Source organism: Harpia harpyja, chromosome 2, assembly GCF_026419915.1.
Source record: "Harpia harpyja isolate bHarHar1 chromosome 2, bHarHar1 primary haplotype, whole genome shotgun sequence".
Classification (NCBI taxonomy): Eukaryota; Metazoa; Chordata; class Aves; order Accipitriformes; family Accipitridae; genus Harpia; species Harpia harpyja.
Genome location: NC_068941.1, coordinates 44,273,967 through 44,850,682, shown reverse-complemented (window position 1 = coordinate 44,850,682; position 576,716 = coordinate 44,273,967). Strand labels below are relative to the sequence as shown.

General features: G+C 36.6%; 1 protein-coding gene across 4 annotated transcripts; it reads left to right on the top strand.

The window, feature by feature from the left end:
* Window positions 1-208,211: 208,211 nt before the first annotated feature.
* FSTL5 (follistatin like 5) lies at window positions 208,212-551,456 on the top strand. Of its 4 annotated transcripts, none has more exons than XM_052778379.1 (16): window positions 208,212-208,239; window positions 242,547-242,682; window positions 267,265-267,298; window positions 316,573-316,821; window positions 392,780-392,976; window positions 404,075-404,195; window positions 441,535-441,701; window positions 473,741-473,861; window positions 482,066-482,227; window positions 484,254-484,388; window positions 501,271-501,297; window positions 505,667-505,785; window positions 512,868-513,017; window positions 519,272-519,379; window positions 520,668-520,792; window positions 549,029-551,456. In XM_052778379.1, exons 2-16 carry the CDS (start codon window positions 242,563-242,565, stop codon window positions 549,729-549,731), a joined length of 2,538 nt encoding a protein of 845 aa, XP_052634339.1. In that variant the 5' UTR covers window positions 208,212-208,239; window positions 242,547-242,562; the 3' UTR covers window positions 549,732-551,456. The 4 variants fall into 4 exon arrangements, with proteins under 4 accessions (XP_052634339.1, XP_052634330.1, XP_052634321.1 ...); XM_052778370.1 differs by lacking the exon at window positions 208,212-208,239 and adding an exon at window positions 208,309-208,688; XM_052778361.1 differs by lacking the exon at window positions 208,212-208,239 and adding an exon at window positions 209,934-210,075.
* Window positions 551,457-576,716: the final 25,260 nt, after the last annotated feature.

The window sequence follows — 576,716 nt, the reverse complement described above, 5'->3', positions numbered from 1 at the left end:
AAGTCGTGGGTGCATTGGGAGGGTTGGTGGCACTTAAAACGGCACTGCTGCCCTGCAAAGGACTCAGTCTCACTGTGCAACAGAGACGATCAGAGAATGTATTGTCATTGGATGAATTACTTATGTTAAAAATTTACCTAATTGAAAAACTTTCCCACCAACATTTCTTCCTTATACTGGTTCTTTTAGACTTGCCAGAAAGAGTACTCTGCAGGCTCATAACACTGCGCTGCTTGGTGTGGGGCTGATACTGCAGGCATCCTGCCTATGGGTGAAGTCAGTTGCAAAACATGCCGTTTGCTGCAAAGTAGAGACAGAGAAAGGTATTAAAATACAAAAGTGGCACTACGGAATGGGTAGACGAGCTACTAAAATGTACAGCCTGGGCTTATTTTGTGACAGCTGGGAACTTGTATCTCTGCTGAAGGACCCAAGGATGTTCCCAGCTTTAGCAGCATCCCAGCCCCTTGTTAGACATGTGTGTGCTCCCAGATGTCCAATAGCTTAGGTGTAGCTACGTATCTCAATTAATCAAGTATGACTGACACAGTCAGTGAATCAGTTAACACTTTGCTGTGATTAAACATAAAACATCTCTATAGCTAAACTTATATGGATATAAAATATAGATAGATATAGATATATCCCTGGGAGTATTGATAAAATTATTTCTTGCTTCTTTGTACAGGAAAGTTACTGAAAAGTTTGTATTCACATATATCATGAATAACCAACAAATACATGTAAGAGGTAAATTAAAGAAGTCAGTATATGCCCTTTCTTTCTCCCTCCCTGGCTTGGCTATTCTGAACTTGTAAGGTAAACAAAAGTCAGATTTTTACCTGTGAGTTATGAGAAGGAGCTCAAAGAAATACAGAAGCCTTCCAAAAAATGATAGAAACATTGGCAAAAATGTTCAATAATTGTTTCAGCGATGCCAAATATTTAAGGCCTGTCCAAAGGCAAGCATGTCTTGTGTGTTGAAAATATGTCACAGTTTGATATTCTGTTGGTTTCAGTGAAATGACCATTTCATATACTGCTGGAAAAATAAAAGGCACTGTTAAGATTTAAAAAAAAAAAAAAAAGAGTTAAGTGATAAATAATACAGTAGTTATGAACCATTTGTTCTACATAATAAAAGACAGGAATAGTGCATATGCATACACATAAATATATTGCCTGCATATATTATTATGAATAATAAGTGATTATGTAGCTTGAATTTACTGAAGTGTGTATATGTATGTCCAAAAAACACCTCAGTGTGAGGAAGAACTATCCAGGTGAAGAAAGATTTAGTGACATCTGATTCTGGTCTAATCACTGATATCAGAAATGAAGAGTGTCGAAGCTCTGTCTTGTGTTCCAGATTCTCCAAGAAGTCCAGCCGGAGCCTGCTCTAAATTCCCAGCGCCAGCTGGCCACGGGTGGCTCTGGTCTGTGTAACACTGACACTTTAATGAGATTCATTCTTCTAATTAGAAAGAAAGATTATACTTTTCAACCATCCGTGTAAACAACAATCCATAGAAATAAAGGATGGTATTTTAAGGATTGCTAATGCTTTCCAAGCCATTCCAACATTAACTGTCAAATTTAAAGGCAAAATAAGTTAAAATAAATTTCTGCTAATGGGTATGAAGAATAGAAGGATCTTTTATTTCTACACTTAATGATGTTTTAAGTTATTTTAGAGACCACTTTTCCAGTTACAAATTTATGGCTAAATCATATAGAAAACTAATCCATGGTGCTTAAACCAGAGCAGATTCTTGGAATCCAACACAGTAGGGTCAGGAGATAACGTTAGATAATAATGCAGGTCATACAGTGCATGAATGACAGGAAAAAAAACCACCCATGTTTTAGTCTTACATGTCCATCATTACAGCTGTTTCCTTTGTAATTTTAGCTTTCCTGTGCTTTGTCCTGAACTTCTACTTAATTTGTTTCCTTGTTTGCTAAAGTACTATGGTGTCTGATTGCTGCTTGAAAGCTTTAGGTGTTAAATTATTAAAATATCATTAAGTGACTGTAGTAGAAAAGAAGTGTTAATATTTTTCTCAGGGAGATTTGAAATTTCCTTTGAAATTGAAGTAATGCTTTTTGTAGGCAAGATTTTGTCATCTGATACATGTGCACACATATGCATATACATGTATATATTCCATAAACTAGTTGCAATATTTTTGTCTTTATAAACCCATCCCATACAATCAAATGTATCTGCTGGATCTTAATATAAATTACAAAATAACCTCTCTCTCATTACAGAATGTTATTCTGCAGCATGAGCGGTACCTAAATGGTGGTTTGATTTATATTCCCATCACTCAACATCTTAGAAAAAGATAGAACTCCCAAATGCTAAAAAATGTTATAACTTGCAGCTAAATGGCCACTTTAAAAGCTTTTTTTTCCTCTATTGAAAATGTGCAAAGCTTGTAGTTCATTGTGTAACTGAAGGTCAGTGTGACTGAATGATGGTTGTACTCTAAAAGTTATTGTGCTATGCAGTGCCACCATAAAAAGACAAGCATCAGTCTATGTTTTGGCTTTTTAAGGTACATTTGTCTTAATAGCAACCTCATGCTCAAGCTGGAACTAGAAGAAAGAATAGAGATAAGTGTGTGTTGGGGAGGGAGGGATCCTGCATTTTAATAAGTAGTTTCTAAAATAATTTTTCCAGCTGTTTGTAAAATTAAATACCCACTTCATGTGTCAGGGAGCAGCAGGCATAGATTGCTTTGCAAGGGAGCGTGGGCTGGGAGTAGAGGGTGACAGAAAGGCAGGCTGTCTTGTTTGAAATCTGTATACTTTTACATATTGTTCTTCATAGAAGTAATGAATGAAAGTGTGATCTAACTGCAAGTGATTATGAAGATTATATGAGAGAGATGTATTTTAAATCTTTTCTTGTGAAATTTTTTTTTCTATTTTAGCCTTTTATTTTTGGTGGTGGCAATTTGTGCCACTACCACAAACAAGTTCCAGCAAAACTTGTCATTGCAGAAATCACACGCACCTGAAAATAGACGGTATTCCTGTTTGGGCATGTCACTTTTTACTTACAAAAGACACCCCATATCAACCATAAAGCATGGAAGTTAGACACATGATCTGCATGAGTGGATTGGGTTTTTTGGTGGGTGGAGGGGGGGGTCATCTAATTTTTACCAGCCTTTGGGAGAATTAGAGAACTTCATGATTGTAATCTGAAAAATCCTGCTTGTTATCTATCATTTTATTAGCTCATTATATTACAAAGGACATGATATTTTTCTTACTGCAACGTTAAAAATATTTTCTTGAAGGAATAAGGCTATTCTAATATTAACCTTTATTACAATGTATCGAAATGGCTTGATGGACAAAGTCTGGTAGTTGAAAACAAATCCTTTAAGTAGCTAGGTATGCAAATGAAGTAATTAATATGAGATTAAACATGCATGTATATCTTTGGTATAGCTCTAGTGGACTAAAGGAGGATGAGATGACTAACCATCCCGTTGTTAAAATGAAACCGTTCTTTTTCAATGCTTTTTTAATTCTTTTCCAATCACTTTTTTTTCAAAGGTTTTGTTGTGTTTTCTTTTAAGGGGGGTTCTCCCCCGCCCCCCAGCTTGGTGGAGTGAGAGACTGGCGATGCAACCATTTTTGTTTACCAAAACAGGTGATTTTTAGCTAATGTTTATTGAGATATTTAATAAGATATTGTAGACATTTTTTTCCTGTGATATTGCTGATGTAGATAATGATTTATTGTAGTTTGTACTTGGTTAACAAATATTGAGCTCATTTTGAATAAAAATTAGTTTATAGACAACCAAGAGGCAGCCTTCTCAGAGTGGACATATGCCAATAATGTAACGGAGCACAGTGAACATTTAGGAAAAGTACTGAAAAATCTTTGTTACCTGGGATATTTCTAGAGACTGGGTTAGAAACTGACTTCTATCTATCAGCCTATCTTGTATACATCACCTATTGAAATCTCTACTCCTATTTAAAAAGTGGCCTGTAGTAGTTAAAGATGTTGTTATGGTGGTGGTTGTCAGCAGTCTTAAGGCCATGTAGAGATAGTCATGAAGCTCGTGCTCTGCTAAAGATATTCTTTCAAGTTAAAAAACCAAAAAACCAAAAACCCCCCAAACCAAAACAAACCCCTTCCCTCATGACCAAGCAGAAAAAAGATAGAGTTCCTTTTAAAATTCTTCAGAGTAAGAGATCATACATAAATCACTTTGCTTTTGAAAACAGTCTCAGAGGAATGCTTCCTATGAGAAATCCCTGAAGGAAAAAAAGGCTTTTTGTTTCAAACTGGAAAATAGTACTTGCAAAATGCAGTGGATCTGTCTATTCCCTAGCCAGCAGTTGCCAGCAGAGCTGCACACCCTACAAGTAAACCAGGTTCAAGAATTCTCTCCAGCTAAGCAAGGCAAATTCAGCCATAAAACTAGATTTCTTAGTGAATATTTTCTCTTATTTGTAATATAGTTCTCATGTGGGATTTCAGCTTTAGCATTCCCCCAGGGTGCAGCATCTTCACCAGTATTATACTGGTGTAGTATAGACATAAAAGAAAGAGTGCTGCACACTAAATTCATAATTCTGCTTCCACAGCACCAGAATGTTTTTAGGGGCCAGACTGTTCAAATAACCACCCTAGCTATACCAGGAGGGGAATTTTCCCATATTAACAACATTTTGCCTTCTGGTAACATTCTTATGCTGTGTAAACTTTTAAGTTTCTGTAAGTAGCTTGCTTTCTTTTTCTTTCTTCCTTTCTTTTTTATTTTTTTTTTTCCCCAGTGTCTCTCTAGAGTTATACTGTCTCCCTATATTCCTGCCTATTGCTTGGCTACTACAAGAAACCATAGTTCATGGAACAACACTAACTCTATTGACTAGCCTAGTAGGTTATTTTTGAGTAGTCAGAGGATCATTTATTGCCATCCTTTGTTAACAGACAGTAGCAGGAAGTCTAGTTTTAAGTACCTTTTTTTTTTTTTTGGAAAGCCTAGGCGGATGATGAGGAGAAGGAAGGAACAACGGTTTGCCAAGTTCTTCCTGAGTTATTACCAAGTGTGAACACCTTGTTGTCATCTCAGAATGTGTCTCTACTTTAAAATACAGCATGTATCTACTCCAATATTTACAGCATCCTATTAAATTCCAAACAGTTTTGTCCAGAATAAGTCTCTACGGAGAGAGCACTAATCAAAAAGCCAGGGAGTGAACTCGGGCACTGGATCTTGATTGTTTGTATTGCAGATCGATAGTTTTTGCCCCCTTTGGTTTTGGGGTATTCCTGCTAGCTTTCTCTAAATTAACTTCTGATAAGACTCGACCAGGTTTTTATTTTCTGTCTTCTACAGTCCCTCCCTACTGCCTCCTCATGGTTTGTTATCTGAAACCTCCTCTACATGCTTCTATGTCAAATCCTCGGGCGTGAAGCTCATAAATACTGCCACTTTCTTGCCATAAAAAGACCCCTCAGAGTTGCAACATGGCTGACTTTTAGAGACTTCAAAATGAAACTCTGTTCCTAACATGTACACACCAACAGCTGTCTCTTAGGGCCAAAGTAGCAAAACAAGCAGATCAGAGGTCCCCGAGGGCCTTTGTACCACTTGTCCTCAAGTTCAGTCATTGCTCCTGGGATCACATGCTCTTTAACAAACTTCTGGTAGCAATGGTTTTGCAATGGCTAATGGCTTGTTCTGTAGATACAATTTGTTCAGCTGCACAGCTTTCTTAGAAGACGTAAGGAGTTAAAGGCTCCTTAAGTTATGCTTTGAGCTGATGACGGGGGCGCATAAAACACATTCATGTCGCACATCTTTATCTGATTGTTGAGAGATAAATAACAATATTACTCATTGACAAACTAGTAGGCTCATTACTAGTTGTTTTATTATGGTATTTGAATGACCACTTCCATCAGTCCAGAATAATGTAAGAGTCTTCTGTGTAAACATAATTCTGATAGCAGGTGTAAGCATTAGCACCTGGTAGGTCTGCATGTCATGTACTAGGTGTCCTAGGAAATTCTATGTGATTTTATTCTGTATCTTTGATTCATCATAAAAAAAAAAAAAATTAAAGGGTAACAAGCATCTTACTCAGTATAAGTGACTAGTATTTAGTATTCTGTATTAGATAAAAAAAGTCCTTTTTAAAAATATATATTTCAGAAAATAATGGAAGAGTGTGATATTTATATAAAGCTTTTCAAGGCATGTGATTGCCAAAGAACCTTAGTTTGCAACCAGAAGTATATTGAAATAGACGTACTTTTGGTGTGAAGTGCCCTCTGCCAGCAGAAACTACAGCAGAGGAGCTGAACACAATATAACATAACATGAAGTGGAAACTATCTATACAACTAGACCTACAAAGCAAGGCCAGTACCCAAGCAGATTTTGACTGAGGCCACTGGGCACAGTAACTATACAGTTTTGAAAGAGTAATGACCAGTGATATGGTAAATTAAATTTTGTGTCCCCAATAACTGCATTCAAATATAATTTTAATTAAAGTATAGATTTGAACTCAGTATTTCCTTGGAGACCTTATAGCCATCGTATCTAAGGTCAAACCACCTTAGCACGTGGACAATAATTTGTCTCATTGCTGCAACAGAATGTAAACATTTTGCCAATTACCTGTTCCTGGAAAGGATGAAAAGCTAGTAATTAAAGAGGAAAATAAGCTCTTGATTGCCTCTCAAAGCACTAAGAGGAGAAAATGCCTCTTGAAAGCATTTAAAGGCTAAGTGTTAATATGTTAAGGGACCATTCATTTTTAATTAGGTTATAACACATGGGATGTTGTGTATCAGACATCACTGATTCCTAAATGCTAATAATTAGAGTTTGCATTCACAGAGTACATAGTAAGGAAGAGACAGCTTAGTTTGCAGTTAGGGTCTGTTTTTTGTTTGCTCAACTAATGGTTCCATCCAAATCTGATGTTTTCCATTTACTAATCAATATAAAGAAAAATGTATTCCATATACAATAGCTGGGTTTCAGGATTAAATTTCCACATTCACAAACAGTTTCTGCTTTCTCTGAGGGCATACTATATGCAATTGCTAAATAGAATAATTTTTAGAATTTGTTTACCACATTACCCCCTGACTGTTATTGTTTGAAAATGTCTGCATGAGATATTAATGCAATATTTGTATAGTATACAAATCAGAATGTCTTTAACACACAGTTAACTGCACAGACATATTCTGTAGCATATCTATTAATCCATTCTGAGATTATACCTGTTAAGTCTTATCTAAATAAATTCTGTTTGATTTATTTTGATAGAGCAATTTGTACAGGGAATCAACATAGTTCCTCATTCTAAGCTACCGCCTGGGCACAAATAATTACTGAAAAAGGCTTGTCTCAGGGATGATATATAGGAATCATTAAGCATGCTAATGAGAAAAGCATGAGGAAGGCAAAGTGTACTTCTGCAATTGGAGAACAGTGGAACACAGGTCAGTCAAAAGAAAATGGAAGGGGTTTTGTGTTCAGGTAGATGGACTGTGTGCTACATCATTGGCTTAATCAAAACCAGCCATGTAGGAAGTAAGGCCGATGCACTTACCTAATTAGCCTTGAAGATGAGATGGAGACAGAAGCAGCAAATGTGTGTTGGTAAGGTATAGAATTCTCCTGCCCTTTATCTTGATGTAAATCAGAGCAGCTAAAGTCAGCAAATTTGAAACCTTTTCAAATGTCTTATGAGAAGAAAATCTGACCTTAATATTTTGTCTCCTCTTCAATGCTAAAAAAACTTGCCATGGCTCCAACTGCATCCTTGTCCTCTCTGTACAGCTTTGTCCCAGCAGTTGTACATCAGCATGTTCTAAACTTCAGAACAATCCCTTTCCTTTAGGGAGGGTGGACAGCGGCATCTGGCTTTTCGTAAACTTGAGATTTTGGAGAATTCAGCCCATCCTGACTTCTGTCTAATAATATTTTCTTGCTTTATGCAACAGTGGGGCCTGCAACTCCATAATTAAAACAGTTATTTCAGAGGTGGTCTTCTCTTTCAGGTGTTGATTACTTTGTATGAAATGGCATTTATGAATTGGTGACCTCTATCCAAAGCTCCTTGTTTTGGAAATAAGATCAGAGAGATTTATACATCTCTCAAAGACCAAACTTACATATCATTCTGTAAATAAAAATAAGTTGGTGTATTTTAATCAGAATTCCAATCTTAGTAATGCCTGAAAGATTTGAAATATTTCAAAATGGCACCTAAACTGTATGGAAAAAGATGTTTTATTCAAATGCTGCACATAGGACTAACCTGTATTTCCTAGTAAATCCTGGTGATAGGAAATATCAGTGGGAGAGGAGTAATATCAGACTTCCACAGTCATTGCTTAAAAATTTTGAATTTTAAAATACATACTAATTATTAGTAAAATAACCATATATAATAATTTCACTTGAAAACCCACAATACTTGCAGGAGGTTCTTAGTATTTTTTTAATATGATTTTATTTCATATTACACACAAGAATACTTCTGCCTTAACTGGCACCTTTAAAATCAAAGAATTTGCTGAAATTTTCTCTCCAGGGGTCAAGAATGTTCATGTTTTGTGAGAAATGTCCTGTGATTCTTGGTACCAAAATCTTCTGAAAGACCTGGTTGATATATGTATCAGATAATAACAAAGATTTCTCATTTAATGGCAATGAAAAATCTATACAGATTTATTTCTTCAAGCAGTCTTGGAATTTAAACATGATACAAGTCACGTGTGTGATCATTGATGCTTGCTTTAAAATTGGATTTTTATACTTCTGGTTGATTCTTTTATTTGCCTGTTGGAGAATGACTGTCTCCATCTCTCCTTATAATTCAATTTGATCTCATATCTTAGTATAAATGTGTATATATGTCATCCAAACATAGTCACTGAAATTGTACCTGGATAACTTCTAAAATATGAGTCAAAAAATTTGTATAAATTTAAAATAAATTATAGCATTAATGAACATATATGTATGAGATACTGATGAACTTAGTAATTTCAAGAAAGAAGAGTGAAAACCAGGTTAGCAGAAGAACCCATTTTTCTTCCTCTGTAAAGCATCCTTGACCTAACAACAACCATCTAGTAGCAATACAGTGCAAGATTTTTTTTCTGGAATGAAAAGCTGTTCCATTGATTGCAATAGATTTCAATTTACCAAATCAAAAATACATTCTGATCAGCAGTTTTTAAAAGCAAACTAGCTATAAAGACACAAAATCATGGTTATTTGATTTGGGTCATCATTATTCAGATTAATACTATACAATCTGACATTTGTAGAGAAAGTCCCGACAGAGTTCACAGTTACACAGTAAATGTGAAAGCTTATGCAGCTGCCTTTTTTTTCATTAGACATCAGATATAACAGCTCTTCCTTAGTTTGCTCAAAATGCTTCGCTTGTTCAAAATACCAGTCCACAGACTTCCAGTTTCCATTTAATGATTTATTAATTCCTGTTAATACCTTGTCCTATTTACTAAATAAATTTCCCATCTCTTTCAGTATATGTAACTGTTCCTGCTAACTGATTTACACAGAAAAGTTTGAGGCCTGATGCAGATGTCTCATTGACCGAGTTAATTGAATTCCTCCAGATTTACCTCAATGTGAACTAAGAATTAACCTTTTCTCTCTTAACTGTCTCACCACTAGGGGAAACCTTTCATGAACTTGTCAGATTCACTGCCACTGTCAAGATAACAAAAGATGTAGTCTTGTTTAGTGGCTATCTCAGATGTCCAAAAATCTCAAAAATTACAAACTTTTCTCAAAAGTCATTGTTATAAAACATTAACTGAATGCTTTATACCAGCTGGTGTAAAGATCAGCCTTAATAAAAGGAAGCTAAAATATATTATTTACTGTACTATTTCTAGAATTTTCACTGATACTTAAAGGAAATGCACAACAATCAGAGTAAGACTTTTTTTTTTTTCCCTCTTGTCATAGGAGAAAATAAATTTGAACTGTTCTACGGATGTCTTCTTGGTGCAGCGATGCAGTTACTGTCCTTCTTTCCCATCTGTCTTGTAAACTGAAAGTGCCAGAGTAAGTGTTCCACTTTCTTTGTTTTATTTAATAGTCTCTGCAAGTACCGAAAACATTTACTAACCAGATCTGGTAGATGCAAACACCAAAACCATTCTAATCAAACCAGCAAAAGTTCAAACAAGACAGAAAAAAGCCAAAATATTCATTGCAACAGGCTGAAGTACCTATCAAGAACATCTTGGTTGGATAGAGCTGAGGAAGAAGACTCATACAGCTGAGCAGCATGTTCACACTATTGCTCCTGATGCTGCCAGCTCTGCGGCTCATAACAGCTGCTACAGAACATCAAATTCCTTTGCGCTTGATGCCACCTCATACTGTGTTACAGCAGGCTCACACTGGATCTTCACAGTCCAAAATGAGCAAAATCAATCTCAATTCCCAAATAGCCAGAATTACTAGAGCAGAAAGCGATTAAATTCTGCCTGGTGCTCTGTGATGGGGCTGGAGTCTCAAGAGGACACTGGGGACAGAAATTAGACATACGTTTGCAATATGACAGTATTCTACTGTGTTGTTGACCCAGTTCCTCCTGGCAACAGTTCAACTAAAGTTAAACTTAATTAAAGGCAGTGGAATTTGCAGCTGTATTTGCTATATGTACTTAACTGAGCTAGAACAGCTGCTGCCCTGGGGTGCTGAGGGAGAGCAGAGATACCATAGGTGAAGAAGGGGTGTTTGCATTATTACCTATGTGAAGATTTTAAAGGTGAACTGCCTTATACTCCCTTTAATTGCTTAAAAGTGAGATCTTGTGAGAACTTTTGCCTTTTTCTGAAGCCGTAAAAACACCCTGCAACAGCTGGGTTTCTATACAGGGTAAGGTTAAGCATATAAGAGGTTTTGGCCACTGTGGTAAAGTCAGTCAGAACATCACTGGTGGAAAAAGGCAAATCTGTAAATGCTGATTCTCCGAGGCTGAAATGGTTTATAGCAACATCTTCAGTTTGACAAAGGTTTTTTGAAACACATTCGGTTCTGAGGGCAATCTGACTGCTGTCTTTTGATTTTTTTTTTTTTTTTGGTTTTCTTGTTTAGCTGCTCTTCTGATTTGTTTGCTCCCCCCACACCAGCCCCTCTCCTGTCTGCTTGGAGAACTGCACAAGAGCCCTGAAGTGGATAGCTTTGCTACATGGGTTGAGGATCTCCCTTGAAATGCTAGGATGGCTGCTGTCAGTACATATTTTTGTTTTGGGAACTTTATGTCCCAGGTCTCAGCCCCTTTAGCCTGTTGTAGTTGTTCGGACAGATCTTTTCAGGCAGATCTGTAAAGTATCTGCTTTAAAACTATCCTGCTTTTAAAAGTGCCAGTTCCTCCTCCCCCTAGGCACCTTTGTCTGAGGGGCTGGGATTGCAATCCCAGGGTGAATGCTTCCACTGGCATAACAACTGTTTTCAGTTTATACCTGAAATGTGCACTACCTGGTATTCATGAGGTGGTGACAGGGGAAAGGGGCTGGTTCACAGGCTCTTTTCTGTTCAGTTTTCTCTGTCTCCTTGCACTTCTCAAAATTCCCTTTTCTTTTGATTTCAGAAATTCTTCACTATGAGGGTGGTGAGACACTGTAACAGGTTGCCCAGAGAAGCTGTGGATGCCCCATCCCTGGAAGTGTTCAAGGCCAGGCTGGATGGGGCTTTGAGCAAACTGATCTAGTGAAAAATGTCCCTGCCCATCCCAAGGGGCTGGACTAGATGACCTTTAAAGGTCCCTTCCAAGCCAAACCATTCTGTGAGTCTCTATTTCTTTAGCTCACTTTATACGTTTCCTTATACAGACAGCTTCATTAAATACATATTTTACTGTATGGTAAACTGCTTTGAGGAACATTCATACCCTTTCCCAGTGTCTGGTGATAATCATGTTTATAATGACTTTACTATTATTGTGGTACATCTGTACAAATTGTTCTGTTAACTTTCCTCCTAGGTCTGATATTTTCATCAAAAAAAGCTTACATTTTTTCTATATAATGTTTTTCTTTTGCAACATTTGCATTTTTCAGGTTTATCTGGAGTCTCTGGCCATGGTCATCTTCCACACTAATTTTTAATAACAGTATTGTTCAATTAGAGAGGGGAAAAAAAAAAAAGAGAAAAAGAAAATTGTATGTTTCTGGTGAAATATTTGACAACAAAACAATGCAGTCAAATACAGAGAAAAATACAGTTTTCTAAGAATGGTTGTGCATACATAGACATCTTGTTTGTTTTCCTTTTGTCGTCACCCTGACCTCTGCCCCACACGTGCTCCAGCTATTTTGATAGATAAGACTATCAGCTAATACCTCTTCCTTTTTTAAAATGTGGGAAATAACTTTTTTTAGAGATTCATCTGATTATGTCCATAAATGGTATCTTTTCCTACAGTATCCAAGGTGTTTGTTTTGTGTCTCTGTCTGCCTTGTGATTCCCAGAAGGTGGTGCATATGCAGATCTCTGGTTAGATTTCCTTATATTCTTACATTATAGGATGTACTCAGTAAATTGTTTTGGGGATGAGTCTGAGAAAGTTTTAAGAAAGTCTGGGGACATGCCTCCTCATGCATCCAAGCCAGAGCAGGAGGTGGAAAGGGGAAAGGAGGTGTCTGCTGAGCAGTAAATAAGTGATGTATCTCTGTGGGACTGCAGTGGCAATGACAGCACAGAGCTTCTCAGTGGCAATTTGCACCAGCCAGCTCTGTTGGTTCAGGCCAAGCTACCTGTGGCATATTTCCCATGTTTTTCTCTTGCAGAGATAGAAGCTTAGAAATTTGGGAATTCTGCCTTGAACATACGCTTTTGTCTTAGAGGGCGAGTGTTGTAGACCCTGGGAGCTCCAGGACCTCTGCTGCTGAACAGCCCCGGCAGCCATGGCTCTGGCTTGTTCAGCTCCTTGGGTCTCTGGTAAATACTTGTGGCAAACGACCTGGCCTTCTCCAGCTGCTGGAAATCTCCTGGGATTTTCACAGGGTCAGGGGCAAGAAGTAGATCTCCAGCACAGGATAACACTTGTCCCATCTTGGTCTGAGAAAACTAAACTAAAATAATTTACCTATTGCCCTGCATTTCCAGTTTCTATTCCTTTTTCTGTGGAAATTTGAGATCCTAGTTTTCATCCTTAACCTGTACCTAAAAGGCAATTTTTAATGTTAGAAAATTCAGTATTAACCCACATTCTTTTCCCCTTTTCTCTTGGTTGCCAACAGCTAGTAGCTGATTAAAAAGGTTCAGAAGCATCTTCAGAAACAAATTAACCTCCCCAGTCAAACATATCTGTCTCTCACAGATGTGATTAAAAAGAAAAGGAATACCTCTGTGTATATTTCCTCTTACCTATGATGTATTATCAAAGCAATGATGTTCTCTGTTTTTGGAGTAAAGTAAAAAAGTGAACAATTACAGAGCAGGACACCTGTTCTTAAAGTAGTAAGTACTTTTCCTTATATTTCCTTCTGCTGACATTTTAATCTTTCCCAACAAGCTTTGATAACCTGCATTCAAACCAGTTGCTTCCATCTCCGATCAGGAGAGGGAAACAGCTTGTCGGTGTCTTTCTGCCTCTGTAATGTCTTATCAGCAGCTCTCACACATACAGCTGCTGAATACAATTTGACCACTTTTTGGATATTCTGCTTTCTGTGAGACACGGTTCTTTTAAAATGTCTTCCATGCTCAGAACAGGTAGTTCTGAACCCTTTAATTAACTTTTTCTTTCTTCTTTGATGTTGCTTTAAAGCAGATTTGCTCCTCAGGTTCATAGTAGCTGCTTCACAAAAATAACAGTTTTTACCAATTTCACTTACCAGCTCTCAGTACTTGCATGGGCTGCCAAGGCCTCCCTGGGGCTGTGAACCCTCAACCTTTAAATTTCACATGGCTTGCTACCTTGACTACTTAGACTGTCAAAGGAGCTGTGTTCAAAAGCTACAGAAATCAGGAGCTAGTCATTTAAAGAAAATGATTTGGAGAGTGCAATTTATCACTGTCTGCTTTCACATTTGAATTCGTTGAAAGACAACATGCAGTGTGAGTACAAAGTTACACAAATGACTTCTCTTATCAATAGTATTGTGGGCTGAGTAACAGTAGAGGGACTTTTGCAGAGAAAGAAAAGCATATTATTGTTATTGTTACTTGAATCTCTATAATGAATGACTCAGCCTTGCTTTGCATTCTTTCATAGAGTATCTCAATGTACAGATGGTAGGAGGTTGATTTTATCTGTGTCTAACCTCAATTTTCCTATGTTCTGGTGTATCTAAGAGAATAACCTACAGTTACATTCTATAGAATTGTGAAGGAGGGAAACATTCCAGAATGTAATGTGATTAGATGAAAACTATTTACTTTTAAATGTTACAGGAGAATTAGAATAATTAGTCTGACTCTGTTTTTATGTGAGTAGAAAAATTTTAAAATGATTAAAATTAAATATTTGCCTATATCTGGCTTTACATATAGCAGATGCATATGTATCATACACTTCTTGTACAGATTTATTATACTGGGATGGATATCTTTGGATACTGTATAATGGATATGTTAGGGGTTGGGCAAGCATGGAGATCTCAAGGAGAAATTGCTGCATAAAAGGAAACACAACAAAGTTGTTGAGTTCAGGTATGCAAGCTGTCTGTAGGTTTGCAATAAACAGTTTTTCAGCATCTTTTCAAGATGGATACCACCTTTTCATCATTTTTAAAGGGAGACTTAAGAGACCTGTATTTCTCAGCAGATGAGTTTCAAGGTGAACCGAAAGGAGAAAGAAGCTGTGAAATGTCACACAGAAATTGTCACTGTTTTTTTTTCCCCAAGCGCTCTTCCACTGATGCATTTTTAATACTACTTTCAGAGTGGGTGAATACATTATTTCAATGTGTGTTAACCTGAAGAAACTGAAAAACAATGAGGCAAACTGTTTATTATGGACAAGCTAATTGCATGACTTATGACATTTGCCATCATCGCATCAGATTTAGATTGAGTTGTCAATGACAATATCTAGCCTAGAAGAGTTATCCTTTTTGTTCTTTTTTCTGCTCTGCTGAAAAGTGTTAGCTCACTGAAATTATATGGATGTTCTGTGAAAAGGTCTTAAAATTGAAAGATGGAACCAAAAAGTACTGCTGGGTGCTCACTTCAGTGTTTATACTCCTATAGTTTTATCATTTTTTCCAAAGGAAGAAACCACATACCTGTCAGGGCTTGTTGAATGAAAAATAAGTAAGTTGTTACCACTCTCTCAGTGACTTATTCCTTTGTGAGTTGATATACATGTTTTCAGTTTATGAATGTGCATTCTCTTAAGGAATAGGCAAAATATTATGTCTGCTTTTTTGTTTTCTACCCACTGCTGGTGTGATTTTTTTGTGGAATCTTTAAAATTAAGTTAATTTTTTCTTATTTTTGTCTCCCATTTTATGAGATACACTTTCTTATGAGAGGTTTAACAGGAGCTGAAGTTCACATTTCCCTAAACCTATCACTAAAAAAAGAAACAAAGCATTTTGTTAATAGAGAAGTGGGCAAAAATTATTTTATGTACATTTTGAAATTTACACCTTGTAATTTTTGCAAGGATAGTTAGAAAAGCTTTCAACTATTGTTTATAAAGAGGAGCTGCCAGCATAATCACTCCTTAAGACTCCTTAAGGAAAATAAACCTTAACAAATCTAATCAGAAGTGAAAGATAGGCTACATATAAATAGTTGTCTAGATCATCACCACCCAGATGTGGTTGTCTTAGGCAACAGCTTCATTCAGCGCATTTGCTTCACTGAATTGCAAGGTTTGTTTCTTACCAATGAACTGCACTCCCAGTCATTGTAGTCTGGTTTTACAGCAGTTAATTTATGGGAAGGATGGAAAGGTTAGAAGGTTGTCACCGGCACGCTCTAACACCTTTGATCAGCCCCAGGTATTATTCAAGAGGCAAGACTATAGCACCAGCACTTGCTGTTGAACTGAAATAATGTTTAAGTTAAAAGAACTTATTCTGACTGAAGAGTAGGCAGTCAAATCTAGCTATTTTTCCAAGGAATTTCACTTAGGCCTCAACTTTTCTGTGTGCATTATTTAACTCCCCAGTAATATGTATGTATCACATTTGAACACATGCATGTGATTATTTTCACAATAATTTGCAAATAGGAAGATGAGTCTAAATGCGCAGATTCATATAGATATGCATGCAGCACAAAATTGCACCTGAGAATTGGGAATTAAGTGCTGAATATTTTTTTTTCCATTTCATACCCCTAGTTTCTGCTCCAGTATGTTTTTTTTTGATATCTGTTTTGGATGATTAACTGTCTCCAAGTGACAGTTGATACCTACTTTATAAAGAAGGGTAAGTGCAGCTGTAGGAGTCTATTTCTTTGTGGTTGTATGTATGCTGGTTTTGACAGCCTTTTCAAAACTGTATTTGCAGGAAGTTCTTGACAGAGCTGCTTCCCTTTGAGCATCCTTGCTTGAGGCACTTCCAAGCATCCTCAGACTCATTCAAAACGTTGTCATCTTTTCTCCAGTCTGGCCTGAAACTTAGCAGGGAAATGTGTGTCAAAAGATGCTCCCATCATAATCCCTCCTTTGTATTCTGTATAGAATAAAAGGATATAAATTGATTTGGTTCATTAACTATAGGCTACAGACTATTTTTCTGCCCTAGTTATCTACCAGCCACAGTGGAAATATAATTAGCACAGACAGAAATTATGATTGTTGATTCTTTTGGCAGTAAAATATTACTCATAATGCTCATTTATTGTAATTACTATTACTAACCATATTGATTCCCAGTATGCTTAAGTAACAACAGTGACAGTCAATATCGTGTGAGGTGCCATACAGAAAGTCGTTGCAGAGAGTCTGAACAGCGCTACAAACACACTGCTGTTAAAAAAGCCTGCAGTTGTTTATGACACAAATGACACTGGGGCTCATCTTTCTTAGCAGCAGGATTAACAATAATGTTTATGTGCAATGTTTCTGGAGAAGCTGTTGCTGTTTGTCATTAATACTTCTGTACTTTCACTTACAGTGTGACAAGAGCGTTGACAGTTTTGGTAATTTTCTCTGATAAGCTGTGTGAGTTGCACAAGGTTTACCGGCACATTTTTCTCCTCCTTTTCCTTCACTTTCACCTAAGAGCTTGAAAGTTCCAAAAAATATTCCAAAGACACATATGAAAAGATATGTATTCGCTGATTTTAATCAAACTGGCTTGTGAACGTGTAGCAAGATTAAGCAAAACACTTAACCATATGACAACCAGATGAAAACCATGCAGAATATTAGCAGGAGTTGCCTGTCTATGGACATATTTGATTATTTAGAAGGTTCTACACTTGTTTTCCATGCATGTCCCATGTACTTAAAACAGAAACAACGTAACAATCTCTCTCATCTCCTAACTTGCAAAAGAAATAGCTGAAATATCTTATACAAAGCCATTCTGTTTGATTTGATTTTTCATTTACATTTGTTCTGGAAAGTGGATGTTTTCTGACTGATTGTGCATACACATGAAGAACTGATTAGCAAAAAGTTATTACATTAACTTTGTTCTTAAAGTTGTTTCTTATTTTTTTTCTAATTGTAGATCCCATGGACTAGAGAAAAATTCCAGAGGAATTTGCTTTTTCCTCCCAGGTTAGTTTAATTTTCCAGTCTTATTTTGAAAGGACACACACACAAATTTTGAAACTCATTATAGACATTGTAAAACAAACTGAATTGAGCAAAGTCCTTGTTCAGAGCAGAGCTAGAGGATAGCTTACTCTTGATGAGCTCTAATGGCACACGTACACTGAATTTCCTGTTTCTTCAGTTTTTTTGAAAGGTGCAGTTCCTACATAAAAGGAATTGCTATAGAGGTACCACCTCTCCTTTCAGTGTTGGAGAGCTGATCCTCATTACTGATGTGAAGTACAATGAGATAGGTATGAAGATGCCTTGGATGTTCACTCACTATTAGAAAACCAGGCTCCTTGACAATGAGAGAACCTGGTCCTCAGCCTGTTTCTATTACTCTGAATACATTTATATATGTTTACTCCAGTTCAGTTATTGGAACATGCATGCACCTAATAGGAAATAGGTGATTTTTAGAGATGAATAAGTATTTCTGAAGATTACTAAATGCCTTTTACTGAGCACTTGCTTCTGCTCATTGATGTATATACATGATCTTTGTCTATGACAGCATGTATTCAAAAGTGATAATGAATTTTATTATCATATTTATCTGTAAAACTAAAGAACTACTGAATTGTGGTAAGCTGAAGGTAAGAACTGACCCCACTCCTGTAAAAACATTTTGTTAAAATTATACCTTACATGAGTACCTGCAAGCAGACCCACAATAGAAGTCAGGCTGTAATGAGAAAAGTTATAGCTTATTCCTATTTAAAAACTATCTTTTTTTTTTTTTCTTCCTCTGGGAGATAGATTTATTCTATATATACAGTTGCAGAGCCTGTAGACTACAGAGACATTCAGGGAGTTGTATTTCATCATCAGGTTCATCAATTTCTAATGCAGTAAATTTTTTTTTTATATATATAGATAAGGTTAATAAAGTGAGTCTAACAATTGACTTTTAGATAGGTTCAAGTCCATCTGCCTTTAATTATGTCTGGAAATTTGCTTTCAATTCTTGCTCTGAAAGAAACCATGGAGTCAGATGCAGTGCTTCCAGGTCTTGAAATTATATTAATATGAAAGAGTTGCTGACACACTCCGAAGTATATTCCAACTTAATAATATGCATTTCTTAGGAAGATAATCATGTTCCAATTTGTCTAGAACAGAAAATAAAATATCATAGAAGCAGTTGTTATATATATCAAAACTGTTCCTCTGAGCCTTTTGTTCATTGTTATATATGTTTTCCTTTTCTATAGTTGAAAATTTGTAATAATAGTTTGTGGTGTGGTACAAATGAAGATAATGTTTTTCTTAGCATTATAGATCCTAACTGTGACAAAGCAGCAGACTCTCACAAATGTACTGTCTAGCCGTGCAGTAATGACAGAGCAAAATATTCAGAGACATCTGTCATAAAGAATTATTTTCTCTAACCTTTGAGATAAAGGTAAACCTTTATAGACATTACTACAAGAAACTGAGCCAAAGCAGCAATTGCCAGCTTATTCAGAGTTTTCTGTCTTCTGAGTTATTTAGTCTTTGCTGTCACGTATCTATCCTTTCTTGTACTAGGGACATTTTATTATGAAAAAATTCTTAATAAATTTGGCTACTCGTTTATCTGTATTTTATTCTTGCATGGTTGTTTCCCTCATCATTTTGTATGTGAAGTATAGCTGGCTTCTCATAGAAAATTTTGAAAACATTCTCCAGTATCTAGTGACATTTTGGATAGTCTCAGATGCCAAACTGAAGCCAAACTCCCAGACTGAGCATCCACTTTGATTTATATTATTGTATCTTATTAGAATTTATCATTCTGGTTTGATTAAAAATCTTGAAGCTAATTTTTCTTTCTGGATTAGGAAAGAGTCTTAACTGTCAGCCCTGAAGCATCTTCTAGGGGGTCCTGTAGGTCTGAATACTCATGGTGTTTTCAATTCCAAGCAAGGTGACAATGGTGAGGTCAATATGTTTATTATGTCTGTGACTTGCAGTTCCTATGAATTCAGTGAGAATGATGTCTTAGTAGAAAACTTAAAATAAGTCTTACATTGTCATATTTTTGTTTTTAACACGTTACAGATCGTGTCATGGAGGTCAAGCATTTTTTTCTTGGTGAAAATGATTTTCTCTTGATTCAAAAGTACAGATTATGTTGACAGAAAGATTTGTGTCAAGCAAACCATTTTGTGAATTCCCATCAGCATTGCAATATTGTTTTGGTTGAAAAGAGATTAAATCCCTCTCCTAATCCCAATTTATGTTTTAAAAACTTTTAAATCAAAATGCCTTAACATTTCAATTCAAATGCCTTGTTCTGAAATGTAATTCAAAATAAAGATTTTCCCCAAATTGAAAATAAACAGAATTTTTCTTTTTAGGTCAAATCAGTCATTTTGTGATGACCTAGAAAGTTTACCAAAATGCCACTTTAGTGATATTCATTTTTAAAAATATACTTCTAAAAGACCCAAACAATCATTTTAGTTTTTTTTTTTCCAGGAAACTGCCAAACCCCAGAACCATGTTATTTCTCTAGTTCTGGTTTTGACTGATGATTTTTTTTTCCACTAAGTCACTTTTTCATCAAGTTTATATTTAGTCCCTTTTTGTCCATTTTACAACAATTTTTCACCTGGAAATCTACATAGTAGGTCTGGACTATGTAATTTCTGCAAACTACACAGGCACATTGTCACTTGAATCAGCTGATAACCTTGTGTATGAGGGACTGGTTTGAAGGTCCATTTTTAAAAAAAGTTAGACTAAGATATACTTAAGAGCTAAACTTGTAAATATGTGATAATTGTCCTGGTAGTTAGTGGAGAATAATAGAACCTTTGGCCTTAGACAGGGAAAATGAGATCCTCCATGAGAAAGCTAAGGTCAGATATGACGTTTATTAAAGGACAATACATGTTAAAAATCGTCTATAGCTTGGAATAGCTAAAGAATCATTGTGTTTCATTGTTGTATTATTTTTTGATATATAACAAAGATAACTTTGTAAGAAAAATTATTTCTAGCTCCTAAGCTGCTGTTAACTCTTTCTTTTGCTTCAAAATTTACTTACAATTAGTGTTCCAGGCATTATGCAAGAGGGTTGCAATATTTTTTATCTGTCTTTGTCACAGAAGCATCTCTTAGTATAGGCTATTGAGCATTTTCTGGATACTTTTTCTAGAGTCACTACTGTGAGTCACCTTTAAAGACAACTATACATTAAAATGTGACGCCTGATTTTTATATCATTTCTGTATCTGAATCTGTGAACATCATCCAGGAGTTAGTATATCTTGGCAACACCTTCTGTTTCTGTCAGAAATTATGTCTAGGAAAATTTCAGCCATTTGCCTAGGATTTCCTGAAGTCACAAATGAGCTATGATTGAGCTGCTGGACACCTGGAAATCTTGGACAAACAGTCACTCGATATGTGCAGATCAGTTTTAGATACAGAAAAACAGATTGATGCATCTATGATCTACCCTGTATATGTTAGGCAGCTGATGTGTGTATGTGTGGTTAAGTCAGAGACATAAAGAACATGGAATTTTCTGCGTAGGAGCAGCGAGTCATCAGACTCTGCACAGCTATGAATCAAAAAGCAAATAAGCATGCACGTTTTCATGCATGTGGTAAAAGAAACAAAATGCAAGGTATAATGTATGAATATTCAAGATTTACTATTTTTTTATTTCTTTTGTAGTACCTTTATATTTCATTCTACACAAAGTGCAGAGGTGCACAAGATCGTACACAGGTTTGTTGAGGTGTGGGTTTTTTTCCCTCCAATAAGAGTAGGTAGTACTTCAATTTGAAAAGATAGAGAAACACTGCTAACAAACCACGTGCACAGAAGTCACAAGATCAAAATCACCATGTAGTTCTGCAACTAATGCCAGCAGCTATTAACTTGAGGTGATATGAAGTGTTCTTTCTTTGAAAATATCACAAGATTGCTAATTTCTTCCATTTATTTTATGTTGCGCATCTCATTCAACTGCACTACTGCTCACAGCAGGATGCATCAGTGTTACCCACTGACTGCTCAGACCAAGGTGTCTGATGTAAATCTGGTTCTTCCAGTACCCGGTTTCTGACTGATACGTGCCCTGTAATGGGAACCACTGCAATGACCTCTTAAGCTCACAGTCCTCAGACATCACCTATAACATTTTAGTGAAAACAGGAAAAGAGAGACATGCTAGGAAATAGAAAGACCTGGATCCACGTAAACAATGCACTGCAAAATGGAACTAGACTGTCAAAGGGAAAATAATTTGCTACTGGGGAAGTATAACACCCTAGAAACAAGAGAGGTGCTGTGGAAGAAGAGTGACTATCTGAATCAAAAGCATTTCTTGAAGCTTTGTGTTTGGGCATAGCAACTAGTCAGTCTCATGTAAAGCTTAAAGCACAGGCTCAGTCTGGTTTATGAAATAATTCTTAGTCTGTTTTGTTTACTCTAGATATTGCCCGAGAATATCCACAAATCAAATCTATTCTTATTGCATATAATGTCTGTGTTTTCAGCATATGTGCGTGGGTGTAACCTTTTGAACTAGGTTTTCAACAGTGAAAGCTTTGGAACAACAGTAACTGCAGATAGCTAGCTATATTTGCTTAAATGAACTTCTGCTGTCATTAGAGTATTTATAGAAACAGAAGGGACTGAGGATGCAGCTTAGGCAGATATTTATTTACATTTTAAGGAGATAATTATGCAATGTCCACCAAGCTTATGTGCAATCTATAATAACAATTATAATACTTGTACAAAAATGCCAATTATACTCCAACTTATGTATCCCATGGGAAACCGTTCTCTTCTACATTTTTAAACTACTTGGAAGAATAATATTCTCCTAAGGTATTACTGCTTGCATTGTTTCCACACTAGTTTCTTTTACTTTTGTATGATTACCATTGATATATTCTCATGTTGTAGAGCGGATTCACTTTTTCCTCTAGTTTATGCAAGTTGTGGATCAGGACTATAGTTACTTGGTGCAATCCGAACTATCCATCTCAAATGCAACCACCGACGCAGGAGGCAGCAGAGTTATCTTAATCTATGTACACATCTACTATTAGCAACACGTGAGACCTGTTGATAGAAATGATGTGCAGTTGCAGTATAAGCATTTTCAATTCTGTCATTTGCAGTTGTAAGGTGACACTATAGTGCAACACCACCATGAATTTTGGAGCTCTAAATGCTTTCATCCTGCTTCTTCATACAGGAAAGCTACAGAATGTTCATTGCTTTTGGACACTTCAACCTCTGTAAGTGAAAACTCAGATATATTGAAATTATTGTGGCCTAGAAACTTTGCTGTGTCAGAGTTCAGCTTGACTCTAAGGTGAGAGAAGAGTTTTCTGATACCTACCTTTCTGAGCTTGACACTGGTAAGGCAACTGTTTGGGACTGCTCTATACTGAGTTACAATAGTGCTAGGACAGGTCCTCCACAGCTAGCCTAGCTGAATCAAATGCCATTACTTTGATGGCAATATCTCATTTATCTCCTTTGTTTTTATTAATCTGTGGCAGAAATCTGATGATCCAACAGAGTTCAATTTGCTAAGACCATAATCTATCAGTGCCCTGAGTGCTTATATACCATATTCTTGTTTTCCTGTGGCTGTGTTAATCAAGACACTGGATCAGTCTACAATATGATTTAAGAAGAATGTATTTACACCTTAAACTTTGTAACTTAAAATATTTACAGAATCACCTAATCTCATCCTGGCTTACTTTCAAATAGCCTGGAATGCTAAGGAGTGAATCATGCAAAGAGTTTCCAGAGGTGTCTGACTGATCTAAGCAGAATTCACATGAGAAAAGGGCACTGAAAGCATGCAGCATGCAAAGCTTTCACATGCCAGAGAATAAACACCACTTTTCAGTGAATCCCTTACCAGTGCAGATCATGGAAGAGTTTCACTAGGTGTTAGAAATTAGCTCTTCCACCAAGTTGTATCTCCACGCCTAGGAAATGTTACATCACATGCTAATAGAATATGTACATCCATGGGTTTCCTTAGTTATCCCTGGAAAAATGTGATTTTCCTCTTTCTTTTACATTAACATAATTCTGATTCTGGATGGCCTTGAATAATTTGGATCCTTGTTCTCAAGTCTGGATGAGATTGGCTTTGCAAAGGAAAAAGTGAGTTGGGGCACAATTGGCTGCGTACAATTAGTGAGTTAATGTGATCATGAGGTTCTCAAACCTTGTGATGTAACTCAGAATTGCAACTGGCTGCCAGCTTCCTAAGGTTCAGTGTAGCAAATACAGCAATCTGGTAGCCCCAGTCTCCAGTCTTTTTCTGCTTCATTGATACACTGACAAACACTTGTATTTTTGTCCTTCACTGCAGGGCTTCTCTTAAGTGTATTACTCAATTACACAAGTTCCCTATAACTCAAACAGTAATTTCACATTGGCCAGACTAATAATTTTCTGAGGACAAGAATATACTGAGAAGAGACACAAGATGACATTCTTTAAGGGGGTGATTTGTCTGATGAAATGTAGATGCCTGCACTTGAGCCAGATGTTTATGTTTCCATTACAGTCAGTGGAAACAGGGAAGAGTAGGACATAACTCTACTCCTACAGGGCTAAAACTGTGCAAATAATTCGTTTTCTATAAATGCCAGTTTCTCTGCTGACCAAAAAAGCAGGCTTGGATGAATAGTTTGGAAGTAGACATGTAAATCCTGTCCTCAGTTTTTAAAGTAGATCTTTAAGCAGAATAAATCTTTCGAGTTGAACACAGGTGAACAAGCACAGCTGGTCAAACTAATAATTTGAAGCTCAACAAGCTACCACTTTTGACGGACTTTGTTTCACTGGAAAATTTCTGACTAGCTCTAAACAAAACTGCTAACATTTTGCTATAGGGGGAACTGTTCCAAAGGGGAGCTCTCCTTGGCAGCTCCATTCAAACTGGGAGAGGTTTCCTATTTCCCCATAAGGACTGCTGCCTCCTCTAAGATATGCTCTTTGGCTTTTTGGTGTCAGCCGCGTATAAAAATGCAAGATACAATTAGTGTCTCAGCCTTCAGTGCAGAATGTGATTATTTCTGCTACATTAATATTTCAGCTAATTCATCAGAACATATAATTCACCTGCACTAACCTGAGAGGCTCGATTCCTCCACAGAGTTCTAATTGGATTTGAACTTGGTGAAAGCAGTAAGAGAGGGATAGATTTTATATTTGTAAAGTTGAAGTGAATTAGATATCAGGGCAGAACATTTTGCAAATATTGCTGAAAGACATGGAATTGGTTTTGTGTTGGGCAAATCTCTTCTGATTCTATCCTGTAACCTCTCAAGCCTTGCAAAAACCTTGTATTTTTTGTCTCTTCAGAAGACTATAACTTCTGAAATATTTAGCATAAGCTAAATGGTGAAATATTTTGATAAAAAGTACTTGGCTTGCTTTCTTGAGGAAAAATAAGCATGAGGAAGGGGATGGGGTTTGGTTTTTTCCTAAACTTAAAATCATGTAGGACACAGCACATCCAAACCTGGGATTTGGGTGAGCACTCCCAGGTCACACAGTACAGAGAAGCCTGACAGTTACATGGGAGTTCAAGTTGGCATCATCCAGTGAGCATGTGAGAAACTTTACATATAGGACACAAATGCATATTGTTGCATCAGACTGTACATAGCAGGTACTTTGAGAGAGCACCTTCTGTGTCTAGTGTGGACTTGGACATGCTCATAACTTGCCTGGAATACTTCCCATTTACCTTGTGTCATACTTCATCGTAGCTGTTATAAAACCTGTATTTCCTTATTCCACAAACAGAAAAGTATTTTTTTGAAAGAAAGAAAAGAAAGAAAAATAGAAACACCCCCTTTCCCCCCAAGAGGCCTTTTATATGTTCCTTGCATGCAAAAGTGTAGCTTTTGAGATACATAATTTCGTGGGGTTTCTCTGGCAGCAGAATATAATAAGGTGAATAAACACAGTTTCTACCTGCTTCACATGCTGGTTGCCTTAGTAACCACAGCATAGTGCAGCTGAAGTGTGCGGATACCCTTAAAAGGGAGTTTGAAGGAAGCAGATGGGCAGTGATTATCATTGGCTGGATCAATTAGACCAGAAGATTGTGAGGCACTGAGAATAATACCTTCAATTGCTTCAAAATTCATTTTGCAAGTGGAACAGCATTTTCAGTGTGCCCATTTAAGATATATGTCGTTGTATTTACAGCTTTTTTTACCAGTTTCTATGATGAGCAAAAATGCTACTTTCCCATCTTCTACCAGAAGATGAACTTGATAGGTTTACTTTATTTTCGGTAATTTCTTCATTACCAGCCAGTAGCTGCTGGTATGAACGAAGGGTGTCAATATGCTAAAAAATTGGCTAATCCATAATAAAAAAAGGGATTAATCAAAGACAAGAAAGGCAGTACTAAAATGTCTTTACAATAAGAAGAGGAGCAAAGGAAAAATCTGGTACTTGGAACTTTGATATTTGTGTGGAATATGAGTTCTTCCCTAGATGAAAGCTGTGGTACTTTGTATCAGGGGAAAAAAAAAAAAATCTGCCTGAAAAGAAATATGGAAAACTTCTGTAAATAATCAGCTTACTGACTTATAGAGTGTAACTTTATTATTGTAATTTGATTTACACTAAATGTATTCTAAAGTAAATGAAAGGAAAATGAGTGACAAGATTTCTACTATTTTAAATTTTGAGGAATTATCTTTATTTCTTAATAGGAAAATTTGCAGTCAAAGTGTTAAATACTCTATAAAATTTGAAGAAAATTGGCCAGTAAATTAAAAATTACTAGTAAAGAAACAGAACTCATATAGCACAAACATTCTTCTCGTATCCATGAGAGCTTGTAACTCTCCCCAAATGTAAGAAACACATTTATCTTAATAGGAATCACATATATATGAGAAATGTGAGAGTTGCAATATTTTTTATTGGATTTGAATCCTTTGTATGAACAGCCTCCAAGCTTTGTGACTTAACAGTATCAGGTATCATAGACACTTTGCGGTCAGGCTTCACATTTAAACAAGCATGGTACCGGACTTTGCAGCAGTAATGGATGCCCTCCCCATGGCAGATGTTGAAAGCTACATTTCCCTAAGGAAATCTGAGATCCCAGGACTTCCTGACATGATCACCACATTGAGAGGGATATGGGATCATTTTTCTTTTTTCCTCAGATACACTTTTTGCAGAGTTTTGTAGGAGTGTATCCTATCTTCATTCCTCTGTCATATTCCTGCTGTCCAAAATGCTCTGATTACAGCTTATTTTCACTGCTGGAATGCCAATACGCCTGTTTGTAGTGCTCCTTCCTACAGTCTCTAGGAAACTGAAGGGGTTGAGGGACTGGAGCAAAAGGAAAGGCATGGAGTTAGAAAAACAGGAGAAGATGAGGGCAGGAACAGCTCCTGAGGGGCTGCCTTTACTCCTGGAAGAAATGGCTTTTGGAGGAGAAGAGGATAACAAAATGCAATTACCAGGAAGAATATGCTGGTAAACTATAGAGAGATGTTGAAAACTTCTGTCCTATCTTTTATATGTACCTGTTGGTGCCTGAAACTTAAGGGGCTCACCTGTAAGTCTCCCTCACACTTCATTAAATGTAACTTTCTGTGAAAAGATCACTTTACCTTTTGTAGGCCCACATGGGAAATAGGGTTTGGGGAATTTAATAAACTCCACATATTCTTTGAGGACACAAGAATTTTCTTACCATCTCAAAAGCTTTGCAGCAGTGAATGCCAGTAAAGACCAGTCACAGAGCCAGGAGGCTGGGGTTAGTGCTCACAGAAATGCGGTATCCTCGGTAACATTCTCCAAGGTTGATTTACTCTAAAGACAGACATGCAGAAAGCATGTGAAATCATGTTGAATTGTTTCTCTCGTCCATGGGCTGGGGAAGCTGGAAGTAGGGTGAGAAATTCTTAGGTTTTCCTCTTCTAAACACTTATGCAGCTGAGTCCAGCTGAATACAATGACATGACTTAAAAGTAGCAGAAATCTCTCATGCACCATTACTGCTTCACTAACTTTGAGGCTCAGAGAAATGTGCAAGGATTTCTGGCTTTTATAGGGGTCAGCAGGTCTGTTGCCTTTTTAATGGTGTTGGTTTTGACCTGGCTTTTGTCAATTAGCTGATTGCTCAGCTGATGAGCTGAGCAGAGTAAAACAGGGCAGTATGGATAGGATGTGCAGAATTTAGATGACTGAGTTATGAAAGTGAACCATCATAGGACTTTCATGCAGATTAAACATCTTGGTTGCGTTTCAGTCCTGGATATGTTCAGGATAGTTAGCTTAGACACAGAATATATAATGGATGAGTGACTTAGGTAAGATGAATCACTTCGTAAGGTTTCACTGCCTCACTTGATTAGAGAAGTATCCATCACTGTAACACAACAGTGATGAACACTTTAACAAATCCTAAAATAGAAAATCTGAAAGATACCATTAATACATTTAGAATAACAGATTGTATTGGGTTTGCGTGGCAAGGTTTTGGTAGCTGGGGGGCTACACGGGTGGATTCTGTGAGAAGCTGCTAGAAGCTTCTGCTATGTCCAACAGAGCCAATGCCAGCTGGCTCCAAGACGGACCCGCCACTGGCCAAGGCTGAGCCCATCAGCGATGGCGGTAGTGCCTCTGTGATAACATATTTAAGAAGGAGGAAAAAAATCCCTGCGCAATTGCAGCCGGAGGGAGGAGTGAGAACACGTGAGAGAAACAACCCTGCAGACACCCAGGTCAGTGAAGAAGGAGGGGGAGGAGGTCCTCCAGGCGCCGGAGCAGAGATTCCTCTGCAGCCCTTGGGAAGACCATGGTGAGGCAGGCTGTCCCCCTGCAGCCCATGGAGGTCCACGGTGGAGCAGATATCCACCTGCAGCCCGTGGAGGACCCCACGTCGGAGCAGGTGGATGCCCGAAGGAGGCTGTGACCCCATGGGAAGCCTGCACTGGAGCAGGCTCCTGGCAGGACCTGTGGCCCCGTGGAGAGAGGAGCCCACGCTGGAGCAGGTTTGCTGGCAGGACTTGTGACCCCGCGGGGGACCCATGCTGGAGCAGTCTGTGCCTGAAGGACTGCACCCCATGGAAGGGACCACGCTGGAGCAGTTCGTGAAGAACTGCAGCCTGTGGGAAGGACTCACGCTGGAGAAGTTCATGAAGGACTGTGTCCTGTGGGAGGGACCCCACAGTGGAGCAGGGGAAGAGTGTGAGGAGTCCTCCCCTGAGGAGGAAGGAGCGGCAGAGACAAGGTGTGATGAACTGACCGTAATCCCCATTCCCCAACCCCCTGTGCTGCTGGAGGAGAGGGGGTAGAGAAAATTGGGAGTAAAGTTAAGACCGGGAGGAAGGTAAGGGTGGGGGGAAGGTGTTTTAAGATTTGGCTTTATTTCTCATTACCCTACTCTGATTTGATTGGAAATATATTAAACTAATTTCCCCAAGTCAAGTCTGTTTTGCCCATGATGGTAATTGGTGAGTGATCTCTCCCTGTCCTTATCTTGACCTATGAGCTCTCATTATATTTTCTCTCCCCTGTCCAGCTGAGGAGGGGAGTGATAGAGTAGCTTTGGTGGGCACCTGGCATCCAGCCAGGGTCAACCCACCACACAGATACAGTTTCAAATGATGTATGGTCCCATACATGTGACAGAGCACACAGGAAAAAGGACTGCACATAGTAAATGAATTGGGGAACACTGGAAATTAAGCATCTTGTGGCAATTTTAATGACAGGCTTTTTAAGGATTAAGATTTAGCTTAGCTTTTATTCTGTTTCCTTTGTTTAAAATTTCCCTAATGTTTAAAAATTAATTTAATAAAAACAGTCTGCTTTGGCACTGCCAATTTACTACTTTTAATTTGCAGTTAACATGACATGAGCTCCCAGAGAGCTTTTTAGCAAAATACCTGAAACATGTATCAAAAAGAGAAAGAAATCCTTCAAAGAACTTGCTTGAATTAAAGTGCCACTAACTGAACCTTAACCGAACAGCAGTAAGTTTTTTAAATGAAGTTAGTTGAAAGACTAACTTGCATTGCCTTGCTGAGTGTGTGCCTGGAGCAAAGATGCTTGGAGGATGACTTACTACAGTTTATTGTATTCATTTATCACAGAAAAGTTATGGAGATCAAGGTGAAAGTGAACTTCACTGTAGTGTGCTACCTCATTTTGTATGGTTACCAAAACACATAGTTATCCTTAATGTCACCGTAATTTCAGAGGACATCTATCTTTTTTTGTTGTTGGTCTTGCGTGACTAGCAATAGCTTTTGTTTTCTCAATCCTTTCCATTTCTGGACTCTGACTCTTAATTACATTAGTGGCTATCAGTATTACCTTAATTTCAGGAGCTTATGACAGCTGGCAATTAATCACAAGTGCTCTAGAGACTGGTCTTCAGTTATCCACATCATGTGCAAATCAACCCTTGGTCCTCTCCCTGTAGCACTTGGGATCACTGGGCCTGACTCAGCACCCACTGCTCAGTTGCCTTTGACGGAAACCCAAATGTGCTTAAGAAGAGTAAAGATAGTCTCAACTGCCATGCAAAGAATTCCATTTGTTGATAATTTATTCATGTTTCTGTGTTGATATTTACAAGACTCTATTAGCAATAATGAATCAGTAAGTCAATAGCTTTCATACCAAAAGCAGAAATGTATGTTTAATGGGACTGGTGAAGCTGAGTAGTTATTCTGGGTTAACAAGGCTAAAAGGAGAAAAATGTATTGCAGAACATTAGCTGTTCCACAATAATATCATATATATTTTCATTCATATACATTTCAGAAGCAAAAAGATCTCTATTAAACTAGTAGTCATCAAAAGCCAGGAAATAAGTGTTATAAAGAATGGGTTAGAAGCAAGTTACACCCATTGTCAAAACCCATCTGAAATGTCTTTACAAGATACTCTTAATTTCAGGATTCATACTGGACTGTGAGGCATTCAGTGCCAAAGCTTCCACAAGAATATCAATGTACTTTTAAAGTAAAGAAATTCAAACCCAAATTAACAAAACATTTCCCCTTTTATTTCATGAACTTTATAATAATCTTCAATATTTCCCATAGGCTCCCTGTATCCTTCCTTCCTTTATGATGATGATGATTTCTGAGGTTACTTTTTTCTCTTCCTTGCAGTAAAAGTTATTCAGGAGGAAAGCATATGCACAGATTCTCTATTACACATCTGTGTTTGTATGTGGATATGTGTATATACATGTCTGTGTGTGTACATGCACATTTGCTGACCTACACATATATATTTCTCCTGTGGTGTTTGGGTTTGGTTTTTTTTTTTTATATATCTGTTTCTTCATAGAAAAGAAGCTTTTGTAGCTAGACATACTGCTATCATTTCTGCTCTTTTAGGGGACTGCTATAGGTCTGTGTATTTTAAGGTCACAAGGTATCTCTATAATAATCTTTTCTGATTTCTGATGTAGCAAAATTTCCACTGCAAGGTTCAAATCATAACACTGGTGAAACTGAAGCTCATCTTTTAGAAAGATATCCAGTCCCATTTTAAAGACTTTTTACAAGGAATCTGCCTTTAAGAGAACTTGTTCTGGCAACTGACTCCTTATTAGGAGTCCTTGTTTAATCTCAACCTTGCTTGCTAGGTTAGAGAATACTCTGCTATCCATCATGGTATCACTGTTCAACCCTTTCCCATGTGTGCTCTGTACTTGTATCCACTCTGCTCTATGTGACTAGTAGGAGAATGACATCTGTGAGAAGTATTAATGGTATGGAAAAATGTATCATAGAATGTTTTGACTTTTTGCAGCTTCATAACATTGTTATGCTATTGTAGATAATTGAAGTTGTGTTACTCAGGTTTTCAGTCCAGAAAATCCAGACAGCTTTCCACTATGCAGAAATTAACATTCTGACTTCATCAATAACAAATCACACACATTGTTGAGTGGTCGTAAGTGATTCCTTCCTTCTGAATGTAGTATAATTTCCACACCCATATATATCTAAACCTTGAGAAAATGCCTTTGAAGATACTTTGTAGAGTAGCTATATTGTTTCTTTTTTATGTTATTAATATTTAGATTACAAACAAGACTTAGGCTAGACATACACAGACGGATACCTCTGTTGGTTTTGTGTTAAACTGTTAGGTGCAAATTCAGTGACTCCCAAACTAGTGCATTCAAGTTTATGCAGAACTAAAACTTACTTACAAAGTATTTCTAAGCTGTGATCTTATATAAGTTTGTTTTGTTATGTAATAATTTGATTTGCAAGAACTGTTAATAGTTCTCTGCTTGCAAACCTTCTATCTCATGTCCTTAGCTCCCACAGGAACACTACGCAGATGTCTTCTGTTACAGAGTTGTATTAATCTAAGTGTGGTGACAAAAATTAATCAAGTGAAAACATTTGCCATACAGTATTCTTAGAATACTTGAAAGTTGGCTTAAAAAGTCATATAAAGTGTGGCAAGTAAAACATTTTATGTGCAACCTTGTATTCAAAGTAATATTTTATCGTCTAACAAGTGTCAGTTTAGTTTGGGAGTAAATGCTGCTTTGATTTCCACTTGAGAAGACAGCTTGGTATGTATTTGCAAGATATTTCATAACTCTAACAAACATTTTTATATGCCCTGGATGAGATTGTTACTTTGCATTTTTTTAGATTAATTCAGTGAAATATCTCAGGTTTATTTTTGCAAAAGAATATCTAGCACAAATGCAGCTAACTTATAAGCGATATGAATACTAATTTCTTCAAATTGCAAAAATAGAAAACCTAATAAGACCTGATTCTTCAGTTACAAATCCTAGACTCATGTTAGATTTGCCCTCCCTAGAGCCTGACAAAACAGAGTCAGAGGAAAACATCTGCCTTGAACAAAGAACAATACCTCAGAACTAATACTGATGATAACAGCAGTCTGTGTTTGGAAGGGACAGGTGATGAATCAAAACTGGTCTCATATCCCATACGACTTCTGAACCAGCTCTTAAGTTTGGGCCAACAATGGATGTTTTAAACAAAAACAAACAAACAAAAAACCCCAAACCCCACAGAATTAGTTTACCTTGGGTGTCTTCAAGCTGTCTTTGCAGGTTTTGTTTTTGGAAATCTTTTGCTTGGTCAGGATATTTTTGCTTATATAAGTTTCATTGGCCAGCTTTAAGTCATAATCTGATTTTATGAGGTATAGGTAAATGGTGCAATATACGTGCTGCTTAGAAAAAAAAGAAAAGTCTTTGGCTGCCTACTTTAAGGAAAAGTCAGGGAAAGGTTGCTGCAGATGAAAAACTCATGGACAGATACATTAAGGCTGCTAAATGCTTTGTAACACTTGGCTGGGCTGAGTTCACAAGGCTGCTGAAGTGACTCTAGCCAGCTCTAACTACGCTCATTTCTTGGCATTTTCATTTTGGGTATAGGCAGATCTGCATAAGCAGAGCAGAATTCTGACAAGCTTCTAAAAATGTAGGAAGTTACAAAAGCAGGGGAAATTAATGTGTAAACAAATGTGTAAAAAGCTACTGAGAAGAGGAAAGGAAGAATTAATTCTCTCAGTGCTTTGTATATGATGCTAAAGGTGGCAAGCAATGGTCAGAATAAATATGACAAAAAAACCCATAAGACTTTCCAGATAATCTGTTCAATCCTTGTCATCTGTAGTCTGTAAAATAGGTTAAATAAACATTTTGTCTATGCTTTTGAAGGGTTGCTATGAACAGAACCTGCCTTTTGGAGGGCTGATTGACCAGCTGATCTCTTGTATTCTTTTCCAGCCCCATGATTTTGTGATTCATAAAGTACAGTAACAACATATTGACATTTGAAACTTCACAGTGATTGGTAAAAAAAAAAAAAAAAGTAAAAATAAAAAAAAAGTATAAAGAGGATGCTACAAGCTATTTTTATATTTACTATATTCTGGTTAAGAAATCAAAAGTGCTTCAGAAAAACATCTAAGCACTTTAAGTAAAGTACAGGAGTAGTTTAACTGATATTAATAAATTCTTGTGGTCCTGCAAATATATATTTTGGTTATATGGTACGAACATTTTCAAAAGTAGAAAAAGGAAGAAAAACCTATATATTACAATATGTAGATTAGCATCTTGACATATCTTTCTTCCTATTTTTAATATGTCTTTTATTTCATCTGTGTTTTGTAAGACTGCAAATGGGGCAAAAATAAGTTTGTGGCAGTTTACAATTTACAAGGGATCACAAAAAATGAAAATCTGAAAATTTCCCTAGATTGCACAGTACATATTTAAGCCTTTTTCTGTAGGGAAAGAGGCTGTTGTCTGACTAATTAAATATCAACTCCAGAAGAGAATGCCTAAGTTCAGCAGACTGATAGAGGAAGAACCTTAAAAATCAAATTACATTAAACATTTCTGAGGCCTTAAGAAGTCCCCAGCAAAACTAAGAGCACATTCTCAAAAAATATAATGACTTGTTTAATGAAAAAAATTTCAGAACAATGAAAAGTAAAAAAAAAAAAAAATCCTAAAACATCTTTGCTATTTTCAAGTCTTGTTAATTACAACAGATCCTCTGCAGATTGCTTTTTGATCTTTATCCCTCTTTACTTTTTATTTATCTCGTTGTGAAAATATACATTTGAACGACTTTGTGCTTGATACTTTCTTAAAAATATTCAAAGATTTAAAAGATCCCTTCTTGTTTTTCTAAATGCCAAATGAAAATGCAACACAACATAAATTCTACTGCTCAAACTTTTCTACTTTATATAACCATCAGAACAGATTTTTTTAAAAGAAAGAGTTGGAAATGGTAATATCCTAATAGAAAAAGGTACTTTAAGAAAAATATTAAACTCCTACCTTCTGTCTATGTAAAATAATACCTAGAGTTCAAGATAACATGCAGATAACATGCATCTCCATAACACGTTATCTCCAGATAACATGCAGAATGTACAGTTTCTAACACTATAAATGCCAGCGAATTGGTAGATTGTACCTGGATAACTTTAACTTTTCTCCTCAGGAGGGAGCAGACTTGGATGAAGTGAAAAGCTTCATTTAAGAGGTTAAAATGGAAACGGCATAAGTGAACAACAGTTGCAGATGTATAGAAGTTGATTTGACCTATGACATCTGGAGTAATTCTTCAGCAAAACTGTGATTTCCCTTGGTAATTTGGTGAGTGTGGTTCACTGAGCCTCTGAGATGAAATCTATCACAGATAAATGATTCTGTGAAAAAAATGAGCCCACATGGTTAATGCTGTTCAGTTAATCCCTGTTCATTTTTTTTTTCCCCAAAGAGACCAGGGACTAAACCCAGCACAGTGACACCAGGTATGGCATGTAAACTTTGGTAAAGATCACAGACTAGAATATTAAGAGAAGATCTCCTCTGCGTGTGTGTATATATGTATATATATGAATTTACTCACCTGGAGAAACAACAGTTTGAAGTTGTGTCTTTTAATGATACAAAACTATAGCATAGCCCACAGTTATGCCTCCCTGTAATACTGATACCTGTAAAACTTTTTAGGCCTGTCTTTATATGTATCCTGCTTCTATAATTAATAGATTATGTAATGTGAAAAGTAGCCACAATAATTAACAAACAAATTTGGAAAATATAAAGGGATAATATAAAATATAAATCTTGAAATTCAAACAGGATTCTTAACTTTAGTGATAGTTTGTTAAATAAATAAATGATCATATCTGTGTGCTGACCTCTCAACCTCAACAACTTTACAGAAATTTCTGAGAAGCTTCTTTATCAGACAAAATTGTTTTGTTCTTGTTTTATACTTTTTGCAGTCCTAGGAATCAATCAAACTACATTCAACATAACTATGCAGTGGACTGAAAGCTTCCCTGACACTTTGCTCTGTTTTGTAGTTTAGTATATACCTAAAAATTAAATCAAAGATTTGAGAAGGTTTACATTTGTCTGGAAATGAATCATAATCAGGTACATTTTAAGTGTAATCTGCTTTAGAATGGCTGATCTTTTACTGTCCTTTATGTCTTTAATAACATGGTTCTCAGTTTTCTTTGTCAAGCCCTATTGAATGATATTACCTGAGAAATTAATTATTGGTATTTTTGGTTTAATGGATCCCAACAGACTCTTGCAATTAACCCAGATTTGTTACTTAACACACAAATGGCTTACCACAAAACTTAAGGACAGGTATAATCTCCTTACTTCATTCATGTGAGAAATGAACCTCGCTCTCTCTCATGCACACTCTTGTATACTCTTTTTTCTTTTCATGATGCTCTAAGAAACTTCTATCTTTAGTCATTCTTGCTGTAAATTTATTTAAAATGTATTTGCATCATCTTCCAGATTCTGGGGGATCCTCTTGTCAGAGAAATTCCAGAGATTATAGCCCCTATTTGATGAAATTAATAGTTGCTAAATTAACAAAGATATGGTTAAAAAAGACTAAAGATATGATTCTTTGTTCATAGTAGGAACCCCGTTTTACCAGCAACTATTTTAAAGGAACCCCGTAACCTAGGGCAATATGTGTGCCTGTACTTCATGCCCCTGTATTTTATTTTCTGTCAGATAAGACTCAACATTTATGAATATTGTGATCTGGATGTGTCTCATTGGCCATTTGGACCTTAGCCTGTCTGCTTGCTACCCTCAACCTCAGAGCTCCTAAATGTATAGTCACCATTTGAAAGAATTTTCCCAAATCAATTTCATTTTTGCATTCTCTCAGAGTGTACATGTGGCTCTTTGGCACATGCAAAAGCCCTACACATAACAGATGGTATTCTAATAGTCTAACTTAAAACCTACTTGCGTAGCCAGGAAAGAAAGGTGTTCTCTTAAACTAAATTAGATGTCTAAAATTATGTGATGATAATGTGGACTGTGCTCTAACATTGGAAATTACTTGTAGTATTCCTTTTGCAACGCAGTTTTTGTTGGTGAAAAGTATACTCTGGAAAGATATGTTTTTCAATCAAGAATTGATGCTGAATGATGTTTAATGACAGCTCGTTGGCCCATTCTGATGATTGCCTGGCTCTTGAGGTGTCTGTAATTAGCTATTACCTTGCTGAATTTGCAGAGGTTTTTTCCACTTATTGCCACTATGAATATTTTTTTCTCAGAACAGAGTAGAACTTGTTCCAAACTCTTTCCCACAGTTCGTTCTGGTGGAAAAAAGGACTAATGAAATCTTTGAATCTGTGAAAAAAATATTGAGAAGAAAGAGAAGTTTTGGCTTTTTGTATATGACATTGAGATATTGTTCATGAGTCCCATATTTTTAAAAGACTGTTGAAAAATTGGAGCAGATGAAGAAAAGAGCCATTAACATGTTTCTAGGATTAGAAAGTGTCTTGCTGTGAGGAACTGAGCTCAGTTTGTTTACTTTATCTGAAATAAAATTGAGATGTCACTTGATTACGAGTATATAGCGGTTAATAAAAAGCACTTAAATCCAGCAGAGAAAGACATAATTAATGTCTGGTAGCTGAGGCACAGAAATTTGCATTAGGAATTTGGGACAACTTTTTAACAATGGTGATAATTAAGTGCTGGTATAAATTACTATAGGATTGCTAAATTTACCATCTTTATCGTCCTCAGTGTGGCTGGAAGGATTCACCACGCTGGACATTCTGCACTTGTTCCAACTGAAATCCTGCTAGTTGGGGAGGAGGAGGGTGCTACTGTCTCCCTCATTCTTCTTGCAATAAATGCTGTGCCAAAGCCAAACTGGATTGCTTTCTGAAAATTTTCCCTTGATTAAACACCAGTTACTGCAGTTGAACACAGGGATACATGATTGAGATCTAATGACCTGTGATATGGAGCATGACAAACTAAATCAATGGGTTTTTGTCTTTTGATTTGCAAATACACAAACTTCACACAGAGTATTGAAATCTGGAGTAGCAATGTAAATGTACTGACTGTGGACTTGTTTTTTCTCCTCATTTTGTGAGGGTTGCCTACTGTAAACCATTTTAGAGTTGATGTTATTCATAACCTGCATGTTTCTGGATTTGGGGTTCAATTATTTTTTTTCCTCATGTTGCATTTTTGAGTGGGGAGGTTGTCATGTTTTTTGGTGTATAATAAGAAAATCTTAATATGCTTTTCTGCAGTTGTAGTTCTCCAACATTTCTAATCAAGTTTATATTAGTTTTAGAAAATAAACCTACCTACTATTGCAGTACAGGTTTTAATCCAGGTAAAGAAAAGTGAGAAATAGTAGTCATGGCAGAGCAAATAACAGAGTTTCAGAAGGTATGAAATCTGCACTCACTTGTTCTGGGTGCAAGCTTTAACGAAAAGAGATAGGAGAGATAAAGATGACCAAACATCACACAAAAGCAGTTTTATGTATCTAAGATCTCCCACATCCAAGTAAGTGCCTCATGCTCATGTTTAGTTATATGATATGTTAAAGTCAGTGTGTTCTTCCAAAACAAAATCAATCAAACATGACAACTCCTAACCCCTACCAATTAGTGGGTTTTCCATTCATTCATTCATAGAGGTAAAATCACATGTTGAATACAATTAGCTACAATACCAATCTGTATTACAATTCCCTATTACTAAAATAAAACCAAGTAAAAAACTTAAATATTCAGTGAAAGTATTATTGGAAGCTTATAATTTAATTAAAGGTGAAAAAACAGAAATCATACATGCAAAATGTTAGTATTTTATATCTATAATGTCACTCAAAGACAATTTATGAGAAAAGAGGATCAAATTAGTGTTGTATTCCAAACATGAATGCATATTTTTATAGCTATCATTAAAACAGTAATTTGAATTATGATAGCTCTGTATTTGTAATTCCTTGTTACCTGATTTCATGGGAAATAAATGCACATTCCCTCCATCTCCAGTCCTGAGTGTGTATAAAGGTACTATTTATGTTAAAAATCAGGGTATTTAGAAAAAAATTATTTCATTCCATAGTGAAAGGAAAAGACACTGTTTGGAAACTTTTAATAACATATTTTGAAATTACACTTTTGAAAAGTTTTGCTTCAGTGAGGATCAAATGGTATGATTTATGGCACATCATGTCTTTAGACATAGAATGTCTTTTGATGTTTTTTATATCAGACTATGTACATTAATAAATATACTTGAAATAGGAAGGCAAAATGAACAAAGTCAAATCAATTAAATAAAGCATTTTGACCTGCTAATATATAATGTTTTGATGATCTTCTGTTGAAGCATATAAGGAAGTTAAACTATTCCCTTTCAATCAGTTTACCTTAAATAGAGATATTATTAATATAAATTCATATAAAATCTAGGTGTCATCACATATTTGGCACTAAACCACAAACAAAGTAGATTAAAATGATCCTTCAGAAAGCAGTTCTGGCAGCTTCCTAATGTCAAGTAAAAGCCACCCTGCATTGTTTTGGGAAGCAGATTCTCATTTCTTTTCTGGAGCTTTTTAGGGCATAAAATACAATAAAGACCCATTTTGATGGGTGCTTAATTGCCTTTGCATGCATTTCTGCTGTATGAATTCATGGTGCTTTCTCCTAAAGATTCTATGTCAATAAATGATGCCAAATGTGTCTCTGTTCAGGAAGGCAGTTATGCATATGCTAAAATCTTACTGAAGTGCTAAGTGCATACCAAAACTGGAGGCAAAGAAACGCCCAATGAATGAGAAGATAAATCCGGATAGGAACATTTATTCAGGGAGTTGTACTTTCAGCATGATTAATCACCTGAAGTGTTTTTAACTTCAATCAGTGGATTGGCAAATAAACAATAACTGTAATTTAGAAAAAGTACCTTTTTAAAAAAATGTCTTCTGCAGTTCTCCAAATAATAATCTCATATTTGATAGTTGCTTTATTTCTCATATCATTCATTGAATTCTATATTTGACTAACTGTCTCTGGAATAATTCTTAGTGCTACAAATGAGCATAATTGAATGGATCTGGCAAAGGGCAATTTATGATTTCTCTACATAATGATACACTGGAGCATAATTTCTTCCTTCTTTGTTTTGGATATAAAACATACCTGCTATTAAGAACTTTGTTTTTTCAAGATCTGTCATGTAGAATACACTCAATAAGTTTTAAAGCACATATGCATTAAAAAGTTGGTTGTTGTTTTTCTAGATGCTTACTGGGATTGACCTATGTCTTTAACTGTGTGGACTGAAAAAATCACATTCTTAATTACTGGGTAAAATGTCATGTAATTTAGATGACAATAATGAGCAGAAGATAGGACTGTGTCAATTTCCAAAAGCTCGGGTTAGATTTTTGAAAAGGAATAGTGATACTTGTCTTTTTTTTTTACAGTGAATTTTTAATGTTTGTTAAGGTAGGGGTTTTTTTCTTTCTTTGCTTCTGTGCAAGGACAAGCCATCAACTGGTATCAGTCTCACAAGATATAAAGTTCTTTTCCTACAGATCCTGAATATATTGTGTTATCAGATTTTTTTTTTTAACATTCAGCACATATGACTTTTTAATATGTTTTGAAGCATGATGACATAATCAATAACCTGTTCTTCTTTTAAGGATAATTCTTAAAATGATTTAGTTAATGTTATATTTAATCTCAAGCCATACCACAGAAGAAAAGATGGGAAGAAGAAAACAAGAAATGAAGAATTGGGATTATAGCCACCTACTAGGAGCTTTTCTATAAAGTCCATGAAATAATGCTTTAGGAAAACTACAGTCAGCATTTAAAATATAATCATCACACACATCCGATTTCTACAAGATCTGGGTTTATAAGATAAAATCCCAATCTCTTTGAAGTTAGTTGCAAAATTCTTATTAAGTGCCATTAAAATATTGTCATTAGTAAGGTCAGGATTTAGGAGTGAATAGTGAAAGGAGTTACTTCTGAGCTTTGTGATTATTAACAAGCACAACATTTGTAATGATCCTTCTCTTCTGTGTGAGAATATTTTTCCATTTATATGAGCTTGTTTGTCTGCTTTGTGTGTTTAGACTCCAAACTCTTGAGGACAGAAATCAGTTTAAGAATATTTTGTACAGTCTCTTAACAAAAGGGCTTGTGATTTCAATTCGAGCATCTGGGTGCTATGAGAATGCAATGGTTTAATACTAAATGCATGCTAAACAGCTAGGAGGAAAATTACGTACAGAAAGGCAATTAACTGGAATGTGATAATACAGGCTACCACCTACGTTGGCTTTTCATGGTAATGGCTGTTGAAAGAGACTGAGCACCTTTGTTAAGCATTTCAAAGACGGAACAGAGGCAGGTGCTATACAGAATTCAAGAGCTATTGTTTAAACTTAAGCAATATTGACTAAAATTCTGATTTCACCCTAGGAAGTCAGTTAATTATAGCTGAGTCTTTATTCAAAAGCTGAGATGACATAGCTGACAATTACAGATAGAGGAAACCAAGCTAGTCATTGACATCAATGATATAAAGTAACCTGGTGCTTCTTACCTCATATGAGGGAATAGTTACAAATTGCTGGTATGGTTGATGATACACAGTGGTTAATGGCACATATGGGGAAAAAAAAAAAAAAAGATTCAGATCTAATTTATATGTATTTGACAGTCTCAAGGCTTTCACAGATGATGGTACTGTCCTGAATGGAAATAGGTAAATTAAACAAAAATTGCATGGTTACATACTTTTCTGCAAGGTAGGCCTGAAGTACTAAAAGGAGGAAGGTTTGTTTATTGCATTTCGATAAATTTTAAAGTTGTTCTTCCTTTTTTTATGTGTTGGAAATGCAGCTTTTGTCTGCCTTGGATTACTCTATAAAGAGTGGAATACTATGAAGAATAACTTTTACCAGGAGGTAAAAACTAAATGCAAGGGAAAATATAGTTTATTTAGCTTGTTTGAAAGATGGCAGGGCAAAAGAATCCTGCTCTTGATAGCAGTTATTTTCTCTAAGTACCTGTCCCTTAAGTCAAGAGTATTGTGATGCTATTGTATTCAGAAAATACAGAATAAGTCTAAAGTCTTATAACAGGAGATCTTATATCTAAAGTATAAAGTCTTATAACAGGAAAACAGATAGGAAAGGAAAAGGATAAATGATGGATACATAAAGAAACATATTAGATATTACAAATAAGGGGAATCTATGGCTACATTGAACATTTGTAAACTAGCTAAACCTGACAAAATAATTAAGTACAAAAACCGTAGCAAGGCTTATACAGTTCCCAATCCTCAATACAAAATGGATTGCCAAACTCCAAGAACTCCCGTGACCTATATTCCCAGAATACTACTACTACTTCGGTTTCACATCAAAACAATTGGTTGACTAAAAAAGCAAACCACCCAAAACTCCCTGCAGTACTGCCTTATTACTTACCCCACTTCTGAGACATGCAGGCTTACTTTCTTAAACTTTGAACTCATATCTCCTATTTACTTACTTTCCTGAACTTTGAACCCATCGGTCCTAATTATAGGAAAGAACCCTAATGCTAAGTTGAATGATATTCTGGGGCAGGGGTGGAGCATGTGTATTTCACTGTTCTTCATGATGAAACTACTTCTTTCTGCACAGACTAAGTCCAAGAATTATCGAGAAAAAGAATGCACCTAGTAATTGGGACATCCACTTGGGGAAGATGATTAGGAGTTTCATGTTCCTATTCTGGTGAATATTTAATGTATTAATTTTATACTCAAGCCACTGGATAACTGGAAGACAAATGTGTTGTTTATATGTCTGTCTCCAGAGAGTTCAAGGGTTTCAGTCTCTAGAGGGAAAGTGGTCTTTGTACACCTCACATATAGGACTTAAGACATCCTATAGGACTTTCTAATGGTTATTCTAGCAAGACATCATCATATGTACATGGTTTTGGGCAGCTTTTGGTGCTAGCTCTGCCACTCAGATGTTGGCTCAGGCTGTTCCACTATACCTAGCAGATCTATTCCCAGTCAGTTCCCAGGCTATTATCCCAGCAGCAGCAAGAGTCTAGCAAGTCCAAGTTGCACCCACTCGCACCTTCTAGTCCTTGGGCTAGATAAATGGTTGGCAGAGCCACATAACCTATGTCCTGGCTCAGAAACTCCTAGTGAGAAAAGGGTGGGGAGCCAAGCAGACCATTCCCTTTGCAAGCTTCTTGACTTCCCACAGCACTCTGCAGAATCCCTGTGCTGTTTGCATAACTGCAGGTCTGAACAGATGCCAAAGCTTCTGGCGCATTTTACAAATTGGCATTAAGATAAGCTCTGCTGCCATCCAGACAAGTTATGCCCTGGGCCAACGTATACTTCATCAAAGTGCTTGGTAGTCACTGCTTGGGATGTTTTTCATTATCTGATGCTCGGTAGAGACCAACAGAATCTGTTAGAAAACACTAAAAGAAGTCAAAGATCTGAATCACAATTTTGGGTGGTTTGTTTTTGTGTTTTTTTTTTTTTTTGTAGACTCTTAAGTCCAGCATAAAATCTTAGTTACCAAATAGGTCCTATGATTAATCAATTGATTTTATTTAGGATTATCTCTCTGTTGAGATGTTAGTGTGTGGTGAGACTGTGCTATTAATTACTTACTTTGAATATTACCTCACATCTAATGAGCATATAAAGCAATATTTATGAATGTAGGCAAGAAATGACTAATGGGACAGTATCAGAAAATGTCTCAGAGTGTTTTGGAGATTTTAGATTCTGATGACTTTATTCATATTAAGGAGAATGCTACTATGTGGAGCAGTACCTCAGAGTTGCAGCAATAAGTTACATCTGATGTTTGAGAAATATTCAACTTAATTAGTATCAAGGAGGTATCCAAGCAGACTTTATTATAATGAGCAAGAGCAACCCTAACTACAGTCAACTAGTGAAAAATGGTGGGAAATGTAATAAAAACCAGATAGTATTTATTCTCTGTCAGATGTAATGTCTTATTGTGAACATTCCTGAAAGTATAAAACTTAAGTGATGCATTAAAATCAGAGCAAATGTGTTCCTGACAGTAAAACCAGTAGCAAATTTGACAGTGATATAAAAGTGTAACCAGCCTGGAAGAGCTGCAGTCATAACCTCCTTCCATAGTTTGGTTTCTTCATTGTTATTAAATAAGCTTTTATTTAAGTATGCTGCTGGAAGCCCATATTCACTGTGTTGTTTGCATGTATCTTTTAAATATAACCTTCATACAATATTATCTTAGTTTAATACCATTTATGGTTTTAAGACGTCTTTCACTACTGGCACTGGTCAGTTTTGCCTCGTTTTGCAACACTTATCTGCTAGCACAGCATTTCACTATTTGCTTTTGCAGTTTTCAGTCATTGATGTCTTACACTTATTTTGTTGGTGGTTCAGGAAAGAAGAATGCTGTGAAGTGACATACAGCAGATGTTCTTAAGAAATAATGTAATTGTTCAGCTATCTCAGACAAGACTTGTTTTTTCCAGGATACATGTTGGTCTCTCTTTTTGGTGTCATATTGTGCAGACATTAGTCTTAAGTCATGTGTTTACCACACACGGTTCTGGGTACGTGATATCTCTGGAAGCTGGTGTGCCTACTATTTACACAATAAATGGAATTCACTTTGCTAAACTCTGAAAATTGTAACGACAATAACTCTTGATATTGTCTCATTTACTTAATCTTTTAATAGAAAATAATTCAAGTAGAATTTCCTGAGCTATCAGTCTTGAGAGCAGAAGACAAATGACTTTACCTTAATGTCCAATACTTTAAAAGGAAAACAGGGATGTCTGTTGTACTGATTGATATACATTCCTGTAATATGAACCTGGAAGAAAAGGTGCAGGAAATTATTTTCTCTATAGAGATTTTTCACAAAGACTTTCATAAAAAGAAACATTATCCTAAGTTAATAACCATTAGTGGTATCAGCTCTTTCCATGTTTAAGACATCGTTTCCTTAGTGGAAACAGTTACTTCACAGAAAATTGACTAATTTTCAAGGAACCTAGGTTAGAAATTCACATATTCAGGTAGATTTTCAGGGAATCATGACTAGGTTAGCCACCCACATCATATCTAAAAGAACAGTTCTTTGTTTAGTTCAATAGCATGATGATCCATTCTTTATTTTAAAGGCCAATGCTTTTCTTTCTGAAATGAGAGAAGGCGGCTGAATCAGGTCACTATGAAGCAACACAGAACATACAAGTAATCGCTTAACTGAAGTTCAGTTCCAGTGAAAGCCACTTATTTTGGCAGCATCTGGAGAAAGGCCTTTTCCAAGCTCTGTAGAAATGCCTGTGCAGGTTTGACAAATTTAAATACAGGAGGACTCTAGTGTTTATGGGACTTACCCATGGTGTGCTACTGATGTGTTTGACGTTGCTAAAAGATGTGTAGAATGAAGGTTTTAGACACCTGTGGTAAAACTCACTCAAGAAATGGATTCTCTGTTTGCCTAGGGCAAGAGTTGCAAACTTAGGTGATACATCAGGACAACAGCTTGAAAACTGAGGAACCTGCCTGGAGCAAAGCAAGACAGACAGAACGAATAGCTTATGCTCATGTCATCACCACCAAAGAATGATGATGAACAGTGCCTGAGCTGAAGTATTTTTTTTTTAACATATGATTTTTTCAGTTACTTGTCTTATATCCTCTGGATAGATCAGGAGTGTGAGAGTAAGGTCATAAAATTCCATTTACAAAACTATTTTCTGATGTACCGGGTCTGGCTGGAATGGGGTTAACTTTCTTCATAGCAGCTTGTAAGGTGCTGTGCTTTGGATTTGTGGCTAAAATAGTGTTGATAACATACCAGCATTTGGCTGTTGCTGAATAGTGCTTGCACAGTGTTAAGGCTTTCTTTTTTTCCCACTCTGCCTCCCAGCTCCCCCATAAGTAAACTGAGGATGAACAAGAATGTGAGGAGGACACTGTCAGGACAGCTGACCCAAATTGAGCAAAGGGATATTCCCTGTCACATAACATCATGCTCAGCAATAAAAACTAGGGTAGAGGAAGAAAAAGGTGAGATTTTTTACTTCCAAGGCGGGTATTGTTCGGAAAATGGTTGGGCATTGGTATGCCTGTGGGAGCTGGTGAGATATTACCTTTGCTTTGCTTTTTTTTTTTTTTCTCTTTCCTTCACCTTTTAAACTGTCTTTAACTTGACCCATGAGTTTTCTCACTTTTGCTGTCTTTCTATTCATTCCCCTTGTCCTGCTGGGGTGCAGGGAGTGGGTGAGTGTCTGTGTGGGTGCTCAGCTGCTGGCTGGGGTAAAATCACCACACCTGAAAAGGAGGGATTTTGCACTTTCTGTAATAAGTAATATTTTGTACAGATCAGTAAAGAGACCCTAACTCTAGTTCATGAAGAAGCTTCTCTATTCTTCATTTTAAGTACCAAATGTGAAGCATCATGCAATGAGAGTGACTCAGAAAAACAATCCTGGCGTATCTTCTAAGGAAATAACACTTGAAACATCTTCAGTTTGATTACGACTGAATGCCACGTCATGTTAGCTATGTGTTGGTCTATCTTTGCAGGACAAGAGCCTTGTGTGTCACCAAGAGTATAACAGATTCTCTTTCAGAAGAAGAAATTGAGAATTTGGTCCCCCCAAAAGTATGCTTTCCTATATGCCTACATAACTTCAGCTCATGGAAGTATCCAAGTGGGAAAAATGCATTGTTTGATTTATTTTCAAGCAGTGCAAATACATTGCACTAAGGATATATGAAAAAAATTCTCCAGTCAAATGGTTTGAGCTTTGATAATGTATTATCATTTGAGACTAATGAGAAAACCATTGACTTCAGGGACCCATCAACAAATCAATATAAAACAAAGGAAGGAAAATTCTTGTATACAGCTCAGGCAGTAATTAATTTGTTAAATTGTAAGCAATTTATGCTTCAAGGAAGTCATAATTTGTTCAAAACTTTTGAATCATCTTATCTATCTGCCAAAAGGATTACAAAAGTAAGCGTTTTAACAGTTTCTGGAACATGTCCTTACCCAACAGTTGTCTTTCCATCTGCAATTAGAAAGATTTTTTCGGAAGTACTTTTCTTAATTAAGAAAATAATTACTCATTTTGTATTCTCCACAGATGATAAAAGGGAGAAGATAAAAGGTGTTTTGACTCTTTTATGAAAAGTTGGAAGCAATTCACTTGATAATTTAGAAAGATAAATATAGGCTGTGTAAGGACTATGGTATATGGAAGAAACCAATAATGTGAATGTATATGTGTGAGTGTGAGAGGCGGAAGGAGTTACTGTCTCAAACATGGTGGTGGGGCAAGTTCTGCATAATGGCGCACTCTGCACAGCAACGAACCCGCACAGCAACGAAACGCAGCAAGAGGGCGGGGAGGGCCTGCGGTGCCGGAGGACGCGCAGTTCCCTGTTCTGACAGGCTGAGCGGGGCAGCTCACCCCCTATGGCCAGAGGTCAAAGAACTGTCGTGCCTGCAGGGAGGGAGAAGTTACTCCCCAAAGGACCCCCAAGCCCACCGACCCATTTCCTGAAGGTTCTGGAAGCGCAAACCGCACATGACACCTAATTAGCTTAATGAGTTCGAGTGCCCACCCAAAGGAGGGGCAAGGAGATGGTAAGAGGACACAAACTGAAGCCCCACGCATGTGCCCACCAGAACTGGACCCTTAGCCTGGCTGGACCAATGCTGGACCCAGGACTGGTGAAATATTTCTCTCTCTCTCTTTCTCTCTCTCTCTCTCTTTTTTTTTCCTGTAATCCCTACACCTCATCCCTTTGGACATACACCATTGACCAAGTCTGGGACTAAGAGTAGATCCAGCCACCCCTGGGCTCCTCTCTGAGAGGGATTCTACAAAGCAAGGGGGTCTCCTCTGAACCTCGTGACTCAACGGGAGGACTCTCCTTATTTTTGCCCCTGAACTGATCCCCAAATAAGCAAGGCTTGTAGTATATGTTTGGTGACATATGGCTAGCATGTGTTACACAGTTTACTGATGTAGTTTCATGCCAATTCTTGTTGTGAGCAAATAAAAGTTGAGTTTTGTGAGTTAAAGGATCCCTGGTGTCATTTCACCTTAATCCTGACCTGGGAATTGGTGAACCTGAGTCATCATCCTGAGAAATTGGGATGTGACAGTGAGGAATCTTATACGGTCTATTGTGCCGTCTTCAAATCTTGTTCTCTCTGTTGCTTAAGCAAATATTCTTGTTACGTCTTAAGTTAAATACAGGAGTAATAGGAATACATTTTTTTGTACAAAACACCAATATTCATTCCAGAATACAATGCAGTACTGACTTGGTTAAAATTGAATTTCTGTTAAAATTAATTTCCTTATAGTGCTCATGCAAACGTGAAGTAACCTAGTCTTAAAAGTATTTATAATATATGCTTCCAAATCTGATTCCAAGGGACTGCAAGTGTCAGAAGAGAGGAATTTAGGGTATTTGGTAACAGGAGTGGGCCATAGTTTTGGTGGGGACACCAGCTTAACCTGACTGTGAATAAAACTTGGTACTTTATTTTTTTCTTTTTTTTTTTGTGAAAAGCAAGTGATTGTTCTTAGAGATTATGCAACTAAAATGGTCTTGCTATTTTAATTAGTGTAGTGTCTAATGTGATGAAAAACTTCTTGAACCTCACTTCATATTTTTTTCAAACTTATATTTTTTTTTTTTTAAATCAGACTTGGAGAGGAGAAATTTCAGGATGTAACAATAATGCTCTGCTCCTGGGGCGAGGACTTGGGATAAGGCTCCTGTTCTCATTATGGAGGTTGACACACCTTCACAGACTGTGTCAGAAATCGGATTTTTTTATCAAAAAAAATAGCATCCCCCCAAATTTTGATCCACTTATCTTTTATTTGTAATTCTTGAAAATGTTTCATTTCTTAACAGGTTTTGAATGATCCGTTATTGCAGTGGCCTAGGATCATTTCATGATTTCTACTGAACTCTTGCTTTAAAGATGTTGGTGATTGAAGCAATATATCTTTTTTTTCAAGTAATGAACAATCATACTGCATTAAAAAGTCTTCAATGTGGCTGAACAAGAACTTTCCTAGTTAAGGCATATGCAAAATTTCTTAAGCTAAGTCCAGAACTATTACACTGAACGTTTAGTAAAATGGAATTCATATTTTATAGTTTTAATTTTTTTCATTTACTTCTCATCTGCTCTTCGATATTCTCAGAGATCTCTGTCTTTCACTTAGGAAACTACACTGTTTGAATTCTTAAAGCTTTCCTTTTTAATTAGTATTTTGCATTCTAAATTCAGGAAAGAGGTAAGAGTCCCAAGATTAATGCTGGCAAATGCAAGACGTGTAGTTCTTGATTTAAACTTGTGTTGATGTGCTTGGAATCATCTCGGAGCCAAAGTAATGAATTATTATTCTTGGCTGTCACATGAAAACAAAGAGCATCATAGTTTATAAACACAAAAAAAACTTGTTAATGCCTACAGCCAAGTTAACTGTTAGTAAGCTTTTGCAAAACAGATAAAATCCTGAGATATTTAAAAGGTTTTTAACAACATTATTAACAACTGTATATTTATTCAATAGTTGATTAATGGAGGCGAATGTGACCCTTCTCCTCTCAGTTTCTCATTCTTTCAGGATGTCCGTTTCAACCAGTAACTGGCCAATGTGTATTTCTCTAAAATGCAACATTAGAAATCAGTGTAGTGCTCTGCAAGTTAGAATGAGTCTGACCTTCCACAGTTTGGAGTAAGTCGAATTGTGAAAAAAACAGAAATAGGTCACAGTATGTAGACATTGCTGTCTAGAAGTTCAACATGATGGGGAGGTGAGAGAGTGCTGCTGATCTCTTCTCTCTGCTGTCTGGTGATAGAATGTGAGGCTTAAATGTGTCAAGGGAAGTTCAGATTGGCTATTAGGAAAAAGTTCTTCATTGAGAGAGTGGTCAAGCATTGGAACAAGCTCGCCAGGGAAGTGGTCACAGCACCAAGTCAGTGTTCAAGAATTGTTTAGACTATGCTCTTAGATACATGGTTTAACTTGCCCTGTGTGGATTCCGGAGCTGGACTAGATGATCTTCATGGGTCCTTCCAGCTCAGGCCATTCTATGATTCTATTCTGTGTTTCAGATTTATTCATAAGCAGCTATTACACATCTTTTCAAAACTCGTATTGCGTTCAGCAAAATTTCTTTCTTGAAACTTTCCCACCTGTTATTCATAAAATAATTGTTAATCATAAAATAATTCACAAAATAATGAACATTATTCATAAAAAATGTTTGTGTAGGTAAAATAAAAAGGACTGTGGGAAGCTTCTTCCCAGGTAGCAATGAAAAGATGAAGAGACCTTTTAGCCCCTTCTACTTTAAATTTGCTGTGTTAAAATTTGTCACTTCATTATCTGACGACCTTCTATGCTGTTCACTCATCAAAGTAACTAAAACACATCTCAGATTCTTTGTTCTTGTATCTTCTCCCCAAGGGAGAAATGTATACAGCAGAACATCTTTCTGTGGGGGTTTTTTGTGTGTGTTTTGGGTGTGTGTGTCTGTTGGGTTTTGGTTGTTTTTTTTTTTCCCTGACTTTCACAACAATTTCTGTTAATAGTAAAGAGAAAAGTTCAAAGAAACATGCTTCACACCTGGAGCAGCCAGAGTGAGGTTTCATAATCCTTTTTTCTAAGAGAGTACGTCCTGCAGTACCAGATGACTCCTTTATATACCTGTATTTCTATGATATATATTTTATAACTGAACAAGCCATGCTGCCTTCGACTATGAGGTTATGTTAGGAAGAAGGGAGGGGAAAGGCAGTACACAGGGAGAACTGAAAGATGGGAAGAAGGTTAGTCCCATTGGAGATAAGGAAAAGATGATACAATCATCAAGGATTTAGAGAACAGGTAGACATGAAGTCAGTGTATTTTCAGAACAGAAGGTTAGAAGGGGAAATGCAATTTTCAAGGCTTCCTTCTGTGGAAATTTAGGAAGTCTTTAAAACATTATGATATTATTATATCAGTAGCTTGCTATAATGAGAGATGTGCCCCCTCTTTCTTCTCTTTATTTAAATCCAGACTTCAAGATCTTCATTATGAAAACACTTAGCAGAATGATATCTATCTGAATGGAGATGGAAAGGACTCAGTTCTCTATTACATTTCTCCTGTGGCTGGCTTTTCTGTTGAAAGGTTTTTCTTGTGATGTCAGAGAAGGTACTGATGCAAGAAGTACAAAAAAGTTCAGACCTGTATGGTATAAAAAGCCTTCAGAAAGTAGCTGGGAAAAAGATAATGGACAAAACTTCAATACATATGCAGAAGTAAGTATTTTAAATGTTTGAAGAACTTTAAATTGTGTGTTCTCCTAGAAATATGTCCTTCAGAGTAAAAAAATCATATAAAAAACATGGTTTATGATAAATACATATTTCAATTTTTGATAAGAAACACATGAATATGGATGAAAATTCTTCACTAGTAGAGTAACACTCAGTGTTGATAATGGTGATACGGTTCTACTGCTTAAGATTTATTGTTACGTTTTGTCAGTGTCCATAATCAGCTGTAAGATGCTTAGAGTTACTTTCATACTGTTATGTCCAGAAAATATTATAGTACACACATGTAGCTTTGATTGGGTATTTTATTAACTGTACTATTCAGAGTGTTTGGAAAAACATGTAGGTAAATTTGCTGGGTTGAATGGAGAAAACAGCAGTTTACACATATTCTAGACACATATTTTAAACTGATTTGCTTTAAAAATTTGTGCTATGTTTATTCTTCTGTACCTTGGAAGGTGTATATAGGTCTTACTGGTTTATGGTTTTTTATATTATTTTTCTAGATCTATTTGTTATAAGTTGTAAATAACATACATAGCAAATCTAAGAAGAATAGGTCAAAAAGAAAAACATACTTTTTTAGAAGTAAAAAATCAATATAACTGAATCTAATATATCAGTATAGAGAAAATTTTTTTAGTATATGCAAAATAATTACTTTTTTGAAAGATCCTGATATTTAGAAGCTTTGTGAAAGAATGAGTTTTCACATTTAAGTTTTTTTCAGAAGTGAAGAGTGATTTCCCTGTGGAAAGTAATAAATTTTACTGATATTCTCATTTTCTTGTACAAAGAACTTTAGGAATAAAACCATATTTGACAAGTATTTTACTTCAGTTACTTTTAAATTTGTATTTCCCATTCAAAGATAAGAAACTTCTTAGTTCCTTACATAAGTACATTACTTCTGAGATGTGTGGTTGCAACTTTGAAATAAGATTTTTTTGGTAGCTGCAACACATTTTCTACTCAATAATAATAAAACCAGTCGGTGTTATAAGTAAAATAAGGTATATGGTTATGAAAGTGTTATTCATTACTAAAAGTCATTATCTGGTAAAGTTGAATCATTTTTTTGCCCAAAATCAGAATAGTAAGAGTTACTTTTCCAATGACTGGTTAAAACATATGGGATATGAATTATTACATAACTATTTAGATTAAGAATTTACTTCAAAGGAGTAAGTATGGGAGTCTGTGCTGAAAGGGAAATACTTTAAAATTATGTTCAGATGAGACTTTCTTTGAGCCTTGATAGAATTGAGATGTTAGATCAGAAGATGAACTGAACCAAATAAACGGCTAAGGTATCAGCTTGAAACTACTCCCCATAGTATTTCTTACCATGAGAAAAAAAAACAACAAATGTGATGCTAAATGTGCAGTCATTAGCTACATGTCCATGAGCTGAAGTGGGCTCCTTTCCTGGCAGCTACTAATGTGCGAGGGCATGTTCAGACCTCAAGGGAAGTTTGATCGATCTTTGGTATCATATAAAACTAATCTCTCAAGCAAAGGAGGCTGAGAGGCAACCTCATTGCTCTCTACAGCTTCCTGAGGAGGGGACGTGGAGAGGGAGGGAGGTGCTGATCTCTTCTCCCTGGTGACAGGATGCGTGGGAATGGTTCAAAGCTGTGCCAGGGGAGGTTTAGACTGGACATTAAGAACCATTTCTTTACCAAGACAGTGGTCAAGCACTGGAACAGGGTTCCTCGAGAGGTGGTCGATGCCCCAAGCCTGTCAGTGTTTAAGAGGCATGTGGACAATGCCTGTAACAACATGCTTTAACTTTTGGTCAGCCCTGAATTGGTCAGGCATCTAGTTGGACTACATGATCATTGTAGGTCCCTTCCAACTGAAATATTCTGTTTTGTTCTGTTCTGTTCTATTCTATTCTATTCCCCCTCCCTTCTGACAAAATTCCAGTTGCCAGTGAAATAATGTTTCATTCAAAAAATATTGACTGTACCAATTACTATTCTCTTTTATTTTAATTTTTCATTTTTTTTAAGAATGAACCTGAAATTCAAGACTCGAGTGGTAAGAAACAAAATAGTTTGTCTATATAAAGTAATGCAAAGAGGTTCTTTTTAAGGATCTTTCCAAAGTATATCAGAGGCATGTTGCATTTCTCATATGTATTTATAAGTATGTATTTTACAGAGTGGTCTTTTCCTGCTGAATCAGTGCCAATTCTTCAATAGCTCTTTTGCTTTACAATAAGGAACTTAATACTTAGTAGTTCTTATATTTGGGGTGCCATGTAAGTAGTCCTTTTTCTTGACTCCTAATCCCATCAAATTCTGTATCAGTCATCCTTCTGAGGCTTGAGCAAAAAGGTTCAGAACCTCAGGTGCTTTCTGAACTTAAAATATCCATGGGCTGACTTCAAGTGACAGAAATTTATGTTAAAATTCTGTGAAACTGGATTTTAAAACTAGAAATGGCATTTTTCTAGCATACTTATATTCAGTATTCATGGCTATTCCTGTTAACACAACCCATATGAAATGAAGCCCTCCATTTACCAGAAAAGAGTTATTCACAGAGAAATCACCAAACAACTTTATTTTCAATGGGAACACAATGGCACCTTTGATTTTGAAGGTGCATGTGATTCTTTTGTTTTAAACAATTAAACAAAAATGTTTAACAAAAATTACTATTTTTAATAGTACAAAAATGATTAATCTTTTGATTTGTGTTCTTTCCTAAGCTTAAATCTGTATTTGTGCTGTCAAGATTTATTGAAAATATAGATTCATAGAGGATAAAATGGTACATTAGTTCCACTTGGCTGTATTGTGCAGCTTATAGGACAATGCTGGTTTATACAGATGGCAGTCCAGGAAAAAAATGTGTAAAGGAGAATTTAAGTTCTTAATTTTGGTGTCTTGATAGTTTTGAACTCCATAGTGTGAGGCTTATTAATCTGTGCTGATCTCTGCCAGCAAACTACACAGAGTTTTTTCCAAAAGCCCTGGAGGGAAATAGTGGGTTTTAATTGGAATGCCAAGGTCAAGAGGATCATTCCTCCTTATTGCATTTTTTTCCCTAATAACAGATTAGGAGGAACTGCAAGCATCTCTGTCATCTCTAAAGCTTTAATATAGTAGTTTGTTTCAGTTAGTACTGCTGAAGTAATATGTAATGCATGATATCTTTTGTGTGAAGTAATATTTGTATCACAAATGTTTGGAAAATGTGTCAATAGAAGTGCTGGTATTAATAATGACCATTAATAATTACTTTGTACATAGAGCTAACTTGTTCTTTTTTAGGACTTTGACCGATGGCATCTTTGAATACTAAGCAAACTTTTTTCATGAATAGGTTGTCTGAGGACTGAATGGATCTGTTTACAGTAAACACAATTTTTAAGAAGATAACTGATTCCCTCTCTGAATCAAAGTGGCAAAAGTAAGTTGGCTGGAATTTCAGTGTTTTAGAGGGAACGTCTAACATGGGTAAGTTAGACTATGAATGAATCCACAGAGGACTTCACTTTATTTTAGGAAGGTCTACTTTTGAATTACCAGTTGCATCAATAAACATCCGTTCCACACAGTACAAATGGCCTTCTCACTTAAAGGACAGTGAGGAATTCCCTGTAGTGGAGATAACTCCATCTCCAAGTCAAGATGACCATGGAAGGCAATTTAGTAGTGAGAGCACCAGTGACATTGTGTCTTCTGATGGAAGTTATAGCTCTGGAAGGTGTTGATACAAAATACTACAGGTACGAGTAGAAAATGACTGGAAATGAGAAATATGGATGCATCTGTTTCTTTTTATACCACAACAAGGAAAACAGATGCTACTTTCATTGTTTTCTTGAGGTGATTGTTAGCTGAAAGCATATTTATATTGTCTCAAAGCTCTCGTAACCAATTTTTTTTAAAGTGACTATGTCTTTGTGCCTCACGTTTGATCTCTAACACTAGACAGAACAAGTTTGGGACTGGCTTTTACTGAGAGACTTCTTCCCTCCATCAGTCTGAAATCTTTTGGAAGTCCTGTTGCCAGTCTCTACCTCTGCCTTCTGAACTTTTAAAAAACCAAGTTATTGGATAAAATATATTTTTACACTGTGCTTGTCTCAAAGAAATTAGTCTCCATCAGCTCTTCAAAACTGGATTCTTTAGACTTTTAATGATGCAAGTCACATGTGTATTCTCTGCCAAAAATGCAAAGGAGGTAAAAGAGACTTGATAATCTGGGCACTGAAGCTTTAATGAGACAAATTCTGTGTAATCATGCAAATCACCATTTGGCTGGCTTTTTTGGACAAAGTAGCTCATTCTCCACCTGCTAAATGGTAAGCCTGCATGGCACAAAAAAAGAAAGCATTCTTCCTACTTTGTGTCATCACAGTTCAGTGGTAATACTGCGTCACTGGTGTTTCCATTTTGCTATACTGATACTCACTGGGGTTTTTTTTATGTAAGCTTTCTGTTTCAACAGAAATGCCAGTCTGAACATTCATTTTTTCAAAGATAGCCTAATACTAAAATAAGACTGTAAAATTACTGACTGTCTTTGACATATCTCAGAGTAGCAATTATAATTGTTCTTGTTTAACAGCCAAATGATAGTGGAGACTGAATCCCTTAGGATTCTACAATGTTTTCACATATCAGGAATATCCTAGACCATGTTGTGCATTGAATTTGCATTATAATATATACCATAAAGTTGGTGAAATTTTCTGGGCTTTATACAGTAGCTTTCAAGTAATACCTGCAAGATTTCATTTTAGTCAAAGCTTCCACAACAGGACATATAAATAATATCATTCTGGTAGTATGTTTAGCTTTTCCTATTTTGAATAGTTTTTGCTGTATTTTTCATAGGCAACTGTACGGGTCTTTTGCTAACACTATTAAACTATGATCTATGGCTTGATACTAGTTATGCTGCATTCACTCTTGTGTTTTGTTTTTTTAATTAATCAAAGATCTTGTTTATTAGAAATTACTAATAACTTTGGAGAGCTATTCTTATCTAAATCAAAACAACATTTACTTAAATGCCTATGATCTGACTTCATTAACATCTCACTCACTCTCCCAATTAAAGAATATTCTTGAAAGCTGTAGGCATACCAAGTACATATTCATAATAACTGTAATAAAACACAGCAAGTTATTTTTCCTTTCGCGTTCTAATATCCATACAGCTGCCCTTACTTTCACACTACAACAGACCCTGCTTAAAAACCTGAAGCTTACTTACATTTCAAACAGTTTACTTCAAATTTGTCTTAGCACTTCCAATGCAGTTGCATACTTAGCAATGTGTTTTTGGAAGACCCTTGCTATTTCCCCCAGGGGTGGCGGTGCCTGCTGGCATGCTGCTGTGCTCCATTCTGTCCATCCTCTCTCTAGCTTGCTATGTAGACTAGCAATCTTGTAGAGCAGGCAACAAGCTGTGAAAGGCATTTACTGTCCTGGTGCTGCTTCAGTTCTGTCTTATTACTGGATATAATGGAACTACTGTCCAAGAAAACAGAGGGTTTTAGCCTGCTCTTACTTTAGAAGGGTGAGCATTAGTTTGGCCAGGCTTCTAGGAAGCCTCTAAGGCAGCCTAAGTTTGTACTGCAGCTAAAAGAAGCACTTACTGGCTTAGTCCCGCTTCTGTGCCATTACTTTTCATTTGTTGGCACAATCTTTTGTGCAGCTGTGTGTTGAAATGAGTTAGGGAAACAATCCAGGTTAAAGTTAACACAACTGAGGAAACAAACAGAAATGGTTACTTTGAAATCCAGCTGATAGGTCAGACCTGATAATACTTAGAAACCCTGTGATCAGAGACTTTCCAAAGAAGAATTATTCAGAACCATCCATCATATATATTTTCAAGATGAGACCTTGTTAGGATGCCAGGTTTCATCTGAGAGATTGCTCAGTAATGTTCCTGAAATGAATTATAAGGATTCAGTTGATGTTAAATCTGATATTAAAGGATATATTCTGCACTAGATTTAAAGACTAGACTCTAGGACATCCATGAACATTGAACCACCTGTTTTTATGTTAATTCATGTACATCTCTGAAATCAGATTCACAAAGCAGAAAGAACCTTTTCACACTTAAGGGGAAAAAGGATAAAAGGCCTTGGAGCACTTCTCAGGTAATTGTTTAGAGCATTTCACAGTACAGTTCCACCTTTTTATTCCCTGTGAATCAAAAAATGGGATTTAACAGTTGTATTTCCTTCTTTGTAGTCTTTTCAACATTGAAACCCATGCCAGACACTTGGCCATAGCCAAACATATTTTTTTTTATAAAGAACAATTTTTGTATTAATTTTAGATCTAATTTTACAAGGCAGTACTCCCTCTACTGTCACAACATACTTTAGTCCAAAGTCAGTCAACATTCTATCTTGCAGCTGCCTTATATGGAGTATACCCAAAACACTGAATAGTTTATACATATCATGCATCAAATAAAGTATAATTCAGCAGATTGCTTAGAGTGCCACCTTTTACTGTGCTCTTTGTGTTGTACATATCACAGTGGGGTAGGTTCTCCATGATGTATAGTTAATGAAAAATTTGAAATGAGAATAAGGCTTCCTTTGGGATCTTCCCAAAGCTGCTCAGTCCCAAATCTCATTCAACTTTATGGTTTGTCAACAGAATTACATAGCAAAGATGAGGCTTTACATACTAACATTTTCATTGTTAAAACCATTAACTGCTTGTATGGTGGGGAAAATCATTGTATATTCATGCTATCTAAAAGAAATAAAGTACACAGACTTTATAATTTATTAATTTACATTTGATCCCTTTTTTAAATTTATGAGCACTTCTCATAGATGTAGGCAATGCAATAACATGTTTAAAATGTAAGTAAATCAAGGAATCATTCATTTACCTTGAATATCCATAACACAACACAAGCCCTTTACAGAAAAGCAACCCACGCATTAAATTAATGGAAATAGCATTCATATAACTGTAATCGGTAGAATAAGTGAAATAACCTGGAATATGAAGAAAATCAGGGATTAAAGACAAGCTAGAACATTTTAAATGCTTATTATTTCTTCTCTACCTACACATTTTTCATGTAATAGTATATTATGCCAAATTTTGTCCCCAGTTGCAACCAAGGAGTTTCACTAAGGGCAATACATATGTGTGATATCAGAGTAGACAGTGCATAAAACACAAATAGTGCAAGAATAGCAGAATGTGGAGACTATGGAAAGGATGGCTTCCAAATCCATGGAGAAATGAAGAAAATGAGTCATTATATTCAGTTTATTTAGTTATATAATAATCTTTCATTTTGAATGGTGTTGCAGTTTCCTAAATTTATAATGTTGCAATGGTATTTTTACAAAACACAAGGTTTAATACTTAATACATACTTAACTGCATTAGAAAATCAACTAGAAAGTGCATACAATGATCGAGCGAGATGTGGTTAGAATATGGAGGTACCTAAAGAGATTTTAGTATATTTATTTAAAAAATGGTTGGCAACTGCATGCTTCCGTTCAGGTTGGCTGCTCTGCACCATCACATTGAAGAGATGAGATGGCCACCTAATAAGTGTTTTGATTTACAAAGTCCTAAGCCTAGTTTATAATTATTTACACCTCATCTGTGTTATATCCAGTCAGGTCTAAGCTGTAATGGCCTACTTCAAAACAGCAGATATATGGCTGTTGAACGCACATGTGACACAAGCAAACTCTGGTTATGTATTTGGTTGAATTATTCCTTTTGTCATCTGCAGGCTTCTTCATTGATTGACAGTGGTCTTCTCATTTACAAGACAGGCTTTTCTGTTGTTTTCTTTTGACTCAGGTAAGTGGTGACAGGAATAGGGACCAAAAAGTCTTGATCACCCATGTTCTCTGAAGTGGAGAAGATATTCAGACATGATTTCTGGATCTATGATCTTGTTGTTTATGTTCAGCTTGTGATAATTATTTATTGGTCACTTGAGATTAGCTGAATATATATTGGCAAAACCACTGTGACCTGATGGAATTTTCATGCTACAGAAGAGTTTTTTGCCATCAAGATCCTTCAGAAAGCATAGCATCAGGCACTTCTGAAAAGTGAGGTTGTGTTCTGTATTTTATATGACTTTTCCAAGACATCTTTACATCTGTTTATCCGATAAACTTAAACATACTATCTTTATATATTTAAGACAGATAAAATTAAAAAGTACTCTCAAAACAGAGTCTAAAATGCTCACTTTTTTTTGCCAAGATGTCTCCCATTAATCAGTAGTTCTTATGGTATTAGTAACAACTCTAAAGAGTTATGACTGCTCTCTAGAAGAAAATGCAAGACTGTAGTAATTCAGTATGAAGCTTTTCTATTTCTAGTCAGTTCTGACATGTTTGATTTCCTCTTTGTTTAATATTCAGATCATAGCCAATATGAAAAGGTCCAAAAATTCACAAACACTTTACCTATCTCTAATGACCTTAAAGAATAGAAGAACATATTTTTACTCAGCTTCTTCATGTTTGATACCAATGAAAATCTAGGCAAAATTAAATACAAGCAGAAATATCAACATACTGAAATTACAGAATCATAAAATATCTTGAGTTGGAAGGGACCCATCGAGTCCAACTCCCTGCTCCTTGCAGGACTACCTAAAACTAAACCATATGACTAAGAGCATCATCCAGATGCTCCTTGAATTCTGGCTGGCTTGGTGCCATGGCCACTTCCCTGGGAGCCTGTTCCAGTGACTGACCACCCTCCCAATGAAGAATCTTTTCCTAATGTCCAATCTAGACTTCCTCTGATGCAGCTTCATACCATTCCCAAGTGTCCGTATTGCTGGTCACCAGAGAGAGGAGATCAGCACCTCCCCCTCGCTGCCCCCGTTGAGGAAGGTGTAGACTGTGATGAGGTCACCATAGCTTCACTTGATTTCAGAGCAATGGCTAAAGTCACTTTTTCTTTCAAGACTCAAACACAAATTCAGTCCCAATTGTATAAACTTTGTGAATCCACGAAGTTCTGGAACTGTTGGCGGGTTCAATAACAATCCCAACCCAATAACAAGAAGGTGATATAAAATGCTAACTGTAGACCATTTTTCAGTCCCTATAATATTTAGTTGTTCTTTGTACAAGACAATAGTTAACATTTTCACAATTGTATTCAGTCCTAGAAATTGAGCTGCTTTGATGCAAGTTCTTTAAAATATTTCTGGTTTATTGTTTTAATTATTTATTTTTCTCTCTCCACCTTATATTATTATAAATGAAATATATCCTGGATTACAAGTACTAAAAGCTACTAAAACAGCTTCATATAGCAAATCTAGATGTTTGGTGTTCTAGTTATAATGAACCTTTTTTTGCAGTGTGGAAATAAAATCCAAACTCCAATAAACTCTCACTGATATTTTTAGTCAGGTTTACCAACAAGTGTATGAATAAATGACTAACACTAATGGGTTACATCTTAAGTGTTTAAACTTCTCTTGACTTTAACTACATCTGGAATCTTTTCAGTTGGAACAGCTAAGTAGTGATGTTTGATAGCAGCTTCTGTACATAGGGAAATAAGCAAGAAACATATGAAGAGGTTCTTCTTCTTAATGCTGTACTCAACCACAGTTTGGTGTTTGGGTTTGTTTGGTGTTTTGGGTTTGGTTGGTTTTGGTTTTGGTTTTGGGTTTTTTTGTGTGTGTTTGCTTGCTTTTTCTGGCATTCCAAAATAATGCAATATTGGCTGAGTGCATTTTCTTCAGGTCCAGGTCTCATTCTTCATGACTATGGTAGTGAGGTCCATCCATCTGCAAGAGGCTTCAGGGAAAATTGAGTTCCCTTTTTTTCCTTCTCATATTTATTCCTTTTTTTTCCCCTCAAGCAGGCTACAAAACATGCAATGGGCCAGATTAGTTTCAGATTTAAATCAGGCAAACTAAGCACTTGTGATTTAAATAGTTGTGTTTTCATGCATTTAAATCCCACAGGTTCATGTTCCTAAAAGGTAAGGTCTGGTGAACCATTTCCTGGCAAAAAAAGAGCTCTAAACATTTATTCCCTTAAATAAACCTTCTACCTTATTTTACATATAAATTTTTCAAATGTTTCCTAACCACAATAATTAGTACATCAGGAGCCCAATTCTTATTGGCTTTAAAGACCAACCTTTTGTATTTTCATAAATGCCTCATCAACGTTACCTTGGTTACATAATTACAATTTAACCTTGCAAGTGGCTTATCAAAATATCAGGTACTAAAACAGTGCTGGGTCTGAGTTTACATATCCCAATCAAACAAGTATCATATTCTTTATTTTCTAATCAACTACAGGTTTCTCTGTATAAAAATAGTATTCCCTAATCGAAAGACTTGTGTCAATCAAAATTCTCAAGCCTGAAACGTCTCTTTTTGTTTTTCTGAAAAGCTGAAAATATTAACAGAACCTATTTTGTGATTTCCTGGATCAGCATTACTGTATTGAAACGTGCTTTCAGAAAAGATTTTCCTTTTGGAGGTGATAATCTAATTCACTTGCTAGAATATCTGTATTTCAGTGAAACAGGACTTCAGATGGCTTTCATTACTTTATTGATCTTCTGAGAATGAAGATAGCAGAAAGAGCTACTATTTTTCATGAGTGAAGAGAAATTATTGATATTGATCAGTTGGTGATGTTGGGATAGATTACATATCATTAAATAATCTTTTTGAACTGAAAGATAATAATGCTATTCAAGATATTCTCCTGGGTTTGCTAACAAATACTCTTTCTATTGTTTTTTTTTTTTACAGATAAGTAAAAGACTGCAAGAGGAAAAAGGTAAAGGACAATCCTACAGAATTTCTTTTCTTGCAAAGGAGATGCAAAGAACAGTGACCCCTTGGAAAACTGATTAAATGGTGATTTTGAGTTTTTATTCATTTTTCTATATAGACACTTGAGGACTATTTTGTAAATATCCTTGGAAAAATCAGTTCTACAAAAAGTTTTGTTATGGTTTGGTTTTTTCCATTTCTATAGCTTTCTACAAATAACAGTTAAATATTCTGTTAAACTGAAAACTAAAGCATATGCTTTACTGTAGTGGATGTACTGATACTGTGATGATGGATGAGTAAAGTGAGAATTTGTTGATTGTAAGCTAGTATGTTGTAAGTAATATATCCAGATGCTCAAGAATACTAGGTCTGTCATTTTATGTTTTGTTTCATTCTATTGTTCAATTTTTTAATTTTACTTTGCATATAAAAATTTTTCTTACACATAAATTCATCAAAGTATGCAGAAAAACTTCTTAATAGTTTTAGTCATGGGTAGTAGGAATATAGCTGTCTTTCATTAAATGATCGGTAAATGTATGTTGGACATTTATGTTAGTCACACATTTTTAATCCAATGAGACAATTTCTCTAGTATTGTCTGCTGAGAGATGTGGCTGGAGTAGGGGGTTCCACTCATTTTCTTTGCACAGAAAAGACCATTTTCTGTTGGGATGTTCAGCATCGGATGCTGCCTGCCTGGTGCACCTTCACTGTCTGTATTGAAAGTGACCTGTTCCTCTCAGCTTTCAGGGCATGCTGCAGGCTCCATCTGTCTCATTTGAGTTTTCAAAATTAAGGCCATCAAGGCATAAACCAAGAAGTAGTGCTAGTAGGTGACATGAATTGTTAATATTTCCTAGGTACTAATGTGACTTGACTAAAAGTTTTGTGATTTTTCTTTCAAGTTTATAACTGGTAACATGCTTAGACTGCAAAAATTACTGGGAGGTTTCTGACACCAGCGATTAATTGCTGAAAGCTTAACATTTCATAAGATTGTGCATGCATGTGATTTTTAAAAGTTTCACCTTCAATTCAGTGTGAAAACAGCCCTGTGACTAATTTAAATAAATTTAACAACCTGTGCCGTGGACACCTGTTGTTTCACAACATCATCTCAAGAGCTGGCACAGAAGTGCTTCTGGGCAGTCATTTTATGCTAACTTAGTCTTTCTTAGGTGAGTTATTTCAGTGGGATCAGACACCTGCTGGCATCTCAGATAAAAATGGGAATGTCCCAAGTGACCTTTCGAGAACAACACATCAAAGGAAAAGCTCTGTACCTACCTCATTGTTTTTCCAAACCATTTGGTTCCTAGTCTTTTTAGAAAGAAAAAAGTTCATCATAGAACTTTTACTTGGGAAGACCCATAACATTGGAGACAGTAAAAATGTAATTCAGTAGGCATTGGTCCTCTACAACTTCCCCTTCCAGAAAAATTTGTATAGTAGCTTAATTAGAGCTTAATTAGTCCTGCCTCTCCAGAGTGCTGATGCTTGATATTTGCAATGTCTCGCAGTACAAAGTTCACTTTTTTCTTTTTCATTAAATTTTATAAAAAAATAGGAAAGAAAAGCACCTCTGATCGCCAGTCATGCGTTTCACTCATTACTGTGCTTAGAATTTCTGGTAGAAAATGCTTTGATTCTTCTTATTTTGTTGTTCGTGTTTTGTTGTGGTGTTTTGTTTTGTTTTAAGCAACAATTCAAATATGGCAGTTGGATGCGGATTGCGATACAGTCCAGACTGCAGCACTTTATACACACGGGTCTAGATTCTTCAAAACTCCTCTGGGAAGCTGTGAAGGGGAATGCAAAAGAGAGAGGACTGCAGCTGCCTAATGCTGTGATCTCCTTTCTGTAAGGTTAGTAAGCTGTATCTTGCTCCATAATGTCCTGCTACTTCTCTCCTCCTGAGTTGGGTCAAGGTAGTGGGAGAAAGTTACATATATTGGAGAGAAAGTGAGGAGAAAAGAGCAGAACATGCACCTGATGCAACTGGCAGCTTCGTCAACTTTTTATTATTTCAGAGCTGCCTAAGAATTCACAAGGTGAATTTTTCAATACAACTCAGAAAGTGTAGCTGACTTCAAGGTTGGCAGAATTAGGGGTCAATAACCCATTCCAGAAAAGTGCTATACATGCTTTGTCCCTTCTCGTATCACTTAGCTGACTATTCAGAGATAAAAATGAAATGTGGTTCTGAGTGCATACAGAGTCACCTATGCAACACTTTTGTAGAATTTGAGCATTATGGACTCAATTCCATATCATTATTATTCAACTTTTTTTTTAATATACAGAAGCTTGGTTGGCATAAAAATTGTAAACCCTCATTTAGTAATAAGCTTGTTTTTTTCCCTGGGACATTTTTCATTTAGAAACAATATTTTTACTTCTATTTTTTTGGAGACTTGGGACCCTGAAGGGTCTCTCAGGGAGTCACTTATGTGAAAGTTTTTAGTTTTCTTAGGCTTGTTTTTTTTCCCCTCTCACCTGTTTCACTCTCTTTAGAAGACGTAACAGGTCTCGATATGTTAATAAAACATTTTTGTCCTCCTTCTCTTGTTCCTAACTTGTTTAAATTGCTAAGTCTAGAAATATTCACAAATTGTGCTGTATACCTCCCTTGGTACAACAGGAAAAACAGGAAAAGAATCTGCTAGGCTGAAACATAATGTTGTAATGTTAAGACACTTAACAAAATAAAAATATAACATCTGATGCCTGGATTATTTCCCTGTTGGTCATTCTCAGCTGATGAAATAATAGTAATTAATCATGTAATTTGTAAAGTGAAGAATAACAAAAACTCTGTGCAGACTCTGAGGAACCCTGTAAATTCTAAATTATTTACCTAAAATTGAGAGGCTTGTGCCTACAACATAACATTTCAACTAATACATCTCTTGTAGCCTGCTGCAGATATTGGTACTTAAATCATGTTGTCAGTAAATCGAAGAAGATTTGATTTGATATTTAAACACTAAGACATTCGTTTTTAAAAAAACATATTGTCAGTAAATCAGACAAGATTTGCCTCAAGGAAGTTTGGTAAGGATAATGTTTTGCCTCATAATGTTTTGGTAAAATCTGACTCTTTGGATCAGGGGAATTCTGAACCATGATGCCATGTAGCATCCTACCTTCTGAAATATCTGTGTAAATATGAATGTTGCCTTCAATTTTAAAAACAAGGGTTGCCAGATCTCTATGCATATTAGGTCCCTGTTGAACTAAGCAATATGAAAGAATAAAATCAAATGACTGTCCTGCTTCTACATGTTGTTTCTTCCCACTCTGTCCATTACAGCCCAGTATTCTAAATCAGCTTTCTAAAACTAAGACTGTCTCATCCTTTGTGTTTGCCACATCAGAAATTTAGTATTAGTGGTGAGGTCGTCTTAAAATGAAGTAATTTTAAATTCATACTTTGTTCCCTCAATCCCAAAGGCAAGACTGAACAGAAAACCTCATGGCCTCTACCATGTAATAAGAAATATTCATTCCAAACCACCTCTCAGCATCTTTCAGTGCACAGTTTCTGATGAAACCACACTACCTTGGTTGTCGATCCCCCAGTGAAGAATAAGACTGGCAAAGAGAATGTTAATAAACCTAGATTTAGCAACGTTAATCCTTAAGAGGAGACCAAAGGGTACTTTCGAATTATTTGAGTATCCATGAATTTCTAATAACTGATATTTTTCTGGACCAGCAGAGTAATTGTTACAATAAAACTATCTAATTTATTCTCAGCTGATACTTGATTTCAAAGAAACAAAGCATCATAACACAACAAATCTTGCATGCGGAAAAAGATCGGGCAAAGTTTAGTAATAGGAGAAGCAAATTACTCCAGGAAAACACCCCCAAAAGAAACAAGGCATGACATAACTAAGGAATAAACACCAATTTATATATAAAGTTGTGTTTGAATTCCCAGGAAGACGTAATCCAATCAGCAATTTATTGGTAGGTATCTTATGGTATTTATCATCATGTAGCATCTAAACTTCAAAGCATTGACTACAACTGTTATTACAAGAGATGACATTTCATGTTTGTAGATATAATAAATTACTGATGTACATTTTCATCATGAAAATGTTTATGATTATTCAGGTGTGTTTGGCTGCTCGCTCTCCTGCTGTGTAAGTGTGCACCAATGTGGGAGCAGTGTAATCAGGGAATTACTAAGTCTTAGTTAGCATTGCTATGTTTCTTAAGCAATCAGCACTTTATAGAGCAGAGTAGTTTAACACAGAAAACTAAAACTCAATGTGAGAACTGTCAGTAGAGATTTTGTCTCAAACAGTTGACACTTGCTGCTGGCAATGCAGTCTAAAGGTTAGATACCTGTGTTAGCACATCTTCTCTGCCTGTTTTTGTTTTTGGGGTTTTTTTTTAATAGCTTAAACTATTGCTCTTTTTGTCCTCCTATTCTGAACAAATGCAGATGTCTATCAGCTTTTCTTTCTCACAGTTTGGTGCTATAGACTTTCATTATAATAGCAGATTTAGAGTGGGCTGTTTCTAGTGCCTAGTTATCAGCAACATTTTTGCTGGTTTCTGAATCATTGTTTGAGACATCTGCTTGCACTGTCAACCTGAGAGCTGTCTTTAAAATCATACATCCTTGACATATATAATTAACTAGCTTGGAGAAAGGTGGTTGACTGAAAGCTGTACAGGGTCAGGAAGAAAGCCCATTACTTGGCACATATTCATATGACCTAATTGACCTAATGGAGCAGGAGGAACTAATCATGCTTTCAGTCATTTCTCCTGCCATCTATGTCTCTCCTTTTACTGTGTTTAATGTTTTCACTTTTTCCACGCAAGATATCCAATACCTTTCTGCTAAAGATGACCACAGGTTTGTCTGCTTTTTACTGACAGTATGTAATTGTCCACCAGGAATGAAGGCTAAGAGGACCAACTTTCATTAGGTGGAAGATAGATTGAAGGATTTCAACAATGGGGTTGACAATGGATCTGCAGAAGTGCAGGTAGTAAGCAGTGTGGATGGCATGCTTGGAAGGGAAAAAACCCTGAAAAATGTAGGGAATATCACTTTGAACTGTATTAAGCATCTGAATTGGGGCATTGTTGACTGGAAATTGCAAAAAATATGAATTTATTTCAATTCAAATATTAATCTGTGTTTTGAAAAGCACAGATATTTTGAAGTATTGGATCCAATTTTTGATTTAAGAATTTTTCTAAGTAGGTCATGTATAACTCATCCTGGATGTTTTTGTCAACACCATCTTAAATTCAAGGTGTAATCCTTTATTTCAATTCATAAAATCACTTTCATAAGTATCCTTCTGTGTTCTGTGTCTTGTTAGTCTTAGTGATCTGGGCATGCTCTGAGCATAATAGTACTTGCGGAATATTAGCAGCTCCCACTTCTGTTGAGACTATTGAAGCTAGATGTCATATTAGGCCTGACAGTTTGGTATTTGTCAGAAGATGACATATTATAAGCAAGGTTTTGAAGGGCTGTCATCCTGGACAAAGATAAAATTAAATCGTCAAGTCCTTTTGCAGATCTTATCCTGAAGTTCAAAACCAGGCCTCTTGAACTTGTATATCTACACAGATTCAACAGAAATTAACTTCAAAATGTAATGTTAAAACTGTGCTTCTCATCTTTCTGAGTCACATTTAGTAGTACACAGATGACATCAAAACTAATTTTAAAAAACAACATTATTTGCAATCCACAGGAAACCGGAATTTTTAAATTTGCCTTTGGTCTAAAATTGATTGAAAATTATTTAAAAAAGCTGTGATTTACTGTCTCTGAGGAAGGCCTACTGGGAATTTAGATATAAACTCTCAAAACCTCACTGGACATAACGAAGTTCATAGCATTCAGTGTTATTTTCTGGTGTAAACTAATTTGCTACAAACTTTGTAATTTGTCATGTCTATTTTTTTGGTTTTATTTAACAGAATTTATATATTTAAATAATGCAATACGCATATATAAAATTTATCATTAAAAATGGTTAGCTTAGAGCATAAGAATTTCGTTTGAACTGTAGCAGAAAACTGCAAATGTAGGTACAGTCCTAATAGCTTTCTTATGCTGCTTCACTAAAATACTCCAACACAGCCTAGAACAGAGGGATGTAGACTATTTTCCAGCACGCTCAGCACCTGAATTCTGTATTCTTACTGGCAAAGGGCTGCGCGCTCCTTATCAACTCTCACAGCCACGAAGTGATATTTCAGCACTGATGGGCATCTCTTCAGGCATCCATGCTTGTCAGGTTCCTTCCAGCAGCTGCCACTCCCCATGCACCCAAACACCCATGTGCCTCCTCTGAGGCAGTGAATGACAGCACGTGGGTACATGTACTTCCAGTTCTCTCCCTCTTCTTTTCTTGCCTGCCAGTGTTATTCTACTGTTTGATCTCCATCGTATCTTTGAATTTAGACAATAGACTCACACTTTTACAACTGTGTGTGATGTCTATATAGTTCTTAAAAAAAGCGCAACCACAATCCATAAAATACATGCTCAGGAGCTACTGTGCTACACAAGCAATGAGAAACTATTTTTTTGCTCAGTCTAAATATATGAAAAACCATAGTGTGTTATTCATGACTCTAGCTAGGTAACTAAACCCAAGAAATCAATGTTTATTTTAACTCACAAAACTATGATAACAGAAGCCATACCGTTGATGCAACTTCATCAGCTAAAATATTTCTACCCCAAGTATATCTTTTTCTGTTTGAAAACTGGGTATATACTATATCTCTAAAAGAACTATCTTGCTTGTACAAATGTTTTAGCAAACTGGTTTACAAAACTTTTCTAGTGCAAACAAAAACTTAAATCTTCATAGAAGCATAAATGTAAATTACTTTTCTGAAATACTTCACCCACTCTCAGAACAAGATGGCATTGCACATACTTCTTACAAAGAAAGAATTATAGTACTTACCAAAAAATAATGCTCATGTAATTCGTACAAATCCAAACATTGTACAAAGAAAACAAAGGTCTAAACTTTGTTTACTATGATCTCCTCAGCAGAAAAAAAATTTTTTAGCAGATTTATTTAAAAGAGTAAAATATACTATCTTAAACTCCAATGTTAAGAGCAGTATACAGACGTGATAGTCTTCCTATAGTTATATACTTGCTGATGTCCCTTGCTGAGATGCAGTAACTTAATCTTCACGGTGCTCTGGATCCTACGTTAAACCACTTTCACTGTCTGTGCTAGACCAGGTCTAGAACAGTAGATAACTCATGTGAAATGTTTTTGCAGATTATGCACATGCTAAAAATTTAGAGGGCCACTATAATATCATATATTCTGCCTCAAATATTGCACAAAGAGCACTGGGTGTTCCTGTTTTCATAGACCTTCTTCATGTGAGGAAATAAAGTATGCTGAATCTGTTCTGCAGTCTTCACGTGGTGCCGTCAAGTCTACCAGCCTGGAGGGGGACTGGAAAAGTAGCTGGGGAAATAAATTTGGAATTGATAAAGGCATTTAGTGATTATCTCCATTAGTACAGAAGACGTTCTCATAAGTTACTGGAGAAATCCTTTGAATCCTAACTTCTCAGGTAAGCCCCGAGATTTAAGGGGCTTAAGTAACAGGATTCATTACTTCAGTCTCCCAATTTAATTAGGTAAGAGAAATGTTCATGGTTGAAAGCAGGTACTTGCATTTTGTAATTTGTTCGCTTTTTACTTCAGGTCATATACAAAAATAGTAACTCGCTCCTGCAGAATCTGTTACTGTACTTTGAATCTACAATGAGCAATATTTGCAATAATTTAATGGGAAAAAAATGAAGTAAAACTCTTGTTCATTTATTTTGTCTTGAGCATGACAGCTCAGCTTCAGATGAATGTACAGTTGCTGGACCATTACATTATGCTTAAGACAGCTTTCTATCAGTAGTTGCTGTATTGAATCTTTTTAAAATTTAGTTTAATATTAGCTTATAAGTATGAACTGTCCTCTACGCAGCACTTCATGAAAAAATAAAGCCCCGTCTTTAATTATTTTAATTAAAATTTGTGTTCTCATTTTAAGGAGCCAGTCTGATGTCTTGCATAGCAAGAGAACTTACTATGATACAAGACTGTCATCTAGTGAATGATTTGGGTGAAGGACACAAAACCAAATGCCTCAACAGTATGGAGATTTTGAGTCATACTATAAGTATAGCTGGTTAGACAGCAGAAATACTCAAACTATTTAAAAAGTTTTCTTCTGATCAACACTACACATTAAAGAAGGATTATTTGAAAAATGTAGTATTAAAAGGAAAAGGATAAATTGTTATTTACTACTTCAAGACATGGTACATATCCTTCCTTAATACCTTCAAATTTCATGTACTAAAACCACGGTCCAAAACTCAAAGTCTAAATGGAAAGTAAATTAAATTAGAAAGTTAATTAGAAGTTTTCTTTTTCTAACACAAGCTTAACATTTATCTGAGTTGTTGAAAACCTTAAACATTTATTTGCTTTGCCTTACGAAACAACATATAACTATTTTCTCCAGAAAGGTCTGAAAAGCCTATTACCTGTGGAGAGTACTTATGCTAAAGAATCTTTTATGCCTTTACAAAAGCTAGCTAAACTCTGCAGTAGTCTATTTTAATGCTTATGCCAATATGTTATGCCTGCAGTAGAATAAAAGATGTAAGGTGAATCTGAGCATAAACTCTATTCTTACTGTAGGGTCTTCTTGTTCTTTGGTATTCAATAAATCAGTGATGTATCAGGAAATATAGAGTTGTAGCTACAAATTGCAATTCTTGCTAAACAGATCATTTTGTTGGGAGGATGAGGAATTTCACTGCATGTGAAGGACAAAAATCTATATTAGGCAGTGATTGTTGATAATTTGTGTCCTACAGATAGCTGAAGACTGGGGGGGGGGGGGGGGGGAGAAGGATATTTTGAGTAACATGGCTTTATTTTTAATTACACCAAAATTATTCATTTTAGGTTTTTGATATTACATGTGCATTCAAGGGTACTATAAGAAGAAAACTCATTGAAGTTTATTAAATCTAATCTGAAAAATTAAATAAAATTTAATTGTAATGAAATTAAATTTTTGGCTGAGACACTTAACGTGATAATAAATCCTATTATTATCCATACCATGAGAATGGTCCATCTGCTTCATTTCAGCTGATCCTTTTTTTTTCTTCCTATTTGTAAGCATTCCCTGGCCCTTTCTCTGGATTCCTTTCAGTTATAGATTCTTCTTTGAAACTCAGTTATATTTTTTTCCAATTCTCCTTGTCTTGTCTATGTGTTATAAGCTACCCTTTCATTTTCTAACACATCTGCTTTTCTTCCCTTTCCTCTCAGCCCCTTACATATCACTTTTAAAAATCAGCATTGTAGGGGAAAATAGCAGAGAAATGCAATAGCAGTTGTGGAAATAAAAGCTACAAAATAGCTGTTAAATAAGAGAAATGGGACTCAGTAAGTGATTCAGTCATGGCTGACTTTTCAGTGTGGGTTTATCGATAACAGTTACAGGTTCAACACTGTTCTGATCATCTGAAGCATGGAAGTCTGTAGGCTTGAGAATATGGTCAGCAGAAAGCTACCATTTTCTGGTTATCAGTATAAAATAGAATTAGCCACTCAGTGTAATACTACCACAGATTGTAGCTGTCCCCAGACCACAGGTCTGTGACAACTGCTTTAAAAAGTTTCAGGACTATCTTTTCATTATTATAACTGAACACTTTTTCTTGGCTGAATGTTCTTTTCCTCAGCTATGGATTCATTGTGAACTTAGAATAATGATCATGTTTTGTAAAATCTTTCAGTTTGTCTTTAGTTTGCATGTGCTGATTGTTTCCTTTAAGAGTACTGTCAAATTGCTCTACTCATTAACCCAGCTGTGGACAGTATTTTGTTATCATAATAAAAAATCATGTTCTACTCTCTATGTAATATGTGGCTCTAATTCTCTTAACATGTTTGAAGTTGGAAATACTTTTTAATAATACAAGAAATTACAATTCTTTTATTCTTTCATACTTTATTCATGAAAGAATATTTATTCAATTTATGATCATGAAGGATCATCTCTCCAAAGAGAGGGTCATTCTTGGACAATGCTTACATCAGCTTCTCTTCTGCCATTTTTCCCCGTCTGTAATGGCTTACATGTATAATCATCTCCTCCTTCAGGGAATGTATCTCTGTTCCAACATAGGAGATAAACTCTGTACAGTCATAAAATCAACTTTGCCTGGAATTAAAGAGAAAGATTTTAAATTGTACTATTATATTCATGCATACAACACTAATCTAGCTCTAAACCAAAATAGTCTTTGAGTGCATTGCCAGAGGCACCATAGCAAGACCTATCATGCTATGCTGCCGACATGGCAGATTTCACTCCTTTTCCCAAACAAAAGCCCATATAGCTTTTTTGAGTTCTGAATGTGTATTTTTCCCTTAGTGTGCCATAAACAAACATGGGATTTTTTAGGTATATCACTGTTAAAATTACATCTGCTTCCACCCAATCTTCTTGCCATCTGCTGTATAGATTGCTATCTCTTTTAGAATAATAGCAATCTATTTACCAGTTTGTTTGTCATGGTACTAAGTTTCCAACTATGTTTTCTATTATACTGCTGGCAGCATGCTCAGAGCTGCATTTCCTGCCTTTCAACACTCTTTAGAAGATGGAGTGTTCTCTGGCACCACACTGAGACAGCCCTAGTTCAGACACCTGTGGAAAAAAAATCGGGAAGGCAGTACTGCTTCAGACACAATGTGTTTCTGGAGGTCTTGCAGCACTAGGGACCACAGGGCCACTATGCAGTGGGTGGCCCTCAGCAAGAGATAGGTGATGAGGAGGAACACCTCCATGACTGTGACACAAGGACTTTGCCAAAACAATGAGAATAGCACCAAAACCCCCCCATTTGGAACCATTCTGATGGTCTTCCTGGTGTTAGTATTAAATCATTAGCTGCCTGGGTCAGTCTGCTAGATTTTGTCCTGGCATATTCCATCTGGCCATCAGTTGGTCTGCTAGTCCTTCCTTGGGACAAATAGCTGCTAGGCTTTCACACCTAGAAGTCAGCTTCTCTTCCAACAGCCATACTGAGCCCTCCTACTTACAGAACTGACAGTATTTATGACAGCCTCTCCTCAGGTGCTTGTGGTGGTAGTTACAGCTAAGGGAGACTGTCTATGTAAGGGATATTTCCCTGAATCATCTGGGCTGCAGGTGCAGTGCACTAGTGATTCAGATTTTGTCTTATTTAATCCTCATGGAGGGGAGGGCAGCTAGGGCTCTTATGGAAAGATTTGAAGAGAACGTTAAAAGCAGCAACTTGAAGTCACTCCAGGGTAACTGGGAAAACTAGGTGGACTATCCCATCCACCGGGCATGCAGTTGAGCAACACGTTCCACAGCAGCCTGTTGGGAGGCATGGGAAGTGGTGCCATCTGTTTAGGAAGAAGAGGGCATAGACGTTAAGGGCATATCTTAAAACAGGGGTCATTGTTTTTGTTTCCCCCTCCACTTTTTTTTTTTTTTTTTGTGTAGGGAGAGAAATTCTGTCTATATTCTTTTGAAGACTGCGAAGGTTCTGAAGCAGTAGGTGGGAGGATGAACCAATGATGTGAACTAAGCCCCAAATGACAGAATGGGTAAGGCTAATGACTGTATTTGTAGTAGCTGTCAAAGTACTAAAGATATTACAAATAATTTGCAATGTAAAACCAAACACTTCATTTACCTTTCAAGGCTGAAGAGGCTTGTTCCAGAGAATTTTTCTCTCAATTCCTGAAAGTTTTGTTTTGCCTAGCTGGTAAACAGAGACAAACTGAAGAGTTGTTTGCGACTCTAGCTAAGGATTTAGAGTTAGATTCTTCTCCTGTTATACGGCTGCATAGCACTATGAAAGACATACAGAATATTTAGAACATGCCTTAGCAAGGTACTGAAGTGAGTAAAAACTTCAAATGTTAGCCTTTCAGCTTCTCACACAGAAGTCAGAAGTATTGTGCTTAGAAAATGCAGCTTGTTTTGCTTTATTTTAAACCTAGGAGAAAAGATGCACAGGCTTGGAAATTTCTGTTATACAGCCTAAACCACCTTATCAGCAAGAGCCCTGTGAGAGTGAGTTACAGAAGACATCATTCAAATGCATATCTTGTGATGTCGTGAAGAGGTCACTGGCCACTAGAAAAAATGCAGCTTGAAGAAATTTGCTTTACTGGTGAAATTTCAGCTGGCTGCTTGAGAAAGATACTATAGTGACTCAGCTATTCCAGACTAATGTCAGGTTTATTGTAAACAGGTGACAGATTGGAATAATATAAACAGAAAAGTTACAGTGATGCAAAGCAGGGTAGGCTTTTGTTTCTGTAATATGGGTTATTACTGGTGTCCATGATCTAATAATGGAATTTGCAGCAATGTCAGAGTACTGCAAGCCTTCCTTTTCCTAGCCTGTCTTTCTTTCCTTGCCCTTCCCTGCTCCCAGTGGGAGATCTCAGTTTACCTGGATTTATTCCATCACAAAACACCATTTTTTATACTCTCTCTCCCTATTCTTTATGTTGATAAGAAATAAGACGTAGTGGTTTTGTGGTCCTATGATCTTTAGTCAAACATATAAAGACCATTGGAACACAAGTCCACTATGGAAATCATCTCTTTATGTGACCCTTCATGTTTCATTTCCCTGCAAAGCTTCTTTCAGGGTGCAGCGGCAGCTAGCTCCGTTAGGCTGAGGCAATAGCATAATGGCAGAAAAGTTCATCACATGGTCATTCCCTGCAGTCCCACCAAATCTATTAATCTCATTTCCTATTTCTATTTTTTTCCAGGGGATCCTCAGTCCGATTATAGTGGTTATTGTGGGCATGAAATATATATGGTCATGGTATATGTTCAGCACAGCTGACTCCCCTTGTAAATGGTAGACCTGCAACTGACCTGTGCACGGGAGGTAAGTCTGCTTAGAGTACTGGAGGTAGTCTCCACAGTTGTCTCCTACAGTTTCAAGGATTTGACGTGTTGGATATTGCTGTCCAACACACAGTCTAAAGTTTGAATGATACTAATCTTTACTGTGGATACACAAAACTGTTTCCTTTTCAATAATGATGGTAACCTGACCATGACAGTAACAAAACATTTTCTTCTACAAACTAGGAGCGAGTTTTTTCTTAGTATTTTCAAAGTAAATCAGTATGTGGAAGTTCAAAACATTCATGTAATTGTAGTTACGAATCATTTGGAGTGTCATAAGATAATTAAAATAGTTTGTAACGGTGTGTGTGAATAATCTTAGCTAGTCCGTGAAAATAAGAAAAGCACTCCATTCAATTTCACTTCTTTTCAATTCTTTTTAGTCAATCACTTCTAAAAGCTACTCCAGGTGAGGTACTTCCTCATCTTAATCTTACCTTCTCATTTATATCTGTCTCCAGAAAATTGAGATGATGAAAACATTGAAGCAGATCAGGTTCAGAATAGAATTAAAATATCATCATAAAAATGTTCCTTCAGAGCACATGATAGTTCTGGAAAACAGTGTCATTCCATTGACTTTTTTTTTTTCTCCACTGAAGTGGACTGAAAATGCCAACCTTGTATGTCTATGATGCAAAAATACAACACAGGAAAGCAGGAAGAAAGAGCAAAAATTTAAAGAGCTTTTTAATGGGAAAAATTAATTAAAGGCTTCTATGTAAAATACCTAAATTCTGTGGTGATAGCAAACAATGAAAATGCCATGGATTCAAGAAAAATATTAATTTCCTAGAAATAAATTAATTGGAAGTCTTTGAGCTGCACTTCTATTCAAAGGATATTCTGTTCTATTTCTTCTCAAGCAAGTATCAAAAAAGGGAACTGTAAATCAATTTCACATTTTTGGACTAAGTATTTATGATGCTGGCACACGCATGTCTCTACTGTTTCCTCTGGTGACCAGTTCCTTCAGAAAAACTGGGCTCAGATAATTACTCTACTTGAGAGAAGTGTGCAATATATGAACAGTGGAAAATCCTGTACAAAGAGCAGTTTCTGACTTGAGCAAATTTACCATTTGAAATATCTCATTTTCTCCTGTGATATGCACACAACTTTTCAAAATGAAAAATTAAAATATCTATATTTACACAATGTACTATGGAATTTTTTTTGTGGAGGAGAATATGGTGCTGTTACACTAAATAATATCTCAGAATTGCAGTTTAGCAATGGGAATGAAGTGCACTTCAGTTGCAGCAACATTGTCAGAATTAAGCTTGATATGTTCAGTTCAAAATAATCTCTTTTCAAAATGTAAAATGAATGACTGTTTATCAAGTATATATTGATTTACGCATGCTGGGAATGATGACATGCTTTTTTTTTTTTTTTTTTTTTTAAGGTGTGGACAGACTAACTCAATAGCAATTGTGCAAGCAAATTACTTCTTGCAGCTTGTGGTAAAGACTGACAGCTAATTTGCAAAGATAATGGGATCATGCCTAACTTGCTTGTTTTAAGTACTGCTCTTTAGCACTTCCAAGCACCTGTAGATTCAATTTTCCTGAGTTTGTTGCTAACTTTAGAAGCTCTACTTTTTAGTATATTTGAGTTCTCCAAATACTCATTTTCCTTTCATTGGAAATAACATTGAATGAGACCGAGTTATATTATCTTTCTACTAGAAGATGATAGAGCTTTGATTAAGCTAATCCTTAATTTTTTTCATAAACACCTGGAAAGAACAGGTAGGGGTTTTTTAGTTGTATTAAAAAGCCAAGTATTTTCTTCAATGTTATCTTGGCCACATAAATAAATCATATAATCTAGATAAATAGACCAGCCACAACAAGAAAGGTAACTAAGGCATCCACTCTGTTAATGTAAATTCTCTTTTGTAACAGAATAAAGTCAGGCCGCGAGTATAACTGTTTTCTTTTTCTAATCTGCTGGGAAGGGAAAGAAAGATTGTCCTGGTAGTGTGTCATTCTTATTAGTTGTGATAAACCTTAGGAACACCTCAAAGTGGAAGATATCTTTCTCTTTCAGGAACCAACTAAAACCTGGCCATCCTGTCTTATTACTAAACTCAGATACTAAACATTAGAAATTTCCAGAAGGTGTTGAATTTCCTAAGGCATGAGTGTAGCAGGTGTAGATCATTGAAATTAACTGTGACATACAGGAAACTGTAGAGATAGGAAATAGGTGTTTTTCAAAGAAAAGAGAAAGGAAATGGGAGAAACAGGATTTGAAGGAAAAAATATATACACCAGCAAAGCATAGCCAGAAATTTTAAATTTTGATTGATGACGCTCTATTTTTAGATTGCAAAACAGAAGTTGACTTCCAACTATATCTGTAGTCTTAATTTTAGTCTTTTTGTCATATTGATTGCAACTTTAATGGACTTCATGAAAAGTTACTTTGTGTTTATTTCTGTTTTAATTTAGGTGTATAAAAATAAACCTATAACATGTTTGAGACCATTTTTTTTATTGGAAGAAAAGAGCTATATTACCCCTGAAAAGCAAAGTAATCGTAATACTATATTTGCTAAGCCAAACTGATATCATCTTCAGCCTTTGAGATAGGATATTGCAGCTTTGGGAAAACAAATAAATTTAAAGGAAGAAACCCCTTTGGAAGGGCAGACTACCCTTACACTTTTTCCTAAAATAGTATTCAATTTCCCTTTCTTCTCCAGTAAAAGAAAGCAACAAACCCACAAAATTTTCATAACTAAGAAAAACTGATCTTTCAAAGTGCTTACTGCAAATTGAGTGTTCTCATCTCATAGTGAGAGTCTGCCCACCTCTGGATTCTAGCTCAGCTTAGCTATTTCAGTAGTTAACACATGCCTCTGTATTTTGCTGAATTGAGACATTAGGTTATATAAGGAGTGTTATTTGCATAAGTACACTCATAAAAGGTTTAGAAAACAGTAATTAAATATAGAAATATCCTGCGGATTTTACATTTAGTAGTGCCACTTTCCGTAACATAGCTGTAAATGGGATATACTAAATAAATATCTCTGAGGAACAGATATTTAGTTGTTCACAATGGATTTGAAATATAGGAGAGTCACTACAGATTATCAAGACATCAGGCTGTGGTATCCACAGGTACTTTGATGTGATTTGGTAAATACTAGTTTCTCCTGATGCAGCTTACCTTTCACTGAGAGCATCTGAGGAAGAGTTACAGCAGCCTCAGAGGTGACAAAACCCCTTTTCCTAGGGACCTAGAAAAGGTGGTACAGAGTTTGTCTTCTGGGTTCACAAATACAATGAAAGTGGCTGGATAGATGGCCAACCTGGGGAAAGGACCATATTCTGGAAGAACACAGTGATTAAGGGAGGTTTGTGTACAAACCATTTTATATTATACTTGTCCTGAGTCTGCTTTAAAAGTTGTTTGTCAGAGCTGTGTAGGCTGTTGAACACCACTTTAGCCACACTTTTTAGTGGCAATGATGTACTGTTCTTGTCAAAAAGGTGTTGCTGTGGACTGCTCAGCTTGCCACTTGTTCATTGTTGCATTTGTGCTTCTTCCTCCTGCTGGCTTGACCCCGATTCCCACTCCTGAGCAGGTTCCCAGTCCTGCACCAAACTTGTCAGCTCTTTACCTAGAAGCTGCCTTCCTTGGGCCTGGTTTGTGATCACATTCTTGTTTTTCATTTGCCCGAAACATAGCACCCATGGTGTGATGTAATTCCTGGTTTATCAAGTTTTTTTGCATGGCTTGCTTGGCTCCTACCTCAGTTTCTTGCTGTAAGTGCTTGGTGCCACTTGAAGGTGCTATTAGAAAGAGGCTGCAGACAGCCCATCCTAGGTCTCACAGAGGACCATCAGACCTGCTTTGCATGGGCAGCAAGACCAAAGAAAATTTTCTAGTGTGATCTGTGCTTGGCTCCATTCCCCTGGACCCCTCTAGTTCCTCACTTGCCTTGTTTTGAAGTGTCCCACCCTCTAACTTCAGTATCCTAAAGTCCACATAACAGCCAAGATGTCCTCAGCCTGAAAGGAGAAAATCCAAAAATGTTGTGCTCAGGTGAAAATTAAAATGGAGTTTAATGTTCAGTGGGTATTGTACAGTACTTCAGATGATGATGGAGCTTTTCATAAAGTAATGCAGCTGTTCTCAAGTGCCTGATTTATCAAGAAGCCGGAATGATCATCACTTAACAATTTTTACAGGTTCTCGACATCTGTATAAGGTAAGGGAAGGACAGAGGTTGTTCACCAACACATTAGTTGTTTGCAGCTATTCTTTTTCTTGTGTTCCAATTTTTATTTTCTTTTTTAAATTTGGAGTAATAGTTATGTGCAGTAACAAGTTTAACTGGGGTTGGAAGTATTCTATTTAGGTTGTGAAAGTACCACAGTTTTCAAGCTTTTCTTCTGCAGTAAAATAACAAGATACTATAAAATATTCTGAGCTTAGAATGCTGTAGTTGAATTGTACTGCTGAACTGATTCTTTATTTAAAAAGAACCCTGTTGTGAAAAAAAGATTAATGCTATTGCTCTGTAGTAGCTTTGCCAGTATGTTTCAGACTCAAAATTTTTTGAGGCTTTGTTTTTTTAGGATGAATGTTTAAAGATTTGTGTGTTTATTTATAAAGCTAAAATGCTATGATTTTTGGCCTTTCTAGTTCTTGCTTGTTTAACAGGGACTTCATAAACTTCTAGTAGGTTATACTGGAATTTTTCTCATAGCTCCCATAAATTTATAGATATGTTTCATTACACAGGAATCAGGAAAGCTATGAACTTGAACTTGGAAGAGCTCCACTGATTTTACTTTTCACAGTGAGACTTGCAGAAACTGGGACAAATTTAAATTTGAATTTTGTGAGTTTGAATAAATTCAGTCTATCCAAGCTCTAGTTTATTTTATATGAGTTTGCCAAATTCTGCTTTTATTATAGCAGTTCATAAATTATTTTGCTAGCAACTTTTTATTTCTCTAGATAAAAAAGTGCTAAAACTTAAATACAAACATTTACTGATATACGCTTATTATTCTAATGTGTATATGTATATCTGATATGGGGAAAGGTCAAGAATGCATAAATATTTTTGTATTTCAAAGTAACACTGGTTTTGTTCCCTGTTTACTGCAAATTTCTGAAATGGTTTGCAGAAAAAAGAAATGAAAAACACAAATGCTCCTGAAAATGGTAAAAACTGTTGTTAAGCACCTTTCAGCAGGACAGCACTTTGCCTTTGGTGGCTGGGTAGAACAGGGAGAAGGAAAGAGAACCCCAGGGAAATGGAAGACAAGCTACAAGCTACAGCTGGATCTGTAGAAGCAACAAGAGCAGGAATAACATAATATTGGGAGTTGCAGCCTCTCAAGAATGTATTCCTATCTTACAGATTCAGATGGGGAAAAAAATATTTAAATAAGGCCTTTAGCTATGGTTTAGCAATATACCCTTTTTAAAGCAATCTACCAGAACTTAAAGTAATTGTGCTTAATGCTATTGGTCCTTAACACTGCTGCCCACAAAACAATTTTTTTTTTTTTCCATTTACTGGTATAAATCACAGCTTTGCCAAGGAGAACAAGAGTGCTTTTTATAGTGTGAGTGATGAAGCCCAAGTTAAGGATAATTTTTTCACATGGCAGAAAAACTTTGAATATGCTTTGCAAATACTGCCACCAAATGACTAAAAAGAACATGTAAAGGCTATGCTATTTCTCACTAGGACATTAAAAATATTCCAAAATGTTTAGTGAGTTTTCATTATAAGTATTCTTGCTACAATGACTTCTCCAAGGTCCCAAAATTCTCATTGAGGTGATAAGCAGAGATGATTACGTAGTGCATTTTTGAAAGTAAACATCTTCTGGTTAGACAGAAGATTCTGAAAACTAGAGAAGCAAAGTTATGGAAGCGTGTTGTTTAGAGAAGCGATGTCTAACATTGTTGAGAGCAATGCTTTTGTCAACAGTAATTGCCTTAATTGTGTTTTACTTGGGAAAGGACTGTGTGAAAAAGAAATACTTAAGAAATATGGAAAAATATTAAATAATAGGTTTTCCTGATTTTAGCCCAAAAAACTGCCAAAAAATCCAAACACCAAAACCCTAGTGGTTGCATCCTACTCTGGAATGAAGCATATTTAAAATAGTATGTTTACAAGATTTCTTGTCCCCATTGTTATGGGAATTGAGATATGGTAACAGGGACTGCAATAGCTAGAGTGTGAAAATTCTTTTTCTGCTTGAACTTATAATGACATCCTAATGACAGCATATGGCAGTGGTTTGTAAGAAGAAAATGACCACTAAGCAATAAATCCCACATACAAAATTCACTTCTAATTGTGTGATAGAACAGGATATATTTCCATGCTGAAATGTTAATCTTTGCTGACAAAAACACCTAATACTGTGAAAAAGAGAAAACCAGATGATGGTTTTATAATACAATTAAAAGCTCAAATCCAGAAAAAAAAAAAAAAAAAAAGGTGGGGGTCTGTGTCTTCTTTTAGCGCTAGTAGCTCTTGAATTTTTCAAAGGATGCTGAAAAAGTCACAAGTCTTGTTGAATTAGATAGAAATACCTAACTTAGTAATGAAACTAATGAAACAATCCAGAGAATTGCTGGTTCTTTTTTCAAAGCTTGCAATCAGCACAGCTAAGAATGGCAGGGCAACTAGAAGGAATACCTGTTTTTATATTTTTGAACAACTGAGACAGGAGTAAGGTTTCTTAGAGTAGACTGCAATCCTAATGATCTGTCACTTTAGAATTATGAATATAGTTATGTCCTGTAGTCAAACCATAGGTAACTATCCTATTCATAGAAAATGCATTCATTCATCAGTTATGCCTAAACTCAGGCAAAACAGGAGAACAAAGAATGATTTCCTGCTTTTCCTGAATAAGAAAAGAGTTCCACCAGTTTAAGGATAAGTTCTGCCTCCCACCTGTACGGACCAGTATCTCAGCTATTAGGAATAAGCGTCCCTCTGCTCAAGGGAGAGGAGATATAGAAGGTACGCACCACGGGGTACCCTGTAGTCTTATCTGTGTGAACGCAGAGAAGATATGATGAAGTGGGATGGAAAACCTACTTTGGTCCTAGATGCATGGGTACGTGAATTGCAAGGAAAAACAACCACAGATGAGGGTTTTTCCAGGAAAATTGCTTGGAGGGGCGTCCAGTACACTTGGAATTGACTGCCCCAGGGGTAGAAACATAGCCCCACCATTTGCCATGGACTAGTCCTGAATGCACTGGAAAAGGGTGAATCTCCAGAACGCCTGCAATACATTGATGACATCATTGTACGGGGCAACAAAGCAGAAGAATTTTTTGAGAAAGGGAAGAAAATAATCCAAATTCTTCTGAAAGCCGGTTTTGCCATAAAACAAAGTAAGGTTAAGGGACCTGCACAGGACATCCAGTTTTTAGGAATAAAATGGCAAGATGGATGTCATTACACCCCAATGGGTGTGATCAACAAAATAGCAGCTATGTCTCCATGGACTAGTAAAAAGGAAACACAAACTTTCTTAGGCATTGTGGGTTTTTGGAGAATGCATATTCCAAATTACAGTCTGATTGGAAGCCCTTTCTATCAAATGATTCGGAAGAAGAATGATTTTAAATGGGGCCCTGAGCAACAACAAGCCTTTGAACAAATTAAACGGGAGATTGTTCATGCAGTAGCCCTTGGACCAGTCCAGGCAGGACAAGCTGTTAAAAATGTGCTCTACACTGCAGCCGGGGAGAATGGACCTACCTGGAGCCTCTGGCAGAAAGCACCTGGGGACACCTGAGGCTGACCACTGGGGTTTTGGAATCAGGGATATTGAGGATCCGAGGCCCACGGTACTCCAACTGAAAAAGAGATATTGGCAGCATATGAAGGAGTTCAAGCTGCTTAGAAGTGGTGGGTATTGAAGCACAGCTCCTGTTAGCACCCCGACTGCCAGTGCTGGGCTGGATGTTCAAAGGGAGGGTCTCCTCTACACATCATGCAACTGATGCCACATGGAGCAAGTGAGTCACACTGATCACACAACGGGCTCGAACAGGAAACGTCAGTTGCCCAGGAATTTTAGAAGTGATCACAGACTGGCCAGAAGGCAAAGATTTTGGAAAATCGGCAGAGTAAGAGGTGGCGTGTGCTGAAGAGGCCCCACTCTATAATATTCTGCCAGAAAATGAGAGGCAATGTGCCGTGTTCACTGACAGATCCTGTCACATTGCGGGAAAGCATCAGAGGTGGAAGGCAGCTGTATGGAGTCCTATATGACAAGTTGCAGAAACTGCTGAAGGAGAAGGTGAATGAAGTCAGCTTTCAGAGGTTAAAGCCATCCATCTGGCTTTAGATATTATTGAACAAGAAAAATGGCCAATACTTTATCTCTATACTGACTCGTGGATGGTGGCAAATGCTCTGTGAGGCTGGTTGCAGCAATGGAAGCAGAATAACTGGCAATGCAGAGGTAAACCCATCTGGGATGCTGCACTGTGGCAAGATATTGCGTCCTGGCTAGAGAATCTGGTTGTAAAAGTACGTCATGTAGATGCTCACATACCTAAGATTTGGGCCACTGAAGAATGTCAAAACAACCAACAGGTAGACAAGGCTGCTAAGACTGAAGTGGCTCAGGTAGATCTGGATTGGCAACATAAGAGTGAATTATTTATGGCTTGGTGGGCCCATGACACCTCAGGCCATCAGGGAAGAGATGCAACATATAGATGGGCTCATGATTGAGGGGTGGACTTGGCCATGGACACTATCACACAGGTTATCCATGAATGTGAAACTTGCATTGCAATCAAGAAAGCCAAGCGGTTAAAGCCTCTGTGGTATGGCAGGTGATGGCTGAAATGTAAATACGGGGAGGACTGGCAGACTGACTATATCACACTCCCACAAACCTGCCAAGGCAAGTCCCATGTGCTTACAAAGGTGGAAGCAACCACCGGGTGGCTGGAAACATATCCTGTGCCCGATGCCACCGCCTGGAACACTATCCTGGGCCTTGAAAAGCAAGTCTTATGGTGACACAGCACCCCAGAAAGATTTGAGTCAGACAACGGGACTCATTTCCGAAACAACCTCATAGGCACCTGGGCCAAAGAGCATGGCATTGAGTGGGTGTATCATACCCCCTATCATGCAACAGCCTCTGGGAAAAATGAACGATACAATGGACTGTTAAAGACTACATTGAGAGCAATGGGGGGTGGAACTTTCAAAAATTGGGATACATGTTTAGTGAAAGCCAGCTGGTTACTCAACACTAGAGGATCTGTCAATTGAGTTGGCCCTGTCCAATCAGAACTTTTATGTACTGTAGAGGGAGATAAGCTCCTGTAGTGCACATAAAAAATATTGTGGGGAAAACAGTCTGGGTTACTTCTGCCTCAGGCAAAGGCAAAGTCATTTGTAGGATTGCTTTTGCTCAAGGACCTGTGTGCACTTAGTGGGTGATGTGGAAGGATGGGGAATTCCGATGTATGCCTCAAGGGGATTTGATTTTAGGTGAGAATAGCCAATAGATTAAATTGTATGATGTTGATAGCTATGTAATCTTGCCGCTGTATGTCATCATCACTATAATTGTTATATGCTATATCAATGGTATTACAGTAAGAATCACTTAGATTAATGAAGAATGAGCTTTGATAAAACCAAGTGAAGTGCAGTGGTGATGAAACCAGGACTGACTTCAGCATGCAGCAGTCCAACGCTACACACCATCCTCCTGCTGTGCCCAATGTCACCTGCCTGCCGCACTGCACCACACCGAACCGAAGCCAATCCTGCTCTGCTGACTGAGCCGACTTTGCACCATCCCTCCTGCCCAGACAGACTGTTATGACAGATGGAGCCCAAAGTCATGGACTGAATGAACTCAACAGACATTTGATAGAGATGGCCCATAGACTGTGGGCCTGTGTGTATATAGTAAAAGACAAGAAAAGTGGTGGTGATTGATTGGAAATGTATCAGAAACTGTGGGATCTGGGCATGACGTAAATGGTATTGAATAAGGGGTGGTGATTGTCCTGGTTTCAGCTGGGATAGAGTTAATTTTCTTCTTAGCAGCTGGTACAGTGTGTTTTGAATTTAGTGTGAGAATAATGTTGATAACACACTGATGTTTTAGTTGTTGCTAAGTAGCGCTTATCCTAAGTTAAGGATTTTTTCAGTTTCCCATGCTCTGCCAGCAAGCAGGTGTACAAGAAGCTGGGAGGGAGCATGGCCAGGACAGCTGACCCAAACTAGCCAAAGGGATATTCCATACCACAGAATGGCATGCTCAGTATATAAACTGGGTGGGAGTTGGCCATGAAGGGCAGATCATTGCTTGGGCATTGCTCAGCAGGTGGTGAGCAATTACATTGTACATCACTGGTCTCTTCTCATTTTGTTTTTTTGTTATATTCCTTTTCATTACTATTATTATTATAATAATATTTCTTCATTATTATTGTTAGTATTATATTTTATTTTACTTTAGTTATTAAGTCATTCTTATCTCAACCCATGAATTCTACTTTTTTTTTTTTTTTTATTCTCTTCCCCATCCCACTGGGAGGGGGGAAGAGTGTGCTAGTAGCTGTGTGGTGCTTAGCTGCTGGCTGGGGTTAAATCATGACACCAGAGAATTTAGGCTAGATTCTAAGAAAAGAGGTTAAGTGTTTTAGGAGTACTGGGTCATTCCCGTGGGATGATCAGAAATGAAGATCAAACAAGAGAAATGTCCCTTTTGCCCAGAGTTCAGCCAAAAGTAGAGATTTTTTAATAGCATATGAACTGCGTGAAATGTCTTGTCTTTGACCTGCAGTGAGTAAAATGCTTATAGCAGTACAATCCCTATGCAGAGATGAAGGAGAGTACAGGACTTGCATACAGCAAATGTGCAGACTGAAAATTGCAACAAACATTGATTAGCAAAAACATTGGTTACCGAGCAATTTTCTTGGGCCAGTAGAGATGCATCCTGATTATTCCCTCATTATCAGAACACCAGATGAAGTTTTATTATTTTTGCCTATTTATTTATAAATAAATCACTGCAAATATCCATAGAGTTGAATAAAGCCATTTACATTTTTCTGTTTCCAAAACTGCAGAGTATGAAGAAAAATAATCTTCCTAATACTGAAAATTATATGGAAGAGTTCTACTAATGATGAATGTAACATTGAAGGATCTGTTTTGTATGGGACAGTTAGCTCACTTAGTATTTTGAGCCTATTATTAATGGGACAGTTAGCACAACTAGGATTTCAATCTCCCTTCAGCTGTTTATAACATGGTTTCCAATATTTGGTTTTGTTATTTTTTCTTTTAACATGTTTTTTTGGTTCAAGATTTTCTTAGAATCGGTGAATGATTGAATATCATTTTATTGTTATTTGCAGACCGTTTTCTTAGGTTGTCTACCCTTCACAAAAAACCAAATTGCCTTTCATGTGTATCTCAGCATACTTTCAACTCTGGGCAAAGAATAGGATTGAGAAAAGACTTCTTTTTTTTAAAATCCTTCTTTCTTATGAAAATATTTATGGTTATTTTGTAACAATACTAATCAAATATTAATTGCATTTCCCGTTGTTATAAGATTGCAAGCTTGCAGATTTAGGAGCTTCAGGTTGGGATGTACTTGCATTCAATTTCTCCTCCCACTTCCGCCTCCACTATTTATTCCCCCCCTGTTGCTTTGCTTTTACGCTGTGATATTCATCAGACTTTTGATCAGTTTGTTACCCCTTTCAAACATTGTTCACATATAAACCTTTTATGCAGGTTTCACATGGAAAATACTGGTATCTGTAAGCTTTGCTGTCCCTGATAAATGCCATACGCTTCGATATGAACAAAACCACTGTTTGAGCCCCAGAGATAAACAAATCCAGGGAGAGTAGAAGAAGTGGCAAGCTTGTGGGTTTTTCATGAACTAGAGTCTTTGTGTTTCTGTTACTTTTGGGACAGCTGATACAGTTGAGCAATCAACCAACTGAAGGTAAGAAAGCAGTGAAGGATTGGTCAAATCTTCCTAGACAAAAAAGGAAAACTAATACAAAGAATGATCATTCCTTATGCACAGTGGTGTCTTCTAATGGGGAAGCACCCCTTTGGACTGGTCACCTTGCTGGCAAGGATGGACAGCCCTTGTATTTTCAGTAGGAGTGGTGCTCCTCAGTCCCTGGTGCGCTTCCAAAAACTCCCCGGGGTCTTTTGCCACGTGCCTCAGCTTCCGGAGCCCTTCCCCTGGGGAAAATATGGCTGAAGCCCTCATGGGGAGCTGTTTTGCTTCTTGATCTATCTTATTCCAAGAGTTTCTGATTTGGCTAAGTCTTTTACATCTGTGATACCTGCTATAAATATTTTAGTTTCCTATATGCAGAAAATAGTGACGGCTATTATCTCAGAATAAAAGCAATACCTTGAGCTTGTTCAGAGAAGAATGATTAGCTTAGAAAGACATTCCTGTTAGTCTGTGGTACCCAACTGCTAAAATATGTAAGGTTTTAAGGTTATCTATAGCACTTCCTTTTCCTCCATAGAGTTCAAGTAAAAACAAAGATAGCAAACCAAATTATCTACAGAATATACTTTTGAGAATTTCAGTATTTTTAAATTCCTCAGACAGAGAAGGAGATGGCAATGCTGCACGTTAAATCAAGTCATCTTTATGTTCTCTGGCACTTTAATCCAGCCTGAAGACATAGAAGTTACCAGTGGGTTAATGCTTTTTAAAAACCACAGGCTAAAATAATAACAGTTGGGAAGAAATTCCACTTTGTCAAGTGAAAAATGTCATCCAATATTGTTCGTTATTAAAATCAGTGCACAATTCAGTCTTGTTCCTTTTAGTTCTTTCCATGAAAAGAAAGAAAAAATCTTTTAGGCCTAATTTGTTTCCACAATCCACATCTGTGCACTTGGAGTACATTCTTCCTCATAATAGCAGCTGATGAGACAACTGATGTTTGCTCTAAACAGGGCTGGAAATTTAAAAAAAATTTAGATTATTTTTTAACCCTTACCCTAAATTTGACATGCTCAAGAAGGCTGTTAAGTACTTCTTTGCCTAAAGCAATAGCTACTCAACATTAAGAAAGTGTGAAAGTTGTATTTATAATCAAGAGCTAAGAGTACGGGAACATGTGATTTGGATATGTGTGAAGAATGGCCCAGGCCCTTGAAATTTATTGAAGGGCTAGCTGCAGACTGAAAAGTGTATCTTTCCTTACCTCCTCAGTCTTTCTGGTACACCTTTGCTTTCCAACCTCACTTTTGCATCTCTCCTTGTGCAATTTCTCAAGAATATCTACTTTTCAAATGTACTTTGCGGACCCTTAAGGAAGGCAGTGTGGGTTTTTTGTGTTAAGAACCCAGGGGCCACCTTACCCAAAAGGTCCAGTCTGTGGGGTTCCCCCTCTTCTGTCTTTAGTGGAATAGAGCTGGGACCAAAAGCACAGAAAAGACATTGTTTGGTAATTATGGCTTGCCCTTTCACATTATAGGTGTAAATGGCAGTGGAAAACAGCAATGTATGCAAAAAGCACAGCATCAATTCCACTTAAGTTTTTGAGTATTTGTTGGGGTTATTCTCAAATTTTCACTGGCCAGCCACAGATCTTCACTATCCACCCTATTTTGTTAAGCATCTTTGAAACATCTGTACCCATTTTGGTTGTACTGTAAATATACAGACTGAGGAGTTGTTGCAGTTATGGGACCAGGCATTTTTATCTTCCTGAGAAGTCAGAAAAGAAACAAAATAGTAACTTGCTGTTCTTCCTAGTGCCAGGGGAGAAATGAATCTGCTGTCTTGAATCTATTTGAGGAGATTTGTATCCATCCATAATTTCATCTGCTTACTATATAATAAAGTTGAGAAGGATTCCCAAGACTGCTGCTGAAGGTGGAAGAAGGAGCACCTGCACCCCATTTCCCACCCTGGTTGATTACACTGTAAGGCAGGGTAGGAGCTACAGCTTTGTCACATCACTTTTTGTCATACTCCTTTTCATTAATAAATCCAGGGACAGCTAGGATGGCCTGGTGATGTGCCAAGTAGCCAGGGAATCCAAAGGAAAGAAAGACTTTTGAGTATAGCAGTCACTCGAGGAGGAAAAACAAGAATTGAAAGTTAGCACAGCACTAGAGGAAGGGGCTCTGCCAGCTGAGAATCGCCTAACCTGTGTGAACTGAATGTGGGAAGGTCTGCTTGACCCTGTGAAAAACCTGTCTGTGACAGGATAATCATGTAGTGTTCACTGACTACACAGTGGAAATCCTCAAAAGCTCAAGGGGTTTTGAGCTCTGAAACTCTATTAAGAGTTTCATAAGAAAAGTCAAAGTAATTCCTGGCAGCCAGGGTATACTCTGATTTAGACAGTTCAGTGTGTTCATACAAGCTGAGCAGGTACGTTTCCTATCATCCATTGTTGAACCTCTTGGGAACAATTCATGTTGCTCAGTGTTCTTCCAAAGATGAGTTTGCTGGAGGATTGACCTTTTGCTTAATCTTCTCTGGTTTGCTTTGGTGCTTTCCGTTGTGTAGGCGCTTCTTTGCACCTGCTAAGCCTTTGTTGCCACTGCCCTTTCACGTAGTCCTGGTGTGATTCTTGAAGTTATGATGGCTTTGGGACCCTGTGAGTGCTGACCCTGTGAATGTTCATTCTGCTGACTATCATATTCTATTTTGGGTAAAGACATTTTTTTTTTTTTTTTAAACATTGTAATCTTTAATTGATGAAGTGGAGAGTGAATAGAAGCTGGTGATTTTACTGTTACCATTTGAAATTACTTTTTTAAAAAATATACATGTAAAAGACAGTATTTTTTAATAAATTATCAAAATAGAGCTTGAACTGGTTCACAGAATGAATGGCATCCATTTTTATGTAAAATAATTTCTAAAAATACCCATCTTATCCTGGAAAAACTGCTTGGCTAAATATTGCAATGAAATGTAGCAGCTGCTACAAACAGATATTTATTCCCCCCCCCCCCCCCCCATCCAAACAGTGAGGTTAGAATTTGACTATTCAGTCATTCAGGGAGAAACTGAACAAAAACATATTGACAGTTTAATTTTTAAAAGCTGCCATGCCTTTCCAGGTAGCACAATTGGACACTATTTTAGTTAGGGAGCTTTAAGAAGCTTAAACCTGACAGATTTGCAAATTCAGTAAATCAACAAAAGGTTCCTCATTTTGGATTTCATGTCTAGATGGGTTGCCTTTAGCCATATTTGAAAAATAGTGTACTTGTTTTCCTTTATTCTTCTTTTCCTTCCTTTCCTATTTTATTTAATTTTACATCACAGCCTTTATAGCATACTAGCTTCAGTAAAAAGAGAGTAAGACAGATTTTGGCTTCAGTGACTTTTCAGTTGGCATTTTCATTTAGTATAACTCACCAGGAGGTTCATGTTTTTTTCACAAAATTACATGAAAAAGTTAGACAATTCAGCCATTGAAATAGTGACTTTAAAACCTCAAAACATTTCAAATCCTTTTCTTAACAAAAGCAACAGGTGGATTATATGACGTTTTCACTGAATCCAACAGTTACTTATCAATAGAATGATATTCAACAGTGAATATTGTAAAGAAATCAACATTTTTAATGTAAATATTTTCCTTTTTTTTTTCTTTTTTCTTTGTCTGTAGCACTTGCAGACAACTACTTTGTAAAATACATTTAATTTTTTCTTTAAGAAGCCAGAAAGATGTTGGTAAAAGCCGTAGAATGACTATTTAAATAACTGAGAGAAAATAAAATTTTAATCATCAAAGTGTTATGTAATTAGAACTAATTGATGTTTCAACAGCATCCATGTGGAAGTATAGCTCTCAATTTTTGTGAAGGAATATACTAACTAAATAACATACAATAATATCATTGTTCATTACTCCTTTGGATACATACTGACTGATCTAATGAAAAAACAGAATATTGTTAATATTTTGTAAATCTGAAAGAGTAGAACTATACCCTCTCTGTTCTAGTATTTTCTGTTTGCTTTGTTATGCTAGTTGAAGAGGAGCCCATATTTTCTGTTGTTTATATCCCCAACAGGTAAGAAGTTTGATGTGTTTGGGTGTTATGTCTTCATTTAATGAAGGTAGAATTAATGGAGACCTGAATGCTACCAAACCTTCTGGCCTAATTTTACTCCTGTTTCCTAAACCTTCCCTCCCCTGCTTCCCACTATTTTTTGTGACCAAACCCAATTCAGCTGCCCTGTAACACTGCTTATCCACCTTTCCAGTCACGTCACATTGTAACTTTGCCAGGGCCCTTACTTTGCTGACGCAGTTATGCCAATCCTTGCTGCTTCTGCAAAGGGGTGGGTAAAATGCCATTCCTTCTACTTGCCCAGGGAAGTCTGCATGATAATTTGATTATAAAACACATTCTTTGCATCCTAGAAGAAAGAAGCATGGTGAAGCTGTTGGCACAAACTCATTTGTGATTCCTTGATTAGAAGTACTTATTCAGTAACAGGCTGACAAAGGCTCCCAAGCAGTCACATATGGTGGAAAAGAGATAATGTTGTGCTAAGAAACAGGATGTAATTATTCTACACTCCAGCTTGCCAGGGACTATGAATGCACTGTTCTTTGCAGAGTCTCTGCTCTGAGTGACTTTTAATGTACAGCACAAAATCAATATTTGTTTAGGCAGACATGATGTGGATATATATACCTAGACCTGGAACCCTTCAAAGAGAGAGATCAGCTTTATCTGGATGCTACAGAATGACATAGTGGGAGTTTTCTGAATGGAGGCTCTCCATTTCCACTACAGATTATTTCTACCACTCCATGCTTTATGGACTTTGCCTTCAAAAATTTAAGATATTAATTATTATCTTGATTGTCCTGCCTTCTCTTCCACTGCTGCTTCATCTTGCTAGTAAGTATTAGACTATATATCCTTTAAGATTTGATGTTTAGCAGTTAACAGTTCACAGCATAACATATGCGCTTTGAGGATAAGAATTCTAAAAGCCTTTGTAATTGCCTAAGTGTAAGAGAAAAAAAAAAGTCCTTTGAGTTTAGCTATTATCAGAACTCCTCTATGTTGAAAACATCAGTGAAAGACAGTTTGACATATTCTTCCCTACAGGGAGAATATAAGTATGGAATATTTGCCTTCTCAGGCTCACAGATATGTGCCATGTCTGCTGGCTTTCCACTAGGACATGAACCATTTCCCATCTGGAAGCCTTTAATATGGCACTGTACTGATGTTATGGAAGTCCAGTGCAAAGGCAAGCTTTATTACTGCTAACACTGCTGTCTGCTGATGTGACTAAATGGCTTCTTGGCTCATACATCTGTGCAATGGCATATCAGCAATAACCATGAAGAAATGCTCACCGATAGTCTCACTTCTATGAAAAATGCAGTAGAGCATGGGATAGCACTGCTGTATTTCCATATTTTGTCTTGTGTTTTCATTTACTTATTTGAGAGGGGGATTGTGGTGTGTATATGTGATTTTGAGATATATCTTCATGAATAAATGATAAATCTGGAACATGGAACTGCTGAACTTCATCAGCTATTTATAGATGGAGTATTATAACTCATATTTTTCTTTTAAACATGACAATCTTTGAAGCATACATAGATATAAACTCTCCCACCAGACTTCATTCAGCAACTATGTATATATGGAGCCAAGCACAATATGCTTAAATTAAAATAAAAGCAACATGGACGTTTTTCAGCAATTCTCTTTCATTGCCATCTATTTTCAAATACTGTATTGCTTCATTTCTGTCATGGTATGCCTATGTTTAACATTTACACCTTACCCGGAACTTTATTGGCCAAGTTCTCTAAGAATTGCTTTTTTGCCTAGATGTGAGATGGGAGTTTCATCCAAAAAAAACAGCATATGATCAGGCCATAACCTACTTTTCAAATGGAGCACAAAATTACAGTTTCCTTTCATACTGAGGGTGACAAACAGGAACTGTGTAGAGGGCTATTGGTTGAATTGAACAGGTTGTGTGTCAGAACAGGAGGGTGTTCCCAGAGCTTTACTAACAACAGAACTGTTGGCCTAACAGCAGGCTAATTTGGAAAAGAAACTGCCATGTTTTTTAGGGGGTAATTTTTTGATTCTGTTCATAGCACACTCTCACCCACCAGGTTAACCCACGCATTAGCTGAGAAGCATAATAATAGTACTCAATAATTCAATAATCTTTGAAGCTTTTGTGCAATGGCCAGCCATGTTGATTGATTTGCAGAGAGGTAGAATCTTTTACTGACTTGATGCACATAACTGTTGTTTCTGTTAAGGAACATTAAGAAGTGGCTTAGATTTGTAGCTGATGTCACCCTGTGAGCAGACCAACTGATTGACAACATCATCTAATCCCTTTCAGCCTGATTCTGTGATATGGCTATAGTTGGGAATGAGATGCATGGAAAAGCAGAAAGGAAATTTTTAACATATATGAGCATGCAATTAGAATAACAATTTCTCTGTTGCAAAACTCAGTAAGAATATGCCTGCTTTGCAGTGCTTGCAAGCAGTTGCAACTAAAAGAATCAAAAGTTCTTGTGTCAGATAATTTCATGGTAATATGGCGTCCAGTTGCCTTTTCTAAGTACAGAGTAGGAAATGGCACAATAAAGCATCCTTGTGTGATATATGCAGAGTTTTTAGTTTTTAGTTTTTTTCACAGTATTTGTCTAAATTATGCTGAATAATTCATGGTAAGCTAATTAGTTAATTAGTGTTACATTCCAGTGGAACTTGTGCTATCTCTGAATTTGGTTTTCTGTCTTTTTGCTGTCACATTACATTCTGAAAAAATGACAATAGAATTCCTATCTCTTGCATCTAAATTATTTCTCTACAGTGTTTTTCTCAGTTTATAAAAAATATTTTGTCCACTATCTGTCCTAATTTTGTAAGTGTCTGGTTTTGTTTTGTATATCCCACTGCATCTGTAACAAAAATTCTGCACGTGAAATGCAGTGAAATGTATCCTAGTAGTGTAGGATTCATAGTGTTGAGAGTGGTAGTGAAGGGTACAAGCTACTGCAGGAATACAGGGATATAAGCGGTATAAACTGATGCTGTTACTCTGTACTATGGTGCTATAAAGGCACCTGAATGGGACACTCAGCTGGCGCTGATTACAACACCTTAAGCTGTGTGCTCTGAAGTTTCCCTGATTTTAAGCAGGTTCTAGCACTTACAGTTTTCTGAGGCACTCTGACACCCTGTTTAAACTATTACTACAGAAGCAGAGCTCAGTGGCTCCCTATTTTCAGGATCAGGGATAAAGCTTAGCAGGTACACATGAGCTTTGTAAGATTCCAAACAAAGCACCATATTTATGGGTATGCACAGGATAAAATGAGCACACATACTTTCCATGCTTCAGGTTTTCCTTGCTGTTCTTCAGGCATGTACCAAAGCCTTTTGTGTTTTGGGTTTTATTGTTATTGTGGGTTTTTTTTCCGGATTACTCCTCTCCTCCTTCCATTTAGAACCTGGAATTTTTCTCATTCAAAATTTCAAAATACAGCAATGATTTTTTTTGTAACATCTACTCCCTTGCTTTGCTGCTTTTTCTTTGGAAAAAATATCTTTCAAAATTAAAGACAAAAATGTGAGAGCCAAAAATACTGGTTTGCTCTACAAAATAGCCAAGTCTTTGTCTGTGGGGACATCCATTAGGTTACATGATCACCAAGGTCTAGCAGTCCTCTACTGTAATCTTGAATTTTATCATCACTTGGGTCTTCACTTTGGGTTGGAAAGGGAGAACAAGAGAGTGGAGATAATCTGCAGATTAGAAATTTTTTATTTATTTATTTATTTTAAAATAATAGTTAAAGGTATTTTATTTCCACAGATTTAAAATCTCAAAAAGAAATAAAAAAATTTAAAATTAGCTATTCCTGATTTTGAAGTAAATATGATAGGAACTAAGTACACGACCACCATATTGCATTACTATGTCAAGAAGTGAAAGATCATTGCATAATGAAGGGAAGGATCATTTTGCATGCTCAGTGTCAAGGTCCACAGTTCAGCATCTCTTGAACTCCTGCCCTTGTCATGCCCAGTTTTGTATTGTCAGACGTGTTTCAGCTGGAGGGTGACAAATCCAAGCTGACACAGCAGACGAGATTCTTTTGGTGGCCCTCTTCGGCTGCTTTATTCCACTGCAAAAATAAACGGCGTTGTTTGTTGTTGCAGAAAGGCTATCCATAATACAGAAATTATCAGTACAGCTTTAGGCTAACAACTAAAGCTAAGCTCTTGAACCTTGCCTCCCAAATATCTGGGAAATGGTCACGTAGTCACACACAGGGCCTTTACAAAGTTACTGAGCTGTGGTCTGTGTCATTGCTCCTCTACTTAGGCAAAGTGGAATAGTCTGTCTTAAACCACTAGTGGGTGAAGGTTACCCAGGGTCTGGAAGGAGTAGAGACTGCTTGCTCACCTGGCCACCACATCTGAAATACAGGCTGAAAGTTGGTGACCGGTAGTAAGGCTCAACTGCTTCTGTATTCTCTGTCTGACCTTGTCAGTGACCCCCGCCTTGCTACTGGGTTTAAACAAAAGTCTCTGAATTTGCTGTGTAGAAGAAATGATACAACCCTGTAGGCAAAAAAAAGAAAAAGATGACATTCAGAAAGCTGTCTTTTTGCTCTCCTAGGTTACCAACTCCTCATATACCCGACCAGGAGGCAGTGCGCTTGCAACAGTAAGGGCAAGGGGGGACAAATCTTTGCACACAAGGCAATGATAAAAGATAACTCTTTAGAGGGGATAGCAGAGCAAGGGGTGGGAATTTTAGTAGTTCCCTAAACCACCCTAAGTCTCAAAATAAGAATGGTTCTAGGAAACAGCAGAAATGAGAAATGTGCAGGATTCACACTCCTTTTCTGGGTCTGCATGTTGCCCACTGTAACTTGCCACACATAGCACAAGAAAAGGCAGGGATTGCATGTGAAGAGTTGCTCCCAATTGATGGTTATTTTGGAAGTTCTTGTAAAGAGCTGAGTATGTGACTATTACTGCCTTTAGCAGGTGTGACTAATGACAGGAAAAGATGCTATCAGATGAACTACTTCTTTCCCTGATAGTTGTTACGTCTTTTTACATGGTTGTATCATTGGTTAAAAAAAAAAAAAAGGTAACTATGGAAACACAGAAACATCAGCCAGTATCTTCTTAATTCATGTTTATTTTTGACACTATTGAATCTAGTGAATGGTGCTTCACAGGTTGAAAAAGGTTTTTCTGAATGTCCTTTCTTATTGTGTAGCAGGCGCAAATGGGGTTTGACATAAAAGTTCAACCAGATTTGATTTAAAATACTTTTTGCTAAGGATATGTAAGGAACACAAGATATTCCTACTGCATAAAATTTTTCCTAGCCTTTGTGAAAGTTCAATCTCTCTCTCAAATTTTGTGAACTGAATCAGTAGCAGCTCAATTTCTGAAATGAGGAAAGGATGGTTATGGACCTCAGTATGAGAAACACTAGTTTAGGGTTTCTGAGTACTTGAGTACATGCTATTGCACTCTTACATAGACAATCACAATTTTTGAAAGTGCCAACAACTGACGTCTGTAAGAACTGCTTGATTTCCATACCTTGAGAATTATAGTTGCATACTTAGGTTCCTAAATGATTATTTAGGAGGTGAACACTAGAAATCAATCTATCTTGTATGTCTTTGCCAGCTGCTTTATCTAAAATCTAAACACATTCTATGAGGAAAAGTGTCCATCTTTTTTATCGGGCTTTGTAAATTCATGCTATTGGTGAAAAGCAGAAGTGTTATTGAAATGCCATTGTTCTTTGATATTAGCAGGGTGTTGCAAATGGAATGGTTAAGATCACTTAACGAATCACTGTCAAAGGTATTAGCAAAAGGTGATTTTAATGTGAAATTGTAAAAACTGTGACTCAACAAGGTTCAATGGCAAGGTTCATCCTATTACTTACTCCATGGAAGAAACACAAAGGAAAATTGAGTTGGGATTGATTTAGAATGATTTACACAGTGACTGGAGATAGAAAAAGGTCAGAGAGATGCTCCCATTGAGTCACAAAGTTCAGAGAAGACCCCCTTGCTTTCTAAACTCCTGGTGGAGTTTAGGTGTGGCTAGGTCCGATCTTAGTCCCAGACTTGGTCAACGGTTTATGTCTAATGGAATTAATACAAGGGTAAGGAAAATATCCTGTTAAATTACTATACCAATTTGGGAATGAGTGATTATGGATCCTATATAACTTTGAGGTAGCAGCAATTTAAGATTTATTAACACTATTATGGTAAATCACAAGATTAGTTGATATGATTTTTAACAATACTTAATCATCAGCCAATTATCAGATTGATTTAATAAAGTCTGCTATCAGCACTACAAAGTTTCCTAAATGAAATTGCACATACACACAAACGCGCACACACATATATAGGGATTAACCTATAATCAAGATTTTCTCTCTTGGCAGATTACAGTAAATTATTGGTACCAAAAGATCTTTAAAAACCTTGTGAAATCGAATTGTAGTGAATTACTCACTATTCTCCTTTGTCAGCATTTGTCAGCAGACGATCTTTGACCCCTTCTTCTTTGTTGGCATCTATCAGCAGATGATCTTGGAAATCCTTGTGAAACTACCCTTAAAAGTCCTTGTGAAACTAGTCTTTAAAATCCTTGTGAAATCTACTACTTAAAATCCTCATGACATCTACTACTTAAAAATCCGTGCAAAATCTACCCTGAGAGGTGTCCCAACTCAGGGGGAGATACTGGGTCACAGCCTGCTGCGATCCTGGGGAGCTCTAAGGGTCTCACTTAGGATCACTATTTATAGGATCGCAAGATGATTGACTTTGGTTAATGTACTTCCATTCTGGCCATAATTCTTGTCAGGTAATTCTGGCACCCTCCAAGGTGGACCATGATCCAGGCAGCAGGAATTTCAGGTACCGTTCCAGGCAACAGGAGTTTCAAGTACAGTTAGGCAGTGCCTAATCATCCAACTCACTGTACCGTAGCCAGGATAAGAAAGTACCAGGTTGTCCCAACTCACTGCAGAAGAAGGCAATATTGGCTGGTCCTGACATTGCAATGTGGCCCGGGGCGGGGTGCTGCATGACCACACAGGGGCACATAAATAGTGATCAATGCCATCAGTAAAAGTGATGACATAATTTTAAAAAGGGCAAACATTTTCTAGCTCTATCACTGTAATGAGCTGAAATTTTCCTCCCTCCCTTCCCCTCCCTCCCCTTTTTTCCTTACCCTCCCAAATTCTTACAACAACAGTAAATATCATTTCACTGGTAACCTACATGTAATTTGAATCCAGTAGAATTACGTAAGCCAAACTTGACAGAATGGGGACACCCATTTAGAGGAAAAAAAAGAAGGCATACACCACTTCTCTTCCCCCCCCCCCCAAAAAACCATTGCACCATTGCTATTTTAAATCAAAGTAGATGATACTTTGCTTACGCATATGCCCTGAATAGGACTTCTTGTCAAAATCATCTTTCTCTAATAAACATCCATTGCAGATCTCAAACCCTCATGTCATTTGCATCTAAAATAGGATCTAGTGAAATCTCTGAAAGTCTCCTGAATTCTGCTGTATGATTATTTGTTTTTAGAAAAACAATTTTTTTCCTTTTTCAGACTTCCATACCAGCTTGCCATGCTCCTCTGTTTCGATCCTGCAATTACTCCTGTAACTTACGTAGACTGAGCCTTCGAGGTTCCGCAGAAGAACATATACAATATCCTAAGTCACAGACCTTACAACGTTACCAAATCTTTCTGTGCATTGTGGGGAATACAATAGCCAAAAAATCTTCTCAATGGACACAACAGTAGACAAGCTGAGAACTGTGTTCAAATAATTTACTTGAAAAAAACTTCTGAAATAGACCTAGGAACACAGTTTGTGCATGTGTAAGTGACTTATCCCTCAGTCAGAAGAGTTCTAAAACTGTTCACTTTCCAGTGGAGGCAACCAGCTCAATGACATTCAGCAGCAATCCTGCACAAGATGAGCCTTAATGCCTTGCCAAAAATCATCACCATTTCTCAGTCAACATTTTCTTTCATCAGTCAACTCCTTCTCAGTTCAGCAAAAATATTGCAGAGTTAATATAAGATTTCTTTAAGACAAGCTTTCTCCACAGAAGTGAGGGAGAAGGCAAAATATTGAATGATGTTTTAACATAATCCAGTGCACCAGTTCAGGAAAGCATCTCTATTTATTAAGTGTGTGCCTTAACACCTTTCTAGATAGGAACCTAAATTACAAATCCTTTAAGCTTTCTATAGGGAGTAATGTTGGATTTCTAGTTAAAAGAAAATCTTACTAAGAATGTTTTGCAGGAAAAAATAAAAAAAAAACCCCAACCCTGAAATGGGATTATTTAGTGATTACAGTTGAATGATGGAGCATTTATTGGCTTAAACAATCAATATTTTGCTTGTAAAAGCAAATATTTGTTTCTCAGATTGGAGTACTAAATCTTTTTCTACTTTATTCAATATCACTTTTATACTCACTAGAGCATTTCAGTTACAACAAAACGTTAAACACAGTACTATCATTGAATAGAAGCATTTCGGTCTTACAGTAATTATAAGTATATACAGAGAGAGATGCACAGAGCTTATCCTATCCGCATGAAATTATACCTTACCTAATTAATAATTTATTTATCTTTTTTCACTATAGTAATTGAGAATGACATTTTTCCATTTAAATAGTAGTGCAAAACATGCTAAAGGTTCAGTCCTCTCCTGCAAAGACAGTTGAAGATTTTTGAGATTCACCTTTCTTTGGCTTTCATACTGTCTTAAGACAAGTCAATATTTGTGGAGTTTTTTAGGAGCACCTTTAGGCCAGATGGTAACTAGCCACTGTGATATCTTTTTGAGATGATGGAGAAATGACTTAAAATCTCATCTTGCACAGTCATGCCAAAGGCTCCACAGAGCCTTTCAAATCTCTGACAAGTGGCTTTAATACCAAGTTATTGATATTCTTTAAATGCTTTCTCTCAGTGTTTCCATCTGAAGCTGCTCTATTTGTGTGGACCCACAATGTGAACATGTCATCCACGTGATGATGCTGATCATTACTACAACTGTTTTTTTGGGATGATTCCCTTCTTAACCCATTGATTATTTAATAAATAGTAGATCTATTCTACTAGCAATGCTTGAGGAATTCCCTTTAAAGGGAATTACTGGCCATTTTATTATATCCCTCACCTGAGATGTGATGAAACTCACATTCCCATGTGGAACTGTTTAAGAATTTCCTTCCCTGATCTTGACCAGAATGTTCTCCCTGAGGAAAAAACCTGTTTCTAAGGAGGGTTTCATTGAAGCACTTGCATGGTGGCAAGGTTTTTTTCCTTCTCAGTTAGTATTTGCCAAAGTAAATGGTGTCAGCAGAAAATTTCTGACAGATTCTGGTCTTCAGGTAAATTAAATTTATGTTTTTTCCTGTAATGGTATGAATATTTATTTTTCCTTGTGAATGTTTTTTTTTTAAACTCAGTCCTTAATATCTTTTCTCCTAATTCCAGTTTGAAATAGGCAAAAAAACTTCTCTGTATATTGAGAAAGAATGAGATAAATCCAAAGAAGTAATTTTCCACAGGAATGGCTGAAATTAGATTTCTCGATGAGTTTGTGCATCTAGCTACAGCTCTGTGGGGAAGCAAAAAATAAAATAAAATAATATCTAATTATATTGTACAGGACAATATGTGTTTGTCCCATTTAATTACTAGTGAGAATAACTTAATTTATAGATGAATAAGGAACAGAATGTAGATGAGGAACAGGATGTCTTTGTCTGGTGATACCGGTATATCAGACTGATATGTTAATGCAGCATATGTTTATTGTGGTGGATTTTACTGAAGTGCTATCAATTTCAGTGTGTAACTAGCAGTGCAGAGAAGTGGAAGAGAAATAATAATTAATGTGCTGCCTTCTGGCAAATTTTCTCTTTCCCTTTTGTGAAGAGGATAAACAGAGGTTATAGCAACTTCACAGGTAGAATAAACAATAGTTTGAGGTCAACTGCATAAAATTTTGCTGGCACATTTCTTTTGTAGAAGCAGAAAATTGCAGACCATGCTTGTCCAAGTCACAGTCTGCCACACACCCCATTGGGACTTTGCTTTTTCTGTGTAGGTTTCCATGAAACTCTTATAGCTGCCATCATTATTTCCTACTAGCACACTGTAGCTGCTCTGTAGTTTTCTGAGAAATGTTGAATGATCTTTAGGGGAGACAGTGAAAACAAACAAACAAAAAATCAATTCAAGGTATTAGATCTTCATTTTCATGAAGAGTCTGAGAAACAGCGGGGAGCACAGCACATTGCTGGATTACCCCCTGCCTATTAACAGAAAGGGTAGACGAAACCTTGCAAGAAAGGTTAGGGACCTGTTGTCACTGTGTCACTTGGCAGTGTGCTAAACTGTCTAATCCTGTAGGAAGCCGACAGGCCTATCTGTGTGCACAGGGTTCTGCATTCTTCTGAAAACGGCTTTTGACTGCACATAAGGCAACACATGCAGGTGTGGGGGGTTTTTTTGTGATCAGTGAACCCAGCCTTGAAGGAGGCTCAGAAGTCTTGCAGATATATCGGAAGCAAATATCAAAACTCTTAACAATTAAAGCCTGTTTCTAGAGGGGGAGCTGGCCCTTAAATGGAACTGAAGGCAAATCTTTACCTGTGGAAGTTCAGGGTTTTTCTCAAACGCTGTTTACTGGATGGGACTAAGGACAGATTCGTTATGAGTCCCTGCTTCAATATTACATATTGGTAGATAATACTGAAACATTTTAATCAAATCTGTGTTTACCATGAATTGTTATTTTGTTAAAAATGGAAAAAAAATTAACTATTAGTGTAGATTAGAATCTAAGCCTAATAAAACGGTTTAACTATGTGCCAGAGGAGACACCTGAAAGACGGTGTCAGCCCTGTCTCTGTATCAGGCTTTGATTAATTCTGGAAACTATGTTTTTTTAAATGATTTTAGGAAATGAAAAAATTAATTGGGTGCTCTAACTCTAAGAGGAAACTTGTGGTCTGAAGAAAATTATTGTGGCATAAAAGTATGAGTCCAAGCTGAATTTGTAATCATCCCCATGTGCTTGTCTTTTGAATGCAAGCCTTAGAGTACAGGAGTTTCTTTTTAGCAATTGTTCTCTGGCAGTCAACAGTGCTAACTGGAAACCAACATGGCGAAGGTACAAGAACTACTTCAAAAATTAAATAGGTGTTTGTAAAATACTTTGAGAACCTTTCATGGAAAGTGCACTAGAATAAGTGAAAAATGGTAACATTACTGAAACTGATCATTTTAGCTGTTTGATATCAATTGGTAGTGTTTTGGAGATACTTTTAAAATATTTCTCCAGGAATGTTTTAACAGACATTCCAGGAGTATCTGTTGATCCTACCCTTTGTGTTACACCATTCTGAAAAGATTTTTTTATGTTACAATTCAGAATGCCTTGCTAAGATAATGAGATCTTAATTATATCCAATTATGCTTTTCTCATTTTTAATTTCTCTCATGCAATTCAACTTACTTTTACCAGTACCACAGCAAAAGAAAATAGCTTCAAAATTTGATAATTTAATTTTCATTTCTGACATCCAACTATTTATCTTATTGAGCTTTATCAAGCACATTTTAAATCAACATGTTTACTTATCACAGTGATCACTAACAATCCATCTAAATAGCCTTAATTTACCAACTGCTTGGGGGATCTTAATCTCAGCCTTCCATGGAAAGAGCTTGAATTAAGTTTTCAGAGGACTTTTCCCTCGTGTAATGAGCTAGAGTAAAATGGCTGGTGATTCCATAAGGAAAATTGACCAGCAAGCAAAACCCATGGAGGCTTTAACTTCTGTGAATCAGCCCTTTAAGCAGCAGGCTCCCACATTTCTGGTGATGGCTTTTGCCTGGGGTAGGGCATCCCTCTCCTGTGTTTTGCAGCCATGAGGTCAGTAGTATCTCATCCTAGACAGACATTTGCTGCTGCAGATTCCTGCAGAAGAGAGCTACCATGGCTAGAGGTAGGGGTAGGGAAGGTCTTTGCTCTCGCTTAGTCTTTTCCCCTGGCAATATAATGTATCTTAAGGTACTTTAAAAACCCAACAAATAAAACCCCCAAACAACCAAAAACAGACCCCCCCCCCCAAAAAAAACCCCCAAACCTAAAAACCCCAAACCCACAAAACACCCCAGTTTGTTCCTCTTAATAAAAATGGTTCTACCAATGCTTCATTCTGTTTCTCATGTTCTTTTATTTCTGAGAAGACATGTTATTGAATATACTTGGGGGTGGGGGGTGAGGGGAAGTATACCTTCGACATAATTAATGGCATGTCTAAATATACATCTTTCGATCAGTATTTCTAAACTTGGACCCATCTGTTTTTCTAACCAGTTATGCAGTCAGACCAGGAAACCTTTAGTAGGTTGAGGTGACAACAGTGGAAGAAAGCCACTGTAACTTTACCTTAATCTTGTGTCAGAAAAAGCATGCTCCTGCTTGAAAAAGAAAGTAGGAAAACTTTAAACATAAAAATATAATCTTTTTTAATCACGTGGCTTCTGCAGTAAATTAAATGCATCTACTATTGCAATAAGTATCTGATTAGTACCCTTAGAGATAATGCTATTTGCAGCTCAGCTGCAAGTGAGGCTTTAGGCCAATTCATGTTATGTTCAGGGGGAGGAAAAAGGTGTATGGGGAATGTAATACACCAAAACTGAGTGAAATTGGAGGCTATAAATAAGGAAACAGTTATTGCACTTGTCTGGGGACTATATGACTAGAGAGATTGCATGGCATATTAAAGGTCATTCAGTACATATATTTTGTTCCTAGTTAAATAACAATGACAAAGAAGGAAATTACTTTGGAAAAATGAGATTTTCATGGTAAAAAGAACTGTATCTGACATATAGCAGGAATATTGAAAAAGAAGAAAGAGAATAAAGTCTTGGTTGTGTGGTCTGTGCCTGGTCAGGTTGATCAGAGGTTTCGGTGGCAATTCAGGCTTTAAAATGTTTTTAATTCTTGTATCCTGAAAACCTGAATGCTTTTATTGGTTTGAGGAAACCTGTATAAAAATGAAATCTCTCATCATTTTCAAGTATAAAATAACATCTGAGAACATGTTTCAGTTTTCAGAACATTATTGGAACTTGCAGGATAGTTTAAAGTGATTTGAAAGGCAGGGTCATTTTTATACATTTTTTTAATATATGCATGAAATGGTATGTGTATATTTCCCCCTGTACCATGTGCTGGGATGAAAACACATACCAAAATGTGTTCTGATAATTGTAGGTGGATTTCATCTTCTGATTTTGTTCCTTCTCAAGTATCTCTTTGGCTTTTTTTGTTTTTTCAAGTAGGCTGTGAACTCGGTGGTATTTTTCTGCTTTTGGACTCCAGTATCTGAGCAGCTTCTGTCATGTCTTACAGCACAACATAAAGAACAATCACTCTCACTTGGAAAAAAAATAAATGAATGCATTTTTAGAGGACACACACTACTTAAAGGTCACCTAAGTCTAAGTATAATACCTTCAATAAAACATGGTAACTTTGAACTTCCCCCCCTGCCCCTTAACTTCTGGAACTTACTGAAAATGACCATTATTATACTACATATGCTTCAATAAAGCTTTTCTGTAGCATGGGGACTGAGAGAATGATTTACATAAAATGGTGGTGTATACATGCTTTGCAATATTTTGTGCTACAATTGAAGTCAGACAGAGCATTTTTTTGTCTGAGTGTCAGGTATTTTTGTAGCAAATTATCTTGTCAGTTAATACTGAAAAATATAATGTTGAGATGACTGACAGTGTATTCAAGTTTAGACTAAATTTCAGAAATATGTTAACTGAACTAAGTTGGGAAGCTAAATTAAGAGGAAAATAAGAAGTTGAAACTCTTCATTTTGAACTTCCATCTCAGAAAGTCTCATCCAGATCTATCAGTCTAAGATTTCCTCTGTAATGTGTGGGTTTTCAGTGTTGTAATAGTGCCACACGACCTCAGTGCTCCAATAGCTCAGTGCTTATCCAGCTATGTCTTAAGAAAGCTGGGCACAAATCCTCTTTCTGATCCATTTGGAGCAGCAGGATTTCCTTAGAAGTTTTAATTAAGTGAGATGACAGCCACTTTATAAACCCTTTGTGACAGCTTTTGTTTCTGTTTTTGTTGTGTTTTGGGGTTTTTTTTTTGGTGTTTGGTTTGTTTTTTTTTAATGGAGAAGAAACACAGAACTGTGTGAGCACAGCTGTGTAACCTGCATAATCATGCCAGTGTAACCACAGAATGGGAGACTTTGACAGTAAATTGTACGAGGTTTGGAAAACGAGAACTTCACATAATGTTCCTGCATACGGAGGAGGGATTTGATTTCTTTTTACAATCTAAACCCTATTTCTGGTTTGATAAAGTAGTGGAATGGTTGTTACAAATTTATTTTTTTTTTTTCATTATTCCCTCCTTGAAGATTTCAAAACAGTTTTCAAAGATTGATTTACATCTATGGGAACTATACAATCCAACTTTGTGGGGTTTGATCTGGATTTTTTCCTGTTTTTATAGAGAGGTATAATATTAGCAATGTTTTTTAATGACAGTGGGACAATAGTTAATGTTGGAATGGCTTTAAAAAAAAACCAAAAACCACCAACCAAAAAAACCTGCCCCCCTAATTCTCTTCCTGTATGTTAGATTAGGGTAAGTATATGAAATGTGATGGTTCAGTGTTCTGCAGTGTTGAGATGAGCAATATTATGGCGTTGGGTAGTGCTGTACTCTGACATTTATGGCTTAAGTATCAGGATTGCATTCTCTCTGTTTGCTGGACTATATGCTGATTTCTTTGTTTATGTGTTGCTGGATTTAAAGTTGAGTAATGGAGACAGATTCTCCCCCCGCCCCCTAAGATTCTCTAGTATATCTGTACAGCATTTGCAAATGTATATTACTTATTTGGCATAATATTTTTAAATCCATTACATGTTCTTTTTCTCTCTTCCAACTTGTGTGGCTGCACAACTGGATGTATTCTATAGTAGACCAGGTGTTCTAGTGATTTCTGATTATGGCTTTCTAGGATTTTACCAGAATCCTTCTAACAGGAAAAAAAAGTTTATCAGAAAAAAAGTACATGTAGCCTTTCAAAATTTTTAAAATGTTTTGAAGGATCACTTTAAAGCACATGCAAGGTTGGTAATCCTTGCTTTAATCTTTCACATTTTGATTGACATGTGTCACCATCCAAAGCTGCTGTGATTCTGGGTGACGTTGTCTGCTCCTGGCTGTCCTGTGAGCCTCGGTGTATGCTTCTTGAGCAGAATGCACCACAAGTTCTTACAGGTTTCTCAATTTTGTTAACGTGAGCAGATGATGTGCAACATTGTCATACTGTATTTTCTAACATGTACTGAGAAGAAAAGAGAGCTAACCAGATTTCTTGTTGCTATTGTAATGGCATATAAGGTCACTACTGATTCAACAGCAAGCCTTGGTCCTGAATCTTATCCTTGATTACTAACACACATAGTTAATAGCGTTTCTGAAGATATATTTTCTCACTCTCTTATTAGGAAAGAAAAAGGCAGCTGATACTACTTTTTATAGTATATTCACTGGGGGATCTTTATAATTTCCAGTTTTCACTGAATTCTTTAATAATGATAACAACAAATCACAAAAGTGTATTAAAACTAATTGGCTTACAAGTTTTAAACACCAGGACTCAAGAGTGTTTTCTCTCTGGATCTCCTGGTTTTATTTTAATGTATGCCTAGTTTTGTTATGATGCCATCTTGGGGTAAGACCTGACTGTGCGTTGGCCTTCCCACTCCATGGTCTAAGTCCTACTGAGGGTTGGAAGGAAAACTGGGTGCAACAGGAGGTTACCTTCTGCTGAAAAGTGTCTAATCTTCCTTGTGAATGGAGCCAAAGCCTATACTAGCTGTCGTCTTAGGAATGTCTTTTTTCCATTCTTCTTAACAAAAAAACCCAACAACAAAACAAACAAAAATCCCTCTCTGACAAAAGTCAGAAGTTTTCTGACGTGGTTCTGGGGGCTGTTTAAATCAGCAGGAGAAGTTGACAGTTGCATGTCTTTGTAAAAAGCAGTTTTCAACAGAATTATGTGTGAAATCATGTGGCTCTGAGCACAGTATGGACTGATAAAGATAGAAACTTCAAGCTGTTAGTAGAGAAACTTTCAGCCAGTGTTCAATGTAAAACATATTTCTGGGTTTATCTGTGTTAAGTTAATAATGAAGCAATCAGATCTGAGCCTATGACTGTTTCTGCTGTGTCTGTGTCTGTTTCCATGGTGTTCTTTGCTGCTTTTTCTCCTCTTTTGTCTTCACCCCTTCCCCGCTCCCCCCCAAGATGTGGAAGGGAGGGGAGGAAAAAGAGATGGCAGTGGCAGTCTTTCCTTAACCTCTGCAGGTCTTGCATACGCTTTCATTTTGGATGATAAGGAGTGCCTGCATTTACTTGCAGGATAACTCCTGTGGTGTCAGGGAGGTAGAAAGAAGCCTGATGTTTTGCTGTACCTACCCTGACAGACATGTGGTGACAGGCATGTTAAGTATTAACCATACTGCATGAGGCAATTAGAAAACAACAGATATGAAGAACGGAAGATTCATTGTAAAGGCATATGAAATGAAAATTTCAGTCAAAAAGTTGTTCTCCCATCCCTGCCCTGATGCCTCTCACACACATCTCTAATATCTATGCAGCATAATTCTCACCCACATATTTAGTCAGGGATAATGAATTAAATAACCTTCACAAGGCTAGACGAGATTACTGTGATGGAGCTAGGTTTGAACAACAAGCTGATATCCTAACTTGTGTCTTCACAACTTCACGGCTGTAAATTCCTTCTCAAATTTACATGGTTCTTTTGAACTTTGGAGCTAATATCAACACTTAAGGCCACTTCCCATTCCTACTTGATTCTCAAGAATCTACAGACAAAACCTTGTTGCTCCCTCTTTAGAATCTTGCAACTGCCTTGAAAAGGATGGGGTATTACCTAACTGTATCCATATACAACAGAAAGTAATAATTGAACAAAGTAAATATTGCATTGTGAATTACAGAGAAAATTTAGATTCAATAGCTCCTTCTATGCATGTAGCAAAGAGTGAAGTATTCTTATTCATATGTGTGAAGACAGGTGTTGGTTTTGTTTTTTTCTGGGGTTTTTTGGTTGTTTTTTACTGAAATAATGTGGTATTCAACACACAAACAGAAGCTTTTCCTACAAACTGAGTTACTGGTAAAGAAAAAAGAGATCCAAGAAACACAATCTGCATCCCTCCTCGTGCTCTTGCGGTACAAGATCTTATTTCCTTGGAAAACTGTATTTTCACAGATGGAAGCGTTTCATAGGTTTTGACAAGTTTTCTGTACGGGAAGTTGGTTGGGTTTTGGGTGTGGTGGTTTTTTGTATTGGGTTTGGTTTTTTTTTTTTAACCCAAGGAGAGGTGTGAAGGAAAGTTGGCATTTCCCTCCCTATTAAGCACTTCTAGAAGCAGTGTATAAATACCCTGTCAGTTACTTGCCAGAGAACATGTAAGATTCAGGCTACATTCCAGCATGAGATACTGAAATCTTTTTTGAAAAATAGATAAGGAGATACATACATCCCCTTCCCAGCTTCAGACTGCTCTGATCCTCCGAGTATGAAGTCAGAGGCTTGAATGGGGGGCTTCTAATGTTTGTTAGTAATTTCTTACCTTATTGAGAATAAAACCTGTTTATACTTATGCACTGTTCCACCCTTTCCAAGGCTGGTACGATATTAAGAGACTTTACAGCAGATTCTTGTCCCTTTTTTTTCTCTGGAAATCGGAGTCGCAGAGAGACCTTGCTGACAGTTTTTTGTTTCAAAATGGCCTCAGAATGAGGCTATCTTGTCCTCCTTTCCAAAAGGGGAAAAGGCCTTCTTTAACTTTAAAAGGAAATTAATTCCTGTAATCTTGGTATGTTCTAGCTCTCAAATACCTAATTTTCTTGCAGAACTACAAAGTCTATAGCAATTTTTTATAGGGATATCTTTCCTCAGTTGTATAACAGTCATGGGCTGTTCAAAGATTAGTAAATGGATAAAGCAATGCATCATAACTATTACATGAATAGCCTAAATTATATCAATAGCAAGTCATTAACAACACATTAGACCTGTTCATTTTATCTGAACATTGCCTAAAATAGTTGTGGTAATGTATACAACCTTAAATGGTTTTGTTATGGTATGGAGACTGCGTGTTATCTGCCAGCCTGGTATAGATGTACTGGAATGTCTTTTTGTAGTTTTAGAGTTCATATCTAAGGTATTCAACACAAACATGCTTCATATGAAATCAGAAACATTCAGCACCATTTTTAAAAGAACAGTTTCCAAAGTCTGATTTTTTTTAATTTTATTTTTTTTACCTTCAACACATGGATATAATTAGTTTATCCCTTGCCCAATGCATGTGAGGCTGGGAGGAAAGTTTAAAAAGTAAGAGCTTCAAATGTTAAAATGGCTTATCTAAGAAAACTAAAATGAACATGTTTCCAGAATTCTTAGTCCTATGATTTAACCACAAGACTTGCCTTTTCTTTTTGTGCCTACTTATTTGCATTATAAAATCAGTCTTATGTGGTTTATTGTGAATGTTGGGGGTGCAGGTGTGATGGTGTCTTTGGTGGCACTTCTCCCCCAAAAGGCCCACAATGCTGAAGTGGCCTGTTATGCAGCTCACACAGAAATTCTGGACCTCTGTCAACATGAAATGCCACGTAGTTTGTTGCAACTGCAGTGATTTAAATGTTCCTTCACAGTCCTATCTCCTCAGAATAGAAAAAGTAACATATTTCCCAGATATGTATCTTGCACCTAAATATATAACTTAAAACTTTTTCAGAAGTGGTCACAAAATATGTTCATTGGTTCATAAGAAGTTTGAACTTCAATAAAAAATGAAGAGATTTTCAGATTAAAAACCAAAATTTTAAAATCCTTGTTTAAAGATTTCTACACTACCCAATTTTGGATTTTTTTTTTTTTTTTTCCTGCTGCTACTAGAATGATTGGGGTTTTTTTAATAGCATGGAAGACAGAGTTTGGATAGAAAAGTGCCATCAAATTTGTATGAAGAAATTAACACATTAGACTAAATGATGTCTGTGAGCAATTAACCTCAACAATACTAGAATGAACCTGACTGACTAGTAAGAACACCTACCAGCCTGTAAAGAGTGTGTGTGTGTGGGGTTGTTTGTTTTGTTGTTAGACAAATGACCTATAGTCTAAAGATGTCATGGGAGCTCTCTAAGACAAGTGTGCTTTATGGTCCTGTAGAGGTGGGTAAATCTCATTTGGACTTGGAAAAATGCTATAGAATTCTCCAGTAACAGATAGCCTAAACATTGATTTCTTAGGCCTCTTTTTTTTTTTTTTTTTTTTTTTAAATAATAGACAAGTACAGACTTCATTTTATTATTTGTTTGGGGATTCTTTTTTATTTTTATCTGGTTATTTCTTTCCTCATCCCAAAGATACTGCCATATCTTCTTGAGAGTTCAATTTTATCACTTTGTAAATGGTACTCTTTCCTTTAGTCAAATCAAGACAGCTGAGAAATACTTAGCCCTCTTCTGGACTTGGAACTGTTCAAGAACTAAGAGCAGCTGTCTGACTTTGCTTTTTGGGGCATTGGTTTTTGGTTTCTTTGGTAAAGTTTCTTTTTTGAAATCTTTTATTTGAAGGCTTCTTGAATACTTGTGTCTTTACTTTCGATTAACAAAGTCATGGGGATAAGCAGAGGAACCTTCTGTTAGTGACAGTGGTGAATTTAATATGGTGTTTTGTATGTGTGCATGCATGTGATTTTTTTTTATTTCCTGGATGCTCTTGTTCCTTAACTCAGTAAGACAAAGTCTTAATTGTAGGAAACCCTCAAAGAAATGTCTCAGGATTTTAAGAATTCTTGAGGAAAAATAGCAAATTAATAAATACTTAGTAAAGAATATTTTCTTTCTTGTGAACCATTAAATATAAAAGTCAAACTCTCTGAAGTAAACCAACAAAATGACAACATGTTGTAAAAAGCCAGCTGGATTGATTGAACATAGCAAATGAAATTTGTTTTGTTGGACATGAGTAGACTATTACGTAAGCATTCAAAATTTATAAGCACTAACCAGAGAGACAAAGTACTAAAATTGACTGCTTCTAGGGTGATACAAAGCTATATTAAATGGGTCGCATTATGATAATTAAATCTAATGGGTTGCAGAATTGCCTCCAAACAAACAAGGTCAAATTCAGTTGCTTGAAATCTTAAATGTAAACTGACAAATCAGTATAGCAATAAGAAATCATCTTCTGATGTAGAAAACAAACATGAAGGGCTAAGTCCATAAAATTGCTTAGTTCTGTTGTTGTCCCTGTCAGTAGATAATCTAAAAATGTCTTCTCGGTCACCAGAGATTCCTTAAATCCCACAGATATGACTGAAGGTGCAGATAACCCCCCATGTCTTGCTGGGATGGAGGCTGACTCCAAATAAATTCATGCACCCAGCATTCCTGTAGTCTTCAGGGGAAGTTATTTCTGTAGGCAGACTTCTATACACAAACCCAAGCTGAGTCTTGCAAAAGTATCAGCATTCACTTCCTGAAAGCTTCCTTTAAACAAATTTTCTTGGGTCAAATAGATCAAGTTTAAATTCCTCCTGCTCAATTGAGTCTGATACTAGAGTTATTGTCATGTGGGTCTGTAGCAGCCTACTGAAAATGTTGTAATTGTATCCTGTTTTCTGCCAAGCTGTAAAGAGTGTAACCCTTAGATTTCTCCATATCAGGCAAAAGTGGAGGGATTTCCCTGTACATCTGATGAGTGTCGAAAATACTGTAGGGCCTTTTTTGTTTGTTTCATCAAGCTTTTCAAAACTAATCGTGCAAACTCTGAAGCAAAAGCTAGAGCTTTGACTTCTTTTCCTCTCTGCTTTTACCTGTTAGGTCAGTTGAATCTCTGAGCCTGTAAGTTCTCATGCTTCAGCAGGCAACCCTTCTTCTGCATTGAACAAGTCTGAAATACTAACATGAGGTTGGGAACTCAAGAATTTTGGTCCAGGGCCCATGGACATACAAATGTTCCATTTGTTTAAATGTTCCTTAGCCTGGTCCTTCTCCACTGAGAATAAAATATTATCCTTACTGGAAGTTTTGAATTATGTTTCTGCAGCAGAATTTGTATTTCAGCTTTGACTTGGAGTGTGAATAGGGCAGATGATTTTCAACAGCAAGATAAAATACCAATCCATCTGAGGAGTTTTGCTATGAATGAAAAACTTTTAGTGAATGATGGTGAAATCTGAGGAAATGGAAGTTTAAATTTTATAGTATTTCTTATATAAACTTGCCAGATCACATGAATAGCAACAGCTGTGAGAAAACACAGTTATAAGGGTACATATGCACTCATACAGAAAAATTATACAGGGCCTAAACTAATGTTGCTCCAGAAGGAGGCTTGCTTTATCTATTTTTCTGACTCTCCATCTGCTGCTTAAATCAGCTGTTGGTCTGTATACATGCTGTATATACTTGATTGTAACAAATATGCCAACCTATTTTCCACAGAGCTCCCAGCCGGTCAGTCTGTAGTAACTATTGGTCATTGCTCTCGAACTGAATCAGTGTTGCTTAATAGTTATTAGTGTCATAGATAATCTCTGCAGCAATAGTTCTAAGAGGTTCTGGTCAAAGTCAAGGTCCAGTTGTTTAAATGTTTTCTCTCCCCTGAACAATTTTGTATTCAGAGAGACATGGGAAAGGGGAGTGAGCACAAAATGGTACACGAGAAATTTGAAGATCTCTCCATTTTTAAGGGGATTTTTATCATCTTGGGATGCAGCATGTGTCTTGATTATAGATCTATGTTGCCAACAGGTTAGTTTTATAAAAACAAGGCTATATTTTCAGATGCTTAGAACTGACATGTTTTGCTGAAAATTGCTGGGTGTCAACTTCAATTGCTTAAGGTGTTTGGTGATCTTTCTGTAATAAACATAGCAACACTGTATTTAGTAGAGGGTGACTCTGCAGAAACTGTGGTATCTCAAAATATAGCTTGTCTGGATGAGGTGAATTTAAACAATGTCATTGCTTAGTAGAGTGCCTGTTTGTTTTTCTTTGTGTGTGTGTATAAATGTACATACATATATATATATATATGTATCAGCAAGTATATCTGCAAATATGCTACCTATACTGGGCATACTTTGACCTAGAACTGCATTGCTGTTGCGCTGGGTTGCTCTGGGTGTCTGAGGATAAAGCGATCCATGATGGACACAGGCGGGGGGGGGGAGAAGTTTTTCCATTTGGTGCAGAGGAGGCAAAAGTGAGGATTATAGGGACCAGAATGTAAGATAAATTAAGAGTCTGAAAACTCAGAGGGGCTTTGTCATTGAGATGATCCTCTCCTAATCATCATCTTGCTTCAGGGGATGAGTGAGGTGCCTGGCAGCTCCCTAGCTACAGTCTGGTTGACAACGGTTATGTGTCCATAAAAAATAGTGTCAATCTCCAGTGGCTGGAAGACTTCCTCGGATGTGGAAAACTGCAGTGCTAATACCTCATCTTCCTTCTGATTCTTTTAACAGGGATTTAAATTGATTTTTCCAAGATAAGCAGTGTCACTGATCTTTTTAAATTTTGGTTGTGAAAATTTTGTAAATTCTGAATGTTTGAAAGTTTAATTTTACTAAGGTATTTAAAAAAAAAAAAAAGGAAGGTTTGTATGCAATCACAAGAGGGAAGAATACATTAATTGTTTGTCAAAAATGCTTAATTCTGTTCCTGATATCACTCACTTCTACTTTTCCCAGCTTTTGAGTTTTCAGAATAAGGGGGGGTGGGAAAGCACACATTGCATCCAGTCTTCTAATCTCTCTGCTTGAACTGTTTGTCTGCAACTCAGCTGATATATGAAATAACACATTCAGTTATCCTCTGTGTAATTAGTATGAAGTGGCTAAGTTTGGATAATAGCTTTTTCTAAATTGCTTCCAGAAATTACAGAGAATGTGTTTGATAGATTTTGTTGTTGTTTTACTTCATTTTGTCAAGACAATATATTCTTCTCTCTTCTTCCACCCAGGTCTAAGCTGGCCCAAGAATGGAGTGCTAAATTTAAAAGCAAAGAATGTTTTAATAAAACGAATTGGAAAGCTAAATCTACACAATTTATTTGCCTTTGTTGGGATAATAAATAAAACAAGGAAACAAAAATAAACATCTCGAAGTTGTAAAAAAAATGGTATCTCATAGCAACAGATATTACTGGAAGAATAGTAGTTGTCTTTGTTCGTGCCCCGAGTTTGATCAAATGGTACGAAGAAAAGAGAAGCTTTCTCGGCAATAAAACCAGGCAAAGTATTTATTAGTATGAATCCCTAACTAATATGTTGAACATTTGAGAGGAGGAAAAGCATTGTAATTTTTTTTTTTTTTAAGCCAAAGTATTCATGTTTTTATAACTTAAAAAAAAAAAAAGAAATACCTATTCAGAAGCTTGCTTAATAAAGGGGAAAAATTGGCAATAAACCCCCAGACAAACAGAAAATGAAATATTCTATTTGATATGAGACTTTTTTTTGTGGTTCAGCCAGCACAATGAAAAATCCATTATTCACACAGCTCAGCTCTGCAGTAGGCTCTAACACAAAAATACACTACATGAGAACTGTGACAAATTGAGACAGAAACATTAAATTAATAAAGTGGATCCACACCAACATACCTTGAAAGTTAATATCAAGCACTACCAGAAATTGTGGGGAGTTTTCTGCCTATTAACCCCTTTATAAATCATGCACATATAGTCAACATTATGTGAGTTTATTTTTTTTTTTATTCTAGCTCTGTGTATGAAAGCAGCACTCATTTTCTGTTTTTTCAATGGCTTTATATACAGAAATTACAAAATATGTAATTTCTCACTGTAGGCACACATCATTATTTTAAGGATGGCCTGTGAAAAGCTGCTCATGCCATGGAAGCCCAGCAGTATTCCTAGCACTGCAGCTCAAACAGAAGGCTGGAAACACCTTTGAGATATTTTGACAGCTTTTTTTCAATTGGTATCAACAGAAACCAAATCCTTTCTGTGGTTGTGTGGTTTAAAGGGGAAAATATAGGCATGCAAACCATCCCAATGTATCTAATAGCTGAATAATTATGTTGCATATTGAGAAAGTATAGGTTTAATTCCAGTCTTTTTCTCACAAAAGAGGGGTACCTTTTCACTGGGTTATAACTTCAGCGTGTCTCTTTTCTTTTAAAGTGTTGGTTTGGTTGGTTGGTTGGTTGGTTTGTTTGTTTTCCCCAGAATTGATTTGTTCCTGACAAAAGTTTAAGTGTTAAGAAATCCACTTTTCTAAGTAAAAATCATTTTGACAAAACCTCCAACCAGCCTCTGTTAATGAATAGTATTCTACCTGGTTTTAAAAGTCAATTTAATATTCAGTGCATGATTATTTTTTTAGTGCACTTTGCTGCAGAGCAATAAATATAGAAGCACCATAAATTAATACTTTTTATAGATTGTATACTGACACTTTTCCTACCAGTGACAGGAATATTAAAATTCCTGTAAGTTTTAAAATTATTACTTTCTAGCAGTTGTGCCAATAACATAAAAGGAGCAAAACATGGGACTATTAATATTTATTATCTGAAACAACAGAGTATGACAGAAATGTCCTAAAGCCATGTTTTCACTTCAAAAGAATGACTCAACATGTTAATTGTTTGATGAAAGACCAAGAGATACCTGTTTCTGTATGTACTCTAAATGAGTAGATGACTTAGCCCAAGAAGTGGAATCCTGAATAGACCTGACTTGTAGCTTTATGGTTTGAGTTCATTTAGTACTTCGGGAGATGTTTATGAAGAAGTGAATATGTAAGTTATTGCAGATTTGCTGGTAAACTTGAAAGCTCTGACCATATACATTATGATAAAGGCCAGGGTCATAGGAAGCCTAAATTGTTATTGCTAAATAATGAGACTTACGAACAAAATTGTTGTCTATGCTGAGAGAGGATGGGGAGGAGAAGGACAAAGAAATACTGGTATGTTGTTGGGTTTTGGTGGGGTTTTTTGTGGTGTTTCATTTTGTTTTGTTTTAAATCAATGTGAACTCTGAGTTTCTAAGACCTGGCAGCAAACAATGAGACTAAATATGGAATATTATGATAACATCTGTTACCACTGATGCCTTCTCAAAGAGTAATTTATTCTTTTTGTTACTACAGCTAGTTTTTACATCATTCCACTAACAATGTAATGAAAGTACACAGGGAGGTGTAGACTTAAAAGTGGCCTTGCCATTCTCTGGCAGTCCAGTAGTCTCCTGTAAAACAGGTTCTTTCCAGCTTCCCCAACTCTTACACTGGTTGGGCAGATCCACAGTAAGCAGAAAACATGTGCCTTTTACAAATCAGAGCCTGGTGGTTCTTGAAGATATGAGAGGTGGCCTGGTGTTTTGAAGAACTGACGGTTTGTTTTGGACGTGTTACCCAAGACGAGCTAAGGGAATAGAAAGTGCAAGGAAAATAGTGCTAATGGAAAAAAAAAACATAGAAAAATCTTGGACTCTTAAGATTGTACAGATACTGTGAACTGTATTATGTGGAAATTGTAGGCTCGTGGTTGGTGTGGAGTTGCTGAGTGACACACTTAGTGAGGAAGGATGCCAATAACTGCAAAAGCCCATAGATCTCTGACGCTGTATTTTATTACTATTTTGTTTTCACTTCCAATTCTCTGTAGTAACTTACTGACAAAAATGGTGTCCCGGTTTCAGCTGGGATAGAGTTAATTTTCTTCCTAGTAGCTGCTACAGTTCTATGTCTTGGATTCAGTATGAGAAGAATGTTGATAACACTGATGTTTTCAGGTGTTGCTAGGTAATGTTTAGTCTAAAGTTAAGGATTCTTCAGCTTCTCATGCCTAGCCAGCGAGAAAGCTGGAGGGACACAAGAAGTTGGGATGGGGCACAGCCAGGGCAGCTGACCCAAACTGGCCAATGGGGTATTCCATACCATGTGACGTCATGCCCAGTATATAAACTGGGGGGAGTGGGGGCAGGGGGATTGCTGCTTGGGGACTAACTGAGCATCGACTGGCGGGTGGTGAGCAATTGCACTGTGCAACATTTGTATATTCCAATCCTTTTATCATTACTGCTGTCACTTTATTAGTGTTATCATTAGCATTATTAGTTTTTTCTTTTTATATTCTATTAAACCGTTCTTATCTCAACCCACGAGTTTTACTTCTTTTCCTGATTTTCTCCCCCATCCCACTGGGTGGGGGGGAGTGAGTGAGCAGCTGCGTGGTACTTAATTGCTGGCTGGGGTTAAACCACGACAAATGGAAGTCACTTTCTGTTTTTTCCGAGCCATTCTTCAATGTTCCTATTATGATAAAACTTAGAACATTTTGACTAGTGTTTTCTTTTTAGACCTTGAAAGGAGAGAAGAAAATAGCAAGCCTCTTCCACGATTTTCTGACAGACTACTTCCACATCCAACTTTTTAGTTCTTTACAAGTTCTTGGGAGATACAGTTCTCAAAATAAGTTTTTAATGTGTCACAGAAATAAATTAACACATAGAATTTTATTAGAAAAATTGTGGCAATTTGTGTTCCAGGATAAAATTTCAGGACTTCCTGATAGCACTAAATGCAAAGAAACCAAACCATCTTCTAGAAAATTATGCAAATGACATAAAAGACAACTTTGTTATTTGTAAAGTGAAACCAGGAGTACATGAACTTTTGTCTGAAGCAGAGTTAGTTTGTGTGTGTAGTTCGTGTCTCAAAACCCATTAAATGTCAGTGTTAGGCTGTTAAAATTTTTCATGTTTTGAAGCAGAGTGCATGCAGTTCCTATGAGGGAAACAAAGAGCATTTTTATTTGGCAGAATGAGAATATGACATTGTGGAAAAAATATATGCAGCCTGGTATGACAGATGGTGAGGACTGCAAAGCAGCCATCAGTATTAATATCGAATTTAAAAAGACCTAATTGTTACTGGTTTTACTCTATAAGAATGGATGCTATGTATAAATTGAGTTCAGTAGGATTTACCTGATGCAGATACTCTCTTGTTTGCTTGGATAGAGCCACTGTAAATGGTCTGACTCTGGTTTTGGGAGATATGCAGGTACATGTTTAAAAGTCTGCCTTCTGTCTCTGAAAGGATTTGCTTTGTCAATGTATTCGAGAAATGTTGCTGTTCTGTGCTTGTGTTCATAAGAGAATGGGATTGTTGGGCTATGTAAACAATGCTGAATTGGGGCACTTTCCACCACCCATTTTAAGCATGGTGGAGGGATGTATCTGGGAATGAAATGAAATTTTTTCTAGGTAAAAGGACAAAAATAGCACTTTCTTTAACCACGTATTTTAAGAAAGCTAACCAGAATTTTAAATGTTGGATGACTGCACTTAAGCTTGTATAGTAATGCTTAAATATATGTTGTTTGATTTTTTCAAGATGTTCAGCATAATTTTTAAAGGATACACTAGGTGCTGAGTGCCCTTAAAATTCTGACCCTTGTATTTAAAAACCACTGGTGAGATCAGAAGGTTAAACTAGACTGACTTCTAGCTTTAAAAATTGTCCTCTGATTTAATTTTCTAATCTTTGCTATATAAAATATCAGGTATGCAATTTTAATTTAACAAGTTCATTGATATGTTCTCATTATGTGCTCTATGCATAATAGTGGCAGTAAGACAAAGATAAAGTACAAGTTCTCTCAAAGCAGCTCATTTTCTGGATATTTATACACAGGGATCAGGCTCAGCACTGAGGAGGATTAATGATGTGACTAACATCAGGCTGAATGGTAAAAGCTAGACAACGCAAAGAATCAGAAGATTGTTATAAATTTTATTTAAGCAAGGCTAGGCCAGGTCAAGCTGTAATGGCTGAAAATTGTGACCATTTGCTAGCTGCTCAGAAAAAAAAAAATTAAATCAGTTTAGTGGGGCTACAATTACATCTCCCCTTTCAGAGTTTTTATTACAGAAATTGACAGAAACCTAACAAATGATATCTTTTTAAAAGCTGGTCATATATTGAATAAGACAATAGAAATTATTTTGTAAAATTTACATAGTTATGCATAATTGCCTTAATCTCTGGGGTCATATTATTCATTCAGGACTATTCAAGCAAACACCTGGATGTTGATGAGAGTATTTTTAAATTTGTACTCTCAAAACCAGCAGTTCCAATTTGTGGTTTCAATTTGTAGTTTTGCAAGCTATAGGATAAGTTGTAAGCACCAGGAAAATACTTTTAATTTCAGAGACATGCTCCCAATCTTAAAAAAAAAAAAAAAAGGTATTTTAGAAAGCCATTGACGTGGGACTCTTTGGGGAGAGTTGCAAGAACAACACATATGGATGAGCCCATATGTTCTTAAGATGCTACAACACTTTCAAATTTGCTGACTTTCTGGAACTTTTGGATCTATTTCTGTCCAAGCCCAATGTGAGTGGAATTAGAATTTTTGCAGAGAAGTGACCTAATCTAACCACGTTTGGTGATGTCAGAGACTTCAAAATCTAGTACCTCATTTGGAGTTAAGTATTTCATGAAAGGAAGCTGAATAGAATAAATGAGAAGAGCAATCAGCTTCTCAATTTCAACAACTGTATGATACGAATATAGCTGCTAAAAATGCAGTGTTTCATGGTAACTGTGTGTTTGGAGGGAGAGGCAAAATGGATGATGTTTAGCTGGGTTTTCTTAACTAGTTTCCACAACCTGCCCCGCATAATTTCTTTAAAGATACATACTCCTGCCCTTTGAAAGTTTTGTAAAATGTACTGGGAAGTTAGACACTTGCTAAGAAATCAATTTGCTATTCCAGTAAGTGTTCCAGTTACTGAATTTCACACATGAAATGAGATACATTAACCTGTTACCTTCAAAACCACTCTTTACTTGTGCCAGACTAAGTAAAATTTAAATGAGCTATTTGAATGCAACATTCAAAGTGACACCACATTTATATTTCTTCATAGAAGGCATCAGTGAAGAAAACAGGGATCCTTTTGATTAAACATGGTTTTGGCTCTAGAATTTAACTGACATTATGGATAACTCCTTAATGGACTTATTTGGAGATTCTGTCCTTCAATTTATCTTATCTCAGGCCGTGCTCTGAGGGAGAACCATTTCTTATCCTGGTTTATGCATGCTGAATTTTATAGCATTCCCTGGAAACATTCAAAAGGTCCAGAAAAATGCATTCCTTTCTGAAATATATTTATGTCTAAATGTTTCAGAAAAAAAAGTTTTAAATAAACTCAGGAATGTGCCGCTCACCTGGAATTATAAGCATTACTTTGAAGGTAATTTACTGCTCTGTGATCCCAAGAAGTTTGAGATGATAGGTGTTGGTGAACTGAGCTGTTGAGAGACAAAGTAGTGCCATATTGATGATTCCTTTAATGAGCAAGGTGATTCCAGTCCTTTACAAATCTCAAGAGATGAATATAATTTGGTTACCTAAGTTTATGTCCCCCCACTGGTTATTTCAACCAATTCTTTCTGTTTAAAATATATGCCACAATTTAGAGCAAGACAAATGTTACAAAAAAAAAAAGTTCTAAGTAAATAATTCGGCTAACACCAGTGAAAAAATCTTCAATAATGTATAACTCAAAAGCCTTTCAGCCATCCCTACCATGAAAAATAAATATGGAATAGTTGCAGTGAAAAGGTTCCTAACACACTGCAGCTAAAAATTGTTCAGGTTGCTGTAGGAAGACTCACAGTAAAAGTCTTTATTTCCTTGTGGTTTTTTTAAGTGCAAAAGTTGGCCACATCAGCAAGAAATTACTGAATGGTAAATAAGTTGACATTGAATCCCTGTACGTTTTATATCCATATTATGTGAATACAGGATTTCCACCTTCTTTCATGCTTTTACGAGCACTCAGAAATGCTGAACTACTTCTCATTATGTGACTATGTTAAACATAGTTGTCTAAGATGCACAATTTTTTCTGAATTTTCAAGAAAAAGAAAATCAAAGGTATACATTTCCTCAATTTGTTGAAATGCTTGTAAGATAGTTCATGTACTTTTTACCTTGATTATTTCACTGTGCAGGGTATCAGTGTAACATTTCACTTGGTACACTGCAGAAAACAGGAATGAAAAAGAATAGTGAGAACCCTGGCCCACTGTATCTTCAACATGTGTTGGACGCTCATTTTTTTCTCTCTCATGCGTACATTACTTTAACATTCTTTAACTGGTATTGAGTAGAGATTAAAACTTGGAGAAGAGTTACCTGAAAGACTTATGTTGCAGAATGTACAACAGCAGGATGAGAAGGAAAATACCTTTTTGTTCCTTTGTCTCTGGTCTGTTGTCATTCGTTTGCCAAAATCATTTTCATTTGGAAGCTCAGATTTGCTTACCTGCTTGACCAGAATGCTTCTCTTTGCTGACAGTGCTGTCATAATAATAGCTTTGATACCAGCTATCTCTGAAACCACTTCGAAAACAAGATGTGAAGAAAATAACAGCTCATTATCAGGAATTCATACCACTAGTCTGTATATATACTTGATGTATCTGCAGAAGTTTCTGAGAGAAGCTTCATGTATTACTGTAATTTAAGACCTACCTGCCTAAGAGAGGTGTTCTGATTAAGCATATATTCAGTTTCTCAACTGTATAGCTATACTCCTCTATATTAGTAGCAACATTCTATGGCAGATTATTTATATTTACATCTCTATAACTTCATAATTGTCAGCCAATTCCTATTCTTGTCTTTAACAAAATAGTCATAAGTGATTAATCACCTTAGAAAAGGATCAATATACTGCTAGTTAGATAACACACATAGCATTAGAAACTAGAAATTGTGATTTACCAAGCAATCACAGACTATAAAAGCAACAAATAAATCCATGAGCATGGGCTTCTGGAGTAGTTAGCAGACTTTGGGCACTATTAGTATCTATGCCTTGTCAAGAATTCTCTCCCCCCCCCCCCCCCCTTTTATGCAAATACTGGCACTTTTTCTTGTTTTAGTCAAGGAAATCCTGTCATTTATTGCTCCTGTCTACTTTCATGTTAATAAGTCAATGTTATTACACACATTTATGTGGAAAAAGTGTTTTGACTGAAGTTACTGAGAGCAACAGCAAAAGTACTAATTTTTATTTGAAAAGAATAAGAAAATATTCTGTCCTGTCCAATCAGACAGGATATTTTTTTGATGTAGACAGAATAGCATGCTTAACAAAGTTACCTAAGATAACGGATTTGACAAACCTTAGAAACTAATTTAATATTTTAAATATTACTGAATCTTAATATTAGCTGTTAGTCTGGTGGGGAGCATCTGCCATCTGGTGGTTAAATGTGCAGTGCAATTTAAAGGTGGAGAATCAGGTGTTCAGACGTCGAGGGTTACCTTCCTTGTCTGCAAGCAAATGCTATTAAGTGGGGACAAAAAAGTCCCCATTTGGAGCAGGTCTGCAAAGTTCGTCTAATTTGGTTACCCCGAATAGCTGATATCAGTAACAGACAGACATAATCTTAACAAATGCAAATTTGAAAACACTTGGAAATACTGACACATGACGTTTAGATCATATGTCTGTTAAAATGGAGTATGATTACTTTCCCTTCTCCCCTATTGTGTGTGTGGGGAGAGGGAAGTCCACCAAAATGCAGCAATAAACATGCTCAGTTTGGTCAATCCTAACCACCAATAAATGGTTTTTCATGCAGGTGATCTTGGCCTACTGAAAAGTGATGATAGTATCTGAGCTGCACTACCAAACACAATGAATTGCTAAACCCAAAGATTTGCTGAGGAAAGGAGGACTGCAGCTGAATGTCTGGTTGAAATCACACCCAGATATAACTTTAAGTTTTTTCTGCCTGATTAATATGTAATTTACACCTAGACGTTCTTGCATTTGCACGTGTATGTAATTAGGCTGTAGGAGATCCATCAAAATTGTTAAGCTTCTGTTTATTTCTTCCCTCCTTCCCTCTCCCCTGTGGCCTTTAGTGGTTACTTTTTAAGCTTCTTTCCCTTTATCCTTTACTGCTACCTTGTGGTGTATGGTAGAAACATCATTCAGTGCCTTTTTTTCTTCTTGCTCTTTACTTACTGTTAGTAAAAATGTTTAAAGAATGCTTTAAAGCAAAGAATGGCAAGTGATTCAGTTGCACATAGGCCTCCACTAAGCCTTACCTTGTATTTAAATATTTCTCTGCTTTTAAAGTAGAATATGAACACCACTGAGATATGTTTCAGTCCAAAAACTGCTCTGACTTCATTGGCATAGAAAATGCAGTTCTGAAAACTACCTACTTCTGGTACAAGATTTAGAGGAACAAGACCATCCAGGCACTAGCTATTAAGTATATATCCTTCAGAGTATTGCTTATTTATATAATTCATATCTCTCACTTTTTTTTTTTACAAATGAAATAATTGGACAGCAAATGCTGTGTAAATTATTTCCCCCCTTCTGCACCAACATGTTTAAGATCTGTCCCTTAAATTCTAAGGTAGACTGTGACACTGACATCTTCCTAAAAATTAAAATAAACATCCATAAGTAAGTCAAAGGCAAGGGGTCTGAAGGAGTAAATGGGAAGGAGGAGTAGAAACCTAAACTGTAACAAAGTTCAGGATAGATAAAAGAAATTAAATTGCTGGAAGTAGTGGTTTATCAATTGCCTTTAGTTGTATTGAAGATGGTTACAGGATCTGACATAAACTTTACTGTTGAAAAGGGAAGTTTCCAGAATCAGTTTTTTCACATCATACACGTTTTTTTTTTTCTGTAAAAACCTCAGATTTGCAGAATATAATTCAGAAATAGACAACAAATGCAGAGTTCTCTTTCTTTCTGAGCCTTTATTACCATCTTTGGTGGTAAATTAAATGCCAAAATTTTCAGATTTCTACTGTTTCTACCCATCCAGATATTTCTGCCATTGGCTTACCGTTCTTTTGTTTGGTGTGTATAGCATGTATCTAGCTCTTCAGCTTTAGTAACTGACAAAAACAATGTAATGTTTACTCTTTATTTGCCATATCTTTTATATGTAATTCAAATTTCTGTTTTCTATTTTATGAATTTCCTCTGCTTTCTGCTTAGTTTTTGAAGTTGAGAGACTGTTTATAAGACTGTTAAATGAATTTACTATATCAAAGATGATTGCTGTAAGTCATATGACTTCCTCCACCATTTACTAAATTTGATTGGTTTCTCTCAGATTAAAATGCTGTCTCTAGCATGCACATTGAGAATTTTCTTGTGCATCCAATGTCCATTATTGTCTTAACCCTGACTAAAACAAAACAAATCTATAACTTAAATATAGTACCATTGCTTACTTCCATCTTTGTTTTTGTAACTTTTGTACCTCTAACACTTCTGTAGTCTGGTTTGTTGTAAAGACTTTTGCTGTAAAAGTTAGGAAACCAAAACCAGTAGCCTAACAGTGTCCCCATCAGCTTGCTTGCTTCCCCCCACCCTCCATGATACTCAGTCCAGGTAAGATCTATTAACACTAAAAATAAATGATGACTAGTAGCTTTCATGTGAACCTTCATGCTTTTGGTAGATACTTTCCCGTTCTTAATTTACACTAAATAATGCAGAAATTAAAATTCTAATTATTTCTTTTTCTACACTAGTTAAAATTGGCCACCAAAAATTACTTATTTCCATTAGCTCCAGTGATGCTACTGGTTCTGTACTTTTTCGGCTTCATACAAGTCCTTTCTGGAATTTGCTATTTTAATGAAGGCTAGTCATCATGTACTGTGAGACCTCATGTGGCTTCAGAAATGCAGAATACAGTCTGATTTACTAGTGGTGAGCTTTCATGTCCATATTTTTCTAAATGCTTATCTCCAATTATTTGAAAAGAGATATTAAAGTCATTGACCAAAAAAATCCTTTAACAAAAGAGGTTAAAAACCCTTAATCACATACAGAGATGAGCCAAGTATAAATTTAGTCAAATGGTTGTTATAACAAGATTATTCTTGTGTAAAACTAACTCAGTCTTTTAGCATAAAGGTTAATGTACGCAACATGTGAAAAGCTCATGTAGTTCTAATAAGGTATGAATAAATGGAATGCTGCTTTGTTCAGCAATGACCGATACTTAAATTTGCTATTTTTTAAGCCAGTGCATTGTTACGATATTCACTGATAGCGGTGGTAGGTCACAAACTTTCAGGTCTGTTCTCCTTTCTATGTGTAAGCTTAGTTTATTAAAGTTACTAAGTTGTCTCCTGAATGTGCATGGTTTAGACACAAATATTTGAATAATAGTGACACTCTTTACTTCTTTCAGTAAACCCACTGTGTTATATATCAATTTTACTGTCCCTTTCCTAATAAGTCACTTGGGCTGCTTAAAGCAGTGGGGCCATCCCTTACCTGCTGTCTGTAAGAGGCCTCTGCTGAAGCCTGCTGGGTCCCAAAACTTTACCTGCCAGTTCTAACAATTTGGTGACAGATATTGCTTTTATTGGTACTGTACTGACTGACTTTGGTCACTTTTTTGGCCTGCTTGATACAGGAAAAAAGGTGGCTATGCATATGCAACCAGCCTTATGCTGTTATTGCAGTGAGTTAGATGACCTAGAGTGTGTATGATTACTTTTGCCTTCCCCTTTGTCCCCCATAAAATGTTGGCGCAAGTGCCCCAAGTCTACAATGTGCACCAAAGGAAGAATACCAACAGTCCCTCAGGTGGGCTGGATCAGGGGTCTAGGCACAGAGAAATTATCTGGAGCCCTCAGCAGTCCCAGCAGGTCACTGTAGCCTTTGGTCCTGCTTCTCCGCATTCCAGTTTGGAGCAAGATCATCTATAGGGACATCCACTTCTCATAGCAGTCTCTCATCCCTGTCTAGAGGGGGATGAAGAGTGCATTTAAAATGCTCTACAAAAAAAGAGTTGTCAACAGAAGGAATGATGAATTATGGGGGGATGGGGAGGGGGGGAAGGTACTGGACGTAGCACACTTTAAATCAGTCTTGGAAATGGTTTAGAAAGTAAAGGTCAATGCTATAATGTACTCAGAGGAAGTCATGCATACAATAAAAACAAACTGTGGGAAATTGAGTGAGAGAACACTGACACCCAATGTACAGATAGTAGCTGTTAAAGAAATGACACATCTGATTTTTTTTTTCTTGTTTGCACAGACATTTGTCATATTTATAGAAGAACAAGCTGTCCAATGACTGAGAAATACCTGGGAAAGTTATAAAACATAAACCCAAGATATAAACCAGTCAGGACATGTATGTATATAAATGAAAAGATGATGCATGAGAGGTTTTATATAAAAGTTTTCAAATAATAATATGATTTTTTATATTAATGATGATAACTTGTTTTCAAGTAAGATATAAAGGAGTTATATTAACAGTAGAGTAGTTCAGCTAGCAAAATCTTCTTGTGGGTGGTGTTCAATAAACCCAGAATCCAGGCATGGGTCACATTGTAGCGTCTGAAAAAGTTTTCCTTCATAGTTGTGGCAGGAAAAGTTATTCCAAACAGTGAATTTGTCATATCAGGTTATGTCATCCACACAACAAGCTTCCTCATTAACTACAGTAAAATGCATCGACTCTACAAAGAAATTGGGTTGCCTTTTTGTTTTCCCCAGAGTTATTTTTCCGAAGCTCTCCCACAAAACTATTTCTAGGCTGTTTGATATTTACTGCTTTGATGAACCGTGACGTTACTGGTTAAACCCACTGGGACATGCCATTTTCTATACAAGCAGTTCATATAATTGGCATTCCTGGGGGAACTCAGTATCTGAGTGAACAGTACCTACCTGAAACAGAGTGTGCCCGGGGGTAGATGTCCCATAAGGGAAGATTCTCCAAGGCGTATCTGATGAAGTTCATCACCTAGATAGTAGAAGCAATTGTCTCCAAGTTTGTCGAACTGACATGAAATCCTCTTTAACTCACCACTACAAATGGTCTGTTAACTAGAGCACCAAGGACTTACTTTTTCTACCCTTATTCTGCTAGGATACTGAAAATGATGTATTTCCTCCTTGTACGTCTAAGTATGTTGAACAAGTTTTGCATGTGTACAAAAGCAAAATGTTTCCCTTCTAACAATTAGCTGAGCCAGTGTTGCAGAGTTACAAGACTTTGGTCTTGATATTCTTTTTGTCTGCCTTTGCTGCCATTTAAGTTAGATTCCTTTACCTGAATAATTTACTTAAGTAGCATTGCAGAGAGATATTTTCATGTGCAAATGCTTGGTTACGGTATCTCATAGCAAAAATGCTATAACCAAAGGGAGATGAGATTTATATCAGGCTATGAATGTAATGATCTTAAAGACATCTCTCATATGAAATGAAGCACAGAATAACATCTTTTGAATGCAAAATACAGAAACACAAAATGTATTTAAAATAAAAAGGGAAGTCAGTCATATTTTCGTGCATCAATGATTCCGATGATAGCTGAATGATCTTTAGGGATTTAGAAAACTAAAAGGTCACACTTTTTGGGAAGGGAGGCCGTAGGAGCGGGGAAGGGAACATGGGGCCAGAGATATTGCTAAGGTAGTGGTATAGGTTAAGATGGTAGTATAAGAACATGGAAGTCCTTTGGACTGTGGAGGGCTTTTGCAGGCTTTGAAAGTCTGTGTCCCTTCTGAGTCTTGACTGAGCTATTGCATCTTCAGTGTCTCTCTACTCCAGCCCCAATACTTCCTGGCAGAATAGTCTCTGTCATACTCTCCAGGGTGTTGCCTTCTTCACTCCTTCCTACCGTCAGATATTTCCTCTTGGATGAAGGAAAGTGATCCCAGAAGTTAGTATGTGTGCCTTGGGGGAGGGTGTTGAGGGACAGAGAGGGAAGGCATTTTAAAATACAGATTGATAAGCATTGACCTGAATCAAAAGAGCTGCATGATTTCCAAAAGATTGCAGAAACTCTTCCAGAAGCCTGTTTTCCTTGACTTTTTCTTATTAGCCAGGAATTTGCTACAAGAACCAGTATGGACAAATGCAGCACATATGTTAGGGCTAAAGTAAGCAAGAGGGACAGGTGAAAGCAATAGCTCTCTATTTTTTTAAGTAGGCAGCCCCTTATAACTATATTGTATATTTTCTCTTTTACTAGACATTGGGCAAGCCCCTGCTTCTTGTTTACAAAAATATTAGAAATGTATTTTGTTGAACCATTATCTGGTTAGTATTTTTCAGACCTTTAGTTTGAATAAGAGTAATAGCGTATGCAAAACCTGTTAGCTACTGGTGTTTTTGGCACCTTTTTCTATTCAGTGTCTAAAAGTGCCTGGGTTATACCTTACACTATTCCAGATAATTTTTTTTTTTTTCTCCCCATAAATGTGTATGTGTGCAAACACAATAGTAAAGAAGTGGGCCATAAATACATAAGCTTTGTGCGACAGTTTTTGGAAAATGACAGTATTTTCCTCTGACAAACTGCTTTAGATTTGATATTGTTTATCTTCCCAGTAGATTTCTATGCCTTTGATTTAAAAGGTGATAGAAACTGCTTCTCTATAGCAGGACAGAAATATTTTTGGTTCCTAATGGAAATAATTTATTGCTGGCTTGCTATTTTTATTTGCCATTAAATTTTATCTGTCTGTGGTCTAAAAATGTTTTATGAATGTTTTTGCTCTTGTAGAATGTTTTCTGGGTAATGAAGATATTGTTATTTCAGGTGATGGAAACTATGGTGTCAGTCTTGGTGTTTTCCTCTTGAAATAAGTTCCTTTTCTGAGCTGATGCATTTTTTTTTTTCTTTTTATTTTGGTTTATACTGAAATGACACAGGGCAATCTTATTATTTTCTGCTTTCTTCCAAACTAGGGTTGAACAAATTTAATTATATGCTGTGTGAAATTTATTTCAGTAGTCTCAAGAAATCACAAAATTGTACCAAATTGATTATATAATTTCTCCTTTTTGTGGGTTAGTTTCCAGAATAAGATGAGGAAAAAATCATCCTCCTTTTATGCAATGTTTACTGAACTGTTTCAGGTAATAGGAAATCTAAACCCCACATATTTCCCAAAAGTGCCTCACCTTCCCTGTCACCAGGACAGTCTGTCTCTCTTATTGGTGTTTACTTTTGACTTGAACAATAATCTGTGGAACAGAGAATGAAGGGACACAGAAGAGGACAAAGCGTTCCAGACTGTTTTTACAGAAGTCCCCAAAATACAAAATATCATTTTATCTCCAGTATTTATACTGTAGTAACAAAGATCTTGAATATAGATAACTCAGGAAAGATTTCAGCCTTGCAACAGGCATCCTTTGTAATATCAATAGTATGAGTTTAAATGCTTCAAAACTAGGAGAAAGTACAATTCAGATTTCTTGCTCTCCTAAGACATTGTGCAAAAGATAACTGTCAATATATCCAGCATTATGGAAAAAAAGTAGGTTTCCCATAGTTAGGTCTTCAGCCTCCAAAGAAGAGCTGTCACCTCAGGATCCTAATGTGCTGTTCTGACCTAGATGTGAAGCTCCTTTAAGGCTGGAGTTCAAATGCATTCTTGTGCTTCTTCCTTTATATCATCTGGCTTTGGATAGGTAGCAGTGATTGAGCCTTCTGTCCCACTGATTTTGTAGTCTTCTAATAGGCAAGCTGGATTTTGAGCTAGAATATTAGAATGATTAAAAAAAAGTGAAATGTGTACATACTTGTGTGCACAAAAGCATGTGTTTTATAGATTTATAAGTATATTTATATAGTGTTAGGGGCTGCCACATCCAGTAGTCCTATGGAGGAGAGGCTGTCACAGTTCCATGCCCCCAAGTACACCTATATTCCTGATGGGCAGACACACAAATGTATGCATGCAATGTACACTTGACATAGACAGAAACATTCAGCACTTACACGAACAACACCAACAGCCTCATCCTGTTCCCCTTTCTGGCTGATCAGGAGCAAGATCTGTAAATGGGGGGAAAAAAAAAAAATATTCATTGTGTATACAATATATACAGTTGCTGGACCTAGGCACTCAGTCTATCCAGTACCTGGCTGTGGATCCTGCCTTCCCTCGTTGCATCCTGCACAGACACACACACACAGAGAAATTGGTCTTTCAGTTAATACCTAGACCCACGCTTTCTCCAGCACCTGTCCTGGCCCTCTGGTAGCCAACTTCTCCAGTTGTCTCACGCTGTGGCGTACCCACATAGCTGCTCCCAGGCCTCTTCGCATCCTTGCCAGCTGGCCCACCTTGATAATCGCTAAGGATTGCACACCTACTTACATACCCTTACTCATTCCTGTTGCTGGTACCCCAGACACATGGGTCCCTACAACCCACGGTAGGACTGCAGTTGCTGGCACTCAGACCTCCATATACTCACATGCTCACCAAATAGAGAGTCCCCTCACCCAGGAAAATAGTTAAGCATCCCATACTAAGTCTTGTGCAATTCCCAAATCTTCCTTTCCCTGCATTCCCTAATGAATCCCATGCTCCCATAGACAGTAACGCCCTTCAGTCGGTAACATGCTCTGGACAGCCCCTTCTGTCAGCTCACAGTGATGGGCATCCTCCAGGCTGTGGGGCTAAGGCTTTCCTGGGACAGCCCTGAGAGGAGCCGGGACATGGACTCCCTTTCTCCGATTAGGTTGTTGGCATTTTCCCACCTGCCATTGTGCCTCTGCGCTCCTTGTTGTGTGTGCAGATGAGCTTTTTATCACGTAACCTAACATATGGCAACTCAAGCAATCTCAGAACTTTATAAATTACTGTGGAGCAGAGGTGTTCCTAACAGGATATTTAAAATTGAACATCGTGACCTAGAAAAAGCACTACATCATGATTAATAAGGTTTTTAAATTCCAGGAGGATGGTAGCAAAGCTAAGCAATAAAAAAGACATGTAATATATGAGAAGAGAAGCTTTGGCAAAGCATAGAATATTGCCAATTTCTTCACGCGAGCCTTAACTTCAGTTTGGGAACCACTGATACAGAACATATCTGCACTGCAGGCATGCTGGGCTACCTGCAGGAACTACAGGCTGGGGTTTTCATGGCCTGTGACATGTAGAAGGTGAGACTGGATGATCACAATTGTCCCTCTGGTTTTAAAATCTGTTACTTAATGAACTGACAAACTGAATTATCTAACAATACCACATATAACTCCCTTCCCTTCTCTAAGCAAAAGGAAATTTCCAGTTTTCTAAACAGAAATAAGAAAGTACCAAAAAAGAAAGTACCAGGTGAGGGCAACATCTTGGCTGTTTGTTACCCACCTCACACAGTGAAAAAGTAATGTACTATAAAAGCAACACAAGCTCAGTTTATTGGCAACAAGGGAAATTAACAATAAATTACAAAAGAGAAAACTATCCCCTCTGGTTTAACCACTAATAATTCCTATTTGATACCTTCCGGTCTGAACTGCCTCATAAACAGTCTGATTTGGTAAAAGATTTGTTTAAAATCAAACTTTTATCATCAATTTACCTTGTGAGGCCCTGTCTGTGTCTAGTCAGTGAAGGAAATTCACTGCAATTTTCCAGAGCTGTCTGAGGTGTGCGAGAGGGCAGCCTGTTTCTAAAGCAACCTTTCAGTTCTGCAAATCACAGAGCATCTCTGCTTTTTAAAGAATGTTTCCCTATCACCTTCTCAGAAAGGGGTAACTGATCAAAACATTGTACTGAAGATGTCTAAACAAACCTGAGAGTTCATATGTGGACTGAAATAATATAATAAAATTGCATTTAACCAGTGAGCCCTGGAAGACCTAACACTTGGGTATACCCTTCTCCCCTATTAGCTTGCTCCTGCTAAGCAAAGCGTTAGAAACAGAGAAGAGAACAAGAATTATACAGTCCTTTTGAACATGGCAAAACTCTGTTCTCTCACACATCACTACCTTCAACACCAGCCGATATCCTGCACTTAACCTCGTGCATCCAGCAACGTTACTTGCCTCAGGCTTCTCTAAAAACCTTTCAAAAAAACCATTGCTACTTCCTCTTCTCCTGCTTTCTACCCTTTGCTTTCCAAACCCTTCAGTTTCCAAATCGTGCCTTCAATCACTGTGCTGTCTCTGAAGAAGAGTCATGCAAGTTGTGTTGCAGAAAATTTCCTTCTCACAGATAATATAACTTAGATGGACCTAAGAGTAAGTGAACAGCAGGCTAAACTGTATTTGTCCAACCATACACATAGAGCAGGCAGAGGAAACGTGGCTGCAAATGTACCTCCTTCCAAACTAGCAGCTTCTAAAAAAAGAATATGAGCTTGAAATCATTCTGTACTGCCACTTCCTGGCAAAGTCTGCAGAAATTAATTTAAAAAATGCTTATGTTATGATCACCTTTTTCCTAATCATGGGTTACTAGCAGGATTTTGCATTATATCAGTATTTTTGTCAATCCACAAGGACCTGCATTAATGCAATACATCGTGTCCTTATTGGTTTTTAGTCCATTACATGTTTCATTATGTCTTTTGAAGAGTATTTGTTAGTCTTCAGTAGACAGGCATTTGCAGATAAGGTTGTTGTGCTTTGGTTTTTTTGTTTTGTTTTGTTTTTTTCATCTGAGCACTAATAAATACATGTACTTTTTGTGTGCTTCTGCTTATTTTCTTGCTTTCCAAAAGCAAAGCATAAAAAAACTCCTATAGCTTTGCCAGCTGACACTTTTTCATGGATCATAGTATTGTAATTGCTGAATGACTGCATCTAGTAATTTACAATCTCCTTCATGTTCACGGTGGACTGAACCGTAGATGCCAAAAGCTTGTTGCCTGTAACAGAGTGGAGACTTCACCTCTCTCTTTCCCCTGAATATCATGTCCTTCCAAGAAAATGGAGAAAGAGTGCAGCTTCTTTCAGCTCCTTGCCACGTTCTTCCCCTGTTCGAAAGGTTTATGTATTTTTTGCAATTGACTTTTTGCTGTTCTGATATAATATACTCAGGATTTCAGAGTTAGAGGGGCTCTTTTTCCACTCACTCTTCTGGTTGGGATACTGCATGTATAAATAGTACCGGCTGCCTGTGTTTCTGGCTCTCAAAACACAGACTGGCCTATGGTTGTAAACTGCAACATCTATATGCTGGGGAGGGGGGCTCTATAATAAAACTTGCAGTCCTATTGGGACAATTTTTTAGAGTCTACAGCATTTGTGGCTATTCTGTGCATTCCAAGTTAGTAATGATAGAATGTCATGGTTTGTAAAGTACACAAAATGCTGTGCACTGAGGTAAGGAATGGTTTAAGAGTTTGGTGAGGGCAGCAGTAATCGCTGTTGCATAGTACCTGCTGGAGACATAAAATCTGGGCAGAATCTTTTGTGTACACCAAAAAAACCCCACCCCCAAACCCCCAGAGGAAAAGCAGAAGGAAAAAAAAAAGGCAATTATGCAAAGGGAAGAATTAATCTATGGAGTAAGATGTTAAAATCGCCCCAAAGAATTGAGGTAAAGGCTTTTTGGCAAGAGGGAAAACTGAACCAGGTTTCCTCAGAGCAATACAGAGGATTCTTCTCTTGGAATCAGTAGAACATCAAAATAGTAAGAAATGTTATGAATGAGCTGAAGAAAAGAGAATACATTGGACTACATGGGAAGCAGAAGTTTTAGAGAACTGTGATAGATGGGATGGATTTTGGATTTTATGTTATCTATTGTGAAGGCTCATGGGTATGATTGGCATGATAACTCCTGTGTTCTTACTCAAATAGTAAAAACCAACTTTCTTGCACTGTCAGAGAAAATGAGTAGTTAATAAGTCCAGTCATTCTATCAGTGTTTGTTTATTATAATTGAAAAGTAGTAGTATATCAGAACAACAAATACTAATATCCCCATTCTATGAATAATAAGTTTTTACTGAAGACCAGTGATTTTACTATCACACAATAACTTTGAGAAATGGCATTTACTAAAGAAGCATGTGTTTGTTTACTAGAACTTGTTATTAACATAGATTACCATGTAATAAAAGCTTTTATTCTTTCTATACCAATAGATTGTAAATAGGGAAAGTCAGAAGAAGAGGAGAAAAAAATGGATGGATTGGAAAGGTGGTACACACAACATTGGAACAATACTATTGAAGAGATTTTGTTTCTTACAAGTTACAAAGGTATTTCACCTTGAGAGCAGTTTATACTTTAAACAGTGTTACATAGCATCCTCTGTGAGACTGTAAGGCTGACATAAACTGAAAAAAATGACAGTACAGTAGTAATCGTGTGCAATTAAGTCATTTATTCTGCAAAATATGGGAATTAAAAATATAAGAATGTGAATACTTAATCTATATTGAATATTGTAGGTAGGCTTCTGTCTAGCTCCCAAAGTTATGTGAAAGGGGCAGCTAACTGCCAGGAAAGATGAATTTTAGCTTCTTACAAATATTATGAAGCTATGCTAGCCAAATATTTAACTGATGTGCTTAAACGAGTGTAATGCGAGTGGAAAACTGCTGAATGTATTGTTCTTACATAATAAAAAAAATACTGCATTGAAGAATGTGCTATCTAAACTCCTTCAAACTGCCACTAGATGGTGATACCAACTTTTAAACAGGCTGAACTGATCAGCTATGCAGCTTTTACCTGCTATTGAAGTGTAATACTGAAAGCTGCATTTTAGATTGGTATATATAGTCTGGAAGCAATAATATCCACCACCTATGTAAAACTGGAAAAAAGTGTAACCATTTTTTATTTCAAAATAATTTTTAGAGCCATTTCTGAGTAAAGATCATTCAATCATATCCTATCCTACCTTACCCTTTTACTTCTTCATAATGCATTGTGTTGCGTACATTACTGGAGATGTAAATGTCACAGAGCTACCATTTTATAGTTTAGTATTAAAAAGGACAATGCTAGTCATAGTTTGGAACACTTCAGGAAGCTCAAAAGCAGTTTTTGGAACAGGAATTTATGCTGGGTGGTGAGTGGATCGAGAACAGCCCTGTGGAGAAGGACTTGGGGGTATTAGTGAATGAAAAACTGACTATCATCAACCAGCAATGTGTGCTCTCAGCCTAGAAAGCCAATGGCATCTGGGCTACATAAAAAGAAGCGTGACCAGCAGGTCGAGGGAGGTGATTCTGACCCTCTACTCCGCTCTGGTGAGACCTCACCTGGAGTACTGCGTCCAGCTCTGGAGTCCTCAGCACAGGAAAGACATGGACCTGTTGGAGCAGGTCCAGAGGAGGGCCACAAAAATCATCAGAGGGATGGAATACCTCTCCTATGCAGACAGGCTGAGAGAGTTGGGGTTGTTCAGCCTGGAGAAGAGAAGGTTCCAGGGAGACCTTACAGCAGCCTTCCAGTACCTAAAGGGGACCTACAGGAAAGATGGGGAGGGACTCTTTATCAGGGAATGTAGTGACAGGACAAGGGGTAATGGTTTTAAACTGAAAGAGGATAGATTTAAGTTAGATATTAGGAAGAAATTCTTTGCTGTGAGGGTGGTGAGGCACTGGAACAGGTTGCCCAGAGAAGTTGTGGATGCCCCATGCCTGGAAGCGTTCAAGGCCAGGCTGGATGGGGTTTTGAGCAACCTGGTCTAGTGGAAGGTGTCCCTGCCCATGGCAGGGGGAGTTGGAACTACATGATCTTTAAGGTCCCTTCCAACCCAAACCATTCTATGATTCTATGAAATGTTCTGTTCAAATATGTGTGTTTACATGTTCCTACCATCTCGGCAGCACTGTGCAATAGATTCTGGTTTGCAGATTAGAACTGGAGGTTTTGGCATTGAGAAGGGTATGTAACTTCATGAAAAAGCATTTCATGTGTAATATGAACTACGCTTTTGAAATTCTATTCAGTAAAACCTCTTACCAGACATTAAAGTGCACACATACATGTTTTGCTGAAAAAGGGCTGCTTAATAGTTTTGAGTTCTAAGAATAATTATAAACAAGTATTCTACTGATATCAGTGTTCTCATCAAAACAACAACAAAAATTCATTCATTTGGCAGTGGATAGAAACTTCTGAAGTTTAAAACATTCTTTGGGTCCAAAACAATGTGTGCTTTGAAATTGGAATTTAAGTTGGCATCTTCCAAAAGACAGACAAATTATTCCATGTTCTTTCTCCTTCTGCCCCCTTCCGTCCCCTCAGACTTTTAAGGCTGCAAATAAATCTTTTCAATTTCTAGTAAAATCTGTGTAACTTAAATATCTGCAACTAATGAGCATTTTAAGTTAGCACCATTTTCTAGCCTTTTAGATGTCTTCTATAGGTTGTTCTTGGTAATCAGTGTATATACAGTTCCATTTATCATGGAAAATTCTCCCAAGACCTGGAGTGTAATGCTAACTGTGAGGCTTCTGGTCCACTCATAGATTTAATAGAGGCTGTGCAATTCCCATGCAATCCTATGCATGTCCATCCCCATGATGTACCTGAGCTCTGAAGCCCCCTGTTTATATTAGGATTGCCTCTGTTCCTGTTTAGCCTTACCTATGCATAAGTATTAACATGTAACTCTCTTAACAGATGTCATTGAGCCTTCCATCTCTTATTTTCCTTAGCTGAATTAAAAATTTATCAATGTTCTTCAACCTAGTAGGCCATTATATTGCAAATTTAAGACATGGTGAATTCAAGGTGAAAGTCTTGTCAAAATCACTGACAGCAAGACATAACTCATCTCAGGTTTGCTCAGTGGCTGCTCCAGTTTACCTATACACTGAAGAATGAAGTAAAGCTGGCTTGTAACCAAGGTTTCAAAAAGCACCATATACTAGATATTTGGCAAGACTGTTTTCTATCAGAAGTAAAAACTGAAACCTTGGATAAAATGTTCCATTTAATGCATTCAGGATAGAGGGAATTTTCTTTTGGGGAAGAAGTGAAAATTGAGTGAGTGCTAAAGTAAGCTATAAGTGTAAACTGATACCTGTAGAGATTTAAAACTCTGAGAGCGAATTAATATCTATCTGAAAAAGAGGACTAGATATATAAATTTCAAGAATAGCTACTTCCTCCTATGAATAAAAACATTTTGTTTTCTGAGTATATGTTGAAAGTTTACTTCCCTCAGGGTAATGTTCCCTGCAGCTTTATGTTTCTTAAAATTATTAGCATGATCATTATCCCTGAACAAATCTGGTTGTTATCAGATGAACATCGATGTTTAATTCTGCCCTATGAAAAAGACTGATATATCTGGGAATGTGTCAGTGTGACATACATTAGTGTTTTATTTTGGAACAGAAGTTTGCTTTTCAAGTGAATAGCCCAGTTGTCTTTGCTTGCTGTGCTTTGGTTGATGTGGAGAAGACTCTGAGTGCTTGAACTGGATTCCTCTCAGACAAAACTAAATTACAGGTGTTCTCCAGGAGATGCTTAATGCACATCAGCCATCAGTGGGCATTTGGTCCCTTGAGCCAGAGTGGAGCTAGTTGAAATAACCTATAAAATTCATACAGGGTGGGTAGCAAGTTCTCAACCCAGTTATTCAGATTTGCCAATCTCTTGTTCGTCTATGCTAACTGCTAAATACACATGGTCTTGTACTACCAAAATCCAAAGATTTTTGCCTATTTATAACGTCTGATTTTTTCTTTTTTTTTTTTTTTTTTAACAACACCAAATCCCTTAAATTTGCTAGAGAGAGCAATAGGAGCTGTGGGGGGACAATTAAAATCTCAATGGCTAAATAAAAATATTCCTATTGCCCAATAAAATACATATTCAAATGTACGGTTGGGGATTGGGAAGGGTTAGGTGCTATACCTATAAAGTCACTTCTTTAAATTATGAATGCTATTAAAGAAGACCAGATGTCCCACTGAGCTGATTTTGCTCCCAGTATTTTTCCTGTAGGTACTATAAGAAGTAATTATTCTGGCTTCAAAATAATGAAGTCAGCTTGGAAGAGGACAAGTTTTCAATAAACATGCCAAAAATTACCTCTTTTGTAAGTGCTATTTCTTAGAGTTGGCTGAGGAAGTATTATTTGTTGTTTATTGCTTTGTAAGAAAGCCATTGCAGCTAACTAGTTTGTCAAGATTATTGACCCATGAGAAAACAGCACTCATTATAGAAACAAAACTACAGTCCAAGCTTTAGATAATTTGATGTGAACGCTGTTCACAATTCATGATACTGAAAATTATTTATGCCAACAAATATGCTGACATGTCCCTACTTCATTTTTCAAGCCTGGCTCTGCACAGGTGGTGGGAGTTCTCAAGTCAATATTTCACAGTGAGAAGCAGGGAATGGGCCAAACTATGCTCCCCAAATACCTTCCTATTTTTAATATAATATTTCTATAGTTTTTTAACTCACTTTACACAACATCATGAACTTAACTACCTTATAATTACTTCTTTGAAAGGCATCTACGTTGAAAAATCTGAACCACCAAGTATACATACTTGGTCTCTACCTTCTATATGTTTCTTTATTTCTGCAGTGTTCTATCATGGTCATGCTGCATGTGTTTACATAAATGGAAGCATTTTTCACGTACAAGATTTCATTTCTGCTCTTCACTTTCAGTCAACTCTTGTCTTTACTCAGAACTGAATTTTTTCTTAGTAAGTCAGCACAAGACTTTGCAAGTTAGCACTCCTTCATTTATTTAACCTATATAACTTATATATCTGCTAAGCAGGGTGTTTCCAGCAAGGAAGCCTACAGGAATTCCTAGAAACATCAGTACTTTGGATCATCAGATGGTGAGACAAAAGATATAATAGACTCTCTTTTGCTCTAAAATGTGTCTCAGTATGTTCCTATTGATGCAGAAAGACAATTGCAATTTCTTTTATATAGTGCTGGAAAAGCTGGTTATATGGCCATGAATGGTGTTGTTGATGGATGTTTTGCACTGTATGCACTTCCCTTGCTGTTAGAAAAATGTTTTACTGGAACCATAAAGTCTGAGAACTGAAGTTATTTGTTTTAATAAGAGAAGAATGTACTAACTTTGTGATCATAGAAGCCATTAATAATCAAAGATAGGCTTCTTTTACTTAAAAACAACAACAAAACACCCAAAACCAAGCCCCAAACTTTTCCTGTTAACTTTATTTATCATGCCTTATGGAGTATATTTCTCCTTGACATCTACTATTTATTTTTTAAGAAATATAAGGAGAGAGGAGGAGATGTTTTCAGAAGAGATTAAAGGAAGAGAGAGACTTAATGCTGCAGAAAGAAACTGGCATCCTATTACCATAAGGCAGGAATTACAGAGAAGAATTATTCAGAATGGTGCTGAATAAGTGAGAAGTAATGCTATCTTTATATATTATATTTGAAGTATTGCCTGCTCCAGTTGCTTAGGAAAAATGATTAAATCAACCTCCTCTGGTTAGCGCTGGCAATTTTTTTAGCCAATGAGACTTACATTGTTAAGGTTTCCTCCAAAATCATGAGAAATACATAAGTTCTTGAACATGCAAAATTGTAACGTAAACATAACACAAACATTATTATGTTAGTCAAATGAATTCCAACACAGGGACAAAAACCAGGGAGGAAAGGTCCATAAACTTCACTAAGTGCTTGATAAGAAATGCATCAAACCTCAAAGGTGTGGTTGCAGAGAACAATCTTGAAGTTCAATACGATGACAGACAAATAAAAAATTAAGCTCATATATGCTGGCATGTTACATTGACATTTTAGATATACCAGTAGTTCAGCCTTGTGGCTTACATGTGAAAATTCAACGCTAATGTTGGTAAATTGTTTTGTGATTGTTATTCATGACCTATATTACCAGTAAGTTGTGTTCTACAGCATTTTATTTCATATTTTACACTGTGCTGCATAATATATGGTCCAGTTGTAAAATACCTTTTACCTACAAGAGAAAGTTTTGTAGGCTGACATGTAAAACATTTTCAGGTCTTTCTGCCTAGTGGAAGATTACACCTCATGCACATACGATACATAAAGAATTTTCTATTGTGTGAGGAGATATAACTGAAACGCAAGAGGAAATACAAAAGTAGCATAATGGATTATTACACAGACTCAGAGAAATAGAAATATTATCTACTGAATGTTGCAAATTACGATGCCATATTTTGAAAACTGTGCTTTATTTTTAGAGCACGTGCAAAAAGGGTGTGATTATAATGTAGCCTGATGAGTATTCACCAGGCAATGGGTGAAATTTAGAGCAATAGAACTTATTTGATATTATTTTGGTCCAGACAGACCTACGTCACAAATTGAACAATAACTCTCTACAAAAAGCCTGGTAGAAAAGAGACATACTAACTTTACATTATGAAAAGTTGTCTGTGGCATGCAGAAAAATAAAGGAAGTCCCTTTAAATCCTTGTGGAAAATCACAAAGAATTGCAGTAGCCAGCAGCAAGTGATTGTGGTTTCTCTGTTATCGGCGTCATAAATAGCTGTACATGTGACCTAGACGTTTCTACATTGCTGATGGATGAACAATGAAAGGAGAAGAATATGGGATGTACTTTTTTTAACAAGTGAGACAACACTATCTGCATGTAAAGTACAGACTTCCTCATTGCCAGTACCACACAAGTGTGCACCCCATGTGCATTTCAGAATTTTGTGTAAGTTTAAGATTCATTGAACACGAGTTCCCTCACCTACTTAATTCTCTTTGCATAACTCAGGAGAGTAGATATCGCTACAAAACGTGGCCAAGCTGGAGTTTTAGTTAAGACAATACAATTGTCCCCTGCAACTGATGATTTTGGTAAGTAGGAGGTAGTGGGACCACGTGTATTATTAGGGATGGAGTATCAATAATAAGCTGTAATACAGTTGCATCAAGGGTACACTGCAAAGCAGTGCTGACTGGAGACGTGTCATCTCTTAGATATGATGGTGCCAGACATGTAGTAGGTGTAAGTATGGTACAGGTCCAAACTTGTAGTATGTGCAAGTATGAAGCAGGCCTAGTGATCTCAATAACTGCCAAACTTGTTTCATCTTATTCTGTGGGTTCTAGAAAATAAGTCCTCATGGAGAGCAGTGGCACAAAGTTGTTAAAAGAGCTTTCTGGTTCTGCAGAACTGAGAAAAGAAGGACAGAGAAACTCAATGGAAAATTTACGGGATCTCACTCAGTCTCATAAGGCAATTGGCAGCTGACTGCTTTTACTTGCTTTCCCAAAGAATCTCAGTGGTGACAAGTAAGCTGTTCATTGCCTAATTTCTCTCAGTTAAGAGGCAGGAAGGTGATGCTATGTTTGCGAAAAGGTAAAGCTAAAAGTTACTTCTCATAATCACTGAGCAGAATGAAAGGTGGTGAGAGTAGGAGTACCTAACATAGCTTTTAAAGATGGGACAGGAGATAACAAGGAGGGATTAGGGAGACCCACGGGTCAGGTGAGATAAGTAGGGGGAAAAGTGGTTTATCTGCCAAAGAATCATAGAATCATTTAGGTTGGAAAAGACTTTTAAGATCATCAAGTATCAGCCTTTAACCTTGCACTACCACTAAACCATGTCCCTAAGCACCACATCTACATGACTTTTAAATACCTCCAGGGATCGTGACTCAACCACTTCCCTGGGCAGCCTGTTCCAGTGCTTGACAACCCTTTTGGTGAAGAACTTTTTCTTATTATCTAACCTAAACATCCCCTGCAACAACTTGAGGCCATTTCCTTTCGTCCTATCGCTTGTTACTTGGGAGAAGAGACTGACATCCACCTTGCTACAACCTCCTTTCAGGTAGTTGTAGGGAGTGATAAAGTCTCCCTGAGCCTCCTTTTCTCTAGGCTAAACAACCCGTTCCCTCAGCTGCTCCTCACAGAACTTGTGCTCTAGACCCTTCAGCAGCTTTGTTGCTCTTCTTTGGACATGTTCCAGCACCTCAATGTCTTTCCTGTAGTGAGGGGCCCAAAACTGAACACAGTACTCGAGGTGTGGCCTCACCAGTGACCAGTACAGGGGAATAATCACTTTGCTGCTCTTGCTGGCCACACCATTTCTGATGCAGGCCAGGATGCCGTTGGCCACCTTGGCCACCTGGGCACACTGCTGGCTCATATTCAGCCAGCTGTCGACCAGCACCCCCAGGTCTTTTTCTGCTGGGCAGCTTTCCAGCCACTCTTCCCCAAGCCTGTAGCGCTGCATGGGGTTGTTGTGACCCAAGTGCAGCACCCGGCACTTGGCCTTGTTGAACCTCATACATCGATCCGCCTGTCCAGATTGCTCTGCCAGACCCTTCCTACCCTCAAGCAGATCAACCCTCCCTCCCAACTTGGTGTTGTTTGCAAACTTACTGAAGATGCACTCAATCCCCTCGTCCAGGTTATTGATAAAGACATTAAACTGGCCCCAATACCGAGCCCTGGGGAACACCACTAGTGACTGGCCACCGACTGGATTTAAATCCATTCACCACCACTCTTTGGGCCCAGCCATCCAGCCAGTTTTTTTACCCAGCGAAGAGTACACCCATCTAAGCCACAGGTACACCCAAGAAGGGGAGTAGCAGAAATGAGAGGGAATATTTTTCGTTTCTGTGACCTTCAGAGTGGCTTTTAACCATTGTGATGTCAAAAAGATGATGAAATATCTCCATGGCAATTCTATAGAAATGATAAAAATTCAAGAAAATCTAAAAGTCAAAAAATGCACACCATCTTATTTACAGAATCACAGATTTGCAGAATGGTACAGGTTTAATGGGGACCTCTGGAGAATGTCTAGTCCAGCCCCCTGCTAGAACTGGTTGTTCAGAGCCATGTACAGTTGGTTTGAATATCTTCAAGAATGGACACTCCATTACCTTTCTGGGCAACTTATTTCAGTCTTTGACTACCCTCACAGTAAAAACATTTTGTCTGGCATTTAAACTGAATTTCGTGTCTTTCAATTTGTGTTCATTTCCTCTTGTTCTGTGACAGGGCACCTGTGAGAAGATTCTGCCTCATCTTCTTTGTTCCCTCTATCAGATATTTTTATACACTGATTAGATTGCCTCTGAGACTTCTCTTCTCCAGGCTGAACAGTCCCAGCTCTCTCAGCATTTCTTCATATGTGAGATGCTCCAATCCCTTAGTCATCTTAGTGGCCCTTTGCTGGACTTGCTCTTGTTTGTCCATGTCTCTTTTGTATTGGGGAGCCCACACCCGGACACAATGTTCCAGATATGTCTCAGAGCTGAGAAGAGGGGAAGGACCACCTCCCTCAACCCGCTCTCTGCAGCACTGCTCTTAATAGTGCCCAGGAGGCTGTTAGTCTGCTTTGCCACAAAGGCACATTGCTGAGTCAGGATCAACTTGTTGCCTGCCAGGGCCTCTTCTGCCAAGTTCTGTGAACAGAACTTGTGAATTTGTTAAAATTTTCCTTAACCTGATCCTTCTCCACTGAGGTTAAGTACTCCTTGCTCTGGGCTTTCCTACTGGTCTCGGGGGACTGTGATTGCTGAGGGTCAGTCCTGCCAGTAAAGGGTGAGGTGAAGACAGTGGTGAGTACCTTGGCCTTTTCCTTTCCTTTCCTTTCACCAGCCCCTCTGTCCTATTCAGCAGCAGGCCCACATTTTCTGTAGTCTTCCTTTTGTTGCTGCTGTACATATCAAAGCCTTTCTTGTTGCCCTACATGACCCTTGCCAGATTCAACTCCAGAACTTCAGCTTTCCTAACCCTGCACACTCAGACAACATCTATATTCCACCTGGGCCACCTATCCCTGCTTCTACCTCCTTTACCCTTCATTTTTACATCTGTTTTTTTTGTCAGGAGCTCCTTGTTCATCCATGCAGGCCCTCTGCCACCTTTACTTGATTTCCTGCTCATCTGGATAGACTATTCTTGAGCTTGGAGGAGGTGATCTTTGAAAACCAACTAGCTCTCCTGGTGCCCTCTTCTCTCTAGGATAGTCTCCCATAGGATTCCTCCAAGCAGGTGCCTGAACAGGTCAAAATCTGCTCTCCTAAAGCCCAGGGTTGTGATCTTGCTGTTTGCCTTATTTCTTCTCAGGATCCTGATCTCCATCATCTCATTATCACTGCAGCCAAGGCTACTCCCAACCCTTATATCCCCAACCAGTTCTCTCTTGTTTGTAAGTATGAAGTCTAGTAGAGCATGTCCTCACATTGACTTCTGTATCACCTGTGTCAGGAAATTGTTATCAATGCATCCAGAAACTTGTGCCCTTGCCTATGTCTGCTGTGTTGTCTCTCCAGCAGATAGTGGTGGTGCAAGTCCCCCATGAGGGCAAAAGCCTGTGAACATGAAGCTTCTTCCAGTTGTCTAAGAAGGCCTCATTTACTTCTTCATCCCGATCAGGCAGCCTGTAGCAGACACCCACCATAATGTGGCCCATGTATGCCTACCAATCCTGATCCATCAGCAATTAGTTGGCTCATTGTCTGTCCCCAGCTTAGTTCCATGCATTCCTGCTGCTCTCATGCAAAGGGTGATCTTTCCACCCCACCTAACTGGCCTATCCTTCCTAAAAAGACTGTATCCTTCACGGTAGCACTCCAGGCATGTAAGTTGTCCCACTATGCAGCTGTGATCCCACTGAAGTCATAACTCTGCAACTGCATGCAGACCTCCAACTCCTCCTGTTTGTTCTCTGTGCTGCGTGCATAAGTGTAAGCTCTTTGGAGAGGCACCTAGTCATGCTGATTTCCCAGAAGAGGTACAAGAGCTTTTCCCATGATACTCTTCTGTAGGCGTTTGCATATTTATGTGCATGTTCTTGAAGTGGGCCCCTTTCAGCCCTGTTTGTTATCAAAAGGTTTCTTCTGCCCATAGTGCTTTTCTTGCCAGCCTTGTCCACCACTTCCTCAGCTGATTGTTGGTCATCATCTCCCTCCCCTGTTGTTCCTAGTTTAAAGTCCCCCTTACCAAATTGGTCAGCCTGTTGTCAAAGATGCTTTTGCCCCAGTTGGTCAGGTGGGTCCATAAAAAGTATTTTCTTTTTGTTATGGAAATATAGTCTTAATTCCATTACACTAAATCTTAAATACAATTTTACAGCTACCTTTGTCATTGAAGAATAAATCAATGCTGTGTCAAATACTGATAAAATCTTGGTGCATTGGTTTTCTGAGATATTAAAATGGCATTAAAGCTTCCTGCACAAAGGAAGTCTAATTCCTAAGATTCTGTGTGGCAATCAATTGAACAAGTGTCATTATGCTCAGCTAATGTTTGTCCAAACATGCATGTGAGAAAGGGCAATTATAGCACCTGGCTGACAAAGGTCAACATACTTGTACTGAACACCTATTCATAGGAGACAATTTGGGTTTTTAATACCGATAGGAAAATGGCTGACCGTTTTGTCTTTGGAGGAGAATTATGGCAGCCCAGTGCCATTTAAGATTCTTGTTTTATTGACTTTTTTATCTCCAAAATTTTTAGTGGTCTTCATATTCAAATAGCCTGCAGATTAAGCTTAATATAATAGCTTTTTGAGAGGGAGTATCATACCTGAGTTATGTTCCCTGGTACTTGTATCTTTCCTTCTCTGCTCTTCCCGCCCCCCCTGCCCCCCCCCCATTTCTTGATGATTATTTTTCTCTCTCTTCTCTTGTTGCTCCTTTAAATTTTATTTTCCTGTTTCCTAAATGAACTGGGAACTTTTTAAGCTATGGTATGTGAATATATTGTAATTCAGGGAGAGGAAACATCTTCATCTCCTAGTGTCTTAGAATACTAAATATTACAGATCTGTAGTTTTTGTCAAGTATAACCTCTTGGTTACTGTTTCTGGAGACAAATTAATTACAGTTAATAGAAAAGCTTAAAATAGCTGCAAAAGCTGCAAGATAAGGCTTTAAAACAAATGTTTTTGCTTCTCTATGACCTTGAAGTTCACATAGTTACTTAAACCTCTGTGAAGTCACTGAAATAGTCCCTGATGACAAAATTACTATTTTGTCACTTTAGAGTATAGTTTGCCTGAGTTTTATAAGGGCCATGGAAGAAACACAGTTAGAAAATCAGTTGTTCTCCATACCTGCAACATTGATTGCTGACTGAGCATATTTTAGAATAAAATCAATTTTTTATTTTAATTTTTGTTTTGATTTTTTTTCTTAAGAACAGCAAAATTCCTCTCCACATGTACTTTAAAATCCTTGTTGTTCTTTATGATAGGTCCCTTCGTTATTTACAGTCATATTCTTACTTGCTTGATCAGTCTTGCCTGGGCTTAGTTGTGGCAACTGTGATTACTGAGGGACTAAAAGCAGATTAAGGGAGAAAACCACTCAAAGCCACGTCCTAACTGTCTTAAGACAACTGCTACAATTAACTTATTTCCAGCTCCACATTTTCTTTTTCTTTGTATCAAAAAACTACCATTCATTTTTCTTTTACTTTTTTTGATGTAGTGTTTCCAGAAGATTAGTGATGTCACACAGAAAATCTTGAACATTATAAACTTTCTTCATTTTTTTTACTGTGGAAAATATGTTTCATAACCCTTACATTTTCCTTATGGTTAGCTTTTGGAATTCACAATATGTATTACACAAATCTTGTTTGGGCAGTTGTTACTCAGGGAAAGTCATACGAATCACCATTTACATGTTCTATAAAAGGAAGCAAGCAATGTGTCTTGCTAGACAGTGACTTTCTTCTCCATCTGCAGAACACACTTGAAAAATATTCCAATGTAAATGTAGCTACCGTGTTTAAAAGCTTTTTAAAAGCCATATAAAACTACTTGAGACAGAAATAATGGTCTTTTCTTCACCAGCAGTGAGAACAGAATGTGCAGTCAACAGCAATATAGTAAAAACAGAAAAAAAATTTCAAGAACTTTACTAGATTTAATTTCTTATACTGTGTCAATCACATTGTATTACCTGAGCTTTTGGGAAATGAGTGTCCCTAAAGGATTTCGTGATATGTTAATAATCTTGCTAAGTTTTTGAATATTCTCTTTAATGTACAGGTATATAAGAAAAAGTCAACTATCACCTGATGTGTCATATAATTATAAGCATAATCCTAATACAGAATTGTAGTGATACTGTCCTGAATAGGCACAAGCTATACAGAAACGTTCTTCTGCTTCTGCAAGTCTCTTCTTTTCCAACTGGGGACTGCTGACAGTAAGTATAATGTCTAAGTGTAGCTATTTGAAAAAAAAAAAAAAATCCTGCTATTATTTTTCAGTTAAAGAAGGTTATTTTGTAGCAGGTTGAGGTATGGTTACTATAGTAGGAGTACATCCTGCTTTTAATTTTTCTTCTGTTCTTTTGTCCAAAAAAACCTTTATGAAAGGTGCTGAGAGATTCAGATGGGGGGAAGTGCTTCTGTACGTGTAAATAAAGGACAGAACTGAGACAATGCAGCAATATTCTCTGAGTACATTTGGGATTTGGATTATTAGATATCCACTTGGAATTTGAACCTTTTGCACTTTTTCTGCCTCAGAGTGATATATGGAGGAATGAACTTTCTGTGGCATTCCAGAGTCAAATGAGAGTTATTAATATGGCCACACACCTGTGCATATGCTACTTGAACATGAAAGCAGAAGCAACTGGCTTAGCCATGCAGCTAAAGAGTGTAATGAACTGTATCATAGCTTGGGTTAAGGTTTGACTTACACAAGCAAGAAGGGAAGAGATTTGGATGGATGGAAAAACACTCGGCTTGTATTTATTCTACTCTGACGTAATTGTAAAATGTCACTTGAAGTAGAATGTATCCTTGGGCTATCTAATCTGTAAGTATATAATTACAGATGACCAACAAATGTTGAGCTGTTCTAGTGTTATAAATGAGTATTTGGGTATGTCCTAATATGATAGACCCAATGGATACATGCCACATTTAAATTAGAGCATTTATTATGGAAGAAATTATTAAAAAATTTATTTATGACATTGAATAATCAAAGTTTGTTCTTATTCTGTTGAGACCTCCACAATTCAATAGCCTAAATTAAAAATGAAAATCTGAGGGAAGAAAAGAAAGGAATAAAATTCTTTTGGCAGATGGGGTAGGAAAGGAGCATGAAACAGCTGTAGAGTACTTAGGATATGACAGTGCTTTTCTGTATATCTTTTTTGTTGCTGCTTCAGGAGTATAACAGAAAGCCAGCTTCAATATATGTCCTATCAAATACGTATCTACATGAATTACAGATGTGGCTCTTGCTGAGGCATGTTTTTATCTCTGTGCCACAGACATCTTTAGTTTAAGATGCTTGTCATTCTGGTGTGCAGCCTTTAACATTTGCTTTGTCTGTTCTCTCCTGTGGTGCCAAGCAAACAACTTCTTAACTCCACTGTCTGCTTTTTAGCATCTGCTATGTCTTTGCATGTGACTATATTCTCCTTCATATGTCTGACTTCCTCGCTAGTGTCAAAATAGTTCTGGTTAAACAGAAGGAAATTTCTTATAATAGGCCTCCATAGGCCCCTTTCCAAAGGTTTCTAACCAGTTTTGTGGGTTATTCTTTCATTCCTAGTTCCAGTGACACTTTTTCCTTTTTCTTCCCCCCTGCTAGTTTTTTCTTTTGTTTGTTTTTGTTTGTTGTTTTGTTTGTTTTATTTGTTTGTTTGTTTTAAGTGGTTTGGGCAAAATGTTCTTGTAGGACTGAGAGCACTCTATTTTCTTCATTCTTTCTCCAGTCTGTAAGTACCTTCTTCAAGTAATGCATCTTCCTTAACCAAGAGGATTTAAATGATTAGGCAGTGTAAGACAGCTTGGCTTACTCTGGCTACTGGTCCTTCTGAGGTTTCTTGCATTTGTCTGAAAAACCAAGAGACAGGACAAGTATCAAAACTGACTTGCTACGTTTTTTTCCAAATCGCTAATCCCTTGCTCTGGGTAGCTCTGTAGAAATATTGACTAGCTGTTTGATTTGGGGGGGTATTTGTTTGTTTGTTTTTTCCTTTTTTGTTTTTAATGCTCATTTCATTAGTAGATCTCAAAAAAAAAAGAAATTTACGGTCATTCTATTAGTGCTTTACCAACAAATGCAATAACATTCTCCAATTTTCTAGATGATAAAAATGAAGTATGGAAAAATGGGAGTTGCTAGCCTACTGTCACTGAAGGCCACTTTGAATTTAATTTTCCTCTGGTAAGATTGATTTTTTTAGAGGGAGTGTTCTCTGTGTCATGATGGTATACATGTGGGAAAAAAAAACCCTAACAAACCTGATTTCAGCTGTATAGGAAATTATTAGAACATCCTGGTAACCAGGCTTGTGTTCCTGAAGACTTTGAATCTCTTCTTGTGCTGATGATTTTTGTCTACTCATAGTGATAATGGTCACATTCTTCTAACACATTCTCAAAACAATCCAATTTAGTCTTTGCCTGGTCTCATGGATAATCCTGCAGCAACGTTATATAGACAGAATGATGTGCTTTTATTTCTATGTGTTATAATACCTCAAGTAAAGTCACATGTTCACAGTTAAGGATATTTCATGTCTTTAGGACATTGAATTCACGTATTTTGTGAAAGTGTCTTTTTAATTATATGCAAATGCTTTTTGAAGAATACTTGAATAAGCTCGTGTAGTAATTTTGTAGTTTGATTTACTACAGCTTGTAAGAATCTTGATAACCTTCAATTAAAGATTACTAGAGGCAAAGATCTCTCTTAGTGTTTGGGGATTTTTTCTGGCACTTGCCTTATATAAGAACAGTAACAGGAGAAAAAATTGCTCCTTGTTGAAGCAGTCTTCCTGTTCTGATAGATTAGTCCTGAGGTATGCAGATCCTTCTTTTAAATAAAAGAAAGTAAAGGATGCTGCTACCATACCAAGGCAAGTCAGACACTGAGTTAATGGGGGACAGTCTGAGGAAGCAATCTTTGATTTGAGCCCAGCAGTTCCTCAAAATAAAGCCCAAGTGATGCTGCCTGGATCACTGAGAGGTATAGCTTCTGTTGGGTTCTGGGAGTCAGTGATGCTTATTAAAGGAGTTAATCAGGAAGTTGAGTACAGAAAAGAATTGTTTTCTTATCCTAGCAATTATTTTCAAAAGTCTATTTAACTAGACATAGTGTTTCTGGTTGGAAAGATCTGTGCTCGTAAATACGTTAGTTAAATGGCAGTATGCAATATACTCTAAATAGAGCTTTATGTTCCTAAATATAACACAGAATGTTGTGTTAATTCAGTCATAGCTGTACACCTATTTTTAACCACATAATACCTTAGGGTATATGTAGTAAGAAATTTTCTGTGGCAGCAACTCTTCCAAAGAATATGATGATAATGTTAATGCTGATAGACAAACATATTAAAGTATAAAATATTTTCAAATTAATTCATATATAAAATTTTCCTATGGCTTTTTCCAAGACACTCTTGTTCATGGTAGAAGATACTTTTGGAATCTAGCAGTAGTAGCAAAACAACTAGCCTTGGATATACTTTGACAGTGGCCATGTTGAGTCTAAGTTCATGAGTTTTTTCAAAAAGCCATAGGAAGCCATGTTACTAGTTCCTTAATTTAAATGCTTATTTTATTCCAAAGACCAATCAAATATTAATTTGTTTTTTCAGCTACAGATAGAGGATCAGAAATATTTATATGCAGGCAATTCAGAGATGGTGCTTGGAATTATTCCCTGGGCTGCACAGATAGAAGTGTTTAATAATGCTTTTGATAATTGTATCCAACCACATTTATATTGTGACATTAAGTGATTTCTTATATATGTGTCTGTTATTTAATCTAGAGTATGCTTCTCAAGACAGAAAAATTTCAGGGTCTAAAATTTTAGTTATCAGTAAAATTTTTGTCTATGAAGTTGGACATAAATGGACGTGAGTGGAATGATCATTTTATTCCAACTTTAGTATTACGTATATTAAATTGAGATTTCATGTCTGTGGTTTGTTCAGTAGACATGTTTATATGTCTCATTTTACTGTGACACAGCAGTAAAGAAAAAGGGTTTTCTAAAGAGTAATCTGTATTAGAGAGTTTTAAATTCATCTGTACTGCCCATTTAGGTATGCTCAACAGATTACTCATTTGAAAATGTTTTTTGTGTGGCAAAATAGTAGCCCTTTATCTTCACCAGTTCACTAGTTTACTTGTTATATTAGATGCTCCTTCATTAAATACCTGGAAGGTCAGTCAGAAGCATTAGGATTTTCCCCTGGTTCTGTATATATAAAGTTAAGCTATCAGCAATTTTTCTTAAATTTGCTCTGACCATTTGTTCTGCTTGAAACACTTGGTTGCTGAGGATGGAAAAATGTTTTTATTTATTCTAAGAATTAGTTTGTGATTATGAGTGCCAGTAGCTGAAAAATACAGGCCATTCTGCTAAGGAATAGCAGGACAGGTTATTAGGTGTTCGTATGGGAAGTATTTCTACTTACCGGTATCAAGCAAATCTTCTCAGTAGAGATCACAGTGCATTAGAGTCTGTGCTAAATAGCACTTTCAGTGAGAGGCAATATTAAGATCAAGCCAAACCTAGGAAACGATCAAGATAAACACCAGGAAGCAGATGATTTGAGATTACCATTAAAAGAGTATGATAATCTGTGAATGTTTCTGAAAGTCTAACCCAGACCACTGTGTTAAAAATCATTAGCAAGTGTAATTTATGCATAAACACTTTGTTTCTATTCCATGGGGAAGGAGATGTCTCTAGACAATTTGTTGTTGAAAGCCTGCCCAGATTTTCTTCTTCTGGAATGAAAAGATGTGTATCACCAATGAAAGGAAAGCTTAAAAAGGTTCCCATGCTTTTTCCATCATGTGCAGGCAATAAAAGTTATTAGGAGGACACTTGCTACTCTGTATTGTCAGATTCACCACAGGGCAAACTTCAGCATCCCAGATGGGATTAGGCTGGAATGCTGTAGAGTTGACCTCAGTCTTATGTTTCTGAATATCTGCATTTATTCAAAATTCTGTGGTCCTCTGGAAGGAAACACTATTTTCATTTTTTTCATTATGCGGGGAAGGGTGGAAAGCTGAAAAAGAACAAAGAATCATATTAAACCTATCCAGAAACCATATGTTTTTCCTACGTGCTGAAATGACCTGTATCATTCCCACTTCTACTATATTTATTATAGCATCTGAGTAGAAGTTAAACTTGCTGATTTAAAGATTAAAAGAATTAAACTGATGCCTTTCTATTTTACTCCATACAACATATTCAAGTGGATTTACTAGATAATGTTATTTAGTTTCCCAGATTATGATTCAGGTTATATATGTTGGTTTGGTGGTTTTTTTTTTAATTCAAAGTTGCTCAGCTCAAAAAGCAATAATGGATAATTTTTGTATAATAATATGAATATATACATCTATTTCTTTTTTACTCGTGCTTTAAAGTATTTATAAAAATTATTTATAATTCTGTCATGTATATTTTGGTGTGTACTGAACTTAGGGGCATTATGATTTAGGGGCATTCAGATTTGAACGCGGCGTAACGGTCAGCAGCGTTCAGTCAGCGGCGAGGCCAGCAGAGGCGACGGTAAATCGGCGGCTAAGCGCTAGATTGAGGCGGACTGGCAGGTTCCCGAGGCCCGGGAGCACCGGGGAAGGGCAGAGGGACCCGGCCGGAGCCGGCGGCTCTCGCGGGAGAGGCTGACGCGGCGTGGGCGTTGCCAGGGGCAACCGCGGGTGATTTGAACGGCCCCGGGGAGCGCCGGCCACCAGGAGCGCGGCGAACAGGACGGGCAAACAGGGCGTGGCGCGTCAGAAAGGGCGTGGCGCGTCAGAAAGGGCGTGGCGCGTCAGAAAGGGCGTGGCGCGTCAGAAAGGGCGTGGCGCGTCAGAAAGGGCGTGGCGTGTCAGTTTGCGCGGCAGTTCGCGCAGGCAGGGCGTGCAGGTAGGGCGCAGCCCCCAACTCTTCCTAGCTCGAGCAGGCTGCTCAAGTGGTGGGTGTCGGCCCAGAGGGAGACCCAGGTATGGTTGCCACTCGGGGGAAAGCCATTGTTAGGAAAAATATGGCAACGCAGATAGAGGTCCCACGTAAACATGCAGCTGTCCAGGTCTCTGGCTGCAGGGAGTGCCTGAGTCTATCAGAAATGATGGAGGTCAGCGGGGACACCTCTTGTGTGAGGTGTGACCAGGTGAGTGATTTGCTCAGCCTGGTGGTAGAGCTGAAGGAGGAAGTGGAAAGGTTGAGGAGTATCAGGGAGTGTGAGAGGGAGATAGATTGGTGGGCCCACACCCTACCATCCCTGAGGCAGGGGCAGCAGATGGAGGCTCCGCAAGAAGCGGAGGTTCCCCTGCCCTCCTGCCACCAGGCAGGAGGGGACCTAAGAGATGGAGGGGAATGGATACAGGTCCCTGCTCGGGGAGGCAGGCGAATCCGCTCCCGGTCTCCCTCACCTTCCCAGTTGCCCCTACTCAACAGGTATGGGGCTCTGGAACTTGAGGACCAGGCTAGTGAAGATCAGGGTGTAGATGAAGCCCTATCTAGGGAGGTGCCTAAGCCCAGTCGGGCATCCCCACGCATTCTCACATCCTCAGAAAAAAGAAAAAGGAGGGTAATTGTTGTAGGCAACTCCCTCTTAAGGGGGACAGAGGGCCCGATATGCAGACCTGACCCATACCACCGGGAAGTCTGCTGCCTCCCTGGGGCCTGGGTAAAAGACATTACCAGGAAACTCCCTGGTCTGGTTCGGACCTCTGATTATTACCCACTGTTAGTTGTGCAGGTTGGCAGTGATGAGATTGCAGAGAGGAATCCAAAGGCAATCAAAAGGGATTTCAGGGCACTGGGACGATTAGTAGAAAGATCGGGAGCACAGGTAGTGTTTTCCTCAATCCCTTCAGTGGCAGGGAAATACACTGAAAGGAACAGGAAAACACACCTGGTGCCATCGGTGGAATTTTGGGTTTTTTGATCATGGGGAGACTTACACAGCACCGGGCTTGCTAGCGACAGATGGTGTCCAGCTGTCTCAAAGGGGTAAGAGAATCCTTGCTCATGAGATGGCAGGGCTCATAGAAAGGGCTTTAAACTAGGTTCAAAGGGGGCGAGGGATAAAACTAGGTGCACCAGAGATGAGCCTGGGGGCAGCGTGCCGATGTTAGGGGTGGATTCGATGACCCAGCTCAAATGCATCTACGCCAACGCACGCAGCATGGGCAATAAACAGGAGGAGCTGGAAGCCATTGTGCAGCAGGATAGATATGACTTAGTCGCCATCACGGAAACATGGTGGGATGACTCCCATGACTGGAGCGCTGCAATGGATGGCTACAAGCTCTTCAGAAGGGACAGGCAAGGTAGAAGAGGTGGTGGGGTGGCTCTCTATGTTAGGGAATGTTTTGACTGTTCAGAGCTACACGATTCTGATGACAAGGTGGAGTGCTTATGGGTGAGGATGAGAGGGAAAGCCAATAAGACAGATATTGTGCTGGGAGTCTGTTATAGACCGCCTGACCAGGTTGAAGAGACGGATGAATCGTTCTACAAGCGGCTGGCAATAGTCTCAGAATCGTGTGCCCTTGTCCTTGTGGGGGACTTTAACTTTCCAGACATCTGCTGGAAATACGACACAGCAGTGAGTAAACAATCTAGGAGGTTCCTGGAGTGTGTGGAAGATAACTTCTTGACACAGCTGGTGGGTGAGCCAACCAGGGGAGGAGCCTTGCTAGACCTGTTGTTTACGAACAGGGAAGGACTGGTGGGAGGTGTGATGGTTGGAGGCCGTCTTGGGCTTAGTGACCATGAAATGGTAGAATTTTCAATTCTTGGTGAGGCAAAGAAGGTGGTCAGCAAAACCACCACTATGGACTTCCAGAGGGCTAACTTTGGCCTCTTCAAGGCACTGGTTGAGAGAGTCCCTTGGGAGACAGTCCTGAAGGGCAAAGGGGTCCAGGAGGGATGGACATTCTTTAAAAAGGAAATCTTAATGGCTCAGGACCAGGCTATTCCCATGTGCCGCAAGTCAAACCGCTGAGGAAAACGACCGGCCTGGCTGAATGGGGAGCTTTTGCTAGGACTTAAGAAAAAAAGGAGAGTTTATCATCTCTGGAGGAAAGGGCGGGCAACTTGGGAGGAGTACAGGGATCTTGTTAGATCATACAGAGAGAAAATTAGAAAGGCGAAAGCTCAGCTAGAACTAAATCTGGCCACTAGTGTAAAGGGACAACAAAAAATGTTTTTACAAATATGTTAACAGTAAAAAGAATCCCAAGGAGAATATCTATCCTTTAATGGATACAGAAGGGAACGTAGCAACCAGTGATGAGGAAAAGGCCGAGGTACTTAATGCCTTCTTTGCCTCAGTCTTTAATAGTGAGTCCAGTCATCCTCAGGGTACTCCACCTCATGAGCTGGAAGGTAAGGATGAAGAGCATAACATACCCCCCTTAATCCAGGAGGAATTAGTTAGGGACCTGTTACGCCATCTGGACACTCACAAATCTATGGGACCTGATGGGATCCATCCAAGAGTACTGAGGGAACTGGCTGAGGTCCTTGCCAAGCCACTCTCTATCATCTATCAGCGTTCCTGGTCAACAGGGGAGGTCCCAGAGGACTGGAGGCTTGCCAATGTGACTCCCATTTATAAGAAGGGTCAGAGGGAGGATCCAGGGAACTACAGGCCTGTCAGCCTGACCTCGGTACCGGGAAAGATTATGGAACGGTTTGTCTTGAGAGCACTCACACGGCAGCTCCAGGATAAGAGGGGGATCATGCCCAGTCAGCATGGGTTTATGAAAGGCAGGTCCTGCTTGACCAACCTGATCTCCTTCTATGACCAGGTGACCCGCCTAGTGGATGAGGGAAAGGCTGTCGATGTTATTTTCCTAGACTTCAGCAAGGCCTTTGATACTGTCTCTCATGGCATACTCCTGGAGAAGCTGGTGTCTTGTGGCCTGGATAAGTGCACTATTCACTGGGTGAAAAACTGGCTGGATGGCCGAGCCCAGAGAGTCGTGGTGAATGGGGTGAAATCCAGTTGGCAGCGGGTCACGAGTGGTGTTCCCCAGGGCTCGGTGTTGGGCCCTGTTCTGTTTAATATCTTTATTGATGATTTGGATGAGGGGATTGAGTGCACCCTCAGCAAGTTTGCAGACGACACCAAGTTGGGAGGCAGGGTCGATCTGCTTGAGGGTAGGGAGGCTCTACAAAGAGATCTGGACAGGCTGGATCGATGGGCTGAGGCCAATTGTATGAAGTTTAACACGGCCAAGTGCCGGGTCCTGCACTCCGGTCACGGCAACCCCATGCAGCGCTACAGGCTTGGGGAGGAGTGGCTGGAAAGCTGCCCGGCAGAGAAAGACCTGGGGGTGCTGGTTGACAGAGAGCTGAATATGAGCCAGCAGTGTGCCCAGGTGGCCAAGAAGGCCAATCGCATCCTGGCCTGTATCAGGAACAGTGTGGCCAGCAGGAACAGGGAGGTGGTTGTTCCCCTGTACTCGGCACTGGTGAGGCTGCACCTCGAGTACTGTGTTCAGTTTTGGGCCCCTCACTACAGGAAAGACATTGAGCTGCTTGATCGTGTCCAGAGAAGGGCAACCAAGCTGGTGAGGGGCCTTGAGCACAAGTCTTATGAGGAGCGGCTGAGGGATCTGGGGTTGTTCAGTCTAGAAAAGAGGAGGCTGAGGGGAGACCTTATCGCTCTCTACAACTACCTGAAAGGGGGTTGTAGTGAGGAGGGTGTTGGTCTCTTCTGTCAGGTGTCTGGAGAGAGGACAAGAGGAAAGTTGAGGCAAGGGAGATTTAGGTTAGATATTAGGAAAAATGTTTTTACTGAGAGGGTTGTCAAACATTGGAATGGGCTGCCCAGGGAAGTGGTTGAGTCACCATCCCTGGAGGTATTCAAAAAGCGAGTGGACAGGGTACTCCAGGGCATGGTTTAGGGGGTGTGGTTAATGGTTGGACTTGATGATCTTGAAGGTCTTTTCCAACCGAAATGATTCTATGATTCTATGACTGATGAACAAAAAGTTTGGAAAAAAAATCTGGGATACTCCAAGAAAAGCATGAAAGATTTAGCCTTAAAAGTTTTTAGATTAAATAGATTCCCTCTCAGTGTGTGATTATGCGAAGGAGAAAAAAAATAGAAAAAAAAATCTACTTAATATTTGAATGGGGTTGCTTTTTATTTTGCTAATTAACCTTTATTTCTACTATCACAACCATGCTTAGCTGCAGAGAAGACAGGTTGACAGAATGTCTTTAAATCCCTTGTTGACTGAAGGTTAAAAACCAAATCACTAAGATACTGAAATTTTCTATCATCAGCTGCTTCCTGGATGCACATGGCTTCAGACTCCTACTGCAAACAGTGCTTTTTGTACAAAATGCTGCAGCAGCTGAAGAGCATTACAGCTTTAATCTCTGACCAAACAACCCAGCAGGCAGGAATCCTTTTAAATTGTGTTATTACAGAGTAGGATGAATACACTTGGGATGAAGATGCATATTGTTCCCATATCTGTTGTGTGTCAGAGTACATGGTTCTTTAATTCTCTAGATCAAATGAGCTCTAAACTGTAGAAATGTAAGAAGCTCCTTCAGCCCTGGGGTCTTGTTTCTTAGCGAGATGGACTAGTCAGGATCACATGCATTAGAACAGCAATGTCTGCTTGGATTTGGTTATAGGAGAGGTGCAATGCTGACTGCACAGCTGCTACACCAGTGTCTGCAAAATAACAGCGATGCAATATAATCCCAGTTACCAGGCATGGAAAACAGACAATATACAAATGAACAAAAATAACTTAATTTCTGGTAAAGTGCCAAAAACTTACAAATCTGAAGAGAGCTCCTATGTCCCAAGCTAGTGTCTGGGTTGTATCTGTGAATGGGGAGAGTCAGCCCTGTGACCTGGCCACCTATATCAAAATTAGTTACTTCTATTAGTAAAGAGCTTTGGGAGCAACACCGGAAATTAAAAACTCTAATGTGCTCAGACTGTAAAAATATGGGGCACCTTTTTGCCACTGCCATGAATGGCCCATGATTGTTGTTTTTTGTTATTGTTATCTTTGAAATTTTCCTATACTTCATTGATAGAAAGTTTTAACTGTATGTGTTTGTTGAAGAAAAAGGATAAATGGTAATTAAACAAAGGTAAAATCAAGTTTTTTATTCTCCAAAACCCCTGCTTAATACCTCAGATTCCCCAGTGCCTTTTTATCCCTGGGTATATATGTACCCTTTTTGTTAAGGTGGAGCCCAAATTCGAACTGCAATTCACTTCAAATCCATACTAAAATGTACTTCATAAGCTGAGTCTTACAACTTTTTGGGTTAGAGCAAATAAACACATTGGTCTTAATTCTCAAATGGAAGAAACGACAAGTCAAAATATCAAAGTGGCTTAGGAAACAATCTATACCTTGAAAAGATGCCAACTAGAAATAATGAGGCTAGCTACTGTTTCCCAGGATTTGTGTGATGAAAGGATCCTAAAGCTAGTCTTCAGTCCTAGCTGAATCTCTGCCTTCCACCTGAGAGCTGAAGCATTTTTTTCCTTTCTGTTTCAATCGAATTATAAACAGGTTAATTTAAGCTATCATGACAGCAGAGCTGGAGTGTTCACTCAGATAATTGTCTTGTTTGCTGCTGGCTATTGCTTGTTAATGAGTTCTGTGCCTCTTTACTGCAATCTGAGATCCTCCCCTATTTGTGGACACAACAGCAGCGATGTCTGGAGAAGTTTTGATGGGTTATCTGGAAGAAAGTAAAATGTCGCATCCATTACAGTTTACCTTGAGTTAAACACTAGCAACAGGTTGGAATAATGAGAAGGAACAGGCTCCTATCAAGCAAACCTAGCTGCACTCATGTATCTGCAATAGGATTTTCCACTGATGCCCTCAATGTAAACAGTAGGGTGGTTGTTGGAGTTGAATTACTATGGGTGGTTGTTTTCTTTCTTTTTTCTTTCCTTTTTTGTTCCCTCAGACATCTGTGTTATGTATGTACCTCATTAATCTACTTTTCCCACTAACAGTTGTCTCATCTGCATTACCTCCTGCTTTACTCTTCCTGCCAATCACTAGGGCTGGCACTGAATCTGCATTATGCAGCTCTCGCAGCTACATCCCTTTGTCTTCCTTTCCCTGCTTCCCAGGCTTTGAAGCTCTGAAATGGAGGCTGCCATTAGGTAGGGCAAGACAATAAAAAAATAATAAGGGAAACCATGTTGAAATCATGCCATACAGCAAGGTCACTTCAACTTCAGATACTTCTTTCTTATTCGCCTCCATCACAGCTTTGTGCAACATAATGGATATAGTTTCCATTTCTGCAGATGCTTTGACATTGTATCACTCAACATACCAGATCAGTTGTCCCGCAAAATTTGTCAAGATCCAGTATATCACTCCTTCTCCAAGGTGTGATTGTAGTTCAAATGTTTACCTGACTCAGTGGAGGGTGGGGGAAAAAAGTGATTATCAGCATCAAAGAAAGTTGCCCCATTTCTATTGCTGTGTGAAAGGAAGATAACTTTCTTCTCCAGGACTATCTAAACTTTCAGCTGACAGATGATCAAAACTTTAGTATTTTACTAACCACCAGAAAATAACAGAATGAACCATCCACAGAAACAACCATAAATAACATAGGAACTGATAAAGGAGTATTTTTACAAATTGTAGGCTGCTATTTTTGCATGTGGTATCTTTTGTCTCAGATTCTTTTTATTAAAAAGAAACAAACCAAAAAAACCCACAACAAAAACAAAACCAAAAAAAAGCTCACTTAGTTCTCATTTCTGTGTCAAGTGATATGACACTTTAGTCTGGCTTACATAGTATCTGGAGTGATATATCAAATCCAGAGACCATTGGATTAGATAGCTAAAATCTTTATCAATCGCTTATTGGGATCTAGAATGGAAGCATTTCTTTTGCATGCAACTTTTCTTCAGCTGTAATAGAGACCTTCCTTAGAGCTCAAGAGATCCCATGTACACCAGACACAACTTCTGAAAGTTCTGTTCAAAATGAAGCAGTCATGTGACTTTTCTGCTGAATGCCTTTAGCAATTTGTGAGAAGTAAGCAGTTGGTTTTATCTTCATTCAGAATTAATTTCAGCCTAGAGACCAAGGAGTGAGCAGTCATAAAGACAGAAAGTTTATTTCTAGGTGAGGACTGACAAGTATCTTCAGAGTAATTCATAGGGCTTCTTTTTCATTTATTATCCTGTACTTGCTCTTTTGGGATCTGGGATCCTAGCTTCTATCACTAGTAGTATGTAAGTACTCGATCAACTTCTTGAAACTGGAGGGTGAAGAACACAGCAGAGGGAGGAGGATTGCTTTCTTTTAATTTTAACTACAGCTGAATAATTCAATCTTGAAATAAATGGAGTGTGTAATTCATTAGTGTTGTCAGCCTGAAACTTTTCTTTAGCTATAAATACATTTAAAAAATTTAAGAGAAAAATACTTCTGACTTGGAGAAACAATATATTGATGAAAAATTCTACTGTTTTTATATAAAAAGCATATTTCAATTGGTTAAATTACATATGTGACACTATTTCTTTAGTGAGCTAATTTTGTAACTTTAATTATTTGCTAGTGACATGAATTTTATCTACAGTCTTGAAACTGTAAATGTAAAAAGTTGGACTGAATTACAGATTAAAAGTACTTGGTAACTGCCACATAATGACACAAGTCTTTTCTTGCATGAAGATAGATTTTAAGGGGAATCCCAGAGTAAAATGCCCAGAGTAAGCATGCCAGAATGAACAACAGATAAAATGTTCAGTGACAGTATTTTGACAAAAACATACAACAGAAAAATATTCATCCAAGTTAAAGATGAGGCATAATGTCTTGCTTTGATCAGTGACCAGGATGGCAGAACTGTTTCTTAGTGGATGGCATGGCCTCTGAACAAGAAACATAAACAATCTAGTCTGAATAAGAAATGGTCTTGTTATAATGCTTTATGCAGCTTACTTACTTACAGAAAAATTTCTACACACACATATTACATAGGATTTAACACTTTGGAGAGAATTACTAGTTGTAAAATTTCATTTTTGGTTTTAACTTAATGAAACCTAGAAGTTAGGAGGTGTTAATCTGCTATGTTTTCTGCTTTGAGAAGGTGACCTTTAGGTCATGACAAAGCTGCACAGGAGTTGGGAATGTAACTTTCCAAGGCTGATAACCTGTCTAGCAACTTTGAAAGGAAAATGTAACTTTATATGCTTTGTTGCTCTAAAATGATTGTACACATAAGTTGGCAAAATAATATGCAAATGAACTGAAATCTCATCTGGAAACAAACGGAAACATCTCTCACCCAAAGCTGTAATTTTGAATAAAAATCAGTTTATTGTTAACAGTTATGTGGAACAAAGTTAATAACTGCTTAATTCATTCAAGTGAACACCAACAATGTTTGAAAGTGAAGCTGCTCCAAACCTGAAAGACTTTGCAAAACAGTAACTGAAAAAGAAAAGCTGCTTTACCAGCTCTTTTTAGCAATGACATGTCCCTTCAAGGCTACTTGTATTGAGAAGGCACATATTTAATCTTTATTTTTCATCTGAAACAGCTTACAATTAACAAAATCTCATTTCTTGCATGCTTTAATGCAAGATCACGGTTTTCAAGCCAGGATGATAAAGGGTGGTTCAAATTAATTTTCTAAGAAATGAGTGTGAAATCCTATTGCTTAATTGTAACACACATTATTGATACATCAAAGTTTATAGGAAAAATAAAAAAGTAAGCTACAATAAGAAAACATAGAAGCAGTACAAAGAAGTTACTTATAAAACCCCTTAAATTTCTTTTTTTCCCCAGCTTGCCTTTTCTTCATGTCATGATCATCACGATAGTACAAGAGCAGGGCCATGTTTTCCTGTGAGCTGTTGCCTCTTACTGTCCTTAGTTGACCAGATGCATGTAGACCATTCAATTTTAGTATTCTCTGTGGTTAGGTTAGTTGCTTTTGTTCCACAGTTTTGTGGGTTTATTGTTGGATCTTATATCATATTCTTCCTTAACAATATGACATATTACAGAGATGAAAAATGGAATAAAAAAGAGATTACTTTGAAGGTTCAGTTTTGATTATAATGGTGATTTGAGTTTTCTAAGTTCTAGAAGTCTGAGTGTTTTGCGAATGAATACTTCTTTATTCAATACATTTTATTCTTCCTTCATGTTTTCACCCACTTTCCTGTTTCCTCAGCATCTCCCAAATATCCATGGTCTTTTTTAGGTAGCAAATAATTAGAGCAGGAAGGGCCATTTATTTTGGTTACTTGTGTGTTCCCTCTTGGTAAGTTTCCCTTCTTAATGACAACTTCAGCAAGATGCTAAAAGTTGCAAAACAGAAATTTGAACTTTCAGACAGATTTGATCGTATTTGAATAAGCCAATGTCTCACAGAATTGATTTTTTTTGGTTTTACCTAATGCAAATAGAACAGTTAATGTGTACTAAGTTTCTTGTTGAAATATTAACAGAGAGTAACAAAACTGGAAAGTAGATTTGAACCAATTGAACTTGAATTGCAGAATTTAGGCCGATAGTAATTTTCATAACTAAATTTTTAAAAAAACCTCTTAGTACATGCTGAAAGATATGATAATGTTATTCTACAGTTAAGTAATTTGTCTTGGCAATTATGCATAGTAGGAAAAAAGGTAACAAGTCATGTTAATAATTGCCTTATTTTCTTATATGGTATACAAAACCTCATTTTAGTAATTTATTAGTTATTATATTTGAGGAAATTAGTCTACATTCTTGGTGTACTTGAAGGACAGAAATAAACGGTTCTACAGGAGACAGATGGCAAAATAATTGCATGCTGAATTTATTAATATTGAATAGAAAGAGCTACAACATTGACAGTTGTGAAAGCTGCTGTCATGGCCAGCCTTACCTTTGTTGTAACTCCCACACACAGCTTTGAAAATGTATCCCTCAACAGCTGTCTGCTTAAATGGTAGCTGTAGAGTGAATTCTAACTTCTTTGACTTTCTAAAAAAGGAGTCAGTCACTGTGTGGCTTATTAACATAATTAGTTGTCATAAAGATGCAAGCCTAAAGATGTACTTGCTAATTAGCCATCTGAAATCTGCTGTTTCTTCCCCTTCCCTTCCTTCCCCCAATTAATCCTTCTAATTTTTTTGGAGAGAAGAGAGGATTGCATTATTACTTCTCAAAATCATTGGCTCCGGTCTTCTTTCATCCTGAAGCATCTGACCTGGGGAATTCAGACAAAGTGGACAATGTCCCGTTACACAAAATTTGCTCTTGTGTCTATTGTTCTTTGTGGATTCTCTAGGAGGTGGAATTTTTCAAGTTTTTAACTGGATCTTTTCACACTCTTGGGAAGACATGTTAAAACGTCAAAAAAAAATTAGACGCTATGCTCTTCTTTTCCCTTTATACATTACAGAAGGCTTTCTCATGGTCAGATGAGTATAATCTGTTAACTCGTGATAAAATCTGTAAAGAAATTTGCTTATACTGTTATCAGTTTTGCACTGGATAAAGGAAACTTATACACAATTAAGTGCTGAACAACTAGTGAAATCAATAGGAGTCTCATGTTTTAGGTGCTTATGAAAATGCTCTGGTACCTAAGTGGGTCCCAGTGACACCACTACCTTCAAATCTCTGGCTTTTAAGGAATGCTTTTGTATTTCTGCAAAGGGGCGGGGAAAGTAGTCAAATATTCAGGATAACCAACCTGAACAGGGGTGTTCCTTTATAGCGGAGTGCTTTTGTTGCTGCTCTTTTTCTCTTTCAGTCTTTCCTGCTATTACTTCCAAAACTCATTTACATACTGACATATTTTCTAGTGTAAACTCCCAAACACTGGCATCAAAACCTACATACTCAGTGTAACACTTCTTGCGATGAGCTTAACGTTGCAGAATTCAAAACAAAGGGTTTGACTGCTAGAGCAATCTGGAGTTCCAGATGTTTTATCTAGCTCTAGATGTGGGAGACGGAACAAACTATGACCCAATAATGTGTATTTTTATTTGTCTGCTCCCGATAAGAAGTAATAGAGCCCAGAAATGGTAAAAGAGGCTTCTGTTCAAGCAAGGTGTCTCACAAGGACAATCCCAAACTCCTGCTTATTAACTGTGAAGCTGACAACAGAAAACATGAGATACTCTCTGCTCTGGATAATTTAGAATCTAACCTAAAGTGTGTATGTTTAGAATTTTATTTAAATTAACTGCACTGTTTATTTTAGAAGTGTTAATTACCATCTTTTACATCACAATGTCATGCAGAACTCATCTGGGAAACAGTAGATCTGGGGTTCGTACCATTTTTACTGGAAGGTTTAATGCCATGTCTCCTAGGAAAGTATCCTAGTGGCCTAATTAAAAGCCAAGGTAGCCTCTGCTGGCCTCTGCAACTGTGTAAATTGCATCAAACAGAAAGGAAAGGAGTGGTAGGAATGTCCTGCTCCTTATTCTTCCTCCCAGAATTGTTTTTGCATTTTACAGTTTAGGACCAAAGAGATGAAATTGTCCTCTGAATGAGAGCTAGGAGTCCTCAGTTTCAAGTGAGTGGACTTTAGGTCTTTTCCTTTTTGCTCTCTATTCTTTTGGTTCCATGAATATCTCTCTCCAACAGAAAGCTGGAGGCTAGCTCTGTCTCATTTAGCATATAAGCTGCTGATTAGGGCTCTTTTGCATTTTAAGAGTTGTGGCTCCTTGGAGGATTTAGCCACTGCGCCTGTGTTCTATACGCTAAAGAGTTTGGCAAATTTTCCTGACTGTTCAGACCACAGACGTTCTGATTGTGCAAAGAAACAAAAATTACACAGCTAGAACATTTTTGAGATGAATAAGGAACCATCTTGCAAATTAAAGCACCCCCAGGTTGGGAGACAAATGCTGAGCAGGGTTTTATGGATTCAGTTTAGGGTTTCTCTAAGATAATATTTAAAAGCCTAAATCCAGACTTGGATTTAAGTGTTGATGTACATTGGCACAATGCCAGCGAGGTTTGGCATCAGTCTTTCAGTTACCACCACCAGGATTCAAGGGCAAAAAGTTTTATTGAATTTTCTGTGTAATATTTAACATGAGACTATTAACGATGCAGCTACTGCAGGGGCTTTTCAATAGTTAACAGCTTGGAGCTGGGAACAAGTTGCTGAAAAAGAATAAAAAAATTAAAAAAGTGTTCAAGTAGCAGGCAGCTGTGACTGCAGACTTCTGGAAGAGGGAAAAATATCCCTGCCTACTGTCTCAGATTAAAACACTGGCAGCTGCATTTCTTCCAGCATGAAGCTGGGCAGTATTTTGCAGAGTATGATTAAGCTGGATGTGAAATCTACAAGTATTACAGTCAGAATTAACATTTCTTTAAATTATTTTCTCCTGTGACTAAGGAACAGGACAGTAATGTCAGACTGAATTTGCTGTATGTCTATTTTCATTCCCTAGAGAGTTAAAAAGTCAAACAGAAAGAGCCCCACAAGTCATATGCAACACAAGCATTTGATAAGCAGCTTTGACTCACTGTTCTGCTTTATTGAAATTAGTGCTTGGTAATAATTGGTAAACATGTTGACAGTTCTCCAAATTTGATGTGTTCTGTGTCTCTATGAAACAAGTAAAGCAGAGGTGATTGAATTGATACATCACCCCAACTCCTTGTCTTGTTGCTACTGTAAATTTTATTTTTATACTTTTTTAGAGGAGAAATGGTTAACAGGATGTATAATTTAGATTTGAGAAATACATTCATTTAAAAAAAAAAAAACCAAAACCAAAGCAAACACCTCCTAGCCATAATATTTATGCTGTACAACCTAAACAACATACCATGTCATCCTTGACTATTCATAGTAAGAGATAGATAAGGAAGCTCTAATGCTAAAAGAAATTATGAACTTTGATGAGGAGAGGCATATTTACCTAACAAAAGTGAAAATGAGATTTGAATGGTAGGTATCACAGGAAATCAAGAAAGCTCTGCAAGGCAATTAGCAGTTACCCGATTATATCCTTGTGGGTTTAGTCAAAAAGTTGAAGTGCAAAGGAAACAGTATCAACCAAAATAACTATGGCAATGAATTACGTGTGTTTGTGCTAAAAGCAGAGCAAAATTTTACAGAATAGTTTTTGAGGTCACAAAAAATCTGGCAAAAAACCCCAACTGGCAATCTCCCTCCCCAAATCGAAATGGGTTCAGATTTTTGTTGCCATTAGAAAATTTAGTAGTCACTAGAGCATGGAATATGAATACGGCAGAAAGTTTCAATTAACATTTACAGAGAGGTACATGTACAAAGTTGTATAGTACATGTTCTATATTTCTCAGAAAGGGTCAAGTACTGAACTCATTTTTTTTTATTTATGCAACACTGCAGTGTGCATTAGTGAACAAAGTGAACATCGGTGTTCATGCCCCCAAATTATTATAATATCAGAAGAAAAGTGGAGGTTTAAAATTGCTGACAAACCTGATACTTCAAACTAGGAGCTAAGCCTGGAAGAGAACCCTCTGTTCTACTTCATATCTTGTTTCTCTCTGGACTCACTACAGGTCAGTTTTCAGAGCACTGCCTGCTTTGTTTTGCTACTTTCAAAGTAGCTTCTGCTTTTAGATCCATTAAGAGAATAGGGTGGCTCCTAGCTAAGTAGTTTATTTGAAACAGTTATTAGCAATGAATGTGTATGAGTATATTTTAATTTTGAGATAATCTCTTCTCAGATTTAGCTGGAAAGTTATTATCTGAATTTGAAATGATAGAACACTGAGTTAGGTAATTTCAAGATTATAACTGCTCCCAGCCATTTTTAATGGAGTTGTAAAATTGGAAAATCTGATCACAAGTCTTCTGTGGCAAGAATGCAATGAGATTTGCTTAAAAATCCTATAGTCTTTTTCAAAACAAAAAAATAGACTTGTTTTCATCTATTCTGGATTTTTTGATCTTGCAGTTTAGATGTGAACCATTAAGATACGCTCAGAGACAATTCGAAGGTTTATTCTATAATCATGAGAGAGAAGAGTTTACCCTAAAATAAAAAAAAAAAAAGAGTGGATTTGTTAAGATGTTAAGAAAAACACAGAAGACACCAAGGGATGTAGCATTTCTATTTCTTTATTTGTTTAATATTATCCATGTAAGTAGTTCTGCCTGAGTTCATTTCTCTGAAGTGTATAGGAATCTTTCAATTGCAGTCTTTCAATAGTGTGCTTTGGTTTAGGGTCTGAGAGCCCTATTTATAAAAGCATTTTGTTACGTAAAGATGTAGATGAGCCACTAATGCAGGTGTTTTTGAAAAACCTAATACACTGATATACCTTTAAAAATGTGTACATATTTACTGTATAAAAACTTAATACCACTGAAGGTGTTTTGCATTGAGTTGCCATGATTATCATCTGTAGAAGGTCTGTGGAGAATAGAAGACAGCAAATCATCTTAACTATGTAGTCCTCCCAAAGAAGCATAATTAAAAATGTAATTTTCCCCTTTGCATGAAATGAGTTTTAACATGAATGCTTCAGTAAACAAATCTACCTATATAATTAAAGGAACACACAAAATCTATTTAAAGCTCACAGAAGGAAAGATATGATATAAGGCCAGCTTAGTGTTTCATCCTACAATCATTTTCATTGCCAATGAGACACAGGTGTATGCTACATAAATAAGAAAAAATACGAGTGTGATGGATGTAATTATTATTCATCTCAAACATCCTTTTTCTTTTTTTCCTCTCTGTTCTAATTAGGTAGTTTCCAGCTGTTCAGCATTTGCTGCTGAGATATGCCATTGGAGAATCATACCCCAAACAAAATGCAACCATTCTGAATGCAGCATTCTCTTAAAATAGAATTAGAAATGTTATGGTAGACAGTTAAACAGAGTTAGACAAAAAAATCAGTTACTGCAACAAAAGCAGTGAAGAGAAAAATGCATTTAAACTTAATAACTTAAAACCAGAATAAAAGCTATATATGCAGTGGGAGGAGAATGTAAGGTCTCTTGCAAAAAATAAGCGACTTTATGAGAATGAAAATTATTTATGTATAATTTTATAATGGTAAAAAGTGCTACTTGTCATGAACAGGGAAGAAGCTGCATCTTTCTGCAGATTAGCAGTAGTTGAACCCAACATCCCTAAAAATGGGCTGGAATCTTAAAGAAGTCAAACTGGAAAAATGATGGTGAAGTGCAGCTTTCCAGATTTAGGCTTGTCTGGTTTCCAGTTTGATATGGTTCCACATGGTGTGACAGATAAATATTGCAACCAATCTCTAGAGTAGGGGATGGAACCAAAAATCAAAGGCAGTTGATGTGGGCTAAAGAAATGCACTTACCTACAGGGCCAGAAATCGATTGTTAGCTGATTAGTTAACACAGAAGGTGGTTACAGGAAGTTCTTGACCAGAGGTGTATGATGTGCAGGGTTTCTTCTTCCTCACTCTTGGGTGCAGCTCTGTTTTTATATGTATGTATTTTCTAACACAGTCTGTTTACTTGCTCTTTCTTCATTAGTCTGCAAATTCCATGCCATGTCTGAGTCTTACAGTCTATGGGATGTTTAATTTACAGTGGATACCTGCTCTTTGTTCTCTCTCTGTTACACTGAAAGTCAGTTTTTCCCTGTGACCAAGGTTGCATCACTCCAGCGACAGCCCACTGACCCTTACACGTTTGTGTTTGTATCCCCAGGGCCTCTGTGGTCATCCATGCTTGTACTGTTGGGGTCCCCTGTTCAGGTCACATCTTATTTTCTCCAGCGGTCAAGCTGTAATTTCCTGATAATATAGCAAGCATTTTACTAGCACAACCTGTTCACACATACGATCCTGTCCCAGAGTCACTGAAGCAGTTGACTCTACTACTAGATGCCATTAGGAGATATACAGATAGATACATACATACATAATGCTTTCAGAACTACTTGTTATTCACATCTATTACTTATGTCAGCAACACTAGCAGCTAATCAAAGTTGGCTTGCAACACAAATAAAGAATTGCTTTTGTTGTTTCATTCACTTAAAAAGTCTGGGAAAGGCATCATACATAGTAAGCCAATGTATGGCAATTTAATTCAGCTGCCCTTGAGCTTCTGATTTCCTTTCTGCACTTAAATATATGAAGTAGTTTGAAGTACTTCTTTCTGGTAGTCCACAGGGAGAAACGCAAATAAGTACATTGCTAGCTTCTCTGCCACTTTCCAATTACACATACTGCCAGCCTGCCCCTGTGTGCTGGCACCCGAGATGCATGCGTATGGGATATATAGGTAGGATGGCCGGAGACCCTCCAGCAGCAGTCAAAGGACTGCACAAGCAGCCAGCTCTCTTCTGGAGGGGGTGGATGTGGCTACACAGGCTTCCCATGGCCAGAAAGTTAACACAGGTGCTGGCATAGTCCCTGATGCTCTCAAAACCTGCTAATTAGTGTTAGAGGCACCTGATGCTGCTCCTCCCCATCACCTTCACCCAATTAAGAAAGCAAGATTCTTCTCCCAGGGCACAATATGTGCTTTTTTTTCATCCCTTGATGTCTTTCCAAAGAATCAACAAGATGTTAAAAGTGTTTTTTCTTAAGTTTCTTACAGCTGCGCAACTTGTGAGTACAAAGTGTGATGTTGCTGTTTTGTTGAGCACTGGTAAATATACACAGACTTGTGACTTTAAAAGGCATCTGTAAGTGCTGAGGTTTTATTTATTTATTTATGAATAAAATCCTCTCAGTGTTTCAGCTACACAGTTCAAGAAACTAATATAAACATTGAAATAGCTCTCTGTTTTCTGTAATTAGACAAAAAAGGTGTAACAACTTGAAGCTTTATTGCTAAGGGAGATGTGCAGGGAAATTTAAATTATATAATCTGAGCATTCAAAATAATGGAAAGCAAAACTTCAAAGTTATTGCTGCTGTTGGAAGAAGTTTTCACAATTCTGGAGTAACTTGTGATGAAATACTTTTGGCTTTTTAATATTGTTTTTGTTGCTAAACATTAAAGATTGTTTTGAGATTTGCTAGCTAAGGTCTTTCTCTTATTAATTGTAGATGAATATGAAAACTTGATGGTTTTTTAAGTGCTAGGTTTTAAAATTTTGCCTGCTTCTTGTAGTGTCTTATTTGATAACAAGCTGCCTCTTTCTTTATAGACTTGTTTTGTCATATAAACTGTAACTGTTAGTTTAGTATTTTTTGTTCTTAAGAGATTTTTACTAAGGAAAGAGTATAATCTGTCAATTAAAATATTATAACTTTTGAAAAAAATTAATTATAAACCAAACTTCAGGGGAAAAAACTGCTCAAGAAGACTTAAGAAGACAAAAGAATACTTTTTTAAATTTCCCAGGTTTCTGCTATTTACAGTTTTGGGGGTGGGGGGAATGGCTGACCCTATACCCTATTAAAATTGTTTGGAAGAATTATTCAGATGTGAATATTGTCCTTTCTGTTATGTTTCTGAAATTCCAAATGCTTATCAGATGCCAGCAAGAAATGGAAACAATTTAGGATAAGGTTTTCACCTGTGACTGTGCCTACACTTAATGCATATATGCTCAAATCAGACAGAAGTGAGCTCTTTCCCCTTCCTCATGGCTACAGGTTCATATGTCCTCCAGCTTAAGGTTTTGTTGTGGCCTAATGGTAATATTATTTTTTTTTCTGTCCTTTCTTGCCTAAAAGCTCATGCTTACCTATCCTCTCAGCTTCTCCTATTTCATACTCTCTTAGAAATATATTTACTCCTAGCTAAGCTTGAAGATTAAAAAAACATTCAAACAAATGTTAGTTTAAGAAATATTTACATCAGACTGGGTGATCGCAGATATCAAGCTGCTCTAACATCCTGGGAAGACACATACAATAGCTGTCTTAAACAGCCACACATTTGATGAGTGTTTTCAAAATCCCATATTCTTGGCAACAGTATTTTATTCGCTATAATGACAGTTATTTTGGCTTTGAAACAAAGCAGATTGTGGAAAAGCGGTGACAGAAATTGAGAAGTACTGGCATTTAGAGAAAATCATGACTAGTGATTTTTATTTGAATTAATTTTTCATTTAAAGATGATCTATGCAATAATGTACTATAATTTCTTTTTTTCTTTTTTTTTAATTGCTTTCCATATCTTCAGTGACAGTGAGAGTAAGCAGTCAGAAACCATTAACTGTGGTGGTGGGAAGGGCAAACATGATCAATTGTGGTGCTTCTAAAGTAGAAAATAAAGGATTTAACTCCACTGACATAGTTAATAAGGGATAGGCTTAAGAGACTCTCACACTTATGCCATCCTACCACTCCCTCCAAAACAAGGAATATCAAATGAGACTTTGTAGCAGCTCAGATTCAGGTAAATGTCTTGTGTAAAAACTGTGGCTTTTATTTATTTGTATTGAGCCATAAAACAGTTTGGCAAGAGTTGCAGAAACAGAGTTGAGCATCCCTGCTTGCAGGGACTTGAACACGAATAATACATATTTGTAACTGAGGTGATAAAACGCAGCATACCCTGGCATATTTTACCAATGTTTTAGAATAAAATGTTTGGTTCGGAACTTATGCTTCCACTGACCTGTTGGAAGAGAACTTTCAGGGCTGGAGGTGGATAGGTTAAATAAAATATTAATCTGCCCTGTCAAAAAGGTTGGGAAAAAGAATTCTTAATTTTATTTCCCTATTCTTGCAAATAAAATTTATACTGGTTATCTTAATGCATGGAGATGTTGAAAAAAAGAATGAAGGTTACTTGCCCCTGTCTCAGTAGGCAAAAAGGATTGGCTTGGATGTGTAAACCTAAGGCAGTTTGTAAGACTTGTTAAGATGCTGCTTCACGCGTACAAAGGTGTGTTAGCATTCTGCATTGCAGACTGTGTGTACACGTATGTATGTGCTCTGTGTGTTTTTGCCTACTGGGAACAGGTGCTTAGTGTTGCTACTGGTTGGACCTGGGGCCACGGACCTGTGTTGGTCTACCAGATCTGTCCCTGTTCCTCTAATAAAGAGGTGGTTTCTGGATACAGCTGATTAACAGCGTTTTTTATCTAAAGCAATGTCTGGCTAGTGGTTGTATTGGAAATGAAATGAAGTTTCTGCCATGCCCATTTATGTTTTGTGTTTGAGGAGGAACAAAGTATTTTCAAATGAGAATGACCATACGGGGTCTGACCAAAATTCTTCCACTTGTCTTCGACAGTGGCAGGCAGCCTTTGCCTAGGAAAGCATGGAAGTTCTGAATGTGGTGTGGTGCTTCAGTAAAATGCTCTCTACCCTCCAGCACGTTGAGGTCAATGGAAAGCTTAAGGAAAAGACAAGGTCTTTGTGAACTTTCACACTAAGACAAAGTAAGCCTCTTGAAAGGCTGTAAGTTGGAGAGTAGCCATGTAGTAACATTGGTGATTTCAGTTTAACCGTGGCTCAGCACAAGATATGTGTTTCAGTAAATAGTGGAATGTAAAACAGCAGTTCCGTTTATGGAAATGAAAGTACTTCTGAATTTGTTTCTGTTTTGTGTCTCAAAGGTACTTGGGTATTTTGGTTCATTTAAACATTTGGGCTTCACCTTTAGGCAGAAAAAAGGAAGGTATGGTCATCTGCCATCTCAACAGGTTGTCATAATACGATTATGTGTGGGGAAAATATGAGCAAGGTCCCCTCTTCCTCCAGTAGTTTTCCTTGTGATTTTGACCATGCCTTATTTCCTTGTTTCCAGTAACTGTCAAGCCTTGCATTGCACTAATGAGAGAGGGGGGTGTGTGTGTGGTTTTTAGTTTTTTTGGGTTTAACTGCAATTCTGGCCATATAGAAGAGAGCTGCTCAAGGAGGAGCACTTGTGCAGGAGCGTCGGAGGGGAGAACAGTACTTCTGTGGGGCTTAACAGAACTTACTGCGGGGCTCAGAAGCACTGTAACGCTCTTACCATAATTATTTCTCATCTTCTCAGAGTTTAGATTTATTTAAGGCAAAGAAGGGATAAATCCTGCTAGTGCTGTAACAGGCCTATCACAGAAACAAACGTTAATCCTATTTGAACTACTACTATGTTTTTCTGACTACTTCCATCACCTTTAGGAAGCCAGACACTGTGTCCAATAGAAATTGTTTGAAAGATTAAGTATATTCACTGTTTTCACTTTGATTAGTTTATTTGTAATGATGAGGGCCAAGAGCTTGTATCTTTCCTATTCTATTCACAACTACATTTGTGTCTTTTTTAATTAGTTACGGGATAATTTACTTTTCCATTATTAATTATCCTCCTTTTTAATGGTTCTTTCTAGTTCATCTGTACCTCCTGCTGTTAGTATCTTTGTACATATTGTATTTTTCCACGTCCTCTTCTGAAAATACTCTTAATTATTGTTACACATCTGACCAGTTTCCCATCAAAAAGTGCGAAACTTGTTCATTATGTTGCTTTCATTAATATTCTTTAAAGTTCAGAATTTTTTTAAGACCTGGGAACATACTTAGGTGTGCTTTTTCTTACGCATCTGAAGATACATCAACCTTTAAGAAATTTCTATGAATTCTTATGAACTTTTATTCATTAACTAGAAAGAACAAGTTCATTAGTGTAATAATATGATAAATGTTGTTGAACTTTTCTGCCGAATTGCTGGCAGTTTCATTAAATATGAATAATTTAGTGGTCTTTAATTAAACTTTCATGCACTGTTCATGAGCAGGTTAGTTTTAACCCTAATATGTAACTCAAAATGTTGTAAGATTTATTGCAATAAAGAGGCCTAATTTTTAAATACAGACTATTCCCAGTTGAAATGTCAAAATATCATAGAGTCTTAAGACTAGCAAGGGCAAGCTTATGTGCCATCTGTTAAATAAAGCCTCTCATTCTTTATTGTGAATGTCTTTCGCAAATATCTTAAAATTACTATTTCTTTTCTCATTGTTTTAGAGTGATCAACACCTTTTTCATTTTCTAGCAAACAGTTGAATCTAATGAAGGATTCCTGTCATACTACATTATTTTTACAGCATTCTTGTAAGGAGCTACACAAATGGTGTATGTATTTTCTCTATTTATGTAAGGCACCATACTTGTCTCTGCTAACACCTAACTCAAACTAATAGTTACCTGCTGTATCTTGAAGACTAAAATTGGCTGATTCCTGTATGTTCTAATTACATGAACATTTTAAGAGGTAATTATTTTTGGAAACTCAATTTAAGTAAAGGAAGAAGCAGCTGTCATATTTCTAGCTGTGTACTAAATTTTCTAAAGGAGGGTTTGATTGGTTTTGCTTCCACAAGGCTCTTCATTAGCCAAGCTGCCCTAATTATTTATAATTTTTGCAAGGGCATATAAGTCACAGGACTTGAACTGTGTATTTCTACACCTCTTACTTCTAACGGTGTTGTTGAGGTGAATGGCTGAGAACAATCTCAGTGCCAGAACTATAAAACAGATTCATAAGGAGAATAAATTTCTGAACTGAGTATAAAATGTTGCCCACTTCACGCTCTCCCATTTTAGGGGGTCTTGGCTACTGGGTAATGACACGTATTTGTTTTGGTTTTGTGTCTTAGCTTGTAGATTGGATTCTAGATGACAATTCTTGTTCTAAACCCAAAGCAACAAAATAACATTTTTAAATGCTTGCATGTTTTTTGTATTTCACTTTTATTATTTTACACTTTTTTTTTTCTTCTATCCCTCAAAAAAAGTTTGTGCATGTTCAATGGAACACTAAAAACTGGCATCCTGTACCTTACAAAGAAGATCGCCAGTGCAGTTTGGCTGGGGAATAATGAAGTGAAAAGTAAGGATCTGCATTTAATTTTTTTGCTTCTGTGCTCATCTCATTATTTCAAGTGTATGAGTCATGGGCTGGTTTGCTGAGTAGGTTATTGAATCACTCTTCAGTCATATCCTCATTTTTCCCATAATGTGTTGCAGCCAGAATTGTGAAATCACCTCACGCACTGAGGTCTGCTTAACCTCTGTCAGCCTAACAATCTATGAAATTTTAGTCATTGATCTGAGCACAGCAGATATACTGACATACAGTGTTCAGAGAACTAGCTGTATATGTAATCTTATAATTTCAGTTAGTGATTTACATTTCATTTTAATGCTTCTTTTTAGCTACATTTTTCCTGAATAGTATACCTTTTTTTTTTTTCCCTCTTCTTTTTTTCCTCTGTCACTTCATGGTCTTTTGGAGCTCTGGAAAATTCTAGAATTGCAGAAAGATGTAACCTCATGTAGTATGAATAAATCATTGAAATGGTTAGTGAAATAAAATCTAAAGATCTGGCAAATAGTTGTATTATATTTATACACTTGCTATGTAAAACAGTGTTCACATGCTAATTTTTAATAACGATGAGAAAGAAATTGATATTTAAATTCCAGATTTTCCCTAGTCTAAGGATTGAAATTAATACCTTGACAATAAAATCTTCATTTAAAGCCACATGTGCTTGGTCACCACAGTGTCTGGAAGAAGTAAATCCAGACCTATGTGTTTTTACTTAAAACTGCATGAAAATTAATTTGAAATGTTTAAAGTAGTACTGGCAAGCCCATGGAAGAGGAGAGGAGAAGGGAAAGCAAATACTGAATACAACAAATGATATGGAAATTGAAATAAAAATGTTGGGGGTGGGGGGGAACCATCAACCTTTCCGTTTCTACCAAAATCTGTATTTGACTAATGCAGGCGCTATATGTTAACTATTTATAGCCACAATGTACCACATACTTGGATTTATTAAATGTTCATATCTATTACTGTGATCTTTATTGTCGGAAGTGTAGAGGACTGATCAGGTTTCTGCATTCCTTTCAGTGTACATGGTCCCTTGGTGCCCTTTCCACTCCTCTTCCTCCTCCTTTTTTGAACAAATTGACATTACAAAGAGATGGATATCAATGGAGATGCTCTGTTCAGCAACAATATCTTAACCACAGGCTGGCACAATAATAATGAAAAAAAAGTTAATCTGCTTACCAGGTACATATCTCTTGCTAACAAAAAACAGCTCTAGCATGATACATTTTTCTATTTAATTGATAACATTTTGTGCCTGTCAGGACATTCACAGTACATTGTTAAACCTACATGGTAAAGGAACTGTTGATTGTGTTTGAAGGTCTGAGTGTATATTGTAAATATTATTGGGATAAGCAGCTCATACGTAAGAAGCTGTAAAGCTGTAATTGCAAAATTGCTATACAGTAGCTCTTTTTTATATATTCCACGTTCATCTCTGAGTTATTTGGAAGTTATGCAAGTCAATGCACAGGCACCATTTTGTGTTAAAGAACTGGCGTGTCTCCATTGGAAGTCCGGGTGCCTTATTCAGCGTGTTCCCGAGCAGGGAGGGGGAGGCTGATGGAGAGGCAAGTGGAGGAGCAGGTTGTGGGACCACTGCATCAGGGTAGAGCATTGAGCACGCTTGTACGTGTGTGCGGTTCAGCTGAGGACACGGCACCCTTTTCAAGGCAATATTGGGCAAACCTCATTTCCGGGAGTAATGGTAGCCCTGGGAGCAAAAGAGTGAAAGGGGATTTTGGATGCAGTCACCAGCTACAACCATGTGTATTTGTTTCCTGAGTACCATGAGTTAGCAGTCTTGTTTGTGTTGATAATTAGTAACAGCTACTAAAAATATATGTATATAGTGTTCCTATTTTTTAAGTCTTTGAAATTTTGCTAAGGACATACTAGGCTAAGTAGATAAAAGGCTTTCTTTTTGTTTGTCTGTTTCTAGCAGAAATTGAGTCAGTCCTTTAGTTCTCATATTTAGTGGGGGATTTTCAAATCCATATATATGTGGAACCCAAACAAATAACCTGATTTGGCAGACAGTGGGAAAGAACATTGATTTCTGTTGCTTGGTAAGTTTGAAAAGATTGAGCTGTATTTTTTAGTACAGTTATAAACTTGTTGGCTTTTTATTTATCTTGGAAGGGCTAAGATAAAATTTTTCATTATTTTGTATAAGGCCTTTGCTTAAATTCTGAACTTAAAATGAAGAAAAATCCGAGATTAATTTTGCAGTCCTGATTATAAATTAAATATTACTGGAAGCATTAAATACTGACATGAAGACATTGGAGTATATACATTTGCATGTTGCTCTTTGATATTTCAAAAGAATACACGGCTATTTGACATTCACATCTGACACTGGTTTTGAGAGGCCTGTGACTAATACCTGGCTCTAATTTCAATCTTAAATGTGCTGTATATTCCCCCAGCTTTTTGGCTTTGATGGGACCTGCTCAAGATTTACAGTCAGAAAGAGTTCTGAATTCCACTCCAAGCTTTGGAGAGTGAGGTTGGGTGAATTTTGTGATATTGAATGAGCTTTCCTACAGCAATGGATATCTTAATAATTTCACCAGTTTCAATGGAATTATATCAGTTTGGCAAAACTAGGTGATCAAAGGTTATTGACCTGTGTTTCTGGTCACATGTCAGTTTTTATTTTTCACTTTTCAGTTTTTTAATAAAGTATATTTATGACTTTGACCAGATACAGGGAAAATGAATGATGAAAAAAATATATCTGATTGGTATGTTCACTGGTGCTAGGTTGTTAACATCGCATTTCAGCAAATAGAGGAAAATTAACTAATGGATTAAGGAGTATACAAAGTAGCTTTCAAAAGAGGCAGATAAAATTTAATAGTTTATACTGGTATGTGTAATTATTATTAGGTATGGGGTTTTAAAATGTTGGTACAAACTGGACATTTAAAGAGTATGAAAATGATTTATGTTTCTAGACAGAACAATCAGACAATCAGTAAGTTGAGACACAGGACAATCATTACAAATAGACACCTTATTTGGATGCTTGTGACAAGAAGGTGGCTGAATGATACACAGGAGATTGCAATTTCAACAGCAATTTAAAGGTAAAAGGTCTTCCTTTCATACAAAAAAAATATAGATGTGGTTTTGCTGAAAAACATTCAGTTTTATTTACTGAAAGATTACAGAATTTGCTTCTAATTTACAAGGAGAATGCCGGGACTGAAATGTAAATTGTTCTCAAGGGTAATTCAAAAGATACTTGAGCATTTTGAATAGCATTCATTTTTCCTTTTTATTTTAGGCATGTTTTGGGGTTTTTTGCGAGTCATACTTCTCTGCCTAAGGTAAAATAATTCCTCCTATATAAGAAAGTATCATAAAGATTCTGATATCTTTTGGTACCTTAACATATATTAAGACAATGACAGAATTAACTATATAGTACAAAAATAACAGGAAATTATCCTTCTTCCTTTGACATAATTTTTTTTCCCATGACTTCTGAGGGAATGTGGTGGTGCTGACATTCTGCAAAATTCACTTGTAGTGACTGGGCAATGACTGGGCAATTTTCAATATAATTAATTATTGTACCCAAAAAGGAAGTATTGAGCAACTAACACTGGAGGAGGAAGAGTGATTGGAGTATGGAGGAAAGGGAGGGAATGCTGTCACTGTCTAATCTTTCCATAAACCTAAAATTATAATCTTGGCAGCTAAGAAAGAAGAGATATCCAAGATGGAAGTAATGCCCATTTGAGAAATTAAAGTACTGCTGACTTTAAGAAGTATTTCATGGAACCTGATATTTGACACAAAACATTTAGTTATAATCTCAGCAATAACAACAAAATAACCTTCTTGCATCTCTCAAACCTAGTCTGAGGTTTCATTACAGAAAGCTTCCCTTGAGAAGGATTTTCTTGAACTACCATTTCATGGAACTTGTGTAAAAAATCTGCTTACCTGAAGTATTATAAGTAGTAGTAGAATAAAGACTTTGAATAGCAATTTCTTAACAAGGTCTAATTTAAACACTCTGTAAATTATGGGCTAATGTAGATATCTTTTTACATAGTTGGACTGATGCTTAACTTTTAGTTACTCTCTGGTCTAAAGCATCATTACATTGGTATGTTGGTTTTTGCTGGTGAGTGAGCGGCTGCATGGTGCTTAGTTGCTGGCTGGGGTTAAACCATGACAATTGGTTACATCATTAAGAAAGGCTGTGGAATCTCAACTCCTGGAGATGGGGAGGGGGAGAAAAAGAAAAAAAAAAAAAAAAAAAGGGCACGTCAGTGTACAAGATAGGATCTACCTGGCAGAGGTTGGTGTGGGAAACAAATATCTCTAACAAGCAATGGATCTGCATCTAAGATGATAGTGCTTTATGTGGTTTATGAGATTGATGTTATAGGTTATTATTTGATGCTATTGTGGTGTTGGTTGCAAATTCTGACTTGTCTCTGTCATGTTGTTACATCTACCCCCTCGTCTTGGACACTGCTTAGCTAGCTGGGGTCTGCCAGGTCTTTGACCTCTTTCCAGGGGGTCCCTGGGCCACTCCCTGTGGTGCTCGCCATCTTCAGGAGTAGGGATCTTGTCGTTATCTAGCACCTTGAGAGCAGCTGGGGAAAAGAGAGGGGAGCTATAATTTTCCTCAGTATTTCAGAGCTGTAGCCTTCAGATTTTCTGTTTAAAAATACAGAGGCCTCAAAATCTTTGGCTGTTAATACTAGAGTAGTCCATCTATTCAGGGGAAATGTAGGAGGTATGAGCATGTCTGGCATTTTCTCCAGTAAGCCTTAGTTGAGTAAAGCAGATTTTTCTGTGCTCCTTCATTTCCATTAACTATAATACCCTAAAATTATCAGTGTTATACAACTTGTTTTTCATTTTTTTTTTCTAAGACATTTCTATTGCTCTTTTTGAATAGTAAAACCCCTTAGCCCTTAGTTGAGACGCTTTCTTTGGACAGAGGGAAAGCAAAACTAAGACAAAAATGTTCTTCAGCTGTGCAGGAATACGTGTGTCTTATTTATTGCAGTATTTCAACTGAGCCCAGTCATTACCTTAGATCAAGCATTTGAATGTGTTTATGTCTTGCTTAGTGGGGCAAATGTGTCACCTTTAATATTATGAAGGTGGAAGAGCCAATAAATAAAGCCAAATGCCATAGGTATGCAGTTACAAAGGTGTGGGAGTTTGCACTGATCTTTGAGTGATATGCAAAACTGTCTATTAATATTTCATAAATTATTTTCATGATGTAGTTTTAGATAAACTTCAATATATATTGCAGCTTAATATTGTTTTCAGTGAATGCAGCAGAAGGAATCTGATTAGGTTGTGTAGAACAGTGATTCATAAGCAATTAAGGAAGCTTTATTTAAATTCCTGATTTTTGCACAAAATAATTCTAAATACAAACTAAATATATACTGTAATTCACTGAATGCTGGTTGTTTTGTTTGGGGATTTGGGGGGTGTGTGTGTTTGTTTTTGGTTTTTCCCTAGAGAAAATGTCAACAGTGCTATCTGCCAGTGCCAGGCCAAATTATTGTTATTTACATTATGGTATAAAAGTGTCATCAAGCATCCAAATGCAAGTTAAACCATACAATAAACAATGCTCACTATATTTTACCCGTAGATACCTTGGTTTTAACACTAAAGTTTTCTTCTCCGTTTCCAGTCAGTTATAGTTAATGTGATCTCATTCAAAGCATATTAGGGCTAAGAGAAATTTATTATTATTATTTTTATTATTATTGTTGTTATACATAGAGTAAAATTTGGTTTGCAGCTATTTGATTTGACTGTATGCAATTCTGTGTGGCGAAGCCTCTTGGGTCCCCTCTGTATATCAGCTTCATAAAGAATTATTCTGTACAGAAGTATTTATCATCTCAGAAATAGTCTGCACAGAGCTGCAGCTAGACTCTTCCTTCTGCCTGATTTATCTGCTATCTCAGACAGCATCCTAGTGTAGACTCAGCCCAGGTATTAGCAGCTTTCAGTGTACCTGTAAAATCAAACCTACTGACTAGGCCAGTTGAACATGTCTGGGTTATATATCTGAAATTACTACTGTCTGAAACCATTTCTGTGCTGTCTGAGCTTATGCTAGTGTCTTCATTAAATGCTTGTAGCTAGGAGCTTTGCGCCTGTCAGTTTAGATACATGAAAGCATGTACTTGAGCCTTTTTGAACCCTGTGGGATTGAAGCGTTGTTTTATGCCGAAGTGCACACCAAGTGCTTTGCTGTATTTGAGCCTTAACACACCACACATTTTACAGGACTAGGCTCATGTTTCTGTATGTGACATTAAATACATAGGTGCCACTCTCCATACGCATAGTGCAAACTTTGGCAAATGCCGCTCAAGCACTGAACTTCAGAAGTTTGTGACTAAGAGCATGAAAGTCACTTACCTTCTTGATTTGACATTATAAGAAGCATCCGTTATATGTATTAGTTTCTTAGTATTTGCATATACTTCATACAGAAACAGTAATGACACAAATACAGTATTTTTAGAGTAAGGATTTGCAACATGTCGAGTTACAGCTTAGCAAAAAAAATCTAATCAAAATAACACAAGTTTTCTGATCTCAGAATCTCTGAGGTGCAATTGTACACTGTACCTGCCGTGACCAGAATCTCCCCAAATCCCTCTATCTCATTCTGAATCACACATGCACACAATTACACAATTAGCATTCAAGAATAAATTGGCAGTTGTCTGACATTTCTAAAAGTTCTATATGGGGGCAAAATTCTTCCCTCTGCCCAGAGTCATCTGTTCTGGAAACAGGGTTGAGAACAGGACTTTAGGGAAGAAATACTTTAACATGCCCAATGCACACTAAAATACTCTTTATCCAATCACCTCTGGAGATGCTGTAAAGAGTCCCCCAGAAATGTGTAGCATGATAGCTCTTTGCAAATTGTTTGATAGAAAGCATAAGTTTCTGCATATTGAAGACAAAATAAAATCTGGATATGCTTAAGGTGTGCTGCTAAAATTTACCGAAAAGATCTGTAGTACTCCCTATCAGATGTATATATATTTCATTTTGTGCTAATTAGTGCACAGCCAAATTCAGTTAAGAAGGAATGTGCTGGAGTGAGAGGAGTTGAGCTGAGGTATTTGAGACAGGCAACTGACTGTGACTTTTATTTTGCGTAGATTACTTTATGAAAATGCCATGTGTAGAATCACTAAAACGTGCAGTCATTGAACACAATAATCAAAGGCAATCAGAAAAAAAAAATAATTCTTTTTCTTGTGTGTGTGTTATACAAAGAGAACACCTATCTAGGTGTTCTGTTTATTTTCTTTGTTTATACCTAGTGAACAATTCCATGAGGTACTCATCAAATACTCTCTAAGGGGGAAAAACGTGCTTAGTGGTTTTGATTCAAAGATCAGTTTAGCCACAGAGTGTATTTCTGTTTTCAGACAATTTTTATAGGTATGGATGGCTGCAAATTTAAAAGTCTGATTTCCAGAACAAGTAATAATCTTGGTTTTTTTTCATGAGTTTGCATGAAAGAAGAAATAAGAGAAAAAAAAAAAAAAGGCTAGTCTTCTTATCATAAAGTTGTCTGTTAGAGTATTGTGAAACAAAAGAACAACAATGAAAACTGGGTAGGAGGTGGCAATGTTCACCCAGAACTGATGTGCTAAAATATATATATCAAAATATGCCGAGCTTTCACTACCTACTGACTCCCATTATTTTGATGAATATCTATATTAATATTTAAATAGTAATTAAACAGTGTTCTAGGCATAATCCAACTGTTGTCTATGATCTTGTTATTGTCATGATACTTGACAATACTAAAAGCAAATGTTATGCTCAATATCTTGTTACAGGCAAAACAGAAACACACCTTTTTTAAGGAAAGTCAGAATTTGTTATTTTTCTTAATTGAAATCTTAACAGTCTATTTTTAGCAGTTCAGATTTAATTATTACAGAAAAAGAAACAATAATAAAGAGAATACTAGTACAGAAAAAAAACATAATAAAGTTAAATAATACAGTTAGCACAATAAATAGTAAACCAGTTAAATGCGCAGATCCTAGTAGTACTTAATCTTTCACTGCTGCGAGAAGTAGTGAGGGGAAGAAGGGAGGAAAATATGGCAAGCTGTCAGCACCCTTTTGCCTGAAGAAGTCTGATCATGATGTTTTCTTCCTCCTTGCCCTAGAACATATACAACTTGAGACATTTTTATACGTTTGCTAGGATACCTTTGCACCTTGTTGTTTCTTCACTGTTCTGCAAATGTGCTCTGTGGTGCATTTTACATATGTTAAATACTTGTTTCTTTGTTCTGTTACCCCCAAAACCAGTTTTGGCCAGAGTTGGATTATTGTTTTTCAACTGATCATTAGTGAGTAGTTTGCAAACCCAGGGGTTTCCATTGCCAGCCTGTGCCCCATCTCTTGACATCGCAGGTACTCCTCTGTGCTGCAGCCAGTGCTGCCACTTCTAGAGGCCTCTGCAATCATGCCAGGTCTCTATTCCTCTACACTACATTGTTCTGCTACAGCCATAAATACCCCCCTCTATACAGAATAACTACTTGCTGCTACCATATATATAAAAACAATGTGTCTACTATACAAAGATAAGTACATGTAAACCAAGTTAAGCATACCCATCTGGTTGTTAAATGCTAGCTAAACCAAGTGAAAAGAAAGCTCAAGGCAAGTCAAGATGAGCTCAAAGCAAGAAAACCTGATAAGCCTTACTCCTGAGGCCTTGCAAACTCAATAGGAAGCCTGCGACCTACTACTAGTGATGGCAATACTGTATTTATAGGACCATAGGGCTACACATATAGTTTGTTCTTCATTTGCTTCTGAAGGGACAAATCTGAACAATGCTGCTACTAGGCAAATGTATATTTTGATTAGGTATTTATATCTCATTTTAATTGCATGAAGAACACAATATTCGTAGTCAATGCAAATATTTACAGCAACTGAAATATGCACATTTCTGATCAGAATAAATTATTAGACTTCCAGACAGTCATGTCGAGAAGGTCCTGTTTATTGTAATAAAAATTCTTTCACATCATTTTGCTGTTGGTATGCATAGCAGCAAGAGGTAATGTTTGGGAGAAAAAACTTTCACCTATAGACTCATGTAGTGTCAAACTGCAGGTATCTTGATAACATTTTTCAATATTTACAGCATACTTTATGAATTTTAAACAATATTTGTTTCCTTGTTTTTTTTTTTTTTAATGAATGCAAAACAAAAAAAGTTGACTGGCAGCATTTCAGTTCAAAAACTGTAGCAGTTCAAAAACTCTAGTATGAAGGGGTAACGTTACACTGAAGATCCAGCATATTGGTTTTTATACCTGCAACACATTTGGATCTCTAAGTCTCTGTAAAATTAGCCCACAGACCTATTTTTGTTTATCCACTTGTTTGGAGTTTATGGATAAGATTGTCTTACTCTTTTCCAGTAATACTCTTCACTTAATTAATAAGCTATTGATGTGATCTTTAAATAGAATCAGAAAGGTATAAGCTTAAAGCATGTATGTTATAATTTCCATAAGGACATGCAGCTATTTCTTCCAGTTTAAGCAAACGCTGTAGAAATATGCATCATTTCTAGAATCATGAAGGGATCTTGGGAGGTCACCTTGTTCAACCTCCTGCCCAAAGTTAGATTACATTGCTGAGGCCCTTGTCCAGCCAAGTTTTGATGTGTCCAAAGATGGGAATCTCCAAACTTTCTGGACAACCTATTCCAATGTTTGACAACTCTGTGAGGAATGTTTTCTTGCCAGTAGTTGGAGTTTCCCCTGCTGCAATTTCCGCTTGTTGCCTCTCCTTTCACTGGGCACTTCTGGAAGAGACCAGGTCTATCTTCTCTCTAGATCCCTGTTAGGCAGGTAGAGGCAGCAATTAGATGTCCCCTGAACATCTGATCTCAGACCGAACTCTCTCAGAATCTCCTCGCAGAGGTCTGACAGGGTACGGCAGTGCAGAGTACTTCCCCGCCTGTTCCTGTTGACAGAGAATGACGACCTGCTTGAATGCAGTCCATCTGCTTATTAAACGTTACTATTCTGATGCTGCTTTTCAATGGCAGAAATAGATGAAGTAAAAACAAAGAAAAGGAAAAAAATAGCTGACTTTAAGTTGGTTATAGAATGTAGTTCAGCATTGCAGAATTTCTCTTTCTCATGTGGCCTAAAATATGGGACTTTCTCCCTCCTATATAGTATGATATGATGCTTCTTATACCAGTGTTTTTCAGCACACATCTCTAAAGCTGAAATGTTTATTAATTTAAGGTTTTTATCGCATGAAACAAAAGTGGTATTAAACATATTTAATTATTTTCAAAGAAATGTTACAAGGTTCTTAAAAGCGAATCTTATTTGGTTTTATTGAATTGACCTAAAAACTAGCACAGAACAATAGGAAACAGGAACGTTGGAATAAAAGAAGCCAATCCCTTCATAGACAGTGAAAGACACTTAATTATTCCTTTCATAGGGTGACCAAAGAACATTTTAAAGCTAGTGGGGTTGGGAGGCCTTCTCAGCCTAAATACACCTTCAGTGTTGCTCCTGGGATTGATGGGTTGAGGTTTTCTTTGGCCTGAATTTATAACCAAGGGTATACTTTTTTTGTTTACGCCAGTATTATCTTTCCTTTTACATGGGAAGAGAATTTTGTTTGCTTTGTTTTTCACATAAGGCTTTTCTATGAACATGAGTTATTTTCCCTGTTGGTCTGGTTTTTGGATAAAGTAAACAAGCCAAGATCCTCTCCTTTAACCCTGTAGCCCATCTATTCCCTAACCTAGGATTCATTTATTTGCTTCAGTTGTAGTCTGAATTCATCTTCCTGGAAAACAAGTGATTATGCAGTCTTCATGTGAGTCTGTGTGTGCTACTGCCTGGGGTTTTGTGTGTAGAACTAAACTTATTTCCACACAGGAGCTGTAGTTTCCCTCTTTCTTCCAGGAGCTTTTGGTACAAGAATATCATGTGGGTATGCTTTCTTCAGGCCTTTGTCTATCTTGCCTATATTTACATTTATTTTCCATATACATAACTCCCCAAAATCCTCTCACTTCTTCCTACAAAATGTCCTACAAAAGTTGTTGTCTGCAGTTTTTTATTTAACACCAAACCATTTCTTTTCCTACTTGCTTTTAATCTTCTATTAGTATTCCTCTTTAAGCTGGCCCTGAGACAGCCAAAGCATTAGAGCAAAGCTCTGCGGTTCTTCTTCCTGATTCTGAGCTTCTCAAAAAGGAGGCTAAACTCAAATGACTGGCTTTATTTATAAAATAGACAATTTCAAATTTTTTACATTAAAACTGGTGTGATTTGGTAAGAGAAGAATAGGCCTAAAAAAGCCTTGTAGACCCCTTCCTAATGAACAGCTCCTCACTTCCTGGCTTGGTTTCAGTCAGCTCCGTGGCTTTCTGACTTTCAGTCCTGTCTGCATAGTTTGGTCTGTAGGACTGTGCTCTTTCTGTCCTGGAGGAGAGCTGTCTATCATGCCAATCCTTTCAACTATTTCTTGGACTCTGCATAAGCTTCAGATTCCCAGGTCCTTGCTGCTGCTCCTGCTGATACCACCTTGGTCTTTCTCTTACTCTCCATGGGAGAGGCAGTCTTCCCTAGAGATTTCCATTAGAAAGGTCAGTGTTCCCCAAACAAAGGCTTTCAAACTAACACAACAAATGTAGTGAGAAGAAACATAAAAACAGGCACTAAACCTGTGCTTTAAAACTCTTTAAAGGAAGTTAACTCAAACACAATTTGACAGTCACAGAACAGTGATATGTCTAAGTGCAACACCAAATAAACATGGTGGGTGTAGGGTTGTTTCTATTCAGAGTGCTTAAGATTTTGCTAAAATAGATATTCAAATAACTCAAAACAAAGTTTTGACTGCCAAGGAAAAGATAAAGGCAAATTCTAACAATTATTTGCAACACATGTAAATTTCATTTAACTCCAATCAAAGAATATCTATGATTTAGGCAGAGTCGTAAATTATAGGGAAGCCTATTTTTATATGTCTAGTTTTGGAAGACAATGTTTGGGGTTTATTTTTGATTATAATGCTACAAACAGATGAAGAATGAAGATTGGATGTGACACTGAGATTTTTTAATAAGATATTTAATATGTTACCTCATGAAACTTTATTTCCAATATCAGTTTCAATTGGTTCGAATATTAATATTGTAACGCTCATTAAACATCTTTGAGGAAAAAATCGTATGGCTTGACTGATTAGACAAATATGATACTTGAAAATATTTTGTAAGTATGTATTTGATCAATTGAAAGGAACAAGAAACATTCATTTTTTGCACAGCTATTTTTCTCTTAAACAACATAAATATTTCATTTGCATGGCCATTTTTTTTGTATTTTACTTCCAGTCCTGTATTTCACAGTCTGGTTTTACTAAAGTCCTCCTTTACTTATAGTAACTATGACTTTATATAAAATATGAATCTTGTCAGTGTAGTAAAAAAAGCATAGGGTAGGTGTTGAATTTTCAAGTGATAGTAAATGAAGCTTAAGAGATCCAAAGTTGGAAACTGAGAACTTTAAGCTTGCTAGGCAATCAAATAGGTATGAGAATGAAAAGATGGGAAATTTATCACTGACTAGGGGTTATATATTAAATGAAAAATAAAGGTAACATGGCCTTGCATCTAAGTTTTTTGCAAGGAAATCTTGTAGATCTCCACATTCTCTGAACAGAGCTAAGTCATCCGTCACTTTTGAAAGCAAACCAAAATTGATGTGGTTTGCTATATTTGATTAGAAACCATTGGGCATGTGCGCAAATGAGTAAGCAGTGAGCTTAGGAATAACAGATTTACCAAGTGAAAATTAGTACAATATATTTTGAAATAAATTACCCTGCAACAGAAATGCCTCTGACGTCATATTAAAAAACAATGACATTTCAAATGATGTTTTCTATACTAGTCTTATATTAATTTTATTTTTTTAAAATGGTTTTACTATGAATAACTATCATTGATTATTTTTCTGAGGTAATTTTCTGTCTTTTTCTTGAGCTTTTTTTTTCTTTTACGTTTAAAATACAATTGTTTATTTCTTTATGAAAGACACAGCGTGAAATATTTCAACTAAAATGTTATGGCACACATCTTTGCAATGGTTAACCTTCATACTTATAGTTGAGAATAAAACACACATTTACGACTCTGCGGAGTAAGATACATGCGTATGTACATACATATGCATGTATGTATATATATACACACACAAATCTGGGCATCTGTGTATGGAAGTAGATAATGCAAATGAAAGTATCTATAGCAAAGAATGCACTTTCCATTATCACCTTTTTATATACGTAAACCTATGGGTGAATTACTTCTATTTCTCATTATAAGGTAGAGTCATACTTTAAGTTCATAAGGATCAGCTTCCTTTTGTTGTAATGACTCAGATGAAAGTGGAAAACTCTTCAGATAAAGTCAAGTGAAGGACTATAATTGAGTTAATCAGTGCAGTATTGACTCATGACATTCTTGGTTTTTTGTGGTTTGCTGTTTAACGGGAGGGGGTTGTCATTTTAAAATGTCTTCAGTCCTCTCACTGAAAGTGGGATTATTTTTGGTTTTTTTCACTTTTTAATAATATGTTCTTAGGGTACGGGATGGCATAAGTATGTGGAGGTGTCAAAAGGAGAAATGATGCTGAGATGAAACTGGAGAGCTATCCTGGATGATAGCAATCTAAGTAGGTATTGGCCTTAATAAACTGCCTAACCAACTGTGTCAGGCTTCTCCTTGGAAGAAACTAGTTTGTTCAATTGAGAAATACATTATGAAAGCAAGTACAAAAACATTATATCACAAAAGCACGTATTGGGTTGGACAACCAAGTGATAAGGGAGCTGGTGTGAAACAAGAAACACTAGCACCTCTTCTAGTTTCTGTTTTCTTCATCTCTCCTGTTCTTGTGCTTCCTCTTCACGCTCAACTGCTCTGACCCTCTCACCCATATGCTAAAAAGATAATAATATTCAAATGAGGAACAGCGCTGAACCAAAAACTTGACTTTTTTCTTACAAATAAGAAAAGCAAGCATAACTTTTTGGTTTGTATTTCTTTTTCATTACCAATAGAATAAATAAACAGACTTTACCCTCAGTTGGCTTGTATATCATTATTTACACATAGTTTAGTCAAATGTTGTTGTTCAAGCCAAAGGAAAAACACTGGCTAATTTTAATAGGACTAAGACCAAGGTCTTGGGCATTGATTCAAATTAACTTTAGTCTCTTGACAAAAATTGTGATGAGCATGGAAAAGTATAAAATATCATCTTGTTAAAAAAAACATTAAAACCCCAAACTGAAACACACTAGTGACAAAGGAAATTATACCAAGTTCAAGGGCTCTGAGATGCTTGAGTCTTGTCTTTTTTGTTAAGTCAGTGTGTATTTGCTGTGATAGCCAACTCTCCTATTAAGCCATTATTATATATGGAGTTACGAAGAAAAATATGACAACAAGGAATAAGAAGTGCAGAAGGTCAAGTGAAGTGCTCAGGGATTTATTAAAGGTGGTTGCGTGGTAATGGAATGGCAGCCTGAGTTATGGATATTTATGTGCATCATAGCTAAAGCTTCTGTACATAGCTGAAGGGAGAATCAGCCAACGCCAGAGAAATCCTCTGGTGGCACAGAACTGGTGCAGAAGCAGCTTCTAGGTTAGTCCATTTTGCTTGTGTAATCTCAAAGCAAGACAGCCCCACTGGCACCCCACTGACTCCCAGCAACCATGCTGGCAACTAAGAGAAGTAAGGAGTTTGCCAAGTCTTCTTGCACAACATGGGCACAGTAGCCAGATTAAAAAGCGTACAAGTACTTCTGTGGGATGGTTTTCATAATTACAGTGAGTATCACATAGCTATTTAATTTTAGGAAAATATTTGTATTTCTGATGTACTCCCACGTCAAACGCCACCATTTTAAGTAAGGTCACATTCTAGTGTGATCTCTACTCTTGGGAATTTAAAAAGGGTCAAAAGAAGATTTAATTTGACTCATATTTCTAGAACCGTCAACAAACTCTAACTTCCACAAATGTAGAAATTAGAATCAAGCACAGAATATATCCTAATATTTTTCACCAGATACAAAGGTAAAGTTATCTTATTTTTTTAATGGGTGATTATTATGATCTGAAAATAAAAAATAAATGTGTCATCAAGAAAGAAATAAAAATAACAAATTAATATTAGAACATTCTGACATGAAAAATCTCACATCCAACTGGGGTTTCACCTTTATAGTTTGTATCTTGTATTAATGTGGATACAGACTTGTGTATGAAGATACATGTATGCAGTGTGTGTGTATAGGTACTATACATATATACTATATATGTACTATACATATATACACAAAAAAATACAGTAAGGGCTGGTATTTATGCAAGAAAGCTTTTTGAGCTTCACGCTGCTTTTATGTAAGAGTTTGTTATTCTAGAATCTTATGTCTTTTCTTAATCATTCCCAGCCATGTTTTTGGCAGTCGTCTTTAAAACTGAAGCAGTAATGAATCAAGAGTATGCTTAGGAACCTTTAACATCAGCTTTTGAGGACCCTAAAAATGCTTTGAATTAGCTTAGTAATGATTTTTTTTTTTTTTTCAAATGTGAAACAAACTAGTCATTATTATTTGCACCATGTAAATGCATAATCTTTATTGCCTGCAAAAACTTCAAAATGAGAACCACTGTGAACCATGGCAACCCATGTTTTTATTTTGTGTTGGTTTGTCTGTCTTAATTGAATGCTGAGATTCTTGCAGGACTCCAAAGCTCAAGTATCAATAAAAAGTTTTAAGTGTTGTAAAATCTATTATAAAACCAACAGATGTGGTTGGCTATGCTACCCAACAGGCCTTTTCTTTCCGTGTTATTTTGTGATAGTCTATATTCAGTGGAATATAGTACTCTCTTGCACTTGTGTAAAACAATACTAAATGTACAAGAACAGCTGTGTGAAAATGAGCCCTTTGTCACTGTGTTGTGGATGTGTTTGTGTGTATGTGAGATGGCAAACCAAGGGCTGTGGATATTTCTCTGTCACAAAGACGACTTTCAGCTGCAATGCCAAGAGTGCTATTAAAGCTGGTTTTACTAGTAATTAGATGCACTCATCACATTTACACTGCAGTTTTGAATGTGAAAGTAACATTGGTATAGACATTGATGATCTAGATATACATCTGTAAAATGAGCTAACTCATTCAACTAGATTTGACTCAATTTAATCAGTGACTTGTTGATACAAAAAATATCTTAAACATTCACTATCAATCAAGGAGACACAAGCAGAGGTTATGACACTAAATAAACATTATTTTTATGATTTGATGTTTTAGAAGATTAGTGTAGTAGGTCCTAATTTTGGGGAAAAAACTTTAGAAGAAAAGTGTTTATAGCCCAATTTTAAAGACTAGTCAGAACATGTGAGTGTGGCTGATGAACATAGGCATAGACCTGGACAACACATTTGTAGACAACATTTTTCTTCTTTTTTTTTCTTTTTTATTCCCCCCACCCCGGTTTAAATCTGTTGCATTTTAATCCTCCATCAGTTTAAATGTGTCACTTAAGTAAGTAGCTACTGTGTACAACTGTGCTCCTTTAGCTGTTTTGCTTGTTGAATAAACTCAGCTTATTCTTATTTTTAATAAACATTTATAAGTATTTACTACTGAAACTGTACTCTTCTATTAACTTTCTTTTTGTGTCCTTTTACGTTGTAGAAGCTATATTGATATTTTCGCTCTTTGTGACATGTAATCACCTACGTATTCATCTTTCTCTTTAGGTAGGACCTCACTTTATTATTTTATCTCCCCAGTTTAAATGTGGCTTTCTGTTTTCTAACTTTCAGTAAGATTTGTTTCTTTTTTTTTTTTTATATCATAACTTTTTTTTTAAGTGTTCCTACTTCAAGAACAATCCATAGCTCAGAAAGAGTTAAACGAGAAATGAAATCTTAAATGGTGAAAAATTTGAAACCAGTATGTCTCTACCTCTGTGTAATTGACTGTTGTTGTTTTGAGGGGAGAAGACTGTGGGAGAAGGCTACAGACTGTGAGTGGTTGGTGGCAAGCAGGGGGAAGCACAGCCCGGTGATGGGGGCTCTTCTGCTGGGCCTCATGTCCCAAAGCTGCACCCTCCAATCCCATAGAGAATATTACGGATCATGTGGGTGTCATCAAGTTAAAACCTCAGTTAACCTGTGCTGTATTTCAAGTTTACAGTGTCTAAGTTTTTATTGTGTTGCAGGGGCAGGGGACTGATAGCAGCAAAACCAACGTTTACTTTTTCCTTTTCCAGACCCTAGGTAATGTATAAGACCAAATGAAAGAAGCAGTACTCAATTTCAGGTACCCACATAGCACAGTTCTCATATTTATTCAAAACTGCCTGAAGGCTGAAAAACACTAGCCTAATTATAGTTCTTACAGTAGAGATCATTTGTGAGCACAAATAATACCACAGAAAGCAAATAAAAGAAAAAGAAAGATAGGTCCTCAGAGATCTAAAAGTCGTGATGGAGACAGAAAACATGATGCTCTGAAGTGGTAAATTTTAATCTGATGAATAGCAAAGTGTTGAAAAGTCCGAGCATTCTATAACAGCTGTGGTGTTCTGTGGTCAACAGTCCTCAACAAAATAAAGGGAAATGAAGGAGAAATCTCACTCAGCATATACAGCATTCAAGGTACATCAAGTGTATGTTTCAGAAGAATAACAGAAAGAAAAGATAGACAGAAAACTGTCAGGATAAGCCCTTTTTTGTACAAATACATAGAATCTCAATTTACCCTACTTCTTTACAGATGCAGAATTAGAAAATGAAAAAAGAGAATTTTCCATTTAAAAACCCCTTCCAAATTATATCTTTTGAATTAGAATGCCCTTATTTCACAAGAAGGGCAAGGAAAGCCTCAGAATGGTTGAAATTTTTCCCTCTTGAATATGTGGGATTTTTGTTCCTCTGAACTTGAAAGAATTATGATTTCATAAAATCTCCCAGATAGACTGCACAATAATCTTGCCCAGATGAGAGGATTTTAGATAAAAATCCTCACTGATGCTACCAGAGCTTTTCCTGTACAGATGGGAACCACTGAATCATCTGGTCATTATACTCTCTTGCACAGGATTTAATAAGATTGAAGAGAGTTAAAAAATATGGGATAAAAATAAGAGACGCTACTATTTTGCTGAAAAGAGCTTAGAGAGAGGGGATGTTGACAGAGGCACTCAAAACAGCTACTGGTAAGCATTTACGTAAAACAAGAAATGACTGATCCAGATGAAAGAAAACAAATTAAACCTAGTAAAAATAAATGGTGTTTGTTCAATGCCTGCAATTGTATAATTTAAATGTCCACAATACAATAATTCTACATCTAATAGTTTATCAGATTAAAACCTGATTAAACATTTACATAAGGACAATAGTAAAAACCAACCAATCAAAACCTACAAGTGTCAAAGCGCGATTCTGGATTCTCCCAGGTATAGACTTGCAAAAAATCTTTTTCCACATTCTTGTTGATTTAATGATTTCCCTAGTACGAGACATCAAAAACTCTGAGCAGGATCAGGAAAATGAGTGGCATTAGTGAAGCTGGGAGACTGAAAAGCTGGTCTTGTATAACACTCTTCATCTCACCTGATGAAAGTTTGCATGTATTAACTCTAAAATTAATTTGCTTAAGGTCATTTAAACATTAACAGATTTAGAGCAAGTTACGTAATCTACAGATTGAAAGTGTTCTCATACAAAATTAAACTGTTCCATTTCTTTCTCAAATTAGTTCCCCAGGTAGCTGCACTAGAAACCAGAAGGATACAAAAGTATCACTCTTAAATCAATTTGACACCAGAGAAAGTTCGTATTTCATAAAGAAGAATTCATAATCAAAGACTCAGGCTGACTGTAGCTGGAAGCTGGGTTTCCACCATGGAGTTATGATATCACAGGCAAGTTTGGGGTTGGAAAGGAACTGTTTTCTCACATGAAAAAGATGGGCAAGTTCAGTAAATTGCAATATTGTATCTGAAAATATTACATTAGTTAGTCTACTTATTGAACTAGTTGTAGTGACTGCCTTAATGCTCTGATTCTTTGAGATAGTCTTCTGCTGCCTTTCTAAGGCCTTTGTTTTTTTCAGCATTGCTGCCACAGGGACTAATATGAGGAAGGAAAGAGACTGTTTTCCTTTAATATGATCTCTGGGTAATACACTAACAGAGTACCAAACAGAACTTAGTACATTGTAACAATACCTCAGCTAGCTTAACTAGAAAACAAAAGACTAGCAAACAAAAGTGCACAACTCTCAGTATTTTAAACTATGATTTAGTGATAACATGTAATTCCTCCAGTTTCTGTGGCAGGATACAGGAACCTATACACCATAGAATGTAATTTTTATTCTTCAGTAGGTTTCAAACAATAATATTCACATTTATACCTTTGGTTCTTCTTTTGATAATTGCTAGACATGCTTAACTGTCTTTGTGTTAAACCACTGACACTTCATAAACATCAGCTCTTGTGGGAGAATATGAACGGGACAGGCTGTAGTATTGTTATCACATACGTCTCTGTAAAACAGCGTTCAAGTGTTTCCACAAGTACTTTGTTCTCAATTCACATTCAAACCTCCTTAAAATTTTGTGGATATGTCTGCATAAGCAATGCAACTGATGAAGTAGAACAATGTGCTAGAACATCACTGCCAAAAGTGATGATGCCATCATGGGCATATAAGGCAGAATCATGGTCAGTGTAGGTTAGTTTGAGTGCTGCCTTGTATTTCTCTCCTATAATTTTTGACACTGACTGTAGAGCAAGTCTTTGTGATGTTCACAATTTCTATATCTCCTTTTTGGTGGGTATAACTTGACTGAAACTCCACACAAAATAAATGAACCAAGAACAATACCAAGTGTATAACAAGAACATTTGGGGCTAATCAGATTCTTGGTTTTCAGTAGTTTTGGTAACATTCACTTGAGCTGAAATCTTGTTGGATAAGTAAATATTTATTTGGACATAGTTTCTTCAGTCTGGTTTACTGAACATAATGGAAATCCTCTGATTGTTTTCAAGAAATCAGGAATTCTATCTCAAATACTTCACATGCTGATGTTCCACCAAAAATGTTCAACAACCTCTGGAATAGGTTATTCAAGGAACATTCATGTAAACTTGTTCCCTAGAAGAAAAAGTGGACAAAACCTCAGTGATGTTGATGAAACCTAAAGGGATAATAGCTAGTGTAGCTATATGAGGGGAACGATGCCAGGATAGCAGCTTTAAAACACCTGGAGAAATGCAAGATACTCATTAATTGACAAAACTCAAAAGAACACTGAAACAAGGCCCTTATAAAAGGGCTCAAGACCTTAGAAATTAAGGAAGTGAAAGCAGTATAGATATAATTTTGAGGTTTATATTGAATCTGAAAAACAAAAAATCACATGGCTATGAAGTGGAATAAAGGCTATACAACTCAGATAACTATGTCAACAACTGTTTTTCAGTATTCTGAAGATGTGTTGCTTTCAATATTTATGAGTTTATTAAAAAATTAATTATTTAATGATTATTACCAAGAGACCATCAACGTCAATAGTGTTTTTTATAGCACTGTTTGTTTTAACATAGCTGGGAGATAAATAGATTGAAAACTTCCTTAATTCTTCAGTTAGCCACAGCCAACGAAATCAGAAGAATTAATCATCTTCTGTAAGGAATGAATATGTGATTAGATGATTCATTTTAAGTACATGTCAAGTTCTAAAGAGGAAACAACTTGAGTTTTTCATTTCAGTTGGGATGAAGGATGAAATTTGAAATGCCCACATCTCTCAGGAGAGTACTTTTTCTTCTAAAAATTCTGATCTGAATTGCTCAGTGGAGTCCTACAGCTCTACATAAGATGCTTTTATGCACGCTGTTCAATTCTGAATCATGTAAACTTGCAAGTAAAGGAGGAAAACAACGTACAGTGAATATTTAACGTTCTACAGATTGCTCCACACGTTTTTTTCAATAACATAGATTACACTTCTACATTTACTCTGCAGAGCACTGCATATGACAGATATATTATAGCACACTAAATAGTTTCTCCCCTGTTATATCTTTGATGAAAAAGGCACGAAGGATAAAGGAAAACTCAGTTTTGAAACAAAAAGCACAGCTGCTAATGCCAGCATGAAATTTTGAGCTATATGGAGCAAGACAAAATAGAGTATGATAAGGTGTGCCAAAATACAACAAAACATTCATATTGAGAGTTTTCTAATTATTTTACATTTATCTAATCAAAACAAACACTGCTGGAAGAGCTCAAGTAGAACAGGGATGATTATTCTTCAAGTCTTGATGCTTAAAATTAGGTACCTAAATCTTCAGACTCTAAGGGAGTCTGGAAGCTAATAATGCTAAAATACAAATCGAAATATGAAGAGTTGGATGCTTGTATATCAAAATAATTGTCTCCTTGCTTTCGAGTCCATTGAAGGAAACAACATAAGAATAGTCTCAGTCATATACTAAATAAAAAACATTTCCCTACACTTAAAATCACTAGAATTGTCCTTTCTGGGAGATTTGGAAGACTGTATCAGACTGTATCAGGAATATAAAATAATGACTACTCATAAAAGGAGAAATGTTCGGTTGATGCAGAAATATCTATAGATTGTTCATACCTAAGTTCTAAAACAGACAACGGTTCCAAAAGCTGCAAGATGGAAACAGTTGGAAAAATCAATTACAGCTTGGATCAGTAGGAATTTTACTTAATTTCTTCAAAGACGACACATGGAAATCATGAGTATAAGCTGAAGAATGCCTTATGATAGTTTTCCTAACACTACGCAAAAATTTGTCTATCCAAAATAGGCTGTATGAATTGACCTGTACACAGTATACTCTCTGCAGGCTGGTTATTAGTACATAAGAAGAACTGTTGGGTATATATACTTGTATAATGAGTAAGGGCAAGTTGTGTGGTGACCTTATTTTGGGTTTAATTACAATCAGTTAGTTGTTTCAGATGGGTAATGAATGAGGGATTTGAAAGCTAGGACAGAATTTTAAGCAGGTTGGCCATACATTCAGGTGAGGTTTACTGAACAGTCATTGCTTATAGGTTTGAAATGGCATTTCCACATCCTAACATGAACGGTTAGTCTTTGATGAAAGTGAACTTGGCAAATGTTTCACAGAATTGGATAGAAATAAGATCCATGCATCAAAATATGTCTAAATAATCTAAAATATTTTGCTACTTTGTTTATATGACAATGCACTTTTTCATCCTTTTCAAGCTAGGATTTAATTTTGCAGCCATCACACTGTTTCATACATAGTCAAATAGATTCACTGGACCAGCTGCATACTTAGTTAAAGGGATCCACAGGCAGCAAATCAAAACACATGCTATAATACCATTTTTAATATTTGAAAATAGATATGTTATACCAGTTTGATTTTCTTCCCGAAGTGTTTGTTTAACTCTGCTTTTTCTTAAGTTGCTGTTGAAATGCTTTAGTATATTCACAGCACAATGAACTTGGCTTTGCTTTTGCACATTTTGTTTTAAAGTGAGGCTACTCCACTGACTATAATTGTGCCACCAAATTTAGAAGGGAGTGAGAGCATGATCTCAACAAAAGCTTATATCTGTGTTAATACTGTGTTTTATTTTAAAACTGCATTTCAAAGAAGGTTTACACTAAATAAAGCCACACTACCAATAGGTTGTATATTATCTTAGTCTGCTTTGCTGCTACAACTAGACTGACACCTGTACCTGACCTAGTGTTAAACTAGCTACTGAGGTATCTCCATGTTGCATGGATGGGGTTAGCAGCCACAGCTGGGATGGGTAAGAACTTCACACTTAACTAATTTTGTCTTACATCCACAGAGACTTAGTCTACAATATGGTCCTGTGTGAACAGCAGTTTTAAATAAGGGAATGTAATTTTGCTATGTTTTTATGGCTGGTCTAAGCAATTCTCCTGATAGGACTGGACAGCTATCCAGTCATATTGTTGCTGATTCCACTGTAAGCTCCATTGTGTCTGGTAAAGCCTGTAAGTAGTATGTAGTACTGGAATGCATTCAAACAAATATTGTCCTGTTGATCCCCCCCCCCCCCCCCCTTTATTTTGAGAGCACTATCTAATAAAGCTGAGCAAATATATCACATGAATAACTCATTAATTTTGCCATTCCTGTATTTGCCAAATCACTGGTTCTCAAACATATTCATTATTCAAACTTATGTGGGAATTTATTAGGTGAATAAATCTTCATCTGTAGGCAATTTTTAATAGATGATTATGAAGATTACCAATTTTCATTGGGTTTATTCTGTTCTGTAATAGGAGATGTAGACATGCTAACATGACTTGCAAATTGTTTTTATTTTCAAATAGATGTTGAACTCAGTTTCCTTAGTCTTGCAATTTGGGTAATAGTTTTTGTTTACAGTTTCCATTCTTTGGATGGAACATTAACAGAGCCATTAATGATTCTCCCTTCAAACTTTCTCCTCTGTTTCTTTCCTTTTGAACGAAATCTTGCTAAGTACTTTCCAGAAAGAAAAAGCAGGTGAAACATGAGGTGGCCTTTCCATATCTCTTTTCCCTTTCTTTTACCATATGTACTGATTTTTCTTACCCATTCTCCCTCTCTAGCCCTTTGTCCTGGTTTCAGCTGGGAGAGAGTTAACTTTCTTCCTAGTAGCTGGTATGGTGTTATGGTTTGGGTTTAGTATGAGAAGAATGTTGATAACACACTGATGTTTTCAGTTGTTGCTAAGTAATGTTTAGTCTAAAGTCAAGGACTTTTCAGCTTCTCATGCCCAGCCAGCAAGAAGGCTGGAGAGGCATAAGAAGCTGGGAGGAAACACAGCCAGGACAGCTGACCCAAAGTGGCTAAAGGGATATGCCACACCATGTGATGTCATGCCTAGTATATAAACTGGGGGGAGTTGGCCAGGGAGGGCCGATCACTGCTCGGGAACTAACTGGGCTTCGGTCAGCAGGTGGTGAGCAATTGCGTTGTGCATCACTTGTTTTGTATATGCCAGTCCTTTTATTATTATTGTCATTTTAATATTGTTATTATTATCATTATTATTTTCTTCCTTTCTGTTCTATTAAACTGTTCTTATCTCAACCCATGAGTTTTACTTTTTTTCCGCAATTCTCTCCCCCATCCCACTGGGTGGCGGGGAGTGAGTGAGAAGCTGCGTGGTGCTTAGTGGCTTGCTGGGGTTAAACCATGACACCCTTCCACTTGTTCCAGGAATTTAATTCTGTTCTCGCTTCCTCCTTCTCACCTGCTTTTTTCTATTCCTCAACTCTTTCTTTTTTATCTTTTTCGCTACATGTTATCTCTACTTCCTGTATGCAACTGTCCAGAGAATCTTTTTGTCTGTGATCTTGCCTTGCTATTTAACCCCTTTGGCTGTTCTACTGGTGCTTCTCTCAGGAAATACCCTTTCCTGAAAATATAAGTCTGGGTACTACGTTTCTGTGCTTCAACCCCTTGTCTTCTCCCCCTGTTTTTAATACTGCTAATTCAATATTTGTTGTAAATCAACTTACCTAATCCACACTGTTATGTCTAAACTGCAACTTTAGATTTTTCTCAATCACCCCTCAAGATTGTGGAAGATGCCATGACATTGTGCATAAAATACTTCCTATAGGAAATGTGTTACCAGTTGCAAAAGACTGAATTTATGTTGTGAATGGGACAGCACTATTGTAGGTGGAGTAAGGAGAGAGTTTCTGGGTTTATTCACTTGCTTGCTGCCTTGAAACTTGTCTTCTGCCTCTTTGGTGCTTAGTAAGTCACTAAGAACGTACACCTCATAGGTGATTAGCAATTACATGTGCCTGAAGAAAATAGTTTTTGAAAGTAGACATTGTCTCACCCATATCTATTCACTGAATAGAGAGCTGCTGGGGAAAACCAGTTGTGGTCTGTGTGAACAGAGATTGTGCTAGAATATATACGCTCACAGAAAAGTGCAAATTGAATATGCATTTCAAACCTTGTGATTTACTTACCAACTTAATAGTCTTTTATTAAAGCTTTTCAACGTAATTTTATATGAATGTCACTTGATAAATATGTCTACTTACAAGTAGTGTCTAACAAATTTTTGTAAGGTGTGCTATGAACTGTGTAGACATATGAATTCTGAAACTTCAGAATGATGTTGATTTCCTGACTGAAAACAAGTAAATGATTTTGCAGAGATGCAAATGTAGAAGTGTGGCATGTATTTTGATCCTGTTCCAAAATGCTGACAATATAACTGTACTATAGGTATCTTTGGACTTTTTTAGTGAAAGAATACAGTGCATACAGTATTCTGTAGCACTCATTGAGCAAGTGAGCACAGCAGGCATGTTTAACAGTGAATATCAAAAGTTTTACTGAATCAATAGTATTGGATTATATCAGGCAAGCAGTACCATTTATGTTAAAAGATGTGCATACTGTGATTTTTCTGAACTCTCTTTGAAGTTCGGTTGTGTGTCTTTTTCTATTGTACCAAAATATTAGATCATCACTACTGATGACTTGTAATCACTGCTTTTAAATTTACGTGTCGATTGATAAGGCAGGATTATCATGTGATTAAGGATGAATAAGAAATGGGAAATTTCTGTTCCCAGCAGTGCCCCAGATATCTCTTGTGACTGCTTAAACAGCTTAGCCTCTTGGTGTTCTTTCCCCCATTTAAGCAAAAAGAGGGCATTAATGTTTTCTTTCATTGTGGAAGTACACAGGAGTAATGTCTCCTGTATTTGTGAATACTAGCAAAGTTAATCAGATGTGTGTTAAGGATAAACACATAAATTTCATTTATAGTGAATTTCAACTACTGATTTGTAATTGCTTTTAGAAACAAAATAAGTTGGGGTTTTTCCTGGCATTTTTCTTTCAAATTTTATTATATTCATATGTAAGTGGGTAATCCTTTTTAAACAAATTTCTGTAAGTTCAGCAAGAATGAAGAACAAGAACCTACTCGGCCTGTTTCTGATTCTAGTAAAAACTACATGAAGGGTAGAATATACTGCAAAAAAAAAAGATATCTTTTAACTGAATATTTAACAAGCTGTAGTGCACTCTCTTTTTTTTTTTCCTTTTTGAGTAAAGCACTTGGAGAAAATCTGGTATTTTTGACAAATCTCAACTTTTCAAATATTACTGTACTGGTGAAAAGAGATATTTACATTTAATCAGATAGCATGTCGTATGTGATTAAAAGTCTGTCATTTTAAATTAGCTAAGTTTTGGAGGGGAATTAGCTGAATCCTGAAATGGATTCACTGAGATGCACAAGAACTGAAGAGTTTCAAGTAACGGTTTCACATCCCTCATATTATTCAAGAAATGCGTATCTATTAACACTTCACACCATATTACTGGCAGGATTAAGGTGGTTTCTTGTGGATGTCAGAGTTTATAGAGTGACCTATAAAAAAGGAAGGAAAATGAGATAAAATGGATGCAGAATATGAGACTACAGCTTTAATTTTGTCCCAGGAACTACATTATAGGTAAGAAGTATGAAAATATCATTTTTTTGCATAAGGATTTGCCAACACGAAACTGGCACACTAGCGCTTTTGCATCATGTCATTCCTCTGTACAGGACCAGTGGCAAAATGGTTAAAAATTAGTTGCAAGGGGAAAAGGAGAGATTGGAATGCAAGGGATGAAATTTCCACATTCCTTGAACTTCTTAGCTTTTTTTTTTTGTTCTGTTTTTCATTTTGTGATTCACTCAGATTGTTATAATGTCATCTAGAAAGACAAAGAAGGATTCTGGCGGAGGAGAACTGTGGACTGACTGATACATAAGACAATGACATTGCCTCCCAGCGGAGAAGTGCACTGCATTCTTTACCATATCTAGTTGTTGTAATATCAATATGAACCTTTGATGAAATTTATCTCCTAAGGAAGTGCAAAATTCTGCAATATCAAAGTCACAAAGAAAATAAGCTAGAATATTTGCCCCATTTAATATTCCTTGTGCTTTTCTGGGACAGGCTGATTGCTCTCAAGGAGAGACAGGGTAAGATGTGCCTGTGAACCTTATTATATTCTCCTTTTGTTCTCTAGAACTGTAGGAAACGTCTCTTACCCTGTACAGATACTGGAGTTCACAGACCTACTTGTTTCAAAGTCAGTAAGTGCCTTCTTTGAAGAACAGGTTCCTTTATATTCTTAGTACAACTTGGGATGGAATCAGATATATGATGAGATATATGGCTAGGAATGAATTAGGCTACACATCAGTGCATACTAATTTAATCTTCTATTCCAGACATGCAATCACTATTTAGATTGGCTTATTCCCTAGCAAAACCCACTTGAAAACAAGCAATCATGTTTCATCTCAATGACACAGAATTAGGACAAATGCAGGAACTCTCAAATTGTAGGAGAAATGATTCTGTAGTGCTAGAATTATCAGAAAATTCATGGATGCTTACAGACTGCATGGGGCATTTGAGCACATCTGATGTTTGAACACTGCCACAGAAGTCTGCCTGACTTTTTAAAATTTCTGTGAAGTTTCATTACTATAATAATGCATAACATAAACAAAAGGATGATATTTTAGGTTGCAGTTTGCTGTGGCTGTATAGAAGGATATTTTTATATCTTGTTGAGCCAACTTATCCATTGCTGCTCAAGGGGATTTTTAGTGGTTGGGGGAAGGTTACCTAAACTGCAGTGATAGTGGTTATTAACAATTTGCCAGTGTGCCTCAGCCTCAGGTTAGGTGTGGTGGTGGTGTGGTGTTGTTGGTAGTGTTTTTTTAACAAGGTATCAGACAAATCTACCTAGAGCTTGTACGTGACTGTTACAGGTCACTGTCTCTTGGAAAGCACAAAAATATGAAAGGGAAGATAGAGGCCCTGACAGAATTTCTGCTTAAAAATAAATCCAGCCTAATAAGGCTGACATAGGGTGCTCGCTACTTAATTGATAAAATTTCAAAAGCTATCCTTTCTGTAAAATAGGTTAAACAACTATTTTCCATTCTATCACAAACTAGCTAAAGGTCCCTGCTACACAGCATCTGTCTCCAGAAATCGCCCGTGTGGGATTTTGAGGAAATGAGGTCCAGAATAGAGAGTACTCCATGTTAGTGGACGGGAATAAATCATGGGAAACATGTAAAGATGTCATAATTACTACCACAGAGCTTCACAGGCAAAAATACAAAATTCAAAGTATCTAATAGGTTGGAAAACCAACTTAAAGACTAAACAAGCCTAATAAAAAACCTTTGCCATTCTTGTTAATACCTAATCCTTATGAATTAAATTTCTCACTAAAGTTTTAGTAAACTTTTCCATGCAAAATAAATTTTCAGTTTTCTAGGTAAACACAGCATGGTTTGTTCAGCTTAATATATATTTAAATATTCAATATGGAATGAGCTGTAAAATTATAAAATGTAGAGTATTAGCTCTTTCACTTCCATCAGTGAATACTTTCAGCTGTGAAGTTTTCTTAGTTGGTTGTTTACTCTAAATGCTCTAGTCAATCGAATGAGGACTGCCCAGAAGAGAAAAAAAGGTAGAATTAATGTTCTTGTTTAAATCTGTTAACAGAAAAAGAACTTGTTCCTTCTTTCTTACGCTTTCTACAGGCTCCTTTCTTTAGAGTGCAATACTAAGATTCCCCAATAGATGCCCTAAGAGATCTCTTATAAGCATCACGACTAAGTACTGAAATTATCTTCAGCTTTCTCTTTGTGTGTGTGTGTGGGGGGGTTAATAGAATCTGTGTTATCTACTATCTAGTGGTATTATGTTTTCAGATTTCAATGATAATGAATAATGAAATTATTTGATCCCAAATGAAGTCGAAAAAGGCTGGAAGATGAGAAATTAAATATTTATCCTCATTGCTCAATTATTTTTCAATAGTAATTTTTAATGTGGATATTAATTCTGTAGTGTATTATCTCTTTACTGTTTAATCAGTTGTTCCTTTATATTCACAAGATGAGAATGGGGCAACGTCATCTTGTCAGAATCATTATCATTGCAAAGTTGCTACACACTGAAATGAACCTATAGCATTTATTTGATTAGGTATAATGGAGAAATCTACAGATATAACCTCAGATCCAAGCTTTCTTCTTCCCCCCCCGAGTTTACATCTGTTGTTTTGTGTTATACATTTGAATTATTTAGATGAACTTCAAAGATAGGTTTCTTGTGTGTGAACACTATTGCATATTCCTTTTATTTAAGGAATTGAGTCCCTGTGTGAGAACTGGCTTTGAGGAGATATGGGGTAAACCTTAATGTGCCTTTATGATCTTTTTGTCATTTGGGAGATATCTTGTGCCAGATGGTTGGCACAACCTTACTCCAAGTCACAAGTAAGCTAATTTTCTTCTATACCATTTGCCAGTGTCTGCCATTCTGGTGCTTATGATGCCCTGCTGTTATCAAAGCACCGGTCCAGGTCTCAGTACACTTTATTGTGCTTTTTGATCAGGCCAGAGTTTATAGTGGATGCGTTATCATCTTCCATTAAAATATTAAACAGACACTGAGTGAATTAGACCAGTGGAAAATGAGGGAAAGATGTATGTGTCCAAACTTCATGCTGTGTGTGTGAGAGAGAGAGAGATGTTTGGAGGATTATTCATGTCACCTCATGTCAGAGCAGGCTAAGAGTTCTTTTGCTGTCATTGCCTTCAAGCTAATCAATGATCTTCACCAGCAACAGCTGCACTGAAGGGGCAGCTGTCTCCTTCCAATTAAAAAAAAAAAAAAAAAAAAGGAATAATCTGTTAAAAAGAAGTGGAAATTAAACCCTACAAAGGGCAGTACTTTGGACTGTACATTTTGAAATAAGATTTCTTGGCTGCTTGAATCTTTCAGATTGCCTAAAACTGTTTTTGGTATTGAGCTACAAATAGAAGTCTGTTTAAAGTGTTGCATATTCTTGATTCAAAGGAAAAAAAAAAAAAAGTGTTGTTTGGGTTTTGGGGTTTTTTTTTTTTAGTCTTGTTTACTGCTTCATAACTGTCAGGTTAGCTGGGACAACAAATTAATTGATACTTGGTAGTATCAGATTTTAATATCCTGAATTCTTTGGTAACTTGATAATGCTATTCATGGCCACACTTTTCTCATTTTGAATGTTTAAAGATATATCACAGAAAAAGAAAATGCTTTTGTTGAACTTACAGGTGATGAGTGGTACCAGCCATACATAAGTCACTGTTACTCTTCAGATTATTCCAGAGCAAGTTTCTGAAATTTCCTATTTTTTTCCTTACTGTTGGCTAATACAAAAACCCAAGCACAAAAAAATCATTTAAAATAGCTTTAGAATTGTTTGCAGTAGAAAATCCAAGAGAAGAAAAGTAGCCACTTCTGAAATACTATGCTTACTCTCTAATTCAGCATTCATTTTGCATGCGATGCTGTTTACAAGGTAAGTAACCCTTTCTCTGGAATTACTTGTGGTAGAAAAGGAGATCCAAATTAGTCAAAGAAAGTCACTATTGTTCTAAATTCAGTGAGTTATGGACAGGCTGTAAAGTATGAGAGCAAATGTTTTGGACAACTACTGAATGGGTTGCTAAACAACTTTGATCATGTATTATTTGCATTGACTTCCACTTAATATATAGAGGCTTTGATCTTCTCTTTGTCTTACATAAAGTTTCCTGCTGTGTTGGATCCTATATTAAACAGCGCCTCATAAATACAAAATGGAGAGTCTTTATTATTATTACCTATAGTCTTAACAAGCATAAAACAGCTTTGAAGTTCCTCTGTGTTTCTCACCTTTACAAGAAAACATTAGTACTTACTGCATGGCTTCTCCTCTGCCCAATAAAAGAATGGCAAATGCTTCAAATACAGTAATTCAGGTAGAAAAATGAAAACCAAGCATACTTGACTGCCAAGCACATGGGACTCTTAAGTATACCAAACTCTGAAAATTGTGTGGCATACTATGTGGGATCTGGTAAGATACTATTGTAAACTACCCAAATTAAGGTTATGGAAACCAGAAGCATACTACTAGGAATCAGCGGTCTCTCCGGACTAACAATTAACTGTTAAACTCAGAATGAATTCTCCATTAAAGTAGTGTACATTGGTCTGTATTGCATCAAGTAAGGTAATATCCCAGTGCAATACTCCATGGATGAAAATGTTTCAACTGCAGACAGTGATGATGTAATGCATGGGTCACAAAAGAATGAAAAAAAAAATTAGTTCACTCACATTCTTTGTTTTGTGAAAAAATAGAGCAAACAATACATAAAATGGAGCTCATAAACAATATCCATTGGGCAGAAGACAGAAAGCTGTCAGGATAAGAATAAGCAAAATTTATTTTCTAACTATTATCTGTGATAGCTGATACAGAGCTAAATTAGAGGAAAATTTAGAAAATGTATGTGCTACAAATACATCAAAGTAATTTTAATTAAATATGAGCTTTGTAAACTGCATGTCCCAGTGAGTGTCCAAAGAAGAAAGATGAGCATGATCAAACACACACATTCAAAAACGCAAGAATGCCAAGATACCTTAATGTACTACACTGTTGTATCATTATTTACACTCGGATTTCAGAGTGCAAGTCCTCACAAGATTTAGAGATTTTCAGAATTCTGTTGAGAGTCTTCCATGTGCTATTTTGGGGGTTCTTTGTCTACCAATTTGCAAAGCCAAGCAGTAAGCTATAGTATGTCAGACCTTGCATAATTTGATAGACTTCCTGACTGCTCCATTAATTGGGTTATATAAAACATTTATGTAATTGTTGATCACTTGTTTCATGTACTTTCACAAATGGCAAAGGAGAATGGATGAGCAAGGTCCCCATTTGCCTTCACAAGATTTCAATTTCCACTTGCTATGGAACTAGTCATTTTTAGGTTTACCTCTGTCCCAGGAGAGTTTCTAGTGCAGCTGTGCTAGTAGGAAGCAAAGTTGACTCGATACCAATTTTGTACCCCCCAAAATTGTCATTAAGTAGTGCAATTTTATTCTGTCTGTACTTTGCAAAAAACCTGAGCGGGCTTAAGAGAAAAAAGAGGGGACAAATAGAGTAGTAGTGGTTCAGAAATGTTATCCGGGTGCCAGCCAAGCAGGCTTTATGATAACTGTCAATTATAAAGGGTTGGACCAATGCAAGTCTGGTTGATTTGGCTTTATATTCTACACTTTGTGTGTAAAAGTTAATCGTGTTTCTTCTTGCAGTGCCATGACCTAATTAGCAGTCCAATAAGAACTCCCTTACAAAACAGCGATAAGCTAATGCAATCCAGCCTATCCCATTTTATCATTTCCTATGTTAACTAGTTCAGTTCTTTAAATACAGGATTTACCTAGTTTTGTTTCTCCCTACAAGTTTATTCCATGTGTAGACACAAGCCTAATTAACCTAGCATGCTAGCGTACGTCAGAATAGCTGACCTCTGTCTGGCTTTACCTTAGTCATGGGTGATTTAAAGACAGTTTAATACTTGAATCTGTAACAGGTTTTCCCCAAAGGCCCAAAGCAGGTAACCTATAATGCCATGAAGAGTAGATGCTGAATTTTCATAATGATTTCACAATGAAGATTAAGTAGCTGCTCTTTAAAAGTGGTGGAATGGACAGCAAATTAATTTAAAAGTAATAAATCGGATAACTAAACCTATTATCTCACACTAAAGCAGATTCAAGTGAGACTTCAAACTATTGTTTCTTTGCTTGACTTCACACAAATATATTTCTAATGTTTAGGACGTTAGCTTCCGGCTGTTTGGGGGGGGGGGGGGGTGTTTGTTTGTTTGTTTCTGTTTGTCCAAAGGCACCTGTTTTCCTTCTTATAAACAGAGGATGTAAACAGTAGTCTTATCTCAGGGTGACTTTTTTCCTTACGTTTTTCCTAACTGGAGATGATTCATGGTAACACGTCCATGGTTTTGGCATGGGTTACCAGCGAGAAGCTCTACCTCGCCGCTCAGGCGCGCTGAAAGTTGATATGGATGGTAGGGATTACCGATACAGGCTGTGCAAAGCCTCCGGCACGCTTGAGCTTTCAGATCGCCGCTTGATATATTAAAGCTTATAAATATTGCAAAACATCCCCCCTGCTTTAAAAATGGAAGCACAATAATCCTCTGCCCTTGGGTGGCGACCTGCTCGCTCGTCCGCAGCAGTTGCTCTTCTTTCTGCCGGCGCCCGTGCCGCAACCTGCCCCAACTCGGGGCGGGGGGGGGGGGGAGTTGAGAGCAAGTTTTGGTACACGCACGGTGATGCCGGCAGCTCGGGGGCGGGGCGGGGGCGAGGCAGGGGGCGGGCCGAGCCGAGCGGAGCGGCGCGGAGCGGAGCGGCGGCGCGGGCGGGGGCGGCAGCGGTCGGTCTCGGCGGCGGCGAGCGGGGCCGGTGCTGTCCGCGGCCCTGCGGGTGCTGAAGGGCGGGCGCCCCGCGCCGCCTCCCCGCGGCGCCTCGGGGCCGGTGCTCTCCGCGCCCGGTGGCGGCGGGAAGCGCGGTGCCGGGAATCGCTTCGAGTTTTCTCCGGACTAGCGGGCTCCCTCGCGGCGGGTCCGCTTTTGGCTTTGTTGAACCAAGAAGTATCCCTCTCTTTGCGATTCTTGCAGGGGGACCCGGCGGTTTTTTTGGTTGGTTTTTTTTTGTTGTTGTTGTGTTTTTTTTTTTTTCCTTGCGGACTTTAGTGACTCTTGGGTAAGGTAAGCAGGATATTTTTTTTTTTTTTTCGGGTGATATCTTTATATAAGTAGTAGTGGGGTGACGAATGTGATGGAGGAGCTGGCAATTAAAGGCAGAGCAAAGTTGGGAGCTTGTTAGCCCTTAAGTCAGTGTAGGGGCAACGCTTGGAAAAGAGGGGTGCAGTTTTCAGTGGAAAGGGCTCTGTAAACAAAAGATGAATCTAGAATGAGAAGTCAGAGGCTTATTTTTCTTGAAAACCTGCTGTTAGGATAATGTTCAGGTGTTTGAAAATATTTTATTTTAGAAATCTCGAGTATTATAAAAAGATATCAAAAGACATTACAGAAGCTGCTTTGTATAAACACCAGTTTGGGGAGACAAGAAAAGCTCTAATTGATTCTAGCTGGGGGAAGAAGGGATATATAAGGTCATTCTGGGAAGTAGAGAGCAAAGTAGGAATTAGAGAGGATTTGAAAGCATAGCCTCATGTTGCTCTGTGTTCTTGTGCATGCCTGCCTGCATGTGTAACAGAAGGACGGCGACACCTTGTTACTTGATGAACACTTTAACGCTGTAACACTGTGGACTTGTGAAACAGCACCTTTCTGAAAGGGATCATCCCTACCTCTACCTCCAAGGTCAATGTGGTGTGCAGGTGCCTGTGAAAGTTGTGGATTGTTTCCTTTGATATTAAGTGATGAATGTCAGGCCTTCCTCCAGGCTACAACTAGGTGTAAATGCGAATCTCTGATTTAATAATACTGTATTATGTTGCATTATAGGTCTGCTGTTGTCAGTAATTGAATGGAACTGGGAAGTGTGGGCAGATAAAATGTCTTGCTATTTCAGCAGTGTTTAACCTTTCACAAGCTTGATAGGGCGCTCTGCTTCACAGAGGGGTTTTCTACTGCTTCTGTGACTTGTCAGAGTTCTGCACATGCAGAGCAGAGTGCCACGCAGGGATTTCTGTATGTACAGGGCAGAGTGTCACGCAGGGATTTCTGCACGTACAGGGCAGAGCGCCATGCAGGGATTTCTGCATACGCAGAGCACCACACAGGGATTTCTGTCTGAGATTAAGGCTGATTCCAGAAGGAATGGGCTGCTGCTGCTTGCAGCCAGTGCTACTGAGATGGCTGAACAGAACAAGCAGGAGAATGAGGTCCCCACCCTCTATTTTTTAGCATTATGTAGCACTTCATACTCTTGTGGCTGTGGTGAATTTTCTTTGGAACTGGGACCTAAATCACAACTGTTTCTTTACATAATTGTCCTGCACAAGTGCTAGCAGTTGTAGCAACTGTGATCATGAGGTAACTTTTGCTGATAAGATGAAGCTGATGAATGGAGACTGTTTCATATTATTATAGCATTTTTTTACTCCTGCATAATTTGTTTAATGTTAAGGTGAGTTGTTTTCACTGAATATTTTTATCAGCTAGAATATAAAGATAACCATTGGGCAGCAGCACAGAACTATTGAGGAGTAAAGTTGAAAGCAAGCAGATTGAGGAGAAAGCAGTTTAGGTTGCCAAGGCTTTCATTAAATTTAGGTAGAATTAGGTAATACATATGTTTTACTATACCCTCCTCCCTCCTCCCATTCCCCCCCCCCCAATTATAAAGCAGCCTTCCTCTCTCAAATGGTAGGGAAAGAAAGTTTATTACACAGAACTTGCACTGGTTGCAAACCTTCATTAACAGTCTATCCATCAGCTAGGACAGCTCCTATCATCTGTCATTGACATGAATATTAATTTGCTTTGAAATATTTTAATATAATTTTAAATAATGATACTTTTTAAAGCATGAAGATCAGGATGCTTGCTTTCTAAAGTAGACATTACAAAAATATTTTGGAAAAGTTAAGTTTGAATCATGTGGTGCAAACAGTGCATTAACTGAGGAAAAAAAAACCCAAACCAACAAACAAACAACAAAACAACCCCAACCCATTAATTATATGGCCGAACTTTTGATGTTCAGCTGTAAATATACAGGGCCTGAATATGCAACCCCTTGTTCACTTGAGTAGTCTTTATTCATACACATAGTCCTGTTAACTGCAAAAGGGACTATATCTATCATTACACGAGTAAAAGTCATTGATCTTGCTGAGATCAGTCATTTTACCAGCATCAATCAGATTATAAACTTTGATGCTAAGACATTAATTCTGTGCTTTTAAATTTATATCTTGTATCTGATTGTATTTTCTATGTAATATTTTGCCTTCATTTGTGTCGGGCTCCTTTATTTTATAAATCATGTTTAAAAAATGGAGATTTGAAATGATATGTAGACTCTCAAGGAAGTAAAATGGCACTGCTATTTTTCAACAAAATGGTGTTCTAAATATATATATACATATACATCAAGTGTGGCCCACAGCCATTTTGGTCATCTGTTCTAATTAGAAAAAGTCTGTCTTCATTAATAATCCTTCTTCAAGAATATTTGTATACTTGTAAGGATATGATTTTGTATAGTGTGCAGTTCCAAGACCTTTAACAACACCATTCAAAAGTTGAAGGAAACGGGATACTAATGACTTGACCAAACAGCTGACTGCAGAACTAATGCAAACTTGGAGAAGAGTTTTGTCATAAAATCAGTATTCAGGGAAACCTCCTGTTTAAAGTGCTGCTTTATAGACCTTGCTTACACTGATCAACACATGAAGATGTGCGTATGAGGGCATACACTTACAATTATTGATGATCTCAACATACATACAACCTGGCAGTTGTCCTAAGCTTACATTTGATAGTGGGTCATTTGGCTATTTGCTGGGCTATAGCCTTTGACAGTAAATGGTAGTTAGTAAAAACCCAAATGCTATGGCTGCTCAGTTCTAGGTGTGTTCTAGATCTATCTAATCATGCCGGTTTGTCATTCTGATTTTTTTGTGTGAGTTTATTCAATAATCCTCAGTATTTGTTTAAACAAACAAAGATACTCAATTCTAGAAAAAAAGAACTGTTACAATCACATAAATTATGTCTCTAATAAATAGAAAACTTTTTTTTTCCCCTTGAGGTAAATGCACGCAGTTCTAAACTGTTGTTTTATATAACATTTTAGAAAATGTAAATTTTGTGTCACTCTTCTCTGACTTAGAGACTATAAAATAATAATGAAAACAAGGCTCTCTTGGTTTTGTTTCAAACCTAAATAAAAAGGTGGAGCTCCAATACAAATAGTTCTGCCTTTTAACATTTCTGAACTTGGCTTAGCAATTTCAAAGGTAAGAGGTCAAATGAAACTTAGGTAGCCAATTCTGAATATTTTTCTCCAGACTGGCAAATATTATGGGATAATTCAGGACATTAAATATCGCAGGAGTGAATCATGGGCTCAAGGGAAAGTACTGAATCAAATGCCAGTCTCGACTTTGTTCTTCAATTTTTCTAAGCCAAAGCAGGAAAATAATCGTTAATTATTCAGCGTAGCTTGGCCTATTATGCTACATAATTTTAAAACAAAGTAAATAGATTAGCAAGTTTATTTGCAAATCTGTTTAATCCTGGTTTATAGTTCAAGCTTCCCCCTCCCCCCCAACTTTTTTCTGAAGCATAGGGAATAGCTGTCAACAAATGAAAAGGCTGGGAACTTGTTTGCATAAGATATTATACATATTTAATACAGCGTGCTTTTCCTTGCCTCGTGGTAGACAGAAAAGACAAAGAACACTCTTTTATATTATTAGAAGAACAGTAAGTTGAAACTTTGTCTCTGTAGTAAAGAGATATTGAGAAGGCTGTGGGTTGAATAAGAGTTGTGTTTGACCAGCACCTTTGAAAACTATGCTTTATGAAACTCCCTCTAACACCCCCAATATCAAAGATTACTAATGCCCAGGGAATGCAGTCAAAGAAATTGAACCCACAGGCTAACTCTCTTTCATCCTGTTTTACAAATTCTTTCTTTAGGTTTTGGGTTAATTGAGTAACCTCTAGTTACAAAGTCTTGTCTCCTAGTCGGTAGGTTGTGCTCCTTTCCAGCACTTACTAACACTTACTAACAGCTGTGTCTTCATTTGGATGGGCCAGTGCAGATAGTGAAATTTCTGCACAGTTAGTGTGGCAGAACTGCAAAAATGCTCCCCATTTGGCAGCATCTCCCATTTCCTTTTTGCCATTGATACCTCTGACTGTACTGCCTGAGTATACTGGCAAAGAGATGTCATGAAGTAAGTGCAAATCAGTGACACTGTTGTGGTCTAGCCAGGCATGATTCCTTACCAAGTGGGTATGGGAACAACTTGAAAATATGTATTTGTTATCTATTTTTAGCTTTACTTGATAGCAATGTTTATGCAGGTATTTAACCCTTACTACCCTAGAAATGATCATAGTAAGTCTATTCAATTAATCACTCTTTTTACCATACACTAAGGGAAATTAGTGGTGAATTATTTGACTGCATTGCTGAGTTGTGCAAATCTTAAGAAAATAAGAAGTTCTAAAGAGTTAAATGAGGGGAGAGTTGGCAATGCTTGCACTGATTGCTTGAAGTAGGTTGAAGTTCACAGTTTATTTGCATTTGAATTAATTGAGATTGGTGTCCAGCAGTGCTTTTCAGAGCAGGCTTCAGAAAGACTTTTTTGTATAATAAAGTACTTGAAAATGTTAGTTGGAAGATGAAGGGTATTTAAAATACTTCTTTCTTTTCCTGACAGAGTGAGCTTTTTTCTCATTTTCCTCTAAGTAAGGCTTATTGTAATTCTGAAATATTTTTACCACTGAATGGGCGTTCTTGTGTTAAAAGCCACTATCATTTTTAAATCAGCATATTAAAAACTTTCTGAAATCAGTTTTAGTTTCTTCACAGAGAAGTTCTTAACACCTACAAAAAGAAATAAAATAATCTTAAACCAGCTCATAACATTAATCAGATAAAATGTTATTCCTAACTAAAAATGCTCTTTTATTAAATGATAGGAACTTCTAGATTATTACTTTGCATACTTTTGCTTCCATTAGGAAACAAAATATTTTAGATGCTTTCTGCATTGTAACTCTGAACTGTATGTATTTTCATTATTATAACAGAACTTTGTCTTTCTAAATAATATGTAAATCATTATACTTTGAATCAGATTTCAACAAATCAAGGAGTGGTGAAATGAAAACAGGTAGAAAATTTTCTTCTTTCATGACAGGTAGTGGAAATAAACTTCTTTTTCAAATAGCTTGCAGGTTATGACATGCTTCAAAGTTGCACATTTCAAGTTGGAAATTTTTTATATATTTTCTTTCATAAACTTCATTTAAAACACCACTATAACTGATTACATATGTTACTTATGGGTTTTGTTAAACTTTGTCAACCATAATTACTAGGAAGGAAAGAAAGAAAAAAAGCACTTTCACATCATTGTGGCAGGTCAATGGAAATCTTAATTCACATGCAAGAGCAGTCAAAAAATAAATACAACTTTTGTTTCTGTTAGAGACTGAATATAGTACCACCAACATCACAATTATATAAATAATCCTTTAACATGAGAACTATTTGGTGATAGTCATGCTCCTCCAGTGATAACAAGAAACAGGAGCAACAAAAGTATTGGATGCATGAAAATGCCACAATATCTAAGAAGATTTCTTTAGGAAAAAAGGTAAATAAACTGCAGAAAAGTAGGCAAAATAACTGTGAAAAAGTTGCTCCTTATATCCAGTCTGATCCTCCCTATTTCAGTTTATGCCCATTGTCTTTTTGCTGAACTTGCTCCAGTTTATCCGTAGTTTTATTGCACTAGAGGGCCCAAAACCAGACACAGTACTCTAGATGTGATCTAACACAAGATGTTGATGACCAGCATTCAAAAAAGTTGCAATCTGTATCTACATATAAAGACAAAATACATATAAATAACTGAAGAAGAGAAGTAAAATAGATCAGGAAGAAACTTCTCTTATGACTTATATATTCCATAATTTGCCACAAAGGATTTCTTTTTTTCCAGGAAAGCATAGCAATATGGTCTCTAGTCAAGACCAGCATAAAAATATCTGTGTTGGCTATCATTCCTAAGACGTATTTGTTCTCTGTATGAACTCGAGATGAGAGTGTACCAAGTATAACTATATATAATTTTTAAGATTTTATTCTCTACATGGAAAGATTACTAAAATCTAAGTTTTCTTTCAAGATATTATCCTTGACATCATCAGATTTATTTTTTTATGCAAGATTCAAACACATTTAGTATATAAACAGAAAAGACTAGTATCTACTTTCTGAGAACAAACTCTAGTGTAATGGAAAGCTAAATGCACGTGAACGAATGACCAATTCACAAATAACTACGTTTTAGAGTTGCAGCAGCCCAACTTTCAATTAATACAGCAGAAAATAACCTATTCTACTTAAGTAAAAGAAGAGATGCACCATGTTCATTTTGAAAAAACTTTTTGCATTTGCATTTTGCTTTTGGGAGGAGAATTATTTTGTCACTTCTGCATCACCATTTCTAGCAGTGTCTAATTTTTAATTTTAAGGGTCTGGTTTGAGTCTTAAGTCAACAAAAAAGCAGAAGCTTTTCATAAGACAGAAAGTTTGTACAACTTCTTGGTGACTATTCACTTTTTATGAAAGATTTGAGATTGTTGAACCCACAGAATGAAATCTGAGATCAAGTACCTTTGGTAAGGGCAGATTTTCTCAGTGTTGTCCAGGTATTCCTCAGGTCTGAGAGGTGAATGCTCAGAAAATGGTCAGAAAGACAGTATCATTTCCAAACAATTGTTCAGTTAGCCCCTACAGTATTCATAGGAGTGCAAAACCTGATATTAAAATGAAACATCTTATTTTAACAGTGAGTCCTTCTTTTCTTCTTCACTCTGTTTCAAGATGGAAACATGAGTTCAGCTCATTACTTGTTTAGCAGTGGAAAGGCCACAGAGAAGGAAGAGAGGCTTTTCCTGACAGTATTTTTGGCTTGTCCTTGTAAAACGGAATTAAGTCACATGGGTCTTCCCTCTCCTTGCAGCAGCCATGGTTAGCCATAACCTCACCTTCAGTGAGAAATCGATGTTTTTAATCTTGAGTGCTGATTTTCAAATTGAAATACAGTTCATCACATTGCTGTTCTTCCATATTATCAAGTCCTTTGACAATGATAATTCTTATTTAAAATAAACCACAAGACACACAGCTCCAGGTTATGATAGTTTGAAGACTGATCATATTTTGCATTTATTTCCTATGCCTTTTAAGGTGAATGAATCTCAGCTAGTATAGTGGAGAGTTAAAATACTAATTTTAAATTTGTTGGTCCTCTAACATACACATTACGCTTCTGTCTTCCATTTATACTACCTTTATATTCTTATGTAATTCAGACCCAGCAATAAGTAGTACTATGGTAGTATTTTAACACAAAAATTATATTTCTATTTTAGATTTTATGATTTTTGCTCTAGGCTGTTTTTGATAAACAGTAATATTCTGTAAAAAATGTTCTACACATTGATGCAAGGGCTGATTTAGTTCTTTCCTTGGGACACTAAAAGAAAAAACATAATTAACATCGCTCCTGAGATTTAACTTTTGTATTATGCTAATTATTCTTCGAACTGGAAACAGTTTTTCAAGTGAATTTAAACTGTGTTGCTTAGCTATAATTACATTTTAGTCTACTGTCTAATAATAGGCTGATTCTCTTCTTTTATGCTTAGAGAATTATTGTCACAAAAATATTTGAACAGTCTACATTTGTATGTTCTTGTTGCAGTCAGCAGGGTGGGGGGAGGTTAGCTGCACCTTGGGGGTTTCATTTGAAGCATTAGTAGAGTGCTTCAGGCATCAGATCTTAAAATTGGTGTCCCCTATGGACCAAAAATCTAACATTTTAATATATTTGTGTCCTTTATATCTTTTTAGTGTGATAGTCACATTCATCTACTGCTGTAGGCTCTCAGTAATTTCTTCCATGCATAAGTAAACATTTAAAAGGGCTTTCATGTTTGTCTTTATAAAAATATATGTGGTATATACATAAAAAGTTAATAAAGCTATACTGAAAATTTGATTTATATTTCCAAAGCCTCAAAAATCAATATCAAAAATAACACCCCCCACCCTCATGTTATCATAACTTCTGAGATAGAACAGCTCTCATTAATAAAGAGATATAAATGAAAGTTTGTGATATAATTTGCTGAATGTAATGAGTTAGAGTGTTTTTATTAATTTATGTGCTACATCTGATTCCTCCACGAACTGTGTGAAATAATGTGGCTAATAATTTTGGTTTTATCATTCTCTGCTTTCCTTCTAAGAGACAAAAGGTATAAATTTAGTTGAGTTAGTCTTGTATTTTTAATGAATTGGGTATTTGTTCCTGGAGTTATCTTGTGTAAATGCTGGAAGAAAGTTTAAGGATCTGATCATGAAGCTCTTAATGGTTAAAACATAAGCAGAAAGTCTTGTGCCTTTGTTCTTTTTTCTAATAAAGTGAACAGTAGATTGTATGCATGCACAGAAATTCTGAATTCTAAAAATCTGTGTTATTTAAGTATTAAACTGGGGCTTTTCCAAAAAGAGTTACAATGTCATTTATAAAGTATTGCAAAAATCATTTAATTGGTTTTGGGTTTTTTTAAAGATTCAAAGTAAAGACTCATTTTAATCTTCCCATATATGTGAGATTCTTAAGGCTTCAGATTATCATTTTTATTTTCAACATCAATTTTCTTATCCCAGCATGCAGCAGAAGGATGCTGTGGCACATTGATTTATATCCATTAACATCCCTGTAAGACCCGGTTCGGTGCTTTTAAGAAAGGAAAAGATTTTGTCATTTTGGGGGTTCTTTAGCATTGGTTAGCCATTTCTCGCTGGAACTGGATTTCTGAGGTGATCTTTGGTAAGGTCCACTGATCTACAAGCCACAGCTATTTAGGGAGGTCAAGAAGGAATACCATTTGCTGAAAAGACTTATTGCTGTCACTCTTGTCAGTGAATATTTAGGGACAAGTAGCTTCTCAGCATACTGTTTGTTCTGCGTATAGAGTAGGTTTGTAAGCCAATAATCATCATGACATTTTCATTGGTTGTGACTAGTGTCTGAGGGATCAGTTCTATCAAAATCCTGTAATAATTGCATCATAATTATTTGTGGGGGAAAGATGTAATATGTAACTAACTCTCTTCTATTTCTGGTATTTATGTCCAGCCATAATTACACACTTCAGTTTTCCTGTTATGTTTTACATTATTTTTTTTTGTCCCTTCTTTTGATAGTCATTTATTTCACAAATGGCCTCTTTCTGAATAAAACAAATCAGGTTTTTTTGGTGTTAAAGATTGTGTATTTAATTATTTATAACAATTTCTAACATGTTCATCTTGTAGCCTTTCATGGAATACAAAATGTCAACTGTAAGACTTCACAAGTTAAAACAGGTCCTTTAAGTAACTTAAGCACAAAGAAATAGAAAAGTGCTACAGAAGACAAACTCCTTTCAGTCAACATGCAATGCAAAAGCTGAATGAATATGCAATGTGCAGTTAATTTATAAAGATGAGTGATAGAAGTGAAGCTTCAGAGTTGAAGTTTCTGATTGAAAATGATGTGTCTAGGCAAATATACTCATCTGAAGTTTGTTAATAAGTATAAGTGGAGGAGAGATCCAGAGAAAGGCTCTTCCGTAGTAAATTATTTTTAGAATTTAATTATACTTTATATAAAGCCAGGGGAAAAAAAAAAAAAAAGCTGGTATTATCGCTATATGAGATTTGCTCTCTTTGAGTTTTCAGGCATGAAAAAGTACCTTTTAAGAAGTGTTACCCATAAATTTCTAATTGAGTACATTTCTGAGTTTACCTAGTCTCTCAAGATTATGAGGAAATGGAGAACAGAAAATAAAAGGCCATGCTTTCTAGGAGCTGGACAGTAAGAATCCTGCTACTCCTTTTGGCTTGCACTAGTATACATCTATACACAGAAGCAGCCACATAACTGCTCACAAATGAAGGGTCAGAATTTGGCAGAACTAGGATTAAAGAACAGAGTGGAAAGTGAAGACAAAAATCAAGTAATTGTACATATAAATTAACAAAAACTGCAGAATGTGCTCTAAAATATCCTTAGGAAAAGAATTATGGACTGAGAAGTACTTTTTCTCTTGCTCCATGTTAAGAGACAGTGGTATTTTTCTCTTCAGCAGGAATTAAATTTTAGTGTAAAATATTTAGGCACAGGGCAGAAGCCTTTGACATATCTCACTAGAAAAACTGTTCTTGTTTGCCGGATATCATAGCATCTGCTAAGAGTAAAAACATTGATGGAATAATCCTAAACCAGAAGAACATAATTCATGACCCAAGTGAAAAAATAAGGTAGCTACTTCCTTTAAAGACACAAAGGAGGGAAGTCCACAATAGCTAAACTTGTGACATTGTGGCTACTTTTCTTTCTCCCAGTTTCTAGTGGAAAAAAAATTGCAGAATTACTTGTGGAAAAAGAAAAGAAAATGAAAAAAAAAAGTTTTTCCATGCTCCCAGACTGACTGAAAACTGGTATGGTTACATTTACATTAATATTATCATAGCAGGTTTGCATCAGTGAAAATATGAGGATAAATCAGACACCATATGTGCAGTTCCACACTTAATTACTAAAAGAGCACTTCTGTAATGAAGATTATGGCATTGTTTTGAAATTTGTTTCCTCCTCTTTATGCTTGCATGCATGTTATATCTGGCCATCTGCAGGAAATATTATGAAATTAGAGTCAGTGGGCAACTCTAACAACAGAAGAATATTAATGGTAAAAATCTGTATTACTAAAGAAGGCTCCTAAATTACTGGTTGCTCACCAAGGGCTGTTATGACCCACAATGTCAATCTAACTGTTTTTTCTGTTACATAATGAAATTAAACAACAAAACTCCAAAACCTCGAATGCTACTTTAGAATGAATGTTACAATGTCAAGCTACATTAATGTCACATAGTGAAAACAAAACTTCGCAGATGTCATCTGCAGGATGAAAATCTATCACTTATGTCTAGATAATTCGGAGTGTCCCAACAGTAGATAAGTTTTCCATGTTGCTGTGGGATTCAGCGTCAAGTTTATAGTCACAACAATATAAGACAGATACCCATGTACTAAGCTTGCTTAAACAGCATTTCAATTATATTTTAAGTATGTTGATTTAAAGTTTATTGTGCTCATTTTGACCTAATAGGGCAAGTAAAGCTAAATAGATAAGTCCTTACTGGACTCTGATATCTATCAGGAAAACAAAAGGTAAAAGTATTAAACTACATTAATCCATCATGTTGCAGGCAGTCATTAAATGGAATTGGTGGAATGGTTTTAAAACATTCTTTGTCTAGTTGAAATGAAGATGCTTCTCCCATGTTGTGTGAAGGTATTGAGAAAGTAGCTGTCATGCACAAACCATGTAAATGGTATAATTACTTAACTATTTTACTTAAAGACCAGTTTAGACATCCTTTCATTTGTCCAGACCTGAAAGTGAAAACAAAGCTTCATTAAAATGCTAAGAAATATCAAGCAGCATGTACTGGAATTAAGATTAGAAAATATTAGCAAAGCTTTCATAAAAAAAAAAAAATCTGTGATTATAAGACTTAAATAGTACTATACTATAAAACAAAAAGTGAATTTTTAAAGGAGTACTAATTGATCTGTGTTTGAGCCACTGCTATCCCTCCCATCCTGTTATACCCATTGATCAGTCCTTCCTTTCCTTCTATTGACCAAGGGTGTTCATATGAGTGGGTGGTGAGCTGGGCTAGGGAGCTGATCTGGCCAGAAATTAACCTTTTCCTCCACTGGCCTCTACCTCAACTGGTTATCAGTTGGAATCTCATGGCCTAAGATCAGCTTAAGCTCTCATGGAACAAACCAGCTTTCTTCAAAATGATGTAAAACTAATTTGAACTAGTGTGTTACTGTGGACATATAGTAGGCTGTAAAAATAGTTGTCCAAGATAAAAGTTGAACAGAACAGCATAGTCCTATGACTTCAGTCACTGAGCTGCAGGTAACTACTCTCCCCCCGCCTCAGCCCCCAAGACACAGTTTTAATCTTTTTTGCAGGGCTTCTGGTGGGATACTTTGTCCCTAGGGTATAAATTCAAGTGGGTGATGATAGCCTTATGGGAATGTTATTCTAGGAGGAGATTGCTGGAAAGCAAACAGTGTTATAGCTACATTTATCCTCCCAGGCATGTTTCTGATATCCCATTATGGTTTTAAAAAAAAAAAAAAAAAAAAAGAAAAGCAAAAAAAGCAGCTGGAAGATGCTGGTTTGCCTCGCTTTCTAGAAAATGGTTCTTCTAGAGTAGTTTTTAAATATCCCCTTTCTAGATTTTCATCTCCCTTAAGCTTTTAGAGTAGCCAAAACTGGGGCAAAATGTAGACCTGATCCAAGCTAATCTTTCATGGGTGATGTTCAAAGAAGTCAAGTAAATTTGGAAATAAGTGATAATTTTGGATTCTTTTAATGACATTACTCTCTTTTTCTAATATATATTGTGTATTATCATATTGTGCACTCAGAACTATGGGGAGCTTGGAGGCTGTAGTACTAATACGGACTGTGAATAGAGAGCAGTACCTAGTGGCACCTCTCAAATTAGAGCTGAAGTTGTCAGTCAGGGCTGGCTTTAAGCATAGGAGGCTGCCCAAAGCAGCCAACTATTGGGAGAGAGCAGCAATGGCTCTGCTCTTGTTTTGTTTCCAAGTGTTCAACCCAGAAATTGCTGCAGTGCCAGTACTGAATGTTGACAATCTTTTATTAAGTGAGAAATCAGGGAACATGAGCAGTATGCACTGCTACAAGGGATATCCTCTCTCCTTCCTTAGCATCATCCCCTTTCCCCTCATCTCCTGCCCCATGCCAATAAGAGGAAAAGTGAACCTGATTCTTCAGGATGGTGTCCTGCATTTACTGCCCTTATGCTTCTTTGGCACTCTCCTCTTCTTCCTGCTGGAACTTTCCATTCTTACAGGAGTAACTCAGTCCCAGGCCTTATTTTTGGAGGAGGCAAAGCGAGAAGACTTGACATGGGTTTGCCATCAGGTGTGATTTGAGATGATCTGCGTGCTGTCTTGCTCTGGGGGATAGAAATTATTATCCCCTCTCTTCATTGAACATACAGATTGCCTCATTTTCGCAATTGTACGGTTAAGACGTTGTAGGTGAGAAAGAAAGGTGAATTTTTCCTTCTATCTGTAGGCAGCATAATCCTGCTTTTCTACCGTGGGCCAAAATGAGAGATTGTGAGAATACAAGAATGATTACGTGAAACTGATTAATATGCAAGTGATTAATTAAAGACAAAAAAGAGGCTTTATTTCATCTGAATAGCCTCCATTGAGGCTCTTTTCTCTGCTTAGTAGTCACATAAGAGCTGCAAGAGTATGAATGTAATAGTTCTCAGATTGTATTAGATGTTTCTGAAGAAGATAAAAACCTTTTTTTCTGCATGTATAGTCTCCTGCAAAATAACTTTCAAAAAAGTCTTTTTCTGTTTTGATTAATCAGTGGTGGTTTGCAGAAAATCTCATCTGGATAACAAGAAATATATGAAATTGCTGAAGGGTAGGCATTCCCAGACCTTCAAAATACAGATGGAAGCAAGAGGAGCTTTCAATTCTAATTGTGTAGGGATGCTTACCTGAGTCAGCACTGAGGATGCATTCACGCTGACAGTAACTGATTCATCAATAAAGGGCCTGTGTGTAGCTGCAGTACTTGGACGTTTGCCACTAATTATCTGATCGGCATTTGTGCCTAAGCGGTGGGAATGTGATGTTCAGCAACATCTCCTGGCTCCTTTTCATAGAGTATTGTGCTTCACAGAGGTGTCCTAGGTGATCCCAGAGTCTGTGTGGTTGACTCAGAAATTGGAAACAGTGTCAGGGTGGAATGAAAAAGGGAGCATAAACTTACATCTCAGGGGGGTGGAGTGATTACTCTTGAGGTTGTAGTTTCAGAGTGTGTTGTCTTTCTTTCAGACAACCTCTGGCTTGTGTCTTACCAGGTCAGAGCTCTCCCCGCTCCGGGCCATCGACGACTCAGACACTCATAGAGTAGAAGCAGCAAATGGCGTTTATTGCGTCGCAACAATTACATTTATAGTGTCCAAAAGCGCGCCCTCCCCTTCGTGGGTGTCACCCTCTACCCCCAAGCGCCACCCCTCCGAGGAGGCCGGTGCAATACTTATACTGCATTGCCACTAGTTCCCCACAGTTCCCCCTCCCCATCCTAAAGTGCTGTATCTTCTTGCGTTAAGCGCATATATAAAACGCGATTCTCTACCCTTATCAGCCGTTGCCCTGCTGAGCGTAACCAGCGCACTGCTACGGGTAAAACACAACATAAACATATCCAAGCAATCAATACTCCACCTAAAATCCACCAAATCCACTCCCAATTCAACAACAACAATAGCCATTGCCATACTGAGTCAAAGATATTACCCAACCATTCCCATCCCCCTTGTTTTGCCTCTACGAGCTTAATTATTTCTCGAGCCATGTCCCTCCACCGCGACTCATTAATGGCAAGTTGCTGATAGTCGTCAGTTGTGAGACAACAAAAGGTGGTGTTGCTTAGCACCGCTGCCTTGCAACCCCCTTGCACTATGACAGCGGCCAGCACCTCTATCATCTCCCGGTGTGCCAGAAGAACGTGCTGGGTCTGCTTTGTGACTCTTACCGTCTCATTTCCTAACCACTCCAATACTTTCCCTTGCTTTAATACTTGACATGTTATGCCTTGCAAAGCTTGGGTATTCCGTACCCCAAGCTCAAGCTCGGACCCAGTACACTGTAACGGTGTCTCGCCCCTAAAGCCGCCTTCCGTATTGAGAGTCACGCAACACGACCAACCTCCTGTAGGTAGCTCGCTATGGTTGAGAGGTATTGCTACCGAGCAGCTCTGTGTCCCCAACGGCACACACACTTCCCCATAGGAACGTTTCTGCGCCACGTGCCGTAAGGCTTCCATAAACTGTCCTTGTGCTCCCCCAAGCACGGCCATAAAATAGCCGAGCACCCACACTACCCCGCTACCGCCGAGCCCACCGCCCTGCCCTCCGCTTCGCCTGCTGGCGTTTGACCTTCTCCCAGTCATTTTCCGCAATCTGCCAAATCTGCGGGACCCAGATGTTTCTCCGGCACTCCACGCGGCTTCCCCACGCGCCCAAAGCGTTGACGTGGATGACTTCAGCGGCGGCATCAGAGGCGGCATCTTGTCGACTTTCATGATCTGCTGACGCACCTGCTCTTGACTCACTTAGATGCTGTAGGCCTTCTCTATAAGACACAAGACAAGGCCTGCAACGAGTTAACAGCCAACTGGCGTGCAGCCAAGAGCGTTTCCCACAGTCAGGACACTGCACAAGCAGCCAAGGGGCACAATCTCTGCAGTCCGGGCACACCACCCGGTTACGTAGGTACCACACCTGTAAAAGACACAGTTACATTTGAGGTTTCACGCACCGTGCTGGTACCCAACGGGTCTGCCCCGTGTCGTCTTGCACGGCAGCGTATCCACGCCCCACCGTTACCAGCCGATACCCCTCCTCCCATTGACCGGTCTTCAAGTCCTTAACGCGCACAGGCGGCCCGATCGCTGGGGATGCTGCCGCCCAGTGTCGGGCCATCGGGGCCCCTGTGGCTCCCGAGCGGGCGAAAAAATTGAGAGAGTAGAGTGCTCTCGCTAGAAGTGGGCCTTGATGTGCCACGGGAATCCCCTGGGAGAAACCTTCCCCCTCCCCAAGCACAACTAGTTTGGCTTTGAGTGTCTGGTTCGCCCGCTCGACAATGCCTTGGCCTTGGGAATTATAGGGGAGGCCCTGTTTTAACTGTATGCCCCAACGGTGTGCCCATTCTCGGGTGCTCGCAGCAGTAAACGCAGAGCCGTTATCTGTTTTAATGCACTGTGGACGGCCCAGGCAGGCTATGACGGCCATCCAATGATGTCGTGCGTGAGAAGCTTTGGTGCCTCTATGGTGTGTAGCCAAGATGACTCCACTGTAAGTGTCGACAGTGACCGCCAACCATGCATTAGGCTTGAACGGCGCAAACCAGGTAAAGTCGGTTTGCCACAGCTCATTGCTACATAGACCACGAGGATTGACGCCCGACAACCAGAGAGGGGTTTTTTGGCAGTGTGGGCAGGCACTGACAACTTCTCTGGCTGTGCTGATAGGAATGTTGCACTCTTTGGCTATCGCATGCGGACCAATATGTAGGTCTTCGTGTAACCGGAACGCTTCCTCCAATGTCCATATCTGTTTAGCTACACGGTCTGCTTCCGCATTGCCTTTAAAATAGCCTTCCGCACTTTGGTGCGCTTTTACATAGGCGAAGAACACTGGTTCCGTCCTCGCCTGTAAAGCTGTATAGATACTCAGTGCTATTTTTGTTCCGGGCCAGCCAGGTTGTCCCATGCGCTCTGCTAACATCACTGTAAAACGAGAGTCAGACACTATGTTGATGGCCGTATGCGGCATGGCTAACAGCGCCATGGCGACAGCTCTGGCCTCCAATTGCTGAACTGAGGCCTTTTTGTCTGTCTCGGTGATGCGTTTCCATTCCCCTTGTTCACGCCACACCACTGCGGCTTGATGCGTCAAAGATGAGGCGTCTGTGAACAGCGTAGGACCGCTTACTGGTTGTTTGGAAACCTTCGGCTGTACAGGGATCAGAGTCCGGCAATGTCTAAAGATGTCTAGAGTGGCTTGTATCTGTATTCGATGTGCTGTGTCTTTCAGCGTGCTAAGGAGGTAATCATCACTGTGACAAAGAAGCTCCCATTCCTGTCGCGTAAAGGGGAGTAGGATTACATCTGGCTCTTTGCCCCAATAACGCGTGCATACGTGTCGTCCTTGGAGTATGAGCAATATGATGACACGTACTACACTCGACCACGCTCGGTTTAACCGTGTGGAGCTCAGCCAATAAAGAGGTCGCAACGCCGAGTGTTCTCCTTGTGCTATTACCCCGACACCGCCATGTTCGGTATTGGTAACCGCCAAGACAAGCGGTAGGGCTGGATCCCATCTGTGTACTGAACTCGTTTGTAGCAATTCCTGTATCCGCTTTAGACTCTCCTTAGCTTCCTCACTTAGCTGACAACTCTCTGTCGCCTCCAGTTTGCCCTTTAATAGGTCAAATAGAGGGTTCAATAGTTCTGGCGTAATAGGTAACAGAGGTCGTAGCCATTGTAGGCAGCCTAAGAGCCTTTGGGCATCATGTAGCGTCCGAATGTCCGTGGGTAGCTCTACCGTTTGCGGAACTACTGAGGTATCTCGGACACTCAGCCCCAGGTATATGACGCCGGGGCTCCTTTGTGTCTTGGCCGTCTGTAACTGCAGTCCCTGACTCTCGCAAGCAGTACACACCGCTTTTTCCGCTTGTGTGAGTTCAGCAGCGGTACTTGCGGCTACTAAAATATCGTCCATGTAATGAATAAAATACACGTGCGGATACTGCTCACGGACAGGCCTTAAAACCGCTGCCACTACTTGTTGACAAATGGTGGGTGAATTCTTCATTCCTTGAGGCAGCACTGTCCACTGATACCTGTTCGCCGGTTGCTGTAAATTAGTCGTGGGTACTGTAAATGCAAAGCGCTCCCGATCCTGCTCGGCTAGTGGTATCGAAAAGAAACAGTCCTTAATATCCATTACCACCACTGGCCAGGTGGTCGGGACCGCCCCCGGCCATGGAATGCCAGGCTGCAGAGCTCCAAAACTCTCGACACAGTTGTTGATCGCACGTAGATCGTGCAGCATGCGGTATCGTTTCTTATCTTTTTTCATAATTACAAAGACTGGTGCATTCCATGGACTCCGAGAGGGCTCAATGCGCCCATCAGTCAGCAAGTCTTGTACAATCAACATGAGGGCGTTCAGCTTTTCTGTCGTCAAGGGCCACTGCTCTACCCACACCGGGTCATCTGTTTTCCATTTCAGTGGTATCGCCCATTTCGCGTCCATTACTAGAACAGTGGCCCTCAGGGTAAATTTGACATCTGACAGCCTATAGCAGCCAAGATGTCTCGTCCCACCAAGTTGGCCCCAAATTGGAAGACATAAGGTCGAACGCCGCAAAAGTCCCCGCCATCCACCTCACAACACAGTTTATATACACTACGAGATGCTTCTACCATTCCGCCGACTCCTTGCACCCCACAGGTTCGTTCCAGCGGCCATGTAGGTGGCCAGTGCTTCATGTCGATAACTGTGACGTCTGCGCCGGTGTCCACCATAGCTTGTACTTCTATAGTCCTCGTCCCATCGGCGCACCGAGGATTGCTCAACCTCAGTCGCACCATCGGGCGTTGCTCAAAGTCTACGACCAAGGCGACGGTGGAGAGGTCTGGGGGTTCTCTCCGGAGTTCTGCCGCATCCCGGGCCTCTGTGGCTGTTCTGGGCGAGGGCTGTTGGCTCCAGCAGTCAGGCCTCGCCTCCCGGCCGCCGGTCCCCCGTTTCCCTGTCTTCTTCGGCACTCCCTAGCTGTATGTCCAAATCCCCCACACGCCCAGCATCTTATTCCTGCCCTTTGCGTTGTCCCCATTCTTTCTGGACACTGACCTTTAAAGTGCCCTGGGCGACCACACCTATAACATACTTTCTCCCGACCTGCCTGAGTGATAGCTGCAGCGAAAGCCTGTGCTTGTGTCTGCGCTATTCCTTGTTGCTGTTTCTCCAAAACCCACTTAATTAGGCCCCCTACGTCTAGCCCCGTTGGAGCACCGACCATGAGCTGCTGAGTTTGTGGGTTCCCCCTCTGTCGAAGACATTCGGCCATAATCGGGCCCTTAGCCCCCTCGGGAAGGTCTGCCTTTGTTAACGCCTGTTGCAGGCGGTCGCAGAAGGGAAGAAACCCTTCATCAAGCCCCTGGCGAATCGAAAGCCAAGGCTCCCCCCTCTTTTCCAGTTTCGCGATCTTCCGATACGCTTCCCGTGACGCCTGAGTGGTGGCACGGATTTCACGGCCTCTCAGACTAGCTGCCTGCAGCTGGGGTGTGTTGGCAGCTGGGTCAGACCCCTTGAGCTGCTGTAGGGTGGCGTGCCTCAATGGATGTCCCCTGTCCCTAGACGCCTCCGTTAATTGCTGCTGCAGCACATTCACCCATTCCATCTTCCACATTTGGCACATTGTAGGTGGTAGCAGGCATCGCGCCAACATGCGACAATCCCAGGGAAGAAGCCCTGACGCATGAACCTGGTCTAACAAAACACCTGCTAAAGGACCATCAGGCCCTTCCTCCGTCACAGCGCTCTTCAATTGTGCGACCAACTTAGGGTCTAAAGGCTGCCATTCCACCCCTTGGCCCCCAGCCAAAGCGCGCACAGGCGCAATAGTGGGTGGTAGTTGTAACTTGAGCCCTTGTAATGCACACTCCGTGGCGACTAATTGCCAATCCGTCAACGGGAGGGTATACCCCTTTCGCTCTGTCTCCCTATCTTGTGACGCCTGAATTGCTTTCCGGCATAGTTCACTCTGCTTGCTTGTGGTTTCCTTCTGTTTCACCACTTCCTCTCTCAGCAGCTCAAAGAGCCGCTCCAGCTCCGCCCAATTCTGCCCCTCCTCTTTCTCCACCTCCTGAAACCGGACCCTCCTCTGTCTACGCCCCCTGCCTTTTCGCTCCTCCTCCTCTTCCGTCTCACTCCCTGACTCATCGCTTGACCGCACCCACTTCCTGATCGGAGTACCCGGTATCCAATCAACATTCAAGTCCTCGTTTTTCTCCTTATTTGGCCCGTCTCTCGGTCGCCTCCGACCGCCTCCCTCTTCACCCCTTTTTCCCTGCGTAGGAGCCCGTTCTTCGCCCTGTTCCCTGATCTTTAGCTTAGCCAACTCTTCCCAGGGATAGGCGGGAGGTCTCTCCGCCGTTCGATTGTCCTTCTCTTCCCGCCCCTCCGTATCTCCCTGCTCCACGGGTGGTGCAGTGGGCACCTCCCGATAGTCTCCACTGTCCTCATCACTAGCTACTGGCTTGGGCTCCCTCCAACCCCCTTGCCCTGGGCTATCTTTTTGCTCTCCCTCCCCTGACTTCGGGGTCGGTCTCACCGGGCAGGCAGTTGGTGGCTGATCTTCCGTGGTCTCGGTTTCCACAGCCCGTTTCTTTATTTGTTCTTGCGCAATCTCCGCTGCTGCTCGAGATCCGGCTTGAACTGCTACAGAAGAGGGCAAACCCATGATTGCTCTCGCCGCCTTCCACGCTTCTTTCTCTTGATGGGCATGTCGGAGCACGGAGACGATTTGTCCCCACGTCTGCAACTCTTCCGCTTTCCCTGCCATCGCTCGCTCCGTGAGCTCCCGCAAACACTGCGGCCACACACCAGTTGAAAGAACATCAGCCGGTGTGTTGATCACTCCCGTCTTCAGGAGATACCCCACACACTCTCGCACCCGTTTCGATTTCACAGAAATCTCGGCGTCGTGGGCCAGTGCCTTCAGCACCTTCACAACCGCTTCCATGGCTGCAGCCTTCTCGCCCTACCCGGGCCACCTGGCAGTATCACGTCGGGGTCACCACTTGTTGTCTTTCTTTCAGACAACCTCTGGCTTGTGTCTTACCAGGTCAGAGCTCTCCCCGCTCCGGGCCATCGACGACTCAGACACTCATAGAGTAGAAGCAGCAAATGGCGTTTATTGCGTCGCAACAATTACATTTATAGTGTCCAAAAGCGCGCCCTCCCCTTCGTGGGTGTCACCCTCTACCCCCAAGCGCCACCCCTCCGAGGAGGCCGGTGCAATACTTATACTGCATTGCCACTAGTTCCCCACAAGAGTGATAACTTTCTGTCAGAAGAGAGATGGGATGCTGTTGCCTATACACATAGTTCATACCAGATGTGATATGGAGTGTCTGGTGATGGCTGCACCTAAGCCATCTGAGCTTTAATTTCTTGTTGAAATGTAATTTGTTTTTCCATTAGGAGGGTCTTCTTATTGTTTCCTGGCACTATAGATGGTCAAAACTTAGTTCCAGTCAATTTTACATTAACTTTTCCCTGTATTTTTATTGTGTAAATAAAACTGAAGATGTTCACCTTTTTGCCTTTCCAAAACAAATATATATACAAAATATTTAAAAGGTTTTTTTTTTGGTCAACAAATGAACACAATTTCTTGTTAATATATTATACAGTGGTGGTGGAGGAGAGACAAAATTCATTCCTTTCGTGTACTGACCATTTCATCACCACATATTGGCTGCTCCTTACTTAGTTCTGTATTATCCCCATTCCATTCTTCTTAGAAATGACAATTTTTTTAGCTAATGAATTATTGAAAAATCTCATTTTACAATCCATTTTAGCTACAAGCTCATCAGGACATTGTAGGTTTTCTGGTTTACTGTCAGCTTTCCAGCATCCATTTGGAAGACTTTTGTCTAGTAGATATATTAGAGCAGTATAAAACCCTTTGCAATAAAACTCTGTAAAATAGTGTAAGGCAGTTAAAACATAGCAGGAAATGGCGGTTCTGATCCTAATGAATGGGATTGTGAGCATACAATAAGAGAAATGCATTGTTTTATTAGAAATAACTATGCAAAATTTAAAGAGGGCTGCAGTTGTTCAATGAAAAATTAATTTGATCTATAATGATGCACTAAATTTATGATAAATAGTAGAATGTAAAAGACCAAGTCAGCTGTCACAGTCAAAAAATTTTTTTTCATCAGGTATGGCAGTGCAGGGTGGGGTTTGTTTTGTTCTATAAAATCTCAGAACTGTATGTGTTTGCTTCATATTTTACTCAGTCTATTTATTTCATTTTATATAAAGATCCTTCTTTTATTCACTTGGAATTTAACATCCAAGTGAAGCAGCAAGGCTAGCAGACATCAGAGTTTCAATTCAAATTGGGATCAAAGACATATCTTCAAACTTGTTCCCATAGTATTCCCAAAGAATGCAGCTAAGCTGACAGGTTCTGGACACTTCCCCAGTTGATGGATCTAAGAAAGCTCCTAAATACAACACATTGTGCTAGCAACCCAAGCCAGGTTTATAACTGACAGAACAAGTGCAATTTTCTGAATTTCTTTCTGACTATGCTGAATTCAGGCTCATGAAGAAAGTTGACCATTGTGGCAGTTAAGAAGAAAGAGAGACAAGTCACTGCAAAGCAGGAAAAAAGAGAGGCAAGAACTCCACAGCACTGAAGTTTAAAAAAAGAGAAAATTCCTATAACTATTTTAGCTATTCAAGTGCAGAACGCTTTCCTTTATTTGTATATTTCTGTGGATCTGTATGATTAGACACAGACTTTTTTTAAAGACAATCACGAGCAACTTTGGATTTCATTCATTTTAGTTAATGGAGTTATTTTAGAATTTTGTTTCCGTCCTTGTGAACCTTCAATGTCACCAAGTCCTATAAATAGGGTAAAATTCTGGATCCAACATACTAAATGTGGATTTTAGAGTCGTCTTTATGTTTTCATTTAGGTCAGGATTTCATCTGTAGTTGACTTAATTATATTAACGCAGGCACTGGGGGAGAGCACTGGAGGGCAAATGTATTTTTGGTTCAATCCTGATAAGGACAGACTGCCCTCAGCTACAAAAAGTCCTTGTTTATTTAAATAGCTCCAACATTCATCAGTCCTTTTGGTTACTGATTGAACTGTGGTTCGGTCCAATGATACCAAAATCCGCATGCATCTTTATGCTCTGCAGTTTGATGATTTGATATTTCCTATCAGTGTTTGTACTGTTGTGTATACTCCTCTCCATCACACCAGGGTGCATCTGTGTCTTTCTGCTAAGTGTTCACCTGTGTTTAAGGAGACAGGGAGCTCATGGTTCCTTGCATATCATAGACTTTCCCATATCACATTTCTCCCTGATACGTCGTCTAGCTATCTTCCCATGCTACGAAGGCTGCTGAAACACTACTTCCCCTGTCCTAAACTACCTACCTTCTCTCTTTACATGCTTAGTTTTTAGCACCTCATTTCCTTCTTTAGTACTTTAAATTTTTTTTGTTACTTCAAACCCCATTAGAGGTAAAACCCCTAAACTTGTCTGTTCCAATCTTTGCCATTTTCCAATCTTGAGCCACAGTCTCCAGGTGGGTTAACTTTAAACCAGCTGAGTTATTGAAAAATCCCTTTCACTGGGTAACAAAGATGGCACCCATCTCTGTTGGCTAGATCACTTCAATAGAGCAAGTTTCATAGATGTAAAGGGATAAAATCATAATATTAACTAGAATACTTAATAGAAAGAGGTTCTCTAAATTATTATGGTAGTTTGAATTAATGGTAGGCATATCATGGTTTAGCATTCATTCAAGGAGTTCAATAATACCAAGGCTTCAAGGTTTTTGTTGGTAACTAATGTTTCACCAAAACCCAGAATTTCCTTGAATAGAAGGGAGAAGTAGGGGTGGTAGATTAGCATATCATAGCAAATATGGAGGAATTTTAGTCTTTAATTTAGCAGCTTGACTGTTTAAAAAAAAGTTGTATCTTGAGTGGCTATTTTGCCCTCTCTAGGGTGACATATTTACTCAAAAATACACTTAATGATTTACTATGGAAGTGTCAACAGCTGTTGTTTCTTCTTACATCTAATTAATGTTTGCAGTATTTTATTTAAGATGACTACATAAAAAACTTGAAAAACAAAATGTTTATCTTTTCTAGCATGCACAGAGAACACAGTTACACAATGGTATGTTAGGTGTTAATTTACAAATTTTGTAAAAAGTTAACAGTACCAAAATATTTGCCTGAGTTCAAAGCTGGCAGATTTTATATTTCTGATTTCATAACATAAAGCAGTTGAATTCCCATCGGTTCAGACACTGCCATGATGATAAACATTAATCCTCTAGGAAATTGAGGAACCAGCTGTAACAAGCTTTCTTAATGAGGGGAAAAAGAGATTGCCTTGCTGACAGCGTAACTTCCACAAACTAGCACCTGTATGTATCCAGGATGGTAAAAACACCATTTTCCTGAGGTTGACACTGAAGTCTTAGGAAAAAATTAGATCAACATGCACAACTCAGTTCTGTTAAAAAAAAGCTCCTCTGAGATATGTGAAATGTAGTACCCTCATTTTGTTCTGCTTTCTGTAATATTAAAGAAATTGTGAGATTGCAGTTGTGAGATCATGTGAAGAACATGATAAGAATGATTTAAAATTGCCGTTTCTCATTTCATTATAATCATTGAAACCTGGGTCACTGATACTAAGACATCTGGTGTCATCCTTTAAATAAATAAATATACTTAAAATGGTAAGATTAGAGCATGACGTTAGCAGTAAAGTTTTCACCTAATAAGTGTCCCGTCTGTATCCACATTCCAGGTGTTTTGGCCTTTCAGAAATGCCCCCGGCACACTCAGGCCACTTGCGTCTGGGCTCACGAGAGCCACCTGTAAGCCGTTAGGCCCTGTTCCAAAGAAGCTCTTCTAGAAAAGCCCAGGGCAGATGCATCTTGCTTGTATTCCCCCACAGACAATTGCTGCCTGGGCTTCTGTTGTTCTCTACCAGCACCTGACAGTGCAAGCAGCATGAGGGCAGGGAGAGGGAATAAGAGGAAAGGCAGGGAAAAGCTGGCTCTTGTGTTGGCTGCTCGCCATGGTGGTGCCCTGGGGGATACATCTCAGAGCCACCTGACGTGTTTGTAATGTCTACGCAAAGACCAAGTGTGGTAGTACGGGACCAGGACTGCAAGGGTCTGCACTCCACCTTCTGCTTGTGCAGCGTGATAGTTTTGCAATTTAAATTGGAAAAGGAGTGAGGGATAGACAGACAGCAGTCAGCAGAAGGCAGGATTCATCTGGCATGGTGAGCGCTTTTTGTGAGATTTTAAAAAAATGTATTTCTCTGCTTGCGTGTTCCAGCACACGAGCTGTCAGCAGCATCGCTGGCTCTTCCGAAATGACTGTGCCAGCCTCTTTCGGTGGGTGAAGGATGAAGAGTGTGTGCCTGCATAGTCAGGGGCTGTAGTGGCATAAAGTAGCTGCTGAGAGACAGAACAGATTGGTACACAGACGTATGAGCTGTTGGCTGCCGTGGCAGTGCTGTGTTCCGCTGTTGCAAGCCCCAAGCCTGCTGTATGTAGTTAAGGTGACCTAACAACTCCGGTTCAGAGTGTGGTTGCCACTTCTGCAGGAAAATTGGAAGATGACAGCATGAAGCGTGCTATGCATGAAAGCTGGCAGCAGGTCCTGGGGGAGAGAGCTGCTGTCATGACACCATGATCCGCTTTCCATGTAGCATTTTAACGAGGACAAACTTTGCTAGATATGGATTATGGCTGCATTCATAGAGGGAATCTGATACTGTGATTACTTTTTAAGAACCCCATTCTTGGTGCAATAGCACAGCCAACTTGGAGATAAGATATCAGTTGTGAGGTTTTTGAGGACGCAAACTACGTGTGAAGATATGGGGGCACTAGCATGTGGTGCAGTAGAAGCAGGCTAATGGGAGAAGACATACTTTTGGCTAAAACTTCTGCTACTTCTTCAAAGTTCATGTAATATAATCTCTATATAAAAAAATACCTTGTTTGCAGATGCCTTTCTGCCATGAAACCATCATGGTAGATGAAAGCATTTCAAGAAAGGGTAGTGGTGTATTCTTTCCTGGCAGGTATTTGCATCTATCAGTATATACAATGAAGTCCTCAAAGTCACAGACAATGAAGCATGGTTTATATTTATTACTGTAGCTGTATTATAAACCTATTAATAACACTGAATATGTGGATAGAACTTATGCTCTTTTTCTGATCCACACAAAATAGACAATTAATTTTATTCTTTTTTTTTTTTTTTGATTAATAGTATGTAAAAGACAAAGACTGACATGTCCTGAGGGTATACAGTACTACTCTGTGATATGTTGAAAATGACCTTTTAAATAACGTCAGGTTAATATCTGATGTGTCTCCTCTCTTAAAGGTAGGAGGAATGCAGTGATCTAACCAGTATTTAAAATTTCATATATTTTACTTTGTAGGTGCATTAAGTTGATTAAATCAGTTTATTGGGGTGGAATTGTTGTATTTTCAAATGACTTATGTCTCTGTTCTTAATGCCAGATATCCTGGCTAGTCACCATTTAGTAACACAGGACACGAGCCTAATAGCTGAGGAATTTTGGAAACAATTTCTTTGAAAGTGGAAAATTTCTTAGTTTTAAATATATATATACATTTTAAATTAGGGCATTCTTGTATTTAGGTATATATTTTCACTCTTCATATAAACTCTGGCTAAGCCAGCTTTCATTAATTAGTTTTTTGTTTTGTTTTTTTATATACTGTACATATATATATACACATTATCACATTTGGAACTGGTTGTGTACAATATATTTTTTCAGTCTTCTCTCTTTGTGACGATTACAGCATGAGAAGAGTTAAAATAGTGCTTAGTATATATTTGCTAAACTCTCATAAAAGCAACACCTCTCCTAGTCCAACAATTCCAAAGGAAGACTCAGGCAGAGAACAAAATTTACATTACCAATGAACTGCTGAGAAGATTTAGACAGCATAATAAACTTTGAGAGGAAGCACTCACCATGGTATTCTAGAATATGTTAATCATTATTAGATATTCATAAAGAAGGTGTCAGAACTGGGATTTAGTTTGTTTTCCATGAAATATTGAACATACAAGGGTGAAAAGTACCAGCAGGAGAGAAAAGGGAGATAGAGGCTTGCACTGAATTTTCTCAAGAATTGAAAGAAATTGTCTCCAACTCAGGGGTGACTAGCTTATCAACTGGGACAACTATGGCAATTCTGTGAACTTTTCATGTTGTTTTCTCAGGGGGAGGGGGGCTAATCACTGAAAAATATGTGAATTAATTAGTATAATACTTTTTACACACGCTTTTATGGAAATAAAATTAGATAAGCAATATTTTTCCCTCACTGCCAAAATTTGTTGCTGGTGGCTTAGGAGCTGAATAAGTGAACCAATTATTTTCAAAGCAGTTATTCCTTTCTTACTGAGTGTAATATTGTCATTAGTTTTAAGATAAAGCAGGCAATGTGCATCACACACAGATACCATAAATACCTGTAATTTGTGCATGTGCATATTGAAGTATAATGTACAAGTCCTGATATGTATCAGTCTAATGTGCCTTTGCTAACAGAAGAACGTACGTTGAATTTACTAGTGATAGCTAAAGTTCAAAGAGGTTGGATATTCAGTTTATGTAAGACTGTCTACCTCAGAGTTTGAATGTGTGTTTGAATGCTATCCCCGTTGTTAATACTATTTGAGGGTTTGAATGCAATAGAAATATTGAAAGTTATTCAGCACCAACTGCCAGATTTGGAAACACAAAGAGTTTAATGCTGTAAAATCAATAGCCTAAGCTAAATAAAGAAGTAATATATAATTTTATGGCATTTTGCCCCCTTTTTAAATAAGTAAAATAATGATTTAACTATAACTGAGCATCTTGTAGCATAAACCACTTCTGAGACAGTCTGAGAGTTTTAAGGCTAGATTAGCCCCGGTTGCTCTACTGAGCAGACTATATTGGTTTGATTGCATTGTACCAAATGTATTGAATGACTGCATTTTTAATCAAGAGTGTATACCAAGTAGAATTTTACCAAGTAGAACTTTCTTTAATGAAATAAAATATTTCATGTTTGTGTTTCATAAGTTTCAGTAGAAAACTGTGATTAAATCTTTCTTTGCAATTCTGGTTTGAACAGAGTATTTTTCCCCCATCCCAGTGATAAGGGTCAGCTTGAAAAATATATATACACTTGTAAGACAAGTAAATCACAACCAACTGTTTCTATATGAATGGATGCAAACTGAATACATGAGTAAATATTGTTATAAAGAGGTTTTCAATATAATAATGATTTGGAAATTTTATGAAAAGAAGATGATAGAACAGTAACACAAGCTACAAATTATATGGAGCGGAACACGTTACTTGCTTGAGGAATGACCTTATGGTCTCAATTCCCTTACCTAAATGAGGCAACTGAGATGCCCTAAGGTATTCCATCTGCCAGTGCAGAAGGTACAGCTCTCCCAGCAGTGTTCCTCACCCAAGGGTTTTAAGGAACAAACTTGTCACAGAATAAAAGAATCCTCTTATGGATAATAATTTATCAAAAAGTTTCAGAACTGAAACAGAGAGAAGTCAATAGTGAGAAAACTGCAGTGTGCATCACGTTCCTGAATGCTCTGGAAGTGGGCTGAAAAGTAAGATAACAGAGCTTTCTGAGAATCATAAAGGAAAATCTAAATTTCATACTGAAGAACTTACTGTACAGTGAGAAATAAGGAATAACCATTATCTGTTCCATATCCTTCACTCTATCCCTCCTCAGCTTTTAAGGCAAATCTAAAGCTGACAGAGAATAATGCAGAGAAATGCCACAATATAGATCAGTTTAATGATAAAATAGCAGGTGAAACTCACTGTTAATAAAAGAACTGATGTCTATGAGGAATAAAAACCAGCATCCTAATTATTTACGTGGGGGGGGGAAACACACTTTAATTATTTACATGCAGTGAGTAGCTGTAAATTAGCTGTTTGTATTCATAGGACATAAGATATGGGAGTTATTGTTAATAGTTGTCTGAGAATTTCAGGTCAGTCTCTACTGACAGACGAATCATATATATACTAAAAGATGTGCTGGAATGTTTTTTATTTCTGTCTGTATTTTAACCTATAAGTTATATTATAAATTATTTAATATAAATGATTTTTACATAAATATAAATGCATAACATTATAAAACAGATTATTATAAAACATGTATAATTTATAATACAAATTATAATAATCTGTATATTACGTATTTTAGAGTATGATAAATACTGGGAAAGGAATATCGAATGACAAGGAAAATACCCTGCTAAGTGCTTGGTGCATCCCTGTCTCGAATACTGTGTTAGTCTCTGACTAAATTCCTTAAAAAAAATATAATACAATGAGGAATGTACAGAGAAATAAACAGGAAAACCCAGAGGTACAGAATGGTCTCTGTTTGAAGAGAGAGTAAACAAAATAAATTAAATAAACTAATCAGATTTCCAAACATGATTATATGAATATAAAGAAGCAGCACTCCTCACATTCACATTAATGTTATGGAAATAAAAATATACATAAATTAAAAAAGGAAGCAGACAAACTTAAGGAACTGAAGTCCATCAGTGGATATTAGACAAAATGGCTAGCTGTAGTTTCTAGCTCAGGCAGTAAGTGGACTCAGGGGAATATACTAACTTGTCTGTTCTCTCTGTGTTTCTGTACTTAACCTTTAAGCATCCACCATTGGCCACCAATTTAATAATAAGCAGTTATTATACAGTATTTGCCTCTCTTTACAGTATCACAGCAGTGCTTAGTGCAATAAAGAATTGGAGCAAGGTTTTTGGAAATATAAGATACACTTTGATTAATAACTGCTTAATGACGGTTAAAAATAAACATACAGTACGAAGAACGTTTAAACATTAAAGGGGTGAAAATATAGGGTGGAACTACTACTTGTTTCTGCAAGGGCTTAGAAATAACTTAAATAATTTTGGAAGACCAAAAGATGTCAGATGATACTCAACTGAGATCTCTAGAAAATGGCAGACTACAATGATATTAATCAACATGTAATTTATTATCTTGTCTTATCTTGAAATCCTTACAGGTATGTAAGAGCTGTATTCTAATATGTGGAGCTTATAGTTACTCAAGTATGTTGCATGAACAAACACATCGCTGGAAAAATGGTAAAGGTCGGGAATGTATCTGCCTGACAATCTGATTTCACAACTTTCACAGCACAAGCAAATTCACTACACTGCTTTCTGGGTGATGCCTCAGTGATGTGACAAACCCAGGAAGAAAAATATCTGTTCAATAACATTTCACTGAAATTGTCAAATATAATTAAATAACACTTGCTTATTTCTCGGAATGTTTCTTTCAAAGCTGGTCTCTCCCTTGTCTTCTCTGGCTGTGCAGCTGCTTAATTCAGATCCTAAGTTTCAGTTTGTGGCAAGTTCCCTGAGAGACAGAAAGTGAGATTAATGCCTTACTCATCTTTGATTAAGGTGTACACACCTCCCCCCTGCCCCCTTTCCAAAGTTCTCAGAAATAGATATACTGTCTGGAAGATTAAAGTAGAACTTTTTTTCCAATTTTCCAAACTGTAATAGCAGAAAAATGCAAAAAAACTAAGTTGCTTGTACTCAGGAGCTCTATATTTGTTGAACTCTTTAAAATATTTATTAAAGTCCGTGTTAATAATGCTTAAAATCTTTGTTTTTCAGCATTGTCCTATGAAACATAGTTTTGATTATAAGATTTAACTGCATTAACCATTTTTTGACCCTGAAATTCCTTAACTCCACTTATCTCCAGTTCTTGTGAAAGATATATTATTTTATATAATATCCTGCACACATAATAAAAGCTTGCTAAGTAACTGAAGTCATTCATATATTCAAATTTGATGATCTGTGAAAAAGTTTCTGACAGCTTAAAACTCAGTATGTCCACTATGAAACAAACAAAAAAATAAAAGTGAAAATAAAAGTAGTAATATAATAAAAAACTTAAAAGTAACTGCTATACAAATATGTAATTCAATAAGTTAAATACACAGAAGAATGTTATCCAAACACTGAAACATCAAATTCTGTCAGGTTACAATTAATGAGTAAACAAGATCTAGATCAGTAATGCAAATCTGAGTTCAGAAATACATCATTTGGCCCCAGAGTGCATGGTATAAGCATCCTTTAAAAACAAAATTTCTGATTGTTTGATAATATAACCATTAAAAGAAATGTACAAAAATCCTTTACTTACCATTTTTGCTGTGCCTCCAAATAGAAATAAACAGCAAGTTATTTTAGGTATCATGAATATATACAGTTGATACCTCATTTCTTTCTGTTTGCCTATACGCAGCAACAAAATCTGGAGTTGTAATGAAGCTTTGAAAATTCTTTTTTTATTCCTTCTCTTTAATTAAACTCTTTAATGATATAAGTCTTTCTTAAAATAAAGACTTAATAGCATTGTTTTAAGGAGGACTGTGCTTTTTGGTAGTAGTTTTAAAGTAAATAGCCACTTAAGTTATGCAATAAATTCAATAGAAAATTTATGATACTTTGAAAAAAAATTGATTTTTTTATTTTTAAAAAGGCAAATAATAACTGCAGACACCCTACATACTTCGGGGATTTTAGGTGGCATCTGTCCAAAGAGCTGACTTCTTTAAATTACATTTTAAGTGTTCATCCAAGTAACAGGCAATGAAGTCAGAAACTGAGCATGTAATAATTTTCTCTTCTTTTGGACAAGTACAAAGGAGAAGCCTTTCAAGGTCAAACAATCTTCAAAACTATAAGGACTCTATTCTTTTATACCACATGAGGCTACAATATATGCAGCTTAGATGGGAGGGTGGTGGAATGTGGCTGCCCTTACTGTCTTCTGTGAAATGACTGTTCTCCAACCTAATTTTCATTGTACAGAGAGATATTGCACAATTGCACAAAGGGGACAAAGGTTCAACTGTGCGTAGCTAGTTTTAGCATGCATAACTGCTAAACTAATCTGATTCTGACCTTGAAAGTCAACAGTAAACTATTTTCAAAAACTTTTTTTCAACAAACACAAATAAAGGGGTGTTTTCTTTGAGATTAAAAGTCAAGATTCTGATCTTTCTTCTTTCTTTTTTTTTTCTTTTCTTTTTTTTTTTCCCTTGTAATGGACTTATTGTTCCAATAACAGTGATACTGTGAACTAACACAGAGACAGTGAAGGAAAATGCCGTTCCACAACATACTTTAATTCTCAGAGTTCTGAAATAATCTTTTCTGGTGTTTCAAGTCAGTGAGCTAGATTTTTTGTAATAACCCCATAGTAAAGGTTGACCAGAACACCTGATTAGTAGTTGATTTTTGGTGGAAGTATGAGGGGAACCCAGGAAAACTTTTTCACTGTGTCACTTTTTATCACCACTTTAATAGCCAGCTACGGAACAGGTGTAAAAGAACGAGCCTTAAGTTATTTATGTAAAATATCTCTCTGTAATAGAGGTGGTTGTCTTTGTTTCAAATCATTCACTGCTAAATATATTCTGCAAGAGATCTCCTAGGAGAGATACCTCTACTGTGTATATTAGAAAAGCTGGAGTACCAAAAAAAGGTACTTAAGTGGGAACTGTTGGAATAAGTAGTGATAAATGAGAAGAAATCTTAAATCTGATTAATAGGGAGACCCAGAAAGAGATTGTTTTTTGTGGAACAAAAGATAGGTGGTGTCAAAGTAGTATGGTATATTAATCTCAAGCTTGAGTTTGAGTTAAAAGTATGAAAGCGATGCAGGCTGGTAAAAGTCAGCTGGAATGAGAATGAAACAGACAGCAACCGTTAAGTGGTTTTACCAAGTTTGGTAGAGTAGTCCCCAAAGAAGGGTAGCAGACTTATGCAGGATTCGATTACTGAAACTGTGAAGAGAGGTAAGGCTAGAGTCCATTTAATACCTTTGACATCTCCACAGGAATTAATTCTATGCAATCCCTGCCTTCAGGTGACTGTGAGGACTACTGCTGTATGAAGACTGATAGGAGTCAAAACCACAGTTTGTGTAACAGTATTGCTGGGAGCATGACTGTAAATGATACAGGATAATAGGTGATCCCCAATTTGTTCACATTTTATGCTCAGCTGATTTTCTATAACAAAGGAAATGTTAGGCAAGACTTTAACATTCTGTACACACTCTGGGCTCTCAGGGCACACTTACGACATTTTGTACTTACTCATGTATATCTTTGTTCTCATTAGACATTTCTATGTTAGCAGGGTAAGTGCATTAGAAGCAGGGTAGAAAGGGAAAACAACACTCATGCATAAGTCAGCCTGCATAGAAGTTGTTCAACTCTCTCCCATACTACAGGACTAAATAATATAGACTAAACAGAATGACTTGCACATGTCTCAAAGTGATTAGGATCAGTTTTCTGTGTTGTCTGTTTAGCATGATAGTTTCAACACAGATGCTGAATATCAGTAATAAATATGGAATATCTCCAATAGGTACTGAAACCACTTAGAAAATGCACGTTTGTAGGTCCTTTAGGAACCATGTAAGGAAACTCTCATGCCATATGTATCTATGAAATCTGTGAGTATAATTTGTTATAGGCCTTCCATATTTCTGATCCTATCTTTATGAAGTTATAATGTCTTTGTCCAATCAAAAGCAGCTCTGACACAGATTGTCTATGTTTTTTTCAGCATCTCCTGCAAGGAATTTCTCATAAATTTCAGCACATAAGTTTGTCAAGGCCTTTAACATTAAAAACAGTTCTGTGCATTCTTCCAGATTGTTGTGTATCTCCCTTTCTAATATCAGTATCTAATATCCTAATTTTAGTTCTAATGGGTCACACCTTAATGTATCACAGTAGCTGGATAATGTAGGACTAGCTCATCAAACCAGTCCAGTTTTGTCTGGAAAAATCAAGGGTTTTGTTCATTCAAATAGAAAGTAATTTTTTGGTAACCTGGTTTAAAATATACCAGAACGTTGCAATCAGCACAAACTAGGTTTTTACGATGACTGCAGGATGACAAACTTACAGACGGAGTGCAGATGAAAATGGACAAGATCTGTAACTGTGCATAATTGTATGCTGAACTACTACCTTTTTTTTTTTCTTTTTCTTTTTGCTGTTGTGCCAGATGGATTACCTTATTTCAACTATATTTATTCAAGTCCACAAATGGAATATCAGTATTGTAAACTTTTATGATATGACTTGTGCCAAAATAATATTGCAGTCTGTCACTGAACATTTACATTTTATTTTGACAGAAACAGACCTGTAAAGATGTTTATGTGGTGGTCAACTGTTTTACTTGGATGCATTTTGCTGGGAGCAGACGGGTGGCCAGCCAAGGAAGGATACGACTTTAGGCCCTATCAGCCCCTAGTAAGATTACGCCACAAGGTACAGTTTATTCTCTAGCACTTCTGGTTTTTCTTTCATGACCAAGGGATAAATTACATGCCAGCCTTGTCTTGTTTGTGTTTATTGGAGTAATGTTCAGAAATTAACTTTTTCAATAACGACACCTGCAAAAATATATACTTGATCTGACAAGCAAACAGGAGCTGTTTTGATTTGAAAGCCCAGAAATCTTTCAAAGATAGCGAGCTAAGCTCTGTTCTGGTTTCACAAACTAGAGATTATGTGTATCAACAGAAACTCAGAGAGAGAGCCAGGAGAGGCTGCCTCTTAAAGCAACTGTCAGCATCTGCTTAAGGCAACAACATGTCCCACTACTCACTGGATTTCAGACCAAGCAGCAACCAGGGGAACTGCCTGTCAGAGCAGCATGGTGTTGAAGTTAATTCATCAACAAAAACTTCCCTGTGTGAGGTAGATATTCACAGTGCTCACTGAATTTAGGAGTTTTGAACTGTGGCATAATGCAGATGTTTCCTGAGATACTGGGTTTCCCAGCTTCAAGCACTATATGCCATTCAAATTTTGCCCACCTGCTACACCTTTGTCATGAATCCAGGAGTCCCAAAACAGTTCTCAGCTAACAAATCCTGCCCTTCTGGTAGCTAAAAGTGAAACTGCTGTCACGGTTCTCTAAAACAGGGAAAAGGGCTGTAATATCTCCATGGGCTGCCTGAAGCTAGCATAGATCTGATCAACTTCTTAGTTTCTTCTTGGGGTGGTAGTCATGGGAGCAACATCTGAGGAGCCATAAGGCCTGCAATCAGGCCAACAAAGACAATAAAAAAACTTCTTTTCCCCCTTCTTCTGAATCTGGGTGCTTCAACTAGAAAGCCTGAATTACAGTCAGAAACTCTAAATGTTAGTTTCTATTAATATTTCAAGATTTGGCTAGTTTAATATCTCAATATTTTTTATAAAATATGAAAGCTATTTCTTCTTGGTCCTCAGTTCAAAAAAAATCATCCAATATCATGTGATTCTTTCTCAGCATATAAGGAGGAAGAACTGATAACTGAGTTCTCAAACAAGCAAAATATTTGCTATTAGCTAATTATTGTATAGTATCTAGGTTAAATATAGAAAGTTTCTAACAGATGGAAAATAAAATATTAAAATTTACATTTCATTATAAAATTGTGCATCGTCTAGGGAATTTGTTCAATCAGAATAAAGAATGCTTCAGGCCCCAGCCAAGTAAATACATGACTGTAAAAGCACGCAGGTGTTTACACTGAGTATTTTGCAAAATCAGAAACTTTGTCTCATCAGTTTACTTCCATTTGTCATCTTTAAACAAAATACAGCAAAATAGCACAAGAAAAATACTTTGAAATCTAGAAGGAATGAGAGACACTAGTAATGAAACTGTGGAAAGAACCACACGAGAGAGAAATCACACGTACCAAAAAACCCCAAAACATAACCATGAAGAATGTCAGAAGAATCAAGGGCAGGACATGAGGTATAATGAACATCATTTCTGAGATTCAGATGGTCTTTGACATCAGTGATTGTATGTGGAACTCATAGTATGTTGCTGTTCCTTAATAATACTTCTAATCCTCTGATAACTCCCATATAATACTTGGAATAGGCCGTCATAAACATTTCAAGTTTAATATTGGGGAGAACACACACACACATATGCCTGTGTCTGCATACACATATGTATACATATGAAAGGTAGAGAGACTTTTCCTCTATTTTTCATTCCTTAGATATCTTTGAAAAACATATAAAAATATGCTTATATACAGAACAGAAGCAAATGGCACATTCTGTAAATAGATTTTGTATTTTTAAGAGAAGATAAAGATTAAAGGGAAAGAAAATGAATGCTAGGAAAAAATATAAAGAAAAGGAAAAATAATAATGAAAACATGATATAAAAATTTATTCTGAAAAACAAAGAAAACATGGTGGTTTTTTTTTCTAGGCAATATGTCTAGATAAAAAAAATGGTTTAGTTTATAGTTCAGCTTTTGTTATTATGGATATATTTAGTATAAAAAACCTAGGAATACAAAACTTTTCTAAAGTCAATTTTTAAAACCAGTTCTGGCACAGATACACATATTCAAAACATGTAAATAATACGGTAAAGGAGACTTTCTGCTTCAATCAAACACTTAATGTATCAAGTGCTTAGATTAAGTTATGTGAGTAGAATACTTATTGCAAACAGAAGATAATATCGGCAGTCATATTTGCTTTGATCAAGCAATATGTATGCAAGTTTATGATTGCAAACTTTAAAAAAAAAAAAAAATAGTAATTGCTCTTGTTCTAATAAAGGGGAATTTATCCAATTTGGCTGGTAGTCCAACCAGAGCAACTCTGAATGTCAGACTGAAGGTAAAAACAATTCTGGTGGTACTGAGGTATTATCTTGAAAAACTAATTGTGTTCATGGTGAGAACAGGCATTCATACTGTAAAGGTTTTGTTGTTGTAAAAGGGATTATGCACAAATTCAGCTCCTCATGCACAGAAATTACAAGTAGGCATTTAGTCCGAATGCATGAAAATCTGAACGCAAAAGAAAAGCATGCATAAGGAAAAACCTTTATGTATAGGGAAAAATTTTATGCATAAGAAAACACTTTTTTACTGTGAGTGTGACTGAGCACTGGAACAGATTGCCCAGAGAGCCTGTGGAATCTCCATCCTTGGAGATATTCAAAAGCCGTCTGGACATGGTCCCGGACAACCTGCTGTAGGTGACTGTGCTTGAGCAGGGAGGTTGAACAAGGTGACCTCCAGAGGTCCCTTCCAACTTCAACCATTCTGTGATTCATTACAATAAATAATTAATAATTACATGTAATAAAATATAATTATTTTTTATTTTTATTACAATTTATATATTGAACCTAATAGTTGTGAGGTTTTACTGATGAAACTTAAAAAGGCTTGAAGAGATTTTCAGAAAAACATTTTAGAGAAAAAATTTTTTACGAAGTCTTTTAAAAAAGATTTACAAAATATTTTTAGAAACTCTGAATGTCATGATAGCGAAAAAGAGACAATATTCCTTAATCCACTGCTTTAATAGGTTGATAGCAAAATGTGTGATGAATTAAATTGAGAAGTTCTTCATGTTTTGATAACAAATATTTGTAGAACAAATTTGGTTGGTACATTGTTCAAAACTTTTTGCAATCATTTTACTTAGGAAAACATTGATATTACCTATCTTTGTACTGTCCCTTAGCTCTCCCTCCAACTTCCAAAAACCCTCTACATCTTCAATAGTTAATGAAGCCACCTCTCTTGAATGATATTTATCATTTACCTGCAACAAATAATTCAATTTACATAACTTGAGACAGCTGAAATGTTCAATCTGTTTCAAAGGGCTAACAGTATGTATCATGTTTTATTAACTCTTTTATACATCATTTATCCACATCTTCACCCCACTGTTCCCATACAAGGCTATTTAGCCTGTAGTTTTTTATTAATTTTCAGGCCCAAGAAGTATGTAGTTTGGTTGTTCGGTAAGTTTATGTTGGGATGTGATTCAGAACTCTTGGTTCCTCACATCCTAGTTTGCAGAGGAAAGCAAGCCATGCAGGTAGATCACTAGGAAGTCCCAGCACATTTTGTTAGGTAAGTCACCTGGCTCTTTAGGGAGCTCTAAAAAATTACCTAAAGCTCCAGTTTAGACATTAGAGAATCTTCCAATTAAGAGATTGCCTTCATGAGTTTTTGGGGTTCTGTGTGTACCTACGTTGCATTCAAAAAAAGACTATGAACATACATTTTTCCAGTAACAGAATATTCAGATAAGTGATTATCCTCCTCCACTGATGGCATTATCTGTGTTCTTGGTTTCCATACATTTTGGGGTTTTTTTTAGATTATTTATCATAGATTAAATATGTGGACGGTTACTTTAACAATTATATGGGGATATCTCATGCTACTTTAGATAGAATAGAATATATAGCTGATTTAATTCTTGTGCCACAGTTGTGTGGAACTCATATCCTTCTTCATTGGTGGAAATAACTAGGAGAATTGGTAGTATTGATAGAAATTTTCAGTGCTGCAATGTGTGAGAGCCTGCATTCAGTTTTTCCTTAGAAGATAATTGTGCTGCATTTAAGAAATCAGCATTTTCACTGGCAATTGAAACCACTATTTTTGAGTCTCCAATATTACATTTTTTTGTTAAAAGTGTGCAGAAAATCATAGTAAAATATGCTTTAAGTATATAGATAACTAACTTCTGAGTCTGGATTGCAATGTTTCCTTGGCTAATGTCAGAGCAGTCTGAAGTTGCCATATTTTGATGATAACCAAAAGTTAGATCTAGTGCTGTGGATATTGCCAATTTCCCAACTTTGCTCTTTATATCCTTTAAATATGCAGCAATTTCTTACTGTGTAGAAATTTTTTTGTGTGTATTTAACTTGATCTATAGGAATTAACAGACTATTCTTCAGCAGACTTTCTAATTATCATAGGCTGTATTAATGAAAAGTTTCCACTTTGAACAGTTTTCTAATTTTATTATATATTAGTTGGAACTGCTCTAGTATTATGGTGGAATTTTTAATATCCAGTAGCTAAGATGAGCTGCTGACTTTCAAGCATTAGGTTTATTTTTCTGTAAATTTTCCAACAAAAAACCTGCAATAATTTATAAAATGTAAGTCTAAGACCTTGCAGCAGTTCATGCTTAAATTATAATTATGTCCCAAACTAGAATTATAATAATCATTATCATGGCCACGAAGATCAAATGTTTGACTGCATTGTTTATACATGAAATAGTCAAAATCAGGAAGAGATAAGTTGGCTTGAACTAGAACGGAGAAAGGGTATTACAAAGAACTCCTGAAAATTTTATTTTCAGTCCCCTTCCCTTGTTAAACTGCCATGGCTTACACTTACATGGTTATGCTTAAAAATATTAGGATATGTCTGAATAGCATGTGAATTTCTTGTTATGCCACTTAATCCTTGGTTCTTCATTTGTCAAAACACTGGAAAAGTTTGTAAGGGACTTTCCATTTGGGAGTCTTTTTGCATTGCTGCTGAAGTATCGCAAGAAATTTGTTAATACCTAGGTTCCCACCTGAAATCATTAGGAAGTATTTCCAGCATCCTAATGAATTTTCCTCTTGTAATTTGCACAGCTCTGACAGGGAGCAATGTTTATGCAATGTCTTCAGTAAAAATGTGTATGCTCTGAGATTTCCAGGCACACAGGCAGGCAGCAGCCAACAGAATGCTGACTGTTGGTTTCTGATTCTCTGTAAGAGGCTAAGAAATATGGAATATAGCCTGTACATTCATATGTATATTCTAAGGCATGCCAACTCTGTGTATCTAACACATGCACGCACAACCCTCCTCTGCAAGCCAGGTGATTCACATGGTTTAGCAGGGAATAGTATTAAATACAGTGCCTCATTGTGAAAGGTACCATTCTGGTTAGGGAGTTGTTTGGTTTTAGTCTCAAGGGACAATCAGTGAAGATTGCTAATTTAGTCATCATCACCTGCATACCTTTTACTTAGGCCCAGTTCTGATTTTATGGAGTTAAGACCATTACATTCATTATAGTCAGGGTTGTAATGCCTAACTAGGAGCAAGCACTGGCTCAGCAGAGTGGGTGGGGGTAGGAGGAGCAACAGTCAGGGCAATCTGGGTAAAGGAGAGAGGGAAGAATTGAGGAAGTTTGGAATTTGGTCTCGGCCTGGGCCAGGGCATGAGCTTCAGTCAGGAAAGAGCTTTTTGTACAACTGAGCAGGTGGGTACAGAGGGTACAGCAAAGGGGACATGCTTTGTTTTTAACAGCTTTCATGGACATCTTCTAACAACTGATTTTGCTGTATTGATTCAAACTCTTTCCAGCCTTGTGCTTATTTTGTCTTGTTTTACCAAAGGGCTAATGCGATCCGAGTCAGATGTGCAACAGCCACTCCTGTCTGTGTTACCTCTCCAGACTGAAATATTTCTTTTAACTTCCTGTGAAAAAATTACCTCTTTCCCTTTTTCTTTCTCCCTCCCTTCTTACTGTTGCTGTTTGCTGTTAAGTTAGGCAGTTCAACTCTGATCCTCATTAATTTAGGCCTCAGGATTAGGTCAGTTCAGAGCTGTTTGTGTTAGATTAGAATTAGGTCCAGTTTAGAGGTGTTTAGGCAATGACTTTGAATGAATGAAACAAAGCAAGAGGAAAACACATAGTGGCATAAGCATGCTCTCCCAGTTTATTAAAGACAAATATGACCGTATAAGCACAAAGCATGGAATACATGCTCTGCATTTAGGTTTTTGCCCAAAGGTTATAAAATGTTCTCCCTCAACTAATAGCATGTTCTGTGTTATAATAAAACACCTGTAAAATACAGACAGGCTGAGTGTTCAATGGTTTAATTTTCATTTAGGGTATCATAGCCAAGAAAGAAATACACAGAAAGTAGTACCTCAGGATTCAAAAATAGCCTGAGCTTTCCTTGTGTGGCCTGGTCTCCAAACAACCTGAAGTTTATAGTTCACGGTGTTTATCTGGAAAGTCTAAACACCTGCAGGATCTGAGAAGTCATAAAATTTGATCCTCTAAAATCCTGTGTCCGAGAGAGAAAGAGAAGGTAAAAAAAATCTATTGCACTAAGATGCAGCAGTGAATTCTGAGAACTAAGAACAGAGCTTTTCCTAAGCATGTCAATGCTGCTCTCAGCTCTAAGGTAACAAGAGAATTTTCTTCCTTCTGAGGCGCCCTGAACACGGTATCTATGTCCTATGCAAATTGCAGGATTTGATTTAAGTAACAAGACTCACTTTTTTTTTCCCCCTTAATAATTTGACTAATTGTAGTCAAGAAGTCTTGTGAAACTTTTTTAATTTTATTTTGCTTTTCTCAGGGAGAGGGAGTATGTTCTGCATTCTAATCTGCTTTTTCCTGTGGGCAACAGCATTCAAAAGGCTTGGCTAATTTTTTTTTAAGTCCCATTACAATCATTGTATATTAATAAACTGATATCAATTAAACATGTTATTTTTGCTCTCTCTCACTACATGCTCAAAGCATTTTTTGAAAAAGTCTTAGGAAAGTTGCCTGTAAAATCTCTCTGTAAAATTTCTTCTATAGTCCTTCTTCCAACGAGTTATTCATTGTGGAGGGAGAAAAGGGATGTCAAAGTCTGGAATTAAGGCAAGCGTGAAGTTCTTCTTCATGCTGCCTGCTGATGCTTCCATTGCTAACTCATTAGCAACACCTCCCTATAAACTTAGTCAAATCTATGGGGCTTGTGAGGGAGAAAAGGTGCATCTTTACTATTGCACTGAACCTCTTGCTGTACCTATCTTTTATGTTCCTGTTACTGAAAATCACCACTGTGGAAAATATTAATCTCACCCAATTATTTTAAGGCATGATGAGATCCACATGTATTATCTACCTTTGATTACCACTGCCTTTTTAATTTCACGTGTCAGCTTGGCAACAAAGAATAAAGTAGTGGTATATGGTGGTAGTGTAATTATCTCCTACAGTACTCAGCTTGGCCGCCTCACATTGTTTTCTAGGAAGAGGATTTCCAGTTAGCCTCTGACTAGATAAGACAATGGATTTTGGGCCTTTCTGCTGTTTGGGAGTTGATGCAAACACAGCCTATACCAGCTATCATTTTGGATTCTTGATTAGTATGTTTTTTCATATTCTATTCCAATGGCAAATCACCATCACAAATTGCAATCACGGTAGTAGCAAAACAAAACCAGAAGAGATTTGTTTTATATATTACTTGGGATGCTTTGCTCCTGCTCAAATTTGTGCAGTTTGGATTTCTAAGATCAGGAAGGAGGTCAGATTCTTGACATGTATGTTGCTACATAAGTTTATGAGATCCAGCTCTTTTCCATGCCTTCCTTGCTGTCTCTTATTCTTCAGATCCTCAAGACATAGTTCAATCTCTCTTAATTTTTTTTTTCTATCAGCCAAATGTTTTATTTTATTCTTTTCCAGTGCTTCTTTTTCTCAGTCTTTTTGCCCAAGGGTTTAATACCTATTTTCATTACCTAGAAGATGTAGACTTTTATTATATTTATTAACCTTTGTTATCTTGGTTTTTTAAAATGAAAGTCATATCCTGTAGCATAGACAGTGCTTATAATGTAAAAATTATATGCAAAAATCAATATACAAATATTATTAAATAATGAACATGGTGTATAATAGTTTTATTGGTGTGCAGACAAACTGGGATGTACCCCAGCCTCATTTTTTAACTAAATAATGATCCATTTAGTTTATGGTTCATTTTTTCACCTTTCTGGTTCTAATTAGCTATTTAAATTCTGTTTTTAAATGAAAATAATTATGTACTTTAAACATTTGTTTTAAACATCAGTATACTGTGCATCTATACAGTGATATATTCCCAAGTGAGTAAATGCAGCATTGACATATAGCAATAATGTTTTGTAAGAAAACTGTTAATTACATTGGGCTTGAGTATAAAATTAAAGTACAATATTTGTGTACAATTAGACTAATTTTAAATTGGCTGCAATTAGATTCACTAAATATTAGGCCTTACATCCATGTCTCTTTTCAATATCTATATTTTAAAACTTCCTTAAGACTTTCAGTCCTATACTTGGTGTGGTAGAAAACCAAGTTCAGAAAAAATGAACTCTTTTTAACACTTAGAAAATATCTCGCTAGTTTTAACTCTTTCTTCTTCATTGGTTAATTTGTCCTAATTATTTTTTCAGTAGTAATTTTGAGCTGTGATAGTTTTACTGAGAATGTGATGTGCAGTGGGAGCACAAATCTGGTATTTTTTTGGATAAAACCATATTTGATGAAATGCTACTATATGTTTTGGGTTTTTTTTTGCTTTTACAATATCAACTGTCCTGATCTCATGTTACCAAGATGTCATTTTAAACAACTCATCTGTACTTCATGTGAACCATGGCTTTTGTTATCTTGCAGTAACAGTATTTGCTATCATAATATGTAAGCTATTTCTCTAGCATTTATTTTTTTGATCACTTTAAATTTTTTCATTTGAAAGCTTTGCAAAGGAGCCATGATAAGAAGCATAGATCTGTGTTTGTGTATTATGTTTAGGTATATTTGATTTAGCTTTCTTCAGCAGCCTTTCCTTTTGAGAGTTTTGTAACTGGAAAACTCTGTGACTTTATCTCCATTGTTTATAAAGCAAAATATCAGTAAGAAAGTCTCATTGACTTCTGTCCTCTTACCTTGTGGACCTTTGTTACTGAAGTATTGTATGCTCACCTTAAAATGCCTCCAGTTCTGGGTGGGGTGACTCTGTGTAGATTACAACAGTTGTCATGACATCTTATTTCTACTCTTCCTCTTTTATATTTTCTGGTGGGATCATATAAGTAGTCCAGCTCAGGGCATTCTATTTGTTTCTGATAACTGATTCCATGGTAAATCTTACCAGACAACACTACATCCATCAGTGTGCTCAAATACCTTTAACCAGGAGCTAAGGGAATGTGATGTATTTCAGTTTCAGATTTATTTTCCATAAATAAATAAATAAAACCAAACAGCAGCAGCGGCAACAACAACAAAAAAACCAACCCCAACCAACCAAAACAAAACAACTTGCAAAAAAACCCAACCCCAAAACACTGGTTTTATTTGCCCTTCAAATAATGGGGCTAAGCATTAAGATACCCATTGAAAACATTAAAGGTTTTGGTAGCTCTGCTCAGGCCTGACACACAAAGAAAATGGAGAGTCTAATAACAGCTTAATTAAAAGATGTCTTAATTATTTATATTTGGTTGTTATGCATTGATATGACTATGCTTAAATGCTTTTACGAACAAGGAAGGTTAAAGCCTAAATCATAAAAGTCAAAACAAAGATCTCCCAAACTTTAATAATTAAAAGAAGTTACTGTTTGACCTTGTTGAAAGTGATGCAAGAAATGAGCAAGAAATTATTGTGTCACTTCACATGTCTTTTTAGCTCTTTGGCATTTTTAAGTTTTCATTTAATGTAGTTATTAACTATGCTACATTTATACTGTTCATATAAATGAACATGTAATGTCTGAAAAATGCAGTGTATGAACAGTACTTTTATATGAACTAAGTATAATAGTAATAAATATTTAACATTGCATGATATTAATAACATCTGCTTAATGTTCATTGTTAATTCTATCAAATAACTTCTTGCAATTGAATTCCCCTACTCAATGCATTGTAACAAAATATTAATTTGAAATAAGAAAAATTGAACAAGCTTATTCCTTCTATGTCCCCTCTTCCCATGAAAACAATCCAAACTGAGGTCTATCACTTTCCTGAGGCACCAGCACAATCTTCCCTTCTCTAGAGTGGTTCACGGAAATGCTATTAATTTCTATTACTCTTACCTGAGGATTATACTCATACATCAATACAAGTAATACAGAATTAATATTACATTATCTTAACAGAATTTATTCAACTTTGTTGGTATATCTAACATTATTTGGTGTTACATCATTTGATGTAACAATTCTACTGGATAAAAAAGTACGTTAAAATTAATAGTAACTACTCTTACAATAAGCTGATCCTAAAAATTGTGAAAAACCAATCCCACTGCAATTGATAGTTTGTGGGATTTTCTTAAAGGTCTGAGAAACCATTGCATTAGCTAGTCTGACTTTCCATATAAAGGTCTCCCATTTATTTCTGTATTCCTTCATTCCTCCTGTAACTGGGGCATTGAGTAAAGCATGCCTTCCAAAAAAATTACTGAGTCTTCAAATACTTCCTATACCTTAATATTTTCAAATTATTTTCCTTGATGGTATATTATTAACAATTAGTAAAGAACGGAGTTTATCACCTGGGTACATCTGTCTTCTCCTTGCAATGACTACTACTTCCTGATATCTACTCCATCATTAGATAGAATGCAATGAAAGTCTTTGGTTTCGTACAAGGCAATGTTTGCAAGACATTATTCATAGTTTATTATTAAAAACAAACCCTATTTTAGCTGTGTCTACTAGTATCAGTCTAGGGCAGGGAAGAAAAATAGATGTCTTTTTTTATATATATAAAGAAGGAAATATAATTAAAAAATACACTATTATCAATTAGATTAGGACTTCAGATATTTACTGAATTGTTTTTTCAGCTCTCTGCACCTTTTTTTTTTTTTTTTTTTAAAGCTACTTGCTTCCAACATGAACTCCAAGAGGAAATAACTAAAAGCTTTACAATACATTGCCTACTTCATAGTGAGGAGACTGTAACCAATTGTTGGTATATCTGTAGTGTATATAGCTTTACTTCATAATTCATTTTGAAAACTTAGTTTAAATTCAAGAATCAAATACTGAGCTAATTTTGAATTTTCTAAGATTCAATAGAAAAAAAAAATCATCTTAATTTTACTTTCTATTTCCTAAATGTCACATGGTGGGTATTATGGCATAACTTTTCATCAAATCTCTGGTTAAAATGAATGTATTCCTCAAATATAGAGTTGAACACACTTCAAAAGGGCAGGTGCAACTGATTAATACTCATATCATGAACTTCTCTTTCCCTTTGCAACACTAGCTTATCTGCCTCCGTAAAATGAATGGTAGAAACAAAATATTATTCTTTGAAATTTTGTAGCATATTGGTTTTAATCAATACTGGTAGATATACTACAGTTTTACCCATAATTATGTCCTAACACAGACTAAATATTACTTGCAATCCTGGATTGTAAGAAGGTAATTGATGTTGACGCTGTCACGTCTTTACTCTCTAATCGTCATTCTTCCTGCAGATTTTCTTTTATCTAGATAAAAATTTGCAAAGAAGAAAGATAAGATTTGAATCAGCCTCAGACAGGCTGAATAATAAAATGCAATGCACATTATGTGTTTTTTAGAAAATTACACTTTAGAAAATTACACTTAAAAAACATCTCTGAAATGTAAAAAAAAAACCAAACCCAAAAAACCGAAACAAAAAAAACCCAACCCAACCCTAAAAAATGAATAGGGGTTTTAGGCAAATTACTTCCATTAATGTCAGTGGGAATTGTGCAGCTAAGATCCATCTGTAGTGGTTTTTTGGGAGGAAAAAAATAACACTATATTGTCAGGAAACATAACACTTTTCAGTAATTGTGAGAGTACCTGGAGTTTTTAGGAGCTACATGAGGGGGAAGATAATAGAATAACCATTAAATACTGTCCCTTAGAACTTCCAGTGATAACTCAGTATGCTAAAATGTTACCTCTTGGAGATCTCTCTCCCCCTTCTTTTTCTCCTCAAATCTGAAGTGTCCTCAGAGAATTTCAAATTAAATATATACACTGAATATGATTAGCTTATGAGCTATATGAGATACGTATATTCATCATTAGTGACTGGTCACAAGTGGTGTTCCCCAGGGCTCAGTATTAGGGCCAGTTCTCTTTAATATCTTTATCAATAATTTGGACGAGGGGATTGAGTGCACCCTCAGTAAGTTTGTGGATGACACCAAGTTGGGAGGGAGGGTTGATCTGCACAAGGGTGGGAAGGCTCTGTAGAGCAATCTGGACAGGCTGGATCATTGGGCCGAGGCCAATCGTATGAGGTTCAACAAGGCCAAGTGCCGGGTCCTGCACTTGGGTCACAACAACCCCATGAAGTGCTACAAGCTTGGGGAAGAGTGGCTGGAAAGCTGCCCAGCAGAGAAAGACCTGGGGGTGTTGGTTGACATCCGGCTGAATATGAGCCAGCAGTGTGCCCAGGTGGCCAAGAAGGCCAACAGCACCCTGGCCTGTATCAGAAATAGTGTGGCCAGCAGGACTAGGAGGGTGATTGTTCCCCTGTACTGGGCACTGGTGAGGCCGCACCTCGAGTACTGTGTTCAGTTTTGGGCCCCTCACTACGGGAAAGACATTGAGCTGCTTGATCGTGTCCAGAGAAGGACAACCAAGTTGGTGAGGGGCCTGGAGCACAAGTCTTATGAGGAGCAGCTGAGGGAACTGGGGTTGTTTAGTTTGGAGAAAAGGAGGCTGAGGGGAGACCTTATCGCTCTCTATAACTACCTGAAAGGAGGTTGTAGTGAGGTGGGTGTTGGTCTCTTCTGTCAGGTGGCTGGTGATAGGATGAGACGAAATGGCCTCAAGTTGCACCAGGGAGGTTTAGTTTGGATGTTAGAAAAAAATTTATTTACTGAGAGGGTTGTCAAACATTGGAATGGGCTGCCCAGGGAAGTGGTGGAGTCACCATCCCTGGATGTGTTCAAAAAACACATAGACATGGCACTTCAGGACATGGTGCTGTTGAGTTGACAGTTGGACTCGATGATCTTAAAGGTCTTTTCCAACCTAAACGAATCTATGATTCTATCTATTCTATTCTATCCTATCTACAGCACCTCATCAACTGTCTTGTGTTATTTCTTTCTTGGTAGCCTGGAAGAAAGTATGTCTTATGCTGTCTATACATGAGAAAGTAATGCTGCACTGAACGTCTGAGCATTTAAAGTTTAATTCAAAATATGCACAAATAGCATTAATCTACTTCTGTGTAGCCATCTCTCCTGGGTTCAGCTGGGATAGAGTTAATTTTTACACGAACCTGGGAGGTGGGGGGGCATAGCCAGGGCAGCCGACCTGAACTAGCCAAGGAGCTATTCCATACCATGTGACATCATGCTCAGCATATAAATGGGGAGCGGGCTGGGGGGAGGGCTCTGGACTTTCGGTGGCGGAGCGTCGGGTTCCAGGTGGTGAGCAGTTGCACTGTGCATCACTCTTTTTGTATATTCTTTCATTAGTACCGTTGTTGTTGTTGTAACCTTTTTTTGTGTTGACCCAGTAAACTGCCCTTGTCTCAACCCTCGAGGTTCCAGGTTTTTTCTTCTTTTCTCTCCTCCGTCTCCTCCCTATCCCACCGGAGGGGGGCGGGAGGAGTGAGCGAGTGGCTGCGTGGTCCTTTGTTACTGGCTGGGCTGAAACCACGACACCATCATTTATGTAGCATTCGTAGCTCCTCCAACTTCGCTAAGGAGACTTGTAGCCTGGATTTGACTACATAAATTGGCTTATACAATCTTCAGTTTATAAGCTGGTTTTGGTTGTAGTGGGACATGTTTCAGTGCAAAAGTATATACTTCTTCCACTGCTTAAACCATGCATTAAGTGTTTCAATGATGAAAGCATTATAAAAACAGCAACACTGCACAGCCATATAAAATTGGTAGAACTTTTTTCTGTCACGTGCAATGAAACTGCTTATAAATTTAACATGGATTTGGTCTGTCATCAAAGAACAAAGTATGAAGTCGTCATATTAAAGAAGCTACAGTTACATTGTGTTTCTGTAAGAGTGAGCTGCCTAAAAAATTTACCCAGAGTAAGCTTCTATGCATGTTCTGTTGATTTGTTGGTTTGGGTTTTTTTTTCCCTATTTAGCTCAGAACTGTGGCCAGTTGTTTTAGGACAATTGTCCTAATGAAAGCAGTGTGCTTATAGAAGGGTAACAGCCCATGGAAGAATTGATCCTTAAAGTCAACATGAAGATTTTGTTTGATTTTTCCATTTTAAAAAAGACAGGATTTGGAAAACAGGCCCTTCTCTGCTTCAGTAAAATGAAGGAAAGACTGTATTTGGCCTTTGCCTACTGATTTATTTGGCCCGTAGAATCCTTAAGATTTCTCTTGGACAAGATCTTACATCAGAAATAAAAGGACAATAGAAAACTTTACAGTCCTACTAAAAAGTAATGATTTAGTGAAGTCAGAATCCTTGAACTTAAAGATAGGGTAAAAATCAAAATTACATCTCAGCTTCTTTTCAACTGCAATAGTAATTAGGTCACATAGGCCTAACTCTAGGGTGCTTATTTCCCTTGGGAGCTACCTGCAGCCTGCTGCCCACTGTGTTTTACTCTAGGCAGCAGTTTTAGGAAATGCATCCACATGAATCATGAACAATTTTACCAGAAGAATTGTTGCTTTTAAAATGCATTAATCTTTCTCTCTCTGCCTATTTTGGAAAAGAAGTATTATTTTGTAGAATGTAATACATGGTGTATACATTTGGTGTATACAATGTTACTGTGACAATAGCATGAAGCTACTTCAAGTCAGTTGGTACAGAAGAACATTAGGAGTTAGACTGTAACTTTAGGCCAGAGCAATTGTTTTGCCTTGAGGACAAAGGCTTTGTCTGCTCTGCTTTACATGGTCCAAGGCTGCCTTTAAGACTGGTATGTGCCCTACCAACACATGTAGGTGATTTGTTTCAATGCACAGTCAGGCACGCCTAAATAGAAAAACTGTGGATTAGCCTTTCTGTAGAACTACTGTGGATGGAAGAAAGTGCACGCTTTGTTGAAGCCTGGTCTGGAGATACTTCTCCTTAAAAGTATATAGGCATAGACAAGATGATGTGGAACTTTGGCATATCTTTATTTCTTCTCTGCTTCCCCTTTGCTTTGAGGGGTTGTAATTTCCTGCGCACAGAGGAACAACCGCTTCATACTCCCCTTCCTGGTTTTGCCATGATTGTTCTTCGTATTCCTCAGGGATCTAAGTCAGCAAACCAAGAACCAAATCAGCTGATTTCACAGTTCCCCCCACCCCCACCTCTGTGGTTGGGTTTTTTGTTGTTGTTTTGTTTTTAAAGAAACTTCCAACAGCTTTATATGTTTCCTTATTTCTGCCTAGCCACCTTGGTCTGCATCTTGTTTCCTTCACACAATCTTATATACATGTGATGCATTAATTGATACAAGAACAACCTGTGGCATATTATTTTCCCAGAATTTGCTGCCATAAATGGTGGCAATCTCTAACAAGACTGAGCTGTGTATGCAGAATACCAGTGCAAGAATCCTGTTGTAAATATTAAATTACGAAGCTCTCTGTGGTAGTGTTCTGACAAGAGCAACAGGAAAATGGATCACTTTTTGCTCATTCTTTCTTCCTTACTGTAGTAAGCAAGGCCCTGCTTACTGCTACTTAACAGAATAGCTTTACAAGTATAAATGTTGCTTCTGCTTTGCATGCATTTTTAGTTTAAATTGCAGTTGTATTGCAGTTGCTGAGAGTCTGATGAAGTCTGGTTCTGTGAAACTTTTTTGAAACACAAATGTTCAGCATAATGTCATTGATCAAATTCGTTCTGAGAATAGTTTACCGAATTGTCTTGTGCAGTATGTGCACTTGCTCTCTATGGCAGTGACCATGCTACTATTTCATCCATGAATATGAAGTTTCTGTACATGTGTAATTCAGATTTCTTGTAATTAAAGCTGTTGTATTAATAGAAGCTAATAAGTTGTTCTTCAACTACCATAGCTTGTATATGTTTTAGCAATGTGGTAGAAATAATTATCTTGGTACCTCTCTCAATGAAATGTTATCTTTAATGACAATTATTCCTTTAATTATTTTTTTTAAGTTACTATATAGTAATAAAGTACCCCCACTGCAGAATGAACATTAATGGTAATGAATACACAACTAATTTTCTGCATTTTAACTACATTTTATGATATGATTAATGATAAATTTTCATTATAAAATGTTAATCAAGCAAATAAGTTTGCACTCCCTCTTTCATCAACGTTTCTGTGATTAGTGGTTTATGTTTATTAAATTATTTTAATTTTTGTCACATATCAAGGACAATCTACCATATGTTTTAGGCTAATTAGCACTTTGTTTATTTTAAGAATTCCATTAATTCAGCAGCTACTTTTTAAATACATCCAGCATGGAAAAGGAGACTTTGCCTGAGTTTTGCAAGAAAGAAATAAGGCTCCTCTTCTTTATCACTAGCCGACTCTGGCAAACACATACCCAGATCCTCAGCACATGATTCAGGCAGATTGATGAGTGAGGTTCTAGATGTAATACAAGTATGTAGTTTGTCTTTTAAAAACACAGAATTAAGTGGAAGTCAATATGCTTCTATGTGCAACGTTCATAGTTATAAATACCAACTCTTCTTTCAAAAAGGGAAACACAAACAGAATGCACATGATATGTATTGAAATGGGGCTAAGAAACTAGCTTTACTATTTCTAAAATGGCTGGTGGATTTTTGTTAGTCCTAGAATATTACCTACCTTTACAGATCAGCTCTGGTCTTTTTTATAAATAGCTGTGTACCTTCTTTGGAATCACTGTACATTAAGAGTCCCTTTGACCATCCTGCTCTACTCACCTTATTGATAACATGAAGCCCTTTTTCCAAATAAAATAAGATACTATGCCAACATTATTTATCAAACATGTAATTTCTGAACAATGGTGATGTCAAAACGTTAGGATGTTTTAAGAAATATTGATACTATTTGTCTGTTAAGACAAAGAGAAAATAGCACTAGAAAAGGAGCTTTTATACCTTACAAAAGCATTTCTGTATATATTTAAATCACTTTCTTTACAGAGCCTAGTTTGATATGTATTGCAAATAGTTTATAACTTATTATTTGCCAGAATAGCAATTTGTGTGGTCAGCCATCCATGATCTTCTTTAGTTCACAAAAACAGCAGAAAATTTGACGTTTTCTCCACTTTTATCCACTGAGTTTTAAAAAGTTTACATTGAATTCAGTCTGTTGGACACACAAGAAAGGTTTTTTACGGTTCTAATATGTTCTGCATCGATACGTTTCATCAGGCTGATACAATATGATGCAACACAAAACAATGCAAAGCCATGCAACTTGTCTGATTAATTTGGAGACTGTTAAATTCAAAACTATTTTGCTATATTGAAGCAGATAAAAACTCCTGGGATGCAAGATGATTTGTTCTGCTTACAGATGACTTGTAGCAATAGAGAACAATATAATATTGTGGTTCATGTAATCATTCCAGTGTTATTTAGACAGTAAATATATATAATTTCTTTGATTGTTAATAAGTGAGGTGAAAATATTTTGTTTATATATCATAATGCAATACAGGGGAAAACAGAAATGTGTGTAAAAGCAGGTTTATTAACTCCTCCGCACCACAGTGTTTATACAGAATTAGTATGTTTTACTTAATACAGTGATGTTTACACATTTACATGCTTTTTAATAGCATATGGGTAGAATTTTTTTATTTTCGGGCCAACTATCATCAAAACCCTAACATGCTGTACAAATGCAAGTGGAATTATCTGTCGTGGTGAACAAATGTTTGTTTACCTTTCTCACGTTCCAGGACTCTGAGAGGTTGGTTGGTCGATTGGTTTGTTTGTTTCCCATCAGGACGAGCAGCTCCTATTTCCCTGAGCATCTGAACTTAATTTTCCTAACTTATAGGTGCTTATAACATTTACTTGCTAACATAAGGTTTTGCTTCTTAGTGGTTTTCTGCATAAATTAATTCACTTACTTTCAATAAGAAAGAATCTATATTTAATGCACCTTCAGTATAAATTTTTCTATATTTTTTAACTCTGTGTTTTCAGTTGAAAAGTCTAATATTATAGCAGGCTTTCCCTAGGCAGAAGGTTAATTTCACAGTTCAGAGATGCTACACCCAGTCTAATCACTGGGTAATCTTGAAATAAGTGCAGGCTCAAAGACTTCTCTTTCTATCTGGATGCACTTTGCTTCTACCAAGCGTCTTGCTGGCCCAAGGCATATCACACTGAGGCTGGTCTATGATCTGCTAGCAAAGTTTTTTCTTAATAGATTGAATGTCAGCTTAAAATTAAAATTCAAGTCTTTTGAGAAAACTAAGCCATAAAAAGCTGCTCAAAAATCTTCAGCTGAAATTAAAGAAAATAAAAATATTAGAAAAAATAATTTCTATAAAGAAAATAAAAGATATTTTCAGCTAATGCCTTCTTTCCTTGAAATTTGTTTTTTTGGGGTCACTGAAACCTTAACACATTCCATTAGAAAAAAAAATCCTGGTTTTTTTGTAACTTTAAAATTTCATCCAAGTCATTTTCTTTCCTTTCCTAACTTTGCTGAGCTTGTTGCACTCTGTTCTTCCTAAAAAGTCTTTCTCATCCTTTTTAGTCTTTCTCTTCTCCTTTGATACCAAGATTTGATTTTTAAGATTGCTTTCGGGCAAGGCTACTCTGATCTAGTAATCAATGCTTAGATTAAGTCTTCAGAATCTACTTATTGTAGTGTAAGCAGCAGACATTGTAGGCTTTGCAGCTTTGTTGGAAAAAAATTCCATTCTTCTAATTGCAAACTAAAGGAAGGGAGAAAACTGTAGTGAGCTTTGTGGGACTAAACAGCGTTCATGGAGCCTACAAATTACAGTATCTGAATGCTAACATGGCTACATCTTGTCTCTAAATCCTTTTTTGTTTGTTTGTTTGTTTGTTTTTTAATAAGCACAGACTGCTTATCATGAATAAGATTCCACTGAGTTTACATTGGCCTATTAAAGTCTTAAGTTTCACTCTGACTTCTCAAGAGATATAAAATGAAAATAAAACCAAATTCTCCTTTATGAAGACTAGAAGAAAGTACTAGATAGATCTTCTAAACCAAAGTAGACTGTAGTTTAAAAAGAAACGTCAAAAGAGTTAAGCAATACTAAAACTGTTGCTTTAGTTTTAGTACAGCATGAAAATCAGAACAGCATGAAAATCAGAGCTTTAGAGTTACTTTTAAATTCAGCCTGTCATGTCATATCCTGTATTTCAGGAAACACCATTCATTATATTTAGGAAACATTAAGCATGTACATGAAAATGCTTTACAATGTAGTACACCATGTTTTATTGTCAATAAAGGCAGAAGTACTTTTGTTTGTTTGTTTGTTTGTTTGTTTGTTTGTTTGTTAAGTATCTGACCAGTATTTCTAGCGTAGTCATGGAGAAATTTGAAAACATACTTTCCAGATAGGTACAGGTTTTGACACACTTCTTTGTTTTGAAAGAACAAGAAAAAAGTCATTGACTTAGATTTGTAAGATCAGGTTGCAGGGAACACCACAAATACTGCATCATTACCCATATTATTTTACAAAATGAGAAAAGTTGAAACAATACATTTTAGTTGTTCATAGATTAGATGGCCTCATTGTTTAAGTTAATGGTAGCTAAACATTTCTACGTCCCTGTGAATTATAAAATACTTTTTTATTATTGATTGTAGCTTTATTCTTTTCATCAGTTTCAAATCTCCTTGGTAGAGTTTAAACACCTATGTGAGTGCACAGAATTAGTTTCAGGTGATATTTTTCTATATTACTCAAAGATAGGTAGTAAGTCTTATTCTGAAATTATTTGCATGCTAACTGGGAAAAATGCTATCAAAACGTATACTATTAAAAGACATATGTATTGGTGTAGACATTAACTTCTTTCCATAGGTTTATATGTACAATGTGGACGTATTTAAGACGGAAGGAACCTAATATGAGCACCATAATAACAAATCCTTAGTGTAAATAGACAGAATAAAACAGTGCAATTAGTACTGAAGTGTAATCAGTACGCTCTCTTTGTTATCAATAGGTTATAGAATGTTAAAAATACACCTTATAAATTGCAACAAAAGCAAAAAAAAAAAGTTATCTGATTTCCTCTTTTTCTTCAAATTAAAAACAAACAAACAAAAGTATCCTGTAATAGAAAGAGAAAAAGGAGCATCTCTTTGAGCAACTATTGGGTAAAACCAAAGCTTGAAATCTGGGGGGCAGATTAGTGCCTTGAGTAAATTCTCATAGGTTTTTCTCATGCTATTGAAGACAACTAGCTCAGTGTGTACTTAACACTGAATATCAGGATATGTAGCAAATAGTTTACTGTGATTATTCTCATGTAGGTGATATGAAGGTGTTTAGTGAATTGAGTTGCATACTTTCAAACTTTCATGTTACGTGGACTTCAGCATTTCTGAAGAAATAACTTGTCAGTCAGAAAATAAAATAAACCTAAAAATTCAATTAGAACATGCTATGGTAGCAGTTATTGCTTGAGTGGGAAATAATTCTTCAATGTTTGCCAAGCAAACAACAGGATGTGTGTCAGACAGTGAAATCAAAATGAATAAACAGAAGAGTCGTGAACTTTAGTTGTAGTTTCAGAGTACTCAGAGTGAGTCCTTCAGTAAATGAAATTACGAACTTGCGAAGTTGCTGCTTTTTTTTCCTTCTCTCTTTTTTTTTAATTTTTAATTTCAGTGTGTATTTTACTTGTTTCTTTCTTATGAATGAGTTTTTACTACTAATACTAAGGAGGGAAATCAGGCTCTTTAGTAAGACATTGTCATAACACTTTAGATATGGAAAGTAGAGCATTTAAGATATGCTGCTTAAAAAAATAAGTTACTATGTAAATATGTCATTAACTTTCAAATGGATTTTCATTCAATATTTTAGCATGTGAAACAAGTAATATAACTAGAAAATATGGCTTAATAAATACCTGCTCAAATATAAAAGAAGTAACTTCAGCAGCACTTAGACTTCATTATTCAGAAACTTGTAGAAGAATTGTGCAAGTAAAGTTACAAAAGGTAAAAAGTTTTCTGAAAAATTATCAGAAAGTATATTTATAGGAAGCTTGAGGCTGGATAGGTATGCCCAATACTCTGACCCAAACTAGAAATAAGTGGGTCAGCCTAAGAGGCTGTATTGGTACCTTTAAGATAAAACAGCATCCTCCAGATAGATGTAATATTTTCCAATTCCTGGTAACAATCAGTTAACTTGTCCTGTATTAAATGTGATACTTCTCTCAGGAACTAATTAATTGATTCATAGTTTTAGCCTGGCCCTTCTCCCTATGGTTTTCAAGCCCTACTGCTGTCCTGTAGTGAGCACTGTATCAGCTTTCTCTGTTCAGCCACCTTTTATCAGCTCATAATGGAGTTATCATGTGCCATCCAAAGGCCTGTGTCTCATCCTCAGGTATTGTGCTTGGTACAGGCACTTTTACTGTGCTTATTCTCCTTTTTCTCTCTCGCTTACTGTCCTGGTTTAAGCCCAGCCGGTAACAAAGCACCACGCAGCTGCTCGCTCACTCCTCCCCCCACTGGCCATGGTGGGATGAGGAGAAAATATAAAGAAAGGCTCATGGGTCAATACAAGGACAAAGAGGGATCACTCACCACTTATGGTCATGGGTAAAAGACAGGCTCAACTTGGGGAAGAAACAAAATCAAATTCATTTCCTACAAATCAAAACAAAACAAGGATATTAAGAAGTAAAACCAACCTTAGGACACCTTCCCCCCCACCCCTCCCTCCTTCCTGGCTCAACTCCACTCCCAGTTCTCTCTCCCTCCTCCCCCCAGTGGAGCAGGGGGACAGGGAATGGGGGTTGGGGTCAGTTCATCACACCTTGTCTCTGCTGCTCCTTCCTCTTCAGGGGGAGGACTCCTCACTCATCCCCTGCTCCAGTATGGGGTCCCTCCCACAGAAGACAGTCCTTCACGAGTGTTTCCAACGTGGGTCCTTTCTGTGGGCTGCAGTTCCTCACAAACTTCCCTGGCATGGGTCCTTTCCGCAGGCCGATCTTCAGGCACAGGCTTCTCCAGCACGGGCTTTCCCATGGAGTCACGGCCATCTTGGGGGGCATCCCCCTGCTCCGGTGTGGGCTCCTCTCTCCCTGGACTGCAGGTGGGCATCTGCTCCCCTCCATGGGCTGGGGGGGGACAGCCTGCCATCTCACCACGGGCTGCAGGGGCATCCCCTCCTCCCCCTCCTTCTTCACTGACCTTGGTATCCGCAGAGGGGTTCCTCTCACATTCCAATCCCCCTACTCACTGCAGGTTTCCCCTCTTAAATCTGTTCTCCCAGAGGCGCTACCACCATCACTGACGGGCTCGGCCTGGGCCAGACGCGGGTCTGACTTGGAGCCGGGGAAGCTTCTAGCACCTTCTCACAGGAGCCACCCCTGCGGCCCCCTCCCCCACTACCAAAAAACCCCGCCGCACAAACCTTACACACACTTACTTACATTTGGTGGATTCTTAATCATCAGCCTCGCAAGCATTTGCCTATTACTTCATAAACTGTCAAATGCCTACTTAGGCTAGCCGTGACCCATTTCATATATGCAATATGTTCACACATACCCACTGGTTGACATAATTTCAGTTCTTTGTGTTAGTATTGAGAACTAATACTATATTAATATATATGAGTTATACAACAGTTATTGTTTTAACTGGAATATGGAAGAAATATCCACCACTGTGAGGTTTTAAATTACCTGTGAGTTGTTTCATACCATGTGCAGATGATGTGATACTGGTCAATCATAATCATAGAATGATTTGGGTTGCAAGGTACCCCAATGCTAACTCTTGTCTTAATTTTCTCTCCGGCTCTCTGCCCTCCTTTCCTGTTCTCGTCATTAGAAATAATAACTAAAGACTTACATGACCAATGTCTCAAACACAGACTTTTTAAGGAATAATAGAAATACAAATTTGGTCTTCAAGATGTAAAAGATAGGTATTTTTACATAAGAAGAGATATAAAATCTCTTACTCCGTGAACAACTTGCTCAGGTTTAGTCTTCTGGATGTAGGTGTGCGAATGACTTGCTCTGCTTATTCAAAAAAGAGATTCAGAAGCTTTATCAGCTGATTGTTTTCTCAACATGGAATGGTGTTCCCTCAGTAGAAGGAATCTTTTCCTGTTATCTCCTAACCTATTTTTAAGTTATTTTTAAACACATTTTTACAGAAAAATAATACAATGGTATTTCAAAGAAAATCCAAAATGAGAAATAACTAGGTAACAGTGCTATGGGAAAAGATTGGCGGGTTAGAATAAACAGCTAAGGGGATCCTAGTGAAAAACTTGTTGACTGTGAATCAGCTGTGTCACACTGGTTTTTTTGGAAGGGAAATGTTATTTTGAAACATGTCAATATATGTTATGTGTTGCTGATGCAGTTACAGAGCTGATGTGTTTTAAAAAAATCCTTAGTTCTAGACAATTCTGAACTGGAATAGTGGAGTACTTTAGGCAACATATATTAAAAAAATTGTTAAAAATAGAAGAAGAGAAGACTGGAAGATAACTGAAACAAGAGAAGATGACTTTGTTTTCCTTTAAAGATTAAATGTTTTCTGTGTTCACTGTGATGCCAGCAAGTCAGGAAAAATAAGAAAAAAAATATATTATTTGTAGTTGAGGGGATTTTGGCAAAGTTTCATTCAGGATGAAACTGAGGACAGTTAAGCACTGCTTCAGGTTTTACAAGGTTCTGGAACACCCTCTCCGTATCATGGAATAATTTAGGCTGGCAGTGGCCTCTACAGTCACCTAGTTCAACCAGTTGCTTAAAGCAGATCTAACTTCAAAATTGTATCAGGTTGTACAGGGTCTTGTTCAGTTGAATTATGAGCATCTCGCAAGATAGAGGTAAAGTGACAGAGACTGCATGGCCTCTTTGGACAATGCATTCCAGTGCTTAATCACTGTTATTGTGAAAAAAAACCGTGAAAAATACTAGGGGAGTTTAAAACCAGATTATATAGGAATCTTTCTGTAGCAGGCAAAGTGTAGCTGATTTTATCTTGTAGCAGGAAGGAGGATGAACTACACTGTCTCTTTTGGATCTCTATGTTTGTGATTTTTGTGGTAACTAATTCTGTAAATAATATATTTTTCTACTTTTAATTGCAGCAGGAAAAGAATCAGGAAAGCTCAAGAAATAAAGGTAAGTGCTTATTATTTTCAAAATGTGGAGATTCTTGTAATTATCACAAGTCTAACATCCATTGTTGGTAAAAAATTATCCAGACAGGTTGTTTGCTGAGTATTTTGGTATTCAAAATGACAAAAATATATCTAGGAATGGGGGATGAAATGTAGAAAGTACATGCATAAGCTACTATTTTTGGAACTCTGCTTGAGATGAACAAGGCTGACTGCTGTACTCTGGATGGGATGGGCTGCACAGCTTCTCACTAAGTTTGTGTCCTCGACTATGAATGCTTATTATACTTCAATAAAACATCAGTACTGTCACTTTAGCTTCTCCCTTTCCCTTCAGTGAATCTATAACTGGATGTGATTCTAATTTATGCACAAATTAATCATGTCCTTAGCAGGCTACCTTGCAAAACTACTGTCATCTGTGGGTTTTGCATACAATTTTTTTATACTTTCACTGCACCTTACTCTGTGCCAGTGGCTAAGCACTACGTGAAATAGAATATCCAGGTTAAAGAAATAGCCTTGTATCAAGAAAATTGTAAGAGTTCAGAAATTCAAATTGTGGATTTCATGCTTCTTTCTAATATAAAGTCTGTTAAAAGACAGAACACCCAAATCTCTTCGTTAAAAATTTGCTAAGCAAGCAGTGAAAGGCAAAATCACCAATAGAGGCAAAGATTTTTGTCTTGATATTTTAGTTGCTTGTAGAAGTAGGCTATGATGTATTTTAAAAAGGAAAACAAAGGGAAGGTAGAAGAAGAAAGAACACCAGTTAAATGTTACAAAGAGAGAAGGGAAATAAGTGACAAACTTACCTATATCTTTTTTATTGCCTTAGGAAGCAATGCTTAATCATATCACCCGAGTTAGCTGTTCTTAATTTGGTTATTTATGTATCATAGTACTCATTAATCTCAATTTCCTTGCTTTCCCTCACACTAAGGCTATACATGGGCATCTAAAGTCAAACTAAATCTGATGGTTGTTTGGAGTTGTGTCAGGACAATTACATTTTTTATCATTATATCATAATTTACATCATTTGAAGGACCTATGTTCCTTCATTTGAAGAGTGTGGATGGTAAAATAAACCCAAAAAAACCCTTCAGTTTCAACCAGTTTGTGATTTATAATTTTCTTTTCTGAAGTAATAATATATAGTTGAATCATCTCTAGATGTAGTGAGTTCAAAACCTTGATGTATTGTTCAAAAACCTTTCCTGTCTTGTGACTTAATACAAATTATATAAAAGACTGTGAAAGCTCAGATTAGATTACAGAAATAAGATATCTGTGAATACTTAATTTTAGAGAAATTACAAACTTTAAGCCTCTATCTACAAAGAAGGATCCTGAAGTTGGACATTCTTTGTGGATTTTTATGTTTTATTTCATTTATATTATGCTGTTTCACACTCCCCCTACCACCCCTGTTGCCAGATGTATGGTCATTATGGTATATATGTGAGGAACAAGTAAAAGTAGGAATAAAATAATGAGCTAGTTGGGAGTGCCCATCATAATCATTAGCTGTTAGTTTAGTTAACTAACCACAGAAACAATTTTCAAAGGCTTATAAAATATTGCCCACAACTACAGTCAAAGGAAAGGAGATATCCATTATCTCCAAACAGGCAGTGAAATTGGTGCTCAGCTGCACAAAATTTGCTGTGATTATATCTGTAAAATCTCTTGAGGAAATTTTTAATCTACTAAACTTCCTGCATGCTGTGCATGTCTGCCTAAACTAACAATTCAACTTGGAAGATTTCAGTGGTCTGAAAGACTACGCATGCACAGAGTAGGCTTTTGAAAATATATATATACAGATATGCTTAATTGCTTAATGCTTTTTTGGGGTTGTTTTGTTGTTTGGGTTTTTTTGGCTTTCTGTTTAAATATTGTTTAAATTTCTTATTTGTTTTCATGTGTTCTCTTTCCATATTATTGCAAAGTTTCAGAAAGATATTTCTATTTCACTTGTAACTTGGGGCATATAAGACATTAAAAGTGTTTCTGCTTAAAACACTGGTTGATTTGGACAAACCAAGGCTAAATTAATGTTTTAGCATAAACGTTCCTGTGTTGTCAATGAGGAACTACCCTTCACGTGCAGTATCTAAATGTGTTGTGCTCTGCATGTGTTCTTGTGAGATAGGCAAATTATCCCCAGGTTCTTGGGACATGGTTCTAACAGTATTCCTCACACTCTCCGCATATGACAGCTGCTGTATATGGTAAAAGGACACAAATATTTTCTGTGGTTCCTTAAATGTTCCGAAACTTTCAGAACCAATGCTGTCTTCTTAATTCAGAGGACAGTTACAGCTCATGTTAAACATCCCTACCAAATGAAACTCTGGAGTCTCTGGTGTCTTTGTAACTTCCATTGATATCAGTATTTCAGTATCTAATTTTTACCAAGAATTTCTTTAAGATTGTATTTTTATAAGAGGAGGATATTGCAGCAAAATTAAACTCAAATGCCTTTTGACTTCAGCAGGATCAAGATGTTAGTAACAAGCACCATTCTGTATCTTTTATTATATTATAAATGCCTGGTAATTTTTCATTTCACTTCATTTATTGCTGTAAAATAAATCTGATTCCTATTCATATTTTAGTAACAGTTATTCGTTTGTAGTGTTTGTTTTTTCTCCTGACATTTTTCTGACCCACTTGTTTTTCCCATCTGTTACTTCTGCTGTCAGCCGCTAAGTCAATCACACCAAAATAGAAGCCAATACTCAAACATGCCCTGTTCTGACACTAATCCCATCTCTCTCTGATCTGTGATACTCTTTTTTTGTTTCATTTAATGGATAACAGATCTTTGTGTACACTGTTTGAGAAAAAAGCAACACTTTTTATGTAAAATAATACATTAACATTTTACAATTTTAGTGTACGCTGGCAAACTTCCTTATATTTCTGAGAATTTTCATGCATGAAAATGACTATCACCAGTGCAAAACACAAATGAAATTAGTTTCATAACACGTCTTTAATATGAAAAAAAATAACAAGGCAAGCAATCACCAACTAAAGCCTTGCTAAATTTTACTTGCTGGTTTGGAGTCACAATTTTACCTTCGTGACTTCTCTTCTCCAGTGTTAACTCCTCCAGACAAATGAACATTTTATTCCAAACCTATAGTGGATGATAAAATAGGTATTTTTGGGATGATATGAAAAAATGTTTGCCAGTATCAGAAATTGCGTTGTATTTAAGCAACGTGCAGAATTTTCTTCCCAGCTTACGCTTAACTTTGGAGACTTTCAGGTGCTTTTAATAAAGTACATTATAAACTTTAAAGTGGATTTTTTTTCTGACAACATTATTCCAGAAAACTTTTATGTCTAAAGAACCAGAAGGTTGACTAGTGACATATATCAACTGTTTGCCAAACCTCAAAGTCATCTCAATTCATTTGCTCAGGAAAAACACGGGCATGCTGGAAATGAGTCACAAAATATTTCAGTTAACTGGTAACATTTCTGATGAGAACTTTTCTGTTAAGAACCAAAAATTAATTAGGAAATTAAAATTAATTTCAGTATAGAAAAGCAGTGTTTAATACATGTTTCTAAAAAACAACAGCAGCAAAACCAGAGAAAATCTACCAGAACAAAAAAGCTAAAAACCAGTTTTGAATTAGGTTTGTGTCCTGGTTTCAGCTGGGATAGAATTAATTTTCTTTCTAGTAGCTGGTATAGTGTTATGTTTTGGGTTCAGTATGAGAAGAATGTTGATAACACACTGATGTTCTCAGTTGTTGCTAAGTGGTGTTTAGACTAAGTCAAGGACTTTTCAGCTTCTCATGCCCAACCAGTAAGAAGGCTGGAGGGGCACAAGAAGTTGGCAGGGGACACAGCCAGGACAGATGACCCACACTGGCTAAAGGGATATGCCATACCATGTGATGTCATGCCTCGTATATAAACTGGGGGGAGTTGGCCAGGGAGGGTGGATCACTGCTCTGGAACTAACTGGGCTTCAGTTGGCAAGTGGTGAGCAATTGCATTGTGCATCACTTGTTTTGTATACTCCAGTCCTTTTATTAGTATTGTTGTCATTTTATTATTATAATTATTATTTTCTTCTTTTCTGTCCTATTAAACTGTTCTTATCTCAATCCCCGAGTTTTACCTTTTTCCTTCCGTTTCTCTCCCCCATCCCACTGGGTGGGGGGAAAGTGAGTGAGGGGCTGCGTGGTGCTTAGTTGCTCACTGGGGTTAAACCACAACAGCTTGAGAGTAAGGTGGTCATTTTGCTGATATTGATCAATGAGATGATACTGTACATAACTTGTGTAACTTTGGCTATTTGTTTTAGGAACTTAAAGAACAGCTACTGAAGGATATAAAAATTGCTTCAGCTAACATTTGGAAAACATACGCTTTTCATAGCATTTGCAAAATGTGCATGCAAATAATTTTAATGATACTAACTTGAACACTTAAGTACACGTTAGAGACTGGCTGTATAGTATACTGTTAAAATTTTTGCTAGCTACTATTGATCTGAGCTTTGAACATCATTAACACCCAAAACTAAACAGGAGAATATTGACCAACAGTATTTTAATTACAGCCTGAGTTTCTAATTGTATTCAGTCCCTCTCATTTAATTCTTACCTTAATAATCTGAATATGAAATTATTGTTGACTCACAGATCAGTTTCAAAAATATAAATCTCTATTATTATGAACATATTGCCAGACTCTTCTGATATCATTAACAAACATCTGTTCCTTTTATGATTTTTAGCTACCAAAAATAAAGAGGACACCATATGGGCATCACTTGCATATCTTACTTGCTTTTTACTGCTTAAAAAGTTAGCATACCTGCACAACATTTGTGGCCTTGTCTGGGATTCCAGATTAGTGTTGCAGTCTTTTTCTATACAGTGATAAATGTAAGAAAAGGAGTGAGAAAAATTTAAGATCGCTCAAAATGGAAAGAACTTAAGGGACAAAACCAGTAAGGCGTTAATTAAAGCAATAACTCTTAAAAGTGACAACTTCTCTTGAGATACTCTCAAATGCCAGTCGGTGAGCAAACTTATACCTATCCTGTGATATGGCTGGCTGTTATTATTTTTGATAATGGACAAAGCTGTGTATATTCTGATGCACAATACATAGCATCAGTGTCTTATGTCATGTTAAACCAATTAACTATGGCAAAAAACGCACTTCATTACTTTCTGTAATGTATCCAGTGACTCATTATGTCTGCTCAATCAAATTATTCTAATTTTCTATTTCAGCAGACTTGTATTATGTGAGTACGGTTAGAATCTGAACTGCAATCCTCCTGGACTGAATTGATTAATGTTTTAGTTTGTTACACTGTAGTAACCCTTCTCTGGTAGAGCAGTACATATCAGAAAAAAATGTTGTATTTTAGAGAATATACGTAACAGCAGGCAGGCTAGTAAATGTTTGTCTGAAAGTGTCATTTTCATTGGAGTGCAGCTGGTAAATAATCTGACCTACAGCGTTCTTCGTTCTGAAGTTTTTTGCTTTGTCATTATGTTCCAACTTATCCCTCTTATCCTATTCCATTCTCCTCCAAAGCCTAGGCAACTGAAACTCAAATCTCTTGTCACTTAAGGATTGCCATAAGAAATGCAGCTCTGTCTTCCACCTGAACAATTCTCAATTCCTTTTCATTTCCATGCTCTTAGAAGAGACCCACAGACACAGTGTAATTAACTGAATGTTGTGATGTTTTATTTATTTATTTATTATTACCTTGGAATGGCTCTAGCATGATTAACATCTGTAAAAATGCCATTTTTTTTTCTAGGTTCTGAATCAATTCGGAGTCAGATTATGACATGCATTGAAAAGAAACATAACTCTTTATCTGTGAAGATAATTTTAACATAACAGTTAATCTTACAATCTTATTTTTAAACAGACCTGAAGCTCATTGTGACAAAGTGAAGTGTGTGGGTCAGAGGGTCAGATATCAGTTCTAGGAAATATCTTTGATAACAGTGCAATTACCCAAACTTTGACAGTATACATTAAGAGCAAGGTCTGTGCTCTACTATACAGCTTTGTGAAAAGGCTTTCTTATTTATTTTAAACAAGGCATTAATTGATGAAGCTGAATTCCATTTTTTTTAAGATCTGTCTGTCAAGACAGCGTATTATTTGTACAGTAACCTAGTCAGACTTGCTACCAGTGTATTTCCATGGAGATAAACAGAGTAAACTGCAAGAATATGTTTGACTCACTGGTGGTTGTCTTGAGGTAAATGTTCCTTACGTTAGTCAAGAAAGTAAGTAAAAGTACTCAAGTAATAACAAGTGAGTACAGCATGGGTCAAATATAACAGAATTGCAGTATTTGCCAAATTTTAAAATACAGACGTACATTCCATACCAGTGAAAAAATTGTCTGCAGTTTTAGTATGGTGGTGTCAGGATGAACAGTATCACATAGAATTTCTTGAGTGTTATATTACAATTGGTGTCCATATTTCAGCGTAGGAGTTAGAAATAACTTTATGTCGGCTGGCTCCGAAGTTTCTAAGTTCACTTTTGCGATTAACAAGTATGTATACTAAAAAGATAATAACTAGAAAACAAAAGAGCCAGAATGAGTCTGAAAAGTTTTTGTAAATTACTGAAAAATTCACAGCTGTTGCTGTATATTCAGAAAATGAATTGGAATAACAAGATATGTCTGTAATTTTTCTTAAATGCACGTCCATTATACCTGCCACTAATCTAGAGCTATGTGAGGGGGCCACACATATGCTGATGACTACTACAGAGATACCTACTGATATATATTACATATAAATTATCATATACATATGTATTATTTATATAATGATAATGGAGAAAATGTGAAGACAAAAATTTTCTCCAACTGTGTTTTATTGCATTCCTAATAGAATGAAATTCATGTGAGATGTATCTGGCTTGTTAGGAGCTTTAGGAATTATATACACAAAGAACTTCTTTCATCTTTTGGTATTTTTAAGGCAGAGAAATGGACATCTGACTTCATTTTTCTTCTCATATGTAATATCCATGCCATTCAGAAACTTGGAAGAAAAACAATGGCCTGTGTCAAAATTCTAGGCAAGAACTCTTCTTCTGCAAAATGATATATCTATACTAACAAGAGATATAATGGTTATTTCTGTATGTAGTAGCATTGTAGAGCTAACACAAGAGATTGGTATCCCTGTCTAGTTTTTTTTTTTAAATTCATTCATGTCCTTCTAAAATTTACGTTACATTCTGTTAAATTGTTAAATTTATTTCAGAGCAGACATTTTGTTATGTTATCATTTTGTTATTTGTTATTATTGTTACTCTCTCAGAGTAGAGAGAATCTTTTCAGCAGTATTCATGAAGATCTCTCAGTAGTGCACAAACACTTCATTTGAACAGATACAGCAGAGAAGAGATTCAGTGCTGGTGGGGGGAGGGGAGAGGAGTCCTGAATACTTACTGGCATACATTTTCATTCCTGTTAAGACTCTACTAGCTTTAAAGAAGTCACTCAAAGGATGAATGTAGAAATTTTGCTTATTTAAATTTAAATGTATTAGTAGTCTGAATTTTAATGATATGTGACCCACAAATGACTTTGAATAGCAGTACAGTTTGACTAGCACTCTGAATTTTTAAATTTTTTTTCATGCAAATTTTGTTTAAAAGCTTCCATGTAAAAGTAGCTACTGTTTAACTTGAACACTCTATTGCAAATGTTTTGGAGAGTTTCTTCCATTGTTTCTGGTGTAGGCTGAGAAAAGTTAATGAACATGACTTTCTTTAAGTTAGTCTGTTCTTTTGTTATTAATAATATTGAGTTTTGTGAGTTAAAAATTCATGCTAAAAGCTTTGTAATTTCATATATTAAGATTCTCCTCTGTGGTTAAGACGACTGAATTTCACTTTAAAGAATAAATATTCTGAAATATGTGTATTTTCAGTAATACTAGCTTTGCTTTACTTCTTTCCTTCTTCTTAAAAGAGGTAGACAAACCACAGATGGCTTGATGAAGTAATTTGAATTGGGTCTTGAGCACTGAAGACTTGCACTAAATTCATAGAGAGAATGCAATGCAATGAGAAAGTATACTTGGATCCTTTAATATACATAATATAAACATTAGTGTAATGTCTGTAGGCTATGCGTGTCATGTTTCTCACATGTAGTGAATATTAATTTGATTACACTAACAATGGAAATCTAAGAATGTAAAATGGGTCATTCCCTGTGAAGCTTAGAGCTCTCATGGCCTTGGTGCATTTAGGTACACTGGTTTAAAATGTTACCCACCTCTTCTGCACACCCTGCTCCTTTGCAGAACCTTAGTATTCTTGTAATGAGGAGCAAAATATGTTTTGTATCAGCACCATAAGTATCTTAGTTAAGTTTGGCATATAATAGCCAGTGGGAGCAGGTAATTTCACAGTACTTGTGTTGTAGAAGGCAGTTGTTATGACTAAAAATAATCAAATCAGAATGATAGAGCAACTTGTGTTTTGTGTTGCGGACTGTTGAAGCAAGGTAATCTTCATATCTTAACACCTTGAAGTTTTCCTTTTAGAATAGGTTTTAAAAAAAAATAGTGTATGTTAGAAATAATTATAATGCTGCTACAATAGAAAATTACATTTTACTTGTAAATAACTACACAATGTAATAGCTAAAGAATCAAAGTTAGAATTTTGGGGAAAGCAACTTTCATTATTTCTTTTTATTCTTCTATAGCATAACCCTTGCTTTATCAGAAGATCTCAGTATTGTCTCAATATAAGCTTATCTAAAATAGTCTGCTGTAATACCTTGTTAGTGAACAAAAAGGAGGCTATGGTATTTATATCACGAAAAAGATATACATAGACATCCTTTTAAAAATCCATAGGGATCTTTACAAGCTCTCAAGCATGCTTTTTTAGATATGAACTTAAAAACTGATATAGACAATAGTTCAATTAGACTGTTCATAAAAGAGTATTTAAAGGAGAGGAGTGGTTGTCCTGAAAGAAAAAGTGAAGTGCGGGCAAAGTACATAACATTCAAAAGCAACAGATCACACCTACTGGTATTTCAGAAATAAATTCTATTTAACTTACATTGTTTTAAAATAAATACCTGTAAATAGATGTCTTTTTAATTCAGGTACCGTGCCACTGTTTTTTATTGTACATTTATAATACTAAAGTTTAATAGCTATTAACATAACTTGCAGATAGGTTTTCCGTGCTGTTTATAGGCTATAAAACATTTATTTTAAGAACACTTATGCAGAAAAAACTTAACATATTTGCGTTACACAGGAGAAATTCCCTTACTCATACCATCTAAACCAGAATTACTTTTTGCATTCATTGTGAATTGTTTAGAACGCTATTGATTATATATTGGGAACATATTTTCTCACATCAGATATCTCTTGCAAGCAACTTAAAGGACAATCAGAACTTACATAACCTTGAAGGATGAGTCTGGTGAACATCATTTCCACCCCCACCCTCACTCCCAATTATTGCAGCACTGTATATCACTCAGATGCCAGTTGAAACAATTACAATATTCAGTTTTTGCCTTACTCGTTGAATAGCAAGGGTTCATACATTTCATTATCCATTAAAGTCATGTTCTAGTTTACTCCAAGCACACTCTTTTGCCACTGCTTCAGACACTGGAACACTATTAACAGTGTCAGAACCTGTTAATGTTTACATCATAACTGGAAGCAGATATTAAAGTGAAGTACAAATTAAAGACTGCTAAAATGCCTGCCACTAACAATTACGGTGGGGCAGTATTAAATTTCTTATTTGTTTCCAAAGGTCAGATTAATAAAGCTGCATGGCACGTTATCATAAAGGGTGGACCCAGCTGTCTGTTTTGATTATGCTTAAAAGTCTAGTGTTTCTAAGGAGACTTTGCAAGGAATTAATGCATCCATTATAACTAGCAGTATAAATGTGGGTAATTATTAGACCCTTTTCTGAAGAGATCCAAACCAGAGGTTGCTGTCAATCAAATGTCTTTTTGCTTTTCAATTTACAAATATAAAAAGCAGGCTTCTTTTATAAATTCCTTTGAGCTTTTAATCCTTAAATTTTAAATAGCTCACCAAGTACCTGAAAAGCTAATTCCTTAGATGAACCAGCTGTAAACTAAACTGCATCAAATATTAAAAATAGACCTATCCATATCTATTCCAACATGACTTAATGAAACTTTGTGGTTTGTTTTTCCCTTCTTTCCCTTTTTCTTTATTCAGAAGCATTCTCAAGAATTTTATTTAAAAAAATAGTGGTTTTTTTCCCAGAAGATGAACAGCAACAGTTTCCTGCTATTTTGTCTACATGACAGAAATATGAAAAAATATTCTCTATCATTATTCCTACTGTGAAGAACATAGGGATCTTTAGGAGAAATGTTAATTGTATGGGTATCTAGATATCTATCTATCTATCTAATACCATACTAATAATCTAGTACCCTGATACATGAATAAGCAAAAGCCCATGGCTGTTACACAAATGAACATAATTTAGGATTACCAATTTGGTACTTAAAAGAGCCCTAGTGTTTTAAATTTTTTGGAAGACAAACTTCAGGTTTGTTGCCAGGTAGAGAGCAATTCTTTCAATTCTTTTCCCCAGAAAATTTACGCTGGAACTGATCCCCATTTATGCACAAATTCTTCAGAAAATAATTTCAGCACAAAGGGACAAAACTGGGCTTTAAATGAGGAAAATTTTATCTTCTGAAGGTGTACTTTTTGGACCATATAGATGTTGGCTAGCCATAGATATTCCACAGGTTAGAACTACAAGCAGTTTAACTATTTAAATTAAAGATTTTAATTCATTTAAAACAGTGGATAGATAGTTTATAGCTTAAAATTTAATTCTCTAGAGTCAAATTAAAAACTGTGTTTACATTGCAGCTATTCGAGTGATTAGTACAAAAAGATACAAGACTTCTTTGATTATGCAGTTGCGTACATCTTTAGTAAATGAATGCGATTTTCTACCCTTTCTTCCTGGGCATTTTTGAAAATAGCTTTTTAAAGGTTTGTTAAAATGTAAAATTTAATTACATATTGTAAAAAAAAGAAAAAATAATTGTGGGGTTTTTTTTTTCTTTAAATCCACATAAGTTAACAAAAATCACAGCATCCTGTGAAGAAAAAAGAAACTACTGATTTGGCAAGATGTTGCCAGTAGAGTTACTAAGATATAGATCTGCATATATTGCTGAAGGAATTGAATGACTTTCAGGTTCAGAATAACCTTTTTGCTATAATCAAGGTTATAATTCTGAAACAACAATGGAAAAAGGGGAAAAAAAAAAGTTAATCAACTGTATGATGACTTGAGTAACCAACATGTCATAAAGAAACAAATGTGTTCATAACATAACAAGGAAGGTTTTCCTAGCAGAGATAGAGAAATAATAAAAAGTATTATATATGACACTATTTAAACCTCATCTGATATACTTATCTATGTCTGAATGTTCATATTTCAGATTGAATTGATTTTGATCTTGAACAGGTACAGGGACGGGCTACTGCAGTGATCAGACAGTATTTTATAAGTGAAAATTCAAGAACTAGCAGAATGGAAGATTTGAAAGTGTTTTGGTAAAAAATGCTTGAAAAGAGTATGGAACTCCTGAGATGAAAAGTTAGCTAGGTTATCATTATTTTAAACAAGAGAGTTCTCCTTGCATGCAGCAAGGTATTTCTCTACGTGCAGTTTATTCCTCTTTGCATGAATTAATATGATAGATTTAAAAATACCATGTGTGATTGTGTGCAAATGATAAAGTAAAAATGGAATGCAGCCTGTTTCAGGAGGAATTTCCCTGGTTCTGTGGAACTAAGGAGGAGACTTGATGCTTTGCCAGTAGACAAATTTGTTTGAGTTCATGCAAAGTGATACATTAATGAAAAAAACCACCTCAGGAAACTGTCTGAAGGAGATGGTAGAAGGCCTCTCTCTTAGACTGAAGCAAGACTTCCCTTACCTGGAAGACTAATCTAAGGTAATCTGTTTACAGAGCAAGGTAATATGCTTCATTTGGGGTATGACAAAACCTCCACGTTGTTGCCTTCTGTTTCCTGTGTAAAGATAACTCTAGTTGTGTAGCCATAGCCTGGATCATTTTCTCTAAAGCCACCTTTTTCAGGGTTCTTTCCCACCTGTGCCTGATTTTGTGTAAGCTAAGTCTCCATTTTTCATACCAGCCATTCATATCTTTGGTGATTTGATATGGCAGAAAGTAATCTGTGTTGTCAGGAGAGAACATGTGTAAGGCTTTGAAATGCAGCCTCCCTTGAATATCCAAGGGTAGGATATGCCTTTGAACTTCTAAAGCTTTTTAGAGGTCAAGTACTTGAAGTCACTTCTAGCTTTTTTCATAGTCATGGGACACATAGCTTTCAGTTTCAGAGTCCAAAGAGGAGTGGACTTTATGGGATAGTCTGAGTGAAAACAGTGCAGGGGAACACTCAATTTAGAGCATATCTTTACCTGCATATTGTTTGTTTAACCTATGTTTCCATCACCTTGGAGGGCCTGATGACTCTTTAAGAAAAAATTGTATTTTATTAATTAATATTCATTCAAATATTTTCTAGTCTTTAAGATGTTATCTGAAATCCTAATAGAATAAACTCCTACTGATTCTTAAAGATTTTTTGATCTATATAATGTATGGATAATTGTCAGAAAAAGTTTGTCTTACAAAATTGTAAGAATTGACAATAAGGTTCGCCAAATTTTGTTTTGCTCAGATACTGAAAGGATAGCCATATGCTATCATGGCAATGGTAGTAACAAACTGTCATTCTGTGTGGCCCTGCATAGCTACAAGTGGAGGCATTTGGCTGTTTAGGTAACAGTTACTGATCAAAAAGCTGTTTATCAGCGTTTCCAGCCTGGGAAAGAAATACAATAGCACAGATTTTTGTCCATACATCTATCACAATTTTCTTGCACAGGAACTGGTTAAAAGGTAAATCCATGGTTGATAAAGTCCTGGTGGATCCTTGGTTAAATAATCTAAGAGATTTGACACAAATGATTGCACATCTAAATACCATTCTATAAGCAAGTGTATTTGTATCCAAAAGCAAAGTGATATAGCAGGATGCTTTCTCCTCTTCATGCTTGCTGGACTTTGTAGCATGTAGAATCTATTCACACATATGGTGCACTGGCTGTGAATTTTTGTTTTCCTAGCATTTGGCTTCCTGTCTAGACTTAGCCTAAGCATAGGCTTAGATTGCTATGCTGGCAGGATCTCAATACAAAAATTCTTGATAATACAGTTCCAATTACTCTCTATTTAAATTATGCACAAAGAACACAGATACAATTGTGAATGCTGGCCCACTAGCAATAATCAGTCAAATCTTGATGTTTTTATTCTCTTAAAACACCATAAAAATCAATGATGGCATTGCTTGAATAGAAATTTAAGAAAAAGTTTTATTATGGTTCAAAAATAAATAAATCTAAGAATATTAAACAATGCATTTTTCTTAGTTTTATAAAATCCTGCATAGAGCTGATTAAATGAAGGCTCTCAGGAGGCAGGGAAGAATAAAGAATTTTAGCAAATAGAAAGGCATACAAAAAAATCATTTGTATTGTAAGTGCCACCAAGGTTCTAATTAGCACACATTGATTCTTCCTCATAAAATGTAAAAGCTGTGATTTTGTAGCTTTAAGGATAATTGCCCACTAAAAATGCTCTACAAATGGTGAAAAAAACCCAATAATATAATATTCTGGTATCATAGGTTCTGTGCTCAAAGGATCATTTATGTAGCTTGCACTCTGGTCTAATTAGCAGTAATCTGACCTTCTTTCCCCAGAAACATTGAAAAATCTTGTTACTCTTTATAATTGTCATTGACATCTCAAAATAAAAGCAGTATATAGAGTTACGAGTATCATAAATAAAATTGGCAGAAGTCATACAGCATCATAAAATCTAAAAAGAATGTATTTATATTACTTAAACAGACTCTTTCTAGGGCGGTTCAACAGGCTCCTATGTAAATATATATGGATAAACTTATAGAAATACATGTGTATATGTTCACAGACATAGACACACATAAAATGTCAGGACTGAGCCATAAATAGATGGGGCTTTAGTTTTTAGTTTTGCTGTGTTTTGCAAATTTAGCAGGGAATTAATTGTGTGAAGAGTGAATCTAGGCTCCCACTTGTTCACAATTAAGGTGGCACAGTTACTAAGCTCTTCAATATCTCGGTCAAAATGCAGATTAGCTTTAAACTGTTTTAATTATAACTTGGTAAATACAATTTAATAGTATATATTGACACTAATTGACCAATTTAGCTTTTTTTTGTTCATGTGCATCATTGAAACGTTTGTTATCTTTACCTCTAGAGATAAAAAACCCCTGTAAAACAAAGGGGAATTTCACATGATTTCACATCGTCTACACTTCTTTACATGTTTATCTAATGAAATTATAACCCTTTTGCAGGTACTTGCTGTTTTCCACTTAAGTTTAAACACTTAGTTTCAATGTAGGAAATAAATACATAAATCAGAAGCTTAAGTTAGATGCTTAAGGCAGTCAGTGCAAGTATTTTCTGTACCTTGCATTAGTGTAAGGGTAGACAGAAAACATGCTGAAACAAGTATGAAACTATTTTTCCATAGAAAGCTAGCTAATGGTGCTGAATGCAGAAATTTGTCTACATGGTAAAGATTGCTTTAAATTATATATTGGGATAGATGCTGGTAATAATATATAGATAATTTTGGACATGGCTGGTCATTATTCAGACTGTTCATAAATTTGAGATAGACCTGGCTGCATAAAACCCTGAGCAACCTGGTCTGACCTCATACCTGACCCTGCATCGAGCAGGAGCGTGGACCAGAGACCTCACAAGGTCCCTTTCAACCTGAATTACTTATGACTCCTGATTCTTTGTTCTGTGCCCTTCTAACTTTGCTTAAAAACATTATTAGCTTGACAGAGACCACTCTAAACATTACTGATGCAAAGAAAAATCTTATGAAGTTACTCAATAATAAATTGTTTTCACAGGCTCATAAGCTTTGCTGTTTGGAAAAATGCATCAACGATTCTTAAGTGAACAGCAAATATGTTTGACCATACCGAGTGCAATTTTAAAAAGTGACTCTTATCACATGTTGATTTATTAGAACCCATTTCAGATCTCTGCAATAGAAGTTTAAATATTTGCTTTTTAAAATAATTCAGTGTAAAAGAAAAACTATTGTTGAAAGGTGGCATTTCATTCTATTGAGGGAAGTGGTCAGGTTGTCCTTATGTAGCAGTAAAAGCAATGTCATGGCATCACAAAGATGAGCTCTATCAACTAACAGGCTTTTTAGGTTTTATGTAACATCTTTAATACAAGCCCTGAGTACGGGCTTTTTTCGGCTCCCAAAGACCGGGAATTAGTTTGTTTCCCTTATTTTCTTATCCTTCTGTGCTTTACCTTTATATGAAGGTAATGTTAAATAAATTTTAAAAAAACAAACAAATGAGCAAAAAACCCCACCTCATCATCTGGTGCAAATGATTTTCCCTTAATGCGTCTGCAAAAAAGCATTGTTGAGTAAAATAAGTACCTTAGTTGAAGAACGAGTTAAGGATTTGCCATCGGACCCATACAATAACTTAGAGTAGACAGGAGTAAAATTTTCCAGAGGCACAGCAATGGAACCATTTGTTTCTCAAAGGCTTCATGACAGATATTTCAACAGTGTAGGGATTGTTGTTTGTTTAAAATATATTTCTGTCTGTGTTTTGTCCTTACTATTGAAGTAAAAGAATGTGGCACACTCCAAAATGTATACAGAATCAGTAGTGAGGACTGGGTGTGAATTTCAAATTTCTGATGGCAGATGTTGTTGCTGTGATGAATAAAAAAATGCGCTAGTCTTTGATAAAAAAAAAAAAGTTATTTGGAAAAAGTTTCAAACTGTTACTTCAAGTTTGTCGTGTAGCATCTCTCTGTTTCCTGCTTGTGGTCAGTAAAAAATGTGTAAAAAGAGAGTATCTACCCAAAACAGAAAAAAGAACCTAGGAAAAAGCATTTCTTTCTTTAATAGGCTTTAAATACATATTTTAAACACCCATTTGAAGGTATCAAGTAATCTACCGCAAGTGTAATAAAAATAGCAAGAAATCTTGAGCCTTTTTCCATCCATTTCTTTATTTCCACTCCTATTTGAAGTGTTGGATTAGGCAAGATTTGGAAGTGTAACGTAGTTCAAGATTAAAACATATCAGCTGAAGTATCCAGTAGTATAGATGTTTCTCAGTTTAAGGTTTCTTTTGGGGGGGGGAAGCTGTTGGGAGTTTTCTTGGTAAAGCATGTCACCAAAATGTGACTGTCTGCATGGCTGTATACACTGAGTCTGGATCAATGCTCTTTAAAACATTAACATTTTTCATATGTCTATATTCTAACATATTTGCTGGGCATACCAATTGCTGAACGTGCAGGTGTGTGACCTGTTACGATCCTTCCTTGCTTATTAAGAAAAAAGAGTCTTTTTATGTGCCTACTTATCTTTATAAGTGGTCAATTGCAAATGACATTTCTTCCTTACCTTGTGTCTCCAGAGAGATATTATAAGACATGAAGCCTGTTTACTTTCTTTAAAGCTTTTCTATACTGACTGAGACTGCCCTTTTCCACGTCTACTTTATTCTTCCAATTGTGGCAAATGCATAGAGGTTAGGGGTATCATAAATGCAAGCAAGGTACATGCTAGCCATACAGAGCACGAAGGTCGGTACTGTTTCTCACACTGGGATTACAGTGTCTCATCAGACACTTTAGCAATCTGATCTAGTTGCTATCAGAAAAGTCAATATTTGCATTTTGTTGAATATGCATGCCCACCAGTGTTTGGAAAAAAGGCTATTTGGTATCTGTGCTTGTATGATTATCTTGTTTGCATTCACAAGATACTATCTGCAAATCCTCTAATGATTCAAAGACAACGACATACGGAGTTATTTCATTATTAGGATTAATTCTTTGCTATTCTAAATTAAACAGGCTTAGAATTTGATGTTTTTTAGTTTCAGCTAGGGCACTGGAAGGACAACTTGAAGAAAAAAGTTGAAAAATGCCTTCATTCATAGAACATTAAGTGTACACAAAGAAGCTATTTTAGTTCATGGTATATTTTTGTATCACACTTTAAGAACTCTTGAATCACACTGGTTCCTGAGAAACATTAGTTTACCTGCAAACAGTAGTGCAAAATAGATTACTGATTTTTTAAATTATCTAATCAACAGAATTTTACTGAAAACTAAATTGAGTATGAGGATTTTTTAACTAGTGTGCAATCACGTTTTGCAGGCCATAGAGTCAAAAGGTTTTCTGTATGGGCAGAATCTTATATACATATGTTGAGCCTGACTGAATTCTGTAGGATTCTGCAGGTGTGCCAGATTTTGACTGCAAACAGAGACTTAAATCAGAGCACATCGTTCTGAAAGCTTTTATAAAACAGAAAATAATCCTTTTCAAAGATCCATGAAAGTATCTTAGCAATACATTTACAAAATTGCTCCCTTACTCTTTGGAAAATATTGGGTAGAGATCAGTCATTTAAAAATTTTTAGCTCTTTTCAGACTGATTCAATTCACGAAAATGCTCTTGCTTTACAAATACCAGTGACACTATCATAAGACATTATGAAGTCACTTGCCAATAGTGTGATTTTGCATAGAAAAGTTCTACATTCATGGATTAAGTTGAGGTAGAAAAGGTGGGCTGTGATTAGCACAAAAATAGGGGCCAAAAAAATCCTGCCATCTTCCAGCAATGGATGGAAGCAGTGCATTTTAGTTTTCTTTTGAAATTAATACCTCTCTATTAAACATAATTTTGACCAGCCAATTTAATCATAGCTCTTGTCATCCAAGATGGCATCTGTAGAAGATGGAGCTGGACATCAGACCAACCAGGGTAGTGTTTTAAGATACTAAGAGGGAGACCTGGGCACTTCTTCTGGCACTATTCTCAAAATGAGAGAGAAAGTCTGGACACCAGTGAACCAATGCAGTTATTTGTGCCTTAATTTTTCCTTTGTGTTTGACTCAGGACTTGTGAGCTCTAGCAAGCCTTACATTGACTGTGTGAATCACTTCATGCATACAAAGAAAGCCAACTGACTCACAACTTTTTACTCTGTCCTGAATGTTTTGTAATTTGAGATGGTGACACTACTTTGAGAAATATTAGATTTTCCACTAAAAAAATAGAGGGGAAAGCTTTTCTAGAAGTCAGTGAACAGGAGATCCTAGGGGCTAAATATGTTGTTATTTTCTAATTAAAAAAAAAACAGTAGCAGTTTATCAGTCATGAAAAACAACAGCAGAAGCTGCAAGGGTAACATTAAATTTAAAAGTGTCTATAGGATGTACATCCTCTAATTTGAAGGACTGCTCATGTCATGTTAATATCTGGTTTTGTCAAAGTTATGAAGCATACATGCAATTCAGCCAGCTACTGAACATGACCTTTATTTGCAGTATCTGTATGCCCTCAGTTACTAGTGGTTCTTTTTTTCCCCAAGAGCTCTGCAAGATAAGGTAAGCCTTTCAGAAGCAGGAACTGAAATCCATATTACATCAAGTGAATTTGTTAGAGCCACATGAAGCCTGGGGTGAAATGACTGAGGGGCAGACCACTGCATACTGAGTCTGTGAGTCTGCCCAGTCTTTCCACGCAAATATATGATCAAGAGCTTGAAATATACATTGCATTCATTTAAATGCCAATGCTTATGTATGGAATTCTGAAACTTGGTTATGTCACATGTAAAACAGAAACTAAAAGCAAGTTCCAGAATGGAAAAATCAGAAACATTTTAGATGTGTAGAATTCCTCCACTAAGCTTTTTAAGGCACATAGAAATGCCTTACTTTTGGTATATTCCTTTTCATTATTATTTTCTCAGTACTAAATATTCCATAGCTTCGTCTTTTTTGTTTCTGTGGGGGGTTTTGTTTGTTTGGTTTTGTTTTGTTTTCCTGAGAGAAGGAGAACGGGGTATGTCTTCCTCCTTTTTTGTTCACCTTTTATATTTTGACATGTTTTTCTGGAGTTAGAAAGAATGTCATCTTGAAGAATATCAAACTGACTTTTTGGCTGTTGGGCCGAAATATTTGGCTAGCCCTATACTAAATAAATAAACAGCAAATGATAAATAATGGAGCAGTCATTTTATTCTACTAAATAATGAAATTCATATAATGAAAAAATAAACCATTCTATTTTATGTTATCTGAAAAATTGATAACTAGTTTGTGGTTTTTACATTATTCACATAACAGAAAATGTGCAATACATTTGGATTTGATCTGCTTCTTCCCTTCAGCGATACAACTATGAGACTTAGCAGAATATGTATTATCTATTCATTTCTAAAACCAGAAATATTTATGTTACAAAATAGATATTTGAAAAATCAAAGCATGTTTTTTTGCCCCTCGATGGAGTGACAGTCTTTGATTATAGTCTAAATGATAGTCTGAATAGTCGCTGGGATTTCTTCAAAGATATGAAAGTATTAGCTAATTACTTGGTACTAAAACTATATTTGCTGCTTGTATTTTAATAAGAGAGCTGCGGTTAATAGGTGGTATAACATTGCCTACTTTTTCAGTAATAATTAATGTCTACAAAATTAGTGTTACTTTGATTCCAGTTCGCACATATCACCAACAGAGCACCGTGTGCTTGACATGCAAGTTTACACAGAAATGTCCTAAGGAGATGTCAAATGCTAGACTTTCTCTTTTATAGTAATTGTGTTTAAGATAATGTGTTTGCTGTGTGTGCTTTAGTTGCTAATTTCAAGATGTGCTGGAATTTTGACTAAGCTTTTGCAGTGTGTTATCATACTGAATAGATTTGGTATAAAATATACAGTGCAGCAAAGATGTATTATGTACTTCTGTTGTTCACATTTCATATGTTTTTTTAGAACCTCAAAAGTAAGTTTATTGCCAAAATGGTTTAAAGCTTAATCCAAATGACACAAAAAAATTTCTTGATGAACCTGTGATCTTAAAACTGTAACACTTCTACCTTTTTGACAGACTTGTATTTTTTTTCCTATAAAAGTAATAATTTTACTAAACTAAAATACAAGGAAAAATGAACATGAAAGAAAATTGGTCTATTGCAGTGAAGACCTCGCACTGTAAGAAATGCAAAACCTCATGTTTATGTGCCAGGCGAGCAAACTTTATTTTCCTTTCCTTTTCTTAATTTCTCTTTTCTTTAGTATCTTAAAGTTTTGAGCAGTGCTGTGAAAATTCTGTTAAAAATATTTGATTAAAATCCAGCAAATCCAAGCAACCATTTGTTTTTGAATGGCATAAAATAAAGCTAGAATACTTCCCCCCCCCCTTTTTTTTTTAGTTTAAAAAACTATTGTCTAACAATATAAATGTTTGAAAAGATGTTGAAGTTAAGGGTATAATGCATTGGAATTTGTTTTAATTATTGTCATTTGGTTTTCTGAGCTTATTGTTTAGACAGATAAATTCTATATTGCATATAATCACTTCATTTCACCATTAAGGGAGTGGGAAATTTTGAAGAGAAATTAGAACATATAAAAGTTACTTTTGGTATGCTAAATGACTGGTGAACTTACACCCCTATTGAAGGTGCTGAAAAAACCGTTGTGTACTGTCTAATGCTTTTAATACACTGCTACAAATAAAAAGCTACTAAATGACATGGAAACACTTTTTTTCACTCCAGACAATAATATGATTTTTAATAGAGGAGGCCAAGGTTACTTGATTGCATTCCTTACAGGACTTAAACAAAAGGCATGCATCCTGTAAATGTGAAATGGATTAAAGTAGGAGATATCATTTAGATTCCTATGCAAGCTTTCTGAGTAAAACTTCAGTGCGTACAGGTTTTCAGGCATCTACATAAGGATAAACTTGATGTTTATATTCTTTGTATGTAAACCCTATGCAGAATAGGAAAGTTACCTCCCTATGCAGCAGCATTTCAAAAGCAAAAATTAAGATCTAAATAGAGGGGAAAAAAAGATCATTATTTTAATGCCATATATATATATATATATTTGATGAAATATCATTCCAAAATTATTTTCCACGGATAATTTCAAAGAAAAGTCAGAATTTTCCTGGAAAAAAAAATTAAATTTATCAGTGGTGCCCAATGAAATTTTTAGTTGTTAACACTCAATTTTTGTAATCTTCTCTATAACAGCACTGAGCAAATAATCTGGTTTAGATATATTTTGTTGCCTTGTGTAGCGTAGTGGCTTCCAGAAAAGATCTAAGATCTCAAAAGCTATATTGTCCATGAGCTGAGAATGTCTGTGTATACAAACTATGGTACATAACAGAGTAGAGTCTAATAGGCACTGTAGATTTATTTAAATTTCTCTTAAAATAGAACTTGACTCATGAATTACTGAAAATTACAACAGGAGAGCAAGTAGTCATTACAATTATTTTTGTCTACTTGGAAAAATATTCATCTTTTTTCACTGCAATAGTTGTTTGAGTGAAAACCTTTTCAGGTAGGGTGGACTTGAAATATTAAAATATCTTTGACTTATCACATCAAAATATAGCAGCCAGTTTAGGAGCAGCAGTGAGAGACCGAAGATATCTGATAGGATAAAACATTAGTGAGGTAGAAGAAAGCCTGTGAGAATTGTAAGCCACCCACAGATAAGTAAAATCTGAATTTGAGTGCTTATCAAAGATAAAACTGGTTGGAAAAGGCTGATTTTATGGTTGTAATTAAAAATTAGATAAAGATATATTTGTAGTGAGCTGGTTATATAGTCTGGCAAGAAACACATAAACTAGAGCCTATAAATTTTATCTGTTGACAGCTGTCAGATAGATGGCAACTCTAACCTTAATGCAAAAACAGTCCAACTAGTGATAGAAAACATGCATTTTTTATGGGTGAAATTAGTTTGTTAGCTAGTCTTGCATTGATTAATGGAGCTTCTGCCATCACAGAATCTAGAAGAGGAAATGAATAAGAAGCTGCTCTAAATCTACAAGCATAGTGTGCAGCTGCAGCATTGAAGGGAAGATTCAGGAAACGGGTATGAACACTTAATGTTAGGTGTTGAGTAGCCAACTCAGAATGACTTGCCACCCCTGTCATTTAATTTTCTTTCCCCCCCCGCTAAACACTGGGCAGGCGTCACTTTCTGAAATGAAGATTATGCTCCCATTTTGTCATGTAGGGGTTAATAAGCTCTTCTAGGATGTGAAATATCTGAGTTTGTGTCAGGTCCTACTGATTTTACTGTTGAAATTAGATGATAAAACAGTTCAGAAAGATGGGAAAGACTGTAAGTGAAAGAGAATTTGACCTTGTAGGTTAGCAGATACTTTGTTTTAATTCAACCTTAGGTGCCTGTTATTTGTCAACAAGGTCTGATCAGAAGTTATTCTAAAGATTACGGTGTTGAGTTCATGAAGCAGCTGCAGATATTTTGTGATTTAGTGGCTGTCATCCTGTAATCTTAAAAAAATTCAGAAAATCTTTTTAGGCAGCAGAACAACCACTGTTTCTAACTATCCTGAACTTCCTTCCTACATATGAAGTACTATAATTCATGTAATTCCTCTGGTCCAATATGCTCTTGAATGCTCATCTGGATTATGTAGGCTGTAGGATTCCACATATGTCTCTGTGTTGAGGATTCCTGCATGTATGGGTTGTCTAGCCATAGATATTAAAAGGCCAATAGTCTAAAACTGCAGAAATTAGTGTTAGCCCACACAATACTTTGTGTAGCTAGTTCATACTCCAAGAGTTCTACTAAAGCTACAGACTTTCTGTGTATTTTTGGCACTAAGTGACAGTATATATTGCCCATACAGCACATCAACCCTGGTCAGATTTTCACAGAGAAATCTTATATCTCTGGAAATATACTACACCTGCACAGACCTTGCTTGTCCTTCTTGAATGTGCTCAAAAGTTTTAGTCCAAGAGTTTTTTCTGTACTTTTTTCTGTCAGCTTTTCTCATGGTACCTCCTTACCCTAGAATATACAAAAACACCCTCGTGACTTTTAAACACTAGGTGGATCACAAGTTATATTCTTCTGTGCCTGACAGATATTTTGCTGGTTTGGTGGCAGAATTTTGAACTGAAGAGCTAGCCCCAGTATGAGACTACATTTGTAATCCTTGCTTGCATTAAAGGAGTCCAGACTTTTGTCTCAGAGCAAACCATTAAAATATTCGCAAACCGCTAATCTGTTCAGGGATTTTCTGCTGTTTATCTAGGACAAGTCTACTGGCTAGTGATTCTCTTTAATATTTCCTTATTTGGAGGAAACACTGTTGAGAAATGCAGGACAAAAATAGTATACAAGACAGAAATTAATCATAAAAAAATCAAACTATCATGAATGAACCCACATAGAGTCTAAAGTTGGTGTGGTCACATGTTTATCATGCAAAAGTAAAACAAAAACCAAAAAGCAATTAAAAGAATCTAATTTTGATCTTGAAGAAGACATCTCTAGTTTCTTAAAATTGTCTTACTTGACTCAGCTGGACATGTTTGAAATGTCTTGTTACAGTAGAAAACGGCTGTGCTATTGTTAAATATTTATATTACAGTGTAAGATGCCCGTGAATGGAAAAAGGTTATATTATTTGGTGATGTTATTTGTAAATTTGCTTGGGAATCACTAATTTTCACTTGAGAGAATTGTTGGAATTTTAGGAGGATGGACAACAGACATTAAAAAACCTAGGTAATCAAGACATGCTTAAGGTATTATGTTTCACTGAATCAAGTGAGTAATCTACAGGGGAAATTGCAAAAGAAAAACTAGTTTTATGTCAATACGCAGGAAGATGATTGTATTCATATTGAGGTTGCCTAACATGACAAACAAACCTTCAGCTCAAATCGAAGAAATGAACCTCATATTTGTTTATTTTTCATTTCAGTAGCAGGAGTCTACTTCAATATTTGTATTGTTCTGGGATGTGGCACTCTATCATAGAGAAGAAAGGCTATTTTTATGTCTCCCCAAACCATCTAAGGTTAAAATTGGAATTCTACCTGGAAGTTAACAGAACTCATGCAGATCACAGTTCTGTTTCTGATGTGAACTTCTCCATTAACAATCAGGCAACAACAGTCTGTATCAGCCTCTCTCTTTCAGAGTTTAGTTCTGTGTATAAAGTGCATTTATATACCCAAACCGACAAAAAGACACAACTGGCAATTGCAACACAGAACACACGTAGGGAAGGAAAGACTGAGAAGATGAAAAGAATGCTCCTAGCAACAGTCATGACATAGACACAAAACAGTGCCAAGAACCTAATAATAAGGCACTTATATTTTGAATGTTTGTGTTCCTTCTCAGGGGTTGTAGAATGTTACTACATTCCTAACAATTTATCATTATGTTCTTGACTTTAGGAGGACAGCTATAAGAATTGAAAAACAATTATTTTCAGATGATGTTTGTAGCATATGTTGGATTAGTGAATATGGAGCATATTAGTACAATGGAGTGTATGCTCCCATTGGCTTCAATCTGGTTAACATTATCTGTACACCTTGAATGTATTTCTACACAGTTTAAAAAAAAATGCAAGAAAAAACAGAACACCACCACAGTTTGAATTAGCTATGTCTCCAAAGTTTAGAGACAATGGTAGAAAAGCCACAAAAGTCACCAGACCTCAAGCCTAGTGTATCATACCTTAGCATGGTTTCTGAAACATATCTATACCTACAGGTATCAAAATTTTTAGTAGTATGAAAAATGGTGGGAAAAGTTGAAGATCTCAAAACCAGTGTTTCCCATTTCTTTCCAAATCTCATATTATTTCTTGAAGCTAAAACTGGATTGGACATTAAGCAAATAAGAACAGCTTTAATTTCACTAGTTAATGTGTGTTTATATGGTACTAATTCTCTTTTTTTCCTGGGAGCTGGCCACATTACCCACCACAATAGGAAATAAATTTTCTGTGCCACATTTTGTAGTTAATAGGAATTTTATGCTATACCTGCTACGCTAGCGGTCACTTTCCTTCCACCCCCTGTCTATCTGTATGTCCACAGAGAACAAAATTCTTTGATAGGTATATTCCTTGAGTACTGATGCTGTTTTTTCTTTATAAAAGGTTTCTCTTTGGATTTTTTTTTTCTTCTGAGTGAAACATTGTGAAAATGCAAGTAAACTGTATCATGAAATGTACGTATATTTAAAACTAAATGAGATAAAGCCACAGAAGCAGACAAATTACATTTCCACATTATCTCCTTACTGCAGAAAAATTTTAGGTTTGTGTGAAAGTCCCCAAAGCTTGAGAAATGGAGCTTGCCTAATACATACTGGGATTTCTTTAGGTGAGCCTTCAACATACAGCGTGAGTTCAGTATTCCTAGTTAAGGCGTTTTTAACTGGAAAGCGTGGCCTAACACAGGAAATGTTCTAATTTCTGAAATCCACTGAGCCTTTGTAGTAGTAGTTCCAAGGTACCATGCAGCAAGAATGTATGATTATTAGGAACAAAAAGAGCTAACACCACTATTGTAGTGCTGCTGATGATGTACTAAAAGTATACAATGCACTCTTATGCATCCCACAACTATAGGCAGCAGTCTGAAAAGTCTGGCTGCTATCAAATTTTCTAGGCTCTACAACAAAGAAAATTACAAAAGACAAATGAGGAAACACAGAGGGACTTCTGTTCTTTCACCTCTCTTCACCTGTAACCTTCCTGTGTTCTGTCATTTACCCTGAAAACTCTGGATTTGCTGTAAGTCCTAAGTACGGTGTCAATTCCAATGTGATTATAGAGCAGAGATACACCCCTAAGCCTGGTTATAATGGGATCACAGAGGAAAAAGAAAGCTTCTAACCCTGAGAAGAAACTACAAAGACTGGGAGGGGTTTATGTTGGTGTGCAGAGAAAACTGAAGATCAGATGGAGATTTCAGGCTGACACATGACTTTTAGTACAGCTTTCAGCAATAATCAGTTTTTCAGTGGTTGATTTTGCAACTGATACTTTAAAAAATGTAATCTACCTTAAATATTGAAGGACAAATTTAGCCTATCTGCAAGTTCAGGCTTTAAAGGCTTGATGTCAGTGTTTAGAACATGAACTGTTCATGTTCTTCTACTGTATTGCCCACAGGTTACTCCAAAGCACTTGGGTCCCTCTCCGCCATCCCCTTCAAAGGAACAAGATGTATTTTGTATATTTGAAAGTGATCAGGAATCATACTTAAAATGCATTGATTTTAAATGGCAGCATCGTTATGAAGTTTTATATCTATTGCAGATTTAACTTTTACATCATGCCTACTGAAAAAAAAATAGTGGAAAAGGGCTACATATTTCTCTGTATTAAAATATATGACGTGAACATTGCCACAGAAGCCATCTATGATTCAAATACAAGTTACAGAGAGAAATGAGTTTTTAGAGGATTGCAAATGACTGTATGATTGTAGCTCTGACCTTCCCACACTTTCAGTGAGCCACAGATAAAAGTTTTGTACAAATTTTTGGAAACTTTAAGGGTTTGTTTGTAATATGGAACTTAGGGCTATTTAAAAGGTGCTGCAGGTGATTAACCTTTAAGGGAAATGACAAAAAAAAGTACGCAGTAGTGAATACAGCTAGCAATGAAATAGGCAAACTAATCCAGTGACAATGCTAAAGTGAACTCATCTTGCATTCATGATGACTGTCCTTGATGAGTATAGTGAAATTATTTACTAGCATAAGGAATGTGTTTACTTATGAGAGGTCTTATAGACCTAGTACAAGGAGTTTAACTGCTGGATCAATTTTAGGTAGCATTAAAATTTTTTTGAAACCCTTTCTCTCTTTAATAAAGCTCCTGGTGGTTATTCTACCTCATATAGGTTGTTTTTTTGCCTTAATAATCAGCTCTGTCCAGAAGTAAATTGGCTATTTCCAGTGAGTATATAGTTAACTACTTATTAGCTACCTGGGCATTCTTTATATTTTTCTTTTGCTTCTTTTATAGTCTGGCTTCTTTAGAAAATGAAGCTTATGAAGTCATCTTTTTTTTTTTTCTCTTGCAGTCCCCTCATAATAACTTTTTAAGCCCATTGATCAGATTGAGTCAACTTTGAAATAGAAATTGGAGTCTCAGAAATACATTCTACCAGTTTTGTCCTAATCAGCAACTTTACAAAATGAACTACTGAATTAGTATCTTGCAGAGAGGAAAGGGCATGTTTTCCATATGTGCTGCACATAAGTAATGGCAGGCCAACTGCCATATACGTGCTGGCATGTCATTTGGCTTATATATTTGGTCTAGTCACCATGTACTCTGCCTATTATCTGGTAGCATGTTATAGGAGACATGGGTTTACTGTGAAAGAGGACAAAATTTTGGGCCAAGGGAAAGTGAAGAGAAAAGGCAGAACTGAGTGATAGAAGACAAATATTTGTGAGAAACCAAGTTTCATTAGGCTGATGGGTCACAGAGCAATCTATACCCTTTTTTTTTTAATTCTTACTGGATATTGCCAAATGATTGCCATTTTCTCAATAAGGAACCAATGTAAGTTCATAAAAGAGACGGAAAAGGCAAACTGGATCATAAACTTCATTTTTCTGCAAAGGGAGGGCTGAGTGCCTTCCACCTCAGATGTGGTGTACGTAGTACTCAGGATTTAAACAGAAAAGCATCTGCAACATTGAATCTTAATACTTATACAAGCAGATATGTGGACCTTCATATTCATTTTTGTCCATATATGTCAGGGCTGAATCATGTGGGCTTTGAACATCTGATTCAAAGTAGTCATTAGCCAACAGGGGGTAACATGCCTGTCTTCCGTCTCTGGCTTCCACATCTTCCTCACAGGAATGGATGACCTACATGGACAGTTTGCTTTTGACGCACAAAGTGGTGTGAACTTCTTTATTTTACTGTAATGACCAAAAGAATGCCTAGTGTTTAGAGAACTAAGTTAGTATTAACATGGCTTAAATCTGCCTTCTGATTGATTTGCATTAAATGAAGCTCGGCCATCTTAAATAAATTTTATAGAAAGTCATCCAGTATCAGTTTGCATATGGTACTATTATAATAACACTACATTGTTTATGAAGCATCAGTATTATTCTGTGGTGTTAATATGTTGTTTATGGGAGCATTGCTCTGTAGTAACAGCTACAGTGGTACAGTATTCTGTGGGAGAACTAAATTATTAAGATTCCTTCTTCTTACCTTTACTAGAATTCAACAAATGCATATGAAAATTTTCTTGGGGTGGGTGAGGAATTTTTTGCACTTTTTTAAAAGTTTAACTTAGAAGAAGTAGCAGGAGGCATTCAGAAGATGTGATTATCTAAAGTTGGAGTAGTAGAAATGGGAAAAATGGAAAGAAAGAAGTGCTAGGTTCTGTACTTTACGAGTAATGAGACAAAATTCTGTTCTAAAGTATTGCAAATGACAGCAGGGAAGAGAGATGTGCATGTGTATTAGTGCAGAATGAGCAGTATTCATCATTTTCCTTTTCTGAAATGACACTAGAAAGAATACTCATTTCACTGCAAGAGGCTGGAAGAGATGAGGGCTCTGAACAGATTATAAGACTCCTGTACTGTGTTATCTGTTGTCAGATTTTTATATAGTTAAAGCTTAACCCTACATGTACCCTCTATAAAGAAGCTTTATACTACTGAGTACCATTAATGTGAATAGTATTAATGGGAAGCAAGCTGTGAATGGAACAGGAATTGCTTTCCAGCGCAGAAACTGACTGTGCTATTTCAGAGATATATGAAGAAAACTTTCTCAATATAGGGAAAATCAAAAGTATACTCAAGCTTAGACAAATTTTTGACCGACGTTGCTGGTCATCCTTTGTTTCAGAAATTAATCAAAATTCCATGGTGACAGTGAATAGAGACTTCTCAGAATTTATTGTAATTTGTTCAGAGCCGAGGGACTTTTTACCCTCAGTAAATCCTGTTGCCTTCAAGTATTTTAAATGTGATCTGCTTTAGTATCCTGTGCCCTCAGCAAAAATCAGACTGCTGTCTATTACTGTCTCAACCACTTTACTTGGTCAATTTTTTGAAGTGAATGTCTTCCCATGGAGAATTATTTTTCAACAAATCTATATTTTCTAATAAAAATCTATGTAACTGAAAAACTTTAACTAATTTTGGCAAGAACAGTGTTTTCCAGTCAGCTTTATTCAATATGATCACTATTCTCTCAGTATCCTTAGCATCAAAATGCTTACTAGCACATTTCAAACTCTTCTTTGACCCTGAAGTATGTTGAATAGTAAATAAAGTAACTGAGATGACTTTCACTGTATTCTGTGATTTTATCACATGCTGGAAAACATGTGATGAGAGTTGAAAATCTTAAGTTAAAGTCCTCTCTAGCAGAAAACTGTATTTATATTTATTTGTTCACCAGGATTCTTTATTCTTTAATATTTTAGTTAATTTCCTTTTGATTTTATGAAGTACTTAACAAAAGCATAAAAGATCATAATGATTTTTCCAATGTTCTTTATCAGAATCCCTATGAAAGGAAGAACTGATTTTTGAACAGAGTTTTGGTTATTCCTTCATGTTGCTAAGTGCATCATATTTCTTCAGTAAAAGTTCAGTCTTGATTTTGTGGAATCACTCTCCATATATTATATAGACTAGATTGATAAAAATCCTAATAAACACAGCATGAGAATAACTGTAGTACAGTAACATTATTTACCTGACAGGTCTACTTTCTCTAATGAAATATTTAGCTTTTAATATTAAAGATGTACTTGAGCCTTTTTAAATAACATACTAAATTCTTCCTCACCTTTTGAGTTACTTTTCTCTTTAGATCAGTTTCTTTTACTCTTTTTTCATGTTGAGCAGCTGCTTATTTTATTAGCAATTGCTCTAAAATTTACCTCTTATGCATAGAATTATTCACAGGGCTAGCTACCATGTATGATGGAGCATGGCAAAAGAATCTAGGCCCATAGAAATACCTGGTAGATAATTTACAATGATTTTACTTTGGTTTTAGTCTTTAAATATTAATAGCTTCTGGCATGTTGCTCTCTTGATGGCAACATAAAAGACATTATTATTTAGAGATTGGATTTGCCTGATGAATATGCCAACTAATAAAAGTTGGTGAAATGTGGTGTTTTCTCCCTTTGAGTTTAAAGAAAAATCTATGAGAATATGTCAGATACTTGACTTAATAATGAGGAGTAGGCCCTACTGTGCACAAGAAGAATTTAGATATTACTGATTTGTTTGGGGTTTTTTAATGCTAAAATATAAATTAAAATTTTTTCCTAGTTTTGTTACATTACATATATACAGCAGCATTTTATATCCAAGCACAAAGTGCTGGACTTCAGGACTGATTAATCCAAAATTTGAAAAGATTTTAGATCATCCATTTAATGACAGAAGTACTAGATGTATTTGAAATGCCTTTGATATGCCCAGGAGTCCATTTGTGTCAATTTACTCTAATAATTTGATTTCAGAATGATGATTTAATTAGGATTATCTTTTGATCAAAATTTTAATGCTATGGGTGAAAAGAAAATGGGCTGGGTCTGTGGCAGGAAGATGTGTAGTGGTCGATGCATCCTCCTTTTGCGCAGTCCTGGTATCTCACACAAGAGATTTTTCTGGAGGAATTTTGGCAACTGACTGACCTCTGTTCTTGAACTGGAATATAAGAGCAATGATACCTTCCCCCCGTATTTGTGCCCCTTTGTCTGTAACAAGGATCCCTGTTTATGCAAACTCTGCTCACTAGCTTCATGAAGGGCTCTTTGTGTTCTTTATCTTTACAATTGTCTAAGTTCTTACAAAAAAAGGCAGCTCCCTATTTAATGATCGATATTTTCTTCTTCACCTGTGTTAACTGTTGACATCAGTGTGATCCTGATGTCATTTTGTAGTTTAACTTTTGATCCCTCAGAAATATTCTACTTAAAAAGGAAAGAAACTGAATCATAGATTGCAACTTGACCATATTAATGCACAGTTTTACAATGGAGTTTTGTAAAAAGAAATAGTATTTTCTATTAAGCTTGAATCTGTTTCCTGTTCTCCATGAACAGAGGTTGTTTGACTTTACAGATCATTGGAAGCTCATTCTGAAGCTAGTCTTCTTTGAAACAAAGCCATAAACATCCTACTTTGTATACGCATCATTTTTTAATTTGTAGAGTTGTGATACAGTCTATTTCTCCTCTCTATTTAATTCTCATGTATATGATGTTTACAAACTATGCATTTCTCACATAGTGGCAATACAAAACGTATTCCAAAAGTCATCTGATCATGCATTGTTTGTAAGAGTGTAAGTCAGAAAGATTGGCCTAGGTAGACCAAAATAGAAAGATGACTTTCTGTTGCAGCTTCCAGCATCACATGATGATGAATTTCATTATCGCATTACTAGAAATGCAAGAAGGAATAATTACAGAATAACAAAGCTGCCTGCCAAACCTTTTCAGGTTAAGCAAGTTTTGACTGACTAAGCAAAAAGGTGTAGGTGTTTGTGAATTGTGAATCTCAGAAAGAGGGAAGTTTCCTTTCTCTCTCGTTGGAACAAAGGAGAAGATAATAGAAAGGAGAGAAGCTTTTTGGAGGGAAGGAAGAGGAAATGCTTGAGAGGAACACCTCATTTCCCCCAAAAGAGCCACTAGCTATTTTTTCAACTATAAGGATGGCTGAGAGTCATAGCAACAAAGCAGCTTTTTGTTGAGCAGGGGGAGGGAAATAATTTTTTTTTACCCTGCTACACTTCCATTGTACTTTCCAGAAAGAATTATTTTCCACATGATCACTGAATGCTTAATTCAAGTACACCCAGAAACTTTGAATATCACAAGCCAAAGTGGAGAGTTCAACAGAACTCTGACAGATAAATGTTTCAAATTACAGCAGGTTAAAATATAAATGGTTGTCGTTTTGGTCTTCAAGGTTTTTTTACCTTTTTTTTTTTTATAATTTATTAGCAATGGAATACTTCGTCATATGAATAGGAGGATATTCTTACCACTTGAAAACTTTTCAAATAACTTGTTATTGAAAGCAAGTCATGGTGGAAGTGTAGATTATTAACACATATGAGATCATAACACAGACATGCCTTTTTTTCTAAATGCTTTGGCTGAACCAAATAAACAAGAGGACTGAATGTTTTACTATTTCTTTAGCTGTGTTTTGTGTATTTCCTTAAATGTGAACTTAGGAACCAAAATCACGTGCTTAAGATGTTTCACTTTGTTGTGGTTTAACCCCAGCCAGCAACTAAACACCACGCAGCCGCTCACTCACTCCCCCCCACCCAGTGGGATGGGGGAAAAAAATCGGGAAAAAGAAGCAAAACCTGTGGGTTGAGATAAGAACGGTTTAATAGAACAGAAAAGAAGAAACTAATAATGATAATAACACTAATAAAATGACAACAGTAATAATGAAAGAAGTTGGGAGGCAGGGTCAATCTGCTTGAGGGTAGGGAGGCTCTACAAAGAGATCTGGACAGGCTGGATCGATGGGCTGAGGCCAATTGCATGAAGTTTAACACGGCCAAGTGCCGGGTCCTGCACTCCGGTCACGGCAACCCCATGCAGCGCTACAGGCTTGGGGAGGAGTGGCTGGAAAGCTGCCCGGCAGAGAAAGACCTGGGCGTGCTGGTTGACAGAGAGCTGAATATGAGCCAGCAGTGTGCCCAGGTGGCCAAGAAGGCCAATCGCATCCTAGCCTGTATCAGGAACAGTGTGGCCAGCAGGAACAGGGAGGTGGTTGTTCCCCTGTACTCGGCACTGGTGGGACCACACCTCGAGTACTGTGTTCAGTTTTGGGCCCCTCACTACAGGAAAGACATTGAGCTGCTTGATCGTGTCCAGAGAAGGGCAACCAAGTTGGTGAGGGGCCTTGAGCACAAGTCTTATGAGGAGCGACTGAGGGATCTGGGGTTGTTCAGTCTAGAAAAGAGGAGGCTGAGGGGAGACCTTATCGCTCTCTACAACTACCTGAAAGGGGGTTGTAGTGAGGTGGGTGTTGGTCTCTTCTGTCAGGTGTCTGGAGATAGGACAAGAGGAAATGGCCTCAAGTTGAGGCAAGGGAGATTTAGGTTAGATATTAGGAAAAATGTTTTTACTGAGAGGGTTGTCAAACATTGGAATGGGCTGCCCAGGGAAGTGGTTGAGTCACCATCCCTGGAGGTATTCAAAAAGCGAGTGGACAGGGTACTCCAGGGCATGGTTTAGGGGCCATGGTTAATGGTTGGACTTGATGATCTTGAAGGTCTTTTCCAACCGAAATGATTCTATGATTCTATGATTCTATGAAATGATGCGCAGTGCAATTGCTCACCACCTGCCGACTGACACCCAGCCAGTCCCCGAGCCGCAATTCCCTGCCCCCACTTTCCCGTTCCTATACTAGATGGGACGTCACACGGTATGGAATACACCATTGGCCACTTTGGGTCAGGTGCCCTGGCTGTGTCCTGTGCCAACTTCTTGTGCCCCTCCAGCTTTCTCGCTGGCTGGGCATGAGAAGCTGAAAAATCCTTGACTTTAGTCTAAACACTACTGAGCAACAACTGAAAACATCAGCGTTATCAACATTCTTCGCATATTCAACTCAAAACATAGCACTGTACCAGCTACTAGGAAGACAGTTAACTCTACCCCAGCTGAAACCAGGACACACTTCAATCTTTTTCCTGTCTTTGTATCTTCCATCAAACTCAAGTTCAGTCATGACAAATTGATTTTCAAAACATTACACTGTTTTTTTCAAGCTGATGGCTATCCCCCAAGAAGCCTGAACTGCAGCAAAGGTTCTTCCTCCCCACCCAAAATTGGAATAAAAAAATAAACTTAAGGTAGCCAGAATGATCTTGAGGCTCAATTCAGTAGTGAGAAATAGGAGTATGGCCCTTGCTGTTGATCATTAGATTCTAGGGACTGAATTGAAAACTGGGGAAAAAAGTAATACTTTGTTCATCTGCTGTTTCTTGTGGGGTGTTTTGTCTTAAAAGGGGGTCTTTTAGATATCATCATGAGATTGCACATTATTTTACAATCAAAAGCACTAAATACTATCTGAGAAACTGTCAAAATAGATTTTTCCTTTTTATTAAAATACAGTATTAAAAAAAAAGAATAGGGTTAGAAAAATCACTCTACTAAAAAATATTTGTCAGTTGTTTTGTTATTTGTTTATATACTTATTCAGTATGAACTTAGCTCACTCTCAGTTCTGTTTTTAAAAATCTGCTGTTCACCATGCATGAATTCAATAAAGAACACAGCTCACTCACTCTACTTTCACATCAGTGTAGATCCAATAATCTAGGAAGGGTCACTCATGAGCCGTCTGTTAATGTCTGTACTGTAAAATGATAATTCCTTGATTTCAGTAAACAGAAATTGATTGAGGCACAAAAACCACAGCATGACTTCTCATTTTTACAGCCCTGAAGTCAAGCAAATGCTAAACTAAAATGATAAGTAGTCCATTTATAGGAAAAAAAACCTGAACAAACCAAACTCAGACCTTGAAAGTCTGCCAAGTTTAGTCATTAGCACATGGTATGCTTTCTGTGTTAGCTGCAGGAATCAGAGGGTACCAACACAACTTCAGATGGTACATTTAACACTTTGCTCAATTGTTTTGAATATTCTGATTTCATGTCTTTTTTCTTTGCATGCACTTTGAATGTTCTGCATAACACTACATATATAATTATTTTCTTCTAGTTGCAATTGTTCTATAAAAGCCTAAGCACAAAGACATAATATTTTTTTGAAAATGGACACAAATATTGAGATTGTGGGTGCAAGAAATAGAAAGACAGACTGTGTTGAGTAGAGAGTGCCGCTGTATCTGTTAACAGCAATCTTGTTTAAAATTACAACATTAAACAGATAAAAGCAATTGTGTTTGTGTCCAGCCATTAGTGGCTATCTCACTAATGAAAATGAACATGAATATGTTCAACTTTGTGAATTTTAATCAGGAAAACACATAAAACATTTAAGACTTCAAAAATTAGTATGAGTCAAAGAATTTAAATTGTAATTAATATTTAGCTTCATCAAGTATTTTTACACAGGAAAAAAAAAATGGAATATTTTTTTTCCTCCAGAAGTTGTTTTCCCCCTTCTTTTATTTTAGTTTTGTATAATGGTTATTAATGAGATGGTAGTAATGAGAGAAAAGAGAGAATGTTAATTTTACAAGGTCTCAAGCTGTTGATGTTATTGAATGTCCGATTGTTTTTCTTTAAGATCAAAACAGGATCAGCACAGAAAAACAGGAAAAGAGAAGGCTATCAGAGGCAGAAAATGCAGCTTCTGCCTCTGGGGAGGTTTCGTTAGTACCTAGTTGCTACAGAAACACAAAACAAGAACATGAACTTATGAGCTATTATCATACCTGGCAAACTCCTACAGTTGTTGGGGGTAGTTTAGGATAATGCTTTAGGTCAAGGAGTCACAGCAGTCCTTATAGCAGGTAGAGCTGTCCAGAGCAGACCAACCAGTTTCTTCCTACATGATGGTAAGAGATTATCTTCAGGGTGAAGTGAAAAACCAAGCTGGAACAAAATCATTACAGTGTTGATTTCAAGAATATAAACTACTAATCAGTTCATCAGATTACAATGAAACCAAACCAAAGCAAAACAAAAACCCCAGGCAAAAAGACCTTTTAACAGATCGCTTTCTCCTGAACATACCTTTCATCAATAATTATTTAATGCTCATATATTGGTTAAATGAAAACTACCCTCCTTAATGCTGCGTTCTGAGTTGGGCAGTGACTCATGATGCAGATTTAGAAATTCATATTCTCCATGGCCATGGATGGTCCCAACACCCAAGCATTCATCAGTTCAATCTAAGCTCTCTATGTAAATGTGGTAAGTGGTGTAGACCTAGTCTAAATACTACTTTGCAGTTTACGTAGAGTACGAGCACATTCTTTGAGTTTAGATTTTGGGACCACAGATCACCACAAAGGCTGGAATAGCAGCAAGGTTTGAATCACTTCCTCAGCAGTCCTACCTTAGCTGTATGATGTATGGAGCATTAGAATAGATTATTTCTCAAAATACAAGCTTAGGAAAACAGGATATATTGGGGAAATGTGCCAAAACATTTATTGGGTTAGAGTTATTGCCTTAAAAATCAAACTTTTGGTCAACACGGAGAAAACTAGTCACTTCACAATTACTTGCTTACAGCAGTTGAAAATGCAGGAAACACAGAGTCAGAGTAATTATTTGATCAAAGATTTCTGCATCTTACATACTCACCAACAGAGTATTACAGGACTGACAGCTTCAACAGATCAAAATAATGAGATTATTCCCCAAATCTAGCTTTCAAAAGACTTTTATTTTAGTCACATTTTAATTTCCCAATACTTCTCTAACAACATGGATTTGATAAAAATAATTTTTAATCTGTCCTATGTTATATGCATTAACCATGTTATTATTTTGGAGAACGATACTTATTTTTACATGTATTCTCTATACTATCGTACACACATTCAGCAATTTTACACATTTTCCACATATAGATAACATTTTAGGCTATCTAAATATGTCTGTTAGACTTTACCTGCTCACTGCCTGTCACATTTTACATCAGCAATATTAAGAGTTCTTCAAGCACCGCAGATAGAAACTTGTGTAATTTAGAGTTATATTTAAACTGATCAGTTTAAACTGATCAAATATGAGTGAGTTCAAGACATGAGGCAAGCACATTCTGTCTGTTTCAGCTGCCATCACTGCCTTGAAAATCTTCAGCATCTGTTTTACCATACCACGCAGGTAACAGATTACAGGAGAGTGTGCCTCCCACTACCTCTGAAAAAATCAGTTTGACTTGACTGCATTGCAGAATCCACAGAACTTTGATGATTTTTTTCTTGCTGAGTTAATCTGTGGTGATCCTGTGGTGTTCCTGTCAGTGGAATATTACTAAGACCATTGTCCACTCAAAAATGTTCCTTCAAGAAAGGAAACATGGGATGGAAAGGCATATAATTCTTGGTGCGGCTAAGGAAGAGGGAGGAAGAAATAAGTTGAGTTAAATACTTGCATGTTGTCATAGCGTACGTACTCAGACAAAATCACTCTACTCCAGTAAAGTTATGTTGAAAAAAATTAGGCCATATATATTTATGAATATCCTTTACACTGGCTATTAATTCAGGTGGAAAATTAAGAATAACTATAAAGGAAATAAAAAGCATTCTTTCTAGGTGATGGGCTTTCCAACTATTTTTCAAGAAAGGTATATATGAGCTCCAGAGAGCTTTACACACAAGTACATTATCCATCATTTTGTTGTTTTCTAGAAGCCATAGCACTAACAGAATTCTGTGAAATTGTTTTACAAATACATGTGTAAGCAATATTATTAAACTGTCATTGAGCTTTGGTTGGACATTCAAAAAATGATGCAGATTAAATTCCGTATAAAACAATTGATAGGTTAAAAGACACAATGAACAGCAAGTTTGTGCTAACCAGCATGACTGGAAGTACACTGATGTCCAAATTATTCAGAAATAGCTATTGCAATTTGTGGATTAAACTGCTTTAGAAGTGCATACCCATTCCTATTCCTATTTGTACTTTCTTTTTTTTTTGTCTTTAGACTGTGGTACTGTGTTACTTCATCTGCACACAACATGAAATTAAGACGGTAAAATAAGCTCTGTCATGACTTAAAATGTATGTAAGCATTCTATGTATGTTACCTTACAGTACAGTAATAAAAAGAAAATAATACAGCTATAATTTAGTTATGCTTCTGTGTGAGGATAAATGTACAGTGTAAAGATATAACTGGTTTTATGGAAAACTAAGCAAGTTACCTGGGTCATTCCAGTAACTTTAAACTAATTAGTCAAATCACACAGATCTTAGTTAGATTTCTTTGCCAGTTTTCACTGTTGTAAATTGGAAGATCAGCTGGCAGCCCTTAAGCACAGAGAAAAAAATATTCTGCATTATAATTTCAGTCATTTAACTGTTTATGATAAAAACAGTTGTAAAAATTTTGTTACAAAGGCATTGCAATTTAAAAAGGATTTGTGATGAAATGTTTATTTCTGTTGCAATTAATAACTTAGAGTTGCCAAGCATAAACAGGGTTTGTTGACCTGCAATAACTTTCAATTCAGTATAATAACAAAAAATTTAGTAGCCCAAAATACTTATTCCCACAGCAATGTTTATTTCTCTAGTTATAAAAAGTAAATTCAGATCTGTGTGTCTCATTTCATAAATTACTTGAAATCACTTAAGAAAGTATGATGTATAACAAACTATTTAGCTTTATTAATGTGTATGGAAATTAGCCTTCCTTTCGGAAATTACATCTACAATGAATATTATAACAGGATTTTCATTTTCATTCATTTGAAAAGTTTCTGCACTTCAGTAGCTAAAACATTGAAACAATTGACAGTGCCTTGGTAGCTGTGCTGACCATAGTTTGCAGTTTAACTTTCTGCCATTTTCAGATGGGAAGAAATGCAACAGCTGAACCAGAGGTGTGGCAGTTATGAATCTCTATAAATGTTCTTGTAGACAGTACTCTCTTGAATAGTAGTTTAAAATGATCTTTACATTTTTGTACAATTAATACTGTAACTTGTATTTCTGAAATGCTTAAGGATTATCTATTACTATAGCCCTAGATAAATTCACATGTAGCAATACTAGTGGGTTCTATCAATTTCTAATATTATCCAAGAAAAAAACACAGTATTTTTGCTATGTTTATAGGGGCAGTTTGTCACTAGGCAGAAGTTATATCAACTATTACAAAAAGCATGACAGTTGGAATATCTGACTGGAATTTTTCTTTCTGTTGAAAGCTAAATGCTTTCTCATTCATAAAGATATATATGCATTTTCTTATAAGATTGATTTTCCATGAGGTAGGAGATAGGGCTTTTTGTATTTTTACTTTAGTTTGCTTTTACAGATTTATTAGAAGAACCAAAAGAATAAAGCCAGTTGATTCTATAGTGAACTATTTCCACAAAGAGTACCAGACTTACAAAATTGAAGCTGTCTTACTATGGTTTAGCAGCAAAACCATTCTTTAATCTTTTTTTTTTTTTTTTTAGGAATTATATTTCACAGAAAATATCTTTAGTTTAAGTACAGAAGTAAAAAAATTTTTCAGTAGTCACATTGCTTGACTGAATCATCTCACTAGTGCATTATATTCTGTGAAAGAAATTATTTTTATATTTGTTTAAATGGAATATATCTCTGGTATAACAGGTAATTTTTAACATGTATAAAGACTTATACATAGATGTAGAAATAATTTTAAATAGACTGTTTATGTGGACTATTGCTTTTATAAATTTTTCAAACAGGAATATTCTCATATCATATGTCAGGATGAAGGTTTTTGATACTTCACTTTTCCATGTATTTTTTCTTTTCATGGAGCAATATTCTCTCCTAACAGAGGTCTGGAAAAGCATTTTGCCTTTTCATTTTAGCACAGTCTAGCTTTTAGGGTGGTTTTTGATAACTGTAGATATTTTGGGTTAACTCTAACTGTTTCAGAAAAAAATACAACTTTGCTCAATATATGGAGCAGATAGGATCAATCCTGCTCTGAAAAAAGAGGGGTATACACAGTGCATTTTACTATGCATCACTTCGTAGCTAACTTACAATGGCAGAATTAAGTCATGAAAGTTCAAGCCTATTTGAGATTACGATATTCTTTTAACAAGGTCCAGAGGCAAATGGTATTGCTTCACCATGTATATATCTATTCTTTGTAAAGACATTCTTTTTAAGACTCCTTTTTACCGTCTCTAAAACACCACTTTCAGATACTGCATACCTTTTGGAATGGCATTTACATTTTGTAGGGTTTGTTGGTTTCTGTTTTTTTTTCTTTCAGAAATCCACACATGGGTCATTGGTGTCAAAGTTTGTTAGCTGAGTTAAGTGTCTTTGAGAGCTATGTTCATATATACAAGTATGCAGCATTTTGCTTGTTGTTCTTTCTGAAGGGCTTGCAAAGATCATAGCCTGCCTTAATAACCCTTACACTGTTAAATTTCATGCGTTTATGTTCCACACAGGTAAAGGACATGGAAAATATTAGTTTCTTACTACTTTTGTCAAAGAAATTGAATGAGAAATTATTATCATATTCTTCCAAATACACTTTTTCCTAAAAATTCCACTGATTGACAGTTTAGATTAACTTCCTTCCCTCTGCTCCCTTCCCTGCCCTCCTGCCCTTACCTTGCTGGATTTACTAATGCCTACAAAGCTCTCACACTGTTTTCCTGTACTGGGTCTGTCTGGGATGAAGTTAATTTTCTTCATAGCAGCCCACATAGTGCCATGTTGTAAATTGGTGACCAAGACAGCGTTGGGTTTTAGCTATTGCTGAGCAGTGGTTGCACAGCATCAAGGCCTTTTCTTTTTCCCACCCTGCCCCCCTCAAAGCAAGAAGCTGGAAGGGGATACGGCCCGGACAGCTGACCCGAACTGACCAAAGGGATATCCCATACCATAGCTCAGCAATAACAGCTGGGGAAAAGGAGGAGGAAGGGGGGGACATTGGTGGTTAAGGCATGGCCCTGTTACGTGTGCTAGTTTCCAGGAGGTGGCTGGGCATCTGCCTGCTGATGGATGGAAATTAGTAAATTAATTCCATATAGAATTCCTTCTGAATTCCTGAGGGGGTCAGCAAGCAACTGGGTGGGCGCTTACCTGCTGTCCAGGGTCAACCTGCCACCGTTCCCTAGTAACAACTTGAAAAAAATGAACAATGTCATATTTACTAGGAGCAAATGTTTGTAATCAGTAAAGCTGAAAATGCTTGGCATTTCTTTTTTAGCTTTCCTTGAACAGTAATGATGCAGCACTTTAACCATACGGTTTAAATGCTGTTCAATGTCTATGCTACTTTTTCTAGTAGAGGTCCCTGGGGAAGGTAACAGAAAGGCATCACAGCTCTTTTCTCCAGGGAGGGCTTTGAAGTAAAAAACCCCAACAAAACAGTTTTGTTTCAATGTCTAACATGGGAATTGTATAATATCTGGATTATGGTATGCTAGTTCATACCACGGATAATTGAATGACCTTTTTGGTGCCAGCTATTTGATCAGAGGATAAGTTAAATTTTCTGTTTATAATGTTGTTTCATATAGGAGCATATTTAATCCCAGGGAAAGGCACATATGCCTATGGAGGAAACAGCAGTCTTTTACTGCAGTATTAACTCAAAATTGACAAATCTGTTCTTCATGTGAAAAGTTACCATAGAGCAACAGTTATTATTTTGTGTTACTGCCTTGGTTCTTGAGACCAAATCCTAACAGCCTTTCTAATTTTAAACTATGTTTAAAAAAAGGGAAATTCCAGTCAATAATTAACTGAGAGTTTTGCTTATTTTGATCATATTGCTAAAACTAATCAGTTTGGGTTTTAAATAACAAATGAGCAATACTCAGGTTGTTTTGTCTGACTGAGAACTAAGCTAGCCCTTTGTGATTTTCAGCAAGCTGTATTTCAAATAAGCATTAAAATGTGCGAAAGGTTGTTCAAACTATGACCTTTTCAAAACTGCTGTCGCTGTGATGCACATTACCTGCTCTTGGTGACGTTGGGTAACACATCCGGCAGAATAGAGGATCGCCTGCTGCGCTGCAATTGAAAAGCAATCAACCAGTTGAATAAAGGTCCATGTATGTATTTATGTGATGAGGCAAGCATGTCATTTCCCACTTTGTTTTAGAGCATACACTGTTTGCCACTGGTTTGATGTTAAACGAATAATAAACATTTTTCAAAAGACAGAATATGTGAGAGAAACACAGTAAATGCTAGGTGCAACTAAGGATTTACTTGAAAATAATGAATTGCTGGCCTGAAACTGCTCGGAGGACATCAGTCTATATTTACATGTAGACCCAGCAGTGCTCTTACTCCAAAACTGTTCAGCTCTGTTTCAGACCTGTATATGTTTTCCATTCTCCTGTATAAGGCAAGTAGCATGTCTTGAGCCCACAGATAGTTTTACCAATTTAATGGTCACTGGTCAAATGTAAGGAGGATGATCAACGGAGGGGATTTTTGCAAGGCTTAGTATAGTGCCAGAAGATCATCTCCCAGCAGCGAAAGAGACTTTGGCAACGCTTTCTTGGCTCCCACAAGCACATGAAGAGTCCTAGCCAGGACAGTAATTTCACCTGAGGGAACGCGCAGGCCACTGGGCTATGAGGCTGCACACAAGACCTTGCCGTCTGGGCCCTGGGCACAGGGCCAGAGCATTGCCCTGCAGCACTTTGGTGGTGAAATTGATTTTGGTTCAGGCAGAAATCTGAACAGGGTGCTGCTCTGGAGGAAAGGCTGTGCGGTGGAGTTGTCATAGTCGTTTGTTTTGCTCTGATATCAAAGCAGATGCTTACTAGCCCAGCGAGGGAGCAAGGAAGCTTAGAGAGGCAGGAATCCACAGGAACTCCGTCTTAATCGTAGGAAGAGAGGGCTGGGCAGGGGCTGAGCCTCCTGTTGCGGGGCGGGGAAACCACCCGGGGCTGCCCCGGAGGAGCCGGTGAGCCCCGGCCGGGGGCGGGCGGCGGTGCAAGAGGGGAGGGAGCCCCGGGGCAGCGGGCGGGCAGGCTGCGCTTGGGCACGGCGAGAGGGGAAAGCCCGTACAGGGTCAGCTAACGGGAAGGCGGAGGAGCAGGTGAAGGCTCTGGAAGGTGAGAAAAGTTTCTGCCTCCTAAGCAGAAGATGGTTTTATGTAGTGCTGATTGCGTTTTCATTTCTACTCCTTTTCTTATGCGGTGTTTTTGTTCCCTGTCTTCAATTTGATTCAAGCAGAGGAGGTATGATTTGATTTTTCTCTTTTCTGAGGAAACTAAATTCTGTAAAGTTTGCTCAAGGTAGCCGCAAAGTGCTGGTAAGAGAAAGGGATTCACATGGGCAAAGTTGCTATGCTGACTGATTGTGACTGACAGATACACTCTTCTGGGAGGTTTCAGTATTTCAGGTTAATAGCTGGGTATGCAACTCTTACAAACCTTCTCGGTATTAGAGGTTTTTTTCTTCTCCTTTTACTCAGTGTAGTTTTGCATATTTAGTCCTTTAGAAGTATGGCACTTTCTCCTATTTTGTTCCTAATTTACCTTTACAGGAGAATAAGAAAGTCAACTTTATTTGAATACACAAGGCAAGGATTCTCAAAAGTGTATTTAGCCTGACTTTTAAGGTTAAAAAAGGCATGCGCAGTTATGACGTCTTGTGTCCGTTTCTGTTAGTCAGTCCTCACTGGTAAGTGTTGAGCAAACCAGAAGATTGCAATCAAATTCTAAGGAGGTGCAAATCCTTACAGTACTTCCATTCCCTGACAAAGTGGGGGGAGGGGGGCTTTTTTTGTGTGTGAGTGGGGGGGGGGGGGTGGCACAGGGAAGAACAGAGGAGAGGACAGTACAAGACCCAGCCGAAAACTGATTGTATGCACAGGCAAAGTAAACTGTTGTATAAAGTACTCCAGCTTACTTGGTTGATGCTGAAAGAAAACCATGGCACAGCAAACTAATGATCAGCCATGTGTACTATTTACCATCACTCCTACAGGTGGGAGCAGGGCTGAGGGGTGGGAGCTGAAAGTGGCTGTCGCTGCGGGCAGTGGACTGCAGTTGCAGCTGCAGGTGCTCATCCTGCTCCTGCACAGGTGTGGTGCTTGCTTTCATTTTTTCTTTTTTCCCACCCTCCCATGTTTGAACCACTAGTGCTGCTGGTATGAACTTCTGTTTTGCCTCTGAGAAACTAAAGCTTCTAGACAAATTGAGGAAACAACAACAACAAAGTTGAATGTGAAGAGATGAGAAAGGAGTTTTAAGTGGAAAAACAAGAGAGACCTCTGAGTTTAGTCTTACTTGGAAAAGAATGTGAGATTGAATTATTTTTAAGGCTGAGCCTTTAAAAGTTAGGGTTTCAGAGGCATTTTTTGGAGCTCTATGTCCTTCTACTTTTATGATCTTCATGTAGGTAGGTAGTGGTATGAAAGACTAGTTAAATTGAAGATGCCCTATAATCGCTAAGGGTCAGTCAGTCACAGAAAAAGAAAAGCGAACAAACATGGAGCAGGAATTTATATTTTTGTCACTTTAGAAATTTGTAAGAAATACTTACATGTATGTATATAATCTATAGAAGACACATGTTAAAATTATTTTGCATACAAATCCATGAACATGACCACAAGTGAGATTTCTCTACACACCACCACCCTGCCCAAGGTGACCATATTCCAGAGATCCCATCTCTTCAGAAAAATGTATGAAATAGAAATTCCTAGTAGTGTGTCCAAAAGCTTGGCTAAGCTGGTTAGAGTTTGGAATGCAGATAATTTAGTAGTCAGTTGTGAAAACTGTATTGTCTGTTACAATAGAGGCTCACACAACAACCAACCAAGCAAAGATGCTACGGTTTAAAATCAAGGCATATGCTGTGGTAAGGCACTCTAATACCATGTTTAGAGAATACATTGGTAAGGAGAGTTCAAAATCCTGTATCTTTTTAGTTTATTAAGATATGTGCTGTTAGTTATGTGGGGGAACTTTATTACCATCGGCATTATATTGACAAATTATGAATAATTTTTATTTACTCTAAAAAAATTCATTCTTTTCTTTAAATTTTGTCCCCTGCCCCAAATATTCCTAACGAGAATAAAAAATGCTAAATTACTGAAGAAGTTCATATTCCAAGAGTGCTGGATAATGAGTAAAGCAGATTTAATGTCATGTTCAGTCAGTGTAATTACAAGCTGTTCTTGCTAGTGATATCAAAATTTGTTGAAGAACTTCTGTTAAAATACTACAGCTTTAAAAAAAAGAAAAAGTCTAGAGCTTTAATATTTATGAGCAGATACTCACAGTTCATGGTGAGGTCATGCTCAGTGTTAATGCCCTACCAGTGTTAATGGTAGGTGGTAATCAATCTTCTTTTCCTCTTTTTTTTTTTTTTTCTTTCTCCCATCTCCCCATTGCTTTCCCTGAGATATTTCTGCTTCATGTGAAACTTAAGGCTACACTGGACACTTACCAACATTAGGATTACAGTCTTGGTTGAGCCTTTTGTAGATAGTATATTGAACAAAAATACAGCTGTAGAGTTGGAATTGTCATTTACATAATCATTTTAAATAAAAGGGAGGTGGCGTTAACGGGACTGTTGACCTCAGAAATCAGCGTTAGTAATTTGTACACAAGATACCAATGTATTGTCTCCAAAAATAGCTGCCACTTTGTTTTAGATGACATGTAGATAATGCTGCAAGTTATGACAGAAGCCATGAATGCAAATTATGTTGTTAGGGCAATAAAAAAAAAAAAAAAGTCTGAGTTTGTGAGGGAGGGCTCAACATACAGCAAGCTTGTGTGTGTTCCAGCTTAGGGCCAACTGGAGAACGTGGTGATGCATACTCTCAAGAATTTCCAAGGTTTCCATGTGCAATGTTTCTCTTAACTGATTAGTTAAAGGAAGAAATGTATATTCCTGTGAGCCTCTTGCATGCTAAACCATCCACTTAATTCCCAAGTGTAAATGATGCAACCATGACCTAAACCTTGCTCAACTCTGGGTGCTGTTCAGCTGGCCTTCAGCTAGGAAACATGTATGCGGAATCCTAAGTGACAGCTTGAAACTGTATTTATTAAAATTTGTCTTAGGAGAAAAGCCAAAACAATTTTGCTTTCTCCATTTCTTAAAAATAAGAACTCTCTTCTTTTTCTTTGCTCTTTCATTTTATGTCTGTTTAGAGTTTAAGTTTCAAGAGAATCTGAAAAACCTGTGTCACTGCTTTGGGTGTCTTAGGCATAATAAATTTTTAATATTTCTTAAAGTGTGGGGTTTTTTAACTTAAGGCTATGATAATTTAAATGTTTCCTGACTTACTTTCAAATGCAACAAAGTACATTTTATTTTCCGTACTATTATAGACCCTCTCAGAGTGCATAGGTATTACACTTTTTTGGCTGAAAATTCAGAGTACGTAGCTAATATAGGTACACGCTTCCCTGTTGTTGTGTTGTGGCACTTGGCAAATGCAGACTTACCTATCATCACATAAGCAAGACCAATTAAATTGCTGGCAAAAGATTAGCATTCATGGGTGGATTATTTGTCATCTTGATTTACTCGTTCTCAGTCTCTCAATATTGAATATATGGGGCTGCTTATCTTCTCTAGTAAATTACTGAATTATGTCCAAATATAGGAACCTAAGTTCATCTTGGACTAGTTTACTTTCTAAATCTAAATGCTTAGATGGAAGAACAGCCTTCAGAAAAACTTGGTGGTTTTTTGTTTTATAACTTGGAGGGAGATGGTGGTGTTGGTGGTCTTCTGAATGGGTGCCGCATCCTAAGTAACTTTGTCCCAGGAGACTTATCTACGCTGGTGTTAAAAAGACCAAGCAAACAGCCCCCCTCCCCCAGAAAAACCCAACAAACCCTCCAAAACCTTGCATTGTCACTCTTTCAAAAGTATACCTCCATTAATAATAATTCCCAGTAGGAAAAGTAATAGTGGCAATTTTCTGAGTGTCACTGGAATAGTCAGGTGTTTCATGAATGGGCTGCAAGTCACAGCCCATATGGGTTTAAAAGATGGTTTATTGTTGATAATGACAAGATTCCTGTAGCTTTGTACCTGAATAGGAAGCAGCTCTATTCCAGGATGAAAATTATTGCTACCTAAAGGAACTAGCCTTTTTGGAAACGTAAAATAAAATGAAGGATTTGCCAAATTTGCATGATTTGCGTGTTTTTTCAGCTCTGACAATAAAATGCTAGTGTTTTTTATCTATAGCTCGTAAATGCCCCTTCCTAAGGCTATTCAAAACATCTGGTATCTCCTTTTGTTCCACTGGCTTTTTCCTCTCTGAATTAGAAGTCTGGTTGTCCCAGTATTTCATTAATAATTCCCCAGAAATGTAAAGCAGAAACATGGAAAAACTTCTCTCGGTAGTATTTAAAATAGTTCTTTGCAGTTGTTTCTTTATTACTCAGTTGCAGTGCTTAGTGCTTCATCACTTACTCAGGTGAAAGAAAAAAAAAAACAAGCAGACTGCATGTGCCCTGCACCTTTTGCTAATTTGATTTGATCTTCCACAATGAAGTTAGTATTTTGACTTAACTGATGAAGATCAAATCCATGCCATTACATATAACCTTGTTTTCTATTGGTAATCTTAAAATTCCTAGATTTCTGTGTCACTAGCTTATTTAAAAAAAAAAAAATTACTTAAGTCTAAACCCATTTATTTTTATCTCACAGTAGCTATTTAATATTTATTGGTTTGTTTACATTTTCAGAATTATGTGCACTTTTAGTTCAAATTTCTATCAAAGTTATGTCTGTGAACATTTTGTCACCTCATTTGAAATTGCGTGGATTATATTTTTTTTTTACTATGAGTGATCTGATAACCACTAGTTGGTGGACTTTTTAAGAATAAACATTTAAACTTTTTTCTTAAGTATGTACTATAAAACACTTGAAACACTGCATAGCTGCTCCTTTTTATCGAATACATTATATCTGCAAGTTCCTAACTTAAAAATAGCACAGAACAGTGCTTGTTAAACGTGCTGAAAGCATTAAAAATAGCTGAACTTAAGGCAAAGACTGTGTCTGAAGAAAGAAGCTTGCCTTTATTGAGGTCAATGGGAATTTTACTATCGACTTCAATAGAAGGAGTTGCGTATGCAGTGATGTACGCAAATAAATGTATTGTTTTGGAATAGTTAATGGTGTAAAATGGAGACATTTATAAAACATTTCATAACAAAGTAATACAGTTTTTCATTATGGCAAAAAGCTTGCTTGTTTATTGATGTACATGGTTGGTATATGCTGACATATACCAACACTATAAATATCAATATATATTATGCAAATCATTCTCCCTCATCTGAAAGTAGCTCTTTTGCATTCAGGCATCAGATTCAATTAGAGTACTAAAATGAAGTCCCAAGTGAAGTCTTAAATCGGTTTCTACTTTCACAGCAATATACAGCACAGTGCATTGTTGAGTCACCACACACCTCTTAATAATTCACAGCAGTTATCAGATTGAGATCTTTATCTTCCAATTCAGAAGGCAGAAATAATAATGATTTATGGACTTTGGCCTCAAACTGCAACATTTCTATCACTTCAAAGAAGTCCTGTAATTCTGTAATGTGTGTACATGACCTGTGCTGTAAAGTACTCTTGGACATTGCAAGACTTTATTTGAGGTTAGCGGTAATAGAAGGAAATTGGATTTATATTAATTTCTGTCAGTTAATGTCTGTTGCTTGTATATAGTGGTGATATGTTGGCACAAGGAGTAATATTTTCAAAAACTTATGGGAAATTTTTAATGTTGAATTGGGTTTGCCCATTTCAAGTCAGTTTGGTGCTTTTCCACCATGCTCTTCCCTGAAATGTCATTGTCTTGCCACCACAGAGGTTTTTGGTTTTTTTTCTTCTCCATGTAGTTTAAGAGCCTTGACCCATCTTTCGTTATTCTTGCTATCAGTCTCAATGTGTGAATGTCTATTTTATCTGCCTGTCAGAGTTCAAGGAGCATCTGGATGTTGCCCTTATTCATATGGTTTAGTTTTAGGTAGTCCTGTGAGGAGCACAGAGTTGGACTCGATGATCCTAATGGGTCCCTTCCAACTCAAGATATTCTGTGATTCTGTGATCTAAATTCTAGAGAATGCATTGTTCTATTACATGCAATAGCATAGCAATCTTAAGGGGACAAACTTCAATATACCTTTAAAAAGGCATGATGTGCTATGAAACTTGTTAAATGAAGAGTAAATATTGTCTTGTTACTAGACATTGCTCTTAATTACAGTTAATCTAACACATGACAATGACTAAAAGTATACCTAGTCATGATAACAAGACTATATTTGTTTCATTTCAGGCTGACCTATGTTAAGCATTAGTCAAGGATGTAACAAAGGACATATTCTCACTTCATTTACAAAATACAATCCTTTTTGTATCTTGCATGCAACTAAATAAAATATAATTAATATCTCAAAGCTACTTTTTTTTTTTTTTTTTTAGGGTATATGGGTCAAGATGGCCATTTCAGATCATGCGAAAACAAGTACTGCGGTCTGGGTAGACACTGCGTTGTGAATGGGGAGACTGGCCAAGCTGAGTGTCTATGCATGGAGCACTGCAAGCCGCATTACAAGCCTGTGTGCGGTTCTGATGGAGAATTCTATGAAAACCATTGTGAAGTGCACAGGGCTGCCTGTCTGAAAAAGCAAAAGGTCACCATTGTACACAATGAAGATTGCTTCTTCAAAGGTAAGTGCAGCTGAACAATATCTGGAATATTGCTATCAGGTTATGTGTTTTCAAGCAGTTGTATAGAGGCTGCATGGAGTGTACAGTGAATAAATTACTGAAAAAGTTACTACAGTAAGTATCTTATTCCAGAGATATTTTATGGATTGTTTTTTTCCTTTTGTTTGTACTTGGTGCTCTGGGCAATCACCCCTTTTTAACCTGAATAAACCAGTTGTCTCCTGGAAATTAATCCATGGCAGCTTGTCTTACAAATGTGGCTGTTGACCTCATTCATCTGAATGTACTTACAGTCCCAAAGCCCGAAGGATATTAATCTCTATTACAGGAAAAACAGAATTTAGAATTTCAGAGGGGTTTTGCAAGGCTGCAGGACCTATGCTTGTATTTGGTGTTGAAATTGATAGACCAGCAGATTGTTCATGGCTACATGGGTCTTCCTTGCTTTGAATTTGGACAATGAAGAGTTTACTTACATATTTACTAAAGCATGCAAGTTTGGCTACTTTTTAATCTTCTGAATACTGAGAGATGCCAGCCTGATTGCTGAGAGATATACCTTATGTTAAGTATCTTATACTGAAGATGTCAACAACTGCAACTTGCTTTTTTTAATGTAATTTGAGCACACCTTGCAGGTTTCTGGAACTCTGCCAATACAGACCTTGATTAAGCATGTTTGAGTACTTTGACAGATTTGCAGCATGTTTTCACTGGTTAAAACAGGCAGATGGCTTGGGGGGGGGGATGTTTTTAAATAAGGCCATTTTTAATGAGTCTACCTAGGGATTGAATTAATTCATATTCTTTTTAAAGGCTGTCCTGTTTTTGTTAATAGTATTGTATGTTGTGGATATAGTTGCATTCTCAGTAATAGCACCTTTGTAGGGAACATTCATTTAAATGACAATATTCCACTTAAATTTTAATTGTATTCTAGTATAAGGTTGTTCAAATGGAACCAATTTTAAAATTTTCAGAGTTGAATTTTTTACTGCATTTATGGTTGAGGAATTGTCCTTTAAATGAAAAGTTGAGCTTTTTTTACCAAATCCAAACATCCCAGGTCATGCACAAATACCAATATCTTTATTATTATGAAGGGTTTTGTAGTAGAATAATGAAGGGGGGGGAGGGTGGGCAGGGGGAGCACACCAAAAATTCTTTTCTCAAAAACTTAATTAAAGAAAAAAAATATAATGCTTGCACAGCTGGGCTTTATATAATTGTTTCTTGCTGAGTAAATGGGGTGACTGCCAAGGTGAAGTGCCTTTCCTCCTTTGCCTCCTTCAGCAGACATGTTAAGCTTAGCAACTTCATCAAAACATGTTAAGGGACAGGGGTTCATAGGTTGAAGGGTGTGTGTGTGTGTGTGGAAATCTTGTAATGGGAAATGCACTTGTAAGTAATAGTGAAGGTTTAAATTTGTTCAAAACTAAATAAGGACACTGTATAAAACTGATATATCATCATAATATATAGATTTTAAGTAAGTAGCATGTTATCTAAGGTAGTGGAAAAAAAATTACTTTAGGAGTATAGCATTTGGGGCTTGTAGGGAATGGTTTGCACAATAACAACAAAACCTGAATGTTTCTGTCTTGGGTCTTAACAATCACAATCTTTTTAAAAAACTTTTTTGATGATGCAATACTCTGATAGAAGAAATGACAGTAACAAGCACTAAAATGTTTAAATTTATGGGGCTAATTTCAGTTCTTCAGTGTGCTATATACAATACAAATAAATTCAGAGCATGTTTGAAAAATTGTAGTGTTTCTTTTTCTGAGGGGGGGGAAACGTAGTGAGATTTATTTACTGAAATGGAAAGCGAGACAGTACTTTAGATAGAGATATCATCCAAATGCTGTCTACAGTTTTGTTAGCTCATCTTTGTTTTAAATTTACCGCATTAGTTTCATATCTATTGTAGTGGATAATGGAATATACGAATAGTGTTCAATTTCGGACACCTAATTTGGATGCTGGGTTAAAAAAGTAGGTTTCTCCTTTAGTCAGTGACAATATTCAGAAAAGGACTAGGATATCCAAGTGGCTTGCTCTGAGTTGCCTTCTGAAAACTGTTATTTATCAAGATACTCAAATCTTCTAATTTGGGTAGTAAAACTAGATGCTTACAAATAGTGTAAAATATTTCATTTTCTCTCTTCTTTCTCATCTTATGTTGACTTCAGTGGTGTTAAACAGGTGAGAGTGGGGACAATTATTTTCCTATAATTTATTTGGTATGTATGATTTTCCTATATTTTATTTGGTATATATGGGCCTTACCAATCTCCATTTCTACCTTGTTAACTTCAGCTCATTCACTGCTGTAATAGAGCACAGTGACATTAAAGCATTGTTGCCATTCATGACTGTTGAATATGTCCTCCAACATTCACTATATCTATATGGTAAAGGAGCCAGAAGATTTCAAACTATTTTCATGTTATTCCTTCCTTTTACAGAACATTTCTGAGGTAGGCACTAGTAGATTGCCTTCAGTAAGGCTGAAGTCCTGCCAGTTATCAGGTCAAAAATATTAAAAAGTTAATAGGAAAAAACCCTCAACAGAGGGACTCCTGGATAGAGAAGGTGAACCCCATCACTACCAGTGGTGTCAGAAGGGCACTGCCACATGTCCTCCTTGTTAGTTTAGGTGGCATCCTCTAGCACAAATGATCTCACTTCAATAAACTGCTTCTGAGACCAGAAAAATTCAAAAAAGATCTTACATTCAGAAAACAAATATTCTGAGCATTTTGTTTAGTCTTTCACAGAATTCTTTAATAAAGGCTAATCTGAACTTGGGGGACAGCAGGGGAAAGAGGTTCAGTATGCCTACAAGATGCTGTTACATGAGATGGTAGTCACTGACAGCAACTCTATATATGATGATTGCAGTTAAAGTTTTTTGCTTTCTGGTCTATTGCTACTTCATTTTCAGATCAAACAACTGTGTACTTTGTTACTTGATTGATTTTTTTTTTTAATTTTTTTTGTAAATTTTATCTGTGGTACGCTTTATATTTGTCTCTAATAAGGTCATGCTTTAGGGTTTTGGGGTTTCAAATCCTCATACTGGGTTGATTTTTTTTTTTTTTTTAATTTTTTTTTTTCTTGCAGGAGGAAATATTCTTCATGGATAAATTTTAAGTTTTAGATAGATTGGGTACTGAGCTCAAGATCAGAGAAGCTGAGAAATACACCTTATTTAAAGGAGTAAGCTTACCAGAAAACACTTCAGTATTCTATGTCTGGAAAATAAAATTTTATAAGCAAATGTTCTATATACCTGATTAACATTACAATAGCAGCTAAGTAGCTATAATTATTTAAATACTATATCTTGTAACTGAATGATTTATAGTTGATCTCAAACATCATGAGTTCTACTTAACAGTTTTAAAATTGCCATTTTAAACACTTACATGATGAGTGGAGTTAAAGGATTGACTTGCTAAATGAAAGAGATCCTTGGTTTATATGTTGAAACTCCATTAACATCACTGAGAAATGTGTGTCTTGCCTAAGCTGTGCATGAAACAACGTAGACAAAAAGCATCAAATCCTTCACAAATTGCTATGTCTGAAACATTTGATAAATGCATTTTGAGGTATTGAAAGCTACCTATGTCAAAGCTGTAATCTCCTGATATGCTGTTTTTCTAAACTAAAACTTCAGATTCTTGTCCCTTACCTGTCTTTTATGTAGATTATTTATCACTAAATCTGTTAGTTACATTTTTCTTCTTTTGATTTTTTTTTTTTTTTAAGTCCCATTGTAGGCTGACCAGTGGTGCAGATAAACTTGGAACAGTTAGTAGAATATATGAACTGTTCTTCCCATTTCTGCGTCTGACATGGGCATGCCCAGATTCATTGGACTCCTTCCTTTTTCATTGTCACTTGCTGTCTTTATTTCCTCACACTAAATTAAATTGTACATTTTTTCCCAAACGTGTGCGATACAGGCATAAAACAGTAGTTGAGGTAGAAAGTTTTAATCATCTCTTTGTCTTTCCCTGATGATTAAGGCTGTTATGCAAACTGTACATTTTTGACATGGATCAAGATAATGGCCATCCTAAATTAGAAATTACTTTTTCTCCACTCTTACTGTAATTTTTCCATCAGTTGCTTATTGGCGTGTCATGATGTCCTGCCTCAGACGCTGAATGATTTTTCCTAATGGCTTGGTTAGGTGTTGACTGTGACCCTCTGAGTTACTTAATAAACTGTCTCAATTTCTTCTGGTATAGAGGCAAAAAGTAGTCTGCAGAGAAGCTAATTACTTTTAGATCCATAGAAAAGGGGACTATATTAGAATATTTTCTATACCTGTCAAGCCCTCTACTTCCCACCTGTGAAGTTCAGAGTCCTGTGACTGGATGTTAGTGAATGCAAGTTCCACAATCACTTTCAGAGGTGCTCTCAGGCCTTAACTGTCTAAAAATATTTAAGATTAATCCAAGAATGTAAGACAACTCTTTAGGAAATCCTTTGTGATCCAAGGAACTTTCTGCCTAAGAATCTCAAATTATTTTTTTCAACTGCTAGGAGAACAAAGGAAGGGGGAAGTGAACAGCTGGCTGGCTGCTAGTTCACTTAGTCTTGGTGGTTATCAATCATATTTGTGGTTTATTAGTTTTTAATTCCTGAACAGAATATAGGAGAAGGTAAGAGAAAAGGGAAAAGCAAAGGAAAGGAAATAATGGAATGAAGGTAAAGAGAGAGTATATCAAGGAGAAAAGAGAGATGGCTAAGTGCCAGGATGGTGAGTTCAGTGGTGGGAAGAAGAGGAAACATGAATGATGAACTAAAGGAAATACTAGTGACAAAAATCAAAGTTCAAAGCTTAGATTATTCATTAGATCTGATACTGACAGTGTGAGCTGGGAAGTCTGATATGCTGATGCCGTTCTGGGTTGGCACTGCTTTTGTTGGCTTGCTGACTACATAGTTCTTTGGCTAGGTGGCCTCTGCATGCTCTCTGCTTCCAGTGTCCTGGCTGTTCTCAAGCCATGTGCTTTGTGTTTCAGAGCGGCTTATTGTTTTGTGTGAGAAAAGAAATCCGACCATCTGGCTCACACTGCGCTTGATACCATTTTATAACCTCTTCCTAGTTGTCATGAGCCATAGCTTTAACAAGCCCTAGAGGGTGGTGATTCAAATGGACTAGAATTGCTTTACTTGGTGTCTCCACCACTATCTTCGTTCTGTGAAGTGGCACTGTGAAATTAATGGCTTTGTGCTGAATTTAGAAGGCTGGAGGCATTATTCTTCTTTGGCTTCTAAAAAGTTCAGCTGGACTCTTGTGTGGGACAATGTACTGGGTGGTGAATGCTCCACACTGGATGTCAAATAAACTTCAGTTATATTTTCATTTTTGTGTTAACTTCAATTACTTCATTTTCCTAAATCCAGGCCAGTAAATCTAAATAAGAGACTAAAAACTTCCCCATGACAAACTTTATTTTATATTTTCTTTGCACCCTGAGCTTCTTGTACCTTTTACATTAAATCTCTTTCTATACAGTGATACACTCAATCATTATGACAAACTGCAGTTTACTAGGAATCGTCAGGAGTGTAATACATACTCCTATGTACTATGACTTGTATAGAATATTTCTGGAATAAAGGTTGCTTCATATGTAAGCTTTTTACTTATAAGTAGCTTCTGTAGCATCCTTATGATATTAACATTATTTTACTTTCTTCTCTTTCTATTTTTGTTTCATTTTTCATTTGGTAAATCTTTTGATCTGTTAAACACTCTGTGGGCTTCAGATTTCTTACTGCTATTACTAAAATGGCTAGATTTCTGAAGACTGCCATAATGTTTGCTTTTCAGTCTGTTCCCAAAAGAGAAAGTAGCAACCTAGGTAAAAAAGTTTGTTGCTGATACTAAGCTGTTCAGGGCAGTGAGGATAAGAGCTGACTAGGAACAAATTCAAAAGGGGTATGGGCAAACTAGGAGAAGTTCAGAAGACGTCAACAAGAGTGACCAAAAGTGCTAAATGGCTTATAAGGGATATGAAGGAGGCTTACAAAATCATCAGGGCATGCTGAGGGTGGATATTAGTGGGCTGCCTTGTAATCCAATATGAGAACTAAAAACTATCAAGTAAGGCAACAGGAATAGATTCAGAACAAGCTTTGGAGTTTGTTTCATACACAGCAGATCTCATGAGTAAAAGCAACATTGGATTTCACAAGCTGACTTTGCAAATACTAGGGGAAAGGCTGTAGGCTTTTTCTTTTGAAAAAAGGCTGGGGGAGGTGAGTTGAAGTGAACTCAGTCCTAACAGTAGCCCACAGAAAGGATCTAGAACACTCGTCTAGCCTCTCCAGTGACTGCAAAAGGATTAGTTCAAAGATTTTTTTTTGTGTGTTTGTGATTTGTGTCCTAGGTGAGTGTGGTCTTACACTGGTTCCTAAAATATTGACACATTCATTTGGAAGCAGTGACATTTATTTAATCTCATTTGATGTGCAAAAGAACTTTTTTCTAAGATGTCTTTGCTTTTTTCTCTGGCTGTCAGTTGGCTTCTCTGTTGACATTCTCAAAAACATCATTCTTAGACTCTTTCTGAAAGCTTGAATTCCTGCAGATAGCATACACCCTTAAGGTTGCTGCTGATAAACTGTCAAGCTTCAACTATCACTCCAGATGTATATTCAACATAAACTGGATTATGAAAAGAAATATGAAAAATCTTTCAGAACTCTATCAGAAGACTAAGAAGTAAGAAAGATTCTGCTTGATCTTCAAACATGTTTGATAGAGCATAGGAATTACTTGACTTATATTAGGAATTCAGCCCATGATCTACATATGCTCACTTCAGTGCAACACTTATGATTTAAGATTAATTTCTGAAGTATGATTTCATGCAGGGGTTGTATATGTTCTTAACTATTAACATTAGTAATTGCATATTCATGGAGTGGTAAAAATTACTGTTAATAACAGGTATATGTTCTGCTTCTTTCAGCATTTTTGTTGGAAAGTGATGTTCTAACCCATGGAAAACTGGTTCTTTTTATTGCCCTTTGAAATCATGACCTAAATTTTAGCGCTGTTTCTCTAGTCAGCTGTCCCCACGTGATTAATTTTCCTGAGTTGTATTGCTCATGAGACTTGGAAGACTGTCATTTTTCCTCAAGCATCTGTGCAAGATTTGTCACAAACATCTCTCTTAAATTGCCCACAGTTGTCTTAAATTGCCTGAACTAACAGAAATCCAAGGCCTACATATGTAATATCTGCTACTGAATCTGCAGAGTGAAGTTGAGTGCAGGATATTTATAAGAACATGCATGTAACATGCTTAATTTAAAAACTAAACATTCCACATACCTTGCATTCATTGTTGTTGGTGATATTGTACCACTTTGCAACTAAAGCCTAGAACTCTACTCTCTTTTTCCTTCTTTGAATTAAATTCATACTTCTAAAATGTAGGATGGGGCAGTGACAAGCCTCAAACACATTATAAATACAGGATTTTTTTGACTGGCTGAAGACTTCTCTTACTTTCAGTAGCTGGAGTAGTCCCAATCTTTGTATATTAATTCCTTCAACACTGGAATAAATGTGTTAATAAGCTTTAACCTGTTATGTATTCTGCATTCATATAGTGATGAGGAATTAGTGTTCTGTAGTTAATCTCTGTACAAAACTTAATGAGGTTTAAAATTGCTTGTAGGGGCATCGCTGCTGTTCGTTACCACACAAAGAAATGGGTCTATGGACATCACCGATTTTCACTGGTAGAAAAATTTGAATTTTAAAACATTTTCTGTTTCCGGTAATGATATTGAATCCATTCAAAGAAGCTGCATTTATACTGAAAGCTGCATTCTAAAGTCTCTATCAAGTCACTGAATCAGACAAGCAACATTTTAAATGTAGATGTGATTACCCAGATTGTCTATTTTCTTAGCATAGATGGCAACTCAGTGCCTATTCGTGATAATATACTTTACTTACAGACTTCTGCCTGAAGTCTGAGCTTCAGGAATTTGAATAAAACTACATTTAGTGGTTTTGAGTTTGGTGGTGTTCCCCCCGCCCCCTTCTCCAAATAAATGGGAAAGAGTGCTTACGGTGACAAAAAAGAAATAGTTTTAGTAATTTTTGGCTTAAAATGTAGATATTGTGTTTGCATGAGCAGTTTCAGAAATGCTAACAACTTCTACATATTTTCCAAATGTAGTACAATAGTTCTTCAAAATCAGTATACCTGGACTATATGTACTAGACAAAGAACCTTGAAATCTTTTTCATTAGATATGCATATATTGTTCATTCTTGCTCTAAATTAAACTGTTCTTAGACATTGTGTTTTTTATGTATTGAATGAAGTGCCTCATTCACCTTCTTTTACTATAACAAATACTGCATAAAGTTCAAGTTTGCAGTTCGATTTGCATTTGGTTGAATAGTGTAACAGTAGTCATTTCTAAGTGTTATTTATAGAAGCAGATGATGTGCAGCTGTTTCATCATTCCTTCCATACAAGGCACCATGATGGGAGAGGGACCCTGTAGCATAGGATGAGAAGTTAAAGGGACGAGCCAACAAAGCCCCGTTGTGACAGAGGGGCTATTAGCAATAGTATCCTGGGCTACATTAGACAAAGTATTGCCACCAGATCAAGGCAATTGATCCTTCCCATCTACTCAGCACTGATGAGGCCATACCTGGAGTACTGTGACCAGTTCTGGGCTCCCCAGTACAAGAGAGACATGGGCATACTGGAGAGAGTTCAGTGAAGAGCCACAAAGAACATTAAGGGACTGGAGCACCTTTTCTATGGGGAAAGGCAAGGACTGTTCAGCCTGGAGAAGAGAAGGCTCAGGGGGATCTGATCAATGTATATAAATACCTGAAGGGAAGGTGCAAAGAGGATGGAGCCAGGCTCTTTTCAGTGGTGCTCAGTGAGAGGCCCAGAGGCAATGGGTACAAACTGAAACACAGCAGGTTCTGTCTGAACATCAGAAAACACTGTTTACTGTGAGGGGACCAGGCAGTGGCACAGGTTGCCCAGAGAGGTTGCAGAGCCTTCCTCCTTAGAGATATTCAAAACCTGACCGGACATGGTCCGGGGCAACCAGCTCTAGGTGGCCCTTTTTGAGCAGAGGGGTTGTACCAGATGACCTCTGAAGGTCCCTTTCAACCTCAACCATTCTGTGATTCTGTGGATAAGTGTCTCCAAAAAACACCCTTACTTATACATTTTTGGCCTGCTTTTGAAGGGGCAGAAAGTAGCACGCAGTGCTCCACTCTGGTCAGTAGTTTCCAGTACTGTTGAGGGAGAAATGGAGAAAACTGAGGAAGAGAAACAGAACTGGAGTTCTGGCAAAGTGTGATCAGTGGAAAGGTAGCATTAAAGTCCTCCCTTCTAACCTGGTAACTTGGGCCTGCTCTTGCAGCTAGGACAATGCAGATCACAGGATAGATTTTCTTTGCTCTCCTGCTAATTCCGTACTGTCATGAAAGTATTGACACCTTGCTAGGAGTACAAGAATTGTATAAGTATGGTTCAAATAATCTCCACATCCTCAATTTCTGTGCTCATATGGCCTTTAAAAAAAAGTTTTGGAAAAGGCAAAAAAGCCGCCACACAACTTTTTATGGCATTCCAAAATAAATATTGGTACTATCTAATATTGAGAGTACTGAATGTGCTCAAAACTGGAAAAACAACAGGCAACAGTAGTCTGTAATGTAGCCACACAATGACTGCATGTACTCCAAACTTAAAACTTCTTGCTGCCAATTATAATTCTTTAATTATTTTTATCTAATTGGGTTATTTTTAAATACCAAATGGGGTACTATGGGATAGTGAAAATTATTACACAATAAATCAAACTAAATTTAAACTGTTTTGTCATAAATTTATAGTAAAGAGAGGAGGTCTTGTCCTTCAGCAGACATTTAAGTGAGGCTGGCTTTTTTTCAGTTTAGGATAACAACAAGTATTACAATACAATTAGTATAAAGCTCATGCACATTGGTTTGTCTAATGCAAACTTTAAAAAGTCTTAATTAAAATCATGTCAGAATTATCATTAGGTCTTGTGGGAAATTTGTCTGATGGAACATATTGTTGGCCTTTAAAAATCATTAGCAATTGGATACATATACAAGGCATTGGCATAATATTTGTAATTCAAGTTGGCTAGTATATGCTATACCAACTGAAAAAAGCAGTAGCTTCTTTTACAAACACTAGAGAGAAACAGGCATGCAAAAACGATCCTAAATTTCCATTTCTGACTCCAGTACTTAATAATTGATGGGGAAGGTAAATCTACAGGATAGATAAAACTTGTAAATTAAAAGCTGCCTCTTGTGTTTTGCCATTTACTCTCCCTTAACATAGTATAGTAGAAATATTTGTGGGTTTACAGTAAACAAAAACTAGGAAAGTAGTGTTGCCTTTTCAGGGTTGGTTGTTAGTTTTTAATGTGTAGTGCCTTAGTGGAACTTGAGGAATGGGATACGATTCAAAGTAACTTACATCTACATAGTGGGCAGTACCTAGTTTAGGCAAAATTCTATCAATTTCTGTAAATATTGTACGGTTTTTTCATACTTCTTGGAATCTACTAGAAAGTACAGAATATAAATAATGCTATGTAAGAGCCAGACACTTCCAATTCAAATCCTTAGTAGATCGCTACCTAGATAACTTCCATTTTTTCCTTTTGTTTTGTCTCATCTTGTGACTAAAACACATTGTGGTACAAAGATGACTTCCTTCCACCTCCATTCATGCTTGTTGTAACAGCCATCAGATTTTTTTTTTTTAATTTTCAAAGTTATGGTATGGGCAAGTGTGAGAAGCGACCAGAAAATAATTAGCTACAAGCAGTTTCTAACAGAAGATGACTTGGGTGGTATACTCTGTTGTGTCATAGACAGGTAAATAAAATAACTAAAGTAGCATGATTTTGATGAATGTTGTAGTGTATATATTCTATTTATTGCCAGGACTTGGCAGTTTTCATATGCTAAATATATTACCTTAGTTTAAAAAAATTAAGGTAGGTAGTTATACCACTGTAACAGAAAGCATTGCAAGCAAAAGACAATAATTTGAAGCTTGGCAGAGACCTAGAATAAGCGGAGTGATCCAATGACAGCATTTTTTTAATTTGTTATGAAATTGTTGATGCCATACAATACTCCTTTTAATATAAACTACAATTAAATTGAGCATATTATCAAATTAAGGGACAGACTTTTGTCCTGAGATAAAACAGACTTGGCTTATATGTTGAAATTTATATAGAATGGCCCAAGGAATCCTCCAGCTGAAACTGATTTTAAAAGATTAATTTCAGGATTTCAAAATAGTTAATTTTTGCCTCAGTCTAATTTAGTTTTCTCTTTGTTTGACTCTGAACTTCTCCCTTTCACTGTCATTGAAATCACAGAGCTTTGCTACTGGTAGTAAAAAAAAATATTTATAAATTTTATATTATTTAAAGTTTTTATTTTTCATGAAGAAACTAGATTGCTTAAAAAACAAATGTTATTTCAGATTTAAAAATGTTTCTACTGTCACTGGCCTTAGCAAATGTACTCTTCCTGATACCAAAGCATAGAGTAGATGAAATTTGATAAATTGGGCAATGAAATCTAATTAGATCCTTTAGTTTTCTCTTTATCTGGAATGATAATGTGGATTTAATTTAAAATTGTTGAAAGCAAACAACAGAAATAAAGGAAAACAGATTACAGCAAAAATAGGTTAAACTGTAGCCCAAAGAAATAAGCTAAAGTAAAGTTGTACAAAACTTCCACTTGCTAGGAATGTTTTATATTTTTGCATTTACTTGTATTGGCTTTGGGTGCAATTAAATCCTGAACTATATACTGCCAGGAAAGTTTGTCTCCCTCAGGCCTGGAACAGATGGTGGAATTTTTTTTTTTTTTCCCACCATTTAGAGACCAAGACTGCTGAATATCTAGAAGAAAAAGTGTTTTTGCCAAAGAAAACTGCTGATGTTGGCCTTAAAGCAGTAGAATTCTTAGCTGTATTCTCTATAGGGTATTACTAAGACTCCTGGTAAACATGCAGTGTATTGAAGCTTTGCTATTAGCAGTGTTTTAATACAGATTTGGTATCTGTCTAATCATGGTAGTTGTACAGAATAGAAAAAATGCTACTGACTAATAAAATTGCAAGTTTTCATTTCTTATTCAGCCTTCATTTGGTAAGGATATTTCACTGTGCAAGGAGGAAGCTATGAATTTAGCATTTCCTAGTCATCACTTTGGTAATTAAAAGAATAACAAAGTACACAGAGAATCTTAACTGAACTGTTGTTAAGAATATGGAATTTACTTGTGCTTATGATTAATCCTACCTGGAAAATGAGAAAAAAGCACTCCTGGAATCTAGTAAAATGGCAAGTCTTGTATATCAGTAAAAAAAATCTGAAAGTGAGAAAAATAACTTTGCAGTGTTAAGTACTAATTATGGTCAAGAAGTTGTTTCATTAGTGCTCCTAAATTTAAGACAACTGCTGAATGGATCATTTCTTTGTTATTTTCGTATTCCAGCTTCTCTTTGATAAAGGTCCTTGCCATTCGAATGGAACATAAAGACTTTTATTGGTCCCTAATGATGCAAACTATAGTTGTACAATCATCGTTTTAGAATATGAGCGCTGTGCGCTCTTAGATTTGCTGTCATTTTATCACAATTGTAGAAGCATCTTTAAGTGTATTTGCTTAAGCAGATGGTGAATGGCCACACTGGGAATATATCCATCTTTTTTACTGTATGATGAAGTTTTAAAGCAGACATTTTAGCTATGGTGGTTGGAAAAACATACTTTTGTAATAAACTTTGTAGAAGAAACCCTGGTAAAAGATTTTAAAGTCCCTAATAATGCTGAATATATGAAATAAATATATATTAGATACATGAGAATAAATGACTTATGCTATATATAAGAATGCTAATGCTTTCTTTAATCTTTACAATATTTTTAAAGTAAATATTTTTAAAAGAAACTAGAAATTATGTGTTTCAGGGTTTTTTTGTATACAAACCCCCCTAAGTTCTAAGGATTACTGGGGGGAGAAACCCTTCTAGTCAGTATGGAGGTTTCTCTTACACTATCATTTGAGTGAACCCGGGGCCTGATTCAAGCCTTCCTACTGAGTCTAATGAAGATTAGGTTCATTGAAATCAGTCACTTGAAGAGATTGAAGTCAGTCACTTGAAGAGTAAGTGGCATATTGCAAGCATGGACGATACAAAGAGGGAGTCCAAGGGAGGAAATACTGGGTTAAAAGTTCAAAATAAACAAGCCTTATTAAAAAAAAAAAAAAAAAAAAGACTTAATTGGAAGATACTGTTTTATTGAAACCATGCTGTTTGTACCAATAATGTGATGTTTGTTGTTCTTATAAAAAATGCAGTCAGGTTGGTCTGAAGTCTGTTTTTAGATCACACTCTCAGGCCAAGTCTAAGTCTTGAGCTGCCCACTTGTTTGCTAATTTTAGTATTCAAATGGAAGGTGCAGAATAACAGTAAAGAATGGCAGTAGGGGCGAAACACTCTGAAGTTTTTAAATAGTGTTTCACAGGCCTCATGGTTTGAGCACTAACCTTAAAGGTGAGAAGAAAAACGACAAAGTTTTTGTTCCAAACTGACAAAAAGAAGCTGTAGCCTATTTTTTTCATAAAGCTGGCTGATACACTGCTGCATGGCTGTGCCAGTGACACGTTAGGATCCCTGGACCATTTCCAGAGGTGTTGGGTTTGTCTAACATCAGAACAAAAATGAATACTCAATCTTCAAAATATTTTTTAGCATAGGAAAGTTAGTTTTAGGTAGGTCATTGAAAATGAGTACCAGAGAGCTGACAATAAAGGTCATAATGTAATATATCATAGAGTGCCTGTATGCTGAGCTGGGGCTTTTCCTGTTGGTATACCCTAGGATCATCATCCCTAATGTTGCAGGAACCAGGTCCTGATTTCTCCCTTACTTGCTTAACACGTTCCACAGAAATTAAGGATTAGGGAAAACGACACAAGTTAGTCAACTTGAATGTTGTCCTGAAATGGTATCAGGATTTGCTTGAAATATAAATCCAGACCCAGAAGCAAGGAAGAGCTCCTAGCTCCACTGTTCTAGACATAGGCATAGTCCCACAGTGAAATAGTGCAGCATTTTGTGAAACTGTCTCTGAAAGGTTGATGATATGCTAAACATGACAGCTGGTGCCAGTTCCTCACTATAATGGATATGGTTTACCTATTTTGTATGTTTTAGAAACTGACATCACAGTTTAACTAATTTTTAAAAGATTTTCTTGTATGACCCCTTTAAAGTGTTAAAAAGTTTAAAAGTATTCAGAAAATTCTGATGCTTTGAAAAAATAAAGTTAAACTTGCTTTGTTTATCTCCAGTGTTTGTAGAGAATATGTACTTGGAAAAAAAAAAACAAAAACAAAAAACCCAAAAAAGAGATCAGAAGGAACTCATACTACATTTCCTGTGCTTATTGTGGCTTGTTTTGTTTTTTTGCCTTTGCTTAATACTGTTTGTATTGGACTAGGAAGTAACACTGGAAATAAAAAAGAAATGCATTTCCTTTAATCTTTTGCTCTCTGTGGACTTACAATAAGGTATAGTCCTACTCCTAGGCAGCGGAAGTCTAAATAGACCAAAGATAGAAAGACATTAACAGGTTAAGTCTTGAGTTAACAGTTGATGGGGAGACTGTTATGGAGGCATGCACAATCAAATCCAACAGGTGTTAAAACTCACATTTATTCTTCAGTAAAAACTTAGTTAGAAATCCAGTAACGTTTGTAAACCATAGGCTCAATGATGTAAGGGGAATTAGTACTACACAGCCGACTTAAGAATTCTTAAGATTTAAAATGATGACTCAAAATGCACGTATCACTCACCTAAAAGCTGAGGGCTCTCTACCTCGAGGAGTTACCTCGGGCAGCGTCCTGAACCAAGGGGGAGTTCCCGACTGCAGACCCGCTGCTCCAAGGAGGACTGATTCCAAAATGTCCTCTGGAGGGACCCCGTTTATACCCTTGTTGAATCTAATCTGTGGTCATTTTAATCCCTATTGGCCAAAAGGTCACTTCCATGTACCTGGCGCATCTCGATTGAGTAGTTCAATTTTCAACCTGCGGCCTCTTGGGTTTAGGTTTTTTTTCCTCTCTTCCCTGCCTGGAGAAGTTTCATTTCCTGTCGGGGCGGGGTGTGTGTACTGCTACAGGGACCCAGGAGCTCAACTGACATATCTAGTAATAACAGCTTACAACCTGTATTCATTTTTGTAATTCATAGATAAATGAGCTTATGTTTATGCATGATATGTGTAGCAATTAGGTTGTGTTGATAACCTCTTCGTACAACCAACCTGTACATACATATATAACTTTAATATCAGTTAAAAAATCTCCCACTTCCCCCCAAAAAATAGTGTTTAAAAGAAAGAAAATCAAATCATTGCTTTATTTTGTCAGTTGGTTTACTCCATTTGCAAATATTAGTGGTGGCAGTGGCAGCGAGTACACTTTCAAGCCTCATGGGGCCTGGATGTGCATCTTAACATTCCTATTTCATACCACAAACGATCTGTGGATGGGGCCAGTCCATGGTGTCCATTTAGCATACTTGTTTCTGGAAGACGAAAATCAGGTTACATTGACTAAAAAGGATTGTTTCCCTAAACAATGCCATTATTTAGGTGTTCAAAGGATTGCAACTCTAGGATGCCCTGTCGATACATTTTTCAGTCTGCATCTTAAGAATATTTTCCTGAGTTGTATACAAATCCTTTATCAAACATTCTGGACCTTGAAGTGAAAGGAATTTTTGAACTGAAAAGTCAATGGTGGCACAGATAAATTTCTAATTTTGTGCTTGTTTTTGTTAAACTTCAGACAGTACTTTACTCCTATTTTGACAAAGAGAATGGGACTCTGAAATAATAATATGATAGCACGGAAAATTTATGCAGAGTTCACTTGATGAATGGTTCAATATTTGCAGTATTTAAATGCTCTTTTATAATGCATAATTTAAGGACTTGCGCTTTCAGTGAACAAGCCTGAATGGGGTATTGTTATTTCTAATAAAGCCAGAGGAGAAATCAAAGAATAAAGGATCTTAATTCTCTGTCTCTTGGAAAAGAAAGTGAGCATACATAAGATTACAAGTAAAGGTTAAATACTTTTGTTTTAATATGTAACCCTTTGTATTTGCTTATGGGACTAGTGGGGAAGAGGAAGCTCACTTCACAAGAAGTTGAAAGCAAAATTTATGGTAATTACTTGTGCAAATAAAAATTAACAGGAATGTTCACTGAAAATTCTTCCATTGTCACTTTGAAAAATTTTATTTTGAAACACAATTATTTTTTTTAAATTGTAATACTGGCAGAAAACAGATGGACAGAGCTTTTCATTGTATAGAGCTGAATAGATGCAATACTACAAAGCCAGGGTAATCAATCCATACAACATGTATAATAAGGCCTAATAACTCTCCAGAAATGGCATCAGCTTAAGTTTATTTACAATATTTATTTATGAGCAAGTCCATAAAAAAAGGAAAGAAGAGATTGTTCACAAAAAAGCTCCAAATAAAATCTAAATATTAGAATTGAGAAATCCATCTTTTCACTAAACAAGAACTGTTATTATGCAGGCGATATAGTGCAGCCACAATATTGACCAATCAAAAAATGAGTTCTTTTTGTAAAGTTAGAAACAAGTTTCAGGGGAAAGAGAGCAGAACGAATAACTTGGATTTTCTCTTCTAACTTAAACTTGCTATTTTACTTTTTGCTTTGCAGTACACTGCTGTGTTGCCTGGTCATTAGGTTTGTTGTAGGGTGTGGGTTTATTTATTATTATTTTTCTTATGTTTCAAATGATTTGCAACAATTTTTATTTTTATTCTCTTTTCTTTTTCAGAAATAAAAGCTCAAAACTGCTGAAAGAGTGAGAAACTGAGATACTAAATTGGAAATAAGAGTAGATCATAGTCCTTAAAGAAAAAAAAAAGAAATGAAAACCAAACAAAAAAAAAAACAAACAAGAAAAAAAAGAAAACCAAACCCCAAACCAAAACAAACATAAAAACCCCAACAAAAGAATCCCCTGCAAAACAAAGAAACTGTCAGGCTGGAATTCCTATCAAGACAAATTCTAAAAAATAGATCCAACAGGCATTTCACTATTTTCCTTGGCATAAAAATGTTGGCTACGCCAGTCTGTGAATTGGCTGGCTGGGTACTGCCCTTGTTCTCTCAAGTCTGTCACGCTCATGAGATCAGCGGTACTCAGTCATGCTAGAAGGTAGCCCAGAATGAAACACTGTTTTATCTGAATACCAGATTACTAGATTAAAAAGCATCCTAGAGTCAGAGGTTTTAGAGTAGCACAGGTATTCACAGGCTATGATCATTACTGCCTCTTTAATCTTTTCCTTGAGATATGAAATTGAGCTAGGTAATGATGCTCTCTGAAGGCTGAAAATGGGCAGCTGCTCCTTGATTGTGTGTGTTTGGGTTTTTTTTGGTTTTGGTTTTTTTTAAAGTATCTATTTGTAGGAGCATTGGAAAACCCCTGGGTGGCTTTGAGCAGTAGTTTCTCTTCTGATCTGAGCTGTGGGGAAAAAAAGAAAGTTATCTGTGTGCAAGTGAAAGGCTGTACAGTTATCTAATAGCAATTTTCTGCATTGCTCACTTACAACTTTCCTAGCTTAAGGAATGGAAGAAGGTTCTCTTAATTTGATGAAATGTACTTCAACCAACAGACTTCTGTTGATTATTAGAGATTTCAGAATGAGCTGTGCTCTCAGAAGCGTTTCTGAATGCTGAGAGGAGGCTATACACACTTTGGTCTGCTTGTTTCAACACATCACTATGTTTTGAAGTTGAGATTAGCACATTACTACCATTAAGTTTTTAGTGTATGCACATTTTAAATACCCCTAAATTGTTACTCTGGGAATATTGGCTCAGGCCTCTGAAATGTAGACTCTGTTACAATTGCCAGAGAAGTGAATTGTGTTCTTCCCTTTAAATTCATGTGCTTATTGGTAATTGAAAAATAGTGATGTTCAGCAGAGTGTGTAGGTCTTTCAAGGATCAGGTAGAGCTAACACTAGTTTGTGATGGAACAGAATACAGGGATGGAGATTTAATGAGGAATGCCATTTCCTGTTGACAGACTTCATAGGTCTCCGTCCAGAAAAAAAACAAGTCTACTGGTATATTTTGTGGGTTTTCTTCCCTGTGAGACTGTCCTAAATTTGAAGAATTTTTCTCCCTGAATGAGTTGAAGGGGCTTATTTTCTGTCCTGAAGCAGATGCACTTCCATTGTGTGAAACCACCATCTTCCTTTGTATTTTAGGGAATAAAATCCAGAGATACTTCACTGAGTCTGGTAATTTTATTGTTCTGCTTTGTTCTGCATTTTGAAAACTGCATCCGTGAGTCATTTCCCTCTTTTACATGGCAAGTGTGACACTTAAGACAAATTGCTGTCGCCTCAGTGTTCTGTTGTTTAGTATTCGGGATCTGCTTGGTCTTTCTTGAAGTGTCCTTGGTCAAGGTTTTTCCTAAGGTTGAACTTTTCTTCCTCATCTCCATCAAAGTCTCTATGGCTGTAGAAGGAATTGTAACGCACTGGGATTTCAACGGTGGACTTGTGTAAATTGTAAGGTTTTATTCTGAATCGCTGTTTTTAGTGCAGTAGTTGCTGAAGCCCAGGTTATCTAGCCAATTTCTTTGTGTCAGTGTATATAACTGCCTGATGGAAAAAATTCTTAGTTTGTAAGGCAAATTAGCCCACACAGGTTATCATTTGTATATGTTGTGTGTGTGTATATACAAACTAATAAATAATACTAAATTTATATTTATGTATTTATACTTATGGATATGTTCACAAAGACACCTTGGCTGCGGAATTGTGACTGCAGAGGATGACAATTTACCTTTCTTAATTGTGCATATTTTTTTTTTTTTTAAATCAAGAATGACAACTATGTAACCAGAAGAAAGTGATAGTAATTAGCCAACGTTCAATGGTTGAATACTATCACAATCCTTTGGACCTGATAGGGAGATGAGAGACACAAACATCATGAGGAAATGACAACTTGTTATAGAGAACTTCTGGGATACTTTCAAACAAACAAAAACAAACAAAAAACGCCCCCCAAAACAGCCCCCCCCCAAAACCCCAAACCAATGGATTTTAGCTTTAATACAAAAAAAAAGAGGCTCAGGTGGAGTAGCAGAAAAAAATGTTTGAAGTAGTTAGAGGTAAAGAAAATTGCAGTTTATAAATGACTGATAAGAGATGGACGAAAAGAAAAATCTTTGAAGTTCTTAAGGAAAGAATGAAAATTGTCTCATTCCTTCTGCCTCTTCTCTTACCTTCCACTTTTTCATGCTGTCTCAGTGTCCAGAAGTGGCCGTGTTATACCACTTCCTTTTAGTAGGTACCCATTTGTTACATGCTGACTTAAATCCAAAGGAAGCATTTATTTAAAGGAGCCTTGATGGTTTGTCCTTGTGCTGATAAGACTGAGATTCCATCTGTCTATTTTGAATCTCTGCAGGGAATATTTTCATCAGTATGAACACTAAATGACCAGTTCAGACTTGCCTATGGAAAAAAGTTCCTTGATTACCTGATTATCATCTCTGCTGACAATAAAAATTGGTCTGCTCTGGGCAACATTTTTAAATGTTTGACGATCTGAATTTTCTTGACTGCTAATAAGATGCAGGAAGAGACATCAAATAGCTTTGGGATGTGTTTCAAAGTACAGGCATTTAATAGCATTTTAACTCCATTTACAGGCAATAACACCATTTCCTTTCTTAATAGAAAAGAAACCTCTTAAAGGTAGAAAACTATCAATTGAACTATTTTCAATTTCCTCTGCTGACATCCAGTATCAACTCTGAAATACATCCCATACTGTTATGACAGTCATAGCAATTCAGCTAGCCTAATAAATATATAATTGTTCCCTTAATTCACAGTTTGAAAACAATGCCTTTGAACAGTCCTCCAGACATGGTTTTTATGGGATAATTCATAAAATTTGTTTACATATCTGTAAGCCTTTTACTGACTTGTCATACTTTGGGAATGCACGATATTTTGCTTGTGGTTGCAAATCCAAAAATGTTTTCGTTTTAATTGAGTTTATGTTCTTTAAAAAAAAAAAAAAAGGGGAAAAAACCATCATTCCTGGTAAATTATCTGGTATGTAAAAGTAACAAAATTATCAGTGGCTAAAGTAACACAAAGATTGCTATAGATATAATGTGGATACATATACAGCACTACTAACAACAAGGATAGGACTCTGGTATTTCTGATTTAAGGCCTAATATGAAAGCCATGTGAGTGGCTATCTTTCAGCTGACTTCAGTAGCTACTTGAGCAACTCAACATAGTGTTATGCAACAACTTAGCACATGGCCAGTTTAAATGGCTGTGCTAAATTTACCTTATATCATCAGTTCGTGAATCACTTAATGGTGTTTGGCTGCTTTGCCGTGAATGTAATAATTGAGTTGCATTTCTCAATGATAAGTCTTAATCTCAGTAAAAAAAGACTTGTTACTGTCAGTTCCTAGGAAGAGGTACACCAAAAGTTATAGCTGCCAAATTTTGACCAGCTGTAGGCATTATATGCTGCATAAAATATTTAGTCAGTTCATTTGCACATAATCACTTTAAAAGGATGAAAATTTTTTTTTTAATTCTTAGATTTATTGCTGACTAAAGAAATATTATTAGAAATTACTGTAATTAAAATCTTCAAATGACAAACAGACAACATCAGTGCAAATTTCCCGTTCGCGCTCTTTAGCCAATATGCATCATCTCTGATATAGAGCTAACAGAAGTGTGCTCCCCATGCTATACATGTCTTGGCCTCTTAGCTGAGTTCGAGGGGAACTTTAAATTTATTGGCAAATAACTTGTTGGCCGTTGTTACTGACAACAGTGGGTGATCTCTAGGACAAAGCTGGACCTTGTGTACCAAGGGTCAGGCAAGAGGTAAGCTCTGTAGAAAACTGCTGCTGTGTCAAGGAAGCAAAATCATTTGCATTTGTCAGTGTATAATAACTCACGAGATTTGTTGGAGAGCATTACAATTCTTTAAACTTTCCATTTCTTCTGCTAGGAATATGAACTATGTTCAATGGTCTGCCTGAAGTAACATCATTGTTATGGTTCTGTTCTACATATTTTCTAATATAGAAAATAATGGAAATTGTAGTTATCTGGTGTAGTTATGTGAGTCTTCAACAGAAGGAACTGTAACTGCATAGAGAAATATTAGTAGCAGTCAGTAGAAGAGGCATGTGGCATAGCCAGCTGAAGGCAAAATTGCTGGGGGAGGGTCACACTAGCGTGTGTGTGTGCGCTCACACTCTGTTTCTCATCCTCTCCCTCTCTTCCTTTCTTTTTCTTATTGCAGACAGGCATAATGCACATGTATCACTTAGAAGGTCTGCTTCTGTTTGTCACCATGTGGAGCTACACTTTATTTACACACTAGAAACTCAAGCAGGTCTGCTGAGGATAGTCTACCTGTAGTTGCTTGACCGTATAAGGTTTAAGATAGCAGCTACCAACCACCTCCATAAAGTGAACATGAGGCCATCAAGTGTCTCTGTTTTTCCTATGTGTACTTTTCTGGAGTGGGATTTACAAATGCCATACTAAAATACACTGTAATAAATCAAATTCAGTATCTGAAATGGTTTGAATAAGTGTGCACAAAAAATGAGTTTTGCTGTGCACAATGCAGAATTCTAGTGCTGAACTAGTAGGTGATTTATGGTTTTACAGTAGTAAGTCAGTAGTCATTTAAAAAAAAAAAAAGCCTGAATTAGGAACAATTTTGGTAAGACAGGTACTCAGCAGAGTACAGTACTTGCTTGTTCTAAGCAGAAAGAGTTAATACCTCTTTAGCCATACTGAAAGCAATGTCCAGCAGTGGGAAAGTGAGACTGAAAATGAAGTCTTAGAATGGGTATCTATGATGTATGAGTGAAAAAATTCCATAAGAAATGTGATCAGAGCTCTATTAGGAGGAATGGATGAACCTGTGACCCAGGCAATTCTATTGCAAGTAGTTGCAAAATAATGTATCTCTGTAAATCAATATGAGGAAAAAAATGCTTAAGATTTAAACCCAGAAAAAAAAAAAGGGAAAATAAGAAGTCATAAAGAGAATATTTTCAGGCTTGCCAATTGCATTCTGTAATACAATTAATTCTATGAACACAAATATCATCCAAGCCTTGGACAGGGAAAGGGATTTTGGAACCTTAAGACAAATATTGTGATTGATGTAGAGTTGTTCTATATTTAAAACAGATCTTTAAAAGATCAATTTCTGAGCTCTGAATCCTTCATGTCATCTTTCAACAAGAAGGAGCAATGTTATTTTGACTAATTAGTTAAGGAAGCAATAGTCGTGGAGGCATCCAAGATGTCCCTTGGAAGATCAGTGAATGTAAGATCCAAGAGGAAAAACAGTTGCAGGAAAACTACATGAGATCTTTAATTGAGGAGCCAGGCATTTTCTGTACACCACCACAATCCTTTAGCTGGAATTTGTAATTTATGTGCTAGTGATTCTTCCAGTAAATCGGTTAGGTAAACCACCCTTGAGTTCTTGCTGCATTTAACATCAAGAATTTCTGAAAGCATAGTCTGTTTTCATGCAGTGTTGGTTTGAATTTGATGTTGGATGGCAAAATGGACTTTGAAAATGGAATGCAATGTTTTTTATGCTTTTCACTGTCTTTTAGACAAGTGAGAAGTAGGTGTGGTCACACTCAGGCTTAATTATTTTGTTAAATAATTGTTGTATGGAAACTGCTACTGTCCAAACATAAAAAATACTAGGCTGACCTGTCTTTCTAAGTATTATAATTTTATACATGGGAGAAGATTGTTAGACTTATGTTTCAGGAGCGAAACTGTAAAGTGGGACAAATTTATGACAAATATTTGATTAATAAGTGTAAGATATGCAAAGTATATTTTGCCAACATCTATTTCATATTCCATGTACATTATGCAAGGTGAAACTGTGTCAGCTTTTGAAATTTGAGTTAATGATTCTCATTATTTTTAAATTATTTTTAAATTTGTTTATGAGCTGCAAATATCCATAAGGAGTTGGCTGAAGTTTTGTTTTATAAATTTGAATGTAAAGCACTATTTGACATAAACTGGTGATTATATACTTGGATTTTGCTTACTTAGCAGTTTATGACCTGAAGAATATTACGTTGATGATGTTTCCATATGGAGCATACTTTTTCATTGTGGCAGATTTAACAAAACTAAAGACCCCTGAAAAGTGAATATGTGCATGTTTTGTGGTGATGTCACAAAGAATGATTTTAAAATGTGTTTGCAGAAGGTAGTAGTATTAGTATCGCATAGGAAGCTTTAATTCTGCATTTCTGCTTAACAGTACGCCCGGCTTACTGTTTCAGACACATTGTTACAAGTTTTATTTGTCATTTCTATGCTTTAGAGAGAAAGCTTTTAAATCTGTGTACCTACTTGTGTACCTACTTCACTTTTTCATGTCCTTTTCAAAAAATCGCTCAGTTTTAGCTGAACCTGTTTGTTGACTTGCAGTGGTGCATGCTCAGTGGAAGTTAAGTTTGGCACAAAATAATCTCCAAAGATTTAATCTTAACTGAATGTACTGAAGTCCAGAGGTGGAAGGCTTGCACAGAGATAAATCTTGTGATTTAAGTTGCTGCTGGAATTTAATTAGAATAGAAAAAAAGGAGGAGGTACCATTGCCACTACTCACGGCAATGCAGAATAGAATTGAATAGATGCTGTAAAACTTACAGTATTTCACAGCATTAATGATGATAATTCTGGCAAATCCACATCCTCAGTGACAAATTTCTCGTGTAGTTTTTTTGTATGGGTATCATCCTGTGAAAATCTCTGTACATAAAAGTAAGTGTACATAGTATTACTCACTGGAGAGTGATCCAATTGATGTCCCTTTACCAATAGAGGCTATGCAAGATACAGTGTTGGTTTTTTGGTGGGTTTTTTTTTCCCTTTTTTATATTACTGTGTTTGGGAAAACAAGCTTCTAATGACAGCTGCTCTGTATGCAATATGATACGTATCTGTCCTATGAGAGCAACCATTTAAATTCTGTTAGGAACAACTAGATAAAATGTCAGTTTGGTCTATGTTCTAGATTTAAAGAATTTAATTAATTCATACTTTATTGCAATTGTATTTCAAATATTCTGTGCCTTAAGATTTGAAAGTTGCAGACACATCATAAAAGCTGTGTAGGTTAGGATTACGTGTAGGGAATTAGTTGTTGGACACTTTTTTTTTTTAAATTGCTTTGAGTTAAGAAGTAATAACTGACTATAAGACAAATTCATGTTCCTTTTATCTGGCAAATATGCACATATTAATTTCAGCAGGATAAACACAGTGCAGCATGTAAAATCCTTATTCAAAGAGCCCTGATTTTTGCAGTTTTAGACAGTAGAGTATAGGTTGGTGTTGTCAGATATGTAAATGTTATTGAGAGATTTTTGGATTCCCTAAAATGTACCTGTCTCTCTCCCGTAATGGACCTGTCGCTGCAATGGGATTTAATAGGCTGTTCACTCTGTCTTCCAGTCTGCAGTAGGAGTCACAAAAAGCTAACTCAGCTGAAGTCATTGAGTGTTTCCTCATTGGCTTTGTTATAGCCAGTAAGTTTCATCAGAGAGGGGAGGAAAGAACTCATATGGAGGCAAAAGTAATACCATGTATCACATCACTTGTTTCAGTGTTAATTGGCATCACTTTGTAAGAAGTATTTTGTGTATTCTATGTCCTTACCTTACATAGTCAGTTTGTAGAAGTTAAAATTAGCTTCTTATAACTTAAATCTAATCTTCACTGTTAGAAGAAACCTGTTTCAACCTGTTTTCTAGGCAGGGACTGTGGTTTTGGTGGCAAGGGTTTGTGTGATGCTGTAGAAAAATATTATTTACTAACTTTTTAATTGATACTTGCTTAGAAGACTCTTGAAAGTAAAACGATGCTTTGGTATAATGGCCTTGTAATATGTACATGGAAGTAACTCTCTGATTAACTTGTGTATACTTTTGATTTTTTTCAGTTCATTTTGTTTAGAATTTTCATCAAAAAACATTAATAGTGGAAACACTGAGTGTATATAATCTTCACTACAAGTTATTTGTTATTTCTAGCAACATGTAGGTACATGTTGAATGTACTGAAATGGTAAATTCTTTGGAACAGAGAACTTCTTTAGATCTGGCACAATGGAACCTTGTTGCACTCCTGACATGATCATTAAAATGCTAATTGACACTGAATTTAATAGTTAATTTTATTTTAAAAATTGAAACAACAGAAAAACCTCTTAGGAAATATCAAGAATATATTTTGCTAGAAACTGATCTTTTTTTCATTTCATTTCAAGTTAACATGTGGCTGTCCTCTGACTAAAGATAATGAAAGGTAGGATGTTGTTTTGCTTCAGCAGTTTGAAGTTCCAAATCTTGGATAGCTAATACGTAGCAAATACAGAGATAATCAAGGCTTACTTTGGCTGATATATTTAATATTCTGTCTTGCCTTAACAAAACCATCCTTTGCAACTTCTCAAAGCTGCTGTATGACCTATGCTTCTGATACTTTCTTAGTACATACTTATGTGTAGCTACCCAGTTGTAAAAGGTATTAAGTTACTTATTATAATTTTACGTAGAAACTTAAGAATAGCAACTGCAAACATCAAGGGTTTTTAATCACATTTTTTTGTTTCTCTCTCTCTCAAATGCGTTCATAATTACATTTCTTGAAATTGCAAGCAGTCTACTTGGTTCTTGTGATTTATAGCTCCCCTTTTATTTAAGCATTAAATATTAGTAGTGTTTTTCAAATTAAAGCTGTATACTGGGGGGTGGGGGACAGAGATTGGTTTTATTCCTCTATTCACTTAGTATCCGTGACCGTCTTAACTTTTATTTTCCCTTTATTATAATTTCTTCTTCATTTTCTTTGCATATTGCTTTGTCCATTTAGTTTTACATTATTCATCAATGCAAAACATACTTTTTTGGAAACTTTTATTTATATTTAGCTCTTCTTCAGTTAACTTTCATGCCTGGGTAACGTTTTCTTTTCATTTGGCTTATTATCACCTTGAATTTTTTTCTGCAACTGGACATGATCTAAAGTAACACTGAATCTTCAGTGTTGATAAACACAAACCTATAGTTGCTGATTCTGGGAAAGCACAGACTTTCAAATATATATATATTTTTTTTGTGTGTGTGTGTTATTTCATTTCTTAGCTATTCTAGTCTGTGCTGGCACTATAGTGAGGCATATACCTGACTGACTTACTGTAGAGGAAATTGCTACTGCATATAAGTATAGTAAGAGTGATTAAGTCAGATTAAATATCTGCCTAGTTTGATATCTTGTTTTTGATGACAGCCAGTAGTGGATACTTCTGAAAAAAAAATCCAAGAAATAGAACATTAATATAGTCGTTCTCCCTGAGTATGTCTTCCCAGTTTCTGATAACCAGGGATTTAAGGACTCGGAGCTCAAAATTATGTTTGTATATCGTGTTTAGTATCTCCATCCCAACCCCCCAAGCGGCCTGTTCTGCAGCTAATCCCATTTATACTTTTCTTTTATAAAACCTTCTGTAAGAAGGCACAATTGAGTAGTGCCATATATTAAAAGGTCTTCCTTTTGTGTTTTAAATCTGCTGCTTGGAAAGTTTATTTCCAATTCCATTCTTTGAGTGAGACAGATAATTCATGGCATGGCTATACCCTGCATCAGTATGCAAAAGTCTGGGATTTTCAAGCTACTGAAGTACTATTTCTATGGCATATCTTGCCTTAATAAATATTGTAAGGTATGCTGGCAAATTTTTCTCTCAGAATGTAGCTTTTTGAAATCTGTTTCACTTGTCTTGCTGTTGTTATTCTCCTTTACTATTTTTATTAATAATACAATATTGTCTAGTAATTAGCTTGAACATATAAAAATCTATAAGACTCAGTGTATTGGGTTTGCATGGCAAGGTTTTGGTAGTGGGGCGATGCTAGAGGAGTGGCTTCTCTGAGAAGTTGCTAGAAGCTTCCCCTGGGTCCGACAGAGCCAATGCCAGCTGGCTCCAAGTCGGACCCGCCGCTGGCCAAGGCCGAGCTCATCAGCGATGGTGGCAGCACCTCTGGGAGAACAGATTTAAGAAGGGAAAACCTGCAGTAGTGAGGGGAGTGGAATGTGAGAGAAACCTCTATGCAGACACCAAGGTCAGTGAAGAAGGAGGGGGAGGAGGTGCTCCAGGCGCCAGAGCAGAGGTTCCCCTGCAGCCCTTGGTGAAGACCATGGTGAGGCAGGCTGTCCCCCTGCAGCCCATGGAGGTCCACAGTGGAGCGGATATCCACCTGCAGCCCGGGGAGGACCCCACAATGGAGCAGGTGGATGCCTGAAGGAGGCTGTGACCCCGTGGGAAGTCCGCACTGGATAGGCTCCTGGCAGGATCTGCAGATCTGTGGAGAGAGGAGCCCACGCTGGAGCAGGTTTTCTGGCAGGACTTGTGACCCCACGGGGGACCCACGCTGGAGCAGTCTGTGCCTGAAGGACTGCAGCCCATGGAAGGGACCCATGCTGGAGAAGCTCATGGAGGACTGTCTGCCATGGGAGGGACCCCACGGTGGAGCAGGGGAAGAGTGTGAGGAGTCCTGCCCCTGAAGAGGATGAAGTGGCAGAGACAATGTGTGATGAACTGACCCCAACCCCCATTCCCCGTCCCCCTGCGCTGCTGGGTGGCGGTAGGTAGAGAATCCAGGAGTGAAGCTGTGCCCAGGAAAAGAGGGGTTGGGGGAAGGTGTTTTAAGATTTGGTTTTATTTCTCATTACACTACTTGACTGGAAATAAATTAAGTTAATTTTCCCCAAGTCAAGTTTGTTTTGTCTGTGACAGTAATTGGTGAGTGATCTCTCCTTGTCTTTATCTCAACCCATGAGCTTTTCTTTATATTTTTCTTTCCCTCGTCCATTTGAGGAGGGGAGTGATAGAGCGGCTTTGGTGGGCACCTGGTGTCCAGCCAAGGTCAACCCACCACACTCAGGCACCATATATATGTAATTTTCAAAGTAAATGTCCTAGTTTTCTTTCCTAATGGAGAAATGTTGCCTTGTAGCTTTTTGGTTTTGGGGTTTTTTTTGGTATTTAGGTAGCTTTCTTTGAGTAATTGTGAAAAATTACATTTGAACAACATTGGGAACTAGTATAAGATGAAACTTGTGGTAGCAGAAGAAACAGGTTTTGGAAAGATTCATTTAAACAAATAACGGGAGAGAAAAGGGTGTTGAGAAGGCATGGCACTCAGAAAATAATGCACGCTAAATGACAAAGGTGGTCTAACAAGAAAGACTTCTTCAGGAAGGTAGTGGGAAGGTTAATTGAGACAATTGCATAGTAACTCTCATTGTAAACAAAAATTTCCCCCAATCCCAGCCAACTCCACCCCAATCCCTTGCAGAGTAAAGACTGGATTAATTCTTTTGTTGTTGTTGTTGTTGTTGTTGTTGTTTGTTGTTGTTGTTGTGTTTTACTGTCCCTCTGGCATCACAGTTTAACATTTTAATTGAAAAAATAAGTACGCGCGTTTCTTTAGATAAAGACGCAAGAGCTTGTTGCTGCCAAGGTATATGACTGTCACAGATGTCCTGAATCAGACTGCTTGAAATCTGTCTGGCAGAGATGGAGTCAGAATTTCGGTGGTTTTCTGTGTATTTTACCTGTAGGGACTCATTTTGCTAGGTGTACTCAGAGCTCTGTTGAAGCACTTGTAAAGCTCAGTGAAATGGAGGTGTTGGTGTCCCTCTTGCGTTTATCAGGCAGTCTCTTGCATTCATCAGGCAGTGTTATGGGAAACAAGAATCAGATGCCCCTTCTGCTTCGTTTGGAGTAGAGACTGTAACTCAAGAATTGCACCTCACAACAACAGTGCTTGTAATTAACCTTTGAGGGTTGGCCTATTCTGGTTGGAAGAATCTTAAAAAGTCATTCTGCCAGCTAATGGGTGGAAAGTATTCTCTAGCTTGTTAGTTGGAGCACTAATGTAGAAGGATCAAGTCCTAGTCCTTACTCGAGTTACTGTTTTAAGCTAAGGAAGTTGAACTGAAGAGATTAAAAGGTAGAGTTTTTTGTAATACTCTCTAGTCTCATAGCTAAAGAATCTTCCTGGGGATGTGGTATCTGAGAAGGAATATTTTGTCTAAAGAAGGTTTCAGGTTTTTCATTTTGTCCTGTGAATGTCTGAATTGTAAGAAATATTCCCCGCTGTTCTAGTCATTAAAGCTGCACTCCATATCTGATTGCTTTGTGAGTCTGAAGACTTTAGTAAACAGAATTTAAGTTAATTTAGAGTTTAATACTGATTTGAAATGGTGTAACTAAGGGCAAAATTTGGTCCCAAATGGTGCTTTGATATGAATGTGGTGGTTATGATAGAATCACTCAAAATTCCTTAACTATGACTGTTAAAGCTAAAAACTTAGGGATACGGTAAGCTGGCTTGCCATAATTAAAACAATTTCTTATCATAATCTGAATTTAGTCAGGCATACCTGAAAGCTGAAATTAACCTTTTTAAAATTCCCATCTTTCATGCCTGAGAGGTCTTTGAAGTATATTAGAACGACTTTTTTGCTTATTTTATCCTGCAGTAGAGTTTTTTTGGGGGGGGGGGGGTGTTGGTGTTTTTTTGTTTTGGTATTTTTTTTCCATGGCAAGCTCTTGTTTAAGTCAGCTTTCTCTGAAGTTAGTCTTTTGCATCTGTTTGTTCATTTGAGTCTGGAGGAGCTAATTAGTTTCAGAGTAAAGTAGACTCAGTTTGTAAGAAATTTAGACTTCATTTTTTTATTTGGTTTACCTTGCCTAGTTCAGTTCTCATTTGCACTTACAATAAATATTTGCTATAACTGATAGCAGACTTTCTGGTCAGAATAGCCTGCAAATATACATCCAGTATTGAAAAACAGTTTATAGAACTAGGTGCTACAGACGAAACCTACTAATCAGCAGAAGTCCTGATATGTCAAGTGAAGTGCTGAGAAATGTTGATTTTGTTCAGGAGTTTCTGGCATTCATGGGCTCTCTCTGCTTTTGCACTGGTTTCCTTTTCCCAGACATTAAACCTTTGCTGTTTCACGCTATATCCTAATCTTGTCCCTGCCCTGGGTGCCTCTTCTCGGCTTCTCTTAGTCTGTAGATTTCTAGACTATCTTAGTTTTAAATTTGCCAGAGAAGCTTTTCTCAGTGTCACTGAGAGAAAATTGCACTAAGTATTTTTATTCTAGTCTTACAATATTTTCCCAGATCATCAAATATTTCTTTTTTTTAATTTTAATATCATATTTATGTGTCCTATGACAATTAAATCCGCTCCAACCATATTATTTGACCTTATAAATATATTTGAATTGTTTGGTTTTTAGGTCCTTGCCGAGGAGAGCAGTTCATATTTAGTTCACCTAAATCTTGTAACATAAAACTCCCTCAGGCATTTAATTCCTTCACTGTTCTTCAAGTCTGTTCTAATTTGGTAATACTTTTCTGGTCATATGCCCAGAACCGAACACACTGTTCCAGAAGCAGCTGTGGAAGTGCAGTGTACCAAGTACCCAAACACTATCATATGTAGCTTTGGTATACACAGCCTAATGCTACAAAGGTCTTCTTGCTACCAGTTCACACCAATAATATATATTGTTTTCTTTCTTAACTCCCCTGATTTGATGTTGCACTGAAAATATTATCTTTTTATTCAACAACTGTTCCAAATTATTTTTCCCAGTCTAATCCAATTTCATTATTTTCAGATTATGTTTTGAAAATCTTTGTCTCATTGGTATTGCTTTATCTCTGGTGTGATTTGTGTATTTCTTCAGCTTATTACTTACTGAATCTTCTAGGTCATTACTGAAGATGTTGAGTACTAGGCCAAATAAAGATCTATATGTCATCCTAGAAGGGACCTTTCACTGTTCAATACACATCATGTCTTAAAACTCTTTTGAGTGTAGATTATTAGCATTTTCTTCCCTTATGAATTCAAGTAAGTATGAATTAATTTTGTGACTGTGTTAAATTGCTCACTAAAATAGGAATAGTTTTCATTCATTAGATGGTTTTGTTTTCCTTTTACCCGTGGTCTTCTGAATAACTATGAAATTCAATCAGAAATCGTATGAATAAATTGATTGACTGTTTTCTTCCCTGTAGATTGGCACTTCTCCCCCCCCATTTTTAAATTAACTTTTTATATTGCTTTCTAATATTAGTTTCTCATATTATTAATCAGGCTACTAGGCTGTTTTTTGGGGGACAAATGACCCAACATACTTTATAGGCCCAATTCTGTAAAGTGAACAAGCATATCCTTACATTAGTTCTAGAAAAAGAAAACATCAAAATTCTCCCTCTCCTCTCTCATAATATGCAGAATATAGTTTTCAGGGCCCAAACTAGTCCTTTATTCAGGATATTGTTTAATTTCTCATCACTGAAGGTGCATAAGTGAGTAAGACTTTTCAAGATAAGACTTTTAGTTACAGGTAAGTGGGTAATCTAGCGTACAAATTTCTACTTGGACATTTTCTGGCTCCTGCGAGAATAATGAGCTCTCTTCTCTCCCTCCTTGTGTCCTCTCAGTGCTAATTCTTCAACCTTTCATGAGGATAGGTGGAAAAGCGGGCAATATTAAAGTGAAAAGCCAGCTCAGGAAAGGAACATATCCTATAAAATGCCTTTCGAGTACAATGCTTTGATTTTTATCTGAACATGTAAAACTGTTTAATGTATTATAGCGGGGCAGAGGTGATAACCATTTATTTTATCCTGGACACTTTTTTCCTGAGCTCTGTCTGTATTGTGGACTTAATGACACAGATTAGCACTTGTTCTTTTAATACTATATTTGATTGGCTGTGTTCAACAAAGTCAAATTAAGTTTGAACTAAACATTAGCTTACACTTGCCTCAACTTTATGGTATCCTTTATGGTTTTTGTATTCCTTTAATATTTTAAACACTTTAATTCTTTCTAATAAATAAACCAGAACAAGTTAATATGTGCTACTGTGTTGCTCCTATCTAGCTGGGCTGGAGTTCTCAGATGCACAAAGGGCATTTCTGCTGCATGCTCAAACAGAGTGACAGTAACAGTGCAATATACCCCCTGGCAGGCTCTCACTTAGAAAGAATGAAGTACATGCTTGTCCATAAGTTTGTTGGTTGTTTCCTGGAATGTCAATGGAAAAAATAGCGACTCAAGGTCTGTGTTTGATTATAGACTCCAATGACTCTTGTACTTTTAGCTCTTTCTGACCCATCCTCTATCATACAATTAGTCCCTTCTCATTTGGTAGCTCCTTCCCCACCTTACCTGGGTGCAGCTATTCCAGTCTGTTCCTCTTTTAAATCCTCTGCTGATCAAAGCTGTCACTGTCCACTTATTTCCATTATAGTTCCTTACCCTTTTGTCTGCCCAGTAGGATGCTTTCTCCTTTCTTATGCCTGGACAAGAAAAGCACTGAGATGACAGCTGCAATAGAATTGCAACTTGTTTGCAGTTTTTAGGTCTCTTCCTGTAACCTCCTTTGGCTTTTAGCAAAAGCAGTTGGGGGTGGGGCGGAATAATCCCTTTGTGGTCTACAGTCTCCCTGGATGTGATGTATGCTTGTTGAAGTGGGAATCTTCTTGTTATTTAGCCACCAGAGTCAATAAAAACTTATGTTGAATATATTAATTTTTCTGGATTTATATATCACGTAATGCTGGAGGAATTATTGAAAGAAACATTTATCTTTGTAGTTGCAGAAGAAATACTCCATTCCCAGTCAGGTTTTAAGTGAGTGCGCTGGAGACATTCTTTGTATTTGTGGGAAATAAACGCTCCAGAAATTATAGGAATGCTGTAACCTTTAAATACAGTGGATTTTGCATATATTATTATATGAAGCATCTAGTTGTCATTGTTCAGTTTTTAAAAGGAGAAAAATGACAAACAATATTGCAGTCCAAATGGTTAAATTTTGGCATGGTTAGAATAGTGTAAAGCAGGGCATGTAATGGAATATGCTAAATTAATAATTGTACAGAGAAAGAGCTTAATAACAGCTGTCCTTTGGCAATGAAGTAATGGCAATAGTATTTAGCTCTTATATAGCAATTTCCATTTTCAAAGTACTGCACTTATTTAATAGAATTGGTAGAAGGGGAAACGACTCTCGTCTAAAGCTCTCCCATTACTTTACAATGTCTCTTAGGACTGAGTGAGAAGCCCTTCACAAAGGAGAAGAGCTTAGAGCCATAAAGAATCGCTTCAGTCCTGTAGAAGGAGCTGGCTGATCTCCTTCTGTGTATTCTAAATATAAAAAGGACATGACCAAAACTAGAAACATTTGCAGAAGGGTGGAAACTGGAGAATACCAAATGTTTCTACCGTTGGCTCCTTCTAACCAACAAGACAGATATTTCATAGTATAGTTTTTATAGAATAAAACTATAACCCAGGGTTCTAGAAACTAAAGGCAATTTTAATTTGCATCTCCTCTTACAGTGGAATATGTCTGACAAATTTCTTAGGTTTTCTGACCACTCAAAGTCATGACACTGTCAAAGGTCTTTTAAAAATAAACCTATTTATATAACTGAGAAAAAAAAAAAAACAAAACCAAAACAAGGAGAGATACCCTCATGAGATCAACGTTGACCTTTAGAGAGTGAGTCCCTACAGAAGAACTAGCCTTTTTGCCATGTTTTGTAATTTTACCATTCAGTAGCAAGGGGATTCTTTCAGAAGCTTTCTTCATTGCTACTCAAGAATATCTGTAATTAAGTAAAAATGAGGTGGAATGAATGTGCAGCAAAGGACTGTAAACATGTTTACACATTTTGATAAACATTCCTGCATTTTTTATCTCTTGTAGCATTGATTAATCTGCATCATATACTACATGGAAATGAGCAAGATGTAAAATTAATCCACCCTTGTAACTATCTGAAGAGAGTAATTATCTGATGCTCGCAAGCTGTTTCTAGAATAGATCCTCCCAAGCTACATTAAATTTTATTGTATCTGTGTTTGAGTCTCAAATTACAGTAGATCACATCCTTTAACAATATAAACAATGTAGCTTCACTAAAGTCAGTGGAGCTGTACAGATTTTCTCTTATGGGAGCAGTACCCCAAAGTATGTAAGTCCCCATTGCAAATTTGACATTACAATAAATGATAGCAATTTATGTGTGCTTACTCTGAGAAATCAGTTTATGGATAACTTACGATGCCTGGTTAATTGCATTCAGCTCCCATATCAGAGGTGCTCAAACTGTGGAGCCATGGAACAAAGCCCTTAACAAGCATCACTCTGCATAGCAGAAGCTCAAGTACAAGAAGAAGAAAACATTCAGATTTGACAGCTAACTCTATGATAACTATGCATAAAGGAAAATACCCTCTCCTGGAATACCAGTTTAAGACTTGGGGAATGGAGAAAGGAAAATTGGCAAATGAAAGGATAAACAGCTGAAAAAGGCAAAGGAGATAATTTGCTGCTTTTCTATTCATTCTCTTTATTGGTTGTTGGGTTTTTCTTATGTGGTGGTTTTTGGTTTTGGTTTGGTTTTGGGTTTTTTTTGATTGGTTGATTTTGGTTTTGGAGCAACTGAAATGGCTAAGGCCAGTGCCTCACCTGAGCACTGAGTCTCACCAGTGAACCTCTCAATCTTTGTAAACTCTGGGGTTTACAGACCCTGACCAAGAAAAGCTAAAGACATCTGGATCTAGTCCTGAGGAGCTGTTATCCTGGTATTAATGCCCTGCAAACTGGGAACCTTATCAAACCTAGAAAGATCTCTTATGCAAATTTCTGAGCTAGATAAGAGATTGTTTTTATAATAAATGCTTACATGCTCATCAGCAGTAATCAAGTATAGGTTGCAGGAACCTGTGGGAAATTCTAGCCAAGACAGGCCAACACTGATGGACACTTTATAAACTAAAATAAAATTTAATTCAAGACTGAACAGTTCAAACATTTAAATATAGGTTGGTTTTCTAATTTGTCTGCAAGGCATTAGAAATCTAGGGCTGACAAGTGAGGAGGAGGAGGAAACACATTGACTGAGCTGGGAAGAACAGGGGGATTATCACTTTTTTTTGCAGCAGCAGCAGCAGTTTGGATTTAGGTTGACATAAGTAGCTCATGAAACTGCATCCTTACCCCTTTCTAGCTCTTTGTTGTACCTCTTTGTGCCATAGTTACTTTGAAAAATTACTTTAAAAAACCCAAACACACACAACTTTAAGAAAATGATGCAAAGTGCTTCTGTACAGGGTGCTGGAGAATTGGTAGGGGACAATCAATAGCCTAGCTACGTAAAACTGGATATGAGAGACACTACTCAATTTCTGAACAGTGGAGGAACTGGAGAGAATGTAAGGATCGAATATGCTCAGAAATGTCTTCCTGAAAATTCATAAAGCTTTCTCTAAGTGATTTTTCTGAAACCTGGTAGAGAGAATTGACATAATAAGCCAATATTAAGCCAGGAGTTCAAAAACTTTCTAAAAGATCTTGACCTTCTGTGAGTTACTCTCTCTTTGTTAAACTTGTAGCACATTTCAAACCTGTTTTTTCAGTAGTGCAATAATCATTTCCAGACCTTGTAAAAGCGTGAGTGATGTGAGTACATTATCTGTCTCTAAGCATAATTACTAATCACATTGTATTTCAGAAATGAAATGCGACTATTAATACTCTGTAAATCAAATAGGATACTTTTAGTGAAAATGGAGTCCATTTGTGTTACAGAAATGAGGCATAAAAAAAAGGTTTATGGAAATAAGCTCTTCTCTCTTACTTTTCTCCCCATAGTAATGCATTCATATTTTTGGTATTTAACTTTAGAAATTATTAAAAAATAGGTACATTAGCAACATAAAAGCTCAACTTTCAGTAAATACTTCTGATTAGATTTAAGAGCCATTGGAGTATCAAATGGAAAGATAAGTCCTCAGCCAAGATTCTACTAGATTTTACCTTGATGTTTTGCATTGCTCGTGGTGTGATTTTGATCTCAGTGATCTGCTCTTCAAGATTTTTGCTTGAAAATTTTTGTCTTAAAAAAGTGCTGTGAACTCTGGTTTGAGATTACAAAATGGAAACACCAAAAAGTCTCATTCGTTTTGTCAGAGATGATGCTGCCTAAATCAGTGTCTGGAAATCAATGCATTCTGTCTTATCAGGCTTGCTAGTGGGTAAATCATCATTCTTACTCTTCTGAGACCTGGCCTTTATTTCTGCCTTTGTTACCATGTTTCTGGATAGAGCTGGGGTAAAACTGGAAATTAATAGTTTCTGGAAAGCCATAGTCCCAGAAGCTCCTGAGAAAGGTAGGGACTCTTCCATTGGTCTCCATGGATGTTTAAACAAAGCAAGTTGAGATTTTGCAAGCCTTTAGGGTTATGGGAGTTAGTCGTCAGCATTGGAACCTTGTTTGAAAATTCTTAGGTGGTTCCAGCCTTGAGAATCTCCCTTGATATCTGTATTGGGGTTTCTGTATGGTTTTCCTCACTGTAAATTGAGGGAAAATGATACCTTGTTTCCTCTGTGAAGTTCTATAAAATCCACTAATGAAGGGTGTTATATAAAGATTTTTTCAGGAGGCTGGAGCTGTGGAAAAACGTGTCTTCAGTGAGGAAGAGCATTACAGTTAGTAGTATTCATTTACCCTGTCTAAATGTGTTTTCTAAAAAGAAATCAAAAGAAACTTTCATTGAATTTGAGCTTTTCTTAGCCAGTGAAACACTCAAGGCGGGGGGGGGGGGAGGGCGGAATAAAATCTGTTCTTTCATCTCTTAGGGACTGTAACACTGTAGGCAGAGGCTTAGTACATTGCTTTCTCTAATTCTTCTATTATTGTGAATTATCTTGTCTTCTGCTGACAGCTTATAACCTATTTTTACAATAAAAATCACTCTTGATACTTGATCATTCTTTTGCTGCATCAAACTGAAGCTCAAAGCATTATTCCTAGATATTGTCTTCTAAGAGTGTAGGGTTCCTTTTAAAAAATTCTTTCAGTTATTGCTTTATTATTTGATATTACAATAACTCGCATCATGTAACTTTTATTTTTCCCATTTTGAAAGGACCAATAGCAGCTATTTTAGAGAAAGTGCGAGAATAAAAATGTGCAAAAAAATTTTAGAATCCTAAGTTGTTTATAAAATCATAAGCTTTGATTGTGGTTTTATCACAAATACAAGTTCGTGACTACGTCAGATTTCCTTTCTTTGTCTAGTTTCAAAGCTGGTATTTTTCATTATCATTTAAGTACTCGTGCCTTTGTGGGAAATAGGTCACTATTGAAAAATTTTCTATTTTTCTTGTGAATGGGGTCATATAGGTCATCATCCTCTTCACCTCATTCTATGTATGCTTTACCCATGCTATTACCCACTCTTCTAGCCTTTACTTCAGTACTGAGGCCAGTTCCTAAAATATGTGATAAAAAACCTTCCTTTCTTGAATTAACATTTTAAAAAAAACCCTCCTCTGCTATATGTTATGATAACTGCCTGCTTCTTGTGTTTGATAACAGACATAGGAGAATAATTTTCAGTTGAAAATGGCATGTTCCCTAGAAACGTATATAACTCTGCCTCAATGCCAGGCATTGCCATAGCCAGATGAGGAAGTCACAAAGCCTCATAATTTATTTTCCTGGTTTTAATGCATGGCTTTGGTAAACTCTGGAAGAAAGCTTGCTTAAAGAATACACTGAACCAGAAGAAATGCTGTTAAATTAGATTTATGTAGTTTACTTTGCTAGGAAATGCTGTGCAAAGTAAATCCTAAGCACGTGTTTTTAATACTGCATGAAGGCTTCTGAAGATCCTGTAGTTTCCGTTGCTAAAATAAAACAGTGAAATGTCACAAAAATATATAAAACTGTACCAAAAGCTTTTCTTGCAGTGCTAGCTGAATCAAACTGGCCTTTTAGACTTGAGGAGTACCCTGTCTCCCGTTGTGAGATGCCATGCCTGACCTTATGGGAGTAAGAAGGAACTGTGGCATTAAGCTGATGTTGGGAGTGAGCCTGTTATCAAGGCTGCTTTGAATACAGGGCACCGCTAAGCAGTAAACATGCAGCTGCTGCACATGACGGTGGCCTTTTTGCCACTCCATGGCACTGTGCACTGCAGCTGATGAGCAGATTGTGTATGAGGGTTGTCACTGGTGGTGTCAAAATGATGAGTGTGAGAGAGATGACACTGCAGTACGGCACTGCAGCACCTCCAGCACTCTTTGACCCAGTGGGCACTTGTTTATACATCCCAGCACTGCGAATGGGCGAGATTACAGGCTTAGCAGAATGAGTCTGTGTGGGCGAGAAGCATAACCACAGGCCACATGAGTAGCCATCAAATATGATTTGCAGTCCAGTACTTGTGAGATCTGATTATTTGTTGAGTAACTGAAAACATCTCTGTCAAGGCTCTGTGATGAATCTGTGAACTTTCTCCCTTTGTCTCCACTGAAGCTAACCCAGTATCTGAGTTCATTGCCTATTCAAGACAAATTGCTTGATCTGTTTTAAAAGATATTATAAACCATGTCAGAACTTAGCCATAACAGTTGTTAGTATTATTAACCTAATCCAAAAAGACTGTGCGTCTTCGTCCATCTGAATCCACAAAAGCCATCCAGTTTAAATCGCTTCCACAACCTATTGCTCATCCAAATGTTTAAAATTCATTGCTCAATGTAAACAGTGTGTTATAAGACAAATTTAGTCCAAGATTTGTAATTCTTTTTCAACCTGTGTATACAACCAGTAGCTGGAACGGCAAGAGTTACTTGTTGAAATATGCAGGTAACATACAACTTTATTCTATACCTTTGTTCAAACTGGCGCTGAGTAAAACTGAAAGACATAAATTGATGATCAAAGGGATGATTTTTTCCTAAGTCATTGAGGAGTTACTTTGGTGGATGTGTCTGTACAATTATATAGCTATGACTAGAGTGATGCGAGATTCTTCAGGGATGTTGCTATTTGAGGACCTGGAGTCAAAGAATATACTGCCATCTAGACAGGCTAGATTTCCCCAGCCTGCCCCAATAATTAACTTTTGGTATGTTTTACTTTAAGCTTTAGATGTCACATTCTGGAATATGGTTATGAGTGTGAAACTTGAGTATATACTAAAATCCAGAGTCAGAGTTTTACTTCACTATATTGCATATCCTTAATCTATAATGGGATACCTGATGATCTCAGGTGGAAAGCATGACTAACAGTTCTCCTCCAAGCAAAAAGGAATTTAAAAAGAATGTTGCAGAAGTCTTACCTATGCAGGAAGCAGGTTTTTTTGGAGGCCTGTTCAGCACTGTAAATTGAACTCTGTCAGGATCTAGGGAAACATCACTGTATTCTGTTCCAGTACTTGGCACTTTTCTTGAACACTGCTTTCTCTAGCAGCAGATATATATGTACAACAGCAGACATACTTGCTGTGAAAGAAAAACACTAATGAAGTATGTCATTCCACTTCTTGCATCTTCTGACAAGGATGTATGCGAGGTGCATGTCATGTAATTTCCATTGCTTCATGCACATCCTGAAATGTAATCTGACAGTTTTCTGATGGGCTTAGTATAAATTTAGATAGAGAAAAATTTCAGTTAAAAACAAAAACAAAACAGAAGCAGGTTCTTCTTAGTAAATTATCACTGATCTCCAAGTTGTAGGCCAACTCTTTATGCTTTTAATGATGTAAATACACTAGAATTAAAAAAAAAAAAAAAAAAAAGGCATGTATATGTTTGTACCAGCAAAAGAAATTACATTCAAGTTTTCAAAGTGCCCTTTTTTTCTCCATGTACTATATGATTTTAGTTGTATGGCTGAATCTAAGTCCGCGTTCTGCCATCTGTCTTTCAAAACACCGTAGTGTCTTAATGATTTTTTTCCTCAGTCCCTCATTGTAAACAAAATCTGTTGTTGGTTCTTGCTTGAGTACTTCTTCCTAAGCCTTTACAATATGTCTTGGTACTACAGTCAATCTGAAATATCCTTTCACCACATGGTAAGTTAATGATCAGAGCTGAAGAAATTCAAAACGATGTTCTTACAGCACACCTGCTAATGCACAGGGACATTGACTGCAGTAAGGCTTTTATATGCCAACTATGTTTAGTGAACCACTATGCTAGCTTAAAGAGATAACAAATTTAAAGTTTAGTTTATTCAGAGGCCACATTTGTTTCTGAGATTTTGAGAATCCATTTTTATTTTGGTTTGTTTACAGGATTTGCAATGCTAATCCTGATGGTATTACTTCATGAAGAAATGAAAAGAGAACACTCTACAACATATATGTGCAGAAAATAAAATTTAAGAACTGTGTATAATTTTAGATCAACAGCTGTTGTGTATTCTTTCAAAGCCTTATAGGAACTGTTACATGTCTGGATGTGGATGTGCACACTGTCTTAACTAAGAGAGAATATGGAGATAAAAGATAAAGTGGTTGTTTATCTTGAAGACACTACCAGTTCCCCACTACAATTACATTTAATGTTAAAAAGTGTTTCCAATTTTATGGGAGTACCTCTTAGAAGTGTAAGCTTAAATTCTTTCTGTAAATTAAGTAATAGCACACTGAATACGCAATGTCAGTCTATGAGCCCATCCCATTTGTACTTCAAAGTTATCTTCAGGTTTGCATGTTGTCGCGTCCCAAAGTTGGAGCGACTCAGGTTCGTGGATTTCCTTTGTCAGAATTAAGGTGAAACAACACCAGGGGAGTTCAAACAACAATCAACATTTATTCAACCTAGCTAACCTTGCCCAAGTACACGTGAACTTATCAATATGAACCTTGTAACATGTCATTAAGCCGCTGTTTGAGAAAAGAGGGGAGGTGTAGAAAAAGAAATGGAAGAAGAAACATGAAATGTATCAGAAGGAGAGCCCTCCCGTTGAGTCACGAGGTTCAGAGCGGACCCCCTTGCTTTCTGGACTCCTTCTCAAAGAGGAGCCCAGGGGCGGCTAGATCCACTCCTAGTCTCAGACTTGGTCAACGGTTTATGTTTAAAAGGATGAGGTGTAGGGACTGTGGAAAAGAGAGAAGGAAAAGAGGGAGAGAGAGAAAGAGAGAAAGAAAGAGAGAAGGAAAGGGTTTCACCAGTCCTGGGTCTAGCGTTGGTCCAGCCAGCGTAGAGATCCAGTTCCGGAGGGCGCGCACTGAGGACTTGTTCTCCCTTCTTTTATAGCGTGTTAGTCGATGGTCTCGACATGCGCAGTCCCATTCCCGGGGTTCTCTGGAATCGGTCGGAGAGCTTTCGGGGCAGGGGGTCATCGCAGAGTTGCCTCTCTTTTTCTGCTGGCATGACCGCTTAAGATAGAAGCACAGTCCCATCCTCCGTGGGGCCTCCTCCTCCAGGCGCATATGCTGTGCTCCTTCTGGTCACTTAAGATAAGGAATTGCGGCTTTGGAGAAGTGTGGTCCCACCCTCCGGGGGGCCCTCTCCTCCGGCCACATTATCCTGTTCACAAAACTCCAGCATTTTTACAGAGGCCGTTTTCTCCACCAAAGTTCTTTAACGAATGTTTGAGACATTGAATTTGTCAGACCATCACACATGTTTTCCCCTATAACACTGAGAGTACTAAAATCAGTTTCTAGTCAGTATTACTTGCTTGTGAAAAGTCAACGACACTCTGCTTAATAATCATAGAATCATTTAGGTTGGAAAAGACCTTCAAGATCATCGAGTCCAACCATCAACCATGCCCACTAAACCATGTCCTGAAGTACCCCGTCCACTCGCTTTTTGAATACCTCCAGCGATGGTGACTCAACCACTTCCCTGGGCAGCCTATTCCAATGTCTGGCAACCCTCTCAGTAAAAAAATTTTTCCTAATAATAATCTTGTTTTCAAGTGGCTTACATATTCCAACACAGTCATAGATCTTTTCAATAAGATTTTTAATAAATTTTTTAAATCTCAAAAAAAAAAAACCAACCCCCCCACATATATAATATATATCTCAATGACAACTTAATAATTAAATGCACACAAAAAGGTATAAGCTTAAACTTCCACATATGAATTACCTTAATAAAATCAATATAATATTATGTAATATATTATAAAGTACATGCTATATGGACTCATGTTTTGCTTAGCGTTTGGGTGAAATATATTAAAGGTTTAGATTTTAGCTACTTTTTGGAAAAGTTGGGAGGAAAAAGGAAAAACGAGAAGGAAAAACTGCCAGCAGTTCATAATGACACAGAGCCATTATAAAGGACAGGATCTTGAGTCATTAAAAGCAAGCACCTTGTGCCTAGACCATCTGAGGTAAAGAATGATACAGTTTAAAATTAATCAAAATAAAGCTTTTTTTATTATTTTCAGCCAACACATGCTTTGCTTTACAGAAAGGACTTGGTGGTAGGTTGTTATACACTAAAGAGTTAAGTAAAAATTGGCATGGACTGACAACAAAGACCTCTCCCCACCTTTATTTATTTTCTGCAGAATTAAAAACATTGGAATTCTTCATTTTCTCAATCATGGGGATATCTTCATTATAAATTCAGCCAAAGCATGGGTAAAAAACAGTTTTAAAACCTCCCTATACATTTTTCTTCATTCTGTTCTCAGTCTCTTTCTAATGTTTTAAAAGGAAATAATTCTGAGTAGAGGAATTTTAAGAGAATTTATAAAAGAATATATTTCTTTTAGCATGGAACAATATACATGTGTAATTAGCTGCACAAAACTAATTTAAGCAATAATGTTATATGCACATTTTACGAACAGTGCTTGAACTCAGTTATAAAAAATGCAACCAACTACTTCTGATGTTTTCTTGTTTGCACTGTAGTCTGTTTGGAAACACATACTCATATCTCTTATGTCACCTCTCATCAAAGGCTCCTCAGAATGCATTTCCAGCTGGGCTAATTACCTCTAACTGTACTGTCTCCAGTATTTTGCCAATCTCAATTTTATTATAATCTACTATAAGCATTGAGGAAATAGTAATGCATATATGTATATGTAATTGTTATATGCCCAGCAAGTCCCACCCACAGTTAGGACTGGAATGCCTATTAAGTATTTTCTAATGTGGATAAAATGATTCTTTACCGACTACTGCAAATACTGAGGTTTGCAAAATAAGGGGGACCCTAATATTTCTACTGTGCATAACACTGTATTTTGGTAATAATTTTATTCCAGCAAAGCTTTGTTTAAAATTGTTTGTGGAGGGTAGCAGACAGTTGATATATAGCCATTTCACTTCCTTAGGCATGGTGTCAGCATTCATGGAATTAATGTAGAACAAATACTTAATGTCCTTTGGATTCTGATTGTCTTAGACTTATGGAAGTCCCGACACCGATTACAAGGAGCAGCCACATTTGAATTTCTCTGGGGTGAATGCTCTTAGATCCTCCCTCCTACTGTAATAAAGTGCACTTGTATCACTTTTCTTAAGCTTGGTAAAGTGAAATGGCTGCTCCATCTGTATGGCTGCTGTAACTTTATGATTTAGGGACTATTCAATATATTTAGAAAGCTTTAAAGTCATGTAAAGACTAAAACCAATTTTAAAAAAAATCATACCAAATTTATTCCTGAGTTTAAAAAAACCATACTTACATTCTAAAGGGGTTTTTTTTGAGATTAAATCTTACTAATTAAAGAGCTATGGAAGGTTCATATATTGATATACAAAACAGTGCTTTTCCAGTACACTTTAACTACTCTAAGTAGTTTTAATAACAGACTTGTTTTTCCCATTAAGCAACAATGTGGTTCAACTATTTGCTCTAGTAATTCAGCATTACAACTGAGTCATTGCAACTCCACCATTCTTTAGGAGCAATGATGCAATATAGCTTTGAATCATATTGGTTCACATAAAATGCAAACAACTATTTACAAAATGCTGAGATATCATGGAATAAAATGGAAATGTTCTTTTAAGAATGAGATTTATGGCACTCTAAAGATGCAGCCTCAACTACATGTAGGATCCAGTCTTAGAAAGAAGCAGATATCTTGGAAAGAGGATGGTGTATTTCCTTTATTTGTCCTTAACTGAAATCCTAGTCTTAAATCTTATTTTGCTGTGGGAATGGCAGCCCGTACTTCTCTCCCCTCAACAAAAGGGTATGCAGTCCTTCATATAGAAGCCTTAGCTACCCCGTGATAGCTAGAAATCCTTTTCTTTTTTTTTCTTAAGTAATGTTAACTGGCTTTAAAATACCGATAGGTGTAGAGGTCAACAGCTGTAGCCCTAGAATGTTATTTGAGGGTTTTGAGGATTAAATTATATTTGAAAGATCTTTGTCTACCTCTAGTCTTAAAAAGTCCCAGCTGTAAACTTTTAGTAATTGCTTAACTGAGATCTCTAGCATTGCTACTTTATTACAGTTATAAAACTACTAAATACATACAAGCAAGTAGGGCATACTCCAGAGTTTGTATTCCGTCTTGCCAAGATATAGAGGTGCATTGCTGATTATGTCCTTATCTTATTACAACTAATAGCATCGACTGGTTGGTTGGTTGGCTTCTCTGCAAAACTTTGGTGTATTGTTTAGCTGCATATAAACACATTTCACATAGGTGTTCAAAGGAAGGCAGAGAGATAGAAATTGGGAATTTTTTTGGCTTTCTGATTTGATTACTCAGTATATTGCCATGCATATGCAGGTGGCAAAGTGTGAGTACAGGGCAATAACCATTATGTTCATTTACTTTGCCATTTAGGAAGCACAGATGTTATCTATATAATAACAAGGTGGTTCTTACTGTAACAGTCCTGCTGTTAGGTCCTCCTGCTATTACAGTAGTTTGCTGCTTTGGCAGATGTGAGATTTATTGCTGGGAACTTCTAACTGTATTGTATGATAGTTTTTTTATTAATACTGTTACTTACCGTCTCAAAGAAAAAAATGAAAAAAAAAGGAAGTTACCTTTCTGTGTTCTTCATAAGATATTTCTCATTTGATTTTCTCACATTTTATTCTCTAGGAATGTGTTCCCTTGCTGCCATGAACAGAGGTACCTAACACACATTTAGAATAATAGACAAAAAGTACTGCCCTGACTTTTTAAGGGTCTTGCTTCTCCTATTATTTATAGTTCTGTGAATTGCTGTTTGCTACTTCGACTAACAAATCCTCAACTTGAATGTTCAAAATGTCCTGGTAATGCCACTTTTTTTCACTCATGTAACCTAAATGATATCAATATACTGGATATAGTTGGATCCATATGTCTCTTACAACTGCAATCTCAGCAGCTAAAAGATCTTGGCTCTTGGAGGACAAGCAGGAAATCGAAGCTGAACAATGAAACAAAGGTCAAAGCTCCAGGGGAGACTAAAAAAAAAACAGTTTAGTAGAGCTATCTATTTCTCTAACATCTCTATTCATCAAACATTTCCTGTCCTTGAGTTACTAGGACATCAGGGCATTTCTGGAATCCTCAGTGACACTACTAACCATGTAGTTATGTCTGCTTAAAAATAAAATCTTGTAACATACAGCTGCAAAGTTCATGTTCAATGGTTTAAATTCAATTATTGATAACTGTACATGGAGATAAACGTCTCAACTCTGAGAAATGTTTCAACATGTTTAGAATTGAGCAGCCTGGTTAGTGACAAAAGTCAGCACTGCTGCCTCTCCTCTGTTGTACTGTGCTTGCTACACCAGCTCACATTTTGAATATCAATTGAAACTCAAGGTCTAGGTTTTAACCATCAAAGCCATTCATAGGAGTAGTCTAAGCTATGCAAGACCATCTCTTTTAGTCTATGGCTGTGACCTCCTATAAGAACTGCATTCCTCTGGAACAATGAAACTACCAGGCACTTTAGGACCCCTGAGCACAGACTGTCAGCCCAAAGCTATTCAGTTCACTTCTGTTGTAAGAGAAAAATGCAAAAGAGGAGGACACAAATACTGTCAGCATTGTTGAGCAGAGAGGCCTCATAGTGTAATTAACAAGCCATTCAGATACCAGAGTAATTTGCATGTTGTAAGCATTTGGGTTTTTTTTCTTCCTATAAGCTTAGAGGTAGTATTCCTTTAACTTTTCTGTACTGTAAGTAAAAGAAAGTTGTGGAGTTTGTGTCCTTTTTCCTCTTGCTGATCCTGCAGAGTTTCAGTTGTTCTATTTCATGCTAAAGCCTTTGAAGACACTCATTATAGGCATTTAAAGTAGCCCAATACAGCATATAAAGTATTTCATAAAAATCTAACTAAATTGAATATTGAGAATATTGGGAATATTGAGTTGGTCTCTGCATATGTCAAAGGCATATGCAGATCTAGCTGAGTTACCAGTACTGCTATTGTCAGGGTATAATTCATAAATTTTGCTGAGCCTTCATGATGGCGCAGTACATCTGGACTTAATGACATAAAGCAAACCAAAAATATTTTCTTGGACTTTGGAACAAAATGGTTTTTATCTCTGGAAAGATGCTTCTTATATGTTTACAACGTGCAGCTCTCTCAAATAACTGATATTCAGAAAGAAATGGTAGTTCCTAAACCAAAAATTGCATCTAGTTTTTTTTTCTGTTGCCTTATCTGTTGCTTTTTAATCTCTCTACAGGTCCACAGTGACATTGACATTAGTTTCTAACAGTGCAAACATACCTGTTTGGTTTTGTTTGTTCGTTTTCTTTTCTTTTCTTTTTCTTTAATAAAATGTCAGCAGGTGACAACCCATGATTCACTGGTACCATTTTGTAGTTTTACAGTCCTAAGTACAGATGAGATTGATTTCTTATCCCTTTCGGCAGGTGACAAAGTATTAAGTTGAGATACTTACAGCTGAAAATGGTCTCTGAGAGCTGGGATTGTACTGACTTTAGTGGTAATAAACATTCTGTGATCAGACATACAATCAAGTTACCAAAAAGGCGGCTAGTTAAACAGGTGTCTTGCTGCTATGCCATAATGACATTCACACGCACCTTTTTTCCCAGTAGCAATCATGTTATTCTTGTATTCTTTGAGGCTTTCACACAACTACTTCTCTGGAGTGTACTTCCCGGTACGATAAACCATACTGTCTTTTCCCTCTTGAGTTTAGCTTACAGGCTGTGGAATAGCAAGTTATTCACTGGCTGGTGGCTTGCTTATACTCCACTTGAGTGTCGTGCTTTCCTCTTAGTCAATAAAAAATTTCTTACCCTTTTTGTCCATGCTGAGCATATTATACTGAAGCCTTTTAACTCAGGCAAAGTGATATAATAGATTGCTGCTTTTTTATATTTTTCCCAGATAGCGGGTATCATCCTAGCCTGTGACATTTGCTTGAGTGTGATGTTCTGTGTTTTGTGACACTCTGCTGTTCTGTGTTTTCTGACATTGAATTCTGCTCAGCTGTCTTATGACATTCTTCTGGTAGGCTTTTGAATTCTCTATTATGACTCAGTTGTCTCCTGAGAATACCTTGTTTTGGCAAATTCTAAATGCTTGGTGAATTATTACATCATACTCTTCCAAAAATCTATTTTTATTCTGTCAGTCTTTTAATGAGGTGTTACATTGTTTCCTCCCATAATCCCAAGAGTAGCATATTATTATGAGTTGCCAGTTACTGTGGGGTTTATAACCTTAAAGGGACTTTTTTTTGGGGGGGGGGGGGGGTTGATTATTGAGTCAAGATTTTGTTGTAGTTGTTGATTCAAAGTCTATCTCCTTTTTTTGTAGTTATGTTATTTAACTTTATAAAGTTAATAGAAACTGATTAAAATGTCAACTTCTTCAGAACATGCAACTGTCAGAAATCAAACTACTTCTTGATGTCCCTTGTCTGGCATCCATCACTGCAGATACATAGAGTGCCATTAACTAAGTCTTTTTCTCTTGTTCTTCTTAGTTCCAGCATTTTAACTCGAATTATACTCGAGGGACTTTGCTGGGCAGCAGGTATGAAACTGCTTCCGTGTAGCCTCTGACTGGAAAGACCCATTGCAGAATAGATGGGGCCAGGGGAAGAGGGAGGCAGTGTTGTTACACAAACATCTGAAAATGACTGTAGGCTGGGAGATAGAAGAAAATACATGTTTGCCCTCTTCTTATCCTCTTCTTGGGTTGGCAGGTAGCCAGTTTGTCTCAAGACAAAATTATAGGCTGGCCACACTGATCTGTATGAATCAATACAGATGTTTTTCTGTTCTTATTTTTGTTTAGCCAGTACTCTAGATAGATTAAACCCATCAGTTTTTGTAGTCATGAGAATTTTATGTGAATCAACATTGATGCCATCAAATCTTTTAAACCACAAAATTAAACCCAAGAAAATTAAAAATGGTAAATTATTCAGAGCCCATTTTCCTGAACTGCAAAAGTACTGTGATGCTTGAAATAAAACCATATCACTGCTGGAGAAAGCCTAAAAAGGAGAGTGATCATCTATACCGTGCAGAAGTTCTATGGGTCTCCATTACCAAATACGGAAGAAAATCATTAAAGCACTTAAACTCATTGTCTGGGATACCAGGAAAGTAACTGCAACTATCATTTTAATAATTAATTATATAATCCAGTCAAGGAATTTGAGGATGGTGTACAGATAATTGGTGTACTGAATAGTCTTAATCTTTATGAACATGACAAAATTTTTCTTGAATATTCTTTCCTTAATTAATATGGGTGAAAATTCCAAGCGATCTGCATATAGTACTTGTAGCGTTTCTGGAATGCAAAACCACCTATTTACTTTATGTAGAGCATCATTAAAGGCTGAACTTCCAGAGACCCACCTAGACCTACACTTAATTATTTGAAAGAGAGGTGGGGGTAATATAGGAGTATGGCAAGCAGTCAGGAGTCAGGAATCTTCAAGTAAAGTTTGTGTCAGTATAGGAACAAAGCACTGTAATCACCAGTGTGAGAGACAGACAGACAAAAATGACCAAGGTAGTGTGTCCTTTCTTCCTAACATCATGTGAATCTCCTTCAGCAGCTGAAGTACCAGAATCTAGATTAACTTTTCCATCCATGTGAATTTTTGAACTAATCCATCTACTCTCATCTTGAATTTCAAGCCAAGGGGTTGACTTATGAGGAATCTGCATATGCAATGCAAAGTGTTCTTTAAGACGCACTGTGGACTCTATTTAATTCTAATATGTAATTCTAATATAAAGATTGAGAGGAGGAGGAATATGTTAGTAAGCGTAATGGGGAGAATACAAAATACCAGAGAGATGAGATGAGAATGGAAAAAAGTGAAAATAAATTTGCAGGAGGTTTGGAGGTGCTGAAGAAAGTTCAAAGGATATTGCTGTGCATGTAGAAATATTTATTGAGCATTTTTGCTGAAGATTCAATGCAAGATAAACTACTTTTCCCCATAAATACTGTTGTATTTCTTTCTTGAAATAACATGTGACTACACCCTGTAGTTCTTACTATCTAAGCTTCAGTGAAAAGTTGTTTGCGTTGAAATTTTTTTACAATTGATTAACAATTAATTATGAGTTATATGCAACTTTAGCTAATTTATGCTTGGTTTAGCTAGCATCAAATAGATAGTTTGGCTGAATGGTTTAAAAAACCTCATATCACACTTTCCTGGTTTATATATAAAAATATTTTTTGTCCCTCATGTCATTGTTCTATGCATCTTTTTTTCCAAACTTCATGGCCAATGACTTGCTCGTAAGCTAATCTGTTCCAAATAATTAATATGTGGACTTGCTCTATTGAATTTCTTTAAATCAATGAATCTGCAAATCATACTTTTTTCCAAAGTTGTTCATGTATAAATTAAACAGAACTAGCTTGTACTTATAACTTTTGGTCTCCCTTGAAAAAATAAAGTGGTACTGCATCTTACATTTGGTACTTTCAGGAAAATTCTACCTTACGGAAGAAAGCTAGATGTTGTGTTTTGTCTTGTTTAGACTAAGAACAATTTAATACAATTAATTGTCATATTTTATAACAGTAATTTACAGAAGGACTTGGCTTTTTTAAATGGAAACAGTCAAGTGAAATAAGAGACCTATTTCAATTATTATAGTAAAAAATCATTAGGATGCTAACACAGCTTTCAAAAGATAAGTTAGATGTATTCAGGATGAATGCTCTATGAAAATGTATTTTTAGCATTGAGCAGAATTCAGGTTTTCATCCCACACACACTTGCTTAAAAACCAATTTAAAGTTCATTAAGTCCAATTAAGCATTAAATATTTCAACTGCTTCATTTCCCATTTTCTTAATTTTTAAAATGTTGAAGTCCATAGTAAACACAAAATAAATGGTATAGACTTGGTTTTACCTGTAATTGAAAGATAGCAGAAAAGTCTAAAATTTTTGAGTGAAATTATTTATCTTTTAAATGGGTTGAAATTCAATTAGAATTGAGATAAGGAACACGTATCTTCTTATCATGTTAGTGGGAACCACAATTTTAAATTTTCTAATACAGTTTTCGCAAACCAATTCTACGGATCATTTTCTAATAATGTAGCTCTCACTGTGGGCTAAGAACAGGACATGGAAAACAGCTTTGAAAACTACCAGCAATAAGCATATGTGACAAATTATTGTCTCCACTAATCAAGTTTTATCCATGGACCTATTAAGAATTGAAAGTAATTCTGTAAACTGATTCTTCATTTGGTTGGCTCAGTTTGTAGAACCTTGTGGTTTCTGCCAAAGCTAAAATTTCTCTCTGTGTGTATGGATGTTTGTATAAAAATACTTTAATCTGTTAAGTAAAAATAGGGTTGTATTTTTGGTCAGTTTAATTGCCTTTTCATGAGTTTGTTGAGTTCCTGTTGGCTTTGTAGACTGAACACGCCAAGGAAAACTTCTACTATTTTCAGTAGACAAGCAATATTATCATTGATTGAACTGGATAAATCTTGTTTTTAATGGATGCATGCTGGGTCATGTCCTTCAATTTACTTGTGCATATAGCCATTCAAGTTCTTCAAGTATCTGTATTGCATTACTAAAGAAAACGGTTTCCGAGTACACATTACACTTGACATCAGGGATGGCTACTTTCTAAATTGCACACTCTTTATCAGAATGTAGTCATCTGCCAGTGTCCTGGTTTCAGCTGGGATAGAGTTAACTGTCTTCCTAGTAGCTGGTACAGTGCTATGTTTTGAGTTCAGAGCGAAGAATGTTGATAACACTGATGTTTTCAGTTGTTGCTCAGTAGTGTTTAGACTAATGTCAAGGATTTTTATCCAAATCATAAAATCCAAGTGCTATTTCTTAAATTGTTGAACAGGTTTGGATAGGATTGGTAACATATGTATGTTTCATACAAGTACATTAATAATTTGAGGTACAAAGAATATTTTTGGGAACAGCTTTGCTCATTGTACAAATTTACCAGAAATATATTGTATGATGAGGTAACAATTCTTAGAGGTCATTTTAAGATTAGTTTTGCAATTTCTCTTGAGTAAAGCTGATTAAGGAAAGCTTCACCTAAAGTCTAGAACATGAAAATCCATTAACGTTTTGGAATTGCATCTAATATTACTATCTAGATAGAGCCCCAGTAATTATAATTATATTTTAACTGTTCACATATGTTTTTTTTTTTTTTTTTTTTTTCTTAGTAAGAAAACAGATTCCACATAGACTGCACAGATATTTAGGTTATTGTTCTGGAGAAAAAAAAAAAAAAACAAACAAGCAGCATATCAGTGCCACAACACCATCATCTTAACCAGTTTCCAGTGTGCTTTTAAAAATGAAATGGATCATAAAGTCAGACAAATATTAAAAGACAAGTTATATTAAAATGCAGATATTGGTTAAATACTATTATGTCTTGACAAAAGATTTTTTAATTGGTTTACTGTTTTACCAGAAACTGGGATTAATTCTCTGATTAGTTTCTTTAAATACAACAATGTAAAGCAGAAGGGCTCCTTTTTTTTTTTTTTTTTAAAAAAACTCAAGAAATATAAACATTTAATGGGACCTATAAACAAATGATTGTTTTTAATGTAGAATTTCTGAGGCTTCAGAGCTTGTAACCTAATATTATTTTAGGTTATCAAGACCTTTGTGGATGAGGAAAAAAGATGTTATTAGGATATTTAATAGAACCTATTTAAATTGATTTATGGGGTATAAATATTCTTTATCTTTGTAGAGATAATCTTTTCTTTCCATACATAATTTTTATCAAAGAACAAATCTATTTTCTATATAGTAATAAAATATTATGAGAACATAAAAACCAAACTGTGTTCTATACTTTCAGTCCTAGTTTTTTTAGATCCAGAACTGTTGGATTTTACACAGGCATGGAAATAGAAAACAAATCTCATATTCCCTTGGTCCAGTGTTCACAAACACATATCTTCTGGAAGACACACTGAACTGTGAGCTGAAATACTGGGCTGGGCATTCTCTGCTAATATGATACTTGTCTTCTACAGAAGATCATTCAGCAACCTGTGTTTTGGCATTTCTTAGGAGCATGATGTGACTGCAAAGAATTCCCTGTATTATGCCTGTCCCAAAGGAAGCAGTATCAAAAAACTTTCAGCAGTGAGGAAAATGTAGGACTGAGAGCGAGCTCCACAGGCTTACAGGGGTGGGTGAACAGTTTGCTGCAGTACTGTGCCGTTTGTATGGACAGTGTTAGCCAACGGGTAGTTTGCTGGGTGGTTTCCCATAGCTTTGCAGTTGCTGATGGCATTGAAGCTTCAGGAGCAGCAATATGTACCTTTGGCAGAGAATTCTATTAATCTACTGGTATCCACATTCAGCTGTGAAAAAGGGAGGTGATGACTCTTCATTATCTACAGGTAGCAAGTCAGTTTTTCCTAGACTTGTGAATAATAACTATTCCAGTATGATGTGTACTAATATGAGCTCGTATCTGTGGGAGATAGGGTAACACTGCAACAAAAACCTCTACTGTTTGTGTGTTTCCTTCTAGCTGTTTTCACCTTTCATTTGTTCGTGAGGAACACAAAACAATGGAACCCATTAGTAGACACGGAGGAGGCTATAGCTTGTGAGGACCTGGGACTGCAGGAAACAATTCAAAGTACATAGACCGGCAGCAGCTATTTTAAGTTTGAGCATAGCATATTTTATCATGAGCGTTTCTATGGGCTTCTTCCCAAGAATGCAAAATAGGGCTGCACTATGTATGATGATCAAGGGACCACTGATGTCTTAGCGTGGTCATGTCTGACAAAGTAAAAAAGAAAGTATTTACTTCCTTTTAACATCTGAGCAGAATGCTCCTAATTTAATGCAGGACTAACCTTTTGTCCACAGCAAGAGGTTGAATTTGCTTTTGTTGTAATTTTCGTGAGTCATACCTCTGCAAAATCCTTCAGCCATCTGCCATCAGTCAATAAATCCTTTTTTAAGTTCCATTAATTCTTATTAGAAAGATTGAGGAAATCCACCCATCTGTTTGATAGAAACGTTATGTCCACAGGGAAAGCACATTGAGACTTTTATCACTCTCTGCTTTAGGGGTGGGGGGATGATAATCTAGAACAATTGCAGTAATCTGTGGAAATGTTCAGTGTGTGCTGCTGAGAGAATCTTTGCATATTATTTCATTGCGCAATTGAAGAACAAAATATTATGATAGTCCAGCAATTCAGTGCTAATACAAAAGTGCAAAGTCTCTTTTGCTTTTAACATGGTTAATTCTACCATAGTGAGTAAAATAACTTGTATAACGAGTCAGAAACTGTCAAGGAAAATTTAGTGCTAGAGAAATAGAATGGGGTAAGGGAAAGAGATGTGCGATCTTATTCTGTGTATTTGCCTTTGGGATATAAGCTCTTCTGGAAAGGTAACATATTTGCTGAGCATGAATATTTTTTTTTTTTAGCATTGAACAAATAATAATCTAAATAAATTGGACCTGATTTTAGTGTCAGATGGCAAAAGGACAATAACAGAAACCACATCTGTTTTGAAGGCTGACATTTAAACAGCCAGTTCTTGTTGCTGACCAAATATTTCTGTTCTGACAAAATATTTTTCTTCATGTCTGACAATATCATAATACACACCAAGAAATGGTTATATTATATTATGCCTGCTGAAATTCTGCTTAGAGGACTACCTTTGGCAAAAAAGTCATCATCAGTATTGTGTGATGAGAACTAGCTTTGAAGGAAAATATTGACTGCAGACTCTATTCTGTAAGGTCACACCGTGGCAGCATGTGGCATGCCTAAATATGTACCCACTTATGCACGTTAAACTGGAAGATTTTCTGCTGAGAAGAGTTTCTGAGTGTTCCTCAGCTCTTTTGCTGAGATATACACCATAAAGCTAGTTAATGATCAGAGTTGAGTTTAGATTCCTATATTTGACCCTTTGCAAGAAGCTTTGTAGCAAAACAATTGTAGTGTTTTGTTCAGCAAGAATTGCAGTATATACTTACTTTTAAGAACAGTCCATGTATATGTTGAAATGCTAGATGCCAGAAATGTTTGCTACTGGTAAGTGTTTTGGCTTCAGCAGTATCTATTGCTCGTGTTTGTGCTCATGCATGGATAAAGAAGTCAGCGTGTCTCTCCACATCCTTCGTTCTGTCTTCCTGTCCCGATTTAAAATATTCATATAAAATAATGTTGTTTTTTTTAATAAGACCTATTTTTAAAATATTTGTTCTTACTGTTATGATTTTCCTTTTACATGTTTGGTTTCTTTTTGCCCCGGGGAAAAAAAAATGGGATAACAAATTTCTTAATCTGCCTGTGACCTTCACTGCTCTGAAATTGCTTGGGCTATTGTTCATAACACACCTGGCACATTTCACTTGTAAACTTATTCTGCTGAGGTTTTTTTTTTTAATCCATCTTTTTCATAGTCCCTGAGAACTGTCAGAAGTTGGGAACCTAGAAAATCATGCCCAGTTAGGATATAGATTGGTTTCTCAGTTTATAGCCAGAGTGGCTGCTCTCAGCACCTGAAATACACCCAAGATCATGGCTTGTAATCGGAAGCTTCCACTGTGAAAACAAGAAGCGTTGATCCGAGCCAATGAATGGGTAAGATACCTTTAGCAGCAGAAACATCAGTGCCCATGCCATGGTTGTCACCATCTGCCCTGTTAAGAAACATGACTTGTTGAGGTGATCTCACTTTTCTGAGTACACTTTGGTGTCAGGTCTTTCACATTTAAATCTTTTCTGAAATAGATTTTCTTTTCCAGTTCCTTTTCTTCAAGTTCTTGGTGCCCTCTGGCACCTGTTCAGTATCTGAGACTGAGTCTGCCAAGATGCTGCAGGGCTATCTCTGAAGCGTGGGCACTCATTCAGGCCCAGGAAGGCTGTCTTCACCTTCTTTAAGGTCAGCTCAGCTTTATCATCAGGAGTACAGACTGAGAGTGGACTGTAAGTCACTTCTCTGGCACACACTAGTTTACTTAACGTGAGAATTAAGGCCATTAAGGCAAAGTGTCCTCTTCATGAGATCATTTCTCTATTACTTAAAATAGGTTAGAGTTGGGGGCACCCCTCTCTGTCTCTGGTGATACATACCATATCCAAATCAATTTGAAGCATTCTTCAAGAGGATTAAAAAAAGTACTGTAGACTTTGTACATTTAAGCTGAGAAGTTAAATGAAGAATTGAGTATCTGCCTAGGCAAATAAGTACTTCAACATAAGTTACTTCTTTAAATCTCCCTCCTCGTGCTTTAGGTTATTCTTAAAGTTGAAAAGGCCTGCCAGAAGAAGCCCCTTCACATCAACATCTCTTTGGAATAAATGCAAGCACTGTGTTTGGCCTAGGTAATAGGTTCATGTTTAGTAAACAGTTTCCACCTTCAGTAATATGTCTTCTCATATTACTGATACTTTTTTTCAGAAGGACTTGTGACTCTATGAAGCTGGCTGTGTATCAAGCGTTATATCTCAAATCCAGTCCCAAAATTCTTGACCATTTGTCTTGGTGGATTTTTGAAGAATAACAGATTGTATTAAAACCTCTTATGAGTCAGAAAGGATGGAACTACCTTGAAGGCTTATAACGCATTTCAGCTGACCTACAAATGTAACTAGAACATCCCTTTCTTGGAGACGTGTATCATGGTTTCTTGCTGTTTCTGTTTACTCTCACACAGCAGTGTACCCTTGCTGAATTAGCTATGGTTGACAGCCTTTAACAAAGATCCTTATTCACAGGAAGGACTCAAAGTAATTTTAAGTGGTCAGGGCATTGCTTGGAGTCACTGAAGTTTTGAATTGATGTGGTGACTGTTCCTTAGAGTTTTAAGGAAACACAAATACAGGCTGGGCAATGAGTGGATTGAGAGCAGCCCTGAGGAGAGGACTTGGGGGCTGCATCAAAAGACCAGCAGGTTGAGGGAGGTGATTCTGCCCCTCCACTCCGCTCTGGTGAGACCCCACCTGGAGTACTGCATTCACCTCTTGGGCCCCCAACATAAGAAAGACATGGACATGTTGGAGTGAGTCCAGAGGAGGGCCACAAGGATAATCAAAGGGCTGGAGCACCTCTCCTATGAGGACAGGCTGAGAGAGTTGGGGTTGTTTAGCCTGGAGCAGAGAAGGCTCTGGGGACACCTTATAGCAGCCTTCCAGTACCTAAAGGGGGCCTACAAGAAAGCTGGAGAGGGACTTTTTACAAGGGTGTGTACTGGTAGGACAAGCGGTAATGGCTTTAAACAGAAAGAGGGTAGATTTGGATTAGATATTAGGAAGAAATTATTTACTGTGAGGGTGGTGAGACACTGGAACAGGTTGCCTAGAGAAGCTGCAAATGCCCCATCCCTGGAAGTGTTCAAGGCCAGGCTGGATGGGGCTTTGAGCAACATGGTCTAGAGGAAGGTGTCCCTGCCTGTGGCAGGGGGATTGGAACTAGATGGTCTTTAAGGTCCCTTCCAAACCAAACCATTCTATGATTCTATTGTAACAAAAGGGGAGTTCTTAAAGAACTGCATGTCATGTGTACTCGCTTCCCATTCTTTTCCTTTTCAGTCCAATCCAGTGATATGTTATATGCAGTATATGCACGAGGGACCGTGTTCCAATTTACACAGTGATATTTTGGCCTATTTATTACAAGGCAAAAAAAATTTTCTTAACTCGTTGTAGCAGTGACAAAGAATAAAGCACATGTGGACTTTGCATCTGAGAGGATTCTGGTTACTGGTAATTAAATTTTCTTAACATTTACAATCTGTTTGAGACTTCAAATACATATTTTGAATATTTGGTAAAGGATCTTGACTATCTCTTCCAACAACAGAGTGGGTGAAGTTAGAAGGTAAAATAAGCTTATTAATTTATAAAGGTGAAAATCTGTGTCTGAATGTTGTTCATTTTATTTCCTGCCAATACATCTAATGGGAGAGTAATGAATTTCTGAGAAGTGCTGAAGTGAGAATTTTTGTATTCCTGTTTTCCTTTAAAACAACAACAACAACAAAAACCCTAGGAACATTCCCCTGCCAACCCAGATGCAAAGAATGTCCATACTTACAACTCTAGAAGAAGAAACAGAGCAGTAATACCACTGGCTTTTAACATCTTCATCTTTATATAAATTCAGGGTTATTTTATTCTTTCTGAAAGACAGTTTTATGTCCACCCGCCCCACTCCCCCTTTACTAGCTAGGGAGGGTAGAAGAAAGAAAAGAAGATTGAGTTTCATTCTCAAGATTATTTGTGGAGTGACTCTGTCTGGAAAGCCTGCAGTGTATTAGTTTCCAAACTAACAAGCAGGAAATCCAGCTTTTTCAAGGGGCACTGAACACATAATGCACAGTCTAAGCAACTGAAACTGTCTCAAACAAATTTAGTCTTGCAAAGCAAATCTATGTAGTGCTTTAATCCCACTCTTTTCTCAGGGCAGGGATAGTAGTAATAGTAATAATAATTATAATCATAATAATAACAAAAATAATATTCCTTGCTTCTACCACATGAATGTTGTGGAACCCCTTGTTTGTAAATGGTAGAATTCAATCTCTGAGTTTGATAACAGGCTAAGTTCTGGTTACCTGTCAGCGGTAGAGACTATGAAAACTACCTAACCTGAAAGTAATCTTGGAATTAGGGTAATATGAAGCTCTTTTCCACCTTCTTTCCTCCTCTTCCCTTTTCAGTCAAGGTCTAGAGGCAAATTTAGGTTAAACCTGCTCAAACTTACAAAGCATTAAATTAAGAGTGTCATCCCTTCACACAGTGGGGTACATATCACAGCACAATTTTCTTTCCAATGTGCTGCTTTTTCTAAAGACTTCAGTCTTTAAAATCAGTTTTGTATGCCTATGGATACTAGAATTAGAAAATCAGTTTTGTATGCCTATGGATACTAGAATCAGAAGACTTCAAGACTAGTAGTAGTTAATACATGCTTTCTATTTCCAGAAAGGAATTTTTGAAAATGCACTTTGGCTGTCTGGTTAGTGAGGAAATTAACTTCAAATAAAAGTCTTGTCCTAGTATGCAAAATTCAGTCATACTGAATCATCAGAGATTTTATCACCATTTTTCAGTGCCTATAAAGTGTGGTTTTAGACAGTACATGAGTTTTCTGTGAATTCCTTATACTTTAATTTTGAATTAGAATGAGTTTGCAAAAACAGAATAGTTTGACCAAACCCACTAGATGATCTGATAGTAGTGGTACAATTGTATCTGTATATTTTTCTCTCACGTATGAAAAGGAAATATCTTTATCAAAATATTAATTTCTTTGTCACAGTGTTGTTTAGTATAAGAAATTAAAATGGAGGCAATATTATCTAAATCAAATCCGTGCCTGCTATTTCAAGCAACCAATCAAGATGAAAGTTATATAAAGTTTGTTGGTAGGTTGCTGTTTAGTACAAAAATAAGAACTGAGGATAATTGTTGTTTATAACTACAACTACAATTATTTCTATGCAACTGCTAGTACTTCATTGTAGTGTTCCCACTCATTCCTGTTTTTCCTGAAACAAAAAAAAAGTAATAGCAGCTAAAATTGTTCTGCTATAAGTGTAGTTATCTTAAGCAGTCTTATGCAGTTATTATTTTCCCATTCTTAACTGGGTAATTGACACTTTTCAAAATACTAAATGCTTTAAACAAACACTTATCTGCTATATTGTTTACAAATGAACTTAGCTGTTGCTTTATTATTTTTAGTGCACATAAGTATGCGTACTTGTATACGTGCTCTGTTTCTGACATAATTTCCCAACATCATATTTTCTCTAGAATGGTAACAGCAATATCACATGGCAGGGGCTGACTTTTTAATGGCAGTTATTGTTTAATGTATCTACTCTTATTTTTGAACTTGTTTGACATTTGTTTCTGTCGTTTAGCAGTCTGAAAATTCAAGCAAATATGTTTTCACAATAAATTTGTGCTTGGAGTTTCTGTCATCCAGGCCTCTCCTCTCGCATTACTTTACCGCTGTTGTAGTTCTGTTAACCAGCACAGCTTCTACTGGTCTTTGTTAACACAGGTAACTGCAATATTACGTTTGAAACTGGAACTGATTTTACTCTAAAATAATATATCATATCTGATGATAAAGTAAGGTATTTTGAAAATTAGTTTTTCGATTATGTTAAGGAAGCATTTGAATATAATGATTGCTTGCATAGTTTTGAGGAAAAACTGACCCTGGTTTTCCTAATTTATTATTTTAGAGATTTATCAGATATATTAAAAGTTATTATTAAACATTCACACATTTTTTTCTTAACAAATATGTAGGATTTTCTTTTACAGTTAAGGGTCTCTTCAATTTGCAAATTTTAATATAATTCAGTCACTGAAAGCTTCTCTGCTCTTGCTGTACATTGTCTTGGCATTTGCACTCTGACCAGGTAAAACTTTGTGGAGGGAGAGCATGGCTCCTTCTCCAGAGACCAGCTGAGCCTGTATGGCTTCAGGACTGTGCAGAAGCTTCACAAAATAAAGCAACTTCTGTGGGGCAGAGCATTTTAGTATGGTTTGAGATTAGAATTCCCCTAAGGAGGAATACCCCAAAAAGCAACCTATAATGTTGCCTTTTTCTCATTCAGTATTTGGTTTTAGAGACTGGAAGCCTATTTACTTTAAAATGAAAGCTGTGAAAGGAGGAGTTCCATCTCAGGCCTTCAGCTGACTCTGGTTCCTGTCACTATGTCAAATTCTCAAAACTCTCAAAACCTGCTAAAAGATAGTAAAGCTGTTTTGTACCAGTAAAAATCTGAAAATGAGTTTTAAGTAGTGACTGATGTATAGATAAGAATAGAAATGGCAGACATGGGTATAACTCATCTATAAATGGACAAGAGTTGTATCCAATTGCAGGTTCGATATTTTGAAATCTTACACCACCTCCCTTCATTTATCTGTGAAGAGGAGGTTCATGGAATTAAAACTCATCTTTGCCACAATCTCTTGTGAGAGGATAGATGGACCCAAAATTGCTGTGTGGCCCATATTAGTAAACAGGTTGAAAGTCCTTGTTTTAGTGTTAGATGTTATCTTGTGTTCAGTGTCATGTTTACATAGATAAACCAAACCACCTATTTCAGATTCTTTGTATAAAATATAGTAACTACAAATATACCTGTTCAGAAAACAATATGTAAGTGTTAGGTATTACAAAGACAAGCTTCCATAATCTCTTAGCACTGTGCTCAGTGATCCCTAAAACAGTCTCAAGAACAAGCCATTAACTAGGCAATACAAGCACAAGTAAATTTTAACATTATCAAAGACATATTTCATTTAGATTGGCAGAGTAATAAAAAATTTATGAAAGCTTTCCACTTTTTATTAACATGAAATAATGCAGAGCTGGAATATGTTTTTAACATCTAAAAATTGTGACAAGAATTGTTGTATGGTATTTTCACCCCAAAATGGTCTTTCAAGTCAGCTGTTGTCGTTTAGTAAGAGGTATAGCTTGATTTTTTTTAATATCTATTTTTATCCTAAAAACTTAGGATAAGTAAAGTCAGAGACTTTTGCTGTTTAAAACAAAACAAGACAAAACAAGTACTGTTCCAGGAAAGAAATATGATTACAGATCATTTAAACTATTCAAATTGTAATTTCATTCCATGCTTACTTTGAAAGTTAGCTCTGTTTGGTGCATACACTGACAGATGTCAGAATCCATCAGCAAAATTAAGTTAATTCTGAAATAACATATTTAAATGTGTTCTCTTTGGTTCAAATGGAAAAGATGGCCTGCATATAACTTTGTTTTGGCTATCTTAATAGTAATGATTGACACGCATATAGTACTCTATAGTACTGTATAGACACCTTAGTATGTCTGGCACTTGTCTTGAGTTATGGTTAGGAGACAGTCATTACTGGGGTTGGAAGGCAGCTGCATTAAATTAGTAACAAAACACTACGCAACGTCACAAAGAGAAAGCAAAAAGATTATAATAAATGGAAATCAGAATTAGGACCAAAAAAAAAAATCAATCCCCTGCATTCTACTTTAATCAAGTAAAACGATGACATGAAAAGCCGAGAAGATCTTAAAATGCTAGGAAATTTTGCTGGATTCTTGTTACCTTCAGATTGCTTTCGTTTGCATATCTCCTAAATAAAGATAATTTTCTTACCAATGGAGAATGCAGAATTAGTTGTTGGTGGGGGTTTTTTGTGTTGTTTTTTTGTTTGGGTTTTTTTTTCCTCCCCTAAATGTATGGAATTCTTATAGCTGAAGTTGTAACAGGGTCATTTGTTTAGGTGACAATTTGAAATTTCATTTAATATAAAATTTCAGTTCTGATATGTGCCTGGAAAGAAAAGAATTAAAGTTCAGTAATATCTGTAAGAGGCAGAAGAGAGACTGTTTACCCGCAGAAAAGGTAAGGTAGATTTCTAGTTATTAACTAATTTTATTATGCTTGCTTTTGAATGGACATTTTTTTGTTTGAATTCATATTAACTTAAATGTTTTACTCTAGTTTTTCAAAAACTCTGAGGAAGGAACGACTTTCTGTATCTTCAAAACTTGTCTTAAAGTAGGATCATATATAAATCCCTTCAGTAGATAAATTGAAGCATATCAAGACCGAATTCAACCACGTTGCCTTCTTTAATATCTTCTCTCTAAATATCAGCTGAAATACATCTGCTGTATGAACTACTACTATGAAATAAACCATAGTAACTTTCTGCAGAGTGTAGACATACCTTATTGAAAAGTATTTTTGATGGAACCTGAGTCGTTAAGCACTATCGCGTACTTTACACACAACACAATTATATAAAAATTGTATAAAAAGTGTCTTGGCTTTTCAGGAGAGTTGTGTGGTAGAATTTTCAGTACTTTCTTTATGCCATAGGAACTCAACTATTCAGAGGCCGTTACTTAAATGAGTAAACTGAAGGTGTGACAATACACTCTGGAAGTTCCTAGAACAAATAGTTTCTTGGGTAGGGAAAATGAACTGGAAGTAATTTATTTCTAATTCAAGTGGCATTACCTCAGAAAAAAATGATGCCAAACCTAAGAAAACCCTACTGATTCTGAGAAGTGAGATGATGGGTGGAGAAATGTGAAAATTCTGTAATTCTCATGAAAATTTGTATCATACAATTTCTGGCAAAAAATAAAGCCACTGAGTTAGCATTACATGACACCAAATTTCAGCAATTTTCTGTCCTAACTGTCTAACTATGCATTTTTTAAAAAATGGAAAAAATCAAGCTTAAAAATTGAATACATATTTTCAGTTGTTGTATATATGCATCCTGTTGGTGTTTTTATAGGGATGTGTGTATATACTTCCTCTCTTGGAGTAGAAATTCTGTAGAAATTCTTTATATGTTTTATTTTAAGCTTGTTACAAATATTTTTCCAAAAATCCATTTGCATGTAATTTTTGCTAGACTTTTACATTGTGATATGAATAGAGTCTTAGGTTAGAAAGGTTATAAATATAGTGTGGTAGAAAGCTGGGAATTTAAAGTTTGGGCTTTAGCCTTACTTTATATACAATTATCAAATGCTGAAGTTTAAGTTAAATTTCAGCTTTACTTACTCTGGTTTTTTGCCTGTTTTTTTTTTTTTTTGGTGGTGGTTGTGTTTTGGTGGGTTTTGTTTTTGTTTGGTTTTGGTTTTTTGTTTGTTTGTTTGTTGGGGGTTTTTTTGTTTGGGTTGTTTTTGCTGTTGTTCTTGGTTTTTCTTTTTAATGAACCAAAACCATTGTTTTTAAAGTAAGCCTTGTCTAATTGTACCATTTCTTCCCTAAATGGTAATGGAAAAGATGGCTTCAATTTCTGGTTTAAATTTTGGCAAAGTTCAATCTGAATAAGGTGTTCCCCAGTTTGAGAGAGATCAGTGTCATAAGTTAGTGATAATCACTAGACATTTCTTTTTGACGTATGTGAAGGATTGTATCTAGAAACCCAGAATCAATATGAAAAACTGAATAGAAATGAAACTACTTTTTAAATATGTAAGTCTATATTAATAAGGACATTTTCTGCTGAAGGTTAAGTGCTGAACAAAACACTTAAACAAAAGCAAAGCTTCAGTTGTAAGAAATGCAAGCTATGAATTTCATTGCAATTGCTGAAAAGCTGAAGAGTCTAATTTTTTTAATGTCTTTCTGCATCAAACCACAGATAAGAATAAAGATACAAGGATGTAGAATATAATATATTCTATATTAGAATATAATAATTGATCTACTCTCTCTAGGTAGCCTTTTTTCTGACCGTCTATGAAAGGAAATAATGATGCAAATTCTGTTTAGGGATGACTGATCGAAATACATTTATGTACAATCCCACAACTTTGCAAGATACACGCTGCATCTCTAAAAGTAAGTGAAAGTGAGCTTATGTAGGCCTACCTTTTCTCTTGCATTGATTTACACAACTCTAACTTCAAGGATTAGTATGAGCAAAAATTCAGATATAAATGTGTGTGATGCCAAATTATTATTAAAAGAATATGGATTTTTTGATATAAAACCTTCACAGTGGGTATTACCAATGTATGATTGTCACAGTACTTTACGTGATGGATGAGGCGAAGGTAACAATATTGCAAGACCTGTGATAAGATGTGTCATTATAAAATGCAAGCAGCCATGTTTACAGTATTTAAGCCCTTCATGCATAGCTAAGGGAGATACTGGTTTCTATCTTCATAGTACAGTGCTATCTTTTCCTACATCACATTTCTTTCTCTCTGGAACAGTGAATTAGTTAAGCATGTAGAAATTTAAATCATAGTAAATGACCTAGTAACGTTAAAATAAATGGGGCTTCAAGGTTTCTGATTTCAGTAAAATCCTTTTGATATCATCTTCCCAACCATAACTGATCAGTTTTCAAAATTTGTTTAAACGTCAAAATACAATTTCAAGCCTACAGTAAATACAGTAGAGAAACACTTAACCTGGAAATGATACATAAAGTTGTCAAGACCTACCAGCCTGATCACATGCTTATGCTGCTGTCAGACCAGTATGGTTAGGTTACATTCTGGTATGGGTTCAAAGGCAAACTACATACTCCTTTATTGAGTTTCAATTTATAAATCTTGTTTTCCTCCTTTTATTGCCAAACCAGCATATTCCCTTGTGTCTCTATGGGAAGAATGGAGAAAGCAGAGAACAAATACAGAACTATGATGCCTAACCTGGGAAGCACTGTTTATGTCTCTTCCTTTGGCCACCTAAAATCAAGTTTCATCATGTATGATTACTGACCTTGGTCTGCTGTAGCTCGGATTTCTCTGAATTGCTTTAGCTTATACTATAATTGTGCCTCAAAGATAAATAGCCCTGTAGAATGTGATTTTTTTTCTTTCTTTTTTTTTTTTTCTTTCCTCCTGGTTAAAAAAACCCCAAAACAAAACCACACACAAAATCCTTTGTATTGACCTGACAGTGCAGAGGGTCTCAGGACTTGCCTGATCTTGCCCTGGCCTGAGCTGATTTTACTGGTTTCAGAAATTGCCTAGTAGTCAAATGACTATTGCCTACCCTGTTTACCTTAAGCTCTCGCAAAACCATTTATGGATAATTTATGCTTAACAAATAATAGCCTTTTATTTCAGCTGAGGTTGGGGGAAGATTTTTTCATTTTCTTACTTAACCTTGCTACCAAAAGGAAGCAGGTTCAGATAGTGACACTTAAAAAACTAACCCAAGCAGATGCTGAGACTGAGGGGAAGAACCTCTCACCATACCTTCATATTTCTCCTGATGATGATCTCAGGATGCTCTTGACTCCTTATGGCCTTTTCCCCCCCTGTCGTGGTTTAAGCCCAGCCAGAAACAAAGCACCATGAAGCCACTTGCTCACTCCTTCCCCTCATGGTGCTCGTGAGATGGGAAGGAACAAATATAAAGAAAAGCTCATGGGTCGAGACAGGGACACGGAGGGATCACTCACCACTTATGGTCACAGGCAAAAGACAGGCTCAACTTGGGGAAGAAACAAAATCAATTTAATTTACTAAAAATCAAATCAAAACAAGGATAATGGGAAGTAAACCCAAATCTTAAAACACCTTTCCCCCACCCCTCCCTCCTTCCTGGCTCAACTCCACTCCCGGTTTTCTCTCCCTCCTCCTCCCCAGCGGCGCGGGGGGACGGGGAATGGGGTTGGGGCAGTTCATCACACCTTGTCTCTGCTGATCCTTCCTCCTCAGGGGGAGGACTCCTCACTCTTCCCCTGCTCCAGTCTGGGGTCCCTCCCCCGGGACACAATTCTTCATGGAACTTCCCTGGCATGGGTTCTTTCCGCAGGCCGCAGTCCTTCAGGCACAGACTGCTGCAGCACGGGCTTTCCCATGGAGTCGCGGCCATCTTGGGGGGCATCCCCCTGCTCCAGCATGGGCTCCTCTCTCCCCGGGCTGCAGGTGGGCATCTGCTCCCCTGCTCCCCTCCATGGGCTGGGGGGACACAGCCTGCCGTCTCACCACGGGCTGCAGGGGCAGCCCCTTCTCCGGCGCACCTCCTCCCCTCCTTCTTCACTGACCTTGGTATCCGCAGAGGGGTTCCTCTCACATTCCAATCCCACTACTCACTGCAGGTTCCCCTTCTTAAATCTGTTCTCCCAGAGGCGCTACCACCGTCGCTGATGGGCTCGGCCTTGGCCAGAGGCGGGTCCGACTTGGAGCCAGGGAAGCTTCTAGCAGCTTCTCACAGGAGTCATCCCTGCAGCCCCTCCCCCGCTACCCAAAACCGTGCCACACAAACCCAGAAAACCTGCACTCTTCCTGAGGAAAAGATTGAAACCTTAGTACCCAGAGAAAAACTGCAAGGGTAAGCATAAGATAGATATTTCAAGAGGATAGAAGGAAGGTTTTAAAAGTAATTTTATCTGTGTTGTTGAGGCTTTTCTGAATGAATTAAATAAATTGGGCTAATAGACTGCATAAAATATTAATTGGAATAACAGTAAATTTTTGGTTCTATATGTATGCACACACAGAGAGCTAATTCTCTTTTTCATATAGCAAAAGGCTGAATGTAACAACTTCTGTAATTGGCACCAAAAGCCAACTCTGCTAAAGGTGAAACAAAGTAAGTGGTGGGAATATGCGATGGAGGGGAAGAAATAGAAATTGAGCAACAGAACTGTCCTTTTTAACTGTAGTGCTGTTTTAGTTAGGCTTAACCAAGTCTTGAGACTTCACCTTCATAAACCTGTAAATACTCCATATCTCTAGGAAGCCCTTGGGAAAAGGAAGATTGTGACTTAATATAAGATGTTTCATCTATTTCAGTAACTTTTTCTGAGAAGCAAAAGCAGAACTCTACATAGATTTATGGCTAAGCTTACATCCCATAAGTATTTCCCTGCTGGATTTGGGATACTAACAGCAATGGTTGGATTAACTCCACTAGAGTGGAAAACAAAACGCTGCATTAAACTCCTGTCTCAACCTTCATTTTTAGCAATGCCTTCCTTTGGAGCACACTGCTTTTCTCTTTTTCTCTCTCAGTTTTTCTTTTAATAAAGTAGGAAGGTCAAGGAAGTCCAGATTATCTTCTTATTGATGTTGTATACAAATTTTTACTTATGAAATTGAAGGGTTTTTTTTTCATGTATGGGACAAATAGCAAAACTGATCTGAAAGCTTGAGATGGATACAAGAAAAAAAATCAGAGAATAGGTAATCTCTTCAGCACATGTTGGGAAAAGAAGAATAACATCTGATATAATCTGATATGTTTGGAAAATTGGGCACAATTTTTAAATGTGCCCATTTTCATCTCCTTTTTTATGGTACGATACTCTGAGGTAAGCATCTGAGACATCAAGAAATTTTGAGAAGTGATATCACTGGTTGAAATCGGTGTGGATTTATCAGTTGTTTGAAGGCAGGGTCAATCCTGTAGAAGAGTTTTGCATTTGTCAGTTACATACTAATTCTCCTTATGGTGTTTGTGATCCTAACATGCAGTCCAAACAACCCATACATTCAGTATTTTATGGGCTGTGGAAAATGATGTTTTGATCATTATTGTCAACCTGCTATAGCCTTCAAATGTCATCTTGAAGGTGAAAGTTTATATGACCTATTTTCTTCTGTCAAGAGATCTGTGATATGTTAACCATGCTGCATTAACAAGTAGAAGTCCTCCCCCAACACCACTACCCCAAATGCTGATTTTGGTGCCTTTCTTCATTTCCTAGTTACTTTTTTGATTAATCTTTCTCACTCCATGTAACATTTGTTCTAACTAGTCTTAAAAAAAACCCCAAACAACCCCTGAAATAGTATTACCTGTTTTTCTATTTTCTTAATGCAAAGTTAATTCAGCTTCTAATGGTATTTAACCTAAGCAGTATACCTTTAAGGAAAATGTGAGCAATTTATCTGAATTATTAATTGTTCAAGCACTGAAAAGCTGTTTATAAATGTCTCCAGATAAGACCAGACACCAGACTTGTACAGATATATGTAATTAAGTAAAATTATGACTTCTGTCTTACGATTTATAGTTTTGAAAGATCAGAATAGTTAAGAGCATTTCAACCGGTACAGCATTATTCCTTATTTACAAAGTGGAACTAAAGCTTTGAAAAGCTAGCTTCAATTCTATTTTATATACCAGCTGTGGTAGTCACTTAGAAGTATTTGCCTAAGGACAATGGCAGAAATAACTTTAAAATTTCATATTTGTGTGCGTGTGTCTGGATAGTAGGGTGTTTATGTATGGGGGAGGTATTTTTATATGTATATTGCATATAAATAGACAACACTGCATTGAAAATTCTTAACAATTCTTGTAGCTACTTAGACCTATTTACACAGAAGAACTGAAGTCCTTAACACCCAAGTATCTAACTTTGACAGTAATGCTAAATTTAGGTTTAGATAATTTAGGTTTAGATAATTTAGGTTTATATAACTTTGGAAAGTATGGATGCTACAAAATAAGACATAAAGCAGCCCATGTGCTGATTGAGTGCTGTATAAATTAGCTAAAAAAAAAACAAACAAAAAAACAAAAGCCAAACCCAGAGAGATTCAAAGTGTCAATTTTTTTTTTTTTTTTTTTTTTTAGGCACTGAGTATGTAAAGCTGAGCAGCTGCAGGGCCAAGATTTGCAGCCCTAAACTCCCATGTTTTTAAAAAAATGGTAGAAAATTCTCATCTTTTATTTAAAACATAGCTGCAACAGGGAAAATTTTTGATGTAAATCCCTATTTATCCAGGAATTTTTATTGAAAAATACTAGTTTTGAGTGTAAAGCTCTCCTCTCCACCCCCCTCAACCTCTGGACCATAGATCAAAAGTTAGATCTGTGTACAAATGAGATTGCTTCTCTCCAAGTGCAGTTCCAGAGCTTCAGTGAGAAGAGCAGAGAATAAGGGTCAAAACTGTTGAGCTGTAGTTTTGGAAAATAAGATATTATGAAATGATATCTGAACATGAAGTTTCTTTCAGAGAAACCTAAGCAATTTCGGTGGTTTCAAATGTTCCTTTATCTGTTAGGGCTACAAGTAAGATTACAACTTTCATGCTTTGTCTATAGAGACTGGATCTTGAAAAATAACTAAATGGATGAAGACCTTCAAGTTATCTCTTGTGTTATGTTTGAAATTGTATTGAAATCAGACCATATATCTAGTGACTTTTTCATCCTGTGTATGGGGATGTATATAAGCACGTGAATGTGTATGTGCATATCTATATTTGTGTGTGTGTGTATATGTATGTTATCTTGGATTAATTTTTCATTTGTGCTCCATGGAATATAATTTGTAATTTTGCAGTGAATTGTTTTGGCTGATTAGATTATTCTGAATATGTTAAAAATGCATGTAGAAGATTAACAGTAGACGTGCTGCTTATCAGGTCTATTGCATTTTCAAAAATCTGATTTATGTTTGTATCAGTTTCGGAATACTTAAAACTGTTCATATGTGGTATGGTCCACTGAAAACTAGTTGCTGCTTCTGGGAGATCCAAAGTTATTTTAATTTTGAAGGAAAATGGCTTTGTGGAAACCATTTGTGCTATATAGATACAACTCAGCTCAAAATCATAAAATATCTCAGAATCCAATTGTATCTCAGCGGCTAATGACTTTTGTGGAGATAGACACTCCATAAATATTAATGATTCGATAGCTCTCTGACATAAGAGTTGTTGCTGCTATGTAGATGGAGATGCTAAGGCAAGGCAAGGTTAAAATGCCTGTATTAACCATGAAAGTGGTGAAACAACTGAGTACAGGAATCAAATGGTTTGTCTTTATTGCATTTTTTTAAAATGATATGTTCTTTCTTTCCTTCTCTGTGTGTACGAGTATTTTTCTAAAAGCTATGTTAGTACAAAAATCTGATATCTGAATTTGGATTTAAGGAGTGACTTCTAAACTATTATCTTAGCTGATTCCTTAATATTTTTCTACTAGTGTTAAGAATAATGTGTATATTCGTTTGCCAAGTTTTCATAAATCACTAGTTAGTTTTGATATATATCTTTCTCTTGCAAATTAAGTAAGACTTAAATTGTCAAATACAATTTTTTCTCTGTATTATGGGCAAATATCATCTATTCAATACTGTCTAGGAGGACAATAGCACTCAAAATCTAACTTTCAGCTGTTTCCTAGGTAATGGAGATGCAGTTGCAAAACTGTTGTACCGAATGAAAGGAAACAGCCAATTGTTTTCACTTTTCTACTATTATTGAGTTTGAATTAAGTAAACCCTAGGACTATCACTACTTCAGGAGTTACAAGATACGGGACTGGAGAATTGCACTTTGATTCCAGTGTGTTTGTTTTGCCACTTCCAAGTTTCTGCATACCTTCTAGGTTTGCACAGACAATGTCATAAGACTTGTAAAATGAATCATAGCAGAGATTTTTGTTTGGGTTTTTTTTTTTATAACATCTGTGTAGTAGAATTGGTCCTTTCCATGAATGAATCGAACAAAAAAACCCAAGAAAACACAAAATTTGCTGTTACTGCTTTCTAGTAATTTTTCAGAAATTAACTATTTATAACTATAAAACTAACTATTTATTTGTGTAGGAAGCCTAATTCACAAATGGAAAAAAAGAAGTACTAGAAAACTGAATTAATTTAGTAAATTATGCACAAAGTGGAGGTTACTCTTTCATGTATGTAGATAATTATATAGAATTTAGTAGATCTTTTCAGAAGTAATGTAATTGTAGTATATTCCCAGTAGTTTGTCTTTCTCAATTACGTTAAGCATAAATTACTTTTCCTCACTATAAAGGTTGTCATACTTAATCCCCATTTACCATTTGTGTGTCATTGAGACAACTATTTCACAAGTAATGCTTACTAAATTGGGACATAAATAAAGCAACTCTAAGTTTTTCTCTGTGCTGCTACTCCAGTCTGGGGGACGACTCCTGTAAACAGAGCCCCATTCTTGTAATTTAAATATCTGCTTCACATTTCCTCGAATTTTACAGTAAAAGGCAGTCATGACAGCGAGATAAGACGGTGATTTGTTAATGAAACTGTGCATTGTGTTGACTAGCAGTGTCTCATTGTTTCCTTGTGATCCCCTTATCTGTCGGTTGCATCCATCAATTATTTTTGTCCTTACGTTCAAGTCTATGGAGTCTTTGGTGTAAAGACTACTTTGAATTATGTATAAAATGAAAATGTTTTAATGTAGTATAGCTGTGTAAACCTGTTTTACCACAAATGGGATTAGCTTCAATCATAAACCAAAGGTTCATCTGTCACCAGCCTAAAATCTATTGTTAGAGTGCATAGTAAGATTTAAAAGGTGGGTATTAGACCAAAATATAATAATTCTATTACAACAGATTATTTTGCCAAACATAATGAAAACTCAAGTGGTAATAGAAAAAAAAAAAGCATGTAGATTTTGGGGTAGAATTGCTATACAGTGTTCAGGCTCTTTTTGAAGAGTTTGTTACCTGCACTTACATAAGTATATGTCCGATAAGTAGCAGACAATGCTTTTCTCCCTGTTCTCGGTTTTTTTGCTGCAATTAAAAAAAAAAAAAAAAAGAACTTTCTTCTCACCAATTTCTTAACTAGTGTTTGCAAGTGATAGCTACTTTTATTTACATGCTTACTTTTTGTTATAATAGCTAAGCATATCACCTAGTTTTTCTCGGAAACATTGGAGATTGATATTCTTAATGAGTATGATAAGGTAGAGGAACAGGAAAGGTAACTAACCATTCATTGTGTGTAGCATGTACCCTGTCTACCCAGACCCCTGAACATCTGTGCTCCTCCCAAGATTTATCAAATGAATATATTTTACACTGTGTCAGAAGAAAAAATAGCTCAGCTTATTTTTGCATTACTTACTATGATATGTCATGAACAATACCAAAAACACTCCAAACTCTAGGGCAACAGAAACCAAAGCATTTCTTTGTAATGGGGTTTTTTGTTTTGTTTTGTTTTGTTTTTTTAACGTCATTTTAAGGTACTGCAGAGTACTACCAATGCGCTTCAACACCTGAGTATTATTCTCCCCACCCTTATATGCAAATGATGTCCTCATGTGCAGAGACGTTGACATCCTTTTCAGATAAAGGGATAGGGGAGTATTAGTTTCATATTATAGAGAACTGTGGCAAAGCGTGGTTGCAGGGAGTATGAAGCTACTGTTGATAAAGCTGTCTTTTATATGGATCAGACTAACCTATTTAGATAAGTGAGAAACAAAATAGCATCTCTTTTAAACCATAAATGATGGCCAACAGAGATTTTTCTGCAAGGTGTTAACAGTATTTTCATCATGAGGACTAGCTTTCAAACAAGTTAGTGAAGCACTGAAAGAATCACACTGGGCTCTAGCAAACATAAAACCCATACACTAGAAGCCGATGGACCATCACGGCTGGGACTATAATCAGTCAGGTTGATCTGTAGAGTGAGCAGGTACACACTGAGATCAAATTACAGCTATTATCTTACAGACATGGTAAAAACAACCCCATAAAGAGGATAGGCTTTAACACCATTATTGAGTATATAATAATCATGTGCTGAAGATGGGTTGTAGAGACATGAAATTATTTTGTGAACTGTATTCACCTTATTCGCAGCTGGTTTTCAACAAACTGCCATTGTGATTAATGTTTCAGTATCTATAAAAAAAGCTTCTTTTTAGATAATTAACATCTTCTTTCCTTAATTCTATTTTCATTAATATTAAAGAGATTAATAATTTCTGTTAGTAATTAATACAACATATTGATAAGTTTGAGCTACTTTTCAGGTTAAAAATATTTCTAAAGGACATCACAGGAACAGGAAAAATAAAAATGAAAAGTTATCTTAGTGTAGAACACCTATAACAGATTTTAGCAACCTGTTCTCAGGAAATTATTTTTCTGTTGATGGGGTAATATAAACCGTATATACACTAATGCAATGTAATTTAAGATATTTTGTTGACACTGATGTTGTGGTAGCTGTACTAGGCAGACAGTGTGACTAAAAGTTTAACAGCCTTCTATTCTTAATTTACGAATGAAGTTTTTCTACAAGAAGTAGTCAAACTTGTGGCAAGAGCAGTCTCTGATAACGTTGTATTAGGCAGCATTTACTGTTTATATTAAAAAGAATGGTACAAATATTTTTCCCTTCTGGAAAAATGTAAAAATAGTTTATAAACATGTAATATATAAGTACTCTTATATGACTGTTATGCTAGTTTCAGAAGTTTGTGCTATGCAATGGAAAGTGTACAAAAAAGAAATGCTGTAGTTCTTTCTTTTCTCTCTGAATAGGTATTGTGAGAGAATACATTAGTTCATCATTCCTTAAGCTTTAAATCTAAAGTGCATTAAAATGTCTTTATTGGACTGTGATTGAACTTGCTTTAAAAGTTTTTTCCATAAACTCTGTTTATGGAACTAATTATTACAATGCTTTTCATGATCATGTGATACATAATTTTTTTTCTCTAAATTTACATTACTTTGTATAATGTCTCATGTGGAAATCTTTGTGCAACCCATGCAAATGTTGTCCCTATTTAATAAATAATCTTTAATATTCTAATGAACATTAGCATCATTGTTGTCTTTGTAGAGGTGAGAACCTATATTGAATTCTTGATCAATCATTAAAGTGAGAGACATTGTCGTGTGCGTCAAGGAAAAAAAAACAATTGTCAGTGTGACTTTTTTGTTCATTTTCCATTTTCTTTTTCTAACTCAGACATGTAGCAACTCATCAAAAACACTGTGAGAAATCCAGGATTTAACAGATATTATTAAGAAATAAACTGCTTTACTTATGTTGCATACTTCTAAGGTAGAAATATCTCTTTACAGTTTTAGAATTGCAGAAGGAGAACTGTTTGATCAAAAACAATTTACAGGTGATAAAATCTGGACATAGTAACTAGGTCTGAGCAGCATAGTATCTAGGAAATAGGATTTGTCTTTCCCATCCCACCAGGAGTAAAGGTAAAATGGTGTTAGACTTCAGCTGCACCAGAGTAAAACCAAATTGTCTCTCTCCGAGGATATCACAGCCAGAAGAGTTATCTAGGGGAGGCAAAGATGATACTTGCTTTCCTGGCCCAGTCTTTTGGGGTTCACCCAAGTGAATTAGAGTATATTGAAGTTAAGTCCTCTCTTCCTTCACCACCACCTGGAGCCTGCATCCATTCAGATGCAAAGCTTTGCTCACTGCAGCTCTAGAATAGCTAAGGAATAAACATGTTTCCCTACTGAGTATTTCTACATTAGAACCCTGAAAAACAGTCACATAGAACTCAACTCTTACAAACTGTATGTCCTCAATCTCCGTGCCTCTGGCAGGTGAGGACAAATATGCAAATACTACATGTAGCTTAGGCTGTCAGTTAAATACAACTTGGTTTTATTTATTTCTGTTACTTCAGTTGGGATTTTCAGATAGCTACATAACAGGCAGTGGCTTTTAGAAGAAAAAAAAATGAAAAATGCTAGAATGGTTTTGATTTCTAAAAACATTTTGTTTACTTCCACATTTTAACTTCTATCGTAGAAGTCCTTCTCTTCTAGATCTGAGTCTTGCTAGGATAGTAAGAAGCATTTAGGAAGTTTTTTCTCTCTCTGCCTTAGGAAATGGTGATGGAGGTGTACATAGTGGTACAGTCACCAAATAATGCATATACCATTAAATACACCAAAATAATAAACTCCAGTGTCATATATGTAAATCACACATTTCTTAAATGGGATCCACTTGCAAAACAAAGCAACTGCCTGAGCACTTTCTGTGAGGTAAATAATTGTTCCTCATTAATAATTGTATCTTCATCATAGCATCTAAAAAGAAGAATGGAACATAGCTTTCTTTGCTAATCATCGTATTGCTCTAGCCTTGAATTCACTACTTGAATTTAAGTAGTAGCTAACTGTAAATACAAATTTGTAACAGATACATGGTATTTTGCTGGTCCACATTGATATATGTCATCAAAAAACGTTTGAAATACTAAGGTTATCTTAATAAAAACAAAAACTTCTAAACTGTTTCTCTGTTCAATTTAAAATATACAGCAACAGATACAAAAGAATACCAGACATACACTATATTGTGCCTTGGTTTAGAATAAGTAGTGACTGTAATCACTGTACGTAGGACAGTTGCTGTAGCAATTTCCTCTTTATAGAAGACTTTAAAATTAAATGAATAAACTAGATCTTGTCAAAGATATCCTTTCTTTTCCTCTGGCAATCCCACCTTCTCTTGTTCAAATAAGTTTGGTACGTCCAGTAACTGAAAAGGTAGAGCTAGCTTATGAACACGCAAGTGTAATTTCTACTTTCTGAAGTCAAATATTATGAAATATATTCTTTATATTCTTTATAATGTATAATTTTCTATTATATTTGCAGATTTTGCTGCATGTATTACATTGCAGTATTCACATTATGAAAGTTAATACAAAATGCTTTACCAAAGATAACATTTTAAAAAATCTTCAGATTTTCTAGAATGATATAAACGAAAGAAGTACAGGCTTGGAAACTGTTAAAACTTTCCTTAGTTTCCATACGCAGAAAATTTTGTCTACAGAAAGTATCTAGAAGTGCAATAATTTTTTGACATTAATTTGAAGACCAGACAAGGAAATGGTATGGATCAAACTACTACAGAACAAATTCCGTACCTCATAAAGCAACCTGGTTGGTACTGTTACAAGAAGTTAATACTCTCTGCTTTTCCCATTTTTTTTTAAATTTACTTTTAAACTCTTAATAAGAAATCAAATTCAAAATAATCTTGTGTTGTGTATTTTCTTTTCAGGGGATAAATGCAAACCTACTGAATACACCCAAGTGAAAAACATGTTACTGGATCTACAAAATCAGAGATACATTGCACAATCAAAAGATAAAACCATTGATGAGAAAATGGCTTTAAAGAAACTTCTTGTAGATCAAATGTTTAATTATTTTGATTCAGACAACAATGGACTTGTGGACACTAATGAGTTATCTCAGGTAAGATTTAGATTTTGTTTCCATTAGCACAGTAGCTATTCAGTTCTCTTTGTCAGGACCTACACACATAGAATATTAAGTCTTAGCATGCTTTCACTTTAGAAAATATATGTGAGTCTCTGAGGTGGAAAGCTTAATTCAAGGAGTTTTGAAAACCTGACTTATTCAGAAATATTGCAGTGATTATTCAGAAATTTGAATACAATGCTGTGGGATATACCTTAAGGGGTTAGAACACTATAGGTTGCTTTGACCATGAGTTGTTTTATTATCCACAGCGTGCTGTCCTAAAGTCCAACTGTATAGATGTATTTTAGAAGTTGAAAACAATTAAAATCATATTTCACTTCTGTAATATTAAACAAGTATTATTGCTTGATACAAGTTAGGACTGGAGAAGTACAGAAGTCATCTTCGAAAAAAAGTTCATGGTAGTCTCTAAACAGCAAGCTTCAACTAATTACATATCTAAACCAATAATTGTTGCTCTGGTAGGCATGACAGCACTAGCTTTAATCTACCTAGAAGAATTAACTCTATTATGGCAAATGTACTTTGATTTACTAGATAATGTAGAAGTCCATGTTTGAGAAACCTAATCGTGCCTGAGCTATATTAATGAGTCTAATACTGGGCATCGTATGTTTTAACTTGTGTGGCAGTGTTAAGAAATATTTACAAGTGAACAAATAATACCTAAGGTGTTAGGCTGGGGTTATCATTTCCATACAGTTAACTTCTAAAGTTTTAGTGGCAATTTCCAGGACCAGAGGCTGCATGCAAATATAGGCATAATTTCAAATAATAATAAATCACTTGTTTAAAAAAAAAAAATTAAAAATATTATTTTTCTGTACTTTATAAGATTGGGTTTTCCTGCTGGTTTTTAAACTCTTTCAGAACTTCAGCTTTCAAGAGAATTTGGTGCATGTATATATTTTACAAATAATGCCTTTTATATGAATATACTATATGGATACATAACAGATATAGATATGCTAATTATATTTAATGCTTATAGATATATATCACTAACACTGGAAACAATGTGAGTGATTAGTGCATTGGTTGGCAGTCTAAAGAAACTGAATTTTAAATCCTTCTTTACTTTACTACTTGAAAATAGCTTGACTTTGTTGCCATAGCCCTCACGTAACTACTGAAAAATAGTTGAACACTTTTGCCACTACAAATCCATTATCTAATTAGCAGTGAATCATGCTCTTTTCATTAGAGGAGCTGAAGATCAGTATCAAAAATATTTTGCAGAATTTCCAGGTTTGTATAAAGAAACGATTATTCTCTATTCAGTTGGTACAAGTATACTTTTCCTCTTTCCATTGTTTATTTGTGGTGTTTTCAAACATTCTATACATACTTTTCCCACATACTTTTTTCTATAAAAATGAATTTATAATGGCAACTATAAAGTAATGCTTTTTCACAAGTATGGAGATAGGTCAAATAGCCTTAAAACTCAGACATGGTGCTTTGTGGTTTTGCTAAAATTCATTGCAGAAACATAAAATTATTCAATCTAAAGAATAATGTAAAATAAGTTCATTGTTAGTGCTGTGTGGTTTATTTTTGTATGTTTTGCAAGAGACACAATGAACTAACCTGTTGCCCTCAGAAATCATTCTTTAGTCAGTTTGAACAGAGAAGAAAAAAAAGAGAAGCTATACCTGTTTCTCATGAAGCCTTGATAGCAGAAGCTTCAGCTGAGAACCTTTGTCTCTCTTTCATATGACAAAAGGAAACACTGAATCGCCTTTGTGAAACAGAATAGTGTGCAGCTTTGCAGTTAAGAACACAGCTCCTGTATAATCTCAATCTTTTCCTTCATCTGATGAAGATTTTAGCCTGCATATTTACTGAAAACAAACCAAGTATGTGACTCAGTTCTCTCTGAAGACTTAAAACAAGACAACAAATTAAAAGAACTCAGAGCAATATCTTCAAATAAAATGCATTGTTTTTCACAGCATTATCTTTGATTGTTGAAAACTTGACACTTTTTTTCATCCTCCTGTGATTTAGCCCAATGAATGGTTTTTGTTCTTGTTGAACGTAAAAGCTTGATAAATCAAGATTGTTTTGCAAGGTGGGATTAGACTCTTGCTCTCTTCTGCCCTTAGTATATATAATAGCTATCAGTATTTCTAAAAATTGGAATTGCTGTAGTAGGAGAAAAGAAACAAAAAGACCTCATCTTGAATACACTATCTAGAAGGTATTGATTCATAATGCGAGAGGTCCCTGCCACTGAGAGAATGCTGGGCCCATTAGCTTTCTTGAGAATGTGATTAGTGAGGGGGAAGGGGGTTGGTGGTGGAAGAATGTCAGAAAGGTCTCTGAACTTCCCCAAGGCTGAATGGGAGTGTATTGGGTTTGAATAGCAAGCTTTTGGTATTGGGGGGATAGGGGGTGGGGGTGGGGTGGCGGCTTCTATGAGAAGCTGCTAGAAGCTTCCCTGATGTCTGACAGAGCCAATGCCAGCTGGCTCCAAGTCGGGCCCACCACTGGCCAAGGCTGAGCCCATCAGCGACGGTGGTAGAACCTCCGGGTTCACATATTTAAGAAAGGGAAAAAGTTGCACAAAAGAAACTACATCTAAAGGGAGGAGTGAGAACATGTGAGAGAAACAACCCTGCAGACACCAAGGTCAGTGAAGAAGGAGGGGAAGGAGGTGCTCCGGGCGCTGGAGCAGAGATTCCTCTGCAGCCTGTGGTGAAGACCATGGTGAGGCAGGCTGTCCCCCTGCGGCCCATGGAGGTCCACGGTGGAGCGGATATCCACCTGCAGCCCGGGGAGGACCCCACAATGGAGCAGGTGGATGCCCGAAGGAGGCTGTGACCCTGTGGGAAGACCATGCTGGAGCAGGCTTCTGGCAGGACCTGTGGCCCCGTGGAGCGAGGAGCCCACGCTGGAGCAGGTTTTCTGGCAGGACTTGTGACCCCACAGGGGACCCACGCTGGAGCAGACTGTGCCTGAAGGACTGCAGCCCATGGAAGGGACCCATGCTGGAGCAGTTCATGAAGAACTGCAGCCTGTGGGAAGGACTTGCATTGGAGAAGTTTGTGGAGGACTGTCTGCCATGGGAGGGACTACACGCTGGAGCATGGGAAGAGTGTGATGAGTCCTGCCCCTGAGAAGGAAGGAGTGGCAGAGACAATGTGTGATGAACTGACCCCAAACCCCATTCCCCGTCCCCCTGCGCCGCTGTGAGGGGAGGAGGTAGAGAAAATTGGGAGTGGAGTTGAGCCTGGGAAGAAGGGAGGTGTGGGGGGAAGGTATTCTTTAAGATTTGGTTTTATTTCTCATTATCCTACTCTGATTTGACTGGTAATAAATGAAATTAATTTTTCCCTAAGTCAAGTCTGTTTTGCCCGTGACGGGAATTGGTGAGTGATCTCTCCTTGTCTTTATCTTGACCCACAAGCTTTTCATAATATTTTCTCTCCCCTCTCCAGCTGAGGAGGGGAGTGATAGAGTGGCTTTGGTGGGCACCTGATGTCCAGCCAGGGTCAACCACCCACAGGGAAACATTATTGTGCTCTTGAAAATGTTCTTAGGATTAGGAGAATTTTTCTCACCTGTGCTCACACAATACAGCCAGAATTTTGAACTCTACAGACCTGTCATAAATAATAGTGCCTGTCTGCATTTTAAGTTTAATCATATTAAGGCAATATGAAAAATAACATATTTGCTGTAGAAAACAACAAGGACTCCTGAAGTTAATTTATGTTCACATGAATATCGAGCTTCAGTTTTTAGTGCATCTTAAATTTTACATCTCCTCAATCTTGCTGTGCAATGAGTGCAATCAGGCTCTTGGATTGCATTTTGTTATCTCATAGGTGTCCATATAGTCATCCTACCTAATGTAAAATTGAAATGAATCAGCTGGGGATTGGAAATGGTGACAGCAACAGTCCAATTTTTATTGATGTATTTTGGATCAGAAATTATAAGGTTCTTGCATTTGCATCTTGATGTGAGAGAAACGAATATTCCTCTCCAGAAGAAGCAAAAATAGTGCTTTTTATTAAAAAAGCTGTTTCAAATAGTGAGAAAATTTTAATAAAATTTTTCAAGTATTATAACAATAAATTAAAAATTGGCAGGCTATTACTATTTTTTTCTTTTATTTGAACAATTCTGGTATCTGTGTATAATTTTTTTCATGTCTTTGTAGTCTAATACAGAATTACAGTTAAAAAATAATTATAACTCTGTTACACACTGTAAATGTTAGACAAGGTAGTCTGTAATGAAGATAGAAAAGTGGTGGTGTGATGTAGCTCCATGCAGGCTAAGTGAACATTTTTGTTCCTATATGTATTCTTCTCTGAGTTCACTGCTGAGCCTAACTCTTAATGTTCTAGTTTCCAAATCCTATATTGGCAAGTGAGATGTGGCTGGATTTTGAAAGGACTTATTGATGAAGTTAACCTTTTAGACCACTCTGTTCTGAGAGGTAGGTACTAATCAGAAAGAGTATCTACCCTTCCAAAAGGGTGGACTATGAAATTGGCAGAATTTTCATCATCTTCATCACCTCTGGTCTAACATAAATGCAACATATCTGCAAGATTTCTAATAAACTGGGGTGGTTCCTTGAAGAGTTTGTTTTGTTTTGTTTTTAAAGCACTTTGAAAGAATTTAAATGAATCCAAAATAAAGGAAGATAATTGATTCTTCTGGTTAGCTATGAATATTCAGTTGTTAACAGACTCACTTGTTTATCTATTGTCTTATGCAAAACCACATTGGAATTTAATACAAAGTTATAAATGGAATGTCAGTGTTTCTATCACTGTAGACTGCTTGATTACTCTATATTGTTGTTGCTGTATAGAAGAGAAAAAACATCAGAAGTATTGTGGGGATACATGGGAATAAAATGTGTTTTTCCACTGATGAATGCAGTTATTCCTGTATGGTGCAATTGCCATTTTATAAAGAGCAAGCCTTTTCTGGTTTCCATCAGCGAAAGATACATAAGCTCTAAGAATACTTCATTTTGCTCAACAGCAAAATTCAAGTTCCTTCTGTGTGTGAAAGTGAAATAATCTATACTTGATTAGACTTAGAGCTGTTTTCCTTGTATTTATTTCTTATACTAGTGAGCTAAGAAAGCAAAATTTTATAGAAAAGGGAAGTGACACAGTCTAAAAGCAAGCTGAATATATAATATTAATTATAAAAAATTTTCCTGTTCCTTACTTATGCATTTTATTTTGATGTGTTCTCAGTGTCATTTAATTCCAGTTAGTGAAACCAAACAAAAACAATTAAGAAACAGCCAAATGAACTACTTACTCTGAGGAAACTGTACTAAATTCATCATTGTTTCAAGGAATGATAAGTGGAAGTTATGGGAACTACTGTAAGATTAAATATGCCATTTTCACATATCAGTTTAATATGCTTCAATTACAGGTGACATCAGAAATACAGATCTCTCATAAAGTGTAATGAACCTTTGAATAGTGTCACATATCCATGTATGTTTGTAGATAAATACAGAAGTGTGGGTGCGTGTATATGTATATATAGCATCTTTACATAAGCATCAATTCAAAAGTTCTAACATAAAATGTACTAAAAAATAAACAAATTAAGTAGAAAATTAAGTACTATTGTCTATATGGCTATGTGTAGGTATGTGTACTTCCCTGTAAATCTCAGGAATATGCCATACCTTAGAAGAATACACTCTCTGTAGATGAGTAGAGCTGTATCTATAAACGGCTTGGTTACTATATATTATCTTAAAAAAAAAATTAATCTGAAGGAATTATACACGTAATTGGTTTGTTTAATACAGCATTATCAATTCTTTTAATTTCCACAAAGTTATACTGCTGTGGAAGATGGTGGAACAAGGTAATTGAACCCCCTCGTGCAGTCAGAATGAATTTGGAGCACAAGTCCCCCAGTGTTTGGTGTTTGATGTACTTTAGATCAAGCACTGAGTGGTACTGTTGTGATGAGAGATACTTGCCTTTAGGAAAGGTGAACACACATTAACTGAACCATCATATTCACTGTAAAGGAAGTTTTTGTTTGTAGTTTTATTTCTGTAGCATTTTCTTTGGGGAAGTACATAGAGACCATCAAGCACAGGCAAGCAAAAAACCACCGACTAACAAAATTATTGGTAAGGTGGACTAATAAAGGAAATGTTGTGTTATTTGTGATCTAGTTTCATAACATCTGAAGACTTTTCTTTGGCTGTCACAAATCAAATGGAAATGAATGAAACAATCTATTCTGACATGCAGTTTGTCATTTTTAATCAGATTACCTTTCCCAGTCTCCTAAAATTTAGAGTAGTACTGACTAAATTCCTGAGAGTTTTTGAACTTAGCTAACAGTATGCTGTTTCATGGGAAATAAATAATTGTGTGCTATATCTTTAAAAAATACAATATTTTCCAAATACAAATCCCTCCTCCATGTTTCAAAGACCATTCAGTTCTCAAGGATAAGGCTCATGGTTTAGAAAAGCTATATTTTTCATTTGAAAATTTAGTTAAGTTTCTACATTTTCAGTATTCATGGGGTTTCACAATAAGCCATAAACAGAACAGCAGTTTTGCTGTATGCTTCACCTTTTACCTGTTCACGATATGTAATACTTTACTGTCTTTATGAAAATGTAAAGTAAAATTTGTGAGCATAAATATTTGTGAACATTCTCTGGTATGAATTTTCAACTCAGAAGTCTGAAATCAAATAATCCCACGTATGACTTGTATGGCACAATCATAAAATTGTGCAGATTATCTTAATCGGGCTTTAACCTTTATGGTAAGAATTTTGTTTCTAGCATGTGACTCACTAAAAACTTTGCCTGTTTCTATCCTGCCTCCCTAACTAATTACTGTCTGTTTAGTTTAACCAAGGAGTAGACCAGCTGGGTTTAAAGAATTGGCTCAAGAATCAGCTTCCTTCAATTTTACTCTTCTCTCCTCCATGGACAGAGATTAATAGAATTTAAAACTTAAGGCATGCTGTTAGATCATCTATGATACACCATCATCTAATCTAACTTGTGTATCATAGACATGGAATTTTATTCTATTTATCCTGCACTTTTAATTAAAAACCTTAATGTCTTGCTTTTGGCTGAAGCAAAAAAGCTCTACAAGGAAGTGTGCAGCCTTTATTTGAAAACATCAAGGAGAACTTGAGTCCCAGGATTCAAAGTTAAGTGTTCCTGTAGCTTTTCCTTTTTCGTTTCAGAGGTGTTATTCATATTTCCTGTCCTATTAACTTTTGTTTGCCAAATTGAAGCATCCATATTTATTTTTTTCCTCTGTGAAAGTACCTATTGAATGTGATATGGTCAATTCTTAGTATCCTTTTAACTGCCACCCCCCTTCCAAAAAAAAAAACCAAACCAAAAACCCAAAGCCAAACCCCCCAAACCTATAAAGATTGAATTTTCTCATCTCTCTTATTGTAAAGTGTCTTCAGCAGGCTTCTCATTACTTTTATGGATCCTTTCTAACTTGAGAAGTTCCCTTCTAGCTTCTCAACATTAAATTTTAACATGCGCAAGTCAAAACTGAAAGTTGTGTTTCAATATCAGTCCCACCATTGCCTTTCTACCCTGAGTTACCTTGTTACACTTCAAAAAGACATACTGCTTGGTTAGGCTACAGAATGATCCTGGAATTTGAGACTTCCTTAGCCACAGCAAATCCTGCTTCTTTTTCAGATAAATTGCTTTCCAGGGCCCATTTATCCTCATTAAACTATGGTCTAGGTTCTTATTTCTAGATGAATGACCTTATATTTGGCTCTATGAAAACACAGATCCTTTTCCTGAAAACATGTAACTATGTCATCCATTTCATTCCATATGCTGCCCTGTCCTCCTCATTATTATTCACCTCAACATTATATACCATCTGCCAGTTTTATTTTTATATTTATTTTTAAATTATCGAAAAGGATTGGGATGAGACCCCAGACTTTCAAAATCCCACTGGATTTTTTCAGCCATTTGATGATTCCTTACTGACATCTATTTTTTAGGTTTTGCAATTACTGACATTATTATTTGCACAGTATATGCCTTATTGATACTGCATAGTATTATTTTTCTCTTGTAATGATGTGGGATGTAAAATTAAAAATACCTACAAGAAGCTATTAAGTTTAGCAAGCTGCCTTTGTAAATTAAATCCCTTACAGAAGTAAAAGAAAATTAAAAACAGGGTTGTCTGACAGGCTGCATTTCCTAGAAGATGGTGTTAAAATATGATGTTGTGATAGCATTTAGAAACACAAAAAATATTCACAGTCTTTATTTGTGAATTTCACTGTTTATTTCTTGAACCAATACTGACATTTTTTTCTTGCTGTGTTTGAATATTTGCACTGTGTCATTATATGCCCACTTATGGAATTTCACTGATATGTCAAGATCTGTTAAAAGGTAATGTCAATAAGAAAAAGGTCTCCTCAGCCGGTGAGTTAGGGACCCTTGTGAACAGGCAGTTTGATCGTGATGATTTTAAAATGCTTGATGCTAACATGAGTTGCTAAACAACTTCTCAGCTGGCTAATGTCTTGGTAAGTAGTCAGCTTTGCTTTGCTAGAATCTCGTATAGGTTGTCATTTAATATCGCTGTCAGTCTGATCTGACTGCAGGCTGCTACAGAAACAGGTAATTTTTCAAAAGCCAAATCCCCACACCCTAATACCTGTTCTGAGTCATACCTCTTGTGATAGAATATTAATCTCCCACCCCTTCAAGAGAAAAAAACAACCAACCAACCAAAATTTCCACAAAGATTAACTTTACTTTTGATCAGAGAGTTGATCTGATCCACAGATCACATTGCAGAGTTGGGAGATGGCTAGATCCAGCACAGGAGAATTCCTATTAGGTAAAAATTAGAACAGCTCTTTTAGTAGCAAATCACAGATAATTAAGATTAATCATGATATGAAATCACTTCTGTACCTTCTAAAATCTGTCCTTATGGACATTTTTGGAGGGTTTATAAAAAACGAGTGAATTTTCCAAAGAACCCTAAAGTATATCACCAGCATAAAGATGTCTATATATAAACAAACATTGTAATCAAAATTATGGGTTTACTGAAGATAAAAATTAAATAATTGCCAGGAAGATAAATCATATCCATAGCATCATTCTTGGAAATATCTCAATCTTTCCAGCTAATTTTTTTAAATTATTATTATTTTTATTTTTAACAAAATTGACAAATTATAAATGAAAAGCATCATAAGGCAGATTTCAACTCAAAGGATTGAAGCTGAGAACACTAATATGCAATTAAAAATGTGGTACTATAGTGGCAAGTGTTGGTGGGCTTTAACAAAGGTTTTATTGCACCACCTTAGGTGTAAAGTTTAATTCTTTTTTGTACAATTGAAGCTAGCAGGCACAAGCGTTTTAAACTATTTCAGACCAACTTTTATGAAAAGCAAGCAAAGCAACAATGCCTCTCACCCTAAATGTTCCTTTTTCATGAACCAACTGTGATTTTCAGCACATTTCATGGCCTTGAAATCTCAAGAGATTTCTTCTAGACTGAAGTTTTCACTACACACCATTATATCTTTAGTACTACTTGTATAACTACAATGGGCTTAGAGTTGTTTATTTTTCCCAGGCTACATTTTTGTCCTTTATGTACCAGCTGTAAGATCCCACAGTTTCATTTTTTCTTAATTCAGTTTAATGTGAACTTAATAAACAGGCTTTTAAAGTATAAGAAGTAGCTAGCACTAATATTCAGGTAATGTAGTATGTATCTTTAATTAATAATAGGTAAAGCTGGTTTTGTGGTGATTTTTCTTATCTTTGTGAATGGTTTTTATATTTTCTAATGTACTGACAAGGTTATTATCTTTTATAATGCTTTTATATTAATATATAAAAGATAACTTCTGGTAGGGTAAAATGTTTGTGTCCTTTCTCTTTGCTCTAATGCTCCTTTTATTCTCTATTATTTGTTTAGATATTTTGTATTTACACGAATAACTGAATGCATTCCTTTCAATTCCTGGTGATTCCTTTGCAGAGCAACTGAAACACAAAAGCCTTTGTATCTTCTGTTTTTCAGAAGCTATCGTATGATAATACAAATGTAATGGTTTTGCAGTTATTTTGGGAGACAGGTAGAGGGTAGGAAGAGTAATTATTTTTACAAAGGAATGAACTATAGTTATATTCATTTTTTCTGTGCCTCGTACAAAACTTTAAACTGTGCAACATTGCAACACGGAGTTGCATTAGGTTTGGTTCTTTCAGTTAGGTGATAGTGTTTTTAATACATGCACCTTGTAAAATGAGAATTCTGAATGCTTGTGGTTATCAACCTCTTAAAAATTCCTTGGATGGAATCAAGGTACATGTCTACAACGTATATGGACTTTAAACCAAAATGGTGCACAAATTAAAGAACATTTCTCTGGGAGAAGTTCATTGGAGTTAAAAATCTAATAGCTATTAGTTACGATCTATTTACAAAAGCTTATGTGCCCCCATTGAGACAGAAGCCTTTTCAGGTCAGCTACTTTTATAACAGGTCTTTGGGAAGATAATAGGCTTGTCAAAAGCCTGTAAGAAGTTGATACAATTAGGAGGGTAATAGGAGTTTATTTTAGGTATTTTTGAAAATGTCTGAATTTGGGTTTTGTGGTTAGGAATTAGACTGAGAGAAAAAAGGCATTACGTCATGTGTACTTGGGAAATTATCTAAAGTATATTTGAATGTTTCTTAATCACCATTCCTATACATGTAAAGTAAAATCAGCTTTAACATTCACAGTGTCTTTATAGTGCTTCTGTCTATCCCCATTATATATATTCTCTATATATTCTCAAAACTTTTGTGTAATCTCAGTGAGTCTGTCCTAAAGGTATTAACTTCTAAAACTGCAATAAATAAAGTAACTGGAAATCCCTGACTTTACACAGTTGCAGTTCATTGCCCCACAGCAACCTTAAAATGATCTATTAAATGATTATTAGAAACAATTAATTATACCAGAGAACTCTAAGAGCTCAAATGTAATTTCATGGTTATAATTTTCTTGTCAGGTAATAAAACGGGATGAGCTGGGCAAGGATCTGTCTGACTGCTCTCTGTTCGATTTGCTGAAATATGATGATTATAATAGTGACAAGCACCTAGCTCTGGAAGAATTCTATAGAGCTTTTCGTAAGTACAAAGATTACCCTATTCTTCTTTCAGTTTTCTTTTCTCTCTCTTGCTTTGTTTTTCTAAAATGGTATTTTTTTTATTCTTAATTCTTTATACATCCTGATGCTGAACTTAAACAATGAGTACAATTTTACAGTCATGATATAGTAGACAACTTCTTAGCAGAAATCAAATCCATTAGTGTCCAGATTTCTGAGGGATTTTGGTAATGGAGAATTACTAAATAATCTTTCTTAATGCCAACATACATTGATAAGTCTGTGTTGCGCACAAGTGGGAAGTAGTGTGGTCAGGATGTAATCAATAGAACCAAAAAAGCTACACTTCCCCACACCCTGTATTTATGCATGCCAATAAGACCATTTCTGACAAACCCATCAACAAATGTACAACTTCTATTAGGTGCCTTATGTCTTCACAGGACTTGGAGAGAGATATAGATTTGTTGTGTAGTTTTGCCAGATATTTGTTCCCTTGAATGCCAAAGGTGACTGGGGATAAATGTGTACAGTACATACGAACGTCTTGACCAAACCACTGGGGTATGGGTCAACATGGTAGTGACTAGCAGAAAGAAGATAGATGCTGAGAGCTTTTATATGATATGTTACATGCAGTGTAAGATACATCCATACATTTTGTTATATCCAGATCAGAACCGGTGGTTTTTACTCTTAATCTACCTCATATCTAAGACCGAATCTTGAAATCTGACTTTGGTTTCAATAGCTGTTGCTCCACATTCAGCAACCTGGCAGCATAGTAGATAAAGTTTGTGCTCAGCTCTTCCTATAATTATAGTTCGATTATGCATTGGCTAGTCCATTAATGTATCTTCATTTTGAGTCATTACAGCCTCCTGCTTTAGTCTTCTTGTATTTTATCTTTGGACAACTGACAGCTCTCAGCCACTTTAGATGATGTCAAAGGAAAAAAGATCCAAAACTACTTATAGACTTTAAAACTAAAAAGTAATGAATGGGTATTAGGAAAAAAATGGCTGCATGGAAGGCAATAAGAATAAACATGAAATTAATCATCAAGAAAGACTGCCTGAAACTTTCCTAGTTTTGCCCATTGAATTCTATTTTTATTTCCCTGAAAGTCTTTCAGAAAGTATGATTTTGTGATACTGCTCAGCTAAACGAATGGCTTACTGCTCCTAAAAAAAACTTGATCCTGCTTCCTGACATTATCTGACTGCCTTTCTTGCAGTGTCCTGACACTCAGAGTCTCTCCTCTGAGTCACTTAGGAGATCGAGAGGGAGAGAATGGGAGATGTTAGGACTTTGTGGCAGTGACATAAATTCATCTGTACTACCAAAACACTTGGAAATACCTTAATTTCTTTATTAAATGTTGTGATGTAAGTCTGACTTACCAAAACATAATTACATAGCATCTATAGAAATGTACCCATGCATTATCTACCATTTTATGGATAGATATTTTACATGTAGATCTTGATTATATGCATAGGTGTGGAAATATATATGGAAGCATGTAGGATCTGTAGCAATCCAAGAAGGTTAAAGACATGTTTAAAACATTAGCATGCTGTTTGCAAACACTGAAAGCATGTGTTAATGGAAACATAACATAGTTCTTCCAAGTAAGACTTCAATGTGCCTCTGAGGGACTATTTTGCATAGTTGTAAAACTCCAGACAAGGATAGCTTTTTGTTGTGTATTTTTAATGGACTTTTGAATAATGAAGATCATTTCCATATGGTATGTTAAGCATTGCCTTAATAAGAATGATAATGGAAACATTAATTTTCATAAAGTTAGGAATTATTCAGGTTTCTTTGTTGCAATACAATAGCGGAGAAGACCCTTTTAAAACTATAGGCGTATCTTGCAAGATGATTTCTAGAGCAAGATTCATTCTACTATGTAGGGTTTTTTAACAAACTGTCTACATATTCATTACATTATTTAAAAATGAAACCTAAAAAAAGGTACTAGTTCATTGTATGTTGTGTGCCCAACAGGCCAAAGGAATGTGACATACCATTAGTCTCTGAAATTAAGGCAAAACAAATACTCTCAAAATAAATTTGAGGATTAATTCTAGTTCTGTTGCATTTGGTTTCAAAAGAGTTTGAATTCAGTCATTCTGACCTACATCCATAGCATTAATAAAAATTACATAATGCTATAAAAGTATACTAAGCTAAGCAAAACCAAAGCAAATTAAATGATAGCCATATGGTCATTCGGCTACTGCTCTTATGGCTAAACAAGCTGACCCCAAGCTGAAACCAAGCTCTCCACACAAGCCAAGTCAACCCCAGGCAAAGTGAGTGTGACAGCCCCAGTCCAGAGGCCTGTGCTGTTTGTTTAAGGCAAAGCCTGTGACCTGTTACTAGTAATGGCAAGTCTGGATTTACCAGGATACAGATCTAGATACAGATACAGACAGGGAATCAGATCCATGAAGGGAAATACACACAAGAAGCACTCACATCACATCTTTCATGCACCATTCCACACACAAGTATCTCCTCATTTAAGCATCAACCTATGACAGAATTAAACATTTCAGTTTTCTTCAATTAAGTGAAATAGGAAGGTTGAAACTATTTATTCCAAACAGAAATAAAACTGGGTTTTTTTTCCAGAATTTTCTTTAAGTATTTAATAATTTCAGGTTTGCATTCCAAAGTTATAATTGTGTTATATTGTAATTATATATTATAATTTTGAATTTTTCATTTTGTACAGTATGGAAAAGATTATTTTTCACCAGCTCGGACACTGTCAAACATGTAGAACAAATCAAAACCAAAATAGGAAGGATTTTTTAAAAAATACTTTTCATAACTATGTAGTGAGTGAAAGATTATAACTGAATAGTAGTATTTGCAGGGGATCATCTTCTAAAATATTATGGTCTTATTTGTTATTTAAAGAAGTTTAAAAGACATAACTGTTATTTAAAATAAAAAATGCTTGTAGAATGTTTGATCCCTTGCATGGTCCTCTGTCCATTGAGCTTAACTGTGTTTGTCACTGTTTTTTGATTCTTTTATCTCCACCTTTTTCATCTACATTTAGAACCTAATCTCAATGTAATACCTGCTACTCCCAGTGGATTTGCCTTTATCCCTAATAGCAGTGGAGTGGTGGTTTTGAGAACTGTTGAACTCTCCTCATTAAAGTTTGTCTGCCCAACCACTGGAACAAGAGTTACTGACATTTATTCACTCAGAATGGCAGTGGACAAAATTTGGGTTTGTGATGCCAGAGAAATTGATCCTGTTCAAAACTGGTGCACAGAATTCAAAGGGGTTGTTTTTGGGTTTGGTTTTTTTTTTTTTCTTCTTTGTTTCTGTAACTCTAATGAGTTGCTTTTTTAAGTATGGAGAGGGAGTGGAAGAACGGGCATAAAAGGGAAGCAGTTCTTAATGCCTTGTTTGTTAAGACAGAGTCATATGAGAACAGAAATTCTACGACTAGGTGGTGGAGGTAGGGGAGGGGTAATAGGGGTCACAGCACCACAGGTTTTATATGTGGCAATTCCCCAAGGGTATGTTTGAAGCCAGTTTGTGCCTAAAGCTGCTAAAATATAAAATGTACTCTAGATAACAAAATATACTCTTAAGACATATTTGAGTTTGGTGAAGATTAAACAGCTCTTATTTTCTAAAGTTCATCAACATCCTGTACTCAGCACTGGATCGTGCTGCACAGAAGAACCTTTGAAAAAAATGAGAAGGCTGGAAAAGGGCTGAGAGAAGGCATTGGGGTATTTGTCATCAGCCTAAGCCTAGAAAGGGAAGAGTAATAATCAAGCATGCAACTAGCATGCACATTTCTAGCTGTGATTTCAAATGGTATTTAAAAACACATGGATAAGATTTTGAGCACAGTTGGATAGGATTGAAAGCCATCTTAACTATGCTGTTGAACAACCTACTCCCTTAAAGTGGTTTCATTTTAAAGGACTGGGCAATTACATTTTATTTAAATATGAATGCATATCTGTGGGATTAATTATCAGTACTGTTTCATTAGCATTTGCAGGTAAGAATTTTTTTTTTTTATTGGCATACTTAATTAGAAATTTGACTGTCATCTAAAGATTGTAAATTCGGAATCAAACATGACTGTAGATTGTACTGCTTTATGAAGAGTTCCCCACAATTAACAGCAATTCTATTTTTTCTCTAGTGGTAGAAGATAAACCATCTTAAGGGCAAAGATTAATCATTGCCTGTTTTAAAGGTATTAACGTGCACATAAATATATATCTGTACGTATATACATATACATGCTTGCTTGTATTCTGTGAATTACTTTTGACAGTCTCATTTTATCTGACAAAATGAGCTCAAAATAAACAGGACAACCAAATGTGAATAACTGTATGCAGTGGAATAAAGATCCCTTTCCCTCTTCAGAAGGTCAGATGCTGAGGCAGTAACAAAGAAAGAAAATGCTTTAGAGGGTGCTTGGAGGCTTGTGCCAAGTCCAGGTTCACAAAATGTTGCAAGCAGATGAAGATGCTTTCTGGCTTCTGTAGTGTTTTACATGCTGGCAGGACTGATGTAGTATTCTGGGTACTGGCTGTTTTCACTCATACTGTGAGGGGGGTTTTTTTTGGTGCTGTAGCATCTATCTACTAGAAATCTGTTTACTAGGTGCCATAACAGTTTAACTAGATCAATGGTGTATGCAGAGAGGAGCCTGAAAAATTATTTCCATTAATATAAGAAGACAAACCAGAAAGTTTAGACCTAGCTAGGTTTTGGGAGCTTGGGAGTGAAGGAATCAGCTGGTTTGGTCCTCTACTGCTTTGGCCACATCATGTAAAATTCTGTCTCAGAAGTGATCCAGCTCCTTCTTAGTGTTTTGGTGTTTTGTTTTTCTTTTTCTTTTTTTTTTTCCTTCCCTTCCCCAGACAGCTGCAAGCTAAAGGATTTTCTATCAGCGAATGTTTTGGGTTTTTTTTTTAGACAGGTGTCACAGTTTAACCCCAGCCAGCAACTAAGCACCACACAGCCGCTCACTCACTTCCCACCCACCCGGTGGGATGGGGGAGAGAATCAGAAGGAAAAAGGTAAAACTCGTGAGTTGAGATAAGAACAGTTTAATAGAATGGAAAGGAAGAAACTAATAATGATAATGATAACACTAATAAAATGACAACAGTAATAATAAAAGGTTTGGAATATATGTCATGCACAATGCAATTGCTCACCACCCGCTGACTGATGCCCTGTTAGTTCCCGAGCGGCGATCCCCCCCCAGCCCCACTCCCCCCAGTTTATATACTGGACATGACGTCACATGGCATGGAATACCCCTTTGGCCACTTTGGGTCAGCTGCCCTGGCTGTGTCCTGTGCCAACTTCTTGTGCCCCTCCAGCCTTCTTGCTGGCTGCGCATGAGAAGCTGAAAAATCCTTGACTTGAGACTAAACACTACTTAGCAACACCTGAAAACATCAGTGTTATCAACATTCTTCTCATACTGAACTCAAAACATAGCACTGTAGCAGGTACTAGGAAGACAATTAACTCTATCCCAGCTGAAACCAGGACAACAGGAAAACTATATATAACTTTTTCTCAAAGGGTGGCTGAAAGCCTAGAATGATGGAGCCAAACAAAAGCTAGAAATAAGGAATACAGATTCTTGAAAGCTTTATCTTCTATGAACTAAAACTCAACTGATGTGCTTCCTTTATTTACTTTTCAAGGACTTTGTTTGTGTAATGTATCCTATGGTATCAAGATAATTCTGTGTTTGCTGTAAATGCTGTCTCTTTTTGTCTTCTAGTGCTCTTTTCTAAAATAAATAATCTTATGTGTTTTCCTCCTTTAAAGTACCATCTAAAATGAAATTTCAAAGCAGGTGCTTCAGGTGGTCTTCATGGTGGGTTGCAAAACCTCAAGGCATACCACAAGCAAGTAAATAATAATAAATTATTCTGTTTGATCACTCAGTAGATGTATGTATATGTAGGTACTTCCCTTTGTGATTGCAGTATTAAAAATGATGCTAATTTAGACATTTGTTAGTAGAACTGATTGAATACAATGAATACAAATAACAAGTTTATTGTAAATAATAGAACTAAATGCTCTATGTAACAATTGACATCCTGCATAAAATGAACAAAAAAAATTAGCAATATGTTTCAGAATTGTTTTCTATTGTTAGTGTAGAACTATTTTTGATGTTATCTTATGCTCAAAAAAGGGGCCATGGAAGGCCCTCACACTGAGGACTTGAGTGTAAGAATTACCACTAGATGTACAAGAAATTGTCAGAAAGAATTAGCTAGCCAAAACAAAACATGACCTAATTTTATAGTCCCTTCTTCCATTAGTGATGCTTTATAGTTTCACTGGAACTATTTGTTCTCTCAGGTACCACTCAACACTATTAATAATATCTAATCTGTCATGCAGCTGTTATTCAGGATCATCTGTATTGCTACTTTACCTGCTATTGCTTTATATATTTAAAAGTACCTTCAGTTTTGAAATGCTGTTCAGGTCACAGATATCAGATTCAGATTTCACGCACTCCTTATTGCTGAGGTATTTGTATGAATTAATATATAAACCTACAGTAACAGCAGCTATTATAGAAGTTGATCTGGGTTGAAATTACAGAACTTGTCTTTGGGCTTAGCTTTTAGGAGGAAATGTGAGGTCAGTGCCTAATATGATTGTTAAATGCAGTGCTTTGTTTTGTCTTGAATCATGTGGAAAAGCAAGCAGCAGGAAGTCCCCATAAATACAGGGCTCGTTATGATCACATGTGCTTAGTTATTAGATTCAGTCCTCAGAAATTATTCTAGAACATCACTGCTTTCATTATGATAGCTTTACTTCTATTTTAATTTGTCAAATGCAATTATTACAGGTGTGTGCTCAAAACTCCTTTTTTGAAACGTGTATCTTTATTTCCAAAGCAAAATAGATGAGAATTTAACAAGAAAAAAATCTAAATATAAAATCTATACTATTCTTTGAAATAAATGAGACTTCCCATTGGCTTCTAAAAGTTATCCTCAAGTCCACAAAGCCTAACTCAAAAAATACTTGTTGAATTTATACTTCCAATGACTTCAGTATGAGGTCCCAAATACTGTATTTAATGTGGAATCTTGAGTCAGAGCTTTATAACTATGATGAGTCTTCAATAGTAAACCAGGTTAACAAATAGTAAAGATTTTCTGAGGGAGGAATAGGTATTATTCTGTCTCCCACTACCATTAATTCCTTTTCAGCAACAACTAGTGTGTATTAGATTGTTCCAGAGGGTATTATATTTCAGCACTAACCTCTGAAAATACCAGTTAACATCATATTGAGTAGGAGCTATTGGACTTAGTGGTAATATTTTTCTGTTCAACCTAATCTATCTTTCAAATTCCTACCTGTGCTACGTGTATTTTCAATCTAGAGATTCTCAGCTGGAAAAGAATACAACCTCTTCTGTTGAGTGGGCAGAATTTTAAACTGATCTTTTCAAACAAGTAAATATTTAAGATATTAAATATTGTTTCATGGACTGAAGTAGTGTGCCTGAAATTTCTCACATGCCACTAAGTCAATTCATTCTGAAGTCAAGTGATTTCCAAATTAGGATAAATGTGTTTATTTGGTGCTTACCCAGTAAGACTGTGTGTGGGTTTTGTGGTTTTTGGATTTTTGTGGGTTTTTATGTTTTGGTGTCGGATTTTTGTTTGGTTTTTGTGGGTTTGGGTTTTTTTTGTTGGTGTGTTTTTTGTTTTTTTCTAATATAATATAATAATATAATTTTTTTTAATTAAAAAAGGTCTCTGAGTAAAAAGGGCCCTTTAAAAAAAAAATCTTAAGTGTTGCTGTTTGACAATGTAGAATTCCTCTGAGAAATGCTAAGCTGTTGGTGTATTTTGCCTGTTCAGATCTGGATCAATGTAGGGGATAACTGATTTTAACATACCTTCTTTATAGCATACATTCAAAAGATTTGATAATACATAAATAATGTCACACAGCCAAAGTTTTTTATTCTTTTGAAATTTTGCCTGATTTTTGCCTGCCTTCTGGATAAACACAAAATGAAAGATTTTATCAAGGTACTGCAAGATCAGATATTGTACATGCTTGTCATGAAGCTCTGATGAAGTATGATATTCATCATTTTATGTAGCCCTGCTACTGTCTCTTCTAGGCCGTAGAATGTTTGCACTAACTTGGGTAATTAAAGAACTGGATAAAAAGTGTCAAAATGAACGAATCGCATTTAAGTGTGAATAAGCTGTTATTTCCTAAGGCCAGATATCTAGAAATGGAGTACTAATAAAATATGATTACACTGTGATGCTAAATAAATGAGTTGCAGTTCTGTAAACTTAGAATTTGACCTTTTCCTAAGGCTAGGTGCCGAAGTTTTTTTTCTTCATGTTTTGGGGGAATCAAGTAACAAATTTAAGGCCATGTTAGGTTTGCATGGGTAGATGAAACACATATTTCACAAGGTCTTTGGCTATCAGGAAATAATGGGGAAATTAGGAGATTTTGTTTATCAACCTTGAGTTCTGCTGACCTCTAATCCCATTAGTGTATTTACCTGGGAGCTTTTGCTTGGTTCAGTGATGTAGGTTGCTAGAGATAGCACTGTGAAATACGGGATTGGAGAGGATGAAAGTTGGAACCAAACACCTTACATCATTGTTTCAGACAAGAGGATTGGTAGAGATTGACTTGCATAATATTTGTTATTGGCTCAAAATGCCTGAGAATGATGTCCTACATACCTTTCAGTGAGCTGATTTCAATGCTATGGAGAATGACACAGAATGTTGAGGAAAAAATAAATACTGAGCAAGTATACATATCTGGTTATGATTAGCGAAGTCCACCAGTAATTGATCTATTAGTTTTTTCTCAGGAATCGGTTATCTGTGGTGAGTTACAGTATTGTTGCAACTATTTTGTTATATTGCTAATTCTGAGAATATTTTCATCTTTGCAAAGCAGCGTACCTGTAAGATTAGGCTATGACTGGTGTTCCAACATCCACAAACGCCTTTATCTAGATACTGTAAGGAACATTTCAAGGAAAATTTAAAATAATAATTTATAATCACAGTTTCCTTTATTAACAATTTTAAAGGAAGCACTCTTTCTCCATAACAGGGGGGAAGGAGAGAAAATGCTATCTGAACATAAGGAGTAATGACTGTGCATTAAAGGAGATAATCACTAGCTAATCCACAAGCAAGAACATTAAGTATCTCTACTTCAAGGCAGAATTACTCTTCTGGAACTATAATGAATATTAATAAGCTCATAAAATATCATTTAGTAAGAAAGCCTCGATAACCGTTGCATTACTTGTTTCCTTTGCACCCATGGCATTACCTCTTTATTTGGAATGCATAGCTAAAAATGGTCACCAATTTCAACTTCCAAAGTAACTAGCTATAAACACTGTTAGACAACAATAAATATTTATTTAAGCATAATTTCTAAAATATTTTTCAATTTATCATTATATTAAATCTGAATACAAGTTACCTTTCCTTTAAAAAGAACTGAAATCATATTTAGTATTTGACTTCTTTAGGAAACAGCATAGAGAAATCCTTTTCCTCTTACAAAAAACAGAGTGTATTAGTCTGAATTTAAGACATGGGTGAAATGTTCAAAACTGCGTCTCAGATATTTCCTTATGTGCCTAGATAGTTGCTTTATTTTCCATACAGCTGAATGCACCAATTTAAAATCCTTTTAATAAAAATAGGTCATTACTGCATGTTAAATAAATGGTTATTAGTTCAGCATTAAATTTAAATAATAAAATATTTGGAAAATTAAAAACCTCTATTGGAAGCACTACTAACTTGAAATCTGAAGGAACTTTGCTGTAACATGATGAGACTCAGCAGTCATTTGTTAGTTGCACTTAAGTAGAAAAAAAGGAAAGAAAAGGTAGTTCTAGTTCATTGCCCCAAGTCATCAAAAGGGGAGTGTTTTGATGGCTAAAGTATTTCAGATGAAGACTGAATGAATAAGATACCTTTTCTGTCCAAGAATCAATTTATTTCTTTGGCAGATGTTTTGAGCTGCTTTGTGTTACTTTGTTCCATACAAGGTTGAGTTTACTGGTGATTCTTAAATATCAAGCACTAATGTTCACTTTAGAAAAGTGTTACTAAGTAATTTTAGTAAAAAATTCAGAACATGTTGTTTCATCTTTATACTTCTTAGGCTACTGTGGAGTTCAAGGAACAAGCTTTCCCAAAAGAAGACTGTTGGGTTTTTGGTTTAGTTTGTTTTTTTTTTTTGATAACTCATCTACTCTGCTTGCTTTGGTTTTGTTCTTGCATCTGGGTAAATAAAAATAGAAAATTATTACAGTCAGAAGAAGATTGTAAAAGGCTTTTAGTAATTCCTGAGATACCTGGAAGCATATCTGACATTTACACTCTAAAAAGAGAATCTGAAGACACAGTTTTGCACCTGTATTATATGAAACTACCTTGGAAATGCTGTAAATGGGGTTAATAAAAAAAATAATTCCAATTTTGCAAAGCTTATGAGCTTTTCTGTAGACCTTAGAGTTATAGAAATGTGTATTACAGTATATTGGGAAAGTTTTTTGATTGAACGCCATCAAATATCCATTACATAAAATAAGGAAAAATTAGCTCAAAAATGTCTCCATTGCAAAGAAATATATTGGAGAAGAAACCCTTTAGTTCACTCCATTGTTCATGGTGAATTAGGTTCTGGCAGTGTTCTTATTTCAGGAAATTTCATTATTAATTTCATTTCCAAAACATAATAGCACAATTTCAAGTTTTACTATAGTATTCCTCCATAGCTTTTGAGTTTGATATTTTTTTTTCCTCTTAAATATTGTGCTTCCAGAGTGTGTTTTGGTATGTTGTATGTTTTTGCAGTTTACAACTATCCCAGCATATCCATATATGCCATTGGCGGTAAGACACTAATTTTGGCCAGCTGAAATAAACAGTGAATGAAGTATTTGGATCTAAGTATTTTATAGAAAACTTCAAAGAAAATGTGGATAAATTAATTTTCAATGCAAAAATTGTCAACATATTAAATTTTAAATAAAAATAAACGAAGTGGTTCATCTTGGCATCCTAAATTAAATGCTTCAATAACCACTTGAAGTTTTCAACCTGTTTTTTTTTTTTTCTATTTTATAAAAGGAAAATAGTTTATTTTAAAATTGTGTGCTGTACACATAGAAATGTGTACAAATAACATATATGTACCCTTAGATAAAAGGGTATACCTATACGTGTAGGTAAATAGTTTAATCTGATGGGTGCTTTTTAAGGCATCCACTTAAGACTTTGAATTCCTATTTGAAAATGCCCTCTTTATGTCAATTTTGAGAGCACCTTCTGGCCAGTTCCACACTACTGGGCTCTAAAGTTGCCGCAGGGCCCTGACCAGGGAAGAGTGGAGGTATTGGAAAGAATTGGAAGAGTTCTTTGCTTGGTGACTCCCTCAGGCATATTATTCTGTTCCATTTCAAACTTCCCAAGAGAAAAATAGCACAAGTAGACACGTAATAGGCCAGAGGAGAGCATCTAACTTACCAGCTGTTACAGTCTTCCTAATATGTCTGCATTTATTAAAAGGACACTCAAACTGTAGTAATTGCAGTGATTTTCATATGTGGTAACATGCTTTCACTGTGTTCAGTGAGATGGACCGTTTTCCTGTCTATCTTCTATTTATCATATATTCTGCTTCAGTTTTATTTAGTTAGTTTTTTAACTTAAAATAATTTCTGTTTAGTTTCCTCTTAGTTAATGCTTTCAGGCATTGTTTTGTCTTTCCCTCCTCATTCCCAATTCAACAAGGATTAATTAAATGCAAAAGTTGTGCTCATATAAGTGCTCTTGACCCATATGCTGAAGGATGCCATCGAATAAGAAGGAGAAATTCAGAGGAGCCATGGGATTTCTGAGGTTTTTTTACCCTGTATTTGACAACATTTTGTAGCTCGTTCATAAAATGTGGTAAGGGAGAAAAATGAAAAAGTCAGTGATCTGCAAGGGTCTTTATGATGCATCCCTTCAGAAAGCTGACGTGTATCTATCCTACTAACTTGCATCTCCTGAACTACTTTGAATTACAGGGAGCAGAGGCCTGTTTCTAAATCAAAATCATCTCTCTAGTAAGTTTTCAATGCTCAGCTCATTCTAAAGATCTAAAGCTACAAAGTTTGGAGAGGGTAGGGCAATTGCAGTATTAATTAAATACGAAAAATGCATTATTTCTGTTTTCAACCTAGTTTTTTTTTTAGAAGTGTAATATAATAAAAAGTTGATTTCTAACTTCAGAAAGATAAAAAAAATTTACTACCAGCCGTTAACAAAACACACCATTATCTATAAATTTGGATTTGTTTTATAAAAATTAATAGACTTATCAAATAACCAGTGGGAATACTTAATTTAAAAAAAAAAAATACTTAGAAGATCTCTTTCAGGCTTAACCTTTTTTTGGAGGGGGGTGTGGAAGGGGTGATCAATATTGTAATCTAAAAAGAATTTGGAAAAACATTCACTTTAAGAAAAATATATGAAGTTTTTTAAAGGCAGAATATTGTTCTCTTAACACATCTAATAATCTTATTGGTCTAGTTTGTAACAGTTGCTAGTACACATATTAGATAATGCCAGTCATTGTAGTGCATTCACAAGATGCTTAGATAAAAGGATTCCATCGTGACAATTATTTACTTCTGACTAGCTGATAACTTCATTTTCTGAAGACATATATTGAATGAAGGAAAATTGTTACTTTAAGTTTTGGAAAGTAGGATCAATTTAATCCTGTAGTGACAGAACTATCTGGTATGTTTGAAGAAATGCATGGAAAGGTCTTTTTTTTTATTTTTATTTTTTTTATTTTATTTCAATAAGTCTTGATCTCTTGTCATCAAGCATTTGCCTGATTAATATATAACAGATCTCTTACGTGTTTGTAAGTAGCTTCCCATATGCTGTCACTACTAAAAATCTTTGGATGTGTATAAAGTTAAGGAATATGGCACCCCAGAATTTAAGCTGCTACAGCTCCATATAAATATTGACAACTTTACAGTTACGGAGGGAAAGAATGTCAAATACTCCGGTCTGTCAAAGCTATTTTTATGGTCTCAGATAATGGTATTCTAAACTGTGGTACTTCTTGCCCCGCATCACTCCTGGCTTTCTAACTGCTCAGAAACAAACATCTCATAATTGCATATAATAATTATTTATGTATTCATTAGAGAGATACATGCAAGCTGAATTCAGTACGAACATCTATGTATGTGTGGGTTGCATATATTTGATGAAACTGCGTATCATGCGAACTCTACTCCCTCTAATCACTGGAGCCCTTATTTAGTTGGATGACTATTATAAGTTTTATATACAGCCTAAAAACACGTGTGCAATTATCCGAATGTATTTTAGATGCTTTTGGATTTAAAAACCCCACCCCCACACAACCCCACTCTTCCCCCGCAACACCCAACAAAAAACTTAACGTTTTCTACCAAAGGAAATAAGGAAAGAGACTAACGAAATATCCCTATAGTTGTGTTGTATACAGAATTAGATTGTCAATAGATTCTCAAGCCAGTTTTCTAAACACATCATGATATCACAGTATCAAATCTTATGTTAAGTAGGTTAGCAAGTGATTTATATGGAAATGCAATTTTGGCTGTAGTAAAAAAGAAGGTGCCATACAAAGGCTATGAAGCAGAGGTATTGCAATATTGTGTCAAAACACATTTTAAAAAGATGCAAAACAGTGAAAACCTAGGGGAGTGGAAAACCACACAAGCCTTCTCTGTGTAGTTACTTAGTATAAGAATTGGGAAACTGATTGCCTAAGATGGAAAGGATCCAAACAATTCATCTTGTTGCCACTTTGCCATAAATAAATGATTGGAGAAAGTGTCATTTTTTAGACATTTGTTTTGCATTATGATTATAATTCTTCCCAACCTAGACATACGGTAGAGATGTATTTGTTGGAGGGAATAGTTAGAGAGTTTTAAAACTTGCTGAACACTCTATTTAAGAAATAGTTGACGCTAAACAAAGATTAATGTTTTGTTTGTGCTTATGAAATGCTGAGTTAATGTCTACTTTGAGTAACAACATATACATATTAACAACTTCTCTGGGTTAGGATAAAGATATATCTAGTCCAGTATCTTTGCTCTAAGAGTCCTTAGAGAAGATTACAAAAGAAGAAAAAGCATGTAAGATTCCTCTAATATGCTTTCTCTTCTTGAGTGATTTTTGTCTCAGAGGCTGCTTGTCTTTAATAGCTCTTGATGGATGCCTCACTCATAAATTTGGTTGCTTTTTGAACCCATGTGAGATTAGTATCTACAATATTCTGTTTCAGACTTTCACAATTTAATGACTTCTGGATAGAATAAGTATCTCTTTTTCTTCATTGTGCACACCTTCTGTTTAGTTTATTTAGTTCTTGTATGATAAGAAACCATGAACAATTGTTCTGTATTCCTAGTCTCCAGGACACTTGTTTTTTTAAGCTCCTGACATATCTTTGTAGTCATCTCTCTTTCATTCTGAAAAATCTCAGTCATTTAATAACTGCTTCCCACATCTTTGATCATTCTTATGTTTCTCTGTTCTTTTTCAAGTTTTACTGCAAGTTTTTTTACAGAGGGAGGGACAAAAAGCAGTCAAGTTGCTCATGCAACATGGATTTATACAGTGGCATAGTAATGTTTCTCTATTTGGGTACCAGTCTTTGCCTAATAATTCCTTTTATTGTCATACTGTCAGGACTGAGTAGATGTTTTCATAAAATTGCCAATTATACTCTCAAGGTCTCATACCTAAGCAATAATAACTAGTTCAGGGCCCATCCCTGTGTAAACAGGCTTGGGCACTTTTTTTCTTCCTTCATGCAGTACTTTGAATACTGAATTAAATACATTGAATTTGGTATGTCAGTATCATAAGTAAGGTCTCTGAGCAAATCAGCTTTTATGTCTGCTACCTAAACTACCTGATTAGTTGTTCTCCAAAAATTCTATCTCAGAAAATTTTATCATTTCATTTTCTTACCCCTTCTCCTGGGTGTTGTTGAAAAACATGAGTTCCAGTGGAGGTCCATGTGGAACTCCACTGGTGACTTTTCTTCATTAGAGAGCTGCAAACAGACTCTCTTTAATGGAGAAGTGAAAGAAGATCCTTTCCCAGCCCATGACAAGATCTGGTGCACATTGTTTGTGAAAGGGTAGATCAGAAGATACTGTGAGTAGGACTGTAGTATACAGGACCAAGGTGCTAAGAACCATAGCTTAATCCAGTCTGTCTTTGGTTTGTTCTTTAACCTTTGTGCTGATCTTCTTAGACGCATAGCCCATGGTCTGCTTTGATTGTGGCGAAATATACCAGGTATGCAAAGCCAAGAGAGGAATACAGAGTCCTTCTTGTTTTCAGAATGTGCCACTGTGCTTAACACGAAGTCATGCCTTTGCATGGACGTCTTAAGAGGAGTAAAATTCTGCCCAGCAAATAACAGAAGTTAGAAGCCTCTGTACAGTCAGGTAACAAAGCCTACTTTGAGTTCTGGTTTCTTTCTTTTTCCCTCTAAATGTAAAGAGTCACATCAACCAGCTGATAGATTTTTCAGAATCTCTTTCATCCTAAAACTGCTCCCATCTGTGCTTATTTCTATGTTAAAGATTTCTATGAGGAGCTGCTTCATAACTCTAGTCTTCAGATTGCAGGGAACTATTGACTAACAGTTGCATGGCCCTGCTCTTTTTGCAGTGGAAATATAGTAGATCTGCTATGCTTTAGGCTTTCTAACTACATTTGCAGTTCAGGTAACTTAATCCTGAATTACTATTTTAGAATATTGTCCTGTCATTTTCCTGACAGAACTGGATGAGGGGATAGTTTTTACAAAGCTGGGTTATTATAAAACTTGGGATAAGTGCAGAGATCTTAAACATTTAGAAATTCTACTACCATTCTGGGAAATTTGAAAGTGAAATGAAGCTACACAGTAAATAAAATTGGCAAATTATTATATTTATAAACTGAAATCTTTGTGCATAAAACTGTGAGTTACCAGGGCTGACAACTCTCCTCTTAAAATTCCCATTTCATTAGTGATTAGTTCCAGAAATACTTCATAGATTGAACTGCTGCATTTTAAATATTTCATGTGAGGTAACTGCGAGTATGCAGTATTGATGTTCAGCATCTGTATTTGCAATAAACAGAAGGAGCATTAAATTTGGATCTATACTAGTAAAATTACTTGAAAATATTTATGCTAACTCTTAGCATTTAAATAAAATGTTTTTGCTTGAACTAGCCATGTGCAAACACAACAAACATACAGAAATTGATTTTTGGATAAATTCCTTTGTTTGGACAAATTCAACAACATATTCTACAATAAATAAAGTCAAAACCAATTATCACTATACTTCAGTGAATTAGCACTTCCGTGTTATCTGGACAGGAAAGCTATATTTAATACCTAACTTCATTTCCTGTGAAATTAGTTTTCAAGAGGAAAACAGAAAATGTTATAAGGAGTAATGGACTAGTATGCCATTTTAATTATGTATTATTCCTGATGCACATTACTCTTCTGGCCATTCTTACCCAAATGCTCTTTTTATTAATTTATTGCAACTTTCAATATACAGTGCAAGCATAGCTCATAGGAAAATTTGGTTCTGTGCCTGGTTTTGAATAATATAGTGTTATATTTGTTCTTCATCACGACTGCATTAGAAACAGGTGGTCTAGATTTACAGATGTTTTGAGGTTCATTTTAATTGTTCAATTGTTAATCTGAAAAAAATAAATAAGGAAGCATTCTCTGATCACATTTACCTTAAGATACTTTGGAACGTACCAAACTTGTACAATGATAGAATTTGTGTATTTGAACCAAGTTTTTGTAGGCTACTGGAAAAAGGACATTTGATAATAGTTGAGGCATTGTGTCCTCTGCTTCCCAGTGATTTAATAGATCCTGTAGAGATAAGGAGCTGCAAAAATTCATTGCACCTTGGACTATATATCAGTTGAAACACTGGATATTTATGCTGCAGGCTACAAGGTTGATTAAAAATAGCTGAGTTGGCTTTAAACTAACTATTTTAGATAAAAGTAGAGTTCTGGACAGTGCAACATGTAGCTTGCGTGATCTAATAATGCACAATAATCTGCATCAGAAAGGCTTCTTCTAACTAAGCAAGACATATTGGATAACTTTATACTCCACAGTGGACCCACTTTGAGCATCTGACTACCAAGTTTTTCTGAGATCGTGTGTTATTCAGGTGAGACTGCCTTTAATATCAGTTGATTTCATTGACAGTAACTAGAAAGTAGGTAAATGATAGCACTGATGGCAAGAGTTGCTGAAAAGACAAAGCACACAAGAAGGCAGTTTAATACAGTGATGGATAGAGGGAGAAGGAAATTTGCTAAGCAAAAAGATGCAGAAGAGTCTATAATCAGCAAACACTCCCTCAGAACCTAAAATTGAAAGGCATGATCTTTGGTCTTTTCTCTTGGCTGCCAGCAAATAATTGTGGGGTCCACTGCAGAAATAGTGAATGATGCTTGTAGAAAAATGAGAAGCTATGGCAGCTTTCGGGTCTACAGTTTCTTAGATCAATTTGGAGTTTTGTATGCTCTAAAGATCTAAATCTATGTAAGCTGGGCTTTCAGTAGTTCTAGATGGTGGGATTTTTATTATGATCATCCTTTTAATATAATTTATAATTGCAGATTTATTAATTAAGATATTAAAAGAAGTTTGTATCAACTTTAGTTGACTTTTTGTTACTGCATTATGAAGCAAATTTTAATTATATGGTTGCACATATGCCTTGATGTTCCTGTCTTTCTTGATAAAGAGAATGGAGAATGAATCAGAAGTATAGCATAAAACTAGTTTTGTCTACTGAGGCCTCTGCCTCTTTTATTATTGAAGCTGAAAGTGTTTAGTGAACAAGGCAGATAATTACAATAAGAAAAAAGAGAAAACTAATGGTAAACAAATGTATGTTTTTAAGTATCAAAATTGCCTTTGCTTTTGCATCAAAGCTCCTAACTAGCATAACGTATCAGACTAATCATTCCATTTAGCTGAATTGTTTAACTGGACATGATTGCATATTCCTCACGTTCAGGATACCAATTTTGAGATAAGGATGCATTTGCAGAGATTCTGAGTACTCATAGATGAAGCTGAAGTCAACTGAAGCTGTACTTTGAACAAATAAAATGATATCCATCTAAAGAACAGTATCATGTTGGGAACCTAGGCCTCCTGAACCCTTTGGACAGTTTAACCTTTCTTTGCCTCACTTCCATGCCTGTACTATATGATAGTATTATTGCTCCCTAGACTCACACTGAGACATGAAGGCATGCTGGCAAGGTTTGTAAAACATGTAGCTGTCCCTTCAAAGCTCTTGATGAAGAGGGATACTGTTAAGAGCCTTTCAGAAATCCAGCTAGACTACGTGAACTGGATCACCTTTGCCTTTCGCAAGTCTTACTGCTGCCATTAGTAATTCAGATTTGTCACAGACTTCTTTGTAGCTGGGATCATTGAATCACAGAACATGTCAGAGGGGAATTCTGGCAGGCATTTGGCCAAACTCTTTTATTCATGTTCAACTTGTGGTCTGACTGGATCCTTGTCTGCAAAGCTGATTTCTAGTCAGCTGAATCCCTCTATTGTTACATGGGCTTACTCTGTCCCAAGTGCAAGACTTTTCATTTGTCTTGGTAGAATATCATAGTTTGTCAGCCCATTCCTCCTGCTTATAAAGATCCCTCTGCAGGCCAGTCTTGCAGAAGTATGCTACCTGATCCTGTGAATTTGGTGCCAACTGCAAAATTTGGGGGTGAATTTTGTCCTGTCATCCAAGTCACCAAAGAAGATGTTAAACAGTAACAGCCCAGTATTGAAAGTACTTGCAGAGAGCTGACCCTTAGTCTGTGAAATGCTGACCACTGCCCTTTGAGCCTGAAGGTGCAGTAAGTTACTTAAAGTCCACTCATGCAGTCCACACCTCCCTAGCTGGGGCCCAACAGTGCTGTGAGAGACTGCATCAAAGCCTTGCTAAAGTAAATGACATTCACTGCTGTGCCATTAACCATATGGCTCATCATTTCATAGTAGAAGTCAGTTCAGACTTAAGTTTCATGCATATACTCTGCTAAATGTTCCCCCCTACACAGCTGAGTAAATACAGCTTTTTCACTTCCCTAGGAAGTCCTCTGATGTTAACGTTGCCTATGTCTGTCTTTGCAGCCTGCATTTTTGTTGACATTGTATTTCTTAAAATCTTATGTAAAAATATCATTCACTCACTACCAGTCTCTGTGTTTGAATTTGTCACCATCACAGGGTGCATAATTTGGACTTATTTATTTAAAGTTCAAAAAATTACTATGTAGATCAGTTTTATCACATAACACCACTCATGAATACTTACGTGTGCCACTGTTTCCATGGAAAACATTATTTTCAACTTAATAGCATTCCATTTTTATCACTCCTAATTTCCAGTACTGGATGAACCTTGTGCTGGTGATGTGCTAAACATTTACAATAGGTTTTATCATGAATCATGATTGACTTTATTCCTCATCAGGTTTCCTGTGAGGATTTAGAAGATGTAGTGTATAATCCTCCTGTATGTTTATTGGTACTTATTAGTCTTTTGTGCATTCTTCAAATTGAAATGTCTTTGTTTGAAAGTAGTCAGTCACGGTTAATTAATTGTATCTGTATTAAAGTTTTTTGGATGTTTTAAAGAAAAGTAGTATCAGTGGTGTAGTATCAGTGGTTAAGTCAACAAATATACTTGATCATTGAAGTGTCAGTGTGAGAAGGTGTCTTTCAGAGTTGGATTAAACCTGAAAGTGGAGGTGTTTGTTTTGTTCTTGGCTTTTTTCAACATCACTTTTTCAATATCTGGTATCATTGCCTGATTTTGGTAAATCAGCAACCTTGACCCAGTTATCATGGATTATTCTTCTCTTTGAAAGGAGTTCAACCCTTTAACCCTGTTATTGTTGAGCTAGGACTTTATTTACTACATGAAATTCAGTTATGTCCCATTCATATAGAGTATAAGGACAAAGTTATGACTGAGAGGTTTGTGAAAGTTAAGCAAAGAAAATCTGTTATCAGTAGCTTATGCTCACTAATCAGCAGCTTTTACAACAGCTGGAAATTTGTAGGGTCCTGCAAATCAAAAGCTGTTGAAAGTATCCAAGGTAGAAATTGAATATAGTCTGTCAGGCAAAATTGTCTTTAATATCAGGTCTTCTCTCCATAACTTGTTTTCCTTATCCATGCTGGAATTAGATCAAAAGTGAGACTTATTAGGGATAGACAAACTGATTTTAAAGTGACTCAATTTTTGGCACAATTGTACTTTAAATTTCACTGCTGCTATAGCTTATGGAGAATATATGGTCTCTTGTCTGCCAGATGAGTGACAGGGAACCTAGGGAAGGCCTCCCTCCCAGAAAGATGGGGGCTGAGAAAACTCTGATGCAAAGGGTGACCTCCTGTGAAGTCGGAAGAAAGAGAACTTCAAGGATGTATGCAAGCTAGAATGAATTTCTTAGCAGACAGCAAACAGTTAAATTTAAGATGGGAGTTGGGTAACAGGTGAAAGGAAAATTATATTTTGATGTAAGGAGCACAGGAAAGTGAGTGGGATTGACTTGAGGAAAGCAAAGAATCTGATACTTGGGCTGAGGCTAGGTAGAACTTGCAATCCATAATAAGTAACATGTTATAGTTTGAGGTGGGGGAGGTGTGTGCATGGGGAATCAAGATGGTTGATGTGGAAGATCTTGTGAAAAACTTTCCATTTTTGCTCTAAACCAAATTCTAACGAAATCGTCTAAATTTTATGTTTACAACTCCAGAGGGGTTTATTAATTAGTCTGGTCCTATTTCACCCTAGACAATCCTTTCTCTTTATTTCATTTGTATTTATAGTGAAGTTGTTCATAAATAGTTTTTCTATTTGTATGTGGGTAGATAGACATGTCCCAAAACTTCATCCTTTGACTTTGTGCTTATATCATTGGAATAAATTAGTTTAGTGTTTATCATAACAACTACTATTATTTTCCTCTGACAGCATTGGTTTAATCTCTTTAATCTTTGAAGGTCTCAATTTTGCAGATTTAAACCATAATAGTCAAAATAAATTCCTTAGATACAAATAACTTAGGAGCAGGATTTGTTTTTAATTTAGGGGTCATAATTGTTCCAAAATCCTAGACATTTGAGTTTTCAAGCTTTTTTTTCTTTCTTTAAGAAAAAAGTAATAATGTGTGGGTTTTCTGGTGGTTTTTTTTGTGGTGTTTTTTTTTTTTTCCTTTAACATATTGTTGTACAAACATGATGACAGGACTTTCTCTTCTCTCTTCCTCATGGGAAACTATGTCTTCCATTCCAAGTTACAGAATTCCTCAGGTTGACAGTGAAATTGTTGAGTTGTTCAGCTAACAGGCCAGCTAATGCTAGTCTATGTTCTTATTCTTGCCAGATAATTTACTCTTTTGACTCATTATTTTAGTGTCACCACCATAAACTGCCTCTGGCTCAGGCAGTGCTGTATTGATGGGTGCTAAGACAGAATTCAGGGGAATTATCATTATATGCTTGCCCAGTGTTTTCTTCCCTGGGCATTTGCCATTGGCTGTTACCAGTTACAGGATACTTCTGTTCTTACCATGTGGATTTTTTGACATGTTTAGGGTGGCTTTAATATACAGCTGTGTTACTGTGATAGATCATGGACTTTACCTATAGAGCTATGGATTCTGCTTGATTGTAAATTCAGACTACATTTCGAGTTTAGACTGCAAAGGGTAATCTTTGTGGTATGTGTTCCATTGTGTCTATGTCCCCAACCTCGTGTGTGTCCCTCATTCCACCCCACCCCCTTTCCTTTTATCATTTGTCTTCAACCATGCTTAGTGAAAAGCGTTACCAAGGAAAAGCGTTACTTTTCCAGATTGGGCATTTATCAACTGTCATTCAGTAGGAATTTTTATATTTTAGAAGCTGATCAGGAAAGCTGTATCTTCCTGTATCTGGAGCCTGATGAGATGGCCCAGCTTCATAAGCCCAGATCCTGAGGAATTCTCAAGAAAAGAGTGATCTGGAATAGGAGGAAGTGAGACTAAGTTTACTTTTATAAAAATTTGTGAATACTTATTTTTAAAGTTTAAATCTATCTGCAATATGCGTTGACTTGTTCTACGAATGACTGAGAAGATAAGACTGTGCAGTTTTACAGTTTGGATGGGATGCTGGGAAAGTTTGTGTTTAAGCTATGGAAGTGTTCCAGAGATGTCAGGACTTGACATCGTACACAGCTGAATGCCGTTCCAGGTCTTGGCAAAAAGCTATACAGGAAGATCAGAAAAGAGTGATCTAAGGAGCGGTTTCTAGATTCTTTGGTTTATAGAAGTCTAAAAGCCATGGGGAGCCAGTGTCTGGGTCTATAGTGGGATTCTGGCAGGTGACCTCCACAGGACACACATGGAGAGACATAACTTATCAAATACATAACTTATTCTTACGTATTTGATACACAAATGGAAGAGTCTAAGTAGTTATTTAGTATTGATTTATATTGGCTAGTATATCAGTAATCAGTGTTTTGAAAACAACCTTTTTTCTCATCTTGTAACAAATTAAAAGGTTAGTAGCAACAGAAAACAGTCAGGTTAATATTTCTGTACTGAATTTTATATTTATTTTACAGCAAATTATAGTCCAGTAGGATCTTCTAAAGGGTGTAATATTGCTCAGAATAAGATCTAAATCAGAATAAAATATCTGAGATAAGATATTGGATGTAAAATAAAGTGCTCACTTTTATGATCTCCCTGTTGTCCAGAATAGCATACTTACTGGAATATTACAGCTCCCTTCTTCCCATACATGAGCAGATGTGCATGTGGGAATGAGTGCATCTTGCCCAAAATTCAGGCAGGAAGTGGCAAGGGTGCCCTCCTACAGACTCTGACTTGTGAGCACACCAAGTTGTGTCCCCAAGCCACAAGGCAGACATAACCATGAACTACCCTCCCCTCGCCCCACCCAGTGATAAATCCAAAGAAATGAATTCCAGATCTAAAAGAAACCAGCTGATGCTCACTTCGATATCTAGAGTTATTATGTAAATAGTATATCTGAATATATTTAAGAAAGGACAAGTAGAACTAGTAGGATCAGTGGGTGTGAGTAGTGAGGTAGAGAAATAAAAAGGGAAGAAGGGCTGGGGAGAAATAAAAGGAGATGAGAATAAGAAGAGATGAAAGGAAAGACAGTGGGAAGAGGGAAAGAAAAAAGTGGAGCCTATTCTAAATGCATCTGAGACCGTGTAGCTGGGAAAGCAACTAGAAGAAAAAGAAAAGATTTATTAACAGTTTTTAAATGGAAGTAAACCAGAGAAGCTTCCAAAATACTGCTTTTCAATATAACAGTCTTGTGTAAGGTGGTGTGTACGTCCAGTTTGAATGGATATTTTTTTGAGTGATTATTGATTTGCCGAGGAACACTAAGGTCATTGGATGTCAACCTCCTTGTTTGCTTTCTATGAAGTATCATTTTCATATATTCTTTTTTTTCTTTTTTCCTGAAGAGAGATATTTTTTGAAGGTATTATTGAAATGCAATCTTTTTGTCTTTTGAGTGGAACAGATTGCATCAAATTATAGGTATTTTTTGAAGCATTTCCCTGGAGAAAAGTATCCTGCTTTTAAGAGTTTTATCTACCTTGATAAATTCCACTTTAGTTGGACTGTTCAGAAACATTGCTTAGGCTGCTCACAGCTGCAAGTACAGCCCTGTTGTGGGAGTTTGTATCTTGATCTAGCCCCATCACACTGCTTCCTTGCTCTTCTCTGAAGTTGTTGCTGCTCATTACAGATTCTGGTGCAGCAGAGGAACATTCGATGTTCTCTTCAGCAGAATGATCCCTTCGTACTACTTGTTTCTGTCTACACCATTCCAAAACTGAAAAGTAAGCTACTAAATTTGTAATTAACCCAAAACTCAAATGAATAAATGCAATGTTGTTGATAATTCTCTTTTGGAAACAAACAAAAACACGCTGATGTTTAACTGAAGCAGCATAATAAACCAAGCAAAATAAAGACTTTCACTGGAACATTTTCTGCCCCACTAATTCAATATAATCATAATTTGAGGACAGTGATATCTGTACAATCACATATATGCCCATGATGCAAGATCCATGGCATCCCCAGCTTACAGCTCCAGGTACCTTTCTCTGTTTTTTTTATAAGTCTAATGAAGTAAGAATATATTTACAGTCACTGTAGAAAGCAAACGTATCTTTCTTTACCTTTCTTCCATATGTTCACTCACTACAGTAGTCAGCATTGCCAGAATCTACAAAAAAAAAAAAAAAAAATCCTTAAAATATATATTCCTGGTGTAGATAATTTCCAGTGCACAGAAACATGTCATGAAGGGGTTGGTGAAATGCGTAGAAGTCGACAAGATGCATACAGGGATCGAACTGAAGCTGTTCAGAGTCTTGGTGATGTGCATAAGGAAGTTGATGTTAATGTGACGTTATAAGGAAAATTAGAGATGTTTTGGGAATGATGCGTTACATTTGGCAAAGATGAACAACCCCCCTCTTCAGAAGAAACAGGATAGATCATGTAGTTATATTTATTTTTCTCCTTTCTTGAATGTGTAAGCACAGCTAAAAATGAATGTAAATAATAGTAATATGGAAAATTTCATTCAATCTAAGTAACCTTCAGAATTTTTCTCTTAGTATCTTTTTTTATATGCTTTTTTTTTCCTTTTCCATCTGTGGTTTTTGGCTCTTTTGTACATCTTTCTAAATACCTTTCTCACCACTGTTGCAAAGACTCATCACTGCAATTTTGGAAGATTTGAAGTTGAATTATGTGCATCTAAAAATATTAACTTCAGAAAATTAAACACTGGGATTCCACAGAAGGTTCTGAGAATAAATTTAACATCCCATCAATGTTGCATCAATACTTGGTAATCTTGCTTCCTGCTATTATTGTTTTTGAAAAACCTACACATTTCAGTCCAATTCTGCAACATTAACAATATACTAGCATAACAAGAGCTATTTTTCTTTTTTAAAAGAAAACATCTAAAACTCAAGCACAGGCAGTATTTACTTATCGACAATGTCACTGTTGTTGTGGAGAGTCATCTTATTCTCCATATTCTGAACATAATCACTTATTCTCTGCTGAATTTACAATGGATACAGTGTAAAGTGTTAAATGTTGCACACTAAATGAGAAAATTAGTTGCCAGCCCATGAGGTTTTTTTTGAAATTCTAATGTATTTCATTTGAGGTACATATGCTAATACAGCTCAGTGATCCGCTAGATTCTCATTTCTGCTTTATTTTTGCACAGGCCTCTCTTAGCTTATGCTGTCCTCCTATCTTAAAATACAAAACCACATTTTTCATGGATTTTTGAAAAGTAACTATTGCTGCAAGAACAACTCTTTAAGAAAATGTCACTAGAAATTGTTGCAATGCTATGGATGCACAGTGAATAAGTGTGTCCATACAAATGATTGGATAAGTAAGATGTCTTAGCTGTGGGTGTCATATCATCACATATCAAGAGAGGTATGATTGGAATAGGTCATTTGGCATATTTTCTTAAACAGTGATGTAGCATTCTAGGTGAGGGGGTTTATGATATTTTCTGGACTGCTGTGGTTTCTGCTGCTTTTGGAAATATTTTTAGTGTCCAACTGTTTTAATTGTATCTTACTAATCTTAAGTATAGCCTTTAAAATGGGATTGAAGTCTAAAAATGGCAGTAGTTTATTAGGAAATTAGTGTTTCATTTACTCTGAGATTCTCTTCTAAACAAACTTTAAAATTAATTTTTGCTACAACTTTATTGGCTAGAAATATATTGTTGTATGACTTTGAATATTGAGTCTATAAAAGTTGCAAGCTTATATATACACATAAACCGATAAGATACCATATCTGACTGCTTTCAGATCAGCAATTCCACTAACATGCATCAAATCAAATTTTAACCCATCACAATAACTTTGAAATTTCCCTTAGGATTCATTGAATGATGCATAAAATCAGTTACAGAACATATTGAGACGATACATTAAGGTTGGGCAGGCAGTTGCAGTCTGGTGAGATGATAGTAGAAACAGGAGGGAGAGAGATTCATTATTTACAAGTTCATTTACTGTCACTTCAAGAGATGCAAATTCATAAAAGCTGGAATTCTGTTCTTCTTCATAAGGAGAAATAACTAGTCTGTCAGTCAGGATATGCAAAGTTTGGATTGTTTTGCTTATCCCTAATAAATAGTCTATGAGAAACAGGCTGTCGATATTATGGGAGTAGATTACTGATTTCCCCTGCAACAGAAGACTTTGAAGCCATATAGATTGTGAGTTGACTTTCTTGGCCTGTGTTTTCCTCTAGGCTGAAAAAGTTCTCATAAGAATTGAATGGCTTCTGCAACTTCAAAGGATTCTCATAACAAGCCAATCTGTAGGGTGAACCTTTTATCTGCGCTATTGTAAATATCCTTACCATAAGTAGTAGTGATACTTTTCAAAACATGCTCAGGTTTACCTAGTGTTCCTGTAGTAGTGATACAAGAATATTAGGCAAAACCTAATACATATAGATATTTCTTTATCTTTTCCAAAGTGGCTTTAGCCAGATTTGAATGGTATATCTTTACAAGTTTCTTATTTCATGTATTTCCGGTCCATAAAGCAATTCTCCAGCTGTCTGATCTGGTTCAGGTGTTGATACAAAGTAACCATGATAGGGTGGTCACCTGAGAAACCCGATGAATATATTTGGGTTGTAAGTCAATGCTGCCAATACTGCAGTTCTGGCAATTCTTGATCTTGTGTGGTGTATTAAATGAGGTGCAGCCCACAGCTGCATAGAAAAATTCTGTGTTTCTGTATATGATGACAAGGAAGTCTTAAAGAATCAACAATTTCTCATATTTCCATGAACAATGCTTTTGAACTATTTTTAATGATCCTAGTGCCCTGCAGAGCAAGTGAAAGTATATCTTTTATTGATTTTTATAAGGACTTAAGTGAATCATTATAGTCCGTGTTGCACTCATTTATAACTTGAGTCCTGTTGAGTGCTTTAGGCTGTGCAGATTTGTGAGAAACACAAGGTCTTGAGAAGAAATTTGATTCAATGGACATAGCCAATGCAATTCATTTAATTAAAGTAAGAATGAAATTTAGAACACATGTATAATGAATTTTGAAATTTTGTTTTAGTTTTATCAGTTTGTGAATTAGAAATTAGCAAAAAGTGTTTATCGCTGATTTTCATGATGATTGCCATCATTCACATTTCTTAAAAAAAATAGTTAAAACAAGCATTTGTAATTTCTAAGCAGTGCAGAAAAGATTCTTTGCCATTCAGAGATAATCTTATTAAAAGCAATTTAAAATATCAGAAGGGTCAATTCACCTACTGATTAAAATGATTTTCAGGAGGTAGTACATACTGTTTATTAATTCAGCTGCATTACAATTAAATTACTTTTTTCATTAAAACTGTTAAAATACCTTAAATCATGTTTCACTTAGTTAAAACTAGAGCATGTAAACACTGTAAAGAAAACTTAGAAAACACATTTGCTGGGTGAATTCCATGTAAAATAAAGAAGCATGCATTAAGACTATAAAAATGGCTATACTGGTCCCAGGTCCAGTTAGTCCAATACTTTCTCTCAGCCATGGACTTAAGATAATGTCTAAAGAAGTGTAAGAATAATATCATTACACTTTGCTCATACTCTTCCAAGTCTTTGTGTGATCTCTTCCTGAACATGTAAGCTTCTGGAATCCACAATATCCTTTAGCAAAGAGTTTTTTCAGTTCTGTTACTTCAAGCATGAAAACTATTGTCCTTCGTTTTGAACCTGGACTCCCACTTGCTTATTTTGATGGCTTTCCAGTCTTAGAAGAAACAATAAGCCATAAATACCTTTTCCAGCTTTTCCATGACAGCCATGATTTTGTAGACTTCTGTCAAAGCCCCCTTCATCGTCTGTTTTGTAAAAGAAAAATCCAAGCCTATTTGATAATTTTTTGAATTTAAACTGCTCTATAGCCTTATCATGCTTGTTTTTCCTCTGAGTTGTTTTCTACTTTGCAGAGGACCCAGAGCTGCATATGGTTTTCATGTGGACAAACGGTGGAGCAAAGTTATGTTTGTTTGGTTTTAGTTCCTTTCCTAAGAATTCCTAATCTTTGGTTTGAATTTTTCTCAACTAGAAGGGACAGAGTTGATAAAACTACTTATCATCACTCCACTGTCTCTCTCCTGCCAAGTCAACTTACAGCCCATTGATCTAGATTCAAAGGATTGCTTTTTCTGTTGTATAGTACTTCCCCCCTCCATTGAATTTATCTACCATTTTATTGTTCAGGTTCTCAGTCTCATAAAGTCCTTGAGCTACTTCTCACAGTCTACATTTATTCTTACTACTTCAAAGAACCATTAAAAAATACAGACTTTGCTTTAATGTTGAACACTTTATAAGTGCAGACATCTATAAACTTTTGTAAGTTATAATCATCTATATTTTATTTAGTCCTTTTATTTACTTCAGCTGATTTTTTTTTATTTTATTTTTTAAAAAGAAATTTGCTTATGTGGTTATTTTTGGTTCTAACAAAATCAGAAGATGAAAGCTCTTGCAGTAATAAAAGAATTTCATGCTAAATTTGCTAAAGCAAGAGGTCAGCTGACGTATTCTACTTTACCCTGATTTTCAAAACCTGAAGCATTCTTAATGTTTCTAGGTATTTGAACGAAGAATACTGCATTCCATATTTGTAAGAGGAAATAGAAACCATAGGTTTTTTGCTTCACATTTGTCTTTCAGAGAAGCCTTAAGTTCTTCCATAAAATAAATGTTTCCTAGCATGACCTATCAATCACTCTCCATTAAACCTCATTGACTAGTATTATAAATAAATGCAGACAGGATTGTGTTTTCTTTTATGGTTTCTGTTAATTTTCTTTATGGAATTGGTTTGTACAGGACTTCCTAAAAACATGAGCTATTACAATATAATTGTCAACAAAAAATCATTTTCAAGTCTCTTGTCAGCAAAGATGAAAGATGAATAAATGTTAATTATAATGGTAAATCTTTTAAGAGCTTTTGGTTTTGAATAACAACCATATTGCTGTAACATAAAAGTAGAATCCTCTGCTATCCTGGTCATAAGGCTGGAAGTAAGACCTCCTGAATTTTAATCCAAGCTCTGCAGCTAAAACATTAAGGAGTTGTGAAAATGTTATTTATGCTTTTTTTTTTCTTGTATGTGCTGTTAAATGGATTATGGGAACAGAAAGACTCCTTTGCTGGCATAAAAGCCTAGAGAACAGCCACTCATGAACCATGTTCTGTTACTTCTCATACTGAAATGTTCTACTAAATACACGAATAATATGTTTACAACAAATTCAAAGCAGAAGATACAGCAGAAAATGAAAAAATTAGCCATGCTAATGGTGATGTGTGCTGATTTTAAAATTGCTATAAAAGAACAGCAAAATGACACTGATGAAAAAGCTTTTGTTATGTCATTTTGAGGAAAGTGGGATCAATGCCAGAAGAGGAAAAGGCACATTACCTAGCTGCGTTTCAGCTATTTCAAGTCACCAAGTAATGCTATTCATTAAGTACAAAACTTACTGTAGTCCATGGACAAAACGCTTCTTTGCTTGGTTTTAAAAGGTGATTGCTTTTAAATTAGGTTTGAAATAGGCAAACAAAATAAATACAGGCTTGATGTGGTCCTAATTTTAGATAGTGGGTACCAGTCTGCATAGTATTCATTAGTTTAGATTCAGAAGAGTGTTTTTATGGCTGCTATGGATAAATACACGCAACTTATGTAAGTATGTGAGAAGGTTCAAACTGTACATTTGTTAATGGAATTAAATTAACTGAAACCGTCTACAGTTGCGTAAGATCTTCCTGCCTTTAATAATCAATTATAAAGTGATATACAAAGTCCCAATATAACTTTTTCTGGTCATAAGATACAGTAAGGAACCACTTAATCTCAAGAAATTTCATATACTTTAGTGTTTCTCCTCCTAGTAGCCTGATTTGGTACTCTAAGTTCACAAAAGAGTTTTATGATTGTGTACAGTCCCCTACAGACTGTTTTGGGCCATCAATGAGGTGGAGGTAAGATTTTTTTTTTTTTCATGTATAGGGAGAGAACTGAAATAGCCCAACTTTTACTGTCTATTCTTTAACTTTTTCAGAAAAATTACAAATCCAAGTGTAGCAACTCTTTTTATAAATATGCTCAATTTAGAGCATCAGAATGTTCCATGTTATGTGCATCAGCCCATTGTACTTAGGATTAAGAAAACAGGAAGGTTGATCAAAACACTGCACAGATATCACTATCTTTTTTTCCCTAGCACTACCTTACCCTTCCTGCTGTTTTTTAAAACTACAGTGGTATTATTTTATCTGTTGGCTTACAAGAATATTGATATAGCTTAACTTACATCAGAAAGGACAATCCAAGGTGTATGATTCTTGAAAAAATAATGCTTAAAGTAAGGTTCCATTATTGATTTATCCCTATTGCTTTTGGGATATTTTTGCAGAATGTCAGCTTTGAAAACTCCTTTTCCCTGCCTTTCACAGTTTAATAACTAAGTATTTGGCAAACTAAGAAAATTGAAGCACTTACACTCTATTCTAATTGGTCATCATTTGCAGTATTGTAATAGCTTCCTCAGAATTATTTATGCTTAGCTGCTTTCACTTGTATTGGTCGATAAATTTTAAAAATTTTCCTAAGGTGAGCTGCATGTAGAGCTAGAAGCTTTAGAAGTGAACACACTCACTGTGTATGTCTTCATATATTTTAGGTTGTAAGCTATTTAGGGAAAGCTATTTGAATGCATTGTCTGTATCTTCCAAAAATTCCTGTCTATGGGACATGTGACAGAGATGGACAAATACTTTAAGCTTAAAAACAAAAGTAGCAATGATGTATGTAGTAGTGGTGTATATCAATGATATGACATATTGCAGAACAAAACATACTGCAAAAAAACCAGAAGACATCTGATAATTGTCCAATTTCTTTGCTGATTCAGTAGGAGTGATGTTATTTTGCATTTGGTTTCAGTAAGTTCTAAAGATATTTTAGAAATATATCAGAAAGATATTTATATCAGAAAATATTTAGAAAATTATAATAGAAAATCTGATCTTAATTTGGTCTAATTTTAACTGAAGAACAAACAAAAGTAGGTCTATAACATAGGTTCTAGATAACTAAAGGGGAGCAATGAGAAAAGAAGTCCTTTCATCATTCTTGGTAAACCACTTGGTATGATGCAACGTGAGAACCTGTTCAGTCAACTAAAACACTGGGAGTTAGTAGAGAAATCATGGAATGAATAAGGAGCTGGCTGAAAGGGAGGTGATACGGGTTCAGTGAAATGGGAAAATATCACTTTGAAAAGGAGTTATTAGTGAAGCTCTCCAGGGACCACCTGGGAAGCAAACTTATTTAATGCTTTCACTAATACCCTGACAAAAAAAAAAGGTAAGAGAAGTCTCTCAAAGACCAAGATTTGTGAGTCATCATCAATACAGAGAAATGTTGGATTACTATAGCAGAGGAATTGAAGAACCTTGAAGCCTGGCACAGTAAAAGTGAGCTGAAAAGTAATGCTACAAAGTGCAAGATCTTATACTTGGTTAATAGTAAGAAATTATACTTCAAGCTGAGAACTAATCTACTGGAAAGAGCAGAGTAGAAGAAAGTTATGTGGACCTGTCAGTCACGGGGTTACTATGAGGAACCAGATGAGATCAATGTGAAAATGGCAATTGCATTCTACAGATGTATTGACCGAACTGTTTCAGGAAAAGATATGGATTAGTTGATACATTGCACTTTTTTCATTCAAAATATTGTGTACAGTTTTATTTCATGTGTTTTCAAGAAGGATGAATTCAAGCTGGATCAAATGCAGTGGTAACTTCAGTAATGAAAAACTTGATGGGAAGAACGAGAATAACTTGACTTGGTACCATTAAGCAGAAAGAAGGGTAGGGGAATTTGCAGAATGGCTGTAGCAGCCAGGAGATTTGTCAAACCCTTTCAACCATCTAACACAAGTTTCTCAACCAACACAGGAGTGTTTTGTATTTAAACCGTTAGGTTTTTTTTTTTAATCTTAGGTATTTCTGAGCCCCTTCAGTAAGAGTTCTTTTTTCCTGGTCAGTGTTAATGTTTCAAAATGTCTTCCCAGTAGTTAACACTTACTCTGGTTTCACCACTTTTGTCCTCTTTTATAATCGCCTCTTTTTATGTTACTTCCAACCAGATATTTTTGCACAGCTGTCTGTAACCTATTCTGTTGTCCACATCTCCTGACTATACCCCTAGCTTTTATTTAAATGGGTTTCTTTCATTTTTTGTTTGTCTTTCTCCCCTTTATCTGAAAGAATGTATCCAGTGACTTTTTGTAGTTAAGAACCAGGGATGTGTGTCAGACTGATATTGCATCTGGAGGAGTTACAAACAAACTCATTAATACAGTATACCTTAGAACATTCACGCTTCTGATAACGGCAAGATATAAAAGGTAAAACCTACTGACCACTTGTATGTAATATTACTGCTCTGTAATCGACAATATCCAAATTTGGTTTTTTGCTTGGTGTTGGTGTTAGTAAACTGAATTCATTTCGCTTCCAATTTTTCTAAACCTTTACTCTGCTTTTTCATTTAAAATTAAATAAACAAAATGTGTGAGGTTAAACTTCAAAGAATTATCATTGCTCTACAAGGGCATCATGGAGAGAAAGCTAGGAGTCATCCTGGCAGGTGCTATCTCCCAGTGCCATGGCTTCAGTCTCCGGCAAAAAAGTATTTGCTCTCAGAACCAGGTTTATTTCCTTCAGGGAGGAAAGAAGAGATGGTGGAGTTCCTAGGCCTATCTTTTCTGGTTGCAAAGGAATGTCATGGAGCCTGGGCTCTGACAGAGGTGCTGCCCTGTGCACCTGAGAATGCTTTGCACACACCACACCCTTCCCCCCACACCAGTGTTTGCCTCTTCCACCCTGGCTGCAGACAGTTCATGAACAGGGATTTTCAGGGAGTTATCTGTCAAAAAGCTCTGCTCCAACTACTGCTCTGTAGGCTTACAGTTTTTGGGGGTGGGTGGTCCTTTTTTTTCCCCAATAAGGAGAAAATCTATGCAATGGTTTTATCTTTAGAAAAGTTATAACTTATATACAATATTTTCCTATGATATAATCATTTAAAATATACATAATTGTGTAATATATGAAGGTTTTTTTACTTAATTGTTGTTCAGTATTTTGAGGGAAAGCAGTGATTCTAGTGCATTTATTGGAGTAGGTTTTTTTTCCATAACTTCTTAGAAATATGTGCCAGGTAGGACAACTGTTTCTTAATTTTATAAAATTTTGCATTTGGCTGTTTTATTACAATATAGGCCTGTGATAGAAGTTATAAACAGAATATAGAAATATTGTATTGAAGATTGAGAATTATCTACATAATTCTTAGGGAATTCCTCTGGCAAAAATAATCTTACATTATTAATACTAATAATAATATTATTATCAAGGCTATCATTACTATTAAAAATAAAGCAGTTAAAATAAAAATCAGATGAACTGTTAGTGTCAACAAAATAATACAGTAATGCCCCTCTGTATTTTGATTTCAGAATACCATCTTTGCTAAGGTAACACATGTTAAATTTTATATTTGATAGATGTTCCCTTTTCTAGTGTTGCACTCTAATTAAAAATTATAAAAGTGTCTAATAGTTACTGGCCTTGTGTATACAGGCATCCATAGTAATACTGGAGTTAATTGAAAAAAGGCTTTGAAATCCTGAAGAATTTAAATTAGCACTGTCACTTTATTATGTGAAGGTTAGCATCTTTCATAGAGGGCCCTATAGCACAAGCAGATTTCATGATCATTACTTCATGACTTTCCCAAATTAAATAGTGACTTTGGAAAACATAGATAATTACCTCTTCATAAATGGAGTATCAGGATATTTATCTACTTTTTGAGATCTTTGCATAGTGAATTCAATAAAGAAGCAAAATATTTGTACTATCAGTTGTCTACCAGAAGTTTTAATCATTCAGTAGCCATGCAGGTATGTCTCAGGAAGTGTCACTGAAAAGCCATCACCTATAACAGAGGAGCTGAAATGCTTCTGGTGATGCAGTAAATTTTATAAACTGCAGCAAGTAGCACAATATTCAACTTAATTCAGACATTTCTTTTTCCTTAGTGTAACAAATTGTGTCAGATAATGCATCTAGTTAGAAAAAAAAGAGTCAGTCTCATTTGTGCGTGTCTGGTGGGCAGTATTACTAGAGTTTTGAGTCAAAGAGTATTTTTTCTGGAAAAGAAAAGAATCAGTTTGGGGTTTTTTTTGTCTAAATAGCAAATTAATATTTTTAATCACACAAAATTGAACCATTGAGTTTAATTATAGAACAACAAAGGTTTCTTTCCTGAAGATATTGAGATGCCTCTCTGATGCTTGAATTTTGGAAAAAAAAAATTGTGTTAATTACAAAGTATTGCTTTTATGAAGCTAAAAAGAACCTATAAAGGATTTTAGCTTGCTAATACGTTGCTGCTTTGTTATAATAGAAGGATTAATGTGTCTTCTATGAAAGTAATTTGGTAATTAAAAAAGAATAGATACATGACGCCTTTTGTAGTTTAGTTAAAAATGAAAGATAAAAAACCTAGAGATTTTTCATGCTTCAGCAGCTGAGTGGAAAAATTGCTATTTGGGTGATCTTCAATTCCTACATATCTCTTTTGTCTAATATGTCAAAAACCTTACAAATGTAGAATTTTAATAGGTTGTGTTTACTCAGGCACACAACAAGCGAAAAGACAACTCTCAGCTGTTCAGCCTCTAACCTATAGGCAATTACACAAGAGGGAAGTCTATACAGTGTCATCAAATTAATGTGTATCACTCTTTTTATGTGTGTGTCCAAATGAGTTGTGGGACATGGAAGTGAAGTGGTCTTCCATTAATATTAGAGCTGTTTAGTATATAGATTAGCAGAGAAAGTTTAAAGGTCTGTACTCCCATCACGCATGTCTGAATTTTTAAAAGATTATTTGAAAATTTGAATAATGATGAACTTTTCGTTAACCTGAAAAATGAGAATTTTTTTCCCTTGGATTGAAATGAACATGGATGCTCACATAATGTATTTTTTTCTTCTTGAAATTTGTTCAGTTACTTTGGGTTTAGTTTGTGTTATGGTACAAAGGTAGTTACTGAAGTACTGCATTATTTTTCTTGCAATATGAAATACCAGAGGCAATCAAAAACAGGGGAAGATGTACTTGCCATAAGGTTAAGTTGAAAGGGTGGAGAGTGCTTCTCTACTAGTATTAATTTTATTTATTTGTTTTTGCATCAAGTAGATTTGTTCCAAAATTGTATGACAAAGGTTTCCTTAAACTAAATATAAAAGTACTTTTCCTTTAAAGACTGCATACTCTGTATTTACCAGCATATTTGTTCATACTGAATTTAATTTCATTAGGATTTTCTGTACTTTTTTTTTTTAACTTATAAAATTTATTTTGTATTGCAATCACACTTTTTTTTTTAGATGTTTCAGATACCATGCCATAAATTGTCTTCATTCTCACAGGATATTAAGTGAGTTTGAATTTACGGCACTGGTGTTAATTTTAGAAATGCTGGATACTTTTCAAGAGCAATGTTGAAATTTCTCCATGGTTCAAATAATAACTACGAATGTGAAAAAGCAGTTTTGTGTTCCTCAAATTTCTCGATTGAATTTTCTCATACATGCAGAATGTGCGTTTGAATGTATTCTTAGTGGGTTTGCTTCTAAATGTGTTAGTAATTTGGCTATCTTGAAGAAAAAACAAAACACACACACTGCAACCCCAAATAAAAACCTATGACACACTTTTGAAACTGCCTCCTCTAAATTAACTATTTTACAGATATTTTACATTGGGGTATTTTAGGTAATACCCCAAGGCTTGGAAAGCCTTGTGAAATAGCTTATCAGTGCTAGCAGTTTCTACTGTGTTGCACAGTAAATGCAAAAATAGGCAGCAAATATTTGTGGATTGAGATAATTCACAACATTTCAGGTGACGCACTGCATTTATTTCAGGTTTGTCTTTAGCTGTTATACAGTATTGTACTTTGTACTTCTGCTAGGTGCTCTAGTCCATCCTGGTTGTTGCTTCTGTTCCTTGGTGGACAGAGCAGTTTCAGAATTGGTGCAATAAAGTGCTCTGTTTATTTCAGGTTTTCTTTTTTTTCTCCCACCCCCCTTTTCTCTCTTCCCCTCCCCCCATATTTAAAGAGATTTATTGAAGTACAGAACTATTTATTATTCTGGCTCTGAATTTCTGCAGTTGTTGTAAAAGGGATCATGTTTGACCAGAGAAATATAGTAGAAATTATTTTAACACTGTTTTTTAAAAATGACATTAACTAATGTGTTTGGATTATGATTAATGCATATTCTTCTGAGACTGAAATGTGAGAGATTACTAACATCAGTTTGATCTGGAAACCATGTTTTCACTGCTATCAAGGAAAAAGCCCCATAAAAACCAGCTTATCAGAAAAGAAGTCTTATGCCTTAACTTTATATTCTGAATGCAGAAGTCACTTTGTTGTCCATTTCAGTCTCCGTCCTGTATGTTTTGTACTCTGAGCTCCGTTTGTATTTTTCTTTTCTGAAAATGAACTCATATGAACGACTCTTATAGCAGTACTGCCATCTTATTTCGGATGAAGGTGCTGACTACTCTGCTGCATTGGCCCTAACTGTCAAATAACTTCCGGTGTCTGACTTTGGATACGCTGTCATGTTTATTACAGTCTAACCTCTGAAATTCATTTTCAGGTTAAATGCTTCTCTTCTTACAGGGTGATAGTTGTCAGTCAATTTAATCAAAATGTCATGCTGACCTTTATTTGAAATACTCTGAACTTCCTGTGGTTGTTGGAAGTTCTTCTTACTTTGATTCCAATTAAAATCCTTAAATTACCAGTGTACCAAAACTGCATGCTAATTAACCTTATGAAGCTGCCTGCTAATTAATCTTTCAAACAATATATCTTTCGCAGAGGTAGTGCAGCTGAGTCTGCCTGAAGATCAAAAACTAAGCACCACTGCAGCAACAGTGGGACAAAGTGCTGTCTTAAGCTGTGCGATCCAGGGAACTCTGAGACCTCCCATCATCTGGAAGAGGAACAATGTCATTCTGAATAGCTTGGATTTGGAAGATATCAATGTAAGTAAGAGAAAGCTTTATTTAACAGGTTATTATCACAACTTTTCATAAAGAATAGAAAAGTGATATGTAACAAGCTCCATATTTGTGATGTTTCAAAGAAAAGAAATGGAAATAATATGTCTGCCAAACTCAGTCTGTTTTTATTTTGCTGTGTATTCAAACCTTTGTTGTTAAATACAGAGAAAACATGTTTCACAGACCAATCATTTAAAAGAATAAATATAGCAATAAAAGCACATAAGGACAAAATCACAGCCCAAAATAGTCAGCATTATACATTCAGGATTACACAGTCTTCGAACATCTAAAAGAAAAAAGAAATCTATGAAATGAACATTTTAAGAAATGCATAGTGACTTAGTACAAACAGATCATAACAACAACATTATCTTCTAATAATTAAAAAAAAAAGGTATTTTTCCAAAATAAGTATTTTACTGCAAAATTGGTTGTTTTGCTCATTCTTCCAAATATTCAGCAGTGTATATGGTACTTCTCAAAGAATCACCAGTGAATATTAGCATAACTTAGAAATCTTTTTTTAGGAAGGCAAATATTTGCCACCTAACTTTTCCATGACCTCAAAATATGGAGCAAAATAGAAAATGAGAAACATAATTACATCTTCTGACAGAACTCTAAAAACAAGCTTTCAGCTGTGTTTGTTTGCTTGTGCGTATATTTATTTTGTTTGCCTATTTTATATTAGCAAAGTTATAAAAGTGGACAAACCTTTACAGTGGGAGTTGTACTTGCTCTCTCACTCAAGTCTGAAATCACTGGAACTGTTATGTGTGTGAATATCGCCACAATCAAATATCTAGTTTGTTTATTTTTATTTCATTTTTTTTATGAATGCTTTTATTTCTAAGGTGGCAATTGTACTCACACATCACCTTTGTTTTGTTTGCTGTTTTCACTTTAGTTCTGTTTGTAAATTCAGCTTCCTCACAGTGGTGCTTTGTAAAATAAGGGGCAGTTTCAAAGCTCATCTTGCTTGAATGGTAGCTTTAAGTCACTTGAGAGGCTTAGGATAAAAGCAGCATCCTCTGAAAAGTTCTCAGTTACATAGTTGTTGTTTTTGTTAGTTTGGTATTAATCATATGACTGACGTTCAAAAGTATCTTGCCTGTGTTCACAAGCTCCTTTCTGCAATATTAGCTTTCTGTAAATATTCATGATGCTTGTAAGTAATGATCTGGAGTTCTTACTAATCACTTCTAAGTATAATACATGGCGTGAGCTGTAGATAGAAACAGGAACATGCATCTGGACACAGAGAAATAAAAGGGAAATGATGAATGGAAATAATGAAGCTAACAGCTCAGTTTCAAACTGAAAGGTTCAGTTGACTGTATTTGCAGAGATGAAAAAAGCAAGTGTTTTTAAAGCCTGACACATACATTTTGAGTATGAAAAAAAAAAAACTAAAAAACAAACCAACAGAGAAACTTCTTGTGCCAGGTGCAGGTACCCAACTGTTGGTGGCAGGGGCTGCAGGGTTGGCCTCTGAGGGAAGCAGCCGGGGCTGCCCCGTGCCGGACACGGCCGGTTCCAGCTGGTTCCAACAGACCCACCACAGGGCACAGCTGAGCCCCTCAGCCACACTCGTGGCACCTCTGCAAAAACATTCAAAAAAGGGCAGAAAACACCAGAGAGAGAGATGAGTAAAGAACAAAAAGAGCAAGAAACAGCAAAGGGAAGTCCAAGGCTGGAGGAGCAGGAGATGCCCCGTGGTGGAGCAGATATCCACAGCAGCCACAGTGGAACAGGTTTATCTTGAAGGACTTGCAAGCCCATGCAGAGTCCTGGCTGGAGCAGACAAAAAGGGTGAGAAGGAGACGTGAAGAGAAACTGCTGCTACTGACCGTACCCCTCCAACCTTCTGCAACCACCCAGGTGGAGGGTAAAGGAGTTGGGAGTGAAAGAGTGAAATGGAGCCTGGGGAAGGGAGGGAGGAAAGCTGTTGTTTTAATAATGTATGTCTTTTTGTTTCCCAGGACCCAAATTAGTAATTACTTGTTTATTTTAGTTGGCAATAAATTAAGCTAAATTTCCCAAGGTCAAGTCTGTTTTGCCCACCATGGTAATTAGTAAGCAATCTCCCTGTCTTTATCTCAACCCATGAGCTTTCTCATTCATGTTCCTTTTCTTTTCTTCCCCTGTCCTGCTGTGGGGGGTGGAGGGGGAATGAGTAAGCGAGCAGCTGGGTGGGAATTTGGCTATTAGCCAGCGCCAACCTGGCACACTTCTGAAGTACTTCTCACAGCTGGAAGAGAGTCGAGTATGGAATTTTTGAAGATTCCTGGGATGCCCAATTTGAAGTCAGATTGCAGTGGTGATCAGACATTCAAAGCAAAGTTGAAATTGCTACAATTGGCCAGATTTGTTTATATTTAATAGGAGAGGAGGAATGTGTGAGGGTGTACTGAATTGACAACCCACAAACATAAAAAGAAAGGTCTGCAAAGTGTTACCTGAGTGCCGGGAGGATGTCTGTGTGTGCATTTTGTGTACTTTGTGTACAAGTACGGTAAGAAGTGTAAAGGGAGTAAAAGCTTCCAATGACAGTAGCGCATAATTCTGAAGATGAATGTATTCATCATTTTTGTTAGCGTAAGAAAAACATAAACAAACTGGAATGCTTGGAAGTCTTTTTAAGCAAAAGTTATGTTATAGCTTAGTCCTGTAATATTAACAGTTTAGTTATGATTCAAATATAGAAAGCGAATGACAGATCCAATATCCATGGAGTGAGGCACTAAAATTAATAGCACTCAAATATATGTAGGTGATATTAATCTAATACATCTTTGTAGCTAAACTAACAAAGGGTGGAAGAAAGAGTTAGTGGAGTCTGGATACAAAAAAAAGAATGAGCATAAAGACATTGAGTTAAACTGGTCCCCAGAGTCTCTTTTCTTCAAAATTTATTTTACATATTTCACTGTTTGCACTGATTTGATCCCTCTATATTTATTTCTAGATCTTCCCTTGGTTTGTTTCTTTTTTTTTTTCTTCCATATTTCTTTGGTCATTCCATACCTTTCTGAACCTTGTCCATCATATATTCCCTGTTTGGTTCTTACAGTTTCACATTTGCTTAAAGGTTGTTATGTAGCCATAATTTAGTATCCATTCAGGCAACGTAATAAAAATAAAACTTTGGGGAAAAGACAAATAATTGGACAAAGAAGAGTGGTGTTTTATATTTCACTATGGAAAATGAATTTACTACTTAAATATTAACTTCAAAGGAACAAATGCAGAGCGAAACATAGTGTGTTCCAGTTTACATCGCAATTTAACCACCAAAGAATGTGTTCTACTTATTCAGGCAACTTTAAATGTTCAAAACCCCTAATTCCTTGTATAATTTAAGATGTCCCCAGAGGCAATGTATTCTAGGCTTTACTATGACTATGTTATAAACTACAATCATGTTTGCCTAACTCTGGGAATTATTAGTTTACTCAGTTATACAAGAACCACATCCGTGCATCTCAAGACTAATATGTTGTGTAAATAGTAGTACACTTTCTGAAAAAAACATGACAAGCACTGACCTGGAAAGATAGATAAATATTTTTTTTTCAGCAAAATTCGTCAGAGATCAGCATAACTGGAAGTGAGCACATACACAGGAAACCAATCAGACTAAGCAGCAGTGACAATGTGATTTTGTAAATCATAGCAAGTACTCATACTTAGAAATTAAGTTTTTGCACTATGCAGTTTTCAGTATGAGTTAAGCTATTCGCTTCAGGGGGGGACAAACTTAGAACAGTATAATGTCCTAGTGTTTTGCCAAATAGAAAAATGCAACAAGAAGAAGCAAAAGAGTTCAAGTCTAAACTCAAATTGTGACTGTTGAATTTCTGTTTTGTTGAAAAATAGTCTACTCTACTGAAAATACACAGGATATATGTCTAAGGCTGTCAACTATGGAGCGGCTAAGAGCCGGTCTTAAGTAATGAATAGTGTTATATACTCTTAAGACATTTTAAAGAAATATTAAGAAATACTGTTTGATTTTCAAAGGATGATAAGGAAAATTGTATTTAAGTAGTGCATTTAAAACATGATAAAATAACTTAGAGAATGCCATCAAGTGTGTGGTCAGATATTAACAATGTTACTGATAATATCCAGTTGGTAATTTTAGAAGTCCTTAGTACTCCTCAACTCTTATGGTACTTGTGATTACTGTTCGTGGAAGTAATGCATCTTACTGCCGATTTTTCGCTTATTGAAACTGATGGGAGTTGGGGATAATCAGCATCCATCTGAATGAAACCACGAAAAATTGTATACCTCTCCAAATTTTACTTCATTTGTAATATAATTGTGCTGTGACTCACTACAGAATTGATATCACAGGACATTTTGCTGATATTTTAGTACACATCTAGAAAGGCTTTTTTTTCCTGCGGTTATCCTGCATCTTAAATTTCTTATCTGTCTTTCCACTTACCTCTTTGAATATGTTTTATCTAACCTATTATTCATTGTAGAAAATAATTCTCACAGAAAATTTAAAAATAGCAGATTTTTTTCCAAAATACAATACGTATTACTTTTTTTTATGTTAGTTCATTCACTTTTTAAACAGTTTTTATATCTCATTTTACTTTATTCTTTTTCTGACCTTTTCCTTCATTTTTTGCCTTCAGCTTCTTCCTTATACCTATCAGCAATCACACTTTTCTTACAAGATGTCTGCATTTTGTTCTTACAGTTATACAAGATCTGCTTAGATGACTTGGCCACATGTAAAGTTTAACATCTGCTAACATACTTAAATTACTAACTTTTTAAAAGAGTGTAATTCAAATTTTACTCTTTGGTAAAAGCTCATGATATCTTTCTTTAGGCTACCTTCATGGGAAGCACGTAATATTTCCATTTTGTGGGTTTTGAAGTTAAGTATAGATTATCTTTCTCTCAAAACTTCTCTTTTGTTCATCTTGTTAAAATTAATTTATGGATTACAACTTCCACTTTTTTGGTGTCATTCAATAGTCTGCATTCTCTTATTGATATAGTTATCCCTGCTTCCTCACCCCCCTAACAAAAACCACAACCCCAAAACACCATAATGGAGATGCTATTAAAAGCTAATGTCCTCCAAAATACATTCTCCTTTCCATTCTAGAGAGTGCTGCTCAGCGATTGATGACAGAAATGTTTCAGGTTGTCCAAAATGCTAAGCACATTTCCTAGAAAGGACTCTTGACATCTGCCCTCTTCTTTTCCTTCCAACCTCTCATCCTTTTTTCCACCCTTTTTTTTATTTTGAAGAAAATTCTCAGGATAACCTCATGAATTATTCCCTTTCACATTGTCTTCTCCCATGGGATAGTATGGACCTACATACAAACTTGTTTTTATGCATGGTTAAATTGTTCTTAGTACGACACAGTTATGACTTTACGGCAATGGTTGTAAATATAAATGCCCTGTCTGCCAAGAACTGTATTTGTGTTTGTATTTATGACAGAATCCCAGGTGAGCCAGAAATGTCAGGGAAATATGCCTCAATCTTGTTTTCTGCGCCCCAAAGACAATAACTCTTAAAAGTAAAAAAAACTCAAAAAATTTTATTAGGGTGTAAACTAGTGGACTTAAATTTAAAGAAAGTGAGGATTAATAGGCAAAACAGAATAGAAATTAAAAATTCATATGAACGGATTTCTTCTTTCTCCAGCGTCCTGAAAGACGGAATTCCTGCTTCCAGGTTTCTCAGTGACTTTCTGAATTGCTGCTGCAAGATCTGCATGGTCTTGCTTGATTCCTTGGGAGGGTTTCATCCTCCCTGAAGCTTTGCCATTGCCCCTCTCATCTTGCAGAGTCTTTGCCGTGACTCTCACCCCTGTGTGAGAGAAAGAGTAGGGGTCCTATGATGTGAAGGCAACACAAGAACCTCCTTCCCTTTGACCTTCACTTCAGAGATGATGCTCCTAAAAAAAGAATTCCAGCCACTCCAGCCAGTAAGTCAGCTTCATCGGGGGCCCAACTTAAATGCCTCTTTGCAAACACACATAGCATGGGAACTCCAAGAGGAGTTAGGGACGTGCACACACCTGCAGGGCTATGATCTTATTGGCATCACAGAGATGTGGTGGGATGACTCCTATGACCGGAGTGTTGGAATGGAAGGACACAGGCTCTTTAGGAAGGACAGGCAGGGGAGAGGAGGAGGGGGTGTCACCCTCTGTGTCAATGACCAGCTGGAGTGCATGGAGCTCTGCCTGGAGATGGATGAGGAACCCACTGAGACCTTATGGGTCAGGATTAAAGGGAGGGCAGGGACAGGTGACATTATAGTGGGGGTCTGCTACAGGCCACCCAACCAGGAAGACCAAGTGGATGAGGCCCTCTATAGTCAGATAGGAGCAGCCTCACATTCACAAGCCCTGGTCCTCATGGGGGACTTCAACCACTCTGATAGAATCATAGAATCATTTAGGTTGAAAAAGACCTTCAAGATCATTTTGTCCAACCGTCAGCCATGCCCTCTAAACCATGTCCTGAAGTGCCTGGTCTACGCATTTTTTGAATACCTCCAGGGATGCTGACTCCACCACTTCCCTGGGCAGCTTGTTCCAATGCCTGACAACCCTCTCAGTAAAGAAATTTTTCCTAATATCCAATCCAAACCTCCACTGGTGCAAATTGAGGCCATTTCCTCTCGTCCTATCACCAGCCACCTGACAGAAGAGACCAGCACCCACCTTGCTACAACCTTTTTTCAGGTAGTTGTAGAGAGCGATAGGTCTCCCCTCAGACTCCTTTTCTCCAGACTAAGCAACCCCTGTTCCCTCACCCACTCCTCATAGGACTTGTGCTCCAGGCCTTTCACCAGCTTGGTTGCCCTTCTCTGGACACGCTCCAGCACCTCAATGTCTTTCCTGTAGTGAGGGGCCCAAAACTGAACACAGTACTCGAGGTGCGGCCTCACCAGTGCCCAGTACAGGGGAACAATCACTTCCCTGCTCCTGCTGGCCATGCTATTTCTGATACAGGTATCTGTTGGAGGGACAACACAGCAAGGCATAAGCAATCCAGGAGGTTCCTGGAATGCATTGATAACTTCCTCCTCCAAATGATGGAGGAGCCAACAAGGAGAGATGCTATGCTGGACCTTGTTCTCACCAACAAGGAGGGGATGGTGGGGAACGTGAAGCTCAAGGGCAGCCTTGGCTGTAGTGACCGTGACATGGTGGAGCTCAAGATCCTTAGGGCAGCGAGGGGGACGCACAGCAAGCTCAGTACCCTGGACTTCAGGAGAGCAGACTTTGGTCTCTTCAGGGCAGAGTACCATGGGATAAAGCCCTGGAGGGAAGAGTGAGCCAAGAAAGCTGGTTAATATTCAAGGATCACCTCCTCCAAGCTCAGGAGTGATGCATCCCAACAAAGAGGAAGTCAGGCAAAAACGCCAGGAGGCCTGCATGGATGAACAAGGAGCTCCTGGACAAACTCAAACACAAAAAAGAAGCCTACAGAGAGTGGTAACAAGGACAGGTAGCCTGGGAGGAATACAGAGAAATTGTTGAAGCAGCCAGGGATCAGGTTAGGAAAGCTAAAGACCTGATAGAATTACATCTGGCCAGGGATTTCAAGGGCAACAAGAAAAGCTTCTGTAGGTACATCAGTGATAGAAGGAAGACTAGACAAAATGTGGGCCCTCTCTGGAAGGAAATGGGAGACCTGGTTACCCGAGATATGAGAAGGCCGAGGTACTCAACAACTTTTTTGCGTCAGTCTTCACCGGCAAGTGTTCCAGCCACACTGCCCATGTTGCAGAAGGCAAAGGCAGGGACTGGGAGAATGAAGAACTGCCCACTGTAGGAGAAGATCAGGTTTGAGACCACCTAAGGAACCTGAAGGTGCACAAGTCGATGGGACCTGATGAGATGCATCCATGGGTCCTGAGGGAACTGGCAGATGAAGTGGCTAAGCTGCTATCCATCATATTTGAGAAGTTGTGGCAGTCCGGGGAAGTTCCCACTGACTGGAAAAGGGGAAACATAACCCCCATTTTTAAAAAGGGAAAAAATGGAAGACCCCAGGGAACCACAGGCCAGTCAGTCTCACCTCTGGGCCCAGCAAGATCATGGAGCAGATCCTCCTGGAAACTATGCTAAAGCACATGGAAAATAAGGAGGTAACTGGCGACAGCCAACATGGTTTCACTAAGGGCAAATCATGCCTGACAAATTTGATGGCGTTCTATGATGGGGTTACAGCATTGGTGGATAAGGGAGGAAACAACTGACGTCATCTGCCTGGACTTGTTGAAAGCATTTGACACTGTCCTGCACAGCATCCTTGTCTCAAAATTGGACAGGGATTTGATGGATGGACCACTCAGTGGATAAGGAATTGGTGGATGGTCGTGCTCAAAGAGTTGCAGTCAATGGCTGGATGTCTGAGTGGAGACTAGTGATGAGTGGCATTCCTCAGGGGCTGGTATTGGGACCAGCGCTGTTTAACATCTTTGTTGGTGACGTGGACTGTGGGATTGAGTGCACCCTCAGCAAGTTTGCCGATGACACCAAGCTGTGCGGTGCGGTCGACATACTGGAGGGAAGGGATGCCATCCAGAGGGACCTTGACAGGCTTGAGAGGTGGGCCCGTGTGAAACTCATGAAGTTCAACAAGGCCAAGTGCAAGGTCCTGCACGTAGGTCGGGGCAATCCCAAGCACAAATACAGGCTGGGTGATGAGTGGATTGAGAACAGCCCTGTGGAGAAGGACTTGGGGGTGTTGCTTGACAAGAAGCTCAACATGACTGGGAGATGTGTGTTTGCAGCCCAGAAAGCCAACTGTATCCTGGGCCGCATCAAAAGAAGCGTGACCAGCAGGTCAAGGGAGGTGATTCTCCCCCTCTGCTCTGCTCTTGTGAGACCCCACCTGGAGTACTGTGTCCAGCTCTGGGGCCCCCAACATCAGAAGGACATGGACCTGTTGGAGAGAGTCCAGAGGAGGGCCATGAAGATAATCAGAGGGCTGGAGCACCTCTCCTATGAAGACAGGCTGAGAGGGTTGGGGTTGTTGAGCCTGGAGAAGAGAATGCTCTGGGGAGACCTTATAGCAGCCTTCCAGTACCTAAAGGGAGCCTACAAGAAAGCTGGAGAGGGACTTTTTACAAGGGCATGTAGTGATAGGACAAAGGGTAATGGCTTTAAACTGAAAGAGGGTTGTAATGGGCTTGCGTGGCAAGGTTTTGGTAGCGGGGCAGTACTACAGGGGTGGCTTCTGTGAGAAGCTACTAGAAGCTTTCCCTATGTGGGCTTGAGCCAATGCCAGCCAGCTCCAAGTCGGACCCACTGCTGGCCAAGGCCGAGCCCAGCAGCAATGGTGGTAGCACCTCTGGGATCACATGTTTAACAAAGGCAAAAAGTTGCTGCGCAACAGAAACTGCATCTAAAGGGAAGAGTGAGAACATGTGAGAGAAACAACCCTGCAGACACCAAGGTCAGTGGGGAAGGAGGTGGTCCAGGCGCCAGAGCAGAGATTCCCCTGCAGCCCATGGGGAAGACCATGGTGAGGCAGGCTGTCCCCCTGCAGCCCATGGAGGTCCACGGTGGAGTGGATATCCACCTGCAGCCCGGGGAGGACCCCATGCCGGAGCAGGTGGATGCCTGAAGGAGGCTGTGACCCCATGGGAAGCCCATGCTGCAGCAGGCTCCTGGCAGGACCTGTGGCCCCGTGGAGCGAGGAGCCCACGCTGGAGCAGGTTTTCTGGCAGGACTTGTGACCCCACGGGGGACCCATGCTGGAGCAGTCTGTGCCTGAAGGACTGCACCCCATGGAAGGGACCCACGCTGAAGCAGTTCATGAAGAACTGCAGCCTGTGGGAAGGACTTGCATTGGAGAAGTTTGTGGAGGACTGTCTGCCATGGGAGGGATCCCACGCTGGAGCAGGGGAAGAGTGTGATGAGTCGGCAGAGACAACGTGTGATGAACTGACTGCAACCCCCATTCCCCATCCCCCTGCTCCACTATGGGTGGAGGAGGTAGAGAAAATCGGGAGTAAAGTTAAGCCCAGGAAGAAGGCAAGGGTGGGAGAAAGGTGTTTTAAGATTTGGTTTTACTTCTCATTACCCTACTCTGATTTGATTGGTAATAAATTAAATTAATTTTCCCCAAGTCAAGTCTGTTTTGCCCGTGATGGTAATTGGTGAGTGATCTCTCCCTGTCCTTATCTTGACCCACAAGCTTTCCATTATATTTTCTCTTCCCTGTCCAGCTGAGGAGTGATAGAGCAGCTTTGGTGGGCATCTGGCATCCAGTCAGGGTCAACCCACCACAAGGGTAGGTTTAGATTAGATATAAGGAAGAAGCTCTTCATTATAAGGGTGGTGAGGCACTGGAACAGGTTGCCCAGAGACGTTGTTGATGCCCCATCCCTGGAAGTGTTCAAGGCCAGGTTGGATGGGGCTTTGAGCAACCTAGTCTAGTGGAAGGTGTCCCTGCCCATGGCAGAGGGGTTGGAACTAGATGGTCTTTAAGGTCCCTTCCAACCCAAACCATTCTGTGATTCTAACCTCTTCCTTTTTGAAAGACAGTAACTCATAGTCCAACAATGAACAAATCAAATCGGTCAGTCATACTACCATAGTCAAAAAGCTACCAGTCCTGTTCAATACAAAAACTGGTTCCTGACCAGCTTATTTTGAACTTTCCTTAGTAAATAAAAGTTAGGTTGCAATGCAGCAATTGCAGTGTCATATCTTCTATGTGGTCCAGCAGTGTTCTGTGTGTTACAACCAGGTTATATGAAGTTCACTTTAACAGCCTAGTTGCAGGTTTTCCTCTTACATTATGCTTATGACACCTCTTAAACCAATCTCTTACATCTCTCTCATAACTTTTCTACTGAATTTTTTAATGAAGTAATTAGATTTGAATAACAGTAACTCATTAAAGTCAGCCCGTTTCTATTTTTATTAGCATTGAATTGCCCTTTATCTGTTACAGAGTCTTTCTTTTAAGTAGGATGCATTATTACCTTTTCTATTTAATGGGTCAAATACCAATTTTTTTTTCTGTATTCCATCTTGAAAGTAAAGTGAAAATAGTGTCAAAGATGACAATCAGCTTTATCAAATCTCTAATGCTTTTTTATTTACTTACAGATATGCTGAAAGTCTTGACCACCAGTGCAATCATCTCATTCAGTTCTCTTCCATCCTTTATTTTTCTCTTCCCTTTTTTGGAATCTGATTTTGAGTCCTAATTAACTCTTTAGCAGTGGGATAAATCACACAAAAGGGAAACTTTGGATATATATAAGACTTGCAAGATTTGGCATGTTTTATTTGTTTTGAATATTGAAGATATTTTAGTATTTATTTTAGTGATGGCAAGATGAATGCTACTTTAGACTGTACATCATGTTTTCATGACACTGTAAAGACACATTTAAACCAGGTACTAGTGTTGATCTGTAATCTTCTGGGTTAGTGAAGTACAGTGAAAAATATTATGATGAGGTTTCATTTACCAGTACTGATTCCCATTAAAATAATCTGGACATGAAACTTCTATAACTCTAGCTTAATCAATGTTATAATACCACAGGACTTTATGATACATGTTGTTATGTACATCTTTTTATGGTGGGGACTATTTTAACTTTGAGCCAGCTGATGATTCTGTCTTTGTGAAGAACCATTAAGATCCTCATGGGCTTTCTCTTCTCTTGTGCTAGATCAGTGCTTCATTTTGTCTTCAGCAGAAATGAAAGTGTTGATTTTAGAGGTGAACAGAATCATGTTCTGTGGACCATAATCTACTCTCATGCTTTCAACAGTGTTACTGAGATAATGATCTGGTCCTTTTTCTATCAGAGGGTGGGGCAAAGTAATTGCTTCTTGCAGAGCTGAGTCCCTTGTCTTGCACTACTCATAATTCTGTGTTCTAGAGCTGTTTCTGCTAATCATATCCAAAATAGCCGAGTCTGTTAGTATTTTCTTTGTTTTTCAGAAGTTAAAAAGGAAAGGCCTTGTGACAGTGAAAGGTGGTAATATAACATGTACATCCATTCCCCCTTAGCATGAAGGATCCTTGAAAATAACCCCAGGCAAGCCATGTTAACCTACCTGGAAGGTAGCATTATACATTTTTGACATTTACAGACAGAAACTGTTAATAAAATAAAAGGGACATTGTGGATTTCTAAGTTGATTGGTTTTTCCAAACCAATTTCTTAACACAGCACATAGAACACATCTTTAGAAGAGTAGCTGAAATGATAGTTCTGTACTCCTAGCTGTTTAAGAGGGTCTTCTGTGTGAGCTGAAATATGTGAATACCAAAGGTGTTCAATACATTGTTATCCTTGTTCTCCATAGACATACCTTCCTGTACATTGCAGCTGATTCTGTCTAGTTTCACTGGGGATTCCAGAATACATCAGTGACACTTTTTTTAGAAATTTAGAAATTTCTAAAAGTAAACTTAGAATATAAAGACGGCAAATAACAATTTAATTGATTATTGTTGGTAATTATCAGTATAGTTATAACCACCCCCGCCTGTTCTATTTTTAAGTTTTCTGCAGTAAATACTAATTAGCAGATCCTGTAGAAACATGGAAACATTTTAAGGAAGGTACAGAGCTAGCGATTTCATTTATATTATTGTTTTCCTTTCAGTGAGCTGTCTTTTAGATACATCTTGATTTTTCTATCATATTATTAATTCAAACATTGTTTATTAATGTCCTCCTGTTATAGTAACCTGTACTCTTTTTTTCAGGGACACCAAAACTTCTATCACACCTATCTTTCTTTTCACTCTTGCCCATCTTCCCTGTATTTTAAAATTACAGGAAAGCTATTTGATCTATTTTGTTATAAGCTGACCAGAATTCTTGTAAGCATCTTTTTTCACTACCATAGCATCTTTCTTCCTCAACCCTTTCTTTTCAGTTCAAATTCACTATTTTTTCTGTTCTTTTCTGTATATTTATATGTAGAGATGCAGGTTATGTCTCCACTCTATATTTCTGTATTGCTAGCAAATTCAGCTTGTGCTGTTAATTTCTGACTAGTGCATGAAAAAATTGCAGTTTGATTTTTGTGTACAGTTATAGACTTACTCTTCTCATTTTTTTTCTGCAGTATACATTCCCTCAGCTGGGTGAAAACCAGCATCATTTCTGAGTGCTTTTACTACTAGTTACATATTTATTTTTTCCAACTTGTCCAGGTCATTTTGCAGTGCTTTTGCTATCCTACTAGACTTAATATGTTCCACAGCTTTGATAGGAATTGTGTGAAAGAGTTTTATAGGACACAAAAAGAACACTAAGCTTTTCACATTATTATTTTAGAAAAGAAGTCTCAAAAGAGCAAACTGGACTAGGCTACAGCTAGCAGGAAAGGTTAGTCCTTCTTAAAAGCATGAGAAAGATGTTTTGTTAATAAAGGCCTCCTGTGGCTCACGGCCCTGACTTTCAAATCATCACTATAGGGCATTAAATAGGAAGGCCACATCACCAGTAACAAAAGTGCTTTGATATCCAAGAGTCTGTTTCACTGAACAGAGAGGCGCAATTGCTTAAACTCCAAAAAAAGAAACCCTTTCTGCCCCTCCCTCCCAAGCATCCCAGGAGGAAGAATTAAGATAGGTAGGACATAATTACCTATTGGGAATTTGGCTTAACTGGCATTTATGATATTTTAAAAAATAATAATAATTAATAAAAAATTCTCCAGAAGTGTATCAAGGTATTGATTCAGTGCTGACTCAAAAAGAAAATTGCCACCCACCTGTAAAATCACCAGTACTACTACTTGCAAAAGTGACATGAAGCAAATTACTTATCGAGATCAAGCCTGCTTAGTTTGTGAGCTCTGACAGGATTACAAGAGAAGATGGTATGTCTGCCATGGTTTTCAAATGATGACATTTAAGATTTCTCTGAATCAGACTGCTCAGTGATCTTACCTACCTGTACTCCCAGTACCATGTATCCATTCATACCTAAATTTTATTAATCATCTACTTTAGTACAGGCCAATTTCTCTTTCATCACCTGAAGTTCTGTGCCGTATGTAAATGTTATCACCTTCCTGTGTATTCTTCCTTTCCTTGTCAGTTTTATACCATTTTTATAAACTGTCTTGATAATCTAGAGCTCCTTTTTCAAAAGCTTGCATTTTCTATTTGCGCATGAGTAACCCTTGTATCCATGGCCAAAGTGTTTTAATTATTCTGTTAAAGAGGGGAGATAAACTAAAAGTTTTCCTAAATTTAGGATTGATTATGGCAATGCCTTTATGTGCCAGTGCTTTTAATGGTTCCTGTAGTTTTGTTTGATTTTCATGTAGGTTTCTATTTCTAGTTCACATCTATATAGCTAAAATGCTGAATTTTAACTGTAGTATATTTTACAGGGTTTTAATAATATTTATTTGTTTACATTTACCATGATCAATACTGTGACAAATTTACATGTCATGATCATGAAAACCTTGGAACGCTGGAAGCCTTGGGAACAATTGCTCAATAAAGCAATGGTGCTCTTTCTCCGTCCATCATCTGGTCACACTTCAACTCTGAGCTGAAGAAAAAGTCTTGAGGATGGTCATCTCTACAGTCTTCTGGCTATTCTCAGCTGGCTCCTTTTGCCATTTGCTATGTTTGCTGCTCTGTCTTCTCCCAACTTTCATTTTGGCAGTGCTTTAAAGGTAATAAGATTGATACAACCATACATTTTTACACCGTCTTTGGAACATCTGTACAGGAAAGACATATTTTGATGGTTACTTGCCTGAGTTGGACTTGTTATATCTAGAGGTGAAAGCTTCCATTTTCAATTTTCTACATTCCAAAACATTCTGCCAAGCCCTGATGGAGAATCAACTTTTCAGTCTTTCTTGCTCTTCGCAGGATTACTTTTTTCTTTGACAGTTGCTCTGGGCTCCATCTAATCTGATAAAGAAGGTAGGAGATGTATTCTTCAAAGTGGCTGGAAATTACAAAAAGGAAGATGCATTTTTGCATTGGGGAACAAATACATCAATGATGTCCATCTAATTCTCCTTTCATGTATGCCTGGCTATTGTAGCACTTAAAACTCCAACCAGAAGTAGGGAAGTTGAAACAGTATTCCTAAATAATACCTAGTTTGGTTTGGTATACAAATTTATCCTACCCTAAAGAAAGGAAAACTCAGGCGAATTTACAGAGGATCACTGAATCTGCATTCTTTATTGTACTCTTGCGGGTAAAATGAGATACAAGTGACTGGATTTTTGACAGTTACCCCAAAATACTTAACAAATATGTTTTTGTTTTGCTGTTGATTAACGTTTTTCTTCTAGAACTTCCTAAGGAAAATATCTTCATGTTTTCCAATGTTAAGTCTTTTCATATAGATATTTAATTGAACAAGTGAAGAGGAAAAAAAAACCACAGAAACATTTTTTAACCTAAAATAAAATTCAGAGTAACTTAATAAAAGAAAATATTCTTGTCCACTCTCATCTGAAGTAGGTTTTCTTGTCTGGTTTAAAATCAGATTTGGGTGTCCATTTATTCTTAAAAATTTTGATAACAGCAATAGTTAGGCATTTCATTTCAAATTGTCCTGTTACTTAATTGGGATGAGAATATATCTTTGTAAAGTATGTGCTCCTTCCAGGCAAGTCTGTCTTTGCAGACCTGTTTATGTTAATGAGAAGTACAATGGAATTGCCATACTCTGGCACAGTAAAATATCAACGCCATACCGCTTTTGTCTACGAGATGTTTTAAATTTTGTGCAGCAATTTGGCAACTATTCAGAATCCTGTGAAATTCCTGCTATTATCACAGTTAATGAAAGATGATGGAAATTCTGTTTTGCCTTCATGTTTTTGACATGATATACATTAGTTTTAACATCAGACAAGAAATTATTCATGACAAAGGCTTTGAAGTTTAAGCTGTGAGTGTTAAAACATTAACATTTTAAGTTATAGTAAAAGGAAGGCAGGAAAAAAAAGCCACCTTTTCTCCCACCCTTCTGTATTAAAGATCTTATTTCTGACATGAATTCTATGATCAGTTAGCAACTGTTGATGATAGGTTTATAATTAGAGTAAAACATAATTGAAACCAAGGGCTAGCTAGAGGGATCAGCAATAGAAAAAGAACTTCTGCGCATTTCAGCCTTCCAAAGTAAGACTGTACTGTATATAAGAAAAACTTTTTTTGTGGTATTTCAGTAATACAGTTGCATATGGTAACAGTAGCATAGAAGCTTTCCAATGAATAGTGCTGTCCCACTGTTTAATATGAAAGCATAGAACAAAGGTGAAAAAAGAAGGTATAGTGTATATATAGCTTCATGGTTCATAAAGGACTTGTACTTCTAATGAATTTTTAGGTCCATTACAGAAAGCAGTAGTTAAAAAAGCAAAAATTAAATACAGGAGACAAATATAAACAATAATGGTTTACTGAGAAGTAAAATTATTTTGGTAGATCTCATAGAAACTTGAAGTCTGTTAACAAAGAGTTAGCTATTGCAACAAAAGAGGATTACTGACTATGATTGGCGCAGCAGTAATAAAATTGAAGCAGTGGATGTCTCACAAAAGAGAGAACCTGTTATTCAGTTCAAAGAGAGCACAAGAATATGGTCATGACTCAGTGAGGTATGTGATTTGCATATAAATCTTTTATATATGTGGTTTAACTGGAGTTTCTGGTCTTATTTTCAACTGTGCAGCTGAAAGTACTTGTTTGTTGGGGTTTTTTTAAACTGTTATAATGCATAGGAAACACATGTACCTCAGGCACTTTGCTTCAAAATAATATACAGAATTTTGCAAGTAGCAGCATATGGTAAACTTGATATGTATAACAAATGATGTGAGCGTTTAATAAGAATAAAGTTGCTAAATATCAGCAAGATTTCTTTACTTTGTTAATAACAGCCAGAAAATATTAATGACCACTATCACAATCTCTTGAAGAAATGGGGAATTTCCATCCTCATTTGTGTGACTGGAAGACAGACTAGTTCTAACAGAAATATATGTATGAGAAAGAAGAAACACAAATATCTAACTGGTAACAATTTGTAGAAAAGATGAGATTTTATTAGTTCAGCATTATGCTATTGTATTTCTGTATGAAAAAACATCAAAATACATGATACCTGTAGGCTTATTAACTTTCTTCATAACATCTTGGCTTCATATTAGTAAAAGAACTGTACTTGGTACAGCTCTAGAAAATATGTTTGTCAGTGCTACCACATGCTGAAATTTATTTTTTTTTTTTTTACAGAGAAGTTTCTGACCACTGTAATTTGTCTTGGTTTGTACCAGGATCTTCCTGCAGTAGCTTACAGTTTACCTGATCAGAAACCATGACTAGAGGATACAAAGGCTATCACTAAAAGTATCATCGCAATTCATTTATGTAGAGAGGGGAAAAGAAAAAATAAAAAAAAGAATTGTTTCTACATAACTAGTTGCAGTGGTTACAGTGAAAGTCTTGAGGTAGCTGCCAATGACACTGAAGTGTCTTTTCTGTCATTGACATCAAGGAATTGATCTTGCCTAGTAAAGCTTTCTTGTGATAAAAGATTAGAGTGATGAACATGTAATGTTGTATTAGTGGTTTGAGCAAAGGCAATGTGTGTGTGATGCTTGCAGATAACTAAGAAACTAAGATTGCTATTAAAAGTAAATTGTCTCAGCTTTCAAATTTTTATTAGTGTAATTCAGCTTTTGCTTGTTGTACTCCAGCTTGTACTAAGTACTTAATTCAGATTGACTGGGATTTGCTGTCTGCTTAAAAGGCTCTAAGAAAAATATTTTAATGAGTATTGAGTGTGTCAATCTGGGCTAGACCCTTGTTAAGTGAAGCTGCTGTGCTAGTATTCAAGCTGTCAATATTTTTATTTTATAAGCAAAGAGCAAAAGATGGCAGTGGATTGATGTCATTGTTGTATGTATTCAGATGTATACTTTAAAAAAATCTTTTGTATAGGAATTCCATTCAAAATCTTTCTAAACTTGTATGTGCCCCTTTCTTATATAACATACTTGATAATACAGCGCCATTTGTGTCAGTTCATTAATAATCCAAGTAATGTGTGTGACTGGCCCTATTTTCTCGCTACTGTTGTCTGGAGATCATATATTAATGCTGCATTTAAGATGAGAGATCATCTTAAAGAAAACTATTCAAGTTACAATATGCTTTTTTTTCCCTTGTACCCTAATCGTGAATCATTCTGATTTTCAAAATCAAGTTTGAAAGTACTAGGTTTATTTTTTCTTCTTTTCCCTGTATCTCTGCTTCAGCTACCACAGAGTAGGAGATTCTCTACCAATCTCTATCTTTTTTGGTTTAGGTAGTTTTGTCTGCAAGATACTTGAAAGCTGTGTGTGTTTGACAAGGTATTTTATTGCCTGTTGATTGGTTTATCACATGCACACAGGGTAGCTTGTAATAAAATTTATCCCGCAGAGCTTTTGCAGACTGCATAAAGCTTGAAGACACTCAACCTGCCTGTCTGTCTCACTCCTGGGTAGTTCAGAAATACATGGGATGGACTGGATGAAAATTGGATGAAAATTTTAGTAAAGTGAAAGTTTAAGGTTTGGGGTTTTTTATTGATTGTGTATTCTCTTGAGTTTGTAAAGAAACATTCTGAGAAATTTCTTTCTGCAAATATAAAATAAGCGAGTTCTGTTACTTTAAGATGAGCGCAGTTGTGCAGTTCAGGAACCAAAGATATGGATTATCGTCAACGTAAGAAAAGGGGGTTGCACTCATGAAACTAAAACTGAAACCCAGTATTTTATGCAGTAGGAAGATCAAAAACTCCAATAAACTTGATAGATTTAAAACGAAAGTGCTTGTAAGCTAAGTGATTGAAAATAAACTCAATCTTATCCCAGTGTAATCGTGAAGAGTTCATGGGTTTATAATCGGGAAAATCAGGAAGTATTCCATGATTTCTTTGCCCTCTTCTTACAAATAAAATGTGTTTCAAGAAAGAAAGTAGAAATGGGAATGCTCTTGCCAAGCTTATTCCACATATCTGACCCTAAATTGAGTCACCTTAAAGAGTAAATTGTATCAGTACTTCAGCTTCTTTGGGGCCTCCTAGCACTCAGATATCACTTTGGAATGTGATCTAAGTAAACTGCACAGTGCAAAGCTAGTTCCTTTTTGCAGATCTAGCTTGGAGTGTAATAATAAATACATCTACAATTAAAACCGATTTAAAAAAAAAAAAAAAAGAACAATTTGGGGGAAATTATAATGAACTGTGCTAATTGGGTAATTATTATAAATTCAGGTCACTGGTTATGCTGTTAAATTTGAAAATATCTGTGAAACGAATGTCAAATAGCTTTATCCGATTAAATCTGATTATATAACAATTTGTTTTGTTAAAAAGGAGTAGAAGTTAAATGGTATATGAGTCATTCTGAAGATCTCTGTGTGTAACATGAACCAATCAAAAAGACAGCTGTATCAGAGCATACTGAAATTTCCATTTGAAATAAGCTGTATCTACTCAGTTGGAGATTTTGAATGTCTAAATAAATTAGCAGTCATTATTGCAGATTCATAGCAAGATAGCATAAAGTTACGGAGGTTTTGGGGAAGTAAGAGATAAGTGATGTTTTATGGCTAGCCTCAAGAGCTCTAGTACTTTGGCAAAGCTGTCACTTAGGTCTAGTTCATATCTCCCATATACAAGATCCAAATTCTTTTTACACGACTACGTATAAAGTGAGGTTGGTATTCTCACTGGTGATCTAGGAGTGAGGGGTTTTATGGCACTTTTCTGTGTGGTCCCTCTTCAGGTTCTTAGGAAGCTCGTAATATTATTAGGTTTCAAAATAGCAAAAACAGTTTTTAATCAACTGACATAGTTTGAAAAGCACAAAGCTGCGGCATGTTTTCCATAGAATAATGGATGTTACGATTTATTAGATGTTACTATTTCCTCATGAAGTGAAACTGGAGTCCTTACCGTATCCAACAGAATAAAGGAAAAATCATACCTCTTTACTTATTTAAGTAGGTACAGTGTTATTCTATTAATTTATAGTCAGATAAATAATCTTTTTCTCAGATTTGCTGAATACAGACAAATCCTGTTCAATTCAACTAATGGTTGGGGTTTACAAAGTCTTATTTTAGGAAGAGATAATAAAGGGTGATCTCTGCATTGACCATTTGTAAGACAAGCTTAGGAAGATATGCACGAAGATTTCCTCAGGATCTGAGAGTTATTTAGATGTTTTGCATTACTGAATGATCACCTTTTCCCCCATTGGTAGTAGAGTGATGCTAGCAAGGCTACCTTGCTGAGCGGAAAGACAGCCTTTGTAAAAATCACTCCTTTTTTTTCTCTTTCCATTTTCCCTAGTGTCAAGAAACAGAGGGACCAATGAAATACTTACAATGCTAATTGTAGCTAGGATCTTTGTTTCCATGGTCAGCAGAGAGAGGTAGGCAGTAACTCAAAGCAATGAGCAAAGACAGATCCACTGAACTGTCCCATGAAAGGATTTTGCTACCTTTAGCTTTCTCAACTGGCTGTAAAAGAAGCTTAGGAAGACTGATTTCCCTTGACTAAAGTTAGCCTGCATTAATAACCATGAACTGTTGTCTGGTGTCACGTTTTTCAGAATAGAGTTTCTATTAAGATCCTGTCACTTTCTACTGTGTATACTATACTACTACTTACTATATTACACTGTGTTCTTTCTTGCTTTAAGCTTTGACTTGATTTGCAATTTTCTGTCAGGCTGGTTCTTCAACCAGTGGATTTACACTACATTCATGATTTGTTCTTACTGCAGCTGTAAAGTATGAGATTGAGAGAAGGTATGCAAAATTTGTGCTTAGGAAATTTAGGTTTTGTTTTCCCTTTTGAGCTAGAAAGAAAAGTTAAAAAATCTTGGATTTGTGCCAAATGCAATTATTCTCAGATTTCTTCATGGAATTTAATGTCTCTGACACGCACTAGCAAACCGCGGAGTTGCATTGCTCTGCCAACATGAACAGAGAAACTGACTACTTGGAAAGTAGGAGTTGTAACATTGACGTTAGCATGAAAAGCCTGAGCTGAATTTGTCTGGCAAACCAAGCATACATCAATAATTATTTTTAAATATGTTTCCAGTAAATCCTCAAAAGATTACCTGCTCATTGTGTCCTTGTAATTAAGTTACAGATACCAAAAAATAAATAAGTAAAATATGAACAAAAATGTGATATTAGTATTACTGGTACTTCCATGAGTCGACTGAAATCAAATACAGAAAGAATGGAGGGATGTATGGGAAAAAAGGGGATTATGTATACTGGCTGTGTTTTACAAGCAAACAACTGTTGTTTCAAAAATATCTAGATAGCTGCAACTATTGATGCAGCTTTCCCTTAGCAGACCAATGCAAAATTTTAATTCTTAGGTGCAAATTATTTTCCTGAGCAGTTCAGAGACAGGTGATTTTTTTTTTCCTTTTTCCATAAGAAAATCAAGATTTCTCTTTAAAAGGAGGAGGGGAAAGTCCCCACCCAAATTGTGTTGTCATTATCACTGAGCTAGTATAACAGTGTTACAGTGTTTACATTATTAACCATCAGTAAAAAAAGATACCAACCAATTTAATTTTCTTCTTTTTTGTAGGTTTATCAAAGACTGAAAATAGAAATATAGGTTTCATATGTAATCAAAAAGCTATTAATTCAAAATACAGGTTTCATATGTAATCAAAAAGCTATTAATTCAAAATATTTGGTGCTTGCTAATTCCATTTATTAAGGACCCAGTAATCTCATTTTTTTGGTCTGAGGATAATGTAACTAAGAATTCACATCTCCAATTCTCATGTCCTCATTCCTGTATTCTTTTCTTTATTGTCCTTTTTATCTTTTGGGGTTTTTTTTCTTTTTCTTTTTTCTTTCCTTTCCCAAAGTGAGGAGTTTTGGAGTTAAGATTAGTATTTTGAAGTTCTTTAGAAGTTGAAAATTATAAGGCCACTAGAAGATTGTATCAACTGTTTCTCCTGGCCTACATGACACAGGCCCCATAAAATCAGTACTGTGAAAGTTTGTAAGTGTAAACTTTGGTGCATAAAAATCACCTTTTTACTATGTACCAATGTTGAGGTGCTGGTGTTCCAGGAAACACACATAGAATTCATCAGCTGCCAGAAACTGAGCTTACAGATGGGAAATTTCAAAACAAGATTGTTGCATTAAAGGGTAAAGAAATTTGGCAGAAAATAAACCCCCTTGCATTCCACCTTGTCCTCAGATATCAGAGCAGCTGGGGGCAGCTAGGCTTAGATTCCGAGTGATGCCCAATTCAACACTGTAAGTCCGGTTGCGTTCAATATATATTGAACTATCACGATTACGGATGCACTAATAGTGTAATATACTTCCAATCTAGTCATGTTCAATGAACTATTATGGCCAGACTTAGGGAGTGTGGTCGCATTCAATGAACAATCACAGCTAGATTTTAATGAACAGTACAGTTTATTAAAGCAACAGGAGTACAGGTTCTTTTGGGTGGCCAGTGATAAATACACTGTCTGCAAAGCACATGCAAGTAGCAAGAATACAGTCGACCACAAACGCGATAAATTATGGAAAAAACTCTAGAGATTTCTAGTTGTCCCAGGGAAGCACTCACTATAACCAAGGGTTCGAATCTTACCCAATAGGCGTCCCTATGGGGGGGGAAGAGAGGTTCAGCCCGTTGACTGATCCCAGAAGTCAGTGATGTCCTCCCGACTTGTCTATGATGGTATCTGCCCTAGTATTCCTCCTCTCTTAAGCCCTTTTATACTATTTTCTTATTTTTAGGTGGAGCTTGAGTGACTCTAGTCATTCATACCTTCATTATGATTGGTATAAAATCTCCTTGCTTTACTTCTAAAGGTATATGCTAGAGAAAATTCAGAGTGCATGCTCAGTGAGGGGTGGTCGCACCTTAAAAGTGAGTAGCTTTTGGAATGGAGGTGTGTTTTGGTATTATAATGAGATTATAATGAGCAAAGTTCACCTAGAGGACATGATTTAGCATGTCACTACTCCAGAACTGGGCTCTTATGATATAAATCAGAAGTAAGGCAATAGCGTTGACAGAACCCCATTATTTCACCTCCTTGCTTCAGTGGACTCAATGCAGGGACCTTCCATTCTTGTTCCAGTAGTTACAGTTCCCCATCCCTGCAGTGATATTGCAGAGCCTGGCCACAGTGTCTCCACTCCACTCCACCCTCTGTGTTGTTTCTCTTAGCGTCAGCATACCAAGCTCCCCTGGTGTTGCTAACATCTAAGGTTGTAGGTTATGTTGCTTAGGGAATTATTATGGAACAGATTTCGTGTATATCTACCGCATTCCACCCTGGAGGTTTACCTTCCCTTAAGAAGGGGACATACCAACAAGTCACCTCCAGCAATCATTTACAGTATGTTCAGTTCTAGAAAATGTTTGGATCTTAGTGTAAAAAGCTGAGGCTGAAATGCTGGTCAAAAAGTTATCATCTAGGCCTGAAAAATTACAAGAGTTTAAAAAAAAAAAGAAAAAAGTAGTACCCCCCACCCCCAAACAACAAAGAAACAAATCCCACAGAAAAACTAGAAAGAAAATATTACCTATTTTTTCAGTTCAAGATGAACCCTTTGGATCACTCAGAAAGTGGAAAACCAGGGTACCAAGCCCTAGTTTGAATTATGTATGTTAATGATTTAACTATGATACACCTGTATGTTATTTGGGACTCTAAGCACTAGGTCAAAAGTTATTTTGTTGAAGGTATTAGACCTTCTTTTCTAGAACAATCATGTTTTCTGATTTAAAAAAAAAAAATCTTCTGTCAATTTTGGGTATAATGGCTTCAGACCACCTAAATCTAGACTGCATTCCCAATTCATTTTTCTGAACTTCTTAAATTCTCTAAACTGATTTCTCAGTTATATGTTACAAGTGCGATTTCGGCAGAGAACATTATGGATGCACTGAGTGAAAAGGAAAATAAAGACATATTTTTCATTTCAGGGAGGTGTTTTTTGGGGGGGAAGGTTGTGATCTCTAGATGAGAGAATATTCAAGATTTGGAGTACAGGTTTTTATACAGAGAAAAAAAAAGTTATTTAAGAGAACAATATATTGACAATAAATTAAATATATTTAAAAATAAAAACAGAAACCAAACCAAAATAATCTCTGTGATGGTTAACAAATTCAAGCAGTCTGTTTCATTATACATTCTCCTGCGGAGAGAAAGCTAGTAACAGTCTTTCTAGAGCTGTTAATGAAGAAATGCAGGCAAATGATTATAGACTCTCTCCTATGCAATGCGTTAGCATATGAAGGCAAGTTATAAAACCAAGGGAAATAATTATTGATTTAAAAACAAAAATCACCTTTAGTTTTCTGTTGTATTAACACTAAGACAACTAAGCAAAGATTGACTGTCAAATGAATGTTTTCTTTCCATATTCCTTTACTTGTTATTTGTGACACGTATCATGATTCTCAAATGTCGTCCTTCAACAGAACAGAGTTGCAGTGGAATCATTGTTAAAATAATTGTTCAATTCTAGTTTTTTTTATGCATGGCAAAAATAATTAGAGTTTCTCAATTTAATTGTAGAAGTACCATGCCATTTCTATTTGAACAGTAGGCTATTTAACAAAAATTGAGCTTGTAGCAATGTTTTTAGGGTCATCAAATACTTTTTCAAAAGGTAAAAAAACCCTTTTCTGTATGTATTGCTGTTGGTGTTTGAAGGCTCTGGTTCAATGATGGTTGTGTATGTCTGTTTAGATGCAGTTTTTTTCAGTGACTTAGCTTGGGAATTATTCTATAAAACACTAAATATACATCAACATCCAGTGTCAAAGAACTCGATACTTCATCATCCCTTTCCAAATGCTGCTTACAACTTTAAGTTCTCTTTGTATTGAATTGTTTGCTTTAATTAACAAAGCAAACACTGAACTCAGTAAGCTAGGGATATTTGTTTTGTAGTCCACAAAAAAAAAAAAATCCAACAACAGCAAAAAAAGCCATCCATAAAATTCAAACTCTCTGAGTGATGAAACGACAATGTCATGTGGGAATCCTATTGAAATACTGATATCTCAATAAAATAACCCCAGGGATGTTTTATCCATGGTTTCTATGAAAAAGAAGGGAGAAGTCAACACAGAAATCCATTTACTTAGAAAATAGCTATGCTACCTAAAGATAGCACGCTACAGTGAATCAGTCAAAGGCCTGGAACAGGTAAGTGTGCTTAAAAGCAGTATCTAATAACTTAGCATAAAGAATGTTAAATTAGACTAGTCTCCAGACTGCACAGTAGCAGCTAAATGTTAATACACTCCATCCTATGTCCTATTTTGTTCACAAATACCTTTGGTAGAGATTAGGCAAAAAAAATTTAGACAGCAATAAAATTAGCCATTTGCTAGATAAAATGTAAGTACCTCTAGTCTGGCTCTTTTGAACAGCTGTTCTTCATCTTCCACTAATAAGTTGAAGAGCAACACTTTGGAAACATGTTTAGCTAGTAAGGGGAAAAAAGTGAATTGAACTTACTGCTTCATACACTTTAGTAAGAGATAAAGATAAAAAATATCCAACTAGGAAGATTGTTGGAGTTATTCAGGTGGGTTTTTTTGAAGGGAAATCTAGTTGTATTGGTTCACATAAACAAAGTTAAAAAGTAAGCATTAATAGAGGGTTCTTTTTTTGATTATTGTAGTGGTAACATATAATGGCATATTGAAGACTTGGTAGAAATACTGTCTGTGTAACTGAAGTGCTAATACGGAAAGCTATATTTATCTTAAAAAAGGCAAGTTATTGACAGTCTTACCAGGTGGGTTAATTTTTAGGTGGGTTATTTTCTTCTCTTGTTGAGCAACTAGCAGAATCACCTGAAGCACAGAATTGTGCAATGTGAAATTTAGTTGCCCAAACACCTTTGAGTGAAGAAATACAGTGAGATATATGTTTTCTGAATAATATTTTGAGTATATTTAAGGAAAGAAAACTGAAAGATTAAAGGGAAGTTCATCTAGATTTCAATTTTCATGTTTAAATTTCAATCTACAAGAAGACTGAAGATGTTATAATGAAAAGCAGCTTGAGTGAAATATGAGCATAAAATCACTGAGGTTATGTTCTCTGGGGAAGAATTAAAACTGGAAAGTGGGGACTGAAAAAAATAAATCCCAATAAATTGGGAAAGTGGTGGGTGAGATCATGGAAGAATGTAAGAATAGTCATTACCAGGAAACTCCCTGGTCTGGTTCGGACCTCTGATTATTACCCATTGCTAGTTGTGCAGGTTGGCAGTGATGAGATTGCAGAGAGGAATCCAAAGGCAATCAAAAGGGATTTCAGGGCACTGGGACAATTAGTAGAAAGATCGGGAGCACAGGTAGTGTTTTCCTCAATCCCTTCAGTGGCAGGGAAATACACTGAAAGGAACAGGAAAACTCACCTGGTCAATACGTGGCTCAGAGGCTGGTGCCATGGGTGGAATTTTGGGTTTTTTGATCATGGGGAGACTTACGCAGCACCGGGCTTGCTAGTGGCAGATGGTGTCCAGCTGTCTCAAAGGGGTAAGAGAATCCTTGCTCATGAGATGGCAGGGCTCATAGAAAGGGCTTTAAACTAGGTTCAAAGGGGACAAGGGATAAAACTACGTGCACCAGAGATGAGCCTGGGGGCAGCGTGCCGATGTTAGGGGTGGATTCGATGACCCAGCTCAAATGCATCTATGCCAACGCACGCAGCATGGGCAATAAACAGGAGGAGCTGGAAGCCATTGTGCAGCAGGATAGATATGACTTAGTCGCCATCACGGAAACATGGTGGGATGACTCCCATGACTGGAGCGCTGCAATGGATGGCTACAAGCTCTTCAGAAGGGACAGGCAAGGTAGAAGAGGTGGTGGGGTGGCTCTCTATGTTAGGGAATGTTTTGACTGTTCAGAGCTACACGATTCTGATGACAAGGTGGAGTGCTTATGGGTGAGGATGAGAGGGAAAGCCAATAAGACAGATATTGTGCTGGGAGTCTGTTATAGACCGCCTGACCAGGTTGAAGAGACGGATGAATCGTTCTACAAGCGGCTGGCAGTAGTCTCAGAATCGTGTGCCCTTGTCCTTGTGGGGGACTTTAACTTTCCAGACATCTGCTGGAAATACAACACAGCAGTGAGTAAACAATCTAGGAGGTTCCTGGAGTGTGTGGAAGATAACTTCTTGACACAGCTGGTGGGTGAGCCAACCAGGGGAGGAGCCTTGCTAGACCTGTTGTTTACGAACAGGGAAGGACTGGTGGGAGGTGTGATGGTTGGAGGCCGTCTTGGGCTTAGTGACCATGAAATGGTAGAATTTTCAATTCTTGGTGAGGCAAAGAAGGTGGTCAGCAAAACCACCACTATGGACTTCCAGAGGGCTAACTTTGGCCTCTTCAAGGCACTGGTTGAGAGAGTCCCTTGGGAGACGGTCCTGAAGGGCAAAGGGGTCCAGGAGGGATGGACATTCTTTAAAAAGGAAATCTTAATGGCTCAGGACCAGGCTATTCCCATGTGCCGCAAGTCAAACCGCCGAGGAAAACGACCGGCCTGGCTGAATGGGGAGCTTTTGCTAGGACTTAAGAAAAAAAGGAGAGTTTATCATCTCTGGAGGAAAGGGCGGGCAACTTGGGAGGAGTACAGGGATCTTGTTAGATCATACAGAGAGAAAATTAGGCGAAAGCTCAGCTAGAACTAAATCTGGCCACTATCGTAAGGGACAACAAAAAATGTTTTTACAAATATGTTAACAGTAAAAAGAATCCCAAGGAGAATATCTATCCTTTAATGGATACAGAAGGGAACGTAGCAACCAGTGATGAGGAAAAGGCCGAGGTACTTAATGCCTTCTTTGCCTCAGTCTTTAATAGTGAGTCCAATCATTCTCAGGGTACTCCACCCCATGAGCTGGAAGGTAAGGATGAAGAGCATAACATACCCCCCTTAATCCAGGAGGAATTAGTTAGGGACCTGTTACGCCATCTGGACACTCACAAATCTATGGGACCTGATGGGATCCATCCAAGAGTACTGAGGGAACTGGCAGAGGTCCTTGCCAAGCCACTCTCTATCATCTATCAGCGTTCCTGGTCAACAGGGGAGGTCCCAGAGGACTGGAGGCTTGCCAATGTGACTCCCATTTATAAGAAGGGTCGGAGGGAGGATCCGGGGAACTACAGGCCTGTCAGCCTGACCTCAGTACCGGGAAAGATTATGGAACGGTTTGTTTTGAAAGCACTCACATGGCAAGTCCAGGATAAGAGGGGGATCATGCCCAGTCAGCATGGGTTTATGAAAGGCAGGTCCTGCTTGACCAACCTGATCTCCTTCTATGACCAGGTGACCCGCCTAGTGGATGAGGGAAAGGCTGTGGATGTTATTTTCCTAGACTTCAGCAAGGCCTTTGACACTGTCTCTCATGGCATACTCCTTGAGAAGCTGGCGTCTCGTGGCCTGGATAAGTGCACTATTCACTGGGTGAAAAACTGGCTGGATGGCCGAGCCCAGAGGGTAGTGGTGAATGGGGTGAAATCCAGTTGGTGGCGGGTCACAAGTGGTGTTTCCCAGGGCTCGGTGTTGGGCCCTGTTCTGTTTAATATCTTTATTGATGATTTGGATGAGGGGATTGAGTGCACCCTCAGCAAGTTTGCAGACGACACCAAGTTGGGAGGCAGGGTCGATCTGCTTGAGGGTAGGGAGGCTCTACAAAGAGATCTGGACAGGCTGGATCGATGGGCTGAGGCCAATCGTATGAAGTTCAACAAGGCCAAGTGCCGGGTCCTGCACTTCGGTCACGGCAACCCCATGCAGCGCTACAGGCTTGGGGAAGAGTGGCTGGAAAGCTGCCCGGCAGAGAAAGACCTGGGGGTGCTGGTTGACAGCCGGCTGAATATGAGCCAGCAGTGTGCCCAGGTGGCCAAGAAGGCCAATCGCATCCTAGCCTGTATCAGGAACAGTGTGGCCAGCAGGAACAGGGAGGTGGTTGTTCCCCTGTACTCGGCACTGGTGAGGCCGCACCTCGAGTACTGTGTTCAGTTTTGGGCCCCTCACTACAGGAAAGACATTGAGCTGCTTGAGCGTGTCCAGAGAAGGGCAACCAAGTTGGTGAGGGGCCTTGAGCACAAGTCTTATGAGGAGCAGCTGAGGGAGCTGGGGTTGTTCAGTCTAGAAAAGAGGAGGCTGAGGGGAGACCTTATCACTCTCTACAACTACCTGAAAGGGGGTTGTAGTGAGGTGGGTGTTGGTCTCTTCTGTCAGGTGTCTGGAGATAGGACAAGAGGAAATGGCCTCAAGTTGAGGCAAGGGAGATTTAGGTTAGATATTAGGAAAAATGTTTTTACTGAGAGGGTTGTCAAACATTGGAATGGGCTGCCCAGGGAAGTGGTTGATTCACCATCCCTGGAGGTATTCAAAAAGCGAGTGGATAGGGTACTCCAGGGCATGGTTTAGGGGGCATGGTTAATGGTTGGACTCGATGATCTTGAAGGTCTTTTCCAACCGAAATGATTCTATGATTCTATGATTCTATGATTCTGTGATTCTATAATGGACAAGAGGTTAATCTAGCCCAGTATTTTGTCATTGGTAATGTTTAGAGGATGTAAGAATAAGGCAGCACATAGTAATAATTTTTATCAAAGTTCGTTTACTGTGCAGCTTACAGACTCCCTGAGTGAGGTACTAAAGCTGAGTTTTCTATGAATTTGAGGAATTTACAGAGAAGGTTACAAAGTTTGTGAAGAAACAAGTAATGAAGAACTGGTTGGGGGTATAAAGGTCAGGGCAACGTTATTAGCAGTGACCATGAGATGGTATAGTCGAGGAGCCCAAGAAGAGGCAGCAAAGCAAAAAGCAGGAGCACAGCCCTGGACTTCAGGAGAGCAGGCTTCAGCCTGCTCAAGGACATGCTTGGAAGAACCCCATAGGAGACCATGCTGAAAAGAGGAGGGGTCTAAGAGAGCTAGTTGATTTTCCAGGATCACCTTCTCTATGCTCAAGAATGGTCCGTCACAATGAACAGGAAACTGAAGGCAGCTTGAGGCCTGCATTAATGAACAAGGAGCTCCTGACAGAACTCAAATAAAAAGGAAGAAAGGTGGAAGCAAGGACAGGTGACCCAGGAAGAACATGGAGATAGTATTTGAATGTGCAGGATTAGGAAAGACAAAGCCACCCTGGAATTGAAGGGCTTCTACAGGGCTTCAGCGCTATATCAGCAGCAAAAGGAAGACTAGGGAAAATACGGGCCTGCTGCTGAGTGAGGCACGGGACCTGGTGACAAAAGAAGTAGAAGAAGCTGATGTACTGAAAGCCTCCTTTGCCATGGTCTTTACCAGTAACGCTTGCCTTCAGGAATCCCAGATCCCTGAAACCAGTTTACAAAAGTAGTGCTTCTGTAATGAATCACTGAATCTAATGAGACATGTAGATATTGTAGCTTGGTGATTATTCCTATTTTAATGGACTGGACACCTGTTGGATACTTTGGGCTCTATGTGTGAGCCTGTGTGTATGTGTGAATATTTGTGTTGCATATAATTATAATGTGTATATTTTATAGTACCATATCGTGTGGTTAATCACAAGGAGAGGATATTTTAAGTTATTTAAAGATTTTAAAGGCTATTTTAGAGGCTATTTAAGTTAAGGAGTATAAAATGGCTATAAGCTGACCATGAATAAGTTTAGGATAAAAATAAAAAGAAAATTATATTGTATACATAAGAATATTGAGAAGCTTTGAAACAGCTTTGTAATACACAAGAAAAGTAGCTGAGTTTATGATAGACTATATTAACATTAGGCATACGATTATAGAACATGGGTTCCCTTCAGGAACAAGGGCTGACCTACATACCATAGAAAATCCGGCATACTTTTTCCTAGTATGAAACTGACTGTTTCGCATGTTTTTCATCATAGTTTATACACTTTAGTTTCTGAATTAAATGTTTTACAGCAGAAACTATCTACTAGGCTGAAAGATTTTTCATAGCTTTACCTTTCTATTTTATATTCTTTGCTCAAATAATCTAATTGCTGTTTTATGTAAAGACACTGCATATTTAACAATAAAAAGATTGCTAGGTGAGACTGAAAAGAAACTAACTGTCAAAAAGTGTCCCTGAAAAAGTAAATCATGGAATATAATGTAGAAAAAACAACTCCTAGCAGGATTTGTACAAGCACTTTAGACTCCATGGAACGTAGACTGGAAGAACTAGATTAGACTAGGACTGCTATTTTAGGGTGGTCCTTGCAGACATAAAAAATAACAAGGAAAAATAAAACACTATTAAATGTTGTATATGTATTTACATTAATTGGCATAGTTTGCAACTGGTTGTAGATTTTAAATGATATTGTATTAATTAAAACTGAACTGAGTATTGAACTGGGAATTGAAATGAGGGTCAAATATTGCACTCTAATCCACTGAAACCTGTATGCCAATTAAAGATATATAAAAGAATGAAGCTAAAAATTGTGACTTAAATTGAAGAAAAATGAGAAATTTTTTTTTCCTGTGTATGTGCTCATTTCAAAGGATGACCACTCTTACACAGGATGTCATCTACCTTGCTAAATTGTGCAGTGATTTAGTTTTTCTATCTGATCAGATCCAATCCTAAATAGCTTTTCTTCTGCAAATAACTATCATAGCTAAATAAACAAACATATTACTTCTGCAGAGTTTAACTAGTTGTTAAAATAAAAGTTGTATTTTCTTTTACAGACACAATATATGTGGCAAGATCAAACACCACCACCATTCACAAATACAATATTTGGGTTTCAGATTACTGTCAGCTATTCTGGTTTAATATTTGTGATGTTTGATATTTGCATCACAGCTTTGTTGCCAAGATGATGAGCATAATTACTGTAGAGATGGAGGCATAATTATGATAACCTTGTTTTTAATCTTTCCCGGTAGGATTTTGGAGATGATGGGTCCTTGTACATTACTAAGGTTACCACAACTCATATGGGAAATTACACCTGCTTTGCTGACGGCTATGATAAGCTCTGTCAAACTCATATTCTCCAAGTGAATGGTAAGGAAAAATGTTCTAATTACCAAATCATAAGAGACTTGGATTTGGATTTTTTTAAGCAGATCTGTTGTTGCTGGTTTACTTTTTTTATATTGTGTTACAGCTTAACAGAAAAAGAGATACAATTTTCTTTTTCTTATTGTTCTCCCATAAACAACTGTCGTGGTTTAACCCCAGCCAGCAACTAAGCACCATGCAGCCGCTCACTCACTCCCCCCCACCCAGTGGGATGGGGGAGAAAATTGGGAAAAGAAGTAAGACTCATGGGTTGAGATAAGAACGGTTTAATAGAACAGAAAAGAAGAAGCTAATAATGATAATGATAACACTAATAAAATGACAACAGTAATAATAAAAGGATTGGAATGTACAGACGATGCGCAGTGCAATTGCTCAGCACCTGCCGATCGACGCACAGTTAGTCCCCGAGCGGCAATTCCCCCCACCCCCAGTCCCCCCAGTTTCTATACTAGATGTGACAATACATGGTATGGAATACCCCATTTACCATTTTGGGTCAGGTGCCCTGGCTGTGTCCTGTCCCAACTTCTTGTGTCCCCCCAGCTTTCTCGCTGGCTGGGCTTGAGAATCTGAAAAATCCTTGACTTTAGACTAAACATTACTTAGCAACAACTGAAAACATCAGTGTTGTCAACATTCTTCTCATACTGAACTCAAAACATAGCACTGTACCAGCTACTAGGAAGACAGTTAACTCTATCCCAGCTGAAACCAGGACAATAACCTTGCAAAACAATAAAATATAATAATTTTCATTTATTACTTCCATATGAATAATAGTAATTAAAAACAGTAAAGATAGTCCAGAGGACTTGCTCTGCACTGTGAACTGTTCACTTGGGAGGATTTTTAGTATGTTATCTGCAGAATAATAAGTGGTTTTATAAATACATATAGATATATACAGATAGAGTAGTTTTTATTATTAATTTAGTAATTCTGGAGAACACACTGGGAAAAATAAGTGCATAGGTCTCGTGTTAAGAATGTTGCATTTAATATAACATTAAAAAATGTCTTTTTGGGGGGGGGGGGGGTGACCTTGTGCTTTCCTGTTATTTCAATGTTCATATTTTTCTTTGACTCTTAAATCTACCTTTCTGCAGTAAGGTACCAGTATTTGTTATTCCATGTTGATACTTATCCAGAATCGTGTTTGAACTCAATCTTCTCCTGCAAATTTACTTTGCATTAACAGGCTCTAACTTTCTCCTGAAGCATACTCTAGACCTAGTTTCTTGGCCACTGCTGTTGCCATCATTCTTTGTTTTGTTAATTGTTAATCAGTTGCATAAACCCTTATTGTAATTGACTTTTCTTGACATCTCTTACCCCAAAATGCTGAAATATTTTCTGTGTTCATATCTTTCATTGAAATTCACACCAAATGCAGCTTCCAAGATTATTTTGTCTTTTAATATGACTCATTCTTCTTTTAATAGCCTTTTTTTTTTACTTTCTGTTGTTAATATCCTTCACACTTTAAATTACTTTGACATTTAGTGCTTGTTTGCAGTTTTCTTAACATGTTGTCTCTGCCATTGTGTTTCTCCAGGAAACTGGCTTAGAATATCTATTTATCCATCTCTCTCAATTTTTTTTTTCCAATTTCTTCCCCTCCCAACCCCCAACACTTTGTAAAACGGAGTGTCCTCCCTGAGCTAATACATGGCATCAGCATCTTTTCATCCTTCAATTTTTTCTTCAGGGATTGTTTTCTGTCATTTGAAAAGTCAGGTAGCAAACACTGGCTAAGCTAGTGAGAAGGCTGAAACACAGTTTACTTGTATTTTAATTCCTGGAGACACAGCAGAATTATTGGTGAGTTGAGCACATTAGAAGGTCCTTGACCAACTTTCTCATCATCTGTTTTATGTGTTGTGGTTTATCAAATTCTGTTCTTGTCAACATGTTCCCTACGTATCCCAGTGTGTTAATAATCCTGAAGAGATGCATTGCAGCAGTTAAAATACTAGGATTCTTCACGTTTGGCTCAAGTGCAGCACATGATAAGGCAAAACTCTGCTTAAATTGAAGAAAGTTTTCCGCAAGATTAGAAAATCAAGAAACATAATTTGGGAGAGGTGAAGGAGGGCAACTGTAGATTTTTCTGGTGATGAAGTGGCTGTCAGGAAATTGTATTTTTCATCTGGAAACCACTGTAAACCTTTATGGTGCCAAAGGCAATCACTGCTGTTGCTCCTCTGTATCATTCATATAAATGTAAAGTTCTCCAAACAAATTGACTAATCCATGTTTGCTCTACTCAGCTGCTGTTTCACAAGTTGGCACTGGAGCGGTACCTTCCAACATGATTTTGGATGTTAATTTTTTGGGGGCGCAAGGAAAAGGAGAAAGGAGTCCCTTTGAGCAATAGGATAATTTGCTGTGCATATTGTGGATAAATGGAGTTAAACCCATTGAGATTAAAGGTCAAATGAACAGCTCTTCTACAGTTTAGATCTGTATTTCTAAGCAGTAATCTTCCTAGGCACAGGCGTGATGGTCAGTACTTGTAACTGTGATAATGGCTGATTAATATAATGATACTTGTATTAACAAGAGAGTCAGACGAAAGGTTAATGAGATAATGAGGCTTCGTTGATCACAAAGATCTAATATGAAGGTTCAATGAAAACAATGTAACTAGATTTTAAGTTCTTTCTTGATTTCCATTTGTTTGAATCTATATATTTTTAGAACAAATATTGATATCTATTTACATCAACTGTTTTGCGAATATTATATATATAATTTTGATTTATTTTTCTTTTAAGATTAAAATCTTTAGGGTGGGTTTTTTTTTTTTAGTTTTGAATTGACTGGTACAGTAGTAAAGAATAATGAGCTTCCTTTGGAGTCTTAACAATACAGCTAATGAGCACTGTAAAAGACATGCTTTATGGTGAGAAGATTCAGTCTAAGCTTATACAAATAATATGGTAAAGTAAATGTTGTAAGCAATATTATAATAAGTTGGTATTTAACCCTTTTTCATATAAACTATAAAAAAACCCAGTACAAAGTTGTAATGGGGAAGGAGTAACTGTTTCATTAAATAATGCTAATTATTAACATTTACATAATACTTAAACTTTCAAAGTGTATCATTTCATGACTAGATGATTCTGAGACTATATGAATCAAAGCCTGTCAGTTTGATTTTTATTTTATTTCTCCATATATCTGTGATATTGAAATTCATTCCATCAGGAGTTTTTCCTTTACTGTTGTTGACATCACATGTCATAAACCCCATGAATTGGAAAGTCTATTTTCAGATGATGATAGGTGTATGTGATGGTCTTAGTATCACTGAAGACAAAGAGGAGCTATGTAATTCAATCTCCCATAAAATATTTATAATATGAACTCCATAATTTGTTTGTTAAAATCTGTCTTTACTAAATTTGCATTTCAGAAGGATTTGTATCATTTCCCTTATGCTTGTTTATTAGCCTCTGTTTTTTTCCACAGCAGCCATTCAAAAGTTTATAGGGGAATGCTGGTAGAGTTCTTCTAAACAAAGTAGTAAATGGTGGTCAGAGCAAAAAATCTGTAACAAACTCAGATATTCTTTTAATATGGGTCGTTGTATTTCGTAGGGGGCCACCTGTGTGAAATGCCCTTTGATGGTATTAATATATTCAATTAGCCACTTTATATGTTAATATTCAGCTATTTAAGACAACAGAAGTGTATACATCAGTTAAGGGAAAAAACAGAATTTGAATAATAAAACAAGATTTTTTCTTTCCTTATGATTCTGTTATTGCTTATGTTAATTAAAGTGTTAAAGGAGCATTTTAAAAATGTTTAATCTTTCTTGTTATCACTGTTCTTAGGATTACATGAATGTGATATCTACATCTGACAGAAAAAAAGCCTTGAAAATTGCTATTGAAAAAGCTGAAATACCTAGCAAGTTTGTGTTTTGTCATTAACCCGATGTTCATCAAGTTAGGGATCTATGCTGTCCATAACCAGAGATGTTAATATTATTGATCACATTGACAGTTATAGACATGATACCTAGATGAGTTTAATTTATTTTTTTTTTATAAGTCAGTTTTTCTATTTTACAAGCCATATACATGTCATAGCCTAGATATTTCAAAGTGTAAATTTGAGGAATTTCACTTTTGGAAAGCTGTTTCTAGACAAACAAACAAAACATTATTAGCCATATTATAAACAAAAAGGAAGATTGCCTTCAAATTCAAACCTGCTCTAAAAATGATATGAGTTTATGATGTATGTTGCAAATCAACTTAATATATATGTAGCACCAATGTGACATTTTTCTTTCTGTTTATGTATTAACAATGGTAGCCTACTCCCTGAGCTTTCACATTGATTTATAAGGCAAGTTCTTTGCAGAGAGGTGACAAGAATTTTCCCCACCTTAGTTCCAAGACAAAAGGCCAAAAGTTTTGGTACCTTAAGGTGAAGAAAGGAGAGTCCAGACCCTCAGCCACATATAAATTGGTGATTTATAATGTCTAAAGAATTGTTTACCACCTTTGTTTTCCCAAACAAAATATCTCAGTTTAATCAAAAAGGAGAGTTATCATATACAGCAATAGAAGAACCTGGTTCACTATATATATTACATGTTTCTTTCTTAAACACATACATTCTCCCTGGATTCCAGATAGCTTGAACAGACTATTTTCTCTCTTTCCCCCCTATTAGACCTGACTGAAATAATCTTCAGGGGTTTTTATAGCAATTATAAGAGGTGTTGAATAACTACATATTCATATTTGGAACCAACAGTCTCACATGGCTTTTTGAACTGAATGATAAGGGATGTAGGATTAATTCAGTTATGTATTATATATAATTCTGCTGAATACAGTCATGCAACGTCTTCTTTCCCCTCCCTTTTTAACCTGTCTAATGACCTCTCCCTTATAAAGTAGGCTTCTTTAGGTTAAGATATTAGAACATACCTCTTTGAAAATCAGTGTGAACAATCACATTATTTGTGTACTTAAAATTTGCTTTCTGGTAATATTTATGGTCAGTTACACAAAAAAGTGATTGAAATGAACCCAAATAGTTTACATCAAGCTTGTCATATCAAATTAACTTCTTAGTCTGAGCCCACACTGCACTAATAATTTAATTGCCTGCATGCCTCAGTTGCACAGTTCTTGGCGGCATGTTACTGGTAGGCTCTGGGGTAATATGAAATAAATTATAATGCAAAACAAGGGTTGAAAAACTTTTCTAGTTGTATAGATAACCTATAAGACACAGATTTGCTGAGGAAAGTGGGAAATGACAGAAAATGGAGGAAAGATAGGGCAAGAAATAAACTCTAGTGTCATGCAAGTATCTCTGTGTCTGGGAAAACACTGCTAAAGGGAACAGGATCTACTACAGAAATATGGGATAGTAGAATAAAACTCAGACCTACTTTCACTTGATCAGGTCCTCACCTTCACATCTCCTAACCCTTGAGTAGTTAACTTAGCAACGATAGCATCTTGTGATGCAGGATTTGATTTTGTTTGTTTGTTTAGGAAGTACTCTATTTCAGTTATATTTTACAAAACTTTTGCTAAGAATAGAGTTGCCCCAAAAATATCATCTGCCTTTTGCCCAAGCTAAACTAATACATTCCTTTTTCTATTCAGTGAAAATTCTCCAAAGTTGGACTGTTAAAAAATTTCTCTTCACACACACTCAGTAGAAGTCTGTTAAGATGTGGTAGTTAAATACCCATAAGTTTTTATATGCAATGAAAATATTTCACTAGCACAAAAAAGACAAGAAATATCCTATCATAGGTAGTCAAGAATGCAATGAGTTGCAATGCCTTGCTATTGGTCCTACAAGTTGTTTGTGTTGCTGAGATGCTTGAGAGTGTTAAATGATGGGAATCCTGTCTCTAAGGAGATGGAGCTCCTTGCCCATCTTGAGGCAAGGTGGAAAAGTAAACTATTTGGCTTTGATGCAGTGGGAAAACCGCAACATGGGGTAGGCTGCCTAGAGGACCTTCTGTCAAGAAATGCTGACCAGGGCAGACATGAAAATTGGACCCTAAGAAGTGAGGCAGAGTAGGATTGGGAGCTGAAGTGCCAAAAGAGGCTCAGGCCATCTGAGTATGCAGTTGAGTGGGGCTCGGTCTGAGGAACACAGTGGGGAAGGCAAGGTCTCAGTATGGAACACACAGATCCTATGGGAGAGGAGACAGAACAGGGAAGAGGTGGAGGGGGAACAGGAATGGGAATGTCAGGCTTGAGATGAAAAGTAGAGATCCGTGTCCATAAAAGCTAAGTCCCTTCCAGAAACTCAGTAGAAACCTTAAATCCCTGATTTTTATACGCTCATGCTCTCAGCTGGTAGTCAAAGCAACTAGCCGCCATAATTTTCATATTTGTTATCTCCTTCCGTGTTCTTTTATTACATTTTTGCAGTTTGCATATTGGGGTTATGTGCAATTTTCCATGTATATTATTCGAAAAGACCCTCATCTCTAACTACGTTTAAAATATCCCTGAAACCTACTGATTTTTGCATCCTATCCGAGATACAGTACATTCGTGTATTACTTGCAGTGTAGAAATCTGAGGCATTTTTGTGCTCTAATACGACAGCATGCTGGGACATTTCTTGTAAACAGCTGGATAGCATTTGAAAATATTTAATCTCATGCCAAAATAGACACAGTTAATTTTTGATCTTGTTATCTTCTTTCATTATCAACTGATACTTCATCCTCTACCCAGCTGTGTTTTGTGACACCAACTAAGTATTCCACATTTTTAAAGCTGCTTTAAACAAAACTTTGGAGACCAGGAAATACGCTTTTTTAACCTTCATTACAGTTAATTTTTTTTATTGTTAGAAACAACATCAGGCAAGTTCTCTCTATACATAATTAAAGATATGATCAATAATTATTCATCTAAAAAATCTACACAGCAATACTTTTAAATCCTGCTTCATCATTGATTACCAATAGGAATATGTCCATTGTGCTGTCATATGGCCTCTCTCTGCCAATGCTGATGTGTGTTAAATAGCAGATTTTTAGTTGGTAAGCATATACTGCAGCGAGTTTCCTAACCCTGGAAAAGTGATGTCAACAATTCTTATGTTTTGCTAATAATGAAACTCAGAAGACTAGTCTTGTAAGTGTCCCGTTTAATATCGTCATTAATGCTCTGGATGATGGGGCAGACTTGTACCTTCAGCAAGTTTCCAGATGACAGCAAACTGGGAGGAGTGGCTGATACACAAGGGGGTCATGCTGCCATTCAGAGGGAACCTGACAGGCTGGAGAAATGGATTGGCAGGAACCTCATGAAGTTTGACAAGGGGAAGTGCAAAGTCCTACACCTGGGGAGGAACAACCCCATGCACCAATATATGCTGGGGGCCAGCCAGGTGAAAAGCAGCTTTGCAGAAAAGGACCTAGGGGTCCTGATGGACACCAAGTTGACCATGGCCAGCAATGTGCCCGTGTGGTAAAGAAGGCAAATGGTATCCTGGGCACAGGAGGTCCTGTCTGAACATCAGGAAACACTTTTTTTACTGTGAGGGTGACCAAGCACTGGCACAGGTTGCCCAGAGAGGTAGTAGAGTCTCCCTCTTTGGAGATATTCTGAAATCTAGATATGGTCCTGGGCAACTGGCTCTAGGTGGCCCACCTTGAGCAGGGGGACTGAACAAGATGACCTCTGGACGTTCCTTTCAACTTCAACCATTATGTGATTCTGTGATTACGTGTTTTATACAGGTAAAATGGATTGCTGATAGGTGTTTTTGAGAGAAGGGAAAGGTGGAGATGAAAAGGTTTGTGGAACAGAACAATTAAAATCTCTGTACATCACATCATAACTTACTGGTTGTACATTATTCATATTTTATAAAGATATTTAAGGAAAAATAAAAATCTTATTACTCAACCGCAAACTATTGAATTAGAATTCAGGCTTATTCCATTGATACCACAGACAGTGAAAAGAGGTTTTCCTCACAGAATATTCTGCTTCATAAATTTATTGTGACAGAGTTCAGCATTGAATGTCACTGAATATGTGACTAATACCACATCTGTGCGTTGTTTATATATAGGTGCAGGAATCTTTAGAATTGCTTATAATTATTTTTCTTAAAATGAAGATAATACTTTTCTCCACTAAATTGTAATTGTTTCCTGCCTTCAGTTCCACCAGTCATCCGAGTCTATCCAGAAAGCCAGGCAAGGGAGCCAGGTGTGACAGCCAGCCTTCGGTGCCATGCTGAAGGTATTCCTAACCCACAACTTGGTTGGCTGAAGAATGGAATTGATATCACTCCGAAGTTATCCAAACAGCTAACTCTTCAAGGTAAAGGGGCATATTTATTGTTTTCTACAGGTTCCAAATGCTTTATCGGTGCATCCTTTCCGTACTAGCTGTCCTTCTTACATAGTTTTACCCAAGGGCTGAAGTCTAAGCTAAAACATTTCAGAAGTTGTCATCCAGCTACTCCCCAAGACACATATATTCTCTGCTTTCTCTTTGTTAGAATAATGGTTGTAACATGCTCTTCTCTATTCAAAAAGGTGCAGTTTCTGAGTAGAGCAAGCAGCCCAAGTCCCAGTCCCACCCCCTATTAGAATTTTTCACTACAACTATATTAATGCCATTCAATGAGCATTCAACACTAATATTTAAATTAGGAAGCAAGGTTTTTGTCTGTAAAGATTTATTCTACTGCATTGATACTGATCTAGCTATTATCCAGATTTAAATTTAGATCAGAACATAGACCAAACTTTATCTTTACTGCAACTCAGTTGAAAACAGGTTTCTGACTGATAAGAATCTCAGTGAGACTCAGGGACCTGATGGTGGAAAGGATAGGAGGAGAAATACCTGAAATGGATGTGCTGTTTTCTGAGGAGTCTCAGCAGACCTCCAGGGGAGTGCAAAGTCACTGCACAAAAAAAACCCAAAACAAACCAACTAAAGGAAAGTCTTTCTTTTAATCAACAATAAAGGCCAGTCTACGAATCTTCTATGAATCTTCAGGACTCAGCAAATTCAAACCCAAATCATTCTACCTTCTGCAGCCCTTTTTGTGATTTTTGATTAGCCATAGGAAAAACAATCTTGTGCTGCCAGTGCTCCCTTCCAAACCTTCTCTCATTCATCTGCAAAACCAGATGTGTATTAAGATAGGACAGCAATCAGGCTGCAGTGTAAGAAACAGTGGGACAGGCAGATGGTAAATGCTTCTCTGAAGAAAGTCTTACCTTCTTGATAGGTGTCATAGTCGTCTGTTCTTCCATGGCCCTCTCTCCTGGATGTATGTGAACAATTGCCTTGCAGAAACACTTTCCACTATGAGTAGAAAGTGATGGACTCCTCTTCCATAGCAGCATTCTGTTAATTTCTCCTGTAGGGGTTTGAGTGGAATTTTTTTTCCTTCACCTCTGTATCCTATATTTATGATAAATTAATGAAAATGGTTCTTCTCTAAGCAAAATATATTTAATTCCATTTTCTTGAATGTACTTATTTGAAATAAAATTTTTAAAATCTCATTGCATTTTCCCTGAGTTTTTCCCAGGCTAAGCTATCTATGCATTAGCTTCAAGCAAAAGATGGTCTAGAAGGAGTTTTACACCATAACCCAGTGCCCCTTCTAGTCCATGTTTTAGAACACCTAGAAAGCTGTTTTTGTAAAATAGATCCTACAGTTGAACAAGCATACTAGACGTAAAATGCAATGAATCATTGGCCACATCATTATTCACATCACAATATTTAAAAGACCTTTGCCTGTGAAACCTGAACTGTTTGTTGACATTCTTACTCAAGCTGACATAAAATTCCTGAAGTGGTTTCCATAGACTCCTACACTGATGTAAGCGTAAAATTCCAATGCGCCTGTTTTTCTGTTGTTACACTGCATTCACATGAAAACAAAACCAGGTGCCTCTGGTTACCAGAAATGAATAATTTTATTAAAATTACTATTTATGTTGAAATTTTAGCCCATGGAAACCTGGGTTACTTTGTGTAAAGCCAGTGGCAGTGTCAAGTAACCAAATATGACATAATAAAAACATAACATTTACCTGATTTTAAAGACAACCATGGTCATTTAAACATATATAAAACTTCAGACTGATATTTGGCTCTGAAGTGCAAAATCAGCTGAGGTATTCCAGATATCTGTGAGGTGAATAATAGTGCATGTAATTCACTAGCCAGTTGAATACATTTGGATTAGCTTGGCATGCCTCCAAGTTATGAACTCAGGAATGAAAATGGTTTAATTAGTGTGAGCAGAGAAAGCCTTCTGAATGTATAATCTGAAAGCACTGTAGCATATCTACATGTTGAATTTTTCCTGTCCTTTCAGCAAATGGTAGTGAGGTTCACATAAGCAATGTGCGCTATGAAGATACAGGAGCATATACTTGTATTGCAAAGAATGAAGCAGGGGTGGATGAAGACATTTCTTCTCTTTTTGTAGAAGATTCTGCTCGAAAGACCCGTAAGTATTATAAGAAGTATAAAAATACATGTAGCCCTCACTTAAACATTAAATTGGTGTTAAAAACAATGAAACTTTAAACAAATTAAAATGAGCATGTGTAGTAACTGTTTAAAAAAAATAAAGTTTAAATAATGATACCCAAAAGTCACCGAAGGCAGAGTGCATAATCTGAAGTTTATTTAGAAGTAAAATGAAATCTCTGATTCATTCTGTGAATTGGCATATTTTTCACATTACTGTTAAAACTTGGGTAGTTTCCTCATGATAGATTAGTTGCATATGAAGGGAATATGAAGGGAAAAAAGAACTGGATGCCTAAATAAGGCAAAGCAGTAGTCCTGGTGTGGTTTCTGGGGGTGGTTGGGGGTGTGAGAGGAAGACCTTTTCCAGTCTTTCTTCCTGTATGTTCTTGAGATATACCAAGAGTCAAACTTGGCCCTCGTGACATGAGAGTCATTACAGGACTTGATCTCACTTGATCTCACCCGCTAGAGTGCTCAGCAGGTCCAGATCAGTCCCAGCCTGCCCATGCTGCCTTGTGCCTGGATAACTGTGTCTCTTCAGAAATGTGGAGCAAGAGCGGCCACATTCACTTGCTAAATTGGGAGTTCAATGTGCCAAAGAAATCTCTACCACTACCAAAAAGTAGCTTTCTTTATCATCTGTTGAATGGTAGTGGGGTTTGTCTGCCTATTATTTGTCTATCTTGATACTTCTTTCCCCTTCCCTTTCTTTCCTCTGCTCAGACAAATTCATTCCTGAGTTTACTGTTCACCCATTCATTTTTGCTTTTTTTGTTGATTTTTTTCTTTTAAATTGGTTACTTTAATGAATACTATATATTAATTAGAAATATATCCAGTAAAATGATAGTTATTTTACTAGTGAGTCTGATTGCATTAACTTAAGGTATTCCTGTTTATCTAGAAGCTTATTCAACAGTGCTAAGTACTCAACAGAAGATACTAGAGGCAGAATTAGTAGCACTGCAAGTCTGTCTGACACTTCCTGTCACAAGACACTGAGTACAGTTACGTATAGGTTTATTAAGCTTTAAACGTTTCGGAGGAACTCTTCCATGCAGGAAAATTTTATAATCCAAATGTTAATATCTTTACTTAGCTACTTTCAGTAACACTAATTATAACTGTCATTTCAAAAGTCTTAACATTTTTTTTAGTTGTCATGAAAATGACTGCTCAGACGTTTCTGAGAAGGCAGCTGAGGATAAATAAATTGTTTGATCATGCTGAATTTCTAGTAATCTGGTGATATGACATAGCTTGGTCACCTCCATTTGCCTTTTGCTGTCTGTGAAAAATGTTGTGAATGTTGCCAAATTATAAAAACCTGACAAACTAGAATTTGTTTATGCTCAGTTAAGACTTGTTTGGCCTTAACAACAAAATATTTATATCCAACTGTCCAGTTTCCAAGTGTTTTACTTACCTTATTGTTGTATCCTCTGAAGACCTGATCTGCAGTGATTATGCAGGAATAGCCACACCTATGCAAACTACTTTTTTCAGGAACTGTAATGTGATGCACTAATTTTAGATCAGCTAGCTTTACAGGATTTATAAAATCATATGCTATGCAATGAGCATTGCTTGCAACAACTGCTTTGAAATCTACCAGCAGTACATTGTTATGATGACCATTGGTGTCATGAAAGATGTAAATGAAGGAAGACAGAATATAAACCCAATTATTTTTAAGACAATTAATCCAAAAGACACAGTTTCCTTCCTTCCTATAAAAGTCATTTAGTCTGCAAATTGTTATGTTGAAGGGAGGCATTTTACCATTGTGTTCCTTGGTGTCTGAACATGGTTTCCTAAAAATTGGTAGATATGTAAATAAACATATAGTCCATAGCTGTGTAATTATATTATTCAAATATAGGTGCAACAGATATTTACATGAGATGCTTACTCTGATACTCTGATTTGCTTACTTTGGTGCAGAAACTCATTTCTGTACATGCAAGACGACTAAGGCACATACTAATAAAAAAAGCGGTTACTATTAATATCATTATCACAACTATGTGAATAAACTGTCTTCACAGGTACAAATTTTGATAGATACAGTTTAAAAAAATGCTTCTGCTTAAAAAAAAAGTGCCTTTACAGGGAGGAGTTGCTAGCATTGGAAAACTGAAAGTAAGAGTAGAAGGTCTTTATTATTAACTCTTTTTGACTTGTTTTTATATTTCTCCCAAAACACTGGTTCTTGCAGCAAATTAGGGATTATTAGGGAAGAAAATGACATAGGAACAAACACCTGGATAGGATTGTGGGCTTTTGTTCCCCCACCCACACATTTTAAACACAATGCTACTACTACTTTAGTTTAAAGCCTGCTGATTAGGTCACAAGTTATATTCTAAAGATAGTCTCTGGTGATGTAAATGTGATTTCATATGATTGATATAAACTATACCTGTCATAGATGACATTTTTATAAATAATTTTGGTTTTATCCTCCTTTAAGAGAATAAAGCAGGCATGTTTACTTTTTTAATCTTTTTTTTTTTTTCCTTAGTATAGTACTCCCTTCTGGAAATCTTAGGATGTTGCTTTGAACAAAAGTAGAACAGAATCTCAGTAGCTTGTCAGTTAATCTGGGTTTGTCTACTTTTTAAATGTCACATAAGGTAAAAATCATAGCAAAATAAAAGTATTTCGGAACATTGAATTGATTGGCTATTGAAAGGGTAGTAAGAACTTTTATGGTGGAGCTCTAAAATATAAACTACAATTGAACTGCACTGAGCATGAGAGTAATTTTATAAGCAACATAATGAATACAGAACATGGTTCCATTTTTACCAGTGTACGTATTTTATTTCCTAGAAAGTTTAATAGTCAAAGGAAACATTCACTTTTATACTTATCTGGCCCATTGTTTATGTGCATATGAAAGCTTTTGGTTTTTAATGCTACTTTGCATAATAAACTAAATTTTTGGTAGTTATTTGTGGAACCTTATTTTCATCTCATCCCAAATTTGTTATGCGGAAAACTCAGTACAATGCTTTGAGAAAAAATTAATATATGTAGCAGAAATGGCATAGCTAGCTCATTCCTTTGGGAAAAGGTAGTGTAAACAGCTCCTAAGAGAAAATCTTATATTTTCTGGCACCTCTGCCTGAATAAAAACCAATGCCATTATGGATAAATAGATTGTTAAATAACAAGCAAAGCTTTCCGTCACCGTCACCTGTGTGACTAAAAGTGTTATCAGATTGCTAGGTTTTCAAAATTCACAGCATTGGTTACAGAGGCATCTAATGCATGTGTCTGTATTATAAACAGAAAAGAAATAGAGCAAATGGCAAACCTATACTGAATTGTTGGAACTGTGATGCTAGTAGCAAAAATAAAAATACATAATGTAGAGTATGACTTCGGGGTGCCAGGGCATTATTTATTTTCAAGTTTCCAGTTCCAGAATTTTAAATTCCAGTTCCCAAGAAAAGTCAATATACTTTAATGATAATGATTTATCATCAAGATGGTAATTTAAGATCCAAGTGAATGGAAAATACGGTAAAAGTGCTTTGTCATCCAGGTCTGTTCAGTAGATGTTAGCACTAAACACTGAACCATTGCTCTGTCACACATAGGTAAAATTTTTAATAGTGGATGACAGTCTCAAGAATAGTTTGGCCTCTTCTTACCACGTCAGCCTTTTTCAGTGTGCACCAAAAATAAAACTTCTGAAAATATGCTTTCATTTTGGCATTGTCTCAGGTGAGAGGAATTAAATTATCACTATAGCATACTGCAACAAAAATAATTTCTCTGGGGTTTGACACACTAAAAATCTCCAAGCAGTCGATGATTTACATAGTGGGTGGACACTTCTTGGGAGTTTGGTAGAGTTCTGAAGATGCCATTCACACTTAGTAGACCCAGGCTTTAGGACTTCCAGAACAGAGTAGATTTTCAATGTAACTGCTTTTTCTTTGCTCCGTGGGCTTTTGTGGATGTGAAAGTAAGGATAACTTTCTTCTTGTGCTCCTGGCTCTTCTTCGCTCCTTGAGTGGTCCTCAAGTAGCATTGAAGGAAAGGTAGGTAAGGAGGAATAAGACTGAGTAAATTGATGAAGTGAAAGAGACCTGGGGAGAGGGACAATGGAAGAGGCCAATAATGTGAGGAAGAAAGGGAGGACACAGGCAGCAGCAGGTGAAAGAGGACAGGTTAGTGAGAACACTTAAACACTGAAGGAGAAAGAATGGGAGGAAAAAGGGATGGGAGAAAAAAGGAATAGGAACACAAGGGCAAAATGATCTCTTAAAACCTACGTAATAATCCTCTATAAGATGTGGAGTTGCATCCAGGAGTATCTAGTCACTTTAATGTCTTGTCATTAGATTTCTGTGATCACACAGCGGCAGTGTACATCTTGTACTGCTGCTCCTTTTTAATCCATGTGGAGAATAACACTACTTCTTGTACCAATTCAAACAAATAAGAGACATATCTGAGAAGACTGAACTTTCTATTGTTCTAGTAAGTGGAACATTTTATTTTACTTGCCTTTTCAATTAAGACAGCATATTGGAGTATATATATTAAAGGAAAATCTGCAAACATGAAAAAAATTACTCAAAAGAAAGTTTGTATGTAGAAACAGTCTGTAGTGTGAGATCATTTTGATAACATTTATTTATCTAGTTGTTCATGTGCCATTTTTACCATCTCTGACAAAGTATTTGGTTTCCCTGATTGAAGAGTCTAAATGAAGTTTTACTAATTAAACTCTCAGTAATTCTTCAGGCTTTGAAGCATGCTGCTTCTATATCAGACCTGAAGAAGGGCTTGGTATGTGAAAGCCTGTCTGCTTTTTCCAGCAATACCAATTGTGGCAGAGCCCATTGTGAAGAGCCTGACTGTCTTCCTGAGAACTTCTGTGTAGGTGTTGGAAGGTTGCTATTAGGTGCTCCCAAAGCCTTCTCCTCTCCAGGCTGAACAAGCCCAGTTCTCTTGTTAATTTTCTTCCTGGTGTGCAGAGATTTTAAAATGTGGTCTTTGTTCTCCCTTCTTCTTCCCAGCAGGGCCCTTGCCTGAGAATGTTTAGATTTTGTAATCTCTGTTGGAAAAGATGTATTTCAATCTGAGAAAATTTGGCCTTAAACTGAAAGTAAATGTTTCATGAAAATGTTCTGCTGTAACTGGAAACTACTTATGATCATTACAAAAAATTATACAAATGTAAAACATTTTCTTTGCTTTTCCCACTAGATATTAATCTTTTCTGTATTAATTAGCATCTTAGATTCATAAGGAAAACAAAAATTCTAATTACCTCTGTATTTCTTGTGCCTTCTTTTTGGCTCCTTACATAACTTTTCAGAACATTCATTTTAAAGTGTCGTGACTTTGATACTCAACAAGAGCCATTTAGAATGTACAGTGAATAGATCTGTACATCCTGCTCCTACAACAGTAGCATCTAAAATATTTCTGAATGCAAGAACTGTGCTGTTTTAATTCTCTAGAGACTGGAAACTCTTTTTGTGCTGTGAATTCCATTTTCCCTGAAGTTTGCAGTTAAAGCCATCGAGAATGGGATAGCTGGTCTGGGTGATAGCTGGATAACCCCTGCGGTGACTGGTAAAAACATTCTGGGGATTAATGACCTGGTCTAAATCTCACTGAAGACAGCAGAGTGTCCCCTACTGTCATGATCCTCTAATAATACCTGAGAGAACTAGGCTGTATTGGAAGGAGTCTCTGTTGTAATCACATTTGTAATACAAATAGCAGTTTAAAATCTGGTTTTAGTTTCATTCCAATGTAGTTTGATTTTTCAGAACAGATATTTCATGGATTCATAGATTTAAGCATGATGGAACCATTTCATCTAACTCTAATCTATTTTCTCCATTTCACAAGACATTAAATTGCATCCTGTTCTGCCTCAGTACAGATCTAATGCTTTGTTTGCCTGAAATGTATCCTCCCAGAAGTGCATCTACCTGAGTTAGAGACGCAAACAGTCGGAGAATCCCTCATTTCTCTTGATATTTTGCTTTACTAATTAATCAGTTTCACTAATATAGAATAATGCTTAGTTTCCATTTTGAAGTCAGTTTTTCCTTCCGTTTCCTCCTTTGATTCTCTTTTTTTGTTTTTTTTTTCCAATAAATTGACCTTTTAAGAATTCTTGCTCTATGAATATACCATCATTAAATACTGATTGCTTTCTCTCATAGACACTAAAAAGAAGTTTCTCATAATAAGACAGTTACTGTAGGGCTCAGTCTTTTTGCCTTGAGGATTGTAATTGGTTTTGGTATGTTTTTCTTAAAAAAAATGGGAACTGCTCTTTGCAGGAGCAAATGTATTATTTGTTTCTTTAATATTCTGGAGAGAGAAATACATATTTGGTAATGTTTTGCTTCCACATCCACTGATCTTTTGTCTCTTTTTTCCACTAGTATCATCAGTAGAAGTTTATGTTTATATGTTTATCTACCACATGCCCTATATCCTACCAGGCCTCACTTTCCAAATCCTGCTCCTTCCCACCTGTCTCAGCCCCCCAGTGTAGATGTAGTCTGCATTACATTTCCCTAGATGTCTAAATTTGGATTTGGCTATATCAAAATGTAATTTATTTTAGAGATGTATTTAACAAAGTAATTCAAACAACTTTTTGAAAGTCTGTTACTTACCTTAACAGGTAATTCGCAGACTTCTTAGGAAACGATTTTATGTTTGTTTACAGATCATTGATGAAAATCCTTAAGACAAGACTCACTACCCATTGCTCTGGACCCATTCCAGCACTGTTGTCTTCTCCTTTTACTAGTGATTTAACAATGAAAACTACTTTTTCTGATTAATCAGTTTGACAGTTGTTAATTCAGTTAACATGTACTTTGCTGCTATTGTGTAACTCTAATATTTAATCAGAATATTCTGTGTTAACAAAGTAGATATTTAGCAAAATTCTGGGTTACATCTATATGAATTTTTACATTACCAAACTTCTAACTGCATCAAAGAATATAATCAAGTTTGTTTGAAAAGACCTAGTTTCCATTAGAACGTATTAGCTGACCTATAATCATATTCTCATCCTTTCATTTCTTACTGAATTTAATTCTGTGCAAGTGTTGTGTATTCTTTTGTCTGTGACATATACCCCAGTCTAACTAGCCTACAACTACTTGAGTTACTAAGTTTCAGAGAGTGGGGGAGCTACTAGGGGCATATGTAGTGCTACTCCTCTTGAACTTTATGATATATTCTGAAATTTGTTCAAAACTAATAGCACCAGACCAAACATCCGAAACAACTTTTAGCAAGTATTTTTATGTATTTCATTTGGACCTGGTTATTTTAAATGTTTGTCTTGACTACACATCATTTACCCTCTTTTTTGTTTCTTTGTAAGGTAGAAAGTATTTAATCAGCCTCTGTTTCCAATTATTATCCTGCTTCCGTGCAAATACAGAAAAAAATATTTATAGAACAATACTGTCAATGGAACATTAAAAAAAAAAAATCTGGTTCATATCAGTACAATTTAAACCTTGAGTAGCTCTGGCATCACAATGCTTTTCTTTTATCTTTAGCAACCGTTTGTGATGATTTCCAGGGCCTTTTCTGCTGCATTAGTGTAAAGGAATATCATGCTGCTGGAACTTCTTCCATTAGCACAAAAATGGGATGTTAATGTAACTAAAGCTAGTTCTTGTCTTAAGGACTGCTATTTCCCTCTTTTTGCAAACAGGATATTTATTCTAGCACTCCAGCATCTCTGCAGTAATTGATAAAGGTGGCTTTTCATTTTCCAGCTTGCAGTACATGCAGCTGCATTTTAAGGAACTCTCTTTTATTACCTGATAGCTTTCTCCTCCATACTACTGGATTTAGCAGCCTTTAAAGCATGAGCACACAAATTGACAGCTCCACTGCAGCTTTATGTTGATGACTACCTTTGATGGTCACAAACACAGATTTGGGTTAACCCAACTTCTAGAAGCCATAAGGCAAACCAAAATCATCAGCTTGTTCTTGTTGAAACACTGTCTGGAAGCTGAAGAATTTAAATATAGAACAAAGATAATTTGACAGTATATCTTGACAATATATTTATGAGAAAATAGAGTGGGCAAGATGTTACTGCCTTTTTTGTTGATACAAAGTACAATAATAATCATAAATAGAGGAAGAAGAAATGGCAACTTCCATCTGTCGGATCTATTTATTTATTTAGGTTACATTTGGGTAGTATTAGGACCAGTGGAATTGGTCCAAATTTTAATTTTTAGTCAAAGTAGCATTAGTTGAAAATGGAATATGATGCATAGCTAAGGACTATCAATAAACCATTTTGTAAGCTTAAAAAAAGATAGGAAACAAAAATTATACTAGCATGGGAAGATTTAAATTGAAATAATGGAATAGACTGTATCAATGTAATCTACAGATCTAAAGAAGAAAATCTGACAGTACAGAAAATAGGAAAATAAAAAAGATTGATCATCAAAGACAAGGGAATATTTCAGGGGTGATTTTCAGATACTTAAAATTCTTATCTTCGCTATTAGTAAAATATGTTGAAGTAAAATAGCTTTAAAAATTCTTTTTTTTTTTTTCTTTCTTGATGACTTTGACAAGTACACCAGTTCTGCATTGGTTTCTTCTGTTTCAACATAGCAAAATCCTATCAAACTAGAGTCATAGATTATGAAAACACATGCTGTTCCCTTTAAAGTGAAACAGTTTTGTGGGTTTGTTGTTGTTTATTTTAATTTCTGGTTTTTACAATACTTGCATTTCTCTTATGTTTTCCAAAACTTTATTTTATAAAATGCAGTTTCATTTGTCATTGATTAATATGACTTCTTGAGAATTTCTCTAAATTTTATTGAGACATATGCATGCACCTTGGGGAGACAACTGTCATGATAGAAAGTTATCAAGTAATGCTATTAAGGCATTTTCAAGACCAGTTTGACAGTACTTGATGATACTTTAATATTTAGTAGCTTTTACTCTTGGTCATCAGTCACAGACTCTTGTGTTACTCAGTTCACCCACTATGACATCGTCATATATTGCAAAGCAACTTCTCCTACAGATTCTTTCACCTTGTCACACAAAGCAGGATAAAAATTATCTACCTCATGCACTGTGTCTTGGGGCTAAATTTAAAAAATAATATACTTGTTTCATGCCATTAAGTAGATCTATTTCTAACTGTGCCTTTTTTACGTAACGTCATGGTCGTATCACCTAACAAGAGATTATGTGATCTGAATGCTACTGACTTGACAGGTTTATGGCCATCATAAGCAACCAGGCATCTCCACTATCTAGAACTTGTAATGAGACTAAAAGCCTTTTGACTGTGATTTATGGCCTAAATTCTCTCTGAACGGCTTTATGCAACTTTAATAGAATCTTCCTGTCACATCTTATACTGACTGGTACCTATTTACCTAATTTCCTCAGAGATAATTTATGCTGGCATTTTATTTTATGGCAGAGCTAAACAAGTTTGTACTTGTTGACAGCATCATAGGCAGACTTTATTTCAAACTTCCAAGTATAGGATAGAAATTCAGCTCATGAACCATTTTTTCTTCCTAGTAGTGTAGACTGCATTGAGTTAATGTGCTGTGGGAAAGGACTTCAGCATGACTCATTATAAAGATTTATAGAAAATAAATAAAAGAACAATAAGCTAACATGGTCATATTTGACCAAAAGTAACGTGTCAACTGTGACTTTTAACTGACAAATAATAGTTTAATATTCAGAAAAATAGATATTTGGTTATTGTGTTAACCTAACATGAAATGAAATTAAACTGCATGTCACATAAGAACAGAATGGAATTTTGATAGAATTTGTATTGACATAATTACTTTAAAAATAGTTGAAGCAAGCAATAGATAACTTTGAAAAAAAAAGTGTTTGCTTCACAAATAAATTAAGGTTTATATATATTTATATTTGTATATAAACCCAACAAATCTGAATTTCTTATAAAATAAGAATAAAATTAAAAGCAGATATGTTCATAAATGTTTTAATTCTGCTTGATAGTGGAAGTTGAGCAAAAAGTAAATCACCTTAACCTTGTCTTCACTTTTGGCACTTTTTTTTTTTTAATAAAAATAATAAATAAAAACTTGTGTGGCTCAGCAACCAGACAGTAATGATGGTATAGATTTACCCTGTAACATAAGGGCATGTGTTTATACAGCAAAGATATGAGAAAAAAAAAAAAGATAACAGACACTTTCTCTTCATGCCGTGTATATGATTAACCAGAGCAGTTGACAATGATGGTGGCTGTCAGTGAAGTAGGCAGACAGCATCCCTTCAAACATCTTGAAATTACTTTTTTATGCAATTAAAAGTACAGCAGATTATGGTGAGACAATTCTGAAAAATAATGTTGAATTCCACACTTTTGCCATATGACCTTATTCCATCTTCCTCATTGTCCTGTTTTCTATTACATCTGCTTGTGACCTCTTGCCCTTATGGGATTGAAGGCTTGGAAAGGGTCAGCGTTTTCCTGTCTGATGGTGCAAAGTCTAGCACAATCAGCTGATATGAAACTGTTAATTTTTATTTATCAGCTGTTATATTCTGATAGAAATTCAGGTAAAATATTTACAGAATTTTAAATAGAAAGCTTGTGTTTTGATGAGACAAAACCTGGAATTAACAACAGTGGTTCTATATTCATGAACAATCATTATTTGCCTTCAGAAGATATCAGTGTATTTCCCCCCCCTGTTTCTTGGAATAATATATAATGCAGGAAAGATGTCTTTCTGCTGTTTTTCCCTCTTCTTAAAGCCATTTTAAACTGCATTGTTCTCTTAGTGCAGCAAGCTAGGAATTTTTTCAGATTTTAAGGTTTTAATTGATACCCATTTTGTTTGAGTGCCAGTGCAACAAAATAACATTTTATGAAAACATTTTATTTAGCTTTCATAATACGCAATGCCAGGAGAAAAGAAAGGAAAATTTCAGATTAGTCAATCACACATACATAAAATAGGTACAAAAGAATGACAGTTTTTAATTTTAAAAAAATTTTGAAGAAGTTAATAGCTTTTCAAAGCTCATTCAGCATTTTCTTGGATGATGACCACTGAAGCATGTGATAGAAGAGGGAAAACTGTTTCTGGAAGAAAATGAAGTATTGTACTTCAAGAACAAGTTTCTTTTCTGAATCTTATTGCCCTGATCTTGTTTTTCTCTGGATATATATAGTATTGTGTGTTGATTACTGATAATGTGAACAACTAATTATATTGCCAAAAGGAAGCATTTAATCTACAAACTCACTGAATGTCAATCTTACAAAATTATATATTTTTATATATATATATATACACACACACTTTATTTCCACTGTTATGCCTTAAATGTTTGGAAAAAAGAAAATTAGGGAGGAAGAATGCTGTAGTTGGCATAGTTGAAAGCTGTGACATTGGCTGTTGAGACAGAAAAGTGAATGTAATGACATTTATTACCACTGTGACAAGGAGTAGGATACAGAATTTATTTGGAAAGTGACATTGTAGTACCCTCTTGTTCATTTAATAACAGAAATACCATGGATTTTTGCAGTTGTTGTTTCCATCCAAAAGGGATAAGAATCTGGACTGCTGTTACAGTCTCAGTCTGGAGCAGAATTTCATGAAGTACTAAGGACAGAGTTTACTGAAAAACGTGCAACCTATTGCCATTCAGCCAACATAGAAAATGAATAACAAAGATGAAGAGTAGGCTTTCAGATGTTATGTTAGCTACTCATAATCAAAGGCTGGGTCTGAGCAGAAAAGCATAGAATAGCTAAGTAAAGACCATGAAGAGTGATTTTTATGGAGCTGTAAGTGTGCTTAAAAAAAAAGAAAAAAATCCTCTTTCAAGAAAACATGGATTCTCCCCTGTTCTGCACTCAAAGGGGAGGGGGGAGCGGAGAGAGAGGTACAGTGCAGGGTTCTTTTTGGATATAAAAGGCCCAACAACAAATGTTGTAATAAAATAGCTGCTTTAATAAGATAGAATAAAAAGAGGAATATAATAGCAAGTAAATTTTACGTCCCTTCAGATGCCCCTTCAGGGCACCCTGCATTCATGCAGCATCAGGTAAAATCCGGATGGATTTTCCCATGGCATGCTGCGCAGATCCTGTCCATGGAGAGGTTGCCTCTCCCTCCCATACTGTGGTGGCTTTTATCTTGTGTAACAAACAAAACCATATATCTTCTGACAGGTTGCAATGCTATCTCTGTCATAACACCCACCAGTGTGCAGCGCAGGCTATTATGGGCATTCCAGCATATACCCTTGCAGCAGTTACCCATGCTAACATACAGGCTTCTCAAGCCCTAAGTACAAGGCCCAATGTAGCAGACAGCCTGCTAAAGTTCACTAACTCCTTGAATACAATGTCTTCTGCAAGGCTGCCAGTACATCTCCTGATATTATTAACAACTGTATGTTGTCTGAATACCCTTCTTTTTATAAATTGGGGAGATACGGCACAAGAGAAGATGGTGGTGTTCTCTCTTAAAACCAGAACTGAGATCTATCAATAATTATGTATTTTTACATCTTGAAGTTTATAAATGTGTGAGAATTGAGTATAGGGTGTGGCTGAAGATGTTAATTTTTGCTTAACCAAAAAGGAAGGTAAACAATATGTTCTTTAGCATACTTTTTATCTACAGATGTACTTGTTCCAACATTGAAGTCTTTGTGTCAGACTGGACATCTTTCTTGAATAGAATTTATAGGACTGATTAAAAAAAATAAGTGAGGTTTCTTGATCTGTATTAGGTGAGGTGATGGCTGTTATTTATGATTTTATATTGCACTCTTAAATAATGTCTCAGTTTTCTTCAAACTGATTTGTTAATTTTAAAATTAATAAGTGTGGGGCTTTTAAAGCACTCTTTTTATCCCCCCCCCTTTTTTTTTTAAGCAAAGCTCAGGACCATATGTATCATTTTGCATTAACACAAATTAATGTGTCCTGTACTTAGCATCTTAAATCATTTCATTTGATGCTGTGTAGTTCCACACAGTTGAATAATTGTAATTACTTTCTATTTTCTTTCCCATATCACCCCTAGAAAAAAGACTGATAAAATGTAGAACTTTATGGCTAAATTTACGGGACCTCAAATGCCATATATTACATCGTTCTTTCCTCAAAATGTGGAGAGAAAATTAATTTTAAAGAAAATCCTCCACATTGCCCTGGGGAAATTAATTTGCTTTATTACAGAACAAAGACTATGTAAGATGACATAGACAAACACAGAACTGTCATCTGAATATAGAGCCACTGTCTGGGCACGCAAGAATAAAGTTAGAAGTTCTAAAACCCACTTGGAGCTGAATCTGGTGAGGGACATGAAGGGAAAAAGATGGGCTTCCATGGGGACCTTAGCAGCAAAAAGAAGGTTAGGGAAAATATGGGCCTTCTGTTGAGGGGGGCAGGGGACCTGGTGACAAAGGACATGGAAGGGGCCACGTTGTACTGAAGGTCTTCACGTCAGTCTTTACTGGCAAAAATACCCCCAGCAATGTGACACCAGTGGAAAAGACTGGGAAGGAAGTCTTCCTCTGGTAAGGAAGCCTTACCCATGGTGGATAGGATCAGATTAGAGACCCTTTAAACAAACTGGACATTCACAGGTCAAAGGGCCTGGATAAGATGTACCCACAAATGCCTGGGCAAGCTGCCCATGGCATTGCAAGGCCAGTCTTAATAATCTTTGAGGGATCATGGTGATCAAGGGAGGTTTATGCAGCCTGGAAGAAAGCCAGTGTCACTCTTCAAGAAGGGCAAGAAGGAGAATCCAAGACATGATAGACGTATCAGCCTCACTGATCCCTGGGAAGGAGATGGAGCAAATAACCCTGGAAACCATTCCCAAAAACATGAAGGACAAGAAGGTGTTTAGGAGCAGTCAGCATGGATTTACAAAGAGGAAATAATGCCTGGCAAACCTGACATCCTTCTGCAATCTGGTGACTGGCAGGGTGCATGAGGGGAGGAGTGAATGTTGTTTATCTTGTCCTTAAAAATGTTTTGGACACTGTCTCCTGTGACACCCACAAAGAGAAACTGATGAAGTACAGGCTGGGTGCACAGACAGTGGGGTGAATTGGAAATTGGCTGAACTGCTAGGCCCAAAAGTTGTGATCAGTGCCACCAATTCCACGCAGAGGCCAGTCACCTGCGGCATTCCCCAGGGCTGTTTCTTTTCTCCTCCTCTCTGTCAAAGTACAAATGACTGATGTTAACACTTTGACAAAGGGAAACAAACATAAGCACCTTAGCATTCCCTCTTTGAAGTTGTCAGTTTTTATACAGGAAGACTTGACTGCATAGTGCTCACAAAGCAAGTGGCGTATTTAGTTGATGGGAAGGACAGTACTATATTGTCCCAATTTCTTCTCCTTTTGGTGATGGAATTTCTTTGGGGAGACTTCAGTTGATTTCATCCTGCAATGAAAAAAAAAAATTTCTGTAGTTCTAAAGTCATAAAGATATGGTTCTCTCTTAAATGTTCTTTTTATACAAAGCAACACATTTTTGTTCTTGTCTAAACTAAAATATTTTAAGATCTCTTAAACCTTTCCATCCATTCTTTCTGTAGTTGCAGTACTGATGATCTACTGATTAGGTCTTTATATAAAAAGTAATAGCTGTCAATAAAACATCAAACTAATATTCCATCTCATGATTGCAACTTATAATCAGAGGTCTAGTTTAGGAGAATGATCAAATAGTTTAAACATAAGCAGCCAAACGTTATTTAGAAGAGACGTGTTAAATACTCTGTTCATGTCTGCCACTGAAATAGACAGTAAACCAAATCTGTTTTGTGCTGTCAGCACTGGATATAAATCTAAGAGTCATACTGATATTAGCAGTTTAGTCACCAAGAAGTTTCATTCAGAGCAGCTAGATGTCTGGAGGATACACACTTAGCTAATATAGTCAAGACTTCCTTCAAAGCTAGTCTCTTCTGAAAGTAACAACTTGAAATCAGAAGAGCAAGTATAATGGCAGTTGATTGAGAAATAAATTTAAAACATGTTGACTCCATTTTGACCTTAGCAGCAGTCCAACAGAAATTCTGCCTCCTGATGTAAAAGTTTACTACTCAGCCTAAGTGACAAGATGGCACACTCTACTAGTCTTGGCTTTTGGCAGTTTATTGGATTCGAATGGTTCAAATATTAAAGGAAAGGCAAGGATGGTATTTGAAAACAATGCACACATAATAGTCCAGAGAATTAAGCTGGTTTAAAGATAATAAAACACAGACTGAGCATGTTTGAAAGCTGAACTGATGTTCTGCTTTTTATTCCAGTATTCAGTATCACTTCAACAGTATTACTGCTACTTTCTGCTTATATGGGGATCTCATTTGCACACTTCAAAGCACTAAAGGTAAAAAGTAATCACCACCTTCATTTTATCAAGGGATAATTGAATGACACAGTTTAAATACTGCGTGTAAGGTCATATAATGAGGTAGCTCAGTTGAGACAATTTGTGAAAAAAAATCAGGAGACAAAAACTAGTAGAGGACAGGGAGAGAAAAAAGAAAAGCCCAGTAGCTCTATCATCCTAAGCCTCTGAATCATGAGCTTGTCAGAAAGTAGATTGACACTGTTTCCAAGGACCTTTCTACATATCTGGGTCTCTGTATATTCTTTCAGAGCTCAAGAACGAGAGAAATGCTACACTGCATGAAGCAAAAAGCCCATCTTGGTCCTGTCTTCAGCAGTGCCTAGTAAAAGATGCTTGGGAAAATCATTGGGACTTTTCTGGAGTGATAGTTTTTCCTATTTCTACTCTCAACCTTGAGTAGTCAGCAGTTGAGGAACTTCTGTGTACCAACATCATTTTCAATCGTGTGTCTTCCATTACTTTTTCCAAACATTTTTTAAAGCACATTAATGTTTTTAGCTTTTGCAACACTGTGTTTCAATGAACATCACAATTCCATTATATCTGTGTGTGACATATACATGTTCTCTGTGGTGTATTCCTTTCCTTTAAATTTTTCTCTATTTCTTAAGCTCATTACTTTACAAAACACTTTGGTTTTCAGCAATGGTGTTTTAAACAATTTATTCCATGGCATGCTGAGCTCTAAATATTTAAAATTTGCAAAATTATATTTGCTTTCTTTTTATTCTCTCCAGACAGAAAGGGCAATATTAGGATAATTAGTTTTCATTGATCTCAAAGGTCTAAAATCCAATTGTAAACAAGATGGCCAAATACAACTTATGTTCTCATGGAAAAAACCAACTTAAACACTTAACTGGTTATCATGTCTTGGTCTTCCAAAGATAATGTCAAACATTATACAGCATGACAACTTTGGTAGCATGGCTGTGTTAGAGCAATACAGAAGAGTATCTTCTATGCATTTTGGTTTTGCATGTTTCTCTCATAACTATGTCCTGAAATAAATCTCTTCAAAGTCCAGTGCTTAAAGAAGTCATGAATGTGTATGCAAACTCCAATGCTTTTTGTAATGGATTATGAAACACACTATTGATAAAGGCTAATGGAGTTAACATGGGGAGGGGAGGTGTAATGGGGGGTGATGGGGTTTACCTTCAACTCCAATAATTGTGATGGCTAATCACAATTCTGTCACGTGACATAGAGAACTTTATTTATTCTTATTGTTAATTCACTGTTTCCATTGATTTACCTGTAGAAGTATCTTAATGAATCAGAGGTTAAAGCATCATAATTATTTCAGAACGGATATATCATTTCATGGTTTTTTTTTTCTTGTTCATTTGTGTTTTCTGTTCTTTCTCTCTTTTACATGCTGCAGTTGCAAACATATTGTGGCGAGAGCAAGGTACTAATACAGATGGCTTTTTTCATATTTTCTATATTATGATGAAAAGCTCATCTATTGTTCCTTCTGTGTGGTGTTTGTGGTTTTTTCTGTTGTTCATACTCTACAGTTACAGTAATTACCTTCCCCCTTGCAACATTTGAGGGATTTGATTTAAAGAAAAATTATAGTGGAAAATAATCCTTTAAATGCTTATGCCTTTGTGAACTGCTTTTCCTTTTGGGTAGAGAGAAGGAAATAATAAGCTGTTCAAAAATTTCAAACAGGTACTCAAAGAGATACAAAAAGAAGCTTGGATATAAAATGTAGACCTTTAACTTTTGTTTCTTTGCTGACATGATAAAGCTTCCAACCAATCAGCTTATATGCTGTTGGGATTGATCTTTTTGTATGAATCATTCTTATTTGACAAAATTATAATCTTAAACAGTTTAATTAAAATTGAGGTACCTGTTCTTGCTTAATGAGACAAAGCATTTTCTTCTTATACTGAGGAAGGGTTTGTAAATAAATGTTGGGAGGGGGAATGGAGGTTTGTGGTTTGTGACCAACTGAAGGACAGATATAAATACAGACAGTATCAGGTGTTAATAACATAGAAAGCATGGAAAGTATATTTTACTGACAAAGATAGGTATTACTTTTCATATATATGAAATAATCTCAAAAAGCATATTGCAGAAAAATATCATAATTGAAGTGTTGTCATGAGCTCTCGTTTCGTTGCTCTAAGTAGCCTGTTCTTAATTTAAAGTTGCAATTCAGGAATTAATGTATTTCAGGAATAGGAAATGTTTCAATTATTTCCACTGGAAGATTGATACTACTGTAAGTGGATCAGGCTTTGCTATGAATTGATGCTGCAAATGGTATTTCTGCATGTTTCTTAAAGATTTATTTTAATTAATTTAAAGATTCAAAAAAATTGATATTTCATTTGCCTAATTACATAGTAACCTTTGGTATTTCCCAGTGTGTTTACAAATATGAACTAGTTTTATTTTTTATATTCTTGTTTTGCCAGTTGCTTAGCTGGTATAAACAATCAGTTCCCTGATTATAGTGGAGCTCAGCTGTGATCCTTCTGCTGTATTGGCCTTGCAGAGTACAAATGATGTGTTCAGAGTTTCATACAATTCCATTGTTAACAATTAAACTGATGCACAACAAAATTCTAACATCAAGGTTTTCAAACACATAGTATTCTCACTGCTCATTGGGAAGGTATCACTTGTGGTTTATCTTGTGTTTTATCTTGAATAAAACTGAAAACATGATTGGCACCCCCTTGTTTTTTTAGAGGTTTGTCTTTTCAAGTCAAGTCCTGTGTTGCTTTCAGTGGTTAGAAAGCACTTAGGAAAACTTAAATTCTGTGACAATACAGACCAATAAAAAATAGTAGCTTACCAGAGTGCTTATGGTAAAGACATTCAAATTTCTCAGTGAGTGTTGTGAAACTAAACAGAAAGCAATTTAAAGTAGAGAATGAGAATGTGAAGAGACAATATCATCTTCTAGAGCAGACTTTCTTGATCTCACGTGTGTTTCTCATTGGCCAGTCCCTGTGTTTCCAACAAATATTGTTACTAGTTGCAAGGTTGGAGTTCATTTACAAGAGACCAATACCCTGAAGATGCCAATAAGCATCACCACTAACTTCTGTGGGCCATACATGCTCTGTCATTTTCTGTTATCTAAGTATTAACAGATAGGAAAGGAGAGATGGGTGATTAGTAGGACAATTAAGATCGTGAAACTGTAGATGGGCTTTAGTGCCTGCAATGCATATGGGGTACACAAAAGCCTTATCACAACTCTTGCTTGTGTAAGTGTAAAAAGAGTATGCGTCAGAAAATCTGAAAGGATTTTGAAGGTACGTTAATTTGTATTACAATAATAATAAAATATATACACATGTATAAATATATCGATATATTAATCTATGTGCAAAAAAACCCAACCCAACCCACCACCATTTCTTTCAAATCAGTGTTAGCCAGTTTTAAATATAGATTCAGTCTAAATGAAGCAAATACAATTGCATTTATTGTTGCTTCTGGCACTGTATTATAAATGTGCTGGGTTGTTTCTGGTTTGGTGGGGGGAGGGTTGCAAAATTAGGTCAGATGTCTTTAGAGGAATAGCTCCTCCATTGTTGTGACAAGTGGCTTGCCCAAGTGATTAGATATTTGTATCAATTAGATATTTGTACAGATATTTGTAGACACATACTCAAAGGAATTGTTTTGGGGTCATAATACCTTGGAAGAGGGGATTATTTCATTGGATCAATTGTCCTGGTGCTTAGTTGCTGGCTAGGATTAAATCACAACACTTATATGAATTGACTTCCCTAACTCAGTATTGAAATGGAAGAATGACATTTCTTACTGTGTCTCCTTCACTGATTTTGAAGAACAATTTGGTGAACATTACTATCCAGACACTGGAAATAAAGCCTTCAAAGTCTGGGCTGGGTTACTATGCATGGATATTATCTCTACATTGGAAAGTCTGTCTTGGAGTATTGGCAACTGAGGAGGAAGTTTTAGGAGACTTTATCAAATGTCCGTATCACTTGGGGCTATCACCTGATTTAATTCCTCATGTTCTGGTATTATTTATCCTGCTAATAACTATAATATACTTTAGTCAAGATGACCAGGGAAAAGGGAAAACCTTGGTTTGTACCCAGCCAGCTCCACATATTTATTTATCACCAAGATACAATAAGCCAGTTGCTCAGCTATAGATCTCTACACTGTGTTAACTGGTAGGGGCAGCCTAACCTCAGTCAGGCTTATCTACAAATTCCAGCTGTTCTTACAGTATGCAGTCTCAGACATTTTTTAAAGAAAGACCTTGACGTATTATCTTACATAGGCTATATGATTTACCTGCAAAGGCATACAAAAGTACCTGTTGGCCAGAGTGGGCATATTGCCCTTAGTGCACTGTATGCTCAGAATAGACATGATTAGTAAGTTTTCCTTGAACCTGAGCCTGCTTCTATGCTACACCAAATGCAGCATAGACAAATTCCTCTCCCACTTTTTAGTAACCTGTTAATAGATAGGTTTGATAAAAAATGAGGAAAACCCTGCTTGGAGACTGTCCTTTCTTTTTAGGAAAACTTGGCCAGAAGTGGGAAGTGATTCCACAAGACTTCTCAAAAGATAATTGAACGTGCTTGTTCTGGGCATGGCCTGACAACCTTATGCATATCACTACCTTTTAAATGACTGTATTAACCTATGTGATTCCTAGGAACTTCTATGTATGTGTGTACATACATACATCTATACACAAACACATGCTCCCTCCCCCCGCCCTTAATGTTCTCATTATTTTATTTGATATTAAGATGTGTTCTCTCTCTATTAACATAGGTTTTCCTTCAGAATTTAGGATAAGCAGAATTTCAGACTCAAATTTATTTTTCCTGGGTTTTATTCCCTTGTGTTCCTACACCAGATATTGCTATGCGAAGTGGAAGCTTAGGCCCTATACCCAGGATACATGTACATTTTTATCATTGTAGCCCACAGTTCAGCTGTCAGAGTTGGTTATAATGGTAATTTTATGGGTACTGTGATTTTCTTCATTGAATTTTACAAATATGAACTGATCATCCATCATAGCATCCACATAGCAAATCAACAACTGTTGTCTTAATTGGCACATGGTAAACTAAGGAGAATGTCCTTTTTTGTGGTCATGAGCATGACCACAGATATTATGAGACTTTGTGCTACAGATCTGGTTCACACCTTCTCCACAAAACATTACATCATGCCTCTCATTTGGCAACATTGCGGTAGAAGGATTGAACAGTTCTATAAACATTTCTGGCCCTTCAAACTTGGAATGAATATCTGCCCAACTCTAGCTTTCCAATAAAATACAATAGAGAATATTTCCTTTTCTGACTGAAAGAAATGTCAAATAAGGGTTTATAACAAAGATTCAGAACTTCTCTTTCAACGTTACACAGAAATTACTTTAGCTCTTCCATCCCTCAGAAAAAGAAAAATAAGAATACATGGAGAATTTATATTAATTTGATTTCAGTGTAGAAGATTTCACAAGATCACTTTCTTTACTGCAGCTGTCGAACTATATATTTCTAGATCTGTATTCATAAAGACACTGTCTTGCCAATGGATAAAACTATGTGAAATTCTGAATAACATAACAGTTTTGTTTTAGTTTTATAAAAAAAGATCCCATAGGCTTAGCTGTATTAGCACTATATGCATTAACAAATTGATCTCGTACCAAAAATGTGATGAGGTTTTTAGTTTAAGACAAGGATTTTCTTTTTGTCATTATTTAATTTTATACATTTCAATGTGTTTTTGTTCCTAAGGTCTGGGAATTGGGAACATGTTTTATGTTTTTTATGAAGATGGCATCAAAGTAATACAACCAGTGGAATGTGAATTTCAGAGACATATTAAGCCTAGTGAAAAACTCCTCGGTTTTCAGGCAAGTTATTTTATTAAATTTATTTGTAGTGTTTTCTCACTTATAGTTTTCTTTAGATAAAAATTTATCATTGGTAGTTTAGTGTTTTCTGCTTGATAAATTCAGATATGTCTTCTCAATTAATAAGTAGCTTATAATGGTGGACTCAAAGTTTCCTGTATTTTCCTTGATCAAATTCAAACTTTCAATCTCTCTTTTAGATTGAATATTCCCTGTATACTTTTAAAACCCTTTATTTTCTTTGGCTGTCTTTCTCTTTTCCCAGTCCTTTCCTTTAACAGCTCTCTACTTTTTATTTCTGGTTTGTTTGTTTTTGTTCCCCCCCCCCACTTAAGTGCATCTCTGTGAATCAGGGATTGATTCTCTCTCTATTAAGTATAAGATCTAAAGTTATTATTTTTAATGGTTTCTTTTTCTCCACTGGATGTTTGTCTATATTAAAATGTCAGCTATCATGAGGCAAATCCCTATCCTGATAAACACTCTTACAGCTCCACTGAAGTTGGTGGAGATGATTGATGCTTTGACTCCAACTTACAATTCATATAAGTAGTTTCAATAACTTTATTGTTAACAGATTTATGGCTGATTTCACCAAATTCTGTGCATTTATGGAGTAGTTTCCATGTGTAGTGTACATAAAAACAGTAGTGTATTCTCCACTTCCATTTATTCTTTTGATGTTTTTCCTTTACTGCTAATCAAATTGCTAGCTGACATGATGCATTCTCTCACAGGAACACTTGGTACTAGTCACTGCATTATGACTTGTTCCATATGATCTATCACCTTTCAAAAATAATAACTTTTTCTCATTATTTGGATTTAAATGAGTGACCTTGAAATACATAATAACCCATGAGCTGTACACTTTGATTTTTTTCCCTAATGCCTAAAGCACACTGAAATAACAGCAGAACTGTCTCAATGGAATTTGCCTCTTCAGTTATCATTATTGATGTCAAAGGCTGCTGTGCTCAGCAGCAAGATTTATTTTAGTGTGAATAATTATGCTTTGAACAGCTAATCATACCTTGATTTGTGCTGCTTAAGTGAAATTAGGTTGACACAGCCAAAAATAAGCTAAAAAGCTTTTTTTATGGCTGTTTAATTCAAAAGCTGATTATTTAAGAAGTCTGTTAAAATTTTATTGGTCTAAAGTGCAGCCTAGATTTTAAGTGTATTTTTATTGAAATGTGGTAATAATCAGGATGGATAAGTCAAACTTGTTTCCTTTTTGTAGCTTTCAAACCTAAAGTAGCATACTAATTATATACTCTGAAAAAAAAAAAAAAAAAGAAACCAGCATAGTAGTCTACTTGATAACTTTCATTTTAAAGTAGGTATAGACTTGTCCTTCTTTGGATGTCTTTGGTTTGTGGGTAGGTGTGGTGAATATATAGAGAGAAATTAAGCTTTGTACCTACACACATGTCATTTTGCCCCTTAAATTCAACAATATTTCCCTGAACACCAGAAACATCTTCCCTCACATATGGTGGTTTATAAGTCTTTATTCCTGCAAGAGAAATTAGAAATATTTGGAAAATATATCCTTATGTTTTTCTGCTCATAGTGGCATCATTGTTCACTCTGCATTCCAAAAAAAGAAAAAATTGAGACATAATTTTCAGTAAAAAATTTTGAAATTTTGAAAAAAACCTTGAAGATTACTTTCCTCCTAGAAGAAGGATGAAACATGAGTTTAAAAGAATTCCCTGCATATGCTGTTAATACTATGACAACGGTAGTATATTCTTGGAAAAAAATCATTGACTCAGAAGCTTTAGATAACTATTTCTTCCTTTGAAGAATATCATATCTTCCTCAAGCCTCTTTGGAAAATCTGTTTTCTCTAAATAAGAAAAATAAAATAACCCAGTTCTGTCCCAGGATCAGATTTTTATCAAGTTCAGCATGTGATCGTTTAGTGGTAAGAGTTCATGTCATAAACTGCTCATTAGTAATTCTCCATGACTGTCATATAACTTTACTAATTAGAGATGTTGCTATACTGCATGTTTTGAGGTGGCTTTACATAGCCTTTCACATCTACGGTAGCTATTGCTGATAAAATCTCCATCAGTTACCTCTTAACATATACCTAAAGGAAATGCATGCTTGCTTAAATCTCTCCCATTTCTTTACACTTTTTTGAATTAGCTGTTCAAGTGATAAGTAAAACCCCAGTAGACCTGTTTCATTGCTAAACATTTGCTAAAGTATAGGAATGCTTTTAAATTCTGCAGTGCAGTTTAGGTACCAGAGGTGTTACAGAAAACGTCTGGATATTACACGTGATACTGCAGTGTTCCTCCCCAGGTTTCCTGTTTGCCTGTCAACAAAATAAATTACCTTTAGCTGAGCTCCTGTAAAAGAATGAACTCAGATGTTTCTACATGGCATTGCATTGTATTGTGAATGAATGTTGCAGTAGTTACACACGTACGTATTTAGGTATGTTAATTTTGCTAAAGGTAAATAAAATTTCTCAATAACTATATACTTGAGAACCCTTATCTAAATATTTAATTGCCTCTTATGCAACTGAGTGTCAATACAGCAAAGCACTTTAGTGTGCGTCTAACATGGGAATCAGTTAGACTTTCATTGTGTTTAAAGTGAAGTAAAAGATGTAGTGTTTTACTGGATCATCATGGTTCACAGGAAATTATAAAGAGCTTCCTCCTCTCCTTCCCAGAATCTCCTAAATTACTTGAATCTTCTAAATTAATATCAAATGAAAGTAGACTTTTATTAGGCTGATAGTGAAAATTCTAGATGCACAGAGACAGAAATAAACTTCTTTCTGTTTTCTGATGCAGGTTGTTGTTTAGTTATACCAGCTTTGACAGCTGGTTTTTTAACCTGTTGTCAAATAGATTCTTAACCATGGACCAAGTAGAGTCTTTCAGCTGTTAAATGTCTCATCATTCTGAAGTGTTTGGGACATTTTCCTCACTAACATGCAACCTCTATTTATCTTCTGCAAATTAATATTATCCAAAGCCTTTAAATTCTAATTCTTATGCAGAAGTGTTTTTATTTTCCTTTCTCAATGAATCCCAATTAGAATAATTATTTCAGGAGGCTGGGAGTGGGGAAAGAAGGAATTGAAACATATGCCTTTGTTGAGACCAATGGAAAAATCCTTTTGATTTCAACATAATCCTGATTTCCTCGTTATTACAAGAACTAGCTCATAGTGGCCATATTTCAGTGAACTAGGCCATCTCACACTTGAATATGTGCTGGAGGTGGGAACAAATACTTAATTTCAAAATAATTAATGTGATTACATGGCAGAGCAAAGTTTCCACAGGAAATGAACTGGAAACACACTTGTTAGTCCACAGAAATTGCTTTGGGTTACACTCTTACAGCACAGTAAGTGTAGTAAATGCAAGATTGTTAACCTTTATTTGTTGAAAAAAATGTGAAAAATGTCCACAGTCTCATTTTTACTACAGAGTGTCAGGTAAACACTAACTTAATGTAGAATAGGTGATATATAAATTCGTGTCTTAATACATGCAGTGTTGTAACCTGTTGATGTCACCTTACTCTTAGACAGTCCTAGCATAGATAGACATTTCATTATGCTGCTTAAAGAGCTTGACTCAAATCTTGTTAACGCACTCAGGACCCTTGCATTAAGTGTAAGTTTATAAACATAGAATTTGCACATATAAATCTACAAGTACATGTTTTCTCTGGAGAGTTTCTTGCCCCAGACTACCTTGAAAAACTTTCTCGAATGATTTATTTTCCTCCATCTGCTGACTTGTTACAGGGCAAGTCACTTTTTGATTAAAAAGTCTGGAGGAAAAAAACAGTGAAATAAATTAATGTTTTATCAGATGTTAGCTTTTTTTCAGAGGGAATAAATTAGGAAAAAGTAGGTTGTTCACATTTTAATTAGAAGAAGAAAATAGTAAGTTTATGCTTATATTTTAAGGAGAAATTATTTTAACCAATTACCCAACCACTGGCGAAATTAATCTAGAGCCTCAGAATTACTGTCTGTAATGTAGAAGAAATCCAAACTGTCTAATCAGATAAACGTTAACTTTTCGAAAGCAAGATTTCAGTTCCATTGATTGAAGCTGTTTCTGAGGCATCTAGATAAATGTGGGTTTGAACAACTAGAAAAACAACTGCGTAAAATGATTCATGCTGGGGAAGAAGACTCTATTTTGCATATGAGAATTTTGGTGCATAATTTTCACTGTTACTTTGGAGGAACACTTTTTTTGCTTTTAATTTTTCAGTTTTTGGGGCAAAGTAGGAGTTGGCATTGGATTGTAGAAACTTTTGACAACATAAACAATATTCTAGAACCAGTAAACTGCATTTATATATGTAGATTTATTTTTTACTTAATATTTTTTGCTTTAGATCTGAGAAAGTGTCGTGCTTTCTACTTGCTGTATATAAAGTATAACAAGAGGAGTTTTATGAATTATATAGATAATAAGACTCATGCCCTGTAGTTTCTAATTTAAATATATGTGTGTGTATACATCTATATACACATATTAAAAAAACTATATTGCTTTTACATTGAAATTATATTTAGAAATACACTTCAGTCAGTATTTTAGACTCAGATTCAGGAAAATGTTTAAGGATGTGGCTTAACTCTGGATATAGTTATAAGTGCTTAACTTACAGTATTTTCCTGTTCTGCTATACTTCGCACAATGGGAGGTATGATTAGTGTAATCATTTACACTAACCTGCATGATGCCATGTGAGAGAAACCTTGATTGGTGTTATTTTTTAATAATATATTGAATGCGTCCTTGTAGAATTCACAGCACTAAAACCTGGTGTAAACTGAGTCCCTGAGAAATACGACTGAAAAGAATGACACAGTATAGAGTTGTTATAAACATTTACAGATGCATTATTTGAAGAAGGTGTTCTGTGAGGAAGAAAGAGGACTGTGTAGAGCAGTCTAAAAGTAGTTATCTGTTTAGATAAAACAGGGAACTAAGACAAGGCATATTTAGAATAAATGTAAAATATAATTTGAGATCAGTGAAACAACCTTCCAATTGAAGTGGCAATTGCACAGAAGGCAAATGACAACAGATCATTGATCTGATGATTGCACATCATATTAGAGACATACTTGTTTATGTTGACACTTCACTTTATGTGATGAAAAGCTTTTAGCCACATTTAAGAGTGAAAGTCCCATTTGTCACCATACCTATCATTCTTTAAAAAACAGATTTAAACAACTTCTCCCTTCAAAGTGCATGGCTTTTTAGCAGTGCAAAATAAATCTTACTCTTTTTACTTTTTTCTAAGTTCTGCTGAAGTTCCTGGTTATATGCTATCCCACGGTACCTGAGTTTAGTAACCTTTCCTTATCAATGTCATTTCTGAAAGACCGTCCCTTTGTTGAGGTTTAAGAACCACATAGGAACAAGCAGTGACTTTTGATCTCCTGTAAAGAAACTCCCTCTGTTAGAGCTGGAAATTGATCTATTTCTTATTTTGACATATAAAGATTGAGTGTATTTTCTCAAACGTAGAGGCACAGCAGGCAGATAATGTTGATACAGAAAAGTTAGTGTTAAAATGCATCATCTTCTTCTTGAAATGCATTGCTTAGTGCTAGATATCTTTTTTCTGTCACATTATTTTTCCCCTTCCTTTTAAAAGGAGTCTGGTGCTTAGAAACAGAATACTTGTTTAAGGTCTCATCAACTCTTGCTGTTCATTCTACACTGAAGTCATCATCTGCTGACATATAATTATTTTCACAGCGACCAGTTATGATGTATCAGACAGAGCATTCTAAATTAGGAATAAGGAGCAGATAAGTGCTAAAAAGAAATAATACTTATGATTTGGTGAAATTGCCCCTTGTGATGAAAGGAAGAAAAATTAAGAGGGGAAAGAAGAATAGGTCAGGAAAACAAAAAAGCTTGACACATACTGTACCTTTCCAAGCAGAATATTTTTTAGGTCCTTGTTTATACAGAAATTTGATGTCCATTATAGGAAAAAAATCATGCTATTTCATAAAGGGAATTTCCAAATATGGTAACGTATTTAACCAAGTAACTTCTAATTTTGATAAAAGCAAGCTTTCACTGGGAGTAAATAGTTACAGATAGATAGATATAAATACATATATGATGAGTGGGAATATATTTATATAAAAATATGAATAGTGAGCATGTAAACTACAGACCTATTTTGAGTAAGTGTGCATAGTTATAAATATATGTATTATGAAATATGAATTCACTGCAGTCAACAGGAATTTTGCTTTTTTTTACCAAATTCATCCTTTTGCAGGGATGGAAGGGCAGAGGGGGAAGGAATGATAGTAAGAAGCGATTTGATTTGTATTGAGTTTACTACTAGTGAGATAGGCCATGAGAATGTCTTATGGCAGAAGCAACCAAACTTCTTGCACCTTTGAAGCAACATATCAGTACTCCATGTGACCAAAAAAGCAGATCCCTGTAACTGCTGCTGCTTTGCCCCTATACCACGTGACAACTTGCACCACACCTCCTCCTTTTCCTCTCCATTGATACATTATCATCTTCCCAATTTACTATTTGCCTGCCTTACTGCTGTGTTCTCAGATGCAAGTGTAAGACATGTCTATAACTGCCTGCCTTTGCAAGATACTGTGATGGTGCAGATGGGGGAGCTGCTAGCTACTGCACAGTAACAAGACATTGTGTGTCTAATTTAATTTTCTGTTTTTAAGGTCTCCTGGCTCTTGCTCTCTTTATTTCTACACGTTACTATTGTTTCAGATGGGTTTGTTTCTCAGGACAACAGTGCTAACTGCCTGAATGTCTAGGAAACATCCAAATAAGCTTGTGTATGGTTTACACTAAAGTGCTTGTGAGTTGCGTGGTGCTTACAACATGCAGTTTGGCTAACATTAGTCTATCTCCTAATATTGCCTATCCTTTTTCCTTCCCTAAATTTTCTGAGATTTTATTTTACACTTAAAAAAGAAGAAAAATAATATAATTTGTCTTTCTATTGCATTTATTGACTCTTTTGATTCTTGCACTTTCCCTATTTCTATTGAATTGTAGGATGAAGTTTGTCCCAAAGCAGATGGAGATCCCATTCAGCGGTGTGTATGGGCAACTGCTGTTAATGTAAAAGACAAGTTCATTTACGTAACTCAGCCCACACTTGACAGAGTTCTTATTGTTGATGTACAGTCTCAGAAAGTTGTACAGGTATTTGTTTCTCATTTTTAAGTTAATATCTAATTTGGACACAATAATTTAAGGTTTTCCTTCATATTTCGAAAAAAATGCAATTGGCTTGAGAGTAAACACAATATCTAGAAAAAAGCTCATCTACTTTTGACATTTATCAGCAGTTTATGTTTAGTAACTGTTCTTGTCAATAAGCAATTGGGAGGCAGAAAATTAACATGAAAATACCTTTTATAAATATTAATCAAGTGGTTGAGGAAACGAGTTCTTTGGGAAGTTTCTGGCTTGAGGTACTTTTCACTTGAAAATGGAGATTCATTAAAATAGAGTCTTATCACAGCAATGTGTCTATCAGTTTTGACAGGAAAGGTCAAGGGGTTAGGTTTGGCTACAGAAGGTGGAGGAATATAATTCAGTAAGCTTTTCAGACAGAGAAATTACTGGAATTGTGGAAGACCCAACACTACCCTTAGTCAAGACTGGAGACTATGAATTTGAACTTCTTCTCTATTCCCCTCTACTGCGTAGGTAGTACTATCAGTTTCTCAGTCTCTGGGATGCTGGAGATACTCTGCTTAGTCAAAATAATTCATTGGGTAAAAGAGAGAAATCAATGCTATGGTACGGGGATTAATGCAGTCTTATAGTTTGTGGAAGACCAAGGTACAAAGCAATGCTAAAATGGATATTAGGTTTTTGGAGCTGTACAGTTCCCTCAGAAGAGCCTGAGAGAGTCACAATATATTCCAAATGGTCAGTAGTCTTACTGGGATGGAGTAAAAATTTGATGTTTAGTTGCTACCACTCGAATCAAATACTATAACCACTGTACTCTTGTCTCTCTCTCTTTCTTTTTTTTCCTTTATGTATCTGGTGGTATCAATGATATCATTGCACTAGGAGCTTAAATAGGGGATTTACATGAGGACAAATTTTAGTCCGTGGAATTATTAAAGACATGTGAAAATGCATTTAGAAAAAAATAGCCATAAACTCATTAAGTTCTAAAAATATATTTTCTGAATATAAAGAGAATATTTAAAGTCTTAAAGTGTTTGTGTTAACAAGGCACATGGAAAAGGCAAAATCATAATATTTTTTGCTATTTGGTTTCTGCCTAGTATTCCCACCATATTACACCATTTTTCTTTCTTTTTTTTTATTTAATCAGACACATACAATAGAATATATTTCATTATATAGTCTTTAGTCCTTCAGGATGATGTCGTTTGACCAGAAAAATTAGTTTTATTTCACTTTCAGTGGCAAAAAAAAGTCAATCAATTATAGTTGGGGACTGTCAACAGTCCTGTCAGCAGACAAGGGGCTTGTTTTTCGGTTGGGTTTGTGTGTTTGTGTTAGTTTTTTTTTAAGTACATTACAGATCATATAAAATCTTGAAATTTACTTTAAAAGCAGAGTTGTTCTTTTTCTGAGATAAAATTATTTCCTGGGCAAACAGCTCTGAAGCTAGTTAATAACTTGTTAACAATCCTGCTCTGATTATCAGAAGGAAGGACACTTGTAAATGAAACTGATAAAGAGGTTTTGACACCATGCTGGGTGTTCTGGTTCAAATTTTAATCATACAAATGTGCCTAACATCTACAGGGCTACTTACAGAATCATCACAATCATAGGAAACAGATGTTCTTTAGCTAAATAAAACATGGTGGGTTTTTTTTATTAGAAATCTATTCTAAATTGTTAATAAAAATATTTAAATAGAGTTTTTGTTCATGCCATTGGCCTTTTTCACCAATAAATGAATGAAAATCTTTAATGCATAGATTATATATCATATATTAGGCTCTGGGGAGGCCTTATTATGGCTTTTCAATCGCTAAAGCTCTTATAAGAAAGATAGGAACAGATTTTTTAATAGGGCCTGTAGCGATAGGACAAGGGGTACTGGTTTTAAACTAAAAGAGGGTGGGTGCAGACTAGATATAAGGAAGAATTTTTTACGATGAGGGTGGTGAAATACTGGCACAGGTTGCCCAGAGGGGTGGTAGGTGCCCCATCCCTGGAAACACCCCAGGTTGGGCTGGATGGGGCTCTGAGCAACCTGATCTAGTTGAAGGTGCCCCTGCTCATTGTAGGGGGTTGGACTAGATGACATTTAAAGGTCCCTTCCAACCTAAACTATTCTATGAATCTATAATATTAGTGTACATATGTATTATGTAAATTAATGTAAAAATTAAAAATACATGGCAAAATAGCAATTTTAAAATTACATTAACTTGACAAATAATTTGAATTTTAATAATTTTGCATTCTTTAAACATCTGCATTTTCTGCCTTCTATATTCTATGTCAGCTGGCTCAGCAGACATAGCTTCCCTCAAAACCTGACCTATCCAAATGGTGACAGGCACTTATAAAATGTTTTCTTCAAAACGTTAATAATAAAAAGTTAGTAATTTTTTGTTCTTTTACTTTTTTTTTTTTTTAGTTAAATTGACCTTTGCATATCAAAGTAGAGATGAACTGAGTGGATAATGAATTTTTGTTTTCTGAAAACAAAACTTTTTTTATAACCAATTCAATATATTTCTTCAGGAAGAGAGACTAAAAAAACATAGTCTTACTGCAGTCCACAGATTTGAAGGACTGGAATCTCTGGCAATGGTTTCCCTGGTCTCTGGCTGACATTCATGTGTCATTTTGCTTTCCTACAGATGATGGATGAAATACCAATTTAATTGCATTTATTAGCATTTAGACTCCAGTGGCAAGAACATATTATGCCTTTTGAGCTCACTGAAAAATATGAGAGAAGTTGGAGGTTCTTTTAAACTTAGGTTTTATGGAATAGTTTGATTGGTAGACTCTTCTAATTTGCCTTCGGTTACATTAGTTATTATTTTACTAAGTACTTTACCATTAACTGAATGTTTAGAGATACTTACCACAATGATGTATGTTAATTAAAAAGTAAAATTCAATAAATTAGCCACATTAAAAGTACACCCCTCCCCCAGAAGTGATTCTCCAGTTTTTGGATGGAGTTAGATAGGTTGCTGTTCTATCACATAAATATTCAAGTTTCTGTAATGAGCTGAAAAACAGACATACCGGAAGCCTAGGTATTACACAGAGCTTTGTGCACTAAGTCTGTGCTCCTTAGCAAATATATTGAGCTAAAACCAGATACTCCACAAACCTTCATGCTAGTCCAGGAAAAAAAAAAACTTTCACTTTCAATGGAATTTTATTCTGAGGGATAGAATAGTATTGCTTTTCCATTACTTTAATAATATCCAGATCGTGAACTGAGGGAGGTATAGAATGAAATTTATCCCACCTGTGGAAACCTTTTGAAGGAACTACAGTCTCAGTTTTGATGGTTCTAGGATGTTTAGATATTAATGATAAATTATCTTTCCATGTCGCAATACTTAACATAGACATTTGGTAAGACAATATGACTAAGGGATAACAGATGAACTGGGTAAGCAAATTAAACCGAGTGTGTTACTGTCACTTTTAGGCACCTGAGCAGAATTTCTACTATTTGTTACTGACCTGAATATTATTTCCGGGGATACACTTAGCCAAATACATGGGAAATGTGCTATGGGACTTGCTCTGTGTGCAGCTTAACCGTGCTGATATTCAAAACAGACTTAAAAAAAAGCAAGTAAAAGTAGTTGCAAACAAAATAAATCATGAAAGCACAAAACCTATACAATCTTTTACACATAGTATAAGACTATAAAAAATAAAACCACTGCTGATTCACAGATGGCTTTTAGAATTGAAGTAAAGCTAATTTGGAATTTAGTGACAAGTCAAGAGGTATTTTGTTCAGCATTTCTTATATCAAGCATGGCCCTGTCTTCCTTAGCTTTTAACAATAAGCATTTATTTTTGGGTTCAGTTTTTGCAAGCAGCAAGATTTTTTCTAACCATTAAATGTTGCTTTACTCGTATCATATGCACGTACACAAACACTCATGCAAACAGGAAGCAAGGAAGGGAATTTAATTTCTCAGTCAGATCAGTGTCTTTTCATTACTTACAGTACTGCCTAGCACAGAAAAAAAAATCAAAAAGTAATTGATTTTTGGAAAACAGTTACTAAGCTGTTCAGAAATGAGAGCATTTTGCTTACTAGACTGCCTTTTCCCTAAGTGTCATATTAATACAGAGGATATTATTTACATTTTAACTATTTCTACTCTGTATCTTAAAGAAGAAACCACCTATCTGTTCTGTAAAACCAAGTTTTCAAAAATGCATACTCTAGTAGGAACAAATGTGGAGAAAACTTCATATTTTGAAAGTGAGCAGCACTCTTAATAAAAATTCTGCCAAGGTGCAAAAAACCTAAAGACAACTAACAATGCGTTTGAAAGGGCTTTAAGTTGTGTAACTGTGCTGTTTTCTGTGTAAAAATAATGTTGATTTGGTTTTGCTTATTATGGTGTTTTCTCTGAAGTACTACTATGTATGTTATATTTATTCCTTTCTACTATGAAAGTTAACATAAAAGATGTGTGTACAGGTGCACATGTAAAACGAGATTTGAGGATGATTTATTTCTGACAACTGTATTTATCAAAATAAGTACTTAAAGAAGATTCTAGAGCAGATTAAATTGAAATGTATTGGAAACATGGATGGTGTATCTTTAGAGAGATATGTGTAGGCTTTCTGATTTAGCCAGGTAACTCTCATTATAACGTTAAGTATTTGCTTTCATTTGTAAATTCTTGAAAGCAAGCACTGTCACCTTCAATTGCCCGGTATTGCTTAGCAGTGCACCATTAACTGGGATGACTTGGAGGCACGCTGAAGTAAACAGAGCTCATCATGGTTCAGTCCACACTGTGCTGCTGGCAGATCAGCCTGGCTAGCTAGAAACAGCTGTGAAAGCCTGCTTCTGTGATGGTCAGTTCCTTTCAGCTGCTGGCTTCTCTCTTGGGAGCTGCGTTAACTGTGCTTGGCTCCACAGGCCATTCCTTCTTCTGCTCTTTCTTCTTCTTCTTCTGGCAGTGCCGGGGCCCAGACCCTGAGCACAGCTGGCACTCATTCGGCAGAACATGTACGGGTCAGACCTTCTGTCTGGGGAAGCCAAAAGGAAATTTGACACACCTGAACAAATTAGCTGTACAACAGCCCAAGGATTATTTTAGACAACTTGTCTTCTAGCTTGCAGCAGGAAAATGTTATCAAACACAAATGACCTTTTTCAAGGGGTATCCTTCTGATTTTAAATGAGCCATTGAGCAACCTGGCTTCATTTTCTATTTTCAAAAGGAAAAACAAATTCTGCCTAGATGAAGCTGTGGCTTGCAACACCTCAGGAGTACAGTTAAGTATCATCAGCAGTCTCAGCCAGCCATTAGTGCATTATCTTGAGGATCTACATCATTAGTTTAAATTAGGTTCACTTAATTAGCCAGCTGGTACTCTCCTTGACAAACTGATAAACAAGCTGTGCTTTACAGTTCCATGATGGTGAGAATAAAAAACAATTGCCACCTATTTTTTTTCCGCTTTAATGATGAAAATAGAAAAGTAATCCCCCCAGTTTTTTACCTTGTGCAGAATGTCTCTTAATCAAATATGTTGTCCTCCCATTTCATACCTCTGAAGTCTTCAGTTCCTCTCATAATGAAGTGCAGAGCTCGACTGTCTAAAAGGTTTGTGGTCTCAAGAGACAGTGCTCAAGGTTCTGGGGAAAACACTTTGGTTCTGATCACAAGTCTACCAAAAGTAGCAACTGTAATTGGAAAACATAGGAAAACAATCTTTTCAACTGCAACAAAATATACCCAGTTTAGCAGAGATAGGAAGCTTTGGGTGTAGCAATATTGTGTTGGTTTTACGCAGGAGTGTGTACTAACACCTTGCATTGATTTCAGTATGTGGGTTGAGAATATTCTTCCCTTTTTAGCCATTTTCCAATAATTGGTTTAGTTTTTAAACTGATATGTATAAAGTGAGAGTGATGGTAGGGGAGGAAGATAAGTACTTTTTTACTTGATTTAAAACCTTTGTTTTCAGCTTCTTAATATTTCCGTATAATGTAATTTTGATGCCAAATGTTAGCGCACATGAGTAAAAATCACTTTTTCAGCAATTCAGTAACTTTGAATCAATCAGAGGGCTGTTTCAACAATTGGCAATACAGTTTTTAAATACAGTCTGAAAACATCAGGAAATGCATGTCCAGTCATCAATTTAATTCAAGCATATATACGATTTTTCTTTTGAAAATGTGACAGAAACTAAGGATTTCTATTGTTATTATGTTTCAGGCAGTAAGTACAGATCCTGTTCCAGTGAAACTACACTACGATAAATCACATGATCAAGTCTGGGTGCTGAGCTGGGGCAACATGGAAAAGAATTCACCAACTTTGCAGGTGAGGTGATCAGAAATATGCAAGGAAATCTAGACAAGTTGAACCTTTGTGTAATTGCAACATTTTTTTGTATTTTCCTTTAAGCATTAATATCATGACCCCAGCAGCAGCAGTGAAATGATTTGAGGTAGCCAGAAAACAATTCAGACAACTGACTTTGCTAAAAAAGTTAGAGATTATTTTCAACACCCTTACTCAGAAGTGACAATGCAAAATTGATAGAAGAATAAGGAATACAGCTGAAAGCAGCAGCATGTTTTGTAACTGCCAGTCTTTGAGAGCAAACTTGCTGTTTATGATGGTTTTGTCCCTAATTAAAGGATAAACTGGATTTTAGGCATATTCTTATTTCACTAAATTATATTGATGCTCTGGAGGTGACAAGCTCCATCTTTATTTGCTGTTTTTTTCAGATGTAAAATATTAAAAAGCAGAAAAATGAGTAACATTTGAAAACACCTTTTTAGCACCTACAGACTCTTAGTAACTATGACTATGCGAGGTAATTTGTGGGAGTTTAGCTTTCACTCCTCCCCAGAAAATGACTGATAATTGAGTCAGTCTTACCATGTTTTAAAGCAACTCATCATCTTCGCTCTCATTTTTCCTTACAGTACAGATAATTGATTATTTTCTTTTTTTTTGTCAGCTCTTAAGTGCATGTATGTGAATATCGTAGTGGCTATTATATGGAATTGTCTTTTACTGGCTGATAAATATTTACCTCAGAGAAGGTTTGAGATTTAGGGATTCGAGGAAAATTGGTTCATAGCAACTTAAGGAATGTGCAAACTCAAATCAACTTGCTCTTCTGAAGTATGTCTGTGCTATGTTGAGTTACCTCATGATTGACAAGAATTGGGAGTATGCATAGCCATAGCTTCCTGTGGATCAGTTGACAACTTCTTATCTTTTCACTGTGGCTGAAGTGCTTAAGAAATTCCATCTCACTCTAGGATCTAGTATAAAAAAAAAAGGTAAACAGAAGGCTTTGTTGGCACCAAGAACTGCTAGAGGCTTTAGGAACGTAAATGAGTAAATACGGACTCAGTGGTGGAAAAAAAGGGGGAAAAAAGTAAATATGAAGATTAAGTGGTCAGGTGTGTAACAGTTCTCTAAAATCTTCAATGCTGATCAGCTTTACTCACTGTCATTTGTGTTCTTTTTCTTGGTAACTGAAGGATAATACAAGAGATGGAATACAGAGGCAATACTGTTAATTTATTTGGACACAGATTAAATTTTGAAATAGTATTTCTGTAGTTTATAATGATGTTACTTTATGTAGGTGATAACACAAGCCAGTGGGAGTGTTTCTCATCACACAATCCATACTCAGCCAGTGGGAAAGCAGTTTGACAGAGTAGATGACTTTTTCATTCCAGCTACAACCCTTATCATTACCCATATAAGGTAAGTTTTAGCTGAATTATAATTAACTTTCAAATGAACTATATAACATTGTCTCCAAAGAAAACATAATTTAAAAACCTTGAGCATCTGAGACCATGCCCCTACTTCAATATTGGTTTGAAACACCCTTCTTCATAAACAAATTAAATGAGATTTTTACTGAAACCAAGATAGATATCAGAATAAACACATTTATTATAATTTTTCTTCCTTATCTCACCAAAAGTTCAAAAGTTACACTGCTCTACATAATAAAATTGAGATGTAATATCATCTGGGGTTTTCTTGAGGAATTGATAACTGTAATATTCAGATAATTTGCTAATTTAGGAGCATAAATCTTAATTTGTAAATAATACTTACTAATTTCTTCTACCGCTCAGAGTAGTTGAGCAGTATATATAGTATTTGCCATATTGTATCACATGTATATTGTATTGGAGTTACTCTCTTGATTAATGGACCAGAAAAAAACACTTTTGGAGTTCTAAAAGGAATTGTGATATAACATAACTTAACTCTTTATGAACTGGCTTCTCCTGCTCATTCAGTTCTTTCTACCTGTTTTTTCATCAGGCTCTCTGTTTTCAAAACAAGCCATGACTGAGCATGTAACATAAACTCTGTTTAGACGCATGAATAAAATCAGTCTTATTTCATGGGTGCTGAGTTTATGGTGTTAAAATGGTTCATATTGTAATCCATGGCAGCAAACACTGTAAATTTTGAGGACTTTAGTTATTTCTCGCAGTGAATGTAGGATTATCTTTGTGTTTGTCCAAAGAACAGACAAGTTCTGGCTCTGATAGAAATACTCTAAGTATGGAAGAATGGAACAAAGTGGCCAGTTGGATTTTAAAAGACATATGGGACAGAGAAAGACAGTGTGAGGAAAAGAGGGCAACACTTAATACAGGCATAAAGCAGAAATCTTTTCAAGATCTCCCCAAGGCCTCTTAAATGAAAATCTATTTTTCTTCCTCAAAATACATTAGTAAGAATGTGAAATATCATTTTCTTTTCATATTTTTTCCTGTAATGTTTCTACCTGTAGGGATTGAAAAATTCTGCAATCTAGGATTTGTATATCTGAATATTGCATTAATATGTGTTAGCACTTTGTATGTTTAGGACTGCTAGTTTCTTTGCAAGCTGACACAGGCCCATTTCAGCTCAAAACTCCTCTGCAAATAATTAACTCAATTGTTTATTCTGTTCTTCCAAGTTCAAGTTTCTGTAGAAATGCTTTCATTAGGATGATCTTAACTGTCCTAGACATCATCATTTACTTTTAGCTAAAATCTCAAATCGCATATGTAAATATGCATCTCCATTAAAAAAGATATAATTTCTGATTGTAGTGAGTGGTAGTGTTTTAAATGTGAAAACATGCAATTTAGGATGATTTTACAACTGATTCCAGAATTTACTCTATACATGCCTGCGATGAATTTAGTCTTCTGTATCAAAAAACATTTGGCTTCTCCTAAAGAGGTTGTTGATGAAAGATAATTTTTTTTAATTTTCTGCAAAACTCTTAACTAACAAGTAAATTAGCAATCAGCTATATGCAATTTAAAAAGGAATGTGTAAATTAATATAGCTGAATAGTAAATTGACTCTAAGTACCATTACTGCCACATTTTTGAATTGAGTAGATAAATGCACGTTTTATCCCTGAAGTAATCTGCAGTCCTCATACTCAGCCTTAGAAAAGCATTAAATAATTCTGCTATATTTGGAACAGGTATGACTTGAGAGAACAAATATTACTGCTTCATAAACTACCAAGTACTAGAGGTACTACCCCAACAGAACTGACATTTAGATACATTAATTTTCAGGTAAATAGGAAAAGAAAAACATGCTTAGGGATAAACTTCATACAAGGAGGGGAACCAGTGTTGGGAAAAGAAAAATAGGCCCAGTCTAAAGCTAGTGAGGAACATATCTTGTCTAACTCACACAATTTTAAGTTGATATTTTGCCTAAATAGGTCAAGTAGGTGCTTTCTGCTTTGCATTGTGAGTCATAGCTACCTTCAACTGATGAGTCGTTTCACCTGCCCTATATGCAATTTAGGAGAAAAGAGAATTAAAGAATAAAAGAGAACCCACAGAAATAAAAAAGGAATATGAAATTCAATTAAACAGTAAAAGAATAAAATTGAATATGTGATTGCAGATATATAATAAATGTACATCAATTCAGGCCTAGCATAATTATCTTGTTGTGACTTTTATACACCCTCCCCTCACCCCCCCCCCTTTTTTTTTTGCATTCACATGCCAGATAAAGACCAAAAGAAAATATCTGGAGTCTGACAAAAAGCCTGCGGTAGTTTGTCCAATGCTAAAACTATAGATTTGGGGGTTTTAAGCAACAAAATCAATTCAACAGCAATTAACTATTTTTACGTGCTCATGAGCTTACTTGAAATGCAAAGTAGTTTTCTAAAATGCTATCTAATTCTGAGTGACTTTTCTAGAAAAGGAAAAAAAACCCACTATGTAGTCAAATATTGTATTTTTATTTTTATGTATTCTTTCAAGAGCTATTTATGTGAGGTTAGTCATTAAAGAATTTGCCTCACATAACATGTCTGGCCTTCAAGTACTTCGATATTTTCGTTTAAATAAAAATGAATCGTGAAAACCAGCTACAAGGGAAATAACCCCACTGGCCGAGTTAGCTGGTATGGTTAACTGCTCAAGGGCCCTATTTACTCTTTGTTAGAAGTTAGTTCCCTTTGATTGTGCAACACCAGCCCCTTCAAGAAAAATGAAAGCTTTCTGTAGCTAGGTGCATTTGTCACCTGGAAACTAAAATTTTGAATAATGGGGCAGAAGACAGAGAGTACATGGCTTACTAAGTTAGCATCCAGAACCAAACTTTCTGTCTGAATAAAGGCATTTTAAGCAAAAAAGGCATACCACTTAAAAGTATGAATTTTCCTAACACAATTAACAGAAACCATCTACTACCACCTACAGTGTATTACCATCTACTGCATATTCTGTCCAATCAGTTATTCTTTAATCATGTGAAGAACAAGGGACAGAAGGTAAAGATAGGTAGGCTTTTTGACATGTAGGAACAGAAAAAAAAGGTGAATAATTTAAAGCTATTGTGGGTCATTAATTTTTTCTTTTTCATAATATCTGAAATGTTAATTGGTAATAATACATATATATGTATTTAAAACTTGTTGTAATTTAGTTTTATTTAAGAAGTGATGGAACTATACATTTGCTTTACTTGTGTGGGTTGTTATGGAAATGGGCTGCCCATTATTTAAAAGGAAAACTCCACACATTTTAATGTTTTCTTGGGCAGCAGATAATTTAGGATGCACTTCCCCCAGATTAGACATTTGAAGAGGTCCTAAAAATTTTGGTCTGAGGTAAACAATAATTGATTCCCCCCCCCCCAAAAAAAAAAAATTCCCAGACTTTTCCTAGCACAGACTGAGGCAATGTTTCGTTGTACTTACAGTACATCAGGAGTCAGGGCAAATAACTTTTTGGTTTGATAACCAACAAGCATAACATTCATGCTCTGAACAACTGTGATGAGTCATCAAAGCAGCAGCTAAGCAAACTAAGTATGCATGAGCCAAAAGAAGTAGAGGAAGAATAGACCAGTTCTGTTATTTTTAAACCTTCTTTTATAATTGGTGGATAGTTGATACATGTACAGAAAAGGACAGGAAAAGAAGCTTGATCATTTTAGGGAGAGAAATGTAGTATGTTCAGTACGATTGGTTAGTTTTGGGGGGTGAGGAGGTGTCTCCCTGTCTTTTATGTTCCAGTCAAACTATTTCCTTCCACTGCTGAGATGAAGGAGAAAGAGTTTTGTGCAGTCGAACAACGTTAGGAATCAATGTTTTGGCTGTAATCTATCTGCAACTGCTAACCATTTGTAAATATATATACACTAAAAAAAAAAAAAGAAAATATATATTAGTTTTAGTAAAAATTTACTAATTACCTCCCTAATAATGCATAGAGTGCCCCACTGACGTTTCCGGCTAGCAAATGCCTGTTTGTACAGAGAGTCACAGCAGCAGATAGGTCAGGTTGGCACCCCATGATAAGGCTCTAAAAATGTAGGTGACTTAATTCTAGAATTTCTGTGTGGTTTTTTGACAAGACTAGTTCACCTGCTGACTCTAAGGGAGGGATTGCCTCATGCCTTTGAGCATTCCTTCATGATGGAAATGAAATTCCTTCTTTTTCTCACAAAACTTTTAAAATGCAAGCTTAGAGCTTAAAGTCAGGGTTTCCTGTGGTTTTCATGAGTTTCCTGTGCCAGCTAGTTGTAGTGCAATGCACAAAAATTCTTAGTCACTCAGCAATGAAAAAGAGGCTATGGCACAAACCAGTAATAATTCTTAATAGAATCCTTAAAGAAGGTTGCCCAGGCTTGCTGTTGGAAGTCTGAAGATTTCCAAGGGAAGAAATTATATGTTCGTCTTGCATATCTTGAAAAAAGCCTGTCTTGCTGTCATCATTTGCTTTGTTTTACTTCTGACGTGCACTCACTGCCAATATATGTTGAACTATACCAAGAGAATGAATGAATGTAAAGCATTGTTTTTCATGCACACCGTCACGCCCATATTTTCAGTGCACACAGCTTGAAAAAAAATAATCTCCCTCTCCCCCTAGTTGTGTTGCAAAGTTATCAGTCACTGGGGCCACAAAAGTAGACAGGATGAGATCTGTTAATCTGTAATAAATGGTACAAATCCCAAGGGGTTTTTTTTTCAGTTATTACTGAAGCTTATTCCTTTTGTAGATGCACCTTTTAATAATTGAGTATATATATTTTCAATATTTGGCCTTATACATTTACTGAGAAGAAAATTTTATTCAGTGAACTATTTTTTGTGCCAAAGCAGTTCAGAGCAACCAATGATCTTGTCCTTAATTGTCTGCTAATATCATTCCTTATCATAAAAATAGACATTTGCAATTAGTACGTGCGATGGCCGCAAAAAGATGACTTGTACAATACTCATGAAGATATATTCTTGGAAGCCTAAGGAGCAAAAGGGCTGATTATTTCAGCTCTGCGGTTCGTAAATCAAAGTGAACAAAAGATAATTGGAATAAATTAAGGTCTGTCATTACACTGCTGTAAAATGTTTCAAAAGCAATATTAAATGAACTCGCTCTAATGGAGTAACTCTAACTTTTTAGATGTTTTAATCTTTTTAGCAAGTATTTTAAATGTCATACAGTTACCTGACCTAACAGGTGGGAGAATGAGCAATCAACTCACTGGTAAGATGGTTCAGTATCTGAATAGAGTTAAAATATTCTCAGTTTGAGTTTTCTCTTTCTTTCATTTCTCTGTTGTGTATGGTAATAGAGGAAGCAGTCTTTCTAAAATTATACTTATTCATTTGCAAAAAACAGTCCAAAAACTAAGCTTTTCTTTAAGAGATAATTGGAATGTGCTGCCAATGCATTCATGTGAACCTTCTTAAATGAAACCCATGTGGGGCGGTGATTCAGTAAATTCACACTTCATTCCAGAGTTTAAGCCCCTACAGAGGCGTGAAGTAGCTGAAGGACTGTGAGAGCATTTTCAGTATTTCTATGCAAATAAGCAAACAGAAAATATTTTTCTTCAAAAATCCTACGTAGTCAGAAAGAACTATTTTCAGTGGTTTGCAAGTCAAACAATGGAAGTGTTAAATGGTGAGTCAACTGTAGACAAAGCATCAACAGAAGAGGTAGAATAAATTTGGGGGCTGAATTTTTCACACAGACAATATGATTTAGCTCAACGATAAGGGGCAATTTAACATTTTACAAATTCAGTTGAGAAGGCACATTAGGGGGATGGAAAGTTTGAAACAGTTCTTGGTCATCGAGCTGTAAGCATATATAGTGCTACAGCGGAAATAACCTGAAAACTTGAGGAACTGGAGAAAGAAGCTCAGTAGTACCAGGGCAAGCAGAGAAGATCTAGAAAGTAACTGCAATTTCTAATAATGATTGTAGAATCTATCAATGGAATCCTTCCATGTAGGATTCCTACATGGTAGCACAGTACACAAAGGAGGTCCATCTGGGTTAGGGGTTCACTCTGCAGTCTCCCAATCTCTAAACTGTGTGTTTGTGAAAGTAGTGCTAAATGGAAACCTTGTAGTCATTCTTTTCTCTCTCTGTGTATTTGCCCCTCAAAACGAGGACCCTTCTGGTTCATAAATGTGTTGCTTTTGAAAAAGAAGCTCATAGGAACTTCTGGGAAAGATGGGAGACAGTAAAAAGTCTTTATCTGCATCTTTTTTGCTTTAAATAGTGGATTTTACAACATCTTTGTTCCAGAGGGTATGAAGAATGAAAGATTGAGAGATTCAGTTCAGACAGTTTAAATGCTCTGAAACTTACTTTGTTCAGCTACCACCACTGGTGACAGCAATTACTGTTGAAATAAGTGCCTCTAGAAAATGTGCAGGTACTCTCCACTTCATTCCTCCTCTGTTCACACATCCTTGCCCCAAAAATCTAGGAGTTCATAAATGTAGCCACTATCCTCAAACTAGCAAGCTCCCAATCCTTTATGTACACACAAGATATGCCATGTGCCCGTACTTATGCTTCATCTGTATCCTCCTTCAGCTCCATTCCTATATTCTAACTCAAAAGGACCTGTGTTTGCAGGCTTTAAAGTGTACTAGGCAGTAAGGATTCCCAACCTACAGAAATTAGGAAGCAACTGCCAGCACTCCACAAATACAGTTAAGATTTGCTGTCACTGAAATCTGGCAAAGACCTGATGTTCTGAGGTGTGTATGACATCTTTTAATCCAGGTAATTTTGGAATTCACGGAGAAAATATTTTGAATTTTAAAGTTCATTTTCAGCTCAGTGTTATGAAATTTAATTAATAGTTAATTACACATTTAAATGTAGCTAAAATAAAAATATTTTTTTATAATGTAGTGACATCTGTCATGGTTTCTAACCTTACAATATATATGTATGTATGTGCACACACACACATGTAGATATATATATATAAGAAATCAATCTTGAAAACTATCATGTTTCTGGAATCAATTATCCTGCATGCCTTCTCCCATGTCAGCTGACAATACAATACAAATGCTGCTTGACCAGTCTATTCAACTCATGCTCCAAATCTTTTCCTCTTAGGTAGCTTCAGTAAAACTTCACAAAGCTCTCAAAATGCCGGCTGTCAACAGAAAAAAAGATGATATCAAAAAACATTTCCACTTCAGTTTGGCTATTTAGAAATGAAAATTCCCTTCAAATGTTACCTAAAATGTGAGATTGCAGGTAGCCTTTGTAGTGCTGTAAAACTATAGCATCAGTAAAGGAAAATTCCTTATGTTCTACTTGTCTTTCCTCATTAGCTCAGGAAATGGCCAGAACCTGGCTTAAGTAAGTCTAGTCTGCTCTACTAAAGCGAAGGGTAGTTTTGCTAAACTGTAAATGTTTTTCACGCTGTAAGTTTTTTCCCTTTTGCGTGTGCAGAAGTCATTACAGCAATATTTACCTTTGGGGTAATATGATCTGTCCATCTGAAGTGGCCAAACCAACTATTGTTATAAATAAATAACTGTTGTACCTGTCTCCTAGTACCTATCTGGTTTTAAAAATTCTGCATGTATCAGTATGTGAAAATACATGACACAATGAAATGTATAAAAATGTAATCAGCTATAGGAAGAAACTAATCCCTGCAATTATGGCACATAATTTGTTGTACCCAGTGATTAGAAGTTATTTTATCTTAGTGCTACCTTAATTACTCATTGGTTTTCCAAATAAACCAAATTAAAAAGATTCATTTATTATCTTTGAGGCAATCTTAAAATTATGTAATTAACCATTTTTCTGTATGTTTGCTAATAAACTACCACAGCACAATTATTTGAAAAAATTGTGCTGGGTCTGGCTTGGATGGAGTTAATTTTCTTGATAGCAGCCAGAATAGTGCTGTGTTTTAGGTCTGTGACTTTGGAACAGTGAAAATTTGTTTGGAAATCTTCATTTGTCCATTTCTATTTTTAAACATTTAGAATAGATTTTTATCCACTATGTTTAAGCTTTCCTATTTGATGTTATCTTACAAACCTATCTTTCAATTTTTAGTAAAGCTGAGATGCTTGTGTGATCATATCAATCAAAGACTTTAAGGAAACTTCCAAATCTACATGGATAGACTGTTTTGTCTGTATTCCTTCCATGGGTTCCCAACTGTCAGCATGCAACATTTTCTTGTGGACAAAATATCCAAACTTCCATCTTAACAGAGCCGCCACCATCAACCCCCACCCCCTGTATTACCTACAAATTAGAACACAGCAGCTTGCCATGATGTGCCTGATTTTTTTTCCCATGATAATCATATTTTTTCAATACAAATGTAATCTCTGGTGCTTTCATGTGCCAATTATAATAAGTTATCATATTTTTTACATACCAAAAAAAATCTTTTTTTGGTTCAGTCTAGTATTTTCTTAATTTAGGTCACTAGTAAAAAAAAAAGGGGGGGACAGAAAGGAATTGTGGTAAAGTTCACTATTTGTTCGTTTGAATATTTGCATATGCCCAGCTATAATGGTATGTGAACTTCATTTTTAAAACAAAGAAAAAGATCTTTTGAGACTGTTTTGACATATGTAATTTATCACCTTTGTAGTCCTTATCTCTACCTCATTATTCCTTTTCTACTAGTGCTGACTATTTCTTTTGGCATATATAATTTGGCTGTGCATTCCATATGACATCTGCCCACCTTGATTTTACCACATTTTCTGGAGTGCCAGATCTTCTTAATCCTATCATACCTTGTACTGACATTTAGGACCATCTTTAGGAATGTCTTTTGTTCACTGTGTCTGTGTAGCTTGCCCTTTCTTTGACTTTTATTGCTTTAAAACTGAAGTGAATTTTTTTTATTGAATTGCTAGCTCTCCTTCCCTACAAGGTACAAGAAAGAAGAATACTGCCAACACTGCTGCCAACACTACAAATACACTTTTGCTGAGAATAAGTTCCTTTATGATATAACACAAACAGTTTCATATATTCCTGGATTCTAAAAATCTAGAAATTAAGGTGCTTTCCTTTGTCCTAAAATTTCTTGGATTATTTTCTTGTGAACACTGTAATCATTGGACAGCAGTTTGCAATAATTAAAAAGTGTATTGTATATACACGTTGCAAGTGTTCCATGAGAGAGCCCTCAGAAAATTCATAGACTCCTGCATCACTAGTACCCTGAAAATTCAGGATTTATCCCTACCCTGTGCAAATGTACACTAAGTGTGAGTCAGAAGTCCTGAGCTATGTGCAACATGTTAAAAACAAGTCAGCTCTTTCAGCAAGATCTAAAAAAATGACTGAAGAAGCCACCATAGTATCTAGCCAGCTAAGGGGAAATTTTCCCGGTTGTTCTTTACACATGGATCATTTGAAGATATTCTTCAAAATGAATTTGGGATGACTGTCCATTTCCTTCCTCTGGATCTCTAGTGAGATATGACTTAAATGCTGTGGAAGTAAAATCTTAAACTGAAGTAGTAATAAAATAAGATTAAAAAAAATAGAAATTACAAATAAGAATGTAATTTTAAAAGGATATCAGGCAGTATACTATTTTTGTTATCAATATGAGACTTTTGTTAAGAAATTTTTAGCTTTCTCTTGTAAGCTCTTACATGATTTATCCAGCTGAGTTACAAGAGACAACTTGCATAGAGTGTCTCCCACAAGTAAGTGTTTGAAAGATTGTATCACTTGTGATTTTTCTGCCTGAGTGAAAAATACCACAGTAAGAATGAGGATTTTTTTGGTGGTACTTAAAACGTCATTCACTTTGGCTCAGCAGCATTAAATTTGTGGTGCTCATTTTTTTGGAATCTAGAGCTAATCTTATTTAATATGATGTAGGATAAACTCAGAAGCTATGCTTCCATTGTTGTCCATTACTGAAAGTTTACTAATGCTCAAAACCTATTTATTTTATAACATTCATTCCTGTCTCAGTCACTTATTGTCTAGGAGTGGAAATTTTTCTATTCAAATTCAAGCTCTGAGCACAAAGCTTAATTTGAAGAGATCTCTTTATTCTAAAAACATACCACTTGTCAGGAGTTGTTCAAGCCCTTGTGGAAATGATGTTTCTTCCCTTCTGTCTTGCATGGCTTTCTTGAAGTTCTTGATATCCTTATTTTTCCAAATAATGGTCAGTATGTGCTGAGAGAGAAAAAGAGAACAGAAGAATCATTTTAGTGTGTTTGTTCACCATTGACTGGGTTCTCAGCCATCCAACTTAATCCTTTTTTCACTGAATTCCCTTACTGAGAATGGAAATAGAGAAAAAATGTTCAATTCTATGAGGTATGTATAAAGTAATAGCAAAAAAGAATAAAGATCTTCAGTGCTTCCAGAACAAATCTGTGAATATCAGTCTCTGAAATCTTGGAATACTTACTATAAACATCACTTCCCTTTCATTCAGATCTCTCAGGTGATGTTCAGCAGTTGTTATCACCTCTGAGAAGCACAGCAGGCCCTTTGTGGGATTTCACACCCCTCCCCCCTCCTCCTGCCTGCCAGCCTTTGCGGTATCCATCCCTCTTCTATTTCAATATATTTTAGGTTCTAATCAGGAATTTTATCATTACTAAGAGAATCCGCTCCCATATATCTAAAAATGTAGGTTTCATAGATCTTACAATTTAACATTAAGTTCCTTTCTGAATTAATCTATGAAGACCTATATTTCTTTGTAACAATATTATCAAGTAAGCTTGTGAAGCGTATTTGACTTCTGATGGATTAGATCTCTGCTGACATCCATTTTTCATCCTAAAAAGGTATTCCTAAATCCGCATCCACGATTAAGAATAAAAATAGTATTGATTTTCATTGAAAACAAGTTGTATCTCTATATTAATTTTTCTTTTTCCTCCCACGTAGTTTATAAATTTTAGAGAATTCCTGTTATTGTATACATATTTTTTCTTCTAATTGGAAAGGTACAGATGAGATATTTAATGTGCAAGTCTGTAAGAACTCAGAAACCTGAAGTTTTCAAAACCCAGAACTTCTTCCCAAGCAAGAGTACAATAAAATAGTCAATACTTTTAGAAAATGAGACCTGCCACCAAATTCCATTCTTCCTCAGAACTGACCTTTTCATTCATCTAACATAACTGATAGTGATGATCTTGTTTTCCACTAAAATTTCGCATTTTCCATTAAGGTGACCCCACAACATTCTGTTCTGTGTTTTCTAATTTTCTTTTTTTTGACCAATTTTTTCCCCATTCCTATTTCTTAGGACTACTATGTTAATATTTCCCAGGTACGTTATATCAGTCAGAGATTACTGCTGCAAATGTTATCTCCATCTTTTTTAGGAGGCACTTTTAAATATTTCATTTACAGTAATTGAAGTAAGTAAATAAATAAGATCGGTGAAGAGGACAAAAATCTTTTACAGATGTGTGTGTGACTATATATGTTCACACACATGAACACTTACAAAAATAGAGAATTATCAAGATGTTCTCCAAGATGTAAATATGTCCTCAGATAGAAACACTTTGTGCTTAATGCTGTTCTATAGAAATACCAAGGAAGGAGAAAAAAACCTTTTCTGATGCCAAACAAAAATATGAAGCAAGTGTTCTTAATGTTGTAAAAAGCATCAGGAACAAAATTAGGAAAACAAACTTCAAAGGTCAGAGACTGTTATAGTACCCAAAAGAAAGGCACCATTTGTGCTAATGAGCAATAGCTACTGGGTAAAATCCGCTTACCCTTTTGTTATCATCAGACAACCATTTCTGAACTGCAGAAATTAAAGAAAAGTCTTTTCTCAGCAACCTGCCAGAAATGAACTATTCTAGGCAACAGTAATTTTGTAAGTCCTGAGGGGAAGAATGTTATGCCCTTGCAATGCTGACAGTTTTTGAAATCAGAAACACTTCCAAAATGAACGGTGTGTTTTTTATCTAGAGGTAAATATTTCGTTTGTGCAACATACTACAGTAATTGTAATAGAAAATGACAATAAAAAAGAAATGGTGTATTTTAAAATTACTTAAGTAAGGAAAATTAATTGTGTGATGATTTAAATGGTATGAATGCAAGGCCTCTGAAGTAAAATAAATCAGCGTGAACAGTCTTCCTTAGAATCATCTGTGTATGGATATAAAGTGAAGAGTAATTTTAACAAAGGAAATAATGGTTGCAGTGTTATATGTTAAGTTCTTAGAAAATCCTTGGTTAGAGGGACAAGGGCTTTTTTTTATTGTTCTTGTTGTGCTGGTAATGAAATCTCAAAGGACCAGGGAAGGCAATTGAGCTATAAGCTAAGAAAACAGTTTTTAGACCAATTTTCCTTTTTCCTTTCCTTAATTGTTAATATTTCCTTCTCCAGAGCTACTGTGGATAACTTCATTTAATCAGAAAAAGAATGTTTGGTATATAACACACTTCTATTTTAGAATTTTGTTTAAATGGTAATACTTTCCCATGTTGCCAGATTAGAAGCTTTTTATAGGATCAAGGTCTACCCTGATCCTCTAACAGACTGTTCTTGAGCAGTTAATGGCATTTACTTTGAGTCCCAGAAAACTTTTGGTCAGCAGATTTGATCAAATTTTGTAGTAATAAAGCTTTATCTTCCTAGGGTGATTTTTTTTGCATAAATTTTGAAAAAATGGTCCCTGATGTATAGAATGTTGACTGGCTTTAAACACAAATGCTATTCACTCAGGATAAAGTAGATAATGTTTATTATTATTTTCTTGAATTAAGTTATACAGGTTAAAAAACTTCTCTTTTCCACAACAGTACTGCTGTTTGCTTCTTGTATAGATAGTTTTGACTGTAGCTCATCTAATTCTCTTCTCTTTTACTTGCTTTCTGTTTTGAGAACATAATTTTCCTTAAGTGTTCGATCTCAGATATCTCTTTAAAAAATGTCTATTGACTTCATGAGGGTAATCTGTGGATGTAGGGCCAGAAACAAAAAGGAGAGAGCAGATCAGCTTTTACATCATCATCATCATCTTCTTCAAAAAAAAAAAAAAAAAAAAGAAATTTATCCTCATCTCTAGGAAAAATTTTCTTAAGCTTTTCTTTTTTCATCTTTTTAACCAGTGCTTAGATATTTCTTCTTTTATAACAAGTGCAGTTGCAGTAGTAAGTAATATATATGGCTTGTCTAAAGGAAGAAAATAACATACAGGAAGGCAGGTTGTTAATTTACTGCTTGTTGGCAGCTCCACACTAGCATCTTGCTTGGCTATTCTTAGTGCATAGGAGATGCAAACTAACTTGCTGTATCTGAAGGGTGGAAAAGAATGATACCTTGCAAAAACGATTTTGAAGATGCAGTGTCAGAATTCATATGACTTTAGAACTTTGTATGGAATATCTGGTCCATTATTAATTCACACTTTACTTGACTAAAACTTCCCATCAAAATAAGATTGCATCTTCACTAATTTTTACAGCTACAGGTGTCAGTATTATCCTTCAGTCTGAATAACTACTGGAGATGCAGTATTATTACGGGATGAACTGAAGTTTTTCAAATACAGCAAACGAATATAAACTTTGTTCATACTGGGCTGCCCTAAGTCCTGCCTTCTGTTTCAGTTCTTCATTAATTTTTTTCTCTTGTGACCTTTGCTTTAGTATGTTTTGCTCAATAAGCCTGTATAAATCTCACAGTATTATAAAGGTAATAAATAAAGGTAAGACAAATTGGGCCTAACTGTGGTATAGTTAATTCAAGTAATAGTGCCTCAGTAGGCTTGAATTTCGTCCTGGGTTATCTACGCAGGATCCATGCTCTAGAATGTGAAAAATGGTATAACATAGGTGGTGTACCATTCCCTTGCACAGCTTTCATAGTTCCTGTCTGCACAAACAGAAATACTTCTAAAATTAATCTTTTAAAACGGGAAATTTCCTAAACTTTTAAAATTAGTAGATACAGCATGATTACTAGCCACATTCAGTTATATTTAGTATTTCTTGAAAAATATTTGTTATAACTTGCAAATACAATGTGAAATACAGTGAGAGATATTAAAAGTCATATGACGTGATTCCATCTTGATAATTTGCAGTAGACTATGCTGTTAGTTCTAACAGACTGTCAAATGCTTTAATAGGGACATGAAAATGTAGTTTGCTAAGATACAGTGATAAACAACATTGCTTTTGGTTCAATTATAAGACTTGCATGCAATTCTTCGAGCTCTGCAAAACCCTAAGAAGATAAAAATGAAAAGCAGACTCTGAAGAGCTCTGAAGAGCTTTTATTTGTCTTTTTGATGACTCTCTAGCCTTGAGAAAATATTGAACCTGATTATTATGGTTGGAAAAATACACTTTTTGTGGAAAGGAGAGTGAATTCGTGGTTTTCTGTTAAAGCTACCCTTTGAGAGCTGCGAAACCATCTTCAGAGATCCCTGAAAATTCTGGGAGGGACATCCTGTCTGCTTTTAGCTCTGTTTTGCATGGAGACTTCTACAACAGTCTTCTCCCTGTCCAGGCGCTTGTAGCAGTGCTAGCTGCTCCTCTAAGCAGTCATTTTAATTTCTGACCACAAAGGGCAGCTTTAACAGCCTCAACAGCTGTGTGACACCTGAACTTATTATAATGGCTTGGAGAAACAGACAATCACATTTCAAGCATAATTGTAGCTTTTACTCACATCCTGATATAGTGTTAGTCATTTAAACTTCAATTTTCCAAGTCTGTGCAAATTTTTATAAGGCTAGTTTTGGATACTATGCTTTCATTCTGATAGGTTGCTTATGGTGAGTGTGAGGTTCAGATTGTAGGAACCTACATTTAGGTGTGAAAATACAGTGTATCCATGGGTGTAGCTGTCTATCTTTCGCTATAGTTAATGGAGATCTAGTCTATACAGCTAGTGGAGTCTAGAAGGCAATTTTGCTCAACCCTACAGGGCTCTGGCACTGGTCATCTTAACAAATTCTCTAGACTCTGTTGACTGTATGGACTTGATCTCTGCTGGCAAAAATAGCAACTTAGATGTTTAACTCATATGCAGACAAGTAGTTACACATAGAAATGTAGGTGTCTACAGGAAAGGAATACTACCTGTAGAGGGGAATTCTTGTGGTGAGGAGTTATGGTGAGGCTGAACGTTCATAATGGCAGTTCTTCAGCCTCCTTATTGCCTGCGGATATGGTTGTAGAGAAAGGAAGCAGCTGTGCTCGATTAGGACTGCAGAAATATGTTTTTTCTTGTTTATTTCAAAGCAGTAAGGATGTAAATATAAACATGTTGATATTTTTATGTACTCTGGAAGAGACATGGTTAAGCCATATATTGGTTTTGTAATTTTTTATTTCCTGGTTCATATATCAATTTTAAATAAACTGATGAAAAGACCAGATTATAAAAAAATACAGTACTTAAAATTCTACTGGCCATTGTGGCAGTGTACTCATTTTGCATGTGTACTTAATCTAAAGTACACCTTTTTTTTAATTTTAAGGTGTATTACTTGAAATCCTTATCAGAACCACCCAAAATTCAGCTCTGTGTGGCTTGACATCTAGCACTGCTATTCTAAATGATACATGATACTGAAATACGAGCATTCAACTATCCAATTCATTAACTGTGTCATGGAAATGTTTATCTTTGATCCTAAGGGGAGGGAGTATGTTTATCCCTTGAGAGGACAAGGAAAGGTCATCACTTTCAAGGATTCTACCATTTGACCTGAAAAAACATCAGTGCGCTCCTCATAGGCAAATTTAGAAGACACAGGATTGTGCAGAGAGGAGCAGTGAAAACAGTTGGAGCACTAGGACTGAAGCCCAGAATATGTGAAGCAAAAAAGATTTTTACTCATCCACTTCTGGTATTAGAAGAAAGAGTCAAAGGAGAAATGCCCTAGTGTATGCTTTTCTCGCTGTATTTCAACTGCAGGCTGAGGTATTATACCTGCTATATATACACATACACATGTATACATATTTATGATACGTAACACATGCACTTTCAATATCAAATAATACACACCTCCATTAAAACTACAGACTGCAGGTATGTGACAGTCCTATTTCATGCAGTCTCAGCACTGCACCGGTGGGGTTTTTTTTCCCCTCTTATCCCCCCCTCTGTCCTATAGGATTTACATGACAGAAGAAGGGTCTGAAGACAGGGGAATTCATAGATGCTTAAGGATCTTTTGCTACACACCTATACACAGTCGTAACAAAATGGTAGCAGAATCCTTGTCAGTTTTAATCTGCTTTACATTAAATATGAAATACAACAACTCACAAGATGGGTGTTTGCCCTATGGCTATATCAGCTGCCTTCAGAGAAGGCTGGGCAGTATACAACCTCACTGTGTAATGGCTATGTGTTTTGGTTTGAAAACAACGTCAACCCTTTCCAGATATGGAAAGGGATGCTAGAATGTGGCACTGCTGAAGTTGAGGCAATCATTACCAACCTTCTGGCACTGGGAATAAGTTTCTCATTAAGCCTTTCCCCAATACTAGAAAACAGGAGAAAATTTACTTAGGTACTACTGGGATGAAGATGGGGAGTTATGCATACAAGTGTGACATCTTGTAACCAGGAAACCTTTCACAGAACTGAGTGAGTCACTGAAGATTTCGGTCAAGCTTCTGTTTTTCAGGTTCATTTACCACTACCAATACATAATGCATTCTACCAATGATATTTCTACGATACATTTTCTAATTAATTTATTGAAATCTAGCTTCTTGTTATGGAGCAAACCCACAGAAAACAGAGCAGGAAGCTGTACACATTTGAAGTTGTTTAATCACATTTAAAGCATTTTTGGCACAGATAGAAAGAACAATGATGTAACATATATATAAGAACAGTGAGGTATTTGAGAGGAAAAAGGAGTTCTTGTTCTTTCCTCAAAAGCAAAATATTCCCATTGTGCTATGCAATAGTCAAAGCTACTTAGTCTGAACAGACTTGATAAAGAACTTTACAGGAATTTTATATAAAACCAACATTACTTTTTCACAAACATAATGAAGTAGTTTTCTGCAGTAACAGGGGGATTGGATCTGGTTTGAAAGTAGCTCACCACCTTAAAGGACAGTGACTGAGTAAGTATTTTGGACAGTGAAAGGGAGTTAGCTATATAAATCCTGTTGTGGTAACATACTCTGCAGTTGCACGTTTTTTCATAAGTGAAGGTCAACTATTGTATACCATATGAGGATTTATATTAAAAGAAAGTTTGTTTTTACCCTTTATACCTGTCACAAACCATGGAACTTAAGGTGATGGAAATTTTGTGAAAAACAGTGTGAAAATTGGATGTGATAGAGGAGAGTAAGACTTGTAAAAACTGGTAATATGGATGTATAACAATAATACCCAGTAAGATTTCCAAAATTAATACCTTTTAAAATACGAGTCTAACATTCATGCTTCATGGCATAAGTTACTTCTCAATGATGAGCAAGCTCCTGTGAGCAAGTCATTCCAAACCCACTTGTTGACAGTTTTCCCGTACTCTGAGGCATTTGATACTCTGGTGAAAGAGAGAGTAGTTTTGGTAGAGCATCAATCTGACTGGCTATATAGGTTCCTTTGTTTGTCAGCTTGGTAATGAGAGTTTTCAGGTTAACAGTTTTGGAGAAGTTAGGGAAATAGGATAGTGATAATTATGCTAACTATTTTGGGAAAAAGAATGATACAATTCATGGGTTTACTGTTCGCTGGTTTTGTGTTATATACAGGCTTACAGTTCCATAAAGCTAGGACTCAAATGCCATATTTTAAATACATTTAAAATGCTTTAAAAATACTTTTAAAAGTCTGGTCTCGGATGTATATTGTGACACAATAGAAGAAGTAATGATTTATAACATGTTGTTGACTTAGTCGTTATAATTATTCTACTCTTAAATATGTGGGTGGGTTTTTTCATTAAAATTAGGAAAATAAGGCACTCATCCATATAAGCTTCAGTTCATTTTTTTTAAAATGCATTTTGCAATTAACACCTTTTAGGATATTCTTCCTGTTTCTCGTAAGTTAGTTTGGACAAGTCATTTTTATCTGCCTCGGTTTCCCTTTGTCTGGGTACTGTGAAGCTTATTAGCTTTTATGGAAAGCTAATGACTCCCTGTGGTGGGTTGACCCCAGCTGGCAGCTAAGCCCCCACCTAGGAGGAGCAATGGCTACCTTGGAAGGAGCTTTATTGTTGAACATGATGTTATATGGCATGGAATATCCCTTTGGTCGGTTGGGGTCAGCTGTCTCAGCTGTGTCACCTCCCAGCCTCTTGCCCACCCCCAGCCTACTTGCAGGGAGGGCAGAGTGAGAACAAGAGAAAGCCTTGATGCTGTGCAAACACTGCTTAGCAATAACTAAAATACTGATGGGTTATTAACACTTTTGTTCACAAATCTAAAACGCAGCACCATACAGGCTGTTACAAAAAATATTAACTCCATCCCAGCCAAAAACAATATACTACTCATACAGAAAGTCCTATAGAGTTGCTAAGTAGTATTATTCCTGTTTCTCTTAGCGATTTGTCACAATGTATGGTTGAAAATATGGGATTAAAATATTTATTATTCATTCATATGGAGTGAGTGAAGAAAGAAACAATCTCAGATTTTACCGTTCTAGCATTTACTCCAATTGGAGTGATATGGCCACAGGTTACAAATTCCCACTTGCGTTAACTGTAAAATAAATTATTGGAAGTGTGAAGATTTGCTCTCATGTCTTACAGGCTTGAGTTGCACAGGATCCCAATATGCACTCTGACAAATGCCTTTATATGCTGTCTGATACTGTGCATGATTTCGCTGCATAGAAGAGACATGAGGGTTGAGATTCTCATAAATATTAATCAGGGATTAATGAATGGTGGGAGGCTTCTGCATATCAATCTATATGAGAGGAAACTTTGCATTAGATACACCACCATCTTATCTATAAATCACTTGGGAAAAGTGAAGGTACTCTCAGTATCACTTCTTGTCTTCCAGCAGCCTAATCATAAAAACCAGGCTAACAGTACATAAGCGACAGACAGAATTTCATCATGAATAGCTGTATTTTTTAAATCCTATTAGAAAACTAAATGCTTTTGAAAAGTTGGAAGATTATGGTAGCTTTGGGGGTTGACTTCAGCTATCCACAGAACATAGAGTAGTAGTGCTGACTTCTTTACTCAGGTTTAACAGCTTTGCTTTACTTTGAATGGAAAAAAAAGTAGGATAGTGAAAGCTCAGCCCATGCACTTGCTGGTTTGGTTTACTGGGACCTCCAACAAAAGTCTCTTACTAATATCAATTCTGTGAAATGCCCTATTACACAGGGACTGTAGATACCACTGGTGGACAACATGTTGTTACAGCTCTGGTAAATCACCCTCTATTATTACATAGGGCTTTTCTGAGTCCCCCAATCTACTAACCTGTGCAGTCCAAAGCTGCCTTTAACTTTAGTGACTTGCAGTACTGTTTTCTGACAAATTTGATAAGTACTATTTTTTTACAATTGCTCTTGCCTCCTCATCAGAAAGACAAAGGCCAACCTGACAATGAAAGCAATGTTGATAATCTGACACTGGCATGCTGACAAGGTTCTTGATACTGGACAGAAGGGAAGTACAGACAGATTCACCTGGTGGTTAGAAGGCAGCAATTAGATTATCGGACAGTGGGCTGAAATTTATTTGCAACTGATCATTGCTATGTGCAAGCAGGTAACTGTTCTGAAGCAGGTCTCCATGATCTATCACTGTTCTTCCAACCTATCCACCATGATCTTCTACAATAAACCTCAAAGGAATAACCATCCCAGCCTTAAAACATTTTTCTTCCCAAGTTATAGCTGTTATAGTTGTAACATTATACAAGCAGTTCACAAACTTCCTGAATTTGAAGACCAATGTGTTGTCAAGGGGGACATTTATTTTGAAGCTATATATGTGTGTGTCTGAAAGATCACTAATTGTAAAAGTTATTAGTAACTCACATGTAAAATTCACAATTAATTAAGACCAGAAACAGTGTAAAATTAATTTTTTAAAAACAACTTTTTTCTATCCAGTGGATGTCAAAGTGGCATCTAAGACAGATTCCTCTACGTACTACTTTTTTTCTTGTGTGTGTGTATGAGCTAAGGTATTGTGTCAAATCACAATTTCATGAGATTTTGTCCTGGTTTCAGCAACCACGACAGATTTGAAACACTTGGTTGCTTCTTAAAATCTCAGCATCAAATATTGAGTGGTATAAGATTAAAATCTACTGTATGTATGCAATTTTGATTGTATGAACAAAGCCAAGACATTGGTGTTTCATATATACACAGGCTAGAAGAGACCATGAGAACATCTTGTCTGACTTTCTGTATATACATTAAAGATTTCAAATAGTCATCCAGCGATTCAGATATCTAAAACTACATCTACTTGGATTTGGCCAAATCTTCCAAAAAAGAGCATAGTCTTTACCTGGAGATTCCCACCAAATTTATCACCTCTGTGGTAGTTTGTTGCAATGGTTTATTGTCCCCATTGTTAGAAAAAATTGCCTATTTCTAATTTAAATTTGTCTGGTTTCAGCCTGCAATCATTGTTACAATTCTTCTGTGAAATTAAAGACAATATTACTAAACAGTATGTTCTCTCCATTCAGGTATATATATGTTGTAAATAAATCATGTCTCAATTATATTTTTTGTAAGCTAAATATATTGGACTCTCTCAGACTCTTGCTTAAAATCATTGTCTCCATCCCTCAAATGATTTTCAGATTTTTCCTTGCCCCTAATTTTTTAATATTCCTTTTTAGAAGGGCAGATCTAAAACAACATAAAGCATTCTTAATTTGGTCTCCCCAATGTAGAATACAGGTATGAGACTGTTGCATTATTCTTAACTTTCTCTCTATATTCCTCCAGGGACTGTACAAGGGCTTTGGGGTCCTTTTTTTTCTTTTTTTTTTTTGACTCATTATACTCAGGTCTCATATTGACCTGCATGTCTGCTATGATCCTTAAATCCCTTCATAGTCACTGCTTTTCAGGATATTGTTGTATATGCATGTCCTGCATTCCTCATTCACATGTAAAATTGCTCGACTTTACACTTTGCTATGTTTGAACACGTTTTGCTTAAATGAGCAACTGACTAATATAATGACTTTCCTGTCATTATTGACAACCTTAGTGTCATGGACACATATTTACATCCAAATTGCCTGTGAAAATTTTGTGAAGTGCCAGAGTTGGTACCAAGCAGAAGCAAAACTTCCCTGCAAAATGATGATTCTGCATTGACAACTACTTTTTATTGCAGAGAAATTATTTTTCCTTCAGGTATCAGTTTTTATTCCAAGAAAGGTATGCCTTCCTGATATTCAGTTACCTTCAGCAAGGTTTTCTAATAAAAAAATTAGATTAGGTTTGTCTGACAAAGTTCATTTTTCCATAAACCCATGTTGACTGCATTATGTTCACTTTTTTTGTAGCTGGTTCTCATATCATCTATTTTATTATTTCCCTGGGATATGCACCAGGTTATTCAGCTTAGCTGGGATATCTGGCTTTATCTTATGAATATTTCAACAATCTTTTTCTAGACTTTCCAAATTTTCCTGTTATTCTGAGATTTATTAAAATGTTAAGAGCTAGTCAACTCTTTCAAAACTATCAGGAACAAATTATCTAACCTGACAGATACATGTTCCTATAAAAAACCCGTTTATCATCTTCCTCAGTTGCTAATGGCTTGGAAAATACTTCCTCATCTTTAGGTAACAAAAGTATAATTTGTCGTTCTTTGTTGGTTTGTGGTTTTTTTGGTTTTTTTGGTTTTTTTGACTATGCCAGACATGGAATCCTTAGTTTTCCTTATCAGTTTTCTTCACTTCCCCTTTTCCCTTCTGTATCTTCCCTCCAGACTTCCATTACTTTTTCCATCCTTACACCTCTGCCTAGCAGTTCTCACAGACTAAGAATCAGTCACACAAACCCCACAGACACATGAACAGACCTCTCTCTTGATTTGTTCAGCTTCTCAAAACTCCAGCCGCACAGCTCTCACTGAGACCCTGCAGACAAACAAATATATCAAACACACAGCTTGCCAAATACTTTTACATCCAAGAAGATTGGCAGCTTTGAAACTGTTTTTTTCCCCGCTTCTTTTTCATCAATATTATTGGGCTGTTTGGTATTTATGTCTCTGTCTAGCTTTACTGAATTTTAGTTGGGGCACTGAAAAGCTACAGGCAATATGACAGGCTGAGAAAGAATTATTTGAACAATAGTATTGATAAAATCCTATTCGCTCTAATAAATTACTTTTGGCAGTCATACTTCTAGTTCGGGGCGGGGGGGGGGTAGGTCCTTTGTGAAGGTTTACCAGCTTCCCACTTCGGATCTTCTCTCCCACCCAGGTCCAAAGTTCTGTCTAATTTTAATATTCACGAATATTATTTTGACAAAGTGATTTCCTATATTCTTACTCAAAATTATATATTTTAGTTGTCTGTACTTGCTCCCATCTGTCCTTTTAGGACCTCAGTTGCAATGGTAGCCTGTAGCATGATCAGGTAGAAACTGTGTTGGGCCTTAGATAACCTGTATTTTCACCCAGACTTTGCCAACTGATCATTATGTAGCCTTAGGCAAATCATTCAACTTCTTTCTTCACTTGCTGTAATATTTGTAAAGTGCTTTGAAATCAGTAAGTAAAACTGCTACTTAAGTTCACTGTATTATACTGCTCACATAGCTGATCTTTTGGTGTACTCAGCTCCAAAAACATTACCTTCTAGTCTAACTTTGCATCTGCGTCCAAAGTAGAGGGTTTTTTAAAGTTTGAACTAGAAAACATTATAAAGCAAAAAGTCTTCAGCATGTTAACGTTACAAGAAAGTAGAATTACATTTTTTCAGGGCTAGAGAAATTGCTACTTAAACAAAGGAAGTGAGAGCATGACTCACAAAGCTGTGTTTTCAAATTCAGAAATAAGTAGAACACAATGAATAGCATGGATAGTTGTAAATAATTTTAAGTCTACAAAGGTAAGAAGATTTAAGAACATGAAAATGAACAATCACAGAAAAAAAAATTATGTTAAATTGCCCCTTGGACACTTTAAAAGTAAGATACATTGTAAATGGGTATTCGGGTATAGCTGATTATCAGAATAGATATGATTAGCTGCTGCAATAGGAGATTGTAAAATCAAGTATCTAATAGCTTCAGAGCAAGGGACAGTAGATCTCCTAAGTGCAACAAATACAGCATCAGAATAAGGTTGTTGCAATCTTGAAGCCAGTTTCTTTAGTTTTCAAGTAAACTCAATTACCAAAGCCAAAGCCACTATTTAAATTGCAAAAACAGTCTATCCGAGATACTGTAAGCTTTTTACTTGTGGCTTTTAGACTGGGAACTAAATGTTACAAAGAGATAGATAAAGCTGCATGAGAAACTAAGATGTTTTGGAAAGTTGTGGTTGAAATACTTGAGACATGATATGCTATCAGCTGGTTTATGTTTTAAAATGTGTTTGCTGATTTGTTCTGGAATAAGGATGTGATTAGCCCTGAAGATCTGGAGTCCCTTGCTGTAGACAAACTTCCTTTTTTATAAAATCTACCTGTGCTAGTGGGAAAGTTTATACCCACATTCTGCTCTGGCTCCTAAACTATTTCATTCATACCAACCAGGTTAAGCAACAGACACTATTTAAAGCATTTAAATAATTCCACAATAACTAAATTCATCTTAATGGCATGAGTTGGGGAATGCTTATGCAAACCTCTTAGCTGGCAGAATTTAGGGGATTTGTCTGGCAGAAGGTACCACCAGGTAATGAGAAGCCAGAGGACAAACCATCGGCAGCATCCTCAGTGGGGAAAGCTAGTTGTCAAGCATAAGTCTTTCCACACCTTCAACTGATGTAACACTTAGGGAAGATATGTAAGACCTTATCTTTAATATATACTTTGGAGAACATATTCACTGTTTTGGTAATCAAGGGTTTTATGCAACCAAAGTTAACATAAGCTAAGTGTACCTGTGGTTCAAAAACATGTTATGCTGGGAATAATATTTGAGAAGGAAAGATTAATAACTTCTATACTCCTCTTGAAATCAATGACATTTGAATGCAAAAATATCACATAAGTTGGTCATTAACACTGCTTAATCAAGTACTCATAAGTAAGGCAGATTTCTTTGAATCAAACTGATTTAAATCCTTCATTTTAATCGAGATTTAAATCAGCAAGTAAGAATTGTTGGCTTAGATATTTGATGCTAATTTTGTTTTGCATTGGTATTTTACTTCAGAAAGAAAGGGTCGTTTTCATCAGCTGGAATAATCTTTAGAAAAAATAGATTTGCAAGCAGCACAAAGATTTCTTCTTTTATTTGCTTGTCAGGTTCATATGTGATATATGAAAACAATTGTTTATGGGTTTGTCCAGTTTAAAATATATTTATTTAGATTCTTAAATTTAGTTTGTGGTGGAAAATGGTTAATTTTTTTTTTTTTTAATTACTTGTGTTTTCTCTCAAGTGGGATAGATACTAGAGTGCAACTCAAAACATACAGTAAAATTTTAAGTCTTTTTCCTGAGTTAAATAAAGGTACCATGAAATATGGTGGACATACATATACAATAAAATGTATCAAATATGTTTGAATGTTAAATGACTGATTTATTACAGAAAACAATTTTTAACGATGTTTAATACAGTTTCTGAAAATAACAGGTCAAACTTTCAAAAGTGTTTATGTATTTAATCATATAGATGGTGTCCGATGGGATTTTCAAAATCACATAATTGCTTTTGTGTATGTTTATGTATATCTGAAAATGTCACTTGGATATTAGTCTGTGTTTTGAGTACCTACATAAGTTAAAAACAGCTTTATGAGAGCCTTTTCTTTCTCTTTTAAATAAGATTTCCTATTTTTCCCCATTACTTTGTATTGACATACTGGAGGAGAAAAATAACGTTTTCAAACCCAAAGTCAGCTTACTGAACTCAAACAAAAAGTTTTCTTTGTGTTCGCTATTGAAATTGAGATCAAAAGTAATTAAAGCAAAAAATGTCTGCACTATGTACTTATATTAAAATAGATTAAATAATACTGTAAGAGCTGAAAGTAAAGTATTTAATGTATGCAGTACCTGCCATCACATTGACCTAAAATTAGATATTTTCCCTTGCTTTCACGTACCTTTCATTCATTAAAATAATGAGAATTGAGAAGGGTTCATGAGCGCCATATTATTTTTTTAATTTATGCAAATGAAATCACTAATTGATAATAGGTTTATCTTTTGACACAGGTATTCATAAACTTAAATGTAATTTAAGTACATTTCTTCTAAGAACAGAAATTTTAAAAATCATATTGAATAGGAGCAGACCTAGGTAAAAAATCCATTTTTCTTTGAAAATAATAATTTTTACCTATTTATTTTAGAAGTCAAGTAATTTTACTATATTTCTAACATTCACCGATTTGTGTTACTGAATTTGTCTTCCCAGAATTACATAGGTTAACTCACTTTTAAACAAATTTCTCCATGTTTGGCTTAACCAGTGTGATTTTTGTCCCCTGTGTTACACCATTTCACAATAATCACAGATTCTCCCATGTATCCACTTTCTTTCTCTAAAAATACCCTAATCTCTCTTGCATGTACCACCTTCTTGCACAGCAGTATGTCCACTTTCCTCCACGTTCCTTCTCTATGTTTTCTAACCTGACACCTGTACATGCTAAATCTAAGCCATAGGATGAATTCTTGCCGAGTTCACCCCACGCTTCCCTCTGCAGGAGCGTGGTTATCCTCCACTCAGCCACCAATCTGCATCACATGAACTCCCCCCCCTCCCCGCCCCTTTACAACCTCTGCTCCTCAGATGTGGCTGATGGATTCCAAAGCAGTAACACTAGCATAGGGCAGGGATGAAGAGAGAGTGGTCTGCATGTAACTACATGAACCTAATTCTATTAGAAATAGGGCTGAAGATTGATTACACACAATAAACTTAACAGGTCAAGAAGTTTGGCTGAGTTTATATTGTGTATAATCTTAATTCTAATATAACTTTCTGTATTTGTTTTTGTTGCTTTTATGTTTTCTTATTTTATAGTGCTTGATTTAGCAATCTAGATATTTCAGTTTTGTTTTGCATTTGATATTAATGAAACCAACAGTGATGACAATGTCTAGCCCTCAGTCAATTCTCATCCAGAAAAAGTCCTCTTAAGATGCACTGGGTTTTTTGGTTATTGTTTTGCAGGAGTAAAGATTAAGTAGCAGATATGTGTAAGTCATTGTCCAGAATGCTGTGAACGCTCTTGGACAGTTCACTGGTTGTTGTTTTACATTGGAGGCTGTTATGTGAAAGACAATCAATCAGCTAATTCTGTTGTCCTTTTGTAACCACTGCTCACAGGTGTAAAGTTGGTTATTTAACACTGAGGTATACCAAAAACATTTGAAATGTCAGAACGTTGCTTGCTATTTAACCTCTTCTATTACAGGATGATTCTGTACATAATACAGTACAAATTTGTTTCTCATGACCAAAAAATGCTTACTACATAATAACGGTATCAGGAATCAACGATTTATGCCTGCCCAAAGAAGGCAGGAAAAGGATAATAATAGATGGCCAAAACAGCTAAAAATCAAACTCTGCCTGATGATCCTAGTCTTCCTCTATGGCAGAACAACAGACCTTGTGAATAGAAAAGTAGCAGTAATTGTCAAGTTATTTTGACATAATTTTCCTAAAGGCTCACTCACACATTTTCTAACCAAGACAATTTAATTCAGATTCCGTATATTTATAAGTGGCTGAATAATCAAAGACAAAAATGATCTCATAGTGAGCTCAACTCGTAATCACGGGCAGTCTGATTCACACTGGCCCTTCTTTGGGTGGGAGTTGGACCAAATGAAATCCAGAGGTCCCTACCAGTTGAAATCATTCTATGACCCTATGATACTGAAGCAGTATGCAAGGATTTTGGAGGGCGGGGCTAAAATTAAAAATGTACTTTTATCAATTCAGTAGGAAGTGCAAATATAATTCACTTTGTCTTATGTTGGAGGAACTGACTGAACAATGTCCTGAAACCTTTTTGCCTGTTACTTTGGTGGTTCACTGATAAGTAAACCTATTGGCATTGCAAAGTACCATGTGAAAATCTTGTGCTAATGTCAACTCAGTTGTTGGAACATTCTGGCTGTCGTAGTGCTCTATATCAACAGGATGCAAAAGGTATTTTTAGATTATGTATCAGCATGCAGCTTCATTCTTAGGATCAAAGATTCAGAGGAAAATGTTATGTTAAGAGATGTGCCAAAGGAAAACAGCTGTTTGGGAAAAGTGCTGTGAAAGCTACTTAGGTTATAAGCAAAACTAATATACTTTCACATGACTCCATGGTTTTTGCATATATACAATCAAATGATTGCGCAGTCAGAACTTACACATTAACATTAGAGAATAGTCATACAGTTTATATCTAAAATGTTATAAACATTCAGCTCTAGGATTTTAAAGTTTAACTGTATTATTCATGTTCAGTGAAAATTCCTTGATGTATGGAAAAGCATAAAGGGTCATTTAAATTGTAAGAAATATGGGGCTTGGATAGTTGGGAGGCATAAACCTAAATCCTTTTACGATATTCATTTCTACTGAATTAAAATGAGGAAGGTTCAGATAATTATCTGAATAACAATGAGCGCTGGGTTAAGTTGATGTTCTCAAGAAAGTCAAAGAACTATATGAAGTGAATTAAAATATGTGGGATGTACTATTGATATGTAATCTTTTTCTCCTTCCTGCCTTTTGTAAAAGTTATAACTGAATAGATATGCTCAGAGTAATGTTTACCTTTTCCCCTATGTCAGTAGGAAAAAACCACTTTTCCCATTAATCAGATAAATGGGTTTTAGACATTTTATTTGATGCACTCTAAATTACAATTACAAGAACATTAAACATTAAATATTATAAACTGCTTAATATCTGAAACATCTGAAGGTGAGATATATGGCAATACACGGCTGCACATATTAACTCATCTACTTTGCTTATAATGGCTTCCCATTTGTACATAATGCATACAGACTTTCTTTGATTTTGTGCTTTTCCTTCCAGGTTTGGATTTATTCTTCATAAGGATGAGCCTTTGCTCCAGAAAATTGATCTAGAAACTATGTCGTACATCAAGACAATTAGTTTAAAGGATTATAACTGCATTCCTCAGTCACTGGCTTATACACATCTTGGAGGATATTTTTTTATCTGCTGTAAGCCTGATACCACTGGGGCTGTCCTACCACAGCTTATAGTGGATAGCGTTACTGATTCTGTGATTGGATATAATGGCGACGTAACAGGCACGCCACATGTCTCTCCAGATGGACACTACCTTGTCAGTATTGATGATGCAAAAGGTCTCATGAGGATCCAGTCTATAACAATGAGAGGAGAAATACAGGATGCATTTGACATTCACACTAATTTGCACATATCTGATGTAGCTTTTCAGCCATCATTCACAGAAGCTCATCAATACAATGTCTACTGTAGCTCCAGCACACAAACTGATGTTCTCTTCATGGAGCTCTCCTCTGGCAAGGTTAAGATGGTGAAGAGTCTGAAGGAGCCTGTCAAGGCAAGCGAATGGCCTTGGAACAGTAAGAACCGTCTTATAAAAGACAGTGGCCTTTTTGGTCAGTATCTCATGACCCCTTCCAAGGAATCTCTGTTTATCCTGGATGGACGGCTCAATAAGTTAAATTGTGAAATCACTGAAGTTGAGAGAGGCAACACAGTAATTTGGGTTGGAGAAGCATAAGGATCTGTGTTAGATATTTACTGAATTAATAGTTTTACACTACATTGCACTTAAATTACACCAGTCTTCACATTTACGCAATTTTCATTTTAAATTTTTAGACCCTTCTATACCTGTTATTTCTTTGACTTGAACACAATTTGAATCAAATTCCACATAAAAGTTACTAAAACAATGGCTATTTGGTAATGGTACTCCTTATTAATTATCAGCTGAGATTGTGTTGTTTGACTGAAATTACTAAATATTGAAACTGGTGATAAATATCATACATTATTTTAAAGGAAGTAGGAAAAAAAAAAACCCCAAAGCTTCAGGGAATTTAATATGATACTTTGCATTTGTAAATGGAAGACTTAAATATGATTCAAATTTTGGTTTGGTTTGCTTCAGACACAAAAAAAGAGCTGTTGTACAACCTTTGACTCCTTAAACTGAAATGTTATGTCCTGTTCTGTTCAGTCCACTGTTTAATCTTTTTTGTGCCTTGAAGCGAAAGTCTCACATGAAAGGTAAAGCATAGAAATTGTATAATTTATTCCCACTGTGGCTACAGGATTCCTTGTCATTGGAAAGAAACTTTTGGTATCAAATTTCTAGTCTCAAGTTGTGGAACATACATGGAGGAAAAAAAAAAAAGAAGTAATATTTGCAGTGTTTTCTGATCACTGCGATTTGAGGAGTTTATTTTTATGGTGCATCTTAGTTGAGAGAGCTGCTTGCAGAAGCTTAACCTTTTTTTAGAAAAAAATAGATGTTAGGTTTTTCAGCTGTCACAGGCTTTCATCAGCAAGGGGTTTCAGTTCTACTGAAGAGAAATATTGTACTTATCCTTTCAGAGTAAACCACATTCTAAAACCCTGGCATCACAAAGCTTCACTTATATCGTCAAGGAAACCGTTATTTAAAAACAAACAAAATGCATTTTAAGAAACTGAAAATGCAAAGAACTGAAGTCTACAACCAGTAGATAACATTTTTGCTTATGCATTGTACCATTGATCCATATTTGTTAAACCATTTGGTTAGCTCAGCAGGTTTTCTATTCCATGCATCCAATTGGATTAGTGCAAAAACCAACCAAACAACAAAAACTTTGTATTTTTTATAGTTTGTTTACTTAGAATTCTAATATTAACAATGGTTAAACATGTAAATGGGAAAAATAAGATTCCCAGAAGTAGAATAACAAGTCAGTAGGATCAGAAAGCCAGCAGTAAACAACTATCCAGACTTAGAGCAATGACTTAAAAGTTTGGGAGTATTTTTATTTTTATTATGTTTTTGCTAAAGGCTGCTTATAAGCTCTTAAACTGACCTCCATTTACTGAAGGCAATCAGAAAAAAAAATCTTTTTTTAAACAAAATTTTACTGCAATTTAGATTGTGTAAAATTGCTTAGAAATCTGGAATTTTCTAGCATTGTAATCTTGTGTGCATTTAGCATCCTGCCCTGTGTGGTACAGTAGATCTCCCTAGCTTGAGCAAACCTCCTGTTAGGTAGATTTAACTAAGATAAGAGTCTGATTACATTTCTAGCTACTGTATCTGCTTTCCTTTTTAACAACTTTTCTCCATTGTGAACAAACAAGAATCATGTAAACTGTTACTCACTTATTTGCAGTAGTCTGTCTCATGCATTTTTCTTCTGTAATTTACACCACGTGAATGTTCTGTATGTAGAAAATGCTTGATAAAAGGAGAATAAACCCCATAAATTTTAAAGAGTCTTGACTTTGGTGAATGCTCCAATGTAGCCACACTGAAGTGGCATGTAACACATGCTTTATTTGAAAGCAAGGTAGAAGGAAGTTTATCTGCCTATTATTTTACATATATAAATAGATGTATTTATATATATAAAAAATAATATATAGTGTGGAAAAAGAACCCCAACTTTTTTAGAAGAGCTTAACTAACTGGAAAAGTTTCCTTTGGCTGCTACAAAGAAAAGCTCATCTATTAATCAATTAGGCACAGAGAAATTAGGTTATAGACAGATGTCTATTCTCATGCCTAGCCTCTGGAGCCAAAACCCTCTAGTCTAGAAACTGTACGAACATGTAAGCCCAAACCAAGAAGCATGCACTCCAGTAGCACAGCTAAACAACTCCCTATCCAGTCTGCTTGGTGTAGGTGGATTCTACATTTACTTTGCCCTCTCCTTGCCTAACAATTAACATTAAAGATAAGCATTGAATCCCATAATGATAGTGAGATTCCCTTGACAATGAAAGTTGTCCTGTGTTGTGCATGGTGTCTTACAATCTCTATCAAAGTCAGTTGTCAGTTTTGGCAGCATCTTATTCTTTTGTATTAGCAATATTTGGCTGGAGAAGCTTTAAAACTTGAATAGACTATGTTGCTCATTATATGTAACAGGAGACCAAAATCTCTTTGACTATGTCAATAATACCACAGTAATTTGTCTAGTATAGAAACTGTCCCAATCAGTTTAGAATTCATGTTTGAAACCATTTTCTCTATTCCCACCCTAAGAATATCTCTGACTCCAGCTAGAGCAGTTTGGTAAAGAACTATTGCCAATTCCCTGTATTTTGTTTAGCTAGTCCAGTGTAATAGCTCAAAAACCACGGTTTGTTTCTTTCCCAGTTATGGAACTGAAACAGCTTTCTGGTGTCCAGGAGTTGTTTGATCCCACCGAATAAATGAAAAATCAAACATTGTTTTCAGTGTTTCAAATTTCCCTTAATACAAACCCAGATGTAACAACAGTTGGTTTTGAATCCTCTTTCCTAATTGCTGTTGGAAGCAGAGGCAACGAATGCCTTCTCTTAACTTATGTTGAACACTCATATTTTATTTCACAAGCTGTTACAAACTTTCAAGACTTAGGATTTTCTTTTGGAAATGCATTAGAGAAAAGTAGCGGAAGGTAATGGAAATGTAATGGAAGAAGCCAAATGTACATGGAAGACGAAGTTCTGTACAGCTGCTGAAAGTTTCCACTATGCTCCTGTATGCTAATGAATTAGAGATGCGCATGTAAGGACAAGACAGAGTGCTCTTCACCAGGGATTGTGATGGCTGAGCTGCTTTTGCTAAGGTATTAAAAAAATATATTATTTATGAGACATGGAGAAAGGACTCTGTCAAGCTATTTTAAGTCACCAAAGTAAGGAAAAAATGTTGCCAAAGCAAAAAAAATGTTACTTTTCCCTTCAGTTTGGCAGTAGGCATTTTTAGTAGTCCGTGCCTGAAGGTATCTTTTAAACTACTATTCCATACTGATAAACAGCTAGTTATTTGCTGCACTACTATACGTACATCAATCAATATGTATGAGGGATTAAAAACAGATTTTTTTTTTTAAGTTTCCTTTTTATAAACTAGTAGAGAATTTTACTTCAAAATATGATCTTGCAATTTTTTCACTTTTTGCATGTGGTCCAGAGTATCATCATCTGTCTTCATTTATATGCTTTCTGACTGCTTGGTTTATAATATCAAATTGTAAGGGATTGCTAGTTAAGCAACTGCATAAATAAGTAAACTGAGCTCAGAACAACCCCTTCGGTGCATTTAATTATATTTCCCATAAACAAATTATTTCAAACATCTAGACATATGGTGCCAAAGAGTTCATAAGTCCAAAAATAAGATGTCTTTGCAAATATGTAAGAAATATGCTTTGTATAAGCATGTCTTTAAAAACTTCAATGGAAAAAATGATGAAACAAGTTTCAAAGAACTCTACATATTTTTGTAAGTGATATTAATGAGGTTAAGTGTCATTTTGAGTTTTTATTGAGCCTCCTGCTCACACCATATCATTAAGGCTGTCTGTTAAATACAGGATAAAGGGCATCTGAACATTTAAGAATATCATAGTATTACTTAGATTTTAAATAGTGACTCTTCATCATCAGTTTCAACTTCTTTCAATTAATAGGATCTTCTGAGCTTGAATATGGTATTTCTTTGTATTATTGAACAGCTGTTTTGTTACACCGAGGCAGTGTCTGCATTTCAGTTAGGAATGATATATTCCCAACTATGGATTACAGAATAGCAGATTTGCAAATTATGAATGTTGTATTAAGAAAAGAACATAGTTACTACATCATTTTGGTTACTTACCACAAGATACTCAGTTTGGTTTAAACTGAAAGAGCATGGTAAGCTTAATTGGGGCATTTGTTTTTACCTAGTGAAAGACCAGTAACAAGATACTTCGCAGGATATTTTGTAAATAAATTAGTAGGTCTCAAATAATTCTAAAAAAACCCCCCATGATTACCAGTCATCTGTACTCTTTTTTCCCCCTTTTCATGGTGTTTTGAAGTGAACACCTGTAATGCATTTCAAGACCTATCAATTAGTTGCTACAGGAACATGCCTACTGAATATTATAAAAATTCAAAATTGCATTAACTAACTCTCACTTATTCTCCTTATTCTGCCAGTTATTCTCTCAAACAACCTTAGGGAAAACCAATACAAATGGATGAGCTTTGTAAAATATTTTATAGGTCAACAGATTCCAGTTTTGTCTGATTTAACTTTATTGTGTAAATGTGTGGATTTGAACCAGGCTATGCTGTATCCTGGACAAGCACTCTCACCATTGGATAGGGTACAAAAAGGAGGAAGCCTTTGCCCGCTCTTCCTGGATCTACATTTTAAAAGAAAAGAAAGGCCACATCTTCAAAAACTGTAGATGGCGATTTTCAGCTTTCTGAACTCAGATCCAAAGCGGCGGGAGGCACGTTCTAACCTTCTAACTCTTCTCAGTAGCAAACTGAAGTCATAGTGGGGTCCTACACCCTGTGTCAGTTCCATTAGCTACGTCTAGACCATCTTTTTCATCCTCTGCCTCTCCAAGCTCTAATTGTGAGGTACCCAACATTTTCCATTGAGATAGAGGACTCCTAACGATAAGCTAAAGAAAACCACTTAGCAGCAATACCTAACCCTAAGGCACTTCTGACTCTAAATTAGCTCTAAGTCCTCAAGCAGCATGTATCAACCAGTAGCAATGTGACTTGACAGTACCCTGTTTCTGCCAGGTTGTGGCCAATTTCAGAGCTTCAATGAACGACATTGTTTGGGGTTTGTGTGGTGGGGTTTTGGTAGAGGGGAAGGGGCTGCAGGGGTGGCTCCTGTGAGAAGCTGCTAGAAGCTTCCCCAGTTCCAAGTCAGACCCACCTCTGGCCAAGGCCGAGCCCATCAATGACAGTGGTAGTGCCTCTGGGAGAACAGATTTAAGAAGGGGAACCTGCAGTGAGTAGTGGGATTGGAATGTGAGAGGAACCCCTCTGCTGACACCGAGGTCAGTGAAGAAGGAGGGGAGGCGGTGCACCGGAGGAGGGGCTGCCCCTGCAGCCCGTGGTGAGACGGCAGGCTGTGTCCTCCCAGCCCATGAAAGTGAGTAAGGGAGCAGATGCCCACCTGCAGCCCACGGAGAGAGGAGCCCATGCTGGAGCAGGGGGATGCCCCCCAGGATGGCCGTGACTCCATGGGAAAGCCCACGCTGGAGCAGTCTGTGACTGAAGGACTGTGGCCGACAGAAGGGACCCATGCTAGGGAAGTTCGTGAAGGACTGCAGCCCGTGGGAAGGACCCACGCTGGAGCAGGGGAAGAGTGAGGAGTCCTCCCCCTGAGGAGGAAAGAGCGGCAGAGACAAGGTGTGATGAACTGACCCCAACCGCCATTCCCCGTCCCCCTGTGCTGCTGGGAGGGGAGGAGGTAGAAAGAACCAGGAGTGGAGTGGAGCTGGGAAGGAGGGAGGGGTGGGGGAAGGTGTTTTAAGATTCAGTTTTACCTCTCATTATCCTTGTTTTGGTTTGATTTTTAGTAAATTAAATTGATTTTGTTTCTTCCCCAAGTTGAGCCTGTCTTTTGCCCATGACCATAGGTGGTGACTGATCCCTCCCTCGAGTGTTTCTTTATATTTTCTCCTCATCATCCCACCGGGACCATGGCGGGGAGTGAGCAAGCGGGTTTGTGGTGCTTTGTTGCCAGCTGGGCTTAACCACAACAAACATAAACCCAGGATAAAGATTACTATGGATGAAGAGAAAATAAAAAAAACCCCAATAAATATCAAAACCTTCCTTGCTTGCACAAGTAACCAGAAAAACGTTTAAAATAGGGATCAACATACAATGAATAATTTTGTTTCCTTTAAAACATCTCTGCAAAATATCAGACTTTTTAGGACTGTTATCACAAACTTATTTTACACATTTATTTCTAAAATCCTCCAAAACTTTACTAAGTTCTGTGTTAAAACAGTGAAGGTTTCCAGCATAAATTTATTCATGACTATGCCATTTGTTGTGATATAATTCTCTGCCTTAAATGATTCTACTGTTTGTTTGTTAATTTTCAGACTGTATGTGTAAACAATTGTTGCAACTTCTCACTGTTTTTTTTTGGTGACAAATGCTTGATCGCCATGGTGGTTTTCATAACTGTTACAGTTGAAGTTCAGCTTTCTTGAATACAGGTGGCCTGACTGAAAGCATTAATCTGAACAAGAGGAAGAGCTGGAACCTTATTTTCCATTTTTTGCTGGCAGTCCTATGAGGAGAGCTGAGGTAAAGGGACTTTTTCAGGCTGGAGAGGAGACATCTTTGGGAAGGCCCAATAGCAGCCTGCTAGTACCTATGGGGAGGTTATAAAAAAGGTGGAGCTAGATTCTTCACAGCCGTGCATAGCAGGAGGACAAGACACAACAACATGAACTGAATCAAGAGTTTCAGCCTGGATATACGGAAAAGCTATGAGGACAGCCAAGCATGGCAGTGGCTTGCCCAGAAAGGCTGTACAGCCTTCATCTTTGGAGATTTTCAAACACCTGGCTGGATTACACCTGTCTGACCTTTAGCTGAACTGGCTTTGAGCAGGGTGTTGGACTAGAGATCTTCCAAGGTCCCTTCAAACCTGAATTACCTTGTGATTCTATGACTACAACTTGGGGATGGAAACAGTAGCAATCTTAATTTGTTTCAGTTGTTTAAGTTTCTGACTGAGCTTGCACAGCAGGTATTTAAATGTACACTTGCAAATGAAAAACCCAAGTGTTAAGGTTGGGCTGAAATATGGCCTAAGCAAAACTCAAAAAGTAATATGTTTTGTCACTTGAAATCCTTAGCTCTGAACATCTCATCTTAAACCAAGGATATTGTCATTTTGAAATCTGGAATACATTTCTTGGCTTCCAGGAAATCCCAAGCTGATAATAGAACCTGCACAGGATGCAATGTGCGAAGGTAAGTGCTCCTTTCTGTATATCTGAAGAATAGCTATAGCAGAGGAAAGGGATACTTGAGAACACCATTGTAGATAAGGTCTCTTAATGCTCTGATACAGCATATGTCCAAATGTGAACACACCCACTTCAGTGTATCCTTGGTCACAACTCTTCAAGTAAAACTGTTCCGGGCATTTCATTGAGACCTAATAGGCAGATATATAATATGGTTCAGTAGCAGAATAAAAGATTTGTTGACTTGCTAATCAATTTGAGATAGAAGAACTCATGTCATATCTATAGTCATCTCTCCAAAGGAAACACTTTAATATGGAGAAAGTCCTGTTCATCTCTCATCAGTTTGTATTTTGCATTTTGGTTTTCATTTTAGGGAGGTCCTAAAGAAACCTACTAATGACTTTTGTTTTGAGGTTAGCAACAAAAATGTAGAACATATAGGAAGAAAAAAAAAGATGTATTTAAGTATTTTTCAGCCGTAATGACCCATAAGTATGAATTAAATTTTCTGTGAATATAGTTGTCAAGATGGGGAAAAGCACAGGCTTAATTCTGCATCTCAAAAATCCTGATTTCAGCCAAATTCAGAAAAAGACAAGACAGAACACACTAGGTGAGAGAGAGGAAAAAGTAATTCAGAACATGAATATCTAATAATTAGAGAGATGTGAGATGGTGTCTAGCAGCCAGGTACCTTTGCATTTGTACCACATTGAGAATGTTTCACTGTGACCAACCCTGCCCAGTGGAGGAAGACTCAGAGGAGAAGGGCAAAAATAATGAGCTCAGGGTAGAATGTAAATAATGACCACCAATTATTGTAACGAAAGCTGCACTTTTGGTGGGACTGGAGAGTAACCTTTGTTTTAGATACATGGCTGTACTAGTGAGTCATCAGGTTGTATAAACAGCTTTCCCTGAGATAATTAGTGGAAAGTAATGTCTTTGTGAGCTAGCCAGAGCAGCATGGGGGGAGAAAGGGTATATGTGGCTCAACCTAACATTAAGTTTAAAAACTGGCCAGCTAATAAAATTGACTTTGAAGGGAGCAATGGGCTTGACCTGGCTTCAACCCTTGTATTCCTTCCTGGTAACTGGGCACGCCCAGCATCATGATGGTGAGCATATAGAGACTGGTAATGGTAATCATTTTTGCATGGTGATTCAGCTGTGTGCTGCAATAGCTGTGTTGTGCTTGTGTTGTGATTTCAGTATACTGCTGTATCACTCTACTAAATCAAAATCCTATGCAATGACAATTATATCAAATAAGTAAATCTGATATTAAACTTTAAACCCTCCTTATGTGGAATATCTAACAGAACGTAGTCAGAGGGTATTGGACTCTGACATTCACCCACTACCACTCCATTTTGTATAATACTGGAATGAAAAAAAAAAAAAATTCAGCCTTACGGTACTTCATGGGATCACAATAAGAATGAAATTTGGAAGAAACAGGCAAAATCTTAGTTATGCCAGTGTTAGGAGTTCTTTCATGGTCTGTGAGCATCACATTACGCAGAACACAGTAAAGGCAGCAAAGACAATGTGGTGAGCTATTTCATTCTTACATTGGGGAAGGAAGAGATTATGATGGGTCTGTAATTTAAGAGTTAAACTGGTGTTTTATACCTGCAAGGCAGAGATGTTTACATTCTTTGACACAGGTAATTGAAATCAACTTCCGGATTGTTTGAGGGGGTTTGTGGTGGTTTTTGGGGGTTTGGTTTTGGTTTTGGGGTTTTTTTTAAATAATAACATGGAAAGAAGTCTTCAGACAAAGTACTAACAAGACTATTTTTTCAGAACAAAAATTTATTGACATCAGTTTTATAAAAATTCATAACCAGAAGTTAAATATATATATTTCAATTGAATCTCTCCTATCTGTCACCTCTTAATGGGTTAAATGCACTGTTTGGTGTGCCACTACTTTAAAAATAATTTTAAACTGTCTTCAGTGAGCTATCTTTCACAAAGTATGACAAATTCAGTTACTGGTAAAAGACTGAAAGACACTGAAATTGCCTTTTTCTGTTTAGAAGTAAAACATGAAAAATTGCTTCTTCTAGCTTATGAATATTAAAATTGTTCTTATTTTAATCTGATAGATGAAAAAATAGCTTCTTGTTATTAGTCATGATGTTAATGTTCTTATTTTTAATCTTCCTGAGGTAGTGTGTCCTTTATCTTTCCACAAGACTGGACAATAGTTCTCTCATTTCGCAATACTTCTTTTTATATTTTTCTCTAGTAATGAAAACTTAGGTATATGCCTTCCTTTCCTGTCACAAGTTTAAAAAAAGGATTTCTCCCCCCATCTTCCTGTGCAAGGTGTGTAATGCAAATTATTAATGTGAACAGTCTCTTTAAGACATAAACTGTAAACTTAATTATAACAAAAAACCAAAAAGAATAATCAGCATTATTTTTTCATCTCAGTAGACCTATGCTAAATCATTGTTAATGATGCAGCCATACCCTGTGAGGAGGTAGAAGCAACAGCATATTTATATTGAAGATTGCATAAGGAAAGATTATTGCATAAATGAGAAGGGAAGAGGAGCTAGGTCTCCAAGTTACTGCAAAATTAGTTTTGAAGTGTCTTAATTAAAATTGTAGATAAATAGCTATTTCCTCTATGATTACTGTAAAGATTAGCTAACAGTATACACTTGGAAACTGTACTTGGATGCTCTCTCCAAACAAAAAGTTTCTTCTGATACTTTGGGAGCAGAGTTGCATAATTTACACTGTTCAGGCTGGACTGTCAGACTTCCATATCCTCTCCTCCACTGTTTGGTGGCTTCTGGCTCCTCTGTATTTCCAGTTAAGTGGACTTCTGGTGTGGCATTCCTGCTATCTTGTCCTCTTTTCCCCTGTAAGCTTAAATACAACATTCAGCACTGCTATGGTAGCAAGTGAACATCTTTCCCACTAGATCAGCATGACCATTCCAGTTGTAGCTAATGCCCAAAGAAATTTTGGCTGAAATGACTTATCATTCTCTCTCAAATCCTATTAAAATTCCACAAAATACTGCTTTTACTTTGCTTGCTTTGTTAAGCTGCATTTACGTTGGCTCAGTCTTGTGATGAAGAGACGTTTTCCTACTTCTGTCTTTTTTTAAAACCCAAATAAGATATCTTTCTTTCAGTTCACTAAAGGGAGGTGTTGGCCTCATTTTTTGCACCTCTTTGTTTACTCTAGAGGAGAATGGGTATCTTGTAGAGCTCGTTTTTTATATCTCCTAGCAGCAGTACTTTGTGCGTACTAAGGAGGAAAGCCATGAGAGAGAGGCATCACCATGTCAGTCAAGATCTGTGTAGCAGGAAACAAAAGCAATAAGCACTACACTACTTTCATCCCATGTTTACCTCCTGCTATTTCACATGCTGGGGATGCCGACAATTACAGCGAGATACAGTAATGGATGTTGTTCGGTACAGTTTGACTGTGGCTGGGAGCAAGCAGGTGGAATACTAACTTCAGTTCAGCACAGGAAACTTCAGTGGTTTTGGGCTCAGTAAGTGGTGGAGATAAACATCATTTCCAGATTTCAAACCAAACATTGCACACAGCCCTCCAAAACACAGGGTCTAACAGAACTCCGATCAATGCCAGGGCACTGCTGTCTTGGGCTGAGGAAGCTTTGTCAGAGGAGCTAAAAGCCCTTAAGGTTCCCTTACTTTTTCATCATTATTTATTTTTCATTATCACTTTTATCATTAATACTGGTTTTGGCACCCATATTCTATTGTTCTGTAGCAGAAATGTTGCTACTTTTATCACCTTGGCTATATGCTGATAGAAGAAATGATTGTGTGTCCCTATTTTTCATGCTTGCCCTCATTCTGTTTACTGACATAAGTAATTATGCATAAGACACAGTAAAGCTGTGATGTCTAAGGGAAGAAGCAAGGTCTCCTAGGAGGGGTAAACTGTTTATTAACTACTTGCCATAATGTGGAAAAAAACAGAAAAGTTTGTACATAAATGAAGCCCTTCTTCAAAAAAACCTAAATATCTGATGAGCTTTAGCTGAAAAATGAAGGGCTTATATGATCAACACACATACATTAGAGTATCTAATAACCTACCCGGTGTTCCACTGAGTATGCTTCTGGTTCCCTAAACATTTTACATGTGCCAAGGACTGAATATCCTAAGTTCAACAAATGTGTCTGTTCTTTAAGGATTTTGTTAATACCATAATACTCCTATTGCTTTATCATCTAGAAAGAGTTTTGTCATTGGATCTATCCTTTTTTTTTTTTTTTTAAATTAGAAAACTCTTATTTTTAAGATCTAGTAAACCCTATTTTATTTAGCTGTTCAGTTACTGACTGTAGATTTTCATTGACTGAGATTGATCATGGTTTACACAGCTTGCAGACAGATGATAATTTAGTAATATGTAAAATTACAGAATTAAATTTCCCTGTTTCTCCTCCAAATATACTTCCATTTGAATCACATTCTTTTGGGGAATTGAAGGTACTGTATTCCCACTCTGCCTTTTATTATTTGATATCAATATAATTCCAAACAATTCTTCAAGAATCTTTTTTTTCCTGACACACAGTCATATAATAGAAAGGAGGAAGATAGAAAACTTTTCCTTTTTTTTATTCTAAGCTTCAGTAATTCTGAAATATTTTTCCAATTACTAGTTTATACAAGTGAACTGCGTGGTTGAAATTCAACAACTCTAGTGTTCAGACAGTGCTGTATTACCAGTTATCTCTTGTCTTGTTGTTCAAGGCAATCTTTTTTTTTTTAATTGTAACTCTTAGATTTCTATTAGTGTTTGTATTATTATTTGTACCTGAGAACCAGTTGCTTGTAGGAAGAGCACAATTTTATAATATTCCTTTTCACATTGCCAGAACAACTGTGAAATCATTCATTTAATTAAAAACATTTCATTTCATCAGAATAAAAAGTCTTTGTAGTATTCAAAGTCAGGACTTCACAGAGTTCACCTGCAATTTACCTAAAGTATGGCTCTCCCTTTCTCTAGCTATTGAGTGAGTAACAAAGTATATTTGCATCAACATACTCTAGCACCAGACAGTGAATAGGGAGGATGATACCAATATTGTGATTGGTGGTGGTCACCAAAGGTTTCCTAACAACAAAAGTAAACTTGAAAAGTAATGAAATATTTTAAAATTTCAGCTACACCCAAAATGTTAATTTAGAGTTCCCATAGTATAGGAGGAAGCCAAAAGCAGAAAATTATCTATATGATTTTCTGTTGATATTTTCCCTTCTAATTCCAAATGGTATCAGGTATTATTGATTTTAAATGCTGTAATATGATTTATCATTCTTTCCAGTTAGATTGCATCAATTAAGGAGATTTCTAAGAGTCAGTATAGTAATTCTTCTGTCTCTTTCAAATACACACAGTGTTAGGCATATCATAGGTGACTAGATAATTGCAAAAAAATGCTATTCATGCATTTCATTTTCCTTTATAATTTTAAATAATGTATTGAGCTGCTGCTTAGAGGTTTCCCTTTTTAGTGCTCCCAATACCAACATTTTACTTCTTTGTGCAAGCAGTTTATCCTCTACCTCCTCATTAACAATGACTACATCCAGAATAGTTATTTTAGTGATTCGTAACTATTAAGTAATAATTCTCTGTCTGGGCACAAATAATACACTTTGCCTTGTTCCTTAAAGTTTAACAAACCATGTAGTTCAAAGTTCTATCAAATCCCTTTTCTCCTCTCGAGTGAGATGCTGGTAATTTTCAGTTTGAGAAAGGTCCCTCTATCAGGAAATTTTTGTCAGTAGTAGTCACAGGAATGGCTTTGGCATTGCATATAAAATAATTACAGCAAAGTATTTGATGGATAATTGCATGACAAAATATAGTTTGTTTTCCTTTTGGCTGTTTGAAAGATACTGTTAAATCAGTGCATAAAAAAGAAGCCCAACCCAATATGCCATTGGCTGCATTTGGGAAGAACAGAAACCTCAAAACACCTTTCTTTCCTTACTGGTGTTCAGAAGAACACGTTGGCAGGAGGGTGTGGACATATAGTGTCATATCATCTAAAGAAGCCTGAGCATTCTGAATCACAGAAAAGACCTAGAGAGTGATTTACCTTTATTTAGCCTGTTTTTCAAGTGCATTCAAACCAAAATAGACTTTTCATTCCCTTCAGGTATTTGGCAACTAGGACAGGAGAACAACCTCAGCACCCTCCACTGGCAAATTCAGATCCTGAACAGACCTGAGAAGAAAATATAAAATGCAGCAAAGTCTAAGATGAATCTGAGGCTGAAGCATTTATATCAATAAAAAATTATTTTGCTAATATACTACCCAATCTGCTTTAAGAATCACAAACAAACTATTTTTTCTACTACAAAATACTATACAGCATTCCACTTGGATTTCATGTGCTGCTTAGTGTGATTTCATTGATTTTAGTGAAGTTGCTCTTGTCTTCCAGTAGGATAAATCAGACCCCGTTTCAATTTATTGTTTCTGAAACTGCTAAATATCCAAGATTTGTGGAGAATGAAGCAAGTTTGTTGTAATTTGAGAAGAGAGAAAGACTGAAAAGTGAAAACATGTGAAAACATATCTGAGTGCAACAAAGCCATGCACTACAGAGCCATTGCAGAAAAGAAACAATGTTTTCATTCAAAGTAGACATGATGCGGGGATGTCCATTCTGTTAATATGTAGAGTTCTTTTCAAATAAATTGGAACATGCAATTGTATGTCCTAGCTTGCTGAAGGGTAAAATTTGTTACCACGCTTAACTGTCATCTCAGTATTTACATGTGCTTAGTATAGTTTGAGCTTTTCTATAGGGAAACAAAGATGATGGAGGGTGTTGTGGTTTAACCCCAGCCAGCAATTAAGCACCACACAGCCGCTCACTCACTTCCCCCCCACCCAGTGGGATGGGGCAGAAAATCGGGAAAAGAAGTGAAACTCATGGGTTGAGGTAAGAACGGTTTAATAGAACAGAAAAGAGGAAACTACTAATGATAATGATAACACTAATAAAATGACAACAGCAATAATAAAAGGATTGGAATGTACAAATGATGCACAGTGCAATTGCTCACCACCTGCCGATTGACACCCAGTTAGTCCCCGAGTGGCGATCCCCCACTCCCCCCAGTTTATATACTGGGCATGATGTCACATGGTATGGAATACCCCGTTGGCCACTTTGGGTCAGGTGCCCTGGCTGTGTCCTGTGCCAACTTCTTGTGCCCCTCCAGCTTTCTCGCTGGCTGGGCTTGAGAAGCTGAAAAATCCTTGACTTAGTCTAAACACTACTTAGCTACAACTGAAAACATCAGTGTTATCAACATTCTTCTCATACTGAACTCAAAACATAGCACTGTACCAGCTATTAGGAAGACAGTTAACTCTATCCCAGCTGAAACCAGGACAGAGGGCTGGACTGAAACAGAACTTATGCTGAACTTTGGGGGTGGGAGTGGCATTCACAACCCACAGCTGAAAGCCCTGGTTCCTCTGACACAGCATGGGGAGAGTTGGCATCTCAGGAAGACAATTCATAGAAACCATCAAGCTGGATGGGCTTTCTCATTTTTACCCATCCCAACATAAACAAATTAGGTGGCAATTTCCAGGCTTCTAGGAGGTGCTTTTAGATTTGTGTGTATTGGATATTGTGGACAGATATTTATTCATTTGATCAAATTACTTATGTTAGAATGGCATCAACCCCAGGGTAAGAAGACCCTGCAGAATTAGACCCCACTGTTTGTCTGACAGAAAGAGCCTACTCTCTGCTGACACTTCTGTCTGGAATAAATCCTCATATTGCTTAGCACTGTTAAAATAGAGTCAGATCTTGATAGGCCCAGAAACAGACACTTTGTCTTCCAGAAAATATGTTGGAGGAAGCTGACATGCACAAGAGAATTTAGGGGCCCAAATTGTGGAGGCAGGTAAGCACAGGTTTTATGGATCTAGATTTTGTACTCAGGCATTTTATATAATTTGTAGGTCTAACACTTAACGACAATCAAGCATCCACTGGAATTCACAACACATGAATGGAAGTTTTGTGAGAAAACATAAGCGTTTTAAGCACCAAAGTCACTTGTGCCTCGCCAACCCAGTCACAAATGAACTTTTTTCATAAAAAACGTGTACAAATTCCTTACGTTTCTACTATGAGCACAAACTAAGCAAATGTTTTCTCCCATTTATGAGACATGCGTACTGGGGCTGATCTCAAGGCAGATCAAGCAAATCCTGACCATTTCTGAGCCGTAACGTTTAAAACACCGAATGAAAAAGTACTGGGAGAAATAACCACATACCAGGAAACTAGTTCACTTTGTTTTCCCTTTTTAATGCAATAGAAATAAATGACAACATGAAAAAGCTGAGAGAGCTCTGCACTATTCCACTGCAACAGCAGCCACTTGTTTCCACACTCTTGCAGATTATTAGCAAATGCCAGAGTTGCTGAGAATTGCTCCTCTGCTGCACAAAGTAACTATTGTGGTTTGTCTCTTATCTCTGAAAAAACATGCAAACAAGGCCCTGCAAGCAGGAAAAAATGGGCCTTCTTCAGTTTGTTACTTTCATACTGTCAGACTCCAGTTAAAAAATCAGTATGACTAGGACAAAAAAAAATTTTAATCAGCTTACTGGAAGCCTCAGTCACAATAGTGGCAACATGCTCTCTGTTAGCATTCCTTTGTTTTATAAAATCTGAAAGAATTTTTTTTTTCTCCATAATATTCACTAACGCTAATACCTGAATTGGAGCAGTATGTGGCTGTATGCCATATCACGTTTTTTTGCTGAGCAGAAGCATCGGGTGACATTCTGAGGCAAACACTTTTATCCTGGAACCCCAGAAGAACTCAGTGGGATCCACTGGCTTACGCAGCACAAGATGCCAGGTTGTCTCTGAATTTGGCAGCAGCTTTTGTCACAGTCTCAGGCAAGATGCTACCTGTGGGTAAGGTGCCATGCATCAGCAGTATCTGTCCCATTGCTCCTGCTTTCCCTTCCTTCTTAACATACAGTGAATAAAGCAATGAGGGAGCAAAAAAATATATGGTACTGCTTCCGGGGAAGCAAAGATCTCATGTACACTTACACCTTGGTGAGCATATTTATGGTTGGACTTGACAATCTTAAAGGTCTTTTCCAACCTAAATGATTCTATGATTCTATATTCTTCAATGGGAGACTACAGACCGCTGTGTTAGTGCCACAACTGTGTACTGGTTCTGCTAAATTTGGCTTTCTAATCTAGGTATAGCACAGTTGCTGCAGAACTTGTCAGGCACACAGAAGACCCCTGGGATGAGGCCCACCTTCACAGAAGGACCTGAGACTCAGTCATCCAGCTGGGGAGTCAACAAAATTCTTCCCGTTCAGATGCAAAAGTCCTGGGATCTTCTTGCAGAGAACAGAATGCTGACAGGATGTCGACCTGAATGAGGATCACCTGAACAAGTTGAGGGCAGAGATATGAGTCCTCAGCAGACTGCCACAGCATAAGCTGGGTAAGGATATAGATCCTCCTGCATTTCAAAGGAAGGTGGCACTGTGCAACATTTTAAAATCTAGCTGTGTAGCAGAGTGATTGTAGGGTTGTCTTGAGCAATAATACTGCAGCTTTGAGTCTATTGATGGATTTGGGGCTCAAAGTCCAGCAATGCAGCCTTCCAGCTGCAAACAGAGGGAAATTCTGGATGTTCTGGCCTCATAGAGGCTAAGACTAGTGTTTGAAGTAGATGAGACATGAAAAAAGATGTGAGGGTGGTGACAGTGTTTTCTGGACTGCTGCAGCATGTCAGGGCCCTGAGGGCACCAACAGGCTGTGCAACCCCTTCCCTCTACCCCCACAGGCTGCCTGTGCTTAGGGCTATCCCTGCTGCAGCACAGCTGTGTAACCTTGGGTCAGACTGCTGTGAAATCAGCTAAGTGATGAGAGACAGCTGTGAAAAGCCCCTTCAGGGCCCTCTCTCAGCCTGGGAACAGCACTTAAGCTCAGACCCTTGCATGAGCTCTGCTGCTTTGCCCTTTGCTGTTTCTGGCCTTTCCAGCTTGGCTTCCTGGTTTGACCTTGGACTTCCCTCATCACAGCAGGCTTGCCTGGTGATCTATGGATCACTGCCTGACCCTGCTTATTAGTGCTGGTTCCTCCCTTCTTGTTTGGGAACTATGGGACTGAAGTGCTCACTGGTGATGTTGCAGCCTGGCATTCATCCTTTGTTACTGGCTTGCCATCCCCCAGAGTGCAGCTGGCTCCTGCTGCTCCCCGGCACACTGCTTTAAGAGCTGGTGTGGGGGCTTGACCCTTGAAGGTGTCAGGGCCAGAGCTGCAGATGACACTTATCCAGTGAATCACTTGATTGAGCTTTTCATGGAAAAAAGATGACAGTGTTTCAAAAACTAAACATTAATGCTCATTAACAGGCTTTCCTATTGTTCTAGCAGTTTTGAACTTTTCCATATTGAATGTGTAGATTAGAAATAAATGGAGTTTTTGACAGGAGGTTTCATTAATACCTTGTACAATGGCATTAGTATCTTCATATATCTGCTGGGAATACCACATTTTAGTACGCTGGTTGCCTTTTCTACAGCTGTCTCCACATCAATGACTTGGGAGTAGCCTGTGTTCAACTAGTATTCCTCTGCCTTTCTAGCATCATGCAAAGTCCTGAACCACTATTTGGTTTCTAAGCACCACACATATATTGTATGCTGTTAAAATTCATACTGTTTCTGTTACTCCAGTCACTGTACTGTCCATGTCTTTTCTATACAAACCTTTAATCAAGAGTTCTGCTGGATTTGGCTTTTCAGGAAAGCTCAATGAAGGGATTACTACTTTCTTGACTCAGAGTGCACTGTGTCATAAGTGAAACATTAAAAGCTCTTAATTGCTATCAAAGCTGAGGTAGCCTTGCACAAAAGCAGAACTTGGACCTTTCAGGATAGGGGAACTTTAAAGTCAAAACAAAATGTAGGTTAGCTGCCTCCACAGCTAGGCTATACTTTAGGGGTGTTTCTAGGATTACAGTTTTAGACTTTACTAAAACACACTTTGTTAAAATGTTTTTGGGTTTTTAGGTCTTAAAGAATGAAATCTCATTTTTCTTATGTGAGGTTATATGAGGTAATCAGCTGTAGCCAGGTCAGCAACAATGCTGTCAAAGTCACGACAGTCTGGGTAGACTTTTGACTTAGCATCTTCTCTGCTCTCTGGACAGTTTTGCTGAAGGAACTGAAAGCTGGAATACCTTCTCTCTGTCTTTAAATTCATGTGGCACCCTTCTGTACTTTTAGATTTATTGAAGTTTACTACAATCACTGAAATGAATTTCAATGAAGTATACACAAAGGGACTTCCCTGCAACTGAGCTTTTTACATTACTCTAGAAACTTCACAAGAGAGTTTGCCTGAAAGACTGATGCATGTACAAATGAAATTGCTTAAGAACAGCAAGTTGCAAATGTTTCCTGAAATATCTTTTTTTCCTTTTTTTTTTTTTGTAGTCTTCACCAAACCATTTTGCCTGGAATATGTTATCTCCATAGAAAAGCAGGTTCTGAGAGTGATAATTCATAACAATATGTAAGAAGAGATATGTGTTGTTCCATGTTCCAGGTGTTACAATAATTCCTTTAGGTCCACATGTAGATTTAAAACACTTTTTTTGCACTGCAAACTCACATACAATGCAGTGTGTGATCAGTATGTGATTTTCTAATATAATTTGCTTTTTGATTGGACATACCAAACATAAAATTCATTCAAGAGCATCCTAGCTTCCAAATTCATATCCAATCTATATAGAAAATCCTGCTTTATCATAGAAAGTCCAGTCATTTTTTTTTTCCAGATGTGCATTATTTCCATTTAGCCATGAACACAGAGATGAGTTATTGCTTAGTAATCAAATTTATCTCTGGAGAAGCTGTTTCCACCCTAAGTCTGGAAGCAGGTGCACTCTGATAAACAACACAGCCATCTAGTGGTGAAATTGTAACCTGGCCTGTTTGTACGGCTGGACCCTTACTTCAACACCTGTGGATGCCACAAAATGCAGCTCCTGGACTAGGACCTTGCATGTGACAAATCTGAAAGCAAATCCTATATCTAAGTCTCTTGTACAGTGATCCATATATTCAGGGAAAATTCATCACGATACACTTAAGGCACAAAAATTCGACATTCAATTCATGGTAATTTTTGGAAGTGTTAGCAAATTTGAGTAGGTATTTATTTGCTTTTTTTGTTTGCTTGTTTGGTGTTTTTTCCCCAATACTTCATCTTTTTCCACCTACAAAGTGCTTTAACTGCCATAATACATTTTTACCTAACTCTTTGACCTCACAGTTTTAATCTCTTATTCAGATCCTTCCATTTTTCATTGCATCCTAGGCCCTGTTTAATTATTTTCCTCTTTCCAAACTGTAAGGACCAAGCAGTCAAATTCTGTGACTGCATAATCTACTAAAGCAATTTGCTCCTTCAGTGACCTCCACCTGACCATTATTTTCTTTTTTCCCTACATGTAGGCGGGTATGTATGACCTTTGCCGTGACTGGTGAAAGGCCACAGGTTTTGTATTGACCTGATAGTGCAGGTCTCAGGATTTGTCTCGGCTTGCCTTGGCCTGAGCTGCTTTTAGCTGCTTTTAATAATTCTCTGTTGGTCTAGTGATTAATGCCTAGCTTGTTTTAGTTAGGCCCTGTGAATAGACTTTACTGTAAAGGTCTGACAGACCGGGTTATTCATTCATTTCCTAAGGAGCAATAGCCCCTTATTGCAAATAAAGCTGAGGGAGAGGCTATGGTGCAACTTTCAAACTTTAGCTGGGAACCAGGGAAAGAAGCAGACTGTGGTAAGAAAGCATGTAAAAATATCCCCAGGTGAATGCCAGTATTGAGGCAAAAGGGATCCTCTACACGCACCTAAACTGAAGCCCTAACTGGAAATAACTCAGGGTGCTGATGGCCTGCTGCAACACTGTTTCCCCCACCACCTCTCTGCTTGATGGAGATTAATGCCATCAACCTTGTGACCCAAGAGACATGTGAGCACTGAGGATAACACCAAAGAAAAGCAGTAGATAGTAGTAAGGGTTGAGTAACAATTTTAATGACATCACCAGTAAGGCTTTTCAGTATGAATTCGGACTATGAGTTAGTATTACTGTAGCTAAACTAATCAGTTGGCTGTATTTTAATTAGACTGTTAAGATTATTATTAGCTTAAAAATAGATTCTTGGCTCCGTATATAACATTATGTTCTTTTTTGGCCATAACAGTTCTTTGAGTATAACATTCCCATAACAGGCACTATCACCTCTACATCAGAACTGAGAAAACCTATTTCACCTTTCATCCTTTCATTTCATCTTTTCACTATTCCTGAAAACACAATTAGTCTGCTAGACCTGTCCATACTAACTTCCACCTATTGAATAGTTAAATTGATTGTATAGCACATCCATAATAAAGGAGAAAAGACTGGAAGAATATTTTAGACTGTAAAGCACTTGTTGATGGTTTATGAAATCCCTGGAATAAAAATTATGTCTTCTATGAGATTTGTAATGCCAGTTCTCTCTCATTTGATATAATTTTTCATCATAAGCATCATTTACATCTTCTATCAATTGGAGACATAAGTGACAGCACTAAAAATCAAGTACTGATCTACCTGAATTATATCTTGGGTTGATATAATTTTATGGGCCCCAACTATACCATTTGGGGTTTAAAATGACTGGGATGTTAAAAAATCTTTTTTGAAAAATCTCATCCTTTGTGTGAAATGCTATGTTTGTTATAAATTCCAGAGACATATACAGCTAGGTTATTGTACCTTGACTCTAGCTCTTTAACTGTTCCAGCATTTTAAAATAGATTAAATAAATATATAAATGAAATTAATCTTTCAAAAAATGAAAGTCTCTGTAGTTTCCATGAGGAGGTAAAAAAGTTAAGGCATAACTATTTTCAAGACTGGACTAAGATTTTGGGGTGTGAAAGGTAGTTCCATCATTATGCAGACTACTAGAAGTCAGAAAGCCAGTATGTGTAGCTCGTGAATATTAAGATGTTTTCTTCACATTTTCTTAGTGTTTTCTTAACACTTTCTAGATGCTTGAAAATATCTGCGGTTGGGTTCCTAAGGCAAGTAACATGAATTCAATATTTCAAGAAGGCATCATTAACATATGATTTGTCATACACAGTAAATTCTTCCTTCTGGAAATGCTTTGCCAGAACTTTACTTTGCATTTGCAATTGCTGTCATAATGAATAATGTGGTGTCTTTTTTCCTTTTTTTTATTCCCTCAAACAATAGATATTGCCAGGTTTTGCTGTTTCTGAAAATTATTGCCTTTTAGGACTTCCCAATAATAGATGGATTAGATTTTAGTCTGAATATATAATAAAGAGCTGCCTATGCAGATAGTTCACAAAAGGTATTAGGATTTTTTGCCTCCAAACTTTCATAGCACTACCTTTTACTTTTGCATTCTGTTCACCCTCAGAATTACAGGAACAAGTTGGTTAAAAAAAAAATCCCAAACCCTTTTTACTGTATAGCAACCAGGTTTCTAAGATTTGTTGGAAAGCAAATGACTGCTGATTCACAATGATGAAGGTGCATTGAAAAAGTGTCAGTGTCTAAATCCACTGACATGCAACATCAAAGATTTGGTTCTAGGTTCATGCTCCTTGCTGGAGCACCGTCATAAAATTCTCAGCACTGTAGCACAACTACAAACAGTGTAGTAGTTTTCAAGAATTGGCATTACAGTAATTGTCTACCTACCTACTGTTTAGTCTTGTCTCTGAAACAGAAGAGGGGCAGAGGGTAGGGAGGGGATGGAAGGTGGGAGGTATAGTCCAGGATCTTTTCATGCTGCTGAAGATGAAACTGTGGCTATATTCCGGATTTTCAGATATCTGTAAGTTACTACCATGTGCAAAAAATTATCAACTACAAATTTGCATGAGAAAGAAAATCAGCCATATTCTAGAAAAAAATTGTATTGCTAATACAAAAAAATACTTTTGTCCTCTAAAATTACATCACTCTTGCATAGAGTTAGAAATTTCCTCAAAACCCCATGCTGATCTGTAACTTACAATGATGTAGCCAGAGTCCCAGAATCCAATCCAGCTGAAGTCAGCTGCCTCACAACTTTTCTGTTCCAGATGACATAGTCAAGTCCCTTAAAAGTCACCTTTTCTGGAGGGGAAAAAAACCCAGCCAAACAAACCTGGGTCTTTATCAGAAACACAGTTACACAGCAGAAGAGTTGCATGACAGATGAACTTTTAAGTCTACTTCACCGTAAGGAAATTAGAAACCAGGATTATTCTATTATTCTACTGTTGGTTGAGGTGAATTTTCTTCTTACTAATATAGTATTAGCAGCTACTACCTCTTAGAGGAAAATACATATATTCAAGCTTGAAAGCAAATTTATTTGGACAAGTGATAAGTGGGAAATCTGTTTAGCAGAAGCTGCCTGAGTTCTCAAAAACGCTTTAGGACCTGTGGATATCAAAGAGAAGGACAAAGTCAGGGCATTCAGATGGTGAAACATGCTGCAGATGCTAACTGTAATGACAACATGCAAATCTGTCTCTCAGATTATTCCTTTAGATAAAAGTAAAAATATATTAGAGTGACATTTGTAATAACCTTTTCTTGTTTGCAATCATGTATCTTATTCTGTATGATCCTAACTTCTTTCTCCAGCTGTCTTTCAGAAACTTCTGTTCCACTAGCAATTTTCCAGAGTACTGTCTTTAAAAAAAATCCAAAAATGTCATGAAGCATGACTTGCCTAACAAATACTCAAGCAGTTTACCAAGCTAGTTAATCCTACTTTCATGAAACCGACACTGGATAATTTCAGAAACAGAAGGCTTTTTATGGTAAATGCAAAATGTTCCTTTCCATTCTGATTCAGATGTTAAGTGCTTATGTATTATTACTTCTGGGTCAAAACTTCAGATCAGTTTGTGAAACAGCATGGAGAATTAACATCCCTGTTTTTCCAATAGATATTAAAAGTAATGCTCTAAATTGAATTTCTAACTCAGGAAATCCCTAAATTCTTATCAGAAGATGGAAAAGATTGTTCTCTACTCTCCCTCTTTCTTATATATTTCTTAAACAATGACTACTGGCTTCTATTAACGCAACATGGGAGATCAGAAGAATCTTTACTATGAGTCTGTAAAAGTCCTTACAACTGCTAGAACACAAGATAAACCGGCTTCAGTCTTTTAGCATTAGTTTGGATAGTCTAAACTATGATACCCCATATGACTTTTGTGGTATCAGCCATAAGAACATCTTTTCTATATGCTACCAAGGTCATTCTGTATTAGAACATACTCAAATTTGAATTTTCACTAACAAGGGGGTTTTTTGAGCAAAGTATTTGTTAATCTTTGTTTACTGTCTTTGAACAGTGTAGTAGGCAGGGGAAGCATCAGGCCTATTTTCTTGCAAGACCCCACTATTTCTTAGGCTATCACTTAGAAATCATTTCAAGCAATAAGGCTCATGTTGCAGCCTCATTCAGTATGACTGAAATATCAACAGAACCTTTGTCATTGACAACAAACAACTGGAGCAAAGTCTTACTCTCTGTTGCTGACTCCTATTATTTAGAAAAAGCCTTATTGCCCTGTTGGGATGTCAGTGAGATGCTTCATAAATTTCCATGATTCCCCTATCCATCATTATGATTAGCAGTGTCAGTTATTAAGGGTATTTTCTTCTTTTAAGGCTAATGCAAATGCTTTGCTCCATAGGAGTAATTTCTCGATAATGTTCCTAGAGCAGGGCACAGCTAAAAAATATTTTCACCCATAGACAGTTTTCAAGATTTGATATTTTTTTAGAAGGTGCACAACAAAAAAGCATTTTACTAAACCACTTAAGAAAACTCTCCCTAGTCCAGTCTCATGTGTTTGCACTTGCAGTTTGAGAGCAGTCATTTTTATCCTTGATTCAGGTGTGCATTCTGACCACCAACCAAGGGAGTCCCTCCCTTTTGGCCAGCAGAAGATTGAATGTAGCAACTGCAAAGACGATAAATGAGAGATTATAACAGGGACTGCCTGAGACAACAGATCCTAGCTCTACCCAGAACTAAAAAAAGGCAAATATTTGGACTACAATCTTCTGTAGCTAAATGGAAATCCTTGCTTATTTCTTTTATCTTTCTTGAGTTTTAAATTGCTGTCTCAAACCAAGAAATATTTGTTCTGCTGAAACCAATGACTCTTCCTTGAATGTTTGATTCTGGAAAGCTAGATTATTTTGTTTTTATATATATTCATAATTTCTCTTAATTATAGACATTTTCTAACAGATATGGTATCTTTGTATGGCTAAAGAGTTCACTTGTCACTGACAAACACAACTAGATTTACGTCCATTGTTTTTAACGATTACACAAAGAATGTGGATTTGAAAATTAATTTGTTTTATCTTTTTTTTTTTTTCCCATGGTTGAACAAATCATTTTTAAAGAAATCCTTAAAGAGATGTAAGGGTGTGCTGGGGCTGCAAACTAGACAGAACTTCAAGATTAATCTGCTTGCACTTGAAGCTTGAAGTTTATTAAAGCCAAACCAGCATTCATTAAAACACCAGTGGCAACAACGGATTTCTTTCAACAGAAAAAGTCAAACAAGATATAAACAAATATGGAATTAGTTTCTACTAAAACCTCCACCCTGCCCTCCCCTAACATTGCTAAGGTAACGATGAATCTCATGTCTTTTCTTTTAAAAGAAAATCTAATCATTTAGCTAGAACAAGAAATTTCAAGTGTTTAATCACATATGGTAGTCCTATTAGTTCTGAAAAGACGATAGAGTTAGTGTGACATGGGATTAGGCAGTGTTTGCATTAACCTTTTGCCTTAAAGTTTGTGTGTCTCTTGGGAATTCCCAGGTTGTTTATTTTGTTTTGCATAACTTAAACTGGAAAGTGGCAGTGGTGAAATGTGTCCTGAACGAGTTGCGGTTAGCAGTCTTTGTGCTTCTGAATGCTCTGTCTCAAAGGGTGCGGCAATCTCTTGAAAAATAGAGCAGTCACTGTATTGGCAGCTTGGTGTTTCAGGGTAGAGTCTCTGAGAGGAGCTGGCAATCTTTCTGCAAGCAATGGGAGGTGAAAGAAATGAAAAATGGAGAAAAAAATAACAGTCATGAAATTGTTTGGTGTGTTGCTAACCCAAACCTGTCAAAAATTAGATGCTTTGGAGATACTAGATGTTATTTTTGTGTAGTAGAGACTGTAGGAGTGGAGGCAGATGAATGCTTTATCACAGAGGACAAAACATAATTATCATCTGGTTTGTAATAGCCAAATAGATACTGAGAAACCAAAAGCACTGAAAAGGTTTATTTTCTCTTGTCCTCTAAATGTTTATATCAATTTGTTGACAGATTATATTGCTTGGTTGAATTCAGCTCTGATGAGGTGCTTTTTATTAGAAAACTAATTCTGACTTTTTTTTTTGGTGTGCAATGTGTCGTGGTTTCAGCCCAGCCGGTAACAAAGGACCACGCAGCCGCTCACTCACTCCTCCTGCCCCCCTCCGGTGGGATAGGGAGGAGACGGAGGAGAGAAAAGGAAGGAAAAAAAAAAAAAAAAAAAAAGTGATGCACAGTGTAACTGCTCACCACCCGGAACCCGATGCTCCGCCACTTCCCCCACCGAAAGTCGAGAGAGCTCCCCCCAGCCCGCTCCCCATTTATATACTGAGCATGATGTCACATGGTATGGAATAGCTCCTTGGCTAGTTCAGGTCGGCTGCCCCGGCTATGCCCCCCCCACCTCCCAGGTTCCTGTAAAAATTAACTCTATCCCAGCTGAACCCAGGACACAATGTTACCTGAGAATGTTTAGTATGGTGGTAGTCTACTCAAAAGCTCCATGTAGATGTGGAATGATACTATGTAAAATGTTATTTTTCAACTATCAGTTAACAGTCATGCACCTGGACATAATGTACTATCTACTGTTCCACAGAAAAAAGATTTTATTTGATCTCCAAGAATAGACTACATCACAGGCCTTTTAAGATTCCTAACAGAGATGCCTCCTTTGAGGGTACATCTATTGGGATACTTGCTAAATGCCTTGGATGAGCAAAACCAGCATACACTAGTATGGGGCCTGCTGCAGGCTCAGCCAAAGCTGTGGGCAATTTAGAGATGCAAATAAGATGAAAGAGAGTGAAATCTCTAAAGGTGATGATACACCTTTTCATAGAACAGGTGTCTATGAAGTGGCACCTGTGGTCATGGAGGTGGTCTGTTTTGGGGAACTGTGGAGCTCTGCATAGAGGTGTGAGGAGTTGTTATAGTCCTGATAATATCCACAAATAAATAAAAAGTTTAATGATTTATAGTGTAAAAAATAAGCAAGATGGCTATGAATATATTCTGTGAAAAATGGAGGAAAAAATTTGTTTTGGTATTTTGTTTTTTTTAAAGGATATAAATAAAGGAATAAAGAAAGAATGGACAAAACTGCATTAGTTAAGTTGTGGAAATCAAAATAGAGCACATAATTCTTGAAAAATAAAATGAGAATGAGGAAAGACATAAAGCTGTTATACAGTGAGAACTGGGGTCAAGATCACAAGTAATCTGGATCAAATCCAAGCATCTGATACTTTTGCATTAACACATACACCA

Bases quoted from the DNA above. Each gene is read 5' to 3' on its own strand.
- FSTL5 (XM_052778361.1), top strand. The intron at 473,862-482,065 runs GTAAGGAAAAAT...TCCTGCCTTCAG, and splicing joins TCATATTCTCCAAGTGAATG to TTCCACCAGTCATCCGAGTC. The intron at 513,018-519,271 runs GTATTTGTTTCT...ATTATGTTTCAG, and splicing joins AGTCTCAGAAAGTTGTACAG to GCAGTAAGTACAGATCCTGT.